The 505,293-nt window shown below is 46.0% G+C and overlaps 8 protein-coding genes and 2 long non-coding RNA genes across 21 annotated transcripts; 5 read left to right on the top strand and 5 right to left on the bottom strand.

The window, feature by feature from the left end:
* The first annotated feature begins 116,590 nt into the window (after positions 1 to 116,590).
* NMUR2 (neuromedin U receptor 2) lies at positions 116,591 to 132,713 on the top strand. The gene is made up of 4 exons (XM_021552222.3): positions 116,591 to 124,940; positions 129,770 to 129,854; positions 130,550 to 130,675; positions 131,622 to 132,713. Exons 1-4 carry the CDS (start codon positions 124,221 to 124,223, stop codon positions 131,879 to 131,881), a joined length of 1,191 nt encoding a protein of 396 aa, XP_021407897.1. The 5' UTR covers positions 116,591 to 124,220; the 3' UTR covers positions 131,882 to 132,713.
* A 4,433-nt stretch (positions 132,714 to 137,146) lies between these two features.
* On the bottom strand, positions 137,147 to 286,508 carry LOC116184124 (uncharacterized). Of its 9 annotated transcripts, XR_014958324.1 has the most exons (9): positions 285,328 to 286,508; positions 255,005 to 255,156; positions 215,448 to 215,543; positions 156,097 to 156,250; positions 149,330 to 155,936; positions 141,540 to 143,934; positions 140,056 to 140,161; positions 139,522 to 139,959; positions 137,147 to 137,343 (listed from the first exon to the last, which is right to left on the bottom strand). It is a non-coding gene; the product is annotated as an uncharacterized LOC116184124 (long non-coding RNA). The 9 variants fall into 9 exon arrangements; XR_014958320.1 differs by having other exon boundaries at positions 140,056 to 143,934; XR_014958323.1 differs by having other exon boundaries at positions 139,522 to 140,161.
* A 192-nt stretch (positions 286,509 to 286,700) lies between these two features.
* On the top strand, positions 286,701 to 334,020 carry GLRA1 (glycine receptor alpha 1). Of its 2 annotated transcripts, none has more exons than XM_021552111.4 (9): positions 286,701 to 287,026; positions 301,897 to 302,027; positions 306,110 to 306,177; positions 314,730 to 314,953; positions 316,761 to 316,843; positions 317,793 to 317,930; positions 318,672 to 318,886; positions 319,475 to 319,621; positions 322,770 to 334,020. In XM_021552111.4, exons 1-9 carry the CDS (start codon positions 286,971 to 286,973, stop codon positions 323,058 to 323,060), a joined length of 1,353 nt encoding a protein of 450 aa, XP_021407786.1. In that variant the 5' UTR covers positions 286,701 to 286,970; the 3' UTR covers positions 323,061 to 334,020. The 2 variants fall into 2 exon arrangements, with proteins under 2 accessions (XP_021407786.1, XP_021407785.1); XM_021552110.4 differs by having other exon boundaries at positions 322,746 to 334,020.
* Positions 334,021 to 335,910: 1,890 nt separating this feature from the next.
* On the bottom strand, positions 335,911 to 355,728 carry G3BP1 (G3BP stress granule assembly factor 1). 2 transcript variants are annotated; one of them, XM_021552133.3, is made up of 12 exons: positions 355,654 to 355,728; positions 344,716 to 344,829; positions 343,462 to 343,543; positions 342,914 to 343,087; positions 342,025 to 342,115; positions 341,437 to 341,530; positions 340,865 to 341,069; positions 340,326 to 340,427; positions 339,823 to 339,934; positions 339,367 to 339,492; positions 339,148 to 339,278; positions 335,911 to 338,393 (listed from the first exon to the last, which is right to left on the bottom strand). In XM_021552133.3, the coding sequence occupies exons 2-12, from the start codon at positions 344,808 to 344,810 to the stop codon at positions 338,187 to 338,189; spliced, it is 1,419 nt and encodes a 472-aa protein (XP_021407808.2). In that variant the 5' UTR covers positions 344,811 to 344,829; positions 355,654 to 355,728; the 3' UTR covers positions 335,911 to 338,186. The 2 variants fall into 2 exon arrangements, with proteins under 2 accessions (XP_021407808.2, XP_021407809.2); XM_021552134.3 differs by having other exon boundaries at positions 339,148 to 339,257.
* A 2,026-nt stretch (positions 355,729 to 357,754) lies between these two features.
* Positions 357,755 to 362,815, top strand: ATOX1 (antioxidant 1 copper chaperone). Its single transcript, XM_021552164.4, has 4 exons — positions 357,755 to 357,834; positions 359,402 to 359,477; positions 360,737 to 360,893; positions 362,606 to 362,815. The coding sequence occupies exons 1-3, from the start codon at positions 357,829 to 357,831 to the stop codon at positions 360,868 to 360,870; spliced, it is 216 nt and encodes a 71-aa protein (XP_021407839.1). The 5' UTR covers positions 357,755 to 357,828; the 3' UTR covers positions 360,871 to 360,893; positions 362,606 to 362,815.
* Positions 362,816 to 369,354: 6,539 nt separating this feature from the next.
* On the bottom strand, positions 369,355 to 382,244 carry LOC110482740 (uncharacterized). Its single transcript, XR_002467450.3, has 2 exons — positions 377,721 to 382,244; positions 369,355 to 369,539 (listed from the first exon to the last, which is right to left on the bottom strand). It is a non-coding gene; the product is annotated as an uncharacterized LOC110482740 (long non-coding RNA).
* SPARC (secreted protein acidic and cysteine rich) lies at positions 377,213 to 386,556 on the top strand. The gene is made up of 10 exons (XM_021552201.3): positions 377,213 to 377,273; positions 382,942 to 383,010; positions 383,174 to 383,224; positions 383,380 to 383,464; positions 383,879 to 384,000; positions 384,207 to 384,327; positions 384,513 to 384,646; positions 384,815 to 384,963; positions 385,507 to 385,655; positions 385,839 to 386,556. The coding sequence occupies exons 2-10, from the start codon at positions 382,954 to 382,956 to the stop codon at positions 385,865 to 385,867; spliced, it is 897 nt and encodes a 298-aa protein (XP_021407876.1). The 5' UTR covers positions 377,213 to 377,273; positions 382,942 to 382,953; the 3' UTR covers positions 385,868 to 386,556.
* Positions 386,557 to 416,412: 29,856 nt separating this feature from the next.
* On the top strand, positions 416,413 to 475,983 carry FAT2 (FAT atypical cadherin 2). The gene is made up of 24 exons (XM_085591419.1): positions 416,413 to 416,729; positions 428,177 to 431,462; positions 431,865 to 432,179; positions 438,548 to 438,609; positions 439,435 to 439,746; positions 440,404 to 440,614; positions 442,815 to 442,954; positions 444,642 to 444,917; positions 445,345 to 445,555; positions 446,459 to 450,511; positions 452,718 to 452,914; positions 453,546 to 453,699; positions 454,378 to 454,611; positions 455,419 to 455,808; positions 456,596 to 456,810; positions 457,417 to 457,554; positions 458,458 to 458,601; positions 458,841 to 459,038; positions 460,114 to 460,921; positions 461,663 to 461,808; positions 464,889 to 465,330; positions 467,750 to 467,903; positions 469,521 to 470,113; positions 470,881 to 475,983. The coding sequence occupies exons 2-24, from the start codon at positions 428,198 to 428,200 to the stop codon at positions 471,411 to 471,413; spliced, it is 13,191 nt and encodes a 4,396-aa protein (XP_085447545.1). The 5' UTR covers positions 416,413 to 416,729; positions 428,177 to 428,197; the 3' UTR covers positions 471,414 to 475,983.
* Positions 473,873 to 495,315, bottom strand: LOC110482738 (proton-coupled amino acid transporter 1). 2 transcript variants are annotated; one of them, XM_085591420.1, is made up of 11 exons: positions 495,206 to 495,315; positions 491,252 to 491,399; positions 490,466 to 490,556; positions 489,796 to 489,884; positions 489,476 to 489,571; positions 488,665 to 488,749; positions 486,369 to 486,587; positions 486,034 to 486,132; positions 484,459 to 484,625; positions 479,371 to 479,540; positions 473,873 to 476,637 (listed from the first exon to the last, which is right to left on the bottom strand). In XM_085591420.1, exons 2-11 carry the CDS (start codon positions 491,392 to 491,394, stop codon positions 476,369 to 476,371), a joined length of 1,428 nt encoding a protein of 475 aa, XP_085447546.1. In that variant the 5' UTR covers positions 491,395 to 491,399; positions 495,206 to 495,315; the 3' UTR covers positions 473,873 to 476,368. The 2 variants fall into 2 exon arrangements, with proteins under 2 accessions (XP_085447546.1, XP_085447547.1); XM_085591421.1 differs by having other exon boundaries at positions 488,630 to 488,749; positions 495,206 to 495,289.
* Positions 495,316 to 497,531: 2,216 nt separating this feature from the next.
* On the bottom strand, positions 497,532 to 502,686 carry GM2A (ganglioside GM2 activator). The gene is made up of 4 exons (XM_021552223.4): positions 502,391 to 502,686; positions 500,122 to 500,274; positions 499,111 to 499,293; positions 497,532 to 499,011 (listed from the first exon to the last, which is right to left on the bottom strand). The coding sequence occupies exons 1-4, from the start codon at positions 502,505 to 502,507 to the stop codon at positions 498,856 to 498,858; spliced, it is 609 nt and encodes a 202-aa protein (XP_021407898.1). The 5' UTR covers positions 502,508 to 502,686; the 3' UTR covers positions 497,532 to 498,855.
* Positions 502,687 to 505,293: the final 2,607 nt, after the last annotated feature.

The raw sequence follows: 505,293 nt of genomic DNA, 5'->3' as shown, positions 1-505,293 counted from the left end.
ATATTAAAAGTATTTCCAGTCCCTTAAAGTCTTCTAATATTCTAATGACGTAGTTTATGAGACTCAAACAACACTCTGTTGTACCTTTTGGCTGGAAGCCTGACTTCCAAATTGACATGGACACGAAGCAAGAGACATTTAAATATGATATGCTGCAAAATCAGAACTTTTCTATTCATGTGGCATTATTCAAAGCTTTTTGTTTTATGTCTGTGCAACTGGAAAGAGTGGAAAATAAGACTTGGTCATAAATAAGGATGAAGTAAGGGTAGACTAGAGGGATTTGATACTATACCTAAAGAAATATTTCATTACAGGGACTGGCAAGCTGAAATACTCATGACAATGTTTTTGCCCTCCATAATTTTTTTTATGTGGCTTCTTACTGCAGGAGTTTTGTGATGAGTTGTGTGAGTGCCAAATTCCTGATGACATGAAACCAGCAGTAAGTCAAACATCAGCACACCCTTCTCTCCCTGGCTTGGCTCGTGGTCACACAGAAGGGCACCTCGCCTTGGCCATTTGGTGCTTTTGCTGCATTCATCAGATTTTGGCATCAATCTCATATTCAGTTTTTCTCTCTCCCTCCATCATCCCACAGTATATTTCCTTTGTGCAACTCTGAATTTTGGATACAGGCCTGCCTCCCCTACTTCTCCCAGCTTAAAGCATTACTGAGGAGGAGATACCAATGGCTATTACTTGGTTGCTGGAAGATGTATCAGTACCCCTTCTGAGAAGCTCTCTATTTCAGGGGAAAATTTAATTTGTTTTAAAAAACATGAGAAGTACCTGAAACAACCTTTAAATACTTTCAGACAACTTTGGACATTTGTCAGTGCTGTTAAAGTCTGGAGATAAGTAACAGACAGAGCAGAATATAAGTAGGAGCTGAGGTAATGATAAATCTTGGGTGAAGATTACTTAAGTTATGAAAACACTGAAGACCAGACAAAATCAAAAGCCACTCCTAGCTGCCGCTTTCAGTTTTCCTTTAGGAGCCAATGCCTAGTTTGGCCATATTGTCAGCTCACAACACATCATCACAGATCTCCTACCATCTTCTCCCTCCTGATACCCATTTTCTGTTTAATCAGGGTTTTCCTTCCAGCTGCCCACACCTGTTACTGAAGGGGTGGAGCAAATTTTTAGGGCCAGGATGAGTGAGAGTGGCATTGAAATAAAGGCTAAACAAAGATAGCTGTGAACATGAGGCCCTCCAGTAGTAATTCCTAAATAATACATCAGGGAAGAGAAAGATATGGAATGAGCTGTGAAGTAAAACAAAGGTATCACTAAGCTGAGTTGGGAAATATCCCTAGAGGGCAGGTAAGTGAGAGGGAAGCAGGTGGGATAATCTGCTTGAAGAGAAAATCAGGGAGGGCTGAATTCAACATTTGAGTGAGTTAGTTTAAGTTAGCCTGGCACAGCAAGAAGTTGTGTAATCATGCAATGTGATTATTGATCTCTTCCCTTCATGCTGCTCAGTGCTGAAATGCCCTGAATACAAATGGGAGCTTCTAGTGGATTCCAGCTATTTGAAAGAAAAGTCTTGAATATACAGTCATTTCTGAAACACCCACATGACCACTTTGTGAGGCCAATACCTGCAGCCATGAGGAAAGTAAGGGAAAGGAAAGGGAGAAGGAAAGGGAGAAGGAAAGGAAAGGAAAGGAAAGGAAAGGAAAGGAAAGGAAAGGAAAGGAAAGGAAAGGAAAGGAAAGGAAAGGAAAGGAAAGGAAAGGAAAGGAAAGGAAAGGAAAGGAAAGGAAAGGAAAGGAAAGGAAAGGAAAGGAAAGGGGAAAGGAAAACACATATTTCTGTGTTTGGCATTTGCTTTTATTCTGACAGTACCATGTGCTCAAGTCCCCAGATCCTGTTCATGAGTGATGGAAAATAAAATGCTTGATGGATTCTGACACAGAGGGACCATCTGGGCAAGGTCTGAACTCAGAGTTGCAAAAGCCACATGAGGAAGTGAAATTCAAATACTATGCACCCCTGCCACTGCCACATGCAGAGAATGACTTGAAAAGGCAGTGACAGCTCCAACAAAACTGTTTGCACAGCAGAACACTGAGATAGTCATCTGGGGAAAATTGGGGTGGAAAGGATTGAGCTTCAAGGTGCACTACAGATCAACTGGATGATTTTTGAACATGTAATTTGTTGCTATCATTCATATGGATACTGCACTAGCCCTGAGACACTCTGTGCACACAGATTCATAAAGAAGAAATGCTCTTTGCTGCTCCACATTTAAGGATGCTGAAAGGCAAGATGGATATAAACATATCAAAATGAGACAGAAGCCTGTGAAAGGTAAAATTCCTCAGCCCCAGTGACTGACTAAATCATTACAAATAAAACCAGATTCTTCTGAGCCAGTCCAAAGGTTCCTCTTTATTCCAAAGTAGCTTTGGTTCCACTCTTGCAGAATCCAATATCCTCATCTTTCCCTCACTGTCTCTGGTAATAGAGACTCTGTTACTTTGACACAAAGTTGGCATCAGCATTTTTCTCTGGAAAGACTTCACAAAACCACTCATCCTTTGCTCTCCATTTCCTGTCTATAAAGCAGAGCTAGCACTGCTTGCCCTTCTAAGTTCCTTTCTCATATCCATTTTTTTATTCAATGCTTTAGGAAAAGATTTCCTCATTTTATGTCCTCTGCAGCATTAAAACATAAACTAACAGCTACTCATGGTAAAAAATGTGGCTTAAAGGAAGAAAACAGCCTCTCTTTTGGAAAGTGGCACAGTAAAGGCTTTGCTATTTTGCAGCATTTCAGTAAAAAGTTTTGAGTAATAAATATACAGTTTTGAGGTCTTGAAGTACCAGATACTACCATTACATTTACCAGACCAGGCTGAGAACACAAAGTATTTTTACAATCCAAGTCACAACCTTCTATTCTTCCCTCCTTTCAAAAGGATTTCGTGTCTGCCATTCTCATGGGGAAACAGTTTGTGACCTTGTTTCTTAGATGACACTTCCCACAGAAGTGGTTAAAAGAGTTCAGAGAGTAAATTTTGTTAGTTTGGGCTTTTTTGTTTGATTGTTTTTATTTCTACTCCTTTTAGAATGTAAATGCCTGGACATCACTTCAGTGAAGACATTTGATGACAGCTGAATGGGTATCAGCTCATACAGAAATTGTAACATAATGAAAAGTTGGCTACCACCAGATGATTTTGGGGGAATTCTATACTTTAGGGCTTTAAAAAATATCAACTCTTAAAAATTACAGCTTCCAAACTGCCCCATTTCCTGTGTGTTTCTTGAATACAGAATGAGGGAAAAACACAAAACCCTGGAAATATGAGCCAAAGCTTTGTTTGCCATAAGATCAGCCACATCATAAAATAAGCTCATAAAAAGGAGTGACATGCACCATAAATCTCAACTGCTTTATAGAAAATAAAGCAAAGCTGTCATAGGGGTGACATCACTAAGCACACAGAAAATGCAAAAATCTTTGCAGAAATGCTGATTTCAGTAAGTATTAGGATTCTGTGTAGATTAAAGTGCTGGGGAAATTTTAGCCTAGCTCAAAATCAGTGGCAGGGAAGGAGGGGGTAAATTAATAGGAAGTAGATAATTTTTTTCCTTTTCAGAGGCAGTTAAGAACCAGAGAACAAGCTTAAAACTAACTCTGAGGATTCATGTCCCATCTGAACTGGTAAAACATCTGGCCATGAAGAGTTCAGTACAATGAAAATACTAACCCCATGAGCAGTTTTTGAATTTTCTTTATCCATGAATCTACCTGGTTCAACTATAGACCACTAATGCACCTCTTGATCCACTATTTTTCCATCTGGTTCTAACATACCAGAATTATGGATATGTTCCTTATGGACATCACCAAAAAGAGCTATTCCATCCCTATTTGTTTCTTCATTCCCAACACTCAGGTGACTTGGGATGGTGAATGTGTTTTTGCAGTTTGCTGAGACTCCCACACCAAGTGGTAAAATCAAAGATTGAATATCTGGACACACTGAATCCTGGAAAACACTGCTTTAGTGATACTCTTTAGTGAAACTCACCCACAGGTTGTACTGATAGCTGGGGTGTTTTGCACTCAAATAATTGTTCATTATTCTTTTTGTCACAGACAAAATATATATGGGTAGGATGGGGATTTTTTTAGTGTGTAAGAAGTTATCTATCTCTCTTGCTAACTGCTTTGCTGTTCACCCTTGATGAACATCCTCTGATGTTTATCTTTTTGATTTGCCAGCTGTTTATTTACAGATATAGATTTGCTTCTCTCCCCTTCTGAGTAACCTTTGGAGCAAAGCTTTCAGGAAGGGATAGCCCGAGGTGGCTGAGCATACACTCTTTTCTTCTCTGCTTGTTTAGTTGGGAGGCAGCAAAGAATGAACAGACCAAAGGTCAGCTCAGTTTACACAGCCTAAATACAGTATTATTTATCAACATCTCCTCTGAAGTCACCCAGGAAGCTTCTGAAGTCATTCCTACCTTAGGCATGGGACTGCCAGAAGAATTGTAATGTTGAGATTACAGGAAAAAGAAGAACAAGGAAAGGAAGAAGGTAATGGCAGCAGAGGAAATACAGAGTGCAAAAGTATTCATCAAAGGTTTAATAATTGATTCACAAGGCAAAATACTTTTCTATCTGGAGGGCCACTGGGATAAGCAGACACGAAGAGAAATAAAACCAATAAAGGTAAGTTATTGGTCCTTGACATTTGTTACATATTCTCTGGTAAATCATGGGTTCTTTTTCAAATATCTGAAAGAGTCAGGACAGCATGAAGCTAAATATTACATTTTTTGGAAGATCTGGGAGAGGCTAGAAGGGAAATTCAGACTAGTGACATGTTAAAGTGGATAAATAAAAAATCCAACTCTGGCTTTTAGCAAGAGTAGGAGACATTTGTAAAGCTAAAGAATGAGAAAGGGAGGAATTGACCAAAGCCACAGATTAATTCACACACACACACATTTGACCAACTCCTAGAAGAAACATCCAGAGATTTTCAAACATAAACTCATTACAGCCCCAAGCTATAAATTTCTGGAACTGGAGGAAACACAGTTCTGTGCTTGCCTCCCTCTTCCATTCTTTCCTGACCAGGCTTCCTCGCTACTGGACACTTGGACTTGATCAGTTGGAGCTTCAGTGTCATCCACTTCTTACACTATCTTGTTTTTAGCCAGGGGAGTGAGAAGAGAATTCATAACACAGCTATATGTGTCACTTACACCAAAATATTATAACCAAAAAATGTAATTTTTAGTAGCCACTGAGCTGTAAAATACATTCTCACTGGAATGTGCACCCCTGTAAATGCCCATGAGAGATTTGTTGGCACAGCTCCCTGTGCTGGAATCTAACACCAATCTATGTATATTTTTGCATTGCATCCATTTCTAAAGAACATGCAGATAAGCAAAAAACCCAATATTACTGTGATTGTTCTGGACATCCCCCACTAATATTGACAGAAGACTTCTCATTACATGGCAGGAAGGAAAAGTAAACCCTTTTGTTGCTGGGTACTGGAGCTGAACAAATTATTTCCAATGAATAATTTATCTGACTAAATGAGATGTTTTCTGTTTGTTGAAGACCAACAATCCCCCTAACATGTACGTATTTTAGTATTTGAACATCAGACAACTCCTCTTGGTGTGGGGTGCCCATGAGCAGGTGGGGAGCAGCTCTCTGACAGAAGCAGCTTTCTCTGGCTGGGTTCTGTATGAGGCCAACACAGCTTGGCTGAAGGACAAAACTCTTCCCACCACATCCACAGGGACTCCTTTGGACCAGCAGGTAGGATGGGGTTGGGGAGTGATTTTTGTGAACACTGTTCTGGATGGCTGAGCCCTCACAGCACTTCCAGCTTGCACATGTATAATTCAAGCCCTGTGAATAGCAGCTGTGACAGGCTGGGTAACTATTTGCAAAGAATCATATTTTATTGGGAAATTATGATCTATTTTGATCCATCTGTACGTTTTGATATGCTGCCAAATCAAGAATCGGGGCTGATCAAAAACATAAACAAAAGGTCTGGGCCAAGGCCCAATATTGGCATATATTTGAGACAGTTTAATTAACCACATAATAGTGATAATGTCGAGAAGTGCCTGAAGAACCAAACTCTGAAATGGGACTTGGTCTTTGACTTGCAGCAGCAGAGCAAGGCTGGAGATGAGGTGGAGGGCAGCAGGGCTGTCCCTGAGCTCAGTGGGGAGCAGGGGAGGTGACAGCAGCACCCACAGGTCACAGCAGTGCCCTGGGACTGTCTGCCAGCTCTGCCAGCTCATGCACACATCGGCTGGGAATTTCTGACTGGGGCAGGGAAGCAGGATGGGAGGGATGTGGTGGAGGACAGTGACTCAGGCTGCCAGGTTTGGGGTGCAGGCAGCAGCACAGACATGAGTCACCCGTCACACCAGGCAGGAAGGGCCAGTTGCTATCCAGGAGATTAATTTGAGGCTGGCTGATTTCCAAGAGGAAATCAGATGGAGGGATGCAGGAGGCAGTGTTTGTAGAAGACCCATGTGAGATGAGAGGGAAGATTAACCAGAAAGAGCCAATATCAATGAAGAGAGAGTTATTTTGGAGAGGGAAGGGAAATGAGGAGGATGTACAGCCCAGTGAAACTGCTTAAGGTTTGGGAATATAAAATTCAGTTTGCCGTGTTTGTAATTTCTTCTTCCCTGATGAAACTATTGAAATCCTTCACATGATGGAGCTGAGGGACGTCTTTTGCAAACATCCAAGATACAAGAAATGCTGGAAGATGATTTTCTGGGATATTGACTTCAGGTAGGGGTATGAAACATACAGCTACCATGAGACCAAAGAAGAGAGGCAGGCAAGGAAATGCAAAGACAAAGTTGAGAAGTAACCATGCTTAATCCTCTTTTTGTCTCTGTTAAAATGGTTTGTTTGTCTCTGTTAACTGGACCCTCCTCTCGTGAATGCTACACTGAGCTGATTTACTCTAGGGCCATTCCAACAACCTTCTCCCTCTTGCAGGAGGCACAAAATGTGAGGCTGAAGCTCAGCCTAACTCTGGTCCTCTCTGAAGACAGCACTCCCACTATCACCAAGCTGCAGCAGGGAAAAAGTGGTGTAGTCTGATTATGTGACTGTACCTACAACCACAGAGGGGAGCAAACAGGAGGAAATCTGCCACAACCTTCAGAACATCATTAATGCTCTCTGCAGCCACTTTGCCTCATCTACAAAACAGCATTTATGAATTTTCTCTACTTCCTAAAGATATTCTGAAGGTGTAGTTCAGCTGAAGACAGTGACTTGAAGAGGAGTGTGTTTTCACTCTGTCAAACCTTATAATTTGCTATAAACTGTAGTTTTGGGAGTTTTAAAATCTTGCTCACAATGCATTGACTGAAGAGCTGATTAAGTATGCAGTGAAGAGTGCAGTGACTTCTCTTCAGAGCATGTTTTCATTGGAACATCAGAACTATTATAGCTGTCTCAGTAATATACAGGCTTGACATATATGAGATCATTAGGATTTACATCTTAGTAATGGATTGAGAGCACGCTCTTTCTGGACTCTCTTGTCACTAGTATTACACTGAAAAAAATCCCCTGGTGATTTCTTTATATTTGTTAATACAAATTTTAAAGGATACTGAAGCACTAAACAAATTTCATTGCTTAACATGAAGAGATTGCCTCCACTTCTTTAATGTTCCAACTATAATGATTTGTAAGGACTGAGGATTACAAAAACCCTCCCTACAGACTAATTAATATTTTCTTTAACCAGGTATTTTTAGGCTTTTATTTATTATCTGAAACAGACTGTGGTGGGAGTTACAGGCACTGCAAAGTGAGTATTCCAGTCACTAATGACTCGCAGCCTCCAGCAGCTGTGAGTTTGTGACGAGGTCTGTGGTGTTTCCCCCAGGCCCCTGCAGCTGCATCAAAGCCATAGAACACAGAGAAAGGGTTAAGATATTCCAGGGTGTTAAAAACCACTTCTGGATCCCATCCCTGAGTGAAACGCAGCCCAGCTGGTGAAAATTCAGCAGGAGTTGCTTGATGACCTCTGCCCAACCAAGCATGTGTTATCCATCTCTGACACAGGCAAATCACTTTGCAGGACATTTCCATCTGTGTCGGTGCAGCTCCTGTCCCTGCAGCTCTCCCTGCATTCCAGCCCTCCCTGCATTCCAGCTCTCCCTGCATTCCAGCCCTCCCTGCATTCCAGCTCTCCATGCATTCCAGCCCTCCCTGCATTCCAGCCCTCCCTGCATTCCAGCTCTCCAGGCTGAGGATGAGGATGTGCCACCACCCCCTTTGCCAGGATGATGCTGCTGCATCCTTCTCTCAGCTCCCTGTCCCACAGCACAGGGGTGTCTGAGCCCTCTGACTGACCACACCACCCCACACAAGTTGTCTCTCATTTCCTGCTTCTTTTGGTGAATTTTTGGTAGTGGCAAAGCCCTCTCAGAGCAGCCCCTGTTTCTGCTCCTCTCCCAGCAGCCTCCTACGAGCAGGTTGTTGTAACACCTTGTTCACACACTCACACAGGGCCTGAGACATTTTCCTACTCAAGAGAGAATAATTCTGGAGATTAATCTGTTGTGACACAGATTTTGTTCAATAATAGCTATGAAAACATGGCAGGAAGTGGGAGAAAGAGAAAGAATAGCCTGACTTGTGATCATTTTTCTTTTGTGGAACTTCTTAATTCCACAAAGGATACATTTTACATTGAGGGATGATTTAGTTTCCACTTCAAACTTCGGGTCTCTAAACACATAGCTAACACTGGGAGTCAGTGTTTCTTCTCTCTCACTCACCTCTCCCCACTCCCTCTCACAGTGTCTGAAGGACATAATATGTTTATAATAGGGGGAAAAAAATCACAGCATATGACATGAAGCTGAAGAACTTTTCCATGAAACATTTTATCTCTGGTTTTTTTTTTTACACCACAGCAATTTGAAAGCTAAATGTAACTGCAATGGATAGCTACAAAGCTATTTCTCTTTTTAAAGATCCTTATCATGCTCTACATTTGTGAGCACCCTGGCTGGGTACAGATCCTGGAGCACCTGAGGAACCAAACCTGCTGGCAGAGATCCAGGTGGGAGATCAAGCACTGGGAAATAAATGTGCCCAGCTCTCCTGGATCTCCAGAAACCAAGGTTGAGTTTAATGTTCGCTGTCACAGGTGTGTAAAGATGAAGACTGATAACAAGAACAGCTCAGTCAGGGCTGCTGTGCCCATTTGCATGGTTACACCTGCAGGGGAAGCAGCTTTTCTGGATCTGAGAGTGACACCACAAAGCACAGCCTTGCTATATTCTCTGCTATTGTAGCTGCCCCAGACACAAAATAAAAGCAGAAAAGCCATAAGGGGACCTTTCCAGCAGATATTCTAGGCTGTAGGATAAAAAGAAAAAATCCACATCCCAGTCTCCATACTGCTCAAATATTTCCACACAGCTGGGCTGCAGCTGCCTTGCCTCTTGTCTTTAAAATTAGACATCAGCTCATCTGCAAAATGCTACAGCTCCCAAGAGAATTGAAGATGGGTCTGTTTGCCTCCAAAAAGGCACCAGGCTGACATCAGGCAACCAGCAATACCAAACTTTCTGTGTCTCCTCCGTGACCAGAGAGGTTGTTCGTGCTCAGGGGGTCCCCACCCCGGTGCAGAGCTCTCGGCCACCCCGGGCACACGGGGCTCTCAGCTGTGGGCAGGGTGCCAGGGTGCCTCCAGTGCCCCCGGGCTGCAGTTTCCCTGTGGGCTGGCTGCCAGCAGCACAGGCTGAGCTCTGCTGAGCACGACCTGCCAAACCACGCTGCCAAGGGGTGCTGCACTGAAACCTTCTGTGGGATGGGATTGGGATGGGATGGGATGGGATGGGATGGGATGGGATGGGATGGGATGGGATGGGATGGGATGGGATGGGATGGGTGCAATCCTCTAGAGCAAACAGGGACATCTTAGAGCTTAAACCCAAGAGCACCTAAAGGGGGCTAAAACAAGGCTGGAGAGGGATTTTTTTACAAGGGCATGCAGTGATAAGTCAAAAGGGAATGGGGTTCAAGATGAAGGAGGGAAGATTTAGTTTAGATATTAGGAATAAATTCTTTCCTGTGAGGGTGGTGAGGCCTTGGCACAGGGTGCCCAGAGAAGCTGTGGCTGCTCCATCCCTGGAAATGTTCAAGACTGGGCTGGATGGAGCTTGGAGCAGCCTGGGTAGCAGAAGGTGCCCCATGGCAGGGGTTGGAAAGAGGTGATCTTTGAAGTCCTTTCCAAGATAAACCTTTCTAGAATTCTGTGGAACCTGGCAGAATGTGAACTTCCTGCAGAAGCAATTGTCATCTCCCACTTCATTTCAGATGGACTCAATGACCTTAGAGGTCTTCTACAGCCAAAATGATTCTGTGGGTTTCTTTCTGGTCATGCAAAAAGGAATAGAAATTCATGTGACAAGGAATACTATATTTAAGTGAATGCACTACAACAAGACCTTCAGTTCTGTCTGTTGACAGTACTCAAACCAGAAGAAGATCTAAAGCTGCTTGTTACAGAGCAGGATTATGTCAGCAGGCCTAACAGAATAAAAATTCATTTCTGCCAGTACACTGAGAATGGCTCAGAATAAACATGGCAAGATCTTAAAATAAAAAGTACTCTAGCTTCTTGCTTCAAGATAGGGAGGAGAAGAAGATTAAATACTTTCATTAAATTAACTCTCATGTGAATGAGGCTTTTGTTTAATTTCTAAAAGAAACTCATTTCTTTGTTGTCATTTTCTTCTTGAGTTGTAAATATAATGTAGAATTCCAGAAGTCTCATTGCTATACAAGCAAATGTAATCAATTTCACAGAGCACTGAGACAAATCAATATGGAAGGAGTCAGAAAACCAAACAAAAGCAACGAGAGAAAAATATTACCCTATTTATATGTTCATAATACATGGGAGAAAAAGATATTTAAAATTACAGAGCTAATTTCTAAAGCAGCAGACAGCACTAGTCAGTGATAAAAAGAAGTAAACTATTTCAGCTGAAAAATACCATGAGCCTGTGATGATTATAACAACCCATGTGATGGTCATTATTGTATGCAGTATAGAAACATGAGCAATTTTGCCTTCTTTTTGTTCTTTTTTAATTTGTCATTAGCAGAGAGTAAGAGACCCAAAAAGTAATTATTGCCCAATTAACCCTTGTAATAGTATATGACATTTCAGCTTCATTTGCAGCTTCAAAGTTGGATTTTATAGCCTGGTGACTCTTCAGAAGGATATCAAGACTTTGCTGAAACATGCAATATCTGCTTTGACTGGCAGCTGCAAGATGCATAAAATCCCCATTAAACTGGCTTCAGCCTGCAGAGCCATGGCTCAGTCTGGCTATGTCATCAGGGAGAAAAGATACTACATCATAAGTGGAAAAAAACATAAAATCTCATAATTTTTTTCCTTTTTTTTCTCTCAAGATTCCTCCTGTCTCCACTCCAGGAAGTCTCATCTTTGCCCAGGAAGCTGAGAACCCACAGACATTTCAGGGCATTTTAGCAGGGTGGGAGCAGGCTCAGATATCTGTGAAAGAGGTGCCCTTCCTGTTCTCTGTCATTAAACCCTAAATCCCTTCACTTTTTTCATAAAATTCATAGTGAATTCATTTTATCAGCTGTAAAACAGCAAACAATACGGATGGAAAATAGAAAATAAAAAGTCCCAAACCAGAACCGGAAGAGAGCTCTGTTCTTTTGACATCATGTTCAATGAACCTGAATGTAAAGAAAGCAGTACATGTTATCGCAAAAAAATAAAAATTATAGTAGCTAACTACAATTTGTGACTTCTTTTGGGGTAGGAATATCCCTTCTGAGTCACTGGGAAATAGAAAAATCAAATCACCCTTTAAAAAAAAAGCCATAAAGTTCTATTTCAGCATGGAATACCAAGTCTGAAATTAAACCAAATATTAATCAGCTCACCCATTATTCTTATTTCAGCACTAGAGAATCAGAAGGAAACATCCAGCAAAAAAAGTTAATATCCATCTGGAGACGTATTAAATGAAAATAACCACAAAGTCAACAAACTTCAGCTCATAAAAAGTTGCATGCACATTTTTATTCTGCCATCAACTCTGCTTTACCTTTGGGCCATTTCATATCTGCTTGAGTTATAACTGGTGTAATAAATGAGGTTTTAGGCAGCATATTTCCATGCAAATTTACACTGCCAAATTACTATTCTTATTCTAACTCCATCATAGATGAAAAAATAAATTGAAGGACGTGTTTTAAAAAATCCTTATGATAAAAAAAATGACTGCTTCAATAGACTTATCTTTTGAAATATTACTTTTCACTCTCATGGAACAGAAGGGTATAAAATTTAATAGGAGTAGATCCAAAAACCTTCTGGAGAAATTCCACTAAAGACCCTGTAAAAGTAACCTTGTTTACAGAAGTTTTGTTCCACTATTAAAAAAAAAAAAAAAAAAAAAAAAAAAAAAAAAGACAAGTAAAATCACCAGAGCCCAAGTGATTGATTTTTATTGACTGCTTTTCAAAGGTGATCATCACCATCCAGCTTTCCCTCTATGCTAAATCACACAAATAGAATTAATTGTAAAACACAGTCATTTCCTTTGGAAAATTCCAACATTCAAATCCAGCTAAAGTTCAAGTGAGACATGTGTTTAACTGCACCTTTTAAAAGAAACCCAGGGCGACTTCCCAGGCCCTGTGTAGGTGCCTGAGGCTGTCCCAGCACTGAGAGGCTCCACTGAGCCCCAGCCCTGGGAGGCAGTGGAGGAGAGGCACAGGAGATGAATATGGAAATTTTTCCTGTGTTTGCACCATTCTCTCACATTTTTAAAAAGGAGAAAAAATTCAATGCATACTTTTTGCAGCCCATGATAGCATGAAAAAGCCTTTGCAGCATGTGCAGCCAGTTGGCTGGAGGAGCTGGCTGAGAAAAACCAGCCTGGTAATTTTGCCTATAGTAAATGCTGACAGAAATTTCTCTGATAGTGTTCCACTGCAGCTGCCTCATTGTTCTGTTTGAACGTAATCAGCACAGTAAGGAGGAAGAAAGGAGTGTTAATTTTATATCAAACAAACTTTAATTGAGTCTTTCATACTTCAGTACTGTATGATAAATGCATATAATGGGTCTGTGAGTTAGTTCTGGTTGTGATAATGTGGTGTGTCAAAACTTGTCTCGAGCACATTCTGGTACTTTCAGCTTTGTGTCACTGTCCTGCAGCCCAAGAATGGCTCCTGAGATACCCTCAAACTCCTCTGAGGAATCACAAGTAACAAAAGAGGCTCCTGGGTAAGGGTGAGGCTTCTCAAAATAAATGCAAGGGTCAAGGAGGTTCAAGGTCCCTCTCACTGTCAGAAGAGGATGACCCATTGGGGAATTAACTTCCAGCCAGGGGTACATCAGAAGCACTCAGTGCCCAGAGGTGAGCCAGGACACCCCTGCAGTGACCTTCCAATGATGGAGCAGCCTGAAATCCACCCTGATCATCTCATCCCAAACCCTCACACTTCTGTTTTCCCATTCTGACAAGAGTGCAGCTCCTGGAAAAGGAATGACCCTTCTTAATCTCTGTCTGCATGTATCACAGATGGGATGCATTAATGCAGGGGGATTTTGAGATGCTAAACCTGGCTTACAGATTGAAAATGTGTAACACCCTAAAACAGGAAAAACTTTATTCAAAATATGTACAAAGCAGTGCAGTCACTTCTTCCTCCTTCCCAGATCCCCCTCATTTTGTTCATATTAATTTTAAGTAGGGGATGGTCAGATGACATTTAATCTTTAGATTTTATGAGTGAAAACAAATATTCTCCCTGGTTAAATTCTCATTTTCTCACACAACCTGTACCAGACATGGCAGTAATGTGGATGAAGGTCACAGTGCCTATTCCCCATGTCTCAAGGTGAAGCATATTAGATTTAAAATCATGCCTTGACTCTTCTCAAAATATTCCAAGGCTGGGGACTACAGATGATCCCCTATAGGTTTAGTTAACTTTCCAGTTATAATATTTGTTTTAGAACCTCTCAATGTCCTCTATTCCATGGCAACTTGTCCCAGCTAAATCAAATATACAAAATAGTTTATCTTCTTCCACATTTTTTTTGTGTCATCTTTGTGCATTCTTTTTCTCTAGAAGCTGAGCAGCCTTAGTTCTTCTCATCTTTCTGGCTGCTAGATCTCCAATAATTTGACACTTGTTAATTCTCATTCTTTATAAAACATAGAAGTTCAAGACAGGAGATTGTTCTCAAATTTTCAAATCAAACCAGAATAAAAATCCTGTGATAATGCTACATTTTATGCTTTTTTTGCTTACTTGAAGAGTTGAAACTTATCAATGAAGCAGCAGGGCAACAGCCAAAAGAAACCTGTCACTGACATTTATTATTAGACCTGGACAAAAGGAAAAAATTATCTCAATACTTTAATCTTTGTCTGTTTAATTAACTGAACTAATTTGTTGCAAATAGTTCTTGGTTGTTAGCATATTCCCACACACATTGTGGCAAGTATTCATTACTTCAAATTCAATTTGCTTTGCTTGATTGACCAACAAGGTCACAGACCACTGTAACTTTGTGTTTGAAAGAGGGCAAAGCTGTCTCAAAAAAACTTCTCAAAGAAATGTGAGTTTGCTTTGTCCAAATATTCTGCACCATTAAAACTTTGCTCTTTCCAGAATTATGCCTACAAACAATCTTTGCTAGAATAATTACAGAAAATGGGCAGTGGAAAATGAAACAAAGCAAAAAAGAAATTCTCTTCCTTTCCTTCTCTATGAAAGATTGATGCCCTTCCTGTCGCCATCTCCCAAAGCAATTCAGGATCTCACAGCACACAAACAGGTACATTCTGATGGGAAAATTATGAAGCCAAGGAGTAAAGCTGAACAAAGGGAACAGCTGCTGCCAGTCAGGGCTGGAGGAGAGAATCAGAAGTAACATGGAATTTGTAAATTTAGCAAATCTATTCTGAGAATTTGGAATGATGAATCATCCCCCGCCTCCCCAACTTCCGATCCGCCTCGAGAGAAAGTTCATCTGGCTTAACTCTGGCCCTCCATTGTCTTTTCACCAAAAGAATCCCACAAGTGCTCTGTTTCCAAAGATGAGACCCTGGCCTAAAGGTCTAAACACATATATTAAGCTGTTGTTTTTATCTTTCAGTCCTTTTTATTAAGTAGTCAATTGTCCCTATGCTGTAACAAGTTTGTTTCTTTAATTGCCTTTACAGTTTTAACTTTCCAGGCCCTGGAAAAGACTTATTAGGAATACTCAGCAGGAAAACTGGCAGGAACTGGTCCAGCTGAGCAGCCCAGTGCACCCAGGTGGTGCCAAGCAAGTGCAGCCTCCAGCAGTGGTGCTGGAGAGCCCCAGCCCTGTATGGAGAACAGCCCAGGCAAGCAGAGAAGGATTAGATTTCACCACTGAGAAGTGGTTCAGCTCCTGTTATCCACCTCTATTTTTTTACCCCATCCCTTGTTTGCCTTGTCTACCCTCTACTTTGATGATTCCCTTTTGTTATCCTACCCACACAATTTCCCAAATATCCTTGGAGGTGCCCTTTTCCTGCAAGCCCCATTGTCTGTAGTGTCTGTTCCTTTTCTATATCTGCTCTTTTCAACCTCCTTTCTCCTCCTTTCTCCCTAACCCTTTTTCATCCTTCTTCCTTCTCTCTTAGCACTTCTCTGTCCTGTAACCCACCACTTTCTGCTCAAAAGGGAAACTATAAATCAATAGCCTGCACTGTGGAATTGCTGCCTTTTTCACTTTATTTAAATTCTGCCCTCATAAGAATCAATTCGAAACTCCACTGTCTCAGCCAGAAAGGAGGAAGAGTGCAGAAAGCACTTTCCTCACACACAGGGGCCCACACAGAGCTCCAGTGCCTGTACACACCCAGACACAGCCCAGTGGCACCTGAAAGTACTGGTGGTGTGTCAAAACTCACACTGTCATCTCTTTTGGGCTTTTGGTCTCCTTTCATTGTCAAAGGAGCAAACAGAAAGGAAAACTAGGATTTTGCTGTTCACAAGTCACATTTTATGCTCCTCAGAGCAGGGAATTTTCCCAACAGAATGTTGTGTCAGATGACAGAAATTATTATTTGTCACAAAGCAATGTTGATTTAAATTACCCCACAAAACAACTAGAAAGTCAGGCTCTGAACCTATTACTCAAATCCTCATTGACAGACACATTTGACCACAGCAATGCCAGGTAGAAGTTTAATTTTGGTAAGGGAATGGACATTCCTGTCCTGGCCCACAGTTCTGCTCTAGCTGGAGGCTGCAGCAGCAGCTCAGCCCAGGCAGGGCAGGAGCCAGCACTGATCAGCAGCTGGGCAGGAGCTGGGCAGGGGCCCCATCCTGGTCCTTGCAGCACATCCTCAGTACCCAAAACACAGTCCAGGTAGTGCTGATTCAACCACCAGTCATAAAAGCAGCAAGAAGTTTGGCTAAAAAAGTCAGTGCCTGTGACGGCAGCCAGGAATGAACAGATTGATGTTCACAATGCATTAGGCAGCCTGTGAAGGCATCTCACCTATTTTCACTAAAAGGAGCCCAGAACACCTGGGGTCCAGCTGAGATTCTTCAGAAAAGTGCTAATTTGAGGTGGAACTAATCTGACTCCTCCTTGCAACAGGGCAAAAATGAGTCAGTGTGTTAGCAGAGGACAAGCCATGCTCCACTGGAGAAAAAAATTTCCTTTTCAGGAGAAATTGGTACACTTAGGTTAGAATTTCTCATGGCAGAAGTCTCTGTAATCCTGAAGCCCAGGTGCATGTGGCAAAACAATTTGGTACACTCTGTAAGAAAGGCATTCAGTTGCTCGTTGGTGCTCAGGCTAAATTCTACTTGGTCCTTTGATGGCAAATGAGTGGCATAAATCAATGGCAGCTGATCAGTAATTACACAAAATTACAGTATGCTTTTGTGGTGTTTTTGAAAGAAAGTGTCATTTTGCTACTCAGCCTGACTAATTTCTGGCTCACATTGAATCATTGTGCCTTGTTTGCAATTCATTAAAGCCACACTCACATCTTTCACCACTTTGCCTTAGTTTCTGTGATGACAAGGGGGAGAAATTCTGCTTTCTCCAGGCTTCTGCAGCACCCTGTGACTTGCCTCGGGGTGGCAGGGCTTTGTCAGGAAAGGCCAGCCCTGCAGGCTGGGCTGACAGCCCCCAGCTCGCCCTGCAAGTGAAGCCAGGTCCCTTCTCAGCCTCCCAAAGTGTCACACCAGGGTCAGGTCAGGAAGGACTCAGAGGGTTTAAAGCCTCCTCAGGCTGTTCAGTCCCTGTCCTGTTTCTTGTAGTCCAACCACACCCAAGGAGTCTGGAGCTGGAGCACACACACACAAAAATCTGCACTCAATTCCTACATTAGAAACCCATTTCAATACTTTTTGGTTGATTGGTTGGTTGGTTTTTTTGGTCAGTCTGTGTTGAGCTAAGGATTACTTACAACACACCTATACTTATTTCCACTTTAGGAAAAAACTGACTTTGACCTGAATTTTTTTTTCCATTTGTTTCTATTCTGTTTCAACATCCTGGGAAATTTTATGAGAGACATAGAAAAAATAATTGAAAATAATCAAGCTCACAAAACAGTGTTATCTCTTCTGGAATATCAGATCAAACCAATGAGAGGATCCCTTCCTGTGTAAACCTGATGTTCCCTGTGGCCTCTTTTATGCCAGTTCTGTGCATAGCTCTAAAATATTTTCAGCAAAAGTGGCTATTACAGCCACCTTTAGCATTTTGTGACCACAGCTTAGCTCCATTAAGGCCAGTGTCACCCAGCAGGACAGAAATGCATCTGAACACTGTCAGCACCCCCAGCTGACTTCATGGAGTGATTCTGCTGTGCTAAAGGCAGCCAAAAAGCCTTCTGGAATTACTTTGCTTTCTGGACACTTCCAATATCCTGATTCATCTCACCCAATATCAGCCCAACACCTTCCAAGTGTCCAGAACTATTCAACAGCTGTGACCACTCAGTCAAAAATTGATTCAGGACAGCATTAGCAGAGGAAAAAAAAAAGATAAATACACTTCTCTAGGAAGCTCAGAGAGGGAAGGCAGAGGGAGTTACTTGGCATTCCTGAAAAAAGTCTTTGTCACAGAAAGCCAAGTGAAATATTTCAGTGGGGGTGATTGTTTTGTCTCCTTTGTTTCAGGAGAGTCAAACATCCCTTTCTCAGAACAAAGCTTTAAATTTGAGTTCACAGTTGGAGGTAAAAGCCCCTTTCATTTTCTCAAGTACCAAAAACCTAACTTTGGGTGAGATCATTGTCATCTAATGTGTCACCCTGTGCTAAGCAGGATCCTCAGGCCCCCAAATGGATTTGGGATCTTAACTTCGGTTAATCTGCCTGGCAAGTTGGAAATCAATCTGCCACCTGGTACCCAAATATATCTAGAGAATAAAAAACCAATGGCTAGGAGCAAAGAGAGAAACCATAGGCCTGTAACCTTTCCCTTCCCTCCTCCTGCCATGGATATAATATGCTTTTTTTTTTGGGGGGGGGGGTTTATACTTTCATAATGTTTTGTGGACTAGAAAGAGGAGGAGTCATACGCCACTTTAAGAGACAGAACAAAATGAAATAATTTTCAAGAGTTCAAGAAGAACAAAATGAAATAAACTTTTTTATTACTTCTCTGACAATGTTCAACAATCATGATTGTTTTTTCTCTGTTTTTTCATGGGTTTTACCAACTTACTTAAGAAAAGGCATTTTAGGCTGTCTTACATCCAGTTTATACTTCTAGTTGGACAGTTCTGAGCATGTTGGTGATTATTAACAGCCTCTAGATTTAGGCTATTAAATATCTAGCTTGAATGACCAATCCACCTAGGATCCCTGCAGGGCTAAATGGGAAAAGAGTCATATTCCTTCAGATGCCACCTCAGTGAAAGGACCGAACCTTTGTAGGTTCAATTATCTTAGACAACTTTTTTTCTCTGCTAACCCTTTTCAAAGGCCAGGCTCCCACACCTTCCCAAAATTCCAACCTCTGACACCAGAAGGATTAGGTAGGTTGTTGCACGTTCATTGGGAAATAACCATGCACCACCAGAGGTATGCAGCAAAAATACTCCTGCTGCACACATTACTCTGATTTCCAGAGCACATATTTAAATATAAACCAGCATTTCTGAAGTTACATTGTGGGTGCTGTCCCCAAGATATTCTTCCCATCAGTAAGGACATGTGATCATAAATGAAATGAAGTGTGCTCCATGGCAACCACAATGAACAGCACTTCAAATGCTGCCAAAATGGCAACATCACAAATTTCATATTGCAATAGCTTGTCTGTTAATTAAAGAGCAAGGGCCAGTTTCAAAGAGGAATTACCAAGGTTTTAAAAATATGCCAGGGATAATGTACTTCATATATTGCTAATTATGTAGGCATTTTCTAAAACAAGCCAGAATTAATTATGCATCAGATCCACCCCCAGCATAAGGGAATAATTGAGTTTCTTACAAAGTTATGGCTCAATAAGAGGCACTGTATGGGCTGCACTCTCTGTGCTGTGTCACACACCGTGGTGGAAATGGGCTGCCATGCTGCACTTGCTTCAATGCAAAGGCTGCTGCCAATTAACACTGCTAATACACGTTAATTTAAGATTTCCCTTTTCCAACTAATTGATATCTGATTAAACACAGAATAAGTTTTTTTAAGTGTTCATTAAGTAGCTAAAATTTCCTCACAAGTTTCATGTTTTATATGAAGCCACAATCATGGAATACGTAGCTCATGTAATTTCCAAATCATTAGAGAGTAATTGGACTTATCAGTTACATGCTAATTAAACTTCCACTGAATGCTCTTTCTGCAATCAGTTGACATCAGATAGATGCACAATACCCATCTCATTATGGCAAAATGGAATTGCTGAGGCACTTAAAGTGGAGCGTGGCACAGAGAGCAGAAAATCTGTTCTGCTCTGTGATGGGAGCAGCACCTGCAGCTCCCAGAGCTACAGCAGACCCAAAACTCCAGCAGAGCAAACACACACTGGACAGGCTTCAGAAAGGTTCCCAAAGCCTGGGTTAACACAGGTGTTTCACCTCTCCTGAGCTCTGTTCTGCCATCATCACATTGCCACCAAAACTGAGCCTGCCTGGGTTTGTATCTGCTTCAGTGCATCCCCAACCCACCAAAGCTCAGTGTCCCAAGAGCATCAGCTGCACTCACTGGCAGATTGTGCCCTTGTCAAACGTGCAGCAACTTGTGATTTCCATGGGAAATAAATGATCCATGAAGAAAAGAAATAAGGGAAGAAGCTTTCATACACCCAAAATTCAGATGTGCTTTCCTCACCTGGTGAAATGAGCTCATCTCCAATATGATAATGATAGAAAGATTTGGTGACATTACATGATGAGGAGGAAATCAGAGTTACATCCACTATGAGATTCAGTGGCTTTTGATGGAATATCATCATTGGGTGAGGGAATCTGGGGAGCACAATGTGATGACAATTGTAACTCTTCCTAGTAATTAATAAAAAGGAGATTAAAAAAATATGATAAAGCATCAGGTGCTTTAATATTTTTTCACTCTTTCTATCCTCCAGAACTTCTTTTCTCTAGGACTGTGCTTAGTATCTCTTCTCTCTACTGAATTTGGTTTTGGTGGCTGGAGTCAAGAAAAATTCAAATTAATTGTCTTTCAGAGAAGTGGATAGGAAAAGAAAAAGAAATGTAAGCAAGTTTCCCTTTTGGTGCTCCCAGGGAGCTGGGCCTTTACTCCTCTCTCTTGAATAAGAGAAAACCTGCTGAGCTGCATGGGAGCTTTCCCTGAATGAAAATTGTGGGTTTATTTCTCCAGCAGATCAGATGGGCTGCAGTCCTAGGCACACAGCTGTGAGGAATGCTGCTGCTCCTCAGCCCACGGATCCACCAGAACCCAGTGCACATCTCCTGCTCCTCCCTGCAGGAGCCTGCACCAAAACAAGCAGCTAGAACCCAGGGAAACACACATATTTCAAACCCACAGGGACCAAGCCAGCTCCCAGAGAGGTTCTCTTTTGTTGGTTTTTTGTTTGTTTTTGTTTAGTTTTAAAAGAGCACAGATTTCTACAAATGAGTATTGTGTAATGAGAGCTGATTTCTCCAGCTGATATTCCTGTAGTGCTCATTACAAGCATTTTCCAAGTTGTAAGCTAAGCATGAGTGTTTTATTTTTTTAATGAAAGCCTGAGAATTAGTAGGAAGACTCAGAAGAGATGTCATAGTCAAATACTAATGTGAGGTACTAAAAGTGCAATTAAGCATGGATGAGTATTTGCACTAATTGCAAACAAGTCACCTTAGACCAGTTAACCTGTCTGCTCAAGAGAAAGGGCATGTCTGTGACCTATGTGAAAAAATCCTTTGAAGAACAGTCTCTTCCATTAAAAAAAAAAAAAAGAGAGAAAAATCACTCTAAACCATGCCTGCAATTATCATCAACTTCCAGCACAAGGAAGATAATAATTTGCCTGTAAGCTAAAAATCCAAGAGCTTTATGTTTCTTAGTAATGCTGTAAGGCTAACTGTTGAGCCTTTCAATCCTGTAAGAGTGACTACCCTGCTTTACTCTGGCTTTAAAGCAACTCTCCAGCCTCCCTGCCTCCAGGACAGCATATCTAAATTTTCTGAAGTCACCAATTGCCCAGGGTAGTGGCATCTCTCAGAAAAAAAAACAAGTAGGGACCCGCTTGGGTTTTGGTGCTGCTTTGCCTTTGGATGCTGTTGACTCAGAAGTCCCTGCTCCCAGCCTGGGAGTTGAACACAACTCCTCATCCCCAAATGTTTTAGCAAATCAGGTGTAATCTGCTGCCACCTTTCCCCCAGCACCGGCTGCAGAACCAGGGCTGTGGAAATTAAGGGAGGCCCTCAATTGTAATTGCATGAGGCATTGAAAATGAACATTCATCTCCCTGACACGCACATCCCCACACCTGGAACAATTCTCCATTTATTTACATGTTCAAGTGGAAGGCAGGATCAGAGCTGACATGCACCTTGTTGCATGATTACCACTGATTTGGGTGGCAAATCCACAAACAGCTACAAAACCTGATGGAATCATGGCTCACTGTTACTACACGTGTTGGATTTTTTTTCATTTCAAAATTATTTCCTTTATGGCAGGCTGATTTTATTTCTGTATTGAATTCCATTTAATTGTCCCTTGTTTTAATCTTGCAGGAGCTTTTAAATCACCGTGGAGCTCTAAGAATGTCATCTGCTTACAGGTAGTGTTATGCATTAAGATATATTGCTGCTATTATTGCCATTATTAGGGGTGTATGTTATGGTGGGAGAGTCATTTGATGTGTCTCATGGGAACAAAAAAGCAAAATGAAACCAAGCCTTTTTCCTCTCTGGCACTTTGCCATTTCACTGTTTCTTTTTGTATAACTTTTCATTCTTTTCAATAATTGATTGCTTTTATTTGGAGGAGGGGAAAATGACATCCTGAGTAACACCGTTAGCTTGGAGGGTTTGATCAGAACGAATGTGACTCACTTCAAGCCAGCTGAGAACTGGCTAAGTGGGAAGTGGCAAATATTTTAATTTTGAGCTGTCTAAATCAGTATTTCCGTGGCCTTCTCTTTATGTGCAGCAGCCCTACATCCTCAGGCAACCTTTTGCACTTTTGTATTTTGCAATTAAACACAACTGCAATGGCTTTTATCATATGAGCACAGGGGAATTTAGCAGCATCCTGTAAAGAGATTGTTGACTGGCAGTTTTCCTAACAAAATTTCATTTTCAATTGTCAGACAACAGTTGGGACGTGAATTCTCTTCTGCAGTTCAGCTTTATGATGAAGTTTCAGCTCAAGTTGTTTACCATTTCCAGAAGTTAAAAACAGGTAAAATACACTGTTACAATAAAGGTAAAAAAAACCCCATAGAACTGTTTAATTGAATTTTTTTTTCTCTTCTTTCCTCCTGAGCGCCATTTTGTTGCTCTCTGTGAATAACAGGATACAACACAAATATACATCTTAAATCCACCACTGCTATATACAATTGCACGCTGTTTCCACTGTTACTTAATAAATTGTCCTGTCTAATATAAACTGCCCTGCATTCACCTCACTCCATTTTCATTTGCTACCGTGAGACTCAGAAATCTGGTTCTGCTAGAAGTTTCTACCATGAATGAGTTTATAGGTCTCTAGCATGAATTTGGGATGAATGTATGTAATTTTCAGCTTTTTAAGGCAGCTGATATGGGCACAAGAAACAACACTGGATACCCATTCCAGTCCATAAGGGCCACTTCTCTCTGCTCCTACTGATGTGCCTCCCATGACAATTACAAGTTATTGCCTTTATCCTTCACTACACAGTGCTTAAAACTGGCAACATCATCACAGGATTTAAATTAGAGCTTGTTGCCAATGTTTCACCTCCAAACGAATGCAGCTTTTAATAAATTATCTTGAGCCTAGGAGAAGTTCCATCATGATTCACTCTGCAACATCTTGAGTGCTGGGCTATGCCAGCAGAAATAATTTCAACAAGGCTCTCTGTTAAGATGCAGCATACGTGATTAAAGGAGCTGCAGTTTTGAACAAATGGCTCAACATGTTGGTGTCAAAAAGAAGCATTTTCCCCCCTCGAATGGCTTGGCAGCTGTTGGGCTTCATTATGAGGAGCAAAACACAGAAGTGTGCAGACAGGTGCAGAGCAGATTAAGGGCTCCAAAACAAGGCAGAGCAACAGCTTCGCTTTGCTGCTAACAGAACAGAGACAGAAAAAGAACATCCATGGAGAGCTGTGATTCAGGGAGAGCATTATTTAAAAAAAAAAACAAAAACAAAAAAAAAAAACAACAAGAAAACCCAAAAAAAGTTAAAAAAAAAATAAAACCCCCAATATTAGTACTAAGAAATACTAATACTAAATACTAATAATAAATTAAAATACTAGCAATTCACACAGTATGAGAACTGCCTCCAAAAATAAGGGACTTGCCTAAATACATAAAGTGATTTGTGCCTGTTTTCTCCCACAAGCCTGTGAGGATGCTTTAAAAGAAATTGTGTCTTGAGCTGGCAAAGCAACAGCTCCATTTAACAGCTTAGAATGAAAATTAATAATTCGGCTATTGTTATTTAATGCTTAAGAACTGATTTCCTGATGCTAAATATGTATTCAGAAGCTTAATTCCTGCTAAAATCAAACTGCCAAAGTTCATCTCAGAGTGTTTTCTTAACTTATATTTTTGGAAATTCAAAAACCCCCACTTTTGGAAATGTAGGGGTAGACATATACAACACCCATGGATTGCCTAGAAAAAAAACAGGCTTGTTCTTATAAGTGAAGCTCATCTGAGGGCTTAAAGAGTTAAGCAAGAGAGGGTCTGGAATAATTTAGGATGTGTAATAATGATGATTAAGGCAAGCATTGCCTTGGTGCCTGCTCCCCAGCATCTGGAGAAGGTGCCAAGGGGGTCTGGAGGACCCTGGCAATTCTCCATGGGAGGGAGACACATGTGGTTGGTTGCACATGGAGCAATTATGACAGGATGGGAGAGCCTTCCTCCAAATAATCCATCCCAGAACAAGCCAAAAATGCCCACTGAGACCTCCACAGCCTGGAAATTGCCATTAGAAATAAAATCTGCTCTCCCCTTACAGACATGGATGCTGAGGTCACACCTGGGTGTTTCAGGAATCAGGGTGCTGTGGTCTTGGGCAGCTGCCAAACACATTTGGAAGCATCTCCTTCACCAAGCCCCTCATTAATGTGTACCACTAACTGGACTGGACACATAATTTGACTAAAAAGGTCTTCCTTGAGCTTCCAACTCACAGCACTTCTCTAAGGTTAGTGGGACGCTGTAAAACCAACAATCAGAAGTTTCTCAGCTGAAATCTTCTCCCCACATGAAAAGAAAAGTGAAATCCTTGACCATGCAGGGCACAAGGGCAAAGAGGAAAACAGGGAGGCTGCCCAAGGCAAGATGAATAATAAGATACTGATGATGTTAAGTGCTGTGTTTATTTTTTATGTTCCCACTGCAAAGTGAAGCGATGATTCCCTGTGAAGAATTGTCTTTCTTTAAATGAAGCACCTTTCAAGCAAGCTCATTACAAAACCATCTGAGCACTCCTGATAGTCAAGCTGGTGCGTGAGACAATGGCAAATTATTCATCATGAATAAATTACCAGATGAACACACTCACCCTTTTTTCTGAGATGCATTACTGGAGCCTTTGAGACTGGGGGTGGAACAAGGGCCTCAGCAGAGGACTGTGTAAAAATTATGGGCAGAGAAAGGTAACAAATCCCCAACCCCACTAAACCTATTGATTAAATTTTACAGGACAAAGGAACATATTGAGAAGAAAACTACATGATGTGGAATATTTTTGTTAAATCAGTGACTAAATCAAACTAAATTCAGGTCTCCTGGAAACTCCTAGACTAATAGTTTAGGTTAGCAATTTAGGGATGGTAAAAAGGGGAAGTGAGTGAAGAATATATAGATGATTTTGCTAGTGTTTGAGGACAATTGGACTTTCTTTTTACTGAAATGGTCTAAATAAAAGAATGGAGAAATATGAAAAGAATGCAATCAGTGGATAACAAAGGAATAGCTGCTGACAGCATAAAGAAAATTCTGGCTGATACACCTTATGGCCTTCAGTAGTGACAAAAATGCAGCAGCAGGAGAGATGTGAACAGCAGCAAATAAACCAGGGCTGCACACAGGCCCCGAAGCTGGATTTCAAGCAATTCCCCCATATCCTATTCACAGCATTTGGCTTGCTGGCTCTGAGTTCTTCTGTTTCTATTTGTTTTCCTTAAACGAGCAATTAGTCAAATCTGAGTTAATGAAGCTTGCTTAGTCATTCAAGGTCTGTAAAACTTTGCCAGAAGTCAGCATCTTTGCAACCCTTGAAAATGAGGGAGGCTGGCATGACAGGCTTTGCTGACTGGCCTCTTCCATCATCTAAAATCCCATTTATCAGCTCATTTCAGGCATCTTTTGAAAGCAGGAGAGATGAAGAGGGAAGACTTTGTCCTGTCAGGGTAGTTCATATCAGTTCCTTTAGACTAAAGATTGAGAGACTTAATCATCTCAAGTAGAGATGACAGTGAAATATCAGACTCTTGAATCAGCAATGATCAAGGGGGATAGATTTAGAGTGTGTCTGAGAAGTGCTCTTTGCTCTCTGTATGGCAATTTGGAATCAGGGTTAAGTCCACAGGGATTTATCACACATCTGGGACAAAAACTGAAAGTGCTGCTCTTATCAAGAGGAGTTTGATGGCCTTCAACTCTTTCAGGGTTAAAAAAAAAAAACCCTTTTCCTCCTCAAAGCTCCAATTGCAGACTGAGTGAGAGGTGCTGGGGATGGCACACTTTGAAGGGAAAAGGCAAATGTGGTGTCCTGCATACAGCAGCTCCTGGCTGTTTTCAGTATGGAAAGGGTTCTCCCAGGGAGGGAAGGAAACCCACACCTATTAGACTTCACAGACATGCAGCAATTAGTGTGCCAGCAAAGCTTAATTTCCTTGACAGAGTTATAAAAGCAGCACAGAAGAATCTTTTGACACACACACTCTCAGCTAGAGCAGAGCCCTCAGTATGCCTTGATATCCAAGCAAAAGTTAGCATTAAACATTTTAACTCAGATTTTCACCCATATTATTTAAAAAAATAATAATAAAAAACCAAACCAATTTTCTTGGAGGAAAATTGAGTATTAATTCTTCCAACCTCAATGAGTCTGTCTTCTCTCAGAAGCTGGTGACACGAGCTCTTGGTATTTCATGTGGCACATGTGGCTGAACAATCAGTTCCCAGAATGAAAGGCATGGACTTCTACATGGGAATTAGCAACTAATGTCTCACAGAGAAGGCTATGGCAGATTCCTATTTTTAGTACATTATTCACAGAGATGCACAACCACGACATGTATTACAGGATTCCATGCTTGCATCCTCTCTCCTGGGGAGTCAGAGTCTGACCTAAAGCTGGTGCAAAGTGCCACCTCCTCCTTTCCGTTCCACTCTCCAGCCTCTGCACATCTCCATCTGTTTTGAGACCATATAATTAACCACCTTTTGTAGTTTTTCCTCTTGCATAAATCCTTTTAAAACTGAAATGCATCTTAGGAAGTCAATTAGCTGAAGTAAATTAATGTTGTGGCCTTACATCCACCTTCTGCATTTACTCCTACCTTCCCCACCTTTCTCCTACTCCTCATGGGGCCAGTCTCTCACTCCTGAGTGCAATCACTCATCTCCTGAAACTGTTTTTGAAATTCTGTATCCAGGCCAGGACGATGTAGGATGTAGTCAAGGATTCAAATCCTTTTCACTTCTGTGAGTAGGAAAACCTTCCTACTTTGGGGACCTAAACAGGTTTGAGGTCCATCCTCAGTGTCCAGTAGTTCAAATACTCCCAGGTGAGAAGTTAACACAGTTTGGGGGCAGATTCCAAACGAGTATCAAGTACTAAATGAACAAGAAAACCATTTTGTTTTCTAGTTCTGGGATTCTTTTCTTCCACCTCAAGGAATATTTAAGTACTTTGTATTCTATGTCCTAAGGGCCAGTAAATTCAAACAAAAATAAAGTTCTTTTTTCCTTCTGGATTGTTCTTTATGACACAGAGTGCTAAAGCAGCTCTCTTCCAGGATTGTCTCTCCCTGACTGGGATCATCTGTGTATCATCTAAGAAAGCAAGGTTTTGGTGTAAAAACATGCCTCTTACTTCTTTTGTTAGCCAGAGGCACAGTGATTACAGCTTAATCATAGATGGTTAAATATATTAACTAATACCCGTAATGAACAGAAAATCAATGTATAATCTGCATTTTCAAGAAAAACAAGAGTCAGTGTCAGCCCTGTGTGATTCACATTAGAGGTTTTTTCTTTACCTTCTTTTTTCTTCTTACTTTCTTATTTTTCTCCTTCTTCTTTGTTTCAGGGAAAAAAAAAAAAAAACAAAAACAAAAGCACAAGCACAAGCTCCCAGCTTTATACAAATATTACGAACTACTCTTCCCATAGTAGGAAATTTCCTGGTTATATGTCATCTGTATGGGCTATGGCACACAGGGATGGGTCAGGGCAGGCTGAATTTAAGCTGATTTCACACACAAGGGGATATTTGCTGAAGAGGACTACAGCTCCTCATCCACGGGCTTTACACAGCAAATGCCTCTTTCCAGCACATTTCTGACAAGTCTTTACTGCACGAGCCATTTCTAGAGGACCAGGGCATTTCTTACAGAAGCTGTTCTCTAAAACCTGCAAGGGCCAAGGGATGATGAGGCATTACAGCCATTGTAAGGGACCTTGGGAAAACACAAATCAAGCCTTTCTCCACTCCCCAGACACATATAACCATAAAACTGAGAAAACATTGTTAAATGTTATCCTGCCAGCCATGAGCACAAAGTTTAAAAAGTTGGGTTTTTTTCTCAAGTCAGCTCCTTTAGATTAACAAGATCTGACTTTTATTTATTTGATTGTTATCCTGCAGCAATTGGAAACATCATTATTAATGCATTTTCTGGGGCAGCAGTACCAGGAATAATTAACTGGGCAAGGCTGAGATGCAGTGGAGAGGAGGAGGAGAGTGGCTCATCCTGCTCAGCCCCCTCAGAGGCTGCAATCACAGCAGCAGGACAAACTGGTTCTCCAGCTGCAGGCTTTTACAGACCTTCTGAGAGGTCTGCAATGAAATGTGTTTCCTGAGAAATCACAATGAAATCATGCAAGGGAGGGATCTTGTTACCCTGTCACCCGGTATCATCCCAGGTTTGAAGACAGAGCACTTCTGCCTCCAGAACAACAGAATTTTTCTGATACATCTTATATTTAAAATGCCCACCCTAATCACAGCTTCTCATAAGGAGTAAACCTCCAAAATGCACACAGAGAGCAATTGAAAACTGTCAACAGCAGTGCTCAAAATTCTGATACAAGCAGAGTGTGGAGCTGGCTAATAATAGATAACTCCTTCCATTGAGCCACAGCAAACAGCTGAGATTCAGGTGAACACCTTCCTGGCTTTTTCCCACCTCACACGACACTCCAGCCCACCCCACCCTCTGCCAGCCCCAAAAAAGAACAGATGGGAAGGAGCCCAGAGCAGTCTCCCAGACTCCAGCCTGAGAAGAGCATGAGGAGTTGGCAGCAGAACTGGTGACGTTGCCCTGGTAGATTCAATCTGGTCCCAGGATTGGGACTGCTGGTAAAAAAAAAATCTCAAAAACAGAGTTTGCAGCAAAGGTGCTTTGAAAATGAAAATGTTTTTCTTTTCTAAGACCTGGTCCCAGAACAGTTTTACTTGTTCTATGCAATTAAAAATCATTGCTGAACATACAGATGTTCATGAACACACAGAATGCAGATGAATGATAGAAGTTTGTTCACAAGGATGAGATACTTTCTGGTATTAAGTGACATTATACTAAAAATAAAATCTTTAAGCCCTATTTTCTCAGTACATTACCTTTGATTATTTTTATTTTAACTTCTAAATTACAAGTCTAAATGAATTACCATCCCAGCACAGTGCTAGGCTCTAATCCAGATGCAATAACTCAGGCACAAGCTCTTCTGGGCTTTTCCTTCAAAGTTCTCCACTGATCCCTCAGAGCTCTGGAGGGGTCTGTCTGAAGCCAAATAATTCACAATCCTGCCTGCACACAGGTTTTGTTATGATTATAGCTCCAATATTTTTATTTGCATCTATTCACTGTTCACGTCTAAAGTCCTTGAGTTTTGTCTTGGTTTTAAGATTTGTGATGACGACTTTCAAATATCAAAAAGGCTCAGAAATGTAAAGATAGATGCTTCTGGAAATTTTGGCAGACCTGGTAAATCTGAGAAAGCAAATTAGAATTTTAAACTCCCTTTTTCCTTTTCTCCTCTTCACTGGAGAAGGAAGAAAGGATGAAGGAAAAAGATTTTTTTTTTTTTTTTTTTTTTTTTTTTGAGCTTCCTTTGAGGCAGCCAATGCAAGCATATGCAGGGAAATTGAAAAGTTCACTTTAAACAGTTTGCTACAGCAATGCTTTGCCTCTCTCCTTTTCCATCAAGTCAGGACCCTGAAAATGCAAACACATAAAATGCTTTAGTGAAGCTTTCAAAAGTGAGAAGGGGGTCTTGTGGTGAGAAACAGTTTATGAAGCTGTTTGAAGTGTCACTGGAAAGCAGTGCTGCCTTTGCAGGGCAGAGAAGGCTTTTGGAGTTCCTGCATCAGCAAGAGCCCTGCGTGGAAAACAGCAGAGTTTTCCATGGGCAGAGAGCAAATAAAACACAGGGACACTGAGCCACTGGAGAGTGCAGGACAGGAAATGAAGGATGTTTTCAGGAGAGAGAGTGCACAATGCTGGAATGATGGAATATCAGCCACCTTTCAGCTTCCACACAGCTAAACATGCAAGAATCCACACTGTGCATTTCCTCACCACACCTGGAGATTGTTATTGATGCCTGGCAAATGAGAAACCCAAACCTGCAAACGCTGAGGGTTAGATTTTGTTCAAAAGGGCAAAACCACAGCAGGGAACTGGAGACATTCCCCCAAACCCTCAATTCTTGTTCCTGCACCAGTCAGTCATTCTGTGAGCTCCGATTTATTCTTATTAGGAAAACAAAACACAGCAAAAGAAGACACAAACCAAGCATTCATCTCATATTGATCCAAATTCTTTCATTAACTCATAATTTCAGTCCTTCAGAGAAAATGCATTTCTGTCCAGGCTTCGCCTAAATTGCTCCAAGAGACATATTCTAAACATATATTCTAAAAGTTGTCATGTGCCTCCGCCTCTTCTATTTGGAGAAAATGGAAAAAGCAAAAAAGCTAATGGAAGAGGAGCTGAGTATTTCAGAAATTTGTGTTCTGCTTCTGCAAACCCAAGGGAATTCAACAATTCAGCTAAAAATGGGTAGCATTTGTTTTTGCTGTTCTTCATTTGCAAGTCTCTGGAATATTTTGAGCTTTAATCATAACACTAAAAGGAGACGCATTCTGCATTGTGATTCACTGGATCACAAAGGCATCATTTACTCCTGGACAACAGCTTTTTATGCTGGAACTTTCTAATCAGGATCAACACCTAAAATATGTGTATGTGCTCTTAGGTGAGTGGGGAACAACACTGTAATTCCAGGCTGGAGTATCCCTTAACAGCCACACATTTTATTTCCTATATTATGTCAGGAAAGTCAAATAGAAAGGTGTTAAGAACATCTGGGACTGTATAAATAGAATTGCAGGCTTGGGGGAGGCAAAGGCGCAGCACCATTAATGGAATTTTTAAAAGCATCCCATGTAGTAAATGTCTCCAGGATGCTGAAGATTAACAACTTTCTATGTTGGAACTTTCCTCCTATTTTTTTTTTAATTACTCTCACGCATGAGTAGTTTCTTCAGTGGATTTTTAATTTCATGGATAACTCAAGTGTATACAAATAGATAGTAAATATCGATAGGTTAGTATGTAAAAACAAAGAGTGAGGAAAATAAGAATTTGGTTATTAAATCCTAAAAGCAATTAAGGCAAAAAAAAAATCCTACGGGAAGATCCAAGCCCCAGTAGAGTTCTTGAAAAAAATAAAAATAAAAGTATGGACTAAGAATAGTCTCATTCTTTGGGTAATGTTAACTGAAACATGATTCCCTGTTTGACTCTGAACATTCACTTGAAATAGCACATTAATTTTTCTAATGAAATAATGGAAAGAAACGGAAACAATATTACAGTTAATGACATTTTCTCCTGACTGTACTGGTACATTTCCTTATTTTTTGTGGTTTTTTTCATTCCTATAAAGAACACCAGCTTTCTGCAAAGTAAATCAAAACTGCCAGCTCCTTTGAGTGATCGGGAAGGGGGGATGCAATAGGGAGAAGAAGAATATCCTGATGGTACTTTATAGTCGGTACTCAATACTCAAATCAAAGTTTACTGGAAGAGGATTTCCAGTGCTCCTCACTTACAGGAACTCCCCCAAGAGAGAATTTATGGTGAGCAAGCTGATTTTATTGGAGTCTTTTCCAGTGCATTACACTGTAATGGAACCCTTATTCATTTACAGACAAACTCGTGTCCTGGGCTCTGTTTCAAAAAGGGCTGTGCTTCCAATAATTAAATTGTGTACAGAAGGCAGTCACCTAAATTCCACACTGTTAATTCTATGCAAAACAGAATCCTATTGATTTCTTGCACATTCTCAGCCTTCTACTGGAGTAACACACATCCCATCAGGAGTATAAACCAGATTTTTCCATTAGCTGGAAGTCTAAGGAAAGGTACATGATGTTTGAAGCTACAGTAAGTCCATGTGTCAGAAGGACCAAGGAGAAAACAAGACAGGAGCAGTTTGCTGCAGATCTTACACTTCCAGCCATAGCATTTACTCAGTAATCCACTGGGGAATTCACCCTGGAATATTTCTTTTTACTCAGTCTATGCAATTCCCACAAAATATCGAGCGATTCTAACATTGCCATACACACATCTCCATGCTTTTTTGTGGCATGGAAATTTTAATGAGCACTAGAGCTGCTTCTTCTCCCTCCTTTCTCTCTCCATCCAAGTTGTGCTGTCACTGCTACTGGAATGAGGTGCCACCACATGAGTGGCCAGGTGAGGAAAGTTTGGGATGCTCTGGGACTGGGAGCAGTGAGACACTGCCTGCAGCTGGTCTCCAAGCCTGCAGCCCCTGTTGTCAGCTGTCCCTCGGGTCTGGAGCCCACTCTGTCACCTGCCAAGGAAAAAGCAGTGCAGGAAAGCCCAGCTGCTCTGCCTGCCCTGCAGAGGGGGAATGGGCTGGAGCTGGTTTGCACAGCAAAGTCCACTCCAGTCAGGGGAAATATTTCAATTATTTGAAGTGGGTTGTAGATTGGAGTTATAATTGAGGCTTGGTTTCTCAGTGTTATTGCAATGTGAGTGCTGATCCATGGCAGCAATCAGCACAGTGCCCTCACTCACTGCAATTATTTAAAACTATTGAAAAGCAGCACCCCATGGAAGCAATTTCTTTTCTCTTTTAGGGCATCATTTATTTGTAAATCACCCAGGGTGGGTCTTTGTGTTGCAAACATCACAAATGAATTCTGCTTCGAATCTGATCAACAGTCATCTGATACCTCTTCAAATTGGAAAATAAAGCTCTAATGTTATAAGAACTGCTCTAATTGACCCCTTCCTTTCACAAAACTCACAAACAAATGTGAACAGCAAAGAATAATGAAGTAAATTTTCTAAAACACATGTTTTTCTTCTAAGAAAAGCACAAGGTACTTGTTTTGTTGCACACAAATTCCAGGAGAGGTTACACAAGCTTCACAAGAGATTACCTTTCTAGCCAGAGCTGCAATGCTACAAATTTACCAAATCAGATTTCAGGCATTTCAAATGGAAAAAGCCTTGAGAGCCTGCCCAGGCCTGTGCAGCAATTCAGATATGATGCCATGAACAGGTCAACTTTCTAATGAAGGAGAGGGGGCATTTGCTATATACAGACACCCAAATCTGTGTGAGGCAGAGGATTAAGGCACGTGATTCTGTACAGGAATGTTTAAGAATGAAGACAGTTCATCTGCCATGAAATAACCTGTCAGCTGAGTCGGGTGAAACATGTCATCAGGGTCAAGAAAAGCAATTTTTTCCCCAATCTCAGGTTAAAACACAGGAAGCGGGGTTTTCTTTTTTGTTTTGGGTTGTTGTTTTTTTTTTCCCCTGCTTTTTTTAAGGGCAGCTATAAAAAGTCTAGACACACGTAGCCTCCCTGGAATACCTGATGATAGAGCAAGGACTGGATGTGCAATCCTGTGTTTGACTCTGTCTTTGAAAAAAAAAAGTTGTTTTTTCTTCCTCATGGGCTGATTAGAGTGATACCATCATACTTCAAATCCAATCTGTGCCATCAGCGTCAGCAGAAAGATTTGTTTACCTTATCAAATTCTATTTAGGCCACCCAGAAGTGACTCAACGACAATGCACAAATATATTCAGAAGGAGAAGATATCAAGTGGTAAATGACTATTCAGTATATTATAAAAGCACAATAACAACCACTGGGTGAAAGATAAAGCCTGACTCATCCAAATTAAAGTATGGTACTAATTATTTAATGACTGCAAGGGAAACTGCTGGCATAGGCTGGCTTGGGACTTTGTCACCTTTGTGGAGATAAACAAGGACTGATGGACCCACATCCTGCATCAATTTTTTCAGGAGGAGCTGTTGCTGCCTTGGGGCAAGAACATGGGCTTGTGCCACCTCCCTCATTTCCCTCCCAGCCTTCTTCTCTGTCTCAGAGCAGCACAGAAAGCTGTAGGACTCCTAGAAATGGTAATGGCCAGCAGAATGCAGAAGCTCAACACAGCATGTGTGCTCTCCTCAGAATCTGCCAAATCTGGAACACTGGAATAAGATCAGTGCTAGCCCCTTTGAACTCTGTAGCCAGCAGTATTTGATAACCATCAGGAAAAAGATTAGAATCAGGGAAGAATGCTTCCCAGATGTTGCATGATGCTTTTAGATGGGGCAGCTGCAAGTCAAGGCTGGAGAATTGGTGCCCTTTGATTTCCTCTGCCTCTGGGTCCGGGGTAGCAACAATAGAAAAAGGAATTTCAGGATTTGGGCTTGATCTTACATCTCCTGTTCATCTCTGTAAGCAAAGATCAGAGGGGTGAATGCAAAGAGTATCCTCCCACTTTGCCCAGCCCTGCCAAAGCATGCTCTGCTTGGTGGAAGTGCTGAACTGTTTGCATGCAGAACTTGCATCCTCTGGCCAAGGAGAGCAGAGCGTGAGGATTCTGCTGCTCATGGCCTCTCTGAGGGTACCTGGCTTCAATGTGCAGTGAAGTTCAGACATACAGATGAGTTTCAGCAGCTCCAACACTGCCTCTTCCACTGTTCATGACCAGATAATCCCACAGGTGCCTGCACTCCTCCACTCTCCCCGTTGACCTTCATTTGACATGCCCAGACACAGATCCTTTCATAGCAATCACTATAAATCCATCCCAATGGGAAAAAGGAGAAATAAATCATGTAGTTTCATCTCTTCTTATTCAAATATTCATTTGCGTTATGTATAGATAATGAGATATCAGAGACTTCTTTCCTCTTCTCACTGTGCACACTGTCCTGTCAGAATTAATGCTGCTCCAGCTCTTCATTGATTGCATTGAATCTAAAGATCAACATTTCTCCTTTTAGTCTCCACTCTCCAGGGTGAGGACATGAATATAGAAAATGAAAGATTCACTAGACATAACCTTAGAATGGGATTAATTTCACCTGTACTTAAAATACTGAGAAACCTTTTGCAATGCTGGGAGTGAAATTTCTGGTCCTGATGAGACACTGGGCAAAAGCAGAGCTTGAAATGTTCTGTCTTCTTCAGTGCCTTGAGACTGGACACTCTGCTGTGCGAAGCAAGTGCTGGGCTAAACCAAAGTTTAAAAATAAAAAGAAAAATTAGGAAAAAGGAAACAACCCTGTGCTTTGACACCCAAGGAAAAGCATTGCAAGCAGTCTTGACATTTCTAGGCAGTGTCAAGAGGTGAGCCAGTGTACAGCTGAGCTCCCCCTAATCACTAATCCCATCTTAGCACCACTGAGGAGTAACAGATTATGAAATATTCAAAATATTTGAACCTCTGTGGAATAAATGGAATTGAAAGTCAATCCCTGAACAGAAAACCAAAAATAAAAAAACCCACACACCTCTTAAAGTGATGTGTGAGTTTATTGAGCCAGTCTCTTACTTCAGGGAAAAAAGACAGAGAGAAAATAGGTCTGGTCAAATATTGTACACCTAGAAATCCCTCTTGATATCATGACTGTGTGCAGTCCATTTTTCAGTGGGCAGTTTGTCTGTTTAACATCCTCTAATCTCAGTTTTAACTCTGCCTTCACCCTCTTTACCCCGCAGGTTCTTAAGAGAAGTGGTTTTACCTGTTTCAAAACGCAGCCCTCTCCCACTTCATGCTCCCTGTTTCAAAGCCTTACCTGGCTTCCAGCAACAATATTCCACTACTAACAGTGAGAGGTGGGTGAAAGTCCTGCCTGGTATCCTTTCTCATGCGTGAGGTGTTAAATTGTGCTTTCAAGAACTGTGTGTATTGGTAAAGAGTTACACAAGCACCAGCCCAGAGGAAGCTGAAATGGGATGCTCAGGTGCAGAACTAAATTAATTTTAAAGAGGCTGAGCAAATATTTCAGGGAAGAGTTTTATGAATTTACGCAGGTTCTACAAAGGCTGTGAAGATTTACAGTGGTATTCAGTTTGAAAATAATGAACAGAAATACCATCCCTACCTAAAGTGTTCTCCAAAAGCCCCTTACCCAACACTTCCTCCAGGCTTCTAACTAATTTCCTGATTGCTGCAGAAAACATCCTTTATAAAAAACACACAAATGAACAAAATCCATAGCTTGCAGAGATTAGGGATTACGTTTTTAAAACCTTGCAAGCCTCCACTTTCAGTGCAAATTATATGAAAAAAATAACATTGCTAGCAATGACTCTGCTACTGCTCATGGAAAACATCTTTCCTGATCACTGACATGGCAGATCTGCAGCTGACATCTGCTCAGCAGTTCGAGATTGCTTTGCTGACACATAAAATTGAGTTTCACTGTGAAATCAAGATGATATCATTGGCTATTATAATAAGTTGTTAAAGCCCATGGTAATGTTTTTCTGTCTTTTTCAATCAAATTGTTATCTTTTTGCTCTCCTCTCTCCCTCTCAGTCACTAGCTCTGGTTTTATCTTCTCCACAAAACACACATAGAAAAAGTATTTCCGTTGTGTTTTTAAACTGCCATTGCTTCCAATAAAACTAATTAACATCTTGAAGCAAATCAGTACCCTGGGTCTCCTTAGATTTCAAATGAAGATGACCCATGCACAACAGGGTCTTCATTTTAGATTGAATGTGCTCATTAGTACCTCTTAATAAATGAGACTACTGGGTGATGCTGCTCATCCCACCTCCCAGAAAGTGCTGCAGGAGGGGAGGTGGAATTGGGACAACTATTTGATTTAAGCATGCCCCATACCTATGCTCTTTTTCATGATACAGGAACAATTAAAAAGCTGAGAAAAGACTGAGGAAAAATAATTGAGTGGCTCAGAGCTCCAGGAGGTTCCTGATAACTGATAGCTGCACTAGAGGGGCCTCATGAGCAGCAAGGAGCCCCCCTTGCTCCAGGGACACACAGGCCTTGAGGATGCTGGGTTTTACCCTCAAAGCTGAGGTGTCACAGGCCAACACCTCTGATGGAGCAGAGAAGCAGCTGAGAGCAGAGTTGTTCTTACATCACACCAGCTCCAGGGTCTGGGTAGCCACCCCATCATCATCACTTTGAAACTCCAAGGAAACAGGTCCAGATGCCTGTCAGTCAACAAAGCCAGAGCCCAAACCTTTCAGACATCCCCAAAAAGAGAGGAGAAGTTGATGAGGCAAGATTCCTCATGCTTAATTGTTCTTCAGCACAGTCACTCCAGTCAGATTTCAGTAAAGAAAACGCCCCTGCACAGCTTTTCCATCTTTTGCTTCTGCTGAAAACCCTGAGGTTGCTTGGCAAATTATTGCAACATTATTAACATCAGAAACACTCAAAGCATTCCCAGGTGAGGCTGGGGTGTGGGGACCCCTCAAGCTTCAGAGAGGTTTGGCACTGGAAAGGTGAAGGTCAGAGCTGGGTCAGCAGCACAGTGAAGGAAACCCAACCACAGCTTTAACACTAACCTGTCCTGTAAGAGATTTGTGTCGGTCCAGAGAAAGCATTAGCAGGGCTAACACCTAGTGTCAGTTCAGAAAAGGGACAGGGAACATTTTTGAATACCTTTAAAAAGTAAAGAATAAAACAAACAAACAAACAAACAAAAGCCCTAAACCAAACAACTAAGAAAAATAAATCAAAAACATAACCCAACAAAACCCCACTAGCTTCTTTCATTCCTTGTTGGCCTTTATACTACTCCCTCTGTTAGGGCCTAAAAGCTGTTCACAACTGGATTTCTTGTTTCTACAGGCTGGCCAAATAAAAGAATACCCCTTACAAAAGATCTCATCTATCAACACTCATTTGATGAAAAAAAATATCTGTCTTTCCTGTCTAAATGCCAGGAACAGCATTTCTTTCTCCTGAGAGCTCCACATACAATCCCAATTAAATTAAACCAGACAAATGCTCCCTCATTCCTTTCCAAAGTTGCAATTACCCATAATCCCCTCCCAAGGAATTCAAATTTTCTTTCCCTTGGAAAAAGGCTCAGTCAAGTCACATCTGAAAAGAGACCACTTATAGATCAGGATTAGAAAATAAATAAAAGTAAAGTCCTGGTAAAAGTGTTTCCTTTCATTCCCCAGTGATGAAAACAAAGCCTGCAACCAGATGGGTACCCAGTGCAAAACTACATTTCCCAAGTTGCCACAGGCCCCCAGATCAAATTTTCACACTAAATTTCCTTCTGTGAAAGGCTTTGTGGCCAACTAAAGCTTTCTACAGATGCTTTGATGAGTAAAAAAAATCACACTTCTAACGAGTTGCTGCCTTTTTCTCGGGTTGATAACTTAGTACCTATTTCTTGAGTTGATTACTGAGCCTTTTATTCTCATAGTTTCTAATTCTCCTTTGCAAGAAGGTAATATTAAGTTAAAGCTTTAGGTTAGCATGACCAAAATTTTCAGCTGTTCGGTAGAAGAGAGTTTGAAATGTAGCAAAATTCACACAGTTAGGCCTTGGTAAAAAGGAGTCAAGCAGCAAAACTTGCATTCCAAGGAGAAAAATCTCCGAGCTGTTTACAAACAAGTGTGTGTGCCTCTCCTGCCTCAGGCTGCTGATCAAATTATGGTCTGGATTAGCTGTGTATTTGTCAGTGTCCACTTGTAAATATAGTTAGCATTTGAAAAAACCCTGCAGATTCATTAAGTTTGCAAATAAAAGGAGGAAGAAAGCAGAACTAAATAGAAAAGCTCTTAATTAACATCACAGTATTGTCTTTTCCATATGGTATGCAAAGGACTTTGTTTATTTTCCAGTGCCAGTAATGTTTAGATTATGCCTCTATATCTTGAGTGTTTTTTTCAGGAGAGTGAAAGTGGAGATTTCTTTCTGAATAATGCCTGAATCCTATGTGTTTGAATTTGGGGCATAAAAGAGGGGGAAAAAAGACATTTAAAGACTTTGGGACTAGGCGTATGCTTTCAAAGATACTTTGGTGCTCACAGAATCAAATATTAATACACTGAGATTTAGGTCCTAAATATTAAGGCAGATGATATCTTGAAATCATACTGCTTAGCTTGCTGGCTTAAAGTGCAAAAGTCTCCTTTTGTACCAGATAGAGAGATTTATTCTTACAATTGATTAGAAAAAATGTAAGCACACAATTAGAGTTCATTTTCACCAAAGGCTTCAGAACAGCAATCTACCTCCTATGTTCCTTATTGTTTAACAAGGCACCTGCTGGGAGTTTTTATGTGTGGAGGTTAGGTATATTTAGAAGTATATTCTGATTTAAATACATGTTATTTTGATGTGACCTACTCAATTATAAATGCAGAACTCTGATATAAAAACACAGCTCCTCCTAGAGAACTAATATCTAGGCTTTAATTTAACTATTAAGCACTTCCAAATATACACACTAAATTAAAGCATTAGGAAAACCTCTTGTAGAGTGCAAACAAGGATCCTCCACATTTCTCACCCCAAATGCCCCTTTCTGCCTTTGAAACTTAGTTCTCTAGGTAAAAAACCAAGTTTTTTAGTGCTGCTGGGTTTATGGATCCAAAGGGGGCTAATTGCCAGGATGTTTTAATATTCCTCTGCAGCTCTGGAGGATGCTGTTGCCTCTAACCCTGTGTCTCCTCTGCTTCTGAAGAGGTGGGGGCTCAAGAGGGTCTCCAAGAAGTGGCAGCCCCTGAGCAGAGCAGCAGGGATTTCTGTTCATATAGAGCCAGAGTAGTGCAGGGCATATGGTGTCAGAAATGAGTGCTAATTGCCCTGGCATCAACAGGCCAATAAAGCTGATTGGTTTTTAATTCCTTGGTGCTGGGATTCCAGCTGCAGGCAGTACAACCAGAGCCACATCTTACAGGTATGCTGGGGCTGCTCGGTCCCACAGAGATTTCTGCTGGATGTGCCCAGGTCACTCCATTCTCCATCGTTACCCTGATGCCTTTTTGGGCTACCTAAAGGCAGAGGCTAGACAAAATTAAGGGAGTAAAAAGCAGATATATTTATTGAAGGGCCTTCAGGTACATTTAGGGCACACGTAGCCCTCCCCAGAGGCTATGGATGGATGACAGGTCACGGGTTTTCATACTTTTATAAGTTTGGTCCATTTGCATATTGGGGGTTAATATTTCAATTACAACTTCAGGTAATTAAGCCATTTGCCCCAAGTTTGCCCCTCCCCAACTCACTTTTTGTTTACAGTTCTCAGGGCCTGAGACAGTGAGGTGTCCTTGATTCCCAGGTCTGGAGAGGAATTGTTGTGTCTGAGCAAAATGGGAAAGCAGCAGCTAACAGTGTATATGGAGTTTAGAGTTATACACTAAAGAATTGCAGGGTTACAAATATATCAAAAATGTAAAAACCAAGATCCTAATGCATCAAACTCCCCACCAGGTCCCGGCCACCCTGGCACGCTGCTGATTTCTCAGGGATTTGGGCTCTTGTGAAGAGCAGCACAGCAAATTTCATTTCTTCTTCTCTGCCTCTCTCAGGCTTTGCTTATCCCTTCAACTTACACTGTCTCCAGACAAGTTTTTGCTGCAGCAGTTGGTAGGTAAAGGTAGTATTATAATGAGACAGAAAGTTCAGGGAAGCACTAGCCATTGTTCACTGCTCCAGTTAGTTCAAGACCAGGGAAATAGTCTGGAGGTGAAGCTTGCAGCACACAGCCAGTAAAAAGAGAGGATGAGGAACTGCAGTGTTGCCTTTCAGTGAGATAAATGATAATACAGGCAAGTTGTCCTTCCCATCTCCCTTCCTCTGTGCTTGCTGTAACATTGCAGGAGGGAGAGCCTAAATCCTGCCTGCCCTGGGTTAGCACTGTACAGATCAGTTTATGTGAGGGTGATGGTGAAATACATCTGTGAATCTACAATTAACACCTGCTTGGAAGGGTTTGCTTGACTATGAGTTATAAAATAGACTTACTCTGAGCTGGATTAACTGTGGAAAAAGAGTTGTAGAGTCCTTTTAAAGCATTTGGAAATCTTTCCAGGAAACTAAAAGTGACCTCTTCAGCTGCACATTGAAACCTGGATAGGTGTTGTTAAAAATTAAACACCATTTATTAACTGGGGTTCTTTTTCTTTTTCTTTTTCTTTTTCTTTTCTTTTTCTTTTTCTTTTTCTTTTTCTTTTTCTTTTTCTTTTTCTTTTTCTTTTTCTTTTTCTTTTTCTTTTTCTTTTTCTTTTTCTTTTTCTTTTTCTTTTTCTTTTTCTTTTTTTCTTTCTTTCTTTTTCTTTCTTTCTCTCTCTCTTTCTTTCTTTCTCTCTTTCTTTCTCTCTTTCTTTCTTTCTCTCTTTCTTTCTTTCTCTCTTTCTTTCTTTTTTTTCCCCTTTCCTTTCTCAAATCTGCTGATTGAGCAGCTGACGTCATTTGCATTTCTCAGTTGGAGAAATACAAATTATGGTTATTTGTATTTTTTTAACAGAGTTTAAAACCCAGGAGTGGGCAGCTGGATATACAATGGGCCAGGAGCTGGGATGACCAGGTAGATCCATCAGCTGAGCAGGTCTGGCCCTGCCAGTTCTGAGTGTTTTACTCCCTTGTCTAAATCAGGAACGTGGATTTTGCTTTTTCTTGAGATGCATTTCTACTCAGTGAACTTGTAGCTCATAAATCTCTCAGGTGTTTTAAACTGGTGACCTTCAGCTTTTGCTGGATTAAGTGGAAGTCTGCTGAAAGCTTCCTGAGGGCTTACATGGACTTCTGTAGTGTGGCTTGAGGCCCAAGGGACAATGGATGTGATCCTCCAGGTTCCTGTGCCTTCAGAATCACAGGAAGGACCCCAAAGAGTCCCAGGGTAGGTACAAACACAGTCCCTCATACTGCAGGAGAGTTATTGAGGATGCTTGGCATTTGCAAGGCATTGGCAGCTATAAAAGCAAATCACATAAGGAATGTGGGATCTTGTGAGCCTCTTCTGGTCATTTCCAGGTGACCACTCAAATTTTCCAATCTCTCTCCCCATCTTCTCTCACTGGCCAAAGATGGTGTCCCACATTGTAGGTTTAGACAAACAGGATATTTTTCTTAGAAACATATTGCTTTTCATTGGAAGTGGAAGATTCACTGCATTAATGAGAAAGCAAGTTCTGTTGAGGCAAAGCACAAAGAAATTTTAGGCTGTGGCAGCTGCATGTGTGATTTTGTGCAACTGAAATAAAAGTCAAATGAGCAGGTGTTCTGACATGCTGCAATCTGCATACACTGCAAACTGAATTGTCTGAGCATCACAGGATTATCAGAAACCTGGGTAGGATGGCACTGAGGTGAGGCCAGAGCAGCTGTAAAAGCTCTGTTTTGGCATTTGACCATCTTCTAAACATAAACAGCAAAATAACTCATCCATCTCCAGGCTCAGGAATGGCTGTGTGAGTTAGCCTCGACTTAAACCTTGTAGGTTTCAATTGGCTTTATTGCCAAATGTACTCACACTGAGGTCAGACAAGGTACCGGCAGGTTATGCAGGCAGGCTGAATCTTTTATTTTTATAAAACTCACTGAAATCCATTTGCAACAACAGATGCCATGGAGTGCATCTGCCTGATCATTCACCACTGATAATAGAGCTGGAGAGAGCTCAGTGAGCCCCTTCATCATGGATTTCTATTTTCTTTTATAGTCTTAAATATTCTCACTGCCTTTATCTTAGAAAACATATTGCACTTTAGTTTCTATTTCACTGGTTTTTGAACACTGCTGTTTTTAAGGGGCTATTACTTTTCCCCTTTGCTAAGTTCAGCATCTTATTCCTAAACAAGAAAAAGTATAACTGAATAAACTAAAGCCTTTTTTTTTTTCTTTGTCATTCATATGACTTTGGAAAGCAGTAAAATGCAGATAGTTTTGGGTTTTGAGTTTTGTGTGTGTGAGCCTGCAGTGAAAAATCAACCACTTCCCTGTATTTGATTCTGTGACTTTGGTTTTTTTGCATTGCTTACCCAGAGGAAGACACTTAAACATTTGCAGTCAGTAAATGTTGGCAAGCAGATAGCTGTGCTGTGACTTTCCCTACTTTTCACATTTTTTATGTTTGGCATTACTTGAAAAGGGCATTCTTCTCTTACAGAGTGTATTAAATTGGGATATAACTTTTGTTTCCCTCTGGAGAAATCCTATTCTAACCGTATTAATTTCGGGTACACCCTTATGCACACCAGATAGTCTTCCTGTATCTTTATTTCATCTCTAAGATTGGTCCATTTGATTAATTTATCTTCAGAGAAGCTGAGAAATAAGGTTACATGGGCTCACTTCAGTTTGACAGGCAGCAGCAGATTTGCACTTGCTTTGCACTGATGTGCTGCTTTTCCCCACTCAGTAGTAGAACCAATCCTGTGCAAACCTCCCCCTGCTTTCTTTCACAGACTGAGACAAACAGATGTTTGGCGAGATGTTTAGCATCTGAAATGATCAGTCTGCTCAGATTCTTGCATGTATTTACTTTATATTACTTGTGGGTTTGGGGGTTGGTTTGTTTTTGGGTTTTTTTTCCCAGTTGTGTTATGAAGAGAAGAACTTCAGAGTCCCATTGTGAGTTTCTCATCTTCAAGCTGCAGCTCCTGCCCAACAATAGGGCAGTGAACAATGGCCCATCAGAGCTGCAGGAAGCAATTCAGGATTTGAATTGGGTAATGAAGAGCAAATGTACTCCCCTCACCACAACTACATGGAAGATGATCTTATGACAAATCTTTTGCAACAGTCCAGCTGCAAGAGAAATGTCTGGTGGAAGAGCAGAAATAGAAAGCCTTCATTCATCAGCAGTGTCTCTTATGGCTTCTTTATTTCTCTTCTTTTTTCTTTCAGATGTAGTCAGATAAATAGACAGACTGTAGTCCAGTAATGCTCCACATGCCAAGGTCAATGGTACACATTTTCCTTGCAGTAGCTACACCAGAATCATCCTGTTTGTGTAGGTGAGCACTGGACCCTGTCATACCAAATGCCAAGAACATGGGCTGCTTTGTTTTTTTGGTTTAAGACCTCTGTATAAGATATATATACATCATATTTTGGTATTTGCAGAATGAACAGTGTTTCTGGTTCAAAGGCACTTGAGTTGCAGAGGCAGATTTCTCATCTTCCTTTGGCTTGGCATGCTGCAGTAGGTGTGTAATTTATTAAAGTTAGCATTATTAGTGTGTAGTGCTGGGGAACATCCACCTTGGTTAGGCCTGTGGGTGAAATCAATGCCATGTACAACACTAAGCCTCATTATTCTAATTCTGCAGCTAAACTGATGGGATGTTTAAAAGTGTGATGGATAAGTTGGAAAGTAAACGAAGGAGCAAGATCTCTTTGGTCTGTGAAATAACTGAATAAAGGAAATGAGAGCATGCTGGCTGGAATACAGCAGCTAAAACAGTGTAGTAGTGATTGGTGTTTATGTGTATAGATAATTAACTCATTCAGAAACATTTGATAGATAAAGCACAAAATAATCAACAGGAAAATGCATGACCTGACACCTGAGAAACTGATTATGTGTTTGTGAAATGACTGATGGCTTGTTTGGACCTGCTGGCTGGATTCTGGGGATGTCTTGGACTAATTCACTGATGAACATCTGAACTCATTACTCACTGAACTAATTCACCTGGCTGCTAAATCTGGACTTGAGCTGTGGCTGTTGGCGGGAACAGACCCAGGGAAACGAGGAATGATGGATGAATGCTGGGGAGTGCTTTGCATTAATATTGGCTAATGGGTAAAGAACTAATTATGGGAACAGGAGGAACAGTGAAAGGCTCTTGGGAAAGTTTGGGGAGGTGACCCCTCCTGTAAAAGGAGCAGCAGCAAAGAAAATGTCATCAAATCTTGGGTTGTTCTGCCCTGTAGTTGTGTGGTGGAGGAAGAGAGTCATGCTTGAAGCACATCTGGGAAATTTATGTTTACTTGTCAGTCTCAGAGTTATAAAAGTTGAGGAATGCAGATGCAGTTAAGTTACTTAAGGAATTAATGAGGCTGCTACAATATCAGCCATTGTTTTTTTTTTCTGGGTGTTGGAGAGAGAAAAAGAATCTATATGGTCTTCCATTATAGTTTCTGGTAGAAAGGTGTTTCTTTCAGCATAGGTGGAGACAAAAAACACTCTTTGTTTTTTGATAACAGAACAATTACCTCCCTTTCTGCTGCAAATCCTTCTGGTTTGAGAGAACAATATTTCCTAGAATGAAAGTAACAATGTTGGCTTGAAAAGTACATTCTAAGCCACAATAGCTTTCCCACTGCATTCTGGTTTATGTCTGCTATTGTATTTTAGTGTTTCTCTGAAATGAGCAAGCTGGGTCGTTTCCTTGTTGCAGTTTTCCGATGAGTGTATTATGTCAGGTCACTAAATACAGCTTATTTACAACTATTACTAACAAATCAAATTGAATGGGCCATGATTCTTTGGTTCTTGGTTTAATCAAGCCCGTCACATATTTTTTCAAAAAGCAGGAATAGATCTCAATTATGTAACTATTCTTCCCTAGAATTCTATGAAAAAGCTCCTTTTTTTGAAACCTTTGTAGGAAAGAAATAGCAATACTGTTCTGAGCTTCTGTATAAGCTCCTTCTTGTTCCCTGCTGTCACTACGTACGGTTCATACATTTTTAGTACTACAATAAGAATATAAATCTCTAAGTATGTGCTTTATTAGTATAGACAAATAAATAAATGAATTGCCCTAAAAATTGAAAGTGCCCCTTGGGATTCACTGAGCCATTCACAACCTCAGCTTGGCAGGCAATGATTTACCAGACCATCTATAACTTTTATTTGAAAAACAAGGACAATTAAAAATAGTATGAGGCGTTTTGGTCGTGAATTATTCTGACCAGGATGTAACTAGAATTTTATTCCAATGCCTAAATGAAATATCTCCCTGTATATCCAGTGAGTTTTATTATAGCTTCAGTTTTATTACCTCACTTTGAGAGATTTAATCCTTTTCTTGGAAATGCATAACTCTTCAGAAAGTACAAATAAAAATGAAATATAGCAATTTTTTTGGTGGGGGGTAAGGGGAGAAGAATAAGAGGAGTGAAGGAATCAACTTTTATATTTAAGATGACTACACTTTTATGGTATTATTTTATTGAGGTGCTCTTAGCATTGTAACACCTTTTTGGAAATTCAGGAAGGGCAAAGTTTAGAGGATTTTGTAGAGGCCACAAACCTGGTGCCATGGTACCCTGTTGCAGTAAGGTAGAAAAATCATAAAGAAAGGCTTTATAAAATCAAGCCTGCTCTCCTGGAATCAGTGGCTGGCCTTGTCAAAGCCAGCATTCTGCAAGTTCTGATGTGAAACCAATCCTGGTGTAAGCAGTTCATTAACATAACAATCTATTCCTGGGTAAAAACACCTTGCAACTGTATAAACTGTTTTTACACCATTAGACAGAAAAATGAAATCTATCTCTCACAAACAGCTTTCCCTGCAGTACACACTGAGAGTCTGAGTGACCAATCAATACAGGATAATAACTTATTACTAACCAATAAAAGTGATTGGCAAGAAAACTACTGACCAATTGGAGTCCCACACGAGGTCTGTAAAACTGTATAAAAAGGAGTTATGTGAATAAAGAATAGGCTTTTTCCACCATGAAGAAGATGGATTCTCATATGATTTATTCCCATTACCCTTTTCACAAGTCAGCAGCATTAGCAGTGGCTGTGCTGGGATCCTTGGAGGTGACCTGGATGCACAGTAGAGGAATTTTCTGTTGTCAAAAGAAAAGGCACAAACTGAATTCCTTCTTTCCAACCCAAGTCCCAGCGCTTCATCTCACTCCCCTCTGTGCCTTGGAGCCTCTTTGGATAAAGACCAAGAGCTGCTGGGATGAGGGAAAAGACAGAGAATTGCAGAAGTTCTTCCTGCACAGCCCAGGGGTTCCTCATTTATCCCCAGGTGCTGTGGAGGGGCTGAGCCCCTGGAGCAGGGGGCAGAGCACTCACACTGAGACCCCAGGGCAGGGGGCTGGTGCAGCTCCAGGGGCTTTGAGATGGAAAAGGCTGCCCAGGAAAAGAAATCTTGCTGCAGGAAGTGTTAACAGGGCCAGCATTTTCTTTTGCATAAAAGTCACCCTTCAAATAATTTAATTTAATTTTTGAGTTTTGGTTAACGTGACAAGTGTTTCTCTTCATTTCCTTTCCTTTCTTGCTCTAGTTTTCATCAGTCTTGGCACTTATAAATCTGACCTATTTTGTGTGTGAAGGGTAAAGATTAATGCTGCTGAATAGGTTTATCTTTTTAACAGTACTGTCACAGGCTGAAGCACGTTACCCACAGTCTAAAACAAAATTGCATCATAGATATTTTCTGTCTGAAAATGAATTTGCTCCTTTGAAATATAGATGGAAATAAAACTACTGTGTTGGTAGATAAAGATATATATTTTTTAACCTGTTTTATTGCATTTGTGCAAACAAATGATGCAAATGCTGCATGAGTCTTAAAATGTTACTCAAGAAGAGGAAAAGAGAAAGAGAAAAGAAAAAAGAAAAATTAAAAACAAAGGTAAGGATTGAGATGGAAACAAAAAACAGGAGAGTGAAAACTTCCTGCAATTAAACCCAGTGGAAGAGTTTAGATGCAAAAGGCACAAGGTCAGATTTTAAAAATTATTGGTGCTCAGCTGCTGTGTTTTGTTTTTCTGAAGTCAAACAATTTACATGGAAAATGATGGGCAAAGTAAATTGATCTGTCTGCACACTAATGATGGAGCTCATATGACAGATCCCTCTGAGAATTAAAAAAAATAAGAGGATTCTGAATATGAAGTATTAGAACAACTTTTCTTCTTGTAGTACCTACGGAAAGTTATAGGAATGGAATAGATTATAACTTCTTATTTTTGATTGAGATTGAGGCTGGAGTATCAAGGAAGAATGATTTTCACCTATTAATTGTTTTTATTTAAAAATTAAAGCATCTAGAGGGGAATATAAAGTCTCAATCTGCAGAGGAATTTCCAAGAAAGGTACTCTGTAGTTAAACTTACAGGAAATGAAAAGTCAATGGAAATTGCACATGAAGAACATGAATGAAAAAGATGGTGCAAGTCCAAGTGAAGGAAATTAGATATTGCTAAAGGAAGCAGAAGCACCTTACATCATCCCTGTGTGTTCTGTAAATGTAGTGCCTGCAGAAATATCTTCAACTACCACAGAAAGAATTTCTCTTGAAAAGGCTGCCCTGAGCACTGGCTGTTGACTTCCCCCTGCACGTGCTATGGGTTCTGTGCATAAAACAGGAAAGATTTATCCCAGAAACCTTCACCTACCAGCTTGGGTCTTACTGCCTGCAGTCAATCCCACTCCTCTTCTCCTTCCTTTTTTTAATTGTTTGTTGGTTGTTTCTGCACTATGCAAAGCTGACCTTCAGCACGCCCTGACCTTCCCTGTGGTGCTTGTAGCTCATGTAAATACTTCAGAAATGTTTTCTCTCAGCCTCTTCTGGAAGAAGCAGGGCACAGGGAGACAGTCCAGGGAGAAGATGCTGCTCCCCAAAGCTCAGGCTGACACAAACTGAAAGCACCAAGAGGTGTGAAGAAGCTGGAGAGCAGCACAGAGATGGTGATAGCCAACTGGGTGTGTGGAAGAGACTCTCCAGGAGCCAGATAACTGCAGAAAACATTGACAGTGAATAAGAAATTCAAAGTTTTGTGGTGACAAGGGAAAACCTTTCACCCTAATTGAGGGACGAACAGCTTTGTGTGTCTGTTGCTTCCTGCTCTTATGGAGATACTGCTCTATGCCTGGTCTTACTAATACTGACAGCAGAAACCTTAACCATGTGTTTCCAACCTTGGACTCCCTTGTCCTTACAGGATGGGAGGTCAGCGAGGCAATGAAACTGCTGCTTAAAACATTGTTTAGCACATTGTCATAAGTAAAAAACCAGCATTTTTACGTTTGGTATTGAGTGCTAAGCTGCTGACTGATGTTAGAGATGAGTCACAGATCTCATATTACAAGGTGAGGCAAATGTCCTGTGAAGTCAACCCTATTCCCCAGTGAAAATATCAGGAGTTTAGGTGGTTTCCACAGAGCAATCCAACTCCAGGCTACTGCAAAGGAGGTACTTTGGGAAGACCCTTCCTGAGGCTTTTAGTGTGAACTAACAGGGATAGCAACTGATGCTCAAAATCCCTTTTTGACTCAATGGATATAGAAACTGAAACCTGTTTTCTTGAGCTTGACCTTGGAAGATTACCCAAAGAAACAGGCCTTAAAAGTTTTCCTTAGTCCAAGGTATATTATGGACCTCTTATTTCAGAAGAACTGTCTGCGCATTTCTAAAAGGTGTCACCCAGCCCAGGGATTGTTTAGCAGTAATATCTCCTCACTACACACAAAGATGTTTTCCTGCTCGCTCTTCCACCCAACTGCCTGGTCTCAGTTACAGCTGCCTGGGCACAGATGGCTCCCTCACATCCTGATCTAAGGTTTCTTTGATTATCTAACCCACTGTGACTCCCTTTGTCCCCCAGCTATTTCTCAGATGGACGAGGAGCCCTGGCAGCAGTGGGTCACACATTGCAGCCAAACACGGCGTCCCTGCACGTCCCAGCTGCAGCTGGGGCACCACAGGTAGGGCCAGCAGCTGCTACAAATAAAACCTCACAAAAAGAAAACCTCACAAAAAGAAAACCTCACATATGGCCTGGCTGCAGGTACAAGCTTCATTTCTCGTCCAGTTTTGCTCCCTGGCAGGATCTCCTGGCCGATGCCAAACCTCCAGGCCAGTTCAAGATCGCCATGTCCCGTCGTGAAGAGATAAATACAATTTGTCAGAAATACAAGCACAGGAGATTTCAGAGAGCTCCAGGAGCTCAGGTTTGTGCAGACAAAGCTTGGGAGATCAGCCAGTGATGCCATCTGCTCTGGGATGGTGCAGTGCCAGCTGCTGTGCCTGTGCTCTGCTGAGAACCCACCCCTGCCCTCTGCCCACAGCCTGGCACCCAAAAACCAGCTCTGGCAAAGCCCTGCCTGCCAGCTCTGCTGCTCTGAACACACTCAGCATGGGAAGCTCTCCTCTGCTGTTGTGCTTAAGGTCTCCAGAACGCTTTGACTGGTCAAAAGCAGCAGAAATGCAAAATATTTCTGTTGTGGTGCATAGGAGGCCAAATTCTGATAGAGAACAATCTCCTATTTAAGAAATTTTATTCAACTTTATAAAGCACACTTGGATACAAGTGTAATAAAACCCCAGAGTCCTAGTACAATATCTAACAGTGCCACTAAATTAATTAATTAATTAATTAATTTATTTATTTATTTATTTATTTATTTACGTGTTTTGTTTGTTTATAAAAAGCAGGAAGAATAACTTAATCTGCTTAAAGGGCAGAGCAGACTCAGCTGTCAATTATGTAAATAATATATGCATTTAATCTCTTTCTGTCTCCCTTTTCTTTTTATTTTTAAAAAATAATATCTTTTTCTGTCTTTTTGCAATTCAGTCCGCCAGCTTGCTGAGGCAAAGGTCTCTATTCACAAGGCAGGTCCAGCTAGCAAAAATCCTGCTTCCAGATCCATAACTCTTTACCCAGAAGTGCTTAGATATTGGTTTAGGAAGCAGACAATTGAATAAAAATAATGGCAGAAAAGTAACTGGAGTGATTTAGGAAAAAAAAGCCCACTGAATGTTCAATAATAATAATAATAATAAACAGAACAAAAATAAAGGTATTGATAATTTATTCTCCTGTCTCTCTCTGTTCCAAACCTAGGAATGTATTTTTCAGCTCCATCATGCAAGCATTTCCTCTATGGAGAAATCCAAAAGATTTCAAGTGGAGAATTAAATAGTTTTCCATAAGGTGCTAGAATCTACTACAAACTTTTGTAGGAATGTTGGTGGGTTTTTTTTCTTAAATGTCTTAACCAGCTGAGGCGGCTTTTCAGGGTGGGATTTGAGATTTGCTCTGTCCCGTTTTTTCAGCAGGGCTGGGAGGAAGCTGAAGGTGCTGGGAGCGCTCCAGCCCCGATCCCGGGATGGATCTGCGGATTCCTCAGCGCCACCTGCTGCAACTGGGAAAGCTGCAACCGGGAATGGTTTTAATTCATTTATTGGGCTTGTTTGGTTTGGGTTTTGTTGGCGTTTTTTTTGTTTGTTTGGTTGGTTTTTTGAGTTGTAGTTTTGGGTGTTTTTGGGTTTTTTTTTGGGGGGGGTTGAAGTTTTTTTGTTTTGTTTTTGTGTGTGTGTGTGTGTTTTAATTATTATTTTTATTTTCAATTACTGCGAAGGAAGTGATTCCTGGGGAACACAGAAGCAAAGGTGCCAGGCATCAAAGTGGCAGGGTCTGAGTTCACAGCCCTGGGACTTGGGTTTGTCAGCACTGCGGTGGCCCCTGGACACTGATGGGACTCCCAAGCACACAGCACAGGGGGTTTCAGGCAGAGCCCAAGCAGCCAAGGGCCATCACGGGTGTTAAATACCCACTGCCCCACACCACAGTCTGTGCCGGGAGCCCTTTGTAGGAAGTAAGCAGAAATCACAGAATCACAGAATAATGAGGTTGGAAGAGACCTCTAAGATCACCAAGTCCAACCCATGCCCTAACACCACAACTAGACTATAGCACCAAGTGCCAAGTCCAGTCTTTTTTTAAACATATCCAGAGATGGTGATTCCACCACCTCCCTAGGAAGACAATTCCAGTATTTTATTATTCTTTCAGTGAAAATTTTTTTCCTAATATACAGTCTAAACCTTCCCTGATGTAGCTTGAGACTGTGTCCTCTTGTTCTGCTAGTTGCTGCCTGGTGGAAGAGACCGACCCCACCTGTTACAACCTCCCTTCAGGAAGTTGTAGAGATCAATAAGGTCACCTCTGAACCTCCTCTTCTCCAGGCTAAACAACCCCAACTCCCTCAAACGTTCCTCACAGGGTTTGTGCTCCAAGCTCCTCACCAGCCTCGCTGCCTCCTCTGGACGCACTCGAGCATCTCAACGTTCCTCCTGAACTGAGGGACCAGAACTGACACAGCACTCAAGATGTGCCCTCACCAGCACCGAGTACAGGGGCAGAATGACCTCCCTACTCCTGCTGGTCACACAATTCCTAATGCAGGCCAGGATGCCCTTGTCCTTCCTGGCCACCGAGGCACACTGCTGGCTCATATCCAAGCAGCTGTCGACCAGCACCCCCAGGTCCCTTTCTGGAAAGGTTTACTTCTTTATCCACTGAGATTAGAAAGTGGGAGAATTTGGGAAGCTACAAAGCAAATAGTAGGGTAACACAGGCATTATTTATATCTGAGATTCCCAGCTGGATTGGTATCCCAAACATCTCTGCCTATCACCACTGTATCCTGGGAATGTACAGCAAACAACAGAACAATTTATCATGTCGTTTCCCTTGTAATAATCTCAGTAATTTACTGGGGCTGGATATTAAAATGTCTTTCCCTACTGCCAGGCATTTGCATACATCCATCAGCCAGCTTGTATACGTGGGATGGGAGATGATTTAATGCTGCCAAGGAGGCTTAAGATGTGGATAAATGTTTTTGTAAGGGTTGTTAATATTGTCATGCCAAGGTTTAGGAGGCCAAAGACTTGTCCTAGGCATAATGACTGGATGAAGCAATGCTGGAAACATCCCTGTCCAGGGAAGTTATATTTAAGAAAGATTTTAGAAAACAATATCTAATCACAATATCTAGCATAATAGAGTTTCACTCTAATAATTTTAATCCAAATACAAAATCAAGTTTCTCGAGTGAATTTTCTCAATACATCTGCAGTTTGAGCCTACAAGTATTACAAAGCTGAATATTTGCACATCTGATCTGCCTGGACACTGGCCCAGATTAGCTTTGTGCATGCCCTGGAGCAGCTGCTCTGCATACAGGATGGCAAGAGGGAATACCAGGAGTAGGAGGGTACATACCTGGGGCTAAGACAGACATAAATTCAATAAGCATGGACAGTCTGTGGAAGTGGAAAACAAGTAGATTAATATTAATTATTGACAATGATTTACATTTCGTGAAGAAATTGCTTTTGGTGATATGGAGTTTCTGAGCTACCATTTGAATACTCCTGGCTTCTTTTTGAGAAAAAGTGCAAAATCTTGGTAGAATAAAAAATGTCATTAACTTACCAAAGTATGTCCTCATCAAGAATATTTTTACTGATATAAGCCCTGGAGTGTCAGGAAATCAACTGAAAGACAAAATCACAGACTCAGAGTTGTGTTCTTTGCAGTCCCTGTGTGTACATCTCTTCCTGACATCCCACATCTGCTTGATCCTCCTTTGCAGCCAGGCATGAGCACCCAAAGCCAGCTGAACCCAAACCCCTGGATTTAGCTGAGACCTCAGATGTTTTCCAGGCTGAGGGAGAGGCAGCATCTCACTCCTGCTGCAGATGCACTTGTTACAGGGATGTTTAATGCTCTGGAAATGCAAACAAGCTCTGGTGAGCTGAGAGATGCATGGCTGCTGTTAATGTGCTTTACCCAAGTCAGAGTTCTAGTTGTTTGTCTGGGGGATCCACAGCAGGTCCATGTTAATTAATTCAGTATTACAAGACAGAACAAGAACAAGAGGAATATCTACAATTCTCTACTGCACCCCACAAGAATTTCCCAGAAGAAATAACGACTGCCTTTACTAAACTGATTCTTATGCTAGTAACTAACAGAAAGAATGTAAAGGAATCTGAGCCTCCTTATCAATGAATTTAACATTATAAGCAGGCACACTTTCAATCAAATATTTACTTTTGCTGCCTCTGCATGGAGAGGTATTTTGAATTCGAATAAGAGCTTGGTGCTTAGGGCACCTGTGCAGGTTGACTTGCAGCAGGAGAAGGGCAGGGACTCTCCTGCAGACACTCTGTGCTAGAGCCCAGCTGGGGCCACAGGGAGCCACGTTCTTTGCTTTTCCCTGTTAGTCACTTGCCTTCTCTTCTCCAGGGCATTGCCCAGACATGTCAGGATTTAATTTCTTAACAAAGAAGAAGAGATTGTTTCTTTCATAGAAGTATGGAAGCCAAACTCCTGCTGTGGAGGCTGGAGTTTCTGTTGGGATTAAAGGGTCTTGGCCAATTCACCCCTAAAAACCTACTCTGTTGCTCTTGCTACTGTATGATTTCTGTCAGGAAGAATTCATATTTCCAGTTGGCTTTGGCTTTATGGATGTCTGTTGAACTGAAATTATTTTTAAAATGTCACTTTATCCACAGTCCAGTGTGACTCAATTCCATTTCAAATACAGTTCAGATCTGACTAACCTTTTGCTTCTTCAACATTTTCAAGAAACTGTAAATTCCACTATTTAATTAATGGGTCAAAGAGGCTAAGCTGCCTTCATGCAAAATAGAACCTTACAGTGATTAATTAAAATTGCTCTCTCTGTTCCAGCTTGGTAGATAGATTTGAGTGTGGCATATTCTGCTTCAGAGTGCAAAACAAATTGTGCTAAACTTAGAGAAGCAAAGGGAAATGTAATTATTACAAATGGGAGAACAATTTTTGCAGTATGCACAAACTGATTTTTAAAGGACACTTTCAAGAGTTATGATGAACTTAAATTTGATCAGCCTTAATGTTCATCCCCTTATGCTGTGCTGGCAGATGTCTCTGGGTACAGAGAGCTTTTACACACTATTATACTCTTTTAAAAAGAGGAGGAACAAAAATACTATTTACATGAATTCTGCAGAGCAACAGTGCATCATGCAGTCTCCTCTGGTTCTTATAAAAGCAGCCAAGTAATGAGAAGTAATTTCCAGAATAGCATGTTTTGAGTATGCAGAAGGCAGCAAATAAATAAAGCAATATTAACCTGAGATGCTATCAGACATATTAGGGAGAATTCTTTTGTTTCATTGGGGAGACAAAATTCTTTCATTGGTTGCTTACTTCAGACCTCCTTTATGAAACTCCCAGCTGTGGCATGACTGGGAAGAATATTGAAAACCTGAATTTGAGGAAGAACATGCTGATCTCTACTTGCTTGTCTGCTTGGTCAGGTAATTTTTTTGATACAAATTTCAGCTTTTGTGAGGTGATGGCTTTGCAATTACAATCACAGTGTGTAAAGAACTTCAGGTTCTGCCTTGTCTCTCTCTCTCTGTGTCACAGCCATCCTATACCTGTGCCTGAAGAAGCATAAATCTAAATGCATTATCTGTTTTCCTATCAAGATAAATTATCTGCTTTCTATCAAGATGTTCAGCTCACAACTGGGGGACCCGAGGCCAAAACCTCAACAGATGCTTGGATGGAGAAATGAAGCTGGAATATTGTCCTGGTGATGTGGGTCTGGAAGTGACCTGGAATATCACATCCCTGTGCTCCCAGTGCTCCTGCCAGGCAGTGCACAAGAGGCACAAGATGCTAAAGTGGTGATGCCCTCTGATGCTGTCCTTCATTTCTGGGTGCCTTGTGCAGCTTCTCATTTGGGACTGCAGCCAGCAAGGTGTATTACATGTTTCCTCCTGGTCAGTAGGTGGGAAGTTCAGACGTTTCCACAGGTCTGGGACTGCAGTTCTGATGGTTCAGTGTTGGTGTGGCAAGGAAATGTCAACACAACAGGTAGGAATGAGGGCAGCCAGCAAAATGGAATATTTTGAGTTATTCTCAGTTGAACAGACCTCTTATTTATTGTGTGGTTTGTCTCTTGTGCCTTTCTTTCAGTAAAATACATTCATTTCATTCTTCAAAACCCTTCTCTAGCTCCCAGTGAGAGGATTCCTCAGGAGAAACAGCAGGGGAAGTTCTGACAGTGGATAATAGAAGTAATTTCCTTTGTGCATTTCAGAAACCTCAACTTAACCTGTTTTCCTTCCTTCATGCACACTCACACATCCCATGGCTGTGGATCCACCCCTCGGTTAAAAGTTTAAATGCTGATCAGCAGGAGTTGACTTTAATCACCACATAAAGGCCACTGACAAACAGCTTTCCCAGTATGGATCCTGTACATGCTTTTACCTTTCCACACTGCATTTAAATTTGGAATTAACCCCACAAACCCCCCACTAATGTAAAATCCAGACTGCAGTGGCACTGCCATCTGCTAAAAGATCAACAGTGCAACCCAAGGTATCAGTGACAGCAAAAGGAGGGGCTGGGTTTGTGAATCGAGTCCTCCTGCTGTGCCCAAGTTGCATTCATTCCCCTTGGTGCTGAGGGCAGTGGTGGGTGCTGTCCTGGGTGGGTGCTGTCCTTGGTGGGTGCTGTCCTGGGTGGGTGCTGCCCTCAGCACCACAAACACAAAGCCTGGGGGCTGGTTCCCTGCAGCAGCCAGCAGCGATTTCCATGACAACCAGCAAGCTGATTACTCAATTACAGCCTTCCTTTTAACAAGTGACATCAAGCCAAGGGGACAACACATCCTCAGCTTCCCATGGTGCTTGATTTTCAAAGCGCTGAGCTATGTTTAACTTTTTAATATGCCTTGTGATTATGTTTGCCAACCTAGTTCTGGATCTCTCTTTTTTAAAATTGTTATTACCTTCATCATTATTTTGTTCCAATTGTTCTTTGAAATGACAAGGAAGTGAAAAGCTACTTAAACCACTCAGTTTTTCTTGTTGCAGGAAGCATGCAGATCCAACCAACACCCAGTGAAAAGCTTTACTGGCATGGGGGGACTGTGACAGATGCACTTTTAGGGGAGTGCTGGAGCCATGATCTATTTTGCAAAATGTGCCAAACCTGTTACAGGAAACCTCAGCAGAGCTACCCATGCTGCACTCTCTGAAACTGAGTTTTCTCTTCATGCTGTGCAGGCTTTTCATAGCTAATGTGCTCCTGTAGGTACCAGCATGCTGTTCTCAGAGCTGATGCATTTTTCATCCTTCTGCACGAGCAGAGATTACAGGATATTTTTCTGCAACTGAAGAAAGGGGAAAAGCTGAGCATACACTTGTGATACTGGCTTTCATTGCTTTGTTTATATCAGTTCAGATTTATAACGCCAGCTGTGCACAGACTGAGAAATTCCTTTCTTTTTTATGGGGATACAATTGCTGTTATAACTATTTGAGGGGCTGGTCAAGGTCTTCCTCATGGTGGACAAGAGAGAGCTGTCCAGTGACAAACCTCCTTTACCAAGCTAAATGCAAGAACCAAGGGAGAAAATAGAAGCATGGAAATAGAAAGTTGTTTTGCTGATGGCCTTGCCTAGATTCACTGGATCATAAATTAGTTTATATTGAAAAGTACACCCACAGGTTATCTCATCAAGCCCTCACTCAAAGCAGGGCCAAGTTCAAGGTTAGATCTACTTTCAAAGTTAATATATTTTTTTTCCAGCCAGGAAAAAGGACAGCTCAGGACCTTTCATAGCCAAGTCTGGAGTATTTCTATGGGCAGAAACAGCCCAGGCTCTCTGGGCTGCAGTTCCAAGGGGTAACACCCTCTCTGCTCTGTCTGCTCTGTCTCACATGCTCCCTGCACAGGGATACCCTGCAGGACTGCAGGAACACATCATGGGAACATCTCTGTGTGACTTCTCACAGAAGTTCCAGAATGAAATTGTTTTCACATCTTCTGCCTTCCAAACTGCATGTCCAGCTTGAAGCAGCTCTTGGATCCTGGAGGAAGCTGTCCCAAAACAGCAGTGTTATCTGAAGTGCTCACTCGTGGTTCAGGCCAAGAGAAAGAAATAAGATTTTAAACTCATAACTTGTAAAGGACTGGGTGCTGCTTGTTCTGTCCTGAGGTAATCCCTGGGTTTGTTAGAAAAGTTTTTGCAAGTGGTTTTCACTTCTCTTTGAAGGTGCCAAGGGGTTCTGGTTGTAAAGAGACTGGCTATGAAGAGACAGATTGGTAGGATGACTGAGACCTTTCCAAAAATTTCTTTACAGTATTTCTCCTCTCTGAGTTTGGATCATCTCCCCAGAAAAGAAAACAGCCACTTCAACCCTCATGACCTAAGACTGAGGATTCACTTATTATGTCCGAAAGAGGAACCTCCTCACAGCTGTTTTCAATATTAGTGCTCTAGGAAAAGGAAGAGCTGAAGATGTATTTGCTTAACAGTGGTATTGCAAAGCATCCCAAAGTGGTGATTTCTTACAATATTCAGTTTCTCAGTATAGCTGATTAATCTTACAAGGATTTCAGTTTTCTAAACGGCACCTAAATTACTTTCCTTAATAAAGGAAGACAAAAATCTTCTTTCAAGCACTTTATTGGTACCTCTAGGAGCACACTCCCAAGCACTGGAAGTTCCTAAATCACAGATTATGAAGAGCTAGCAGTTTACCAAGACAAAGATCTTTGTTGTCCCCTTTCCCCTAAGCACTCACCACTGACCATTATCAGGCATAGTTCAAATTAGCCTGTTTAGCCCATTTCTCTGGTTTTGGGACAGGGCTGAGCAGCAGGTTTTCTGCAGGGGAGAACTCTTGCCTATCAGAGTGGAAGAAGCTTCCCCATCCCTCCCAAAGAGCAGAGCTTTATCCAAAGTCCAACCCATTCAATGAATCCCACAGAAGAGAGATGGGTACATGAGCCTTTCTGATTTCCCCAGATACTCTTAAATTGATTTGTGTGGAGTATAAACAGCAACAACATGGTGAGTGGGACAGAAAACCACAGCAAATTATCTCTTTCTATGCATTTGCTCATGCTTTGTCCCTCTTCAATATTTTTAAGCTAAACCATAGCCCTTCTCAGTGAAATTATTGACTAAAAAGCTCCTGATTATTTCGGCATTATTTGCTTTGCAAACTGCCTGTGTTATTTTATTTCAAAGCTATGAAAACATAATCTGATTTTCCAACCCAAAGGAAAGAGTAGCTGAAGGCTTTCCTGAAGGTAGCTGAGGTTTTCCAGTCATGTCAGTTCAGTGTGATGGAGCTGTCAGACTGTGCCCTGCCAGGCATCTGTGGGAGAAGGTGCAGGGTGTGACTGGCACAGATGTTTGTCAGGAAGGCAGGGACAGGCTCAGAACACCAAATTGTTGTTTGCTGCTCCTCACTTAATGACTCAGCTTCCCAGCCAGGCACACTCCAGAAAGGAGAAGTGGAAGGGATCAGCTGGAATATCACCTGAGCCATGCTACAGAGTGACAGTAGGGACAAATGGGAATTTCAGAAAGGTGACAGATCTACATGGGGTGGAGGACCTTCACTGACTTTGGGGCTTTATAAGATGGGCAGGTGCATGAGCTGGGTGTCTAAATGTTGGGATAAATGCAGGAAAATATAATCTTGGTATTTAAGACAGCTGTGATGATCTGTACCTTGTCCCTTGGCCTTCATTTACTTTAAAAGTCACTGAGAACCAGAGCTGGGAAACCAAATCTCACTGATGAAGGACAAGTACATGTATGTTTTAAAGGGCAGGTATGTAACTAAGGTATAGGATCTACAGTGTCTTAGATGGTCTGTGCATTGCAAAGTGCCATTCTGTCTCCTCTCAGAGCCTCAGACACAAAAAGTCATTTTTTCATAGCACTGGCAGAAAGCTAAAGAGAATTTAGGCTGGGGTAGCTAAACTTCCACATGATATATGTTTGCATCATTATATCTTGGGAGAACACTTCCTTTCAGTTACTCAGGGGCACGAAGTGGTCTCCTCTCTGTCACTCCTGTCTTTATCCCTTCTCCACCCTCACTGGTAGCTTCTTGCTGTGTAAAGGCATCAAATTAAACAGAGACATCCTTTCCCTTTCTCCCACCACTATTCATTTTGCAAATGGCAATGATGAATCACATAGGGGGATCCATTTTCTGTGCAACAGGGTTGTGCATTTGCAATTTTTCCCAGCACATTATTATTTTCTTTCACAGTCATAAAAGCCATGCTTCTGAAGATGTCTCCTGGGGATGATCAACCAGGATGCTGGGTGAGATGAGCAGAGGCCTCCATTTTCATTTATTTTCTCTAGGTTTTATTTTATTTATGTATTTTTACATTTTTGAGAACCTGGAGTTTAGACGGTTTAATAGACTGGAAAAATAATTGAGAGAAAGATCCAAATATCTTTTTCCCCTCTAGGGACACACAAGCCATTTCATTGGAAATACAGAAAGTGGAGAAGTTTGCACTCTTTTCACTAGGGCTTTGGTTTTGTGGTAACCACTGTAAAGGCAGAACTCAAAGAGAAGAAGTGACAGCTGCCCTCACCTGGGACAGCCCTGGTGCAGTGGGGCTTGGGTCAGGTACACAAACATGAATGCAGCAGCTTTGCAGAGCTTTGCACAGCCCAAGCAGTGCAGCTTGAGGAGAGTGCTTGAACCTCCCAAACATGAGCTCTGGCTGCATGGAGGGGTCAGAAAAGAGAAACAGCAGCACTGGAGACAAACGTGGGTCAGCAGCTGTCACACAGTGCAGCACTGAGCTTCACAAGGCCCCAAAATAACTGAGAGAGACATCAGTCTTTCACTTGGTTTTAACTTGCCATCCTTCTTCACACATGTCTTGATCCATGAGCTCAAACACATCCACAAGTCCTTAAAATCATCTCCTTGGTGTACTACAGATGCTCTGCATTTCAGTCAGTCTCTATGCCTCAGGATGTCCATTAGAGGTTGGATTGGGATCTGGAGTCAGGCTGGGCTCTCCTGATTTATTAAATGAAGCAGTCCTTCTGTCAGCCACACTCAGGTGCTGAACTTCATTCCAGTCTGTTGGGTAGTGAAAGAAAAAATTCTTTGTCATTTTTATTGAAATATGTTCAGTGCACTTTCAGACACTCACTGAAATTAAGATTTTTCTTTACTGTGTAATTTATGATCAAGGGAATGGAGCCAATGACTAATTTATTTTACCAAATAAGTCTTTAGTCTTTCCCTTTATGTGCATGTAATATATGTTATCATTTCTATTTTAGAAGGGTGTGATTATTCTGTAGTGCTTTCCAGCATTGATGTCATCTTTGTTCTTCTCCAAGTGAAGAAAACACAGAACATCCACTTGCAGAATTCCTGTACCTCTAATTTCCCATTATTTTCCCTAATTCAGGTGATATCAAAACAAAGTTTAATCAGATCTCTGAAAATGGGAAGATAGAAAATGCAGCCCTGTTTGAGGGTGTTGAGTTTCATGTTACAGCCTCATTACAGCTATAGCCCTAACTATTAATTGTTCTGTTTTGGGGACTACTTGCTCTTATTGGAAGTTAAAACATTATTAGCAGCAAATGCCTTCTACAAACCTGGCACAATCCTGTCAGAGAGAACAGATCCTGGCAGATCCCAGTTCTGACCTGTGTGATGCACTGTGGGTCAGGTCCCTAAACTGTGCAAATCAGCTGTCACTCAAAACCTCTTCCTTAGGGCCTCGGTAATTTCTGAAGCAAATGAAGAATTAACATCAGCCACTCCTAATTAGCAGACTTTTCTCCTGGGATATCACAGAAAGGGTAAAGGAGAGAAAAGAGGGATCATCCTCCCCTGCTAAGCAGGAGCCTCAAAGAGGAATCCATTCATGTAGGAGACCTACATGTGAGAGAGCCCCCACTGTGCTGGGGGATGCACAGACACACGTTCTGATGCAAGGGGAGCAAGTAAAACATCAAGAAGACATCATCAGGCAGCTACTTAAAGACATTGAGACCCCTAGAACTGGATGGATCTTCAGCCAACAAAACAAGGTTGTGCCTCCAGCAAGCATGAGGGTGATGTTGCAATCAGTCTTGTCTTTCCAGAGGTTTTATTTCATTTTTTGTTACGTTTTGAGAATACAAATAAAGATGGAGCAAAGGTGAGAGTTCTGCTTCTCTATCCAATACAGTGTTTTATATAGAAAGCTGAAGAACACTTAATCAAGCTGCTCCATCTGTGCCAACACTTCTGATGGTTTGAGATGGCACCACTAATGCCTGGACATCCATCATGCCTCTGCAAAAGCAAGGAACCCCAAGGAATAATTCAGGATCCTTTTCCCAGGATATTTCTCAGTGTAAAGTCAGTATTTTAACTGTTTTTCCAGTGGGAATATTGCTTATGACAGTTTCATACAGCTGTAGTATTACTGCTATTTATCTTCAAGGCCCTCTGATGGTGCTGTGTCCTCGTGCTGCCCTTTTATGCATTGCAATTCTTGGTCTCTACTTCCACACTGCAGAATAGAGAGGGATGAGAAGGTCAAATCCACCACCCTAGGGAGAATATCCCCAGAAGAAACATTTGGAAACTGAGATGAGATTTTCTGGATGATGTCTTTGCTACCCTGTAGATATTTTCCACAGTGCAAGACAGGTTTTGAGCTACCTAGATCCCAGGCAAACTAATATCCTGCTCAGAGTGTCAGCAGAATGCCTTTGGCAGGACATTTGGGTTTAGCTCACCAGTTATTCAAGTACCTGGGAATGTAGTGGGGTTTTTTTAGCTGTAGAAGCAGAATGAGTTTGTGAAGGTGTAAGTGCAGAGGTTGCTAAATCTCTGTAACTGATGTCAGTGTCTGGGAAGAGTGCTCAGCATCTGCTGTAAAACATGTTTTTCAACAGTCTACCAATGTTTGGGGAGCAAGGGGCTTATTTTAGTTCCTTTTGCCATGTTTATGTAGCCTTTGCAGCAACTTACACAAGCATAGGAGTCCTTCCAGTGCTGAAATGCGTTCTCAGCACTTGACAGTGTTCAGTGTTTTCTCCCTGTTTCTAGATGGTTCATCTCAAATGAAGGCTGATTTTCCAGTGATTCACTTCTAGCTTTTGAGAGTATATTTTCTGCCTAGAGAGGTACTTCAGAGAGAAGTGAGGAAAAAAGGATTTTTAATGAAATAAATATACAATAAATATACCAGAACAATGCATTTTACAGCTATGTCCCTGCTTTTCACTGGGTGTATAATTATATGATAACACAACAATAAGATACAGAATTTGAGATCTGCTTTTACAATACGATGAGGAATTGGGTTGTTCCAGAAAACCTCATGATGAACTGACATGAGATTCCTTCCTTGTGGTTCTTTCTGCTACTGAATTTCCCACAGATTCTTCTTGGTGGGTTCTATTAGAAATGCCAGTTCTTTCCAGTTTGAAGAGAAGGAGGAAAAAAGATGATTATAAATAAAGGGGGAGGGGAAAATAAGAAAATATTTAATCTTCCTTAATGATAACTCCATTATATCTTCTCATTACAGTAATTGCAGGTTTAAGTAACGATTTTCCCATTGTGCTAGCTCTGGAGAGGCTGGGAATTTAATAAACAGTTAGAATAATACCACACAATGAAGGCAAAAGGTTAAATTGCTACTTGGATGCATCTCTTTCAGCTAAACAGTGTGGGATCAAGGGGTCACTCAGCAGAGATAATTGTTAATGTGGCTCCAAGGGGCAGCCAGGCACACAAACATCCTCGTGTTCTATTGGGCTGCCATTTGATTACAACTCCAGTCCCTGATTACACTTCAGAAGTGATTAACTGATTCACACTTAGACACTCTCCAAAATGGACAACAGGAGGGGACACCAAAATGAGGCCACTGCATTCACCTGCAGGTGACCTCTGAACCAGGAGGATTTTGTGGTTCTGTTGTGGTCCCATTTAGGGTTATTGCATTAATTTCAGTGCAGCAGGACGAGCTCAGGGCTCAGGTGTTGCACAGGGAATCAAATAACAGGAGTTCACTGCTGGCTCTGCAAAAGATTTGCTCTCACTGGAAAGCACTTAATCTCTCCCTCCTTTCATTCATCATCTGTAAAGTGATGGCAAAAGGTTGTTTTCTACAAATATACCTGGCAGAGCTTCTTGCAGCATGGAATCCATACACAAGACAGACTTTAGGCTGAGAGGAACCTTCTGAAACTTTAAAATTCAGCAACCAGTAATAATGCAGCTGTTGTTAAGATGTGAGGACCTGGAGATCTATTGTAACAGTATTGATTTACAGTTTTGAGACCAGGGAGTGAGATCAAGTCTGAAACTGCCTCAAAACATAGACACCAATTTAATTTCAGCAGCAACTGGCTGGCAAGAAAAATGTCATTACCAAACAATTTTTTTAAACCAAACAACTTTCATACTTTTTTTTTTTTTTTTTTGGTGATTTTGTAGATTCCTGAATGCATGAAAGCAAGCGAAGATGGATCATGAGATCATCATCAAGAACAAGTATTCCATTACATTTCCCTTGCTTCTCCATATAAATATTATTGCATAGCATTTATTTACTTATTTTTGCACTAACTTTCAGTAACCCACATTTGAAGTTTCAAACACCTCTTAGCTCATTTTAATGTATCAAAAATGAACTTCCATCACAGTATCTCTCATAGGTGTGGTTGGAGAATTTTCTGTCCCAAACACATCTAGCCCCAAATTGTTCTGTCTGATCACAATCAAAACCTTGTAACAAACAGCACAAATAGCTTACCTTATCCCTCTTTCTGAACTTGCTCAAAGAATCATTGCTATTTTACATAAATTACAGTTTAATATTAAAAAGCAATGCAATGCACTGAGGTTTAAATATTGCTCCCCCACCTGGAAAAGTACATTTAATTTGCAGTGGGTAAAGGTCTGTTTACAATTAAGTACTGAAACATTCATTAGGATGCTCTGGCTAGCATATAATTCTGCCCAGTCATGTTGAAAGAGCATCACAGTTATCAAGAGACAGATGCAGTCATCCCTTCTGTGTGGAGAGTGTTAAAAAGAGACCCTTGATTGAAGGGTGACTCACAGAAACACTGGGGAGGAATCTTGAGGGTGATGCAGTCACCACAGAGAGTTTGGGTGCATAACAATAGGGTCGGCACAAAGCATCCTCCTCCCAGGGAGAGCTGTGCTCAAGGTGGAGCTTTTGCTTGTGGCCTGGATCCCAGCTGCAAGGCAGCATCTTGGCAGCTTCCAGGGATGAAAATGTTTTAAATTCATTTTATGCTTTTACCTCTTGTTTTGTCTCTGAGCCCCGGAACTTGCATTGGTTACAGTAAGGTGACTTCAGGACAAGTGACAGGTAATTAGGTGCTTGGGTACTAAAACTTGATTTATTACTGGCCTTTCTGTGTACTGCAGGGCAGTGTGTGGGTATGCCAGAACATCCCAGGGAGTTGGGAGCTGAATCTAAGCAATGCAGAGGGGGAACACATCTGTGAGTGATAACACACGCCTCTACCATCACCAACACCTCCCTGTCCAAGGCTGGGGAAAGGCATTTTCCAGGGAATAAATCCTTCAGAGGTTGGACATGAGGAGAGCCTGGAGGGGGAGATCTCACAGTGAAACCTCTCCTGGTTAAATCAAAGGCTTTTTGCTCCAGGACTGATGGCCAGGGCAGTCTCTTCCCTTCCAACGCATCACACTCAGTCTAGGAGTTAATGCTGCTGCATCCCTTGCCTGCATCCCTTGCCTGCAGGTTTTCCAGCTTCTACTGCTCTAACTCAAATTCCCTTTTCAGCTGTGACTCATAAGCACTTTGCAGTGATTTTGTTGCACAAACCCTTAAAAAGATTAAAATCTCTGGAAAATCACCACCTAAAGTTGAATAAAGCTTACAGCCACAACCCTAGGGAGGGGATTACCCTGTAGTGTCTTCAGCTAGAAAGGATCTTTGACTATGGGTATTTTTGATACAGTTTATGTTAAAGAATTCTGAAAATCTTTTGAGCAGAAATTCAGGTATACACTCGCTAAAAACTGGCACTGTGAACTCTTCTTTGAGGGATACTGATGTTCTAAGAAAACTGTGTAGAAAATTAAAGCAAAAGTAATTTTCAGCAGAGGATAAGAAACAATGAGGAATAAATCCAATTTGGTGACAATTGGTTGTTCAGTAGCTGAATGAGATCACAGCAGGTTTGTGCTTTAAAGTCACTCAGCCCAGTACCAGCCACTCTGAACCAGGAGGAGACCTCATCTCAGTATAAGAAGGTTCTGTGAGCTGGATCCTTCTCCCTTTGAACACTGGATCTGTGCCATGCTGGCTGCAGAAGACATTTATGGCATTGTTCATGTGGTTTTGGGAGGATGCAAGGAGCAAAGCCCATAGCAATGGAAAAGCAAAGGGCATTGAGTGCAGAAGACAAGAAATTGTATTGTATTATTGAGAGGGCATGGTGCAGAGAAGCCAGTTTTCAGTGTTCAGTCTTGCTTTGGAAGCAACATGGATTATGCATTCTTCTTTTCCAGGACCCCAGATGGGTTTGCTTTTGTGGTGTTGCTCTGGTCAGTACATCCTCACCAGCATTCCCACACCTGGCTCAGGGGAATTTATAATGGGGGGAAAAAGGCTTGAAATTGCAATATAAACTTCTAACTTTGAGCAGTGAGATCCTTTGAATGGGTTTGGGAAAACTCATCTCAGTGCCAACCCCAGGAGGGTCCATTCAGCCCCATTTGTTTCTTTCCCTCCTAGTGAACCCTGCAGACAAGCACTCAGCAATTAATATGATTTTGTGCCCTAATTACACCATATTATTGTTATCTTTATGAAAAATTGACCTGCTGCAAGTCTAGAATCAGTATTCCTCCTACACTTCTCCTTAAGCTGCTTTCCCTGTGGGCACACTCTCACTTTCCCTGTCTCTCTGCTTTGCTGGTAGCTTTGTTTTAGACAGGAATATTTTTCTCACAGACACTACTGAATGAAACCCTCTGCTTTTTGTGTCCTGCACTGAAAAGGAGAAATCTTCAGCAAAAATAGAGAGAAGCTGAGAGTGAGAGGACAGCTGCAAACATTCCTGACAAAGCTACGGAATAAAAGGCAGGGAGGGGACGAGGAAAAGATTCCCTCCTTTGCCAAGGATGCTTTTTGGAGAAGGTTGTGCCTGTGAGCCAGGTTGGCATGAGTGTGGATGTAAAAGATATCAGCATGAGAAAGACAGAGGTAAAGGGATCTGTGTGCACTGGAATTTCTGGGGAAAAGGGGGAATTTCCTAATTCTGGAATAAGGAGTTAACTGGGTCTTAAATTTCCAAGAAGGTAAAGGTTTAGTAGGAACAGAAATGCATTCCCTGATCCATGTCCCTGTGTATGGGGCTGCGCCTGTTCACAGATCCCATGGAAAGCTCTCACCTACACCAGGCAGGTAGAGAGCTGATGTCTCCACATGACACAAACCCAACACCTCCAGGAGGTTTCAGGCTTCGTGCCCATTTCTCACAGAACATGCCTTGGATCCAGCCAGGAATCTCTGATGTGCCTCTGCTGTGTCCAAGCTATGGCACAAATGTAAAAAAATCTTCTCATTCTGGCTGGAGGGAGTTTCTGGGTGGAAAGGAAGATGTCCAAGGAACCCAGACACTCTGGCATGGCTGTGCAGGATGGGCTAAGTCAGAGCATGTCTGGGTTCTGTGCCTGGCACAGCAGCTGTAGCTGACCTTTTGGGCCAGCAGCAGAACTGCTGAGCTACTGTGTTCATTGGCTCACCTCTGAGCTTGGCAGCTGTCTGGATGTTAATAATTCTGGATTCTTTCCAGAATTCACTTATTAATTCTTAATAATTCTGAACAGTTGGATACAACTGTTCCTTGCATAAGATAATTTTCTTCCACTCTCCAGATGCTGTTGTCACCTTTCAATATCTGAGGGGTGCTGCCTCTCTGTCTGACCCCTGTGCTGCTCACGTGTGAGTGACCCCTCCTGCCCAGTCCCTGCAAACCCCAAACACAACTGAACCACTCAGAACAAGTGCTCCTGCCTTTATCTTGAAGTGTGCTTTGGTCTTGCAGAACATTCTGTAAATTCAGTGTCTTGTCCACTATTTTCAATCTGTTTTAAAAATCGCAGAAGTGGCTGGGGAAAGGAACCATCCTTTTCTGGGTTGTGGTGTAATGCTAAATGCTTTGATTGTCCAAAGACCTGCTGGAGTAGCAAGGACATGCAAATAACCACTTCTGGCAACAAGAGAAGTTGATCCATGACACAATGATATGTTCTTAAAAATTTACTTCTGCAGGGATTTGCTTCTGCAGCCTGGCTGTCAGCAGTAGCTGGGCTGTAAAGTTAATGTGTAAAGCTAATTTAGCTGCATCTGGATGGGCTGGTCATCAGTCCTTGCATCTGCAAAATACTGCAGAACTGCTGCTGGTTTTGGAGGAATTCAGCCAAGAGGTTGGGAAGCTTTTGCCATTTTATCAGCCAAAATTCTGATGTAACAATAGCTCTGTGCCTTTGCAAAACATATGTTAGGGAAGTTACTAACAGCACTTTCATATTTTCCCCCTTGCAATTAGTTTCTTCAATGGAAGTAAAAACCTGAGAAAAAACAGCCTTTCCCAAAGGGATATCTGGGTACTTTTCAATACTATTCCAGAGGGAAGCTGAGCAGCAAATGTTGTATTTTCTTTTCCAGGTTTCAAATGCCCATCAAGCCTTTGCAAAGTGTATTATTTAGCTCATTATTAATAATCTGACTGTTAGCTTGGCTTGCTAAATGAATCTGCAGAAAAATAATGTGTGTACTCCAGTTCCTCAATGTTTAGACTCATCCAAGCGTTTAAGAACTGTCAAACAAAATACTCTGTATTCAAGGGAATATACATTCATTGAAAGATTAAATTAGGTGCTGCAGCAAAGCCCCCCTGTTGCAGTGGAGAGGCATTTCATGCTAACAAATAACTACAGCACTATTATTACGAGACCTAGAGGCATGTGATTTCAACTCACTGCACATCTTTGCTCTCTGGGTGCCTGTAATTCCTTTTTTCCCAGGCTGATGAAAGAGCAAATAGTGGTTGACATGGACAGAGTTGTTCCCTTAAACAGTTTTAAAAGATTTTGTAATATTTCAGAGACTGTCTTCAGAGTGGTTTCCTGACCCGTAGCTGTGGTTTCCTTTCCATCTACTTCTTCTGAAGCACTGAGAAGTTGATATATGTCAGGGCCTGCAAACTTTTGTGCCCAAGAAGTGCTCTCTCCCTGTGCTTCCTGACATGCTCCTCAGTTTTCACATGGCTTTTTCATGTCTTTGTGTTTCCCAAGCAGGCAGCAAAGCCTAGATAACCTGTGCCATCTGACTTTTTAAACTAAAACCCATGTCTCTCCTCCTTTGAGACTTGGACACAATCCCTGCTTTTTTTTCTCCTTATAAAATGGGAAATTATTTCTCTTTACCCTTTAAAATATGGTGCCTTTAAAGGCATATTACCTCCTTTCTTGCCTGTATTTCAGATCATAAACCAAAGTTCCCAAGCAAGCTAAAAGGAAGAAAAAAATTCCAATTTATGGCCAGCTACTACTGTGCTTTCCAAGATGTGAATCTAACATGGCACTGTTCACACTTGCCTAATATCCACAGCTTCATTTTCCAGCTCTGGCTGAGCCCAGCATAGTTACCCCTCTTAAAATGTGGGGCCTAGAAAAAGAAATAAATGGTGCTGGAAAGGATGAGACAGCTTGTAAAAAATGTGGTATATTCAGCAATTCAGCCACTGAGCACCAGCTAAACAAATATTCATGTGGAAGCAAAACTGTCCTGATGTGGGGTTGTGTACTTTTGCCATCCTAAATACTCTACAAATGTCTCTGTGGGAAGTATCAAAGATGCTTTATAGTACCAGACAGGTTATGAAGATGCTTCTTTACCCAGTTGGATATAGTGACTTATGTGTAAATGGAGGGGGTTGAATAACAAATGCTAAATAATTTACTTGAGGAAACTCCTAAGTTTTTTCCTGCAGCCCTTATTAGATGGATGTCTGTGCACACAAGGATCGTTGTGCCTGGATGTTGTCGTGCAGTGAGAATCCAGTGATGACATTTCAGAGCTTGATTGCTATTGATTCCAGGTCATTTAGGTCATTGGAGAACTTCCAGTTCCCCCCAGTGAAACTGAGACCAAAGAGATGCATTTCCAGATAAAATATGCACCCCATATGCAGAGCACAGAGACCTGTGAGCATCCCAGGGCTGAAACTGCATTTACCAAGTATCATTTTAAAGAGCCAGAAGTGATGGTGGGGATTAAGCTTTTCTCCTGGGCTATATCCCAGCTGTAAAAATACCAGGTTTCCTTCAGGTATGCTGTATGTGCATCTGTTTTATGGGCAAAACCTTTGTCCTGTAGCACTGTACAGGTGAGAGAAGCTCTCAGCAGGCAGGGGTTGTATTTCATACACTGAATCCAAAATATATTCAGGCAGCACAGTCCTACCCTGGCAGGAGGCTGGGTGCTGGCAGCAGCTATATGTGGTTTAGTGCTTGTCTGCATCAAGCTCTGACACAGGAGCAGCCAGTGTAAATCAGAGATGAACAAAATTAGGCTCTGTCAAGAATTCCCATCCCATCTATGTCAACAGCCAACCATATTATTTTAGGGACTCCCCTTTCTCTCTGGGATGAACGGAGTAATATTTCATAAATCAGGGCTTGGTTATCAAGTGAAATGCTTGTTTCTAACCACACCATGCTGAGGCTGCCAGGCTGTGACTGAAATGGCACACAAATAATGCCAGAGCAGCAAGCTGCTGCAATCCCTGAAGATGGAGCCGTCAGAAATCCCTGATGGAAGTTTCTGCCAGCCTGAAATACAGGGAGAGAGCCTGGTCCCTGAGGAGGATCAACCCCCAAAGCAAGTTTAGTCTGTGCTCTGCGTGGATTTGGGCACGGTGACCTTATTTACCTTTCCACTGCAGCAGACTGAGCTCCTCTGACAGAAGCCAGCCCAATCTGCAGCAGCGCCAAAGCTCTCCTGTAACATTAGAACGAACGAGATGAGCCAGCCACCGCCTGTAGCCACCTAATTGAAAGTTTCTGAGCCTGTCAGGGCTGTGCTACCCTGGCTCTCTGGTGAAAACAGTGTATTCCAAGTTTTTTCCCAATTATAGCTCCCCGCAGCCGGGCCGGGCCTCCCACGCTCCTCGCGGGCCCGTGCCTCACCACAGAGTTGCCTGGCAACAAGACTCTGCATCTTTGGGAGACAAAAGCCATTATTTCTGTCACACAGATGTGCTAACGTGATGGTTGACTGGAGCGGGGCACAAACACGCGACAGGTCTGATTCCTGGTATTTGAAAATATCCAGGCAAGAGGGTTTTGAGGGAGAAAGGCAGAAAACCTGAGAGAAAGTCATCAAGGTGGAGGGAGGAGGCAGGGAATTGTCAGGTACAGCGTGAGATAAGGTAAACCTGCTCATAGTTTTTCTGGTTCAACAGTTTAATTTTTTAAAAATCAACACAAAGAGTGGTTTGGTGTGTTTTAACTGATGAACTTTTACTGAGCCCCTCCTGGGTTCCTGCAGATGGTCTGGTGGCTGCACAGAGCTGACCCCTGTGCTTGGGGGTACTGATTCTGCTGCTCTGGAAAAGGTGGTGGTACAGCAACTGGGTGAAGAGAAGCTTCCAGGACCTTGCAGATGCTCAACGAGTTCCAACCTCCCTGGCTAAACACTGCTGACAGAGAAATGTTCATTTCACCATCTTCATGCCAATTTGGATCAAAACCAAATGGTAAAAAGAAAGAAAACTTTTTTTCCCCTGCCACCTTTCTTTCAATGTTTATGTCACTTTTTAGGTAGAACCAAGAATCTCTGCTGTGAAAAGCCGGCTGTCTTTCCTCTGGGATTCTATTGAGCTGCCTTGTGTAATGATTTTCTCTGTGCAGGTCTGTGGGAAGAGCTGTGGCTTCTCCCTGCAGGGCTGTGGGATGCTGGGTGCAGTCCCTGTCCCTGGGCTGCAGCCCCGTGAAACTCCAGCCCCCTCTGGCACCCAGCAAAGCTGCTCCATGGCACAGGAGGGTTTGGCCACTCTCAGGTGTAAAAGTGCTGTTCCTACCTGCCCTGCTCATGCTGCCTCTGCTCCTGTGGGTGGGGAGGTGTTTTGGTCTGTGCAAAGTCTGAGAACAAGTTATTGTCCATGGCTTTGCACATACTTGCACTCAAAATAGCTTACGTGAGGTTTGGGATTGCTTATGCTAAAAATGAGTGGCCCAGGGCTGAGGCCAGTGCATGAAATGTAGGGTTTTATTTAAACAACTATGTGGATCAGCTTTGTTTTTCTAAATTAAAGAGTTTCCACAAAAATCCATGAGGCAAAAATGGATTAATTTTATTGATGCAGAAGTCTGGACCCTGTAGCTGCACATTCCCAGTGAGTTGTGCTGTTGGGCGTCTAACAAAGTCTGTTGTAGGCTACACACAGCTGAGGCTGACCTTGCTCATAGCCTGGATTTCTCTCATCATTAACACTTTTTAAATGGGCGGGTAATTGACTATGCAACTGCAAGTATCAATGCAGCATCAATGCAACAAGCAGGGCTGGTTAAAACTGGAAGAAAGTCATTATTCACATCATGTTTGTGTTGTTTTGGTGGGTCAGGAGCCTTGCAGTGGCACTGCTGGTTTTGTTGCAGTTTCTCCTGCTTGCTGTTTTTCCAGCATAAGTTGTGCTGCTCAGAATAATGAGGCATGACAGGCACCAAAGGAATTGGCCTCTCGGGGAAAAGGAGGGCCCAGCAAAATGGAATTCTAATGACCACAGCGTGAAATGCACTTTTCTGCTCTCTTGAAATGTGAATTAACAGGAGGGAGGTCAAGGCAGGAGTAACAAATGTCCCCCAGCCCCTACCTGAAACTTAAGTCATGCCTAGAGCAAAATGCTGATTGAGCGTGTGAAGTGTCTGTGTTAGGGCAATTATTTCTTTTCCTCTTTTCCAGAGAAATCATCTCAAATGTGTGAGAAATAGAGAAAGGTGAAAAAATCTTTCTGGGGGAAAATAATAGATTCCAGTATTTGTTTCATTTCCAGAGCGAAATTAAGATTAGACCTTTAAAAGAGCCTGTGAAAAACAAAATAAGGAGACCACAATGTAGTGGATTTTTAGGGTACTTTCTTTGGCTCCTGTTTTGTTTTGGCTTCCATTTCAATGTGGAATGGCTTTAAAGGTGAAAATCCTTTCACTTTATTGAAAAAAAAAAAAAAAAACTACAAAAAGCTTTGTCTGGTCTTGAACTGAGATATTTATCTCCTAAATTTTCAGATGGCCATCCAACCAAGTGAAGTTGGGAGAGTAAACATACAGTTTATCCAGCCTGAAAGGTAAGTTTAAAAAGACCTCTTGAGCTCTGCATATGTATGAGATACATAAATATATATGTATAAATATATATATATACATATATATTTATATATATATGAGTGCAGTAGTTGAATAGAAATGAGGTGTTTCTTAGTGTTACATCCTGAAAAGTACCCTGTATGGATGTCTCCAAATCTTAGGGAAAGGCAAAATAGGGATCACTGCTGTAGCTAAATTTCTACCCAGGAGAGGGATTTGGTTTTAAATTTTGCTTTTCCCACATAGGTGTAACTGTGGCTTGAGTGCTAGGATGTGAAATAATCTTCAGAGCAGATATTGGGATTTTCAGGGGTGTATGTCTCAGGGAGTGGTAGGTGAAGTGAAAAATAATAGAGGAGCTCAGTTAAAAATAAAAGAAAGTGGATTTTTTGATAAGTTAGAAATTGAAGGTTGGAGCCCTACGAGGGAAGTTGAAAATATACCTGCCCTTAATGAAATATTTAAATAGAAGGATTGAACTCAAGACATGCTTCTATCCAGCAGTGAAAGAAGCTGAGAATCCCTGCTGAAGGGCTGCATCTGTTATGAAAATTATCTTCCAGCCATGGCTTTAGTCTCTTTTGCAGGAAATCAATTCCTTGGTGAAGCTACTTCTCACTTACAGTGTAAGATACAATAATAGACTAGGAGAAAAATGCATTTTTGGCACCTTTTGGCTTAACCTACTTGAAAATGAACTTCTCCAGCTTCCAAAATGAGCAAACTTCTCTGCAAGAAGGGTTGCAAGGGGAAGCCAATCTGTTTGTAGAGCAATGGTGAAATGTGGTAAATTCAGATCTCAAAATTTTTGGTTCATTATAAGGTTGTCACTCAGGCAAACTTCTCATTCTCCCTAATTCTCCTTCTCATTCTCCTTCTTATCCTCCTAATAACCATGGTGCTTTGATGGGAATTGAGTCCAGGCCTCAGGATTTGTCCATGTAGCTTAACAAATCCTTGCAAATATTGATTAAAACTGGAGTGAAGGTAGCAGGAACAGCCAAAGCTGACTGCCTAATGCAGTGATTTATTACACAACATGATGTTTTTCCTTTGGCTGGTGTGCACACAGGCTCCCAACCACAGCCCTGAATTAGAGGAATTATTCTGTTCAGACACTCAACAAATTCTGACTGATGCAAATACTTCTCACTGAAGGAACTGAGTCACAATTTCACAAATAAACCTTTTTCCCAGCTTCAATTGCTTAAAATTAAAAAAAAAAAAAAAAAAAGGAACATTTTAACATTATTTCTACTGGCGCCATCTGGTGATTTCCCGGCAAGGGCTCAGGCTCCTCAGCCAAATGCCACAGCCAGCAGCTCCTCCTCAGTGTGTTCTGTACGTGCTCCCCCAGAAGTTTCTGCCAGTCTGAAATCCAGGGAGATAATTCCGGCTTCATAACGATCCACTTACCGTGGAGAAATACAAGTGGAACTCGGTTCCGTGTCATTAGTCCTCTCTCTCCTCTACTTACCTCATCATATCAGCGCCTCTTCCTAAATCTGATGTATGAAGATCAGCACATCCCTTCCTGAGGGGCTGGTAACATTCTTGGCAATGTGAGCAGGATTAATCCATTCCAGTCCATACAGAAAAGCAGAGCCCAGCTCCCAGGTTTCCAGACCCGTGCTCCTACCACCAGAGCATATTTGCTGTAATAATCTAATTTGCTATAATAATCTAATCTCTCCCACCATTAATTCTGTACCAGTTTCTCTGGTTTGTTAATAAAATCAAATGTCAGCCTTGCAGTAAGGAGAATACACTGAGAGACATCCTGCTTTTAAAGGAGCCAGAATTGTGGCTTTTATTTCATGGAGGTACTGGGACAGCTGTACCTTTTCAGGTTCCCTCTGCTCTGCTCCAGGCAGAAAGTCCCTTTGCTCCCTCACTACCCAGGGAAGTTTGCAAAGAGCTAAACAGAAAAGTTTATAACCTCTCTCCTTTTTACCTCAACACCCAGAAAAGTGGATGTTCAGGTAAGGAAGAGAGGCACAAACAGCAGTGATAATGCAGAGGAGGCTCCTTTACATCCCCTGTAGGCTCACAGAAATCAGCAATGCCATGGAAAAGGCAAGGATACATGGAACTCACAGCTCGATGTTCTGTCCTTGCAGTATGGGAAGACTTTGGGCTCCTCCATGAATAACAGTGTAAAAAGTATTTATCCAAAAGGAAGAAAAGATGCCCCAATGAATGGTGACTTAATTGTCTCTTGAAATAAATAAAATGTTTCTTACTTGGACCAATAGAACATCCTGCATTGGAAGAGATGTGTAGATACATTGATGTAGGTTCTCCTTTAGGTTCCCTGTTGGGGGAAATTCCCACTGGAGCTGGGATGTCCTGTGCACACCAGGTGCTCCAGGATGTCCCATGGATCTTCTTCTCTAATTTCATCACAGAGAAGCAAGTTAGAGGGAGGTGATTTTCAACAAGCTCATCAGCATAAAGCGATGCAATGTCTAGACACCTGCCTAGGATCACTACAAAATTCAGGATGAGGAATTCAAGGACAACTTGGCTCATAATAGCAATGTGGAGTAGCAGAAGTTCTGAGTGGATTTCAAGTGTAATTGAGCACATTTTGCCCTGCTGTGGCAGACAACTTTCCTTGCAAGTGTGTAACTTGCATCTTCTCTTTTCTTTCACCATGAGCTTCACGCCTACGATTTTTCTTTTTTATTCCACCAAAGAAGAGACATAAAGCACAGCCAGAATCATTTCAAAATCCCAAGGCTGATGTTATAAGATAAGATCAGCTGGTTTAGCAGTCCAAGTACTTATTTATTTTTTAAAAGAATACAATGTGCTTGTATTGAATGCTGAAGCTAAGATTCTTCTATCATTTGTAGAAGGCTCTGTCACCAATAAATCTTTATATCATTACTTGGGTGACGGTGGATCTTCGGTAACCTTTCACAGCACAGTATCAACCACCAAAATAACTTCATCCCAGGCAGCTTCCTATATACTCTTAAGAAGCAGAGCTAGTAAATGACAATATAGTTTCTGGTTTTGTGCTTTTTCTCCCAAAACCAGATTTCTTTTGTAATTGAATTTGAAATATTAGATTTTAAAAATTGGTATCATTTAAGATAACTGGCAGTGCTTTTCAAAAGTGCATGGTAAGCTCCTTTTGGATACAGCATGTAGAAAAATGATGGAAAAGATTCATGTTGGTTCTTTTTTATTTTAATGACATGCAAATCATGGTTCCATTTTAGATACTTGGAAATAAGTTCTACAAGTGCTTGATTATGTTTAATAGGGGCTATGCACGTCCTATCCGGAGGCTGGAATGCAAGCCATAATATGCAGAAGGAATGGAAAGACTGATATAGAAGCAGAAATTAAGATCTTCTTTAGTGTTTCTGCTTTCTTTGATTTATTTAACCCTACTTATACAAAATGCAGTGCACTTGGGAAGCTTGTTTCTAGACAAGAAACTTTTTTTCTCTTCAGCAGGACAATTCATCTAAACTGGTTTCAACACATTTTGATAAATGCAGCCATTTTCACATACACATAAAAAAAGGAAATGGAAAAGTACAATGGTATTAAAAGGGAAATGGAAAAGGGAAATTTAACTGTTTTTAAAAAGTAATTCAATGTGCAGCTACTGCTTCTCTTCTAAAAACATCTTGTCACAGATGTGTGTGTGTGTATAAGAACAGTCATGTGCAGCTAAGCTCCATGAAACTCTGACAAACATTGTCCAGGACATTTGCAATGATGATCATCATCATTATCTTCATCATCACAGGGAAATCATTGTTCCAAACTCACAAAGATGTGCTCTTACACATTGGTTTGGAGAACAAGTGGGATTTTCAAGGGCAATCCAATCAGGCCTTACCAAGCAGAAGCCCATGGCAAGGGTCATTTACATAAGCATTTAGTTACAGTTATATTAACAGCCATCTATCTCTCTGGTCTCTTTTGTCTCTGTTCCAAAAACCAGCTCTACCACTGAGTCTTGTGCTGCTGCAGCTGAACCCTTGCTCACGTGTCAGCAGTTCTGCCAGCACCATGCTCCAGAGCAGCAATGATGGAATTGTCTTTAGCTCCACATCAAAACAAACCCGAGTGGCAGAACCCTGACATCCATGTCATAACAGAATTCTTGGATTTTAACCAGCCCTCTCTGTTGAACAGGATGACCCTCCACAGCACAACTTCCCTGTTAAGTGGTTCCTCCCAAGCCTTCTTTTATGGACTGCCAGAACTTTAAAAAGTGACAGCGCACGGCTTTAACGTGTCCCTGATGCATTATCACCCCAAGGCAAAAGCATCCCTTCAGTTGTTATTCCCAGTGTGCTGTTTGGGCAGGGATCTCACTGGTGAATGCACATCCATGGAAGCCCAGTCATTGAGTATTAAAAAATCTTCCTCAGTCCAATTGTTTTTCATTGTTTATGCTCACTTTTAGCCAGTAGCCTCCAAATATTAATTCAAGAGCATGGTTCTTGCCAAAAGGGGTTGGAAGGCCATGAATAAATGCCCATTTGCTCTTTGCAGGGCTAAGTGGTATTTCCCAAGGAGATCGTTGGGAAGCAGCACAGGGACTCAGTTAATTGCCCATGTCTTCTGTAATAAAGCCACTCTCCTAATCTGGAGAGCAGCTCTGGGGGCCACTGCAGTGTCCATTCTCAGTGGTCACAATGGGTTTGGGGCAGAGTGTTCAGCTGTGCCATGTCAAGACCCAGTCCAATTTCACATAACAGCAGCAGAATGCCTGCCTGAGAAGCTCATTTACATTTTAAATGAACCTGCTGATGCCTTTGGGCAATCTTGATGGTTAATAGCTTAGCAGTAAAACATACCATTCTTTTCTCCCCTCTAAAATAAACAAACAAATACATCTAGGCATCGGAGCATCTCTTTTCTGGGAAGGTGCTTTATCTCTAGTATGAGGTCTGCATTTTAAAGGCATTCCTAGTGCTTTTAAGCACTTCTAAATCCCTAATATAGGCAGTGGCACTGGATCTTTTTCTTTCCTCATAAAAAACTGAAGAAAACAGCATCATACACACACACAAAAAAAAAAAGGAAAAAAGCTCTCACAAACATCTTGGACTCCTTATCGTGATCTTCACAGAGGACAACATCACATTGCTATCCTCTTGCACAGGCAATACAGTTCACTGTCACAGCACTTTCCTTAATACCTCAGTAATCCCTAGAGCTACTTAAAGTAAATTCCACTGGTAATGGGGAGATGAACTGACTGTTAGCTGGTCTCCCCTCCGTGCACCATGGCTCTAAACAGGATCATTGTGATGGGGATTTGACTGCAAACACCCATCAGCCCCATTAGGTGAGATGAGCAAGCACAGCTTTTTGTGATTAAGCCTTCTCTGGGAGATGCCTTCGTTGATTTACAGTGATTGCCCAGACACTGAGCTGAAGGTATTTCTGTTTGCTGCTCATCCTTGCTGCAGTTTCGTTTTTAGATAGCACTCATCCATCTTCCCCTGGCCAAGTTTTCACCCTGTAGCTTCTCTTCACATCCTGTTTCTGATTTGCTGCCGTTCCTTTCAAGGACATCTGTGTTGCAGATGAGTCCTAGGACAAATAAGCATCAAACTACCTTTACTTCTCAATCTTGTGGCCATGACCAGGAGGGATTGCAGAACTGCTGAGTGAAGATAATAGAAAATTTCACATTTTGCTGTTAGTCCAACACTCACAGCAAGCTGGAAAGGAATTATTTTGTGAATAAACTATTATAGATACGCATAAAGCTATGGCTGGTCAGATGATGGCAGCTATACATCTTAAAAAGTGCCTCCAACTCCCTCAGGTTTAGGAGGATAACACAGATCACCGATGGGGAGATTGAACCATACCAGATGATGGAGAGGGAATTAAAAGGAAATTGTGATGTTTCCTCTGGGAAAAGGAAAGTTGCACAGCTCTCCAGAGAATTAGATTACAGAATCCAGGAAAAGGGGACCCCAGCTTGCCAGATGGGTTACGTGTTTCCTTTGCAGGAACCCCTGGAGGCTGATCCCATCCCTTGAGCCAGCTCTTTGGAAAGCTGCTGCTATAAATGCCTCCCTCCAAGCATCTGAGGGCAAAGGAAGCACTCTGAAAGATGCTGCTCTGAATCCCTGGCACTGCGCTCGTGGGATTTCCCTGGCGTTTAGCACTCTGAAAGGCAAATGTCAGCAGAGTGCCTTCACCAACTGATCTGACACCCTTTCAGGCTTGTCCAAAGAGCACATGCAAGCAGGTGGTGTACCTTATGGCAGAGACAGCACTGCTGTGTGCTGCTGGAACGGGGCTGTGGTCAGGCTACCCGGCAGGAAACCCAGAGGGAAAATGCTGGTTTAGGTTTCACTGGAGCCTCCCACAGCAGATGGGTGGAACATTTGAATAAGTCTTCTTAGCAGATGAGCTAAATGTTTTAGACCACATAAGTGCTGGTTAGAGAGGCCCTGTGTGTGTCCCCATGCTAACATGTCAACTTTGCAAAAGCAAGAAACACAAGGTTGCTGTAGTAACAGAAGTAAAGTGGCATGGGAGAAGTCAGTGGAGAGTAAGGAAAGGCTTAGAAAGGGTAAAGCTCAAACCCACCTTTTGGCTTCTGTCTTTCTGTGGAGATGGCCTGGAACAGAATGGGAGAGCAGATGCAGATTTCAGAGGGTAAAATTGGTTATACAGCCAAATAGAGCTTGATAAGAGGCAAGGACTAGTGGAAAATAGATGTCTGACCTGTAAGGAGAGGGGTTTATGAGATCTGTCTCCAGACAGTCTTGCAACTTATTTTCCCCCAAAATATATTTTAGTGGAGATGCCAGATTGAGAACAGCACTAGGAGCCCAGAATGTGCTAGCCTTGAAAACCAGCTTTAACAAGAGAAGGAGAAAATAGTCTGTTTGTTTACTGGAAAGCTCACCCAGGGCAGCAACAATGTGCAATATTGATTAGGAATAAAGGGAACACATAAAATGGGCATTAATTTGTAAGAAGAAGCTTAAATGTTTTGCAAGAATATAACGTGGCACAGTTACCTGTGCTGTTTCTTGGTGATATAGGAGTGCCTTCCATGTCCCCCTGCATTGCCTGTTCTGTGCTCTCCCCAAACTCCTCAGATTAACCAGCAGGGACTGCCCAGGCAAGACCACAATTCTGGATTTTTTTCCAGTTACTACAGATCTGTAGAAGCTGCAGCATTTCCACCCACAGCATGAGGATGGTGTGGCACTGGGATCCAGGCAGGAGTGTTTGTGTGGGCAGATGATGAGAGGACACAGAACAACCTATTACTCACCCACAAACGAGACTCTCTGATGGGATGTGATCTGAGAAAACAAAATTCTTGAGGAAGTGACGGAATATCAAAATGCAACATTGGAATGAAAGGTTCTAAGCCATTTTTCTTTGATGCTATCTTTTTCCTCCATGGGTCAGAAACGTGGTTCAAAGTGGTTCAAAGTTGCTTATGAAGTCATCATTTAAATACAGAAGAAACACATCAGAATAGAATTAGACCTCATGGGGCAAAACTCAGTGTTCACCTGAAAATTGTAAACTAACATCAACATTCAGTCCTGGAATCTGAGTCCTTGCTGAGGCAAGAAAAAAAAATATAGAATCACAGAGAGGTTGGGTCAGCACATCCACTGGCAAGAAACTCTTGGGGCAAAATAAAGAGCACTTTAGTGGATCATTGCACTTGGAAGTCAGTTGCAAGGAGACACCTGGCAACTTCTCCCCTGGAGCCTGAAGAGCTGATGTCCCTTTTCTGCAGGGGAAAGTTTTCTTGCTCGATTCTCCCTTTCTCTCTCAATTCATTTTTTGATCAGGAAAGTGGAAATTGGAGGAGATGTTCATCTCAGCTGCGGAAATGTTCCTGACAGTGTAGTATCACATGCATTTGTCAGTCCTGCTCTCAGCAGCTAAAGCAAAGAGGCTCCATCACTTTTGCTATGGCAACCACTCCATGCACTTTAGTTAAACTTCACTTAACTTCTTTTCCCTTGGTGATATTCAGCTTGAATTGTCCTTCCCATGGTCAAAAAGGCTGCAACAGCCACTCTGAATTCTTCCTGTATGGACAGAAATCAAAGGCTCAGCAGCCCAGCCATTTTGGCAGTGCAAACTGCCTAAATTAAAACATCTGCACTGCCTCTACCTAGACAAATAAATCCAAATTAATTCAATCTTACAGAGGAAAGTTTGTTTATTCATTAAACAGAGTAAAATGGTGAGTCAATTTGTAGACACCTGGGCTGGTATCAGCTTTCTGACACTGCAGTGTGAAACCAGCAGCACACGTTCAGAGCAAGCTAAAAAATCTCCCTCTTCCATCTTCTGGACAAACAAAGAGGAAGGACTCAATCTTAAGGTGTCTCTTTCTTTTTTTAGGGGGGTGATGAGTCATCAAGGAACTTCTTCACCTTCTCCATTCCACTTCTGGGGGAGTCTCTTTCCAAATTTCTGAAGACAAGTAACTCTTCCCGTACTCCTGTGTCAACCCTCTTCTCCCTGCCTGTGCTGGCCCTGTGATCTGTCTCATTTGCAAGATATTCCTTATTAGGGAATTAATAAAGGCACAGTGATGTCAACTGGAAAATATCCCCAAATCTCTTTATCATTGTCTTAGATATCTAGATATCTGTCATCCCTGATCTTTAGGAGCCATTTTATGGATAGGAGCATGTAAACTTAGCCTGCTACTGGTGAAACAGGAAAGAAATTTAGGAACTGTTAGCCTTTGAGGCACAATCTAAAAGTAGTGGCATTTCTGTTAATTCCTTTAGAGTCATTGCATTGACTTCCTGCTTTGTTGTTATTTAATCTGTTTGTGCTATTTATACATTTGAATGTCACAGGTTTGAATCTCATCCAATCGCTTCGCAATAGATCATGAGTAACATTGGGGAAATCAGAGGTGTGCTGGGGAGTTCAGATGAAATCATAATTTCCAAAAGCTTTCTCCTCAGTGAAATTTCTCTCCCCTAGAGGATCTGGGGAATGCATGGAGGGAGTTAAAAACCGAGGGATTAGATTCTTTGCAATGTCCCAATCCAGTTTGTTTTACTCATCCATCTTGTCATATTACCAGTCCATTCCCGCATGGAATTTTACCTGGTGGTAAATAAATTTGCCTGGAATTGCAGATTGCTTTGCAGCCTGGATATTTGTAAACCTCAGGATATTTGTAAACAGAGAGACAAAGCAAGAGGTAACTGTATGCCTATATAGACATATGCATATGCAAATCTTTTCTGCAACTTTGCTCACACCTTGAATTGCACCGTTTAATATTGTCTGCTGTTGAGATATTGAGATTCAGTGGCTTCGAGTCCTTAAGCAACAACCCTGAATTGTGCAGAAACCATTGGGGACAGCACTGCTGTGTGCGGGGCTGGGGCAGTTTTCTTCCACATGACTTTGCCAGTGCTGAAGGGCTCCCGGTATTCCAGCTCCAGATTCCAAACAGACACAGTGTCACCTAGAGGAGAAGGCATGGCCATGCACACCGAGATATAAAGGGGAATATATTTTTTAGGGGAATAAATGTCCCGAATGAAATCAGTGTCCGTACTGATGCAGTTTTTCCTTCCTCATTATCTTTCTGGGATGTGTGTGTGCGTGGGCACAGGGCATGACATGAAGGTCTCTTGGGAAACTCCTTTGTGATAAGCCATAAAGAATATCTCACTGATTTGGGTCATTTATGTCTTTCTATTATCTCCTCCTTATTTCCCTTCTCAAGAGCACTGCGGGCTAACAATAACTTTTGATACTTCAGTGCCCAGTTTGAAATGTAGAAATAGCTCAGATAGTGAATTATTCCTTTGTAATTGGAGACAAGAGCCAGCAGGAGCCAGAAGGAGGATGATTGGCTTGCATTCACGTTCTCCTTCTAAAGGCCCTGCTGTTTCTTTGCTTCTACTGTACAGGAAGCAGACAAGCTGTTATTTCTCGTTGTTGAGTACAATAGGGCTTGGAAGAAATGTGTTGGGTTAATATTAACCACCTTTATTGAAAATCTTGGCAGACTTAACTCAGTCCTGTACCTTTGCAAGATGTGATAGATAAATGAATTATTGAGCAGTTCACTGCATGGGAGGTATTCAGTCCTGCTGTAGAATAAAAGATATTTCCTCCACGGGCATTTCAGAGCATCGTGCTGGTGTTGGCCAAAGTTTCCTTGTGTATGTCCCTGCTGTGCAGCCTCTCCTCTTGAAGAGCTGGAATAATTTGTCCCCACAGATGGATATATTTATTTTATAAAGCACCCAGACAACTCACTGGCATTTATACTTCTTAATGATAGGCATTAGGAGAACACGAAACATAGTGGTCCTGGGGATCGTTGCTTGATTGCGTGTTAGGATTTCATGGCATGTAGGAGGGGGAAATGAGCAGTAACAGTAACACAGCTTCAAAGTATGCTCCTCAGTGAAAGCAAGAGCAGTTCCAAAAAGGCTCTCGTGTGGGAGAGGCATTGACACAAGCCTGTCAGGAAAGGTGATCACAGTCCAAAGTGAATTGTGCCCAGGTCTTGGAAGATAAACATCCATGAGCAGGGACAACTTTGCATGAGTGAGTTCTTCCCCAAGAAATGCAGAGGACAAACTCATTTGGAGAGCGTTTCTTGAGATGCAATCAGCTGCCTCCAGGCTTTGGAAACAGCATGTTATTTTGATATTACCTCATGGGAAAAGGGGTTTAAGAGACCTTTTGTTTAAAAGTATTTGCTTTAACCAAGCCCAGTAATTATAGTCAGAGGATTTACTAGGATCACATACAAAGGTCAGAGGAGCCCCACTTAGTTAAGGAAAATAAAGGTACTACTGGTACAAATAAAACTGAAAATTAATAGATGATAACCCTGATAAAAACATTCCATTCAAGTGCCAGAGTTTCAGACATTCTGAGTTACAGATTTTCAGGATCACCATTAGGGAACATGGAAGGTCTTGAATTGGCATTAGAGGAGAAATTCTAATTTTCCTGCTTCCCATTAACAGAGAGTAAGTCCCAATTCTTCACACCACTCGATCTCATCTCTGCCAGCTACCTGCTCTTGGCAGGCATTGAAGTCAAGGCATAAGTGTTCTGCTCTATAGCAGGACATATGAGTAACTCAACAAAAAAATCTCAACTCTTACAAGATGACAGGGCATTTTTAAATTTATTTTTCCTATTAGAAGCCACAGAGAGCTCTTAAAGGTTAGGTTTGGCTCAGCAAGCATGTGTTCTTGCAAAGAAGCACCTCACTTGCTAGCTGACATAAGAACACCAATTTACATTTAGAGAACATGAGTAAGTGGTCATATAGGCATTTTTTTAGCAAACAGAACTATTAATCATTGCATTTATTGTAAGATTAGACACAAGGCTGGGATGTGCTGTGCATGAACCGATCACTCGCAACTTCAGTTGTTGTGAGGGGCAGTTTGCAGGATTTTGTGCTGCTCTGGATTGGATCTTCCAAAACCAAGACTGTTTTAGAAGGCTGCAGTGAGTCATTTTGAAGATGATTTGATGATTGGCTCCTGAACTGGGAGTTTGTTTGCCCAGACATTACCTGTGCTCACTCTGTAGCTGGTGGGATAAGTCACCTCCAGAGTAATATTTAGTCTCCATAAGAACAGCAGACCTGACTCACAGATGTCTTTAACATCTGGTACATCAGTTCATTTTCATTCAAGATCCTCTACCCATCCAGCTGTCCTTATCCTGCTGACTTGGAAGAGTCACTCTGTGTAGGCCATAAAGTCATAATTATGCAAGTGATTTCTGAGCACTTGTGTGCAGTGGGCTACATGCAGGAACTCCCGCAAGCGTGGTATTTTACTATCCAGCACTTTTGTGCTGTAATTGTTCAGACAAAAGTCAATACCTGCAGAAGAAATGGGGTGAATTGGTTCAGATCTTCATACTCAGAAGCATCTGCCTGGGATAGATAGGAGGTTGTTAATAACAGCTCACAAAGGTTCTTCAGTTGTTATCATGGCAGGGGGAGTACTCATGTATTTTATAAACATTTGTGATCATACTCCTAGATTGGTGTGTTCCTGTAGGTTAATAGGTACAGGAGCCCCATAATTCCTTACTTATAGCAAGCTAATTGATAGTGGGTTGGGAACTGTGCTTAACATATGACAAACCTCACATTTTGGGAAAGGGAGAAAAGTAAAGAAGATAAATCCTATTAAGTCTTGTCCTCCACTAACACCGGACATACTGCACATCAAATCCTCTACTTGTGTGTTAATCACCCCACTCATTAAGCAGTGGAAGCTGATTAAACAAAAGTCACTCAGAGGGTCTGATGATGGAGGCTCTGTTAAGTTCCAAAAGAGATCAAATTAGATGGTTGGATAAGTATTTGCATACATTAACATTAACTAGCCCTTTCTTTTGTAAAGATTCAGGCAATATCTTTCAGGGTGAAGCATCAGGATTTTAATCATATTTTTTCATGATTAGTTCACTTATATTTCTAATATTGCAGGTCTATAACTACATACCTAAGAGATGATGCCTCATGAAAAAATCATGAATAAATACATGTTAGGTAGGTGTTGGTGGGTAGGTGTAAAGATTTATATGAAGGTTGTCCCTTTTAAATCAACATGCATGGACCAGTTACAGCTACATTTTGTGCTGCTTTAGATTCAGGAGTCATTGAGATCTAAATCCCCAATGACCTAGAGATTAGATGTGCTCAGTGTCCCGAGTCATCCAGACCCTCTGTCATCCGTGTGATGTATTAATGGCATTGCTGTTGCATTTCAGGGGTTATCCAATCTTGCAGTGTCATTTCAAGTTCCAGCATTATGAAAACCCATACCTGTTCAGGTGCAGCTAGGTGACCAAAACCAGAAGAACTGTTTGTACTATTTCCCAGTGCTTCCAGTGCTGCTTCTGACATGGTGGACGTTCAGGGATCCTGCTGAAATCTGTGGAAGCTGCATGTCTTGTACAGGACAGGAGGTGCTGCTGGCACTTCCATTGCAGAGCACTCACCTGTGAGTGATTGTGGGAGGAACTCTTCCCACCTTCATGGCCTTTGGGAATGAGAATTTGTGCAGATCAATAGGAAGCACTAAGCAGGAAAACTTCTTTCATTACTTCCAGTATGAGAATATCTGTATGTAATTATGGTCAGAACGTGTCACCTTTGTCAGTATATCCATAGTAACAGGTCTGTATTGTCCTGTGCAGCAGTGAGCTCCCACGTGTTGCAAGATTTTAAAAAAATAACAGCAAAAGAAGTGATAAAACGCAGCTGTTGGCAGGTACAGGCAGCAAAGTAGGGGAAAAAAAAGAGAGCAGCCATAAAGCTTTATCATTCCTTTCCTGCAGAATAAATTCAAATGCACTCTCCCCTATCAGTTTTAAGCAGACAGATGACAGATGCCAGCAGACTAGAAAGGCTCAATAATATTGCATTATTATTATGGCTCCTTTAGAGAGGATAACATTTCAACTATTACAATGACTTGCTTTGTGCTGGCTCATTGTTAACGACCTACTTTATCACCATCAGTATCCTGAATAGCAAAGCTCTCTCTGGATATGGTAATCGAGAATCGATTTGCAGCCGGAGCTAAGCCTGGCTGCGGAGTCTCAGCTGGCTGGAGATGAGGAGTGGCTTCCAACCTATCCTTTTTCTTTCTCCTTTAAAAGCTGGTTAGGAATAGACCAGTATCACCTCACTGGTACATAGCTGAGCCTCTCTTACTGCAAAATAAGCCTATGTCATGCTTCTGGGATGAAACCTCGTGAAAAGTCCTGGTCTGTCAGGATTTGCTCTCAGACTGCAAGTAGTTGACTCAGCCAATAACTCCTGACTGGTATAAAGAGCTGAGAAAACATCTTCCTGAGAGAAAAAATCCTTTTGCATCATTACCCAAAGACTAAATATCACTGTGGGTGGGCTAATTGCTGGGCCCATCACAGTTCAGGTTCTTTGGCCATGGTGCACAAGAAGGATCACAAACTACTTCTTGATGCTGATGACATTATCCTTTAACACACAAATATATTTTTTTGAATCTCACTGGAATAGGTCTCAACACTAAGCCTCTGTCACTGTATTTTAAGCATGGCAATCAATAATCAGAAAACCTTATGGGCTTATCACATAACTGAATTGAAAACCTAATGGGGTTCTGAAATCAGAGTTGAGCTGTCTCCAATCCATTGTATCACTTATGTTAAGAAAGTGAGGCTGGTTACCTTCTGCCTTCAAAGAGAAACAGAAGTTCCAGATGTCTGTTTTTCTACAATGTGAGGTGTGCTTTGAAGTCTGTATGACCAGTCTTAAACCTGACAGATAATCTCCAAAGCAGGGAGACCTGTATTCTTGTCCCCAGGCAGACATGTTTTCTTGTCCCCAAATTCACACCCTCTGAATACTCAGGATGTCAAGAGATTCTTTAATTCACCTCCCTGCCCTCGGGCACAGATCCATTCCCTCTTCTGATCAGAGGTTGCAAAATTCCCCAGTTTGAGGTTGCTGAACACCTCAAGGGTTCTGCTCAAAGAATCAGTGAGAAGAGGTTCTCTCTAGGCTATTTTTCTGTGAAAGGTTGGGTTCTTCTGAAATGGACAGAAAGTACCATCTCAGGAGCCTCCTGTCCTTATAAAGATCAGAGAGTGTGACAGTAGTTTCTACAGCAATAGAGGGAAAGAGCTAGGGTTACCTCTTAGGGCACTGAGAATATGATCTGAACCTTAACACAACACAGCTGAAATTCCTCCCATTCTGCAAAAGAAGGAAAGATGTTGCTACCTAGTGGTGACTCACTGTCCTATGAAATATTGTCCCACCACTGTCAACAGGACCAGTACATGAAAAGCCACAAAAAGCACAATTAATTCTGAATACAACAGAAATCCTTCCACCTCTGGAGGGGCTGGTGGAGAGGAGGGACAGTTTGAGCTGCTCCAGTTGGTCTCTCAAGTCTTTTTTTTCTTTGTCACTGGATAGATCCCTTCCAAAGCACCAAGGAAAGAGAAAGTCATCACTCTTAATTGCTCATTATGAATTGTTACAGCTTCTTGAGTCCAGTCAGAGTTTGTGAGCCAGTCTTTCAGCATTGGCATTATGAGATGTATTTATTCCATTTTAATTAGTGCACACATTTGGGATTACTGAGCATCTTTGTCTTGGGATATTAGACTTCCAGAGAAGCTGCTCACCACAGGCAAAGATATCCCCCAGTAAGCAGATTCCCACTGGGCAAAGCTCATTAATTAATCAAAAGCTCTGGATTAGCATTTTGAAGCCAGGCATAGAAGTGACCAGCTAGGAGTAGCTGAATAAAAATTAAACCCGACTGCCTCATGACAGCAGCACACAGCTACATTTTCTCTATTTCCCTTCTGACTTCTCCATTTCCCTGTGAGGATATTCAGCTTCAGCAGAACCTGTCAGATATTCTTTCATTTCCTTCAGAAAATTCTGGTAGTGCCTGTAAGAAAAAAGGGTAGAGGGGGAATTTGGAGACACAAGGAAATGACAGTGCCAGAGGTGGCTGGAAAACACTGTCAGTCTTAAGACTCTCATCCTGGAGACTTCAAGATTTTAAGCTCCTTAATGGGAGCAGTCTTACAGAGGGTGATATTATAGAAGTGTTTACAAGGAGAAAAACCTTCTGTTGCAGAGAACTTACATAATGCTGACTCAGCTTGTCTGATGGATGAGACAAAGGGAGGATTGGCAGTAAAATGGACCTGCTGCAAACCACAGTGCCCTGGTGGGGAACTGCCAAATGCTGGTGAGCAGGAGGTGGTGTGGGATTTACAGGTGCTGATCACGAAGGAAGTTTTAGATCCTGGCAGTTCTAGGCACAAAAATTCTGTAGGCACAAAAATATTTACTATGCTGTTCTGTATGCAGTAGAGTGGTGAGAGCCTCAGCCTTAGTTTAGGAAGATGAGTCCCACTGCAGACAATGGAGAGAAGTTCAGCCCCTGTTGAGCCTCCTTGCTCTGGCCAAAGTGAAGTTTTATGACTGCTGAGAGAAGCCAGCAGTTGCCTTCTTCTTGTCTGTACACTAGTTTTTATGGAAAGAAAATTGGAAGTTTCTGGGGTTTCAGACAAACTCATTCCTTTTGTCTCTTGTCTTAGAATCTCAGCTTCCATGACCACAGGTGGATGGTATAAATTTGCCTGTGAGGCCCTGGTAATCGTGTCTGTATCAGCAAAATGAACACAGTTCCTGTTCAGCTCATGAGCATGACCTGGCTTCTCCATGAACTGTGAGCAAACATCCCCAATGCTGATTTAAGGGTTCTGTGTTAAGAGTCTTGCTTCTGTTTAAGGCAGTGCCTGACACGCCCTCCTTCAGCACCTCAACCAAGAGAAAATCTCGTACCACACAGATGGGTAACATAGTCAAACCTCAAAACTGGCTGAGCCACTGCCTAATGAGTTTTCAGTTTGAGCAGACATGACAGATTAAGGGTAGGGAAAAGACTGCTTTTCCTCCTATATCCCTCTATTCATTCTGTCAGACAGAAAAAAGAAAACCTCCACTCCTAAAACCCCATCAAGTTTAATATTGGGCTGAGGGAGATGAGGACCTTGGTGTCAGCCCTGGCTTCTGTGACCAGGGCCAGCAGCTGGCCAGGGTTGGGATGGCCTCTAGTGGAGCTGCAGGAAAGAAACTCAGCTTTCTGGAAAGAATCTGATAATAGCTTCCCTAAGCATTGCTTTGGCTTCCTGCAGAGAGAAGTCTGGAGAGTTCCAGATATTTTTGTCTGTTGTTAAATTCAGCACACAGTTGCCATTACGGGCCTCTCCGAGAGCCTGATCGCTCCCAGCGTGAATCCCACATTGCGGCACTGAATAAAGAGAAGCACTTGCCTTGCCTGCAAGGAGGAGAGAGATAATGCTCCCGCATTTCCATAGGGGCTGTAAAGCAGATCTGAAGGCACTGTGGTGCCAGGCTTCTCTGGGTGCTGTGAGCTCAGCTGGTGTGCAGGCACAGAGCTCTGGCTCTGTGAACACCTTCCCACCTTAGGATCAACCAGTGGATGGGTCAGGGAGCTTGGAATGAGGCCCCACCTCTGAACAGGAAGGATTTTGGGCACATACATGAAGCAGAAAGTTTAAGGGAAGTTCAACCTAAAGCTTGGGTCACAGCAGCAAATTTCACCTGTCTGAGGTGCGAGGATAGATTTAGCCTCTGCCAGTTTTTAAGGAGCCATCCTCAATTGAAGTTGCCAAGTGTTGGGAAACACTGTAAAATTCAGCTGCTGCCTCTGTCTGGGAGGGAAGTGATGAACAACTCTGGTGTTATATTTCTCCATAGGAGAAGAAATAGGTGCAGCCTGAAGAAGCCAAGACTTATTTTTCACCCAAAGTACTTAAAAATTAGTTCAACTTGAAGTAAATGTTCCACTACCCAGCCTGCTTTGTTAGTAATGCAAGAGTAATAGAAAAAATACATTGACAGAACTGTATCTGCAGAGAGCAAAGCCTGCCCATGCTCACAGGGAAGACTATTACCAATTGCTGCAAGAGTGTTTCTCAAAATGGTTTATAAGGCATCAGCAAGTCTTTAATTTAACTGTGTGCCATTATTACATGCTGAGTGTGGTTTATTATTGTGCTAATAAACCATAAAGAAGACTCTATAACTTCATTACCACAGTCAATTGCCATGTGCAGTGTTAATTTGCCAACAGATCATTAATTGCCGGCACTTGCTGCAATGTAGACATAAAGCAAAACTATCGGGCAGAGTTTCTTTTCCAGATTCTGTTCTGCTGACAGCAGTAAGACTGAGCACACACAGAAATAGCTGGGATTTGCCAGCAGAAAGGCTTAGAAGAAAGAAGCCATGGAGGTTTCCAATACCAGCAATCAAATCAAGGAATCAGAGAATAATTTGAGGTGTAAGAGACCTTTAAAGGCCACCTAGTCCCACACCCCTGCCACGGGCAGGGATATTTCAATTACATCAGGCTGCTCAGAGCCCTGTCCAACCTGACCTTCAATGTTCCCAGCAGTGGGGTGTCCTGTGCCAAGGTGTTACCACCTTCATCACAATTAAACTTCTTTATAGCTAATCTAAATCAACACTCTTCTAGTCTAAAATCATCACCCCTTGTCCTATTGCTACAGGCCCTACTAGAAAGTCTCTCCCCATGCTTCTTATAGACCCCCTTTAGGCAGTTGAAGGCTGCAATAAGGAATCCCCAGTGACTTCTGTTCCCCAGGCTGAAGAACCCCCAGCTCTCCCAGTTCTGTTCTCTCAGTATTCCTCTAACTGACCTCTTGGCCCAATTCAGGCAGCTTTCAAATAAAGCCAGATGTATTCTGATTTGAACCTTTAAAAATCCATGTTTTACAATATTTAAGGATTTCACAAATGTAACTGGGAAGTATCATTTTTCTGTAGGGGGAAAACCAAATCAAAATATCTCAATTGGCTGAAATAATCTCTTCAGCAAAGTGCTAAACTGCATTGTTACATTTGTCTATTTTGGGGGATCCATTTTGCCCATGAAGTTGGTTTGATCCCTCTTTATCTACCTAATGGGGAGTACCACAGGCACATATACGGTTGCATGTTATTGAGCCCTCCATGGTCAGCAACAGCTTAAAGTGCCTTGGGAAAGCTGCTGGAGTAAGAAAAATGCAGTTTAATCCTGACAGCAATAAAGATGTTTACTTAAGTTCAGCAATGCAACACAAAACATTTTGTTTTTGAAATAGTGGAAATGCCAAAACACCCTTTAAAATCTCTGATCTCATCTTTTGCCTGATTCAAAATAAACTTGAACACTAGAATTTTATCTGGGGATAAAATTCCAAATTGTACTCTGCTGCATCAGTGCATTTTTTCCAGTTTCAGAACAAAAATGTAATGGTCCTGATGCTGCATGTGGTCTAGCTCTCTCACTTAATGATGCCATTACAACAGGGAATTTTTTAATGCTCACTTTCCCTGGAGATATACAGCCTCACTCAGTTCAGGTGCAGTATGGGGTTTATTAAGCTTCACAGGAGGTGCTCTTTAAATTCCAGTTCAGATTTGCTGGCATACTAATGCCCTGCTGCAAAGGCTGTCTTACACTTTATTACCTGGAAATCTGAAAGGCTGTAAGGTGATAAAAAATTCCTGCCAGAGCCAACGTGGGATATTCCTTTACTTATGCACCCCAGAGGATTTATAGGGTGGGACTTGACCCTGTGAGACAGAGATGGAAAAGCGCTCTGAGCTCTCACCACCCCGGGGTGGCCCTGACCCCTGTGCTGGGGACAGAGCTGGTGTCCAAGTGGGAATTTTCTGTGGCTCTGCTCACAAGGTGGTAATGTAGCACCATGGTCAGCTTTACCCTGAAGCTTGTTTCTAATTAGCAGGAATAAGGTAAGGGGAAAAATACAAGTGAGAGAGTGCCTGAAAGTTTAAGGGCATTAATTGCCTCCCAGCTGTCAGGGTTGTAATTAAATTCATCTTCTTGACTTCAGCTTTGTTGTGATTATGTGAAATTAATCTCAAGCACACTGAAAGCTTCCATTGCTGTCTGCTTTTGTGCTGAAACCAGCAAATCCCAAATAATATGCAGGGAAGCATTGGCATGTATCTGGCAGTCACCCAAGTAAAAATGTCAAGTTAGAGAAATGCAATTAAACTTTTTTCCCAGTTTGCTTTTGTGCATTGTTTTTCCCCTTGTTTTTTTTTTTCTCCCAACCAGGCTAAAACTATGTCTGTCTCTTTGGAAGGGCAGAAACTCAACTAACAAATCATTTGAGGAGGTCACAAAAGTCCAGTTGCAATTCTTCTCCTGATCCTTAGCTCAAACTGGATTAGATGTAAAGGATTACTTGGAAATTTCAGCTCTCAAATAACAAATCCCTCCTGCTTTTTAACTTTCGATTAGTGCTGTCAGCCTCCCGGTGCTGTGCATCACACACAATTAAAAGCAGTTTCTGCCCCAGAAAGCTGGAACTCAAACCCCCTGCTTAGTATGCAAATGCATTACCTGACTTGTGCACATGTGTTAAAAATTTATGCATCAATGTAGTCAGTGAAAGCTTGCTATTAACATCAACTAGTACTCTAAGCCCTTTTTATGTAAGTGAGGTGTTCATAAATATGTTCATGCATTTTACATCCCTACTTTCAGAAAAAAAATGTCATTTTCCCATGAATATATAAATACCCTTGTAGCTGCAGTTTCTGTATTAATTAAATAATGTTCACTTTAAAGCAGCGATGTACCAAGGAGTAATTGATGGGGTGGGTGCTCACATCTAGGCAGAAACAATGTTTATTATCTCTGCTTGCTGCTTTTAGCTCCTAGGTTCTGCCTACGAGAATTTGAAAAAACTACCAGCATGATTTAATTTTTTCTGTTGTGTTTTGATGCCATCTTTGAGAAGACAGCAACCTCAGTAACCAAAACCTGCAGCAAGAATCACCCTCTTCTCAAGGTATGAGGTAATCAGGTACCCCTTGATGTGTGAGATCTATGTGGAGGAAAAAAGCAATGAAACCTATATTGTGTGGACAAGAAAGCAGCAGAAGAGCAGCAGAAATCAGCATTGTTTTCTCTCCTGAATGTGATCACTGAGTTAATATTGCTGAGTTGCATTGACTGAACAAGTCACTGCAGGTGAACTGAATGCCTGAACTTCCCTGCAATCAGTGCTCCCTTGTGCCTGCTTTAACAGCAGAGAAACCCCATGGAGGATGCTCTTTCTCGTACCCTTGGAGTGAGCAGTTGGCACAATAAGGAACTGGGATTAAGGAGATTGTAGAGCTGAATTTCCTATGTCTTGGTCTCCTGTAGCAATATTCACCAGCCACTACCAAAGGAGGACACCCAGGGGTCCCAGAGGGGTTGCACCTGTGGAAGGTACCTGGAAGCAGTGTGCCCATGATGGAGAACACTAGGCAGTGCTGGGATCCAGCTGGGTTCTCTCTGACTCCCCAGAAAATTGCTCAGGTGAATTGTTCCATGTTCTGATTGACTAAGAGCTCCAGAACCCTCTTATCTGGATATTTATCCCCACTTCTTTGGGGCACCTACCTCATTCTCCAGCTGCTCAGAGAAGGTTGTAATCAATACCTGCCCCTGCAGGCTGTGCACAAAGGCCCCACAGGATTCCTTTGGGGTAACTATTTGCCACCAGTGTGGATGATGGAGAGCCCTACTGACCCTTTTTTCCTTTGAGGGCCACATTCAGTCTTGCGGTGCTGTTACAACACATAACCCCGTTCCTTGCCTCTAATACAGGTTATATTGTACAAAAAATGCCAACTGAGAGAGGGCAGAGGTCAATTTTCCAGAGCTTGTATTACAAGGAGAGGGTTTGCACATGAAAGCAGCTGCTGGATGCACAGCCCAGCTGCTGACATGGCCAGCCTGTTTCTGAAACTATTGTTCCCCTGAATCTTACTATTGCCTTACAGTCTAAATTTGCAGAAGTCCCAGTACAAACTAAAATCACTGGGGTATTTTTACACTTCTGGAAAACAAGAATTCTTAATAATCTGAGTATTAGCCATGATTAATTCCACTGCCATTGGCTGCACACCGGGCAAGCATCCCAAACCAGGCTTGTGCTCTAGCTTAGGGCAACTCTTGGCCTTGCTGTTTGTCAGCTGCCTCTGGAGGGAAGAGCCACAAGGAATTACTGCCAACACTTGTAAGACTGCAGGACTCCATCAGCAAAAAGAGATGAGACTGGTGTCTCAAATAAATCTTCTTTCCTTCATTGACTGCATCGTCCAAAGTCTTCATGTTGTTTTCAGAGGGAAATACTTATCCATGAGGGCTGGAGCATTAGATCTATAGGTAAACCTCTAAGAGAGGGTAGTAAACTACTAGAATTTTGGGAAATTTAGTTAAAGTCCCTGTACCAAGGAAGGTCAAGTGTGTTCTGTTAGATCAATCTGACCTGGTTCCTTTCCCAGATAACCTGGCCTGTTTGACCGGGGTGTCAAAGGAACCTAATTGCTGGAAGTTGTCTCTGCAGCCTGTAGTATGGTAAAAAGAGAATTGAAATGAAGATTGCAAGGCACAGTGTGGAGGGTGAGGGTAGTGAGGGAAGACAAACCACTGCAAAGTGTGTAAAATGTGTTATGTTCTGAAGGAAGTGCTGAGGTTCCTGGAGTTCACTGTTCCAAGACCTGCTGACACCTCATTTAGCAGAACTTGCCCCAGGCATTTGGAAGGGTTTGGCTCATTTCCTAAAATCTCTGAGAAAATAAATTGCAAGCTTGGGGTACAACCTAACTGTTCATTTTATGACCAAAACTAATTTCCTCATGCACTTTGACTATGCTCAGCTGAAAGTCCTCTGGTAGGTGCAGTCACTACAGAAGTTTCCTTAGGTTGTAATTCTGAAATTTCATACCTGCTCTGCAAAAAAGCTTTTCATCCACCCTGGCAGCCCAGTCCTCCATCCCAGCAGAGGAGGGCACCACAGTTTGGGTTGGCAGTAACCCCATCAGGGTGGTGCTGCTGTTACCAAAGCCCAGCTGGAGCATCTGAGGCTGGGGGTTTGCAGAGCTCTGCCACCTTCCCAGCAGTTCTGGCTTTCTGTGCTGCCAGGAGTCCTGGAGCCCAGCCAGGGCTGCAGCCCCAGGGGCAGCACAGCACAGGCAGGAGCAGATGCTGCCCAGGGGCTCCAGGCTTCTCCCTCCTGGAGCTGGCAAGATCTGCACTGCAGATGGATCCTGGGATCTTCTGGTTTATAAGGATCTTAAGTACAGATTCGCCTTTACAAGGCTTTTTCTACCTTCCTTGTTAAAAAACAGGAAAATTGCTGACCCTAAATTTAACCCCAAGGTTAACTTTTTAACCCCAATTTCTTTCAGAACTCTTTATTTTAGACTGCTCTATTATATTTTGAGCAGTGCTGACAGGCGTTAGTTCTGGAACAGCGAAATGTCTTGCAGCCATGGTAACACAATGTACTCATTGGAAAGTTTTCTGATATTAAAAAAATCATTTTGCCACAATCTTGCCCATTAGATTTCCTATGATATTCCTATGTGCTTTTTATTTGAATGCACAGAAGCCTTTGGATGATCAGGATACATTGCAGAGAATCACTCTGACATGATACACAGCATTTGCCCCTGGAGCACATGACAGGAAATAGCCCAAGAGAATCTGCTTTTGAAAGCTATCAAGCTGGAAAAATTGGAGCTATCATCATTAAAGGGTGCTTTTGTTCTCATCCATTGTAGAATTCCCTTGCTTCAGATACAAATACAGATAATAAAAAGTGTTTCTATAAATACATTAACAACAAAAGGAGGGCCAAGGAAAATCTTCATCCTTTTTTGGACAAAGTGGAGAACATTTTCTCCAGGGATGCGGAAAAGCCTGAAGGACTGGGCAATTCTTCTCCACTTTTTCACTTTGTTACCCTTTCTCTCAATGGGATAGAATTCCTGCTTGCTTAAATCACCACTTTCTGCTCTGTAAATATTATACACATTTACCTCTCTCCATTATTGCTGTCTCTCTCCTGAATTTATATCTACTCTTACTCTTTTGCTCCTGTATTATGCCAAATTAAAATCTACTAAGTGCATGAAAAGTGGTGACTGTAATGCCTGAGCAAAAATTAATAAAGCCAGGAGAGAACATGAAATCAATAATCTGATTCTGACAGCTTGCTTTGTCTCTGTGGCCAGGCTCTAAGGATGTACTAGTGTTTCCCTCTGTTTAAAATTAATTGAACTATTTTATCATATCAGATAAGAGTGCACTCTTTCTGCTATTGAAGTGATAATTATGACATGATAATTACAGGCTGTGGCCAGCATGGTTCTGTGAATGAGTCAGCACAGGCAATTAGTTTGAGACAGCAACTTTGTGGGAATGTGTCCCTACAGACAGAGCTAAAGGATGGTCTGGCTGCTTATTAGCTCTGTTCCTCAAGCTTCCTTATTCACAGGAGGCAAAGGCTTTTTTTTAATGGTGGTTGTGGTTTTGAGTTGGAATTGGGAGTGGGGGGTTGTTACTGATTTTGTTTCCAGTTTGGCCAATCCGTCCGTATAAATCTACTGGAGGAAATTGATATAAATATAAGGAATCAGACAGAAAGGACAGCAATGGGGCCAGTCCCTAAGGCTGGGTGTTCTGAGCTCTGTGGTGGTGTCCTTTGAGGAATTCTGTTCGATGCCAGGACGATCTGGGGTCCTCATGCCTGCTGCATCTTAGCGTGACTCCATTAGAGCTGATCCACCTCCGAGTTTCCTAAATCATCCTTCACTGTGATTTCCTGCTGACAAGCCTGTGCCCCCTGAGCTCACTGAAAAGCCTAAAGAAAATCCTGCAAGAAAGAAGACAAAATACTTGTCAGCAGAAAAGGCTAGAAGCATCAAATGTTGCTGAAAAACTGCTTGGTTTTGGCCAGCTCAAAGCACAAGGGTATTTCATCCCAAGCCATTTACAGTCTGAACCAGGAGACAAGGTAAACAGAAATGTGTGCAGATAATGAAAGAATGAAACCATTTTGGGAGACAAGAGAGAGTGCAGGGAAGTGAACTTGCTGGGTTATTTGTTCCTAGAGGGAAGGTAGGAAAGGAGGGGGTTGTTTGATTTGAGTTCTTGGCCTCTATGGTCTCAGGTGAAAAGAGGAATAATCCTGATCTCAGAACACATCACAAATTCATTGCAATAAATAACACACAGGGCAACAAACTGAGGAATGAAGAGAAAACACAACAAGGAACAGCTGCTGACTAAGGGAACATCATCCATCCTGTGAGCTGATGAGACAGTGGAAGAATCATTATGGGATAGTGCAATTAATGATGATGCCTATCAGTGTGATCCAACAGAGCTGGTTTAGGGACACCTTCCATTGCCTTGCAGGGCTCAGGTTTGCAACCCTGATTTTCTTTGGCTCCCTGTGGAATTATATCTTAGCTGTATTATTCATTTATCACAGTGTTTATTTCAAAGCTGCTTCCACCTTAGGTATACAAATATGAATGTCATCAGATCAGGCCAGATCCCAGGCAGCAAAAATGGAGGGGGCATATTTTTATTCCTTGAACACTGTGGTGTGTCACCATCTGTGAAATTTCATGAAAGGTGCCACTGCCTCATCCCAGATCCCTGGTGGATGTGATGAGCTACAAGGAGCTGTCAGCAGGAAGGGTTTGTGTAGAACATATTGCCTCCTGATAAAAGGAACCAGCACGTCAACACATGAACAGAAAGTCACTCTTAGGTCTGGGTTTGGAGCTCAAGGGACAGATGCTCTCTCATATCCCAGTTCTCCATAGAACTCTGCAAGCACCAAGTGAGAATGTGGTTCACAGAAAACCAGGGGCCTGTCCCATGGTTTGTAGGAGAGAAAAATTGTGTCCTGTAACATAAAAAAGAAAGGCATTTTTATTTATTGGGAAAGGCCCTGTTGGCTTGAGGATAAACATCTGCTGTGCTTGTGTTTTGCAGGTCAAAAGGAAATTGGAAATACTGTCCCATGCGCAGACTAAGTGACAACTGTTTGAGTGGCACCCAACAGAAGTCTTGGACATGTAGTGTCTGGCCTAAACTCAATTGCAAGAATAATAAGAAAAAGTAAGAAAAAGTAAGAAAAGTAAGAAAAAAATCAATGTCAATACATATTTTTTCATAAGGAATTACATTCCTTTATAAACACCCTCTCCCCTCTTCTTCCCCCACTGACTATCAGAGAAAACAGTTGGGCATGAAGGCCAAACACATCTTCAGGAGCATTTTCCCTTCGCTTACCTAACTGGATATGAATATTGATGATTGCTATCTCTGACACACTTCTTGTGAACAGGTTTCAACCTGCGAAAGAATCCAAAATACCATGTATAAAATCCTAAATATTACTAGTCTCTGCCAAAAATAATGTTTTTAGCTTTCCAGTTTCTTCCCCTGACCAAAGAGGGGAACAAATATTAAAAAACAGTAGAATGAGAGAAATGTTGGCTGGAGAGGACCTCTGGTGGTCAGTAACTCAAATTCCCATTTGGAGCAGGAATATTGCCAGCAGAGCCAATAAAGAAAGCTGTTACAAAGCAGAGATGCTCCCTGCTTCTGTTTTTAATTATGTATGCTCGTTCACTGCCCACAATAAAGCAGGTTTCTGTGTCACTGGGGAAACCACAGCCCAGGCACAGAGTGCAGGGCTTGGCAGGGAAGGAGCTCTGAGCTGAGAACAATGGGGAACCATGGCTAGAAGGGTGGTTTGCACCTGAAAGGTGCTTTGTAGCTCAGCCCTGCTGTCCTGGTGGCTGCAATCAGCAGAAAGAGCTGCTCCATGTTGGTGTCCCACAGCAGGGATGTCAGGGTGGAGATTTAGGATGTTCCCATTATCTCTAATCCTGCGGGATATGGCTGGGAGGTCAAAATTAACAGCTGAAGTTATTTTGGCCAAGATTTTAAGGAAACAGTAACTGATGTTAAGTGTTATTTGTTGATTTACACCAAAATATGTTTTTCTGAGAGTGACAGTGTGCTGAAAACTCAGCAGGGATCAGAAAGTGAATCAAAATGTCTGTATACAGGGACAACATTTCTTAGAGCCACTGATACAAGTGGAAGAAAGTAAATTTAAAAACATCACACTGAAAAAGAAGCTGTACAGCTGAGGGACGTGCAGTGTGAGGCTATTTTCTCTGACTTTAAATTACTGTGAAATCCAACCTACAAATGTGATCCAAGTTCTCAGATCCTCTCATTACGAGGGAAGGAAAGCAGGACATATGGTCCCAATGATGCCCTGCGTGGGATTGCTGGAGAACCAGTGAAATAATCTAAGCTTTGTTTGTGCAGTTTGAACAACATTTCTCCAACAATTTATCCTACAATGACATCTGCTGGTTGTTTTCTTTGACAGGAGATTTCTTGCAGAAGTATCCTGCCAGGAGTTGGTTGGGTGTGAATATTCCTGGTGGCAATAATCCCCTGGGGTTCCACTTCTGGGGAGAAACTGGAGAACACTGAGACCTGTTCCCTGCTCCTGGCAGCAGCCTGGTGCCCACTCAGGAGCTGATGATGCCCAGAATTTGTCTAATCCAGGAGAATCCCCAGGGCAGCCAGGGGCTCTCCTCACCCCTCGTTGCTGCTCCCACCCTCGTGGCAGCAGCTCCCCTCTGCTCCTGGGATGCTTCTCTTGACCCGTGGCCATTGAGGTGGACACTTGGGCACCTGTGGCTATCACAGGAGGTCTTCTGGCCACCAGATGGAACCCAAGCCATGTCTGGCTTCTCAAACTCTTGCTGCCAAAAGCTCTTTTCAGAATTTGGAGGCAAGTCAGTGCTTCTCTTCTGTGGGTTTTCTCCTTCTGGGCTGCTGCCCTGCTCAAGGAGAACCCAGGTCCTCAGGGGGAAATGCCCAAGGGAGAATTCTGCAGGTAAGACACAGAGTTTTAAAACTGACTGGCGGAAGGAGCAACATGGATGAATTTCATGGATTTTGGTCCATATTAAAGTATGGCAGCTCCTGGTGTCAAATATTGGGCTTATTTCTTGGGGAAAACAGCAGAGAACTGCTGAGCTTGGTCTGTAAAGGTCTCAGTCACACAGTCAGGATCCAGCTATCCTGGCCTGGATTGCTCTCTGATATTCAAACCCAGCATTATTAATTAAAATTGTTTCAGTTAGACTTCAAACTAAATTCTTCATTTTGATATCCTCTCACTAGATCCTCAAAGGTTTTTGCCTTGGAAAGTCACTGGTCAATGCTGGAAACCACTAGTGCTGGCTAGTACTGACTTTTGTTTGCTACAAAATTATTTTTATCACTCCAAGATATTACAAAAGACTTGGGGGATTTTTGTAAAGTATGTGTTTTTATAAAAGATTAACAGAATTTTGGTTGTGTTTTATTTGTTTATTTTTTTTATCTGTGGCTTTTTAAAGACTTGGAAACTGCTAGGAAAAACTGGTGGGTGTATATGTATATGTGTATGTATGTATGTATGTATGTATATATGTATGTGTGTGTGTGTATCCCATTTAAAAAAATATTTTGGGAAGCATATATATGTATATATATATATATATATATATATATATATATATATATATATATATATATATATAATTTCAATCTTTCCCCTAGGGTTAAGAAGGACCTGCCACTTGCCAGAGCAGGGTGAGAGGGTGAGGATGCAGCAGCTGTTGCTGTTTATGCCCTAGGATTGTGCAGGCTCCCCCCAGAGAAGGTATAGCCACAGTAGCTCACACATTTGGACCCCTACAGCTCTGCTGCCACTGCTGCAGCTCTTTTCCCTTTGTTTCCCTGCCAGGACCAGCAATTATGAGCTTTTTATTCCTCCCCTCAGAGAGGGAGCCCAGAGTCAGCCCATGGAGATCATACATGGTTAACACTCTGTGGCTTGTTGACTCACACATCAAAGATAATTTCTAAATATCTTTGTACTCTTTAACCTACTGTTTCTTCTCATTACTGGCACTGAGAGAGTATCTGTGATTCCTGCTGAAATCCCTGGCTGCTTAGGATGCACCACGGGTGCCCTGCTCAGCATCTCAAAATCTTTATCATCTTTATCTACTTTGCTCTAATATTTGCTCTTGTTTATTTGCAGTGGTGTCATGTCACTGAGGTATCAGGATCCGAACTCATTTCTGTCATGGTTTAACACTCATGTTAAATGTGTGAACATCAATGATGCATAAGATGCCATAACCCAGCTCTACCATCTGTCTGCTGGCTGGGGAGGGGAGCATTAGGATGTTTCACCAGCAAATGCCACAGTGCTTTGCTTCAACATCAAAACCAGTGTGAGTTTTCTTCTCTTGTTCTTTTTTAAAAATTTTGTTCTTCTATTAAAATTTGACCTAAATAGGGCAAGCAACTTTAAATCAAGTATTTCCTTTACAGACCAGTGAAAAGTTTCTAATTGAGATAAAATTTGATCAGAGTGTATTTTAATTTTTCTTGAAGGGGAGTTGCCCTTATTGAACTTGCCTGTTCTTCTCTCCCCTTAAAGGAAATATATTACTTTAAGCCACAGTGGTTATAAAGCCGTGTTGATTGGAAGGTGTGGTGTTCCCCTGTTGTGCCTGTCTCACAGGTGATTTATTTGTGAAATGGAGTTTTATTTATTGTGAAATGGAGATGCTTTTTGAGTGGCATCTCATTTCCTGAGGTGTCCTGAGACCCAGAGCAGGGTTAGGGCTCTGACACCTCACAGCAGCTTTCTCACCTCTTCTGAGGTTGTCTTGGTAGGGAGGTGGCAGAGCTGGATGTGTCACCTCTGCACATCTGGCTCTGCAGGACCAGCTCCAGCCTCCTCTGGAGAGGGTTTGTGCCAGCTCAGGGAGCAGCACACGTTCATTTCTGCAGCAGCTTCAGGCAGTGACAGGCCAGATGTGACTTCACTGTCCCCCCCTAGAGCAGCACCCCTGGCACCTCTGCACCTTCATGTCAGTGCTACTGAAAGAACTTGAGCTGTACTTTCAGCTTGCTCCCTTCCACCAGCCAGATAAGTGCAGAAGTGAGCGACAGGCATGAGATATAAATGTAATTTTTATAATGGTAAAAAGATTCAGGAAGGTACAGCAAAGAAGTGGTTGAATATTGTATAGAATGAAATGAATATGCAAAAGGGTAGCAGATTGTATAGAGAGATTTTTCTGTGTGGAAAATCACTCATCTGCACAGACATCACTTAGCAGGAGCCTCATCCCTCTCAGTGACTGGCATCAGTGTCACCATCTGCTCCCTGGTGCTGCCACTGCACAATGGCCTCGCTGTTCTCAGGCTTCCAGAAAAGTCAATTGCTTGAAATACAATTTTAAAAAGCCATTCTGCTCCTTTTCAAACTATGTCCAAAAAGAAGTGGATAGGAATGAAAGGTTTTAGCAGGAATGGTGAGAAATAATCGAGAACCACCAATAACACACTGGAGTGCTGCTGGAGAGAAAAAAAAGGCAGCAGTAGCCCCAAGCAGTCCAGGCAATCATTTTCCTCCTGTGGATTAAATTTATTTACACTTTTCTGTGCCTGTGTTAAGCCAAGCTAGAGCAGATGAGTTACCTGGTGTGGTCATTCCCCCTCTCCACTCAGTTAAATCAGGTTTTGGGGGAAATGGAGATTTATTTCAGCTGCTTTGTGAGTACCATACCTAAACTCAGCTGTTAGCTGCACAAAGCCTGGGCACAGCCCCCAGCCCTTTCTGCCTCCCCCTTCCAGCTGCATTCAGCAGCAATCTGAAATTAATTCACAGTCTCAAGGTGTGGGTGGGGGGTTTGCTGGGAAGCTGTGGATGGCCCCACTGCAGTCCTGGGTTTATAGCTTAAGAAGACAGTGATTGAGTTCCATTTTCATAGGACAAAACACTTAAAATATTTCATTTCCAGCAAATGTTGAGCCTTTGGGGAAAAATTTAAAACTATATTTCTTCTGAGAAATACAGATTTTACTTTGTTGCTGCAGTTGTCACTCTGGATTAATATTGCTCAGCTAAGAAATACCTGAGATAGGAAAGTTTCGTTTTAAGGACCAAATGTTTATTTGTTATCAAATAAATAAGGAGAAAATAAAAGTAACTTTCCTGAAGAGGGAAAGGATCTGATTGTCCATAACAAAAAATCTCTGATTGTGTTCAGCTTGGAAATGGCCATGAACCAGCACCTCCAAACCTGAATTTTCAGCTTTGGAAGAGCAAAATTACAACCAGAATGAAGGCTCTGAAAAAGCAGTAAAGAAACTTTCTGTCAGGGTGTGAGAATCAAGTAGGGAAAATGAAGGGGATGTGTTGCCTTAGACACTCAGAAATGTGATTTATTAACAGATCTCTGACAGTGAACTGGATCTGCCAGAAAGTTCCCTTACCTCAGAAAAACAGTATGTTTTTCTCCATTCTGGTAAATCAATGATGTGAATATTTTTGATTTGTTGTATGTTAAAATGGGATTCTTATGTCCATTTTGATTATGTAAAAACATGGGTTGCTCTATGAATTATTACTTTAAATAACAACTAATTGGGTCTTTTAGTGTCAAGAGTGCTTTTGTCCGCAGAGTCAAACGAAAAAGGAAATGCTGAGAACAACCAGTCCTGCTAAAAATAATGTTTCAATAATCAATGGGAAAATGGGAAGTATTCAGCAGGTTAGACTGGAAAAGCCTCATTAAGGAATATTTCAGAGGCTGTGGAAGCAGGAGTTATTGGAGTTATTGGGGCACTGTCTCGGGATGATGTGGGAATTGAACTGAGCTAAGAAAAGCCCCTCTGTACTGAGCTGTTAACTTGAAGAAAAGAAGAGCTGCTCCCACTGGATTTGGTTATGCAGTTGTTGCTTTTTTTTTTAGCATCCACTGTTGATTTTCTAAACCTCTAAAATTAGAAGATATGAAAGACCTCTTTTAGTTGCTGTTTCTAGAGAGACAGAAGTATTTATTTCGGTTTGAATCAAACAAAATCATACTTGTACCATCTTGTAAAGCCATGATCCCTGGGCAATTGTGGGTCTGCCAATCTGCATGTCCAGTAACAGTGAGAGGAGTAGCCAGATTAATGCAATTATACTGTAAATGACACTGAATGGCTGAGCTCTAATGGTAAATGTTCATCTTCCTCATGGGGCATTTTTTGTGAGTAAAACAGGCAAAAACCTGTAAGTCTGGGGGTGTTGCACTTGAATAGGAACTTGTGTTCACTCTGTACCAACTCTGAATCACCGCAACTTTCTGTTATCCTGATTGATCAAGAAATTACTGAGCCTGGAAGCCTTCAATTTCCAATCCATACATGTAGTGCCACGAGAATTTTCTCTGGATTCAGCACTGCAATTTAGCACAGCAGCACACGACTGGAAGAAAATGATTTGCTGATTAAAAAGTCTGAACTTCACAGCAGCAGCCCAGCTAATATTTCCTGAAAGTGGTGTTGCACCACAGACAGACACATTGTGTTGGCTGTAGGGCACTGTCTCATCTGGAAACACCCATTTCATAGTAATTGCACAATTAATAGATATATTCCCAAATAATTCTTTGTCTGAATATTTTAACCTTTTATAAAACATTTTTTGAAATACTATTTCATTCCTTAAAATTTGTCCAATACATTCTAAATCACACAGTGCCTTCCAGGATGGAAAGATCCCCCAAAACCTGTCCCAGTCGTGTTCCTCTCTGCACAAGCATCTGTCCTCCTCCCCCCATGGTGAGCAATCTCTGTGTCCATTCTCAGCTGGCCACATTTCCAGTCTGTTTGACCCAGGGGGATTCAGAGCAATGTGCCCATTAGCAATTAATTTCTGCCTGCCTTGCCCCGGGCTGGCTGTGCTGGAATTGCAGCAGCAGGGATGCAGTGGATCCCAATGGGACTGGCCATGGGGATGTGCTCAGTGCCCCCTCAGCCCCCTGCCTGCTCACCCCAGCCCTGCTCACCAGGGCTGAGTCACTGCCTCCACTTTCTTCATGTAGTTTTTTTGCCAGTATCAGGCTTTAATTTTGGTGGTTTTTTGGGTTTTTTTTTGGTTTTTGGGGTTTTTTTTGTTTTGTTTTTTCTTTAAGAATTCATTTGGCTGCATGTTAAGGCACAGTCTATTTCCATCTGAAGAGTTGGGGACACTCACATTTCTATTTCTGTCATTCATGCTGGAGGTGCTCAGTTCTCAGGGGAGCTGGATACTTTGGAGGATCAGGAAAGTGTGACCAAAGACTCAGGCAGGACTGCTCCAGGAAAGATGTCTTGCCCAAAGGTATTGATAGCAGACCTGGGCAGGAATTAGCAAATATTTTCAGGCTCTAAAAATGACTGAAGTTGTTCCCCAGCTTTTCTGAGTTTTGAGATTTTTTTTGTTTGTTTGTTTGGTTTTTTTCACAGTTCTTTGATGTTACATTTATTCTGAAGTTGGACAGAATCTTAGGAGTCAATTAAGCTTTGTAAAAGAATAGAAACATTTGCCAGTGCCTTTACTAGGTCCAAGGGTATCCTGAGATTTTGTGTTTCTGAGGGTATTATCTGGGTACAGAGGTTGATTTTTTTTCCTTTGGGTCACAGAGGAAAATGAGGATGTCCCAAATCTCACAGGTCTCTGCACTCCCCACTCAGGAAAAGGACAGCCAGGAGGGTTGGCGTCCTCTGTGCCAGCTCCACCTCCTGATCTCTGAGGGGGCTGGGGAAGGGACAGAGTTTTCAGAGTTTTCAGTTTTCCAACCAACACCTTCCTACTGAATCCTCCCTTGGCATCACAAAATCTGTTATTATTTAGTCAGGCAAGGAGATTCATAAACAATTCAAAACCATATTTATAATGAAATTACAATCTTTTCTATTCTGACACTGCTGTCCACAGATGGTCTTCTGAAATATTTCTTAAATTTTAATCAATGCTGCATATAACTGCCCTCTATTAATACACTGGGGGTGATTGCCATGGACCATAAATTGCAAAAATTACAGAATAATAAATACAATGAAAACGGTAGAGTTTGGGGAAAGACAAGCTGCAGTGTAAAGTAGAAAGAAATTAATTTGTTTCTTCTACAAAAGGGAAGTTATAAGGAAAGTCTGATAAGCCTCCAGCATTATAATTTTGTTTTGTTTTGTTTTGTTTTTACATGGGCAGTAATCTGTGTTTCACCATGTTAACGAATCTGGGGTGTAATACAAAACCAAAGACTTGTAATTGAGATATTAAGAAAAAAAAATATGGCTAAAGAAAATCCAGCTTTTGGCAATGTCAAGTCACATTTGGAATTCTTTTTGAAGGCATTATTTGAAGAACAAATAAATTTTAGAACAATTCATATTATACCTGATGGCTCTTCCTGTTCAGGCTGGTGGGACTAAGCTATATTTGGAGGTTAATGTGGCTGTTAGAGGACACAGATAAATTTGGGCTGAAGGAGGGGTGAACCCCAGAGCCAGCCCAATGTTTAGTGGTAAAATATGAAAACATCCCCCAAACCTTCCAGATAATGGACTTTGCAGTTTTTATAGAGGCAGAGGGTGAAAGGGAGGGGGACACAGGGGACAGGGCAGCCCTAAAGGCACCCTGTGACTGCCACAGCCCTGCTGGCTGCAGGGAAACCAGCCATGAAAAATTCAGTGTATTTTACCTTGCTGCTATGGAATAGTCACCTGCTGTGTCTCGCTGGCTGAGAAGTGACTTGGAGCCACTAAGCTGTCATGCAGTTTGCAGCAGCAGAAGGGATTTGGGGGATTAGCACTGGCTGGATCAATCCTGTCGTATTTAAACAGCTGAAGTTGGCACAGGGAGCCAATTTGGGAGAATTATCTGCCTCTTAGAGTTCAGGCCCTGTCTTCATCTCATTTTCTGATATTTCCCCCTGGTCTGGTCCTCTGTGGGAACAAATAATTTTTCCAGGTGCTTGTTTATGTTGCTTTTCTCACAGTAGGAGTCCATTGCCAAATTTTATGAATGTTGTGAAAGTTGATTACTTGGACTCACCTTGACAGGAAATTTGAACTAGGCCAAAGTGTTTAATTAATGTCCTTATTTCCTTTACTCTCTGATGCCACTTCTAAACATTGCTGAAGTACTCTTCTTACTGACTATAATTTTATTTTTCCTGATACAGTCCTGACACTGTAGGTGGTCCCTAGAGCTCCCTGGGCATGATTCCCCTCTCAGATTATCATCAGTCCATGCACTGCTTCCTTCTTGCAGCTTAACAGGTCACAAGGCAGCCAAAGTGAAGCTGTGTCCCAAAACTGAACAAAAACATCACTTTGTTCAGAATTTTGTTCAGAAAAAATTAGGGAACTTGTGGTGTTGTTCCTTTTTGTTGGTGGTGGGTTTTGGTTGGGTTTTGTTCTGAGAAAAAGATATTCTCTTTTCTGGCTTCAGTTAGAGTGCCCTACATCCCTGGAGGTGTTTAGGAAAGAGCTGCTTGCAGGGTTTGTTCACACAGACACCGAGAGCTCTCTGCCCCTGAGTCCTGGAGCATTCAGCCTCACACTGGGGAGCTCATTCACACAAACCCATCCCTGAGCAATGGGATTTTCCAGGCCTTACTTTGCTGGCTAATAGAAAGATTATCTTCTGATTGAAATATTAGCTTTTGTTTATCATGTTGTGCCCACCAGAGGGAGAAATTCACTGAGCAGTAATGGTCCTTGTTTATAGGATTATATGAAATTGAGGCACTCTTCCTAAGAGTATTTGCTGCAATAAGAACCTAATAGATTTTTCAGATAAAGTGTTTGCAAAGATTGGGTTTCCAAAAAGCTCTCTCATTTCCTTATCTCTGTGCTGCATGGTTATTTTTTTCCTTTTTTTCCCCACAGAAATCTGATCCTTTCTATAAACACAGCTGAGGAACCACTAAAATAGCCAATGTGGGCTCAGGATGAGTTGGCATTTTGCTGCTACACACATTTGGTTTGCATCTTCAGAACATTACCACAGCAATTCCACTACATTTCCTGCAACCTTGTCCCAGGATCTGCCATTCCCATGCTCAGGTATTGCCTGGTGCTGTTAAACAGTGGCAGGAATGGAAAGAAAGGGATGCTGTTACTAACTGGAGTTTAAAAGCATTAATTACCTCTATTTCTCTTTCATGGCAGAAGGTTATTACTGTCTTACAGACAGTGCAGAATTCTGAGTAGGCTGTTTCTCTTTGCTGCCTGATTTCCACTCATGTTTAAATAATAACAGTGCCCTTTTTAGAATTCAACCACTTTGCCATTAAGTAGTAAACAAAGCACTCATGCTCTTCATGCTGGTCTGCATTTCCAAGACACATCAATAATAAACACTACATGCATTCTTCTCAAATCATGGGAGACATCTGCACAAAAATATGGAAATGAGAGTTGAATACTCAGAAGGTGAGGAGAGGGCCAGCTCTGAGGGAACAAGGGTTGGGATGATATTTTTTAGCAATGATGGATCATCTTTACTCCTTTAGCTTCACTTTCTTGGTGTCATAATAGATCATAACATATAAATTCCCAGTTTTAATCCCCTTGGGTTTACAGCATGTTCACACACTCTCAGGTGTGTCAGATGAGGCACATGGGAGGTGGATATCAGTGTTAATGAACTTAATAACACATTTATATGGCTGATGCTGCTTGATCCTTAGCAGCACCTGAGAAAGGCTGAGCAAATGTCAGCCATACATCCAGGAGAAAGTCACATAGGGATGGGTAACCTGGGAGTGGTGAGACCCCAGGTAAATTCCCTGCTGCAGAGTGCAGCAGCTGGAACACTGCAAAGGATGCAGCAGTGCAGGCAGAGCCCAGGCAGCCTCATCTCCCTGCAGGGCAGGAAAAGCTTCCTGAGCATCTCCCGTGCTGACATTTCAAATGCAGTCAAGCACTTTGTGATTTTTCATAGCTGCAGTCCTGTTTGGGTTTGGGTTTTGTCACTTTAGCTAATAAGGAGGTGAATAGATTCATTAAAACAAGGCACTTGACATTGAGTTCAGAGGAAAAGCAGGAGTTACCAGCTCCTGAATACAGTCAGAGGGCAAAACAAAATCAGTCTCATCTGCAGAAATTTTGTTCCTTATCACTCTCATATCGCTGGGCTTCTCTTATACTTCTCTTTCTCATTCTAGAAATCTGCATCCTGAACTATACGCAGAAAATAGCTAGTCCAAAGAGAGTCTTAAATATGAGCCTGACTTTGATGTAAGCATCTTGAAGAAAGTACAGTTCCATTTTCATGAATTGGACTTTTATGTTCCTGTTACATTCAAGCCATTAAGATGATGATTGTTTTAAAAATTGAAGCAGTTGTGCTGAAAATTATATGGATAACAAATATTAGTATAGTAGTCATTTCTTGAAGTAAATTTCAAAGTAAAATTACTAGAACATCTTCCTAGAGATGCAAAAAGAATTTTAATATATGCAATACTTTGGTTTGTTTGTGTGTAAGTAAGATGAAAATTAGATGCCACTGCTTTTTTATTTGCTTTAAACTGCCTACCTGTTTACATTTTCCCTTTCCAAGCCACAGGGGTTTCATTGCTGAAGGTAGATTTCTGAACTACTTCTGAACACTTTAACATTTAGAAGATAATCTTTATCTAGCAGTTAATAATTTCAAAACTACTCTAAACAATCCCATTTTTGTTATTACGTAAGCACATGTTTTTAAAAGTTCCTTTTTATTCTTTAGGGCATTTTCAGTATGCAAGGGAAACAAATAACACAATGTGGGGAGGCAAAGAGGTGTTTGGGAATCATGGACATTGTATTCTTATAGAAGTTGAATTTCGGACCCATTTTCCAGTCTGGGGAAAGTCACAGAAGATTTTACATTTTGCTGGTCATTATTAATGGCCTTTGTCATATAAGGGAGAAGAAATGAAGCACAGCATTTTTACTTATTCTTTGGAAGAATGTCAAAGCCCTCTCTGTTTATCTGCTCATCCTTGGTGGGAACACATCCTCACCAGAACCTCCCTGAATCTCAGCTACCTTTGAAATAAAGTTCAGACCTCGAGAAGGAATGCCTGCTCTGCCACATCAATATTTTAGGGTCAGTTTTCAGGTAAAACAAAACTGCATGGGAATGTCACCCCGAGCAAACCCAGAGCTCTTGTGAGCTCCAGCCTCAGGGGAAGGGCTCACCCCTGGTGAATCCACATCAATGCCCAAATCTGCTCACCACAGGAGGAGTTTAAGTGCCAGACCTGTGGTTAATTTGGGTTTCGTTGAAGGAGCGTGTGGGAATGGAGAGCTGACCCTGCTGTCACACACTGTGTCCATTCCCAGGGCCCTGAGCTCCTGGCTTTGCTTGGAAAGGGGCAAAGTCTTTCACTGTCCTTCTTAGAAACCACATGAACAAATCTGTCTCCAAGTGTTCCGAGCAAGTGCCTTTCCAGAAAAGGTTGTGAGTGCAACAATGTGCTATTTTGTGAGGACAGCTTGCTTCCTACCGAAAAAAAAGTTGAATTAATTGCATAATTAAGTCTAATACATCCTGTGTCCTTTCCCCTCACTCCTCTGGAATACTACCTACACAAAACTGCAAAATGATTTCAAAAACTTCATCCCACTGAGCTAAAAATTTTCATTAGAAGGAAAAGTTTTTTCAGTCTGCACTGAAGCAGACTAAGGGAGAATTGCTTTTTTTTATCTGCACTGAAGAGGTTTAAGACCTCAATCTTAAGGAGTAGATATTGTGCAGAAACTGTGCTTAAAATGCTATTCCCAAGATCATTAGAAACTATTAGTTGTATTCGGCCAAATCTGCGCAGATAAATCCCCACAAAATCTCGGGTCACGTCACACACTTAAAAATGCAATGGAAATGCAGACAGAGATAAGAAGCACTGATTTTCTTCCGAACAACAAAGGTCAATACTTTGACCTTTTTGGGGTAATACAAAAGTTTTAAAACACTGCCAGAAGCATGACTCATATTTTTGTCTTTCAAAATATAGACTAATACAGTTTGCCAGTTTGCCATAGTGGGCAGGTTATCTCTATATTTTCATTTATTTAAAGACTTCTTTTATTATGTTTAGAACTAAGGATAGACTACAGGAAAAGTAAAACTCTCCTTATAAGTACTTTCATATCTACACTTTATAAAAGACTTACACACATACAAAAACTGCACAGAGAAGACCAGAATGTCTGAATTTATCTTGTTAGCTTTTAACAGGCCCTCTCTGAATTGAGCCCTGCCTTTGCTGTCCTCTCCTCTGTGTGTAACCCAGGTCCTGCCACGGAGTTTGTCTGTTTGGCATGAAAAGAGAAATCTGATGATGCACCCCTTAAAAGCTCAAAGTCTGCTCTGGATGTAAATACAGTCCTGCCTGCCTGAGGTCTGCAGATCCTATTTGTAAAGGTGGCTGTAGAACATTTCACACATAACCAATCTAAGACAAAGAAAATGGATGGTTATTAGAGTTTGTTGGGGTTTTGAGTTCATTTGAAACACTTGTAGAATTATTTTCTAAAGCTTGAAGAGTTACTTTCTTTCTGAATCAGGAGGAATAACTGAAATACTAAAATTGCTGCTGTGGATAAAAAAAAAAAACCAAACCAAAACAAGACTAAAATTCCAATGCTTTTTATAAAATAATATCACTTTTTACATGTTAAAAAAATGTCCCGGGTAAACACCAGATTATCAAAACCAGCTATTCCTTGTGTAGTGCTTCCAGTACTGCTCTTTTCTTCTCGATTAAATGAGAAACACACTGAAAGGCTTCATGGTGCTTTTCCAGTTCAATCTCTATTCAGTAGGAACTGTGCTTAAAATTTATTGAAAAGGTCAGAAAACATGTAAGGGTTGTTATTTTTGGCTCTATTTCACACTGTAACTTGACATATTCCTAACAAAACATATTAAGTAATATTTATGACATACCTTAAGTAATAAAGAAATATTCAAACTAATATAAATGAAAAGGCATAACAATATTTTTATATTAAAATCTTTATTTTGACATATCCAAAGCAGATCAGTTTTTACTTTCAGAAGTTTTCTGGAGGGGAGTGATCTCATTAAAATCAGTAACTCCTCATGAGGCAAGAAAATTTCTGGTTTTCATCAAAACATCATTTCCCAAAAGAAAGTTGGTTTAACCACAAGATGGCAATGAGAATTTGTTGCTACCAAGAATTTAATTTTTTTGGCTTCTAGACATCCATTTGTAAACTTAAGATGGATTTACAAGGGTCAGGACCAACAAGTGAAATGTGCAGGAAGAGTTGACACACTGCCAGGAAGGTTTGGAAAGAGAACAATGAAAGACAGGGCACTTTGAAACAAATGTCTTCATTGCACTAGAAGAGGATGAAGCATTCCCAGTGTCTAATCCTGTGCTGCTCCAGATCCACACAGACTCACAACAACCTTTGGCAACACCCTGAGCAGCAGCTGGACACGTGGAGTGTCAGATTGATGCTGCCAACCAGAAATGGGGCAGTGCCCACCCAGCTCATCCCACTCCTGCTCCAGCTGCCAATGGAAGCAGCCCTGATGGGCTGCAGCACATCCTCCAAACCTTGGCACCTCTCTCCATCAGGAATGGGGAAGAGAAATGGCTCTTTACAGCACTTGTGTGACACTGAAATTTCATTTGAGGACATTTGTTCCTTTCTTTGCCTTGAGTGTGCCAACAGAGATTAGAACATGGTAGCAAAACTTTGCCATTAGAGCAGAAAAGTAGAAAACTTTTTGGTTTTTTTGGTCAGGTAACTGAGTAAAGAGCCAGCATTAATGTAGGTGCTGTCAGAAAATATCATGGTTTGAAAAGCATCTTTGGCTGTTCAGCTCTTTGGATTTGGGTGTGGGATTTTTTCATTCTGCCCTTCAGCTTTCACATGCTTCCATGCCACTTGTTTGTGCTTCAAATTTGGGCATTTTCTATCTGAATTATGTAGAGTATGTATTTTAAAATACTCAAGGTAATCTCTCTTTGCAGTTAAATACAAAACTATTCAAAAGAGGGGATTTTTTTATTTAAGAGCATATTTGATTTTGAGTCTCATCTTTTAGGCCCAGTTTTCATCTTGCAGTTGTCTTCAGATCTCATAAGTCTAGCTGGAACAGAACAGAAGCCTGGCTGCTACATGGAAACTACATATTTTCCTATTTTTACCCTTTCCTTTAATATTAAACCCTTTCATGGCCTGTACTTTTAAAATGCCAGGAGCAGACGGGAAAAGTATCCACATCATGGTCAAATGCATAAAGTCTGAAGAAAAAGCCTTCAAGCTAATATGCACCAAATGCATTAGCAGTTTAAAAATATTCAAATAATCATTGCAGCAGACTCAAATGGACTTTTAAGATCTCCTGGGCTCTTGACATTATGGTAATTGTTGTCAAAAAGGACATAATATCTCTCAGAGAAGAATCTACATAATGCTCCAGAAAAGGTGGAAGGAAAATCAGCATGTAATTTGGAAAGAGGCAAAAATGCCTCATGAATTTCCTACAATGTGTTGCTAGTACAGCACAGGACAAAATGTCACAAAGTTTAAATCACTACAATTTTTTTAGAACTTTATCTTCCCTTTATCTCTCTGGGAGAGAGGGAGCATCTTTCTTTGAAGGGCTGGGTTATCCATAAAGCACTTGATAATCACATGGGAATTTTATAGCCAAGCAAGGGTGGATATCTCAGGAAAAGTAGCTTTTTCCCCACTAAGCACAGTCTTTTTAACCTGTGAAGCACCATCTGCATTGCTCTTAGATTGCTTTTGATAGAATCACTGGCAAAATGCACAGACCTTGATTCTCACATCTTTGGAGACAAAATCATAGTCTGAACAGTTCATCTGAAAAGTACCTGTTCAGCTCAGGGCTGGGGGGAGCTGCATACTCACTATCAGAAGTGTTGTAAATGTTCCTTAAAATGGACCAGAGATGTGCAGGTTGAACATTTTTCCACCTGTCCACCAAGAGTGGCTCTTTTTTTCTGTCTGAATAAGAGACGTTCTTTAAATCTTGTGCGTTCCCAAATATCAGGAAATTCACTGGTTTTCCATAAGCTTGGGGGCATATATTATCTATATATTCTCAAGGCTTTATAAAACTCTTAGCAAACACTAAATTCACACAAATAACTACCTGCACCTCTTCCCTTTCAGTTCTGCTTGCTGTTAAATCAGTTTGTATGGGTGTTGTGTGAGACCCTGGTGATTGTCAAACAAAAGAAACAAAGCACAGCATCTTCCTTCCTGAAAGGGGAACCACAGAGATGCTGGAGGGTTTGGCACCATGGGACACCCAGAAGTTGGGAGACACTTACAGATGACACTGCAAAGGCAGTGCAAGGACAATCAACAAGGCCTGGGGGGAGGAGCTTTGTTCTAACTCTGGAACACTTTTATGACTTGAGGAAAAAAAACCCTAGATGTCTTTTATTAGTTCTAGAAGACTATCCAGTACTTGCTCGTCATCCATTAAATCTTCCAGGAAAATGGTAACGGGGATATTTAAGCAAGACAGTCTCAATTCTGGAAAAAATTATGACATAATATTTCTCTTCTGTTAGTGGTAACATAAGCCTGGGCACCAAAGCTCTGAACAGTCTTTAAAATTCAAAATCTCATTTGTACCAGAGAGACTTAGGCTCCCAGACACCTCATAAATCGAGTCTGTGGATACTGTTCCCTTTCACTTCTGGGATGATTGAGTGATAGGGAAGCAGAAGAGAGAACAATGAATAACACTGTGGGGTTAATCAGGTTTATTCACAGCATTGTCTTGGAAATAGCAATGCTGAAGGGCCATTCCTTACATTTTAGAGGTAGGAGTTTCCACTCAGAGGAGTGCTAGGAAAGGCAAGTGCACACCAGAGTAAAGCTGGATGGGGAATAGCTCTGCTGGGAAGGACCTGGGGGTGTTGGTAGAGCTCAGTCTGGACAGGATCCAGCTGTGAGCCTGCAGGCTGAGGGAGATGTTCCTCCCACCCACATCAGCATTCACGGGCTCGTTTCTGGAATCCTGCACCCAATTCTGGCTCCCCAGAACTGGGAATGACAAACTGGAGCAAGTTAAAGCAAAGGCTTCAAGGGACCTCAGAGCAGCCTCTACAGCACCTGGGAGGTGACACCATGGTCTGACTACAGCAGACCCTGATCTAAGCAGGAGTGAAGACCTCTAGAGGTCCCTCCCAGGCTTTGTGATCCTATTTCTGTCCAGCTTCCTTCCTTCCTTCCTCCCTACTATTAATTTTCATATCTAAAATCCATTTTGTCCTTTTTCACTCCTAACTTTGTGTTTCATTGTTTGTCTTCCTACCAGGTTATTGTTTTAAGGTTGTTAGCTCTCTTCCTCCATTTTATTTCCTTTCTTTGTCCCACCAGCCATCATTAAGCTTTTCTTGTTTCAAGCAGCATTAATCTTTAGCCATTGATCTCTACATAGAATTGGAAAATAAAACATCAAACCATCTAGTTCTGCTTTCCTTAACCTAATATGTTTCTGATATTATTTGAGTTTATGTTAGTACTTATTTAAACACAACTTCCTGTATTGAGAGGACAACAGCTTGGCTCAGATTTGAGTCATTTCTGTCTGGTACAGAAATTTCTTTCATTAGAGGTTGGTCAATACAAGATGTGTTTAGCATTTAGGACAAACACAGCAGATCAATAAGAGTTCTGGGTCAGCTCAGATTCGATTCCTGATCAGAGTTTACAAATGTGCAGATAATGAAGGTGTCTTGGCTGGATGAAATCTCTGACAGTCTGATGTTGAGCTGGTGTCCCAGTAAAGGGAGGAGGCCCAAGCCAAATTTGTACATCTGCAGTTAAACCAGTGCTGGGGAAGAATAGAGATGCACTGCAGCAGCTGTGGCCTTAGAGCCCCTAAGAAATCATAGATCATGGAAAGTTTTGGGTTCACCATTTCCTTCCAACCCCAGGGACACCTTCCACTATTCCAGGTTCCTCCAAGCCCCATCCAACCTGGCCTTGGACACTCCCAGGGATGGGGCAGCCACAGATCCTCAACCTGTGCCAGTGACTCACCACCCTCACAGTAAGGAATTTCTTCCTAAAATCTAATCTAAACCTTCTCTCTTTCAGTTTGAAGCCATTTCCCCTTGTCCTCTCATTTGTCCCATCACAAAAGTCCAAACTGCATTGTTTTGCATCCGAAATGAAGAGGGAGCAGCCTTCATCCCCTTGCCTGTTTGCAGGGGTTTTGTGGGAGGCTCCTGAGACTCACACTCACCCCCAGTTTCACTGAGGGGAATAAGGCTCCAAACTCCAACTGGCAGATTGATCTCAATCCTGGAGGAGAAGAACTGTCCTAATAAAGTCACTGAATCCCAAATCACAGCTCAAAGGGATACTGAGGCCACCACACCCCAGTCCTGTAGAGGAGAGCTGCTCTCCCTGCATGAGGACTGCTGCTGGTTCTTTCCTCAGCTCTGGAAGTCAGAGATGGAATATTTTACCTTGTTTTGCAGTTCTGCCTGGGGTCATCTCACTACTGAGTGGGTGGTAAAGCAAAAAAATGGTTTTGTGGTGTCCAGCACAATTTGAAGAAAGCTTTTTAATAATTTGATCCAGTTTGCTTTCCATGTGTAAGGTCCATTAGGTTATTTGAAAACTATGGTAAATTCTGCCTCTGGCTCATATTTTTGCATCACTCTTGTGTCTAGAGTTTTCTTTCTCTCTCTAACCTTGTATCAGGAGACATTCAAAAGAACATTACCATCCCTCGCTGCATTTAACTTAACCAAGATATGACTCCTGGGGATAGTCTAATGTGGAAAAGAGCAGGAAGAAATCATATTCTGTCAGCATATTAATGTTCTAAATTAATGCACATCCTTCTTCATAAAAATGGTTTCTTCAATTCCAAGTCAAATAATATTGATTCTCAATGTGACACAAAGACAAGTGATCACTGTAATACAACTTAAAAGCAACCTGAAGAGTAGCTGAGGCAGGAGGAAATGGAAACTTGACAAGTGTTTTTGCCTAAGTGTCAGTAGAATTATTCTTTTAGGGAAGACAAGAAGTTTAAACATGCACAGGTAATTTAAACAAGCCTTTTCTGAAATTCCAAGAGGAAAAAAAATGCTCTCTAATTTCCACTCCATTAAATTGTGATATTGTTAATATTAGTATTAGTATGTAAGTAGCTCTGAACAAAATGTTTAATTCTTCATAGAATATAAATTAACACATCACTGCATTTCTGTGGGAAAATGTATTCCAATAGGAACAAAAGTTTTCCAATTATCTTTGGCTTTCTTATAGCCAGGCTATCTCCACCAACCCTTAAAGAAGGAAAAATTCAGAAAATAAATTCTCTTAATATTTCTCTTGGGTTTATATACCATATGTGCTTGTAAATTCCATGTGCCCCATTTATCATTTTCATTGATGGATTCAGTTGTACTATCACAAATTCCTGTCCACCACCTCCAGCAGCACAATACATCCCTACCTTTGAATATGTTAAGATTGTCCCTGTGGTTCCTTCTGTCCCCTCAGTGTGTATGTTGAACACATATCCAGGCACCATGCAGGCTCTAGGATATGGATGGCTTTTTTTCCATTGGAAAAAAATCCTTGCCCAAACCCCAAGTGTGGAACAGAAGCCAAATGGATGTGAGCTGAAAAATATCTCTGCTATGTCAGGGAAGTTAAGTCTGTTTTGGGTCAGACAACAAAGTGAGTTGAGCTCTCCTGAGAAACATCCAGCACAAGGAGAGGAAGAGAAGCAGGGGAGTTGAAACTGGAATGGGTGCAGGGAGCCAGAGAGGTGCTGAATCATCTGATTCCTCCCACGTAAATCTGAGCCCTGTAGCACCAGACCCCTCCTACTCAAGCAACCTGACTCATCCTGTACCCTGCTTGTGACTTCCTACATTTTCTCTCAGGAAAATCCTTTCCTCTTCCTGCACATAAACCAAGACATGATGGACACATTCAGTCTTACAAGATTTTATGTATCAGGGTTCTTTTTCAGCTCTTTTTGCTGTTCTGCATATCAAATCTGACCCACTGCCTCTTCAAAGCATGAGCACATACACAGACACAAACACACAAAATGCTTTCTAAAAACAAAATACATAATACTCAGTAATTTCTGGAGTCAACACTAACAAAGCAATCCATTATTGAAAATGTGTCAATAGGGACCACTCCACTGGGTAAGAGAGGAGTAGGGAGTGATTTTAGCACTGGTCTGTCCTCACCCTGGACCTGCTGGCTGCCTCACTGGCTCTGTTTTCAGCTGTCCTAAACATCTTCTCAAAAATGGAATCTCCCTCTAAAGCCTGATAGGAAGGGGAGGGACAAGACTGTACAAAACTGAGGTCTAAATTCATCTCTGTTTAATAAGCCTGCTGTTAAAGTTATTAACCCACTTCCCCTCTGCAGACAATGAGAAAAATTAAGCTACTCCATGTCATGTGTCTCACCTTGTGCTGTGGCTTAGGAGAAATCCCTGCTGGAGGTTCCTCTTTCCATTATTGACTAAAGTAGGAACCTGAAAAATCTGTGAAGACTCATTTGCTGGTTTTAATGACTCAAGTTAGTCAAAATGTGTTCCACTCCTGAAGTGGTCTGTGTCTGCACTGCCTGTGTAGGATGCCAGCTGCTCCAGGCAAAGAGGTGCCCTTATTGGTATTTTATACTTTAGTTATGAAATCCACTTCTTCTGTGTTGATTGATATCCTGGGGACTTCAGATGTCATGCACAGCCATGGAGAAGCTCTCTGTGAAGAGCCAAGGTAATTGCAAAATGACTTAAAACGAGTCATGGAAAGGCTCCTGCAGATCCAGCTTTTGTTCTGGTGCAGGTCCATCCTCCAGCCTTGAGCAAGAGAAAATGCACAGAATGTACCCATGTGTTTGGTGGCATGTTGAATTTTATAATGAAGGTACTTAGGAAAACAAGGATTCACATTCCAGCTACTGTAGGGAACATTTCAAACAGGCCTTTCAAAGAAGAAAAAAAGTCAAATCCACGAGCTATAATTATAGCTCATGAATTTATAAGGGGAATGGGGCTATATTTTTCTAGGAAATTGTGTTAATGTCTTCAGTGTAGTAAAAATTAACATTTCTGCTTTCTAGCTTTTCACCCTCTTATTTGCATCCTCTTCTTTGCATTCCTCTGGGACAGAAAGACTTGGTACTGCCAGCTCCTCCAAGGATTAAAACGGGGAGTTTGAATCTGCAATTCAGAACTTTGTGTGGCCCCAAGGGCAGCTCAGAAAAGCTCCATGAAAGCAGCAGGGAACTCAGGCCCTGCAGAGCAGCTCCCTCACACAGAGCCTCTAAAGGCTTTTGCCCCTGCCTTCAGTACCCTCAAACTGCAGGGGAGAAAGCACTGAAACAATAGAGTCTGCAAAAGGAAATTAGAAATGAGAAAAAAAGCCAAGCTTCACCTGCTGAAGATAAAAAATATTGGACCTTCTTGTCAAGAATTCTGGCAAACCCAGCGCCTCTCCAAGCCCTTCCAGCGAAGCAGGATGACTTCTTGAGGGTGTGTGCACAGTAAGAAGTGCAGCATTTTCCTGCAAAGTCTGAGCAAAATCCCCTGCAGCTCTGCTGAGAGATGCCAGCTCCAGTCCTGGGTGCCAAGTGGACATGTCAGTGCAGGATTACACGGGCAGAGTGCAACAGAATTCATCTGTGTGGCACACCAGGGCATTTACACAGTTCTTTTACTTCCAGATCCACAACCAAGCATTTGATGCTGGGTGAGAAACCTCCTTGTTTCACCACATAGCTAAAAATAACCAAAAATAGCTTGTTTTGCATGAATGCAAGTCTCCATTCTGAAATAAAAAAATGTTCAGAAGAGTCCATCATGATGGTTCATATCTCAAAGTACCTCTCACCCCTCTGTCAGTGGTGCCAGTGGAGCATTTATCCATTTTCTATATTCTTCCACTGTCCTCTGCCTCTTGATTAATGTGCCCAATTTTCCCATTTCCCAATTACTCACCTGTCAATTTCTCTTGAGGTTCTGAAGGTCAGGATGACCCCAAGAGATCAAAAAGAGTCTTTGCTTCCCTTAGCCTGAGCAGCCAAAGAAGGAGCCTGGAGTGCTTCTGATTGCATTTTCAAGGTTGTTTATTTCTTCTTACCTAAATTCTCTTTCTCTCTGATCTGCCAAACTCTGCCTAGCAAGGAGGCCATAACATTTCTGCCTTAAGCCCTGGGCAGCTCCCACACTATATACTCAAAACTACATGTCTATATTTACAATTTCTTCACCATTTTCTATCATCTATGTTGGACAGTGTGTCACTATCCTTAACCAATAGAAAAGTGTCACCATCACACCAAGACACGGAGGGCAAGAGGAAGGAGAAGAAGGTTAGGACACGCCCAAATTCCTCCATCTTGTAGCCCATTGAACACCATATTTAAAGTCCCAAAATTCTACTTTTCCACACTGTGTTAATTCAAGCATCACACTACTAAAACCCTTGTGACTTGCCATTCCTCATCCAGAGTTGACAGTTTTTCATGGGCTGAAATCAAAGCCACAGATGTTTTTGATTTCATGGCAGGGTCCCTGAGACCCTTGCCAGGGTCTTGAGACAGCCAGGGCAGCCAGAGGGATGTCCTGGACTCCAGCACTCACCAGGTACTAATATAAAGTAGTTAATGGTGTCCTTACAAGGGCTTTGACATGAAGGTGTTTGAATTCAGCCCTTCTTAAGTTTTCACTTTGCTTTTCATAGCAGCACGTTCCACTGGCAAACATTCCACAATGTAAACCTGGGACAAGAGACATCACCAGCGTAAGGACACTGTCAGTGCCTCACTGTGACTCCTGCACAGTGCCAAAAATCTTGTCTGGGTTAATGTTGCCAGCATTACACTGCATTAATGGAGATGTTACATTACATTCATTGCATTGCTGTTGTATAAAGCTGCACAATTCCAAGGCCAGCATGCAGCACACCCTCTTCCTTGCAGTGTATAAAAGCAAGCACTATTGAAGTTTGCTTTATAAAGAAAAATATCAAATGCTTTAATATTACTTTCATAAGGAAAATCTGTTTTTATTTTCTGTCTTGGTTGTAAAAATAAAATATTTCCATTCATATAGAGCCAGAGCAAGTCTTTGGTTGAATACATTCTTCTATCCTTATTGAGACAGATATGATATAGAACACAAATAAAGATTTGAGAAATAAACTGAAATATATTTTCCACTCTCTTTGTCCTCTCCATCTACAACACAGTCGTGGTCATAGCAACATTGGTCCATGGGTTATCTGGTTTTCTTCTGCTTCTATTCTTACAGGTTTTCAGCATCTGAGCTCAGCAGGATCAGAAAGGATTGAGAACAAGTGGAAGTAGGCACCGTGGGTCTGGCACATTCACACTTTGAGGTGACCTGGTGTGTTTGCACAGCCCATTGCTTTCCTCTCACAGAGATCACAGTGGGTGTCACTGCCCTTTTGGCTTTTTAGTAAATAACTCAAACCTCTCTGGTTTCCTTTTCTGTAAGACTGAGTTCAAGCTGAACAGACTCAATCTTCCACTTCAGTTTCTTTAGAGAGGTTAATGTGCAAGAAGAAAAATGAAGCCAATTCGGTAGCTACTTCAGAAGGGTTTACTCACCTCAGGTATGCTGCAGGGTGGAGTGGAATTATGGAATTTACCGGGGAAGAAAAAGGAGAAATGGAAAGAAATAAAGTACTAAGAAAGTATGTGGGAAAAAAAAAAAAAAAAAAGACATAAATAAAACAAAAAACAAATTGAAAGTGAAGCAGAAGTACAGAAAATGTTTAGTGCTGTACAAATTTTCAAATACTTGTCTTCTGCTGTGCTCTGAAAGAGTTAATCCTGGTGTCAGCCAGGAACTCAACTAATGATTCCTCTCCTACTTCTTACATCATCAGCAGATCAAGATCAAATTTAACATTGTTAAAATGCAGGGAATAGCTATAAACTGAATCCTTAATGAAAGGAGCAATGGGTCAAAAGGGCACATTTGTTATTCAATAATCCAGTAAAACTTTTCAATCTGCTGAACAAAATACCTCCGTGCAATGCTGAAAATAAATGAGCTGGGTCTTTCTGATGCAGTTTTTATGTGAGATAATTTCAGCATGTCTGAAAGTCATCACAAGAGACTTGCTTCTGCCTTTTAGTATGTTTGTTGTAGTACCTTCCACGCCTTTCACATTTCAAATGATTTCTCAGTGATTCCCAGGCTCCACACTTTGAATGTGCCTCAAAGGAACCAGCCCCTGGTCCTTCACACGCTGCTGCTATTTTGGAGGCAGTCTGTGCTTATTGGAACAATCTTTTTCTTTTCATTGAGAGATCAAGCTAAAGGGTCAAACAGAGAAAAGAGATACACACACAAATAGCAGATTCAAGGAGTTCCTTGCCAAAGGATGTCGGGGATGTAAAAGGTTTACATGGCTTCAAGGAGGGGACAGGGCAGGTACTCAAATGAGAGCTAATGAGAGGCTCTGGGCAGACAAATCACACACCAAGCTGACAAAAATCCCATAAATGAGCCCTCAGACCTTACACCTCTTCAATTTCAAACAGCTGAATCTCAGAAAATTTTATCTACAGACTTGGGACCTTTTTTGTTTTAGAGAAATTCAGGAGGTAATCAAGCATTCATTCAGAGCTAAATGATCTATTTTGGCACAGCCAGGGTTCTTGCAGGAGACCCTTTTTTTTTGGCTCAGAAAGTGTGTTTGCAGAATGCTTGTCATTCATGAATAAATAAGAGTTTATAGAAGTTTATGCCACATAGGCAATAAATATGGAATAATATGCTGTACAGAAATATTCCCAAAACAAGGCTCTCTAAGAATATAGGATCAAATTCCAGCATACTTGGGAAGTGAGAAAATATTTTGATGTGAATAAGAATTGCAATTAAAATCTTTAGTCAGACCTCAGGAGAAAAACAATTGCAGTGTTTAAAAAAAGGCTGAAGCATTATAATTCCACAGAAATGGCTACAGAAATTATTTGGCTTTCTACTGATCAAACTCTGTCTCCAAGTACTTGCTGCCATAGACAACAGAAAATAAAAATTAGCAGAGATTTGAACAACAAAATCATGCCAGAATCTTTTGTTTAGTTGTGTTTTGCTTGTGGCTCATAACTAGGATGTAGCACTATAATAATTTTGCAAAAGCTTTTTGGACTGAGTTTTGGGGGTGTTTCTGGTCTGCTTTCCCACCCTCTGACATAAACAAATAACCTGCATCTGGTTTTGTGTTCCGTTTTTCAGATTGGCAGCTCCCTAAATCCCACTTTAGTGACTCTGTAAATGCATCAGCTGCGGGAGCTGATGCAAGTGCCTGGAACCTCTTTCCCTACACTATAATCTAACGCACGTAGCGAGCCAATGAATATGTGGGAAAGGAGGGGCTTTCTGGCTGAGGGGCTCTGCCAGGGAAACAGCTGTGGAGCAGCACAACCTTACCCAGAGCCAGGCAAACACACTCATTCACATCCTCAGTGGCTCTGCGCTTCCAGGGCTGGCAAGGCAGCTGCCCCCTCCTCCTCTCTCTGCAAGAAGTGAGCAAACTTGCACGGAGAAACAGAAAGGACAGCAAACCTCAGCTGTGAGACGTTTCAACAGATCCAGCAATGGCCTGGGTCAGTAATTTCTCCTGGTTAAACCACCTTGCTCTACATGAAGAACGTCTCAGGAGGTACTTAAACAGCACTGAGGATTATTTAACCTTCCTGTGCGGGCCCAGACGGAGCCACCTGTTCCTGCCCATGGCTTTGGTGTACTCGGTGATCTTCGTTGTCGGGGTGGTGGGGAACTTCTTGGTTTGCCTCGTCATCCTCAAGCACCGCAGCATGAAGACCCCGACCAACTATTACCTGTTCAGCCTGGCGGTCTCAGACCTGCTGGTGCTGCTTTTCGGGATGCCCCTGGAGGTCTACGAGATGTGGAGCAACTACCCCTTCCTGCTGGGGCCCGTGGGCTGCTACCTGAAGACGGCTCTCTTGGAGACCGTGTGCTTCGCCTCCATCCTGAGCGTGACCACGCTGAGCGTGGAGCGCTACGTGGCCGTCCTGCACCCGCTGCGTGCCAAGCTGGCCAGCACGCGCCGCCGCGCCCTCAGGACCATCCTGGCGCTCTGGCTGCTCTCCGTGCTCTTCGCCCTGCCCAACACGGGCACCCACGGCATCGTGCTGCAGCGCTTCCCCAACGGCACGCTGGTGCCCGGCTCCGCCACCTGCACCGTGGTCATGCCCCTGTGGATCTACAATTGTATTGTGCAGATCACTTCTTTGCTCTTCTATGTGCTGCCCATGGGGGTGATAAGTGTGCTGTACTATCTGATGGGGCTAAGAGTAAGTCCTGCTCCAACTGTGCTCAGTGTTTCCTTGGCTCATTCTTGTGTGTTTGTGTCTATATGTGGCTTTTGAGTGACTTTCGCACCTTTTTTGTTGCCCAGGTTTTCCCCTCAAAACAGCAAAAGTGTTTCTCAAACCTCTGAAAATAGTAGATCCAACTTCTTCTCTGGTGCAATCCTGTTCTGAGATTAGTATAGCTATGTTGAGGAATAATTTACCCCAATCTTCTTATAAAAACTTACCATCACTGCTGCTCACATCTGAATGTTAATGAAACACTCAAGTCTGTAGATTGTTTCCAGCCTCCCAGAGATTTACACCTTTGCAGTAGGGACTAGAAAGAAATGGACCAAAAGGAAAATGTGAAAGGAATAAAAAGAAGATGGCTAGTGATTGAATCTTGTGTACTATTTGTTTTCTCTTTCCTCGTAGAATTTCCATTGCATTACTTTCTTCTTTTCCTTCCCTGGAGCTGGTGGTTATATTCACTTGTTAAAACTCACAAAGCTTGTAAACTGAAATGTTAGCTTATTGCTGCAGCTAGAAAATTCATCAATTTATATAACTACAGCCTTGTTTTACCAGGCTACCTTAGAGCTTATATTCATTCTCTCTTCAGAAATTGAAACTACTTTTAACAAGTATCCATCACGTCAATATGTGGAAAAACAATCAGGATCACAGTGTTATAAAACTACATAGCACAACACTGAAATGTACTGCTAATCACAGTGACTTGATGACCACTTTCTTCTCATAAGTTTAGACAATATAAATCCCATTTTATCACACTGAATGTAACTTAAAGTTTACAAAGATGTGTCTGATCCCTTAGCAAGAAAGGAAGACAAATGAACTTATTAAATAATATGCAAGAAACTCAACTAAATCTCTGCTGGTGTACATATAATTTTTACTTACCCAGGAAAAAAAACATGGATTATCTGCCAGAAATCCACATAACAGAGCAGATCCTCAAGGCAGTGAATGGGTTAAACTATCCCCAATCTCTGGAGGCTCTTGAGGGGTCTTTTGCAGAGTTTCAATTAATATTTTGCAACATTAGACCTGAAGGGAATGAAAGGTGATGAAAATAGAGTTGTTACAGAAAGAAAAAGAGAAATCCCTGAGTTTATAAAAGGAAGACTTGAAGGTTGCAATAACTTCTATTTGCAGCAGCAGATATTCCTATACCCCATCCCAGAAGAGAAGCTCAGTACCAGATGAGGGCTGATCCCCCAGGACTTCTGCAAATTTCCACATTTATTCAAGCTGTCTTTCCTAAAGACAGGAATGTTCACTGTTTGTGCCTCTGTTTTTCTGTACATCCAGCTCAGACTTCCAAATTTTAACAGAATCCATCCTGGCTAGATCTGCATTATCTCCAAGCTGCACTGGCAAGATTTCATTTCTTCAACAGAAGTGATAGAAGAATGATGAATATATATAATTTTCCAAGAGGAGACACTTTTCATCTGCTCACAGAGGAGAGCAGAGGAGGAAATTCATGAGGCTTTAGCAGCACCCTGCAGTTACCTGAGTGCCATGTATCACTCACAGAACTCAGTGGAAAAGATCAGGGTTGATCCAAAGGTTGTGCAACAGCTTAAATTCAGCAAACAGAGGCATGACCTTTTCATATCCAGGCTTTGTAGAAAGGGCATTTGTTCACCATTTTCTCTCTCAAGCTCTGCCAGCACTGGACACTCTCAGGATGCAATGCAGATGGGGACAGGGACCTGCCAAGCTGCTGTGAGAAGGCAGCACACATGGGTCATAGGGTACCTGAGTTAATTTATAGTTCAATCCCTTGAAAAAATGTAAAAACACATTTGTCTTTTTCACTGGGAAATGGTTGATTACCTCATTATCTACTTGGGTATAATTTTAAGGCTTGGTGGTTTAATATTGCAATGTTGTGGTCAATTGATCAGTTGATCACCAGTGTAAAGAAGAGGACACTGCTCATTGCACTGTAAACTCATTAGGCTCAATTGTGGAAGCTTCCTGCTGCCTCTTTCATGGGGTTCCCATCACAGATACCTTTAGGATAAATCCCTAAATCATCCAGGCTCTTCAAACCCAGTTCAGCTGTTGAGGTGTGGGTTACAACCCACAGCCAAAGAGCTGAGGAGGGAGGGGAGAGGGATGAGATGAGAACATGGGGCAGTAGCTGCTCATGGAAGTTCATCCGTGGGGCACTGATTGAGGTGGGATGGGATTGCTTGGGGACAAGTCTGCATTGCAGCAGGATTCAGTGCAAGGTCCCTGCCCATTTCTTTCAAACTGATTCCTAAAAGGAATGCAGGTGCTGATCACAGCTTGTCTAAAAATCATACTCTATTTAACAAGGGTTTCTGACAGCGTAGGCTGGATGATTCTTCTCCCAAGGTTCCAGCTTTTCTCTTAGTCTCACATCCCCTCAGTAATTGGCAATAATAATAATAGTAATAACAATAATAATAATAATAATAGAAATAAATTGTTATAAATTTTGATATAGTGGCAATTTTATTTTAGCTGTCTTTGAAGTAAGACAACTTGTTCTTACCAATGCACATCTGGTCCAACTTTTATCATTAAAATCTGTTTCTCCCCTCAGATGCCCAGCTGTTAAGCACCCAGAATCATCTGTGGATGGTGACTGCCTTTGGCTAATTTCTGCAGAGCCCAGCACAGCTCTTCCAGAGCTGTCCCCTTTCCATGGAGGCTGTTCAGCAGTTCTTTTCCCAGTGGCTGGCTCTGCTTTGCCATGGGGGTGAGCTAAGGGCACACCAAGGCTGCAGCTCAGCAGCAAACTCCAAAACAGGCAGGACTGTAATCTTTAGCAGGAGCCTTGTGGGGCTTAAATATAAATTTTTCCATCAGCTGAAGAGAAACTTTGATCACCACTAGTGTCAAACAGGACAAGGAGTTTACAGAAACCATTCCTCTTCTGCAGATTACAGAAAGCAGTCCCTCTTTTGTAGAGTGGCCTCACTATGCTTGTCTGGGCATAGGTGAGACCCTGCTTTCACTCAGCCTTTTGATTTCTGGGGTGAAATGCTGTAGCTAATAAAGATCTGGGGGGTGGGGGGGAAATCCAATTTTCAGCTTCTTGCTCCAGTCACTTTTAATTCTCTTGCAGTGAAAAGGTAGCATTCATCTCAAACCTACACAGCCTCATACATCACAGTGATGTAAAAGTATCTTGGCCGGGGTTCTATCCCTCTCAAAATACTGGCATTAACTCAAGTTACAACCTTTGCCATGGGCTCATTTTTTTTTCCCTCTCTGTTTGTAATCTTTCTCTGTTTCATTAAACTGCAGCTGCTGAGTTGTTCTTACCTGTTACACCTTCATCACTTGAGGCTAAAGAAGAGCCTTACAGCATCATCAAAGTGACAGGAGGAAGGGGAAATATAAAGATACATGTGTCTCTGGTTTATTACAGCATCAGCACACTGTACTCTCTGAGGCTTTGGAATATGCCTGGAATAGATTACTGTTGAGACTGAAAACCACTGAAGGGAATCCAGGAGTTTTAATAAATCTAATCATTTATCAGTAGATGTGTTACAAATCAGCTGAGTCTTTTCCTTAAGCAACTGTGGCTATGACTAAAAGTTACAAGGGAAATAATGTAAAATATGAGAGGCTGAATTACACTACACTCGACTATATAATTCCATTTATATGTTTTTTCCTTTTATAAATGGAATAAAGAGAACACTGAAAGAAGGGCTCATTTCATCATCCTTACAGAAAAGTATTATTAATCAAAGAGCAAAGTCACAGTGTAAAAGGCAAAAGCAAATAGCACAACTAGTATGTCTTCACAAGGCTTTTACAAATCCAGAGTGATTAGTATCTTTTCCCTCATTCCTGATATTGTCTCATGTATAATTAAGTTTTGGTTCCAGTTTCCCTACTTGAAAACAGACAAAGCTGTTGGCTAATCAGGACTTCCCACTGCAGGAAGCTGGGACCAAATATGGACTTTCCAGATATTATTTCTTTGGTACTCAAACCAATTGCCCTGTTTATGTAAACCTGACCTTTTCATTAAAGCACCAGTCTTCTCATCATAAACATACTGGGGATGGATTCCAGGGATGATCAGATTATTGCTCCTTATATATCATTTATATTATATTTTTTATATATTCATATATTATTTATATTATATTTATATATATTGCCCATTTTTTTTTAAGTCCAGGAAAAACTACTGGAGAAAACCCACTCCTCATTGTGCCTGAGCAGTGTGTGGCTAAATCTGTGTGTATCATGCACCCTGCCCATCTGCAAGGCAGAATTTCTGGGATCTGTTCATTTGATTGGTTGAATATCAACTACTCCCAACACTCAGGGCATGAAACAAACTCCCTTGAATTCCACTGGATTTTTTCCAATTATTACAGCTATGTTGTACTGAGGTATCTCTGGGTATTTTTTGGATCATTGGATTGTGCTTAATTGTGGGGAACACTTTTAGGAAAATAAACAAACAAATTATATTTTGCTAGAAGAGAAAATAATGCCTAGTAAAATACTGTTGAAATGGAACAGAAACTGTGAACCAAATATTGACTTGCTAAGAAAAGATAAGTGGGGAAATGAAATACAAATTTGCTGTAATCTGCAGATTGTTTTGAACCTAAAGCTTCCATGTTTTTCTAGACCAAAACTGAAATTTAAATGCAGATTTTTTTTTTTCAATGAGTCCCGAGTGGCCCCAAATTTTGCTTTCTCAAATTACAACCATCAAAATATCAAACAGCCTGTGTCTGGTGTGGGTGTGGTCTCTTGTCTAAGCTGTCCTTTGGTTTCCCTCCTTTTGCCAGTTGAAAGGAGATGAATCTTTGGAAGTGGAGGAAATGGCTGTGAATGTTCAGAGGCCATCCAGGAGATCAGTCACCAAGATGTTGTGTAAGTAGTGAGTCCTTCTGTGTTTTATTTACCATGAGCAGGAGTGGGACCAGATCCTGAAGGGTATTGAGCAAGTTCATTGGATACAAGAGTTATGAGTAGCTGTCATATTAAAAAAAAAAAAACCAAAACTTTTTCTGTTGTATCTCGACTTGCAGGAGTGAAGCATTAGGAGTAACAACCAAAACAAAGCAAATTTTCCTCCCCAGCAGAAGAGGAGGGGAGGAAACTTTCATGGCAGATGCTTGCATGACAATTCTCCAACACCCTTCATTCTAAACTAGCACCTGCAGCCCTCAGGGAGGATCCTCTTTTTTTTTCAGAGTGCAAATAGTCTATCTTGTACATTTTTGCACAATGTACATCTGTTTTGCATTACACCAAACTGTGCTTTGGAGCCAGCCTGGTTTTCTGATCCTGGAATGGGTTTGGCCTCCATTTATACCCCAACATTGCCTGGCTGTTCCCTGCTCTGTTTGAATGTCACCCTGTGTGCACAAACTGGATTATCCAATACAGAAATCAGTGGAAATATTGTTCTTTTAGTTGGTAATGGTAAGACAGAAAGGATAGCAAAAGTTTTGAAACCATGAATATAATTTATATATTAAGTCTCCCATCCAACTTTATGAACTCTCTGTGCTGTGCAGGCTCCCATTCTGACCAGCTTTCCTTCTCCCCTTTCTCCACACCAGTTGTCCTCGTGATAGTTTTTGCCATCTGCTGGGCTCCATTCCACATAGACCGACTTTTCTTCAGCTTTGTTGTGGAATGGACTGAGCCCTTGGCCAATACCTTCAACTTAATTCACGTGGTGTCAGGTAAAGCTTTCTTCTTCCACTTGCACAGGGAGTGGGGGGAAAAAAGTATTTGTGAGTGGTTTTACTTGGAATGTGTAGTCATTTATTTTGCAGAGGACATGAGACTTATGTGGAAAACCTTGAGGTTTGGTGGGCAGTGATGAGAACTGCACCTGAATAAAAATTGCAGGCAGGTTTCTGCAGCTTTCAAGATCTGGACATGTGTCAAATTCACAAAAAATAAAATGAAAAAAAAAGTATATCATGCATCATTACTAGCTGCTTTTAATTCCTGGGAATGTTCAGAAGTAAAGATTGCTGTCATTCAGGTGCTTTCAAGAAGTACACAGTAGCAAGCAGCATCCTCCACAGGCTCTCTGGGGCAAATAGGAAACCTTACCAAATGTAAAAGCCTTACCTACTGTTCAGCACTGGGTGATGAAACCAAATGTTTATGGCCCTGCCAACCATAAAATGAAAGGCTTTTCAAAGACAAATTTTATTTTCAGTCTGCCATGGGAAAACTGACTGTGGCCATTACGCTGCTCAAACAAATCCAATCTTATGCCATTGTCCTGGTGAGTTGTAGGAAATTAGCTTCCCCTGGCTGGAAGTTATCCTCTGACAGCTTTGCTGGGGCACCAGCTGTGCAAACCCTGCTGTGGGGATGAGGGCAGTGCTGGAGGCAGCTCAGGGCAGCTCAAGAGAGAGCTGGCTCCCGAACAGCTGGAGAGCCTGGGCTCCAATTCCCAATCTCTCCCACTTTCACTGCAGTGAAAGCTGAGCTAACCTTGGTGAGACATCCCTCTGCCTGTGCCAGGAAGGCAGCAGAGCTCCACTGCTGCTGGCTCCACCCTTGCATCCAAGTTTAGTGGAGCTGTACAGGCAATAAAGAGATTTTCCTCTTCTGAGATAGTTTCACACACAAATAAATGACTCTCTCTTCCCCCCAACCTTGTTCTCCCAGGTGTTTTCTTCTACCTGAGCTCTGCCACGAACCCCATCATTTACAACCTGCTGTCCCAGCGCTTCAGGATGGCTTTCCTCAGTGTGATTTCTCCTTGCTGCAAGCACTGTGCCCCTAAACATCCCACTTGCAAGATTTCATCCCAGAAGAGCATATTTGTGATTGAGGATCACAATCTCATGGACTCTGCTGAAAACACAAGTGTCCCTGGCACTCACAGGACATCTGTCAGCAGCTCTCAGCTCTCCACTGGCCTGTGACTTTCTGTGTTGTCATCCAGGTGAGAGAGAAGGTTAAGAAAACTAAGAAACTAAAGCACAAGAAAACTTCCTAAAAGACTGATTTCAGCAAGAATTGCTCAGGAGATGTCCCACTGAGTGAATGAATGAAGGAGGAGGCTGTATTTAGGATATCTTAGGGAAGCACTGTACTGCCCCCAAGCTAATGGGAGGGCAGGAAATGGGAGTTTGCTCACTGCAAGCTGTGCCAACAAAGAGCTGCTTTAAAAGGTGAGAGACACTCCCGATGTTGCCAGCACAGGAGACAAAATCAGCTTAGTCAAGTCTTACCAAATAGCTTCTCGTGCAGCAACCAAAACATCAGGTTTTACTTATTTTGAAACAGGACGATTTTCTGCATAAACCTTCTCTCCCCACTTCTAGCTTTAGGTAAGCCAGTCCCACTTCCCTCTGTTACAACCTGTTGCAGACCTCTCCTGTCAACACCAGCAGACAGGCAAGAATGAGAGTAGCTCAGAGCTGGGCTGATAAACACCAGCCCCCAGCAGCAGCTATTTCTGGGCCAGAAGAACCAGGGAGCCAACAACTGTAAGACAAATGTAAAGCAAACTTTTGCTTTCTGAGCTTCTTATCATCACTTCAACTTCAGATATTTATGTGTTGTCTCCACCAGCGAAGACCTGTGGTTGTGCACCAGCAGACTTCAGTGCTCCTACACCAGGTGGACTGCAGAAGTCAGAGATCTACGAGGATTAGCAATCACCAGGAAGGAGCCTGGACAGCACTCCCAACAGAGGGAACTGGGACAAACCTGATATATAAGGGCAATAAAATTGGGAGTTTTGCAGTGATACTGCATCTACTAAATTCAGTTTTTGCCACAAGGTCTGAAAAACTTCCCTGCATCCCTGTGGTGCAAACAGATCCTGAGGGCAGTACACCCATATCAGAGTGAAAATTCCTGGGCTCTGCTGACTGCAGGGACAGGCCCCTGTAGAATTTTGCCAAGGGAGGGTCCATTATGCGATAAAGAATTTTGTAAATCTCTGTCTCACACTTTTCAAAGCCTGTTCGTTGTGTTTCAGGGAAATGCCTCCTGTGTGCACCCTGGGTTTGCTCCCCAGGCTGGGCTCAGGCTTGGAACGCACTGCCACAGAGAATCGTCCCCTGAGTGTCACCAGGGGACTGGCAGTCACTAACACAGCCAGAGAACACAGAGTTATCACAGCAAATAACAACATTAGCTCCTCAGAGATGACACACTGTGTGCATAAAATCATTTTCCATTCTGGTCACAGGGGATCCAGATGACATTTCCTACCAAGGAGGAAGGGATTGTACTCCTGATTACTGGTCTCTTTCTTTCTTTGCCCCAAAGTTCTCTGTTTTTTTCTCATTGTGGGACTCCAAGGTGGGAGACTCATGGCAACTGGAGAGTCCTCTTTTCCTGGAGCTTAAGGGGAATATTTTCAAACTCTTTTTACCACCTGCAGTCTTGAGAAACAAGCCTTGGAGAGGGGAAGAGCCACACACAAGGCCTGCAGAGAAAAGGCCATTCCTGCTCCCTCAAGACACAGCTGAAATGCTTTACCACCCCCAAGTGGACACTTGCATTTTACTAGTGACATTTTCATTTCTAAGCAGAAAATCTGCATTCTTTTTCCCTCTGCCAGAGATTTCAGTGTGTTTTCCCTCTGGACAGGCCATGGCAGTGGTGCCTTGCTGCCTGTGGCTGCCCAGGTCCCTGTTCTCCTGCCTGTGCATCTCTCTGTGATCCCATCAACCACTTGGGGACCAGCTGGGGACCAGCTGGGCAGTGGCTGTGCTGGATTTCCTCCTTCACCCTGTGCCTGCCTTGGGCAGATCCCTCACGGAACCCTGGGGGTTTTCCTTCCTGTCCCATCTGTGTGAAATCTGCCCTAGACACCAGCCAAAGGGCTGAGGAGACATAGTCACACATCCAGCATGGGCTGGAGACAGTCCTCTGCCAGCTTTTGTGGCTCTTTCAATGCCTTTTATGGATTTTGGGTGAGACAGCATCTTGTGTAGGTGCAGAGAGAGCCATCCATGAGTGAGAGACATCCTTGAGTGATGCTCTCCTCTCCTCTCCTCTCCTCTCCTCTCCTCTCCTCTCCTCTCCTCTCCTCTCCTCTCCTCTCCTCTCCTCTCCTCTCCTCTCCTCTCCTCTCCTCTCCTCTCCTCTCCTCTCCTCTCCTCTCCTCTCCTCTCCTCTCCTCTCCATCTGCATGGATGGAAAAATTTTAGAAGAGAAGTAGCGAGTTATTGGGAGAGACATGTCAAAACTCCTCTGAATTCTGCTGAAAATAAAATAAATGCAGTGAAAAAAAAAAATGCAGACTAACTGGAGACTCCAAGTTAAGTTCCTGGTGGCTGCACAGCTTGGTACCCCTCACTCCTGAGGGAGGATCTCTGGAAAAGAGTTGATTCACTTTGACCCTAAATGTAGTTGATGTCCACTGGAGGCTTTTCTTCCCCAAAGGTCAGTGCTTGAGTTATTTATCACTCTGCTCTGATATTTACCTCCTGCATTTTGAAAGCTGGATCCAGAGATGAAAAAAAACAAGAAGATGGATAGAGATGTCATGAAAGCTGATGCCGTTCCTTTATTTATACATTAAGGAGCTTTCATAGCCAGCTGCTGAAAAATGTTGGCAACTGGCTGAGAAAAACTCCTGTTGCACAAAAATGGAGAATAACTCTCCTTCCCCCAAAGTGGTCTGGTGTGATAAAACTGTATTTATTTGAAATCAAGCGTGACTTTTGAGACAGAATTGTCTATTGATTTATTTCTCTGCTTCTGTTTCTCTCTGGGAAATGTGCAAATGTGTGAGCAGAAAGTGTGAAGAGCAGGGGCAGTGCTCCAGCACTGTGAACAAAACGTGGAGAGTCTGAAATGTGCTACAAGGAAGACTCAAAGGAGAGAAGAATTGTGTTTGCTGCCAATGAGTGATGCTCAGATCTAACACCAGGTTCAGTTGGGGAAAACACCATGAACAGCAGGTGGGCAGTTCTGTTCAGGTTATATGAAGAGTTTTTGAACACTGCTGTGTTTTGAAGTGTTTAAACCACAGCTTATCAGTAAAACTAAATGTACATTTCAGCTGCAGAGATGGTTATCTGTATCTGTATGTAACATGAAAATAAATATACTAAACTCTGTCTACCTAAGCCTGGTCCATGCTCCAGAAAACCTCGTGCTTCTTGTTTCTCCCTCTGCTTCCATGTGAGCAGCAGAAGATGGACATTCCCCAAATGTCCAGCCAGCACCAAGTGCAGGACACCAAGAGCTCATTCCAAGTCACTGTCCTTAAAAAAACAAACAAACAAACAAACAAAAAAAACTAACAAAAAAACCCTACCAACATATTTCAGCATTTCAGCTGGTATATTTGCACAAAACCAGCACAAATCCCCATGGGCCTTGAAGAATGGCATCCAAGAATTCTGCACAACTGCTCCTACAGAGGAGGAGGTTATAAATTGGGCAGCACAGTTGTCATAGCCAGGAGAGGGTCCCAAAGCAGGAACTCTCCTTCCCAACCTCTGGAACAGCCAGATCTGCTCTCCCTCTCTGTTTTCACACAGCTCTCTCATTTTCTCTGCTTTCATTATGACACTTGCTAGTGTCTTCACCACTGAGATTTCTTTTCCTACAAACTAGCAAATTGCTGAGCTGTGGCATTTCCATATCAAACGGATATTAATGTAAGGAGAAATATGATAGTGAAAGCAGAATGAACAAGAAAACAAAACAAAACAAAATCTTTCAAGGATTAAATGGAGTTTAGAATTTGGTCCAAGTCAATGCAATGATGGCAAATGTCCTTCAGAGTGAGCTGGGGGTTAAAAGAGCTCACAAAGAAACTGCCGAAAATTGCCCAATCTGGCCCCTACAGGTTTCCTCTCCTGGGAAAAAAACACTTTTGAGGTTGTTAGGGCAGGTCACCATGCACCAAAAGACAGTGAACATCTTGTGCATGATTCCCTGACTCTGAAAAAAGGAATTTGCTATGTACAGAATGGACCATAATGAAAGAACCTCTCCAGGAGAGTCAAAAATTTTTCTCAACATTTATTTCCATTTAAATTCTGGGTAGTCAACAGCCTGCCTTGGTCATACCCAGACAGAGCTAAGCTCATTTGCTACTAGCAGAAGAAGACTTTCTTTTACCACCTAGACTTTGTGAAACCCTGAAAAGCTGTAGCTGACGTTTTAAAGGCAAATTATCTTAAATCCACTTAATTTTTAAAGAATAATTAATTTTAGGTGTATGGGAGCTGTTGAAATAATTTGTTTCCCACTAGGATAGCTAATTCATTAATAAAATACTGAGGTTCTTATTGTAAAATCCCAAATAACTTTTTTCTTGCATCCTCAGCTTACACTATTTAATGAAATGCAACAAGTTCCTTCTCAGAAGAACAGGATTTTGTTTGTTTTTTTGGCTAGATGTGGGTCTTCCAGAAGACCCTCTGACTCAGATGTCTATAACATGATCCCCATCACAAGAAAACTGTATTCCTTTTGCTAATCAAATGAGGGGGAAAAAAGCTGTGCTAAAACCAATTCAGCTGACCTGCTTCAGTCATCTATTTTAGGTGTTTTACAGGTAGTTTTTATGTATAACTTCTGCAGCTGAAAAACACAACCAGGCACAAGTCACCTTGGAGTGCTGTGTGCTCTTTGTTGCAGAGCAGGTATGTTTATCAGACCCTTTCAGTTTGTTTCATTTTTTCAGAACCCAAGAGAGTCCCTTAGAAATGACTCAGTAGGAAAATCATGCTCCAAATGAGCAAAGCAAATGGCTCACAGTTAAATCACCACTATACAGAGGGAGAACAGCACCCTCAGGGGCTCACCTACCACTTTGTTCATTTTTCTGGGGCTGGTGCCTCTGGGACACCCTGGGCTACACTCAAAAGGCAGAGAAGTTCCAACAAAGCTCTAGCATGTGGAGAATTTGCAGCATTTGTTTTCAGCCTTGCAGTATTCTTTACTTCTTTGGAGATGACAAGGGCAGGGAAGAGTTCTGTTCTGCCAGTGAATGTGCTAAACAGCTGCCTGAACTGAATGGAAAGTCTCCAAAAAGAAGTTTTTTCATGCTGCTGTTGACTGCAGTGCAGGTGGGTTGGGCAGCACAGAGCAACTGCAGCAAAAAAGTACAAAAGTCACACTTTAAAGGAGTCACAGTTTTGGGAAACAGAAAAACTCACCAGACTGTCTGGGAGGAAGGAAACAAAGCACAAAACACAAACACAGGAACCTGGAGGTATCTTTAACCATGTTTATTTAACCATGTACGGACTGGGGTTTGTTAGCTGGCTTGGTAGTAGGGAAATCCATGAAGAGGGTTTTTTTGAGTGACATTTTTTTGAGTTTGAACAAACCTGGCTAGCACCAAAAAACTCAGCTTCTCCTAAGCCCTGCAGCACTGTCTCCTCCCAGCTCAGGTTACTTGCTCCTGCAGAAAAACAAACCACAGAAAGAGCAGCAGGTATAAATTTCCATTTCAGTAGCACTGGCAGGCCCTTCCATTGGAACTGAGACACAGCAAGCTTTTAGCTTAAAATGATGCAAACCAGTTTGTGTTCCTGCATGAAACAGAGATGAGCAGCAGTTGACACTGGCCCAGATACATCTGCTTTGGTTGTGTATCCCAGCCCCAAATGAGGGCTGAGTCATGTGGATGGAGCTGGCTCTCTGTGCTTGTAACACTAAATAGTCCCAAAGCTGGGGCTCACATGGCAGCCTAGCAAATCCCAGCAAACCCACTGCACTCCTCCAAGAGGCAGAAGGGACTGCCAGACATGATTCAGCCTCAGCACAGCCCAGTTTTCTTGTGTCTCTTGCATTAACAGCAAAGAACACTCATGTAAGTGCTAGTCTCAGCCTGCTTCCTTCCGGTCTCATTTCATTCCCTATCTTCCCTCCCAGGAGGAACAGGTATATTGAAAATCATCTCTTTCCCCCATCCATCCGGTCTTTTTTGCTGCTAAGAAATTCCACTGAGAGCTGAATCTTTTCTCTGCAACTTTATTTGCCAGCTGTAGGGTTTTCACACCGTTATTTGTATTCCAGTCCCGATTTCAATTACCTGGCTAACCTTTTCAATTTTCACAGAGAGTGAGAATCAGAAAACAGCAGGTCCTTTATTACAGCTCACACTGGCGGGGAATTCTTCACCCCCCTTGCCTCCCCCATGTTTGCAGGAAAGCTCTGTCAAATTCAAACAAATTCATTGATAATGACTTGTCTATTTGCTTACGCTTTGCTGGCTGTTAAATATTCTGGTCCTTTCTGTGGACCTCTCTTCCATCCTCCTTTTGGCTTGAACATATTATATTTTACACCATTTCTAAAAGCCAAAGAGAAGCAATCTTAAACCTTCAGCCTGATGCTTGACTTCAGTGGGAATTCTCAGCAGGGTCAAGCACGGGAGAAGTTCAAAGCCTTGTGCTCTGAGCAGAGCTGTTTGCTGATCTTTGATAAGCAAGATGTGGTGGTGGCCAGTCCTATCCATATCTCAGAGCAATTCCCAGAGGAGACTCAGGGCATTGGGGGCTCCCTCAAACAAAGGGTGAGTCAGGCACAGGACACCACTCTGCTGAGCCCAAAGCCACTGAATTGTACTGCCCACGCTGTCACCCTTTCTGCCTTTCTCAATTCTCCAAGTCACACCCCTCCTCTTAACTCCTTTATTACTCTGAACTCTTCATCTAGCAATCATTTCCATGCCTGTGCTCTGTCTGCCCCATCACTCAGCCATTCAGATCCTAAAAATGATTTTATTTGACTGGGGAAGGAAGAGGATTTAATGCAAAAGACCTGTTCCTTAGCAACACCTTCCCATCTTTCTTCTTTTGTTATTTCCACCTCATTATCTTTGCCCATGTTCAACTCCAAATTAACTTAATTACAGACAGATTTCATATCTCTCTGAACCAGAAGGGGCACTTGTAAAACATCCCTCCAGTCCATAGTAAATGAGGGCCTTGGCCTATGCTAAGCAGGCTTTGGGAAAGGCAGCTCAGCTGTGCCTGCCCTGCTCCCTCCAGAGATCTCTCCCAGTTGCTCCCAGCTCCTGCTGTTCCTTTTCAGTGAGATATTTCATCTCTCCATTTTAAAGCCTGTCCAAGTTTACCCCAACCCCTGAGCCCCACAACAGACATCAGCATAAATCACCAGGTGAATTATTCTCTCACTCAGGGCACTGCAAACTTCCCACCTCCCCTTTCCAGATTCTGACAGGGGGCAAGTGCCTCAGTTCAAAGTCTGTGACTGGAATGTGTCCTGAGTACAAATCTGAGCTAAAGCTGAGCCTTATTGAGTCTGAATATCAGATGTACTTGGTCCAGGATGACCTCTGATTACCTACAAAAGTCAAAGATCTCTCTTGGTTAATGCAGCCCTGGGTGCCCAAAAATTGTACACCAATGACAGCTCTTCCCTTGAACATCCCCTCAGAGATAAAAATGCAGCAACTGAACTAGATCCAGGGCAGCCCCTCACACCATATCTTGTCCTTACTCTGTGATGCCAGGTTTCCTTTGGAAATCAGCATCAGGACCTATCTCTAGCAGCTGACAAGTTCCTCACCTTCCCACAGATAAATAAGCATTGCTGATTTGCTGTGTCTCACCATTCACAGAAGCTCTCCACTGGCAGAGGAAATATCTTCTTCCTTCTCTTGGAGCTCTAGTAGCTATCAGCCAGCCAGGACACCTCTTCCTAAATCCACCAAGTGACTCCCCACTGGAAGAAGCTGGGTGCTGCAGTAAGGATGAGGAGAGATCTGTATTCACACAGTGAGGAAAGTGTCAGAGAGAGCCACCAGCAGAACCGTGTTGAGGACACATGAAACACAAGGAAACCCTCTACAAAGACATGGGGGAGCCAAACTCCCACCAGCAACAAAAAAGGGAAGGCCCTGTGTCAATTTTAGAGGGATCAGAGAGCTGTAATTCTGCCATTAGCAGAGGCTGTGTGGTTGATTTCTGGAAAGGAAGGAAAGCCTGAGTGATGATGCTGGTGCTTCCTCCTCATTCAGGTGAGCACTCCCTCCCAGCTGCTTGCCACCCTGGGAAGTAGAACCACAGGTTAAATTGGGATGAGTTTCCCCCCTCACCCTGCAGAGACAGAGCTGCAAATCATGCAGTACCCTGGGATTAAGTACCTCAAATGCAGGCAGCAGAATTTCATTCGCAGAGTGAAATTCACTCTGCCCCAAAAGTTTCAGGTTCTTCTTTCCCTTTTGCCCCTTTCTTTCTCACCACTTTGGCCTGCAGTGAGAGAAGCCATAGGTAGGATATTTCCTTCCTATTACATTAGAACATTTTCAGAATTTCCCTGAGACAAGGTCTGAAGAAGGCAAGGAGCAAATATCTGCCCTGAAAATGGAACGTGTGGCCTCTAAAGAGCATTTGCACACATCGTCCCCAGATTTACAGCCCAACCACACAAGCCAGTGCCACTGGAGGTCAGTCTTGTGCCAGGGAAACCTGTGGCACTGAGCATTGGGTGCCCTGATTGCCAGAAGCCTTGGGAGATGAGTTTGTGGACACCCCAAGAGAAAACCTGTTCCAGCTCCCCCAGTGCTGATTTTTTATGCAGAGATTCTTCATTTATTTTTTCCTCAAAACTGCTTAGTGGTCTGGATAAGTCCAGGACAAGATTCACATGTGTTCAGCCAGCCAGGCTCCCAGAAAGCCAGGCTGCTCCTCAGTGCAAGCAGTGCTAACACAGACGGTGAGCCAGGCTTGGCCTCCTCATCCAAACCAATGCAGAAAATACTTTTGTTTTGGGACAATTCTCAGTCTTTTGTTTCACAGAGCATGGCAGAATAATTATATACAAGTTGCAAGTTGTGAATGAGAAATCGGGATATTGATTCATGACCAAAACAAGCACAAGCTCAGCTATAGTTAATTCAGTACCACATTCCTCGACAATGCCTATAATAAAGAATTCCTACGCAGAATCTCATTCAAAAACTTCCTCCTTCCATAAGACCCTCCAAGAAGGGCTCAACAAATATTTAATTTGAAACAAAAACTTTCAGCTAAACATTTTGGTAAAACAGATTGTCTGTGCTTCTACCACAGGATCCCACAGGTGCCAATGCAAACCCAGCTCTGGCTGTGCCAAGTGAAGTCAGCTCTTGGTAACTGTAGAAAAAATATTAATCAGTATGGTCTGAGTAGAAAATGGAGGCTGAAATGCTCAGTTGAGATGTACTCAAGTTACTATCCTACATATATCCATATTTTACCTTCAGGATAAGTTAATTTTTCTCTCTGGATGAAAGATTGCAGAGCTGTTCTCTGCCCTGTCTCCAGCCAAACCACATCTGGAGTGCAGGGTACATCATCCACACCATTCACTGAATCTCAAGTCTGCAGTGAGAGCCAGCATTGCACAAACCCTCTGCTGGCCCCTGCTACAAACAGCCTTAAGCACAGACTTCTTCTGCTGTGCTGTAATCATTAAAGAGCCATTCCTTTTCTGCTATTTTTCCAGCAGAGCAATAGAAATATTGATCTCCACTACTGGCTTCTTTCCTGTGAATGATCAGTTATCCTTTGGTGTTAAACAAACTCCAATTATGCATTCTAAATAACCAGAGAACCACGGGGGTCCAGGTACCTTCTGCTCTCTTACCTCTTATTCCCATTAGCATTCCTGTCAGCACGGCCTTGGGCACGCCACATCTTTCCAGGGAGTGAAAAGCAGCATCCATCCCTCTGTGCCACACTCACCTCCTGCCTCAAGGAGCAGCAAAATTCTTCCTGAACCCAGGCAGTTCTGAAGAGAGACTGGAGCAGACAGAAGAAAGGAGACAGGGCTGGGTGACTGCAATAACTCAGGGATAAGTGGCTCCTCATAACTAGGAAAGAAATCCCACAGTGTGGCCGTGGCATTGGAATCACCACTGGGAAGATGTGTCCCTAAGCAGCCAGGACATCCCCTGGCATCCCCTCGGTGACACAGACAGCCAGGGACAGCCAGAGATGGTCAGAGACAGCCAGGGACAACCAGAGACAGCCAGAACCCAGGTAGGCAGTGGGTAAGAAGATTATTAACTTTGGCAGAGCCCATCAGGTGTCCTTGCAGAGCTGCCACCTTGCTGGGTGCAGGAGAGTGGGGTGCACTGCTGTCGGGGTGATCCACAGGGGCAAATTCCACACCAACAGCTCAGGCTGAGGGGACACTCACATCCTTTGCCTTACATATTCAGCCTGCAGTACTCACCACTAGGCTCTTCCTTCCTCTCAGAAGCCACATTTTCATTCCTGTTTGGGTTTTCTTTTCTCTCTCTCTCTCTCTCTCTCTCTTTTTTTTTTTTTTTTTTTTTTTTTTTTTTTTTTTTTTTGTGGTGTTGGATTTTCCTCCCTCTCACTTCCTTTGCTGCAATGTTTGTGCTGTAAGCTACAGCAGATAACATGACAGGCTTTCACCTGCATGGTTCCTTACCACTTTCTTATGGAGTATTTATTTTCTTGTGGGTATGTTATACCTTCACAAATGGGACTGAACCATTCACCACTGTCAATAAGCCATGGCAGCTAAGCCCTTTTTTACTGCCAGACTGGGCCAACTGTGGAATATAAGTGTGCTAAGGACAAAAGGTTTGAACCAGGGATATATTGAGCTGTTCATATTTAAAGAAGGATTGGGATGAAATTAAGACTTCAGAAAGTATCTGGGTAAGAAATAGCTGCATGGAAGCTGCAGGTGTCTGTGAGCAGGACCCAATTTCATACATGTTGCCACATTTACTCCATTGATCTGCCTAGCACAGTTTGGAGTGAAGATTATCTCAGCCTTCCTAAGACCACATCTCTCTCTCTTTCTCTCTCTCTTTCTCTGCCCTTGCTCTCCAGAGCTGCAGGCTGAGTCCTGCCCATGACCCAGTGAGGAACTTCTGCCCTGGGCATCACTGGATTAAAAAATCCCTCTCTTGAAACACTCAGGGGTACTAGTGCATGCTTTGCTTCAGTGATGCTTTGAGGGAAATAGTGCTTGTTTTAGAAATGCTAAAACAAAAAGGCTTATGAATACTGAGGTGTTTTGTTAGTTTGGCTCTGGCAGAAGCAGCTTTTCGATCCATTTATCAAGCTGCCTGCAGCTGCCATTTCAAGGCTGATGAAGATATAATAAACAGCAAGCCAAAAAAAGTCATTTGAAAGGTGCACCCAAAGTAGTTTAATAAATAAAAAATCAGGGGCAGGAGGGAAAGAGAATGAAAAATCAGTGCAAGTTTTGACTTTCCTCTGCTGCCCATTTTATAGCATAAATTTAAATAAACGAATGGTGAAGGTTGGTGGAATCACTCTTTCATTCTCAAATACCCTCTCTAAAAATTTCTGCTTGTGAGTTCATTGTTCTGGCCCATGTTTTGCCAGCTACCCTCCAAACTGTCACTCCAAAATGTTTAAGGATATCCATCAGACTCTGCAGGACCCAGAGCTCCTGCTGGATGAAAGCTCTTTGTGGAATCTCCAGGGCAATAAACCTCAACATGCTAAGCAGCTGGATGCCAGCGAGCTCAGGTGATCCCAAATTTTATACTGTTCCCTTCCCACTGCTTATACAGAGGTGACCTTGGAGTTTGCACCAAGCTTTAATCTCCCACAGAGGAGACTTTGCTCCTGCAGAGATCCCTGCAGGTGCCAGTCCTGTGTCAGGTGTCAGTTTTTCTCTGGGTACAAGGACAGCTTTACTCATGTTGGGATTAATGGCATTTGCCATGCTCTCTTTTCCATTTGGATTCATGGAGGTCAGGCAAGCTGGGAGCCTTCTCAGGCCCTTGCAGATGTTCTGCTCATTGATCTGTGGCATATAGCAATGCAGTTATTGCACATCTTCCTGGTGCATTTTGATTACCAAGGCCTGATGGACATTCAGGCTGGAAGTCTAGGTTTGAGTTTCACCATTCTTCTTCCAGAAGTTGCCACCTGGTTTCTTTGAATTGCAGGAACTTTTCTCCAGGTCTGATTCCTCCCTCAGAAGTTGGGGTCAAGGCTCATGGACTTCAGCAGATATCACAAAGATCCTGTGAGAAACAGAGAGAACCAAGAGGGTGTTGCAGGCAATAAAAAACATTAACAGGTGAATGAATCAGAGGAAAGTGAGGAGAAAAAGACAGTCCCAGAGGAACAAAGAAAAGAATGGAAAAGGAAAGAGAGAAAAATATTTTCTAAACAAGAAATTATTAAAGAACTGAAATGAGAATAAGGATGAAAGAAGAGAGGAGAAGGGGAAGTAGAAGGAAATGTGAAGACAGAAAAAAGGCCCAATACTATGCATAAAGAAAAATATCTGCTGGTTTCCATTTTCATTAATGCTTCACCAGATGGAGACGGTATCAACAATAATAGAACCTCTGTGCTGTAGAACAATAGGTGAAATAATTCAAGCACCACTTTCAGATTAAAAAACAATGAAGACAGTTTGATTTATTTCCCAGTTTTTCTTTTCTTTCTCTATATATAGAAAATAACCTCATCCACTTACTCAAGTTCTGTGGCTCATCACACACAAAAATATAAATAAAAGAATTAAAACACCCTTTATCACAGACAGAAAATAAATCAGAGGTCTCGATGCATTTTCTTTGTTGCAGCTGGGTCCTGTCTTCACATTTATTTATCTTTAAATTTCTCCTTGCACTCCAGAGACCATATCCCATAAAATGCCGGGTTAACAAGTTAACCATGAATAATTCATGAGATAATTATAAAACATTTACACCAGAACATTATTATCCTGCAACTAAAAAAACCCCAAATACTTAATGTCCTCCAACATTAATGGTAAACCTCTTGTGACTGCAATGCTCTTCATCACTAAAATTAAATGGAAATAATCTTCGATTTGCTTTGTTGTCTACTAACAGAAAATCACAGGGGAAAAAACACCCCCGGGTGATATGGAAACAAAACTACATTAATACATAAACTTATTTTGGTGTGTGTGTTTGCACACACATATATATGGGATTCTGAAACATGCCCACAGAGGAGACCCAGTTTTAATGGAGATCCAGTTTTAATCTTCCTCCCCCAAACACATTCTGAGGCAGGAGGGACATGGGTTTTTACTGAAGGGATTGCCTCAGAGCACACGTGGAAAGGACAAACACAGATCTGCAGCACTCTGTGCCCAGAGGGACTGTGGCTTGCCAGGTTTTCCTCATCCCTTCCCACTGCACAGGTGGTCTTTGGTCAGACCCTGTTCCCAAAGTAAGCCTAGAGCTTACCCTGAAATTAAAATAATAATAAACCTCAGTTTTGCACTGGTATCACCAAGATGAGGATTTGGCCTCGTTCACACACCCAAAATTAAGGCTGTCACATGTGTGGCTGTAAAGCTCCTGCAAGAGCACCACCAGCAATGCAGCTCTCCAGTGCAGCCATCAGGACTCCTGCAGTTCTGGGCTGCATGAAAGCTCCTCTGTTGCCTTCCCCCTGGACACGAGGCCAGAGAAGTGTTGGGAAAATTCTCCAGCCATCCTTCACCGTGTGCTGATGATCCCCTGAGGGCTTTAATGGGCACACACAGAGAAACCTCCAGAAGCTCTTGCTTAGCTCACAGAGACTGTCAGCCTGCAGCAGAGACACCCCGGCTACCCAGCAATGACTTCTCCTCTCCCTCGGGACCTCAGGATAACAGAGCAGCACTAAAGCAAATCTCCACCAGAGAGCTCCTTCTGTGAGCGTGGGCTGCCATCAACAGCAGCCAGGAGACCTTGGGCTGGCACTGCCAACTCCAGCTACAGCCCCTGGGGCAGCCCAGGGCAGAGGGAGAAACTCGCCCAGGGAAAATGCAGGAAACACTCTCTTGTTCCTCTTTCTCCTTCCTCCCTCTTTGAATGCAGTCACAGAAAACTACCTGTGCTTTCTCACGGACACATTTACACCCAGGCTGAGACACTGGAAGCTTTTCTGAATGGAACAGAAGGTTAAGGGTTCCTCTTCCTCACAGGATTATTAAGAGGTCACATATGGGAATTCAATTGCTACATCTGCCAAGAGCAAGGGCTGGAAGCACCCTCTGCATGTTCTGAATCCATGAAAATATCCCAGGAGATTTGGCACTAAGCTGATGGTCCACAAAACTACCCAGAGCCTGAGGCATTGCAGTTTGATTTAACCATGCACACTTTTCTCAAAGGATTAGGAGGACTCTACAATTGTGACATTTGAATTGCAATTGAAAAGCAGTCTCTCCCACAGGCTTTGCTGGTCTGGGACCTGGGAGGAGAGGTGTGTGTGTCCATGAGGGGTGTGTGTGTCTGTGAGGCTGTGTGCATCTAGCAGCTGCTTTGGGGCAACAAAAGAGTTCACAGCTCCAAAGAACCGTGTTTACCTCCCATCCCACAGCAGCCCAGCAAACAACGTGGGATTTTACAAAGCAAATGGACACAGTGAGGAACTCAAGTTGGAATTTCAATCATCTCTGCAGAGCCCATTTAGAAATCCGTCTGCTGTACGTGAGTGTCAACAGTCGTGAAATTTCATCTCTGCATCAATTTGCAAAATAGAAAAAATGTTTCATGAACAGCAATATAGTCCTGTGTACACAGCTGCCAGCAGCTGCCCTCTGGGGTGATTCTTGTAATTTTCTATATTTTGCTCAGCAAGATGTCATTTATCATGAAGACTATCATCAATATATGAACAGGTAGGGAGGTCTGTTATCCTCAGCCCTGAAGCACAGAGGAGTTTTGTTTTGGAAATTCTTGTCTGGGTACCTAACTCAGCTACCTGGCACACAGATCTGCAGTCAGGAGTGGGGAGGCTTGGATTACCAGACTCTGCCAGGGATGGAGGAATGTAATCCCAGTACCTCACCCTGAGCCCATCACTGACTCTCTAAATGCTCAAGGGTTCCATTTCTGAGCATTCCATCTCAGTGTTCGTGTTCCAGTGCAGTGCAGGCATTATGAAAGCAACAAGGCTGTCTGTGAATGGCTGTTTGCTGTCTGTGTGATCCTGCAGCTCAAACCACCAACCATGGTGCCAGAGCTTGTCCAAGTCCCTCTCACATGCAGCTATAGACTCTTCCTTAAAGAAGTCACTCTCTCAGACAAGAGCTGATGTCAGCAGGCAGGGGAAGGAGGGGACAGACATGAGACAATCTTGACTGATCTTACAGATTCTGAATGTACCAACAGCTTAACTGAGTGTCAGCAGCTGGTTAGAGATGCTACAGAGGGGACAACCTTCAGCTGATTCTGCACAAGCACAGAGCCCCAGCCTGATGCCCGAGGACCATGGCAGTACAAGGAGATGTGTTTGAGCTCAGGCATTTGCTCGTGTTCTCCCTGAATGCCTCTGCCCAACATCTGAGACCATCTGAGTGTGAAAGCTTCCCAGGGAAAAGAGCTGAAGACTGCAACATTCATTTCTCTCTGTAAGGACAAAGGGAGGATTGAGTCCAAGCTGTTTCTCCTCAAATCACGAATCAATCAAGCAGCTCTGGTGATGTCACTATCCCTGGCACTGGGACCTAATTTTAAATTACCTCAAATCTGAAAGATTGATTTTCACCATCAGCATTTAATGTCTGCTGTATCTTTCTTTTCCCAGCAGAGAAGAAAAAAAGAAAGGAGGAGACAGAGAGGGAGAAGGAGATGGTTCAGATTCAACTGCAATTTAGCATTCATTTGCATTTTTAAATTAGTTAAGCTGTGGACCGTTGCAAAGCAATGGCAGAGAAATTTTGTAATAATTAGTCTGCTGGGAGTGTAGAAATGGCTATACAGGCAGGTTTCACTGAAAGAGGAGCAATATCCCAATGCTCAAACTGGGATTTGCACAGGCAAATTTACTCTCCCTCATATGGGGCCAGATCCAGCTCAGCAGACAGAGAGAGCTCCAGCTCAGACAACTTCATCTGCTCTAGACACTGACTGCAGCCAGGGGAGAGAGAGGGTTGTGCTCAGACTATGATTCATCTTAACCTAATGTAGAAATCTGAATCAGGCCAGATGATTAGATACCTGGAGTGAGGTGAGAGCAATCTCACCACTGTTGTTTACAATATGATCTTAAATTCTTCAGCCTCTGCGTGTGTGTCAGCCTCTCCTCAGAGGGCTCCACACATCTGACCCCTTCTCCCTCCCTCCTGCAGCTCCAACCACAATTTTCTTGCTGCCTGTAAGGAGATATACCCCTCTCCTAAATGCAGTGGGAAGTCATCATTACCTCACATCTGACAGTAAGTGCTCAGGGAAGGGGGAAGGGAAGGATCAGGATGAGAATGAGAAGAAGGACCCCCAGTTTTGGCACAGAGACCTACCCTCCCTCAGCTCACAGGGGGGATATGACAGCACTTCACTGTACAGTGGAAGGTGCTGCATATTCAGCAACCTGAGCCACTGATTTTGCCATGCATCTCACAGCTGCTGTTTGAGATGAGTGAATATTGTAATGCCTCCTTCTTTGGGTGGCAGAACATGGCAGCACTAATGCTCACTTTGCTCAGCAAGGAGAAGAGCCCACTGGTGACTAAAGATGCCTTCAGAAGCACTGCACACCCGACCATCCTGAAAGCAACTCTTCATCACCCATCAGATGTTCTCTGTCTTGCATAATTTTGCTGTCCTTTGCTTGCCCTGCTCCAAAAGCTGGCTTCTGCTTCTCTTCTTTCTGTTTCTCTGTGTCTGCTCCTTTTTGTTAAAGTTGTCCCTCTGGGTGAACAGAAGCACAAGGAACAGTCAGTGAATTTCCTGAAATCCTCCCCCTGACCTGAAACATCAACCCTTAGTACAATTGTGTTTATTCAGCCTCACCACTGCTTTGTTCAAAAATGTGAACCCATCCTCTTCCAAAGCAGCACCAGCCTAGTCTCCACAGTTCACCACGAGCCATGGAATGGTTTGTTTTCTCTCAGGCATAATTTGGGGTTACAGAGCATCCACATTTTACATCCATTTAGTCTATAGTGGTGTGACATGTGCATATATATAAGAAACAGAATGAAATTACTTGAAAACCAATATACCTGCATCAAATGCATCAACTCTGTGGCCACAAAATAGACACCCCATTATTCTGAGAGCAAAGTGAGTGCAACTGGATTTCCCTGAAGGAACCCAAACCTTTCCAGTTTTATTACCTTGTCACTCTGAGTGTTTGTAGATATCCATCACAAAGGTACTTTTTGTTTCAGTGTGGACTTAAGTGACTTGATCCAAACGGTCTCTTGAGAACAGAAGAGCAAGAAGATGAAAGCTAAAATAAATAAATGGCTCTACTTATATTAGAGACCAAGAGCAAAAAGTGCTCTGTTTCACATTTGTTAGTCACTTGTTTAACTTTTGGGGCTGGCATTTCTGGAGTGTGTTTGTCCCATCAAAGTTCCAGTTTGTCCCATCACATCAGTGGCTCTCATCTACAACAACTGGCATTGCCTTATAAAATTCAAGTGTCTTGCTTGCTCACCTGTCATTTTGTTACTAGACACATATCCAAATTGAGGTAAAAGTAATTCCTAGGATCTTCTGTGCATTTTCCCTTAGGATCTTCTTACTTTCTTGCTCTGGCAGAGAACAGTTGTGGGGTTTGTGCTTTGCAGCTGTGGTGAAGGCTCTAGAAAGGTTTTTTCATCAGTTATACAGGGATGCGTGGAGGAAACCTGGTGGTTCTGCTGAACTCTCTGTTGATTTCTTCTCAACTGAGCATGGGCAGCTGACCTGCAGGATTTCTTGGTTTCTATTGCAGTCACTGGGGAGAGAGACACCTCCCAAGGACCATTTGTCTCACCCTAAGGTGGCTGTCAAGAGAAATGGGAAATTTCAATTTCTGAAAGTCACATTTTAGTCCTACCAACCACAGAGCAAATCTATGCACTTGTTTAGACCAGAAGCCAGGGGAATCCACCCAAAATATCTGTATATGTTTCCCTACATACACAGGACTGGACCCATTCCAGCTGTTTATTCCTGAGCCTTTTCACAAAAATATCACCTTGGAAAGGGCACTATTTTCAGACAGAACCGAGCCAGTCCCTATTTAAATTTACAAACTATAAGCAAACATCCACATCCCTTACACTGGCTGTGATTATGATGGCGCCTTCCCCAAGAGACAGGGAAGAGAAAAGTGTGAAAAGAGACAGAAAGGAGATGAGAGAAGGAGCTTCACTGTGTGCCAGGGGTAAGGACAGATGTGCATTATAACCTGCCTTCCTGAGAGACTAAATAATAAGGAAGCTTTTCTGAAACATCTCCAACCATCCCAAGACGGTCAGAGTAGCTCCCTGCCGTATTTCTTTGCCGGTATTTCTTTGCCTTTTGTTCGCAGCGTGGAGCTGGAGTCGGGCAGAGAGGTTGGAGGGGCACAAGGGCCCATTCCCAGTGCCCTCTGACACCGCCTTAGACCCCACCCGCTGAGGCACAGTAGTCTATAATGATGTTTTTCTGGATATTTCCATATGTGTTACAAGCAGTTCAGCTAAACCACAGTCCCAGAAAGTACCTTTCCATAAAAATAGGATCCCGTAAAACCTGTACCTTTAGACAATCCCCACTCTGACATAGCCCCAGTCTCTCTATTTTACAAAATAAAGGTTTCAGTGTTCAGTCTCCTGAGTTTTGCTGTGTTATCTGTGTTATCTGTGATTGTCTTGGAAACCCAGCTCACCCTGAGGCCAGCTATTAACATCTTTCAGCATAACAAAAGCCTTTATTGTCCCACTATTTCTCATGCATCCTGTCAAGACACTCAGATGAATGAGTTACCAGGGGGTAAGTTTGAGTATAAATTTACAAGGCCTCTACTCCATCATAATTGTCTGTATTCATATTCTCATTCTTCATGCTCATCCAGATGTACTTGGAAGTGATTTGTCCTCAGGAAAAAAAAAAAAGGGATTGGTTGCTTTGCATCTGCTCTGTAGATACAAAGGAAAGGATGTCCTGGGGCTTCTTGAGGAGAAGGTGACATCCTGGGAGGTCACCCATGAATCTTCCCTGGGAACATGTCCTTCCTCCTGTGGCATCCATAATGTCTATTCCACGTTGTTAGAAAAGGGTTAGTGCAAATATGAAAACAGCTATTTAGTTTGAAAGACAATAATCTTCATCCAAGCAGCTGAAGGGTTTCAGTTGGAAGAAGATGTTTTAGCAGGGAGAAAATATCGAGTGGGGTTTTCTACACCAAAATTCTCAACACTCTGCACATATGAGCAACCATCCATAAAGGACATGCATTTTACATCACCACAAGACTCTTCTTCAAGCACAGCTATAACATTTCTCCAGAGATACAACCCAAGAATACTTCACAATCTGTATTTTTGCATGTGCCCTAAAGCTTTTGTTAGCATGACTCGTGGGCATGATTTGCTCACATTCCCAGCTGACAGCCAGGCCAGGAAAATCTCACAGCTTATACATGCTCCCTGATTCCTTTTATTATTTAGAGGATTAACTGAGTCTCACAATGGCTCCAGTGACTGTTGGGCTCTCAATGAAGTAGCAAATAATTGAAAACACTAAATACCCATTATAACTGGTAAATGACAATACAATCCCAGGCAGGAAGATATTAGAGAACTTGCCAACCTGAGAGAAGCCAAGTATAATAAAGATCATCTTCAGAGAGATGTGCCATGAAGGGCTCTTATCTCTCTGCAGCAGTTCAGTGCACCCTTCTAACCCAGGGTGCCTTTTCATTGTGGATGAGAACAAAACCAAAAAATTCCCCAAGTCCAGCTTGTACATACACGTAACTTACTCAGTGCTTCTCTGCCATGTGAGTACACTGATTTAGTCATCTTCTGCTCACACCAGCAGCCTTGCCTTGCTTACTTTATTATTTCTGACTACTCACCCAATCCACCGATGCTGGAATTGCTCTGTAATTGTGAGTGCCATATGGTGCCCTAATTATTGCAGTGCTTGTTGTACCAATGTGTTAGAAAATCAAGTTGTGGGGAGAGGAGCAACAAGGAGAGTCAGGCATTTGGAGGGACGGGTTTGTCAGTGAACACCATTTACTACAAACACTCCAGGATGCCAAGAGCCACGTCCAGGAAACTAAAAAGCATGGGTATGAGAATACCAAAAGCATCATCTGCTTGGGGTCTCACTGCAGCAATGGGACTGGGGTTGGATTTTATTTCTCTTTCAGATTCTATATCCCTGTGGCTAGAGAACATGGCTGTAGTTTATAGGAATAGAAAAGTATAATGTTATTCAAGATTATGATGTTGTCACTCTAATTTGTAAAAAGAAAGGAGGAGGAGCAAATAGAGGATGATACAAAACCCTTAGGCTGGATTTCCTTTCTGGTTTACATGGACATAGATAACATGCAGGACTGGAAAAGTCCTTATTAACAAGGCAATTAAAATGTACCAATGAATTTGCATTGCTAAATAATACAAGATTTAACAGGCATAATAACAAAACAGTTTCTCCCTGAACTTCCTCTTTTACATTCACTCAGTTGGTCAAACCCTCTCCCTTGTTCAGATTGCACTGACAAAAGATTACTCAACTAAAGGCTTTAGAGTAAGTGTGGGTTTGTGCCATTGGAGGAGATAATAGGTTTTGTTCTAAAAGCAATGTGCCTTTTCCACAGTGGTTCTACAATTGTGGATGTTCAAGGGCAGAATGGACAAGCAGCTGCAAGAGGAACCCAGGGCAGCTCACTGAGAATCACATTAATCTTAGGAAATCCTGAGCTGATGGTACTCAGAGAGTAAAAATCTTATGGAGGAAGATTAAACAAGTTTTTTCTATTCTTATTCCTCACCAGGTGTCTGCCTATGGCCCCTGCTGAAGATCCATTACTGATGCTGTCAGCCTCCTCTGAAGGCTCAAAAATATCCATTCCCCCGTGACCTTACAGACTCAGCTGCACCATGACCATCTTCCATACCCTGCAAGAGTCTGATGAGAAGACATAAGATGGTGAAGATTATTCACAAGAAAGGAACTCTCTGCATTCCTGCCAATGCACTGAGCAATAAACAGAAACAAAAAACTACAAAAATTACAGACCTGGCCCTTGGCACAATGATTCTCAAAGTTTCTCCACAAACTGGATGTAGTTCACAAGATGGACAGAGCAAATCCCAGTGTGTCAAATTCACAGTGTTGGAATGAGGAGGTGTTCCTCCAGGAGTAAAACACCTAATTGACCCATAACCTATCAGTGAAACAATAGAGAATAAAATTCCCAGTATAATTGGGTTATAAATCATTCCTTTGATACCAGGACCTAGCAATTTATTTTGAGTATCTAAGTGTTTATTCTGAGGAAGTACAGAGTGCTTTAGCTATATTTAAATGCTTTAGCTGGTGCTTAGAGGGGAAAACTGACAACTGTGCACAGTGATTTATTTATCCACTTTACCTGGACTGTAAAGGTGTGAAGACAGAGCTTTTAAAAGCAATTCTTGCAGGGGCCCACAGGCATTGTGCAAGTGCTGTCCCTGCTGGCTCAGCTTCCTGGGTCCCACTCAGAACAGCTGGTGATGGGCAATCACCTCCATCCTCTCCACTGCCTGCAATAACTTGCTGGCTTTTCACTGCTCTTTGAAGACCATTTTGCCCACAGGAATTTACCAGAGTGAGTGCCTCACACAGATAGCCTACACAATAAAAAATTCACGTATTTACACACCATCTCTCAGTCATGAGTATTCCCTTACAGTCACGATTTCTCTACATTATTATGAACATTTTCAGAAGTGTTTAGGTGCACAATGGACACAGGGTATGGTCAGGACCAGGGGGATGATCATTCCCCAGTGTCCTGGTTTGTGAGGCACTGTCTTTACTTCCTCACCAGAGGAGCAGAAATGGTTTCTCAATGCAATCTCTGGAGAAAGCCCTCAAATGCAGCAGAAGGACTGGTGTGACATAAAGACCAGACATGAACTGGGGCTAAGGTCAATAATCATGTATGAAAATATTTTGTGACAGTTTTGTTTAGGCAGACATTTAGCAGATAAAAAAGCTACTCCCGACTTCCATGGAAGGAATAGGAGCCACCTGCCAACCCTTTCCCACAAGCACGTGGCCAGGACAGAGAACATGACTGGCAATTTCCTTTTCCTGACACTGCCACATCCATCCATCCCTCCAGGAAGCAATAGTGGGGCCATCCCTGGATCTCTGCAGCTGTTCATGGCTCACTCTGTGCCAGAACACTGACCTCAGTGCCAGCAGACAGGAAGCAATACAGGAACATCCTCCCTGTGCCATGGATTTACAAGGACAAAATATCTTCTGTGGCTGGCTTTTCATTAGCAGGATTGCACAAAGGGAATTCTGAGGTTCAGGAAGCACCATGTACATATCCAAAGCAGACAGAGATGCTCCGAACAGACAATGAAGCACTGAAGTCTGTTAAAAGGCAGAGGGAGAGATAAAATTTTGCACCATGCTGTTCTCTTAAGTTATCAAAGGAAGGCTGGAAGCATTGGGCTCTAATTGCAAATTTGGTCATGGAAATGCAGCTCTAGGGAAAAAAGGAACTAAGAATTAGAGCTCCTTCTAACTGAGATCATGGAGAATGGGTGAGCAGCGAGGATCTATATGATCACAGTAATCAGAATAGATTAATCATTACTTCCCAGTTTGGGCAGTGCTGTCCAGAAATGTATTTTTAAAGCAGATAATCCTGATGGTATATATCTTCTGATTAGTCCTTCAAAAGAATATCCATGTAAGATGAAGCTGAAGCATTTCTGCTGCAGAATTCTGATGACATAATAAGTCATTATAAATAAATGATTTATCCAAGTGAAATAAGTCCAGCTATTTAGGGCAGGTCACAGTGACAAGCTACTATGGCATCTCTAATGTAATTTTTACTATCTCTTAGGTCAGAGAGAGCCTGTTTAAATGCAAAAGCTCTTTGTAACATCAATTTGCAAAACAATGAGAGAAATATGCACAACATGGTTTGCTGATGAAGCAGAATTTTGTCAGAGTAGGACATTGTTTAAAGGTTTACCCTGGGGGCACCAGCTGTTTTCTAAAGCACTGCTAAATGACTGAAGAAGATACATTTACACACAATGCAGGAAGGACCAAGAATAAAACCTGGAAACCTTTTATTTGTGAATAACAGCACAAATACAAGAAATCTGTGAGCCCACAGATAGGATACTGATGCTAGAGAGACATTAACCATTATATATCTGCCCCTTTGTCAAGAAGAGAAAGCCTCAGGAGGAGGGTAGGAGACAGCAGCTATTTTATCCTTTAGCAGCACACAACCACCAAAGGTGCTGATGTTCAGTGCTTACCTTTTCATCATCTACTTGTGATTTTTCTTCCTCCTAATACTGCAAACTGCTACTGATTTTTGCAACATGGTGAGTGATGTTTAATACTTAGCTGAAATGAGAGCTGGGGGCAGAGAAGTACTAAATGCAGAGATGGCACTGCTTTAACAGGCTGTCAGCCTTAGCTATAAGTATGCTATCAAAAATTAGACCAACAAAATTCATCAGGAGAGCAGCAGCTTTGCCAGCAGCTGTTACAAAGGAAATAAGGAATAAGTCAAGGCCAATAACAGCTTTTAGGATTAGACTAATTTGTAGATGGTGGAACCAACAGTGTCTATGAAAAACGAGAGTCCACATGAAGCCACTCACAATATCTTTAACCAGAAAAGGAGGGGGAGCAGAGAGGAAGCCTTGGAATGTTTCTTTGCTTTGCCTCCAAGTTGTGAAAAGGAAGTAGGAGACAAGGGAAGCAAGGCATCACAGCATATTAACTACAAGCAGTAGTTGGACACTTTCCTCCCACATCCCTCAAATCTGTGGTGCTGATGCTCCACAAGCCAGGCCACCCTAGATCTGACAGCAAGGAGCCAGCAGCCCCAAAGTCAGAGGAGAAAAGGATGTGCACAGCACACAGGGAGGAGAAGACACAGGGAGAGGGGAGCAACACTGACCTGAGCCAAAATAAACAGAACCACTTGCCTGAAGGGCCCTTTGTTCTGGTACCATATGTGAGCTCTGATCACACCAGCCAGGTCTCCAGGAGAGACAATTCCTTGTACAGCATCAGCAAATTACTTCAGCCTGCAGTTGTGATTAGTGCAAGAGAGAGGAAAAGTAAATGTAAGTTGGCCAATTATACACAGAGGAGAGCAGGGAAAACAAACAAAAACTCTCTGAAACTGCAGGTGTCAACACAAATGCAAAAGATTGATAAGCTTGTTTTCTCAATATGGGATTTTACCTGTGAGCTCAGGCCATGAGAGTGATTCTTCCAGCAGCTGCTTGCAGGAGGTCAGTACACAGCACAGGGGTCACCCCAAACAGTCGTAGGAAGGCAGAGCCACAGGGTTCCAGCACTTAGATTTGTTTTCCCATTCTTTTATCTGCAGTGAAGCCTGTGTTGGCAGTCACATGGGAAGAGACAATTATATTTCTGTCAATGGCTGCAGCATATTCTCTGAAATCCTGTATCCCAGAGCCTCAAGAGACAGGTCAGAGAATTTGAGGCTGAACACACTGAGGAAAATCTGGAGATTAACACCTTATGGACCTATCACAAGGATTGGAAAGCCCCCAACTTATTTTATTCTCTGTTTTTTCCCTTGAGCACTATTCAGCCTGTTCCACTGTGCAGGAGAGCACACACACACCCCTCAGGACTGCAGCTGCAGTGGAGCTGAGCACCAGTGCAGGCAGGACCAGGGCTGATCCAAAACAGCAGCTCTGCTGCTACCAGGCACAGCCCTGGGAGTGGAACAAGAGACACAGCAGAGAAGCCTCTTTTTGCTGTTGCTGATGAAATTAAGTGTTACTGCCCACTGAGACTCTCACTGTGTTCTGCTGTTCAAATACAATTATTACTCCATCCTCAGCAGTGCTTTGTGCCTGTCTCAGCCCAGGGGCTGCTTTCTCTGCTGTATCTGATCCTGCATTGCCACACAATCCACAGGAATTGTTCCAGCCAGACCTCAGCAGTTCATACAGAACAGGCCAGAATTACAAAAAAATCACTGCATTCCCCACCTTGAAACAAAGGGAAAGTCTGGAAGGAAGAGATGCTCCAGCTTGTTTTCTAAATAGATTCTTTTCACACTTTCCAATCACTCATTCCAAGCTTCATAAATACATGCAGGGTCAAAATCCTGTCCTCGGGAGCTGGAGCAGTGACCTGGATACATGACAGTCAATACAAAATCCTCTCTTTGGAAGGAATTGCCTCCAGTACAATCTTTTGCTCATCCAGTCTTTTGTCTCCTTCAAGCAAAATCTGCCAGAACTGACTATTTCCAATTTATTTTTCCTTCTTCTTTCTTTATTTTATTTCCTGTGTTGTCCCAGCCTCCCCTCTGAGAGGTGTTTCCCTGGGGAAATTCATGTCCCTTGTACTTTTTACTCTGTGCACATAATAGAACATTATCTGCATAATTTACCTTACACCACATGTCGTCTTCCTTCTGGCTAAGTGTTTACCTAAAATAAATATATTTCCTCATCATGTACACTGTGAAAAAGAGCCAAAAAGCCTGTCCTGTGTGAGAACTTTATAATAGCCAAAACCTGAACCACCAAGAATGTGTTAGCTGAGTCCTTCAGGTCAAATCTAACTGCAAAGCTGATCCTCCTCCTCCTGCCTCTCTCTGCATTTTTCAGTGTCCTATTCCTTGTGTAGATCTAAAGAAATCTCCACAAGGTGAATCCAACTAAAATCTGGAATTTAAACACAGCCCACAGTTCATGGGATTTCAATAAGTCAAGAAAACTCCTTTTCCTTTAACCTATTTTATCACACCTCTGCATGGCAGGGTATGAAACAGCAGCAGATCTGTGGAACTGGGCAGGGCAGAAACGTTTTCCATGGACAAATCTTCATGAGTAAAACATCCAGATCACAGGGCAGAGATGCTGCTTCCATGCTTCCTTCCCAGGAGCACAGCTGCCAGCCAGGGCAGCTCTCAGTGTGCAGGGCAGCTGACACAGCACTTGACCATGTTTGTGAAGTTAAATGTGCTGGGGCTCTTGTGGTCCAGTCAACACAATCTGCAGCCAGCTTCTCTCACACTCTCTTGAGCATGAGGACAGCATTGTGCTTTGCTGATGCTGCTGCTGAGGCTTCTAGGTATTTGTAGCTATCAGCAAGAAAAGTTGACAGGAAAAAATAACAAAATACTGAAGCCTGAGGTCTTGTGGCAAGTTTGAATCTCAGTAGATCAGGGTGAAAACATGCCCCGAATACTGGAATATTTATTTTTACATTAGCACAATTATAAGTGAATGTGATGTTTCTTTGTTTCTTCCCATTTTCCCTTATGATGATTTCAAATGTGCTCCAGTTTTGTTCTTTACACAACACTGTTATGGTCCCTGTTTTGTGTCATCTGCACTAGATCACCAGCAGGATCAAAGCCTAAGGCTGGAAGGTTCTGGGCCAACCCTATGTGAGGACTGAGTCATAAATTTGCAATAATAGGCAAATTCAAGTACAAGGTGTGGAATTTCCTCCAAACCCCTCACATTTATACTTTCTACAGATATTTCTGAATGGGCTGAATTGTCCTTGGAGATTTTATATGTCTCCAAGTGCCATTTCTAGGATCAATTCAGGTCCCTAAGCTCAGATGTTTGGTAGCACTTCAGATAATCAAGCAACTCCCACTGAATTTCTGGAAGTATTTGGTCTCCAAAAGCCCTGTGTGTTCATCCCAGATAATTTGGGAATCCATAGCAGCATTAAAAGTGTAGGCAGCTGGATCTCTCCCTAAATGAATCTCTCTCTAGGTTCAGACCTGTCTTTGTGATGGGCACTGAGTGAATCTCAGGCCATGGGGCTTTATTTCTCACACCCACCAGCAGATCTGTGCCAAAGGAAAAGACACTGACTACATGCAGGGCTGAAAGCCCTCCAGATGCTTTGCTGTCCCACAGTGTCCCTGTTTATTCATTCCATGGTGCCTCCTTTCTGATTTCCTTAATCCAATTTCCGTTTCACAGTAGAAGAGCCTGAGCAAGGCAATGTGAGGTTTGTCTCACTAACAAACTCACTCAATTCCCTGATGCACTGTCACAAGACTAATGGCCTATTTTAAAGAGCATCCTTGTCAGGAGGTGCTTTTTGAAAAGGATTCCCACAGTGCAATTAGGCAGCCCTTACATCCAAAAATTACAGTATGGAAGGAGAGACCTCTATCTCAACACACCAAATTTGGATTTCATTAAAGACCTTCAGAGCTGGAAAATGTCACCTGTTGGAGTCAGCTGCAAAGTCCACACATTGAAAAAAAAGAATCTGTTTCCCTTCTTTGAGAGTAATAGCCCTCTGTGAATTTTTATGTTTTAGTAGAAGAACTCAAACCAAATTCAAAAGCTTTAGAAAATCAACTTGTTTTCACTACAGGCTCTTTGATCCTCTCCAAGCCTTTGAGATTCCAGCCCAGGGAATGACACACAGAGACGAACTTGGGGAAGGGCCTTGACATGGCCTCACTGGGAAGAAGCAAGGAAGGTTTAACCCAAAACTTTTCAAAGCTCTCCATCGCATGTAAACATCAGCTGCTCCTTACAAACTTTCCTTTGAAGTCAAAAGCCACAGTTAGGAACTCCCTCAGAGGGAAGATGTTTTTTCTCTGTCCTTGTTTTTCCATATCCACCATTCTCCCTTCACAACAAAAGCTCCCATCTCATGTGCTCACCAGAGCCAAGCAGACAGGGTGAGATACAATCCTGTGCCATCAGGAATACTCTCAATCCCAGATTTGGATTGCTCTTTTTCATACTTTCTGTGGGTGTCTCATTGTCATTTTTATGTCAGCCTTAGAGTGGGGTCCAACACAGGTGTCCTTCAGGGAGTGGAATCACACTGATCTTTCTTATTTCATTTTCTCTGTGTTTGGGCAACAGGGAGAAGATGTCCCTATTGTATCAGCACAGGCTTTCCTTCAAAGCACATGAAAGGATCTCAAAAACAAAGTTACAATAGAAAAAGGTAAAAAAAAGCAACCAGCTGGCTCCCAATTGCTCATCTGGAAGTCAAATATCAGCCACCTTGTTGCTTTGTTGGGACAAAAATACCACAATTCCACCCCAAATACTCTAATGTCAAAGTCAGGGTCTGTGAGACTGGGTAATTCCAGTGACACCCTGATTCCTTGGGGACAGCTGCCAGCACCCACTCAAATGTCAGCACTTAAAGCAGGACTGATGTGGTGTGGTCATCTCAGCAGTACCAGCTGTCCTAGAGATTTAATGATTTAGAGAAAGAACCAGAGTTGTAATAAAACTTAATAGTTTTAGTAGCATCTTCTGAAAGACAACAGATAAATTACCATAAGAAGAAAATAATTTCCCACCAATTTCTGTCTTAATTTAAATTATCTTTCTACAAGTGTAAGGTGATGATGGGAATTTGTCATGAGCTGTAAGCAAAGGTAACCGATTTATTTCCCTCAGCTTGTATCAATAAAACCTCAGTTTTATCCCACTGGAGGCAATGGACCTCAACAAGGAAAAAGAAAAAAAAAAGTTAAACAATTGCAGAAATTCCAGAGGAGAGAAATGAGAACTATCAAAGACCATGATCTATGTGTCGCAATGAAGGAGCTGCTGGTTCAGGCAGAGGAGAGAAAAACACTGGAGAACATGAGAAAAGCACTGGGGAGAGCATGAGAGCCATCAATTGTTTACAGGTTGTTGGAAAGAGGAAGGAAATAATCTGTTTGCCACAACCAGGTGGCAAGCACAAGAAGTAATGGGCTTAAGTGACAGCAAGAGATATGAGGGTTAGACTTCAGGAAAAGCTTCCTAATGGTGAGGGAAGTAGGGGATGGAATAGATTGCCTGAGGCGGGGTAGAGTCTCACTGTTGGAGGCTTTTAAAGAACAAACATCCATCAGAAATTATAAAGATAGATAGCTGATCTTGCTAGAGGGGGAGAAAAAATGGATAAAGAAAACTCTTTAAAATCCCTTCTCACCTGTTTTCTTTTTTTCTCTGATTCTATAAAGCCACTAAAGAGACCCCAGCCCATGCAAAAGCCGAAGGATGTGGTCAAAAAGATCTATATCAAAATCTCCTGCAGTGAAACTGCACAGCCCTCATAAACTCTCAGCAAGCCAGGGGGCTGCCCAGGATAACCCACAGTGCATTACACCAAGGTGACGAGTGAACTCTGCCACTTCATTTTGAACCCTGGACTAACTTTCAGTAATACAATTCATTTCACTGATACCCCCAAAACTACCTGCATTGTGGAGCCACTGAAATGTGCTCCCCTGCCAGCTCTAACTTTGCAGTATAGAAGTTTTTATATCCTGGAGTAGCTTCATAACTGAGCACATGATGGAATGGTCCTGCCAGTATCAGATAAGGCCCCTAAAAGAGAAAGGCAACATTCCCAGGGTGCAGTGCCTGTGTCTCTGTGATTACTGCAATATGAATATATTTTTGTTTGTCAGGCTGATCTTTTTCAGTCTGTTTCTCCACATCAGTGCCAGAGACAGGAGCTCTCTGGGGCCTCTGAATGTGATTACCTTTCTTTCTGCATGGAGGAAGAGATTCACTTTCAGCCCAGGTGCTGTTGTCAGTAGTCCCAATTTAGTCACTTTTATCTGTATGATGAGGTATGTGGACTCTACCACGGTTGTTTCAAGCACATTTTGAGAATAAACTTCTTGCAACTTCATGCAAGGGGAAGCGAGGTTTGCTTTATCTCTTTGTCAGAAAACAGGAGGTCCCTAGGGAGAACTGCCCAAGGTTTCTCTGCCCAGTCACTCTGTGCCACCCTTGGTTTGCCCACTCACACTGGCACAAGCGTTTTCCTACTTTTCACTTGCAACCTCAAATCTAACCTGTGATCCTGTCATGCTTCCAGAAACATCCACTCATTTTGCAAGTGAGATTTTCTTCCCATGCCTGCTAGGGAATTCTCCTCTGTCTTGCTGCGTCCAGTGCCATTCTTTTTCTGCAAGCTTTTCCTTGAAACGTGCCCTGTAAAAGCCAGGACCTGCCATGCACCCTGGAGTGCTCATGAGCCCTGTGCCAGGGAGCAGGACAGCTGGTGATGCAGGCTCCACCATCCAGCAGATAAAAGGGAATATTGCACAGAGGAGCTCCAGGGTGTCAGTGGCTCTAAATCTGGTGTGAGTACTGCAGGTGTCCTGTGCAGCAGCTGAACTCCAATGATCCTTGTGGGTCCCATCCCATTTAGGATAGTTTATGATTCTATGACTTATATAACTGTGCACTTTTCCCCCACAGAAATTCAGCAGGACTCTATTTAAGGTCATAGATTTGTCACACTAATATTGGAATGAAATCTTCCCTTTTTTTACTTCATTAAAAGCTTCAGGCAAGAGAGATCAAGTTTAACCTTAACATCATTCTGTTTCAAACATCATCCAGTCATGATGAAAAAATTCGAAGGAGAGGCATTTATTTAACGTATTTATTTGTCTGGTATTATGAAATTTGAGGTCCAGAGACTGAAATCCTGCTCTCCACAGTCCTGTGCACACATTGGTTAATACAGATTTTGCACCACGAGAGGAAACACACTGAGCTATGCTAGATGGTGAAAACAAATATTATCATTGCAAAGCAGCGAGGTGGGGAACGAGACAGAATGAGAGAGACAAATTAAATTATATATCCAGGGACGGACAGAAGGAAACCCATGCCACAGCAGGGAACTGAACTCACATCTGTTCTGTTCCAGCCCAGCATCTTTTCTATAAGGAGCCTCCCTCAACGTGCTTCATTTGTAGTCAAAATTCCAACCAGGGAAAAGAAGAAACTAGGAAATACTGCAGGGACTTTAACCCCACTATTGAGCACTTTTCATAGTATCCAGACAGTTAAGTTTAGTCTTTAATAATGTATGACAGAAAGCAATTTAAACCAGGAGAGGCAGGAGCAGGGCAGGGGAGGTAGAGGTGAGTGCTGAAGAGCACAAGCCAAAAGGAAACAATCTTGTAGGGGAGAAAAAAGGCTGTGAGCCATAACAGCTTTTCTTAACAGAACTTAACTAGGTTAGAGTGACCTCTGAGAGGTGCCAGAATTTTAACAACCACATTTTAATGTGAAGGATTATGGATATTTCTGCATAAATTGCCCTTGTTTTACACAGACCGTTTTGCTGAGCACAATGTTAATTTTGCAGCTCCGCTGGAGCAGCAGCTTAGGAGAAGATAAACAGAAAATGATTCCTTTAGCAGCTGACAGATACCTTGGGATGCCTTGGCTGAGAGTGACAATGAATCTGTTTACATGAAGATGCTGGAGACATGAAGGGGGCACCAGCTTTGGGGTGGGGAAGGTGGCAAGAGATGGGAAAGTATGTATTTTTTCATTCTGGAAGCCAAGGTCAAGATTTCCCCAAGCCTGATCCCAAGGCTGTGCCAGGACATGCATTGTGTCCGGCTGTGCCCCAGCCAGTTCTTTGCTGAGGGATGTACCCACTTCTTGAGGGACAGCAGATGTGGTAGGAATGGAAAATTGCTGAGTTGAAAGCAATCTGTGACTCCTCCAAGCACCACCCTCAACAACTCTGCAGCCACATCTGCAGGGAGGTCGGATTCAGGCTGAACCAGATGTGGCACAGCGGTGAGTGAGCAAGCAGGGCTCTTCCCAAGCACTGGCAAGTGAGGATGGAGGAAGGAAGGGGTGCCTGCTGAGGTCCATGTTCTCCTGCCTCTCCTGTCCAAGAGGTGATGTACTCCAAAATTTTCCAGTCACAAACTCGCTCCTTGACTTGTCAGCTACACTTGGCCTAATTCCTGGTAATTATTACTTTAAAATTGGGATATTTAATAATTATTTATAACAAAATATCCTTAGTTTTCACCTATTTTCCTCTCTTTATACTTCCCCCTCATTAACTCTTTTTCAGTGTGAGACAAATGACTGGCATTGATTCCAATTAAAAGTAAACATTCCTTTTTTCAAAGAAAAATTATATTATAGCCACACTTGAATAGCACCAATAGATTTTCCTGCCCCAATGATATAACTGAACTCAGTGGTTAGAGCAAGGTATTATTAGCTCAGGTACAATCCCTCAGAACTCCACCTGGCCACAGACATAAATTTTTGCCTCCATTACAGCTTTGCCAATACCATTTCCATGCTGGCTGCACAGCAGCTTTATTGTCGGATAACGCACGCTCACAGAGTGCACAGCAGTGACAGAATGGGGTTAGGGCACCAGAAAAGCCACATTATTTTTTTATCTATAGGAGCTGAAAAAGAAGGTAGAAAAGAGAAGGGCAAAGACACTGAAGGCTCAGCTCCAGGCTGCTGCTGAGTGAAGAGAGAGGCAGACAGAAAAGGGCTGTGCTCACTCATCTGCTCTTAGCGCAGGAAACTTTTCAGAGATATTTCCCACTAGTCTTTCAGTTATTATGCATCAAGGGCAGAACTGTCTCTGTTTTATTGCACTCTGTCATTCAGAGCTGGGCTAATCATTGCTGCTGAGGAGGAAGGCAGCCAGTTGGGAATTCTCTCTTCAAATGTCCCTCATGTTGCTTATTCACTGCCCTGACTGGAGCTGTCTGGTGACTTTGGAAAAAGGACATGGATAGCTAAAGGACACAGTGAAAATAGACAGGTATGTATGACAAAAGAACTTAAGGACAATTCTGCAATGTCCTGAACTTGAGTTGAGCTCTCTTGAAGCAACTTTGGCTCCGATCTGCTCAACACAGTTTTAGTAACAACGTGTAGTGAGCTCTGAGCAGAACTGCCAAGCCTAGGAGATGACCCAGTGTCACTATTGGACACAAAATGACTACACAGAAGCTTGGTAAGTTCAAAAGAGAAAAAGAGATAATTTTATTTCTGACCTCGCAATATCTAGAATTCCAAAAGTGACAGTGGATTGGAGGATGAAATTGCCACCTCTCCAACCACACTGGTCAAACCAACAGTCCATCAATTCTCTCCTCCCATGAAGAAGAATGCAAAACAATCATTATTTACATGAACAGTGCATGAGAACTCCAGTAGAAATAAGTAAGCATTATCAGAAGGCTAAAGACATTTTACAACAACTTTAAAACTTTCAAAAGAACTATAAAAGAAAACTTAACACTTTTAAAAATCAGGTGGGTTGGAAGCAGCCCAGCACCTTCGCTTCCCCCAGGCCCAGTTCAGCAAGGTCTGCTCTCACCAGCTTGGCTGTTGAGACAGACCTGGGTGCAAAGTTCAAATGTGCAATTTTTCAGACTGCTAGAAAGTCAGATGGGCTAGCAATGATGTCTTGGAAAAGGTTGTGTCTGGAGCAGCTATCTCAAGCAGCAACGTCAGAAGCCATCATTCTCTCATCCAGATGTGCCCAGGCAAAGAAAAACAACTCTATCCAAAAATCTTCATATCTATGTTTCTAAAGAAACAAGAGGAAAAAATAGAGAGAAGCTTCTTCAAGGTGAAGAGCACACCTGGGAGTCACAGGAAGTGTTGTAGCTGCACAGAGGTCGGTGTTTGTGCCAGTCACTCGAGGGAGGCAAAGAGCCACACTGGGGCTTGCCTGGATCTCCTGTGGCCAGCCCTCATAGGAGAAGAAAAGAGGCACAAGGTTTGGCGATACCTCTTAGCTTCTGGATGGAAAACAATAATTAATGAGATGAAAAAATGAACAGGGAAATATAAAATTTAACAGGATTTGTGAGGACACCATCTCAATAAGACTGCCAGATATGAGTAATGGGGTCAGCACAGCCTCAAATGACGTTTGCTGTAGACAATGGCAAGGGTTGGGGTAGTTGACCTGAAAGGATCTAAACTCACCGTAACTTTTGGTGAGAGAAAGAAAGGCTGAGAAAACAGAGGTCATTTTGATCCACTCAGCATGATCAAACACTCTAAACACCACAGATATTTTGAGCAGATGTGTCAAACTTCTGCTTCAGAGTCAAAATATTGGGAAACAACAAGCCAATGTTGTGTGCACTAGGGAAACCACAAGTCATTTCCTTGGTGAGTGCTGTGCCACAAACCCAAGAAGGAATGGTAAAAAATGAACAAAATTTCAAAAAGGATTGTAAGGATAATTGAGATTTTTTTTCCTCCATGGAAAGGGGCTACAATGATAATGGCCACTGAAGAGAAATCAGAAAAATGAATGAGATGATACAACACAGACATGGTCAAGAGCACAAAAACCATATTTGGCACTTTTGTTTCTAACCTGACATTTGAGCAAGCACTTTGAGACAATCCGCATCATTAAAACAGAAGTTGTTAGAAGACTTAGAAAGAAAACACTTCAAAGTGTTTAATCAAAAATAACCACTGGAATTCCATTCTGTGTGACAAAACTGAAGCCACCGGCTAGAGTCTTCTGTGAACTAAAAACGATATTTAAGTGCCACACAATGTGATTTCTAACATGAGGACTTCCAGAACATTTTTTATTTTATTGGTTCACATTGCATTTTCTTGGCGAGTTTCCACCCTCTCCCTTCCATCCAACCAAGATGGATCTTGGTTTGTTAATTCACAACAACACAACAGATCTTTGTGGGAAGCATTACCTGAAAAAAGTGAATCACCTCTCAACTCAGTTTTGCTCTGGAAACACCACAGAGGGACCCTCTCCCTTGCCATTGAATGGTGTCACCATCTAAATTAGCTGACAAACACCCTGAGATCAGCTGAGAACACCCTGAGCTGTGAGTATTCTGAGACAGAATCACAGAATCACAGAGCAGTTTGGGTTGGAAGGGTCCTTAAAGGCCATCTCATTTTCCCCCCTGCCACGGGAATCTTCCACTAGACCAGGTTGTTCAAAGCCCCTGAACACCTCCAGGGATGGGGCACCCACAGCCTCTCACAATGTGAAAAGCATTAAAGGACATGTGTGTGAACACTTTAAAGGAACTTCATTCAGCCATTAAATTTGGATGTATCTACCTCTTTCTTAGGGGTCACAAATGAGAGCAATTTACCATAAACCTCTAGGGATTCTGCAGTATGAAGGCAGTGGTAGGTAAATATTTCAGCTCTCTGCAGGAATTTCTGGTCTGTTTATCATGCAGTTTCAGAGCCACTTACGTGAACCAAAATATAGTTTAGCAGTTCAGTAGAGCAAGACAGCCACTGTATCCATGCTGGGCTGGACTCGTGTGTGTTAGCTGCATCACTGACCATCAAAATGCCCCCAAAATGCCCACAGGATTCCTGTGTTCTTCCAGCTGACATTTTGGTGTAATTCTACACTGATAGAAGTACAGCTGGAATACCAGTGCAGAACTCAGCTCAGTGTAATCCACTGGAGCTGAAGAAACACTGTGAAAGTCCTTTTGAAGCTGTGGGTTGGGGCTGGGTCAAACTGATCTGTCCATCCAAGGAGTAGCACCCAATCACTGCTCTCCCTGTTCCTACAGGCAGTCAGCCCCTGCAATGATGACAAATTGGTTTGGAAACGCTCTGATGCACCTGGATGATTTTAGAAAAGTAGAGGCCTGGGGGATTCCATTTTCAACCAAAATGGGAAATACATTTTTATAAAAACCAGTCATGTTACTTTTCTTTTGCTTTCATCACTGAGATGTCTCTGGTGACAATGAAAGCAAAACATGCACAGTCCAGGGGACAGCCAGTATCCCACAGGCAAGCAGCAATCCAGCTTGTCTCCAAGAGCTCAGCCAGTGGCTTCACTGCAGAACTGTAGCCAGTTTCTCTCCTTTCTTTACTTAAGTCGATCTCCTCATTACCTGTGGATGGACTTGACCTTAGTTTAGGCCATTTTACAATCTCTTGGACAATCAAATAAACAGAGATATGCCATAACCTTAAGAGTTTTCCCCATGGCTAGTTAGGGCTAGCAACTAGAGGAGGGGAAAAGCAAGCAAGTACTGAACCAGATGATAAACTCTCTCTCACTCCTAGACACCCTAGGAAAACATTTATTTCTTAGCTCTCACAGATCACCTTGTCCCTCAAGCAAACATATCATTTTCTTTCCTAACAGAGGTATGAGTTACTTCAGATCAGTGATGAGATTAATACCTGCAGCACTGGGGCTTCTAATACAACACTGGCTGTGCAGCAGAGTTATTATCCTAACACTCTGTCTAAACCAAGGAGCAGCTCCCAAACTCAACAGTTAAAATCCTTTTGCCCAGGTGATTCACAACCAAAGTCCCTGTTCTGGACATTTCAGCAAATCAAATCTTGGGCTTGCCCTCACCCACATTATAGAGTCCTTTCCACTTCTACTGCAAAAGTGCAAAACTTTCTCCTTTAGGAGTGTCACAGCAGAGGAGGAGAGATTTCTCCTGCTTTTCAGGAGTGACTCCTGGACATTTAACAGGATGTGTAATAATCCACTGATCCATTTACCAGGAGATGGCTCAAGGAAGGCAATGGCAACTCAGACCCCAATGAAGTCTCAAGGCAGAGCTCAGTGGTTTTAGCCACAAGTCCTTTACATTCATGTTTTCTGCCTTATTCACACTAGCAACAACTTCCACCCTTTCCTCTTTCCCCAACCTTTAGTGATAATTCCTGAAGGGGCTTTGCACGGTGTTTAGTAAAGCATTGCAGAAGAAGCAGTTCAGCTGTGACAGGTGGTCCTTGGGGACAGCTGGTCAGGAGCTGCCTAGAGAGACTCTTACAAATTCACTCAGCCTCTGAGAGTAATGAGATTCAGAGGAGAAGAACAGCAGTGCAAGGCCATGGGGGTCCCTATAATCTTGGGAGGGGAAGGGAATGTTCCTTCACTGCCTTTATGGACATTTCCTCCAGTGGAACAAAGCCTATGTCTGGAGCCCCTCAGGAAGGTACTGTTGTCCTTCCTTGTGTCACTTCCAGTCTCAGTCCTGGAGTTTGATCAGTCTTGAAACACAATTTATCAGGAAGAGGCAGCTTGGGTTGATCATCCTTCTATATCTCACCTTGCTTTGCTTACTTGGACAAATTATTCCACACAGATGCCTTCACACAACCAACAAAGCTAAGCCTCTCCTCTGCTCCTGTAGCATCGAGTTAGTTATGAGCTGCACTCCCTTGCCAGGAAAAGTAACCACCTTGGACACTCTAGTCAGACACACGAGGGCTCAAGAGGATAAAACCAGAAATATATGTACAGAAATATATGCAGGATGCATAATTCCAGCCCTTGATAAAGCAAGAGTTGCACAGCTGCCTCTCTGCCTGCCTGCAGGTTCTCCATCTCCCCTGTTTGCCAGAGACAACAGGAGGAAACCTGTGTTCAGCTGTTCCCTCTGTGCAGAGATTAATTCATTGACAAGGCTCCTAGGAATGTGCCAGCTCATTAATTACCATAAGAACTATGTCAGCAAGAAGTAGGCAAGGTGACTGCTGAAAATGGTCAGAGAGACCATCTATTAGTGCTTGCTATCCTGGTCATTACACGCCAGAATCCAAACCAATAATACCTGGCAAGCGTTTCTCAGCTATGAAATATCACAAATGGCACACTTTAATATAAAGCACTTGTGTAGATCAGCACTGGGGGAGCAGACTACAAGGAAATTATCCCCACAGGCAAGTCAGCCCTGTTCCAGGGATAAGATTATTAAGTTACTTCCAATGGAGTCCTGGGAGAATGATGGGTCTCCTGGCAGTGAAAGGTGACATGGAAAACTCCCAAAGCCTTGACATACCACCTCAGCTGTGTTTCTACGTCTGTTATTAAAGACAGGGTTGCAAGAAGGTGTCCCAATCAAACCCACCAGGTAAAGGCAGGGAGAGATCAGGCTCACCAGGCTGAGATCTCAGACTCAAGTCAGCTCTTGACTCCACCCTGTCTGCAAAGGCAGAGAAGTGGCCACAGCCCATTTCAGATCTCACCTCTTGTAGCTCTGTCTGGTGTCTCCCTTAAAGGGGGAACATGAACACCCGAAAGTCTCTGATTTGCTATTAAAATTCATCATTCTTCTTGTAAGGCCAACACTGGGATAATGTGCCAGGGATTAGACCCAGGAAATCCATCAAGGCCAACACTTAGTCACACTCAAGTGCTTTTATGCCACAGTTGCTATGAGGAGCTCTTCAAAAACAGACCCTTAAGAAGATCAGGAGGGCAGGGGGTCTCCCAACTGCTGTGCAATTGAAGGCAGGGCCCTTCCCCAGACAGAGCCCCTGCATTTGCTATGAAGGTGCATTTGAATGTCAGGCAGTGGGAAGCAAAGTCTTATCAATGCATCAAAGGTTTTGCTTCCCTTAGCTCAAAGGGAATTAAAGGAATAGAGAGAATAAGCTGGAGAAATTTAATGTTGTTTCGACTTGCACAGAGCTCAGAAGAGCTCTGGAGTATTCGTAAGAACAAAAAGGAAGATCCATGTTACAAGCTCTCTGCTTTCATGCCAGTCACATTGCAGGTGAATTCACACCCTGAGAGCAAAGGGCTACACTGGGAGCTGTGGTGTATCTTGTCACATTCCAAACCATCTGCCCATAACCCTTTCCAATCACCACACTGAATCTGAGGGGGTCACCTTCCCTTGGGCCCCATAAACAGCCCACTTCCTTCTGGTGTTTCTGATAGATTTCCATTTTAGTTCCCCCTCCTCCATTTCTTTGGCCAGTCTCACTGCAGGTCATAGCTCTAGGAAACAGCAATTTTGTCATCTGATATAAAGAGGATATGACAGAGCTGTGCTGTAAAATGCCACACATCAAACGATAAGGAATTCCACAAATAATGTTCAGATGTCCATAAAGGGGAAGACAGGGTGTGAATGGCCCCCAAGTGCTCAGCTAAATGCACCAGCACTGCCGAGAAACGTGGCTCTGCCCAAGTTTGCAGGGTTTCAGGAGGTCCTTGCACAGACTAAGAGCAAAATGTGCCAGCAGGCAGAGAGGCCATGTCCCCTGAGAGCTTTGTCAGAGGTCCTGCAGAGAGCCACTGCCCTGGGTGGCAGCATCAGCTGTGTCACACACCTGGAGCAATCGATTGCCTCGGAGAAATCGGCACTTGGGAAAGCATGAAAGGAGTGACCTGGTGTCCCCTCTGGGATGTTTAGTGAGGTGTGGGAAGAAATCAGTAAAGGAAATGTGTGAGAGATTCCCCTGGCAGTGAACAGGCTGATGTGAGGAGGAGGAGGAGAAGGAGGAGGAGGAGGAGTTGCTTTCTGGGAAAAGGGGAGAGGATCGGATGGGAGCTTCAAGAGACATTTGGTGGGGTAAGGAAGGTGGAGGGGAAGGCAGAAAGCAGGCTGGCAATTCAGATAAAATGGATTAGATGCTGATAAAGGCGGCTGGGAGCAACTCAAAGAACATGAGATTAAGAAGTGCACAGAGGAGATGATGAGTTTTGGAGGGAAAAGAGAAAGCACGGTTGTCTGGATCCTGCTGATGGATTTTAGAGAAGAGTCTCAGCAGTCTAGAGAGGGGCTGGCCACAAAGCAGAACAGATGTGCAGAAACCCCCAAGGGGCCCAGAGAAAGGCAGGGGACTGCTAGACCTCCTGAATGCTCTCTGGGATCATCAGCCAGCCAGGTTAGAAACAGCCCCACCTGAGGAGCACAGTGACACTGTGAGACCCAGCTGCTCCCAGGGCTGCACACACTCGGAGTGATGCTCAGTGGGGTACAAACACTCTGCAACAGCTCCTTACTTTTCAGTCTCTGTTTAGCAACATGGTCCTCAGCCAGCTGGGCTTAGATCCCAGCCAGCACAGCAGACAGAGCTAAATGAGACAGCTCCAATCCCTGGGGACACGCCACCACCCTGAGGGGGACTCTGAGTGGCCCTGGTACAAGATTCCCTCCCCAGGGACAGACGAACACTTTGCCAGCCTGGGTGGACCAGGCTAGGCTGTGACCCCTGGGCTGGACATCACATGGGCTTGGCATTGCTGCTCTCACTGGGAGAAAAGGAAATTGAGAGGTCTGAGCAGGGCAGTGAGCAGGAGACAGAGAGGCAGAAAAAGCCTTGGCTCCATTCCTTGATCTCTTTTCTGGGCTGGGAATCAACTCATGTGCCAGTTTGGTCAGGCAAGAGCAACCACAGTGCTGCACCCTGGCTCCTTCCAGACTACATCTTTGTTTGCTTTCCCCTGACATTCTTCAGCATTTGTTGACAGATTCCTGCACTGCAGGTCGTTCGAAATGGGCTGGAGCAGACCCTCAATTAGTGAGACCATCCTCAGCAATGAGTGGGGCTGCCAATTCACCCCTTTATTAGGGATCCAGACTGAGTTGTAATGCTTCAATGGGGCAGTAGATGCTTTAACTTGCTTACAAACCCTTGCCCAGAAAACAGTGCAGTGGCAGAAACAATCAACCAAAAGCAGGAGCTCACATGGTGCTTCATTCCTCCTAAAGTGCTGAAGAAACACACGTGTAACTACAGCCTAAAGCAGATTAACTCCTCTTGGGTGCTATGAAGACCGTGGGTTATCCACTTTGAGGTACTTCCTCTGCTATCTGCCCGGTCAGGTGTGTAAATAGTTAAATCACTTTATAAAATAGAGTTCATTATTCTCATGCTGCTGAGGAAATCTAAGGAAGAGAATAGCAAAGGCAAGCAGAAGCCAAATTTGCAGACCAATTGATAACTCTCCTTATTCTTGTCACAGCTTCCCCCCTCCGCCCCTGTTTTCCAAACAGAAACTGTTACATCTGATGGGGTCAGGCCACTACCCTGCCCAGATGGTGCCTCCAGTGTCCCACAGCTCAAACACAAGCACAGAAGATTATTTTTTCCCTTATTCATTACAATAAAAAATAAAAAAAAAAAAGGGGGGAGAAGAGCTGAGAAGAAAGAAGACAAAAGGAAGAAAAGATGAACAAGTGGAACCTACTTTGAGCAATGGGGGTTAATCTGACTCAAAGCCTAAATCCATGTTAGCAGTTAATCCAGTTAGTAAGGCTTTCATTGGGAGCTTTGAGAAATCCTTTAACCTCTTGCTGTAAACCAGGAGCAGCTTAACAGCTCAATGTTCATGAGAAAAGCCTGTCAATAATGCTGCTAAGCAGGTATTTAGCAGGATTTAAGAAACAAGCATGTGACAACTCTTCTTTAATGAAGCAATTGGGTTTCTCTCCAGGAACCAAATGGTCACCATTTCCTTTCGTGCCCGTGATCTGCTTTTCAAGATTCAAAAGAAGATGCTGTTCTGGTCCTGGCAACTTGACAAGTATTCCTTCCTGGGGAAAGCTCAGTAAAATGCCGATTTTTCTACTGGTTTTTATAAATCTCATGGATTCTTTGTCCTAAGAAATCTTCTATGACTGCAGTAGAAAGAAAAAAAAAAAAGAAAACTCTACTTTTGTTTTCCTTTCAGAGGTGTCTATACTGTTCCAAGGAAAGCGAGCTGACAAAGAGGTTTAACATTTAAGTCTTCTTACCCCAGCCTGAGTATGAGGATCAACAGAACACCAAGGTTTTTTACCATTGCCCTGCAAAATCTGAGTTAGCTGTAGCCCAGAAATCACGCTGTCACATGTAGCCTGGTGCTGCATCCCTGTTCCTGGCAAAGACAGCATGTGAGCAGGGCTGGGAGACACCAACAGTCTGCAAAGGAAACTTCATCCCTGTCCTGGGAGAGCTGGCTGAGCAGAGAGAGGTGATGGTCCCTCCTTGGCCTCTCTGGGTGTGCAGCTGCTGGAGGGTTTGTGAGGATGTACACTCATCCTCTGGTCATGGAAATCCCACCACAGAACGTTTCTAATTATCTGTTTGAATTGCTACAAATTCTCTCAAATGCATGAGACCCAAGGTGTTAGGACCCACTTTTTAATGTGTGATGTTCTCAAACTGCAAAGGCTTCTGGAAACCAGACCTGCCGGGCAGTGGGGCAGAAATCCCTGCACTGCCACAGTAGGAACCCCCATCAGTACAAACCAAGAGGTTTTGCTATGTTATCCCATTTCTTCCAGGGAACAGGGCAGTTGTGAGCTGCAGGGAAGAAAAGAGAGAAGGGAAGCGAGGGGATGTGCATGTCAAAGGTGAGTGACACACATAGAACGAGGGACAAAAATCATAGATTTCCTCAACCTTCCCATCTGACAAGGGGAGTATTTCACCCAGCCCTCTCTGCCTCTTCCATTTCAGACCAGACACTCCCATTTCCATTCACTTTCACAGCTGAAAGGTCGTTTTGCCTATTTTCCCTTCTCAATTCCAAGGAGGCTGCATTACCTCAGGTATTTGCTGTGTTCCCTCAGCAGACCGAGGCCCATCAACATTAATCCTGTGTCAGCGCTGGTGATGCTCAAAGGAGCCGATCTTGGCTCTGGCTGCTGCACAAGAGCAAGCAGGGTCCTTCACAGGAAACACTTCACAGCTCCCAGCACCTGAATTCAGTCCCGGGTTAACTAAGCCAAGGAATAGGAAAATCCAAGAGAAAATACTTCCTCTCTAAGCCCTCAGTCAGACTCTCAACAGTGTGCAGGTATTTTACTTTCTCGTTCCCTTAATATCCTTTTCTGCTGATAACAGCAAAACATTTCCACGCATGCACACAGATATTAAACCACTTACAGAAGGATTGTCTTTATGGGAGTCCTACCTAATGAGACCATGATCCTTTGTGAATAACTCTGGTAGGCACAAGGACAGCACAGATACTAATTAACCTATAACATTGCTATTAAAAAGTCATGGCATGAGTTAATGCACTAACTAGGAGAGTTATTTTTTCTTTCATAAATTATATTTTCCTATAGCTCAATTAGCCATTTTCAAACACTATTTTTTTCCCCAGTCCTTACACTGTCTTTTCTGAAAGGATGGTAACAATTCATTTTAAGAAAGAAAAGTTAACCTTCAAAACAACAAAAGAGTGGTAAAAGAGTGAACTCCTACTCAGTTCAAATTCCAGCTCAGTCCTTGTTGGCCAGGTATATTGATGGAGATGAGAGCTTTTATGCATTATGCAGAGCCATCTTTTCAGTGAAAAACATACTTCAAACAGATGCAATGTTTGCAGACACTGGGATACCAAGCAATTGATTATTCTGTTTACTGCAGAATAACCTGCTGTATCTAGGTTTGATGGTGCTGTGTTTTCACACTCTGGTTTCTTATGAAGCCAATACAAAAGACAAAGTGAACAAGGGTAACATTTGTTAGACCACAGTCACGGCTCAATTGCAGCATCTGGATGCAGGAGGTAAGGTTCAACTGAGGAATTCAAATTTATAAAAAACAGATGTATAAATCACATATCAGCTACAGAGAATAAAAACACCAAACCCTCCATTCCAGGTGATTTTCACCTTGATGCAGCCACCTCCAGTCCCCAGCTTCCAGTGGGAGCCATCTCCTGAATTGCATGCTTGCTATGATTCTCTCCCTTCTCAGCAGGGAGACACATCCATGGCTTTTCCAGCTCTGTTTTCCTACTGAGCCAGCCAGGACAGTGCAAAGCCATTCATGGTCTACCAGCAGCCCCAGCCACCACTCCCAGAGCTCCTCGTGCCAAGGAGAGCAGCAGCACTGGCCAGATGGTCCCTGCATCCCCTCCCAGCACCACTGGGGACCACACTGGCAGGAATCTGCTGGGGAGCACCTCACGGATGGGCTGGGTGCTGCTGTCTGCTTACCCATGTATCCCTTCCTCCTGGCCATCCCTCCTCCCTCCTGGCCATCCCTCCCTCCTCCTGGCCATCCCTCCCTCCTCCTGGCCATCCCTCCTCCCTCCTGACTATCCCTCCCTCCTCCTGGCCATCCCTCCCTCCTGCTGGCCGCGGCCCAGCACAGTTTGTGCTCTTTAGTCAGCATTGCCCTGGGGGTTTCCCGCAGCCATCTGCCCGCTGCACCATCTGAGCAGACCTTCTGCTAACTCTGCCTCCCGAGGAGGGAGCCGGATCCTGCCGCTCGCCTCGAAATAAATAAATAACAAGGGAGTGAGAAGGGGCGCTGCTCTTTCGTCCTGCTGTAGTCTGGCAGGCTCAGCCGTGATGTGCTGCTTGGAAAGAGACAGAAGAATGACAGGGTCCATCCAGCCTTGGAAAATGTCCCCTGCCCAGGCTTTGCAGCCAGTGCTACAGAGAAAGAGCGAGGATGCTACAGGGTATGATCCCCATGGCAGCACCAGGAAGGATAAACCATGGCCACTTGGAAGCTGCATGGGATTTGGGAGAATCTTTTCTTAAAGTGGGTTGTGAATCCCAGGATTGTCTTCCCTCAGGCTGGGAGATGCTACAGTTTGGGACTTTCCAATTGCTGTCAGCCAAGAATAAAAAGCAGTTCCACAGATCAGGGAGGGATGGGACACAACAGCCAGCTCTTAATCCCTCCCAATTGGCAAGGAGATGCAAACCAGGACGTGCTGTGGAGAAAGGGACAGCAGAGCTAGGAAAGATAGGCAAGGGAGGAGCAGATGCAGAAAAGCACTGAGTTTAGACATGGCCAAAGAGACCAAAATATGAGAGGAAACGCAGAGCAGAGTCTAAGGCTAATTTGGCAGCTGCTCCTGTGGGTATCACAGACACATGATGTGCTCATGTTTGGGGTCACCCCATTGCATAAAACCTCTGTAAACCCAGGTTCACAAGCCACCACACAGTTCTAGGGTCTCCAGTTGCCTTCAGGCACTGGGAGTACTTCCCTGAAGGTGTTTTTAAAAAAATCTGTGCAGACACCCCTGAGAAAGAGGGTTCAGGAACCAACCCTCTGCTCACAGCACCCCTCACCCCAGTTCCTTCCACCTAAACAGAACGAGCCTGCAGTGCCTCCGACTGTGACTAACAGCTGAAGTGACACTCACTGAAAGGGGGGATCATTTAACAAATTAGTCTGGGAAGATCTGCAGGACCCAGGCTCTATCTAGGATGGAAAAGTTTTGCAGCAAAGGCAGACTGAGTCAGAGCCTGCTACAATAGCATGGTCACGCTACTCCGATCAAGCTCCTTGGGCACTGTTAGCAAAAGCTGACCTTCTGTCCTGCTGTCATCTGAGGGCTGACAAGCTCATCAGCCAGGCTGCAGGCAGGGAAATGACAGAGGTGGAATTAATGGGGATCACCTCATTTGCCTCCCTGCCCATCCTGATGGCTGCAGCACCGGGACAGGAGCAGCCCCTGCTGAGCCTCAGCTTGAAGCAATTAGGGCAGATGCAGGTTGAATGCACCAAGCAGAGGAGGCTGGGGGCAGCGAGGGAGGGACTGGGAGAACATCAGGTAATGCCAGGCTCCAGGCACACACGGAGGGCACAGAGATTCCCTGTGCCAGGCTCTTGGTCCCAGCAGGTTAAGGTACAGCTGCCCTGGCAGATGCAACCATCCAGCTCGGAGGGATTCAAATTAAGGTCAAAAGGGATAAAGCAATGGTGAGGAAATGAATGCGTTGTTCCTGCCTCACAGTCATGCCCAGATGCACGTTCCTCATTCTTTATGAGGATAATTAAAATGCATCATTTTTGTGTGAATGTGTGTGCAGATACATGCAGGCACACACCATTTATTTCTCTGGGCAGGAATACAATTATAAGAAATATTTCTTTTTTTCACTGCCTCTGTGGCAGCTATCTGAATTTTAAGCTTGGGAAGACAGGAAGGGAAATGGGAAGGGAAAGAGTACCCCTTTTCTCTGTTTATCCTCACCAGGAGAGGAGGAGAAAGCTGCTCACAGCTTTTCAGTCCTGAGCAGGGATTCGGTGGAACAGTTCACACAATCTTCCATTTGCACAGAGCAAGGTATGCAATGCCTGTGCTTGGAACTGGGCCCAGGAGGGGCAGGTTTGCTCCCCCAGCTCTGTCACTCAGCAGATTAATTAGCCATTTCTCTCAGCTCTGTAACACAATCACAGCCCAAATCTGCAAACTCTGAACCCATCCCAGCGCCCAGTGCCAGCTGTGCCCATCACTTCTCCAACAACCATGAAGGTCCTACATGCCAGGACTTCCTTCCCTCCTCCTGCTATGACAACATGGCTTGAGGCTGTGACAGATTCTCTTTGCATCCTGCTGTGCTCTCCATCATAGCTGGTCAAATGTCCACATCTAAAACCAGAGTCCCAGGAAACAACTCGTTCCAACACTGGAGCCCAGAAGCACAGCCCAGAGCTGGCAGGGAGATGTGCTCAGCGCTGTTTGAGGGAGAGGATGGAACTGCCCACAGCTGGCAGGGCTGGTTTGGCTCTCTGTGCCCACTGCACACCAACTGAACTCTGTTTTTCAGTCTTCCAGCTGAGGCACACAACCTGTTTGTCTCCCACAGCAGGATGTACCTTGTCCCAAGGTAGGCACACGTTTCAGCTGAGACCCAAAAGCAGAGAAGTGTTGAGCACTGCTCTGTGCTCAAGGTTTGCAGAAGCTATTTTTGCTGGCCTCTAATACCCTGTTAGTGCCTTTCAGAGGAGACATGAGTGCACTGAGGAGAGGTCTGAACACTTTTTACTCATGGTAAATTTGTCACACTTGGGAATTTGTTTATTCCTGGCTAGAAAATGCTAAGCCCATCAGTTCTGTCCTCACAATCCTCGTCATGCTGTGTTAATTTACACTGACCTCCCGGCCGGAGCACAGCCCTAAATTGTCACAAAGAGTCAGCTCTCCATGCCACGGCTCAGTGGAGTGTGGGGGAGAGACATCTGTGTGCAGGGGCTCAGAGCTGCCTGTGCTCACACAGGATCCCCGGGTAACACTGCACTGGATCCTGGCTGCCTCTCCTGCAGCCCCATCCCAGCTCACAAACCTTTCCAGAGTGCCGAGTGCTGCCATTCCTGCTCTCCTCTGGCAATTCCTGCCCCTGCTGCCCCTGTGCTGCTCAAAGGCACACACCCGAGCCTGGGGCTGCCCGCTGGGCTGGCCGTGACCCTGGGGGTGCTGCAAAGCCCATGCTCATTGCTTTACCTGGGCTGGAGCTGCTCCCATCCCTCACCCTAACAGCTCCTCTGCTCCACCTGCCTCTGCATCCTCTCCTCTGGGAGCCTGGGTGAAGGACAAGCAAAACTCATACAATAATTCATTGTCTCACCACTGAACTTTTGATTTATGGATTCTTCACCGCAGACTTGGTCAAGGTTGCCTGTGAGCTGAGACACAGGCATCTTCTAAGGAGCCTGGGAACCATCACCATATTGGTCTTCTCTGGGATTTGGTCCTCAAGGAAAGTCATCAGCAATTAGCAGAGATGTATTTTAGGTCTGTTTATAAATGTCTTGCAGCTGCAGTGATCAGGAGCTGAGCACAAATAGCAAGTGAGAGAAGTCTGTTTGGGCTCTTTTTGATGTAACTGGCTCTGGATAGAGTCAGACTTGGTTTTTCTTCTTCCAAAGGCTGATGGTGTCTTCAAATCTGTGAAAGCTGGGATGTGGGTGGTAGAGGAAAAGGAAGATCCTATCTTAGGATATCCAAATTGCTCAGAACCACAGAACCACTGAGCATCAGGACTAAGACTCTTTGGGGTGAGATCAGCAGAAGCTGGCCAGAAGCTCTCTCAAAGTTCAAGTGCTCATTAATTCATCAGTATTCACAGAGGGTATTTAATCAGAATTTAGACTGCCATGGGGTTCAGATCTTCTTCAGAGACACCACAAAATAAAGAGCATGGTGATGCTTGTCTTTTGTCTTTCTGCTGGCGACCTCCTGCTAAACATCAGAACCCAGAACTGCCTGCCAAGGCCTCAGATATTATCAATACCATCCTTGTTATCTTGCTACCATTACATATTTATCTCCAAGGATAAAGCTTCTGATTTGCTGTACTGCCTCTGGTTCCCCAAGCTCAGAGCCCTTCCCTGAACACCACCCTGTGCCTCAGGCACTGCTGCCCAGGCTGAGCTCCCTCTCCCATGCAATGACACCAAAAAGGCTTTGACATGGTCTTTGCAAAAGGACAGTAGCCCAGGATGCAAGTCTCAAAAATAGAAAATACAATTCAGACTGCCATTAAAGCATTCACGTGAAAAAAGAGGAAAAGCAAATATCCCTGCTGATGCTCTGCACAGCTTCAACTTCCTTGGCTGGTTTTATTCTTTCTGCTCCAGCATCTCTGACTATTTGGGAGCGGGACCTGACCCAGCAGCCCCCAGCTCCTCCTGCCCCTCCATGCACTGCTGGTGCCATGGCCTGAGCTGAGCCGTGCACAGCCCCTTCAGCAGGTGGACATGCTGCCTTCAGCAATAAAGAGAGTTAGAAGCCATTAAAAAACAGCAAAATGACCCCTCCTGCAGAGCTCCTGCCATCAGGAAAGCAACACCACCGGCAAACAAACAGAAAAAGGCACTGGAATTTTTGCTGTGGCTGGGAAAGGAGGGGTGGGAGAGGGCAGCAGGAGATGTAAATTCCAGCTGGGAGTGTGCATTAGCTGCTCCCGGGATGCTCCAGCCCAGCCTCACACCCAGGAGTGCAGAACAGAGGGGAGATCAGCACGGGCTGGGCAGGCAGCTCGGCTAAACACACAGATAGCTGCTGCACTGAAGTAATAATCCTGAATAAATCCAGAATTTAAATGCCTCAAGGGCTTAAGGGCTGTCAAGAGCTGCAATTCATTTCCAGAGGTTTTATTTAGTTGCAGCAGCAATTTTACCTGAGGGTGACAGTAAATTTGAGAATTACAGGGCTAATAATTTAACAGAATGGGCTGCGGCATTTTCTTAAAGAAACACAAACACACACACACACACACACACACACACACACACACACACACACGGACCTGATGAAATGAGTTCTGCACTTTACATGCTTGCAGGTTCCATTTGAATGAAAATGATTAATGGGAACATAAAGATAAAACACACCACAGCAATAAAACAAATCAGCTCTGCCTCCTAAAGGTCGGAGCAAACCTGCCTCCTGGTTTGGAAATCATCTCCCAGGACAACATCAAGCATTTGCTTCTGCATCCCCCTCTCGCCTCTCCCTGCTGATAACTGCTGGTTCCTGACATCCCCAGCAAATGGATGGAGCAGAAACTCAACACGTTCTTAGTCAGACACACAAGATATGGAAAGAAACTGTGGTTCACACCACTGGCTCTTTAACTTTAGGGAATAACTTTTTCCTGTGGATCACTATGATTTGCAATTTAAAAAAGAAGAGTTCTTTTACTCAGTTCATCTTGGAAATTCAGCTTCCCTCAGGAATAGAAGGGAACTCAGCATAGCATCAATGTTCAATTTCCATTACCAGGAAGGCAAAACAACATAACAATTCATAGGGAGCTCTTTCCTTATTGCCTTTGTCCTAGGAATGAGCAGAGCAAACAGATCCCCCTCATCCCCTTCCCAAATTGCGTGAGGGACAACACTGCAGAAGTTCCCACGCAGCCAAACTGGAATTTCAGGGAGGGAATTTAAAGATTTGGGAGCCTGGCCCAAGAAAAATCCTAAACCTCCTAGCTGTGAGTCTGTCTGGCAGAAAAAATTTTACAAGATTTGAAACCACTGATATCTTTTTCCCCTCCCTGCCATTGTCATTGAAAATATGTTCTTTTCTGCATTTCTAATTGGGATGGAACAGATGGTGAAGGCTTTGCTTAATGAAATATGTCCATTCAATGAACCCACGCCGTCAGGGATCCCGCAGTGCAGGAGGAATCAGCATCCCTGTGCTGTAAGGGGATCCTCCTGCCCAGACCTGCACACCTGAGCCAGGAGCAGGGTGCCACGGGCAGGGCCTGGGGACACAGGCTGGACCTGCTGCCACTCCTGTTCCCAGAAGCCTTCTTCCTCTAATTTTTCCTTTTTCTTTTTTTTTTTTTTTTTCTGTTTTATTTCCCCTCTGATTTCCAGTTTCAGAACTGCATCCAGAGATGTTGAACCCTGTGCTCAGCCTTGCCTTAACAAGCCAAGGGAAAGGCAGCATCTGTTTTCCCCAGGAATTGCTATGGGGTCTAGTTAGACAGGGAGCTCTACCAAAGGGAATTGAGTCCCACTGCCAGCCCTGGCACCAAACCCTGGGGAGGGGAAGCCCACCTGTGCCTCAGTTTCCCCATTTGTGGTGAATGACTATCAATCAGTTCTCTGTGAACAACCCAATATGTGGTTCACTGACAGTTTGAAAATCAACCAAAACCCAACATAGCTTCCCAAAGCAAAACATGGTATTTTATTTCCTGTCTTGGTCTGAAACAAAGTTTGGCCCTTTGAAAGGAGGGGGATGATATTTTGAAGCACAAAAAATTGAAACACATATTCATACGGTAAAAAAAAAACTCTTTTTTTTCCTGTCCAATCCCACTAATAGCATGATTACCTGCAGAAACAGAGCCAAAAGATACAAAGGCCTAGGATTAGATCAGACTGCTCTGGAGTAAGTACTTTTGTGCAGATAAATACTTTATTTCTAACCTTTCTCCCAGCTTCCACTAGTGCAGGAGCAGGGGCTGTTCAGGAGTGTGATAGGAATAGTTTCTGCTAAAGAAAATACATTAAATGCCAACTGGTCTAATTTTAGCACTTTAAAACCAAGCCATTTCAGAAGTTCATTTCCAAAAGGTGAATTGGTACATTTACCAGAATAAATTGCTTTGGTGTTTTGGAGGTTTAGTTGATTGAAGTTTTTTAAGTGAGGAAAGCAGTAAACCCTAAACTTTTGGGGGTTTTCCTTTACTTTTCCCTTTCTCCTTCCTCTCCCCTTTCCTTTCTTTTCTCTTCCTCTTTCTTTCCCCATCCCTTCCTTTCAGGAAAGAAAGAGCATTCAGTTGTTTCCCTTGCTCAGACACAGGGAATAAATCAAAATACTTCTATGGGAAATACCTCTTCTCTTCAATTATTTCTTTTCCTTATTTTACAGAAAATCCAAGGAGTTTATTGGTCCCTTTGGTTGTGGGGAAGCACCTTTGGATAGCGAATCATTCAGAAATGGGATTGATGCAGCCAGAGGAGAAGCACAACCCATGACAGCTCCCAGCCGGCGCCCAGAGCCCGGGCTGAGGTGTGACAGTCAGGGTGACCCAGGACACACCCCTGGGGTGCCAGGCAGTCCCTGCACTCAGGAGGGAGCCCCCAAGGTGCCCCCTGACCTCCCACAGCCCTGCAGAGCCCAGTCCTGGACTTTCAGCCCTGCCCACCAGCCCTGCCATGGTGGCACAGCTGCTCCCAGAGCCCCCAGCAGCTCCCCACACCCCTAAGGGTCCCCAAAACACATCCTTCAAACATTCCCAATTCTCCTGTGTTATGACCAAGCTGGATGCTCTTCCTTCTCTCTCCACCCATTACAAGGCAGAGGGATGCCACTTTTGACTCCCTTTGAGCTGTTTGTGGGCTTATCTGGCTCTCAGCTCTTGTTGCTAGCCCTCAAATCCCTCTCCTCTCTCTGGTGGCATCACAGATCTATTTCCTGGCATTTGTGGCTGTTCCCACACTGTCTCGAGCTGAGCTAAACTGTTTCCAAGTGCAAAGCAGCATGACTGAAACCCCTGCTAGACTTTCATAATGAATATGAAGTTGCCAGACAGCAGAAATTCCTAACTTGACTTCATTCTCCAAATCCATTTATCAATGCTAATCAGCCAAGACCAGACAAGTCTTCTCATTTTCAGTAGAATTACTTTTTTTCCTAATGACAACAAAACAACTTTTGCAAAAATAACAGTACATCATCAAGTGAAACTCAGTCTTTCACTAACACAATATTTTAACTCATGACTCACACAAGATATTGGCTGCAAGGATGACCCACTTGATTCATCTTTGTTAATGGCAGAAGTTTCAGAGATGTATCTGAGATCCTGCTGTGCAACAATCTGGATCTGAATTCTCTCTGGGATTTGAAGATGCTCTGATCTAGCTCCAAGCTCCTGGTTTGGAGGATACAGGTATACAGGAGGATACTCAGATGTTTCAGCAGCCAAACCAAATTATTTTATGGTTTTGTAATGTGCTCGACTGGGTGACTGTGCTAACATTGCTGCTGCTGGCTGGTAACAGAACTCAAGATAAAATTATAATTTTGCAGCTCTGAAGGGGAAGTATGCTACATAAATGCACTAAGAAGTTGAAACCTTCCCAAAACACCAGATTTTACAATCAAAGCCTTGCATCCACTTGCCCATATCAAATCACCAAGGCTGATGGGCAGGTAGAGGTACATTTTGCCCAGAGGAACTGCATTTGTGCCTCCTCCGTGGCAGCTCTAAGTAAGAGATGGTTTCTGACAGCTCGACCACCTCTCACTCTCACAGCTTGGCTGCCCTGCCACTGGCAGAGTCCTCAAGCAGATCCAGCTGCCCAGGCAGAGCTGGCTCATGCTTGTAAATGTGGCAGGAAGCCAGAGCAGCAGAGAGACCTGCTGGCTTTTCCCTACACAATCCCCTAACAAGGAATCCTGATGTTCCTGGGCACAGCTTTCTTTCCCTGGGTACCTCACACCTCCCAGCAGCCGCTTGGATATCTCTGAGACTCCCCTCAGCACAGAAACAAACAACCTTTTTTCTTTCTTTCTCTGAAGGGATGAGCATATAAAAAACCCACCCTTGTTAAATAGGAATTTCCTTGCACCAGAGAGGCAACTCCAGGCCACTCCAACCAGGTGAATTCTGCCCTTGCTATTTTAACATGTAGCCTCACTGGGATTTGTGTTTTTGGTTAAGCCAGACACATGCACCAGCTCCCATGGGAGTGAGCCTTGCTGAGGGTGCCTATGCATGTGGCTGTAAGGGATGGACAGAAGGTAATATTTCTTTTTTTTCTTTTTTTTTTTTAATTTCCCTAGCCATTCTGTTTGCCTTGACACAGATGGTGACTCCAGGCCATCTTCAGATGGTACTTTCTGCCCCAATATATAGCACTTCCCTTTCTCTTAATATGCCTTGATGTGACTGCTCCCCAATCCCCTTGAGACACAACAAATGGATTAGCACAAGCAGTTTAACCTAGAGCTGCTTGCTAACCATCCTCACCTTGAATGGGGTGGGCAGAGGACAAGCACAGTTCAACACCATGAGCTGCTAAAGGTTTAACAAGCCACGGGGCACTGACCTGTCCAGCCAGCTGAGAAAAACCCAACTTGTAGCCAGGAAAACCCCTACCACTCTCCCAACCCTGAGTATTTGTCCAGAATAGAGTTCAGGAAAAAACAAGCAGCAAAGACCAATAATTTCAGCATCAGAATGGTGCATTCAGCTTGCCACAGAAAGTCCGCAGTATGAAAACACAATTAAGTAGTTGCACATTGACAGAGTCTCCTAATTGCTGCAAGGAGCAATTCAATTATGTTTTCAACACTGAAATGAGTCATTACCAGTCTATAGGGGAAAATTGTGTTTGTGGGGTCATGGTTTTTTATAGCATATGCTGTCTTCTTCCCAAAAGTTAGCTCTTATACTGCTGACAATATTAATTTTGGATGGCTTCTTCCCTTTAGGAGCTAAATTGAGACAATTCTAGTTATGGGAACAATTGTCCACTGTAGCTCAGAAAAGCCCAAAGCCATAACATCTGGAGTTATGAAAACAGAGATTTAAAGTCCCTTCTGCTTTGCAAAATTCAACTGCTTCATAATCAAGTCATAAATAGTCACACTTCTGCTCTGACTTCATTGTAACTCTAGTGAATCCAGAGCCCTAAAGACTGCTGGGCTACCATCCCAGTTCAAACCAGTGATAACTGGTTTTCAGTAAAGGAATAAATAATTCCTGCTATGAAAGCAGCTGGAATGAGAAGTGGCAAAGATATTTTGAAGGTATTCTGAATTATAGATGCTGGGAGATTTAAAATATACAGAGTACTCTAAGAATTGAAGCAAAGACTATTGTAAGAATTGAAGAAAGTCAAGTCAGGTTAGATCTACTACTTGGGTGACTGGAGATGGTTAAGAGCTACACTTGAACCTTACCAACAGAGATTTTGTTTTCTATTGTTCCTACAGCAATTTGAAAGCAAGATGATTGCAGAGCAGTGAGACTCAGCAGCACTGAGAAAGCCCTGTTTTGAGAGCTCTGGGTTAAAGAGCTCTGATTTAGATGTTCATGTCTGCACAGTAGTTCAGCAAAGATAACAGGTTGCAGTAGCCACTTGGTAATTGACCTCTGGTGATTTAAAACCTTAATTTGCTTTCATGCTTTTTGATTTAAAGTAGCATGTGCACTTGGGCATAACTGCTTTAAGATATCTAAGCAATATTTTAGCCTGGATTCCTCAGGAAACAAGGTTTAACAGAGCATATAGACTATTCTTCCTAATAACTCCTAAAATCCTTGGCCATTTTCAGACAGATCTGTTGCAAGGCTCAGAGTTGTGATACTTGTAAAATTCTCAGAGGTTTTGTGAAGAGCCAGGGCAAATAAAGCTCTTTCATATTCTGAGTGCCAGCTCTTGGATGAATAAATTCTGTCCCTTCTGTGGTGGGCACATCCCATGGGACACGAGGCCAGAAGAGGACAGTGGGGCTGGGTCCTACACTCACAAAGGAAACCATTGAGGTCCAGGCTGTACTGGACATGATTCTTGTTGAATGTGTTGTTTATAAATATACATACATGCATTATATATAAAAATATCAATATATAAATAAAAATATATTTTTATATAAACATATATATAGATATACAGCCATGACTCCGTGGAATTCCCTTCACACAGCAGACAGAGAATGCCATTTTCTGCCAGGGACAAGCAAAGGGTGAAGAAGATCTTCCTTGTGCCCACAGGTAGTGCAAGAAGCACCAGACAGAACAGAGCCCTGAGAGGCACCTTCAGGCAGGAAACAAAGCTCCCTGGGTGATTTGTGGGCTCTGAACAGCAAAGCTGCCACTGAGCCACAGTGAATCTTTCTCAGTCTGCACCTTTGCTGAGCTGATTTATTGAAGGTGTCAATAACAGAGGTAGGCTGGGGATCAGCTGTAGAGCTCAAAACCTGAATTTCCTGTGGTTTTGCACTTCCCTCTGCCTTCAGAGCTTTGTTTCATCATCAGGTGAGTTGAAGTTTTTGCTGGCTTTTGGGGCAAAGGGCTGCTGGAAAGGAGTCCCACTGCTTCATCTGCACAGGGTAGCTCAAAGGATGCTCATTTTCACAGACTGAACACTTAATTGTTGAGTTAAGTTAACAGGAGTTAAAAGGCAGCTTGGTCAAGCAGGTGGGGAAGAGCTGGAGTTAGAACATCCAGCTTTCACTGCCCATTAAATAATAAATAATACACCCCTTTGGGCCATAGCTTCCTCCCTTTGGGATAAGAGTCAATCCCAGTATGCTCTGGCCACAGCACAGTAGGCACTGCAGGAAAGGGGTGCTGCATTGCCATTAGTTATATTCCTAAAATAAAATCCAAGTGCTGACCAAAAGCTCATTAAACTAAAAATAAAATTCTTTGGACTTCAGCAAAATACAACGTACTCCTCCTTACATTGGCTGCAAAGATTCCTGGGTCAACAGCATGGAGAGGGATTACAAAAAACACCAAGAATGTTGCACTTAAATTTTCAAAGCCAGGCTGTGTTACCTGCAATCGTGAGAGGCTGCAAAGCCTGTGCCTGTCCCACCAGGGCTGCAGTGCATGGTGACACGATCCCACCAAGACCTGCAGGACTCATCTTCTGGGAAGGGAGCCCAGGGCCATGAAGGGACGTGCTAATAGTTAAAAAAATGTCTGGAGCTTGCAGAAATAGATATATTCCCAGGAATAAAACATGACTTGGAATAAATGTTTTATTTCCCTGCACATAATGAATGGCAGTGAATGTGATTTGGGGACCTGTCAAGAGAGGGGAGCACAGACATAGTACATGCACTACAGGCAGTATTAAAAATGTTGTTTAACTGAAACACAGGGAATTGAGATCACTGATAATTTTATTCTCTTTTCCTCTGGGATTTTTTTTTCCTTTTTATGATCACCTTCCTATGTGGCTGAAAGAACAGGGCCATCAACATGTTTATTGGAAGCTCTTGCAGGAGCCAATCCATATGCAATTGCACAGAAGGTAAAGAGGCATCCACTGCTCAGCATTTCCAGCAGATTTAGCATCAAGCTCAGCTTGCAGCCAGGCAAACAACACTATCTGCTTCCAGAAAAAGTGGTGGAAAAGAGTCACCAGGAAATAAATAAAGGACAGTGCTCTAACCCAACAGCTGCTTGAACTGCTCTGATCTGTGGCAACACTGCTTTGCAGAGGAGCTTTTCATCAATCTCTGTGTATGGCTTAATGGAGGCTGTCAGGAATATGGAAAACTGTCACTCTTGTGTGGCTGTGAGCAGCTCTGAGCCCTACCCTCACCAGACAACACAGTGCACAGCTTGTACCAGCATGGGGGATGAGGCCAGCATCTGCCACAGCAGCTCCTTCCCAGCTGCTACAGACTCTGGGAAGAGGAGATGTGCTCCAGCTTTTATTAATTGTTTTCACAGGCAGAGAGTATCCTTGTTGGGAGAGAGTTTGCTCCTCCAGGAGGATCATGTTGCCCTTGGCCAGCTAAATCTTCCCTCTACAAGGCCTGAAGGGTCCAATGTGAGGAATGTCGTGTGTGGTTTCATGTGGTTTATTAAACCTGCAAAGAGGTTTGTCCTGGCAAAGGAGCATCGTGGTGCTATGAAAAGAGCAGAACGGCACCAGAGCATCATCCCCAGCTAATTGATTCATCAACTTGGAGAGCAACAACTGCTTGCTAAATAAGGCTCTTCTTTTCTGCTTTGCAATTGTGCTCTTGTGGCTGCCAAGAAAAGCTCCGACACTAAAGGCTTCTCAGGGCCTCTACAAGTGTTGCCTTTGGTTTTACTCCAGAAAGGCAAAAAGCAAAACCAAGGGCTGCAAATCAGAGGAAGAGGTGAAAGCTCAAATTTGCCTTCCTCCCACCCACCTAATCAGTAAGAATTGGGTAAAAGGAAAAGAATTAATGAAACTTGTTTGGTGCATTTGCCTTGGAAAATGTTAATGCTCAGCTGAATAAAAGCCACTTGAGAGTTTCCTCAAATAAGTTGATGTTTTCAGTTGCTTCTGGAAAAACAATCAAGTTTGCATATTTTTTCCAAAATATTGAAAGTGCTTGAATCTTTCCTATTACAAACCAGGAAACTGAAGCTATTCATCCAGTCCTATAATAAGATTGGAGAAGAAATAAGGGGCTATTTAGAACTAGTTAGTGCTCTTCATAATTAACCAAACTGGCAAAGATTCTTCTATTTTTTCCTGTTCCTGAGTTATCCAGGCATTGAAACACGTTGCAGTCAACTATTAGTTAAAGTACAAACTCATGCATGTTGATTTCCCTTGTTTCAAGCTCAGCTTATTTGCAATTGAAAGCATCAACAGTAAAATATTTCTGCACTTAGAGCTTTATCTCTTCACCAGTAACGCTCCTTCCTGAACACATCTTCCTTTGTGGGCTGTCTTTAAACTTTGTGTCTTAATTTCTCCTTCCTCCTCCCAGGCAGGTGACAAGAAAGTGAGCCAGGCCAAATGTCTCTGGGTGCCAAACTTGGCGTCAGCATTATTGGTCTGTTATCAACAGCAGAGGTTCACTGGGTTATGCAGAAGGCTCCAAATCTGTGATTTTAAATTTCTGGAGCAATTCAGTCAATAAAGTTCACTTGAGGATCAAGGTCTCCTTGCAGACATGGGAGGGAATGAGTAGGCATTTCTCACTTTTGCAAAAAAGACAGTGGGGAGAGGGGCCAGGGCTACCTCTGAACTGAAAATTCTGCTTTAGCAGAACCCCAGGGGACAGTGGGGGAGCAGATGTCCTCAGGTGGTAATGACACCCTACAGAGTGTGTTTAGTGCCTGCATGCCAAGCCAAACCTACCTGCCAGATCAACGTGGGCATGGGACAAGCCAGCCATGGCAGGGAATTCCTCTGCTTCCTCTTGTGATTGACAAGAAAAGCAATAAGAAGATAGGAGCTGAAGAGTTGTGTGCAGTAACCTTTCCCTTTGTCAGAAATGTCAAAGCAATTCCTAACAGCTCACTTCAAAATGCATTTTCCATCCTCTTCTTGACATCTTTCCGACCTCCCCAACATTGCCAGTAGATATAAACTCACCCTGACAGTCAGGAGAGGAAGGGAAAACAAGAATGAAAATGGAATAAAAACCAATCACTGAACTCTTTCTAACCATCATAGAGGACAAGAGTTAGTATAATGCACTTAGTGACAAATCAAGCTTGAACCACCTTCTCCCCACAAAAAGTCAGCATAGTAAGGCAGGAGTGAGGTTACTTATCCTATCAGGACCCAATGATTATTGTCTTATTTCCCTGATAAACACTGGTAGTATTTGTAAAACAGATCTAAAAGGTCCTTTTTTTTTTTTAATTTCTTTCTCCTTAACAAGCTCTTCTGTTTTTAATTTCTTTCTACCTCTCACAAGTTCTCTCCATTCCTTTTCTCTGTTATGCTGACTTACAGAACCTGACATCTTTGCATGACAAAAGGTTATTAATTGCTGCTGAATGAAGATGCATATAACAAACATAAAACAAAACAAAAAACCAAGAACAAAACAAAAACCCAAAACCAAACAAAATCAACAAACCATAATAAAAAGGAAAAGAAGAGGTTTTACTGACAAAACTCTCACATTTGGATTTTGTGACTTTGTGGTAGATTCCCTCTTACAAAATTTACATCTCTAAAAAATTAGATATCTGGTTTTATTAGCCATCCAGGCTCCTACTATCCTCAGTGAGCAAAGGGGAAGTCAGGAGAATGATTCACCATACCTCCTTTAGAAAGCTATTTTGGGATTGACTAAATCATTCTTTGGAGATTGGACAATTAGTACAGACTGGATGTCCAACTCCTACACAGCTGCAGGGTAAGATGTGTGACTGTCAGGACACGAGGGAAGATGGCTTCAAAGACTAAAAGCTGGTAATAGACATCAGTGACAATTAGTTAGTTTTAAAACCCCTGGGAAGGAGCAGATCCAGAGAGAGAAAACATTTGTTCAAGGTCACAGAGAAGGTCACTGGAATCACTTGTGTCTCCTGAGTGCACTTCAATGTCCTGAATAAAACATTAATTTATCCTGCAAGGAATGAGGTTGAGAAAATGAAAGTTCAAATGCCAAATGCGGAAAAAAAAATTAAAATCAGAAGAAAAAGCATGACCTTCCATTGCATATGTTAAACTAGAGTTTTATTTTCATGAGTAGTAGCATACCAGTTCTCTCAAGCTTCTGAGGAAATTAGCAGCAGGAAAACACAATTCTGTGCATTTTCAGGAACTGCTTTCATTAACAAAAAGCCAAGTCACAGGAATATATCAACAACTGCAGCACCTCACCAAACTGAACCAAAAGTGCAGTCTAAATACAACTGGGGCAAAAGCTGAAGGCAGCAGAAAGACTTTGCACTGCACAAAGTTAATGTTGGCTCTGGACTAAATGATGTGAAATACCTTAAAAAAGCACTGCAGACAGCACCTGGACACCCATCTGGAGGTGTCCAGTGATGTGGGACTTCCATGTCTGAACCCAATTGTGACCAGAAGGTGAGAAAGAGGCTTCACCTCTCCCACGTTCAACCCTGCCACAGCCAATAGGAGACCACAGGAAGCTGAGACATGTGAGGATCTCAGGGTAAATGAAAGCTATAAAATACTTGGAGTGATTACAGCATGAAAAACAAATAGCCCTGACCATGGACTTGCACATAAAATGCCCACTGCAGCATGCTCAAGAGAGCAGTCAATGTTAAAAATGCCTCTTGCAACATCAGTGCAGAAAAGCCTGCATAGGACTGAAGGATGATTTTTATCCTGATACCACTACATCCCTTTGGACTGTTTTTTCAGCCATAGCCACTGTCTTAGAACAAGAACTGCCTGCTGAACCAGTGTTTCCCCTCCTCCATCTCCTCCTCCTCCAAACACTTCATAACCACAAACCCCAGCTGCTCGTACTTGTTTCCTGTGTTTACCCAACAGATCATGGCAAAAAGGGAGAAGAGGAAGGAGTTTATAATAGGAAAATAATCAATAGTGACATGCCATGGCTGTCTGCAAGGCAATCATTAGCAGCTCAGGGGAGACCTCAGTGGCTTCTGTGCGTGATTGCCTCCTGTGGAGAGCTAAGCTGCTGTGAAAGACTTCAGCAGGTGCCTTTTCCTCCTCCAGCACAGGGAATTCAGTCTAAGTCAGGCAGCTAAATTACACCTCTGGGTTATTATCAGCAGTATTAATTACTGTGTTCTCCCTAATTATCCTCTCTTAACACACTCAGTTGGTTTGTGGGAACAATGCAAGGTTGGCAAACAGTGGCGTTTCAAATTGATTGGGCCAGAGGCTCATCCGATGTGACACAGCACAGCAGGTTTATAGAAAGGTCAGATTAGTGGTGGAGTTTATCCACTGCTTTGTGAGGGTGTGAGCTGAGTTGCAGCAGGCTGACATGCCCTGGCCAGCTGGCATGAAAGGACACACAGTCTGGGGTCAGTTGTTCCCTGGTTTTACATCATGACCCCATGCAAAGAGCTATTCCCCACCACAGCTCCAATGCGACTTTCTGACCTACATTAAATAAACAACACAATCATCAGCCAGAGCCAGGACATTCCTTCTGTCCCATTTCACCCTGCATGAACTGCAGGTAGGCTTGGGAAACCAGGCAGGCTCTGCTGTTCATGCTGTTCTTCAAATAACCAGACCTGAGTGACTTGCACTCTTGATCACTGACGTGGAAAGTCACTTTTGCAACATGAGACAACCCAGTTTTGCACTTTCCTGCCTTTGTTTTTCAAATTCCTCATTTTCCCCAGGCTGGCTCCCTGCTTCTGGAGGAGTATTTGTGTTTTGGGTACACAACTTGCCTCACCAGCTTCAACATATCTCAAAAGTGGTTGAAAAGAAGAAGGTTCAGTGGCCTGGCAGCCTGACATTGGAGCTTTGACAGATTTGCTGTTTTGGGGGATGACAAACCTGCCCCCTCAAAATGTACACATGCCCCTATCAAATAGATCTGTTCCTGAAAACCCACTACCATCCAGAGAAAGTGTAGGGAAAGGAAAATTTTGTGATTTAAAGCTCATCTTCTTAGACTGTGATCTTTCATCATAATCCTTTCATCCACATCTGCCCATAAGTTCAAACCAGCACCTCAAGCTATGGATCATTTTCCTCTATGTCCCTCAAAATATGTTTTTGTTTTGTTCTCACTTGATAGCTATGAAAATCACATCTAATTGGTCTTCTGTCCTGCAGAAGACACAGCATAAAATACAACAGTATTTGTAGGGATGGACTTTGTAAATGTCACCCCACTTTCTACTGAAAGCCAGCCAAAGTTCTGTTGTTGAAATCTTTTCAGCTATGGGGTCTGAAACACTTTCTGCAACTATCATCAGACTCCTGTGCTCATCTCCCTCCAGAGTTCAGAGTTTAAATGAAGCACTCAGAAAATATAGATCCAAACACACAAGACATATTTGCCAGTGGATAGAGAAGCAATAGAAATCCCATTTCAACAAACTGTTCTCAGCTCAGAGAGTGAAATCCAGTCTGGTGAAGGTCAATTCGAACCCTGTGTGTATCATTTAAGTCCTTCTTAGGACTGTAGCTGTCACAGAGGCCACGCACTTTTAGAAATATTTATCCTGACAGAAGATCCTGTGTTTTTCAAGAACAAATAGCAGCTGCTGCATTTTTAACACATTCCCTACAGTACAACCATAACACCCTGCTCTAGGCACTCTATGAGTGGGCACCAGGTAAGATAAATCTGCCCATTTCTTGGCTCATTCCTGCTCCTGCAGGAATCCAAGGATGCCTGCAGATCCACAGCACTGGAGAAGAAGGAGCAGAGATGTGTAGGCCCAGAGACAACCCCACAGAAGGATGAGACAGTGCCTCAATTCCAACATCAAATTCCCTCAGCCTTCCCCTGCAGATCTGATAATTTACTTCCATTACCATCTTCAGCATGAGCTGGTGATAGCAGAGACAGAACTGTGCTCCTTTCTGAAGGACATCAAAGCCTTTTTCCTTCATTTGATTACAAGGATATACAAGGATAAGCTCAAGGATACAAAATTCCAGCCATGACACATATGGAGGCACCCAGGGGAACACAGAGCACGAGAAGGAGTCAAGGTGCAATCAGGGGAGGTGCATTACAATAGCAAAGAAGCCATCTCAACATTAATTCATTAATGTCAAGAAGAAATCTGCCCAACCATGCTTCCAAAAAAGAAACTGGGACACATATAAACCCCTTCTCTCTTAGCCAGCAAACCTTCATCCTGTAAACCCCTTCCATGGCTGCACTGTCCTTTTCCACCAGCAGATTTGCATCCCAAAGGTGACCTTCTCCATGGTGCTGCAAAATGTTCAGGGTGTAAAATGGGATGCACAGACTGGGGACTGATGGCCACCTGCACTGGGCCATTTTAGGTGGCCCCACAGCTCTTTTCACTCAAAGGCAGTCTTTCCAGCAAGCTTTGGACCAAGCCTGGTGTAGATTAGAGCTCCCAAGGCCTCCTTAGTTTGGCTTTTTTTCTGGAGGAGAGTGTGCAGGACAGTGTTTGTGCTGATGAATAGCTTGGCACTGTGGTAGCAAGGTCCAGGAGATCCAAAACCCTGCTGCTGTTAATACTGGTGAGTCACCAGTGCTGCCTGTGCCAAACATGCTTCCAAACAGAGCTGCAGTTTGCCCTTGGTTGTTTCACCGGGCAAAGGCAAATCTGAAAAACTTTTTCTTTTTTAAAATCCTTCAGGATATCAACATAGCAGAGATGTTGGTCTCAATCTGCTTAATGGCAAACATCAAACAAAGAAGACTGTTGAATGTTTGCATTTTATTAATGGTTTACAACTCACATTTTTCTTCTCCTTTGTTCCTGCTGATCTCACAGAAAGCTATAAAAATATATAGAGATGTCTGCCAAATAGATTTCTTGGAGGAAAGCAGGAAAGTGTGAATAATGGGTTCTGAAGTATGGATAATTAGCAGATCAAATAACTCCAAGGATTGGGGAATTTTTTCATTCTCTGCAGATATTTAACATTCTTATATTGCTAAATAAATTATACATACTCTCCAGGTACACTTTTTCTTCTAGCTCCTACAGAAAAAATATAGAGATGTCTACTGTGAGGTTATTTATTTATTTAAATGCTTTTGACAGTGAGAAATGACATCTCTGGCTGCAGTTAGGAGTCATATGGGCAGCTGCTGTATTTCCTGACCATAGCACCTCTACCCTGAACTTTCCACTCCCTCAAAAGGCTCTTCTTTGATTTAGTTCAGCAATGCCAAGCTGCAGAAGTTTGCCAGTGTCAGCAGGATGGGCAGTGGGCAGCAGGTACACTGCAAAAACTGGGGACCCAATTGTGTCTGTCTACAACTCTCCCTTAGGTTTCCCAGTCATATTCCAGTGGGTTTTTTTTTCCCTAAATACTGCCTTACTTCTCATCTACTCACACTTCTGATTATATCCCTAAATAAGGTACATATGAATCTCCAGACTCAGAAAATCAAAGAAATTTATTTCTTATTTGAAACAAGGTACAGAACACAGGGAGGGTCATCAGCTGATGCATGTTCTGAAAGGTGTGCGCAGCTTTGCCCATACATTTTTGGAAATAAATGAATAGATAAAGGAATGGCTGGCCCCACTGAGCTGTTCAGCTGCCAATTTGTGTAGAATGTCAAGGACTGATCTTTAAAAAATGGGTAAGAATCTTTTGTAACTAAGGGGTTCACAGGAACAGGTTTTTCTCAACAATTTTCTATTCAAAAAATAGAGGGCTAAACTATGTATTCTCTGTATCATCCTAAGAAAAAGGATGCAACTCTTACTTGTAAATAAACCTGATAAAGTGTTTGAAAGCCTGAGCTCTGAAACCTCATGTTTTTTTTTTCTTAATGAAACACTGTCATCTGAGAGGCAAAATAAAAGTCTTCCCTTAGAGACAGCAATTTAATAGTGGGGACATTAATTAATTCCATCTTCACATCAATGCTCTGTTTTATTTAAACTCCCATCCTGCAGCCACTGGGGTGCTGGAGCATCTGCAAAGCCTGCAAGAGCCCTGGATGGGGGCCAAGGGGAGGTTTGGTGAAGGTGGCAGATGGCAGACTAATGGAGACATGACAGAACCAGCTCCAAGCCAGTCTGCCCCAGTGGCAGGAGTGCTTTACCAAGAGGAAACTGGTGCTTGGCCCAGGAAAAGCAGGATGAGCTTCAACTGCTCACACCTAGCCCAGGCCATAGGGTGATCAGAGGGTTTTGGTAGCAATAGTGAGATAATGCCAATTAAACAGACCATTAGGTATTCACATGCCCTAAACCAACCTGTTCTTCATCTTGGTTGATCAAAGTTTGTCACAGTCACTCACCATGGACCCAGAATGGTGCTGAGGAGCTGGCACAGGGTGCCCAGAGAAGCTGTGGCTGCCCCATCCCTGGAGGTAATCAAGGCCAGGTTGGATGGGGCTTGGAGCAACCTGGGATAGTGTAAACTGTCCCTTCCATGGGCAGGGGGCTTGGAGTGAGATGAGTTTTAAGGTCCCTTGAAAACCCAAGCATTCTAAGATTCTAAAGTTCATTATATATGAGTGTGATGGCAGTTTCTCTCCTTAGAAATCTCCTCACTGGACTACCAGGGTAAATTCAATAAATGCATCCAGCAGGCATGGCACATCAAAACCAAATACCCAGAACTACAAAGGCAAGGTCTGACATGACCTAGAAGCTTGTTAAATCCTTAGCTACAACCTGCTGGGACCTGAAAAATATAATTCAATGCCAAAGAAAGGGGTCATGAAGCACTGTCAGGAAGGTGTCTCCATCAGTAGCCCCATTGAAAATCAAACTGATCTTTCCTTGCCCCATGCAATTAACCTATGCAAATATGTGCTAATGACCACTTCACTCCTAATTCCTTTCATTCACTCATCAAGTCACATGAAGACACAAGCAAGCACTGTTGATGGCAAAGTCTATGTCTCATCTGAATTTCATAACCAGGGAGATCTGCCCAAGTTTCCAATTCTTGGACTCGTATTCCTTCCAGGACACATAAATGATAAAGAAACAAGAATAAAGTTAAGTTTTGCATTCTTTTTTCTGAAGAAGAGGAATGGTACTCAATTCAGCAGAGCCCCACTGAAGCTTAGTTTTCTAAAGAAGTAGGATTTATGTTGCCTGATGTCTTCAAGATCTCAAAACCCTATTGAACTTACTCCAGTGTCAGGTGTGGAAGAGTCCCCTGCCTTGGCCTGTTACTAGTCAGTAAAATATCAACAGCATCAGCCTCATAACTAGAATTACAATTATTGTGATAGGTGTTCACTCTCCTGATAACGGCTGGGTGCAGTCTCAGCAACAAAAACCCCAGTCTCAGAGTCCTTTTCCATTAGAAGCAAACTTCATCACTTCACTGCATCCGTACAGATGGCAAACAACTTCTGGAGGATGGAAACACCCCACAGGATCTCTGCAGACCCCTGCAGCCCTACAAACACCCCACAGCACAGCCCTGTGCCCAGCACCATGAGCTGTAGCAGGTTTATGTGCTGGCAGTAATTCTCTCCAGCACACAGCAAGCCTGGCAAAGCCCAAGGCTGCAGCCACTGTTTTTATGGGAGTAATAAGCCGAGTTTATTTCCACACCACAGCCATAAACATTTCCAGAATCCCAGCCACGTACGCAGGGCACCTGAGATGCCAGCAGCTGTCTCCAGCTCCACTTGACCCCCTGCAAAAGGAGGCATGGAAAATGCTATCCCAGCAGGCATTAATGCAGGTTAATTAAACCTAAACTGCTCAGCAGGGCACGGTGAATTGAGAAGTGGTGCTTCTGCAGGCTGCCCAGTGCACCAGTCCCACCGTGGCATCATCATTAATGGTTTTCACACAAGCCTCAGGGCTCATTTGCTTGACAAGAGCAAAGCAGTAATTTTACTGTTGAACACTTGCAAAAATGATGCCCTGACTGTTATCAAAAGTGACAGGCAAGTTATGTGAGCAGTTAAGTGAAGGTTACTTTTTAGGGCCGAACCTCTGAATAGATCAGACGTCAATTAGTTCATGCATGGAGGGAGAAGGGGAAAGAAAACAAAGAGAGAAAGGAGGAAGGGAGAATATAGAAGAAGGGAGTAGAAATAGCAGGAAAGAGATGGACTTAAAGTGTTTCCCTGAACCAGTGCTCGGAGGGATGGAATGGGAGAGCTTTCAGCATGGCAGCTGGCTGTGTGACCATCCCTGGCAGCTGCTGCAGTGTGAGCAGAGCAGCTGGGCAGAGGGAGGGGCTGAGCCCTCAGCACACCCAGGAGAAGCAGCCTTCGACCTGCACCTCCCACCAGCTTTGGGGGCTTTGACCTTCCTCAAGCAAAAGCCTCTCTAGAAAACTTTCAAGGTCCAACAGTTTGCTTCATTTATGCTATGGACACTTGAAGAGGAACAAAATCATCCACAAAGTGAACTGGGCACCATTCCAGTACCATATTTTTAGAAAAAAAAAAATGAGCCTTTGACACCCAAGAAAGTGCTTAAAGGAAAAAACTTTCAGTTTTGACAAGTCCCTAATGAAAAGAAATAATTAGTGAAGTTATATGTCCCATTTGATTTGCTTTAAATTGAAAAGGGTTTTCACCTTTAAATGACTTTTCCTTTTCAAAATGTTAGTCATACCAGCCTACAAAAGCAAAAGCTGGAAAAAATATGGAGTAAAAAGCTGCAATCAAAATGAAGCCCTTGTTTAAAAAATAATTCTGCTTTTATTTTCTCATACTCAAAACCAATTTGAAACACAAAAAAGTAGGTGGAGTCACTCCCCCACATCCTATCCATCCTGCTGCACCTGACAGCAAACGTGAGGAAAAGGAAGAAAATGGAGCTCACAGCCTGCAAGCTGACTGATGAGCAAGGGCTTGGAGGAGCCCCCTGGCTCAGAGGCAGTCACCTCCCATCACCTGCAGGCTCAGCAGAGAGGTCTTGTCCCTGCCCTGGTGTGTGACATGCAGGGGTTCAGCTGCTAAAACCTGTTTCTGCTCCAGCTGTTTGCTGCGGAGACTTGCTCTCTTTGGTTCCTTTAGGGTGGTGCAGCACAAGCCCAGCTGTTCTCTGATTTTTGTGGAGACTCAGAATGATGGGAAGGAGGGTAAAGAATAGGATTTCCTAGGATTCAGACCTGCAGGAATCCAGCCCGTAGACAACAGTTTGAATCCAAAGGTATAACTGGAGGTTCTCTTGCAGTTAATGGTTTTAGAAGCCAAGAGTCTGGGTTACAGCTTTAGAAACACTTTTTTTAATGATTAAGAATAGAAGAAAGCCAGGCTGTCCACTCCCCTGCGTGCCTCCCAGAGCAGCTGCCAGCTGTGCAGGACATTTGGTCTCAGCTGAGATCCCCCATGTGGGGTGGCAGCTGGCAGGGCCACCCAGGGACACCAACACCAAGCCCAGGTCCTGCAGCCCCATGCCAGGCTGCATGGTCTGGGATGCACTGACAGAGCTCACTGCAAGAGAGATTAAAGAACTCCCCTGTTTATTCCAGATAAATGCAGTTCTGGATCTGTCAGCCTTCACAGGGCCATAAATACTTCTAGGGCTGGGCTAAGGCTGGGTGAGTCTCATGGGTTTGGGGTGGAAATATGGTAAATGGGAGCTTATTTTTCTGAATTCCCACTCTTCCCAGTCTTCCTCTTGACACCACCTCCCACCTTTCTGATCTTTATCTCCCAAAGATAGCTTTTGCCCGCTGGTTTGCACTGGCTTGGTTGGTATAAGCAGACTTGAGGCAGGCAAGGAATAAACCCTACAGACAGTGCCTGTTGGTTTTCTGGTCACATCCTGGGCTGGCTGTCAGGCTCCAAAGGCAACAGGATTTATTGCACTGAAACGCAGCAGCAGCAGCCGCCCGTGAGGAGCCTACTGAGCTTCATGCACAGGAATAAAAATTTCAGGGCCGCTTGGAGATATGAAATATTTCTTAATTACTTTCTCTTCCAGCACAGCTTGAGGATTTTGCTGCTGCTGCTGTTGTTCTCAGAGCTTGTTTGGTAGTTTTGCCCTTTTTTTCCCCTTTTTTTTCTTTTTTTTAAGTGTAACTGGTAGCAAAGCAATATTAATCTATGCTGCATTCCATGAAGGACTAGCCATGGCTTTGTTTGGGGACTGGCTGCTCGTGGTGAAGGCTGGCACAGAGAGGGTGCCAGCCTCTCTCAGCATGGCATCATTTACCTCATGCTGAAATACATTAAAATCTCCTCCCCTGAGACATTTCTCCATAATGGCTCTGCAGAGAGGTGCATCACTGAAATGCTTAAAAGGAGGCTGGACAGGTTCTTTCACTGCTTCCCCTCCAGCCCTGCCAGATCATGTATTGCACCAATGCCCCTGCTGCTCAGTGAGGTTTGTCCCTCGGACTCTGATTCCTGAGGCACAATTTTCCTAATCACCCTTGAAACAAACCTTGCTTGGCTCCTGTTCTTCCTGCCTAATGTCTGCCCCTCAAACAAAAACGTGATGCTTTTCACTGGCAAGGCCAACACCTGAGACACAAAAGGTTTGATAGGTCCTAAATTACATTTGCTTCTGAGCTGTTGCTCACAGTGTTCTGGGAGAGAAAATGGGGAAATCCTCAGGGGAAATGAGAAAACTGAGAGACTGAAGGCTGTTCCTCCTTCCATTCCCACATCCTCAGACTTTAGTTAAATACATGAAGCTCTTGCAGCCAGGCTTGTGACAGCACAGGGAAACTGCCAGGTCACAGCTTTCCTCTCCCAAAAACATTGTGGAAATCTCCTCTTTTGCAGTCAGTAAATACCCCTCAGCTGAACTGCCCAGGTGAATGGATGGCTCTATTTTAGGGGATTTGGGTAGGTGCCAGGGCTGTAATACTTCTTGGAGCCTCCCCTGCATGCCCAGAGGCCAAGGGAAGGAGAGGCTACAGCAATGTGCTCCTATGCCCAGTTCAACCCTTCCCAGAAATTCTCTGGGTTGTGCCTTACACCAGGCAGGTGCAAGACCCAGAAAGAGAGCTAAAAGGCCAAATCCCCTCATTCTGTGCCAGTGAAAAATAAAGGGAGAATGACTTTTCATCACATCTACACATCCCTTTAATTTCTACTTTACAGTACACTGAGAACAAGGCAGCATTAGCAGCTCAAAAGTCTTTCCTCCACCCCCCTCCCACTCCCACACCACGGTGAGTGCATCAGTTCTCAACCAGGAGGTGCTGGTTCTGCATCTTTATAAAAGGTGAAACCCTGGACACGACCTTAGAGCACTCAGCCTCAAACCAGAGAAGTGACACAAGCAGGACTTGCTTCTCTGTTACCAGACTTGCTCAGATCTTTATTCCTAAAAATGGCACTTTTCTTCCAGCACAGCAGGTTGGGGAGGACAGCAGGAGTGGCAGCTGGACAGAAAAGAGAATGACAATTTTGCCAGGACAGCCCAATGACCATGGTAGGACATGTTTTTTAATCTTTTCTAGGTTGAACACAGGCAATTGTGTCTTGTTATATTACATTATATAATATGATTTGCTGATATAGTTTGATAGGTTGAATCCAAGAACATCATGACTCATGTAGGAAATTGGAAGCCTCTTTGTCTCCAAAACAGTGTTTCCAGAAGCTAGAGTGAATCAAACTGATTGTATTTTTTTTAGTTATTTTTGCTGTTTAATAAATAACAATTGAGTTAGTTATTTTTTAAAGTCTGCAACGAAAACCACAGATTTGAGAGGGGGAGGGAAGCTAAAGCCTTGGACACAACAGATTTTCAAAAATTAAATATTTTTAGAAAATGCTGCAAAAGAATGGAACAAGTAGAGCAGGGAGCAGCACCATAGGTGGCTGTCAGGACTCCAGGGTTGCAGTCCCTGTCTCCAGTACTGGCTTTAGAGAAAGGCAGATTTCCCTGCAAAGCAGCCTGGCTGCCAAGGAGTTCCTTGCTTTGGGAGCTGAATGCTTTTGACAAAAAGCCTGAGCTTTTCTGAAACACTCCTCTCTAGCCATGCTGCTCTGCCCAGACATGAAGATCCACTTCACAACAGTGTTGTAAATCTTAATTAAGATCTGTAAACTATAGATAAAAAGGATTATATGAGTACACAAGTATCACTATCAGGTAGAGCCCCTGAGAACCAGCACTTTGATGCTGCACCATGCTCAGTGGCATTGAGAAATGTATGAATGTCACAGCATTATTGATTCTGTAGCTACTAAAAAGCTCCAGGATCCCTGGCAATAAAAACACGATAATGAGAAGTAGCCAGGATAGCACTATTTCTGCAAACAGTATTTGCATTCCCTGGGACTAGAGCATGAGCTGTATTTATCAATAGAGAGATGAGGGCTGGTTTGAATGCAAAGGATTAGCCCAGTTCATTTTGCAGAAAATGCGGTGGCTGTGGTTCACATTTTCAGCATTGGCTGCAAGGTATCATCAACAAAAGAGCAACTCGCCCAAAAGCAAATGCTGCAAAACAGCACCAAGAGATGCCAGAAGAGAACATAACTGCTTTTTTTTTTTTTTCCTAAAGTAAATCCAAAATCTCAATATCTAAAATACTAAAATCTTCATTTATTTATACTCAAGATTTGCAGGAGCACAACCTCATTTGAAGGTGAAGGAAAAGCAGCATGTTGTATTGCCCTAATGAGTAGCTAATATTTAATGAAAAAGATAAAGCATTACTTCATGGAAGCCCAAAGCATGGGAGATTTCTATTGAGAGGTCAATATAATGTAATTAAAGCCAAGTGCAGTGATGAAAAGAGCTACCTCAGTGATGTATGCTGTCTGATCCTGCCCCCCCAGCCCTGTGTAAATGAGGACACAACTTTAACAGGCTGTTTTCTGTGATTTACCAGAGCAGGGTCTTTCCAACAGCAGAATGAAAAAGACAGTTTGTAAACACCAATCACTCTCCCACCGAGAGAAAAGGGAAGATGCTGCTGTGTTTAACAGGGGCTACGTGAAACAAACGGCAGCTTTGCCTCTGCAGCTCATTAGCATAGGTACAGCCATAAATCCTGCTGTTCCCTGCTGCAGGAATCCTGCTGGAGCTGTCCTTGCAGCTCAGGCACTCTGGACAAAAGGCACCCTCACTTCCCACCTCTGCACTTGGTGACACACAGCTGGAGCTGCATCCTCCCCTTCTCCTGCCTGAGGTCTCACATTTTCAGCCCCAGTGAGATGTTCAGTGCTCAGGCTTTGATGGAGATGGGGCAGTTTGCTCTGACATCTCAAAACCTGCTGTTTGGGTTGTTTTATCGTTCCTCTCATTAAAGGAGCTTTTCTCTTTATTTATCTCTTTTCCCAGTGAATCTCCTGGCTGACGCACATGTTCCACATGGCAGGAAATAAAGGAAAACTTTCCTTTGGTGGCATTGTGCAGGCAGAGAACTTTTGTATTGGAAAGAAAAGGAAAAGCAGACAGCAAATTCTTCCAATTTTGCTTGCTTGGAAAGGCTTACAGATCCTGCTGGCAGAAAGTTTATAGTCCTCTGCAGAGATCCCAGCTGGGTGATTTTTTTACTGTCTCTCAGACAAGAAATATCATGCAAATTCTCTTAAATTACTTGGTAACTACAGAAGATATGCTTGGCAAATACCCTGTCACTACACAACACAGTAATTACATATTCTGCATCCAGGTACCAATTATATTGCCTCTCAATTACTCAGTGATTACACTCCAAAGTAATTACACCTGGGTACTCTGGGTGATAAAGTAGCAACAGTCCTGTGTCCATTCTAGGGGAAATTGGCTTCCCTTATAAACATATTTCCCAAACACTTTATAAAAGTGAGATCCAGTGATGTCCCACCGAAGGGGAATATGAGAAAAGGAACATTTGTGCCCTCCCTCCCAGAGTAGTGGTAGGCTGCTGATCTTCCTCAACCAACCAACACTTGAAGGAAAACACTCATTTAATGGCAAAAGGAGACAAAAGTCACCAGGGCAAAGTGCATGGTGAGGAGCCAGGAGGCTTTGAAGACCTAAACGAGGTGATGTGGTGGCTCCAGAGGAGCAGGTGCTCAGTGTGTGGCAGCACTGACAGCCCAGCACAGCCCCACACTGCAGCCCCCCTACAGAAGCACTAACAGCAGAGCCAGCAGGGCTTGTGCCACGCGGCTGAGCCCACGCGCTCCCCAGGGGGGCTGATGGCAGCAGCACACAGATGTGCACAGATGTGTCCCCAGACACCAAACCCACCCTGTGCAGTCCCTGGGCACAGGAGCACCAGGCTCGAAGTGCTCACACTTGCAAAGCCACAGCTCATTGTCCTCCTGGGATCCAGGAATCAAACCACAAGGCTTGCACTTGCTCTGCAATCAATTCCTTCAAACATGCTAAATAAGTCAGAGGGGAGAAGGGAGGAGAGAATTTTCTAAAACAAAGACTACTGCCAACTGCAGCTGCTGCCTGCCTTTCCCATCATCTCCTGAAGCTCATTCCTGACCATGAACATCATTCCCATTCTCCCTGCATCCCAGAACAACACCTTTTAATGGCAGCAAGTGTTGGAGATTCACTTCTGCCAACATTTTCAGATCAGTCCTGAAAGCTCAGAAGCAACCTGGGCAGAATTTGAAGAGCTCAGAGTTCTGGCACTGTCCCTTAACAATGCTTAAGAGGATGTTAATAGGTTAACATGTTAAATATTGTCTCTTTCCTGCTGAACCAGATGAGAAATATTTCAATTACAGTATTCCCCTGGAAGATCCCTACTCGAGTTATTGTAAGCAAGGCCACAATCATCACATATCTGCCTGCTCCAGGCCAAGGTCACAGCTCTTTGGGATGTTTGGACACAGGACAGGAGACCCTCTGGGAGATCATGATGCTATTAATAAATAGTCTCCAAGCTTCTCCCCACCCCATCCTAGAACAATCCTTGTCTCCCAGCCTGTGGTACCATCTGAGTTCTTGTTTTTCCCTAATTACTCACAGGTCTTACCTACAATTTTTTGAAGTAGATGCAAATTTTCCACTGATTTCAGCATGTACAGGGTCTGGTCCCTTGAGTAATTTCTGGCTAAATCAGGTACTGAAGGAAATCACCATGACATTTCATTAATAAATCTTAGGATGAGCTTATTGCATACTGTTGAGGAGGAAGGACAGAAGGGAGAAACTGCATACTGTCTATAAAAAAAAGCATTTTCCCATTAAAAGAACACTTCTCTCAAGTGCATCATAATTATCAATGAAAAATGGTCCATCATGTGCTTCTGAGGAGCAAAATTATTTGCTACTCTGCAGAAAAATGCAGTTCCTGGGCTTGCATTTCTGCACCTGATCACAGCTTTGTCACCTGGCATTACCATGCCTGTAGGACGTGCTCCAGGTGGACAAGCCATAGCAAAACTCTGTCCAGGAATAACCAGTCCCACACCTCAGGGGTTTCATCCTTGCCCCCTTTACACCAGTGGAAGGCAATAATCCCCTTGGGTGATTACAAAGACAAATTATCAGGATTTTACCAGAAGCTGTGAAGGTGGAAAATCAGGTCAGTTCAGACCCCCCAACCTTCCTTGCTCCAGTGGCAGTACCTTGTTTTCCTGCCCTCTCCTCAGATTTCTATCTGCTTCTGTGGTTGGAATGAGACCACTCCTGACAAGAACCTTAACTGGTCCTCCTTAACAAGGGAAGTTGCCAAGGACAAAATACAAACCACTTCTAGAATTTACAGAGGAAGTTCTCAGTTAGGAGCTTTAAAAGGAAATAATTCCCAGCCAGATGTGTTTCTGGGCTGGAATTCCCCTTAAGAGAAACAATAAAAGAATGCAATCCTGTCAGTCAAGATGCAGAGACACTCTCACTAGGGCTTAATTAAGAACATTTTCCTTCTGCTTTGCTGACCACATCAAATGTAGGAAAACTTCTGACCTTCTTCTTTGGCAAGACCTGGAGAGACTTGGCTGGCTGAACCTGAGCAGCAGCTTCCTCCTGCCCCAAACTGTGCTGCGAGGATGGAGGATCCTGACCCCTGCACTTGGGCTGACCTCAGCCAACACTCAGCCTGCTGGGGAGCCTCAACACTTGCAGAAATGAGCAGAGATGAACAGAGACCACATTTTAACCTTCTTCAGATCTTCCCACATCCATGTCAGCCATTCCAGCAAGAATTCCAGACCTGTCCATACAAAATAATTCTCTTTGTGTACCCATCAGCAAGCAGGTGACATTGCTTAAGTTTCTTGCCACAAGGAAGGTGTAATCCCTGGCTTCTGTCAAACCTGAAAGTCCCTGGTCAGGTCCTCTTTAGAAAGCAAAACTGAACTGGAAGGATCCAGCCTGTGCAGCTGCTAAATGGATGGCAAGAGGCTCCGTGCCTGGAACACACAGTTTCACCCTCAGTGTCAAACACATTCGGCCCTATTAACATTTAATCTGCGTGCCAGAGCAAGAGCAGGAGACTTGGCAACCAGTCAAAAATAATCTTTCCTGGCACACAGAACCCTGCTGTAACAACTCCCATGGACTTAGGGACAGCTGGCTGGCAGGAGGGAAGAGACTGAAGATGGAGATGTGGAAGAAAGACGGGGAGGAAGGAGCAGGCAGGCCCAGGATGGGGAGTGCTGTGTGAACCCCGGGTTTGCTTTGGGGTCTTGTGTGGTGGCAAAGTCTCTCTTCTAACCTGTGCTTCTAAAGAAAAACTCTGCAGTCTTTTGTTGTTTGGTCTCAAGACAATTTATTGCTAGTTATCTAACAGATTATGTTCTCGGGCTGCGGCTGTTTGATCAGCAGCCCAGGCAGGGATGCACACACTCCTGACACCCTGACTGTCTGCTGTCTTCTTTCTCTCTGCCCAGGGCTGCTGCTATCTTTTATAAGATATATTATATATAACATGTTTACAATTATTCCCTAATACCTACTACTTATATTACTAAGTGCTTTTCTACTCTAAACCAATTTGTGAGTGCCAACATCACCAAGAACACGGAGGTAAGGAAGAAGAAGGTGGAAGAACAGGATCAGCCCACTTTCCTCCATCTTAGAACTTCTGACCCCCATGTATAAAGTAAAAACCCCCCTGTACATGTGCTAAAACTCCCCTGTACAATACTAAAAAAATTTCCCCTCTACTTTGTAACTTCTTTTACTATACTATCTAACCCTTTGTGACTGCTCGTTCCACCTTCAAAGTTGGTAATTCATTCCATAGCTCAAACTCAAAATCACAGCTGTTTCCAGCTGCCTGCCGGGGTCTAGAATGCCTCTGATCAAGGCCTGGAACCTCTAAAAATGTCTGAGAGACATTTTGAGTTCCCACAGAGTGCGAGGGGTGTGAGATTAAAAGATTTACATGTGCATGACACAAGCCTGAATTATTCATTGCCAGAGGAGGGGGAGGTTGTTTCCTTCAGACACTGGCTTAGCAAAGTCTATCTGCTGCTCCCTTTGTGTCTCTGAAAACAGAAGGAATTATCTGCACTGGATGCCTGATCATTGGCCAGTGTTCACACAGCACTGTGAGAGAAAAAACCTCCTCCCAGCTAAACATCCCCCATCCACAGGGGCAGCTGAGACAGTGCAAATGCCATGGATCAGAGCTGATGACATGGTCTGTCTTGGACAAACCCAGCAGTGAAAGGGAGGGATTGGTTACACTTCATAGTGAGATTTGGCATGACTTGGTCAATGGAGTCTGAAGGAATAAACTCCCCCTCATCTTATTTACTTTCCACTGAATGTCCACAGAACTTACTATTGGGAATATTCACCTCAGTCAGAGCAACAGAAGCCACAAGGGATCAAATTTGGGAAGCATCAGGAGTGAAAACAGTTTCCTCACATCAGCCGAGGAGAAGAGATTCAATTCCTCCATGGCCAGAAGAACAGGTTAAACATAACAAGCATCCAGATATGCAGGCTTCTCTAGGACCCATCTTCAGAGACTCGCTCCAGGGCCTCTTGCATATCCAAATGTGAAATTAAAATAGAAAATATACAATGAATGGTCTCCTGATACAGTCAAATGCCCTAGCACCAGGGTGAGATTAGTTAGTATAATTTATATTCACATTAATTAATTGGAACACCTAGAGTTTCAAAAAATAGCTCTGCAATTCCACTGCTTAAATAGCTTACAGTGTTAGCAGCTAAGGCAAAAGGGAGGGATGAAGAACCTACTGATTAAAAGCTATACTTTAATGAGATAGCAGTCCAGATTTTACAGAATTCATCAGGAATGGGGGCAAAAAACACCCAAATTAGAGTAGGAAAAGCACAGTACAAAGCCAAACTGAGGCAAGCCATCAGTGTCAGGCTCACAGAGCGCCAGCAGAGCAGCTGGGTTTGTCAGGCTGGGGGACAGCAGCAGTGTGATGACAGGAGGGTCAATACCTGCCACCAGCCACGTGACCCTGCATTCATTACTGCTATAAACATCACACCAGGAAGTTGAAATAGAAGCCAAAATGTAGAAGGAGAAGAGGAAAAACAAAAGGGAGCTTGGGAAAGGATCCTGATGAGGGGAAAGAGGTCCATAAAACAAGGACAGCTGGAAGTCAAAGCAGAAGTTTCATACTGGAAGTGAAACCCTCATTTTGCCTGATTTCCTAACAAAACAACAGTCCTGCAGTCATGTTTCAGGTGTGTGTCTGCTCTGCCCATTCCTCCCAGTGCTACACTGGGGCTCAGTCTCAAGGGCATGGGCATCCCACATGTTTCACAAAAGCAGGAAGGCAGGGAGCAGCCTGGACTGAGCATGGAGGTCCCAGAAATTCCTTGTTAGCATTCAGAGAAGCCACAGAAAATGCTTGATTCCCATGTTTGGTTGCTTGTGGAAAAATAAAATTTCTTTGCCCTGATTTCTGTGAAGTTGTGCTGTGTCCCTGTGGCCTCATGCAGAGTTTTAATCTGCACCTTGAGGATCCTCAAGGACATGAGGAGTCAGAGCACACTGCTGCCAGAGGACTTGCTAAGCCAAGGAAATGTCACCATGTGAAGTTGAGGAAATTACCAGGTTATCCCAAATGAATTTTTCTTGGTGAATTAATAATGTCTCAGCATAAGGGAAGCAGAAAATATCTGTCTTTAGTTTCTTTTTCTCTGTGATTTATTAACAGCATGGAAACATAAGCATGGCACAACACTATGGTCAATTCCCAAATCCCCCTTCCTCTTATAAATCAGGGAAATTACCATTTTTTTCTAACCAAATGAGGCATCACAATCAGTTCCAGCATGTGAATGCATGCCCTAAATATTCCTTCAGAGCAATCCAAGTACATGCAACACCTTCAGAGCAATTCAAGTACATGCAACACCTAAATTACCTCTAATAGCATGCAAGGGAGCAGAGGGACAGATCCCACAAAGCTGAATCCTCCTTTCAACACAGCTAATTCAATCTGAACCCTGTAAAATAAGTTAGCAAGAAAAAAAAGGCATAGTTCCTTACTCCATCCCTAAAAATCTTGCTTGCAAAATTAGTATCTTTATCCACTTTCCTGTTGTGCTTATCTCCTGTCTTGCAGCCCCACCAGCTTCTGAGCTGTGTGCTTTGGCAGGTAGGTCCCAGATCAGCAAGGCTCAGGTGGGAGCATCTTTGGAAACACACTTAGGCCTGTCTTGGGGTGCTTTCCCCTCAGCAACCCTCTGGCTGCCTCTCCAGCCAGCTTTCTGTGCTCATTTGTCCTTGTCAGTTCCTCAAGATGCAACTTTGTCCCATTCAGTAATTTCCCTGTCTAGGCTGACTTGGGGAGGTCTGGAATACCAGCAAAAGACAAGAATCTCCAAAAAGGAGGAAGATAGCAAGGAGCCAAATGCAGTTGGCCTGAAGCTTTTTTTCATACCTTACTCATGTGTAATGAATCTGCATCATCCCACAGCAACTCCTGGCTCGTAAAGATCCAGTTCAGTGTTTCCCTTTTATTCACACTGATGATAATATGACTAATTGTAGTCTTCTTGCCCACTGAAAATTGAATGAAGGAGGAAATCTGCATACTGACTGAACATGCTGCCAGGGAGAATAATAAATGAAAATCAAAGGCCCAGCTCCCAGATGACTGTATGCAAAGGAATCCGTTTACATGAGAATTCACGGTTTCAATCACCACTGGAAATCTGCCGTGGATAGCATTTTTCTGGTAAAAACTATACAAGCATTTGATCTTCCTCAGAAGAAAATCTGTGATGTTCAAGAGTGCACAAAACCTCATCCTTCTCAAAGCACCCAGGCAGCAAGGCTGAAGAGAGCCCAGCTTTGGATACGTGAATTCCACATGCAGCATCCTTTGGTATCAGCTTGATTTATGTGATGGCTCCCTGAGAAAGAGATCATTATGTAGATTTGTATTATTTATTTACACAGCCCTGTCACATTTGGCATGGAACTGGAGCCCCCGATCTGCTCAGATTCCCTGATGTCGAGGTTCCCTGTCGGAAGGGATCGAGCGCACGCCTGTCATGCCACCTCTCTCTGGAAGTGAAAGGATATTATTAAGGCATGAACCACCCGAATCAGGGCACTGGCTGTCCCAGAAGCCTGCTCAGCTGCCAGCCAGGGTGCAGTGCTGCTGTCGGTCACGGCGGCAGCAGCCACAGCAGTTTCATGGGAGCGCGGCTCCCTGCAGCAGCAGCAGCATCAATGTGCTGGAGGTGGATCATGCCAGCCCATGGAGCCTGACAGCAGCCTGGTGGTTGCCTGGGATCCCAAGAGAAATGCAGAATAAAGCAATAGCGCAGCTCAGATGAATTTTCACAATGTAACAGCAGGAAGCATGCCAGTACCCCACTGCCACCTCCTAAAAGCAATGCGACTGAACGCTAGTGCTGTATTTTTCCATCTAAACTTGTTTCTCAAGTGCTTCTCTGCTTTTGTCAAGAGGGCACATCAATAGCCTTCCCAAAAGCCCTCTGGAACCACCTTCCTGACAGAATGATCTATGTCTTTCCATGGGATGGTTCAGAGGTGAACAGGACACTTCACTTTGTGAGTCTATAGGATTTCCCATTAACACCACTGCACCAGACCAACTTCCCAACTTTCGAAGAGTCAGGGAGGCGGCTGGAGGTGAAAGTCCTCATACAACAAAATTCAATTATTTTTTAAGGCATCTTGAATAGGAAAGGTGTTCAATAGTGAGACTCGGGTCATCATCTTTACACCCTCCCCATACCTCTGCCCATCATGCTGGGCAGAGCAGCCACCAGGCCGTTGTGGTTTGTGCTGCTCACAGTCAGCTTTTTTCACAGTGATTGTGACATTCAGGTTTATTGGATGGCAGACTGGCCTGGATGCTCCCTTCCACTTTTCTGTTCATTATGCAAGACCCCTCTTTAACTCTTTAGATCATCTCTCTCCTTGCATGGCTGGAGCAGAGCCAAGGGGACAGAGTTGAGGCGACAGTCTGAACTCACATATTGAACACAAGTCACATGAGTCAGTAAATCATTTGTTTCTACAGGGGGCCCTGCACATGCCAGACAGGAATAATTAAATTATCAAGTGTCCAGGGAACTGCAGAGGCAGAGGACACTGGATATATTTGAGGTGGTGGAGCTGCCTTCTTCACAAAGTGTCTGACTGTTACATTCCTCATTAGCTTTGCTTCCCTCCCACCAGCCTACAACCCAGTGAAACAAAAGGGTCAAAAGCAGAGCAAGAGTAAGGCTGAAGCACAAGACTCCCAACAGGGAAGAGATGTTGACCTCACATATAACCTGCCTGCACTCAGAAGGACAACATCACCTTGGGAGCTGGGCTCTGCATCCATGCCTGGCACTGCCTCCCCATCCCCTCGGGTGCTCACTGCCCCTGGGCACGCTTACAGCCTGTTACTAATTTGGACTTGTCTCTCCAATTCATTCAATTGCTGTGAGGTGAGATAAAAGATGAAAAAAAAAAAAAAAACAAAACCAAAAACAGAAGAAAAATAAATCTAGAAGGCAATGACTTTTTTATTTGGTGCCAGCCAGTGCTTAGTCAGGAATGGGACATCATTTGAACATACATTTTCCTGGAACAGCAAGAATTCCCAGTTCTCTTCCCAGGTAGAAACATGGGTGGGAAGAGGAGAATCATGCTTTCTAATAGCTGACAGTGTTCCTTTGGACTTAAGACCAGCTTCAGGGCTATAATTAGTGTTAGAAGAATGGCCAGTGTTGGTAGCCACATGTGGAGGACAAGCTTCCATCCACCAGAGAAAGCAGCACCTCCCTGGCACTCCTCCAGTCATACTCCTTTCCCCCCCAGAGGCATTCCTGTCACTTCAATGAAATTCTCACCACGAGAGATTTTGAGCAGCCTGTTGTGACAAGATCACTTTGAGTGCTGTGTGCCCAGCAATGCTCCAGGTCAGAGCTGGCTCTGCCTCCTGCCTCACTCCGTCCTCCCTGGCTGCACAAACATTTCAGCCACCCATGGAAATAACAATACAAACTCTCCTGGGAGCAGATGTGGCAAAACCCCTCAGCTGCTGCAAAAACTATGCCTAAACCTAGGGAAGTGCACAATTTATGATGGTTCCTGGCAGATCCAGGGAATGATTTTCAGTGAATGGGGGGAAAGGTCATTTATTTCTTCACTGTTGTAATATTTTAGTTCTGTATTTATCATCCCAAAAAGTATTGTTTAGAAATTTGTGGTGCATTTCAATTCAAGATTATATAAATATATTTGGGGTTATTTTGGAACCAGAGGATAGAAGCATTAATAAAAATTATAATTGTTTTCAAAGACCTAAAGTGAAATGCAGCCTTTCATTTTGGGTGAAATCAAATATTTCAGATAGACCAAACTGGGTATTTCTGAAGGGATTCTACCATCACCTCCAAAAACATTTTGTTAATTTATCAGCATAAGATTCTCCTTCATACTCAAAACAAAACATCTGTCCCTTCCTACCATTCCTTGTTAGTTAGTGTCTTTTCTTCCCCTTTCCATAAATGCCTAATTGAAAGAGGCATCAACTTGTTGGTAGCACAGCAGTTTGCAGAACAAGAAAAGCTATGAAATGCTGATGCAGAAACAACCCTGCAGGAAGACTTTCTGAACTGATACCACCACAGGATGGTGGAAAATGGTAAACATGCAATAAAAAAAATAAAAATTAAAAAAAAAAACCACACCAAAAAAACCCACAAAAACAAAAACAAAAACAAAAAAAAAGAGAAAAAAAAAAAAAGAAAAAAACAACCAATATTTTAAAATCACAGAAAAAAACCCAAACTCTGCAAGAGCCTTAAAAATTCAAAACATTTCAACTATATGCTTGGACCCAAGGGGATGTTCTAAGAAGAAATGCATCTGAATGGGACATTCAGAATGCCCCCATGAGAACAATTCCACATCGCAGAACATTTGTATTCTTTTGCCAGAATGCTGGTATGTGACCTGTACACTGAGCAGCAAAACTTTCACACCTCCCTTCATTTTATCCCAAGACAGGACTGGATAGCAAGCTTGAATTGTTAGCTATATTGTCAACATATTTTAAATAAAATATTCCTGTCCTCATGATGCATTATCACAGTCCCATTAGCCTAAGCCACTTGTAATAAACTAATATGCAGAATAATTTCTAGGTGCTAGCAGCTTAAGAAATAATAAGCAGTTTCTCTTTCTTTATTTCTCCCTCTCTTTCTTTCCTTCTTTCTTTCTTTCCCTCTTTAAAGGACAGACAGGCAGACAGACAGACATCCACCCTGGAATTTCCTCAGCAGATCAAAGTAGGTCTCACAACAACTGGTAGATGGCTACAGGATTCAGGATATAATTGTGCTTATGCCTTGTGCAAATAGAAAGCCTTGACTGATCTGGTCATCTGGAAATGAGTTTTATTGAGGGTCTCTTTCCTCCACACTGAGAACCTTGTCCTAAACTCAGAGGACAGACATAAAGGAGAGTCTCCATGCAGGGTGGTCATGGTGTTGATGCAGCTCCCAGAGGGTGTTATTTCCTTCTTCTCCAGGGCTGGATGAGCAACTGGATTATTTTGTTTGTGGGCCAGCCCTGAAGTTACCATCACGAGCCTTCATAACTGGACAGTTCTCTAGCCATGAGGGAAGGAATGATTTTCACTCTAACAACTCTGGGCTGCAGCTGCACTGACAGCAAAGGCACTGGGCATTCCCAACCTAACAGGCAACCAGTCACTCCTTCTGCCTCCCTCCCTGGAGATGGCACAAAGTCATCCTGGCAGGCTGGAGGCTGCTGCAAGCAAATAACTATTTGTGTGAGCACTGCAGAGATTAGATGTCATGTCCAAAATGCCAGGGGGAACAGCAGACTGCAACCAAAGTGCCCAACCCAGCCAGGAGTAGATGGACCAGCTCTGGGATAACAAGGGGACGCTGCACGCTTCTTCTGAGTGGAGAGGCAGAGCAGCACAGCAAAACCCCTGATCAGCATCGCCCTGATGTGCAGGTGCCTCTAGGCAGCCCTGTCAGTCTCCGAGTGCCCTGAGCCAGCAGCACTGTTGCAGCACTAGTCCTGCTCCTTCAGCTGCTCTGCCATGTCCCACCCCGATGATGCAGAATGCGCCAGTCAAGAGTGGAGAAGCATCATGGTTACCTAGGCAATGCCTTTGCCATGAACAATAAATAAAATAAAAGACAATGCCTTGGGTCAGCAGCACCCAGGGGTCTGTGTAACTCCCTCCAGTGCAATACATCCCTATGGAAAACCAGCTCCTTGCTCCGCACGTGGACACGTACACACACCCGCTGGTGCATTCCTTCTGCCTTCCACTGCGGGAAACTGCTCCTCCAGCTCTCTCCATGTCAGACAGCACAGAGGGAGAAGAAAACACATCCAAAAACACATCCAAAAACACATCCAACAGAGTTGCTTCCTACCTCTTCACAAATGACTACCAAACCGTGGGAGGAATCCAAGACCCTACGAGACAAGGAGTTCAAGCCTCCAGCACTGTGAACCGCTGCAGTGAAACCTCTTATTTAAATGCAATGGGAAATAGTGTTGTACACACAGACGGGAACAAAAAGCCGGACACCAGCCCAGCAGCCCGTTCGGAGCGGGTTTCTGTCACAGGAAGGCACTGCAGGCTGGCACTCGCTGCGGGCAGGCAGCCACCGCCTGGCCAAGCGTGATGGCGTGGCTCGTTTTTCACTCTGACACCACTGCAGGCTCCACAAGGCTCCTTGGCTCGCAAGGTGATCAGAATATTGAGTACGGTACTGCAGCAGCCAGCCTGGCACCCAGCGCGGCAGCGGAGCCGCTCCCGCCCTCCCTCTCCGCCCCTCTCCCTCTCGCCTGCGAGCAAAGAAGGAAAAGGAAGGAAGAACAAAACGCCCCATGACAGCGAGATTCCAACGCCCCCTCATACATCTTCGGGAATGGACCTTGGCTCCATTGTCTGCAGTCCTTCATCTCATTTCCTAAATGCCACAGTGTCCCTGGGTCTCGTCCCCATGCACAGCCCCCTTTTTAGCATGCATACTTCTGCCGTGGAAGTGTAACCCGGAGAAATTGTGATGGTGGCCCTGCTGCAGGGACACTGCGGTCCTCCTCTGCCTGTTACTACGCAAATAAAATTCCTGGAAGGAGCAATAAGTCCACCTCCCATGGTGCAGCCCATGGCTTGGAACTGCTGCCAGGGTCAGCTCCCGTGGTGGGACCCAGCCTTGTCCTCCTCACAACATCCACCCTCAAACTCTCAGCACACGTCTAGGAGATGGGAACAGCCTGATGTCCCACCTAAAACCTGAAGCCATTCCTCACTGATACCAACAGGAACCCACAGAGGCTGAGTTTTAGTCGGGGAAAAGTTGCAGACTTGAATCTCCAAGGGCATGGCTTAATCAGTTGCCACCAAACACACCTGAGAGGAACATCTATGAACTTGTGGCTTGCCATACTCCTTCTACTGACCTTTGCTCTGCTGCATCTCCCCCGGCTCTGTCCTTGGGTCTCTTGGGTTATTTCTCCTGTTCCATCTTCCCAGCTTCATTCCTGCCTGTATCTTTCCTGCAATGAGTCATCAAAAACACCTTCAAAAAACTTCACTTTCACTCGTGAGCTTCTTTACCTCATCCAGCTGGGCAGGTTGCACACAGAACAAATTATTGTTGGTATTTCTGAGAGTACTTAAGAACTCATGTCATAAACTGAGGGTGGGAGAGTCAGTCCTATAAGAGTTAAAGGGCCAATGGCATATTTTCATTGTATTTCTGAGATGCAGAAGCATCCCCTGTGATCAAAGATCTACAGGATGCTTAAGCACAGTCCCCATTTATCTTAGTTCTTTTTATTTATTTATTTAAATGAAATAAGATATCTCTGAAAAGCATTTAAATTCACATAAATATTGTGGAGAAGGAAATTTCATGCTGCTATCTGACTGATCAGTTACATGCATAGCAAAACCAGCAGTAACAGCACAGCAGAGGTGGGGTTCTCTCTCCCTCCCACTTGTATTGCTTCTGGATAACTCCTTATTGATCAGCTGAATGACACAGCAGAAATTTCCATTTCAAATTAAAAAAAAAAATTCATTTGCTGATTCAGTTTTAGAAAATGTTTGCAAGAGGTTTCAATGTCAAAAGGTACCATTTCATTGACCAGAACTCACTCAAGAATACAAAACTAATGTACCCTGTTGTTATTCCTTCCAGTGGCAAATGGGTTTTGCTATAATTAAGCCTGGGAAAATAGTTTATTGTTATAAGTATCTGATAGCAGATATTCTGAACTCATAAAAGTCTTTCTGATGTGAGATGGGGATTGACAACATAATCATCTCTCTTGACACTCTTCCTTTCTGCAGCAAAAAGTGTATTTGTGTGTACTCCTGCTCTCCTTCTCCCCCCAGTCCTCCCCACCTTTGGAGATGCTCAGGAGAGCTCATTGCTGCCTGTGGTGAATCAAAATGTGTTATCATTAGGCTGAACGTGTTACTGAGTTAATTAAATGTCACACTGTTGATAACATTAATTAGAAGCATTTCAGACTCATCTGAACACACACCCATCACAAAACCTGAGGAATAAGTGCTGATGTTTTCATCTCAGTAGATTTTATTGATGGAAGCCCTTCATCCATTCATTCATTACTAATATTCAATGCATTTTTTACACTGTCAGGCAACAAGTTCTTCTCTTTTTCATTCTGTACCAGACTGTAAAAAACACTTGTAGCACTCAGCTGTGGCCCATGTTTGGAAGCTCAGGTTCCCAGGATGAGGTTAGACCCTTTTTACTAGGACAGGGTTTTAGCAAGTTGAAGTCTGCAAGTCAATGGCAGCAACCTTAGGCTGTGCTTGTCCATGGCCTGAGAGCATCACAAAGTCATTGTGGAGGCTGATGTTGCCCAGGTTTGCACAGCTCGATCTTTTCCCTATGTAGCATGAATTCTGCACACCTTGGATTTGAAATAAGGGAAAGTCCTAAACCAAAGCAAATCCCAGCTCAAAAAATGCACCCCTTATTAAGTATGGACAAGGCAATTTTCCAAGCCAGGTACTACGCTGCCCCTAAATTCCTGTATGCGCTGCAGACCTTTTCTCACACAAAATTGCATTTCCCTTTGGCCCATCAATCATCTCTTATTTCACCTCACCTGCTGCAGGTTAATGCTCACCAGCACAGCCACCATCCCATCTCAGAAGCAATCTCAATCATTTCCTCCCAAGGAACACAAGCCCAAAACTTATTTGCCAGGCATCACTTCAGGATCTTTCATGCTCCTTTGAGCCATTGACAAGGCTGTTTTCCTATTACAGATTGAAACAACACTTTGCACCTTATCAGAAATGCATTTTACCATTTATTACTGTATAAGGGACATGAGATACCAGCTAAAGGACATCCTTCACAACACAGGATGTGTGGGCACTCTAAAATGTTAACTCTTGGTAATTTGTTTACTGATAACTGCTGGGCTGCCTCTCTATGCACTCCTCTTAAATGAGGTTTTCCTTGGTTTTTGAAACCTGCCTGGGTAAAGAACAGACAAAAGTCACAGCTCATTAAGTTTCTCAGTCTATGAAACAGAAATAAGGGTAGTAAAATTAAACAGAAACAACCTTCATTCTCTTCTCCATTCCAGCTGGCTGGAGCCTGAACTGCAATGCACACTGGCAGTGGATTTTTTCACCAGAGCCCATCATCTTTTGTTTCTTCATCACTGTGACATTGTTAGCTCGTTGTGGACCCTTTGTACTCTGCTTTATTGCTTTGTCTCAAAGCTCTGTCATATGTCTGACACCTGAGGTGTCCCACAGCATCTTTCACTAGGCTTGACCTTGGACTCAAAAAGATGTGGGGGAAATTGGTGTCCCTGCAAGTTCTGGCTGAAGAGAGAGGAAGAAACAATAAAACCCTAAAGAGATGATTATGGGAACTTTTATCAGGCAACTGTATAAAACACTCCATTTGCTATTAAAATGATAAACTGGAGTAGCTTCCAGAGATAAAGACTATGACAAAATTCTGTTATTAAGTGCTACAGCTTTGTTCTTGGCAGTGGCACACACCAAAAGCAGTGTAGCTGCGATGAGGAACAGAAATAAATTTTCACTGAACTTGCTGCAAACAGGAACAAGAAAGCAATGCAGATAATAATACCACAAGTTCAGCATATTCCTGCAACGTTTATATGAGACTTTAGATCACATTATGAATTTGCAATAAACAGTAGCATAAAAGATGTTTCATTGTAAAAATGCAAATTTAGAACTTTTGCATTCTATTTGACAAAAATATAATGGGGGGGAGACCATCAGAAAGATTTATTCAGCCTGAGAATACATCCAAACACATTGAGGGTGAGGATTGCATTGTTCCTACATGTCTTCAGAGCACCTCTGGCTCTAGAGAAAGATAAAAATATTTTTTTCTTAAACAAGAGAAAATTACCAGGGAAGGGACCTATAAATTTATATTCTTATCAGAGAAAGAATGGCCATAGGGCCAAGTCAAACCAGCTTAGTGAAATGTTTTGTGGCCAGCAGTTTTCATTAGGAAATTCTGAGAAAGAGTACAACAGCCCTAGCTCTGTGCATGTGGGCTTATTTAAATTAAGAGAAGGAAGAACTTGTTAGGAAAAAATAGTTACGGCAAGTATTTTTTACCTAGAAAACACTAACTTTGTTCTAAAATCTTTTCATTAATGTATGCTATATCAGGACTAATTCACATATTTGAAATGAAGAAAAAAAATAACCAGAAAGTCAAACAACAACTTGAAAGGAGGTCAGTGCCCAAGGCTATAAATATATTCAAAGACAGAATAAAAAGATAAAGTAGTGCATACAACAAATGTCACATTTGCTTTTTACAAGAGCAATTACCCACTAAAATAGCTTGTCTACAGCTTTGTGCAGGTTTCTCTCACTCAGTCTTTAAAGCAAGGTAGGATGATCACACAAAGGTTATGGGTCTTGTGCAGATGTAATGGACTGCAAGTCTGCACTCTGTAAGCTGACAAGATGAAGGAGTTGAGAGGAAATGATTCATGATCACCTTCTAGCCTTAAAACATGTGATTCCCAGACCCTCTGCATTATAGGTTTTGTTGCCTTCCTGTTTTCTGGATGGAGTGGATTCATCTGAGCCACAAAAACATCACCAGGAAGGCAGGGACATCTTAAAGTCACTGCACTGCAGCTTTCTCCTGGTTATTGGTTTTTTCTTTGGTGTTTCTGCAGGGACCAGCTGCTGCTTTGCTACTTTTCTCCACATTAGAGGAAAAATAATGAGAAATATTTGGTGACTGCGAACTTTCTTCTGTTTTCACAAGAAGGTGTTTTCCCATAACTATTCTGCATGTAGAAATATCCCAACATATCTTATGTTCTTTAGACAAATTAAAAACTGAGAACCAGGTCTAGCAAGGGACAACTTGGTGGCAAAGGTGTAAAAGGAGCAGTCAGGAATGATGGGCACTTCTGGTGGAGGAGGGTGAGCAGTAAATCCACAAGTAGCAGGATTAGGACCAGTTTTAGTCAACATCACCTTGTTCAATGCATTTGGTGATGGGTTTAGGAGTTCCTCCTGCTCTTCCCTCCGTCTCCACAAAAAAGTTGTAGTGTTTGGGGTGGGAATATGAACAGCAAGCTGTGTCCTTCTTCTGAAGGGTCTTGACACCTTTGCAAAAAGCCACAACTGGACTTCTCTGCTTCTCTGCAAGGCAGCATTCCATTCTCAAAATGCTTGCACCAGTGGCTAGAGAAAGAGCAACTCTTCAAACATCAAGGAGTAAATAATGTTGTCAACATCAGTGTCATTTAGCTGCTGGCAGATTTATAGAAGCAAAAAAAATTGCTGGCATTAAGTAATGTGACTGCAGGCTGGTCGTGTTTGTATTGTTTATGATCACAGAGCAGCCTTTGTCTGTGGGGTTTAGAGCAGAAGAGATGATCACAGTCCTCCAAAAAATATTGGCTTCTTACTTTGGTAATACTCTGTCTCAGGAAAGGCAAATTCACAGGCCTCCAGCAGCTTTGTACTGAACAGGATTTACAATAAAGGGGATTTTTAAAAGGGACTGAAAAGACAGTAGTGGCATATGTTTGAGTGTGCTTGCAGGGAGTGCTTTTGAATAAAAGCAGGTAAGGAAGGTATCAATTAAAATGCAGTGGGGAGGTGTGGAGAGGACAAAGAAGGTGTTTCTCATAGCCTGGCACAGGAGCGGGCACCACTGGGCGACAATTTTTGACAAATCCTGCCCCACTGCCTGTCTTGTGTTCCTCAGAGTCATTCATACCACAGCAGGGCAAAAATCTGTGTTCAAATGAAGATCGTGCCAAACTGGATCAATTTTTCCACCTCACACCAACTCTGGAGGCTCACAGCACCAGTAACCTTTGAAATCCCTGTGAAAATTGTAAGGGTTTATTTGGTTCAGAGCACACTGTGGAGGAGCTGAGGAAGGAATTGCAGCATGTGAAGCTAATGTTTTACCTGGCCAACACAGCCCAGATTTGTTTAGAACTAGGTTTACTGGCAAGTTTACAAACCTTTCAACAAGCCTGGCCTAAGGTCAGACTCCCAGAGCAGAAACTGCCACTGCCCTCTCTGCTGTGCCTTATTTGAGGATCAGCCAGCCTTGGACTGGCACTGCTTGACTTAAAGCAGCATTTAATTGGCAGTTAAACACTTTTATAAAAGAGGAGACAATTACAACAATCAAGACAAGAAAAAGGTTGCCCTCTGAGGTGGCACAGCTTGTCCCCTCAGCACCAGTCAAGGAAGACTCTGGGCCAAAACCCAGCCACTGTCACAGTGCTGGGGGTGCCTGGCAGCTCACAAAGGTAAGGGATGTGTTGAAATAAGAGACTGATGTGCTTGAGAAACATCATTTTGACATTGCCCTCCCATGCCTGTCCTGCTAAAGCTTTTTTTTTTTTTTCTATTATTACAGTTCTTCACTGCCTCTCTCAAACAAATGGCAGGAAAGACAAATGTCCAAGCTAGTATCTGGAACCAGAAAAGATTCAGAATGGCAGTAATAGAAATGAATGTTCTCACATCTTTCAGCACAGATAGCAAGGAAACCTAAGCAGGCTGCTCCCATTACTGTCACCCTGTCAAGGCCAGGCTCCACTGGTCAAGCTGGAAACACATTATTTGCACTGACAAATAGTGAGCTTGTGCAATATGTTTCTCTGAAATCACCAGCATGATTCACAACAACTTCACAGTCTGGCCTCAGAAGATCAGTTGAAATGGCCTGTCCTATCTTTAATGTCTTCTGCAGCTTCTGTGAAAAAAATAACTACTGGGAAATGGCCTTTCAAGAACGCTTCCCAGCTGTACAAATACCTCCAATCTACTCTGACCTTCACTGAAATCTTCCTCTCAGGGAAGGAAAATTATATCTTTTAATTTTTTTCTAATGTTCTGGTTTATTGTTTTTGCTCCTTCTCATGCAATATAATTAAAATCATGTCCTCAGAGTTGGAGAATACTTAAAATAAACAGCTTCTGTGGAACCTGAACAACTCAGCTATGGTGCTTAATCAACTGGAGATGATGTTTATTGCTGCATATGCTCTGCTGCTGTGAAAACTAACCCTTAAAAACTCAGTTTCTAAACAAGAGAAAATAAAAATCCATTAAGAACAAGTTAAGGTCCTTGACACACTGTAGGGAAGTGAAGGCAAGAAAGAAGGATTGCCTGTTGCACAATAGGAATAGGCTTAGGTAAGTTAATGCATTGTAAAATGAATTACTAGTGATAGATGAACCAGAGGACACATAAAATGCTGATATTCTTCCAATAAGTGCCCATGTATAGAGTTCCTTAAAGCTGCAAATTTCACTCTCATTCAGCTCTCCCAGCTTGGCTGCTCCAGAGCTCAGACAAAAACCTGTGGGCTGCAACATAGCTCATGAGCCTCCCCATAGGCAGTCCCAAGAGAACTATTCCAGAGGCTGAAGAACACATTTTAAATAAACATCAAGGGCAAAAGAGCAGCTGTTAGCAGCAGTGATAAATAATTGGGAAATATGCTGAGGGCCAAATGTTCAAGAGCCCTCAAGTACAAAATGAACCTGTCACTGTAATGAGCCTCACACTTTGCAATGAGAAAAGGAGACAGGGAAAGAGTTGATGCCCAGTTTTGCCTCAAGTGTAAAGAAACATTTGACTCTAAATATTCTGGGGTCCTTCCTATTGTGTACAAATAATCCAGAGTAATTTCCTGAGCTCCTTGGATTAGTCAGGATTATGGAAACCCATCAGTGCTGCTGTGACGTCCTGCCTGCAGCTCATGTGGGGCAGAACCACCTGGTGCAGGGAGGAGGGCAAGGAAGGGTCCCTGTCAGAATCTGTGCTATTGATGATCCCGAGATTGTAGGAAGTCTCTGTCTTCCAGCCCCGCTGGCAAAGAAGAAGCCATAATTGGTCTGTGCTGGTTTCAAGGTTGTTTATTCTGTTTATCTCTAACATGTTCTGTCTGTCCTGTCCTGCAGGGCAGCGTGTGGGGCTCTGCCCTCAGTGGGATGTTACAAACATTAAATACCAGAAACTCCCTGGGCTGGATTTACAATAACGTGCCAATATCTGTCACCTACGTTGGACAGTGTGTCCCCAGCCTGAACCAATAGAAAAATGCCAATATGAAGAAGGAGAAAAAGGACAAGACACACCCAATTTCCTCCGTCTTGTCCCCTTTGAACCCCTAATCTAGAATCCTAACATTTTACTTTTGTACCCGTGCCATGCTAATTATGACTTATATCAAACACTCAGAGCTTGTAATTCATGCTGTAAGATGGAAAACTCTTTTCCATGGCCAGAGATCACAGACAGTGTCTGTGGGGGCTCTGTCCAGGGGGGTTCCTGACCCCTGCCAGGGTCCCAGACCTGCCAGGGCATCCAGAGGGAAGCCCTGGACTCCCACAGGTCCCTGGAGCACAGACCTGGAGAGCTGTCACCCACCAGCACCAGGGCTGTGTCCCTCTCACAGGGCACCTTCTGAGCCACTCAGTTAAAGCGTCTCTGAATCAGTAGCTCAGTCCTGAGCATGCCAAGGCTGCCCGGAAAAATCCTGCAAGGCTCACCTGATCCACCAGTCCAGCAAGGCTCCTCTGTAATCAGCCAAGTTTTACTGCTTGTATCATTCCAGTTTTTATTTCTCCCCTTTTATATATTTCTGTAGGAGCTCTTTAGCTGAATAAATTACATTATTAACAGCACTAATAGGAACAAAGTGAGTGATTGGTAGGAATTTCATTTGGCATGCTAGAAATTACAGTTAGAGGTGTGTTTTAAATGTTGATAAATACAAGCAGAAGACTTCTGCTTCACTGGAGAAATAGATTCTTCCATTGCTTACCCCTGTGACTGAGAGTGAAATATTGCAAAATTATTTCTCTCTGCAATTTGCAGCCCAGTCCATGTACCTTGTCTCTTCCTTCAGCTTTGAAATACAAGCATAAGGCTTTTCTACTTTGACTTATCACACCTCTACCAAGCTCCTGCACACCTAGATATAGTGGCCCACTATAAATTCTCTGGAGCAAATTGTTCTGCATTAGAAAAATATAATACAAAGCAAAGAAGAACATTTTATACATTTGGATACCAGGGAGGAATTAAATCATATATATATCACAAAATAAGCACCTGGTTAAGGATTGCCTGTTGTAAGGCAGCAATATAAACCTGCCAGAAGAATCAAAGCACCAATCCTTAGATTTGATTTTCCCTAGCTGTGTAAAGGAACAAGTGCAGTCCTTCAAAAATCATACCAAAAATACAGTGGAACATTCCAAAGGACTCCGTAAGGCATGAAGGACAAGTACCAGGTCTGTATTAGGAACACACATGGAGACACCCATTATCTTCTTTCTTCTTCCTTTTTTTTTCAATAAGATTAATTAAGAGAGATGAAAAAACCTGCTTGAGAACAAAAGTCAGCACTTACATAGATGGAAAGTATCTGTATAACATGAAAAGAAACAGCAGCATCAAACTGTATGCAATTTTTTATACTAAACCACCTAAAACATGGCAGAAAATGTGGGGGTTTTTTGTTGGTTTTTTTGTTTGTTTGTTTGGTTGGTTGGTTGGTTTTTTTTAGAATTCATTAAAATCCTGTTTGTGTCCTGCCATTTTTAAGGGTTCTCTAAGTCAGGAAATGTATAGGCAGGCATGATTTTGGGACAGACACCTCTCAGACAGAGCAAAGCTTGCTCCCAGACAGCACTTTCTGAACTTGTCAGCAGAAGCATTTGCAGCGGAAATTTTATTTCAAGAGCTGTCTGCATTCAATTAGGGAACAGAGGCAGAGCTGTGTGAGCTGAGGCCAGGAATGCAGCCCAATATTTTCGGCACTGAGCAGACAATGAGGCAGACTGGAGCACCAAAACAGTAAACAGTTTGTGAACCACAAACAAGCACGAGGGCAACGTGACTGTTTGTGGATAAATCTTGCAATGTGACTGTTTGTGGACTGAAAGCTTGCACCAACAGCAAGGCAGAGATCTCTGCTCCTGCAAAATAACAGCTAGAAAGTCTCTAACAAAATAACAGCTAGAAACTGGAACCACAGAAACAATTTCTTCCTCTCCCAAGCGTCCTTGTCCTGCCAACCCAAACAAGTTCCCTGCTGCATATTATTTAAACTGGGAGTGCCAAAGGCTGTAAGGAATAGAGTTCTCTGACTCCCATCCATCAGACCATGTCAGAACAGGAGTGCATTTAACCCATCTGAGTGACCCCAGGGGACTGGTGCATCAGACCCTCACGACTGAGACTCCTCTGAGTTTTTATTTTGAGTCACATCCTGCTCCTGGCAGAAGGAGCTGGAAACACCCCAGCAGTTGTGATACTGGGTTTTCACTGGCTTATTCAGACATCAAAACTCCCTGACCAATCTGAAGTGCTGCCTTCCCAAACAAAATCACTGCCACCACATTATTGTGCTGTAATCCCCTGGGATGCCCACCACAAATAAAAATCCATTCCAAGGATTTTCACTGGAGGAAAGGGTTTCCTCAAACTCACCCCATGCTCCTTCACCTCCAGGCAGGCACTGAAGAACTCTGAACAGGATTTTGTGTGGAATGAAAGGAGAAAAAGATGTAAACGCCTGATGGTTCTCTCTGAGGAAGGGTCACATAGGGAAACAAAGGACATGAAATAATAGAGAAGAGAGGGTAATATAAGAGAAAAAGGCTTTATGATCCTAAAACTAAAGTTCATAATCCACCCAGCCTTTTGTTCTGCCTCAGAAGGACATTTCCCCTGCGGGACATCCATCAGGAAAAAAAAGAGATGCAGAAACAGAAAGCAAGGGGGGAAATCACTGAAGAATAAGGAAAGCAAAACCTCTTTTTTGTCTGCAGCTTTCAGCACAACACACTTCACAAGCTTGTTACTAATTGTCATAGTATCAGGAAGCATTTTGAAAATATTTTTCAGTGAACAGCAGCCTCTCTTGTGACAAATCTTCTGCAAATCCCGTGGGTTCTGCAGGACTCCCATGGCCACCAAGCTACTGTAAATCTTGGCATTCCCTCACTAAGCCTCTGTGGGGTGTTTAGTGTCCACTTGCATTTCTCCAGCAAATGATTATCAAAGTTTTCCAGCAAGGATGGGAGCAAACGTACTCAACTTTTCAATTTTGATGTCATATTTTCTTCAGGCAAGTGAAGGAGGTTTTGGCCAGAGGCTTGGAAATTACACCTGTGGTAACCAAAAAAGGTCCTGCACATCTGGAAGGTTTATCAGAAATTCACAGACTTTGTACACAACTGCTCTACTCAGCCTTTTCTCTCCCTCTTGTCTCTTTTAAACTGCTTTACCTCAGTTCCTCAAAGCTGCACTAAATTGGTGCCTCCTGAGGCTTTTTGCATGAGAGCTGATTTCCCTAAAGATTTCTCCATGTGAAAGCCAGACACTCAGCACTGAGCATCCTGCCCAGTTCCACTGACAGAAAAGACAACCCACCCACCCTGCCCTGCTGCTGGCAGGAGCCCAGAGAATCACCAGAGTGTGTCATTAGATGGACTCCAAGTGAATGGACTGCTGTGCAAGCCAAACCACTGGCCAGTAGCCACAGCCAGCTGAAGCAAACCAATGCTGCCTCTATTGCTGAGTGATCCTGTGTTTATCCTCAGGGCCACAGGAAGCTGAAGAGGCCAAAAGTGAAATGACCGAAGACTTGCTTGGATCTTTTTGTCAATATTGGCATTTCCATATTGGCTTTTGTTCAGGTGCAATGGATGGAAAGGTTTGAAGAGACACACACAAAATTAAATTAATTTTCTCAATGAAAGCCTGGCTCTGTTGAAGTTGCTGGGAATTTCGAAATTAAATTAATTTGGAGCAGGATTTTACTTTTCAATTTCAAACATGGGCCAGGTATGTCAGCATGTCTTCTGCATTCGCTTCAGTGTTCTTAAAGATGAATGAGGCAAGATTTAATGCTTGGTTCAAATAGACAGACACACCTCTGAGTGCTCCTGAATCCCCCAACCCTCCTGGGCAAAAGCTGCCTGACACAAATGTGTAGAATTTGACTCAAAACTGTATAAATTGAATGTAAATTGCATTAAAAGATAAAATTATACAATAGGGATATTAATTTGTTGTTTTAAAATGCCAGTGTAAAGATGTGCACAAGTTCTGATTGCTTATTAAATTTTAATAAAATTATGCTATTTAAAATGCTGCCTCAAGGGCACTGCTGGGGCCTCAAGCCCTCTGAAATTCCTGCCTTCAGCCCCACCTGCTCTGATCAGTGTCCGACCAGAAATCAGCCCCTGATGAGGTTCTAGTAAGGACCACAATGCATGATGAGCACATTCTGATCTGTGACTGCAGCTAAAATGAGAGTATTATGGGCTGTCAAGTCTTGTTAATTTTCTGAGGATGCTGAAGAAAGGAGAGAAGTGAGGTCAGATTTCTCAAAGGACTCCGTCTCCCAGGAAATGAGAGCACAGCATCCTCTGTGGTCCCTGCAAGTGCAGTGTGCAGGCCAGGACTGCATTCCTGGATCGTGAGCTCCAACAGTCCAGCTGTCCTGAATGGCACCAGCTGACATCTTCTCCCACTGATGAGCCACTTCAGCACTTTACTTCATATTCAGTGTGTGGATTCACATAATGGTGATGGCCAGAATCATCTGGGACTTAGCTGAGCCCTACAAGATGCAATCATCTCACTTAATATAATCATCCAATTTCAGATCAAGCCTTTCTTCTCAACCTGCCAGTCAGAAAGAGTTCCTGTACCTCCATCCAGAAGGATCACATCCAGAAGAATCATGTTGGAGTGGGAACATGCCCATGGCATTGACTTTCTCCCTCCCACAATGCATTTGCTCAGATCCTCTGATCCAACTAAATTTAACAAATGCTTCAGGGCACAGCTAGTGCCAGCAAAAGAGGCCCATCAGCTATAAATGTTTTTGGGAATTCACACTCCTGCTTATTCACTAATTGCACAGCTGGATCCAGCCCAGAGATGTTTCCACCACAACTCAGAGAGCCAGTAAAGCACACGCCTGATGTTTCCCCCAGTGGATTTTGGATGCATGGTCCATGACTTCCAAAGACATGGTGGTGAAAGAAACTTCTGCCTGGTTTTGGTACCAGCAGTCACTGGTTTCATGGGGGAATGAGCATGCTGAGGAACAGGAGGGAGGCAGGACTGCCTGGTTGGAGCCAGGGTCAGGAGCACCCACAGCTGGACCTGCTCCTCTCCCAGCTTCACTCTCTGGCAGCAGCACAGCCTGCCTCGTGCATTTGACATAACTCTGTTCCAAGCTGAGTCTCCTTCACATGCATTCATCCTCAGCCCTCAGTTTTCAGTCCCTTGCCTGTATCCACAGGTGTTTATATCACCAGAGACAGGACAAACTCCCTGCTTATAGGACTGCAAATGTGAGTATCAGGTAAATTAGTAAACTTGCTCTACATGAGCTAATTAATCAAACATATACTGAGGTCTAAGAAAGGCAACATCATGCTGAGGATTCCAAGATGTGACCTGAATTATTTTCTGTTGGCCAAATCTCTTAAACTGAAGATTTTTTTTTCCACAGAATGAGAATGTCAGTAATGTTAGAAAAAGGAAAATCTAAGCCATTCAATGGACTGTAATGAAGAGGAGCCAAGTGCAATCACTGTGATTGCACAAACTCCATCTTTGCCTCCTCAGAAAAAGCACTTAGATATGAAAATATACACGAGGATACATATTTTTATCTATGGAGCAAAGCACAGCTCTACACAGAGAGCCACAAAACAAACAGAGCATTGAATCCCTACCTGAGAACGCAACACCACACCCAACTGCAAGCTCATGAGTTTGCTGCCAAAATTGCTCCACGTGTTCTGTCCTCTTTGCAGAGAGGAAGGAGGGAATGAAAGGAAAACCCATAAAATATTGTGCTCACTGGGGTCTTAGGTTTGCCCCCAAAAGTGTAAATGCTGGGCCCACAATGTGTGTACTGTGTATGAGGGAGGACTTCTCACAGCAGTCACCTTCCAGCAGCTTTCCTTCAGCAAAGGGACACAAACCTCTGCTGAAAGATATTTTTTAAAACCAGAAAGACCATAAAAACTGCATCAGGGAAATGCTGCAAGAGGCGTGCAAGGAAAGGAATTTGTACAGTCTCAGGGTACATTTTGTCTGCTTTAGACCTTTCAAAAAAGGAGAACAAGACATTAATCTAATTTATTCAGCCAGTTATATGAGGTTTATGCCTTCTTCATATCACCAGCCTGGCATAAAGCAACTAGAAGTGCACAGGTAAATCAATCCCATAATTTCCATTTTCGCTTTAACAAGTGATTTTACTGTTTCTAGGTGCTAAACATGTGTATCTGATGACTGCAATACACATTATGCAGCGATGCATCCTGAATAGATACATGAATATTAAAGGTTGCTCTGTTCCGACAGCTCGCTCTGGAGTTTGCCTTATACTGGCTGAGATTTTCAGCTCTTCTTACATGTAACTTGCATATCACTGTAAGCTCTCTCCCTCCTTTTGACAGGGTGCCCTTGCAGATGGTAATTTCCTTAGTAGGGAAGAGGAGACTCACAATTCAACTCAGATTGGGTATCCTGTGGCAAGACATTTTTGCAGAACATAAATATGTATTACCAGATCTAAAGCTGAGGCCCCGTTCTTGTGGTATGTTGTGAAAAATATGGGTGAATATTAGTGATGTCTTCTTGGCCACAGGAGTGTGAGACTGGTACCAAGGAAGCTGAACTCATGGGTCCAGCACAGAGAGATACCATTGGCAGAGAAAATAAAATACAGTGACAGAAAAGAATCAGCCATGGTGTTCTCTAGGCAATATCATAATACTCAGAGTAGGTGGAATAGCCAAAGCAAGTAACTCAATGAAATGAACTATAAAATAACATTAATTTTATCTGCACACAGTTACATCAACACTCCTCAACCAGTGGACTCATCTGACTCCAGACTGCAAGAAAATTCCACTTGGATCTCATGTCTGGCATTTACTGTCTTCCACATTCTTTCAGAGAGCTTTTCTTTCTTATTATTCTGCCAATTCTCCTGGGGAATCACCACACCCCAGAGTCCACCAGAGTGCTTCATGGACAGCAGAGCCTGCAAACCACAGCTGTCTTCTCTCCACAGACCTCCAAACAACACATTGTTCTTTGGTTCAAATTACAAATGCTCCCAGTTTACCTCACATTAAGATGTATACAGGGAAATAAATCAACATCACACAAGGCACAGCTGCACATGGTGAGATAAAGCTCTGCTCTTATTTTACCACCAAGTCTAAGCATAGATGGACGTATTTAATAAATTAATGAACTAGAAGAGATGAAAGGGGGAACAGAGGAGAGCCCAACCTCTGCCAGCTCCTTTCATTTCCATCACCTGCAGCTCTTGCCATGGCACAGACAAATTGTCCCGAGTGGAGATCCCATCCAGAGCCACCCTCTCCAGCATTTCCTCCAGCCATCTTGGCAGAAATCCACTCTCCACACTACAGTTAAATCCTGGATCATTTCAGAGGAGAGCAGAGAGATGGAAAGAGATACAGATGAGCATGGGCTGCTGTTTGCCCTGTGATGTAGCTACAGAGCTCTGCCTTGTAACAGGATGGGAAAAGACTTGTGACAAAATAACCCTGACATGCTATTAAGGCAATATCCAGGCTATTTGTTTTTACTGGAAGCCAGTAAAAAAAAAAGCCCTGCTCAAGCATTACTCTATTCTCTGGGCCACTGAGTGAAGAATTCTTGCCTGGGAGTTAAACATGCAATGCTTTTCCACAGGTGATAGAGAAGAAGTCCTCTGTTCTGGGGAAATCCTCTGTTGACCCACAGATGCAGTTGTCTCATGGCTAGGGATGCTTTTGAAAACGCTGGTCTACACCTAGAGAGACTTTCTTAATTGTTTTTTAGAAAAACAGACATGGAAGAACAAAGGAAACAGAAGCTGGAAGGTCTCCAAAGGGGAGGATTTTGTGGGTTTATGACCAGGCAGAATAAAGAATCCCTCCAAGAGGTAGAAGTAGTGAACTGGAGAGAGGGGCAGGGAGCTTGGTGGAGCCAGGAGAGGATCAAATGAAGCTGTAAAAAGAGCAGAAGTTTGGAAAACAGCTCAGAGACCAGAGATCTGCATTTGTAACATTTTTTGTAGCTTCGTTTAAATAGAGTGTCTTGAGTCACCAAGACCTATATAGCAGAAGCTGAGTGCACGACAGCAGCAGACAGGCTGAAGAGCAGAAAGGCTTTGCTTGGACTGAAGGTAAAGCAGTTTTAAGTGTTTTGAAAAATCAGATGAGTTGGGACTGGAGGTTAAGCTACAACCCCTGGAGAACACATCAAACAGATGCCACAGCAGAATATTCCCAAGGGATGAGGCTCCTTGCAGACTGAGAGGAGGATCACTGCGCAGCACAAATTTGGGGGAAACTAGGTTAATAAGGGAAACAATCTGTTCTTTGTCTGGGTTGATAATACTTCAGCACCTGACTGCACTGCTGCTTGGGGAGGATGCAGCTCCCCAGAGAGCTGAAGCTCCAGCTTTAGGAGGAAAGGGATGCTTGCATTGTTTGCAGAAGAGAACGGCAGTGGCACAGCTGCCCAAGGATGCTGTTGCACTGCAGATGTTTGGTCCTACAATGTGTCCTACAATGCTCAGCAAAGTGCTGTGGCCAATCCCCCAGCTCCTCCTTGTCCCCTGCTGCCCTGTGACAGGGCACAGACAGCCATGCAACTGCTGAGCATCACTCCTGAGGCACGACCTGGGCACATCCCACCCCAGGCACCTTCCTGTGTCCAGGAAGCATCAGCCCACAGGCAGTTGTGCCACAGAGAGCTCTGCAAACCTGCCTGAAGGGCACTGGCCTTTTCCCCAGTCCTTTGGCTTTCTGCTCATCTAGGATTTACATCACCTAGTGTAGCTCTTCAGAGAACAATTTATTATTTCCAGTTAATTCCTAGGTTGAAAATGGATCTGGAAGCATTGTCAGACTTTCCAACTGAGTCACAGCAGAGCCGCACTTCCATAGTTTCTATGAACCCCTAAATCCAGCCTCAGATATTGTCCTGGAACCATTTTCTGAACCCCTTCTGTGTCCAGATTAGCCACTAGCACAAACACACAAATATTACATATTGTAAATGCAGGCGAACCCAATGAGAAGAAATGATGATGTCCAGCTCTAGTTCAGAAGGCTGAATGAGCTCTGAATGAAATGTAGTATAACCATACTACAGTACATTAAATATACTATTTAAAGGAGATACAAAAACTACATCCTACTTTCTCTAACTACCATATCTAACTCACAACTCATGAGAGTCACAGGTGGCTTGGATTGGCCATCAGGCTCAAACAATCTCACCAGAATCCAATCAAGCACTCACTCCAGGTAAACAATTCTCCAAGCACATTCCACTGGGAAAAACAAGGAGCAGAAATAGAAATTGTTTTCTCTTTCTTTCTCTCTGTGCACCTCTATGAAAAATCCTGAGAGAATGAGAAATGTGCTTACCACAATTACAGGGCTCTATTGAGAATGCTGATCCAGTCCTTGACTTGGGAACGTGAGGCTGAATTTCATCCTTGCTCAGGAGGAGCTGCATCAGCCTTTCATCTCTTCCCCTAATTTGACACAAGGTCAAGCAAAGGGCCATAAAATACTTCATTTTGCTCCATAGCACACAGCAGAAAATGCAAGAGCCAAGCTTTTACTAACTCCCTAATGAGGAGGAATGTTAATGCAAAGCATTAAGCTCCAAGCAACAAAGTATAGGTGATCCTAGAGATTCCTATAGGGTCCAGAAAGCCATGATACAAAAAATATGAAATATTAAAAGGTTTTGACAGAAGTAATGAAACCCTTCCACCTCATCCATCACCCACAGATGTTTGATATGTAAGGGATTATCAATGGCTGGCTGAGAAACCAACAGTCTCCAGACTTTGTGGTTAATCTACTCAACAACAAGAAAAGGGAAAACTGCCAGGATATAGATTCAGTGTCTCAGAAGAGTTTGCTGTCAGTGAGGCTGAAAGCAATGTAAAACAAAAACTTCCCCTTAAAAGTGATGGAAGCATCTGTCTTTCCCCATTTTAAGAGGCAAACGTGCTTGCCTCCTCCCTCTGGATGTGTATCTGTGGAGCACTTGGCTTCTCTGCCCCAGCGAAGCAGATGATCAGTAAAACTTTGCTGTCTGCAGCCTTCTCCACACTTTCCTGAGAGAAGGAGCAATTTTCATGGAGGGTGAGAAGACACAAAGGGAGACTAAAGAACAACCCGAGGCATTACAGAAAGTCTGTGGTGCTGCAGAAACCTCCAGCCTGCTCAGCCCTGCAGTGTGAGACCACTCTGCCTCCTCACTGCAGAGGGGCTGGCCACATTTCCCCAAATCTGCAAACAGCCAGTGCCCTGCAAGCAAAGAGGGTGGGGAAGGATCCAAGATGCTCCTTTGCGTGAGGAAGGCTGACCAACCACACTGTGCTTTCTGTGCTGGAGGCAGTGGTTAGCTGAAGGAAGCAAAGGTCCTCTCCATCCTAAGCGCTGGATTTGTCCCTAGGGCAGCATGGCAGGGACACACCTTCTTTACCCTGGGGGAATTTTCAGTCTTTTCGGGTAAAGCCACCAGTACAAAATTCCCAGAATGAGTTCCACAGTGTATTTAAAAGTTTGGTTCTTAGTAATGTGTAAGAAATGCAGCCTTATCTTAGCTGAGCTCGTGGCACTGTCTCTCTAGAGATGAGCATGAATTTCCTGAGATATTATGAGCAAATCCATTAATTGTTTCAGAAGCTGGAATTAATTAAAATACAGCCCTTAAAAGAAACTTAGCATCTGCAAGTGCTCCTTTTGTTCTGGATAATCTTAGGAGTGAAATAACAGACTCCACAGATTTTCCATGTAATGAGCCTTAATTGGAATCTTTTACATTAGAAGAAAACCTGTAATTAAGGCAGGTTATTAATGATTATATACCTAATTATAATAACTAGATAAGCTATCATTAGACTCAAGCTAACTTTTCGGGGAGGGTCTGAGATATGAGAGGTGATAGGAGTGATCACAGCATCCCTGTGAGCTCTGCAGTCACAGCTCTGCTGTGAGGACAGCAGGCTACAGAGACCTCTCCTTGGTTTTGTGCACCACAGCTGTGGCTGGGAGAGCACCTTGCAGTGCTGCAGGGAACTTCTGGATTCCCTCTTTGCCTGGACATGTGGTGCTCCTCCCCGTGATTTTGGTAGCTGCAGTTCAAACCCTCCCCCAGCTCTCTTCAGGAGAGTATTGTAGTTTGGTGTTGAAACCCCTGTAATTCCCAGGGACACACAAGTGGTCCATGGAGTGTCACTTGGTGTTTTCCTCTTCATTTGTTTCTGTTGAGTCACTCATTTAACAAAGCTTTGGGATCTCTTTGTTAAGGTTGGCATCCCTCATTTGTGCTCTGCTGAGAGGAGAGGTTAGACAGGTCACGGGGTTCTTCCCCAGGGGAAGCCACAGGAAGCTCGAAGATGGGAGTGAATTTATGAAAACTTCTCTGGAAATAGAGTCACAATGAGGCAGCTCTGCAGCAGCACTTGGAGGGGACAGTGGAACCAGTGCTTTGTGATGGGCCAGGGAAACAGAAAATCTGTGTATGGCTTCCCTGCAACTAAAGCAAACAACCAAACCTTGAACTTAAAATTCAGAGCACGTAAATTCTTCAGTAGTGGTAGAATTTAAAACTCTTATTCCCTTCAGGAGATTTTTTTCATTTTAAACACGAGCAAACAAGTTTAGCAAACACTTTTCAATTAAATCTTAGGACAGATCCACAAACATCAGAATACCTGTCTGATTTCCCATTTAACAGTGGCAGTGAACAAAGCACCCACAAGAAGAATGGCCAAATAGCAGATGAAAGGACACATTTTTGGGTAGCTGTCCTGGGCTGTGGCAGAGGTGCAGAGGAGATGCTGCAGCTGCATCCTAATCCAAGAGTCCACAGTGTACTGGAACCTCATAGCCATAATTCAGCCTAGAGTGATAAGTATGGACAACTATTAATGCCTCTGGGAGCTACTTTTTTGGACAGTACTTCATGAAAACAGTAGCCAATTTTTTAAACTGAATTTGAAGAAGTTTGCATCCCTAACTCAGGTTACAGAGTCCCTATATGGAGCAGTCCAGTTCCAGGGTTTACTGTGTTGCATTTACACCCAACCAGATGGAGAGAGCCTTCCTTCACTGGGATAAAGCTCTGTCCTTTTCCCAGATGGACATTGCTTCCCCTCTGCCTCATACTCCACTACCCAATGCAAAAAAGGCATGAATAGGGGATGATCAAAAAAGTCTCTTAAAAATGGTCCCCTAAAACTTTAATGATGGCATACCCTGAAAGGGCTTCTGCAGGGTAAATTGGCCTCAGGTCCTTGGTCTCCAGTACTAAAGAGCTGTGAAACTTAAAGAAAAATCATTTTTCCCTCAGGAGAAATGGGGAAGGCTGCTCTGAGTTGAAACAACAGTACTGTGGCTTAAACAAACATCCAGCCAGCAGCAGCAGCACACACACCAAACAGTGTATTACCATGTCTCTCTGGATCCTGTAGATCTGCCATACATTTCCAACAGGCCTCAGCAAACACCTCTGTTAAATGGATGGGAAAAGCCACACAACACTTGATGTGCTTTGCTCCTGGCTTGCAGGACCTCTTTTCTGCCAAAACAGAGCATCATTTTCTGCAGCAGCTCTAGTGCACAAGACAGCCTGCAGGTTTCTGTGACAGCTGCAGACACTGTTACAGGCTCAGCCATAAAGCACACAGCCCTAGGCTGTATAGTCAGGGTTAGCCAGGGTACAAAAATGCTTTTTTCCTTGCTTAGCAAACAGCAGAAAAGCTCTCACTGTAACAGCCTGTCTGCCTGGCCAGGTGTGGCCACAGGGGCTAAGCCCCAGAATCCAAAGCAGGTGAAGTCAGTAGTTGTTTTCACAGCTACATTACATCCAGGGGGATTCTATCAAAGCCCAAGTCTGTCTCCCCAGTGCAGAACACTCAGTCATGGTTTTTCTCACCCTTCTTGGACTCTTTAGTTCACCTGGGCTCCTGCAAGTTGGAGGTGGAGAGGGAAACAGCATGTGACAAAAACATGAGCTGACTCTACAGACACCAGCATTCAGATCCCAGTCAGGACCTGGATGAAATAAAATTGAAGCACTTCACTGGCACTTGACCTCAGCCCACGGTGGATTTGCTGAGGGGAGGGTTTCAGCAGGAGCCTGGAGGTGAGGGATGCTCTCCATGTTTGCCTGTCTGTAACAGCTTCCCTCACATCCCATTTTCATAGGCATGTCTCTGTTGCATAACACCACCCATAAAGCAGCCTCAGAGATAAAGCTCCCCTCCTCAGGTGCTTTTTCCATTCCCAATCCCTTTAGGAAAAAGCATGAAGGATTCATTTTACCCATCAATTTGGATTACAGTCTGCTTTTATCAGCATCTTTTTCCGTAACGACTTTGGCCATTCTCTTTGCAGGTCTGCTCAGGTACTGAGCTTGCCTCACTGAAAACTTCAAAACATTGTTGAGAGGAAGGAAAAATCACCAGTTGTGTGTGCTGGCCTATTGCAAGGGAGTCATCAATTATGCAGGTTTTGGAATGTGTTACGCTACCCACGGCTGTTTGATAGCTGGCGATATGATTTATGGGAACAGCCAAGATTCAATTACTGATTTCCCATAAATTATCTATGCAGCCCTTTCATCCTATGCCAGGTTATGAAGGGCTCTGATGAACAGAGGGGACCAAAGACGGGGTTCTCTGACCATGAAACAAGCTGGGATTTTCAAAGAGAAATCAAAAGGAAAGAAACAAGTGAAGTAGCACCTGTGGGAGGTGTGAGACTTCAGATTCATGAAATTGGACTGTCATTTCCAGGCAGGAGCAGGAACATTTAGTACAGATGCACTGATCAAGCCAGTCTTCAGACTATCTGTCTATTTGTCCTTGACTCCTTATCATGTGCTGTGGGAGAGGCAGATATGGCTGGAAGGAAATAGCACTATTTACTGCATCTTACAAACCTGTAAATATTATTGACAGGAATCATTTCATAAATGCCTGGGAAATTTTAGGTACAAGAACTGATTTTAGCAAGGGTTTTTTTTTTTCAGAATAGAGAAAGCTGGCCCTTAGGAATAACAACATCAATTTAAGAGAGGCTAGCATTGCAGAGGAGTGAAATGACTGTCAATCTTGTATGAGGCAATACTGACCATAAAATCCCAGCATATCCTGGGTTTAGGAAGCATTTGGGAATCTCACTCGGAGGCTGAAAATGAAATGTAAATGGAGGGGGAAGGAGCTGCAGGAGCAAATCTTCTTGTCACCCCATCAAGACAATGGTCCTGGCCAAGGCTCTTTCCTCTCAGCTACTCAAGGACATCACAGTGTTGCTGTTTACATTTATTTTCTCTTTGACTTTCCCAGTCAGCCTGAAAGGCAGCAAGCCCAGTCTCTGACACTCCCCACCTCCCTTATCACCACTCTCATTTCAAATCTGAAGTTTGTAACCTGGTCCATGGCAGCTGAAAGGAAAAAACTGCCTAATTAGAGACGAAACACACCATCCAGAGGAGAATAAAACAATCCTTCCACCACACTTTGAAGGACTGAAAGAGGAAATAAAGGCATACAAAAGAAAAGCTAAACAGGAAACTCCACTAGGAGGACTTCTCTGTGCCCTTGGGGGTTATAGGTAATAATTTTTGCCTCCCTCTATAGCTCCAGCAGAAACACACATCTCTCAAGATCAGTACAACTACACATGAGACCTGGGCTCCTGGGTGGGGCAGGAATCCCAAAATTTAGATGCTTGAATTCTCCCTGCTCCCACCATTGACTTTTCTCCCACCAAAGAAAAGTCACACTTAATGTCTCCAGGTGTACACTGTACCTAACAAGTTATGGACAGGGAAGGAAGCAGAGCATTGAAAAATATCTTTCATAGGGATTTCAAGTTTTCTAGTTCTCCTCGTTATTTCCTCTGGATTTGTCTTTTTTTTTTTTTTCCCATTTTTTTCATTTTGTACCACTCTGTGCCACCCCCTCGCATTCTCACAAATGAGTGGGAGGAGAAGGCTGAAACAAGCAGTTGTTTGTCTGCTTGTTTTGTAATAACAGAGTGAAAAATAATGTGGTTCCTTCTTTGAGAAGCAAAAGCTCAGTGTGGGGCACTGCTATAATGGACCAGCTGAGGGAAATGGATTCTATTAGCCTGGTTACAATCCCTTTACTTAGGGCTGGCTATTACAGATCTCTCCCCTTAATTGTGCAACCTGCTATACACACAAATAACAGGTGAGACGTAATGATGGGCTGTTCCACACCAGAGCACTCAACTGGCAAAGTCATTCTCACAGAAAATTGTCTCTGCTCACCTGAGCAAACCCTGCAAGGTGCTCAGGGAGCCAGGCTGGTGCTCTACACCAGGCATGCAGCAGCCACTCCAGGGATTGCTCTTGGCACTGCAACAGGAACAGCCCAAACATCACCATCAGCACCAGTGAGGGACAAACCTGCCCCAAAAAGGCTCTGCTCTCTGGGAAAGGTCACAGAATGTTTCAAACTCTCATTTGCCACAAATGTGGCAGACTGTCACCTGTACTGCAGCAGCTTCACCACCACAGGGCCCATGAGGTATCAGCTCGAGAGAGATTTGAGCAGTGGTTGGAGTCACAGCTCTGGGGTATAGCAAAGAGAGGCTGGTTCCTCAGCCCTTGAGGTTTTTGGATGCACTTTCTCTACAGGCATTGTCCTGAGGAGTTTTTACTGACTGAGCAGACTCTGGCCAGCACACCACAAATGATTAAGAAGGGTCCATGGTTTCCTGATCCATCACCAGCTCCCCAGGTCTCTCAGGAGTGTAGCATACAGCAGTGCAGCCCTTCCTTGGGGTGACCAATCCATGGATTGCTTGAATCTCCCTTATTTGCCAGCCCCTTGTTTTCTTCCTGTAAATGTCTGAAATGATTAATTTAAGATTTAAAGACCAAAGTTACTGTAGTGTGCCCAAAATAATAAACGTTTCAGATTTTCAATTACCCTAAATGTAGAGTGCTGGATCCCGTTTCTGTAATGCGTCACACAGAACCATTACCCCACAATCCATTAATTATCACAAGGTCAGCACATTCCCTGGTGTCTCTTCATGACTGCACAATGAACAAGCTCTGCCTCTGCTGTGGGCAGGCTCCAGTTGTGGAGGTACAGACAGACTCTGGAATACCCAAAATGATCAGGAGCACAGTGCTGGGCTTTGGGGGTAAACAGGAGAGGAAGACAAGGGACACTAAGCTGCCTGTGTAACTGAGCCTAAACAACAAAGAACCACACTGCTCTGGGGAGATGTGCAAAAGAGTCTGAGCTACACCAAAGAGTAGCTCTATAAACAGAAAATGAAAGATTGATTTCATCCACAAAAGATTTCAAGAAATAGGAGGAAGGGAACAGTAGGAAACAAAATAGCAGGGAGAATGAAAAAGAGAGTTCAGGCCAGGTCTAGTTCCTGTCTGTTCATCCCTCCCACCATCACAGCCCACATCTGGTGCCACTTATACCGTGGTGGGCTCTTGAGATGAAAAGCATTTGAGCTCCTTCCTCAAATTCCCCACAGCCCCTCCTACAAGGAAGAATTTGCTGGACAAAGGTGGGAAGGAGACTGGGGAGAGGTACAGTGTCACCCCGAGCACCAGACATTCCTCCAGGCTCTTCCCAGGTTGGGGGTGCATCAATCCAGTGAACCAACCCATGCCATCCTCTCCATTTCTGCCCAAGCTTTGTCTGCTTCTGTCTAACCCCATTTCTGCAAAGACTCTCAAGACGTTTATGTGATTCCCCAGGCTCCACCTGCAATATGGCCTTTCTGGCACCTCAAATATGTAAAATGCCCACTCTCTACTCCTGCCCTTGCTTCTCCCACTTTCTCTGAGCTTCCTCTGCCTGCCTTTCATTTTCAAAGATTCCAGAGGTAATATTTTATTGTAATGGGTTTTATTATGATGATGTACAACACCCTTAAGTGCTTTAGTGAAGGAAGAAAGAAAGGTTGTGCTATAAATAAAATTCTCATCTGCAATCAGAGGCACACAGAAGATGGATGTGTGGGGGTGACTCCACACATGTCCCCACGGGCCAGCCCTCCTCTGGGTGGTAGCTGCTCTGGAAGGAACCAGGGTCACAGTGAAGAGGAGGCCATCTGGCAGTGGCTTCCTTCAACAAGGAGTGAGCCAGCTAGTCTGGGAGCCAACAAGTGAGCAGGGAGAACCAGCCACAAACTGGTTGCTGGTGTTGCCTTTTCTGCAGTGGATCAACACAAATCTTTCTGTTTCCATGGCATCTTTGAGTCTGGTTAATTAACTCCTGTCCCCCATCCTGCCAATTCAAACTGGTCAATACACAGGCTACTCCTGCTGGAATCATTCCCCAATGTAACAATTCTCAATGTGTCACAGATGGGTTGTTGGTTTTGGTTTTTTTGGTGTGTTTTTTGTTTTGTTTTGTTTTTTTAATAGGGTTAACTGTTTTAAGAGACGGAATAAATTCATACAACAAGAGAAAGAGAGAGCAAAGAAAGTTTCCACCTCCTGAAATCATTCTCCTTTGAACTACACTATGAATGGAGTCAGGGGAAGATGATGACATGGAGAGGAAACAAAACAAAGCAAAGCAAAAATAGATATCTAATAAAGAAAAAAGGCACAGAGAAGAACAGAAGAGGGGGGTTATCTATCCTGCAGCTTTACAGGCAGCATTAGCATCTCGTTGCCTAATGAGCCATAGAGGTAATAGACACACCATGAAAATAAAAGTGGGAGGGAAAAACAAGCATCAATAACACAGAAAAATAACCACAGAGGCTGCTGCTAAGCAAATGTCACTCCTCTCACCTTCTCTGAGCCTTCCCAGTCTGCTGCCCTGCTCCCTTCCCAGATGTTTGTTCTCTCTCTTCTGGCACTTTATCTCTGCAACCACTTGGTTTTCATTATGTCCTGGGGTTTTGAGTTGGCAGCAGCCAAGGGGCAGGATTCAAGAACAGCTCTCAGGGGTCCTTTGCAAGTGTCCACATCTCCTTCTCATGATGCAGAGAGATGGTCTGGCCTCACTGAAGTTAAGGAGGAACCAGAGTTCAAGGACACAGTGATGTCACCTCTCAGTGTGCCACAGGTAGGATTTCATGCTCAGGAAAAGCAAAAAGCCTGCCAGCTTGGCTCAGCACAGCTGGGTTTGGTGAGACAGCCCTGTGGTCTGAAAACCCTTTGCTTGTTCACAGCAGCACAACCAAAGCTCACAGAACAGCATCCACCATCCTTAGCAGTGCTTTTACTGGCACAGCTTTCAGGCAGGAAGCTGGGGCAATGACAGGAGTGACAGCCAGGCAGAGGGCTGGCACTGCCCCATCTTCTCACCTAGAAACCTCTGCCAGAAACTTGGACATTAAATGCAGTTTATTCTCACTTAGAATACCTTTGTTTTCTTTTTGGACACAGAAGAATATGCCCTAGCCTGTTTCTTCCCCTTCCCTACTTCCTTTGCCTTTCTTAAGTCATCAGTCCCTTCTGTCTTCTTTTTCATCTACAGTTCCTGCAGCTGCCTTCAAGGTTTATTCCTTCCCTGCAGGATTATTTGGAAGTTTGCTTGTGCAGGGCGAATAGCATTTCTGTAATAAAGCCTCAGCCACATTCCATTAGTGTCATTTCCATCTGCAGAAGTGAAGTGTCAGCTAATAAAAGGTAGCACAGACCCCTTGGGCAAGATAAAATGAGAGAGCAAGAGAGGGGGGGAAATCTACCGTCAGAGATGGAGAAATGATAAATGTCTTTCCAGAAGCAGGAGCACCTGGAATGGGAAGAAGGGAGCACTGGGGGATGGGAGGGGAAACAAAGAAGGGGGGAATATTATCTTTGCTAAGAAAGACTTGTTTTTGGATGGTCTCATTAACTCAAAAATGTCCTTCTATCCACCTTCTCCATACACTAAGGGCAATGTCCAGCCTGGCTGGACCTCTGCAGGGAGAGGATAATGTGCAATTATTGTTTGCAAGCAACAGTGGCCTGGGGGAGCCGTGGGGAGCTGCACAGCAGGGTCCAGCAAGGCAGAGCTCAGCAAGGGAGGGTCCAGCACAGCACACAAAAACACACTCACACCATGTCCAGGAGGCTCTGCTGAGCCTTGTCCCTCCAGAGGGATGGGAGCAGACAGGGGTGTCACTGGCTGTGTCGGAGCTGTGAGACCCAAAGGCATTTCTGAGACAGCTTTGTCTGTCTCAGCCTTTCCCTGAGCCCACGTCAGCCATCCAGCAGGCTCTCCCACCCAGATGGTGTCAGGACAAGCCCCGCAGGGTCCATCACAGTGTGCACCTCCCCTGCAGCTCAGGGGCACATTTATGACCCATTTGGTCCCTGTCTGCTCCCATTAATCGGGAGGGAGGTGACAGCAATGCTGCTGTGGCCTCAGTGCTGTCCACCAGCCCTCACCAGCCCCACATGCTGGGCAGCAAAGCAGGCACATCACCTCTCTCCAGAGCACCCTTCCCTCTGGACAAGGACAGAAAGGCACAAATACCACAAGAGAAAAAAAAAAAAATTAAAAAAAGTTTAGTTAAAAGTGTCCATTTTTTTTCCTGCAGCTAGAATTTATCTCCCTGAGCTCAGATGATCTTTGTCTGGACAGAAGCTCCAACTCTGGAGAAGTCTCAGTTCTCTGCTGACTCTATCCATGACATTCAAGATTTCCAGGACCAGATCATCTACTTCTCAGTGCTATCAGCTCCCAGCTCCATTAGAGAAGCACAACCACAAAAGATTTATGCCAATGTGGCAGCTCTTAATGCCATAATCATGTTAGCACAGGCAAACATGATCCCATGAAAGGTGTCAGGTGTGCCACAGCCCAGAGTTTTCAGGTCTCCAGCTGGGCCACTGGAGCTGTTGGCAGCTGGCAGAGGATGACAACCTTCAGGCTATCTCATTTCCCTGAGGAATATAAGGGCTGTTTTCATGAGGTCTGTCTGAGCAGGGATGAACACCTCAGCCACAGGTGTTTCTTCTAAAATATGCAATACATATGTTTTTCTCCCAGTAATGGCCAAACCCTTCTTCATTTCTGCCCTCAGAAACAAAGCTGTTGCTCAATTCCTTCCTAAACCTTCCTACCAGCAGCACATTACTATCAATATTTTGGAAAGCAATCATGTCAAACAAAACCATCATATGGGTAAATACAGAAAGCTGCAGTGTTTATAGGCCTTACATTCTCTTAGTTGACCACCCAAAAGTACCTCATGATAAATTAAGGACTTTCCTTTGCATTTTAAATGGAAATATTATCATTTGTTAGCCATGCTCCCCTCTTCATTGCTCAGAGTACATATGGATTTTTCCCTGTATCTGTATGGAAGCATCACCCCGGGGGCACTGGCAGGGTTTTTAAGCCCATGACAGATAACCATGTCCCTCCAATTTCCTGGCTAAAAGCTTCCTAAATTTACGTAGCTGAGCACTCCAGGGAGCCAACTGGATAGCAGTTTGCTTAATAAAAGTTGCCTTTATACAGAGATCTAAATCCTATTTTCCAAGAACTGGCAGGGGATTTGCAGAGTGTAATCCACCTGCTGCTGACCCTCCACAGCACAGAAACTTCTCACTTGCTGGGTGAGATTTTTAGTTTTTTCATTGGAGAACAACACAGAGTTTTTCTGGTGGTGCTGGAAAAGGGAAATGTAGGAGCACCTGAGGATTGCCAGAGGCAGAGGAAAAAGGTTGGGCAGTTTTTTCCATGTCTGCTAACAGCCTGTTATCAAAGACAACTGGATAGAGAAGGGATTGCTGAAGAGGCTGCAATTCTCTGAAATTTTGCTCAGGGAAATGATTACCATGTTCAATGTGGAAGTCTGAATCAACAGATGGGTCTCTGAAGGACCTTGGAAAGCCCTTTCAGTAGTTTCAGAAGCAAATCCTCCTATGATCCTATCGCTGCTCAGAGGACCTGAATTGCTCCCAGGTAAGCCCTGGGGATTCCAGCCATGCTGAGACATCTCCACTCTTATGTGAAAGTGCCACTGTACCACCCTCCTGCCACAAGGAACAGTCACCTGGGTGAAAATGAGGCTGGCATGACAGGAGTGATTAAAGCTTGGAACAAATACCCATCAATGATTCAAAATATTTGAGGAAGATTTGCTCATCTCTAGGGCCTAAAAAAACCATCTTGTGCAAGGCTCCTTTTCCCAGGAAAGAATTCACAGTGGTCCTTTAAACCTCTGAAACATATGCAATGGATTATTAACAAATGTGAGTGGAAGGGTAGCTGAGTTTAATGTCACCTTTGTATACACACAGGCTTCCATCCTTCCTTCACAGAAAGATTATCCTCCCCACAGATAGATGCTGGAAGTCATCCAAGAATTTAAGAACATTCTTTCATTCACAGGTGTTTTGGAGCTTACAACAGCAGTGCTTATTCTAGAAGATGATGAGGGAGAGAATTGCCTTGGCCCTTCAATCAGCTTTTGCCCATTTCACATCAAATTGCTATCTGATAATACTCAGTGAAAACTGGAACACTCTAATGCAAACAGAAATGGCTCTAGCAGCCAGAAGAAGCACTAATGACACAAATTAAATGGAAAGACACTGAAGCATGCAGTGCACCTTGCTGTCCTGGTGGACAAGCCAAATGTGAGCCATCAAATGTGCCCCCGTGGCACAGCAGTCAGCAGGACCACGGGCTGTGCCAGCAGGGCAGTGCCAGCAGGTCGAGGCAGATGAGAGCACTGCCTTCCAGTCAGCACTGGTGGCACACATCTGGAGTCCTGTGTCAGTGCTGGCCTCCCCAGGACAAAAAAGATGTGGAAATACTGGAGGGTGTCCAGCAAAGGACCAGGAAGGTGCCCAGGGGATTTCATGTACAAGGCTGAGGCAGCTGGGGTGGTTTAGCCTGGAGAAAAGAACACTCAGGAGATCTTATCAATGTGTATTGATACCTGACCTGAGAGAGGAAATAAAGATGGCAGGGCCAAACTCCTCAGTGGTGCCCAGAGTCAGGAGAAGGGGCACAAACCAAAATACAGTAAAGGGGCACCTGCCATGGCTCTTGGCTCCTCCCAAAGCAAAATCCCATGTGGCAGCGTGATCGTGGCATTGATACTGCAGAAAACATCTCCATTTCTCACCAGACCATTTCCCTGGGCTTAGAAACAGGGATGAGAAAGTTCCCATTCACCTTGCTCAGACATCCAGGGTGCCAGGCTGAATTCACCAACAAAGCTCCAGCAACAGCAGGGAGAAAGGGAGAATATCAGAAATGCATTCAGCTGCTGACAGCAGCCCAACAAAGAATCACCACAAAGGCATGCAGAGCTTGTGACAGGGATGTAGGGAGTTAGTCTGGGGCTGAAGGACCTTAGTTACAACAGCAGGGTGGAAAAGTGGAGCTGGAATCTACAGAAGGAGAAGAAATTGTGACCTGACTGAGTGATATCTATTCCAGAGGGACTCAGGAAGGAAAAGAAACTACAAAACTGCTTAAGACTGTATCAAACACACAGAATGAAGGCCACGAACTTAAAGATGTGGAAAGTTCAGGCCACAAAGGAGTAGAGGTGGAAATCAAGAGAAGCAAAACTAAAACAACTGCAGTGGAGAGTGCAATAAGAGAGAGCAGGATAAAAAATGCTGGACAAGAATACTGACAAGTCAAAAATATCAATTCTGTGCTTCCTTAGTCAATAAGGCTGCCACCATAGGATCTGGGGAGGATGGAGGAAGTTCAGAGATGCAATCCACTGCTCCCTCTCATAACCAGACAAAGGCCAGGGATAGCTCACACCTGTACAAATATTGCAATGACTCTGCAAACTTACACGGTTTTTGCTGTCGTGAGGTTTTTTTAATCACAAAGGTGGTCTGTGCTACCAAGATTTTCTTTTTTTTCCCTCTCTTATTCAGCCCCAGCAGAGCCCCACTCAGCCCAGATATGTCTGAATACCTCCCAGTCCAAATGAGTGCCTACATCAAAGAGAGAAAAGGAAGAAGAAACCCATGACATTTTCTTCTTTGGGACAGCTAGATTGTCTTAAACCCAGTGTTGAGCAAATGACATATGCTGCCTTTTCCAGCCTGAGAGACAACCTCCTCCTTCCTCTCCATATATTTCATTAGCTCTAAATTATTCCTGTTGCCAAGATATTTGAAAGAAAATTGCCAAAAAGCTTCAATGGCTACCCCCAGTAGCCAGTATCTGATTCCTTAATAGGACTCAGTGCCCAGTCTAAATCTCATCAAGACATGACTTTGAAGGCACAAAATCCTAACCAAGAAACACTGAGAGGAAGAGGTAGAACATAAGGCAGGAGATACTTCACATAAAAACCCCAGGAAGACTTAGCAGAGTCTATTCTTCTTTCATTCAGGGGCTATTTCCATAGTCATCTGGACCCAGAAAATAGACCAAGGATCAGGAAGAATCAAAGAGGGGGTGGAAGCAGGGGGTGAGAACATGGGTGTCTGCTATCATCCTGTGTCAGTGTCTTTGACAGAACAAAACTTTGGAGAGGGTTTTAGTTGCAGAAAATGCTGCCCCAGTGAATCCCAACACTCGGAAAATTAATTAGCTACTGTTAAGTCAGCTGTAAGCATGCACAGCTCTGTGAACACCAAACCTTTCATCATTATTACTGAATCACAACACAGTCTGCCACCAGAGTCTTCCCAGAGCCAGACCAGGACTGGAATAGTAGGGCCCCTGGCTGTGGTGCTGAGCTGCCACTGTGGATGTGCACGGGGAGGCTGCAGCTGCTGGAGGAACTGCTCCAGAGCCTGCCCAGGGGCATCCTGCCTCCAGAGGAGCTTCTGACTGGAGCAGCTGCAATGCAGGACTGGGAGGGTGAGAGGAGTCCAGGTGGAAGAGGGAGAAAGAGCTGAGCTCAGGGTTGGACAGACTGTATTTTCAGGAGAACCAAAGTCAGGAGTGCTGCTGTAGCTGCAGGTCAAACCCAGGGGACAGTAACAGAGCTGCAGGCTGGCTTTGACTTGCAGGTGCCCCACGTTGGAGCTGATGTAAACTTGCAGATTTGATCAGGAGATCAAAGAGAACTTGGCTCAAGCTCTTTTCAGCTAAGGGAAGAAACATCTCTCTTTCCTGTGACAGTGCCCTACATGCTACAGATTGGAGCCTGACTGCACCACTGCCTCCTCTTCAGAACGGACAGACAGACAGACAGTCCTGACTGGGACTGCTCTGGGTGAGGGTCAGCTGGCTGTCCCCTGCCCTGGACTGCACAGTGCCAGGATGTGTGTCCAGTCTCTGCTGGGTAGCACACAGATATAGATATTCTCAGGTCAGTCAAAGAGAAAGGAGAGGTTTGTGCCAGGCTAGGGCCTGGGAAAGAGTTTCAAAGGAAAGTAAATAATTCTCTATCTCTCTTGTTCTTCACATTGTTTATAGATACGTTCTGTCACCATGCATCATTCACTGTACGCCAATGGGTGAGATGTTTTTACATTAAGGCCAATAAAATTAGTCTGCATGATCTTCTCTATAAAAATAGCAATGTGTTTGAAATAAATCAGTTGAGTTCTGTTCTTCTAACCTTCTGACTTGGAGTTTCTCTGTTCCCTGTCCTGCCTCAACAGCGACACACGAATGTTGCTCTACATGGAATCATTAAAGATGAAAAGACCTCCAAGTTCATTGAGTCTAACCTTTGACCAAACCCTACCATGCTACTAAACACTCAGTGCCACATCCAGTCATTTCCTGAACACTTCCAGGGATGGTGACTCCACCACCTCCCTGGACACCCCATTTCAATGCTCAACCCCCCTTGCAGTGATGAAATTCTTCCTGATGTTCAGCCTGAACCTCCCCTGGCATAGCTTGACACACATCAGAAATACACACTGGATGTTATCACTGGGTCTGGAGTGGGGTGCCCAAACTTCCAACTTCTTCCATACTACTGAGGGCAGCTAGCTGAAAGGGTTTCTTAACACTTGCTTGGCAGGCAAGATGGGCTTCAGTTGCCTGTTTCCCTCGGCCTGCCCTGCCCCTCTCCTCCCCTTGCTTCCTCACTCGGGGTCCTACAGCAGCGTGCAAATGTGCTGGCATGCAAAGAGCCCATTTGCCCACTGGCAGGAATCGTGCTGGGCCATGGAATTCTCCCAGCAGGAGGACAAGAACCTGCCAATTACCTTGGCACACACCACAGGCTCACACGGGGCAGGAGAGGAGCAGTGGTACAGCAGAGCTGAGCTGCCCTGCCAGCCCCTGCTCTCCCCTCAGCCTGCCTGGTAATGAAGTCATTTTGGCCAGCAGGACATGCAGCAGATGGGCTGTCACTCAGGGTGCACCAGCCACTCCTCAGGGTGAGAACTTATTAAGGTTTTACAAACGCAATCAAGGGAGAGAGCTTGAGCGCTGTTATGACAGCAATAAAAGTGTGTCCTGCTTCGTCAGCACTTTGGAAAAATTAGTTTAAACGTCCTCAGTGGCAAACAGCATTTAGTGCTGCTCAGCATGGGAGAGGGAAGCAGGAAAAAGAGACTACACAGGCTTTTTAAAAATAAAACTCAAAGCGAGTTTGGCACGAGTAAATCACAAGCAACCGTCCCCCTACAGTGCCCTGCTGCATGAAACTCCTTCCTGAGATAAATCAGTGCCACATCGAGCCAAACACAAAAGTAGTGCCAGCCCTTGCTGCATAGTGCACCTTCCTCCAAGACATTAGAATTAGCACCTCCACCTCTTCAGAGAATTGCAGTATCTCACCTTACACTGCATCACCAGGTTCTACAGTGCTCACTGTCTCATCATGCCTATTGTGCATCTTTTTTCCTTGCTCTCAAGTCTATACTGCAGTGCAAAATCCATGGTGAAACTTAAAAATCAATTGCAATTATAGAACTTGATTTTCCCTCTGCCAAAATGTTTTTTTTTTTTTAATATAGATAGACCCTCAAATTCTGATCCAAAGTGTTTTCTCTTCCTTTCCTCTTTAAAAAAAAACTGAATTACACAATTTACAAATTTGTGTAAGGGTCTAGGGAAACAGAAGAAAGGAACGATATATATATCCTCACCACTTTTCTTTAAAATAACCACAGAGACAAAAAAACCCCAATAAACTAAATAGCATCACTCAGAAAGAAAAATGCCTTGAGGCTTGAAACTAAGCAGTGTAGCCCCAAAATACCAGTTTGATTTAGCTGGGAAAAAAAGGGCAGCTGAAACAAAACACAAACAATTCTGCATCAGCTCTCCAGAGCATCCTTCCACAGCCACTGATCCAGCTCCCTTTCTGCAGGGAGGAGAAATCACACCCCCATATTGACCTCCTGTACACTCTCCTGCCAGCCCTTGTAAGTTCATGGTCTGCTATGCCTGGGCTGCTGCTGGGCCAATTTGCATGAGGGAAACTGTAAATGTCACACCAAAACACTCACAGTGGATTTCTTCCAAAGAAAAATAAAGCTTAGGACCAGCAAGCAGAGAAAATTACACCCACAAAGAAGCCATAAGTCAGCCACATTCCAGACAATTTGCAAGTTTTGTTGTCTCACAAGTATTTGGCAGATTCAAAGGTTTTTCTTTAGACAAAATGTAGTGTTTTCTTATTTCCCCACTGTGAAGTTAAAAACCTTATGGAGCAAAGGGTGATGTCACCCTGATAACACACGGCAAGGGACCTCTTGAGGTGGGAAATATCAGGTTCCCCTTCCCCCTCATGGCAGTAAAAGACTCCACAAAGAATTATAGGCTCATTCAGAATCAGAGAATCATTTGGGCAGGAAAAAAATCTTCAAGTTCATAGATTCCAACCATTGATCCAGCACTGCTAAGCCCATCACTGAACCATGTTCCCAAGTGTCACATACACATCTTTTATATCTGAGGCCTCAGCCCTGTGCAGGTACCTGCCACACTCTCCAGACTGAAATAGGAGGTTGTCTGGAGGGTACCATAAATGCTTTGGAATCAAAATTTGGTGGGCTGAACTTGGGGTGGGAGATAATCAGCTTTGGATGTGAAGTTTCCAAGGAGTGCGGAACCCCTCTTGTCCCTGGGGAACACCTCCTAGTGCACCCCCACCATCTAGAAACAATCATATTTTTAATGGGAATTAACCAAAACTTGCCTACATGCAGCTCCATTGCAGGTGAGAGACCAGAGCAAATTCTCCACATCAGACTGAGAAATTAATAATTCCCACTAAAATTGCCACAAACCACTTGGCCCCACTACAACAGCAGAGGACACTATCTTTCTGTGTATTTCCTTTCCTCTCGGCTTAACCCATTAACCCCCTCTCAGCTTAACATATTTTCAAAGACTGAAACTCTCTCACTGTGGCTCAGATAATGGAGAATAAGATGGGAAAAACATTTATCAACATCCCCAGTGTCTCCAGCCAGCCAGAAAGAAAGAAGGTCTTTAATACAACCCTGGCAAGGGTCAAAATTACCTTTGATAAATCATTCATTCTCCTGGTTCCTGTGAGTTGTTCTTCCAGATCAGTGATGTGAGGCTTACAGTGGATATTTTTCCCCTCTCAGAGCAGGATCACCCAGCTCTGGCAGACACAACCTTGGCTGGCTCCAGCAGCAGAGACAGAGCTAAAAAGGTGCATGCAGTGCAAGCCCCAGCCTGCAGGTCTCAGGAACAGGCAGGGACAGTGCAGGGACAAGCTGCAGTGGGGCAGGATGGGTCCACCCCACCCCTCACCAGAGGGAAGACTGATTTCTCTCTGTGTATCTGAGCAAGCCCAGAATGTTAAACAGCTTCTCTCCCTCCCAGTTCTTCATCAATTTTTTCCTCAAAAAGCCAATTCTCTCTCATGTCAGCCTTCCTTACACTGTTGTCCCAAGGCTCTGTGTGTACCTCAGCTAAAAGCTCCTGAGAGCACATGAAGGCACAGGATTAGATTTCAGCAAGCAATGAACTGAGATTGTGATCAAGATGCTCACATTGTGCAATACACAGTGCTGGGTAGTGATTTACACAAAACCAGTTCCAACTACAGCACAAATCACAACTGTGCCATTTAGGTAATGCCATGCTCTGCTTTAATGGCACTTCTCTCCACAGTACTCTGGTGCCCAAGCTAAAAAAACAACCCAGATCATGGGAAAGTGAATTTCAGGGTAACTAGATAGGAAAAGAAATAAAGAGGGAAATATGTATATGTGGCCTGGAAGCTGATCAGCAAACTTCCAACCTTTTTTCCAGTGTTCCTAAGGGTCCCAAATGTTTATTTCGGGAGAGGAAAAAAAAACAAAATAAACAACAACAACAAAACAAAACAAAAAAAAATAAATAAAACCAACCAGGCAAAGCCAGAGAGCAATGAGCTATTCCATTTTGCCCAAAAGCTCCCACCATCTGGGCACAAACCCCCTTCATGGAGCTCCTGTACTGCCTTCAGCAACCTCCTCACAGCTCTAGAGACATTCAGCTGCACCAGGGCTCTTCCAGCACAAGAGCTTCTGCCAAGGAAAAACAATTTCCTCGTGTCCTTTCTCTCCCTGTCTGTCACATTCCCAGCAAGGCAGAGCTTGGCCCAGGAGATGCTGCTGTGAGGAAGGAGCTCAGGCAATACCAGAATCAGCAGCTCGGCACCTCACACAGAAGCACTGGGCAAACATGCCCTGCATTGACTGGGAGAGAGGAGACTCAGAGGTGACCAAGGGAAAACATAACTCTGAAGAGAATTCATGAGATGATCTGAAACTGTTTAGGGCTATGTCAAATGTGGGAAGCAGGTGGCATAAATGAAAAAGCTCAGGAAAGGTCAAGCCTTGGAGCAATTGAGTGAGGATCTCTCCATGCAGGGAAGAACCAATCTGAAACACTCTTGGCAGAGGCAGCAGGGAAGAAAAATCAAATAAATAGTTTTGAAGGAATTGGAGAATGGAATTCATCTCATTTTAAGCATCTAGAAATGAAGTGTGTAACCTGGGCCTGTCATCCAGGCTCACTCAACAGCAGAGAGAGAGAAACACATTTTAGAGGGCAAGTAATCCTGGCTACCTGTGAAAATGCCTGTTAGCATGGATAGGGGAACTGGCTCAGGGATGAGGTGAGGAAAATCCCAACCTTAATCACTGCAGAGCTCCTGAGAAGGTGACAAAGATGAATTTAATGAGGTGTCTCCTTGGAGTGGCACCCCACCATGTTTTAACAGAGGCTATGTGGATGTGAGTCTGGCCATGTGCCAGCTTCAGCTAACCAGAAAAACTCAGCAAAAACAAAACAAAATGGTCTTTATTAGCCTTTAAATACCTGGGGGGGTTATTTAAGGGAAAAAAAAAAAAAGAAAAAATATGGAAAAATACAAGGAAATATGATGAATGCTAATGCAAAAAAATGAAGAAAATACATCATCTTTGATTCCTTGTGCCTGGATCTATAGTTATTTTAGAAGGAGATTGGGTTATGAGGTAAATTTCACTTATTCCTAATAAAAGAAGAATGCTACATTTTTTTGACAAGTGTTCTTCAATAAGCCACCTGGACAGTTCTAGTAACAGGTAATAAAAATGAAATATGATAGGATTTCCAAGAAGATCCCAGCAGTTAACAAGGGAAACGATTTCATAGTTCTTCCCTAGGAGGCACCCAGATTTCCCAGGGATAACAAGAAAGCTTTTATCAGTCCCTTTGCAAGGTGTGGAGGGGAGGTTTGCAAGATGTGGCTTTATACCTGCCCTAGCTGTAGCTTTACTTAAGAAGCAGCAAAGTAAAATCAGAGTACTTGGCTGGATGAAAGCCAGGCCCGTACAGCTCAGCAGCAGTGGGGTGTGCTGGGGATCACAGAAGGAAAGACAGGCTGAGTTTTATTAGGAGCACCACAGGCTCAGCAGCTGCAGCTGTCCTGGGTCTAATTCTTATTTTACCTATATAGACAAACATGATTTTAGCTCTTCTTCACCCATGGACTGAGCCTGGTTGCAGACCCACACTGTTCCAAAGGCAGCCTGGTCTTGCACAGCCCTAACTCCCAGTTTGTTCTCCCCAGATTTACAGTTACAGGGCCTTTACTAGATGCCATGGAAGCTGGCTGTGAAGAAGAAACATACTTGAGATGCTTAAATAAATCATCCTTCTATGTTTTGACTCTACATTAGGGCACCAAGTGAATAAAATGCATCAAATCTGCTATTTCTTCTCCTGGGCCAGGTTCTGTTGGTCTTAGCATTTTGTGTGAGTTTCTCCTTGCTTTCCAGACATGTTTCCCCATCCTAACAGAGCTGCCCCACCACTAAACCCCCAGCACAACAAGACCGCACAGGAGCCAGGGGGACCCCCTCTTTGCTGCTGTCTGCAGCCAACAGAGCAGGAATGCTGGAGAAAGTGGAGTGACTGCAATGCATAAATCATAGGGACAATATTGTCTCTCTTCCCTTTGCACAGATCCCATATATCACAATGACTCAGTGTAGATCTCCCAGTGGGGACTAATTCCAACTTTTAATGCACTTTCCATCTGATTCCTCCGTGACAACAGATGGGTCTCTGTCCTGAGATATTGCATTTTGCAAACAATATATTAAGCACCTCTGTGTTTCAGTACAATTTGGTTTGGGGACCCACTACTAATCCCATTTCAGTGGTTTGAATTGTGCATTTTACCACTGACAAGACAAAACCCCTCCAGTCCAATGGCCATCATCTCTTCTCCTTCCCCTCTACTTTTTCTGGTTATTTCACCAATCTTCCTGGACGTGATAAATCATGTAAATTTAATTTAGAGATTATACCCCTGGCTTTAGAGACAGACAAGGTTAGCTCTCTGCTTGCAGCCTGTAGCTCACTAATCTTATAAAATTCCTCCATTCCCACTTGGCTGGAACTGCTGTTGGGGAGTGGAGGGAAAGCAATATCTATTCTATAAAGTGTTTTGGATTTTTGTTGGACACTTGCAGATGGCATCTTGGCCACTGTCCAAACTCATATTGCTGCATAAGGATAAATCCTGAAGGTTTTCACAAGCCCACTGTATTACAAGCTTTATCTCAGCAGTATGAAGTTGGTGCTACCATTTCCAAACTCTTCCAGTCTCTCCAATCAGTTATAAATTCCATTCAGCTACATTTTTCCAAAGACTGAGCAGCTCCTAAGTCCAGAGAACCTCCTCCCTGTGCATGTTTGCTGCCTCCTTTCTGTATGACTGGAGGCCAACACTCCTTCCCTAAAAACTATCAGATCTGCAGAGGACATGCACGAAATAGGGGAATTCCTGATATCTAAAAAAAAAAAGGCATAATTCTTTGCCTTTCAGGATTTTTTGGCCCCAGGCTGAGGGTTACAAGCACTGACCAAGCACGTTATCCATGCAATCTTTCCTTCATCTATAAATTCCCTTTCTAAGGAAACGTGTAGCACCAGCAGGGGATTAAAATCAGTTGTTTCATGGGCATCCCAGGCGGTTGTCTTTCATCTCCGTTCCTAATATTTCTGTTAGGCTTGGATAGCTTTTATTGGCTTTTTTTCTCTTTGCTCTTTCTCACGCCTGAGCAGCTCTTGGCTTTGGCAGGCACAGAAACAGCAGTTTTATGACATGCATTTTTTAATGTATCAAAACATGTTCTTTTGATCCATTTTTCAAAAGGCAAGTTCTGCTCGGCAAAGGTTAATAAGCTTCCCACACCAGCTGGATGTAAGAGAGGTCCAGATGTTGCTGAGAATCAAAACTCTCATCTTTAGAAGTCAGCAGGGCAAAGCGAGAACCTTCTCTGGTACTGCCTAAGCCACAAGAAATTGCTGGACCCTCAAAGAGCTGGCCCAGAGTGTTCTTTAGTGTTGAATGTTTGGCACATCTGAGAGAAGTTAAAATGAGGTTATGACAGTTCTATGAGCTCCACAGCAGCTGCCCAGATAATTCACACTGGCAGGTTTCTGCAGTTCTGAGTATCACAGACAGGGAACGTGCTGGAAGCAAATACCTCAGGCAACCAGCACATCACACCCTCCTCGTGTAGCAACTCAGTATTTGCACATCCAGCACTAAAAAAAAATTGTTTCCAGCCCAAAGCCTGTGTTCTCTTTGATGGGTGGCCCTTATGAAAAACAAAAGGTAAGGAAGGAACCAGAGTTTCAGCCAGCACTGACCCCCAGGATCCTCCAGGTGCTGTGGCAGGGCAGTGCCCACTGCAGCTTTGCCAGGACAGCTGAGGTGATCTGCAAGCATGTGGCAAGTTATCCTTGGCCTTTCACACAAACCAAGTCATGTTATAAATTATTTTTCTCAAATTCTTTAGAGCTTTAGTCCATGTTGAAGTCAGCTTGTTCCAAACTTTACAGACAAGAAGGTAAAAATTCTTTTACTTCTTTGCCTTTAATTCAATGAAGAAAATGCTGAATGCATAAAATACATTTTGTTTTACTACTCCCAAAGTGGATTTTTCTGGGATGTATTATGACTTTTTAAAGAACTATTTGAATGTAAAAGGCAGGAGACTTACCAGACAGGACTGGAGGGAGCATCCCATGGATGGAAGAAGGCTAGGGTTGGAGGCAGTAGATAATTTTGCAAATTTTGCACCTTGGTAGATGGCAGAGGAGCACCCAAGGAACTCAGGTCAAGAGCATCAGTAAGAAAGGAAGGATAGAGGGCCTGGAAAGCAAGAGGAGGACATTTCCATTTAAATAACCACATAGCAGATAGGAACTGAACACATATAATAAGCTTAGTCAGGGTTTTAAACCAAGCCCAGAACACCAGTTTAGAAACAGAGAATTGTCCATACAGGAAAACATCTTAAATATTCTTAAGTCCAACTCTTAACCCAGTTCTGCTAAGCCGGCCACTGAAACATCTCCCTAAGCATCACATCTTTTAAACACTCCAAGGATGGTGACTCCACCACTTCCTTCAACAGCCAGTGCATGACAAAGTCAGCTCCTGGCATCTTCTCAGTGCACAGGGCACAGCACCACTGATCCAGATGCTCCCTGAACTAGGCTAATCCCAGATTTGTTTCAGAAAAGTTTTATGGATGTTACAGTTCATTTATTAACATGGGAAGGATGATGCAAAAATCCCAAAGCCAGGAGAGACTGGACAGACAAAGGTGCATGATTTGCCAAGCTTGCCCAGAAATCAACACGACCATTTTTATCACAGCACATCACAATTTTTCATGGTAGAGATCAGAAATAAGTCAGTTTTACAGCAGGATTGCTCTCAGCTTCTGCTTTTTCAGAGCAGCTGATGTCTCACAGAATCCTTTAGAAAACCACTCAGCCTTGCAGCCATCCCTGCTTCTCCTGCCTCCCACACTCCTCCCTTTTCCAGGAGGGAAAGTCAAGGAGTCGAGTTGTGTTCTCTTGCCTGGACTTCACACTCAGCTCCCAGCAGCTGCAGTGGTGGCACCACGAGGGAAGCTGAGCAGCACCTGGAAGGTGGCAGCAAACTGGAAGGACAGGAATGGGAGAGCCCTGGGCTCAAGAGGGGACAGCAGAATTCTCACATGATGACTCTGTTGTTGTACAAGGAAAATAATATCTCTTCTCCTAACATTGAGTCTTTCTATTGGCTTCAGTGTTAATAAAAATGTTTAGAATCAAACCAAACCAGCCCTGCTGCAAAACCCTATGTTTTTTAATACAGAGGACAAATCAAAGGAAAGGTTTCTACAAAGAAAATAACAGAAAACCGTGAAGCCATCCTTTACAAAAATATTGAAAAGAAGAAAATTAATCATATTAAACATCAAAAATTACTTTTAGATCCCACACAGAGAGGCTACCATGACATCAGCTCTGAAGATATCCACAAAGCAAAGCTAATGTTATCCTGCCACATTGTATTCCAAGGAATACTTGCACAGACTGATACAGAAGAAGGGGGAATAACATAAGCAAAAAATAAATTCCTTACCTAAAAGCCACTTCACATAAAAATATAATCTTAAAACTAACCTGTATTAATTTTTAAGTGGAATTTTAAATAGATAACTTAAAAAATCTGGCATAAGTCTGCCTCCTTCCAGATTAGCATTTAGAGACTTTCACCTATGAAAAAGGTTCCATTTTGAGGAGCAGCCCTGACACCAATGAAGCTGAATAAGGATAAATTTAAATTAGTCAGAAAAGCATCATGCTTAGATGAGAACAAGGTCCTCCCAGGAGGTGGTGTTTAACAGCCTCTGTGATTGCTGCAGGAAGGACACTGCTCTGCCTTGTTCTCTATAGGAAAGTCAATAGCCTGGAGAAAGATAGATTATTGTTCATCACATCTAGAAGAGCTTTTATTAAAAAAAATCATATTCACAGGGTATTTGAGGGCAAGCTGATAGTTTTAATTTCTCCTCTAGCTCATTTCCAGTTTTTGGGAAAGCTGGTAAGAGAACAGAATTGTCTGTGTGGATGCATGAAAGTCACAGAGCAAAGGAAAGGGACAGCAGCTCTCCCACACCATGTCTTGAAACCACTCAGCCTTCCCAAAAACAGCCTCAGGCAGAACCCTCACACAGCCACAGCTCCTCCATGGATGGGAACAGAGCTTGTTTTAGGGCAAAACCCTCACAAGCCATGCTCACTTTAGAATTGGGTGCCCAGTGATTCACAGAAAGCAGCAGGTGAAGGTGCCAATCCTTCATGCTACTCATCCCTTCCCAAGAGCTCCTTTAATTCCCCTCCAAAGAGGCACCAGAGGATTTTTTTTGGCAGACCTCTCCCAGCACAGCAGTTTCTGTTGAGCCTGAAGCCCTCCTGGGAACCAAGAGTGATGCTCTGGACCAGGGGCAGGAGAGCACAAAGAGCCAGGCAGGGGCTCAGTACAACAGCAACAAGCAGGTGTTGGGCAAGGAAAGGCAAAAAAGCTACATAAAGAAGAAATCACCTGCATTTTGATTATATTTTTCACCAAACTTGCTGGATTTAATTATTTGTTCCATTACAGGGTGCACTGTCCAGGTACAAGCTCCCTGGAGAAGAACTTGTACTGTTAAGATGCTCAAGTCTGTATGAGGTTACTTAGAAGACAGCAATTATCACCCCAATCTCTTTTGTATCCTAAACAAAAAGAGTGATGTAAAAAAACAGTGCTTAAGGTGTCTGCAAATGTTTTATTCACAGGAAAAACAAATTGCTGTAGGAAATGAAGGACAAACATGCATATGTAGCAAAGCCTAGCTCAGAGCTGTGATAATTCTAAAAGCTAATAATTACCTGAATACTCAAAAAAATCCATTTCTATAGTGGCTTCTGCCCTTATGAACAGTCATAAATTGAACCTCAAAGTTTAATAGAGGAGAAAATTTTACATATTTTTATTGCTAGAGGTGCTGAGGCACAGAGAAGTGAAATGATCACCATCTTTTCTTGGTGTTCTCTCCCTTCCTTCCTCTCCACAACATGGTGAGGGGACAGGAAAGCCCTTCCAGGGAGGCTGTGCCTCTGGATCAGTGCAGAATCAGTGAGGCAGAGATGTGATGCACTGAGCACAACCAGGAGTCCCACAGGGCAGCACTGAAAGGGACACAGATGCCAGGGACAAAGCTCTACATATGGGAACACACAGAAATTCTGCACAGGGCAATAAATATGAGGCATTCTCTACCCTGGAACACCCTGGAGACTCAGTGTCTCAGGAAGAACATGTCCTGTTTCTGCTTTGCATGCTGGATAACTTGTGAGCAGTTCTGAGAACATGATTGATTCCCTGGATCCTGATTTTCTGTGTGAGACTCCACGAGTGGTATTTGCCTCCCAGCCAGGGCACTGCTTCGGAGTTCTTCTGCTTAAGCAGAGTAAGGAATAAATATTTTCATTAAAATTATTATATATTCTCTGTGTGTGTGTGTGAGTCCTCACCTCCAGGTTCCCTGACAGCCTCCCAGAAGGAATGCTGCATCTGTGGCAGCAGCACCACATCTCTGTGCAGGCAAGAACCAATTCCTACACTGTTAACTCCTGAGGCAGGATAATCCTCACAAACTCCATTTTTCTCCACTCTGAGAGAAATTCATTTGGCTGGCCTTTTCCTAGCAAATATTTAGCAACCCCTGTGCACATATTTAGAAAGAATTCCTCCCAAATCACTCAACCAAAAGTGATTTCCCCCGAGGAGGGTGAGAGAACAAACACGTGCCAGCTGTGAGCCACGCTGTTCACTGCACTCGGGCACCACAGAGCTGCAAGCAGCACAGGAATCGAGGTGGGACACAATTACCCATCCACATTAAATTAATTTTCACTCTGTTTTCCTATCAGGCTCACCACTGCAAAAACAGGAGGGATGAGGTTCCATGGAGGTGGTTTACAAGGTGAGAGAGGATGGCAGAACAAGGTAAAGAGAAGTACTAAAAAGCAGTTTTGTTGTTGAATGTTCATCTTTGCTCTCTTTCAAAACTTTTGTATGGCGTTGGCTTTGTAGGAGAATTTCTGATTATGGCTGTGAAAATATTCCTGCTACTTTTTTGTATCTACTTTGTGAGAGTTCAGCTAGTCTCAGACAACATTGACTGCAACCTTTTCATCTCAACAGATTGACTGTGGGAAAGCTATTGACACAAAACTGATTTCTATGTTTCAGTAATATTACACCAATTTAAATGAAAAAACCCCACTGGATCTTTTGGTTATTTGTACTTCTGGATTTTTTATTTTTATTTTATCTTGGAATGCTGACAGTTCACTACCATTTTTCTATTTGCACAGGGACATATTGTGAAATCAATCACAAATAAAATTTTTGTTGAAGATGATGATTTGGGAAAAATCAGGAGGTTGGATTAAAATATTGGCTTATTGTAAACCAAAATTACAATGAAACAAATTCAGAATTGGAAACAACATGGATTAATATAGAAATAGTAAGAAAACCTTGTTAAAATATTATAACTTCAAAATGCCTAATTTACTACAAGAAAGAATTTCAGAAGTTATTTCATAGGAGTAAAGGAGAAAACAATGAAATGTCAACACTCCCTATGAAAATGACATACTGAAATCATCCATCTCTCCCTTAACGCGTGATAACAAGGCAGGGAAGATGCACGTTAGGGCACTGGCCTGGAATATAGAACATTTCTGTTCAAATTCCTAAATGGACAGATTTCTGGCTAGACTGTTGGCTTTTCTGTGTCTCAGTCACCAAAGTGGTGAAATGCAGTAAGAAAACACCCCATCTATTCACTGACACAGTTACTATGATAATAAGGTGGCATATAAATTCCTTGGATTTAAGGCAGCTCCTTCTAGCCACTCTCACCTGCTCCGAACAGCACAATGTTCACTGATAATAATCACAGGCTGAGGTTGCCTGAGCTGCCTGGGGGATTTGGGTGCCCAGGGGAACTGGCAGCTCTGAAGATCTCCACCCATGGGTTTTCCTGCTCCTCTGATTGATTTCTGCCACCACCCCAACAGCACTGCAGGTGCAGGCCTGCAGAACAGCAGGGATATTTACAGTGATAACATCTTCATGCCAGCGAGGCAGGGAATCCCGTTGGGCCAGAGGCTTTACAAGCAGCACTAAATAAAGAACATCCTGTACAAAACAAGCCCTCTGCAGTTCTGGGACACACCTTTGAGTAGGGACAATTCCCCAGCACCATTGTGCAGAAAATCTGACATTTGAAACATTTCAAGAGTCACACAAATCCAAGAGCCTGCTCACAGAACATTCCTCTGCAGCTACAAAAGTAACTTCTTCCTGCTCCTTTCCAAAAATCAAATCTCAATCAAAATTCTCTATGCAGAAATATCCCTTCCTAGGTTATCACCTTCCTAGGGCAGCATCTTCTCCTCCTCAACAACAGAATTGTTGATGTTGCTTTTGTGGCTGGTAAATAAATCAGCTGCTGTCAGGTCAGATAAGATTTTCTATCAGGTGGAGGTGCAGAGTTTTCTAGTGAAGAGCAGCAGTGTGGCAGAGGAAAGGAGTCACAGCACTCTTATTTGTTGTGTTTCTGTTGTATTTGCTATATTTCTATTGAATTTCCTACAATAAAGGAATGAGGGAAAGACACCCAGAGGTCAAGTGGAGAAAGTATTGCTGTGCCTTGGGTTTTATTCTGACCCCTTGGTCCTCCTTCCCTAAACTCAGAGGCTGCAGACAGAGCAGAATTCCTCCCAGCAGCTCAGCAGGGAGCTGCTGAGGGGGACCAGCAGCACATCCCCAGCTGAGACAGAGATTTTTCACTTTTCAGGTGCCTGGAACCTGGCTCAAATATTTAGCAGGCTTCAGTGGGTTTTATTCTGTATTTCCTTTCACACAGGAGCACTGAATAAACCTGATTTTCAATATACAGCAGAAATGGCCTCAGTCCTGCTACAAGGAGATGAAATGCCTTTGTTGTTGTATCCAGGATTCCTTTGTTCCAGTAAGGAAGGAACAGCAAGCTTAATTAAATGCATTAATAATCACAAGGTAGTTAAATATCTATTGGCCACTAAAATACAGAATGCAACAGAAGCCTAAATAATTACTGTATTATAAACATAAAGGTATGCATCAGAATAGGTAAAGTATTTACTGTTAAAAGGTGGCAATTTTTTTCTGGAAAATTGCCCCTGCTTCATATTTTTCTGTTTTTTTTCTTTTCATTGGGATTTCTATAGACTTTGGCCAAAACAATTTTCAAAGTTCTAGTTTTGAATTATTATTGCTGTTATGCTGTATTTCATACATCTTATTTCTGAAAACAATCCCTGTTAAAATAGCATTTGTTTTGCTGAAAATTTTGAGAATATTCCACCAAATTTCTCAGAATATATCACCAAAATCTAATTCTAACAATTCATATAATTTTTAAATCCCAAAAAAACCCCAAACAAAAACCAACCCCAAAACCTCAAACAACCAACCAGCACATTGGCATTTTGAGTGATTTTTCGAACAGAGAATAAAAAAATACTGGCCTGGTATTGACCTCTTCTAGCTATCTGCAAGCAAGCACACTGTGGAAATGCCAGTACACACTTCGTCCCAAAATGCTCCTTTACCACATGTCCAGGTTGGTTGAGGACACTTTTCCTCCTAAGAGGAGGAATTTGCTTGGTCTGGGTGTCCCCAGGTCACCCCAGAGAGAGCTCTCCATCCCTGGGGGGGTTTGAACAAGACAGAGTTGGAGCAGTGGTTTAACAGCCCCAGTCCAGGCAGAAATCCCATTCACCCCCTTTCATTTTTGTGCTTTAAATTACTTATTATCCTTTACTGATTATTGGTGAATTTGTTATTTGTAAGGATGTATTCCCATTTTAAAGTAGAGTATAAATAACACCCTATCAGAAGGGGTTAATAAGGCAAAAGAATATTTAAAAGACTTGATAAAAGCTACACAACATGTCGTGATTTCTGATCCACTATCAGCTGATCTAACCACTCATGTTCAGTGCCTCTGAAATACCAAACAAACCTTGAAATTAAAAATCCCCTGTGCCCTACCTTTTGTACACTGAAGAAATCAAAGGATCCCAACCGGGGCTTAATTCCTTACTGATAAAGGAAAATTGCTTTTATTAAAAAAATATTTTTGAAGGGAAAAAAGTCCTGTATTTGGTATGAGAAATTAAAAAAAAAAAAAGTTAGTATAGATGTTGTGATTTAGCTAAAAATATACTGGCTCATAAAAGGTACAAGCTTGGCATTGTTCCTTCAAAAGTTTTAAATATTTTTGTCCCAGGGAGGAAAAATAAAATTACAATCTAAGAACATTTTGATCCCAAGGTTAGTTCTAAAGTAGCTTGAAATTTAAGCCATATAACAGCAATAAATTTCCAAGGCTGTAAAGCATCTAAAATGGAAACTTGAAATATGACTAAACTTCCCATCACCTGGGTAGTCCAGCCTCTTTTTGACATTGTGGTTTTCCACTTCCATCAGACTGGCCAGCTCTGTGTCCAGCCTGGTCCAGGCATGAGGAACTCACATCCAGCCTCACACGGGGATGTTGTTTCCCTGCACCTCACTTCATGCAGGAGCCCCATGTGGTGATTGTTGTAGCCAAACCTGGCTGATTTGAGGGCTGACTTTTACTGAGGTGCACTGAAGTTGGACAGGATGCTCAGGTAAACAAAAATACCCTTTTTTACATGGAAATCCCCTCACTGGTATCTTCTTGAATCAAATGAAATGGAAAATTTATTAAAAATAAAATTAACAAGGTAAATAATCTGAAGGTGGCAACAAATACAGATCTCCATCATCCATCTCCTGATGTCCAAACAAAATCAGCTACCAGCTGAATCTGCTCTGTGAGCTCCACCTTCCATGCCCCCACTGATGGCTGGCAGAGTTTTATTTGCCCACATTTCCCCTAATTTCACCTCACTCACAACTTTGAGTGAGGCAGGACTCCTCAAATTCCTGAGCTGTTTTTCACTTTGAGCCTTCAGTTCCATCAGTCTGAGTCACTGGGGCTGGGCTTGGTGCACCTGAGTGACAGAGAGCTGGCAAGGACAAGGCTGCAGAAACAGCAGATCAAGCTGAATTTATTGGGAGGGAAAGGGAATACCACCAAGCTGAGAAAATTCAGGCAAGGAGCTCAGAGGCTGGCAGTACAATAAGCAAGGAAAAAGCAAGCAGAATGGTGAAAATGTTTCACAGGTGCCAGGGAAAGAGAATTATCTGGTCCTGAGACAGCCCTTCCACAGCCCTGCTTGATGTGTGATGGGATTTAGCATGAACTTTCAGCCATTCCAAGAGCAGCTTTGGGATATCCTAAGAAAGTTTCATGATACCAAAGGTTATTGAAAGAACTACTTAGCACTTCCACACACCTCAAGATTGCACAGCAAAATGCCCAATTGAACTGTAGACAAGGGAAGGAAACTTACTACAAAATTCAGTGTATTTTTTGATCAGCATGGATGTATAAATATCATGAAAATTTGTATGAAGACATTGGCAACATCTTTCCCAGTTATGATTCCTCCATCCAAGTTCAGGAGATCTGTCATCCTGTCCATTTGACAAGTCTGCAGCTTGCTTGTAAACCAGGGTGTGTTTGTGATGTGTTACAACTGGAAATCAAAACCATAAATCCCCTGTGCTGACCATCTCAGCTGAACCCCCAAGCAAGTCAAAATGCAGGCTTACCACAGAGCCCACAAAGCTAAGGGCACTATTAACTTGCATAAAAAGAATTAATACTGAAACAAACAAAGAAATCTGGTTGAGCTATGTAGTGTTGAAATATTAATATTGTTGGCAAAGAGAGTACATGAACCTATTATTTTGCAAAGTGTGGCTGGATATAGTGAAGGCAAACACTGAATAAGAAAGGAGAAAATCCAGTTCTTTAACTGGATTTTCTGATGCCTGTAGCCAGACACACAGATAGTTTATTCTATTTTGCTTCTATAGCTGGAACGGATTTGGTATTAAAACTTCCTAAGAGGTTTTTTCAAGTATAGGGAAAATGTATTTTAAACCTAGGTGATTTCATTTCCAGTGATGAAGCCACATCTACTGAGCTGAGAAGTAGGTGACATCAGCGGGAAGAAATTTGACTGTGGGATCTACAGAGAGTAAATTCTGGGATAATTATTCTGAATTAACTTACAACAGTAATGCCAAGAAAGTTTGAACAGAGACCCTCAAACTAAACTGGTATTAAACAGAGTAGTTCCACATCACTGCCATCACAGACACTCTTTTCCATGCACATCCTCCTGCCTGTACTCCTTGCACATAAAACCTTACATAAAGGGATTTCTGCAGAGTGTCCAAGATATAAGGCATATTCATCCTTCCATTCCCTGTTTTTTGATAACTAAATTCCTGTAGAGGAGAGAAAACATCACCTGCAGAAGAAGGAAAAGCAGAAATCTCATTATGCAATCAGTGAAAAAAGTCTGGTTCCATGCAGCAGAGCCCTAACAACTGCATAGAGTTAAATACTGCTCAGCATCTCAGCGAGTGCAAGCACTAAATTCATTGGATGAGTCCTTTAATTTAAAAAGAATTAATGAAAGACAACAACTAACATTACAGTTAGGCATGGCTTAGCAGGTTATCAGTGATGTGAGTCGCATCCTTTAGGTAGGCACTGAAACCCTCAAACATCAGACAGTAACAGCACTGTTTTCTTCCATGCCTGGTGCTGCACTGGGATTCAATTCCCCCTTCTGCCTAAGGGTGCTTGTATTTACATTTCTAGAGAGCTCTCAAGCCATCAAATAAGCCACAATTCCCCAGGGTTGTTGCCCACCAGATGTGGTATTTTGGCTGCTCAGAACCTGCAGGACTGGGGTGAGGAGATGCTCTTTCCCTTGCTGAATATCGATTACACACAAAGTAGAACTACTGAAGCAGGAATTCTGCCTTCATGCACACACACAAACCCCTGCCTGCAACTTCATTGCCAGGGAAATGTTCTGTGAAACAATTAAAGCAGGTTTGAACCCAGTCAGGCAGAGGAAAGATTAAACTTAAGTCACTCAAAACACTGAGAGCGGGGAATTAACAAAAACTGCTTTTTAAAGTCATCTCCTACAACCATGAAGATAAATCCTCAAGTAATTACATAATGATCAAAGGTGCATTTCATTTTTTGCCTTTTTCTTACAATGACAGTGAACAAAAGACGATTTTTGTCACAAATAGAATTTTGTAAATTTGCATAAGTCTGAGGAGTATTCAGCTCTCTGACCACAAGGATTTGGTATTTGCTCCTACAGAACAGATGAAAGCTAGCTATGTCTATATTCACTTCCATACACTGTATTTTCATTGTTTGCTGCTGGTCAAAGACAATCCTGGCATGGCTGGACCTGCAGACTGTCTCTCTGGGACCATCTGGGTGTTGGTACCCCAGCAGCAAAGAAGACAGGCTGGGAAATCCCAGGGACCTGAGATCCACTCCAGCTGGGAGATGGAGATCCCAGCCCATGATCCTGCCACACGGTGGCTGGGTCCTTTCTGCTGCTCACCCTTACTCAGGCTAGAAGCCCACAAAGGAATCTGAGCCAGTTTTAAGTCTCAGATAAAAACAAAATGGACATATTGGATTTTGGGAGGTACAAAGAGCATCTGTGGCCTCTGCTGTTTGAATGCAGGGTACCTATATCCCTCATTTTCACCGTGACAGAGAGGTAAATGGAGTTCCTCCTTCCCTTACACGGGGAAATATAAAGCAGAAAATTACAGTTATTACAACTGCCTCTTGTTTGAAACAAAGTTCAAAGACTTGTCTTCTTTAATCAATCTTCCAGCAGAATAATAGGGCTGCAAATTTCACTTTTCATGGAACTAAAGCACTTGGGCTGAATCAGTTCTTCCCCTTTGTTCCCCCTTCCCCAAGCAGACCAGGAGCTCAGATGAGGAAGTTAACTGGGCTGCCATAGCAGCCATTCCACATTCTCTGAGGAAAGCAAAAGGCAAGAAGGTAATAAAACATCCTGGCTCCAATGCCATGTGCTGGCGAAGCACTTTGGGCAGTCAGATATAATGAATATTCAGCAATCTCTGGCTATTGTGGAATAGCAAAGTGCCTCTGTCAGGGGAGCCATTTCTGTGGCTGAGGTGAGAAAATAATAGATGTCCACTTGGCAGAGGTAGCCACAGACACATCAGCTCAGAGCCCACAGATCTCCCTGGGTAAGTCTGGCTGGAGATTATTAATAAGTCCATTAATGAACCTGGTTCCACTGCAACAGAATTGGGAGGGAGCTTTTAGCAAGTGTGTTGCAAGTAACACTTGAAATTAAATTCTCAAGCAAAAAAAAAAAATATTTTTTTTATAAAAGGAAGATAAAAAGGAAATGAACAGTCACAGAAATCAGAGTAAGAGGAGAGACTCACTCAATTATATTGTGCTATTGAACAGCATCCACAAGCATGCACAGAAATGTCTTTTTTCTGCCAAAGACACAGTCACAGACACCAAAGAGCTTCACAAATGCACAAACAAAAAGATAGATTCAGAAGCATTGCTGGAATGAAGGCATCAAAAATGTGTAATTTCTTTCACTCTCTTCACAATAGTCCAGACATAATTTAGTCTGGATTTCTTCCAGTTCAGATTCACTAATGATACCATGGACTTTAAATGGCCCCTCAAACACCAAGAATAATGGATAGCATGAGACCAAGTCAAAAGGAACATTTTGAAAACTGTGTCAAATATAAGGGCAGGTTTTAGACAATCTTGGGAATTTTCTGAAGTTTAAAACAATCACACAAGTGTAACAAAATGCCGTCAAAAGCAAACACCTCTAAAAATGTCAAGAATCAAATTTATTCTTTTGGTTGTCATGATTTAATCCTCTACACTCATTTTATCCCTATTTTTATTAGGTGCACAAGTGCCACCCCCCCCCCCACCCAAAAAAAAGTACTTATGTAGCTGTGGATGGCCCAAAACACACGGTGATGGCTCATACATGAGGGGAGACTGAAGACAATCTGTTTATCTGTCTCTTATGGGCTGCAGTAGGAGCTTGATTAGAAAATTACAACTGACACAGCATTTGGCAAAAGTTTCTAGCTCAGGGTCCTGTCTCTGGCAGCCAAAGCAGACAAGATATATCTAATTCTACAGAAAATTAAAATGTTTAGAACTCAGCCACCTTTTCCTCCTCTACACAATCACATCATCAGTGCAGATCTCCTGTCTTCCCCCTCTGTCCCTGATTTCTTTGCATGGTGACCCCATGGCAGCTTTGCTTGTGCCACTGCAAGGCTCCTGGTGTTGGATCACCCTCTCTCATTTCTGGATTCCTGTCCTGAGCTACAAAACCTGTGTTTTCCAGAGGGTGACAAGCCCATTTGCTATGTGACATAGCCTGTCTGGATGCTTGGCCCAGTAGGTGCAAGAGCAAAAATGAAAGTCTGATAACATTCATTTCTACTGAAGTTCAGCACCCAATTTCTCTTCTAGTTTGTGAAACCATCTCATAACATGAGAGTTTCAGCCTTGCTTGTTTTGCACTGAGTTTTTTTTCCTGCTCTTCCTTTCTTTCTGTATAAATCAGCTCTTAACCCCGTTTTCCCTGAAGGAAATATAAGAAAGCACCGAGTCATGCTGTGCTTTGCTAGAGAAAGGCATTTTCTGCATTATTCTCCTGTCAGTTTTCAAGCTTTGCACAGGAACTGGACCAACATAAACGATTCTTTCATCAGCTCAGGTACATCCCCAGAGGCTGGGCTATTTGTAGAGTTAAAGAGAGCCATTATCAATAAGAAACTTGTCTCCCTTCCCCCTCACTGTACTCTCAGACCATATCTGGAAACAACTCGGTGCTGCAGAGAGACATGACTTCGGAGAGTAAACTGATTAGAAGTGAAAGGAGTTTTGTGTTAAATCAGAGTTGGAAAGGAGGGAAAGGGAGAGGGTGGAAGCAGCTGTGGGATTCTCCTGGGACTGCACACAGGGACATCTGAGCTAGTGCTGTGCCCAGCCCTGCAGCTGTGCCTCTGCAGAGTGCCAGGTGAGCTCCACCATGCAGCAATCCACCCTGCCAAGCCCAGCAGCTCCCCGAGGCACAGATGTCCCCAAACACAGAGATGTGTCCACCTCATGCAAAGTGGATCCCATCAATGTTACGTGGCTAAGAAGCAGAGACAGAAAGCTTTGGTTTGCTTTTACATTTGCTGGGCTGTGAGATATGCTGAGAAAGGAGGACTGAACTGCCAGCCCAAGGTGCTAGACTAACACCAGAGTTCAGCAATGCACTGTGGAAGGGTGCCCATCTCTCCAACCTGGAAGTACCAGGGATGTGCAAAGAATGGCATTTTCTCTGCCCCAGCACCACCTGGGTAGCAAAGAGACAGTTCCACTGAAGTATCCTTGGGCAGGACAAACTTCATCACTGCCACGTGCCACGCTGCAGGTACAACCTTTCCTGTCCTACACAGCAGAGGATTAAAAACTGAACACAATGAGGAGAGTTCCAAGCATGTGCAAGGGAACTCTGTGAGGACATGGGACACCTCTTTGTGCTGCCTGAGAAGCTTTTTGTTACCAGAACCTGTGCTTGTAGAGCCATGAGAACTCAGATAATGCCTGCATGGCTTTGTCACACAGTCCCACCTGCCACAAGGCTCGTGGGCCCTTAGGATGGCACCATAACCACAGGCTGGCACAGAGCAGCCCTGGGAATGCAGCAGCCAAACTGCTGCAGAGTGTCTGACAGCTCCAAAGATCCAAGCAAGTTAATTTAAGGCTGACTGTGCTGCAGCAGGGATACACCCAGAGAAACAGCACCACCTGGGAGGACAGGGAAAGGTGAAGGAGCTGTCTCTCTCAGAATTCACACACAAATACTTGAAAAGAGGGCAAAAAAAAAAGTATGGGACTGCATGTTGTTGATTTTTCTGCAGGCTACACATGAACTTCATCTTCTGTCAAATCTTGGAGGCTCAAATGTAACCTCTCCTTTCTCCAGATGGAGGAGGAAGAAGGAGCAAGGAGGAGTGATAGTGGCAAAGTCAGGTTTGAACATGTGCAACTAGGACAGAGCAAGAAAATCAGTCAGAGAAACCAGGGTGGCAGAGTGCCACAGGCAGCACCAAATCTTTGGGGGACTCTTTTATAGTGGTTTTTATGCCAGCAAGAAGCTGTCAGGTCAACAGCCCACACCTGGCTTAGAGCTTTGAGGGATGTTATACACTGCCAAGCCATAGCAAGAGGAGATGTGCAACAGGGTAACAGAGCCAGACAAGAGCTCTCACTGAGACTCTGTTCCTTGTGAAATCAAACACTTGGATGATGAAGGACAAAGCTGGGAATGGGCTATCAGGCATGGTGGAACAAGCAGTTCAACAGTTCCATGGGGAATTCCACCAAACCTCTCTTCCATATCCAACCCCTGTTCCTCTCTAAAACCCTCAGAGCCATAAGACTGGGGGAGACTGCAATGAGGCAAATTTCTGTAAATTAATCCCTTCTTACCAGTCCTGCTGAGAGGCCATATCTAGGGAAGTGCCAATTCACTATGAAGGTTCAACTGACAGAGAACTTCTTCCAAATTCACTTCCATGGGATAGTGGAAGAGAGACCAGGAAGGCACCCAGGAGGAACAATAGGCCCCTAGGCACACTAGGAGGAGCAATAATGTTTATGAGCTGTTTATTTCCCTGTTACACACACTGCCCAGTTAAAGCAGTGGTTTGGTCAATCACTTGAAGCTGTGGCACTCTCTTCAGCAGAAATTTGCTCCAGGCCCATAAGGCTCCTCTGAGGGATGTGAGTGATGGAGGAGACTGTGAGGGTGCTGCTGTGGGGTCCTGTGGAAGGAATTCAGCTGTGACAGCAACAGGAGATGTACAGATGGAATACACAGAGCTAATTGAGTCATCTTATGGATATTTCTGTGGTACATAAAGGAGCACAAAGCTCTAGTGATGGTGTCAAATGAGGTCACAGTGCCAGAGACAGCAGCACAACAATTCTGGCTTCTTCCAGTCATCAGTGATCGAATGAGTGTCTGGCACTTCTCAGGAAGCTGAGCTTTAATAGGTCAGGAGAGAACTCTCCATCCTGCTGAACAGAGACATTCCCTTCCCGCTGTGCAGATCAGTGTGACAGCTGGTGACAAGTTATCCCTCTCCTCTCCAAACACTCCAGCAGGGCAACCTCATCTTGTGGGTGGCATTCCTGCCTGTGGCAGGGGGGTTGGAATTGGCTGATCCTTAAGGTCCCTTCCAACCCAAACCATTCTGTGAAATACCTGAGCAGCCAAGCACTGAGCAGAGCAGAAAGGAGAGAGCTCAGCAGGAGTGTGACATTTACCATTTTAGCAATAAAAAAGGGAAATTGTTCACCATCTCTCACAGCATTCAAAGTGACATCAAATGGACTAACAAGTGGCAGGTTCAGAGCAGACCAGAAGAGAAGCTCCACACAGCACTTTGTTACGCCGTGGAACTGCTTGCCACAGGAGGTTCAGGATGCCAAATACTTACCAGGATTCAGAACGCAGCTGGAGAAGTTCAGGGGAGAAAACATCCATCAAGACAAGGATATTAAGTGTAATTTAAGCAGCGGCTGAGCTGCAAACTGCTGGAAACTCTTGCCTTGTTCTTCCAACTCTCCCATGAGTACCCACTTCTGATATTGTTAGAGACAAGCATTTCACAGCCGGACCCTTTTCTGGCTCAGAGCAACCTCTCTAGGATCAGCCAAGGAACAGAAAGCACCAGAGCTCTGCAGGGGTTTTCAAAATAATCTCAAACCAGCTGGGAGAGAGCTGGCAGAGCTTTCAAACTGCCCTCCCCATGACTCCTGAGGGATCAAGGAGATCTAAACTTGCAGGAAGTAAACCTGGATGGGGTGGATGGAAACCTCCACAGAAGGACAGGGTGAGTCAGATTTGGAAAATGAAGAGTACAACAGTACAACTGCAAACTGAGTGAGGCATAGGAGTAGGGGAACAACATCAGATTAAGTTTTATTATATTTGCTTTAGATACATTTTAGGCATACACTGCTAAACTCAAGAAGAATTAAACAAAAGATTATTATACTCTGATCAATAACTTATATTAAAAAAAATAAAGGTCACTTTTAAAGCCAGCTGTGGATCTCCACAGAGATGAAAGCATTTTGAGTTTGTGCTGTTTCCATAGTCAGGGCCACATCCTGGCATGGAGAAGCCTCAAATCTCTCTGATGTTTCCTCTCTGCTCAGGGAGTTTGGAATTGCGAGCCCTGCAAACACACTGCTCGACTGGCTGACCACCTGCAGCTCAAGCACACATCTCCTGCCACTTGAAAGAAGCACACCAAAAAGCCTCTTTCAAAGAAAACCCTCAGGCTGCTGTGTTTGAAGCCGCAGAGACAAAAGCTTTTGCAACTAGTGCCTGCAGAGCTTCTCCTGGGCAGGCACTAAGCGCAGATTTCCCTGGGGAACCCGTGTTTTCTCCCTTCTGCACCAGTTTCTGCAAAGGACAATTTTGCTGGGAGCTCAGCCAGGACTCCTCAGCTGGAGCAGGTGGAGCTGGAATTCCTGGTCCCTGCTATGGGAGGCTCTGCCCCTCTCTTTGCTGCTCAGCACCAGGGCAGTTACTGCAGGGAACTAAGAACTCAAATCCAATCCAATCCTCCCTGGAAAGCCTTGTGGCATCCAACTGCAGCTGTGGCTGAGGTTTGGGGTCACTTCCACACAAGACTCTTTTTCACTGAGGATGCCCAGCTCTGACCCCTGTGAGTGGTGCTCAGAGCTGCTGGCTCCATACAATCCAAGGAAGACAAATATCCACCTCCCCAGGTGCGACCTAAATGCGTCCAGGCATCCCACCTCTCATCTGTCACACACAAATCCCTTTAAACCATCTCCCTCACAGTGTTTCTGGTCTACAGACAGCCTGCAAGCACAGCACAGCCTCTTTATGTGAGGAAACACCATTGTGATCTTACTCTCTCCTTGGTGCAAATGTCACATCTCGACTTGAGTAATTACAAATAATTGGCTTTGAACAGGCCACGTTTCCTCTCTCAGCCCCTGCTTGTACCACACTCCATCCTGTTTTGGCCCTAATTACAGAGAATAATAAATCCAGATAGACAGTGCTTTTCTGAAGAGTAATTTGGTCTGCCTTGTCCCAGCACTAATGAGTTTGTTAATAGAGGGATTTCCCCTCTCCCTCCCCTCTTCTAATCTGTCTCCTTCAATAGCACCACTCACACCGGTAGCCATCCCCTGCCACAGCAGGTGATGCCTCTCCCTGACCCATATTCTCCTCTCCTCCAAGGCAAAGAGAAGCTGAGTATTGCACCTCCCAACCTCCTTCTTCATTCAAAGCAGGCACAAAGCAAACACGATTAATAATTCTTTGTTAATGAGCATCAGGAGAATCAACCATTTCACAATGCTGGCCTATTCCAGCCTGCCTGGTCAGAACCAGCACAGGAAAGCATCTGAGTGCTGGAGAATCAGTTTAGCTGCTGGCCCAAATGGGGAAAAAATACACAAAAATCTGATCAAAATGTCACTTTTTTTTTTTAATGTTTTAAATGTTTTAAAACAACATTTTAAAGCATCTCATTTATCTGCCCAAATGGAACCTTTCAGATGCCTACAGGAAATATGTTCTACCTCAGTCTCCCCTGAGAGAAGCAAAGTACAGGAAGGGGTAGATGTTCTCAAAAGATCAACAGCTTCTGCCTGTCCCTTGTTCAATAAAAACCCTGCTACGAAAGAGAAATGCAGATTTGCTTTCCCCTCTATCTGGAGGAAAAGAGAGTTGTATCTTTACTCCTAAGCAAACATTTCCTAACAAAAAGGACTTTGTCAATGATTTTTTGAAAAATCTCATCCCCAGATTTTGTTGCCCAGCAAATTTAAACAGCATTTGCAGGGGCAGATGTCAAACCTCAGTTGCTATTAACCCAAACCTCAGAAGAATCCCATTTCATGGCACTGAACAGAGATGACTACACAGGTGGCTTTGCCTGCACCATCTCTGCAAAGTGAATACCAGACCCTGGAATTCCAAACCCCATTTTCTATTAAAGAAAAAGTATTTTTTATTTTTAATCTTACAGTTGGAAGACTTGTCAGAAACAATTCCCTGAGGTCAGCCCAAATTCACAGACAGTTCCAGTTCCCCTCAACACAGAACTTTCCTAGAGTATTTTCATGCCTCTTCTGGATCTGGAGACGTGTCATAGGTCTGTAGGTATTTCTGTTCTTGGATCATTTACAGTCTGAATTTAAACTAAAGCAGCAAGTCTGACATAAGGAGAGAAGGTTCTTGATTTGATGTGAGGGGTACAGAGAGGTACCAGGGATTCTGAAAATTCCAGTTCTGACTTCAAGCTCTGCATTTTTCCCCCCTAAGTCCCTTATTTGACAAAACTATTTTCTCATACCTCTCTTCAGCCCATTTGTTATCCTCTCTATTAATGAACCCTCCTTCCCTGATGAATCACTGCAATTTATCATTAAATTGGAAGATGAAATGGGTCTTTTTTCTTTAAACAAGGAGATTAACTACTATCAACAGGCTATTTCTCCATTATAGAACTCCATCTTCCTCACCAAATGCAGGAGTACCTTTGTTTGAAGCAGCCCTAAAGGTGATGCAAGGGGGGAGGTTCAATCAGAGAGATGACATCCTGCAATATAAATGTATGGATCAACCTAAAAATGGCTGTGGAAAACAATACATGGCATTATGACCATGATTCACTCTGGAGTTTTCTAATAGTACTGGGAAAAAAAAAAAAAAAAAAAATCTATGAAAAAAAACCCAAAAACGTTTAACTTGTACTTAGATGAGACTGCCAGGAACTGATATGACCAAGCACAGTCTAGACAACAAAACTTATCTGTGCATGCACAGCCCAGGGATTAATCACACCCCAAAAGATCACTCAGGAGAAGAATTCAGCTAAATATGAAGCAACCTTCTGCTGGAAACCCACACCTGCCTCTCACATCCTTTTGGTATCACGCAGGTCCTGGGAGCTGTCCCTCACCAAACTGCTGAAGTTCAGCACCACCACAAACACAGAAGGTACCCCCAGCTCCCCTATGGCCAGAAAAGCAAGTTTGAGCCTTGTGAGCTTCCCTGCATCATTTCACCCCCTGGACACATCTGTCTGTGAGATTCAAACCCCATTCACTGTGGTATGAACAGCTGTGTGTGGGGAGTGGCAAAGCCCAGGTATTTTCTGAGGTCTCTTTCTGTCCCATAAGTGGTGCCAGCAAGGGGCAGACCAAGATGTGAGGGGGATGGAGGTCCAGCATAGCCTGTGCTCCTCTCCAGGAAACCACTTCACTGCAAGAGCTGCCCTTGGCTGGTGGCTTTTGCTGCTAAAGTCAGCCTTGGGAAGGTGTAACAGAAGTCAGTCAGCACTAGGCACCACAGAAAACAAAAAAACCCAGTCTCATTCCCTAACAATCCCCAGATCCAACACCTTCACACACACAGTAATTTGATTTCTATCTCCAGAACTACAGAAATTCTTTTCTTTTATTCTTGGATGCTAAGGAGATAACCTGTCTTCTGCCCCCACAGGTCTGGCAGATGAGAGAAGATGGAATTAGGATTTTATGCCACTGTCACCATTCGTGATGAACTTTCTCCTATAAGGAACACGGCCTTATCAGGGCAGAGACAGCCCTGCCAAGCACCCTTCCTATGTGTCAGTGTGCTCCTCTCTCCAGATGTGATCTCTCCTGGAGCAGCACTCTCTGGCTGGGCTATTCACAGGCCCTTGTCAGCTTTCTGCATTGAAGGAATCTATTAATTCCAAGTAGGAGCTCATTCTCAAAAGAGCTGCTGATGAAATGGAACTGATAAAATGGAGGTAATTTAAAGGTCAGATGAAATCCAGCTCATGTTCATCCTGCTTGTAATGGAACATCAACAAGATGCTTCATCAGCAAAGGGGCATTTCTATGTATTTTTATTTTTTTAAGAGACATTGCTTATCCGTAACAGAGAATCCAAACATCTGATAAGAAAACTTCCCACATTAATCTAACCAACAGCTGCCATCCTGCTCCCTGCCTGGGTGTCCCTTTCTGGAAATTAAATCTCCTATCATCTTTTTATCACACTTTGGAGGGAAGAAATGGGTGCCAAACACAGCGCTCAGATGAGCAGCAGAAGCGGGAGCTGAAACTGATAGGGCTGCATTAATTCAGGCAAGTCTGCCCTCAGAACATTCCTCCCCCTTAGCTCTGTGCCTACAACACCCAGTTACAAATTTTGGAGGTGGACTCCTCCTGGTCCCTTGCCTTGGCCAGGTTTAGGTGTTGAGGTACTCCAGAGCCCAAGTGAGCAGGGATTTCTGTGCAATGCAATCCACTCCACACACTTTTCCTCAGGTTTCACACACCCTGCCTGAGCTCAGAGTGTCCAGTGAGTGCACTGGGGCACACAGAGGAGTAGGGTCTGTCTGCAACACCTGAAACTTCTTTACTGGGAGCAGAATCCAACTGGTACTTGCTACAGATAAACCTTCCTTCACAGATGGAAAAAACAGAGTTCATCTGGCTGCTCTGTTTCCTAGTGAAGCAAAAAGCTCTTGCAATGGGATCTCTTCTTCCCTCCAGTCTATTCTCTGCCTCCATCCTTCATGTGCTCCTCCCCCAATCCCTATAATTAATATTAAATGTTACAGTTTTGTCCTATTAACACAAATTGGCCTTTCCAGAGGCAGATTAAAGAGTTTCCACTGGGGATTTCTTCTCTCCTTTACAATTTGCCTTCTCTGATCAGTGCTGTCTATGTCTCTCACTAGCCTCCTAAGGGGAAAGGAGTGGGAGGGAAAGAGAAGACAAACACTTATTAGCAACTCCTTTGAAGAGCTGGAGATTGTGAATTAAACTGATTATTAACTCCCATCATGCCAAGTTCCCCTTTTCTCCCTCCTTCTGCTCATCCTCTGGGAATGGTAATTGGTAACCACACAAGTCATGTGCATAAAGTTTCACCTAAATCATTTACAGGGCAGCATAAACCAACAGACTTTCTCTTCATTTCTTTGGAGAAAGTTGGTTTCTGTTTCTCAGTGGTGAACACAGGCACATAAAATAGACATAGACATGTAAACTTACATAGAAATGCAAGTGTGAGGTGTTGGCACATTCCCAGTTGCATGACCCTTCCAGTTTGGTGCTTGGAACAGGAAAGAAACACACATGTTAGCCCTGAGGCCGCTCTAGTTACCTTCCCAAATGGGTCCTCAGGGATATTTTAGTCCTAAATCCTTGAGGAGCACGGAGGGACAGACCTGACCCATCAGACATGTGTCACTTGTGCTCACCATCACCAGGGCTGGCAGAAGTACCACACTCACAGCCCCACACACAAACCAGCCACCACCACAGCCAAACTCCTCCAAGCCCTTGCTCTGACTCCTCAATAACACAAGCCCAAGAGAGGAAGAGGTGTTCAAAATCCTTGGGCACCTACAAATTTGGTAATCTGTCAAATACACTCCACACCCACACCTCCTGTGCCTGTCCCAGAGGTTCTTCTTCCTCAGAGCCCCAGTTCCATGGGACAGTCTGGCCAGCTGGTGCCACTGGGGGCTTTGGACAGGAAGTAAAACATCTCTGAGCCTGTCAAGCCGAGTGAAAAGGAGCACAAATGTTATCTGGCTTATTAAAAGTTTTCATAAGTAAATGGCTGTTTCTGGGGCTGTGATGGTAAATGGATAACTTTAGTCACAACAGCAGCAAGAAAGCCTGGCCAATGACAATTCATTGTGACAGCTCACCGTACTAATTAAGAAACAGCAGCATAATGAGATGTACAATCTATTAAATAGGATGTGTGTTTACAGTGAATAAGCTATTTATAATCAAGTATTTATTTAGTGTACAGCAAGCCTCTTATAAAATCTGAATTAAATGCAGAACTACCTGTAGACGTGTGGAATTTATTTAAAATGTTTCAGGATGCAGTAGCTTTTTCAGCAAAGAGAACTTAATCAGTCCCTGGAGCTTTCCCTTCCTGCGCTAGGACAAGGAAAGAGCAGCTGTATTGATTTCTAGCATCCAGCACTGCCACGTGAGCCAGTTTATTGGGCCAACAAACTGTTTAACAGACAAGGTCCCAGAGGTCCCAGGTTTCATCTGGGAGTATAGGCACACCCTCTGTGGATAGCTGGTGCAATGCTAACTGGAATTTATTAGACAATAAATACATCACATCACCAAGTGCCAGGAGCAGAGCCTACCTGTCAGACTGCCCAAAGTCCACTGTAACATCCTGTTTAATTTAGAACTTTGTTCACCTTCAGTTATGGCAATTTCATACTGGATTCCTCCCCAGCCTTCCACCAAAATAGTGTAGACTTTTTGAGGAAAAGATGGTGTTTTTGCCAATGTTAAAAAAGCACCTTGTGTATAATTTATACAGGCACTAACCTTCTCCCAGAGATTCTGAGTGAAGAGGTAGATCCAGAGGGCTGGGAGATGTCTCTTACACTTCCCAGTGAGACCTGCCCACTTTCAGCCAAGCTGTGGGTCCTGGAAAGCCTCAGATCCCACAAGTTCATAGAAGTTCTCAGAACTTTCTTCTCCCTTGAAGCTGGACAACTGCTTGAGCACATCAAGATTACCCCAGATGTAATCAACAGTCTACAAGTTCTCATATCCAAGATTTTGGAGCTTTTTGGAATGCTGAGACTTATAAGAGACTTTTCCAGGATTCCCTGGGTTTTTGAGGAATATCAGTTAAATAAGAAGTGGCCCAGGTCCAGGATCTGGAGAGTATCTGAACGTGGATAAAGTAATTACCCTGGCAGTTCACCTCTGGAAGCCCTGAAGTGCTTCACATCTCAGTGTCAGTTCCTTATCCAAGGAATTGCCCAGAGGAATTCAGTAAGTTGGACAGAGCTTCAATTCACAGACTTTAGAAAGAAAGTATTTTCCTGTTAAAAAGTCCAGGAACAGTGAAGATTTTCTAAAGAGATGGTTGTCACTTTTATGTGGGAGAAAGAGGCTTTGGAAGTTCTCTGATATTCCTGGCAATTAACATGAATATCCTCAAGAAAGGACATGTGGCACAGCTTAGATTTGGAGGCACTTTCCCTGTGAGTATCCAGAGAATAGCTTGGAGGTACAAAAATATATGTGTGTCTGTGTATATATAAAAATATATATGTTATAATATTTTGGTGATTCCTCTACAGACAATTCAGCCACCTCTCAAAAACCAATACATCAGAATAGTTCATGCCTATGCAATAAAACTCCCTAAAATTTATTTCAGTAACCAAGCTCTGGCTCTTTGGTAGAGTTTTTTCCACTTAAAATACTATGAGTACAAAATATCTCCAGTGTTTTTGTCCACACAGGAGTCAGGTGATTGTCTCCAAAGTTCTGCCAAATATGGAATTAAACTGCTTCAAACCAAGGCTACTCCCTCCTTTTCTCTCCCTATCACAGCCCACAATGTCAAACAAAATTCTCTGCCAGTTGAAGGGACTGCTTTTCCCATGGATAAGTCATCTGAGAGGAGATTGGAAGGTTTACTTCAATGGGGAGAAGCCTTTCCTAGACCATGACGACATGACATAAAGACTTAAAAAGTTAAGGCAAAGTTTTAAAAAGTTAAAAAGTTAAGGCACCTCCACGTGCAAGCGGAAATGTGCAGGGACAGGTCTTGGTGCCTGCTGCATTCAGACAACCAGCCAAAGGAGAACATGGCATCACAAGCTCCTCCAGTCTCCTTTGAAAGCTGCCCATTAATTTGATTTACTGCTTTTTTTGTTTCCAGACAGCAGCTTCATAGACTCCATAATCAGGCAGCAAATGCAAAGTGAGGCCAGCCTGGCCATAGGCGTGGAGATTTAATGAGAGCATTGTGATTCCCATGTCTCAGCCAAGCTGTTTCTCACCCCAGGTGTTTCCATGTGTTCCCTGAAATCTAACAAAGCCTTTTCTCTTTGCACAGACTACATAAATCACTTCTGTTCAGTTCAATTGCCTTAACAGAGAACTATTTTCATGGCGAGGGAAAGCTATAGAAGACAAAAAGGCCAATGTGGTGCAACATTACGAACAGGCTGGAGTTTCTTTTTTCTGATTTGTCCAAAGGAAAAAAAAAATCATGGTAACACTGATTTTTTTACTACAAAAAATTGCATTGATGCTTGGGGGGAAAAAATTCAGAGCTAGTGTAATTTTACCAAAAAAACCAAAAAATATTCTGTTTACACCCTGAGTTTTTTGCATTCCTTCCTTTCAATAAATACAGGCTACCGATGCTTGCAGGGATTTGCAAAAGATTTGCAACGTTGGGCTTTCCAACACACAGCATGTAAAAACAGCAACAGAGCAATACTGCAAAACTTGCAAGCAGGGTAGCACTTTGGTTTTGTGTCAGCTGAGCTGTAGACACAGAAGATATCTGCCTGGAGAGTCAATAGAACCCATCATGATTTTCATATTTTGAAGAGGGAAGAGAATTTTAATTCCGGCAGAAAAAGCAATCTTGCAGTTAGAGCAAAAAGAATTGTCATCTAAGATTCTCCAACATGCACCTGTAAGAATACTCACTGTGCAAGAGCAAGTTAATCATTAGTATCTTAGGAAAATCAGGGAATTCCATTCATTAATGGTGGCAGTCATTTAGAAGAGGAGTTGTGTCAAGTGCTATGATCAAGCAGAGCTTGACCACAGAGGAACATTCCCTCCATTCATATTTGGCAGAGGATAAGTCAGTGCTGAGAGCTCCCAGATTCCCTTTGCTGAACCCAATGAGTGGCCCATGCTAATCCCCTCTCCAGCTGGTGAATAATCAGTTTTATCAGACCAAAGGCTGGATTCAGAGCTCACTGAACAAACTTTGCAGCCCCCCTGGGGGTGGTAGGAGGGGAATTTTGTCCAAACCCTGGGCAAACACTGAGCTGAGGGAGGGCATGAAAAAGACCTGGTACCTGTCACAGGGTTTAGCTCAACAAGCTGCAAAGAAACATGTAGCCCAAGGCAATAACAAGCAACTTAGCAAATATGTTCAATTCTCTGTTCTCTTTCACCTGAGGCTTGAGATAGCACACCTAAGGCAAGGATTTTAGGTGAGGTAAGCATCTCAACTCACACAGCCCGGCTGAGGTTTTCAAATGGCCCCTTTCACCTCCCTCTAGGACTTCCAGAAAGTTATTAGTAAATCCTTACTGACCCAGCCCTGCACCAGCACTCTCTGCCTGGAATACAGGAGCAGAAACAAGATGCTTTTGTGAAGACCAAACAAGGCACCCAAGTCCATGATGCTCAGGGAAATTTTTGTGAGTCCATAGGGCCACGGTTTTAAACAATAAAATAAAGCTGGATAATAAATCCTTTGCCTAATGACCTCTCAAAATCCCTGTTTACCCCACTAGGGATAGCAGAATTGCTTTGGATGGCGATGAAACACTTTCTCCCTCAAAGCCAAAATGGATGGAGGATCAACCCCTTTGCAATGTCTAAAAGAGGAGGGATCCTACAAGAATTCTTTTTATTCTTTAGATGTCTGACATGCAAATATATCTATTGCCAAAAGCTTAAAAATAATAATAGTAATAAAAATGCATATTAATTCTTTCACTCCAGAAGATAAATTTTGCTGCTTGGTCCTGTGAGTGAATTGGGGCATGTTAGAGGATGTTCCTGTATCTAAGCATTGGAACATGGAGGGGCCACTTCAGCATCACTGGTTGTTTCTTGATTTATCATCCTATTCGTCCTATATCTTTTTGGTTTGGGGCTTTTTTTTTTTTTTTTTTTTGAGAAGTGTGGGGGTTTTTAATTGAGTGATTATTGTTTTGCTTGTTTTTTTTGCAAGACAACAGGAATTAAGAGAATCATGTGAATAACTCCAGGTCTGCCCTGAATCCTTCTATACCTCTGCAAAACCTGGTGCCTGCTCACAACAAAATAAAGCGTTTTTTTCATTTAAAAACAATATAAAGGGTAGCAAAGTTCAATTTCCTGCAGCATTTGTGGGCAGCTAAGGCAGGAGCAATGGGCTTCACAACACTGAGAGCTAAGAGAATATTTTCAACAATTGCAGAATATTTCCAACATCTTCCAACAAGTTCTCACAAGACTGGCTGTAAAAGTAGCTTTGGCTTCTTTTCATTCACACAGTAATGTAACCAAAAAAAGTTTCATTGGTCAAGATTTTTGAAGAAATAGTACTTCTGGATTTTTGGAAATCACCTGGTAATTGTTCTGTACAGGTCAGAAACAATTAACCTAAATCCTGCAAGCTTCTAGTGGGAGTGTAATTTTCTTTTAGGCTTGCACTGTAATTCTAGCAGTGTGATTTTGGTAGGGCTACAAGGTCCTTGCTGCTCTCTTACTGCAAGACAGGTAATGTACATAAATTGCAACCATGACAAGCCTGTGATACTCAGTGAGACTACTCACAGCTCAAGTGTCATTATGTGACATATGAGACATGAAAATTTATTAATAACTCAGCACTCCTAGGGGGAAACAACCATTCATTCTTATTTTCTCTTCCTTAGGGATTACTGCCTTAGCCTGGACATGGGAGGACAAACACACATTCAAATCATGTTTCACAAAGCGAGATCTTTGCTTGGGCTCCTGCAAATGTTTAGGGTGTCATGAAGTCATCCTAGCCCAGGGCTGCACTGCCCTTCCAGAGAGTCTGTGATCACAGGCTGGATGTCACCAGGCTTGTGGGACCACGTTTCCAATGATGGGAAATCAGTTCCTACTCTACTTGCCAAGAAATAACATGCCCAGGAGTGGGAAGGTCAAGGACAATCCATGGAATGGCTCTGTTTGCAGAGGAAGTTGTAGGGCTGAACCTCAAATATAGTTAGACCTGTAATTTTAAAAACATGTGGGGTAATAGGCTGTCAAACAGTGATATTTGTTCTGAATTTCAGTCAAAAATATCAATCATCTACAGCACAAATCCATCACCTCCATTCCTTGGAGCCTTCCATTCTTGGGCTGCTGAATTTCCCAGACAAGACACCAGTGGTTTTTTTCCAGAGCCAATGCATATCAAAAGAGACTTTATCAAACTTTTCATCAGTGTTCAATGTTAAAAATATTTTTAGACTATGGATACTTCCAAAAGTAGTGGTAGATGGACCTTGGCATTAGGTTCAGTGAATTCTTTCATCTGTACATGTTTTAAGTAAAGAATCTTTTTCTGCACTTTATTGCAGAAACACTTTATGATGTTATTGTACTAGCAATTACTTTCTTAAAAAAAGAAAAAAAAATTAGATGTTCTCAAGGTTCTAAGAAAATTGTCTTTACTTGAACCATCTTGCATGGAAATAGCTTACTCGGCATGGAAATTAGCTGAATAGGAAATTACTTTATGGAACATTGTAAAATTCTGTGAACTTAACTCTAATTTAAAATTTGGTTTTCATTTGTTCAGTGTCAAAAAGGCAAGTAGTGCTGCTGTAGCAATTTGAATCTCTGCCTTGGGAAGCAGAATCTAAGTTCTTGGGACACTGTTCCCTCATTAGCCATTCTCCAAAGAACAAACTGACAATAATGGATTTAGTATTCCCAAGATAATGCTGAGTGTACTTTACTGCTGTGCTGGCCACCTCTTAACCAAAAATCCTGTCATTTATCTGGGGAGGGAAGGCAATGCATGGTCAACTTGAAGGAGTTTATCACCAGGATGAATTTATATCAGATTTTGAATTCCAAAAAGCAAGAGGAGACTAAAATGACTCTACGTGCTATAAAATCCAGAGATGGAAAACAGATCAGGAATGAAATCAACTTGCAGTTGTGAATGAGTCTTTAGGTTAATTCTCAGTGTAGAGTGCATGGTCACTTTATCACAGAGTGATTCTCAAGGCCTTCTGTGTTCTCCTTGTCTTTAAGCAATTCTATTCTATCAAAACCAAAATGAAGCCACAGCCTATCAGGAAGAATAGTTTTCTTCACAGAGAAGAATTCCACATGTATTGTTCAAAGGGAAAGGATCAGGGAGGAGCCTCAGAAAGGAAAAACAGATATTCCTTGACTTTTATCAATCCTCATGCACACCCTACCCAGCTGATGTCCCCAAGTTTTAGTTCAGTGCTGAAAAACAAATTAAAGCCATTATCTTTGTGGTATCCTATATTGAAGAGAATCCATCACTCACAACCCAGAGAGAAGATAACAGAGAATCTTCCCAGACAATTTCACCTACAAGAGAGTTTTACAAGACTCATCTACTTTGAAACTAAAAACAAGATGAACATGCAGAAGGTAATTCTAATTTTAAGAGCCTCATTTGACATAATGATAAATTATCTTCAACTCTGTAATTTGTACAAGTACCACCAGAGAAAGACGAATCCTTTTCAAAACCATTTGGACTCTGCTTGAAAAGCAGCAGACCTGGTAAGTGAACCTTTCCTCTAAAAAAAAAAAATCACAAACCATTGCAACAAAACCAAGCAGAAATCTAAAACCTGATCTAAGAGGAAGCCAGGACAGACCCAGGGAGAGAAGTACCTGGTGACAAGGGTAACTTAAAGTAACAGTGATAAAACTGCAGATTATTCAATTATTCAATCTCCAGGCCTATTTCCAGTTTATCTGCTGTAAACTTCTTGGAGAACTGAAGAAAATCTAAATATCTGGCATGGTACAGAACAAATTTGGGAAACTTCATCACAGACACCTACAGATGAAAGAACATCAGGAACTTCAGAACACAGAAAGTATAGATGGGGGTCAGTGGGGGTTAAATCAGAGGATTTGAATTCCAAGGACCTGAAATCATCCTGGCCAAGGCCTGACATGTTCACATAGCACAGTACAGTGCACTGTACCAAGGTAAGCAGTTAAGAGTGAGATAGTACAGCACAGACAAAAATATAAAGCAGAATGTGTTTTGGTGTCATCCTGATAACACATGCAAAACTTATATCCTGAAATTCACATTTATTTTTTAACCCCGGTCTAAATCACTCCAATGCCTAGACCTGCTTCAAATCTCTGTTGCAACCTGTTTTTTCCTCTATTTCTCCAAATGTCAAAGCAAATAATGCTGTAGTTTCTCTCCAGTAGGAAGAAATATTTGAATATCAGCTGGAGAGTCCTTGGGCCCCCTGGTCAGCATCACCACCAGGAGAGATGGCAGAAAGCAGAGAAGTTCTTTCCCTGGGAAAAGCAGCTTTGAGACCCTTCAACGGTAACAGCCAAGAAGATTATTTATCCTGTATACACACAGATTTAATTGCTTTTTTGATCTTAAGCACAGCGCCCCTGCTCCACTGGCCCAAGAGAGTGCAGGGACAGCAAGTGGGGACAAGAGGAAACAAGCCCAGATTCCTTTGGTATAAAGATCAAACTTGCAAGCAAGGAAAATACCACATGAGACATTGCTATCTTCTACAGAGCCCATTTCCATTTCTAAGGGAACAAGAAGGCTGACAGCCTCTACAATTAACCCCCAGATGCCAAGAGATGATTCTGCTTCCTGCTCTTTGTACTGCTTCCCACTAAAAAAAAATAAAACAGGGAAAGACCATTTCTTTCCTGCTGTGTGGGTCCTGTTAACACTCTCGGTCTGGAGCTCCTCCTCTGGTCTGTCAGTGCACAGGGGGCTGGAAAAGCACAGCGACAGGGGCTCATCTATGTGGGGATACATGTCAGGAGAGAAGGGACAGTGAGGAGCCAGCAAGCAGCAGGCAGGGAATGCTGCATGGAATCACGTCCCCAGGAATCTCCATGAGGTGAAATCAGAGCCTGTTATTAATCTATCCAGACACCGAGACCCAGGAGCTGGAGTAAATCCGATTAAATTCCCACTGTACCAGTGGCTAGAAGCCAAGCAGGTCTTTCTTTTCTTTTGAATGGTGACCCAAAGGATATTTCTGTCTGCTTCACTACATAAACACACTGCTTTAAAACAAAACCAAATTAAAAAAATAAAGAAAAAAGAAACCAGGAAAATCAGAAAATCAAAAATATCATGTGAATTCTAGTACGGCAGTAAAGTCCTTTGAGATGCAACTCAAAAGGAGAAGAAAAACAAAGTTATTTCCCAGCCTGGAGGGGGGCTACAATAGTGGTGGAGGAAGCAGTCATCCTCTACCCTTCAACGTGGGATAGGAAAAGTCCTTGAACAGATTAAAGACGCTCAACAGGGGTTAAAAGCAAATCTTTGCCGTGGGGAGTTTTGCAAAGCACAGGAGAAGTAAACAAAACAGAACTTAAAGAAGAATAATCCCAATACAGCGGGACAGTAGAGAAGAAAAAAAAAAAATCCTGGATTATTTAGGAGAGCTAAGTTTTTTTCAATTCTCAGAAGTTGCTGAGAAGCCGAGCAGAGTGACAGTGACAAAGTGACCAAGGAGCCCCATCCTCCCCACCCGACCACCAGCTCAGCACCCTGCGAGCACAGCTGGAGCTGTGATCAGAAACTACTGAATGCTCCTTACCTGCCCTGGCTTTGATGGCTCTGGTGTTTGCCAAAGCTCTTTGAAAAACCAAATGCAAAAGACCAAAAAAAAAAAAAAAAAAAAAAAAAAAAAAGCCTATCAAACAAAACAAAGAGAAAAAGGAAAAAAATAATAAAACAAAGCTAAACAACAAAATAATCACAACACAGAAATGCTCCTTGGAAGCCAACAGCAACACATATCAGCTGCCAGCCAAGCAGATCTTCCACAAGACGGAGATTTAAGGCACGTTTCTCTTGCCCTGTCAAGGGAGACGGATTTCAGAGACTTCTTAAAAAGACAGCAATTCGGGGTAAAAAAATTGAAATAAACCAAAACGTATCAGCGCTTTAAAGGTTAACGGCCTCTGCTGAACAACATGCGTTTATCCAACCACGTCCTAGAGTAGTTTTTTCAGCCCCGAGACCAATGAGCACAGCTAAGAGGAGGGCCTTGGGATGGTGTTGAGGCTGGGTTACCCCCTCCCCTCTGCCTTCCCTCTCTCCACCTCCCCCTCCTTTTTTTTCCTTCTTTTCTGTCTTTTTCTTTTTTTTTTTTTTTTTTTTTTAGTTTAGTAAATTAATGCAGCAAGAAACTCCCAAGATCTGGCGAGTCCTAGCAGGGGAGAGAGGGCAGAGGGGAGATGAGATGCATTAGGAGGACACTGAGCCACTTTCTTTCCGAGCACAATGGAAGTGCTTCCCAAGAAACTTCCCCTTCGCTCCCCTCCGCTCTAGCCCTGAGCAATGGGACACCTTCCCTACAGCGGCAATAACTTATCCGGGAGGAAAACAGCCCAGGAAGCAGGAATCAACAGCAGCCAAACGGCGGGCAGGAAAGCGGCACAACCGGGACTGCAGCACGGCTCCAGACTGACAAATTCCTGTGGATGTAATTAGGAAGACACCCCGGCCAGCAGCGGAGATTAAACCCTGGGTTGTTGAGGGCCGTCGTCCCCCCCAGCTCCCACCTCACCGCCAGCACCCCGATGGCAAACCTACACCCGCTGTCGCCAGCCTGATGTCCGGAGCGACATCGCGCTGAAGGGAGGGCTCCGTGAGGGCAGCCCCGGCCCCGAGCGGCGCTGCAGTGGCGGGGCCCGGCGGAGGAGGGCCGAGCGCAGCGGCGCCGCTGCCCGCGGTGCTGAGCAGGCACGATCCGGGCCGAGCCCGCCGCTCCCCGCGGTGCTGAGCGGGCACGATCCGGGCCGAGCCCGCCGCTCCCCGCGGTGCTGAGCGGGCACGATCCGGGCTCAGCCCGCCGCTGCCCGCGGTGCTGAGCGGGCACGATCCGGGCCGAGCCCGCCGCTCCCCGCGGTGCTGAGCGGGCACGATCCGGGCCGAGCCCGCCGCTCCCCGCGGTGCTGAGCGGGCACGATCCGGGCCGAGCCCGCCGCTCCCCGCGGTGCTGAGCGGGCGCTGTCCGGGCTCAGCCCGCCGCTCCCCGCGGTGCTGAGCGGGCGCTGTCCGGGCTCAGCCCGCCGCTCTCCGCGGTGCTGAGCGCTGCCGCCCGCCCGCGCCGGGGCTGCTCCGCTCTGCCCAAGTGCCCGGTTACTTTATTGGCCAACCCCACCGGCCCACCCCTCACGGAGTACAAAAAAAAACCAACAAACAACCAAAAACACAACAGCGAGAGCTGGAAAAATGTGCAACGTCAACGCGCTCGGAGTCTACGTGTGGGAGACGATCGTTTTCTTCAGGTAAGGCTCGGCTTTACGCGAGGAGCACCGTGCCCAGCCCAGCTCGGCACCGCCTGCCTGCCCCGAGCTGCCCCGTGCCTCCCCTCGGTGCCCGGGCTCGGGACGCTCCGCGGCTCGGGAGTTACTCTGCTCAATTAGCACCGCAATCTCGCTAACCGCAGTGCTGAAAACACCGAGCCCGGCTGCTTGCAAAGTGACAGCTAGTGGCGGCTGGCAATGCTGCACTTGAATTTGCCCGGGTAAATATTCCCACCTCGCCCCCTCCCCACCCTCAGATTGCAGGTGAGTTCCGTGGGATGCTTCCACTGCCTGCCTCTGAGGGCTCGCCCTCTATCCTTAGCTGGCTGTGTTTAAAGTCACCGAGAGCAAAGAATAATCTCCTTCCTTCCCAACTTGTTTTTTTCTCTTTCATGCTGTTTTGAATATTCTTTCTTTGCAGAATCTAAATGAAAGCCAAAGGGGGAGGGGGGAGCTTTTTCCAATCATGCCCGTTATCACCCAGCTGTATTTTGACTCTGATTTAGATGTGTTCAGTTTCTCATTTAGGCTAAGATAGAAGGAACGTCTTTAGTCTTAAAGAATTGCTTCTTGTCCCTCTATCCTTGCATTGCTTTTAGTAAATGGACAAAAAAATTGGATGGTAGAAGCTTCTATATTTCAATGAAAATGCAGCCTGCTGTAGCAAGTGAGAGACACCAGATATAGGCAACTGGAGAAAAAAACCCTGTTTCATGACCTGAACTTGCTCATCAGTCTCAGCCTTCAATTCAGTAGCATGGCTCTTACTTCTGTGTTTTGCCAAAGTCTCATCTCATAGTTTAATGTGAAAACACAGGTGTTATTTGCATAAAATCACTAGTGTAATACTTACTATTTTATAAATCATGGTAGTAAACATGCCAATACTGGCCAGACTTTAAGGTAGCATTCTGTTCCTTTTGAACACAAAAGTCTTTCTAGGTATAAAAAAATTGAACATCCCTACTTGTTCCTGTAATTCTGCTGAAATTCAGAGACAGCAAGATTGTCTCATGAACTCAAAGCAATAGATGTTTATGTTAGCTAAAACAAGAGTTCTAGAAATAACTAAAATCACCAGTGTCTGAGAAGCAGTGCCCAACAACCAACACTTCAGAGCCATCCTTTCTTGTCTTAGCCACAAGTGTATTGCAGCCCTGCACGACACAGTGGGATGAGCTGACAGGGAGCAAATAGATGTGAATAAACTCTTAGGTCAACAGTGGGGAAGCATTGGGTTAAAAAGTAAACAAAACAAACAAGACTGAACAACACAAACACCAGAAAGCAAAAGGAAAATCACATAACTGAAAATAAAGAGTATTTCCAGGCTTTCATTTGCTATGTCCCTGGTACTGAAGCCTCTGAAGTGCCAGAACAGGAAAATTGATGCACACTCGTCCTGCGGATCCTGCTCACACTTGTGCTCCATCACACCACACGTGTGAGCACTGACAGGTTCCCAGCACATCCATCACAGTCGTGAGCAATTCAAACCCCTGGCAAACCATTCACTTCAGATTCTAATGCAAAGGTTCATAATGTTATAGATTATACACAGATATATGTGGTATTACATCATATTGCATCCAAAAGGTATTTCTGGAACTTTAATTTCCCCAAAATCAACATTTAAGAATATTTGAAAGTGCTTTAATTCAATTATAGGGAAAGAATGAAATCAAATTGGTTTATATACTGCAATAATGTTTAAAATACATTTTTAAAAATCCAAACAAAAAAGCAATCAGTAATTTCTGCTCAGAACCGACTCTACGCAATGTTTTTCTTCTTTTCTCTCCCACTTTTGTTATGTATTCAATTTACTACAGGCCAAAAATCTATCAGCCTTTCTAGTCCAGGAATAGCTTTGCTATTTCAGTTTCAGTAAGAGAAGTTAATTAATAAACAGTCATTCATAAATTTAGTGTGCTAATTACTCCTGCACTCAGTCATACATGATGTTCAACAAAGCCAAATCTGATAATCCAATAATCCATAAGAGAAGTATGCATTGCTTTAAATTACAGAGTGCACCATGCTTTATTGTCAGCCTTTCAAAGAGAATCCATGGTATGTTAGCATATATGCCACACAAATATATATTAAAAAAAAAAAGAAGAAAAGAGAAAAAAATCTAACACTCCAAGGAAAACTATATACAGCAAATATAGGAAAATAAACCAATATAGAAAATAAGGCTAGATTTGTTGCTTAACAGAAATGTCCTCCACCAGCCATTTAAAAAACAAGACCCCATGGGAAAGAGTAACAGCTGGTGTGTGAATGCAAACATTATGGTACTGCCAATATAATATTTGTTTCTGTTCCAGCTGGGGTGTTTTAGAAGGAATTTTTATTCTGACAGGCCTTTCTTTATGGAAGAGCACTTCCCATCCTGCTACCTGCCTCCTCAGACTGCAGTCACTTAGCTGTGACTCAGGCTTTTACTGGGAACCTGAGCAGGGATGGGAACTGGGCTGGGATGGGAGATGAGGACAGCTTGTTTGACCAAGCTTTCCTTACAGGGATCTAGATACAGCAAAGTGCTAGTTCATTAAAACAGTTTGGGGCAATATTGGACACAGGGATTTCCAGATGTCCTGCTTATATTTGTGGAGACATTTACAATCAATCATTCTCCCAAAGTCTAACTACACACCTGAGTGTTCAGCTGTGAATTCCTTCATGCAAAACAAAATGCTCCCTTATCCTGTGATGATCTTGCCTGGACTTTATGTGGTACCATTGAATTTTCATAGCTGTAATGGTCCAGAAACACCACCACATAAGCTGGAGGTAGGAATGCACCTTGCCAAATTAGCAGAGAAAAGATGCCCTAGAACTGACCCCTTACCCAAATGGACACTGTCCTGTGAGGTTTTGAAAATCTCTGGGCCTGATTTTGGTCCTAATATCAGGAATCAGCAGCATGACCTTCATGACTCAAGATCAGGGTTGGCCCCTTCTGAACAAGAATCTGTCAGCTAGCAGGAGTGATTCCAGACAACTGCTCCAAGTGAGTCACAGGCTAAAAGTTGTTCCCAGCCTCAGTCCCTATTGGATTGCTCCAACTGGCATATTTTTATTCCCTCTTGTCAGTAACAGAGCTCTTCATTGCCAGTTTTTAAAATAATAAGAGGGTGCCATTGCAAACATGAAGCCTAAACTTTGTGGAGAGGGAGAAAAAATAACCAACAAACCTTCTTCTAAAACAGCCTTGGCAAGTAAAGGGGATGATTGGAGAGCTGCTAGTTTCATCTCATTGAAAATACCAAGAGTGAGAATAACCTGCACTATCTCTAAGCTCTGCAGGGAGAGGTAGCATTACAGAGTGAAGCCCTAACCCAAGACTTTCAGAGCCACAAGGTAAATGATGTAACAGATATTGTCAGTAGTCAACAGAATATTTGCCATGAGTACTAAAATACACTAGAATTTGTGCCTTATGACCTGTTTGCAGAGTCCCTCATCTCCATGAAATAGAAGTGATTTAGGAAGTCTTGGACCAGACAGTTCTAAGGATACTCTTTAGCTGCTTTGGTCTGCAATCTTTAACAGCCCCATTAGAGACCCCACTAAAAGGATTACAGAGCCAAGGTTTGAAAATGTGACCATGTAGACAATTCTAGAAACCCTTATAAATCATTCTGTAAAGACAGATTAATTTGGTGTCATTGCAGTAAAAGCACAAAATGTCTGGGGCCCTGCCTTCTGCAGGAACTTTGATCCATCCATCCTGACTCCTGCATTTAAAACAAATCAACGAAAACTACTTAAAACATTTTATGATAGTCTAATCTTAACCTTCTGCTTAGCCAAACAGCTGCCTTAAACAACTCCAGACCTGCTCTGTAGATGGTTCAGAGCAGAAGACAGGCTCTACAAATGTCTGTGAAAAAAAACACAACACATTCTTCTCCCCTCACCTTCAGTTGGCTACAAAGAGCAGGAAAACCCTAAGTAATCAACTTGCTCATCAAAACCATTACAACCAATATTGCAGTTTCTCACATGGGCTAATAAAATACCTTTGGTGTCTGAGGCACTGGTGCTGTGCAGATTTTAGGTAATGCAGACTGGCCATCCACCTTGGCTCGCTCTGAACATTGCCCCACACTGCAGCAAGTCCCACTGGCAGAACATGGATTTACTCTTCAAATACCTGAGAGCTGCTGCTTCTGAAAAGAGCTCAGGATTGGAGGGAATGGTCAAACCCTGCCCTTACATGCAAAGGCACTACGGAGACTTCCCTCAAAAACAACAATTTAGGCATAGGAATTCTTATTCTCCTTCTCCCATAAGAGGTGTTGGAGAGCCTTAGGTAGGAAGCAGGTCAGCAGCCCTGACTCTGAGTGTCCCAAATTTAACAGCACAGAAAAGGCTCAGGAAGTTCACTCTGCTGCTGACCAAGTGATTCCAGCCAGAAAGGAAATCTCTTGTAAGCAACAGCACAGGGCAGCTCCCCTGGTCCTGGGCAAACATCCCTTGTGAGCTTAAGAAATTCATCTCACCAAACCCTCATAAGCTGACCTGGATAGAAAAGGATCTCGAAGTCTGAATTAAGAAGTTAATCAATGTCCAAAATTAAATTACTTTATTATCCCAGCAGCAAGCAGCAATCATTCATCTGCAATAGGAAACCAGCAGATAGGCCTGTTCTCATTTCACCCCAGCATGCAGCTTAAAAGGACTCTCCAAAATCCAGTGTCTAAACAAGGTGTCATACCACTTGATGAATAGAATTGCTACTGAGGTACTGATGAAAGACAAGGGTCTTATAAAAATAAATCATGCTTTAAAAAACACACTAACTCACAACATTTAATTATGTCAAATCACATCACCTATTCTCACTTGCTTATTTTCCATAACCTGGAGCTTTTCTGAGATCCCAAAGTGATCAGTGTTAAGAAAACAGATAGGCTGCTTACAAATTATGACTTCCATCTGGTTTATTTGCCTGTATCAGCTCTCACTGTTGTGGCACATTAAATTAGGGTTTCACTGTTTCCAGTAAATTACCCTTTTGCTCTCATTACATGACATGTTTCTACTGACCTTGATCTATCAGCAAGAGCAAAAAGCTCATTGGGTTTTTTATGAACTATGGTTACACCTGTGCACCTCACACCTTCCAGGAGAAAGGATCCATCATAAGCTTTCAAAAGCTAAAAATTGCAGCACACCCTTCCCACCACAGTTTGATTCTATTTTTTGAGGGACAAAAAAAGTAACTCCAAGAACATTTGATAACTTTAGTTCGGAAAAAAAAATCCAACAAAATGACAAAAACCCAAACCAACAGCACACCAAAACCCAACATCAGCTTGGCAAAAACTAAGGAGTGAGAGAAGTTGGAATTCTTCCTGCGAGACACTGGAAGGATCAGCAGCAGCCATGACCATAAAACTCAACACCAGATTGTCTGGCTGCTGACTCCCAGACCTACTTGCACAGCCCAGGGAAGAGCAACTTTTACATTGTACCAGCATAAAAAAACTATTGCCAATTCAACAGGTCAGTACCTTCTAAAGAGACAGAAAATTCACCAATTTCTTTTTTCTCACCATTTCCCCAAAGTAGCCAAACAATTTACATTTGTTTGCAAAGACAGGACAGAAACCATTTCCCTCCAAGGAGGTGGTTTGCATTGGGATTTCTTAGCCAAGATTGGTGCAAAATGTTAGAGCTCCCTTCCCCTCTTGGGAAAGTGCTGATACAGCCCAGCTGATCTGGTGCTATTGATCCCATACACACCTCGGAGCTGCTCTTAAATCTCTCTGATGCTTCAAGAGACTAATGCACAAAACCTGAAAAAATCCAGAAATACAATATTTGTCCTCCCCTCAGCAAGGCCCAGAGAGGGCCTGCAGAAAACAGAAATATGGAGCCAGATGCACCCATTGTTCACAGGAGCTGGGCTTTGCCCTTTTTGCAGACACTTAGTTCACCCACACAGTGCACCATGCTAAGCTGCTGATTTGGGGACTGCACCACATCTGGCTGGTACATGGGCACCTGTAAATACATCTCTGCTGAGCATAAGTGCCAGCAAAAAGAGCAGGACAAATCTTAATTTACCAAGCCTCACAAAATTTAGATTTTGAGAGGGAGGGCAAAACATAAGAAAACACTTTAGCACCTCTGCTTTCCTTTTGATTTCTCCCTCTTCACTCTTCCATTGAGGCTCACAGCCAGGCTAGAAATAAAACAAAATAAATGTAAAAAAGGACAAAACATCCTCAGCAGCCAGCCAGGGAACCCTCTTGTGTTTACCAGTGGCTCACTGTGGGTGGGTGAAGAGGGAACCGAGCACCTGGGGGCTGCCAAGCCCAGCAGTGTCGCATGGCTGGAGCGGCAGGGCTTGCAGTGCCATCAATCATCGCCGGCTGCTTCGGAGCAGAGCTGCCACAGCAGCTCCCCTCGCCCTGCCAGCAGCGCCTGCGACCGCTCGCCCAGAATGCAAATCCCGAGCCCAGCCCCGGCAAACGCACAAATCAATTAAACAGCAGCGCAAGGGGGATCAGGGGTGGATCAGTCTGGCTCAGCAGCAAAACGCAGCTGAGCCAGGAATCCTGCAGGAAATCCAAACAAAGTCATGGTTTTCTTGCCTTTATTTGATTTCTTCCGATTTTGTTTTTATTCTTTTGTTTCAGCTGATGCCCGTAAAAAGATGCATTGTATAAAGCCTCGAGCAGAGACTCCTGTCTTTTCACAGGGGAGTTACAAAACCTGAACGCTTGCAAGGGCCAGCTGTTATCAGCACCCTTTAAAAAAGCCTCAGCTCCAAATGTCCCTGCTGGTGCCAAAGGTGCCTGTGCGATGTTGGTTCAGTCCCCTGCTACAGCAGGATTTTGTTCACCACAGGTATTATTACCTCAGTGAGGAGTGGAGAACCTCTGGCTTGCTGGTTGAGGGAATCTTTCCTTAAAATAATTTTGTCCACAGCCTGTCTTCACAAAGTGACTTTCTGAGGGGCATGTTTACAATCCTGTCCCTGTTTGCTCCCAGTGCTTTCACCCTCTGGAAGCACTGCTGACCAGGGGAACAGCTGCTGGCACACCCACGCACAACACAGAATTCTTTCATGCACCAGCTCTCTCAAGATCTCATTTACAATCCAAAATGTGTGTATCCCACCTCTCCTGCCATCCCATGGACCTGGGAATTGCAAACATTGCCCAGCTTCCATCCCCATCCATCACACCCTGACACAGAGCTGTGGACTCCAAAATCATCTCCCAGCAGTGTGGCTGACAAAGCAGCAGCCTCATCAAACACAACTTGCTCACAACTTGTACCAGAGCTGAAAAGATGAGTTTGGTTTCTTCAGTTCCCTGACAAAACAAAGTCAGAGGGCACCTGGAGTGAGGAGGAGAAAAGCCCTCCTGGGCAGGGGACCCATGGTTTAGCCATTCATTCCAGAAGTTACACTTCATTATTGCTCATGAATAAACTGACTAATTACACCAGAAATCACAGAGGACACACAGGGAACATTCAACTCCAGCAGGGTAATTGTGTTGCAATGACAATGATCAATTCCATCAGAAAATATCAACATGAGTGCTCTCATCACACAACTCACTTTACACAGCACAAATTTCATCAGAGAGACACAGTTTTACCACGGTTTTTTTTTACCACAGTTTTGTAGGTAGGTTACACAGGTTAGCTCAGGAGACATCTTCAAAGTATCTGCAGCAAAAAGTTCCCTCTCAGAAGATAAAATCCACCACCACTCTGCACTACATGTCATACCTCTTAAAAGAATTCTATTAATACTTTTGATTTAGCAAAAAAAAATATTACAATTTTCTTACCCAATCTTAATGAGTGGCATAAATCCTTAAACTAAAACTAATTTTACAAAAGCTGCCGTAGTGAGCTATTTGAACTGATGGAAACGCGCCCGAGAGCACGACTGCAGAGCTATAGATAGAAGAGCATCCACGATTTCTCGTAATTCTCTGACACTTGTCTGGTCTGTGATCTAAAACCCTCTGACGTCAATTGAGGTTCCCATTGCAGCTGTCCATCCAAACACCAAATCAGGAGCACATCAGAAAGAGAATATTCTTACCTAGATTATGAAGTTTCATCTTGTTAAGACGTTTTCCCTCTTTATTTACTGCCTTCATGAAGGCTGTTTATGCACAACTTTGAATATCTGACTAGCCCTCCTGACTTTAAAAGGAATATGCAGTGTGTGTGTGTGAAGCTACAGACACATGCTTTTGTCTTTGCAAGGATGTTTTCCCCTTTGTTTTTCAACAAAAATCAAAAAGCAGTTATAATTTTGGGGTTTTTTTGTAGGCCTCTCAGTATAGGCACAGGTGAGAGTCAGTGTTTGCTGGATTTATCTCACAAGTGGTTAAAACTTGAGTTTTGACTTGTGCTTCTCTGTTGAGTTGTTTTCAGACCTGTCTCAGAGGCTTAGGATCATACCTCTCCAGAAAGTCACTGCATGGGCTCTAAGAGCTGCAAATGCTTCTGGAAAAGGGAATAGTTGAGAAAGTCACTAGAGGTAATGCCTGTGGCTCAAAAATTGATTTAACAAACACTTTTTAGTATGTGATAAGCTCTAACACTTCTTGCAATAAGAGCAATAGCACAACAACAATCCTTGTGAGGAGCAGAGACCCAGCAGAAAACTGAGCATTATTCCCCTACAACTTATTGATCTTCCTGTGCTATTCCCAACTATATACAAAGTGCAGATTTCTCCTCCCCCCAGCCAATTTTCTGGTCATTTATTATTTTCTTACTGCTCTGTCCAGGCAGCGTCAGCAAATGTTCCAAGTGTTGGTGTCTTTCCATAGAGTTAATCAGTGTAATTGGGATGGTTTATAGTTCTGGACAGAGTGTTTTGCCATATGGCATAGGAGCCATGGGCTGCAGGAACGTGTCAGTGGAGCAGAGACACCAGAATGCTGCAGTCTGAAGAGATTTTTCTCACTCCAGTGAAGTTGTTACAGATCTCCCTGGATGGGAATGATCACAGAGGGTTAATGCCCTGAGGCTCGTGAAGAAGTGCCTCCCAACTCCTCTCCTCAGGTACAGCCACAGGGACCAGTGACAACAGGGGTGGTGAAGGACCTTTGAGAATGTTCTGGGATCCTTTGGGTTAAAACTTTAACTGATTACATCCTGCGAATACTGCAATGCAGTTACTTCTGGTGCAAGAGCTAGAACTGGTTTAAAGAGCTCACAGCAACAGAGCACAGCCATCCAGGACAGAAACATTTAACAAGCCTGCTTTTTCTGTCCTGTCCCCATCCTCCTGTCACTAATGGAGACACACAATAGCTCATTGCCCATTTCTTTCTCAGAGTGAAATCTCTCCACAGGGTCTCATTTTCCATGTTTCTCCAGTCTCACTATACACATCCACTTTCCTATCCTGTTCCTGTATCCAGGCCTGCTCCCTGCCTATTCTACATAAGCACTCAACTGAATTAAGAAAACAACCATGTCCAAATTCCCTTCCCACCTGTGAGAATTAACTTTAAGATTCCCCCCTGAGTACACCCCACACCCACATGCCAAGGGCTGTACCACACCAGCAGCTGAGCACAACCAAGGGACTGAGATCACCACTGTGCAACCAGCACATCTGTAACACTCACTGCTCCTTCTACTCAGCACCAGGATAGGCCAAAAATTCAGTATTGGGGCTCTCTTCTCCCACACACCTCCACTATTCCATCTCCTTTCCACCTCTAATGCTGCAGGCCAGAAGTTCAGACAAGGTGCTGGAGAAAAACAGGCAGGCAATGAGTTTCATCCTATTTAATTGAATTGCATATCAATATTGATTGTGCTATTAATTTTGATAGTAAATCTAATCATTAAAATAAAAAGTCTTCTTGCAGTCTCTGCCAAGCCTTCCCAGCAAGGGTCTGGCAGCATTCCCCTCCAGATAACATGTTGGTGTGCAATCAGAAATAAATGTCTGGGTGCAGAGTTTAGGGCTGCCCCTTTTTCTTTTCAGGACAATCTGTCCTTCCTGCTGCAGAGGAGAAGAGAGAGACAGGCAGTCCCAGCATCTTCTGAATCCAAGCTGGGCTCTGCTGAGCTCCAGGATCTGCTCAGGGGTCCAGGGAAGATGGTTCAGGAGGAGGAAGCAGAGTTCCCCCAGGCTGCATCGTTAACCATGAACAGCACAATGCCTTTTTGTGCTCTGATCTTCTCTGTGCAGCTGCACCTCTCAGAGCCCACTGGAGTCAATAAAACAAAACTGATGAATTCTCCCACGTCCCCCAGCACTGCCCCAGCCTGGCTTTGAAGGAAATGGGGGAAGCAGTTATTCTGCACACCTCAGCCTGCCTCTTAGCTGATGGACGTTTCCCTACCTTGGGATATCTTCTTAAAGAACACATCACATCTGAAGGACAACTGTGTGAGGCAGCTCACCTGAATGCTATTCCCAACACATCCCTGCCAAGGTTTCTGCCTTGCTGTGTTTCAAAAATAAAATTCAAAAACCCCAAACAAAGCACTTCAGAAACCTTTGCTGAGGAGCACAGAACCAGGGTAGGGGTGAGGTATCTTCCATCTCCCCAGCCTGCAGGGATCCCACTTCTCTGGAGCCACTGATGTGGCATCACTACCTTCCCAGGGACCTAAGCCTTCCACACTTTGCAGAGAGATATTTCATTTGCAAACACTTGTTTGGCAACAGTTTGTTTCTGCTGCCAGACATTATTTTTTTACACTCTGAATTAATGATTAACAATTAAATTATTTGACAAGGGAATAGAGAAGCCTTGTGCTAATTAAATTCCTTCATCACTCGTCTTTGAAAAGAAAAAAAAAAAAAGAAAAATTTATTTCTCAATATCAGCATTCAGCCAGAACAGGGCATTTTGTGATGTTGGACTTAATTAGATGGACAACCATGGCCACAGCCAAATAAAAAAACAAAATACAAAAATATTGCTCAAGGATCACACAAATGGGATGAGGAAGGGAAGGAAACAGCAGACTGGGAAGCCAGGAATCAAGTGAACAGACACATCCAGACTGCAGAAGAGCCACTTTCTAAACCAAATAATTGTTTATAAGAATATATCATCTGTTTAGCTGAAAAAAAATTATGCAGACAGAGTAAACAGTGCCTGTATAGGCTGGGGAAAACCAGCAATAGGTGTCCTGCAAGGCTTGACTGCTGTTTTAAGGGATGCAGTCCTGAGCTTTTGGGCTGCTCATCTCCACCACGCTCACATCCTGCTCGTGGCTGGACCTCCCGGGGGCTTGCTGGTGGCTGCTTACACGCCAGCACTAATATCACAAAAGATTATGCTAGTTCATCGACCCTTTGAAGAGATCCTTCCCATTGTAGCTGCTGTGATGATTGCCTGATGGCACTTTCTCAGCCAGATCCACTAGGGATTACAGGAGCATAAATAAGATAAGCCTCTGTCTGGCTGCTATTAAAATGCACCGAGAGCTCAGCTCAGACAACTCTTACACCAGTGCAAACTCCATCCTCGGTGGGTTTGTTACAGCCTTTGCCTCCCTTTGTTTATTCACAGAATAAATCTTCTCTCTGAGCATCAGAACAACCCACACTAAATTTCCAATTCTCTTCCACTGCCAATAATTTTAGAATCACTTGGCAATTCCCCTCTCCTTGTCTCTGTGAGCCAGGAGACGAACAGTCCTGTGGGACTTGGGAGGGTGTTCTGGAAGGACTGAGATGGAGAAAATCCCAGAAAGCTCTCAGGGAAACACAGCACTAGTCCAGACAGACCTGGAAGACAGAGGAAGCTGGCAGATTGTTTGGGTGCTGTCTGAGCTAAGCTGCCATTGCAAAGCTCAGCTGTCACAATCAGAGTGAAAATTTTGGGGCTCTGCTAGACAAAATCCATCCACCTAAAGCAGTGGGGTGGATCAGCCTCTCTGCAACGCCCAGTGGTGTTTTCTGCCATTATTTCTAAGATAGAGAATAGACCCAGCTGCCTGCTTCTAGAAAGGCTGCTCCCCTTGCACTGCTTTCTTGCCTTTTCTTGATAAATCCAGGGGGAGTCTAGTTTTAGGAAAGCATCTAGTAACCAAACAAACTGGAGGGAACTCAGAACTCATCATTCCCAGGTAAAGCCACACAGCAGCCAGACAGATTTTAAAACATGCATCAAGCCACTGAAGCCTTGTGTGACAGTTTCAGCACACCCCCAGAGGTGCTTCCAGGGACTGGTCACAGGGATGGGCATGAAACTGCAGAAAGCTGTGGGGCTGTGAGAGTGGTCCTCTCCCAGAGCTTTCTGAGCTCCAGTTATCCAAATATTTATTTCCATGTGGGACGTGAGCCCATGAAATTAATTTATTTGCAGTTTTGATGCAGAAAGGATCAGAAAATGGCACCCAAGAAATACAGATTCACTCATTGGAAGTGGGGTGAATATATCAAGTAGAGGCTTTCACACTGAATTTAGGGGAACGATGAGCACCGATTTCTGTGCCTTTCCACCTCATTTTTTAAAACAAATGCCAGGGGAATTGCAGTTTCTAATTATCTTTTTTCACTTAAAGACTATTAGATGTTTATTAGGTTTGTATTGCCTCTCCCCTCCCACACACATTTTCCATTTCCATATACTTCATCCAGTCTACAGTTAATGAGAAGAAATCAGTGTATTGCACTGTCTGGCATCTTGCTGAAGTGGCAGAAGTCTTTGGTTACCAAGTCATTTGCTGCTTAATTGAAATCTTTTCTCTGGACTCATTGCCATGCAGACACTCCATTGGAATGCAGTAGTCAAGCCCAGTATTGATTGTCCTCCCACTCCCAGCTTTCTTCTGCGTTTGCAAATCAATTGCACCCTGTTGCTTTCCTTCTAAAAACAAATTAAATTAAAAGCCATCACCCATCCCACAACCCCATTTACCCCTGAAACACATTGGTTCTGCTTTGCAGTATTTTCTTGGGGAAGAGCTGGGGACAAGACAAGAAAGGGGACATGGTTGTAGCAAGAGCAAGATACACACATTTTCAGATCACCACCAAGAAAAAAGTGCAGCAGCCTGTGCAGATATGCTCCAGTGGGAGAGTGGATTGGGAGTTCTCAAAGGAGTGAATAAAATCCTGGTTTTAGGCTCTCACTGGAAGCGATCTGGAATTAATCTACCCTCTTCAATGCAAATTAAACTATTTTTAACAGTTAAAAATCCAGCAATCAGAGAACTCTCTTGCAACTTGCAAAAGGAGCCAGACTGCAGTTGTGAGTTTGCAGGACTGAAAACCAAGGCTTGGCAAGCCACTGCTGCTGACACCAGAAAAGAAAGTCAATGCAATGCAGGTTATCAGATTCCTAATTTTGAAATTAGGCAACCAAGCGTTGTAGAATTCCATCTGATTTTTTAAAGTTTTGAGGAATCAAATGGTTCAAAATGCTCTTATCAAAATGAGACATTTCTTTGGGGTTTCAGCTCAAACTTGCATTGGAAGAGCTCATCCTTGGGGGCAGGATCACATTAATACCATGCATAATTACAGTCCCAAATTCTTCCCAAAAAGATCTTGTGTCTGTACTTAGCACTACTCCTGCAGGTCTGACTGCTGCAGAACTTCCCAAGGTGAGGTCCTGATGCTGTCAGAGGACTCTGGTGTCATTTGTGAGGACATGTGTTGCCAAATAGCTTGTGCCTGCTGTAAACTCCTGTAGACCTCCCAGCTGCTCTGTCAGGAGCTCCTCACCATTCCCACAGCCTTTGTACTTTAAAAAATTCAGGAGTTTTGCAGTGTGAAGCAATGGCCTCACTTCCTCCTGAGCAGCTTCCTTTGGCTCACTGTACATTTGCATTGCAATGCTGCCTGCAGGCTTTACTCAGCACCAGGCACCTGAACCCACAGGCTCACCCTAACCACGTTGCATAGGCGATTTGTGGGATTTTTTGGGGATCATCTAGGCAGTTTTACTCAACAGCTTCAGCCTGGGAACAGACTTGTGTTCAAATAGAAACCATTCAACCAGAGAGAGGGTACTGAATGGTGTCTGCTCCTATCTAGGAAGTCAAACCTTCCTGCAAAGCTGCGAATGAGCACCTAATACCAAGGGTTACTTGCTCCTCTGTAGATGGCAACAGCAGATTTCCTAAGCCCAAATCATCACCCTGCAGATCTTGCAGACTCCCATCGAGTCAGAAGGCACATTGCCAGCCACAAGTTTTTTGTCTTCTACAGATAAATTCATGATTTCACTCTTTCTGCCCCAGAATCCACAAAGATCCCAGAAAGATTCCATTTCCTTTCATCTTCAACCCAACATGAGTAAAATTTCAGGATCACAGTTCTGTGCTGAACTCAGACCCTGCATTGCAGGTAGCAGTAGCAAAGGCTGGACTGATCAGCAGAACCACCCCTCTCCCCTCCAGCCCCACAGGCTCTGCACAAACAGTGATGCTCATTTAAAACTCAAACTCCAGATTCCTCTGATCCTACCTGCCTTTTGGAAAATCATACTGTCAGAGTACTGAATATGCTATTTGCCCTGTAATTAAGCAGTAATTGCTGCCCAAGGCTAATCTCAGAGTGTATTTTACCTGTGGAGCTCAGCGCCAGAGTTCACATTTGTAATTTAGTGGCACACAAGGAGCTATACCTAAACTCACAAAAGGATTTTCACTGCTCATCATCTCTCTTCTACTTTGGTGGCAGCTGGGATTCTGTATTTGGAGATGTTTGGGCTGGGCAAACAAATTAGCTGAGACCAGCCTCATTAGGAATTCACATGGGTACCCATCCTGCCTCAGCAGGAATAAGATGCTGACTGCTCTGTTTCTGGACCCCAAGCCCTCCCCAGCATGGGATCCACACTGAAACCTCCTCTTTATTTCTACTTGCACAGCCTGGCAGCCTCCAAGGAAGCTGAAGCAGCAGCTCGATCTGCCCCCAAACCCATGTCTCCTTCTGACTTCTTGGATAAGCTGATGGGGAGAACTTCAGGATACGATGCCAGGATCAGACCAAATTTTAAAGGTATGCAAAAAAACCCAGCTTTTTTCACATTTAGGACTGAAAACTGCATCCAATCCTCATTAATATCTTCCTAACGCTGTAAGAAGTATGAATAGTTATGTTTTTACCAAGTATGTATTATAAAGATATTTGGCACATGGATCCCTGTAGATTTCTGCAATGACATCAACAAATGTCTGCTCAGAGTGGAAACAACCTTGTAAGAACTTCACATACTGTAAGCATAGAACCCCCCAATCCCTGCTTGGATCAGGGAATCTCAGTCTATCAATCTCAATATATAAACTGAGGATCCTGTCAAACCAAGCAGTCACTGGCAGGTAACTGAACTTCTTTAGAGATAAAGATAAAATCCCCAACTTTCCTTTCCCCTAGAGTCACTCACTGCCCACAGCTCCTGCTAATGGCAAGCAATGCTCCCTCTTTGCAGCCACTGCAGCCTCTCCCATCAGCTCCACAAAAATCCCACAAGATGCCAGGGGCAGCCCAAACCCATCCCTGTCCCCCGTATCAGCCCAACACTGCTCTATTTTCCAGTCTATCCCATATTCCATGGCAGCCAAGCAGCCCTGAGGCAAGCACTGGCAGAGGCAACAGAACTTCTTTTCTCTTCAAAACACCTCTTCTAGCAAGTGTGGGGTTTTTGGATGGCTTTCTCAACCTGGTCTAATGGAAGATGTCCCTGCACATAGCAGAGAGGATGGATCTAGAGGGTCTATAAGGACTCTTCAATTCAAACCATTCTATGATTTTTTGTTTTTCTTTCTTTTTAACTACTCGCTTTCCCAGGGGCTCTTTGACCCCAAATCACACCCAGAGATAAAGCAGGACTTGCTCCTCTCAGACACTGTCCAGCCATCTCCAAAGCTCATTTTGTTCACTGCTTTTGCTTCCTGCAACCAGTTCCCTCTCCCCTGGAGCCACTGGCAGGGCTGACAGGATTTCCAGGACCCATTAATCACTGGTGACAGCACCTGGCACCCAGCTTTGAACAATAAATTCTGTGCTGGGCTTTTAAATCCAAAGAAAGGTGGGAACCCTGTGCCCCAGTAACCAACCAGGCAACAGAGGACACTGCTGTTCTTATCCAAATGACAAGGAGTTAAATAAAATACCACCCTGTAAACCTGCCTACCTCTAAATTATGCACACACACAAATTAAACTTTAATATTTAATGAAATGTATACATTCACTTCCTGCTGAAGGCAGCTGTATTGCATTTTTATTTGAGATAATTTAATTTCGGTTTTATTTCAATGAACTACACCTTCCCCTCAGGGCAGTTTTGCTGGCTTAGCCTCCCACACATAAATCAGGCTCCAATTTATATGGGAGGAATAGGAGGTGTTTTACAGAGCTTGGGGTTGTAGTTCTCAAAGCACATCATTTAAATTAACTGCAATAACTCATAAGGACATTTTAATTGCTTAGATCTAAATGAAAATAATACCAAAGATCCATATCAGATTGATTTTTGGGGAGGGGAAGATTAACAAAAAGAAGATTGCAGCTTCTCCGTAAATGCTGTAAAGTCTGGACTTAGCTGTGGATTCACCTTCTGAGAACACATAAGTAGTATCTGGGTTTTAAGTTGGAGGATAAAGTCAGGAGCTCGAGCAGGAACAGACAGGAACCTGGCAGGGGACATCTCACCCAGGCTGTGCCCCCATCCCTGCTGCTGGAAAATTCCATTTCTCCACAGCTGCATCCCAGCATAGAGGAGGAATATTTCAGTGGCAGGCAGGGAACTTTCTAGAGCCTCTCACATGCTAAATAATACCAAAAATCACCAAATCCTGCAGGGAGCTTGTGGCTCACCTTAGACACACTGAGAAGAACTCAGTGACTCAGCAAGAGCTGGGCTGCCCCAAGGAGCCTTCACAGGGCCAAACCCACCCCACACTCAGCTTTATGTCAGCACTGGATCAGGAACAGGGGGACCAAAATATTCCACACCTTCAGTCACAAACATGTGCAGTCATCCAGGAGATCAGCTCAGTGCTTTCCTTATGCTGTGCCCTTTGGGAAGGGAATTACCTGTTCAAGGACCTTTTATGTGGCTCATGAATGGATCCAAAACAGAGAAACAATGCCCCTGAGCCCAACAGAAGGGATGAAACAAGTACTAAAACCTGATAACCATGTGCTTTCAGCTTATGGATAAACTTCTGGATGCAAGGGGCTGGTGAAGGCAAGGAGGGAAAAAAAGATATAATTTTTGTGTCTGATAGCTCAAGCTATGCCAGTGTTTAACAGTCTGGATAAAGCTGCACAGACTGAACAGTGTGAGATGCTGCTGAGCTGGCAGTGCTTCTCTGGGGGCTGGCTGACACAGCCTGCTCAGATTGCCTGGGACTCACACCAAGAAAACCCCAGCAGAGAGCATCACTGCAGGGGACAGGCACAAACTTCCAGAGGAGGCCAAAGCAGGAGAGGAGGAAAGAGAAATGAAGAGGAGAAAACCAAGCTCCAAATGTTCCTCAGTAATCAGGAAAATTCATTAATTTCCACACAGGAGGAAGTTTGCACTGATTAGAGGCACAAGGCTCTCGTTAAAGCCATTCCTCCCCCCAGTATTTCATGCTGCAGCAACTGCCAGACTGCAGATGTGACCTTAACAGGAACATCACTCCCCCAGCAGGCTGAGCCACCAGACAGTGTTTGAAATGCAGACACCAATCCTGATTCCATAAAAAAATGGGGGAATAATCTGAAAATCCACACTCTCTACTGTCAGAGATCTTATCTTCCCAGAAGCATCTATCACAGGGATGATATGGGATTAGCTCTGGTGTAAAAGGGGACCTTGGTCCCTGGGGCAGTGTCTCTGCTCTCTGCCTGGGCTGCCTTTCCCCACCACATCCTGGACAGTGCCCACAGCAGCCTTTGGCAGCCCCCAGAGCAGAGGCCCCTTTTGCTTCAACCCACTACAAAAATCATCTCATCATGTGTGAGCAAGCCACAGGCTTGCCAGGCACCAGGTGTGCCCTGGCTCCAAAATATTCCCCAGCATTTTGCTTTGTGCTGAGCTGCAGTTCTTGGCATCTTACTGTGCCTAAATGCAGCATTTCCACCTCAGATTTTTCCAGGCAATGTTATGAAACACTTCCATCACACCTTGGGGCATCAGTACCACATGAACAGACTGACCCCCATGCCCTCAAACCAGAATCTTTCATCCCTTGCCCTCACTCCTTTCCTTTGGTGACCCCTTAACTTCTCCAGTTATGAGCAAGGTAAGCAAAGCTCTGGGCTGAAAGCAAATCAAGTCAGGAGAGGCATGGCCCAGAGACCAGGATTACCTTCTGCCCAAACAGGACAGCCAGAAAATTCCTGCTGGCAGAGCCCTGAATTCTCCTACCCAGCTGTGGGCCCTGACAGCCTGGATCAGGATCATCAGCTGGGGTTTGGGGTTTACAGGCAGCTCTCCTTGGAAACACCAACAGCAACACAAGAAACACAGGTACTGAAGCATCTAAAAAGGAGGTCTCAGGACACTGGAAAGGTCTTTGGGATTTGTAACCTGGGATTTACCCTGCTGAGCAGCCGGTCTCTCCCTGCTGTTTGAGGATGCAGAGGGTCAAGCAGGCAGTGTTAGCCCAACACCACCATCATCATGTGGGGTATTTGCTGCTATAGCCAGCCTGATCCCTCCAGCTCACTCTGCTGCACTGGCTTGGAAGGGAGCACCTCATCCTAGTTCAGGAACAGTGAATATTTCATAAGTATAGCTCTAAATAAAAGGCAATTGTCTCTCAGCTCCTTTCTGGGATATTTTGCTAGCACGTTCAAGGTGAAATTACCACCTAGAAACTGTCCTGGCTGGCTCTGATCTATTCCTGTTCATCTGAGCAGTTCCCATCAGATATCTATAAAACTGCCAAACAGGGGAACAGAGGCAGAGCACAAGCCCTGCCTGGTGTCAAACTGGCATCAGAACCAAGACTGGACCTGGCAGGGCACCCAGGCCTTTCTCCCCTGCTCACCCCATTCCCACAGCAGGTTTATACTCCAGAGTTGAAATCCTCTGTTCCACGAGCACACAGTGAACTGCTGTTCCAATCTGTGTTTGTCATGCAGGCCCACCAGTGAACGTCAGCTGCAACATTTTCATCAACAGCTTTGGTTCGATTGCAGAAACAACTATGGTAAGTAAAAATCACAGCACAGCTGCTCAGCTACTGCCTCAGCCTCACTGCACTCCCAGAAAATGAAGCATCACCCTTCTCCTCAGAGGGACCAGGGAAAACCCTCAGTGCTCCTGAGCTTACTCAGAGTTTGAGTAAATTAATGGTCAACACACATGACTCATTTTATGTGGCTGAAGACCACAGAGTCTCCATCTACATCTTATAAAAACACCCCATGAGCAAAGGACAAGGGTCAGAAAGGAAAACAAATAATCTTTTTCTGAAGATTTGCCTAAGGCTCCAAGCTCAGTGATTGTTACAGATACTTTGTGTTTAAGTGGGCATCAATCCAAAATTATTCTGGATTCAAAGAGAAGGGAAATCATCTGAACTCAAATTCAGCTTGCACCAGGATTTCAGATTCCCAAAGATTAAGAGAATTATTAAAGACTAAAATGATTGTTTTCTTGCAGACACATTTCTAGTAGACAATGATTTTTAGTAGAAAATCAAAACCAATATTTCTGAGTTAAGGCTCACTTCATACAAAATTAGTGAGCATGGCTAAAGGCTGTATCTAATTGGCAAGAGGATCCCTAGAACAGGAGATAATTGCTCCATCTGAAAACTATTAAAGATTGGTTGTGACATAACCAGTGAACAGCAAAGGAAAAAACTCTGGAGGTACTGTGCCTTGCTGCTGTGCTAATTAAAGATAATCCAGAAATATGGTGTTTAATTACCCTCTGGTAATTCTTTTTCTAGAATAATGCTGAATGAAGAATGCAAGGCTCCAGCTTCAGGCGTTCTGTGCATTCAGGCAGGAAGTTTTAGGCTTTGCATAGAGATCACACCCCTTGACTTGAACAAATTACTTGGCATGCACAGCACTGTCAGAGGAGAGCCACAGCCACACAGCTCAGGTTATGAGTCTCTTCTGACACTACATCATTCTGCTGGAAATATTTGGGTTGGGACAGTTCAGCTCTGGTAGTGGAGGAGAAAAACAAAGCTGTAATTCTGTCCAAGCACAGGGAAATAGATTTCCTATCTGGCCTGCAGAATTTGTCAGAGCTCACAGATGGGAGTGTAGCATGGATTCATTTGTATATAAAGCAAAAGAGAAAGAACTGCCACTGAAATACACATCTGTTCCTAATTTACTGTTTATTGGTTACCTCCTTTGGCCTTGCAGGCAATAAATGCTGTTCCTACACCAACCCAGAGTGCAAGGGAGCAGGAGAAGCCCTCAAAGGATGTGTGCAATGTACAGAGCACACTCCACTGAAGCGTTTTTCAGTGCATCTGCCCCACTCTGCGAGATGCACTGGAGCAGCCAAAGATGCCACACGATCCCTACGAGCAGGATGCTCCATAAAATTAGCACAGGCTAGCACAAGAGAGATGCAGTTCACCTCCAAGACACGCTGCAGGGACTTGCTATCATTTCCAGATGCCACTCATTTCATAGGCACTCTTCCATGGGAAAAAAATCCCCATGGGAGCCCGAGAACACCCTGTGGGCACATTGCTCTGTCTGGAAATATCCGAGGCAGCTCTGACAAGCCAGCCCAGATGTCAGGCTGACACAGCAGCACACAGCCCAATCTAATGTGGGAGCAGCAGTTCTGCTTGTAAACACCAACAGCAACACAAGAAACAGGTACTGAAACAGCTGAAGCACAGGTCCTGAAACAGCTGAAATGGAGATCTCAGCATGCTGGAGAGGTCCTGGGAATTTGTAACCTGGGATTTGCTCTGCAGAGCAGCCAGTCCCTCCCTGCTGTTTGAGGATGTAGCAGGACAAACAGGCAGTGTCAGCTCCCCAGCAGTTTCTGGGAAGAGCAGATTGTCCTGTCTTGAAGGGTTTCCGAGACAGATCTGACCATTTTGAATTCAAAGTGGTCAAACATCAGAGGAAGGGGTGGCAGCTTGCATAATGGAGAGGGGCAAATCAGTGTTTTACCAGAAAGAAAGCCATCCCCTGGGACTGATGATGGCAAAACTCCCCCAGCTGCTTCACTGGCCAAAAAGAGAAAGAAAATTATGTTTGAACCCCCATCATTAGGCACTCTAAGCCTAGTCTGGTTCAGGTCTGGGTACTATACCACCTTCTATTTCATTACTATTACACTATTACTTGCAGGAACAGTCACAGGGTTTTATGAGCACCCCACATGCAGTTGAATAAGGCTTTAAAGTATCTCCATAGTGAGCTGATACTTCCTACAGAAAATACCACTGCTCCCTTCTAAGTTTACACTGCCTGAATATAACAAATCAGTGTAAACCATGAGCTCACTGTGCAGAGGATTAGAGAAATTAGAGAGAGAGCGCTCACTTATGGCTTAAGGCCTCATGGAAGGTAGAAGGAGAGGAAAAAATACAGAAAAAAAAATAGGAAACACCCAGGCATTTGATGAAGACAGCTGGATCTACAAACCTCAGAAGGAAAGACAATGAGGTGCAGCCAAGAGAAGGCACAAACTCCCCAGAGTGGGCAGAAAACTGCTACCTGCCCCACAAAGGTTCAAAATGAACAGGGCAATAAGCGGAGATCTGAAAATCGCTGCAAGGTTAGAGGAAATTAAAAAAAAGTTAAAAGGCAAAGTCATCCACCAAATTGAATTCCTAAGGCAGAGCTGATTTAGAGCAAGGGGAGCAACTCCTTTAAGCATCCTGCAGAGCTGCAGACCCAACATAAAATCCTCTAGTGTTGCACATAATTGATGGGACATTTATGTTGGATTGCAGCTCAGAGCTCATATCCAGCCCCACTTGCCTGGAGCTCTAAGGACAAGGGAGGCTGGCACTGGGAACACATTCCTTGTTGTGCTCCAAAGGGAAAGAGAGGACCAACACAACAGCCAGATCCTCCTGCCCCAAAGCATCACTGCAAAATCAATCCAACAGCCAGGGATTCCCAGGGACAAGTGCAAGAGGCAGCCACTCTCTCCAATTATTATTATGACAAACACCAAACAATCCCCAAACACAAGCTCTTAATCCCTTTTCATTGTTCAAAAGCATAAACAACTCCCCAGCCACACCAGATTATGAAACCTGTAGCAAATGTAGAAATTTCTCATTCCAAATAAACAGAAGTGGAGCACCTTCAGAACAGGTCTTGGATTGTAAGGGAATAAACTGCACCTGCTTTGGCATTTCTTTGAGGCATGAGGCAACTGATAGGATTATCTGAGAATTTCATTAACAAATTCCCTGCTATAACAGGAAACTTGAAATTAATTGATGCCCTTGCTCACTCTTCCAGTGGAAGGTGCAGTTTTGTAGCCTTCCAGTGGCTTAGGCAACTGGGAGCATTTTGTACACAGTGCAGGCATGGGCAGAAGAAGGAATACATTTTTATATCATCCCCCAGCAATGCTAGCAGCTGGACTCAGGATGAGCTTTTCTAGACTCTTCTTTTAAAAAGAACCAACACACAGCAGAGACTGGAAAAGAACTTAGACACAGTGTAAATATGCAAATTCATTTTTGCTGCTTTCATGCCATAGTTATCTCATCTGAAAAGAGCAAAGCAAATGTGACCTTCCAGCCAGCTGCAGCACAGCCACGACTGAGCTCCCAGCATCTCCTGAGGACAGGAGAAGCTGGAGGCTGCAACTGTCCAAATGTTAAGTGCTTGTTCAGAGACATCTGCACATGAGATTTCCAACGAGAAAACAAAGCATCCTATGAAGCAGACCAAGAAATTCAATCAAAACTCACAAACCCCAGTACAGCAGAGATTCTGATGAAGAACTTGGGTCCCACATTTATACTGGTCCCCCTCACTCCAAAATCAGTAAAAGATACGAGTTTCAATGCACAAAGCTCATAGCAAAAGTTAGGTTTTAAGCAAAATTTCCTGCAGTCAGTCATTCTTAAACCCAACAATCAGTCCCACAGAGATGATAAGCACCTAACAAGTCACACAACACAAAATGAAAAGGTTTTCACACCTACTCACTTTCTGCTGCCATCTCAGTGTCAGACCTCCAGTGTTCCAGCTGTCTGTGATTAGAGTTTGTCTTTGCACTAATGCTTTAGGTTCCAGGACAAAAATCCCCACACTTATTAAGCACCAGGGTACTGCTCCCACCCCTCACCAGGTGCCTGCCCTTCTCTGATACAGATTACTCCTGCCCTCACCCAGGGGTGGTTTAACAGGCTTCAAATTGGCTACTTGGCTATTAACCCCTCCTAGGGCTGCTCCTGGTGTGCTTGGTGTTTTTGCAGTCTGTTGTAGTGCTCCTTGACAAGGCAGGTTGCCTTCAAAATGTTCATTCCCATCCTAAAGACTTAATGCTAACAAAGCCCCTCATGCTCTGGTGGGGTCCCAGAATCCTCTCCTGAAGGAGATCGGTCTCCACCTTGCTTTTTCCACCAGCAAAATGTAGATTTATCAAAGGGAAAATCTCTCCCCAAAACTGTTTAGTGCAGAGGCTGCTCTGACAGAGCCCTGCATCAGGAGGGAAAACCTATGGAGTTTCCTGAGGGGCTCCATCCCTTCAGCTCAGCACTGCCTCCAGCCTCCTCTGCTTTCAGCAGCAGATGTCAAGGCTATGGGATCCTGGGAAGGTCTCAAATGATCTTCTGTTTCCTTGTCTCCTTGTGAGGTCACTAAGCAGAATTTCATTTCAGCATTATCAAATTGAACTATTTTGATCACTCCAGTTATTCTCTTCCTGCCTTGTGTCATTTCCCTCTTGGGAGTAAAATGCCTTTGTGCCAAATTGCAAAGCTCCTGAATGCCTTCCCTGACAGAGCTGCTGCTCCTCTCTCCCAAGCCAACCAGAGGAGCAGGCTGCACAAGATAATCAATGCCTGGATGTGATGGGCACACAAATGAGGAATGTGAGGGATAAGAAGGATATGGAGAAAGAGATTTTTATTTTTGTTTGCCAAGTTTGCAGCCCCAGTCAAACTTCTTATTTCTTTGCTTGAAAGTTCACATCAGAAACTGGCCAGTGCTGTCCATCATTTAGGAATAACTGTGAACTTCTTGGGGATGCTAATTAAGATCTCCTGTACAGCATCCAGGAGAAATGTTGCATATCTCCAGTAGCCAAGGAATGAGTGTTGCTTGGCTCATCACCACTCAGCCTGGCTGCAATGCTGAGGACAAAGCTTCCAGCACAGAGGATCCTCATCTGGTACAGAACACTGTAACCCTTCTCTTAGCCTGTGTCACAGCACAGACATACCCTGACTGCTCTCCATGCCTTCTGCTGGCTCCTCAGGCAGTGTCATGTCCAGTTTGCAGTCACAGTGCTTGGTTTTACATTTATGTTCAAATAAGGCTTGACACAAGAAACCTAAAAGGCTGCTCAGAACCTTCAGGATTGCAGTGCAATGACATAAGGGCAAAGGCATCTGGGAGAAAACCACGTTCTCAGAGAGCAGGCCAGAACTGTGGATCTTCCCTGAGTAGGAAGATCTGCATAAATGCACACATAGAGGTAAAATATTAATGCCCTGAAATGGCAAAGCAAGAGAATTGCATTCAGTGCATATATCAGATTTCTTCATCCTTGCCTTTTTTATATCACAATGTAATGCCCTGTTTTCTGTATTCCAAAACAAAAAAATACCCACAGCAAACACTTGTCTCCAAAGGAGGAGCACAGAGTAACACAAACCAGAGTTACTCCCCACACTGCTGCACATCCCAGGGTGGAGGTGGTGCAGTTTCTCCCCCACATTCCCAAGGTGCCCCTGGACTGCTCTCAGCAGGACATGAGGACAGTGTCACTCTAGAGGTGAATTAGGAGGGACCTTCTCACAGCCATCCACTGTGAGAAGTTAATTTTATTTTCATTTGGCCCACGAGTGTTTAATTAAGATGCCCCCTCATGGTTGCAAAGACTGCAGATAAAATTCTGCCTGTGGTCTATTGCTGTGGAGGCAACGTAAACCATTCAACACCTTCTCTCTTAACCTTTCCTGTCCTTTTGTCAAGTTTTGGAGCTGAAGCGGTGAATTTACTCCACCAACAAAGCTTACCTGCAGTAACTCAGGCTGTTGGAAGGAATTTGGCTCCATTCCCTCCCCCCTTCTACTACTCCATCAGGCTGAGCACACTTCTGGACAGCTACCACTGAAGTTTCTTCCAAACATGAGTTTAATTTGTGTTGTACATGACAGAAGTCCCAAACTGGAGCTGACCTGCTAGCATCCAGCTTATTTGTAGCTGAATAAGCAAAACAACCTTTTGCTTTCTACCTATTAGGTCAGTGACATTGATTTCCCCTGGCTGCAATGGCTGCAGATCTTGATGCACAGAAAAGAGAGAATTGAAAATATACAGGTAGCTCTGGGAGCTGCTGCCTGCTGTGGAAAGTGAGAATTCATGCTTCCTTTCCTTCTCCAGGCTTGCATGATGGGCTGGCCCTGTGCTGAGACCCTGCTCCCCAGCTGTCCCCAGCTATTCACATTTCCTCTAGACACATTTTCCAGGGTCGACATAGATGAATAATTAAGTGAGAGGGATGCACTAGGACTTGTGAAGGTGACACTTGGAATATCAGCAGAAGGAAAGAGTGTTGCAAGTCTTTTTTGTGTTCAGAGGTCTGCTCCTTTTAGTATCAAGTCCGTGTTTCATTTGCTGTTGTCACAATCATTAATGTCATTAGCAGCTTCTGCGCTCTGAGGGTGCAGATGGCACCAAGTGGCCTGAAACAGACTCTAGATTATGTGCTTGGCTAAGAAGTGCCTCATCCAAAACACAGAGCACCCAACAGAATCCTCTTATGGGAATAAATCACATGGGACTCCATTTTCTTCATGATGGAAAAAGCCCATTCTTTATTCACATAACTCCTTTTTATACAGTTTTACAGACCTCGTGTGGGACTCCAATTGGTCAGTAGTTTTCTTGCCAATCACTTTTATTGGTTAGTAACAAGTTGTTATCCTGTATTGACTGGTCACTCAGACTCTGTGTGTACTGCAGGGAAAGCTGTTTGTGAGAGATAGATTTCATTTTTCTGTCTAATGGTGTAAAAACAGTTTATACAGGTGCAAGGTGTTTTTACCCTGGAATAGATTATTATGTTAATGGACTGCTCACACCAGGATTACTTTCATATGAGAACTTGCAAAATGCTGGCTTTGACAAGGCCAGCCACTGATTCCAGGAGAGCAGGCTTGATTTTATAAAGCCTTTCTTTATGATTTTTCTACCTTACTGCAACATCCTCTCCCAACCCTCCAGTGCCACTGGACACCACGAGAGCCTCCTGGGCAAGAGGATGTAGGTTCACAGTCAAGTGAGCTCTTGAGGCAGCATCCTCAGCAAGTCCCCTGTACAGGCACCCTTCAACTCCAGAACTTTGTGTTCTCCAGAGGGAAAGAACAGACCTGGTGGCAGAGTGAGGCACTCTCACCGAGTGCCTGCAGCAGGTATAAGACACCAGCAAGCACATCAGACACCCTCCATTAACTGTGTCCTAATAAAAGTCTTCAAAGTACATTTATATTAGAACGGCAGCAAAGAAACCCTTAATCATGAGAAGGACTATTCATTGGGCCTGGGCAGTGGAATTGGTTTATTATATGCTGCTCTTCAGATGCAGTCTGCCTCTATACTTAGAAAATGTCAATTAATTTATGGTTGTGGAGCTTTCATGCCTCTCCTGATAGCTGGCACATCCTCTTCCCATTTCAATTTGTTGTATCACTTTCTCATGTGAAAGTCAGAAGAAAAGAAGCACACAGATCACCCTGGGAAGCTGTCAGTCAGACAGGGAGAAGAGAAACTGCCCCAGATTTTCCAGTAGTGTCTGAACTCAGCCTCAGCAGCCAGCCTGGACCTGGGAACTGAGGGGAACTCTTAAGACTTGTGGTTATGAAGCAAGGATAATTGTGCATAGTGCTGAGGGACTACCTTCAGTTAAGGAAGATGGTCATTCTATAAAATCTGTTGCCTTTACGGCATTTTGACATTAGAGAGGGGAACCCAGAATGCTCAGGATTAGGAGAGCAGATTTCATAAATATCCTTCTCCTGCTCACAAAGTCTAACCAAGGGCAGCTGCTCCCACTGGCTCATCTCAGTTATCCTTGTATTAGCAGACACAGGGAGTTTCTGTTTCATGGACAATCTTTCTCACTGTGCCTTTTCCTTTCCCAGTGCCAGGTGAACTACAGATAGTCATGATACGGGACAGTTCAGCACTGAAAAGAATCTGGTTTCAGTTTCTATCCCCACTTACTCCTCTGGAACATCCTCCTGCTGACAGCGGCCATTCTGCCCTCCACAACTGCTCATATTCTCTGCAGCCCCAGGGTCCAGACAGAGAGGTCCTGGCCCTTCCCACACAGCTGACAATTGCTGTAACAGAGGGATGCAAGGACAGGCAGCTGCTCATGCTATGCCATGGCTGGAAGCTACAAAGCTAAAAATTAATAACAGTTCCTTGAGGAATAATACCAAAAACACTTGGCATAGCTTGGGAACTGCAGGCCTGGACATGGTCTGGCTCATTTTTGTTTGGTTTTAGTGTGTGCTGCCCAGCTGCCAGCACCTTGAGGCTGCTCTGAGCTCTGCTGTGTGTCTGTGTGCAGGATTACAGGGTGAACATCTTCCTGCGGCAGCAGTGGAACGACCCCCGGCTGGCCTACAACGAGTACCCCGACGACTCCCTGGACCTGGACCCCTCCATGCTGGACTCCATCTGGAAGCCTGACTTGTTCTTTGCTAATGAGAAAGGGGCCCATTTCCATGAGATTACCACGGACAACAAGCTGCTGAGGATCTCCCGGAACGGCAACGTCCTCTACAGCATCAGGTGAAGTGACTGCACCAAGGTCATCCCAGCCTAGACTTTGGGCATGCTGCTGGAAAAGAGAAATTTAGGGGGTTTTAAGGTGGGAGATCATTCAATTAGCAGTGATGAAGCATATTGAGACAGAGGCTTGGTCTGGGAAGGAATTTAACTCATCTTTACCTCTTTCAGTTCAAGGACTTCTGCTTGTAGTAGATTCCTTAACATCCCTAATGTAAAATTACTTCAGATATCTTATGTTAGTACAAGCCTAAAACCAGCTGTGCTGTGTGAAAACCAGTAGAAGCTCATGAACACTCTGTTTTCAAAGCTGCAGCATTTCCTGTACAAAAAAAAAAAATTAAAAATCAGGGAAAATGCTAAGTAGGGCCCCGTGGCTTTGTCTCAGCCTAGTTGTTCTCAGTTATCCCTTTATTGCTAGATCCAAGAATCCATCAGCAAAATTGAACTAATTACACTGCATTTCCCACAGGAAATCAAACTTAGCCCCCACCTTCACTTCCAACCCCATTCACACTGGATTTTAAAAGAATGAAATTAAGATCAGACTTCACAGGCCTAGACTGGGAAAGTTTAACTGTATATTGAAGACCTTTTCACCTCATGTATAATGTAAATTTGCCTCTGGAACACACACCCCATTTCACACTGCAGCTCCCAGGGGCAGCAATAGGAAGGAAAAGCAGTGTGGAGCTGTAAAATGGAAAATAAATGGCTTAATGCTGCAAAGTAGATGGCCTCCATCAAACACCAAGGAGGTTCCATCCCGAAGACCTGATGGCCAAAACAATGAATTACCATGTGTTGGCTGAATGGGGGAACTTCACAGTTCTTAATTTTAAAAACCAGACATGAGAAATAGTCTTTCCCTTTAAAAAGAAAAATCTCTGCCATTTTCTAACTGGTTCTTTGCTACTACTACTTGTAATAATCAAACTCTAGGCAAGGCATTTACAAGAAGGTGGATTTTGTCACATCTTCTGTCCCAACATGCTCTAAACTCAAGCTGAGAATTTCTAACAACATAAGATTTTAAATTAAAGTATCTTTCCCTCCTGATAAGTTTCTTGTAGGTCTGATGATAGAAAAATTCAGTTTCTGTCTCCTGGGTAATTCTGCTATTTCTACGTCAAGGCCAAAAGTTGAAAATCCTAAACACTTCGGGGAACAGCATTTTCAACATTATCAAACCAAATAATTCAAGTCTAACTATCTGGAGCAAATCATTTAGTATCAGGTTGTTGAACCAACCTAACATTTTAAGCATAGATCATGGTACAGAGCAGCACAGCAATATAACACAGAAAATGTAGCCTACACCTAGTGGAAAATTGAGACAGAAATAGAGGTCTCAAGGGCTCTGCAGGAATTCAGGAAGGTACAGGAGTTGATATCGGCTTAGCATGAGGCATTTTCCCTGCAGAAAATCCCACTGAAGTCTTTCTTTCCCCACACACAAATACATGACCTTGATCAAACTTCTTTTTGGTGGTTCTTTATCACACACAAATGTTCTGTTCAGAGATTCACGAACAGAAATGTTTCTGGGGATTCCAGAGAGTGGGCTTGGGCTTTCTGCTAACCCAGCCTGTGGTGAACCTGAGGCAGGCCAGGAAAAGCAGCAGAACTGTTTGTGAGGGAATGTTGCACACAGTCTCAAACAGCAGGCTCTGCTGGGGATGGTATCACAGACCTAAATGTTCAGCACTTCTGGTGCTTTCCAGGCAGGAAGAGATGGATGATCTGCCATTCCCCCAGCCCTCAGCAGTGCCCACTGTTTGGCATTCCCTGTGCTCTCCTCTCTCCTCAGGATCACGCTGACTCTGGCCTGCCCTATGGACCTGAAGAACTTCCCCATGGACGTACAGACGTGCATCATGCAGTTGGAAAGCTGTGAGTCCTGTGCACACTTTTCTGTCACACTGTGACAAAATAACTCACAGAAGCAGGCTAGATGTAAAAGGAAAGAAAAAGAGCCCAAAAAAGCAAACTTTATTTTCTGACTCCACTATATACAATAGCAAATATGACAGTGGATTGGAGGGTGAAACTGCCACCTCTCCAACCACACTGTTTAAACCAACAGTTCATCAATTCTCTCCATCCACAAAGAAGAACACAAAACAATCATTATTTACATGAATATGCATGGAAAAACTCAGTAGAAATATGTAAGTATCAAAAGGCATAGGAACTTTTAAAATAACTTTAAAACTCTCAAAAGAGCAGGGCAACACTTTTCCATGCTGCTGTCCCCTGCTATCTCTTTTCCCATCTGCAGCCCATCCCCAGCCCAGCCTTCACTGGAGGCTTGCTCGAGAGCCTCTTGCTTAGGATTTTCCATTTATTCAGCCCATGTGACATTTTCTAGGAAAGCCAAACCTCAAAAGATCCCATGTGGGGAACCCTGGTTTGCCCGTGTTTGCATTGGCCTTTCACTTTGCAGGAGAGAGGTGAGAGTGCTTTCAGCTGCAAGTGGGATTTTTTTCTCTTTGGATGAACATCTGCCACTTGTACATTCTGCTTATCCCAGAGGAGGGAAAGATGATGAGCTGCTTCCAGAGAAAGCAGTCAAGAACAGTAGAAAACAGTTCAGCAAGCCAAATTAAAGAAAAAAATGTTATTTATTGCAGAAAATCCATTGCAACTCCAGTGGAGGTCTTTGCCCTGGCTCTTACCACATAAACAAGCAGTTTTGCCTCAACCCAAATCCCATTCATGACAGCACTGTCAAGGAAGGCCAGGATGCTCCCCTGCCTCCAAGCTCTCTTCTGCTATACTGTCCCTTTCCAGATCAGTATTTATTGTGATTCACATGACATTTGTCCCTTCCTCTCAACAGTTGGCTACACAATGAATGATCTCATATTTGAGTGGCAAGAAAAAGGAGCAGTGCAAGTTGCTGACGGGCTGACATTGCCTCAGTTTATCCTCAAAGAAGAAAAAGACTTGAGATACTGCACGAAGCACTACAACACAGGTCAGTGCTGTTAACCCTTAACTGAGGGGTTCAGTAGAGAGGAATTCAGGACTGTGCATTTGCCAGAGTCTGTTGCTCTGTCTGATGTCACTCTGGCCTTGTCCTACTCTTCCAGAGATAACAGACATGTGGAAACATATAGCTAATTAGAAGCTAATGGGCATAAATGTGCAAAACCCTCTTGTCCCCAGTAACATCTGCATCAATTCAAGGGTGTTTGGTTGGGATCTTCTCTCCTAGAACCTTCTTTTGTCTTTGTAATTTAAGTGACAAAGGACATACTGCCAAAGAGCTTTCTTTGCTATGTTAATGTTCATAGAATCTTAGAATGGTTTGGGTTAGAAGGGACCTTAAAGACTATATTGCTCCAACCCCCTGCCGTGGGTAGGGACACTTTTCACTATCCCAGGTCACTCCAAGCCCTGTCCAACCTGGCCTTGGACACTTCTAGGGATCCAGGGGCAGGCACAGCTTTTCTGGGCAACCTGTGCCAGGGCTTCCCCACCCTCACAGGGAAGAATTTCTTCCTAATATCTAATCTAAACCTTCTCTCTTTTAATTTGAAGCCATTCCCTTTGTCCTATCACTGGGCATGCCCTGGGCAATAGCTGTTCATTTCCTCCCCTGACAAGACTCTGGTTTAGGCAACTCAAAGAAAAGGAAAATCTCCAGACACTGGCTGAAAACAGGAGGCTCACTGTGCCTTACCAAAACCTTCCATGTATCTCCCATCCTCCTCAGGCAAGTTCACCTGTATAGAAGCTCGTTTCCACCTGGAGAGGCAGATGGGCTATTACTTGATCCAGATGTATATCCCCAGCCTTCTCATTGTCATTCTGTCCTGGATCTCCTTCTGGATCAACATGGATGCTGCACCTGCTCGTGTGGGCCTGGGCATCACCACCGTGCTCACCATGACCACGCAGAGCTCTGGCTCCCGAGCATCACTGCCCAAGGTAGGGAACACCCTTGGAACACCAGGGAAATCGTGCCCCTTTTGGGGACAGCACCTAAGGAAAACCCTACACAGATCCTCCTGCTGCCTTTGCACAATTCCTGTGTAAGGACAAACAGAGCAAATTCCAGCCCCATCCTGAAAAATTTTTATATTCCCAATGACTAGCAGCAAAACTACCCCTAAGATTCAGCACTCACCACAACTCTAATTAGCCAGGAGCTCTGTACTTAATAAACCCCTGCAACAACCACACATGGATGTGCAGTCTACATTTTAGCTTTTTAGTCACTTGACCATCCTACTCTTATAATAGTACTGAATTTCCCCTTATGAAAGGCTTCTGGTATGGTGGATTACTGTTTTCTTTGCATATAGACAATCACAATCAAGGCCTGAATAAATTAAAAGCTGTGGAATTATTACTACTTAAGAGCCCATGAGGAGTTTCAGTGACCTGATAACACATTCACATTAAATGAATGTGATTCTGCTATCCAAGAACAGATGTCAGCCATGTAAAACACCAAGTAAAAATGCATGTGGGTAAGGAAGCCACCCCATTTCTGTCTCTTTCTCTGACTCCTAGGTGTCCTATGTGAAGGCCATAGACATCTGGATGGCTGTGTGCTTGCTGTTTGTGTTCTCTGCCCTTCTGGAATACGCCGCCGTCAACTTCGTGTCTCGGCAGCACAAAGAGCTGCTCAGGTTCAGAAGGAAGAGGAGACATCATAAGGTAATACATAAAGCCTGAAGGACACAGTGAAATCTGTCCCAGCAGAGCACCATGGTCAACTGAACCAAGCCACTAACCCCCAGGGAAGTGCCCAGATCTGGTCAGATGTCAGGAGGCTCACACACCAAAAAGCAGAGCTGCCCCAATGAATTGTGCCTGTTCTAACAGCCTGCTGACCCCAGGAGTCCAGCAAGCTGGGTATTGCTAGCTCAGCCAGAAGGGTTCTTCTCAACAGGACAATTGTCACACAGCAATGTCCTGGTGTGAGTTCTCACCCCAGAACTGCAGCCAGGGCTGGGGGAAGGCAGGCAGGGAGGTGTGAGGGGTGTCTGTCAGAGAGCAGCAACCCCAACACAACAGCCTGCAGCAGCCCAGAGGTAAGTGACACCTCTTTTGTCTCTGCCATCTCCATGTTCAAAAGCATCTGCTTCTCAGATGGACTGCAAATTCCTCCTGGAAGGAAAGAGCTTTATTCTGAGCCTTAGCCTGCTCCATGCTTACCTGCCGTGGCTGATCCCAATGCCAATCTGAGCATGCACGCAGCTCCGACAGCTCCCCAGCCTGGGCTCCAACAGCAAAGATTTCACCTCACAGATCACATTAGAAAGAAACATAAAGGTGGCTGTGATCATACAGCCAAAGGCTCTTAAGAATTGTCCCTATATAACTGGTAGAATCAGGAAAGGGGTTAGCAAAATTTCAGTAGCAGGCCTGAGAGGCTGCCCTTGGGAGAGCATTAAAAACCAGTACATTTTCTAGGAGAGAAAATCAAAGACAATTTTGCTGATGAAAATCTCAAGCAAACCTGTAGGTGACCGCCAAGGTCTGCCTTAAATATTCCTCATAGGTATTTGTCTACTTTCCATGATGCATCCCATCCAGAAACCTTCTCCCATTCCATTGTTTCACTGTCCCAGCCATTAAAAGTCTTTCCCAGGTCTAACCTGTCCTGCAGCAGATCAGTGTATGCTTGCGGAACTGCTACCATTCCCGGAGGAAGTGGGGCTGAGGAGAAGGAATTCCTGTATTTTTTCCAGATTTGTCTCTCTCTGCTTCAGTCGTCCTATCTGCAAAACAGGAGATAATTGTTCATTTGTGCTCAAGACAGTCAGGACCAGGGATGAAAATAGTTGGACAAAGGCAAGGGAAAAGAAGTAACAGATGAGACCCTCAGCACTCACTGAATTTGTTTGACCAGAATAGGGCTCTTCCATCCCAAAATCAACAAAGCTTTGATTGGGAAGATGCAGCTGAACAGAGGCAGAGCTAAACCCACCCACGTGCATGCCTCCATAGTGCATTTATCTCTTCATCTGGATTCAGGCATCTCTGGATCTGTGCTGTTGTATGCAGATCAGTCTGTTGATAAAACAGTAAGAAGGAAAAGAAAGCCACTAACACACAGACAAGTTTAAGAGATATTTGCCAGAGCTGCTCCACTGAATGCAAGGCTGTCAGCACAGTCCCTGCTCAATCTCACAGCTATTTAATTGGAGCAAAGCATAAACAAAAACACTTGTAAAAGCTAAATAAACAAGGTTTACAGGCTCATCAGAAAACTAAGCTGACTGCTAATATGTAAATGGACTAACGCAGCTGCCAAAGACACTAATTGCTCTGTCCTGACATCCTGACTTGTCTGGGTAGCTCTGACTAGTTTAGGCATGACACACCAGGCTAAAAAAAGGTGAGATGTTGCAGTGGTATGGACCAGTCTGGTTTACATGACACCATCATCAGACCCACATGGAGTGTATTTTGAAACACTTCCTGGTGTGGCTGGTTTCTTTGCCTTTCTCCTTTGACATGGCACCTTGAAAAAGGCAATATTGTCTTCTCTAACCCTGGTACACCACTCACCAAAACAAAGCCACAGTGGCCAAAACAAAGTCACAGATAAAAAAATTCAGTAGATTAGGGATCAAGTGGTTTAGGTTAAGCCAGACATGGGCTAGGGTTTGTTTGTGCAATGGAAAAAGAGCAGAGGCCCTAATTACAGACATGATGAGAAGATCCATAAGCTCTGAGTATCACAGAAAGCCACCAGATCTTGATTTTATCTGGGTAGTTTTGTTTTGCTCAGACATGGCAGTATCCTCTGTGTCCTGCTCCTCATCCCATGCAGCTGTCCATGGGATGCAGGGGCCATCCAGAACAGACACCCCTCAAAGGACAGGGGATGGGGCAGCAGGGCATAGTGGACAGGCAGCTACAAGGAAGGGGGCTGCTGGGTCAGTGTTGGGGGACATGGATCAGCCTATGTTAATGATTAATTAGTGCCACTGCTCTACAATTAGCCTTGGTGACCTGAAGTCAAGAGACTTTGGATTCTGACTCTGCCTCTGTAAATCACTGCTTGAATTACTCAGGCCAAACTTAGTTTTCCCTGTCATTACATCCCTGTGTTCAATAAAATAGGGCTAAATCATTCTGGGATTCCAGCAAAGCTTTCAACAAAAAAAAACAAACAGCAACACCATTAGGCTTTAGAACACAAATTATATTTTTTCTCAATAATTGGCATTACCACAAGCAGCCATGTCTTACCTTTGACCCACAGAAGGACACTTCAGTTCCTCACCCAAAAGTTGGCTCCTGGGGATGGCTGTGGGGTGCCGTGGCAGGCGAGTGAGGGCTGGTTGCACGCTGCCTGCAGAGCTCTTGTCCTGGACAGCTCCTGGCTCCTGCACATCCATGTAACTCTGTAGGAAGCAGCTGCAGCTCTGGCTACGTGAGTTACATGGAGCCCACTCCTTCTGGGCAAGCTGAAACTGCACAGGCAAAGCAAAGAAGGTGCTGTTAGGAGGTGGGGGGGCTAGGGAGAGGCAGAAGCAAAACAGGGGATGCAATTGGAAAAATGAAAGCAGTGCCACAAACCCTTCAATATATCAAAGACCTCAACGGGGTGGAAGTCAGTCCTGTTCTCCATGGGGTGCCTGGATCCCCTGATTTGCATCTGTGCATCACACAGCTGGCACCCCTCTATAAGGCTGGTCTCCCAAGAGCAGGGGGTTTGCCCAAGGGTGCCGGGGCATGGCGGGAGCATCTCTCCCGTGCAGAGCAGGACGCTGTCAGCGGAGAGCCTTATAGCGAGGGTGCACTGTCTATATCTCATTTTAAGTAGAGTCCCATGCTCAATCTGTTCCAGGAGGACGAAGCTGGTGAAGGCAGGTTCAACTTCACTGCCTACGGGATGGGGCCAGCGTGCCTACAAGCCAAGGATGGCATCTCTGTCAAGGGAGCCAACAACAACAACACGGCCAACCCGGTGCCGCCGCCGTCGCGCTCCCCCGAGGAGATGAGGAAGCTCTTCATCCAGAGAGCCAAGAAGATCGACAAGATCTCCCGCATCGGCTTCCCCATGGCCTTCCTCATCTTCAACATTTTCTACTGGATCATCTACAAGATAGTCCGCAGAGAGGATGTGCACAACCAGTGAGGGGACGGGAGCAGCCGGGAGGGAGCGAGCAATCCTTTATATATGTGCAATAGCAATGCAGCAATGCATGAATTTAAGAATGCGGCAATATCTACTAAAAAAAAAAAAAAATGGGGAAGGGGATGGGAGGGACTTTTAATCATGTGGACTGAGGGTGTCTGGCACAGGGAGGAGAAAAGAAGCTCTTGATCTGGGGAGCACAGGGTGGGAGTTAGTTTTACAGCATAAGAAGATGTGGATTGCTCCAGCAATCCCAGCAGTGTAATATAGTAATATATATTCATGCTTAATTATAATGCAAAAAGAAAACAAAAGAAAAAAAAAGACCAACAAAAAAAAAAAAACACACCTTTTTTTAGCCTATTAACAGCTTAGATTCTCGAGTCACTGGAATGATTCATAATTCCATGTGCAGAAACTACTGCAATTACGCTTTATCTGACTTTTGCTATAGAAAGGCCATTCCAGTCAAGCACGTGCGGGGAAAAAGCCCTAACAAAAGGGGAAAAACACCTCAAGAAAATTATTCTGTGCTTCTATAGGTTTTGCACTTTGAAAACAGGATAGATGGGGAAACTTAAGAAAGAGACTGTGGATTGCTGTTTATTTTATATATTTACTTTTTTTAGTCACAGGTTTGCCGATCAAACACTTTGTGACTTTTGCATAAGGAAAGCAAATACATTATCTCTCTCATCCCCACCAGAGAGCATCCAAAGGAAACCCAAGAAGGACATCAGGGCCTTCATCAGAAATCACAGGTACCTTCTGTCCTTTTAAATAACCTGGCAGACTCAAGTCCCAGGAGGCAGAAATATTATTCAGAACATAGAAATTATGAAGAATTTTTAAAATAGCTTTTTTTTTGTTTATTTGGGTTTTTTTCCAAACCCCTTTCTGCCATGTTTGTTTACAATGGGGGGATGGAAGCAATTGTATTTAAAATATAGAGAAAACAGGCATCTTGATGCCTTGTTTTGACAGGACCGGGCGTGTGGCAATACTGTCAGTGAGGGGGGTGGGGGGCAGGTGTGTATAGAGAGAGCAGCTTTTATTTTCTGACATTTCATAGCACTTATATTAATAGTGAAGCTGGGTCAATGGACCCAAAATTATATTTTTGTATCTATTTTGGTGCTGCATTTACCTTGAACACGGATGGGAAGATGGAGCAGGCTGCTTTACCCCTCCCTGCTGCCCAGCAGAGAGATGGGAGAGGCTGGCACAGCTTGGTGGGGATGGGGACAGGGGGAGGGAGGTGGGCAGGGGTGAGCAAAGGGGTTTCTCTTTGCCCAAGAGGTAGCACAGGTTGGCATCGGTGTTTGGGGTGGGGAGAAATGTGCCAAGCACCTCTAGGGTGTTACTTGAAAGCCTGGCTTGGGGCATGTGGGCAAGCCAAGGGCTTGGTATCCCACTTGTCCCTCTGGGCCCCTGGGTGTGAGCTGGCTGCAGCACCCAGGGTGACTCGTTGTGTTCGTTTGCACTTTAGGGAGAGAGGTGAAAGAGAGCACCAAGGAAGAGACAATCAGTCTGCACTGAAGCACTTGGGGTCAGGTCTGGGTCAGGCACCGAAAGAAGGCAGAGAGAAAAGTGGCACCCACGGGGTGCATCCACTCTCCTCCCTCTCCTGCTCAGGATGGGAGCAGAGCTGGGCTGGGCTGTGGGGCAGACAGCTCCCTCCTGCAGTGCTCCCTCCCTGGGGCACTGCCAGCTCCAGCCTGGCCCAGGCCAGCAGCACCCAAGCCTGGGATGGGAGGTTGAAGTCATGCTTAGCCATGGGTGTCCCAACCAGCACAGAAAGAAGCAGGTGAGAGGACAAAGGAGCCTGGGACCTGCACAGGGATGATGCCAGGAGGAGAAACACCAGAGAAAACACCAGGGCTTGCTGGGGCTGGGTAGAGGGACATCCATCTCCAAGGCTGCCATCCAGTACCTTTCACCAGCACTAAAAACACTTTAGTTTAAGAGGGAAAAAAAAGGAAAAATAAAAAAAAAAAATAAAAAAAAAAAAGGAAAGAAATAAACAAAGGACAAAGAGGAAAAAAGGGAGAAAAAAATATTAAAACCACAGTGGTCTAGGGCAAACGTTTTGGCAAAGGCCACCCAGTTTTCTGAGTCCCTTAGTACTGCTGAGACAGGGACAGGTCACAAGGTCACGCAGTGGGAGCATGAACCAGCACATCAGCCCTTCCCTCCACTGGAGCAGCAGAAAACCTGTGGGCTGAGGGTTTCTCCTTCCCCTGGCAGACGGTGCTTTCCCAGGCAGGGAGATCTCAAGCAGAGGTGTTATTTGATGCTGGGGCAACATCCCGAGCCTTGGCTGGAGCCCAAGCCTGCTGCTGGCTCTGGGCTTTTTTGCTGAATTATTGAACTCTCCCTGCGTGTGCCAGGGCCGGCTGTGCCAGCTGCGGTTTGCGATTGCTTCAAACGGTGTGTCCTTGTCTGAGATGAAAGGCAAATCCAGGGAATTTCCTTCCCTGCCTGGCAGCACAGCAGAGACTTGGCAACCCACACACCCCAGCTCCTTCCTCATGCAGGTGAACGACCTCAGATTGCTGTCATTTGGGTAAAAATGTCCTGTCTGGCTGCCTGGACCTTGCACTTTGGAGTGGGGCGATCTGGCCGTGGCTCACACCCCTTCTACCTGGGCTGGCTCTCCAGGCCACAGCAGGGCTGCAGGGCTCCTTCCTAAAGGAGCTGCCTCTAGGTCAACAAATCCCATGCCCCATCTTCCCACCTAGCTGAGGTTTGGTCCTACATGAAACCCAAACCCTGAGGGCAGGAGCAGAGCGAGGAGGAGGAAGACATTTCCACCTCACTTCATTCTGCTCCAGCTGAACATCAAAGAATCCCATGCTCATCCTGGACCTCCTGGGTGCAGATGCAGTTATGTCACAGCTGCTGCTTCACCACAGCTCCAGTGCCACTTCTTGGCACAGAATAAGGCTGGAGGAAGGCATGTAGGGAATAAAAATCATCAGAAATATGCTGTTTCTTGCCATACAGAAGCACTTCAGCTGCCAGTGGAGCCCATGGAAGTTCAGGGACTGAAATAAGAATCACACTCTTACCAGCCTGTCTTGGCTTCCAGTTCAGCTTTGCCAAGCTCTGGGCACATCTGGTGCTCACCATAAGCAGTGTTATTTTCTCTTCCTTAAGCTGCCAGTTTCCATTTGGGCCATTTTGCAGCCCCAGGGCTGCCTGCAGGGTGACGGTGAGCAGCACTCACATCCCAACAGGAAACACAGGAATCTTGGTGAAGGTGTGACAGGGCTGAGATAACCGTCCCAGGGATGTCCTGCCAGAGACTTTCACCACCTAGACAAGACTTCAGACTGTCCTATGATCCCCTGGCAGGTCTGGGTAGTTTTCAAAATGAAAGATTTCCCTCCATCTGTACCAGGCTGTGTTTAGTCTCTCTATTGCAAAAGAACTCGTTTTGATAACTTATCTCATCCTTAATGTAGGCTGCTTTAATGGGGCCAGCAATTATGTTCATTAGTAAGAATGCACAGGGTTTGATATTGCAGGGTAACTTCCAGGCATATTGATGGAATTTAACTCCATAATTGTTGTCTTTCCTTAAGAATGAGGCTCAGAAGCAAAATCTCTGGATAAAAACAGCTGTTGTCTGGCAGTAAAGACAGAAAATTGGGTCATAATTCACTTGGCTTCTTTGGAAAAAGAGAGCTTTATCCCAAATATTATTTCCAGATGTGGCTGGAGATGTAATGCTTTATGAGCAGGAATTCTTTTTCCTTGCACATAAATAGAATTGTCCACAGTAAAAAACCACCAGCTTATTCTGTTTTGATCAAGTAGAAGAGTTTCTCCCACTTTAATACTTGATCCATCTGGGATCCCAGTGCCATGGAAGTCAGAGAGGTGCTGAAGAGGGTCCAGGACAGAGCAGTGAGCACGTGGGCTGCTGCAAACTGCAGAGCTCAGCCTTGGCCTTGGCCAAGCACCAGCTGCCTGGGAACACTCAGGTCGTTCCCTCCATGGCTCTGGTGGTGCCCTAATTCTCCTGTCCTAGAAGCCTTTGCTTGTCAGGCCTGGGAGACTTTGCCTCTAAAACCATCAAACTATTTCAAAGGCTGAATAACCTCATATCCTCCAAACAGGAACTTTTTTTTGCTTTGTTTTTCTCAGACTTTTCTGGAAGATTTTCTTATTCTTCTGAAGATCTTTCATTTTGCAAAGAAAAGATAATTCAAATTACACTGTTGGCTGCCCTTTATCTTGACTGTGATTTGAAGACTTCATTTCCCAGTGCTGGTAGAAAAAAAGGTTAGAAGCATTTACAATGTATATTTATGAAAAGTAAGGAACATATGAAAGGAGAAAAGGCTGTTTTTAGTGGCGCCATATTTTTCAAAAGTTGTATACAATCATATTTTTGTACTGTACTACCATTACTTAATAAAACATAGTTCATATCCCTCTGCCAAAGACAGACAATCTCTTTCAACATCCTATTCCTTACTCCAAAACCTTGATACTGGCAGCAGTGGACAGCACAATGTGGACCCCAGTACCTCAAACCCCAACCCTGCTGCAGCATGCCACAGAGTTCAGTTCAGCAAAGGAATTATGTGGTCCATCCCCAGCTTGGAAACACCCACACATTCCTGTCTTCTTCTCAAAAGGAGGTGCATGGAAGGGGCATCCTGTTGCTCCTGCATCAACAGTTTTCTGTTATTTGCATAGAGAGAGTGTACTAGTAGTTAAGTAGAAAATTGAGATACTTGATTGTTCTTCAGGGTGCTACGATGAGCACCAAAGCAGAAGCTAGTAGTTATTAATTTTAGCATCTTAAATTACTTCAGGTTCTTTAAGCCTTGCCATTCCTTTCTCTCTTCCTCCTTAACAATTATTTCTTAAGGGCAGTTCCACGTCTCTTGCTCAAATGAAGCTGCACGAGTCTCTCATTTCATTTGAGTCTAATTCACTTCTCTGTGTTTATCTCCTTTTTTTTTCATTCCCGTGGGGCTCAGTTCCTCAGCACTGCAAACTTTGAAGGGTCTGGGGTCAGTGTCTTGGCAAAATATGGCACTAAAACCATTCCCTGAGGCAGGCAGGGACAGCTCCCAGGGAAGTGCTGGAGAAGACTCCTGAGGAATGCCAAGGTGGCCATAAGAGCTTTCTTGACTGTGTTCTGTGAAAGAAAGCAGGGTCAGTGAGAGGGAACTCAGTCTGTGGCTGTTATTCCTGTAGGGCTCCCTGTTTTCCATGGATCCAGCTGTAGAGCAGCTGTTTACAGGAAATCAGACCCTTGCACTCTCAGTCTCCTGCAGTGGTGTGGAGCAGCAGGCCCCACAAGAAACCAGCTGCTGGAACCAGGCAGGGTGGAAGGAGTTGTTGCACTTTGAGCAGAGCATCCACTCTGTCTGCAGGTGTTTGCAGGGGCTGAGACCTTCTCTGAGAGCTGCTGGCATGAGCAGCCCAGGGGTGATGCCCTCAGGTGATGCCAGGCTGCAGGAGCACTGAAGGGCACAGCCCAGGGTAGAGGCACCAGAGCCTGGCAGTGGAAGCAGAGCCTGTGCCAGGTGAGGAATCCTGGCCTGAGAGCCCCCAAGGCCAGGAACAATGACCTCTCTCTTTGCAGCTTTCCTGGTTCAGCTCCTCCCTCACCTGATCATCTTGTCCAAGCATCACGTGCCTGCTGCTGTAACATTGGAAAGGACACAAACCACGGGGCAGGAAACAAGAAGAGGGATGATTTCAGCCCCCAGCAGAGGAAATTACTGGCTAAATAGTCAAATGAGGATTCTGGGAAGGAGAAGGGGAAGGAAAAGCATCAGGAGAGGTTTAGTTTGCAAGCCACATCACACTCCTGCCATCCAAGGCCAACAGTGCCAACAAGGATGGTGCAAGGCAGCAGGAATTACATGATGTACTGAAATAAGACCATCAGGTCTGGCAAACCTAAGCTGCAGTCCTTGTGCACTTCACTGCCAGGTTTCTGAGCAGGAATGATAAGGGAGTCTTATGTTTGTGATATTCCTGCTCCTGGGTTTGTTACAGACAGTGCTGAAGCCCATCCTGGGATAGGACTGGGTCCCAGCAGTGCTGGAGCTGGGTCAGCCATGGTTTGACCCAGACCATGCACACAGAGAGGGAACAGATGGAACAGATTCAGCACAAGCTGATGTTGCTGCTCTGGGAAAAGGCAGGGGGATTGCTGTGTTGGCTTAACAATCTTACAGCACTCAGAGCCTCAAAAAGCACAAGGCAGAGGGAGCAGCAGCTCCCAGCCAGGAGAGGGGACACAAATCCTGTCCCCAGACTGAGGGTCAAGTATGTCAGCACTTCCAGTATAAAATCATCCATGTTTTCCTGGGCAGAGGATGATAGCAGCATAAATAAGCCATCAGCACAGCTTGAATTTAGCTTTTATTTACAGATTTTACACTTGAATTGCATAAATAGCTTAAGTCATACAAGGACATCCTCCTCACCTATCCAGAAAACTGGAGCATGAGGTATCATCAGTAACCACGTGGCCAGGCTGTGATCATGCCACTGCTGTGGCACATGAGTCAAGTTGGCACAGGCAGGGGCAGGTAGAGCTGCCTGGAGCTGCCAGGTCTGAGGGACACAGAGTTCACAGGTAGTTTTTGCTGCTAAGGCTTTTGAGAAGCTGGATCCAGGACTGTTAACAAGCCAAAATCCCCTTCCCCAGAGGGTCTGTGGGAGAACATGTTCCTTATCCAGGCACTTGGTGACACTGCAGCACTGCTGGGTTACCTGTCTAACAAAAACATGGATCAGGCTTTAGGCTGCAGCCAGCTGAACCAGATGGCCCAGGTGAAACACACCACAGCATTTGGGCACTAAATTACTGCTCCAGGTTCAAGCCTGAACCTTTGCAGTGGTGACACCATTGCAGCCACAATTACAGTGGAGGCCTGGTAACTGCTTAAAGCAGCATGGCCCTGTCAGAGCCCTGCACACAGCAGCAGGGCATGACCTGCAGTGGAAACAGAACTGGGCCTGGGCTGCAGTGGTTTTGCCTGGCACCTAATCCCAAAACACTGACCTTTACTGAACAAAGACTGTGCAATATGGAAGGTTGTGCCATGGGTGGTGCCTTGGCCACCTCTCCTGGGTGTGCGCTCACACATTCCCAGAGGTATCCTCAGCACTTACTTGGGCTGGGGTGAAGAACCAAGGAGTTCCTGAGGAGCAGGGCCAGCTCTGGAGCTTGTGATGTGCCACAACCATGCTGTGACCACAGCCAGGTCTGCTCTGCTGACACTGCACTGTTAGAAAGTAGAAGAGTCCTAAGAGTTCAGCTCCCCAGCCAAGAGTAGAGTGAAGGGATCCAAAAAGACAAAGGAAGAGCAGGTCAAGGATCATGCAAGGCAGGGGAACCTGTAGTACTCACTCCTAGCTGAAGTGCAGTCACTGCAACCAGTGTGGTCTTCCTGGAAGTCAAGGCTTTAAATACTGCTGCTTACTCCTTGAGGGGCTGGAAAGAGAATTCAGGAGGCTGGACTTGTCCCTGGAGGAAGAAACATTGGGCAGCATGGGCAGTATCACCTCTAAAAGCAGGGCTCAAGAAACCAGCAAGAAAAGGAAGTGGAGGGGGGTAGCCCCTGTTAGATAAGAATGGTGCTGGGAACACACCTTGCTGCATGCCAAGGTGTGGGACACAGGTACATCCTTCACAGGCAGGAGTGTAACTATCCTGGCAAGTCCTTGGGCAGATGCCTGCCTCCATTTGCCATCAATCCCACTTTTGATCAGGATAACTAGAATAATTAAAGAAAAAAATAAATCCCTAATGACTTAGCCTATTGTTACATCCTGTCCTTACCATTTTACATGGCTATGGCCAGTCCCTTGGTCACAGCAGTAGAGCTTAGCTGTACAAGAAATGCTCAGCTAGAGGCTGACCCAACAAAATCTTAGCACAAGGGAGCAGAAGTTCCTTTGCTTTGTGCATATCTAGGCCAAGGAAACAACTGAACCAGGGCTTGGAAACACTCTGCTCTGCCTACACTGAATCTGTCCTTTCCTTTCTCTTCTAATCTTCCCACATTTGCTATGCTTTTGTCCAAAACATTGTCATTCTTCCAATTCCAGGGTTAGATCAGAAGAGAAAATAAGCTCAGAAACTGCATGGGCCAAGCTGACAAATCCCCAAGTTAACCTACTCAGAGTGGAGAACTGTAAAAACAGCAGCTCCACATCCAGAGTGATGTCCCACCACACCCCATTCACAGCCCTCCAGCCCTGACCAGTGCCACTTGACAGGGCATTTAAAAGACACACATCTTTCAGAACCATAATTGATCCATCCATCCTTAAATCAGGCCACAACAGCAGGTTAATCTGGGGATCTGTCAGCTTTGGGAGCGTTCAAATTGTAACTTTTGGGAAACCAACGTTATGATCCAAACAGTGATGTTCTGTGAGAATTTGAGAGGCAGGTAAGCAGTTAACCTTCTCCTCGCTGGGAAGAGTGACCTGCTGTGCTTGAGCTCTGCCTCTGAGCTCCTTCTCACTCTACAACCAGCCTGGTGCTCCCTGTGACTGGGGCAGGGGCTCAGGGGACACTGGCAGCTCCAGAGGTACCTGAGGCACAAAGGCCAAGGGACTTACCTCACCACATGCATGTGGAATGAATGATCCTGAAAAATGCACCGCCTGGAGCATCTCAAGCCCACTGTGAAATGGAATTCCTACACAAAAAGAGAAGTTTGTGTAGTTCCCAAGCCTGGTCCTGACATACTGACAGCACTAATCATGGCCAGAGCTCACCTCTTCTTTCATGGACTTACCAAGCTGCAGCAAAGGTTTGTTTCAGAAGAACTGAAATAGGAGGTAACTGTGCTAAAAGCCATGCATGCTTGTGTGTGAGAGATACAGCAAAACTTCAGTGGATTAAGAGACAGAGATGTAAAGACAAAGCAACACACAGAGGACTTCACCCAGAAATGGCCTGACACGCAAAGCTCACTGCGTTCCATCGCAGTCTGCCATCCTGCAGCATTGGTGACACCACGCTGGAAGCAGCCTTGGAGCCCTGAAGATGCACAAGCCTGTCCCAAACAGTTCGTCACCATCCACCTGAGATCAAACCGCAGCCATGAGCAGGCTGAACATCGTGGACAGTGACATTTTATGGACTGTGTTGCCTCTCACCTTCTACCACAGTGTACAGCATATCATGCTTGTTAAATTACAACTAAGGAGTAATGAAAAACCTACACCTAAGTGACATGAAAAAAAGTGGGGAGGACCCAAGAATTTCTCCCATCCAACTATAAACGCACACCCATTTACATGGTTTTGTAAATAAATTTAGAAGAAAAATAAATATATTAAGATATTTCTCTTCAGGACAACCATTGCACATTTGGTTTTGCTTTGGAGGGGAGATACAAACACACACGGCAGGAATCTTTTCCAATTAATAATATGCAAAATAAATAGAGGTGGGAACAGTTCAGCACCTAGACAGCATTTTCCTTCTGTCTTTGAGAAATATTATCTCAGTTTCCCACAGCATTTACTTCTCTAGTCAAACCTTCAACATCTGGTATGTAGGAATACCTCACACCACCTTCTGAAAAAAGCCTATTAAACAGTGGCATTGTACTGCCCCATTTTCTGTATCTCTCCCATCTGCAAGCCATTGGTATGAAGAAAATCTTTGTTTCCAAAACTTGGCTAACTAAAGCTCGTTTGTTCCCAAACACAACAGCGCCTTGATGCTGTTTACAGCAGGGGCAGCCCAAGGCTGGGCTGCTTCAGCAGCAGCAGTGGGAGATGTTACAGGGTGCCCCATCCCTCTGGCCCCGGGAGAGCAATGCCAGCCACCCTGCCCTCAGGGTCAGAATGTGGGGTTTAACACAGAAACAAACCTTGGACACACACAGCCCCCCTATCAGCGTTCTTTTGAAAGTACTAAATCCAGATTAGAGCTATTGATGTGGGGTTTCATGTGCTTGCTTTAAAAAAAAAAAAAAATGAAACAAAAAAGACGTTTTCCCAAGGTTGTTCATCAACAGGAAAGGATGGCAACAAGGTCAGAGTGTTTTCCTTCTTCAATCTTACCAAGATCTCAGAAGAAGTGACATTAAACTGGCCCAATCTGATCAACTTTTCAGCACGGGGGAAAAAGGAGTAGCTGCTCTTAACAGGACAAAACTCATCTCCCTTTAAATTCACGAGCCTCTTTAAAACAGTGAAAGAGCTGCATATGCAGCTGTTTGTGTATTCTTTTTTGCAAGGTGGGTGCTGAAATATCCACATCTTACAGGAGATAATCAGAAAAATATGCGGCGTAAGAATCCCTGGAGTTAATGCAAGAAGGAGAAAAGAAGTGGGGAATGCAAGTGCTCTCTGAGTACCTCTACTGGTTCATTTACACAATTTGAAAAAAGAACGGAGAAGTCGGTGCTTTTTAATTTTCATGCTACTCTGCATTCAAGAACAAAGGAGGCAGGTGAGAAATACAAAATATAAAGTGCAGTTGTGTTTAAAACATAAGATGTAAAATTTCTGAAAATGAATAAACCAGCTTAGTCATCAAATACTTACATATCTTCTCCCCACCCAGCTTAAAAAGGGATGTCCCTGTATTTTCTGTATTAATTTATTATATATACATATGTATAAATATATACATACACAAAATTGGTATGGCCTTACACTCCATTCAAGGATATTTTGCTACATTGGTCAGAGTGCAAAGCAATTGCTTCCTTCAAATCAGTATTTTTACATCATGAAGACATAAACCTGTAACTTAACAATTTGCATGACCACACAGCCACAGTGGCAAATTATTTTTCTGGCTTGTAAAAAAAATTTTAAAACAGAAGTTCTATTTCAGCAGTTTGAAGATGGAATGTAAAGTTTCTGCTGTTAAATGTATATAAAATATATTTATTGAATCATACATTCATGCTGATTCCAATAAAAAAAATAAAAGATTTTTCTGAAATTTCTCTCCATGGATTTTTACTGCTGGTTGTTCCACGCAGCAGCTAGAAACACCAAGAAAAAAACCTGTATTTATTGTACTATTTTGCAAGCTAGGACATTATTCATACATAGCTTTAAAATTCTTTGGTAGATGGAGAGACCTTGGTGCAAACACCCAAAACAACATTTCAGAATGCAGGACTCACACTGAATCACAAAGACAGTCACAATAAAGTGATTTTCCCTCCACTGTCAGGTGCTTTGTCAAGTTTGAAATATCACCAGTGGAACAGCAGGTCCCTCTCTTGGCTTGGCAAATGGCATTTTGTGACAGAAAATACAAGGGCAGCATCCTGCCCTTCAAATTTATTCTGAGAACATGCCATTACTCTAAAACCTGTATTTAAGTGACGATGGATTTTGAAAGAATTTTACCCAGTTTCATGTCATAACCAACAAAATTATTAATGGACTGCCTTTCTCCATTCTTCCATACAACATGCAAATAACTTTCCCAACTTACTGCTGGGAACTTAAATCAATGAGGCAATTCCTTCTTCCCACAGCACACACAGCTTAAAACTTCACATAGTGTGTGCTCCTATCCCCAAGAAAAACCTTTTAATGGAGCAAAAACAGGTAAGAAACAAGAGTTTGTTAAAAAATATGCCCTTCCATGATGTACAGAATAAGCAGCTGCAGAGATCAGCTCCAGATCTTCCTACCTGGCCCCAAAACCATATTTTTCACTCTGGACAGTGAACTTCCCAGTCTCAAGGACATCCCTGCCACGGGGCACCAGAGGGAAGCTTCTCAGATGGAGGTCAGAGCTCAGTTACCACACAGGCTGTTTTCTACCTCGGGAGTAAATCCTCTCTGGCAAGCTCTCAGCAAGCTCACCACTTCCACACTCACCTGTATGTGGATAGTGGATACCCAGCAACACCAAACCTTCAGTATGAGTACATATAAAGAAAAAAGGGCCCTGCAGAACAAGGAAGCAATCCCAGTCTGAATCCTTGAATGCAGAACCAACATCTGCATTCCCACACAAAGATTTCAGTTCAGCTTTACAAAACAGCCCAATTCAAGTACTGCAGATGTTTCTCTGTGCTCAAGGGGTAACTTAAACCTTTAATTGTGCAATGCTCTTGAAGGAAGAAAAGGCAGCAGAGGCAGATTATGGCTTCCAGTCCTGGTTTGGGTGCCACAAAAAACACCCCTGCACGTGAAATGCCCTCAAGTTCTGCTTGTCTTACTCTATTAGTATCAGGCAGAAGAGGCCAGATCACACCAGTCATACATTAAACACTCTCTGTACTCACAGAAAGGCAGATCAAGGTATCACGACCATGAAGGTTATTCCAGATCTGTCCATCTGGCTATGATGGGTGCAGAAGTCTTATAGCTCTAGACAGCTTTTCTCCACTTCCAACTCCCTGCAGAACACTGGGACACCAAGTCCCACCACCTCCTTGTCTTGACTGGAGGCACCAGAAAGGAGACACATACAGTCTGATTCATTTCCGACTGTAGTATTTTGTTCCTATAAAGAGCTGGACTACCTTGGTTATTGGCCTCCTTGGAGCTCATGTAGCCCACTGCAGCCAGATGAGGCAAATCATATCATGGTTTCTTCACAGTCATCTTCAAGAATGCATGCAAAGCACTGGAGGCCTTAGACAAGGGATACCAAGGTTTTAACAGTACAGCAAGACAGAAAACAGAAGGGCTGGAGGCTACAGAAAGCCTAAAACATCAAAACCAATGTGCAACGTCTTACAGCAGGCATCTTCAGAGGACTTTGTTATGAGCAAGTCACAGAGCACCAAAATGCAAATATCAAGAGTCACTCTACAACATAACTTTCTTTTTGAAAGTATTTCTTTACAAGACATTCCCACAGAACTTTATGTAAATATTTTATTTGCCTGTCATCTTGGGACAAGAACATGACTTTCTGGGTCAACATATTGAGTATGATCCATATGAGAACAAGCACACACTTCACCCTTTTAAAATTCTTTACTGACACTCTTCTTTCAAATCAGACAGCAATGAGCCAGAACTGTCCAGCTCCCACTACAGAAATGGGGGTTCAAGCTTACAGATGCTTTTGCAGATTTGGTTAAGAGGTATAAAAGCTTCTATTAAAAGCACTTTTGATAAGTTTGAAGTGCAACCTGTTACTGCAGTCTTCGGATTCAACGTCATGAACAGCAGAAATCCAACAAAGGGGAAAAAACGTATCACAAACAACAAGGACAGGGTTCAGTAAAATATCTCCGTTGCATACTTTCACCCCACAGGTATTCCTGGTAGGAAAAATGCAGACAGCTTTTGTTTTAAAAAAATACCAGTTACCACAAGAGGAAGCAGCAGAATTTCCTCAAATGCTGGCTGTGAGAGCACACCACAGCTCGCACTCTTCCCCAGTTCACTAAGGTATCCAATCTCCAGGTACAGAGGCCAATCTGAGACACAGTTGTAAGCAGGGAAGGGACAAACAGTGTAACAAATGCAAAGAGAAAAATAAAACAGAAACCAACACTCCAGCAACATTTAGTACAACCAGCTTCAACCATTAAGTCTGGCAAGGAAAAGGCAAAACATGACTGTTGGGGACAGGTAATACCAAGGGTAGCTCTGCTCCAGAGCTTACAACAAGCACAGGTCAAGAGATGATACACTGCATATGCACAGTCATAAACCAAGAAACATGGAAACAGTGACACCTGACACAGAATAGCAAACTCCCTGCACAGATCTATTGTGCTACCAAGAGACCTGGAGGTCTGGTGGAGACACAAATCCACCATTTTTATGCAGATGTTTAACACCAGGCATTACAGAAATGCTGCTTTGTGCAGCACCATCTTACAGGATCTCTTGGGATTGAAATTACCCAGTTTTGTATCTTATTTTCAGTTTCATCTTCTTTCAGAGGCAGTGGAGAGTGTTCAACATCTTAACACCAGGACAGACAAGCAACTTCCATACTTCTGACAAAAATTCCTTCTTATCCACTTCAGGTCTGAAGGAATGAAGTACTGCAAAAATAATTATTACAGCAGTTGGAACTGTAAAGGATGTGACAGAGGTATTTTTGTTTTGCTTGTACTTTTGCAATAGTTACAACAGATCTGCCCAGCTTCAAGTTCAAGTTATTAACTTCTGCATCCAAAAAGTATTTTTTTTCAATAATTTAAATGCAAAGTGATGCACAGAAGGTATTAAAAGCTTTAGCTACAACCACCTCTACCTTGTAAACCTAGTGACTGAAGAGCCTCTTCCCCTTGGACAAACTCCAACATACTCTTGACTTGATAAAGCAAATCTAGACCTTTTTTATTTTATTTTTTTAAACAATTTGCCAAAACTGGAATGAGAGATAAATAGAAGGCACAACAATTTTGCTTTTTTTTATACAAATACAAACTAAACATGAAAAAAACTCCCTATTTCAATAAAAAATTTCACAAGTTCAGGAAAAGTGTTTGAAGAGTCAAGTTCTAGACATTTAAAACCTATCCCACAATCCAAAATTTCAAAGTGGTAAAACAGTAGTTCGAATTCCTTGCTGTGATCATGTATCAAAAGGAAAAGAGATTCTACCCATTATTCCACTTTAACAGCGCCACAGAGAGAAAGATGAAAGTCAATTTTTTCAAGTGGCAATGTCTCCAGACTGGAGGATGTTCGTATGACCCTCAAAGAAACACCAAGAGTTTTGCTTTTCTGCCCTTGGAATACTTGCCAAGAACTATGTTTTCCTACAGGCTCTTGAACGCATGCACGTGAAATATTATTCCGCTGACTGCACCCAAATTCTTAGAAAGAGGGGAGGAAAAAAAAAAGAAAAAAGAAAGCCATTCCTTTAGGAAAAACCACTGGTACCAAAAAACCAAAAATCAGTCCGTAAGTTGAGGTGAAGAGGAAAATTCAGTTCTTTTCTTTTTAAAATCCACTTTTCCTAAAACGTTGTTCCACAAAGCTGGAATCTGGGACAAGGACTAGAAAAAAAAATAAATCACAGAACCATAACACAAACAAAAAGGGGCCGAAATAGTATCAAACGTAGCAGTCTATAACAGGCTAGGGCCACATTCCAAGACACCCAAGGCTGAAATTCACAAATCTGCAGGAAAAAGGGTTTGCGCCACCACGTCAACATCGGCGATGAATTCACTGGCGTTGCCCGATCCCCCTTCCAGCTCCGAATCCTGGCTTCTGGGACATTCCTCCACGTGGAGGCCCTCGAATCCCACCTCCCAGCCCCCCACGAGTGCCTCCAGGTCCACGGGGTCTGTTATCTCTGCGGTCACCCTCCCTGGCAGCTCGTGTTTTCTTCTCCTCCACGTTCAGGCGCACCTCTCCCCTGAACATGACAGGCTACAACAGAAGCACAGAAGGTACTGTCATTAATGGGTCACCTGGAGCTCTTCAAGGTCAAGCAGATTCCTGCAACCTCGTTTCATATCCTCCTCTCCATGAAAGACTGAAGGGTCTTAGGATGACTTACTAAACAACGGCAATAGCCAAGCCATGCATCCAGTCTTGGGGCTTTACTGGAAAAAATACAGATGTGAAGGAGTGACCTTTGAAAAGCCATCTCAGGTTTAACACTGACCATTCTGGTGTGTTTTAGAAAAGAGCAGAGCTGTAAAGCAAGCTCCCCACATGGCTATGAGGGTGCAGCCAGAGTCCCTTCCTACCACAGTAGGCAGGCATGGACACACATTCTGCATTAGCAATCACTGCTGACAGGCTAAGCAGGTACCTCCTGCCTTTTTTAGCAAAGTTCTTTTCAGCGTGCACACCAATACAGCTTCTTCCTTTCAGCCTCTGACAAACAAGATTCTACTTGTCCATAGAATCAGACTCTCTCTACCTTGTCTTCCTGAAAGCTATTTATACACTTCCTGTGTTCAGCAATCTCCCACTAGAAAAGGCTCTGTAATGAGCTCCTACAAGCTACTTCAATGACAAAGACTGCACAAATCTTGGTAATAGGATGGAAAAACATCACATCTACTTTAATATGCTCAAAAAAATCTAAATAGATCAAGTACAATCTCTTCCTGTTAAGCTGAAAAATACTGCTGTTGTCAACAGACCAAAAACCACTGACTAGAAATTTATTTACCCTGTTGCTAAGTATCTTCTGAACAGGCTCAGGATCATCGAACACCACAAACCCAAAATTAGGGAGCTTTCCGCCACTGTTGATGCGGAGTTCAACAACATTGCCATAGCCTGCAAGAGAAAAGCCAAGTTCTTGGGTCATACATTAGAATGCTCTGTTGACCACGCCCATGGCTGCAACCCCCCAACCCCTCAGAGGACAGCAAAGCAATCAACTTACTTTGGAAAAAGTCTTTAAGTTCAGATTTATCCACATCGTGGGGAAGGTTCCCAACAAACAGCTGATGACTGTCCGGGTATCTCACAATCCGCCTGGTTTCCACATCGCCTTGTTCACCCTCGCGAACTTGAACAGAAAAGCAAAACCTGATTTTAGAAAACTCAGTCCCCACAACAAACAGAAAACCAAGCCATGGTCAGAATTACCAGCATTAGAAAGAATCAATTCACACTGTCTATCCATTCATATATAAAAAAAAGGAAAGCAATCTACTCTAGCAAGTGTGTAATGATTTGCTTTTTTAATCACCTGGCTGAGGCCGAGCTTGAACTTTTATTTGAGTAAAAATTGTTTGCTTACTGACAAAATTAATGATATTTTAAAAACTTGAATTATCACATTGCTTCCCCAAAACCTTTAAGCAGCAGAAAACAGCTTCTTTGCAGCTTCTCTTACTTGGCCTAGGACCCCGCTGTGGTGGGATGCTCGTTCGCTGCTCCCTCACTCGCTGATCCCTCTGAGGTCTCTGAGGGGGAGTCTGAGATTCAGGCTTTACCTCAGGACGGGGCTGCATCAATTCAAAAAGGAGTGAACAGTTGAGAGACAGACAGACATACCAGCAGGTTCAGCTTTTAAGAGCACACTGTCAAGTTGGTAATTAAAAAAATAAAGGGAAAGGTAATAGTTTTTCCCACCTGTGACTAAAATACCTGTTAGCTCATGTTGGCTTATATGATAAAAGCAAGCAGTATTCACATGAACATTCCCTGTTTTCCTCCATGAGAAACAATTCTCAACCCAAAAACCAAGGAATAACATCTTTATAAAGTCTACAAGGAATCACAGAATGCTAAAGTCTTTGGGGCCTGGGAAGTCAAATTGGAAGCAAGCAGATTTCACTCTCATTTTCCCCTGCCAACAGTCTAGCACTTGAACTTCCCCAGGTGCTGGATTCCTACCTGTGAAACCGGTACTTTCACAACATGAGGTGGTATTCCTGATACTGGGACAGCCCCACTAGGAGGAAGGTTCTTGCTGGTTACCGATGCCCAGGAAAATGTCTTAAAAAAAAAAAAAAAAAAAAAAACATAACTGCATCTCCTTCTGAAATAATTACTTCTAGGACAGCTAACAGACACAGGATGACTGGAACAAATTTTAACTTATCCTTGAAAATCAGAAGCCAGCCAATAGCAGTTTCCCCACAATTTTCTCCAAATTATTTAAATTCAAAAGACTCAGTGTAATGACAATGGAGTCACACTTCTACTCTATCCCTGAATTCCAGAGTTGAAAAAGGACACAGTAGTGGCCCAACACCAAATATCACAACAAGGTAACCAAAGTATTGGAGTCCTGAGTCCCAGTCAGTCCACTTTATCTTCCTTAATACTGAGAAGTGACAAAAATCCCCAGGTAAAAATAAAGCTCTGTAAATAGACAGGAGAGCCATACTTATGAAACCACATCAGAGTAAAGAGAGATCCGCTGTCATTACCCTGGAGTCCTCTTGCACTGCAGGGGCTGGATCAGCAGGAGCTGGAGAAGGACTCTTTTCCACAGTCTCTTCTGGAGCAGATTCCTCTAATACTGGCTCAGGCTTTTCTTCTTGCACCTCTGGTTCAGCTTCCTGTTCAGGTTCTGCCTCAGGCTCAGGCTCTGCCTCTGCAGCTGTCTCTTCCAGGTGCTCCTCAATGTCATTACTATTATACAGCAGCACAAAAAGCAGGAAAAAGAGGTGGTATTATATATATTCTATTACTGTTGATAAGCAGTGCTGCTTGTGCAATACAGAAGTCAGGCACATGACATCTGAGAGGAAGAACAAGGCCAAGTAAGGCCACGTTGCAAAAGAATGCAAATTTTGCATTGGTACAGTATAAAGCAGGAAAAAAAAAAAGTCCAGAGTCTCCATGTTCAGTCTAACGCCATTTTAATTTCAGCTGATCAATAAACAGAAGTTTTCTGACTATCAAAAGAAAACTATTAATAGCAATAAATTCATGTGACCTGTTCTACAAGCAGCCTGTCTCACACAACACCTGACTTAATTTATAAATATATTATTACCTGACAGCCTGCTCATAATAAGCACCACTATCATCAGGAACAGCCTCAGGTGTTTGCTGTCTTTCCTCAGGTTCCTCCCCTTCCTCCTCAGATTCTAAATAATGTTAGAAAAGAAAAAAAATACACATCTTTAGTGAGAAATTCAAATACAAGGCACCTATCACAAAATACAGGTGAAGTTTCTGCCAAAGACACACAGGAAGCACTTTTGAGATGTGACATGAAACAGACTTTTTTTGCATTTCCACTATCATTTTGGTTACTCAGTTTTGACCAAGGTTAAAAAACATGCTCCAAATACTTCAGAGAACAAGATTTACAACCTAGAAATATGACTGCAGCTGCCAAAATAAGTCTTACGATTCCTGTAATAGAAACAGATTATGCCAGAAAAATAATCATCTGCATGTCACAATCCCTTGCTGACTGTGAAGAACTACAGGCAAGGAAAAAACCTACAAGAACATGAAACTTAATACTGATCTGACTTCTCCAGCAAAAAGATTTCCTTTGATCTGGGAACAGAATGTTGATAATAGATCCAGAACCAAACACCAACAGAACCATCCAAAAATTTCTGCTACTTACCCTCTGGAGGCTCAGTATCAGAGTCCCCAAAAACCTCGTCCTGGTAGCGGAAGATATCGTTGTGGACATAGAACTTGTTTGCAACAGAGCCCTAAAAGCAAATCAAAGGGAAGAACTGAATCAATAACAACAATCTGGTAATGTAAAAATTGAAATAATGTGAAATCAAAGGTTTGAGCAAATGGTGCTTCTCACAAGATTAATTCAAATTTGCCTGTTCAGAAAATAATGTTATTTGGGACAGGAGAATGAGAAAGGAAAAAAGACATCAGTCCTAACAAGTCAAGTGTGGATGGAACAAAGGATAAAATTGTTGAAGTGCTTTTAATTCCAATAGCTCAAAACACTGAAGAAGTGTGCGTGACAACTTCCTGGTGTCTAAAGTATCAATTTTTATCTCCAAGTCATATTGTAAAACAAAGTGATCTTGCAACACTCCTCCTTCACTATCACTTTCAATTCTGTGAACTGCTTTGCTCCAAAAAGTCTATTTAAAAATGCCACTTCAAAGGCCAAGTCAGCACATTATGGAAAAAAAAAAATCAGGAACCCATATTTTCAAAGTGACAGGAAGCATTCTCCTCCTTCTACTAATTCTTTTTCAGTAAAAAGACCAGTTGCTAGGATAACAAATCAAAGATAACAATTTTAATATGCTTCAGAAAAAAAAAGCATTGTACTAACCTAGGAGTCAGGATATTTATAACTGATTTCAATATCCAAGGTCAATGTACAGTCATACAGAAGTAGTGTAATTCCCAAAGGAATTTTCAGAACATAGCTGCTGAATTTTGTGGCAAGTTACTTTCCCAGTCTAACCCCTCAGACTGCAAGCCTGAGGCAGAGCTCAGCAATGGTGGCAGAGCCCCTGGCAGCCCAGCACACCCACCTCGGGAGCGAGCACGAAGGTCTGCATGAACCGGCGCACGGGCTGCATGTTGTTGGAGAGCTCCCCCATCACCTGCACCACCACGCCATCGTTGAGGGTGGCGTGGGCGTCCACGTGACGGATCTTTGTGTGGCAATCCTTGAAGTTTAGTGACAGCACCTTCTTGTGAATATCCTAGGAAAGAAAGGTACACGTGGGTTATGCTGCAGAAGCCGTTTCTGCCAAGTTGGCAGATTTCAGAGAAAGCAAAATCATAAAACCTGGCTTAAGATACATTCCCTAACTCTGGAGAGAAAGCTTGGCAGGATGCTTGTTTAGTTTGCTGTGCAAGCAATTTTACATTATAAGCTTTCTATAAAGGAAGCACATTTTGCTTAACTATTGCTGTCTACAGTCAAGAGGGTTTTTCCCCTCCCCATTTTTTTTTTCCTTTTACAGGAAGCTCTTGAACAGTGTGGGAGTGAATCACAGCTGGATAAATTTCTCTTCTCAACCATAAAGGTGACAAAATAGAAGGAAAGAACAGCTTTCTTTTTAAAAGTTCTTACAGATTGCCCATAGACTGCATCAGCTGGTTTTCCATTGGAATCCAAGCCACCGTGGACATAGGAAGAGTTCTTTCCATAAAACCTGTTGGAAAGAAATATTTTAATGCCAAGCTTTGCTGTATAAGAACATTAAGCCTCTACATTAGAATACAGCATGAATAATACACTTTCAAGTAAGTTTCCTGTCTGAATCACTAGAATAAAGCTACAAAATCTCATAATCCTGTTGTCAATCTGGAGGGAAAACAAAATTCTTATGTAAGCTGTAGCACTCAGGTGTGTCAGAGACCCAAGCACCAACAACCAAAACCAAAGTCTCATGAGAGCTCAAGAGGTAATCCCATTATCCTTTTCTGCATGAGGTCCCCAAAGCAACAGCCTGAAGTTGCTGAAGACTCCTCCTCAAGTTCTGACTTCAAGCTTGAGCAGGGAGCAATGGGTCTGTTCTGCTCTTCTACAGTAAAAAAAGTATTGCAGGTAAATCTTCCTTTCTGGAACTGAGGGGTTACCAGATGAAATGCCCCAAGCACCATGGCACTGCACTCTGCCAGCAGATAAAAGACTGGAATGGATTCCATGGCACAGAGTCAACTGTCCTCTGACCCAAGGGGATGAGGTCAGCTGTCTACCTAAGTGGAGGAACACTCTGAGTAAGTGTTGCTGAGACTGGAAGGGGGAAGGTGTCAGAAACTTTATCTGGCTACTCAGAACACAACAAAATGAAGTGTATCTTCATAAATAGGATTAGTTTCAGGAAGGATACCTGTCAAACCAAACAGGACTTATTTGTTTAGATAATTGATTATAGTTTGCTGCATATCCACAATTTCCTGACTTTCCTTTAAGAAAGAGCTGGTGTGACTCCCAGGAGAGCCCACTAGACAAGCACACAACTCATTAAATGTTTCCCCCTAGTCAGAGGGCATTTTATCAAGCCAAAAACTACAAAAATACTTAACTAAGTAGTATTTCTCCAATTTCAATTTATATTGATTACAAGCAGACATGGCAAGCAGCATTTCAGTCAGAACCAGAACTCAGATATTTAAAGAATTCCTGTAATCTTTATTATCCATCTTTTAAACCAGCTGATCGAAACCAAAGGTAAATTATGCTCAGCATCTTGAATAAATCAGTTTTTTACGAGACCAAATTCAACAAGCTAAGACACAGTAATAAGATCACTCACCAATTTTAGCACACAAGTTAAGAAATTCAGACAGAAAACCAGCTCAAAGGGAAGCAGAGCTTTACCTGTGCAAATAGTCAGGTGCTTGGTTGAGCAGGGTATAGTACTGCCTCACGAATTCCCGCCCGACCAGCAGGGGACTTGGCTTCTCCATCACCATTTCTTTGGTCAACTGAAAACTATGGAAAAAAACAAAAGCTCCATAAAGCATGAGCATTTCAAATGACTGTTCTCATCCTGATTGCATAAGCCACCTAATCACAGCAGAAAGCACACACCAGGACTGTTTCACCCCTGTAAGCAGTTTAAGCAATGTGTTTTCAGAGTCATCAGAGTTTTGGTGCCAGGGAAAGGATTCCTGGGTACCAAACCAGAGGTGGGAGAGGCTGCACGGCCGAGGGAGGTCACCTCATAACCTGCCAGTAGTTAAGCATCCCATGTATCCTCAGTAAAAAGCAAGTGGCAAGCAAGTAAGGTTCTTCAAGAGGATTTGCTAAGTGGCTAAGACATTTACAGTCAATCCAAATTCTACTTACCTCACTTGACTTCACAATCAGAATTAAAAGTCAGATGTTCTCAGGCAAAGCCTGTGCTACTGTATTAAGGGCATTTTTAGAAGGTCAGAATAAGTCCAATCTATTTTTATCAGCAGCACAGCACTACTTGCTGTGAGTGTCAAGCACTCTGGAGGAATATTAGATTATATTAAAATTATTATGCTACAAACTAACATACTGCTCTTCCCCTGCTTCCACCAATCTCAGCAAGTCATTTCTCACTTAAATTCACTCCACCAGTCAAGTGAACAGCACCACCCATGCCCATCTGGGTGGGCATGCCAGCACCACTCATGCCCAGCTGAGACAAATCCACCTAGGTACTTTCTACAGAGCTGCAAGTTACAAAAATAAAGTATTTGCAGGTAGGTTACACAATACATGTATCTTCAGCCCAAACCAAAGCAGATTCCCACATTTCCTTGTCATTAAATACTCAAACACTGTTCAAACTCATTCAAAATAGTTTAAAACTCACAGACATAAACACCAACAGCAGGGCATGTTCTTAGTACCAAATACAGAACCAACAGCAGATTTTCTGCTTCACACTCAGTTGTACCAATCAATAGAGAATGGGGGCTTACCAAACAGTTCTGCTGCTGAAAGAACTTTGCCCCCACTACTGACCCCCAATCTCCTTCACTACACAGCCCTTTGCCCAAACACATGGAACTCAAATTCCATATGCACATTCCCCAGGTGTGCCATGGAACTCAAACTGACACTATTCAGCTGAGCCCTCTAAAAGGCAATTCAGGTTACTTACCTGCTTTTATTTAATACTGATTATCATAAACAGTGACAAGAAATGGTGGCATCAATGACTGGGGGAAAACCAAGACTAATCACAGCCAGAACACAGAATAGAGGGGAAAAGGGAAGCCAAATTCATTAGTCTTTTAGCATAGAATAATCCAGATGGAGCCTGCAAAAGCTCAAGCCAAGCCAGGCATGTCTTAGGACAAGCTTTTTCTTGTCACTATACCCAAGAGCATCCCATATCCTGGGAAAACCGAGTTGTCCACTTACCCTTCAAACATAGCAAAAGGGAAAGAAAAAGACTGGCTTTCCCACCTGCTTGTATTAAGCCCTGTCCCAGTTCATCCACAGATCTTAAACATTTGATACTCACAGTATTTAGTGACTTTCAGAGAACTTGTCCTTTAAACACCAAAAACTGACAACACAGCAGAGCTTCAGAAGAGAGGTGACCAGGTTGGTGTTAATTTTGAACACACAACATACACAGGGCTGCAAAGGAAGTCACAACACACTGCTGGATGGACCAGGAATGCAAAACAGAAGCTTTAAGCCTCAAAGAGATGAATGTACTTAAAAAGCCATGGAAGCTTATACTTTGGGTGAAGCTAAGTCCAAATGAACTTGGCAAACTTCATACATCTCAATCAATGGTCAAATATCCAACACATGGTTATCAAGGGACAAGGCAGTGTTTACCCACACTGTCAGAACATCCAGGTAATAGATCCAAGGATGTGATCACACCTAAACTCCCAGCAGTGGCCAGAATGCACTGCAATCAGCTTTGCTGGAGAAATGCAGCTAAAGCTCAAGCCAGAAGACATAACAGTAGAGCTATAATTTTGTATACATTAATGTGTTTTGCTCTGCTTTTAATACAAACACACATTACTATCTTTTAAAATCTAGAATAAATGAGAAATCTTCCCACCCTATTTTAAAACACACTTTTCTCTAGGTTTAAACACAGCAAGAAAGATCTGGTGGGCTCCAGAGGATGTGTCCATGAACTCCCTCTCTTTCAGCAGGATATGTGCCTATCACCACCACACACAGAAATGTTACCTACATGATAATGTGCAGAAAAAAATAAGACTAAATATGATCTAGAACTCAAAGAGGCTTTTCAAAACATTCAGAAGCTTTCAGCTGTTAGAGGATATTTTTAAGAGCTAACCATGAAGAAAAAAAGAAATAGTCCATGGCTGGGTCTGGCCTGCAGGAAATGCTCAGATTCTGCAAACCACTTTCATTTCAGGAAGGTTCTACAATCTGTGGTTTTGCAGAAGCCCTTGAACTCAAAGTGTAATGTATTACAGATACAGATGTCCAACACCCAGCACAGCCTGAGGTGACAAACACCTCCAAGAGATGAACTCTTGCCTTCTACTGCATGTTAAATGAGATCCCCATAAAATATTATCAGACAATAAGAGAACACAGCAAAGGTAAAGTACAGCTAAGTGGTGGCTACCATTGCTAACTTCCTCATCCCACTTTGTTTCCTCTTGAGTGCCTGTGAAGCTCTAGAAGGAGCAGGCCAACCCTAAAGCAGAGGGAGCAGAAATGGCAGGCAGATATGACCTACACTTTTAGCTCCAGTCAGCTTAACCGACAACACAGGATTTCCTCACTCCACAACAGTTAAAAAATTTGCTTCTGTGCTGACAGTTTACAGCCAGGAAGCCAGTCCTACCACACACCAAGATCACCATTTGGAGAATGACAGGAGGTACACTTAATTTCTTTGTGAAGATATAGCTTCCCTGGAATTCAAGTTTATTCCTACAGGTGTAAATAGACAGGTTTTCTATTCAGTTCTGATAAATTGGGCTCTTGTGAGAATTATTTTCAAGTGCTTCCTAGAACACCAATGCACAAAGCTTGACATTCTCACATTATGGCAAAACCTTCCTGTAGCACTCAAACTTCAACAGTTGATTCACCAACAGCTCTTTCAGATTTCTCATCTTCAGTGAAAGCCCTCACCTACATTAACCCACAGACACATCATCTTCCTTGCTGGTCTCATGAAATATTGGAAGTGAAGTGTCTTGATTATGTCTGTCATACTCACACATTTAAAGATATACATAAAAGAACTTCCCTCCTCTAAGGGTGAAAAATCTATCATAACTAACTCCTAACATGAAAAGAGGAATTGCTGAGCGCCCAGTTGTTCTCAAGCAGATCTGAAAAGAAATGGGAAAGACCTTTACACGACCTAATCAGAGGACAACAATCTGTTTTCACTACTGCTGCACCTGCTGCTACGTTGCCAGTTGCCATCTGTTCTTATTCTCCAGCCAGCACAACCTGAATGGTGGAAGCCAAGCATCTCCTTAGAGAGCATTTGCTCCCCACCACTCATGAGCAATTTACTACTCCACTATTCCCTGATCCAAGAAAAACTGCTAATACTTTATATACTACATTTTCATTGCACAGCACATAATAGCACCAAATGTTTGAACTGTCACTATGCTACTCCTGATAAAAGCTTATCCACACATTTTCCTGTCAATTGACATAATGATGAAAGGGTGAAAATTGACAGGAAAAGCTGAAAATCTGATTATTTAAGATCCATTCATAATCATGCATTCATATTATCCCATATGTAAAACAAATTGGATAAGTCAAATTTTAACAGTTACACCATAACAATTCTGCAGCATAACTGAGCCCCTTCGTTAAGCCAAGGACTTAGAGGAAGACAAATACCTCCTTTACAGTGGTTATCACCTGGCTGATGGAAAATTCCACCATCTGTTACAATGCTCCCACTTGGCAGAAAATCAGTGTCAGGCACCGAATTTCTGAAATACTGTTATGTAAATTAGAGCCATTTATGTAAATTCTGCATTAGCAAATTCAGATTTAGGTCCACAAAACCTATCAGTATATTAGTGTTCAGAAAAATGGACTCAGCACTCACATCTAGCATGGGATATTATTTTCTTGCCAAACGGCAATATGGTGAAAGCAAACTAATCACTGCTGTCCCAACTCAATTTGTTTGGGGTTTTTGTGGATTTGGGTCTTTAATTTTTGAATTAGACAAGTCTAGTCTGAATGTTGCTTCTGCTGCCTCCCTACACAACAGAAGTATTTCTTATGCTCATCACAGGATGTTTGAGCTCTCAGGACAACCAGTCCCAAGACTCGGGCAAAAGCCCCTGGGCCTGATGTAACAAGCCAAAGGACCAAAACCCAAATTTCACTTCCCAAGTAGTGTGGCAATTTTAAACCTCTGTCAAGGAAAAAAGCTAGAACTAACAAGACAAAATTAATTTACTTGCATTTTAATACAAGGAACCTTCTCAAGAAAGCCAAAGTTCCTACAATGCATTCCAGTCCTGACTGGAGTATTGCACAGCAATTCACCCCTTCTCCTTTGGCTACTCAAGGGCTATAAAGTCACCATCTGAACTCCACTCCTTCCATCTCTACAAACTGGTGGAGCTTCCACAGTGCCAAAACAGCCACTCAGAATGTCAAACTTTTCACACAACTCCACTCCCTCACTTTGGTATCAGTGAATTCCTTAACTTAAAAAGGCTTTCTGGAAATTGAAGAAACAGCAGAAGTTTACACAGAAAAGAGGTGCCTGTATCCAAGCACAACACACCACAAATGTGGCAAACAACAATTCTGCTGGAAATTAAAGGTCTGGTCAATAGTTAACAGGATTGCATAATTAAGTGTCATTTGGGATTTCTCCAAGTTGCTTAGCAACAGGTGAGCATGCTCAAAGCCACAAACCAACCAGCTCTAGAAGCAGTTACTGCTGCTGTTATGGACAAAAAAAAAATTTAAAGTAATGGAAGAAAACGCCAGTAGGCCTCTAAGAGGCATGATATAAACAAAGTTTAACTACAAAACAACTAATACAGTTAATTCCAACTCTCCATACATTTTACATGACTAGCAACTGCTCTGCTGCTGACTAAGCAATAAAAGTAAGAAACTATGAGGCTGGTACCTTGACACAAGACATTAAAGTGAACAATGAAACACAATCTAAACTTGCATCCCATGGCAAAGTCCAGGGCCCATTTCAGCTGGAATTTATATCATCACACCAGCTTGCTCTCAAGTAGGAAGAGTGATGTCAAGTAAATGTGTATTTAAAATACAAAGACTGCAGATACACTGAGATACCCTTATTTTAAAACAACCTTAACTATCAAAGGAAACAAAGAAACCCAAAGCAATACAGTTATTGACCTGAGCCTAAATTATAGAGAGCTGAAAATGCACCTCAAATAAGCAGGCAAATGAAGTCCCAAAACACTAATCTGCTTTAAAAAATAGGTCTCATTACTTGACTCCCACTGCATGCAGAGGCAGACAATGTCACTGGGACAGTGTTCCAGCAGCACTGCCTGTATTTCAGAAACAAACCCTTACAGCTGCCTACCTGTAACCAGTTAATCTTTTCTGTCTTTTGACAGATTCAGAGGCAAAGTATTCAGCCTGGAACAAGTTATCATCTTAAGTCAGCACTATTCCACAGAAGGCAAGATGCTTGGTAGCCACATTCAATGGAAGCTCAATGATGAAGTAAGTTATACAATAAATAAATATTTGAGGATAAAATTAGGACAAGCTGCAAATTTACCAGCATTCAATTCTTACTAGCATCTCCAGGAAACATTTGAGATGGTCTGTAAGATGAATGTATTAACCAGGAACTTCCAGAAGCAGGCACTTCAGAGCAGTGTGAATGAAGTATCAGACATATCATGCAGACAGAGTCTTTAATAATCTTCCGAACACCTAATAAAAGGGGGATCTAAACTGTCAAACTTAGCACGGATATTTCTCCTTTCACTTGTGACTCCTCTCCTCTGAATGACCCACACAAGACAGGCAGTGCCTGTATTTGTAAGATACTTGAGGTGTTACAGGGAACTAGATTAAAAAAAAAAATAATCACACAGCAGTCACCAGGCAATCAGATTTCTCTATGCTTAATTATCTAGATGCAGCAGAAAGGCAGAGCAATACCTGAGCCCCTTCTGAAGTTTGAGACACACTGACAAGGGACTCTCTAGAAAAGCCATATATCACACCAACACATGGATAAGAAAAACTAAGTTAGAAGCTTAACTATTTTCTAATCAAATAATCTACAAACAAAATTTAAAAGAAGTTTTCATCACAAGATTAAAAAATAATTCAGAATTGCATTCAGCACTGCCCATGCTAGTACCAAAAAACCCCTCTGCTTGCCAGTGGCAGATGGGAAGCCTTACTCAGCAGCAATGCACAGCCCTTCAAACACTAGAAGAATACAAATAAACAAACCAGCAATTGCTGAAGAGCTGTCAATGTAGAAGTCTGCCTGTGTTTTTGCTAACAAACCTAAGTGTGATCCACAAGTTGATGGATATGATGGAGTTTGCCATTTTTTAGACAAAATTCAGCACTTCTTGTGTTTTTCAGCTCTACCAAGAAAGAAAGAGACAAACTGAAGAGTTCTAATGCTTTCAGTCAGAACCTAAAAGAAAAAGAGATAATTATGGAGAAATGTTATTTCCAGGTCATTCAGGTCAAAAGCAGATTAAAAACACAAAGGTCACCTGAAGGGTAAGTCAGGGTATTTGAGATCAGCACACCCCTACAGTAAGGGATGAACATTCATCTGAGTAAGGAAAATGATACCAAACATTATTCCTGTGGCTAGGAGCATAAAGCTCCAAAGACAAATAGCAAATTAGGTCCTGGAGAGAAAAAAAAAAAAAAACAGAAGAATCTTGAAAACTTGCTATTAAAACATACATATAGCAAGAAAATTCTCAACAAGGTGTTTGTGTTTCCTATTCATCCCACAAAACACTTTGCCTTCCCTGAGTGCTGAGCATAATATGGTGTGGGTTTGGGGGTTTTTTCCCTTCCTTTTTAAAGCTGTTTCACCTGGCTTCCAAGTTTCTACTTGATACCACTCAATTATCACTTCTATACAGCAGTTACCTGCTGTAACATTAAACTAAGGTGATTTGTCCTGAGCCTAACAAGCAACACTCCATATCCTCACAAAAACAAGAGCTCTGTTACATTTAGCACTACAGAAAAACACACGGCCCTTGTATTTTGACAGAAGTCAAAAAAGGAACTCCTCTTTAAAATCTGAGTTCTCTGAAAAGTCAAAGCCTTGAGAATTCCCAGAAATATTCCTACATTTTCAATAATCCTAAAATCAATTATCCTAAATGGGCTCACAAACGTGGGAGGACTTGCCTTTCTAACTGAACCTATTTCAACATCATTTACCCCTCAGTTAGAAGCAATGTTTTTCTGCAAAATTACATTTTAAACATGCAAATTTCATCCTGAACAGCAGTAGGATAGTGCTGAATGGTTTGTTTACTTTTTCTTTAATAAGAAATAAGTCAGATTTCTGCCTATACTGCTCTTCAGACTGCTTTCAGATAAAGCAGCTACTCAGACCCTGTGATTTTGCCATTAGAACAGGTTTTGTTTTGACATCCAAGAGCTGCTCCAACATCTCGATGAAGTTGGCAGCAGGTCCAGTCATCTTCTCTTAGGTCTGCAAATTTTCCATTTGGCTCCAGTGCAGCTTCTTAAAGTAAAAAAGCAAAAGTTACTAATCAGCAGTCAGAAGAGGTAGATCAGAACCCTGAGCTACACCAACACTACAGTGAAATTCAAGCTTAATGCCACTCAGATTAGAATCACCAAGATTATTCAAAATATTTTCTGCATGCCAAGCAACAGAGAACTGTAAAGAGAATCAACTCTTTCACCTCTACCCACTTAGGTCACAGAAGATGCTTAAACTTGATGTTTCAGCTGTATCCTGGCACTCAGGACTGACCCATCCCTGCACTGTTACATTAAAAACAAAACACAACCAGCCCAGCAGCAGCCAGGAGACAGCACAGGGCAGAGCAGATGGAAATGGAAGATGGGCACCAGCATTTTCCAGTGCAGTGCTGCACATTTGCCTCAGCACAGATCACTCCTCCATGACTGGCAGCAGCCAGGCTCCTGCTCCCAGAGCTGCACTGCACCAGCCGTGTCTTCCTGGAAGAGCTCCAGACTTTATATAGCAGAACTGGGACCTCGAGCCAGCACAACTCTCACTGCCTGCAAAGTTTAAGGATTCTTTTACAGTACCTGAGGATCAGACTTCAGTTTTCCTTTTTAATTACTCAATGAGGTAGCTTAAGGTTATCAATCAAGTCTACTATTAGTAGGTGTACCCCAGGAAATCAAATAATTACTTCAAGTCTGCAGATTTTATATAGGAACCTGTAAAAAAAAAAATCATCCAGTCTTCTACAGCAAACTAGCACTTTTAGTTTGTTCCAAGCAGAGCAGACCACAGCCAGCACAGCAACTAGCACCACCCTGCTGAAGCGCTGCTCTGCTCAGATTTCCTCTTTGAGTCTTCAGTCATCACCTCAGTCAGACAAAAAGGCCCAGGTGCTAATATTAAAAACTAAAATAGTGTTTTCTAACAGGCCATTTATGCCAACCTTATGAGTGCTCTCTCATCAGGTCCTACTGTATTGAACAGAATTACCAAGATGTACTCAAAGCAACATCACCTTTGCTTTATTTTCCTTTCAGTAAAAAGTATTGCTCTGTATGTTTCCCTTACAATTTGCAGGGTGAAAAACAAAGCTCTGAAACAAATAATTTGCATAAAGATTCTGTCTAAAATTCAGATGTTCAAACTCCATCAGTTGTGTTGAACTCTACTGATGATGCTGTTGTGCCAGCACCAGAGTGAGCAGCAGAGCAGTGGTCCTGCCATCACAGCACGAACAAATCCTCTGGTCTGCTTTTGTTTTTTCTCAGACTCCAAATGCAAAGATTCCCAACAGAATCTCCTGATGGGCTCGGCACACATAGACTAAGTCCTGTCCACCAGGTTTCCTACTTTAATTTTAATCATGCTTCCCTGCCTTCAACTTAAGGAGTTCACACTTAACACAACCTAGCAAGAAAAAAAGCTAAATTCACACCAGTCAGGAACTGGGGCCATTCTTTACCTCCTGATGTATACAAGCCTAAGGTTTTTAAAAATATTTAAGATTTATAAAATTATGATATACTTTTGCAAAGGTACCAGGACTGATTTTTTTTTTTTTCCTAACAGACTTTGCACAATTACACTTTCTATCAGGTTTTAGTAGCGCTTTTCAGGCAAACCAGTCCCTGCAACATGTGATGCTGTCAAAAAAGGTCGTGAGATCTCCATCATGAAGATAAGGATGTAAGACTTCAAGCACGTGAATACTTCCAGCCAACCTTCAAATTAGCTACATATACTATGCAAAAAAAAAAAAAAAAGATAGATTCACAACTTTTTACATCATTATATATGGTGACTGAAACATCCCAGGAAAGGTGAGTTCAGTTCACAGGATGAGAAGATGCTAGCATCAGCACCATGGAAGTATCACAGAGCTATCTAGAAAAATGGTTTGGCTTATTCCTTACCAGACAGAGAAGAAAAAAAGTGAAAATATGGTCAAAGGGAAAAATATCAGGAAAGGTCTGAAATGCAGTTTTTGTCTGTCAACTTCTGCATTTCCCTTTATGACATCAATATAATAAGCTTTGTTACCTAAAAAAAAAAAAAAAATCCAACACACCCCTCCCCACGTTTGATTTATGGCATCTGGAAGCATCAGCTTCCGAAGCTTGATAGCAGTGCCCAGATTTCCTAAATCTGTCACTCCTGGCTGTGAGAGCAGGGGCTTGCCAAAAATAGCACACACTGGAAACATGGCGGCTTGCTGCAAAAGCTGCTTTCCCTCCGACGGTGGAACAAAAAAATCCTTTTTTTGGTAAAGACTACTTATTACGTTCATGCAAGCCTTAACACAGAAGGTCACCAGGTAAGCCCGCTGAGAATTAGGAACGCGGTAGAACATCCAGATCAACACCAGGAGCTACTGGAAGATGTAGCGAAACCTTTCCTCTGGGGTTTCTCCAGCACGTACATCTGGGGCCTTACAGGATGCTGGAAAGTCTCATCACAAGCAGTACTTCGCATTTAAAGCTTGGCTTAATCTCGGATTCAGCCAAGGTCATGCGGTAAACCAGGTTAAGATCCATGCTCTCCTGCTCGAATTATAACTTCCTTCACCTATAAAGTTATACCCAGGAAGGCACCTGGAGGTGTTACCCAGGTCCGGGCCGTGCGAGCAGCCAGCGCTGCCCCTCAATCCGCAGCCAGCGTTCCCCGCTAACCGGGCACACCTCGGGCTTCGGGTGGGCTCCTCCCCGGCCCCACCTGCCCAAAACTAAACCCAAAACCTGCGAGCGAAGGAGCATCCGAGCCTGGAAACCCGAGAACAAAGCTGGCCCCGCACACCTCGCCGCGCACAATGCGGGCCCGCCGGCGGCCGATCCCCCGCCGCCCCCCTGCCCCGCCGCCGCATCGGGAGCTGGGGCGGAGGCTGCGGAGCGCACGGGGGCCGCGGCACGGCGCCGGCGGCCGCCACAAAGCGCGGCGAGAGCGGGCGGGATGGAGGGGGAGGAGGCGCCAGCAGCGCCGTCCCGCACGGCCCGCGGCCTGCGGAGCGCCGGGGGCGCCTCGGAGCGGGGCGCTGCGTGCGGCCCGCGGGCCCCGCGCCAAGGCGCTGCCGCGCCGGCGCCTCCCCGCGCCGGCGCCTCCCCGCGCCGCCACCCCCTCACCTGCGGCAGAGCGGGACGGGAGCGGAGGCGCCGCTTCACCAAAGAGCCCGGCGGACGAGAAGCGCCTCACGCAGCGGCGTGCTCGGCCCCCCGCTACATATATCCGGCGCGCAGCCTACCCCAGCAGGCGCGGCCCAGCCAATCAGACAGCGCCGCTCGCCCTCATTCGGATGCCGGTTGGCTCGCGGCCGTGAGGAGGCGGGCGGAGCGCTGAGGGGCAGCATAGCCAGCCAACCATGCCGCAGCGCTCCGCGGGGCCGTGAGAGTGATTGACAGGCGGGCGAACCAATGAGCGGTGGGCAACTGCTGATAGACTTGCGCTTTGGCCAATGGGACGACGCGCGGCGGGCGCCGCAGTGTGGTTGAGCCGCACTGCAGCGCCCTTGAGAAGGTGCTGGTAAACCCCGTTATAGATGGGGCGGGACCCGCGGGGGCGGTGGCCAATGGGAGAGCGCGGCGGGCGCTGACGGACAGGTCCCAGCCGCGGTTCTTAAAGGGGCAGGCGGGCGCCAGGCGGGGCGGCGTCCCGCGCTCCGCAGCGCGCCCTGCTGGAGTGAGGCGGGCGCCGGCATGGCGGTGGGCGCTGTGCGGGGTGAGGGCGCAGGCAGCGCTCCCAGCAGTGAGCAGGCAGCGGCCGCCCGCTTCGCTGTGTCTGCACAGGCTGCGTGGGGCTCGCCTGTCCCACGCACTGAGAGAAACCCCCAGTTTCTCGGGAGCCGAGGCACCACCACACCCAGAGCCGGGGTGGTCAGTGGTGGTCACTGACCCTGCCCATCACGGCAGGCTCGTCCAGCTGCTGCTTCTCCCTCACAGCTTCTGAGCAAAGCACGCTCAGCATGATCTGCCCCAGAGGAAAGATAATGCATGCGGGAGCGTTTTCTAACACGCCTACAAAGGAGGAAGGCCTGGAAGTTCTCAGATCGTTCTGCTCACCAGCAGCTGCTGGTCCAGGCACCCCGGCGAGCAGGAGGGAATGGGAGCAGGCAGCGAGCCAGAGCAAAGCAGCTTCCAGGCAGCCACAGCTCTCCATTTGACTGTGCCACATCCCACCCCACACGTATCTACGACATGAAGCACTCAGAGACAGATTTCACCCTATAAAAATGACTTCCTGCCCACCGCCGCATCCCTGAGCGCTGCCTGAACCCCTCCCTGCCGTGCCTCGCAGCAAGGGACAGGGCACGGGCGTGGGGCCACGCTCCGCAGTAATGTCCTCCCCCAGTACCTCCTCGCTATCTTTAGACTAAGCCACGCTGCAATCCGCCAGTTCATAAATCAGCACTGCAGACTTTTACAAAGTTTAACGTGAGCCCAGCACAACAACCCGCCCCGAATAAACTCTGCCAAGGGGATCTTGGACATCCCTCTGCAGAGCAATAGCGGGGCAGGGAATTCCTCTTTTATAAAACCATCGGTACAGCAGCAGTATCCTGTGCACCTCAAAAGAAATGCCCTGACCCCCAGCTGGTGAAGCAGAAAACAAGAAACAGCAGGTTACATTCCCTGCTACAGGCTGGGCTTCTCAACGGGAAGATGCTGAAACCCGGCACGTGTTCGGGAAGTGTCACACGCACCACAGCTCTGCCAGCTCTTCTCAGCCCTGATGTGATGCTCTGTCCCCTCTCCAGCTTCCTTGTGAAAGCTCCTCAGCTGCTCCCGGGTACTCCACCTTGCCTCGAGTTTTTTTTAGAAAGGGGCTTAATTTTCCTTTAAAGGACCATAGAGCCAGGGAAGAAAAAAAAAATTAATAAATAAATAAAAAAAAAGCAGACACATCTTCAGGGACCAGAATCCTTTTCCGCCGTCAATATCCATTCTACCCGAGCTCTCCCAAGCCAATGAATCTCAAAATCTCAAAAGACGAACAAGCTTTCTTCAGCAGCCCGGCCCCATCCTCACGGCTCTCCCCACCTCCCTCCCGCAGCCATTTCTCCGTGCCGATCCCTAGCCTGGAAGCGAGCAGAGCTCCCGTTTCGGAGCTCCACACGGACCAGCTCCTCCCCACTCCTTCCCTCGCCCTCGGCGGCATCCCCGCCTCCCGAGGCACGGCCCGCCCCTTCCTCCGCGCCGCGCCCGCCGCCGCGCCCGCGGATCCGGGATCGCGGATCCGGGATCGGGGATCCGGGATCGCGGAGCCGGGATCGGGGATCGGGGATCGGGGAGCGCGGCTCCGCCATGCCGGTGGGTGCGGGGCCCGAGCGCTCTGCGGGGCCGGGGACGCGGCGGGGCGGCGGGGCAGGAGGGCTCTGCCCGCTACCGGGGGCGGCGCGGGGCTCCCGCGACCCTCGGAGCTCCCGCAGTCCCCGAGGTTCCCCAAACCCCGGGGCTCTTTCAGCGCCCCGCGCTCCCCAATCCCCCGAGGCTCTCCCAGCCCCTCGGGGCTCCCCCAAACCCCTCGACTGTCCCTGTCCTCGAGGCTCCCCCAAACCCCCAGAGTTCCTCCTGTGCTCGCTGCTCCCCTGGTTCCCCAGGGCTCCCCCAGCCCTCCAAAGCTCCCCCAGTCCCCCAAGGTCCGCCAGATCCTGCAGGTCCCCCAAACTCTAAAGCTCCCCCAGATCCTGCAGCTCCCCCAGACTCTTAAGGCTCCCCCAGATCCTGCAGGTCCCCCAAGCTCTAAGAATGCCCCAACCCCCCAAGGTCCCCCAAATCCTGCAGCTCCTCTGAACACCAAGGCTCCCCCACATGCTGCAGGTTCCCCAAATTCTTAAGAATCCCCCAGCCCCCCAAATACTGCAGCTCCTCCAAACCCCAAGGCTTCCCCAGATCCTGCAGGTCCCCCAAATTCCGAGGCTCCCCCAGTCCTGAACTCGCCCAAACCCCAGGCTGCCACCAACTCCCAGGGCTCAGACACAGAAGGGAAGCATTGATGGGACCCTCCTTCCCCGCTGCTCACACATTTCCCCAAAGCACTCAGGGCCTTTGGGAAATAAAACCAAAGAAAATGGTAATTACACTGAAAAAAACCTAATGGCAATCTCTATCCCAAGCTCCTTCCTGGGTGAATGATCCCAAGAGGGTTTTGGCTTTGTAGTGGCAGGGGGCACAGGATGGTTCTGAATAGAAGGAAGTATGGGTTGCAAATAACAAATGCACAATAGTTTTACTTTTCTTTTTAAAGGAAAGTAAAAAGCATGTGCGAGAGAAGGAAATTAGGACCTATCTGGTGCCAAAGGTTGAAGGTGGTGGTTAGTTACAGACAAACAACGTTTTGTTGACCCAGTGTTGCTCTCACAAGTAGTAAAGATATTGCTGGGGCCCGAGTGGAGGGATGAAAAAACAGCACTAATGGCCCTTAAATTTCTGGTTTGCTTTTATTTTTGTTATGTTGGGGACCAGAAGCCCTGTAGATGGAAGAAGAATAAGATGGGGAAGCACTGAAAACCTCACAGACTTAAGTCAGAACAGCGAGTAGCTGGAAGCAGGAGATTTGCTTCTCCTTGGGTCCCCTGGACAGGATGAGTAAGTCCAGCACAGGCCATGGAGATGGCCGTTTGTACTGACTGTGGAAGTGGCCACACAATCTCCAAAGGCCCATCAGGATTATGCTGTGGGGGACAGCACAAGGACACCACAGGGGGCAGTACCAAGAGTTCTCAGTTTTGCTGAGGACCTCTTAGTGGTGTGCATATGGACCTTTAGACTTGAGAGACTTTGAACCTCTCCAAGGGAAAAAGGAAAGTGTGGAGTGTTCATGGTGCATTTCCAGCTGTGCTCCCCTGGACCCCTCACCTGCCTCTTTTCTTTCCAGAAACACGAGTTCTTCGTGGACATGACCTGTGAGGGCTGTTCCAATGCGGTCACCCGTGTCCTGCACAGGCTGGGAGGTGAGTCAGTACTGGGTGTGCCACAGCCGGCTCCGGGGCAGTGCCCTGGGGTCCTCCATCCTGAAGGATAATGCTGTGGGTTAAAGTTGAAAGTTGGAGACTTGTCCTTGCTCTGCTCTGAGGCTGCTCCTTAGCTGGTAACAAGTGGCTGGTGGTTTGCAGGTCTGTGACTCTTGGAGAAGTGTCAAGGGAGGGAGGAGCTGCCGCAGGTGCAGGTGGTTCTGAGTCACCAGGGCCTCACCCTGAACCCTCTGGGAAGGACACTGGCATCCCCTGCCCAGGCTGCCAGAGGGAAGGGAGGTGAATGTCCTGCCTGGCCTTGTTTCCAGGGAGGCCTGGGGTGTCTGTGGTGCTTCCCCAGATGTGTCATCAGCAGTCACAGGGAAGAGCTGCTGAGCAGAGCGTTTGGTGGTTGTCTGTGTAGCCTATTTTTAATACCACCTGGAAAATTATAAAAATTACAACCCATTTCTTCTGTTTGCTGGCATTCCCAAGAAAGAAGGATCTGGCCTGCACTTGTTAGTTGTGAGAACCTGCTCCCTCTTAGGGAGAACAACTTCCAGCCACCAAGGCAGAGGCCTTGCAACTTCTTCCAGACCTCATTACCAGGCTGTGACAATTCCATTTTCTCTGTGTGTGGTTGTCAGTATCTCCATCACTCTTCAACAGGCTGGCCAGTATCAGCCTCCTGTGATGATGAGGCATAGCTCCCAAAGTTGATGTATACCTACGGGTTTTGTGAAAATACATAACTGGATAGAGACTGCATGTCCAGTTCTCACTGGGATGAGTGTCTCACCTTCGTTAGGCACTGGGAAATCCACATGGTAAAATGCCTTTTCCCTCCTTTTACTTCCAGCTGTTAGGTGGTACTACCAGTTTAGGCATCTTGTCCTGAGCCTTTCCTAACCCTACTGACACTAAACCAGAGCACAGACTGAAGTGGATGGAAATTGTAGCAGTTGGTTTAAACTCAGTTTACCTAGGTTCCTACATGAATGATCGTGTTGATCCATGGTGGGGTGAGCAGATTAAAGCAGTTGAGAGACTGTGGTACCTGATGTGGAGCTAAAGCAGATTTTACTTCCTTCATACCACTGCTGGCAGGACAGCAGGTTGATTTTGCTGGCTGCTGGTGGTGTCAGAGTGTGCTGGCAGAAGATAAATGTCCATTTGACTGATGCCCTGGGAAGCACAGATGTGTGAAGGTGAGCTTCCCCTGTGCTGCTTCTAACTATGCAAAATGTTTTTCCTCATAGGTGTCAATTTTGATATTGATCTACCCAACAAGAAGGTGTATATTGACTCGGAGCACAACGTTGACACCCTGTTGGAAACCCTCAAGAAGACTGGAAAGAATGCTTCCTACCTCGGGGAGAAGTCTGCACAGTAGCCTTGCCTGGTGTGAGGAGCTAGGTATATACCAGCTGTACCCAGTGTGGAAGAGAGACAGCTGAGCTTTTTCCAGCTCTCCCAGTAAAACAGGCATCTTCCTGGAAAGCACAAATTTAGAAAGACCTGCAGGTCCAGCTCCAGCAAACCCCTCATGTCAGAGAAGCAGCTGGAGCACACGCAGGGACCCCTTAGCTGTTCTGCACAGCCTGTGTGACCCCAGCCTTGGCTGTAGTGGAGATGTAGAACACAGCCTCTATGCTATTCCCAGATGAACCTAGAGTTTTCCAGAGCATATTGTGCATGAAAACAAATCCCAAACACACTTAACAGCTGGCCAGAGAGAGTGGTGGGCCCCAGCAATAGCAGGGAGGGTGATGGGACACAAAGAGCCCTTTGGGTGTGAGATGCTGTGGGCTGGCTCTTAGCACAAGGACCTCCAACAGCTGATTCTCCTGATAAGGCTGTTAATCCTTCATTGCACTTAAGGATGGAAAAACAGCAGCTCCCTGGCACTCTTCTGGATGTAAAATGTTGGGTTTCAGAATAGCTCCCAGTACACACATTCCCTGGCCAACTGTCTGCTCCAGTGACAACCTGATTGTTGCAGCCTGTCAATTTTCCCAGAATTCCAGCATAATGAAGACATGTACAAAACTCTGCTGACTGTAAAATATACTGGCAGACAAGGTTCAATTTCAGTGAAAAGAATAAAGTGGGAGAGGGCTGCCCAATTGCTGCATGTATCATTATTTGGTGTGCAAAATTGTTACATGGCATCTTCTAAGAATTTGTTTCTGTCAGTGGAGCTTTCTGATCCAGTGACATTTTTTAATGGTCTAGTTGAACCATCACAAATACCCAGCACAGATGCGCTGAAACCAGTTCATGCTGATTTAATTCCCAGTCAATAAATTAAATCAGGGATTTACACCAGCAGGAATTAAACTGATAAAAGAAAGAGCTGGGCTGATAGTGATGTGTGTGCAATAGATCTGCATTGTTTAATAGGCTGACAATAGATTTTAAATCTGCAGTTTATATCATCTGAGCAAGCTCTCTGTGCTTCTTAGAAATTTTTTAAAATCATAGCTGTAATCAAATAACCCCACTTAACAGAGGGAGGCTGATCTCAATTGATCAGTGCCTCAAATAGTTTTCAGTGCATTTCAGTTTCCTAGTATTGACTGCAAGGGCTGTTACAGTTGCAAAGACTTGTGGACTATATGTCTGCAGAATTGAACTATTACAGCAAAGTCAGTCTCAAATAAGGGGGATGTGTCACTTTTCCTGGCCCAGTTTTCTCATTTCTTTCCTTATATGACAGGAAGGTAGCCGGTGAGTCAGATCAGCTGGCCAGCGTGGCAGAACATTTCTCTGGATGCCTTTGTTTTCCTGTTGCATTTGAACTGAAGCTCTTTGGCTTATCCGAGGATCTTAAGACTCAGAACAAAGGAGAGTGGTGGGCTGGACTGGCCTTGCAAGATCACTTCAGCAGACAGGCTGAAAATCCACTAAGTTTAAATTTTGCACACCACATAAGGAATGTTTTTAGGGGCCCATCTGTAAAAGGAGGGAGGGAAGTTGCAAATCCTTGGCTCTGATGGATGGATTTCCTTTGGCCCTCTTCCTGCTTGACCGGCAGAGGGCATCTCTGTATAACGATATCTCCTCTGGGCCTGGCTGTTCTTTCCCCTTCATTTATTCACGTATTTATTTATGTATTTATTTTGCAGGAACTCAGTCATGACTTCAGCAAAGAGATGGATTAACTGTCTGCATGTCTCCCAGCTTGCTCTGTCACTCGACCTTTGCCAGGTGTCGGAAAGCAAAGGGCTGGAGGGAGACAGCTGGGCCTTGGGCTGCAGGAGTGGAGAGGGCTGGAGGAGGAGGTTGTGTGGTGTTTCTAGTCCCACAGTAAATCAAGGCACTGCTTTTAACTTTCAGTCCGTGTCTGTGTGTCCTGTGTGTCTTTGTACTGCTTTGAGTGGTTTTCTGTGAAAGAGGCAGCTTTTAGGGATGGAAAACTCCTCTCCATGCAAGACAGGTCTCCCAGGAAATTGCAGCTATCCTTAGAAGCTGACTGCAACCTCTGCCTGAGGAACACATCTCAGGAGAACTGTGCTTGAATGTCACTTAGATTCAGGGAATCTGCATCTTGGAAGTTGTTTTTCCATCACAGAACAAACAAACTTTCCATTTGGGATGGAAGTGCTGGGAAGAAGGGACTTTTGCAGCCCCTTCAAATCAAGGATAAGCAAGTGTCCTTTCGAGCTCAGTGTGGCCTAGAGGCACAAATATGCCAAAGAGATTGTCTGAGCTGATGAGAAATAGAGGTTGGAGGAGGGAGAAGGGCGTGGGCATATCCAAGGTCTCTTATTTCCTGGCCCAGTGACCAGTCTTCTGGGCTGTACTGTTGCTTTCATTTAATTCAGGGTTTCAGCCCAGTGGAGGGATTGCATGTGTGTGTCCCAGTCTGCTGTCTGGTTTCGCATGGGGGATGTCTCCCACAGCTACCAGTCACACCAGGCTTGTTCTACAAAAAGGAAAAGTAGCTAAAGCTTGGAAGAAAATCTCTTTACATTTCAGAGATTTTTTTTTGCAACTAATTTGGATTAGTTTTGACATAATTGCAATTTATTCTTTCTTAGTGAAGTTTACTGTTTCAAAGTCCTTCTTCACCTTTGATCCAAGCATGATTAATTGCTATAGCCGGACTTGCAGGGGGCTGGAGAAGCACTTCAAGGAATGTGTTGCAGACACTTTTTATTACTGTTTAAATTAAGAGAAGCTAAAGGCTACAAGTGTAACATCATTGCTTTATTTTCTTGCCTTAAAGTCTCCCAGTTTGGCAGGAAGCTTCCAGAGCCAAGACCCAGAACCAGAACCTATTTCTGTTCATGTCCATGCACTCAGATGCCCAGTGTGACCCTCCAGGGTCCTGGGGAGTGAGTGACTCCCTTTCCCTAGGCCACCCTTGCTGCCCTGAGCTGGTGTTTGCCAATCTCAGTTATTATTTATGCTTTCATCTTCCTCCCAGGCTTGGCCAGTGCCCCTCTGGTGCCAGTGGCTCATCTCTGGTGGCGGTGGCTGGGGGAGGACGTGTGCTGGCAGCCTGGCAAGGAGCTGATGGCACAGGGGCCTTGGAGCCAGCAGTCCTGGTGGCACTTGCTGTCTGCCAGGCTGGCAGGGGGCAGTGGCAGTGTGGTGCCCACACAGGACAGCTCCCACTCCACCTTGCTGAAACCAGGCTGCTCGTCCTTGGTGTCTGGGGTGCAGCTTGTGCTGCCCACGCTGCCCTGGCTGCTCTGCTCCCTCTTCCTTGCTCTGCTTTGTGTAAAGCCTGCTTATCTTCAGAGATAAACAGACAAGGAAAGGTTTCCTCCACAGCCAGCCAGGAGGTTCATGCAGATATCTGAAGCTGCAGCACCCATCTGCAGGGCTGCAATCTCCCAGCTCTCCCCTCCATTGTTCAGTGTGGGGAGAGGGCAGACTCTGCTTTAAGCTCTGGTCTGTTGAGTAATGACAGCCTGTGTCAGTCCTCACTTTGGAGTGTGGGCTGCATTTGGGCTGAATACAGCTGGAATAGGGAAGTTAGGGCAGGATGGTTGAGTCTGAACAGAGCTGCAGGCCTGCAGGGTGGCTGCCTGAGAGGTTTATGGCAAAGCTTTGGGAGAAAAAACAGCTTCATAGACTAAAAGAATGAGAGAATCACTACCTGAGCACACTTTCTTTGTTCTACCACTGCCCAGCTGCAACATCTTCATTTATCATGCTAGCCTGAACTTGACTGCATCTCATGGAGAGGGACCCCAACAAGCCCACACAGATAACATCATCACAATATTTTCCACAGGAAACAATATGCCAGACACTGAGGCTGTGAGGCTGTTTTCAGACAAGGAAATGCTCAGTTTGCAATGCAAACAGGAAAGGGTGGCACTTGGAAAAGGAGCTCTCCTATACCACAGACACCCAGACTGTGCAGGACATCCCAGTGACCTGCTGAAGAGTGCTGTCAGCAGGATGAGCAGCTGATCAGGTCCATGGCTCATTGCCATCCATGAATGTGTTGTCCCAGCTGCAGGGAGACTTCGCTGCTGGTCTCTTTTTTCTTTTTTAATTTCTTCACTTCTGGTTTCTTCAGAAAGGGTTTCAACCCAGCTCCAGCTGAACTGTGGGAATCCACAAACTGCCTCTAGCTGCAGCACCAGTAGGAACTGGGCAAACCCTGAGGGACTGGCTCTAAAAGTTCCTTTGTTTCTCCTGCCTCAAAATGATCTTTCCCCCTGACCCCCGTCCACAGTGTTTCCAGCAGACAGCATTTGCTTTTCTCACCCATCTCTGTGTGTTTGCAGCGTTGCTGCTGTGCTTCTGGGTGTCATTTTTCACGCGGTGTTACCTTCCCCCGCATTTTAAACAAAAATCTAATTTAGGTGGAAAAGTCTACAGCCTCCAAAGCCCAGTCCTTTATCCACAAAAGAAAAGCCATGGTTATCCCAGGGCTGCCTTAAGCACCACTGGCTTTTGGGCACTTTCTAATTACCTGATGACAGGCAGGGGATGATTTTAGCCAAAGGAGCAGTTGTACTCAGTCGAACCACCCAGTAAATGAGAGAATTTCCAAAATAGCACCACGGGCTGCAGAAAGCAGGCAAAGGAAGGGAGAACCCCCTCAGTGCCTGCAAATGGTGATTCCTGGTGGCTTGGAGAGGTAAATTGCTGTGAAATTTCAGGGTAGGAAAGAAAGGCTCAGTTTGCAACAATCTCAGGAATTTCACAGGCGTGGCGTGTCTGGGTGTTAAGACACGCATGTTACATGGTTCCATGGGGATTTTCTAGTCTTACTGTGCTTTTAAATGTTTGCTGAAAGAAACAACCCAAACCAGGCTTTCACCTTCACTCGCCTGCCTGTTCCAGCCCAGGCACGGCAGTGGCAGAGCTGGGAGGTGAAGAGCACCATGACTGATGGGCCGATGGCAGGATCATACCCCCACACTGTTGGGGTCAACATCAGCAACATTGCCCTGATCAGCTGCTCTTTGAGCTAAAGGTGTGCAGCTGGACCTGGAGGTTGCTCTGGGCTGGGAGTTCAAAGTCAAAAGCATCACCTGAAGTGGTCAAACATCTCTGCAAATGACGTGGTCCCTCAGAAGGACTCCAAACTGGCTGGAAAAAGCTTGGTGGTCTCTCTGAGCTAAATGTGCTGGTCTTGCATCTTTTAAATAAGGTCTGCAAAGACCCAATCTGCCTCAGCTGGGCTGAGGCCCCTCTGTGCTGGGTGATTTGCAGAACTGTCCCAATGCATCACTGACATGCAGAGCAACATCAAAGGCCTGGCTGGTTCCCAACTCCCCTGTTGATACATGCAGATTCCCTGAGTAATTATCACAGGCAGCTTTCCACATTGCAGCTTCCAAAGCAGCAAAACACACTGGGACCTGACAGACTCCCCCTCCAAAACAGGAAAACACAGAGGGTTCTGACAGACTCCCCCTCCTGGGGGAGGGGGACTGTGGCAGCATAAATAGAAAAAAAAAACACCCAACAAATCAAACAAACAAAAAACAGGCTTAATTAAGGACTTCAAGAGCAGGAAATGTGCACACGTGTGCTTGCCAGAGCACAAATATTTTCTTTTGGAGCTGCTTTCTCCAAGGGTTCAGTAAGGTGATCGAGGCTGGGTTACAGAGCAAGGGTAGCAAACAGTTCCCAGCCCCTCCGGAAGGCAGTGGCCACAGGGCACTGCTGTTTGCATCCTTCCCCATGCTCCAGCCCTTGGCTTTAGGCTCCCACAGTATATACTGAGGCTATTCAACCATTTGGCTAAAAGCAGATGGGGAGGGAGAGAAAACAAAGTCAAACGAGAGGGAGAAAGGCAGCTTTTGTGCAGCCTCTGTTTGCAAAAGACAGCCCAAGCCCCTTTTGGACTAAGGTTTAATTTATTGGGCTCTGGAGAGCCGAGGTTCACAGCCCCACAGCTGCTGCAGGCAGTGGCACATTGGGGCAGAGGCAGGGGACGGGTGGGAGCCAGCTCTGATGAGTGAGCAGCTCCCTCAGAGGGGCTGTGGGAGGCACAGGACACGATGTGAGGACCCTGGCTGCTCTGGGGGGAGCAGAGCTGCCCTCTGACTCTTCTGCTACAAGGGCCTGTCCCAGGTCCCCTAAAGGGATGAGGGAAACTGGCCTGCATCGACAGGAGCCTCCAGCCTGGCCCTTCCTGCTATTGTCCCCCTGCTCATCATATCTGTTCCTGAGCACCTCCCAAAGCACTGCTGGGTGCTGCAGAGCTGCCTTCACATTGCCTCTTCACCACTCCACACTAGTGGGTTGCTGTCACTGGGGCAATACACAGCCAGAAAAGAGATCTTGCAGCGTTTCAGACTTTTCCACAATTCCCAGCTGTCATGAAATTCCCAGGGCAGGATCATCTCTCTCAACCCATCTGCAACCTGCTCACCTATTTTCCACAGATGGGTGAGAACTGTTAAAATAAACACAACCCATCCCCTTGTAAATGAAAGGAGATGCCTGAATGGAGCAGGAATCCACTGTGTGCAAATACCCTCCTGCTCCATCTCAGATGGAGCAATTTCCCCCCCTCCAAAGCTCCTGCTGGGCTGTGGGCAGAGCTTGGCCCACGGAAGCCAATGTCAGCAGGGTGCACAATGCCTGGCAATGACAACAGGGGCCTCAAGCTTAATCTGTTGTGCACAGCTTCAAAAAAACCCATCCCACACTGCTATTGTCAGGGTGATCCCATTGATTGCATCATCAGTCTGCTTGGAACATGGGGCTGTCTCCAGGGCTCAGGGCAGGGGTGCCTGGGGACCAGCCCTGGGGTCCCTGGGCAGTGTACAGAGCAGCCCTGGGGTCCCTGGGGCTGTCCTGGGATCTGTGGACAAGCCACAGTGCAGGCTTGTGCTGTGCTGCTCTACAAATAGAGTCTAAGGTCCTTTGGCTTTTCCCTTGCCTTTGTCAGCTGGTGGGAGCTGGTTATTATTATTATTGTATTCTTATTTTATTCTCCTCACAAAGGCATGGGATAAAGGGTCTCCCTTTGGTGGAGAAAACTCTGACACCATCATTTGCATCTCTATTTCCCTGTGGTTTTGCCTTCCCCTGCATCTGTGCAGTGTTCCATGCTTGTGGCCTCCCAGGAGCAGCCAGCAAAGCAGGCAGCTCGGTGGGAACGATCCAATTTCCAGGGCAACTGGGACGGGACTGAGTCCAGAGTGTCCTCGACTCACAGAGCCTCTCTTATTTCTCCACAATTTCCTCTCCATTTGCTTTCTTAGTTCAGCCTGTCCTTTGCCAGGGAAGAGGCCAAAAAAGCAGAGATGTGGCACATCCAGAGTCCTCCCAGCTGGCTTTACAACTGCTAGGGGATTTTTAGCTTCCCAGTTTCAGGAGCAGCCCTCCAAACTTGCCTTGCCCTGAGGTCAAAATGTGTCAAAGTATGGTCAAAGCAAGAGCATAGGAAGGCAGGAGGCCAGCTCTGACTCTAACAGCTCTGAGCTGAGCTTCTCACCAAGGGTCCATGTGCAGAAAGCACAGATGTGTATCCCCAGGTGTCACTAGTGCTGGTTACCTGTGCTATGAACAGCTGAAGATACAAGTCCTGGTGTGTCCAGAAGAAGTCCAGAAATCAACTCAGCAAAGTGTCCCCAACCCCCTCCTGCTCACAATTCAGAGAACTGCTCAAAATTCCTCCAAACAGGGTCTCAGCATGCCAGTGGGATGGCACAGGCTCAGCTGCACCCCAGGCCTTGCAAGGGGCCAAGAAACCTTCCCTGTGGGCCACCCAGAGATCCAATGAACAGCAGGAGCTGTGCTCGGGATCAATGCTGAAGAGCCACTTCGAGGCAAAGGGAGCTGGGCACGAACTGCTCTTTGCCATGGAAAACAATAGACCCAACCCAATGCCAGAGGGTTTTAAAATTCATCCCTAGAGCAGGATAATGCTGAAAACCCCCAGCTGTTATTTGCAGATTTGCAACCCCAACAGAGGAGCAGCCAGTTCCTGCCAGAGCAGCAAACTTGTTTGTGTGTCTGTGTAAAACTGACAGCCAGGTGTTCCTCCCCACGCCAGCATTGTCCTTCTGTCCCCAGCTGTCCCTCTGTCCCCTCTGTCTCAGCTTTACGACATGTGGGGAGCAGGAGGGCAAGTGTCCCTGTCCCAGCTGCAGTGGGCCCTCCCTGGTTTGCAGGGCAGACCTGGCTCCTGGGCTGGGCACAGCAGCTGGAGCCCCTCCCAGACACACCAGGCTGGGACCACGCAAAAAGAGGGGCAGGAGATGAGATATTTCTCCTCCCTTCATTTCTTCCAGAGCCCCCAGAAATTCAGGGAGTGGGATGAACTTTCTGATTCCACTAGAAATGGTTGAACACTGAGAGGTTTGGGAGAGGTCAGAGAAAGATGTGTCACTTTTCATCCAGCCTTTTCACCCACACTTTCATCCAGAAGCAGCCCAGATTCCCTTGATAGCACTCATTATTTTTATTGCCTTGGAGAAAAAACAGCATGAATGGCCCAGCCTTGTCAGATCAATGTCAGATCAGGCACACCTCAGGCAGTGAGGACCTCTGTTCTTGAGGGTTGCAGTGGATAATTTTGAAAGGTCCCTTGCGATCCAAACTCTTGTATGGTTCGGGATTCTCCAGAGTTACCTGCAGAAGAGGAGCAGGAAAGGAGCCCTTGGGCACAGGCAGGAGCCAAGCTCCCTCAGCAGCTGCCCGGATGCCCTTGCTGTCCACAGCTTCATCAGCCTCTGTGTGTGTTAGTGAAGGAGCAGAGGAACATCACCAGGGCAGGTTTGGTGCCTGCAACCTGCTGGGTGGCCTTCAATAATCCAAAAGCACAGTGTGGTCTCCCTCCTGTTTTGCAGCTGAGTACCTCCAGAGGGGCCCAGACAATTCCCTGCACCACCCCACTCATTGAGAAAGCTGCTGTTTCCATAATTTCCCAGTTCCCACCTTTTTCCCCTAAGTGAACAACACAATTTTGAATGTTCATGCCATTAAAAATCCACTCCATTAATCCTGGTAGTAAATCCTGGGCAATCTTGCTCCCTGGGGTGATGTGGGCAGGCACAGGAGAGAGAGTGCAGTGGGTACCTTTGGGCATATCTGAAGTTAACTGCAGGGTGACATCAGCAGCGCTTGTGTCTCATCTCTGGAATTCTCTGGTTAGCCTTTGCAGATGCCTGATACAATTAATGTTCATTAGCAGTCTCACAGCAGCATCACACAGGAGAGAGCCCAGTGTTCTCTCTCTCCCACATTTCAGAAAGGATGTTGTCTCTCTGCTTGTCCCATAAAATAGAAGCTTAAAGGGGACTTCTCTGAATCTGATAGGTTTTTTAAAACTGTGATTTTGGTCCCTCCATCTCCTTAAACAGCTGCTGATAACATATGCAGGGCATACAGCTGGGGAAGCACTGCTAATTTTAGCAGCTCCTGAGGGAGGGACCCTGCTCTGGGCCAGGCACAGGATGGAAAGTCACAGCGTTTGCTCAGGGCCCCACATGACCTCGCTATTTTGGGGCTGCCCACGTCCCACCTTGCCCCAAGCCCACAGACAGAGTGTGGCACAGCCCCGAGCCTTCCCACAGCCCAGCTGTTCCTGCCACAGCACCGCTCCTGCCCAGCCCCGGCCAAACGGGATGGTGGCTTTTGAAGGGGAGTAAACAAGCTTCAGGCTAAATTGAGATCCCCACAACTCACACACTGAAGCAGTGATGGACGAGGTATTTTCTGCCCACATATGTCCGCTGTATTTTCATCCAACTAAGGGGGTTGTGTCCTCTTGGGTTTCCTTTACTCCCTGATCAGTGAAATTCCATCAAGCTCCATACAGATGATGCAAATGATTCCTCCACTGACTGGCCCTTGCAAAGGCCTATAGATGGCCTTAAACATCTGAATTGCTCAAGGCAAGACGATTTTAAGGAACTTGAACTCCCCAAGGTAAAATCCACACTGGACAGGGGAGCTTGGAGAGGTTCAAAAGTGCACATGAGATGATTTGAAAGGAGCCAGCAAGCAGAGATGGTGTGGAGGTCAGTGCTTGCACTTGGTGTTAGCCTGGAGCAGCCGTGTTTGTAAATCACAGTCAGATGCTAAAATTCCAGAGTGCCCTCCAGCACTGCCCCTACCAGCCCTGCCTGACCCTACAGCCCTTCACACGGCTCCTGCACGGCAGGGGTGGCTCAGGGTCACAAGATATCCTGCCCCAAAATGTTCTCCAAAAATATTTCCTACAGTCTCCCCTAATATCTTCTTTGCCAGCTTTAGATTTGCTTGCTGCCTGTGACTGGCTGTGGTGGTGTAACCCCAGTGGGCAGCCAACACTTGCTTTTGCCTCTGTACCCAATCCTCCCAAATGCATCTTGCCAAGACCAGTCCCATTTTGCCTCCTCTAAGGGACACCCTGTTTATGGAGCCTCCTGCATCCAGCAGCCTGGCTCACTTGTCTGGTACATCTCAAGCCAGGGCTTGTTCTGAAGTGAGCTCAGCTGGAGCAGAAAGTGTCAGAGCAATGGACAGAAAAATGCAGATTCTCAGGGTGGATCGGTGCAGGCTCAGCCGGGGGTGGCCCAAGAACCTCAGGCAGCTCAAGCAGCGTGTCCTGCCTGGATGGGCCCACAGCTGCAGCACAGCTCGGTTCCCACCCAGGGATGTGCAGTTCAGCCAGCAGCAGTGCTGGGGGGATGTTGTGGCCTCTCGGGTGGCTCTGCCCGGAGCTTTTCCCGGTTTGTGTGCCCGCAGGAGCGGGGCTGTGCCGAGGGCAGCGCTGGGGAGGAGCGGGAGCACGGGGGGCACACACCGAGTCACTGTGAGTGGACAGGACTGCCCGGCCGGGGATGTTTTCATAGGGTTTTGCCAGCAGGGAGGGTTAACAGGAGGACACTAAAGTCCTGTTCTTCAGCCTCCACGGGGAGCTGCTAAACTTTCCAGGCTTCAACTCATATTCCAGCCTGCCTGTCACCAGCGTGCCTTGCCCTCTCCAGCACCGGCTTTTCCTCCTCTTTGCCTCCAGCAATGCATAAGCCTGCAGCGAAAGCAGCCCTCGCTTACAGCCCTTGTTCTCAGCTGCTGGATCCTGGGAACAGCGAGTTATCCTGAGGACACCAAACCCTGCTGCCTGCTTTGCCTCTGCTGCCATCCCAATCCATGGCAGCTCTGCCCCATCACTGCCTGGCCCCACTGGACACTCACCAGCCTGACCACTGCATCACGTTTCCAAAGGGGAGCCTTGTAAATGCTCAGGAAAACCATTGTTTTCATCCCTTAGATGTAAGTTGGTGTGGCTGATTAAATTAAAAAGGGTTGTGGGGTAAGTGGCCAACTCATCTGAGAATAAAGCTTCTCTTAGAGGACCTCACACTCTTGACCCAAAAATACAAGGCTGGCCCCACAGAGTTTTGTGAACTCTGGAATTTGTATTTCTGGTCTTTTCCTCACCCATGGTTATTGCCACTGGTTTCCAGATGGCATTTGGTGTTCTGGGGCTGCCACAGCTTCACCTGGGTACTCCCATCAAAGCTGCCTTTTAGACTGTGTTTCTCCATGGAAAAGAGCTGCCACTGCAGCCCAGGAGCTTCCCTCCCCACATGTCCCAGGGGCCTGAGAGTGGATTCCTGTTTATTTCCTCAAGCAGTTCTATTCATATCCTTCAAAAGCTGCCAAACTGTCAGGCTCAAGAGGACTCAAAAGTGCATTGCAGGTAAACATCAGGAATAAGGTGGGATTACCTGGAGTTAGCAGCACTTCTCTCTTGGAAGTTTTATTTCACCTCCTGCAAGTCACAGGCACAACTCCAGCACAAGGTCTCAAGCAAGAGCAGAGCTGGGCTGAGACACCCAACTGTAATTCAGGCACTCAACATCCCTGTGCCCACAATGAGCAGGGAACAGCCCCTGGCAACAAGGGAGAGGCCTTTTGGGATGGACATTCAGGTTCTTTGGATACTGTAGGTGCTGGGCTGGGACCAAACTCAGCCAGCTGGATGTGCCTGAGAGTTTCAAATCAGCTGAGGAGGTGTCCTGTCTGTAAGTGCCTGCTGTGATGTCTCCAGGCAGGGCTGTGGGGACTCTGCCACAGGGACAGGGTGGGGGCTACAGGCAGAGGGGTTCTCTCTATCACCTTTCTGGGTGTTCCGATGGGATGCCCAGGAGCAGCATCCTGGGCAGGGCAGGGGCAGATGCAGCACACAAAGCTCCTCTCTTGCTCCACAGATGAGGAAGGTGATGGATGCTTTGGCCTCAGTTTAGTTTCAGGAAGGACAGACAGATTTCTCCCAAGCCTGCAGCCCCACACATTTGCAAGTGAGTGAGATGACAATGCAGGGAGAGTTTGAAAGAGGCAGAGACCTTCCCCATGGGGCATGGAAGAGCCTTCCACCAGAGAACCCTGGGACAGCTGTGAGAGTCCACCCACATCATGGAAAGAACAAGACATCCCACAGTAAGCCTGTCCTGCCTCCTAGCTTTGCAGCCTGCTCCCAGGCCATGAGTCACTGCAGAGCCGTGCACAGCTGCCTTTCCATCCCCTGCCCTGCTGGCCTCTGCATTACAGCTGAGAATCGGCAATCCACTCCTCCTTCTCCATCTGCTTCTGACCAGCAGCCCAGTGCAGGCATTGGAAGAGGCTGTGAGTGTCCATCTGCTCCATCTGAACGGCATCAGTCCCACAGCTCAGCTCAGGGACAGAGTCCCATCCCACTGGGAAGAATTCCTTGCCCCACACAGGACAAAGACAGCCCCTCTCAGGCTGTTCCAAGGGCATTTTGGGTTCATCCTGCCCTGTACAGATGGTGCTTGCAGTGGCCCTGCATCTGCTTAGTGCAAGCCCAGAGAGCACAGCCCTTCTGCCTCTGATCTACTTCTGAAATGGAAAAAGCCAGAAACCCTCCAGCTGACACACTCCCAGAGAGCAGGAGAGATGGGAAATTCCTGGGGTAAGCAGATTCCTCTCTCCTCTGCATTTACTCTCAGCTTTCCTGAGCTGGTGCTGAGCTCCCACCCCTGCAGCCATTGACTGCCCTGCACCTGTGAGGAGCTCAGCCTTCAGTCACACACTCAGGGATGAAGATTTAGCAAATTACATTCCCATGGTTGTTCCAGGGCATTCTGTATATTTATATGCACTTTGGGTTCGTTGTTTTGCAGCAGCATCCACCAGAATTCATGCAGACACATCCTCTAGAGAAAAACTCATTAGAGAATCCATCCCAGAGCAGAGAGAAGGAAAGGCTCCTCACACTGACAGACTTGTGAGCAGGGGACAGCAAGATTATTAAGCCACACTTGTATCACTCCTACAGAGCTGCTCACTTGCCTTTTTCTTCATCTATTACAGCAGAATTGTTCCCCTCTTGGAAAGCACCAGGGTTTTTCAACTGCACCAGTCCTGATCTGCCCAGCCTGGCTCAAAGCAGGATGAAGAAATTTGGATTTTAAACTGGGGTTAGCTGGAGTTCAAACCTCACCCCTCCAGACCTCTTGGCTTTGCTGTAAAATGAGCTCAAGCCCCACAGGGTCTTGCCCTGTGTGCTGTTTCCATCGGAGTTTGTGCAGTGACTTGAGCTGGGAGTGAGCGCCGGGAGCCCTGGGGTTCATCTGCTGTGCCCAAAGCCCCACAGGCACAGGGTCAGGGGCCTGAGCTGGACCTGCTGCAGCCCTGCCAGGGTTCCCAGGACTGAGGAGGCCCCTTGGGCAATCCCCTGGTCCAGATGGCATAAGACAGCTTTCTAAATATGTGTGAGGTCTAGTTTTCCTCGTGGCAGCCTGACAGAAAAATCTCCTTTTTGATGACCCCACTAAGCCTTGCAAGAGTGGAAAGGACTTTTCAGGACTTCCTTTGTAAGCTCTCAGTCATTTCTGGAGCTCTTTAAAGCTGCTGAGTTTAAAGAGCCAGCCAGTTGCTCCAGGCTCTTTGTGATCCCCCTCCATCCCACTGCTGATGCCAGGCAATGTGCCCTTCCCAAGGCACAGACCTGGCTGTCCCCACCCTGTGCACAGAGCACCCCTCACTCCCACCCCCCGGGCTCACTGGATGAGCTTGGGGGCCATTTCCAGATGTGACTGCACCACTGCTTTTTGCTCTCTCTCACACCCAGGGTCTAAGCCGCCACATCCATAAAGAAATCCCTGCTATAATTATCTCCATGGCACTATCATTTGTTTAGGCCCTTAGTAGAGGGCTTAACTTCAGGCTACAGTGCAGAGCAATTGCCACGTTGTCAGTTAGAAAAGTAGTGGTTTCTTTTCTCTTCTTTTTTTTTTTTTTCTCTCTAAAATTTTTTCCAGATGTCTTTTTTTTTTTTTTTCCTTAGGAGAAGAACCAGCAGCGGTACAATTTCAATGTGAGTCGTGACTAATCCACTGCAGAGAGCATTCAACAGCTGTGTCTGGCTCCTTGGGTTATGACTCAAGCAGATGAAACTTTGTTTTAGGGAATGTCTGACCTCTGGAGCCAAACTGGACCTACAAGTGGCACTGGTGGCACCTGGGAGCCATGGACACTTCTGATGGGAGGACAAGGTGCATTAGAAGGACCCATGGAGTCTTAGAAACCATCACAAATCCAGCCTCCACAGGGACCTGGGAGGGCCACGTGGAATATTTATTAATGTCTCTGTGAGCGGTATCAACATCCACATATCAGCACCCAGGGATGGCTTTTGGGAAGTGTGCAGTCAAGTAAAGAAATGGGTGAAAAAAATTTTCCTCTCTTGTTCTTTGCCACCAGCCTCCTGAGCTGCCTGATCACAGAGATTGTCTGTTCACTGGAAAGTGATGATGGGTTCTCATTAACCCCTCCTCCATTCTTTCCCCTTTGCCTTCCTTTTCTGTCCTGTTTATATTTTTTCCTTGCTGGCCATGGGATGTTTAGTCTTACATCTGATCTCTCACATGCAGCAGAAGTGCTGTGAGGCTGGGTGGGGAGTGAGCAGATAGATCCTGCAGAGCAAGGAGCCAGCACAGCCTGGCAGGTTGTCACGGGCCAGTCCCTGTGCTGACATCTAAATCCTCAGCAACACCAGTGGGAAGAGTTAATCACCACCCAGGTCCATGTCTCAGCCCTCTCAAAGATAGCACATAATCAAGAATGAACCCAAACCCCAGGCAGCCAAGACAAAACACAATGTTGAATTTTGCTGTGATCTCATGTGTCCTTCACCCAGCATCCACAATCACACTGCTGGTGCCCAGATGTCCCCAGTCCTTCTGCCTACATGGGACATCATCTTTCCATTGCCCTAGAAAGCAGCCCCAGGGTGAGTTTTGATGCCACAGGAGGATCACAAGCTGCAAAGAGCTGGATTATCCACGGGGCTCAGGACAGCTCTGTATGTGACAGAGACATTCTTTGGGTGTGCCCAAACTGTAGCAATTTTTGGCTACTGGTTCTCCTTTGCAGTGTGGTGCCAAGGCCATGCTGGTGCTGGGGGAGCAGATGCACCTCAGATCCTCTCAGCCATGGACAGATCAAGGGGAGAGGAGCTGGGTTTTCACCCTGGGCATAGAGAGGAACAGATGGGAAAACTCAACTCCAAACAGCTTTGCTGCTTGGCTGACTCTGGCTGGGCAGCTGCTCCAGCTGAGTTATGATCTGTAAAATCAAAATAGTGTTTGAAGAGACCACTGAATTCAGCTGAGTGGCAATTCTGGCTGGGTTTTGTTCAATCAGTCCAGATCTGCTGGATGATAACCACAACAGAGAGACCACTGTGCTGAGAGTCACATCTACCAGCCCAGCATTTCTCTGCCTACTTACAGCATTTCAGATATGTCTTTATCCTCTACATTCTCTGGGTCATTCTTTCCTCTCCCTCTCCACAAGGCAGTCACGGATATCAGCAATGTTAGGAGACAGGATGGAGAAGCAAAAACTCTCCTGCTTTCCTCTGCATGCCGCTGAGGATGGGAAACACCAGCTCAGGGACTGAGCTACACCGCTGAGAAATGACAGCATCTAACATTATAATTGCAGCAGGTCGGGGTGTTAGGAGGTGCAGAACCAGGCAGAGAGATGGCATTCCCCTACCCCGTGTGCTGTCATCCAGAGAGCTGGAAACTCAGCGCAGGCAGTGCTGTGACAGTGACTCTGCTGGGAGGGCTGCGCTGGGGACTGCTCTGCCCCTGACAGGGACCCTTTGATTTTCAGCTTGATTTCTCTGGTCTATCCTTTGGAGCCAGGCTCAGGAACTGCCCACTGGGAAGCGGAGGAGAGGAAGAGACCGATTTGGAAAGCTAGAGAGGAGGAGGAGGAGGGGGAGAGGCAGAGGGAAACCCAGCCCACCCTTTGGCTTCCTCCTGCCTCCTTCTAAAACTTGCAGATTCCTCCAGCCTGTCCAAGCGCCTGAAGTTCCCTCAGCCGTGCTGCCGGGACTGCGAGGTATGGCCCGAGCTTCGCGATTGCCTTGCTGTGCTTTTCCTCCCGCTCGTGGGGTCCCTGGCCCGGCCCGGGGAGAGTCCAGCGCTGGCAGCGCGGCACTCGGGATGGGGAGCTGGACGCTCTCCACCCCAAGTGCTGCATTCAGAGACCCCTCCTGACTTCAGCCCTTCCTCCTCTTTGCAGCATTTCCCCTTCTAAGCTGTCTCTTATTCCATTTCGCTGCCAAAGCTTCAATGCTTTGGTGGCATCTGACTGTAAAGGTTTAGTTTGCCCTCATTCTTCTCTCTGCTCCCTTTTCCCCCTCTGTGTTTTCAGCTGGTGCTTATTTCTTTAGTGAGATCCATGACACCAAGGTCTGGGCACATCAAACCAGCCTGCAGAGAAAATCAGATGTAGTTACGATGAATTCTCAGCCTGAGGTGTGTTGGCAGGTGATGTTTTACTCACCAGAATATCCAGAGGAAGAACAAAAGAGCTGCCGACTTCATGTCAGCGGTTTTATTTTTTTTTCAGTGCGGCCGATCTTATTTCTCCTTTGAAAAAAAAAAAAAAAAAAAAAAAAAAAAAAAAAAAAAAAAGACACTCGGCTTTTTGTTCCAAGCAAACTCTGAAAGCTTTTCAAGTCTGCTGCCCTGGCTTGCCAAACTCTGGCTGATCGACTGCTAGGGGGACGGAGATTGCAGGATAGGAGGAGCAAAGCTCTTTCGGGGTGTTTTTTTAAGTTTTAAGACCTTGGGTTCCGTCAGGCACAATTTTAGGTCCCCACAGAAGAGACGAGGGCTCGTTTCCTTTAAAGGCAGCTGCTGTCCTTCCCGGCCCGCTGACGTGACAGTCTCACTCTGCTCTTTGTGTCCCTTCTCTAAGAAAGCTCCACTCTGTTGCATCCAGCCAAAAAAAAAAGGGAAATTTAACCAGCTGGGGGCCGAATTCCCACCCAAAACAAAGGCAAAAGTTTCAAGTTGGAGTGAAACCGGGGGTACTGGGAATGTCACCAGTACTCCCGAGTCCTTAGAGACGACCAACTTGAAACAGCCCAGAAGCTCAGCATCCCTCCAAAAGGACAAAAGTTAATTGCAGCCGTTTGTTAGGATCGACCAGGCGAGTTTTAAGTGGCACAGAAAAGCTGCTGCGTCCGGCAGAGCAGCTAAAGCCAAGCCATTGTCTGCCACATAGGCAGGAGCAGGGGTGCGGGCGGTGTTGGGAGGGGGAAGAGCAGAAATAAACTTTTCGAACTTTTTTTCAAGCCCTTCCTTCCACAACACTCTGCTCTTCCATGACTCAGCCCCAGAGGAATGTCGGCTCCCATGGAAACCTTTTCTGGGTCCTCTGGTCCGAGGGATGTCGGGGCTGTTATCGCTGGAGCGGCTGTGGCGGGGCAGGTCCAGGGAATGCTTTGGAGATGGTTTGCATTTTTGCAGAATATTTATCGGACAGTTTATCCTCTGCCTCCTCTGTGGGATCAGCTGGTTGCACCCCCGGAGCCGGAGGGACCTCCCGCACCTGGCACAAAGCATCCGGGCTGCTTTTGGCACTGCCTTAGGTCCAGCCCACACAACAGAAAAAGCAGGACAGCAGGACAGCAAAATTCTGTCTCGCCTGTCTGCACAGGGCTCATCCATGAGCGGCTGCCTGCAGCTCACTGCACATCCAGGCTCTATTCTTGGTATTAGTTTAAGTGTTTTCTATCATGGACTCAATCTACAACCTGGAGAAACTATGACAGCTTCAGCACACAGCTGTGGTGGGGCTGGGCTCTTGCTGTCCTATCAACAAGCCCTGCAAGATGTGAGCGTTTCTGAGCTCACACGGAGCTGCTCAGCTCCCAGCACAGGGAATGGGCTCACACAGAGCTGTGGTGTAGCCGTGTCTTCAGTGACTCTGCACAGGCACATGGGGTAGGGAGACTTTTTCCCCTGCTGTGTTTTATTCAGAGTGTGAGCTAAAGGGAATTTCACTTCCATCTAAACCTTGCATGGCTTTCTGAGCCTGCACAGTGCATGAGAGGGGTCTGTGCAGGTGGCAGGAGCCGGGCTGCACCCAGGGCAGCTGCAGCACATCTGGGTGAGCCAGCACTGAACGAGCAGGGACCTGTTCAGCAGGGAGCTTCGTGGGAACTCACACAAACAACTCCGGCTTCAAATGGAATTTCAGCTTGGGAGTGGCTGCTGAGTAAAGCTCAGAGGGTCTTGCCTGCGTAGGGAGGGCAGGGCCAGGCACTGAGGACCTGGCCCTGCTGTTCTGTCTCTGTTGTGTCAGTCACACTTGGTCACCCATTTGCCCCTTGAACACTGCGGCCCCAGTTGGGTTTGGCAGAATCTTTTTCTGGACCAGCCTTGCGTTACCCTCAGTGTGAGGTGGGGTATGTCAGATGCTCCAGAGATGCAGATGAGCAGTGAGCAGAGGGAGGGGAGGTGCAGGAGAGCCTGGGGCTGTGCCCCCCATTGCCCATTCCTGCCTCCGTGGCTGCTGTGGGAGAGGCAGCAGAGCCCCTCGCCCCTCGCCCGGGCTCGCAGGGGTGGCAGCCGGGGTGAGCCCGCTGGCTTCAGGGAGGAGCTGTCAAAGTGGCCAGGGAGAGACTCCTCCCCACGCTAACGTGGCATCCCAAAGGCTTACGCAACCCTGGACAGGGCCAGCGCCACATGGACCATGGACCATCCATGGAGCCTCTCCTGGAGGCTGCACCCGCTCATCTGTGTCCTCCCCAAGCCACCGAGGCCCCAGGCTGGGGTCCCCAGACAGACCCAGTGGCACAGACTCTCCTCTGTGCACCACTGCAGGGCATGTTCCCGTCGGGAGGAACTGATGGTGGTGCCAAAATCTTGTGGGGAGCGTGGTAAAGAGTTCCCCAGAGCAGCTGGTTTGGAGTCTGTGGAGGTGCTGAGGGTCAGCCTCAGCCCTCTCTACACCCCATGGTTTTCTTCTTTGGGGTATGGCTGCAAAATGCAATGAGCAGCTGGTGCTGAGGGCCATGCTGGAGAGGTGAACCACTGAGAGGGGTTTGGGGGAGCCCCCAGACTCTGTTTAAAGAGTGACTGGGAGCTGAAGTCCCCATGTAGGATGCAAGTGGGACCAAGGATTAAAAAACCTGAACAGCCCATGGTGCCCTATTGACTGCTCAATCCACAACATTCAGGAGGGCAGGCCTGAGGGAAGTGTGGTGACCATGGAGCTTCTCTTATTCTATATTCAGCAGCCTTTTCTGTGCTGGTTTCCATCATCTTGCAAAGTGCTGGTGTCTGTTGATTCCTTTAGGATGTAGAAGAGCCTAAGTTCCCGCTTGCTAAAATATTTTTCCCTGTCCAAAATGACCTCCTGGCTGCACCCCCTTTGCTGCCCTCTGCTCTCCATGGGGTCACAAAGCAGTGCCAGGCACTCCCAGTGCAGAGCCCCTCAGGGATCCTCCCAGGTCCCTCCAGCTGGGCGATGGATGCTGAGCTCATGCTGTGGCCCAGCTGCCAGCTCCAAAAGCATCCTCTTGGATAGCAGGACCATGGTTGCTCCACAAGGAGGGAGACTTGCACCATGTACCACATTATCCTTATAGCGCAACCCTGTGTGCAGGGCTCCTGAGCTGTTATTTCAGGACTTTTGGCCACCAGGCATTCAGGAATGATCATTTGGAACCCAGCCAGGGGCTCACAGACACTGCAATGTCCTCACTGCACAGGCTTTGCCTCCAAAAAGTTGCTATTTTATAATAAATTTGTTTTACCATCTAAGGCACAAGACAGTTCTGCAGAGCTTGTTTGCTCAGAGTTTTTCATGCTCCTTCTTCCTCCAAACACAACACTGGCAGCTCCAGCTGTCTGCTGGCTCCTAGCAAACATGACCCCACTTACTGCATGCCCAGACTTTGAAATTTAAGGCTTTTTTAATGCTTGGGGAAATGATCTAAGATGGCCTTGGCATGAGGTTGGGTTCTTCTTAGTGCCACATTCTACAAGTGCATGCACTGCCCTCTCCTCCAGGCTGGGCACTGTCCAGTGGACATCACTGAACCTCAGAGCACCTTCCAAAGCAAACAAACCCCTGGGAGAAGCCCAGGAGGAGCCTTTACTAGCCAGGGGATATCAGCAAGGGAGGAGATGTCCAGAATCACCTGTACTTTTCCACCTCCCTCCCCAGACAACCCTTCCAGGAAGAAAGAACCAGTGATCTCTGCTGGCAAATGCTGGCAGAGCTCACAGAAACCTCCAGAACAAATGAAGATGAGGGGAAGGGACAGCTCACAGCAAGCAGGAGAGGAGGGAGCTGCTCAGCTGCAGCCTCGACAGAGCCTAAGAGCTCATCACCCCTCTGCCACACTCCTCTGCCACAGGCCCTTCACACCACCACAGCAGCCATCCCCACCACCCCTCCAGCCCTCTGACATCCCAAGAAAGCTGTCCTCCATTCCCTGACCCCTGCTTGGCACAGACACCCCACCAGAGGCTGGGGGAGGTGCTGAGGTTGGAAAGGATTTTCTCTGAGTGGCCAAACCTCCCTAAATCAGGAAGCAGAGCCCAGCCTGGTCGGTGCCCTGGCAGCAGGGCAGGTTTGGTGTGGTTCTACACCCAGAGAGCCGCTGTGCACGAGGAGGGAATGGCTGCAGCGACATTAGATACCCTGGGAGAGAAGAAGAAACCTGGTCCAACACTTTCTGTCCCAGCAAATGCCTCTGTGTGCCTGCCCAGGGCGGGCTGGGAGCAGGTGGAGCGCAGGAGGGCAGGCGGAAGGGGAGGCCTGGCAGGGGCACAGGTGCCCTGGCTGGCAGGAGAGAGGACAGAGGACAGAGGACAGAGGACAGAGGACAGAGGACGGGGTGTTGGTGTTTCAGAGCCCCATGGGCGGAAGGCAGCGGGCAGTGCCACCTGCATATTAAGCGGCCAGCTGAGCTCCTCTCTGCCCGCACACAGAGCTCAGCCCTGCCAACAGGAACCGGGGGGGACAAGGACACGGGGATGTCACCAGCTGTGCTCTCCTCCTCGCTGGGCTGCCTCTCCTGCGGGGGCTCTGTGGCAGCCCAGGCGCAAAGGGCTCATCCTTCTGGAGCTGTCACAGCCACAAAGTGTCTTGGATGCCCCAAACTCGGTCTGGGGACCCTCAGGTCTGAGCAGGAAAGGGAAAAACAATAGACACGCCAACATTTTGGGGTGCTGGGATGAGGGACTGGTGTCTGATACCCCTAGGGATGCCTGTGTCCCTGGGGGAAGGGGTTTTCTAAAGGATTTGATTCTCAAGTGCTCTGTCTCATTGTCTCTCTGTTATTTCTTTCCTTCATCCACTTCCATATGTCTTCTGATTTACAGCTAATATTATAGACTTTCATTCTTTATACCTGGCACTCCCATCAGGGGATTTTTAACATGAAAAATGTGGGGGGATTGGTGAAAAAAAAAACCCAGAGAAGGAAAGAGCCATTTTGACTGTGATTTTCCTAAAGGCATCCAGGAGAGCAACAGACATCTAAACTCCACTGTCTCATTTTCCAAAATCAAACCAATTTATCTTGGAAACACGATTTGGCCCAAGGTTTTGGCTAGAAAAGCCAGCATGTGGGTCTGTAATACTGAACAGACGAGGCAGGAAATGGAGAGAACACCCTTCTCGAAGTGTCTGCTCAGCCTGGAGCCCAGCAGCACACAGTGGTCTCCTTCCTCATCCCTCCTTTTCCTCTGCTTTATTCAAGGTCTGCTGAAAGATGAGGGCCTGGATTTTTTTCCTTCTCTGCCTGGCAGGCAAAGCCCTGGCAGCGCCGGTAAGTCGGGGTTGTTCATCTGGAATAGCCGATAGCTTTTATAACAAATAAAGCAGTGAGGAATGAGGAACAACTTGAGGGTGGCCCTCCTGCCTGTTCCAGTGGGTCACCCCCCTTGGGACTGTCCTGTGGACCCCCCACTCATGTGCATTTTCCTCTGCAGCAGGAGGCTCTGCCCGATGAGACAGAGGTCATCGAAGACCCCACCACAGAGGTAGGTGGTTCTGTCCCTCCTCCTCACCCATCCCCTCAGCACCCACTGCTCTGGAAAAAAACATCTCCAAAGCTCTGGGGAGCCATGGGGGGCTGCTCTGCCTCCCAGGAGCTGTGGCTGTGCACCCACAGCAGAAACACCAACCTGTTTTGCAGGAGCCCGTGGGGGCTAATCCTGTCCAGGTGGAGGTGGGAGAGTTTGAGGAACCCACGGAGGACGTAGAGGAGATTGTTGCAGAGAGTGAGTCACTCTTCCCCTGCCCTCCAGCTGGCAGGGACACTGTCCCCTTGCTGTGTGGGGGAGCTTTAGCCACCCCAACCAGTGAGGGGCTCCTTTGGGAAGGGCTGTAGCACAAGGACAATGCCATCTGGATGCACATTCAAAGCTAGAGGCACATGGCTTCTTCCAGCCCTGGGCCCTCTGTAAGCCCATCTTTGAACAGAAAAGCCATTGGCGTGCCTACAGAAAGGAGTCCAGGATTAGCCCCAGGGCTAACATGGATTTCTGGAGACCTTCACACCTTCCCAGTGTGAGAATAGATGTGGGGGCTGTCCCTGGCAAAGTGTCAGTCTTCCCTCTGTGCTGAGGTGCCCTGAGCGTCTTGTAGGAGGTGAGGATGTGGTTGCCTCTGACTTTGCTCCCCTCCTGCTCCAGACCCCTGCCAGAACCACCACTGCAAGCACGGCAAGGTGTGCGAGGTGGACGACAACAACTCGCCCATGTGTGTGTGCCAGGACCCCTCCAGCTGCCCCGCCACCGCCGGCGTCTTCGAGAAGGTGAGGGCAGGATCTGCTCGGTGGCCCAGGACAGGGAGGGACCCACAGGGGCTTTGCCAGAGGTGGTGACACACGGAGACAGAGTCAGGGTGGCTGGTCTCCATCTGGTGGTGCAGAAGGAGCCATTGCCACCCCAGGAAACAAGCTAAACATCTCATTTGGAGGCTCTCCCTGCCTCTCATGCAGCATCTCCCCTTCTCGTGCAGGTCTGTGGCACTGACAACAAGACCTACGACTCCTCCTGCCATTTCTTTGCCACCAAGTGCACCTTGGAGGGAACCAAGAAGGGACACAAGCTGCACCTGGACTACATTGGGCCTTGCAAATGTAAGTGGAGCCACTCCCTGAGACAAAGGCACCCCTAACTGGGCACAGCCCCCATGTTCACAGCCTGGTGGAGAGCAAAGGCCCTGGCAAGCTCAGGGCTGAGGTGGGAGGGCAGCGGTGCTGAGTGTCCAGGGTGTGCAGCTGCATGTGCAGATGCTGCACTGACCCCTGTGTGTGACCTGCAGTCATCCCTGCCTGCCTGGACACAGAGCTGACCGAGTTCCCCCTGCGCATGCGGGACTGGCTCAAGAACGTGCTGATCACTCTGTACGAGCGCGACGAGGACAACAACCTGCTGACCGAGAAGCAGAAGCTCAAGGTGGGGGACAGGGGAAGGGGTCTGGGAGCTCACCCCTACAGTGGAGGCCAGCACAGACAGGGAGCCTGTCCAGAATGACCTGTGGGATCCCTGTAAAGACCCTCCCAAGGCGGCCCCTTGCACCCCATTTCCCTGCTGACAAGGCCTCCCCGGCCTCTCCCATGGCAGGTGAAGAAGATCCATGAGAACGAGAAGCGCCTGGAGGCCGGTGACCACACCGTGGAGCTCCTGGCCAGGGACTTTGAGAAGAACTACAACATGTACATCTTCCCTGTGCACTGGCAGTTCGGGCAGCTGGACCAGCACCCCATTGATGGGTGAGTGCCGGCAGAGCAGGACAGGGACCTGGCCAGAACCATTTCCTGCCTGAGGACCAGGGTGATTTGGCAGTAGAAGGTTCAAGGCAGGCTGGAGATGTGACACCAGTGGGTGGCTGGTGACAGAGGTTGTGGCTAACCAAGCTGGAGTAGAGGCACCTTTGCCTCCTGCAAACTGCTCTGCTGCAGGAAGAGGGGCCTCCCCCAGCCCCAGCTGCTTCCACCTCCCTTGGGTGTGGAGTTTCTCTCTTCTCAGATTTACCGTTCTATGACAGTGCCCTAAAATATCTTACTCCAAAGTCCCTGGGATAGTGTCAGCAGCTGAGATGGCAGCTGCTGGCTCAGCTGTGGGTTGCAGATGGGCATGGGAGTGATCACACACTCAGCTGGTGGCTGTTCTGGCTGGCTGGCTGCGAAGGCAGATACCAGTCCTCGACCCCCGTGACACTCAGCGGCTGACACTGGGAGGGCACAGGGACGGTAGCCAAACCAGAGAGCTGGGCCAGCATCTTCCCTCCTGTGAGCGTGCGGCCGCCCTGGCAGGTACCTGTCCCACACGGAGCTGGCCCCGCTGCGAGCCCCCCTGATCCCCATGGAGCACTGCACCACGCGCTTCTTCGAGGCCTGCGACCTGGACAACGACAAGTACATCGCCCTGGAGGAGTGGGCCAGCTGCTTCGGCATCAAGGAGCGTAAGTACCGACGAGGGCAGGAATTGGGGTGGAGGGGAGGCCGAAGAGCACCCCCAGAACCCCCTCCATGCATGAAGCAATGCATCACAGCCAGCCCTGGGTGAGGGAAGCAGAAGGGTACAGGAACAGTGGGACCCTGGCAGTATCCACCTCCTAACTTTTGTCTCCCTTTTCCTTCCACAGAGGATATAGACAAGGATCTGGTGATCTAAACGCTCACCTTCCTGCTCTGCTGCCAACTTTGTCATGTTTTAACCTTCCCACTTCCTTTGGATGTTAAACTGCTTTTGTTTTGTTTTGTTTTTCCCTGGGAACAAGGTGCTAATATAGGTCTAAACATATGTAGTAACGGTGCTAAGAGAAATAACAGTCCTCGTTCATAGCCTTATCTATCACCACTAGATTACTCACCCAGCTGTTTCCACATGCCTTTTCTCTCTCCCACGTCTTTACTGCTGGTTGTTCCTGTGCTAAATATCCGCTCTGCCTCACCATCCGCTCTGGGATGGACTTCTCTGAACTTCTCACTAACAGCACGTTCCTGGACACTCAGACACAAAACCCTCTCAGCTGATTCACCACCAGTCACAGATGGCAGCGAGGGAAGGCAGAGCCAGAGGATGTAGGAGGATTGGTTCTCAAGCAGAGCAGCTGCAGGTGACATTGTGGCCACCCAGCTCGTGGTAGGAAGGATGGAGAGGGGTAAGAAAGAGTGGTAGGATTTTGTTTTCCTTTTTTTTCCTCCCATTCCCAGGGTTTGAATTTAGCAGTTATTGGGCACAAAAAAAAATAAATTATAAATTGAACAAGCAAATAGGGAAGCGCACAGAATTTAAAACAAATAAGATGAAATTATTCCCATCCTGTAAAATCCTCTTGAATAATAAAGGTTTGAAAGTGCTACATGCTTCACCATCGCTCAATGACCACGCTGCTGTAGTGTTTTCTGTGTGAGATGGGGTGTGGCTGCCTGTTCCCCGAGGTGTGTGTGGCTCACCTTGATGTTGTGATTCAGCTGTAGGTGAGACAAAGCTCTTGGCTCTCCCCAAATCACAGCGTCCTTAAGCACTTCCCACCCCTCTGCCTTGGCTGTGCCTAAATTCCAGCCCTGCTCTTCCAGGGAAGCTGTGTCAGACTTGGAAGGGATATTTCTGCCCAGAAAGTGGCGTGGTTGCCACATGCTCGAGGAAAAGGCTGTAATATTTTTTTTTCCTGTTGTGGATTTAAGGGATGCAAAGGATGGAAGGGAGAAGGTACTTGGATTTTGCTTTATACGAGAGGGTTCTGACAGGAGCAAAGTGATGGCTAAATCTCACAGGCTGAGAACTCTTTTTTTTTTACCTCTGAATGTTCCCTGTGCCTTACATTATTAAATTCCTGCCACAGTGTGAGCAACCTAATGAGTTTCTGTAATAAAAAATACTGACTTGAAACACTGACAATAAACCAGCCTGCAATGTTCCTCTGTTTAATCCCATCCTGGTGAGAGGGACTGCCCCCTCACCACCAACCTCAAGCATGGGTTCAAGTTGTTACCACAGGTGTCCCAGCCCCAAAAAAGGTTCTGGTCCAAGGTAAGGTGAGGTGTTTTTGCCTATTCCAGCCTATCACTGTAAAGGGCTTGGGGAATATTGGGTGGGTAACATGTGGGCAGAGATGGGATCACTGCAGCAGCCAGCACAGACACTCACATGGCTTTCAGGCCTTTGCTTTCATCAGCAATAAAATCCCAATAAAGGCAAAGGAGTAGGAAAATAAACACCCCCATTTGCATGGGCTAAAAATAGCCAAGTTGCAGCTTGGCTGAGCTGTGAGGTCCCTGTTGACAGCCCCTGTGGAATGTGCTGTGCTCCCAGCAGGGCTGTCAGGGCGGATCCTGCACGGGGTCACTCCTGGCTGCAGGGCTGGGGCAGATCCCACGGAACACAGACACTTCGTGTGGCCAAGGTGTTTGACCCCCATGGGAAAGCAAAGCCCAGGGGGACAGGTCACAGCACCCATTCCCCCTGGGCTCTCAGCCAAAGGGGGGTTCTCAGAGGAGACACGGTGAATGCCTCCCCACTGTGGGAGCAACAAACTGGCAGAACTGACACAGAGAAGGGCACCACTGCCCATGACCCCTGCAAGAGCCCACTGGATGTGACCCACCTCCAGGCCTGGAGAGCTGTTGAGAGAAGGTTTGGGCAGGGAGAGGATAGGAAGACAGGCAGGGGCTGCAGGAGATCAGCCATCCTGTGCAAACCTGCTTTCCAGTCACTCCCTCCCAAGCCAGAAACCCTCGCTCCACTCCCCTGTGAGGCAGCTCCCCTTCCTCCAGCTCAGCCCTCCTGCCAGTGCCGCCAGACAGGCACAGGAGCTTGGGTCCTGTGCAAGGGAAGCTTTTCCAGCCCTCCTGTCCCCTGCCTTCCCCTCTGGTGCAGGAGTCAGCCCCGAGTCCCGGGGAGCTGAGGAAAGCCAGCAGGCTGCACCAGGAGAGCTGGTTATCATGGCTCTGGGAGGTGCAGTGATCCATCTCCAAGGCCATGTCCCATCCCAGGGGACAGCACTCCTGTCCCAGCAGCCTGGCAGAGCCCAAAGGAGCCAAGCCAGTGCTGTAACAAAGTGCAGCTGCCCTGGCTTTAACTGATCCAGAATGAGCTCAGGAGGTTGAAGCTGGGGCTCTCTTAACCCTTCAAAGGTCACAGCCTGAAGTATCAAGTGGCTGGAATTTCACTGCCTTGGGGCAAATGCCATACAAGGGGTTATGTCAGGACTTGAGGAATAAGCTGGCCTCTTTGAGCTTTCAGACCCAGACAGTCAGCAAGGGTGGAACAGAACAGCCCTTTCCCTGTTGGAGCAGAAATCCAGCCTTCCCGTGCCTGCACAGCAGGAAAGAAACTCGCCTGTACTTTCCAAGTGGAAATTCTCCCTGTGGTTTGCGCTGACTGAGGACACAGTTTGCAAACCTGAAAAAAAAAAAAAAAAAAAAAAGATAAATAGAAAACTAACAGACAGATCTGGATCCAAAACCAGCACCAGCCTGACCCAAGTGCTACAGATATCTGCAGAGATGGTTCCTTTTGGTGCAGTTACTCACTGAGCCATGTCCTACATTCAAGAGAGGAAAGATGGGGCACACAAAGACTTCTGTAGAGATTTGTGCTGTCCTGTATGTTTCCCTGACCCTTACTTTTGTAAGAGAAACAAACTGTGGCACAAATACTGCATTAAGTATTTGTGGCTGAAATGTACAAAATGCAAGTAGAGATAAAAAAGGTGACAAGCCAGGGATCACCATGACTACTCCAGTCACACACCTGGAAACAGCCTGGACTTGGAACACTTTGTGAGGTGTAGCTGCACCTGGAGCTGCTTCTACTATAGCTAATAGTGACACTGGAAACCCGTGGAATTAAACTCATCCTACAGCACAGAATCATGAAATCACAGAAAATTCTGAGTTGGAAGGGACCCACAAGGATCTCTGAGTCCAACTCCTGTGACAGGAGAACCCCAAGAATTACAACATGTGCCTGAGAGTGTTGTCCAAATGCTTCTTGCAATCAGGCAGGCACTGTGGCCACTTCCCTTGGGAGCCTCTTCCAGTGCCAAACACCCTCTGGATATTTGAAAACATCCAACCTGAGCCTCCCCTGACACAGCTTCACATCATTCCCTCAGGCTCCATGTGTGAAGGCTGGTATTTCACAAAAGTCATCAGCTAAAATCAGCCCTGCAAAGGAAAATTTAACCATGTAACTGAGGGCTTTGAGCCGTGTTCAGGTACCCAGGGTGGTGGGGCTGATGAAGTCACCATTCCCAGTGGGAATCTCACACACAGGTCTCTGCCACAGCAGTTCAAGCACCCCCAGAATTACTGCTGGGGGGGGATCTTATCATGGGTCTGGCACCAAGAGTGTTCCAAAGTGTCAGGCTCCACCCGTCCGCCCTGCTCCAACTTGAGGAGCAGCTCCCAGACTGCCCGTACTCCCTGCGGAGCATCCTTTTGTCACAAAATCCCATCTATTTCAAAGATGAATTCAGTAAAATCTTGCCCAACCTCCAGCGAAGAGACAATGCCGAGGGAAACCCCTCGAGGTGCGCATCTCCCCGCGGCCGGAGGGAGGGCAGAGGGCAAGGGAGCCGACACATTTGTCTGCCCCTGAAACCGTGAGAGGCGCGTCCTCCCCTCCCTCCCCGTCCTCCCCTCCCTCCCCGTCCTGCCCACTCCCGGCCGATCCCATCCCCGTCCTGCCCATCCCTGCCGCGGCAGCGGCGCGGAGCGGCCGGCGGGGGGAGCGATGCGGCCGGCGATGGAGGAGGCTGCGGGAGGCTCTGCCGGAGCTTGGGCAGGCTGTCCCGGGGCACAGGGAGACGGGAGGGACCCGCTCCCGCACCCCTCAGCTGAGGGCTCTGCCCTTCCCAGCGGAGCGGCTCAGAGCCCTGGTCCCTTTAGGGCTACGTCCCCAGAACGCTTGGCTGCCCCATCCCATTGCATCCCATCCTATTGCATCCCATTGCATCCCATCCCATCGCATCCCATCGCATCCCATCGCATCCCATCGCATCCCATCCCATCCCATCCCATCCCATCCCATCCCATCCCATCCCATCCCATCCCATCCCATCCCATCCCATCCCATCCCATCCCATCATTTGCTAAACCCTTTAGACACAAAGCAGTTGACCAGATTTAAGGCTAAGTTTGGCCAGAGGGTCTACTCTAAACCTCATGACTCAATGGGAGGCTCTTTCTTACCCTTTGTACTTTTATCTTTTTGTGTCCCTTGTCTCCAAGCAAATCCTTTTAAGATGATTTTGGTCAATTTTCCTCTGTATGCTTCATCCATGTAGGAAGTGATAGAGTGGATGTTGCCCATCAAACTCTGTTAAGTTGCAGTTTGACAAACTTACATTCAAACTTGCTTTTGCTGATATCTTTGTCTTTAAGTGACCTAAGCCACTCATTCAAGACCCCATCCCATCTCACCCTGAGGTGCCCGAGCCCCCCAGCCCTTCTGGAGCACAGAGCATTTTGCAGTCTAAAGCACTCATGGCTTATATGATTCCAGGCTTTGTGTTTTGCAGCTCAGTCTGTCTTCCTCAGCACCATTCCCTCTACGTTTTGAACCTACTAGCTGGTCTTAACTGGATTGGATGGGGCAGAAAACCACAACCATGGCGTTCCTCTGGGTAGCCTGAGGACAGAGAGAGGATGCAGACAGACAGACAGACAGACAAGTACTTCACTGCACAGTGATGCTGAATTCTAACAGGAGCTGGGCTTGGCCTGGTGCTCTGGTGCCAGGTAATTGCACAGTAAGTAATTATTTGTGTCAGGGTTTATCCAGGTTCTGCACTGCCCGTGGAGAACTTCCTTTACTTTCTATGTTATGTCCTACCACATAAACAAGGGCCATTTCCCAACTGAGCCCATTTCTTGTCAGGCTCACTATTATGCTCCGAATCAAAGAAACTCTGATTCTGTGATTCTTGGGAAACAACACGCCCCAGGACACATTTTTATGTGCATTCCCTACATTTTTCTTAATTTCATATTCCTTTTGATTGCTACTCCATCTGGATTCAAGAGACTGCACAAATCTCTTGTTATTTCTTGTCCAAACACCTCACTGATCACCTTTACTGCCTGGGTTTTGGGGACTCAGCTGCCATCAGCTCTGGGGCCAAAATTCTCTGTGCACAAAGCCAAGCCTGACTGCAGCCTGATGGTGACTGTCTGCAGCTGCCCAGGGCAGTCGTGGCACCACAACCATGCCTGGCAGGACAATTCCTGGTGGCTGGGGCTGTACCTGACACTCACAGGGCTTTTCACAGCCAGGAGCAGTGTAAAACCACCACAGGACTCCTACACTGAGTATCTAGTGCTGACCAGCCATGTAATGCATTTCCTTCCCATGAAATGAGGAGTCTCTTGGAAACTGGAGGTTCTTTCTCCCCCAGCACAGATGTCCCCAGAACAGCTGCTTCAGCTCACAAGTGCCTGAACTGGATGCAGTCTGGAAGCTGGGTTAATATCTGGGTCAAGTAACACCACTTGTTTGCTCTGCTCCTTCTCCCTGAAGCATTTGCTATTGAGAGCAGAGATGAGTCAGGGCAGACCTTTGGTCTGACCCAGTCCTGCTGTTCTTCTGCACTAACCACACCTGCAATCACGTCCTGTCTGCTTGGGCTTGAGCAGCACCATTCACCCTGCAGGATTCCTGTTGTTTCCTCCTGGTCATGGTGTCCTTAATGAAAACCTTGCCTTATCTTCCATCAGATGATTCCCCCTTCACTTGAGAGCCAGCTCCAGGTTTTAGCTCTGGTGCGGATTTTCATGCCCTTCAAAGAGCCGTTCCCTATTCTGAGCACTGCCCACATGCTGTCTGTTTGGTGAGCCTTTATCCTGCTCCACAGGAATAATTTCCTTTTCCTTTACAGCTTGCTCATCCAGGATTATTTTACTTAACATGTCTTGTTTGCATCCTTCTCCTTTGCCTGGCAGCTGGCATCGGATGAACTACCTGTGGCAGGAAGAAACATGCTGTAATAATCAGAGGGGAAATCTGGAGGGCTCCAGAGGTTTGCTCCCCTTCAGAGGCAGATGCCCATATCCCTTGCACATTAACCATAACACAGGGCCTGTGCATACAGATATTCTCAAGCCAGTGCTGGCAAACTTCAACCCCTGGCCATGGAAACTCATTTCCCCTGGAGATTTTGGCATGGCAGAGAGACAGGAAGGAGAATGAATTTCCGTCTCCACATGCAAAGGGCAAAAGAGGAAGGGAGGAGAAGACCATCCTCCTCTCCTTGGCTGCCTCTGCCTAAAACCTGGCAGGGATGAAAGTGCTGCACCTAGAGCTCACACCTACAAAGCCCTGCCCGTGCTGCCCACAGGGACAGCCCTCCAGGGAGGAGAGCACGCGTGGGAGCCAAGCAGCCTCCACAGCCCTCGGCACTGCGGGGCTCAGCCCAGCACTGTGCCCATCCCTTCTCCTGCCACCTCCAGACCCCACCACCACCACACAGCTGCAGCGCCATGGCAGTGACCCCTGGCAGACCCAGTCCTCCTACTCTGGATGGTTTCTCTCCCCAGGGATGCTCAATTCTGGTCTGAAAAGCCAAATGTTAGCTGAGGAGGAGCTCCTTTGGAAAGGAGCTGGGCTGGGATGTCAGGGCACACCTTGCTGCTCCAGAAGCCAGCCCCCCTTCCACAGCCCCAAGCTCGGGGCTCTGCTGAGGGCTCCCCTTTTCCTCCACGCTGGAACTGTGGCTGGCTTCCCTGCTTCTGGCCTCCAGCCGTACCTTTAACATGTGTGGGCAAACCCAGGCTCCTGGATGCAACTTGGTTCAAGGCAAAGGTGTCGGGGCACGTTCCGTTTGGGAGAGAAGGAATGATTGAATTTCTGGGGAAAGGCCAGCCTTGGACTGCCAAAGCTGGGAGAGGCCTGGCTTCCTGATCCAGCCCTGTATGGAAAGCTTTGAATGGACCCAGGAGGAGGCAGCGAGGGATGGAATCAGCTCTGCTTGGCAGCCACAGGTACAGAGGAAACAAGATAGGGTTGAGACATGCCCCTGCTGCAAAAGGCTCCTTCTGTGAGGATGCCAAAGGATCTGTGAAGAGAGTGAATGAACCTGCTTTGGCATCCCTGTTTCTTTGTAAGTTTTCCTCTTTCCATCCAGGTGGGAGAGCAAAAATCTTCCCCTTCCATGCAGCCCAAACCGAGACCACATGGCAGAGCTGTGCTTCACACACACGTGTGCACACCCACGCACAAACAGGGGTTCTTGTCTTATTTGACAAGTTTCTGCTTCTCCTTCCATGCTCTGTTCCCTCTCTTGTTTCTCCCTGGGCTCAGCTCATCTTTGCACAGCTCCTCGTTAAGCTGAGAGTAAAGCTGACTCCAGGTGGCTCTGACCCTTCCCAGCCCCACGGGCACCACACCAGCCCCACAGAGAACAGGAGTGGGGCTTGTTAACCCAAGAGATAACTCTTGGTGAGTGGGTGCCTCTCTATGGGAATCATCCATTCAAACCCTGCTGTCAGCCAAACCCCATGTCCATCTCTGCACTCCCTCTCCCTGATTCTGTCCCATCCCACCAAGCCAGCTCCTTGGGGCCACAGCTGCCCAAAACTGGTCCCTACACAGGTCTGGAGAGCTCCTCAGAGCTACTCTAAGCACCCCAGGACCCCTTTGTCCTGCCCGTTTTCCATCCTGCCTTCTCCAGAACCCAGCAGACTTCCCAGGAAATGCTGGAGGGGATTTTCTGCCTCTCTGTGCTGGGGTTTCCAGGAGCCAGAGAAACCTCCTACATATCTCCAGATCTAAATCACCAGAGACGTGCCACAGCCAGCAGCCACCCCAGCACTACCTCCATCCCTCTGGAGTGAAGTCAACCTTCCCCCAGAGCTAAACAGGAGGCTCTGCTCCCCACCTTCTTGGCAAGTCCACTGCTCACCCACAGGGGAATATCAGCCTTCATTCTCCTGGCCCCATCAGTCTCTCCTTCCCCCCTCAGCCTCAGGTGTTGGGAAAGAGCAGGCACTGATCTCTCAGCACGTTTTCCTACCAGGACCCTGCCGTGACCTCTGCCTAGAGACCTGCAGAGGAGCAAAGTTGAAAATCATGAGCACAAATGGAAAAGTCTCAGCTTTCCAGCTGAGTTGATTCATATGCAGGAATGGGATTAGCTGTGGTGTTCAGCTCTTATCTGAGTACTTTAATTTGAGCCTGCCTTGCTGAAGAAGAGATGGTTGGATTTCTTGTAGATTATTTAGTATCAGAAGTAGCCTGGCAATGACATTTTTCTTGCTTGCAGAACTCAGAATTAAGCCATGTGCTGCTTTGGGAGAGGTGGAACAATGATCACACAGGTGATCATTGAAAAAAACACCCAAAATCTCCACTGACTTCTACTCATTTCCAGTTTTGCTCATTTCCAGTGCGTCCCATTTCGCCTGACTCCAATGATGACAAGCAGGATTCCAGCACTGGGATGCATCAACTGACCAAGTTCTTCATCCTTTTATTTACTTTCCCATCCACCCACACGTGGCCAGGCTTCCATTCCCTGAAGAATCAGCCCCTCGGCGTTCTTGGAGACTCATCTACAGCAATAATCAGCACAGATGCCCTCAGCAGGGTTGAACTGTTTGCAGGAGGGAGTGCTGATTTTTTGGTGGGAATCCAGTGAATGATCTCATCCTAGGAAGGAAGCCAGAAATCACCATCTCCACTGGGCAAGTCAAGGTATTCACTGTCACTGTCAGCTGCACAGACCACCCCATGCTCTCTGCAGATGGTCTGACATGCCTCTCCACCCCTCTGTTCCACCATCACCTCCACCTCCACATTCTTCAGCTTTGATTTCTTGGCAGGAATAGTCAGGACTGCTGTCATGGCCGTGACTGCTATCCCACCAAATGCCAACTGGACATCAGGCAAGCTGGCCAAAAGGAGAAGAAAACCAGTTCAGAGTGGCAAAACAAACCCTGAAGAAGGGTGGCACAAGCAAGCAGTCTGTCTGATAAAGGCTGGGGTGGCACATGGTGTGGTGGGTGCTGCTGGGCCAGAGGCAGATTATGTATGTCCCTTCCTCATTTCCCTGCTTTCATGGTGGGAGGGCAGCCTGGCTATCCTCCACAGAGCTGGGGGCTGTTCTGCACTCCAGGTGTTATCCCAGTCACCCCTTCTTTCCCCCTTAGCAGGCCCAGGCAGCAGCACACCAATGGCACCATGGCTCTGGTGAAGCCCTCAGGATGTTCCTTCTCAGCCAGCAATGCAACAACTGCCCAGCACCATTCACTGCTTGCACCTCTCAGCTGAGCCCCTCCTGCCTCCCAGCCCTTTCCTGTCTGCCTCCCAGCTGTGCTTTCCAAAAAGGGGCTGCAGGTTCTGTGTTTGAAACCCAGGAGCCACCCAGCTCCTCTGACGGTCACACTCAGCCTCCATCCACCACGCTGCAGCCACAGCTCCACTTCACACCGAGCCCTCAGGCTTTGGCCTCCTGACACAGCTGCTCTCCTCCTGGAGGCAAGGGAGCACCTGCCAAGGTCACAGAGAGGGCAGGGAGGAGATGTGGTTTGTGCATGTCCACAGACAATGCTCCCACTGCCAGCGGTCAGAGGCTCAGACTGCATGGAGGAGATCCCTCCTCAAGGTCACTCCTGACCTCCATCAGGGATGCTCTGGGGTAGAGTGGAGCCCTGCTGGCCCACCTTCCTCTCACACATCAATCCTCTTAGAGAGATCGCATCTTTGTTCTCTATCCCACTGTGACATCTTTCCACTCCCCTGTGTGTCTCCATACAGCGCTCCAGACCTCTGCCCCTTCTTTCCAGACTCTACCACATTCACCACCTTAATTCTGCATTCCAGTGCCTCTTGCCACAGCCCCCCATTTCACACATCTCATCTAAGTATTTTTTCTCTCTTTCTATCCCTCACCAGCACATCCCTCACTAGCTCTGTTTCCATTTCCCTCCCCGGTTCCCCAAAACCACCTCCACCCCCATTCTGTCTGCTCCCAAGTGTTCTGTCTCCCTGCCTCCACCCTCAGATCCGACAGCACTGCCGACCTCACACGTGGCTTTCCCTGCCCACCTTCAACCCTCCCCTCTTCAAACTCTTTAGGAGGGCATGGAGCCATCAGAAAAAGTTCTGCCCTTTTGGAGAGAAATCAGCATGACCCAGATCCCCTTCACGAGTGTAAGAGCCAGCCAGAGGGAGAGGTACTTTGGATGGGTGCCTCCCTTTGGTGGGAGGAATTGGGGTCCACAGGCAACAGGTTTTGGTTTCCTGGGCTGGAAAGTCTTGTGGGACCTCCTATTCTCCATGCCTATCAGCCACTCTTTCCAGATAGCCCAGGGTACCCTCTGCTGAATGTGGTGCAGCTCCTTCTCTTTGTTTCTTTTCCAAACTTTGCAGTACCTTTGTTCCCTGCAGATCTCAAATTGCTGAAAGATTTATAAGACCGCAGTAAATCACAAGATGCAACACCCAAACAGGGGCTTTAATTATCATCATAAAGGTATTCAACATACATCCAAAAAGAGAGGGGGACTGCTCATCTCTCTGTGGGTATAATTCCCTGTTGATGTGTTTGGGTACATCTCTTCCCCCCACCCTGCATATTTGTATACCCGTGCATGAATTCATCTTTGAAGGCTTTACAAGAATGTAAAATCTCTGCCTTTTATGTGCTTCCATATCTTTTCTCATCTCGATTACCAGGCCTCCCCTTCAGTCATGTTCACGTTATGCCATGAAAGGCATGTGTGCACATCCATGGAGAGGAGCATAAACTGGTGTTTACTACCTCCAGACATATTTCCACATAAATACACTCTGCATCAACAGCTGCTTTTGCGCCTTACAGAGATGTTTTGACACATGCTAAGTGTTTATTCTATGTCCCTAAAACCATTCATTTCTGTACATGCACAACTTTGGCATGGTTTTTTCCACTGCTGCTGCCATATCCTTGGACCAGCACCGTTCCTCACCAGCCTGCCCCAGCCTCTGCACCCCGGCTGCCCAGCAGAAGAGAAAGCAGAGATGCAAAGACCTGGTGTATTTTACAGGTCACTTGTTTTATTTACAACACCTACCTTAGGTTAGCCTAAGATGCCCAAGCAGCTTTGAAGGCAATGCCTTGATCCTAAAAACACCCAAATGTCTGTTTTCTTTCCCTTGGAATTACCTCTGCCTTCAGAGCTGGCTCTCATCAAAGGCCTTGGCAGAGAACAGTTTCCCCCACCTTCAGTTTACTGTCTCCTGAGCCCTACACAGGTCCACATGTCTCTTTAAGAATAAAAGCACATTCAGGAAGGTTGGTGGAATGCCACACCTATATATTTGCCTTTACCCTCTGTTTACACAGTCCATACATGCAAAAATCCACCACAGAGGAAGACATTGGCCAGGTAAATCCGTGTGAGGAGTTCCCAGGGATTTGTCCACTTGTCCATCTGGCATTCACTTGCTCCCACTGCCTTGCTGGTCCATTCCTGTATAAACAAGAGCAAGCTGTGGCCATCCTGTTGCTGTTTCCATGTTCCCTACAGCCGTTCTTCCCTCAGGTAATTTTGGACAGAAATACTTGGGAAATTATAAACCACAGGGTAATACAGAGTGTCCTTTCAGTGCTGCTGGCAGCCAGGCTTTCTTTTCCCCATCCTCAGTGATTTCAGGTATGAAGAGAAAGGAGATAAATCAGAGATATCAGAACTCATGAGAGTCCACATATTCTCTTGTTCTGCCAGAAAACAAAGAGCAGAAGAATGTCAAATCCTGCAGCCAGGAAGCAAACGTCCCTGCTGTGCCCTGTGGGTTTCATGTCCATGCACACACTCTGCTGGACACACTGGGCCACATTTGGAGCCAGCCTGGCCAGCAGGCACACCAGCTGGCCTGACCTGCCCCACTCTCCAGGAGCTCTGCAAGCTTTGGCTCAAGGCACCAAACCTTGTTTTGTGAAGCAGGACCTGCCCTCACGTTACACCAGCCTTGGCACCGATGCTGATGGATGTCCTGCTTCCCAGGACTCACAGCCAGAGTCAGTGCGTGCCCAGCACAGTCACCCAGCACCTGCTTCATCCCTGAAACTCCAGAAGAGAGCACAGCCCAGCAGTGAGGTCCTGTTCACCTTAAATCCCTTGGATTCCGTGGTTTGAAGCCACCCTGAATAAGGCTCCTCAGGGGCTCAGTCAGAACAAGTGTCAGCTGTGTCACCCTCACCTGAGGATTCAGTCAAAACCACTGATGCCTCATGGGCCCTTGGTGCAGGAGCTGCAGAGGCTGATCTGATCTGATCTGATCTGATCTGATCTGCCCTGGCATGGACTCCAGAGGGCACTGAGAGAACTGTGCACAGCCAGAGGCTTTGGCTCTCCCCTTTCCAGCTCTGCATGCCCCAGGCATCCCTGTGCCCAGCCCAGGGAGCTCCCACCAGTGCCCACAGAGTCCCACTCCACTGCACTTTCCTGCCCCTTCCCATCTGCTGCAGAAGCATGCTCCCTTCTAATCCCTTTATAATTTCTCCCATTAACACAACATGCTGCTGTTGCAGATGGAAATCCTTTCCAAGTACCTAACAAAGCTATGCCCCATAATTTTCTATTCATTTGGGAATCCTGCACGTTGCAGAAATACACTGAGGTGTGCTAAGGACTGGCAGGGAGCACACAGTAGTGTCTAAAGTAGAATTTCCTCTATAACCAGCTTAGGGAGCATTAAGAGCATATTAATAGCAACCTGGGCCTGGCTAAGGATCAGCCAGAGCAGATCCACATGGGAACACCTCATGCTGCCACACTCCCCAGCAGCAGCAGCAGCAGGAGAGACACTGACACGCAGGGGTGTGTTCCCAGCTGCAGCCAGCCTGGGCTCCTCACACCCTGGGGCTGCAAGCAAGAACTTCTCCAGACTTAAAACTGGATGAAACACCTGGCCTCAAGCTTATCTGAGAGCAGACCTGTGTCTGGAGAGGCTCTGTGCAAGAGCCACAGCTCCTGTGCCTTTGTCCAGCTTTGAACAGTGTTAAATGAAGGGACAGGTGGTGGCAGATGGACACAGAGACAAGTATCTCAACCAGCTGGGTGTATTTTGTGACAACAGGGCAAAAGAGAGGGAGCAGGATCTGTCCTCTGAGCCCAGAAAAAGACATTAAACTGCATATTGTGCCCCTCATCATGCTCCTACAGTGCTGCTCAAGATGATCTCAGCCAAGCAGAGCCCCAGCTGAAGCACTGGGACACCTGAAGAATTACCCCTCCCTGGTTGTGCAACACTGGTGTGATTTGCATAACAGCAAACTATTGCCCAACAATCATATTTAGGCTGCTCACAATCACCCTTTGTACACACACACCAAGCCATGTCAGTATTGGCCAATATTTATTAGAACTCACCCATCTATCTGCCTGCCTGCATCTCTGCAACACTTGTGCAGCAGCAGACCAGAAGGCTGGGTTTCCCATGATCAGTCAAGGAACTGGTTATTTCTCAATTCCTGCTCTCCTGGTGCTTCAAATTCCTTATTTCAGGGACTTTACCCCTCTGATTTGACACCAAGGATGTTCAAGCTGTTCACCTGCAGATTACTCATTTGGCATTAAATAAAACTCTAATAAGAAAATGCAACTGAAGTGAGACAGGAAGAGCCCCTCAGAAGGCAGGATGACCCCAGCACAGCCCCTGAAGCAGACATCCCCTCCAGAGCCTGGTGTGTGAACCCTTAGGCCAATTCCCTGTGAATTGCCTATGAGAAGCCGCCTAATACCTGATGACTTCTAAAACTCAGTGTCAAATCGCCACCCTCAGCCCCAAGGGGCAGTAATGGCACACAGCATTCACTTTTTAGAGAAGCCCTGGGCACCATGGAGCTAAACCCTCCCTACAGAGCCACGGAGAGAAGGGGTGCACCAGAGTCTGGAGAGGTGGGGATGCTGAATGGGAAGATGATTTATTACAATATTCCAGCCTAGGCTTTAAACCTCAGCCTGGGGTGCTCTGGTGCCCTGGCAGAAGTTTCCTTTGCTTCCCATTTGCTGAGTACAAGCCAGCCAGGCCCAGCCCTCATTGTGAGAGGAGGGACACGGGTTTTACAGCAGAGATGGCCAGGAAATAAAACCCAGGAGAGGTTCGCTCTGGGTGGCACCCACCGGAGATAATTGCTGCTGGATACTTGCCTGGGGCTAGGGAGAAGTTCCTACATCAGCACGGAGGAGCTGCTCCCCAGGTACCCCTGCTCCTTCACCTCCACATCTCCCCCTTCCAGCCTGCACCGGGGGAAATTCAGCCACCAGGTGAGGTGGCTGCGAGAGGGTCCAGCAGCACGGGTGGGTGAGCAGGGTTAAACCACAGTGCCAGCAACAGGAGCCCACCTCCCACCCCCCTCTCTGTGGCTCCTGCCTTTTCCTGCTCCCCCCAGACGAGTTCTGGTTTGTCCTGAGGTTTGCTCCTAGCTCGCCTTGTTTATAAGAGCGATAATTTTGGATGTGGTAACGGCAGAACTGTAGCAACACGCCTCCCTCCCACCCCCCTTCTCCATCGGCGCTGTGGGGCACCAAGCTGCACGGTGCTGTAGCCCAGACATTTTGGGGCCTGGGAAGGACCAAGCTCCTCACCACTCACCTCCCAGCATCCTGCTTACTTCCTCTTCTAACCCCAGGTCCTGTTAGCAGACCTCAGACCCATCCTAGCCAGTGCTGTGGGGTGTCCTTGGAAAGCCTCCCCACAGGCTGCCACGCTCCCACCACCCTCACTGCAGTTGCAGGGGTGGAACCAGCTCTGGGTTTCACCTGATTTATTCCATATGCCTTCTATGGGCCTGTCCCACAAAGGTCTAATAAATCATGAACCAGATTCTCTCAGAATAGTATTAATAACCATGTTTATAGTCAGCAGATCGCAGGAAATTCCCTCCCCACACCTATCACCGTCAGGCTTATCACTGAACTTTCAGGGGCTGCAATTTCATCCTTGATTCCCGTGCCAGGAATACATGAGCTGCAGGTCCCTTGCCCTGCCCAGAGATGTGTATCTGAGATCATCCCCTGCAGTTATTGATGGTGTGAATTACCACAGCACCTCGCAGCCCTTGTCCCGGGGTGCCTCAGCACCAGGCACGTGCTCATGTCTGCCAGCAGCAATGGCACCAAGAAGGTGCCTGAAGGATGCTGACACCACCAGGGTGAGGTCCCCTTCTGCCCAAGACCAGGAGGGAACAGCCCCATTGCTTGGAATCAAAGAAGGGATGCATGGATGCGTGGGATAAGCCATAATACATCCTGAGAATGAAGGCAACAAGCAGTCTGATGTGATGCAGGATGAGGAGATACAAGTGAGTCCCTTAGGGACCTGTGTCCAGATCTTACACAGCTTTGCTGCTGTTCAGATCACTCCTTGGGTAGACTGAATGGAGCCAGCAGCAAGGCCCAACCATCCTGGCCAATATTCCCACCAGAAAACTCAGGTCAGAGTCACAGCCAAGCACAGAGCAGCTCCACACAGGAGAACCCCAGGCAGGATGTCTGTGGTCCCCACCACCTCCTCCTGCCCTTTCTGAGTGTAGCAGGCCTTTCAGTGACTGGCCACAGGGTTGTTCAACCTGTTAGGGACATATTTTTGCAAATCCCATCTAAACAGATGTTCACCAGGCTTACCCACCACATTAGCTTTTTGGGGAGCCCCAAAGCAGCCTTACCCTCAGCTCCTAACTCCGTTCTCCCAGGACCTGGCAGTGGAAAGAGGATTTTGCTCCAAGTGAGTAATGCTCATCCTGCTACAGAGTGCACTAAAAGCAGACAGGTCAAAGAGGAAGACTCACCAACTGGCTTTCTTTTAAAACTGGTGCCTTTGCTACAAGTTGTTTTTATTGCAGCAGTTCTTAAATTAGATGCTCTTAACTGCTCTGAGCCGGTGTACACCAAATGAAATAGCACAACAGACAGCAAATGAAATAGCACAACACAAAGTGGGCAACAAAAGAAGAGCACAAGGTGAGTTTGCTCCATCCTCACAAAATGCCACCCACTGCCTGTGGGAGACGACAGCTGGGCAGGATGGCCCTGTACCAGCTTCCCACCTGGAAAATCCCCAGCCTCCAGCTCCAGCAAGAGGCTGTGGGAACTGGCAGAGAGATCAGCCCAGCATCCGCTCAGTGCATGACACAGGCTCGTCCCCTCCGTGTCCCAGCTTGCCTGAAGCACCAGCAGGGCTGGTGACACAGGGCTTAGGACAAGCTGCAGCCATGCAGCCAGCTCAGGGCAGGCTTGGCTGCTCTGCTCCGGGGCGACAGCCACCAGTGCCACCAGGGTGCCTTGCAAGGCTGTGCAGGAGCAGCCAAGTGTCCCATCCCCATTGATTCTTCTAAAACCTGTGTGCTGCACCGCAAAGCAGCCCCGGTCCCAGGTGCAGGAGGAAGGCTGCCCACACTCCTCCTCTCCTCCCATTCCCCTTCCTGCTCGCAGCAGGCAGGGCTGGGTAAGCCACTCCTGGGTGATTCACTCGCCAGCAGGCAGAAAGACTTTCCTGGATACACACAGCTGGGCACAGGGAAGAGGTGCAAGGGCTCTGATCCCAGCTGAATCACTGCGCCCTGCATGCAGGGACACGGCTCCCGCTGAGGTCGCGGCCAGGTGAGAATTGCAACAGCGCAGCCTGACTCACCGGCACAGAAAAATGCCATTTGGGGTAGGAGTGGGGATCGGGGGAGGAGAGGGGCACAAACCGGGGGTGGAAGGCTCAGAAACACCCAGGTCTGCCAGGGAGAGGAGAACAAACCCCTGCAGAGCAGCGAGAGGGCTCCAGAATGGTGTGGGGTGAGCGAGCCCACCCCGAGAGCCACGGGCCCCTCACCTATGGCTCTGCACCCAGGTGGAAAAGCTCCCCTCTCAGCCACGCTGCTGGGAGCTTTCCTCTTTGTCTCAGGGCTGGAGGCAGCCACGCAAGCCCCCGCACCAACAGGATGGTCACAGGAGGTTTGGGCTGGATGGTGCCAGGAGCACCTTGCTGAATTCTGCCATGGGTCAGACTCTCATGCCAGCCAGTGGCACTGCCAGGTTCTGGGAAAACCAGCCCATGGGACAATGTTCCTCTCCTCCCCTGCCCAGTCCCTGGGACAGCAAGACCTGCACCTGTGCCCCAGCAGTGAGCCAGTGTCCCCAGCACCCAGAGGCTTCCATGGGCAATGCTTTGGGGTAATTCCAGTGGCATGCCCTGCACCTGCCCTACAGGGTAACAGGCTTTTTCCCACACCTATGTTTTCTTGCCTGTCCCTGAAGGCAAGGCAGCCTTGATCAGCATTTCCATGTTGTGTTGAAACAAGACACAAACTCCCTCGAGTCAACTGTCCTAACAGCCTTGCCAAGGGCAGCAGGAAAATACGCAGAGATTCCCAGTCAGGTAACAAGACTTTCCAAATTCCTGCTAGGAAATGCGCGTCCACGGCACAGCCCCATCCCTACTTCCAAGAGAAGGGTGCTGGCCAAGAGCAGCAAGGCTCAGTTGACAAGTCATGATGGAAAGCTGCATCCTCCTGCATCCCCCCAAGCCAGCTGGATTTCCTCCTTTGGACTGCAGAGGAAGGGAAACGGCACCAAGAACCACCCACACCCAGACCAGCAGAGGGGATCCCCCATCTCCCTCTAATGACTCCAGTCCTTGGAGGATTTCAGGTTAATTAGGCTGGATCATTAGCTCAAGCTGCAGCCCCATTGGTTCATGGAGCCCTGGGATCCACTGTTGCAGAGGGCAGAGCTCACAGCATCCCCAGAGCAATGTCCCCAGAGTAGTGGCAGTGTTTATGTATGTGACAACAGCATGTCAGAGCAGGGGTACAGAGCCAGAGCCCTGCTGTGCAATATGCTGTTCAAATGGAGAACTACAAAAAAAGGTAATACCTATCTATATAAATAAACCAGGCACATCTCCATTGGGATTTTCTGAAAAAAAAAAAAAAAATCATTACCCTTTGGGATGCAAAGCAGCTAGGCCTGGAGAGCAGCTAAGAATTGTTATTAAATAAATTAATTAGCTCAGCAGAGCCCGCCAGGTACTGAACACTTTCCACTTCCAAGCAGGTAAATGAGTCCGTGGGAACAGAGGCTGCTCCACGCCTGGCAGGCAGTGCAAGCTGCATTTTAATGTGCGTGCAATTTCTGCAGCTCAGCCCCTGGAAGGGGCACACCAGGTGCTGTGTGACCCCCAGGAGGGACCAAAGAGCCCCCAAATGTCAGGGCCCACAGACACCCTCCCGTGAGCCCGATGCAGAAGGGGTTTGTGCACAGGGATGCCCGTGCCCAGCACAGCTGGAGCCTTCCCTGCTGGGAAGAAGCAGGTCTGGAGGCAGGGCTGTGGGGGGTGGCACTGAGCAGGGCCAGGGATGAGGAGTGCTGAGCATCACCTGGAGAGCACAGCCCCACGCTTCGCATCGCCGGGAGCTGCTGCAGGCAGCGTGCCTTGGATCCCTCCCAGCCCGATCTCTGCCTTTAAACACCAACTTTGATCACCCTGGGGTCTGGCAGGAGCAGGCTGAGAAAACTCCTCTCCCATCCCAAAGGCAGCCGACACTGGCAGGCACAGGCCGGGCTGGCAGCAGGGGACAGGGCAGCACTGCCAGGGCCAGAGATGCCAGCTTGGCTTTGACCCGGTCAGCAGGAGGGGACCCAGGGCCAGGCCTGGTCAGAACATGCTGAGAGGAGGCAAAGATAGAGGAAAACAGGAGCTGGGAAGGAAAGGTGGAGTTGGTAAGCAGGAACTCCTTCTTTCCTTCTTTCCTTCTTTCCTTCTTTCCTTCTTTCCTTCTTTCCTTCCTTCCTTCCTTCCTTCCTTCCTTCCTTCCTTCCTTCCTTCCTTCCTTCCTTCCTTCCTTCCTTCCTTCCTTCCTTCCACCCCTGTCCTGCACCAGCTTTGCTAAAACTGAGAACTTCAAGGAGAATCCAGAAAACATCAGCAATGCTCAAGCCTCCCTTCCAGGGAAGTGGGGAGTTAAATCTCTGTTATAAGAGGAAGTTCACAATTACAGCACAAGTCGTTACTGGAAAACAAAATTCCCTGGCATGTTGCAAATAAAATCTGAATTCCCCAGTCTGGGGTTCAAGACAGCCCAGAGCCTTCATTCCAGGGCCCACTTGAAAGATAAAATGAGATTATATTTATGATGGCGGAGACAGATAAAAGTTGGTAGGGGAACAGCTCTGGGAGGGCATTTCAAACAATGATTATTACATCCAAAATAGCACAAGATTCACTTGCAGAAAGAAGCCCACAGTGCTGAAAACTCCTGAAATTAAATCTCTGTGCACACCCTCCCCAGTAATCTGAGCAGCACTACTGCAAACAGGTCCAGGGAGCAGGATTGTGCCGCCTCTTCCTCTCCTTGGGGAAAGAGGGTTTTTAAATTGCTGAGAATCTTTGAACAGCCCTTATTTTTCACCGTGGGTGACAACAACTGTGTCCAGGGCATTCCAGGGCATCCAGCTGCTGCAGCACACCAGGATTGGGGTTTCTGCTTTGAGTCCAGCTCTGAGGCACCAAGAGTGACCCACAGAGCAGCAGCCAGTGCTCTCCCCACCCAGCAATGGGTGCCCATTCAGTCTGATTCCTTCATGGATCCCGATCCCCACCCTGGATCAACCCTCAGCATTCCCCATGGGGGCTGTCCTAAGAACAGAGCACAAACCCAACTTCCAAGCACTCCTGCCTGCCCATACAGATGTGCCTGCCTGCACAGATGTGTACAAGCATATCACCTGTCCTTTCCTCCCAGCTTCCTCCAGAGCCACAACAGAAGCTCCCCAAGGGGCTGCAGAAGCATCTCGTGTCACCCCACAGTTCAGCAATCCACAGATTTGCCACGGCTTGGGCAGGATTAGCCAGAACTGCTGCCAGGCTGAGCTGCCCAGGGAGGATAGATTATTCCTGCCAGGAGCCAAGAGTCTGAAAAGGGACATTGTTTCAAGGATGATTTGCTGTTTACCCCTCACACACACACAAATCTGTAGCTCCAATCTGGCTTTTTTGCGAGGCACCTGCAACCACTGAGGTCAGCGATGAGACCCGAGAGGGATGAGCAGAGGAAGGAGGGAGTGAAAGCCAGGCTGGGCAGACAAACCCAGGGTGCCCTGCTGAGGGGCTGAGCTCTGTCTGGGCGCTCACCTTGCCCAAGCCCAGCTGCCCCAGGTGCTGCACAGTGACCTGAGGGCAGCCCAGAGCAGAAGATGCTCTGCTCCCCTCTCAGGCCAGACCCTGGCTCCCCTCCCAGCAGCCCTGCTGTGCCCAGGAGCCGTGTTCAGTCCTTGCTGCAGGGAACAGGTTTCAATCCCTCCCAGCCCATCCTGGCTCAGATGTGCAGGCACTGGGAAGGGCAGTGCTGGAACGCTGACCTCATGCCCTGCAGGAGCTCGGCTGCAAGGGAGATGGACACTGTCCTGGCCTCCTCCTGCCACCAGAGCTGTGCCGAGCACCAGGACCACAGGGCAACCTCCACCTCAGCTGCCCAGGGAGTGCCATCTGATTTCAGGGGCTGTACAGCAGCAAACCCACATCCCCAAACACAGTCAAGCCACCAGCCTTCCCCAGGAGAAGGCAGAAGCACAGAGCTGGTCTCACACACTCTGTTCCTATTTCTCTTTGCCCTGTGACATCCCCTGCACGCCCTGCCCATGGCAGCACTTCCCTCCACTCCTCAGCACAACTTGTCCCCCTGAGGTGAGCTTACCCCTGTCCTTCTCCTGCTCCAAAACCAGCACCCCAGCCTGGCTTTGGTCACACCACTCTCAGAAGTGATGGGCAGGCTCTTCTCCTGACCTTAACCTTCATCTAACTTCCAGCCAGCTGCTCCCTCTCCTTTATCAGGCAGCAAACTCCCCACCTGCACATTTTCCCCATATCCTTTTTCTGCCAGCACAGATGTGATGCAGGCAGACCCACACCAACCTGACCTCTAAACTTCAGGAACTCAAATTAAAATGGGCCTGAGAGATAAACCAGCCTCCCAGGTTTACTTTTAAGCTCAAGGCAAACAAATATGGAGGACATTTTGCAAAAGTCAACATTGCCTCCTGCTGCAGCACTTCAAAACAAAGAAAGAAACCCCTGGATTATGGGGTGGCTCAGTATCAGGTTTAGTCCATGGGTCAGAAGCATCTGTCAAACATGCAGCCAAAGAGGATGGAGAATGCCTTGAGGTCTTTGCAAAGTTCCTGCAAAGGACTCAGTGGGAGGATTTGCATCTGATGAGCAAAGAGCAGTGCCTGGGGCTGTGCCCCCAAGACCCACTGGTCCCAGTGGTCGGGGTTGCTCAAGCCCCAGGGTTCACCACTGTGCTGGGAACGGGGCAGGAACGCTGGCCAGAGGAGTCCCGCTCACACCCTGGCTCCTTCCAAAACACTCACGGATGGTTTGGAGCAGGATGCCAGAACCGCCCATCATCACACTTCACTTTTTTCCTTTAGTCTTTACCTTAATCCTTTAATGAATTAAGTGAAGCAATTAAGCAGGATTTTTATTTCTTTTTAAAAGTGAACACGCATGAAAATGGGGACGGGTATTTTTGCAGTTTTGAACGCTTAATATAATAATTAATGCAAAGCCCATCAGCTTTAGGGATTCTCCACACCTCTCACCCAGGCCTTTTTCTTGTTTATCTTTCTGGCAGAATGCCTCTCATCCCAACAAAGGTTGCCCCTTCCTCTTGCTCACGCTGTACCTGAACTGCACAGATCAGGGGGGAAGGAAGGCTGGATTCACAGCAAAAACTCCAGCCAAGAAGCATCAGAGGTGGGGAATGCTGCCACAGCAGAAGGTGGAGAACCTCCTTTCTGGGGAAACTCAGAGGGGACCAGCCTTGCTTTCCAGCAGTGTATCCAGCCTTCACCTCAAGCAGCTGAGTTGAGCCATCATGCCCAGCTCACTGGGGAGGGGTTTGCTGGGCACGGTGATGAGGGAAGTGCCTTCCCCAGCCCTGACAAAATAGAAGGTTTGGCCCTGCAAAGGAGGCTGGACAGGCTCACCTTCCCAGGCAGCATTTCCATACCCTGTATCTTCTTGCCCCACCAAACCTTCCAGTCCTCAGGTCCCTGCTCCCTTCATCCATCTACTCCCTGTCTGGCTTAACATATTTGCCAGTATGGCTGAACATCTCCGTGCCTCAGTTTCCCCACCAGTGAAAAGGAGGTTAACAGATGCCTCTGCTTCCCTGGAAGGATGCAGGCACTGGGAGATGACAGATATTTGGGGGATGCTATGGGTCCAGGTCAACACTGCTGAGGCTCTGCCACCCCTGTTCTCAGCACACATTTTTTACCAAGAAGACTGTCAGCCCTACAGACATCATTATCCCCCATCCCAGGAATGAAGGGAAGGAGCCTGGGACTGGTACACATCAGAGCAGCACAACTCCAAATTTCTCAGATATTTCTCCAAATGGTTGTACAAAGTGCTTCAAGACAGGCAAAGTCATACTGTAGCCCCATGAGGTGTTACCAAACATGGCTCATTTGAAAGCAGGCAGTGGGCTACCAGTGAACCCCACAAAGGCCATCCTGCCTGGGCTGGATGGTATTCCTCAGCAATAGGATTTGCTGTTTGGGAAATGCCTCTGAAACCTGCATTTCTTTCATTTTTCACTCCTTTTTTCTTTCAATTTTATTTCAATTTCAAAAGCTTCTTGCTTTTTTCACCAAAACACATTTCCTGACAGAAAAAAGGTCTTGGTAAGTGTTCTCTGACTCACTGAAGTGCCAAAGAGATCTGCCTCCACAGGAACTGGACCATCCTGTTTGTGGGTACAACAGCCACCCCCAGCTGTGTGCCAAGGGCTGAGGAAAGCTGTTCCCATTGGGAAACACTCCCTGCCAGATGTGGGCAAGGCCTCCCTCACATCTGGAGAGCAGTCAGACATTTTAATTTTCTCTCTCAATTGTTTGTTTCCATGTCCTGAGCAGGACAAGCCTTGGAGATGAGGCTCTCTGCCTCTTTCTGCAGAGCAGTTCACCAGCTTTTTTTCCAGTAGGACTGTGATTTTGCAAATCCAGAATGAAGACAATAATACCCCCTGAAAAGTAGCTTCGGCACTGGGAGAGAAGTCTGTCTCCTCTCTTTAGCTAGCCTGTGAGAAATCGGTGGGTTTTTTACAGATTTGTTCAGTAGTACAAATTCATGGGGTTTTGGGCTGCTGGTACTCTGTCCCTTGGTGGCCACTGCTCTTTACAACACCCTGAGACACAACCTTTTTCCATCCCAGAGGCTGCAAACCTGTGGTGATCATGACCAAACACAGCAGTCAATAAAGCTGATGGCCTTTGCTTGGTTGTCCAGTCAGCCAAAGGAAACACTTTTCCCCTCGGGCTCCTGTCCTAGATGCTTCAAAAATTAGGGAGATTGCTCCCATAACGTCCCTGGGAAATCTCAGGGACGCACCATCCATCAATATTTTGCAGTCTGAGACAGTAGCAACATCTCCTGCTACACTGGTACAAGCCCAGACACTGTGCTTGGCTTCCTGTAAACAAAAGCTGTTTAGCTCTAAATTCCTCTTTTGGCTCAGGCTCCCCTGGTTCAGCGGGGATGGTGTGGAGATAACCATCGCACGGATTGTGTTCCTGGAACACGGCTGCCTTGCACAATGGCGCCTCTTTATAATGCCCTTGGAGCAAGGAACTTCCAGCTTGGTTTCTCTGCCAGGCAAGACTGGGTGTCAGGTCTAAGCACCAAGGCAAAGCAGAAGGAGAGAGCAAGGTTCTGAGAGGGGAGCATGAAGTCTGGGACTGAGGGTTAACAGATTAATAAACATTTACGGACTGCCATGCAAAGGAGAGAGTACAAAGGATTTGGGCTGGAGAAGAACAGAACTTTTTTTCCCAAAGCATGATGAAAAAGGAGAGGAGTGGTCTTTCCTAGAGAAAAGAGTGAGTGGTCCAGGATTTTTCAGGCCAGACCAGAACAAACACAAATTATTTCCCTGTTTCAAAATTAACCTTTGCTTTGAAAGAGTTTCTGCTCAAGCCAGGCAAACCAGAGACATTTGAGTGAAGCAAGACTGTGGGCAGACCCTGCTCTGCCTGTGCCTGATCTCCCAGTGCCTGTGCAATCCCCAGCATACAATCCAGTGCACTGGACTAAAAGTTAAACATCCAGTCCAAGCTGGTTGTGTGGCATCAGTGAGGGGAGAGACTCATCTTCTGGGAATGGCTCATTCTCCCTGGACAGACACCTGAACTTTGGAGCTGTAATTTAACTTTGCATCCTTGCTCTACCCTTCAGATTAGTTAACTCACCATCCTCTATCCCCACCTCCTAGTAAGACCAAAGCAATTCACATGTTGTCCCCTCCTCTATTATCCCTGCGACCCCATCAATCTCTTCCACAAACACCAAGCTGAAGTTTGGTTTTTCAGCCAGGGTGGTGGAAAAGCACATCTGTGTTCATCCACCCATCATAGCTCCAGCTCCTTCCTGCAAAACTGGGCCAGCAGGAGGCAGTTACTGGGTCCTTGCCTTGGCCAGAAGCCACCACGCCCTGCAGTGCATGGTGGGGAGAAGGGGGTCCAGTGCAGCAACTTCAGAAAGTCTTATGGTGGCCTGAGACATTCCTGGGACACAAAAGCATGACCAAGCAGAGTCCTGTGAAGGGAACCAGCTCCTGAGCGAGTCACACCAAGAGGGTTTAGGAGTCTGTGATACACGAGGGAATGGCCAGCAATACAGAGAGAGAAACCTCCTGCCAGACCTGGAAATGAGAGGCTGTTCCCTGGGCATGCCAGCAAGGAATTCACCTCATCCCCCACCAGCCACTCAAGTCTGGTGGGCAGTTTTGCTTGTGATCATTTCCCCAAGCCTCGCTGGGACGTGGTGGCTCCTCTTCCCACGTGTCCTGTTGGGGACTGCGGTGACACACCACTCCGGAGTCAGTGCTGGTGGCACAGCCAGCGATGAGCTCAGCCATCCATGAGCTCAGCCATCCATGAGCTCAGCATCCATGAGCTCAGCATCCATGAGCTCAGCCATCCGGCACGTGGTGCGGGACGAGTGGCTCGGGATGAGCTCATGCCTGCTCCGCACGGGCGGACGCAGGGGAAGGAGGAGACACGCTGACTCGCCAGCTCATCCCATGACGAGGGCCTGGTACAGCCCCCTGTCCTCCTAGCAAAACCTGCAGCTCCAGCCTCCAGCGGGGCTCCACTCGCATGGATGATGGCAGTGGGGCCATGGCACACCTTGGTGCTCTGCCAGCAGGTCTTCATTGCCTTCCCCAGGACAACAAACCTTCTCCTGGGGTCTTGAGCAGCATCTCACCCCATTCCATCAGGGTCCCATCTGTCTGTAGAGTGATGACATCCCCTCTGTGGGCTGGCATCCCAGCCTTCTGTTGCACTGAGCTTCTGACTCTGTCCTGGTGCCAGATGGCTTCGGAGGCGGATGACTTCATCTCTTTTAAAGGGGCAATGGATCTGTCAGCAGTGCCCTGTAGGAATCAATGTGCATCATGCTTGGTGGGAAGCCAACACGGGGAGCATGCCACAGCATCCTTATGATCCCACACTGGATCCAACTCAAAGAGGCTTGGATTCCAGTCCAACACTGCCAACAGCCTCGTGTCCTTCACTCAGCCATGTGTCACGCTTGATCTGTCCCAGCAATAAACTTGTGGCGTGGGGGACCCAACTCCAACAGGAGCTCGTGGTGATGCCCTCCTGAGTGTCTAAGGGCAGGGTCTGTCCAGCATTCAGCCTCACAAGCCAAAGATGTCTTAATAGATCCCACACTGAATGGAGGGGAGTGCTCTGCAGTGCATCAGCCTCTTATTTCAAAAACTATGGGTGGCCTGAGTCAAACTCATTCATCACTCCTCTTGGACTTCAGGCCAGGATAACCTGGAGCTCAAAGGAAATCCCAGCTCAAATTTGTACTGGGTACAAAGGGTGCATCTCAGAGTGAGAATTAGGTGTGCTCACAGAGATATGAGTCAAGGGTTGTGATTACCACTCTGCTGCAAGGGGAGAGATGGATCCAGCCCGTGCCCCTTGGGAGATTCCAAACAACCTAAACGTCCCTCTCCAGACAGCACCCCCTCATTCCCATCGGATTCTGCCTGTCTGGGAGCTGCAGGGTGTTTTGCAGGTCTGTAGGAAGGATCCTGAGTCACTGGAGCCACTTCATCAGTGCTGGTCAAGGAGGCTGCAGTCAGACAGAGCTCAGGAAGCCGATCCCAGCTCAGCACTGGATCCTCCCTGCCCCCAGCACACGCTCCCGCTCGCTGGGGAAGCGCTGCCGCCGCTCCAGGCAGATAATCGCCCCTTCCCTGGCAAGTCCCTGCACGCTGCCGTGCAAACAGACCCACAGAGCACGGCAGCAGATGCGGGGCTGAAGGGCCAGACACACAGACGGGCTCTATTCTCTGCAAAGGGGAAACAGAAGTTGTTTGTCCCTGAGGGAGGGAGCTCACAGATCCCAGCACACCCCTGAGCGGACGTTTGCTGTAGGTTTGGAGGTGGATGGATGAGCCGTGGGAGCCGGGATTGCTGAGGAAATGCCCACCAGGAGTCTGGCTGCCCACCCTCACCAACACAGCTGGAGCATTCCAGTCCCCAGCTCACCCAGCTCACCCACACCCTCAGGAGGGATGATCAAGGAGGCCACACTATCATGGCTGTTTCTGAGGGCAGAAGGGTTTGGAGAAAAAAAAACCCAGTGCCACATTTCAACAGCACTGCCCTGACCTCTGGGACCATGGAGGCAACACTCCAGTGGGGCCAGCTTCAAGTGTTGGCCAGAAAAGGCACATGTTTGGGAGGATGAGCTGGAGATGGGCCTGCAGGCAGGTCTTCAGGAGACAGGCAGGGCAGTGAGTCCAGCGTTTGGCAGGAGACCCCTGTGAATGCTTCTTGCTGGTCCAGGGAGGCCCGTGGTGATTTCCCTACCCCAGCCTGAACACGCTGCTTCGCTGCAAAACTCTGCATGCAGCTAACCCACAGCAGAACATCTTGGCTTTAGTACATGGAGATCTTGGGTGGAACCAGGAAATGAAATCTCTCCCCATGATTAGGGAGAAAGGAGCACCCTTGCCAGCCAAGTGGTAGAGCTCTGACATCCCCCACACCCTGGGAAAGGTCCCATTGCTCCTGACAGGGTGAGATCCCAACAGCGGGACATGGTGTCATGAAATGTTGGCAGCAGCTTAGGGAGTGTTGTTGGCTTGTTTGACTGACTGAGGGTGTGAAGAAGGACAAAGCCAGGCATCAAGCACAGCTCCATCTTCTTTCTTTCCTCCTGGCACAGCTCCCCCAGCCAGGCCAATCCTCTCTGCTTGCAACCACAAGTAATTCTGCAACCCACCCTTTTCTGCAGGAGCAGGAGTTGCTCCTTGGGATAAACACAACACTTTTCTTCCCAACCCAGCCTGACTTCAGGTTGAACAGGAGAGCTGAGGAGTCAGAGCCAGAAAGTTTTCACCAGTTCCAGGCTCTCACTCACCACTGATATGGAATGAACAGCTGGACCTCAGGAAAAGTTCTCCTCTGCTTCTTGGACTTCCTGGATCACTGGGATAGTAACCAATCCAAAAGTGCTCTAAGAGACTGTGTGTGTCTTTGTATGGAAGGCAGAAGCATCTTAGTATCCTAACTAGCTATAATATGAGGATTTTGAGGGCCCCATAGCTAGATTGCTGCTCAACCCAAAGCCATGATTTAATTAGGAAAAGTAATGTTTGTTATTAAACCATCTGGTACCTTTGGAAAAGCAGGTGGGCTTTTGGATAATCAAGCCCTCCTTCAGTCATGTCCCTCATTTTCTGCTGCTCCATAGCCAAAGTTTTTTGAGAGCTAAGTCCCCTGCAGCCAACAAGAACAGCACCATGCTCTGCCACCTCTGTGGGAAGGAACACCCATTGCCACCAACCTGCTGGCAGCAAGGTGGAGTTGTCAGTGGCTTTGGCATTCACTGGATATTGTATATTTTCTGTAAGAAGATCAGGTAATAACCAGCTTACACCCAACGTTTCTGCAGGGCCTGACTGATACACAGCTCTTCTGTGAGCACCAGCCTCCCCAGAGAGCATTTCATCAGCAGAGCAAAGAAAAGGGATGAAAGAGGGCCCCTGTCACCGCCTGGGAAAGCAAGAAGACCGTGCAGACAGGGAGAGCTGGCTCGTGGGTGGCATTGCTGAGATCAGCACTGCTGGCCTTGCTAGCTGAGGGTTCACACCTTGCTACACAAGATGAGACCAAGTCCCCACTGCTCCCGATCCAAGCAGAAGGAACAAGGCACCTGTGCAGTGGTGAAAGGCTCCAAACACAGGGAAATGCTGGTTCTTGCAGCAATCAGCTGATGCCCTGAAGCCAGAGGTTTGCTCACTTGCACCTTGGTGTGTCTAAATATAATACAAGTATTGTTCTGGGCCCTGCGTCAGCCCTGCTGAAATCCAGCCACCAATACCTGATTTTCTCGCCTTCCTCAGCTGCAAGACATGAGACATGCAAGCTTGTGTGAAGGAACTTTTCCTTTCCTTCCTCCCAAATGCACCTCCCAGTGCCATCATTGGCTGATCTGGCCTCCTCTCATGAAATATCATTGAAAAGGAGCTAATTTGCAATTTTAAGGTACTATTACTTCTCCTGTCACTTTCATAATCCTCAAAACTTCACTACAAGTTCCCCTATAAATCATCTGAACAAACCAGCTGGAAAATGGACAAGCTGCACATGTAAATCCAACTACATTTTTGCCTTCTTCCCATTCAGCTCAAACTGTTTCAGAAAGGCCATGATAAGCTTGAAACCAATGTCACTTTTCAAGTGGAGTTAAGATGCCGTGAGCAGAGCACCCAACAAGAACATTTGAAGCACCAAAGCCACAGAGATTTCCCAACCCAGCAGTGTCCCACAATGACCTATGGGAGATTGTTCAGTCTCACCATGCCATGCACATTTACTCTCTCATTAATGGTACAAAATCCACAGATTTAATGTAAATTCCTGACCAATTTTCATTCCATCAAAACCACATTTTCTGGTCAATTTACCATATTGCTCTCACTCATCTCCACCAACACCTCCAAATAGTCCCAATATATCATGGGTCAACGTCTTCACATCTTTTTGGACCTGCACCATGAAATCACATGGATTTTCCATGGGATTGGTGTCATGTGATTTAAATTGACAGCATCTAGTATGAGACAAGTTCAAGCTGAGGCTGTATTTGTGGCCAGAGCATTCAAAAACCTCCTGTCTTGGGAGGCTTGCTGGTGACCAGTAAGCTGCAAGTTTGCACCAACCACTCCTCCTCAAATGGGATGTTAATAGACCCTGTCTCTCTCCTCCACTCATTCCTGTGCCATCATTGTATGCAGCCTCATGAGGAGCAGCCAGGCACTTATGTGGACAGTTTGAAGTTAAAATTGTCCAATTTCTATACTCTTCTTTTTTTTTTCCCTTAAAACCAGACGGAAGGCTTTCTGGTAATTTCAGTTGCAAAAATGCACCAGATGGGGAGGAAACTTCACTTAAAACTGAACATTCATTTCCCATGTTGAGAACTACCCTGTTGAAACCTCACTTCAATCTAAGGAGGGAACATTAATATTTACTGTGGTTTGGGGTGCAAAGGAAGAGGGAAGGCAGAAGGGGACAAAGAGGACTGAAGGACCCTCACAGAAGCACCCACAGAAGGGTCTGTGTCCTTTCACCTTGGTCCAGCCCTGAACAACTCCCCCAGAGCCAGGATGCTCTACTTGTACAAAGAAAAATCCCCCAAAGCTTCTGCACGTTTCTGGTCTCCCCACGCTGCCATCTCTCCTCGCTGCCTCCCTCTCTTCCCTCCTGCCTTTTCAGGACAGGACCACCTTCTCATCCTCTCCCTGCCTGTGCAGCACGGAGCACCCCGGGGCTTACTGGCGGCTGCCGAGGTTTCTGGGGGCTCCCCAACACAAACAACAACAACAACAACCTTCAAAGTGCCTCTCGCATGCAGCTGCTCCGAGGGCAGATGCAGGTTTCCCCCACCCCCTTCTACCCATCCCTCCTTAAAACACCCACCTGGCAAATAGTTAAAAACAATCTTTGAGTTTTTCAGGTGTGTTGGAGGGATTTACCTGAGATATTCCACCAGCCCACCACCCCCCCCCCCCCACCCCCCCGCAGTTGAAGCCCTGGATTTCATGGCAATGCTAGTTAATCTAACAGTAAAAAGCGCTGCAATTATTTGGCTCTAAGGCTTGGGTCCTTGCCCAGTTCTGACACAGGCACACATCCACACACACAACTCCGCTTCGGCAGCGAGGGAGCGGGCGATGCCTCTCCTCCTCCTCCTCCTCCCGCAGCCCGTCACGGAAGGGCTGGCGCTCCTGCGAGCGAGTTCCACCCCTCGCAACTTTCTCCCTCGCTGCTCCCGAGCGGTGCCGCCGGAGTTTCAGCCGGCAAAACCCCTTCTTGCAGGAGTTTCTCGGAGCCCTCTGCTCTGATTTGCAAGCACCATGGAGCCCCGGCGGGCAGCGAGGTGCTGCTGCTGCGGGAGAGGATTTCCAGCGCAAGGAGCAGAGAGACACTGAACTTCAGGAGAGGTCTCTCTCCTGTTGCAACAGGTAAGGCACGCTGCTCGCCGGTGTGGGGAGTTGCAATGACTCAGGGAGTAGTCTGTACAGCATGGATGGAGGAAGGCATGGAGGATGCAGAGATTTACTCGTGAAACTGCTTTTGCGTGTGAATAACTTTTGCTGGAAGTAGGCTTCACCTACAGAGAGGTTTGGGATGTAGAGCTCTTCATCTCTTCCTCCCTTCTGGCTTATGGAAGGAGGCAGAAAAAGCTTCATTCATATTTGGATCTGGCTTAGCTGGAAAGCTTCAGCAGGCTGCAGCCAGTGCAAGCAGGTGGGCTCCAGGTATCAAAGGCAAAAGCCACCCTGCAGAGCAAGGCAGGTGTGGAGGGAGTGAGCAGAGAAGCAATCCAGGTGTCTGAACAGGGCAGGATTTCTGCAGGGAGCAAGCTTGTGCTGGAGTAAATGGATGAGCTGTGGCAGGAGCAGTGATGGCGTCTGGCTGTAGGCTCAGCTGTTGGCCATGTACAACCCTACAAACCGGGGTGAGGTGGTACCGCTCCGAACTTTGTCCCCACGTGCCCCACTAAGCCACTTCCACTGTCACCTCCAACTGGGCTGTGCTTTGGGGATTCCCCAGTGCAGTCACAGCGCTGGTGTTCCCCTGCCCAGCTTCCCTGTACAGCCAGGTAAGAGCTCTCACCTGCCCTTGTGCCCCTCCACGACGGGCAGCAGAGCCCGGGAGCTGAAGCCCGAGGCACCGTTTGTGTGTCTGCACCTTCATTCGCTGTCAGATGCCTTGTGACGGGATGAAATCCCAGAGCGAGCCCAGTCCCACTTCAGGGCGTGCAGGAATTATTTCCTATCTACATGTGCAGCCCTGATAAAAGAGGTGAAAATACAGGCAGAGAGGCCTGGGCACCTGGAGCCGACAGCGCCCTTCCAAACTGCAGTTATCAGCTAATCAGCCTCCCGGGAAATTAAGGCGGACTCGGTGGAGCACAGCACTCCAGAGGGACAAAGATCAGCGGTCACGGGACTGGGGTTGCTTCAGAGAAAACCCTTAAAGAAAGCTCCTGCTCCTTTGCGCTGGTGGCTGCGGAGGGCTGAGAGTTTCCAGGTGGTGTGGAAATTCAGGCTCTGTGGTGGCAGGAGCTGGGCTGGCTCTGCTGGGCAGGCAGGGCTGTGGCCAACGGGCTCCTGCTCGCCCACGGTGCCCTGGATCCCGGCAGGGGGACATGGAAAGCTCAGTTCCCCTATTCCGGCACTCAGAGGGGCAAAGAGCAGGCAGGGGATGCATAGGGAGCTGCCGTGGCTCTCCGGGCTGTCAGCTAGAGAGACCCGGGAGGTTATCGGGGCTTTGGGAAAGCAAACAGTCTGTACTGGGCTCCTGGGCAGGGCTGGGCTCTCTCCGGATTCGGGACAGCAAAGTTTCCGGGCTTGGCATTGTGTACTTTTATCATCTCCTAATACACAGCACACCCCACTTTATCGGGAACGGTTCAGGGACATCCGCCTGTCTGCTGAGGGGTTGGGGTTCCTGAGGGTCTGGGCAGGGGAGAGGTCTCTAACCCAGCCAGGGGGGTCGGTCTCGGCTTCTCCCAGCGTGCTCTGTCCCATTCCCAAAATGAGCCCAGCTGCCCTGTCCGTGGAGGGGATCCGCGCGTCTCCCGAGCCTTTCCCTCGCACCACGAATGCATTTCAAATCCTAATGTTCCCAAACCAGTGCATCTCCCAGCCCTGCAAACAAACAAGCATCATTCATGTACGGAGGGAGAGTTCAAAGGAGGCACGATACCTGGAATCAAACATCTGTTAGGAACGAACGCATTTTGCATCCCGCTCTCCTGCCAAGTGCTCCAAGGCAAGTGCTGCAGGATCGTTCCAGCTACCTGCATGCTGCAGCAATGGCATTCCCTGCTCCCTGCACCTCGCTTTGTTTTTTGCCACATGTGGAGCATGCAAGTGCAGCTGCACCTCGAGCAGTTAGCAGTAGGCTTCCTCCTGTATCACGGAAAAACATAAGAGGATTAAATACCCCTCAGCCTTTTTAATTTTTTCAAACAGGGTTGGCAACATGGATGCTGCATTGTCTATTAACAAGCTGATCTGCTGAGCAAGCAATTTTTCCTTTAACCACACTTTTTCCTTGGCAATGAGGCTGTACTGCTTTATTAGCAAAGAAACTTTCTTCTCTAATTGTTGGAAGTAGGAGCTCCAGGGAGGGACAGGCTGCGAGGGCTGCTAGAAAGGTTTGTAGCTCAGGAACGGACAAGGAGCAGGGTTGAAACAAACCGAAGGACACACTTTCCTTTTCTCTAGAGACGGCATAATTAACCGTGGAACAAATTGCTACAGGATATTGCAGACACCAAAAGTTGTTTTTGGTTTCAGACAAGGTTTTGATCCATTTGGGATGGATGGTTCCAGTGAAGATTTTTAAATGCAATAGGCCAAGATCAGACAGGCACTTGCACTGATGCTGAAAAGTGGGAGAAGGAGCAGGTTACCCGTGCCTTCTTTTTTATGCTCCTCCACTAAGTATCAAAACTGGCCATTTTGGGCAAGAGAATAGAGAGGTAGCCAAGCAGGGCTATTTTGATGCTCTTCCATTGTGTGACTGTTTTTGAGTGGCTGGGTTGCACGTTGGATAGAAGCTGTGACTCAGGCAGCCCAGGAGACGTGGGTTATGCCATGAATAGATGCTCCATATGGCCCCGCTTGACAGGGACATTATGTGCCCAGCCTGCTTGTCACAGGTGCTCCAAGCAGTGTCCATGCACACCGTTGCTGGCTCCACAGAGGTGCTGCGATGGCAGGAGCTCTCAGAAGTATGGTTCCAGCAGAGTCTGGAGCAGGAGGGAGTGACCTGTGCTGGGAGCACAAGGAGAGCTGACAAGGACACACTGTGGCAATGAGACCAGCCTGGGCAAACTCGTCTGTCCCGGGGGTTAATCTTTCCACCGAGCTCTCCCCAGGGCACGGGCTGGCCTTGAGCAGCTTGTGCAGCACTTTGGACACGGCACAGGAGGTGGGCGGCTGCGGGCAGGTCTGGGAGCTGAAGGTTTTCTATCAGCTCGCAGGTAACCCTCTGCATTCGATAAATACCTGCTGCAGGGAATTTTTTGTGGCACGGCTGCTGGCGTGCTGGCCAGCCATCCTTTTGCGAGGGAGGATCGTGCCCTGATTGTCTCATTCATGTTTTGTCCTCTGTGTCCTTAGGCTGCCTCCAAAGGCAGGAGAGGGACGGGAAGGAGCAGTGCGAGGCGCAGATGGCAGCGGAGAGAGAGGGGCTGCAGGAGGAGCAGAGAGCTGCTCTCCGCGAACACCTTCGGGCAGCAGAAGGGAAAGACCAGCAGGGTGCTGGGCAGGGGAAGGAGAACATGGGATCGGTGCGGGGACAGGTCTGCAGGGTGAATGGGGATTGCCGGGGAGGAGCGCGGCGGGCAGGGCTGCGCTGCGGGGCGCACGGAGCCTGAGCAGCGCCTGTCCTGCCGGGGCTCCTCACCTGCAGCCAGCAGGGCAGGGGGTCCCTCACACAGCTCCCCATGCCAAGATGCTCCTGGGCTCCTTCCCGAAGAGTTTGAGCAATTTTAGTGCATGCTCCCCGCGGGGATTCGCAGGGCACTGGAGTGATGAGGGCAGTGGCCTCGTTAGCAACACCCAGGATGAGTTAAGGTGGCAGTGAGGACTCGCAGGGTCTGAGCCCATTCACACTGGGCAGAGCTGCTGCTCTCTCCAGGCTGGGGTGAGCTGAGCCCTGTTGGTGTCCAGGGCTCTGGTGGGAGTTGTGTGTGGGGACCTTGGCTCTCCCGGCTTTGCAGCACCTCAGTAAACAGCTGTTCTGCGAGCAGCACAATTCATGAAGCTTGATTGCCTGCGGCAGTCCCTCTTGTGTGGATTCTCTGATGTCTAATAATCGGGTTGGGCTCACATTAGAGCTTTTTCTTCCAGCTGGGAGTCCTAATTTGGATTTTTCTCCTCGGTCCTGCTGCTTTTCGCAAGCTTGTGCAAAGTTAACTCCTTTCAAGTCTTTGCCTATCTGGTTAAATTAGGCTGAAGCTGGCCAGTGGATCTGAAGGGTAGGAGGATTGGCAATGTGGTCTACACACCCGGTTCCCTCAGCAGTCTTCAGACAGGGGAGTGATTATCAGTGTAAGAAAACTTGCATCTCAAGCATGAGGAAAATGTGAAAGGCTGAGTACAAGTTTTGGCAGGAGAAAGCAATGAGAGAAGAGCCCAGGATCCCTTGTGGGCTCTCACAGATAATTTGCAGTGACCAAGGTATGGTGTCCTTGGTGCTAAAAGCTTCCATGGCAGCTGAATCACAGGGTGAGTGGTGCACAGTCCCAGCAGCAGCAGAGCTGGGGCACACTCGTGAGATACTGGCATGCTCCACGTGGCTCTTGTGCCAGCGTGCTTGGGCTGCTGCACTGTGGTGCCCAACCCCAGGGGCCCTCACACCGTGCCTGGTGAGCAGCTCCCACCAAAACTCCTTCCTACCCACACTGACTGCCCCTCCTGCAGCCCCCAGGGCTGTTTCTTGTCCCAGGCAGCAGGTACCCCATTCCCATGACAGACACCAGTGGGATGTGCTGTCTCCTGGCTGTCATAGCTGCTGTCTTTGTCCACTCCTCAACACCTCCACTGGTTATCTGTGCAGTGGCAGCTTTTGGGTCATAAGCAGGATTTACCCCCTTGCTCCCATAACTGGGGAGAGCAGAGGAAAGGGATTAGGAATCATGCATAAGGATGCTTCCCTCTTGGCACAAGGAAGTTCACTTCCCTCATGTCACACTTGCCCTGGGACAGGAGCCAGCAGCAAGGCAGTGGCACTGCCAGGTCCCCTCACCCCCCCCAGACCTCACTGAGGGCTCCATAGCACTGGAGCTGCTCAGGTAACTCTTGCTCTAGAATGATGCTGCAATGCCAAGACAGATCATTGACTTTCACAACTCTACAGAGTGTTCAAGCATGTTCAAGTTGTCCTGTGCCTAACAGATGAGCTTACAGCAATGGCACCTCATCTGGGTGACATGTTATCTGGGCCAGGCCTAGGTGTTGGCAGCAGGACAAAATCCAGCTGTCCCTGGGCTCCTCAGAGAGCAGATAGAAATGCACATTGCAGGTGGAAAGGCCTTTGGCTTCACGTACCAGGTGATGCTCTTGGACAGAGGATGGCTTGGAGGCAAAGACACACAGCACCTGCTGGCTGCAGGGAAGGGTCACACCTGGGCAGCAGAAGTAGCATTAGGGCACAGCCAAAGCCCCAAGGATGGGGGAGTGGGTGGGATGTCCCGGGGGAAGTGGGTGAGTGGCTGGCTGGAGGAAGCCACAATAAGATGTCATGGAGCAAGGTGCCTTTAGAGCCAGTCTGGCTCTGAGTATCCAGCCTGTGGAACCTGGCATGGTAGCAAAGGCATCCAGCTGTAAGGGGGAAGGAGGAGTTGGATATCAGAGTAACTAAATGCTTCCCAGCTGCCCTTCCCATGTGGAAAGCCATCCTGTCATCATCCATGTCTTGCACCTCTCAAGGAACAGCATCCCACCACTGTCAGCCCTGGATGGTGGTCCTGGCAGGACCCCTGCAGGTCTCCTGGCCATGGCAGACTAGGCCTGGGGAAGGCAGGGCTGCCTCAGAATGAAGCATTTTCACCAAGCCCTGCAGCAGTACAGAGAAATAGATTATCTCTGCTAGATCTCCCCCCAGCCTGGGGCCCAGACATCCCCACACAACTCCGTGTCCCACAGGCTTCCCCCAAACTCCTTCAAGGGAGTCCCTGTTCCACCACCACCCCATAGAGTGCCAGCCCAAGTTCCTTGGGGTACCACAACACCCCAGGTTAAAGCACCTGCCTGGTTCAGCTGGCAGGGGCTGGAAGGAACATCTGTAGTGCTTTAGCACTGTACCTGTTCTGCTCAGGGATGTGTGTGACCTGCCAAGCTGAGCAGGCCAAGGAAAGTCACTGCTCAGCATGAAACTCATTAACCCATGGCTTTCCATGGCTCTGCAGCTGAGAAGCCCTCAGCACAGCCCACCCCATCAGAACACAGCCCCTCTACCCCAGGAACAGAGCTCAGCCATGAAATGGTTGTGGCACAGGTCTGGCACTGCCACTCACTGCCCTGACAGCATTTCATGGGACACTCGGAGCAAGGACAGCCCTTGGTGGTAAAAGGCACAGGCACCAGGTTCTACATGATCAGCCACCTTGCTCCAGGCTGTCCAGCAACCTGGAGACAATTTCCAAAACTCCGTCCAAGCCATTCAGAGATTGGAAAGTCGAGATGGGGAAGGAACAGCCCAACTGTGCCTGGATGGAATCTGCAAGTCCAGCAAAAAGCTGCACCCACACTGACACAGCCCCCAAGCAGGCTGGTGCAAGCAGTTCTGCAAACATCAGCCCTACAGAACCATCCACAGGCGCTGGAAAACCCCGAGATACATTGAAGAAGGAAAGACTGTAACTTCAGGGGCTCCTTTCATTAGTTTTCTGGCTTTGTGTAGTACCTCCAGGACGTGTTTCTCCTGCTGCACTGCAAAACCAAGCAGAGACTGCACAACCAAAGGCAGGAGTAGGATCTCAGAGGATGGGATGGTTTTGTCTGGGGTTTTTTGTTGTTTTTTTTTTTTTTCAAAGTCCAGGAAGACAGATACCCATCTCCACAGAGAAGTCAAACCCCACTGGGTGACTGTGAGCAGCCATCAGGGAGCTCCCCAAATGGAAAAGGATCCAATTCCCACCAAAATCACTGTGGCAGAAGAGAGAGCAAGCATGAGCCAGGCAGCACAACCTCCCTGCAGGGTGAACACAGGCTATTTCAGCATTGGGAAGCAAAACATTTCACAGTGTCCACTTAACTCTGTGACTTTGCCACACTGAAAGCCCAGGGACTGCTTTCTGGTTGGTCCTATTTGGAAAGCAGCTGTAAGGATTTTGCCCCTCTGTAGCTGGACCCCTTCTGCTCCACTAAGCCAGGAGAGCAGTGTCCCATCTCCTGTTACCTTCCCAAAACCTTGTACTCACCATCTTACAGGATTGCTCCCTTTGCTGCTGTCTCTGTTTCACAATGGCCATTGAAATGCATCGTTAAACTAATTACTTGAACAGCCAGTCTCTTCTCCTTTCTCTGTTCTTGCAGCCTCTGACAAAGAAGTTGATGTGTTTGGGGGTGATTTTGCTTGGTCCTTATCCTGGGGAATAGGCTGTTCCTTGTATTGAGGGAAAAATGGAGAGAAAATGGAGAGAGGTCAGGGAAGAAAACAAGAGGAAGAAAGAGAACTTGGGATACATGCTGGCAAAAGAATAGTAAGGGAACAGTTGTCCTTATTTCCCAATGAAATTGATGATTTTTTCTTTAAGCTTCTGATCTCAAAACCTTGGGCCAAGCCCCCACCACAGCTCATGAGGGGAATGCTGCTCTGGGTGCACTCAGCACGCGCTTTGTTTTGTGTTTTGGGTTTTTATTGCTTTTAAATGCTCCTCTTGAAGGGAATCAAAAGGTGGGGCTGGGGCCACACCTGCTTCCTGGCAGGCTACAGCACTTTTCTGCGATATGGCCAACAAACACAGCAGCCCACACCTTGCAGGAGACCCCTGGGAGGGCCCCCAGAGAAGCCCCTGGCCAGCCTCTCACCCCAGCTGGCCAGAATAGCCTTTTCCTGCACCAATCCCCCCAGTCACCCATCTCCACGGTCTCCCCACGCACACCCTTTGAATCTCAGCGCTGTGTTTGTTCCCTCATTTCAAGCCGACAGATTTGGGCATGTCTTTGACAGAGGTTCACAATTTGGATGTTAAATTTAGACGCGCGCTCAGGCTCTGATTAGAGATACACCGACTGTGTACTGGCTTTGCTGGAGTTTGCATCTACAGGGCTGAGGGCGAAGCCCCCCGAGGCTCTCTGATCCTCGCCTGGTGATTAGGAAAGGAGGCTGAATCACCACATAATGATGCCCTGGTATTTCCCTCAGTCGGGAGCGTGCCCTGCCTTCCACACTCCATCCATCCCACCCTGGCTTCCTCCAGCACTGCCGTCTCCCCACGTGCAGCCAGCACCAGCAGGCCACGAAAGAGAGAAGTGGAGCACTCTCAGGAGCAGAAATAAATGGTTCCATGAGGTGAAGAGACCAGAGGCAAGTCAGGGTGTTCAAGTGCTTAAATGCTTGCAGCTGATCTGGCAGCCCTGAAATGTGTTTGGTCCTTGCCACAGGTCCCATGGATTGTGCACTAATTACTGTCAGCACAAGGACATGGGGTAGCGAAGCTTAGAAAAGTCAGAGGAATGCTTCTCTTAGTCTGGATGAAAATTCTGTTTGGTTTTGCCCAGTTTGCAGCTGGAGATCCTTGAAATTTGTGGCAAGGACCCCTGAGCTTGGCAGTGCTGCTCCTCCTTGGTAGCCACCTGCATTTGGGAATAAGGGCCAGTAAATTGACTTTTTTTGCTGGTTTCATGCTATGCACAGCTTTCAACCCATGGAACAAAAGTCGTAGAACACCCTCTCTTTTCTGCTGGTTCATTGCTGTCATCTTCCAGGGTCAGTCCCAGCAGAATTTTCTCTGGAGCTGAGCCAGTTCACCAGATTTCCCCTCTCTTCAGAGCACTGAAGAGAGTCCCCCATTTTTCTGTGAAGCTTCACCGTGGCCCTTGGAAATGTCCCAGTCCTACTTCTGGGTAGTTTTTCATTGTGACTGTGGCATAAATGATTCCAGAAGCAGAAAACAGATCAGGGACAGCACAATCATCTCTTTGGGGATCTATCACACTTCAAATTGCACAAAAACCATGCTGGAAAAAGAGAAACAAGACCCTCAGAGCATCATTGCTTCCCACTGCAGCTTACTAAAGGAGAAACTGCAGGCTGCAGGTCATAGGGGATGGGAAGTTGCTGTCAGGGGACACAGACTCTGTGTGACACTGTTCAACTGAGCATGGTTCTGACAGAAAGCGAAACTCTTGAAAGGTTGATGGTGATGTTGATGGTGGTGCCTCCTAGACAATTCTCCCCAAGTTTTGACTGTGTCTTTCAAAGTTTCAGATCATTTCCAGAGGAAACGAGGCTTCTGCCTCATGGCCCTGATGTGTAGTCACTCTCCATCCCTTATAATAACTGCTGAAGCCATTGATTGCTTTCAATCCAGCTTGTAATTGAGAGCAAAGCTCTAAGAAATATTGAGGTCACAACAGGTTTTGAAAAATAATTATCTGGACAGAGGAGTAAAACCCTGCTAATACAGAGGGGAAAAGCAGCAATGTTAAGTGAAGCCATTCTTAGATGTCAGGAAATATACAGGGAAGAGAGAGGTTAAGTACATTCCAGGAGAGATTCAGATGAAAACTTGCATCTTGTTAAATGCCAGAAAACCCACTCCTTGCTCAAGGTTATCCTCCCATATAGAATTGCTGGTGCCCAGGAAGGCATGTGCTCTGGATCCAGCTTTTCTTGTGGTTGTGGAGTTCATAACGTCTCTGCTTTGTGGCTTCTCTGATGTCTTATGAGAGATGAGTTCACATTGCCGTTTGAGTACAATTCAATTAAAAAGTCAATTAGCCCAGATACAAAGCGATCGGATTCATTAAGTCTGCTGTTGGTGGAACAGCTCTGGTTTGGTTGCTGGTTTATTCTGCTGTCTTGCTGCACTCTGGGCTGTGTGGATTCCCCTGCTCCCAGCGCTCGCAGCCACGCGTGCGCAGCCTGCCAACGTCTCCTCGCCAGGTTCAGCAGTTGAAAGTGCTGGGAGGGAGTAGCTCTAGGCAAGTCCCTACATGCTGCACAGCTCTGAAGAGCTGTTAAGTAACAAGCAACAAGCAGAGCTTTTAAGAACATGGTTTCCTACATCTCAGAAGGAGCTACATGCCTTTCTGGGTCACCCATGCCTGCCCTCCAAGTTTTTCTTCAATTTGAGGTACATTTGGGACTATGCTGTGTTTCCTAGAAGTGAAATGATGGTATGAAAAAATGAGGCTGAATTTTGTCAAAACTGAATTGTGTTGATTTCTCTCTGACTTCTGGTAGCTTGACTTCAGCTTCAGACCATTTGTTTCAAAAAGGAATGACCACATAGAAGTTTTTGGATGGTTGGCTTCTCTTTACCAAGGAGAAAAGGATTTGAAGCAAATATGAAATTTACAGCGTTGTATTCATCAGTAATTAGATAACTCAGTGAGAGAATATGACACATACTGTTAGTTGGGATCTAACAATTGGTTCCTAACATTCAACTTGAGTTACAAATTGAACTAGTTCTGGTTCTTAAAGAGATGAGTCTTGAAAAAGTGTCTGGAAAAACAAGTCTTCCCTGTTTAAATTAGGAATGTGCCAAATGACTGGCAGGTACTTGATACATAATTTAAATTTAAAACAGGAAGAAACAGTTCTAGATAAAGATCTCCTGGGATATCTAGGGGAAATATATGCACCTATATTTAGCTTATCCCTGGTTTCAACCCCGAACTGCACACACAGCAGCATGCACTTAGCTTTTGAAAAGAACAGGCCTTGATCCTTTAACAAGCTCTGCAAAGCTCCCTAATAAAGTTGCATCCCTGTTAATCACATGTGTGCTCCCCAGTTCCTCCTTTGGTGCACCTTGTTCACAGAGATAAACCGTGGGGCCGCAGCTGCTGGGGAGCTGTTGGAGAAGGAGGCTGATGGCGGGTGGTCATGGACAGCAGATCCTCTGCAGGAATCCTGACCCTGGGGCTTTGCCATGGGAAGGCAGCAACCAGAGAGATTACTCAAGGGCTGAGGGTGACATGGGCAAAGTGTCTTGCTGGAAACCTGCTCCTTCAGTCAGCACGGAGGCGGCAGCAGGGTCAGCCCTGTGAATTAGAACTTGGAGGTAATTGGGGCAGAGCTTGACTAGAAAGTGAGAGAAGGCTGTTGGAAAGGCCACATAGTGAAGCTGCATGTTCAGAATGAGTTTTTACAACGTGGAACGTGTTCCCCATCATTGCTGGGGAAGGACAGCACATCCTGTTGCACAGGGAGAGAAAAGGGAAGACAGCCACAGAGAGGCACATAAATCAGTTTGCATTTTGACTTTTGAAGATACTTTTTGGAAACTTCAATGGAGAGAGAAGTTAAGATGGAGAAGGGAGGCTGGAGAAACAAAACAAGAGGGAGTTTGCATTGGGGATGGAGAGTGTAAATATGCTGTTTGAGAAGAAAGCAGAATGAAGGGAGGGCAAGATTGTTCACAGAGTAGCAAGTCAGCCTGATCAGAGCATCTTGCATGACTTAGCACATTTTGCCCTCTACAAAGGTAGAAACTGAAGCAGAGAAATAGAAGAAATCTGAGCCAGTGTAGGGATGTGGGAGGACAGATCCCTCACTGGAACAGAGGGAAGAAGAGTTGAGCTAATAATTGTATCAGTAAAGATCAGGGCAGACAGAGCAGGGAGGTGAGGTGAGGCTGAGCCCTTGCAGACTTTTCTCAGTAACACACTGACCTTAGTGAAAATTATCAATATTCTTTTTTTGATACCTGCAGGGCTCAAGGAGACACCGCACCATGGAAGTCTCCATCAGGAGTCACTTCCTGAGTGTTGCTGTTTTCCTGATGCATTGTGTGGTCCACAAGGCCAGCTGTGAGAAGGGCAACACTTCCCCTCTGCACTTCACCCACTTCTTCTACAATGCCACCATCTATGAGAATTCAGCCCCCAAGACCTACGTGGAGAGCTACGTCAAAATGGGTATTTACAAGAAAGTCCCTGAGTGGGACATCAGGTACAGAATAGCTTCTGGGGACAACAGTGGTCTGTTTAAAACAGAGGAGCACGTGATCGGGGATTTCTGCTTCTTGAGAATAAGAACCAGGAGCAGCAACACAGCACTTTTAAACCGTGAGGTCAAGGACAGTTACATGTTAATAATCAAGGCCACAGAGAGCACCCTTGCCTACGAAGCCTGGGCCAAAGTCTTGATCCATATTCTGGACAGAAATGATTTGAAACCTCTCTTTTCACCGCCCTCCTACAAAGTGTCCATCAGAGAAGACACTCCTCTGAAAACAGTGGTCAACACGCTCAGTGCCACTGATGCTGATGCGGGCCAGAACGCTGAGTTCTACTATGCCCTCAGCACCAAGTCCAACCTGTTCACTGTGCACCCCACCACGGGGGCAGTTATGGTCACAGGCAGGCTGAACAGCACCCATCGGGGCAGGCATAACCTGCAGGTTTTGGCTGTGGACAGAATGAGAAAGATCACAGAGGGGAATGGCTTTGGGAACTTGGCTAGTCTCACCATCCAAGTGGAGCCATCTGCCAGGAAACCCCCCTCTATCTCCTCAGTGAAGGTGACATCACCTGACTCAGACGAAGACTTTATCTATGCAACTCTCTCTGTAGAAAGTGGTGACTCAGAAGCAGGGGTTGATTCAGTTGAGTTTGTGGATGGAGATCCGGGAAGACATTTCAAAGCCATCAAATCATACTTTGGGAGCACTGAGTTCATGATTGTGTCAAACAAAGAGATAAACTGGTTACTTTACCCATTTGGTTTCAACCTCAGTGTGCAAGCCAAGGACAAGAGCAAGCCACCACTGTTCTCTCCTGTCAGAGTTGTCCACATACCTCCCTCCAAGTATGTTTCTGCCAGGTTTGAGAAAGAAGTGTACCGGGTCCAGCTCAGTGAATTTTCCCCAGCTGGAAGCCAAGTTGTTATGGTGAAGATCACACCAGTCGTCCCAAATCTTAAATACATTTTGAGACCTACTCCTGACAGCACAAGCTTTAAGATCAATCCTTACACTGGACTGATAACTACAGTCAGAGCAATGGACTTCCATGAGCAGTCTAGTTTTGAGCTTGAAGTTACAAGCAGTAACAGTCACACATCCACGACTGTTATCGTTGACATCATTGACTGCAACAATCACCCTCCAAGTTTTACTCAGTCTTCGTACCATGGGGCCTTTGATGAAAATGTTCCTCCTGGTACCAGTGTCTTAACAGTAAGGGCTACAGATGAAGATGAAGGAGACAACGGCTTTGTCACCTACAGCATAGCCAACCAGAAATCAGTTCCATTTGTCATTGACCCCTATTCTGGTGTCATTTCCACCTCCAAGTCGATGGACTACGAGCTGATGCAAAGATGGTACCACCTGCGAGTGTGGGCGTCAGACTGGGGCTCACCCTTCCGCCACGAGACTGAGGTGTATGTCTCCCTCACACTGAGCAATGTCAATGACAACGCTCCTGTGTTTGAGAAGGCGAGCTGCAGCGGCACCATCCCACGGGACTTTCCAGTTGGGAGCCCTGTGGCCACGGTCTCTGCAATCGACAGTGATGAGCTGCAGCATATCAAATACGAAATCAAGTCTGGCAACGAGTTACAGCATTTTGAACTGAATCCCATCTCTGGAGTAATATCCCTTAGAATATCTCTGCGAGATCGTCCTTCTGAACAGCCACTTTTCTACTCTTTGAAAATAACTGCAACAGATGGAGAGAACTATGCTTTGCCAACATCTGTAAACATCACTGTGGTCAGCCAAGGTCTCCCGGTCAAAATGCAGTGTGAGGAAACAGGAGTCTTGAAACAACTGACAGAAACCATCATACACTCCATCGAGTCTCAGTCTCAAGGCCATGGGCAGGATGATGAAACATCTCTGAACTTGCACCTTATAAACCATAACGCTCCTAAGTTTGATGACAGCTTTCCACGATCCATTGATATCATAGAGACTGTTCCCATCAACTCAACTATTGCTGACCTTTCAGCCACTGATCCTGACACTGGTTTTAATGGAAAATTGGTTTATGTGATCTCAGATGGAAATGATGACAGCTGCTTTACAATTGACCTGGAACTGGGTCTCCTTCAAATCCTTTCTCCTTTAGATCATGAACAAACCAGCTTCTACATTCTCAACATTACTGTGTACGACCTTGGCACACCACAAAAATCATCTTGGAAACTACTGGCTGTGAACGTGTTGGATACCAATGATAATACTCCTAAATTCACTCAAGCTGCCTATTGGGTGGCAATACCAGAACATGTAGCAGCAGGGACAACAATAGCTCAACTGAAAGCAGAAGATGCTGATACAGATGACAATGGGAGAGTAAAATACTCCCTCCTAACCCCCACGGACAAGTTTGCTGTTAACAGTGTCACTGGAGAAGTGACAGTTACAGGTGCTCTAGACAGAGAATTGTGGCCTTGCTATGTGTTGAAAATAGAAGCTAGGGACCAGCCCAAAACAGGCTTCCAGCTGTTCTCCGTTACAGACCTTGTTGTGACTTTGGAGGATGTAAACGACAACACCCCTCAGTGCCTCCCAGCCCTCAACAGTGTGAAGGTCCCCGAAGACTTGCCCGTGGGGACCATTCTCCTGTTTCTGGAAGCTTTTGACCCTGATGCTGGCTCTGGTGGGGAGGTGAGGTACAGCCTCATTAACAATGAGGAGATGATGTTTCATGTGGATAAGCTGACCGGGGCGCTCCGCTTGGAGAAGGAGCTGGACTATGAGAAGAGGGACTCTTACAATCTAACCGTGCAGGTCAGTGACGGTGGGAAGCCCTCCTCTCGCTCTTCCCTCTGCCACCTGGAAGTGAACGTCATTGATGTCAACGAGAACTTGAACCCACCACGCTTTGCCTCCTTTGTCTTCAAAGGCTGGGTGCAGGAGAACAGCCCTAAGGGCACCTCGGTGATGATGGTCACAGCCAAGGACATCGACAGGGGCAAAGATGGAGAGGTTCAGTATTTCCTCCGAGAAGGCACTGGCCTGTCTGTCTTCCACATCGAAAAGGACACAGGTAAGGACATCTTCATTTAGTAGTGCACCTTGAAGGCTTAAACTGCCTGCTGTGCTTGGCCTGGCTGTTTGCAATGTTCTATGCATTCAAGCCTTTCTTGATTGTGCAGGGATTTACTAATTTACCCCTGGATCTGGGTCGGAGCAAGCAGGGGGTTTTCTCCTTAAAATAACAGCAAATCAGTCCTCCCCCAAAATACCAAGGTCTTCTCTATCACTTGTGTACCAAAAATTAACCTCAGCAGAAACAAGCCCCTCACACAATCTCACAGCCACACAAGGTGGGTGTGAGAGTTGTGTGTGCAGCAAAGAGCAGAAGCAAACTTGAAACTGCTCTGTCATCAAGGACTAAGTGGTCTGAGTTCCTTAAATCCCTCACAAACATTCCCTGTCCTTTTCCTAGGCACCATACGGACCATAGGATCACTCGACCGAGAGGGAACATCTCACTACTGGCTGACTGTGCTGGCCCTTGACCTGGGAACAATTCCTCTGTCTTCTGTGACTGAAATTTATATTGAAGTCACTGATACCAACGACAACCCACCTCAGATGTCCAGACCTGTCTTCTACGCCTCTGTGATGGAGAATTCCCCACCAAACACATCAGTCCTTCAGCTTGATGCCTTCGATCCAGACTCCAGCTCAGAGGGAAAACTGACTTTTCACATCCTAACTGGGAATCCTCAAGGACTCTTCACCATTAACCTCAGTACAGGTAAGATTGACCCAGCTCAGCATCTGTTTTTGAAGCTTTCCAAGAGCCCAGAGGATGTAACATATTCAATATAAACAGTCCACACAGCTGCCTTTGTCACACTTTTATGCTGCAGCAAAGGTCCCAGTCTCCAAATACACTCTGCAGGGAGTCTAAGGATTGAAACCCTCAACCTGAGGGCTGTGATTTGCATCCACATGGCTCATAGAATGACACAAATGTGCTGCTTTCAAAGCCCTAAACAGTTGCTTTTAATCTTCCCCCTTATAAAAAACTGTTGCACAGCCTGAGCCCGGGAACCCCCTTCTGGAGGTGACTCTTCCTGACACAGACCCAGGCAGGATTAACAAAAACGAATTCCTCTGCACTTAAAGGCTCCACCCATTCTCCAGCACTATTAATGTAGTAAGTGTAGTAAGCCTCTTCTGCCATCTTCCTAGACTATATCTTTCATCTGAGGATTATTTACCAGATCTTGCAGAGCCATCAAAAACCCGCCAGTGTTTTGTGTAAACAGCTTCCTCAAACTATCCCAGCAGAGCTGACATTGGGCCAGTCTGGCAGGGAAAGCTGTGCCGAGCCCTTCATGCCATCAGCTCCTGGGAGAAGAGGGAAGGGAGGGCACAGAGCCTGAGTATGGGAGAGGATTAATTGCACAGCTTTGATCTCCTGGAGATGATAAAAGCAGTTCAGCTACTGCAGTGGGATGGAAGCTTGCTCTCAGATGAGGAGCTGGATGTATTGGAAAAGGCTGGAGCTGTTCTCAGCTGGGTGTTACCAGTGGTGTAGTGGCTCTCTGGCAGTGCTCTACAGCTGGCTAGGAGGTGAATGGAAGAAAGAAATTCTTATTATGAAATATTAAAATCTTTTTGTCACAAGAACCTCACAGGATGTATTTACATGGCACTGTATAAATGCACCTGGAGATGTCAGCTAACTGTGACCACTGCTGCCCACAGCTGTAGCTGTCTGTGCTGCCAGAAGCTTTTTAGCCTGGTCAGGACATTGCTCTGCATTCAACTTTCCCAAATAATCCAAACAGCCACACAACCCAGCTGCAGGACAGCTTGCACCATGCAGGGTTCTCCAGAAATGTTCCTCCAGAAGCCCTTTTGCATAAAACCACTGCCTTTTTGATGGGATGTGGAGCAGGATGGCTGTCAGGACATCAAGCTGGCTCCCCTCTTCAGCTGAGCAGCCATGCACCCTGCAGGAAATTCAGCCTTTATGCTGCAGGCAAAGCTTTCAGCCCCATTTGAGTGCAAAGTCACAATCCAAGGCTGTCATGTTCCGTAGCAAAATGAGTGACTCTGGCAAAATCCAAATATTTGCTAATGAGACACCTGACCTCTGAGCCAACCCATTAATTGCCATCTTTGACAAAAAAAGGCTCTTAGTTATGAGTCATCTCCATCTCTCCCTATTCTCAGATGATTTGCATGAGAAGAGTGATAAGTTTGTCAGGTCTGGAAGAAACCCATGGGCTGATCTTATCTCTTGGACAGTTGCTGGAGGTCTCTTCTTTAAATCCTCAGCTTGGAGGTTGTTTAAGGCTCTGCTGCCAAGCCTGATGAGGATTCAGTTATCCATTATTTTACTTGCATGTCACCCAAAATAATCTATAATTACCTGTGAACATTGGTATAAACTGAGCAGTTATGCCCTCATGTTTACAGTATCTGAAGAGAAGTGATTTGCTGCTGCTGCCAGAAGGAATATCACAGCTTGTTCAGAGCCCTAGGCAGCCTTTTGGAAAACCAGTAGTATTTTCATTTTGCAGGCTAGTTGCTCCATTAAGTAGAATAAAACAATAATCTTTGGTCTCAGCTTGGTAGTGCAGCACTGGAAGATGAGCTGCTATCATCCCCTTTAGTGCAGAATTGTATTAAAAAAAAAAAGGGTTATCCAACTGCAGGGCAGAAGACTGTGGTCAAGACATCTCCTTTTCACCTATTCCACATGCTCACTGTCATCAAAGGACAGACAAATAAGTCACACTGGCACTGAAATAAGCCAGGACACAAGAGGACCAGAGATCAGTCTGGGTCTCTCCTAGGTAGGACGTTTCTGGTAGTGGCAAAGGGGGAGGAGGGGGAGGAGGAGGAAGCTCATTCTCATCTCGTGTCTTAACAGGAATTAAGGTCCTGATGTGCTGCTATAACAGGTGTATCTACACACAGAAAAACCCTGCAAAATAGCCCTGGATAATCATTTAGGGCAGAGTGACACACTATTGCAAGTAACCTAATTTGGTTCCCAGTTGTGTGTTTGATTCAGTACTTTGACATGGGGTGGATTGGCCAGTGGAGACATAACCAGCAAGGCCCCTTGACTTCTCCTGAGGCCTTGCAGGGGAACCAGGAACAGCCATGGTAACTGTCCTGGGTCTCTCCAGCATTCCCAAACCCCACAGAAATGCTCTAAGATCTTCAAGCTCTCAGTTCTCTAAAGAGGGTGGAGAAAAAGGGGGAAAATACATGAAAGGCTAATGAGAAGAGGGAACAAAACTGTGCACCAAGATGAAAGCTCTGTGCCATCGGCCATGGAATCTCTCCAGCCCAGCCTGGCAGCTGGTGTGGAGCAGGGTTTGTGGGAGACGGGGATAGATGGCTACACAGAGAGATGGGCAGATAGCAGGATTTGGGGTATTCTTCTGCTGGAAAAGTTTTCAGCTTGTTTTGCTCAGGACCAGGACGGGGAGGAACTGGGAGGCTGTAGCAGGAAGAGTCAGGGTGAAGCCATTCATCCTGCTGAAAGGCTGTTTGGAGAATCCTTTTGCTTTGGATTATTTGTCTCCAGCTTTTATCTAGTGCTTGTTCTTCTGGTATTTCTTCTGCTGTGACAGTGTCCATTGGCTTCCTCAGGATGCCTGTGGTTCCCTGCAAGGAAGGATTTCCCTACAAGGAAGGACATCCTGCTCTTTAGGCCCGAGGGATGGTTGCATGGCTGATCCCCAAAATCAACATAACACACAGCTGAGCATGGATTAGTGCACAGTGGGGTCAGAACAAGAGATGGGGTGGTAGGAGGAGAAGGAAAAAAAGGTTAAATGGAAGCAGGAGTGAGACAGGAGAAAGACGGTTTTAGGAGGACAACCTCTTCCCTTCTCAAGCTCTTGTGAAAGCCTCACTGCCTGCAAACCTGATTCTGGCTATTTTAACTATCTTAGATTTCCCCCCCTGCAGCAAAGGCAGGGGGCCAGCAACCTCCACCCCAGCCCTGTTCTTGCCAGCAGGAGTTATTATTATTTTTTGTTCCCTGACAACAATGCCCTGGTAATTTTGCTGCTCTTGTTCCAACATGACCAGCCTTCCTCTCTGCCCTTTGCAGCAGCAGGCAGGAGAGAGGCAGACAATCCTTTCTCATTGCTGTGTGTGGACAGGCTGCTGGAGCACAGTCTATGCCTGCCTGCATGCAGGCAACAGAAAGCATTGTTCCTGGACCTTCACCTGGATGCAGAGCCTGGCTAATTGGCCAGGTGCAATTAAGACCTTTGACAGTGTTGTTCAGTCTCTGTAGGATTCAGCAAAAACCATCAGGGCTTCATGCAAGAACACAAATAAAGGACACCCACTCAACTCCATCTCACGTCCCATGGGACAGGCTGGATGGGGTTTTCCAGCAGGGCAGGGTACGGATAACTCACACACTTGCACATTGCACACACAAAACACTCATTAAAGCTAAGCCTGCACTTCCCAGGCCTTGTAGGGGACAGCAGAAAGAACCGAGGAACTGTGTCCCCAGGCCAAAAAAGCTGATGGCAGTTCCCCTTTAATAACAGCTTCCACTTCCATTTTAGCCCTCTGGCCTCACAGGGTGTATAACCAAGCAGCAAGAAATGAAAATGTGCATTAATTCCAGCCAGCTTCTCTCAGGAGCCGTGTGCAGTGTCCATCTCCCCAGCTCCGCGTGCTCCGTGGCTGTGTGAACGCTGCTGTCAGTGTGTGCATCTCAGCACCGCCCAGCACCACGGCTCCAAACGGGAATTAGGGTGATTAACCCTAATTAATTAACCACAAGGCCTTTCAGATCCCAGGGCAGAGTGGTAACTGGCTCCACAGGGGGGAACCAGGAGCCGAGGTTGGGCACAGAGTAAGGGACAGAGTTTGCCTGGGGTCAGGAGGAGAAGCCAACCCTTTGCCTTGTGCTCGGCAGATGTGAAGATAAACCAAAAAAATTCCATCTGGTGAGAGTCCCAGCTGGGATACAGCACAGGTTATGTGACAGAGAGCAGTCAGCTCTTACTCCCCAGGAGATACAGGAGAATCCTTGGTGGTACAGACATTCAAGAGTGTCATTAAATTCCAGTTCATCTGCCTTCACTACAGTGCTCCTGCACTAGAAAGCTGAGCTATGATCCTGCTTTCTTTCCTTTTTTTCATTGAGTCATGGAAGAATTTCAGGGTGTGGTCAAGCAAATCCAGATAGCTACTTCAGAGTGGTTACGTTCCCTTCCCTCAGTTGGCATACAGTAATTCAGTACAAACAAGGTATTAGTCTGCTACAGATGGATTTTGTAATCTGATAAACCAGAAACATCCCCAGAGTGCACATGGGCATCTGTTTTCAATATCTGTGTGCCCTGTGGGCTTTTTAAGCCAAAATTATGAAGGATTCTCTGAAGTAGCTGGAATTCTGGGCTCAGTAGCCAACTTATTGGTACTGAGGACAGGAACATCAGAGAGCTCAGTGAGCTGCTGCTACAGTTCCTTCTCCAGGCCCCCATTAGGAGAGCATTTCCATGAGTTCTGCTGCTAATGGAGACATACAGCCTCTCACTAACCTGGGAAAGATTTAAAAATTCCTCAGCCACTGGGCTCACTGCTGAGTCCTCTTCACCTGCTTGGATGTTAAGAGGATGACTAGGGAGAGAAAAAACCTCACTATGACAGACATGCAAAAAGACTATTTCAAGCCATCCTGTCATAACACATTAAGGAGTGTTGATTTATGATTGTAAAGGCATCAAATAAATGTTTAGTACCATGGCTGCCAAATGTGAATAACCTCAGAGAACAAGTGGAAACAGTGAGCAAGAGTCTGTCACGTTCCAAGCAGCTGGTCCTTGCTCCCTCCTTCAGCTGCCTCGTGTTTCCTGCAGTCATCTGAAATTTTTTCCTGCATGTCATGCTCAGACAGACACACACAAAAAGTATGGTACAACAGAAGACAATACTATTAATTACAGCTGTCTGGTTTTGCACCAGAAATGAGAGTTGAGATGGGTTCATGCAGCTGGGATGTACAAGTCTTTTAGGGTGCACAAATGCACCTGCTCACACCACTGCACGTGCACGTGGCATCACAGGGTAGCATGAACCTGTGTCACTGCTTGCTGTGCTCAGGAAAATTCACCCTGCCTTTCTTTGGTGTGAAGACAGAACTTCTCTTCACAGGGAAGAGAGAGACCTTAGCAACTGGGGGTGGACAAAAACACCCACGTGTGTCAGCCTTGATGACTTTCAGGAGGTCAAATATTACATATATGATTTCCATTGTTTGTAAAGCAGTTGTAAAATAATCTGCAGCTGCTTTTCCCCAGAAGTGAAGAGTCAAGGCACTCAGCAAGGACTATTATGAAACCAGACATGGAAACAGAAGCCTCAACTCCATCCTTTCCACACTTGCATCTACTCAGCTTTGTCATTGATAGGCCAGAAAGGGGAATTATGATGATTTTGTTTCAACTCTAGTTTACTATAGCCACAATTCTTCACTCCTGCATTCAACCCTGTTCCCTGTGGTTAAACTACTGTGTATTTTTCAGAAATTCCTCAAATCTTGCAATTGTTGGAGGACTCACCCTTAAATAATATACCAACATTATTTTTGACTGTGTACCTTATTTTTAGCCTGAATGCATTTGTTCAGGCAGTTGAGTACAGGGTATTTCCCAAGACAGAAGACAAACTTTTGTCAAAACACTGTAAATTACAAAGAGCACAGTTCAGCAGAGGGAAAACAGGAGTAGAGACTTGTTGGGAGACTTGTTAAGAGGCCAGACTTCTGCCAGCACATGCAGAATGTTTCTTACTTAGAGGCATAAGAAAAGTTTTGTTTTCATGGTCCTGCAGCTTTTCTCACCTAATGCCTTGCCAGCCCTCAACTGATGCAGGCATCTGGTAGGTGTTCCCCCTCCTCCGTGGTGTCTGTGATCAGAGAGCAGCAGCAACACCTCCACAGAGGGGTTCACGCTGGGAGAGGGTGGGTTACCCTCTGGGGGTATCTGTCTTTCTCCTCTGATCACAAAGGGAACCTGAAACAGGACAGGTGGGCAGGCTGCTCTTGGGTATTCAGGGATCTGATCAGCCCTGGCTTTTCTTGCATGCTGAGTCTTGGAGCTCAAAGGGTTTTTTTCTTGGCAGGTCTGATTTCCACGACTTCACGGCAGCTGGATCGAGAATACAAGGCTGAACATATCCTAGAGGTGGGTAATGATGATTGTAATTAGCTTTATTTACCTACAAGTGTATTAAGTCCTCAAAGGGCTTTCCTTGCAAGTTGGAGCACAGAGAAAGAATCTCATCCCATCAGCTCCCAACTGCTGGGAAACTTAATTAAATGGTGTGTGTTAACCCAAGAGACAGCTGCAGCAGTACTGCAGGGTTTATTATTTTCTTGCTGAGGACTGGAGTAAAAGTTCTGTTCTGGAAGCTGTGGGAATGCAGGAAGAGGACTGGAACTGTCCTCTAGCAGGATAGTTTATACATTATGGGGAAAAGGACAAGCCAGAGAAGTCCACTCTTGTTTATCTCATGGTATCAGATATTGCTGTGTAGCTTCACTCACCATCCTCAGCTGCTCACAGCTATGAGTATTCCCATCAGAGGGATCTGGAGGTTTTTGAGTCTATCAAAGTCTGTCATTTCTCTCTGCAGTGCAACATGCTGGGAGCGTGCACAGGCAGGGCAGGGTGAGGATGGCTGGTACCTCGCCAAGCCATTGCAGTGCAGATGTTTTCAGATGTGTGGTCTCTAATGACCAGCCTGACCCACTGCCCAGAGCAGCTGCAGGCAGGAGCCCTGCAAACTCATCTCCCTGTGCATGGACAGGCCCTGCACACTGCCAGCAACAGCCACCAGGCTTTGCCCTGCAGAGAGGAGCAGTGCCTTTGAAAATGTTGGGGTACAAATGCAGACCCACACAAACACCCCCTAGCTGAGTCCTTGCCCACCAGGGTGGAAGCTGGCTGGCCACACTCTAGGTCACACACCTCAGAGCATTGTCACCTACTCCCTGTGCTTGCTGACAGGTGGCTGTCTCTGACAACGGAGAGCCAGCCCTGAAGTCCAGCAGCAGAGTCGTGATCCAAGTCCTGGATGCCAACGACAGCCCTCCCAGCTTCCCCCACAAGCTGTTCATGGTGCAGCTCCCCGAGAGAGAGGCCTCGGAGACGCCGCTGCCGGTCTACAGGCTGATCGCTTCCGACCGAGACCAGGGCCAGAACAGCCAGATCACCTACACCATCGAGGAGGAGGAGGAGGGCATCTTCACCATCAACCCCACAACTGGCACAGTCTTCTCCAGGAAAGCTTTTCCTGCCTCTGAGTACAACATACTCACGGTGAGAGGAGAGGGAAGCACAAAGAGCTGATGGGAAGAGACAGGCGGAAAGGGAAAGAGAGAAAAGGGTTCAGAAACAGAAGAGATAAAATGAAAGAGATGGAGAAAATGCAGCAGTGGAGAGGAGAAGAGCCTTATTCAAATAAGGCAAATGTGTTAAGAGGGAGAGAAAGTGGGAGAGAATGGTAGGAAATGCAGAAGGTAGGAAAATACTAAAAATGGACAATAAATTTAAAATTAGCTGTCCAACCTACCTTCAGAGAGGAATACAGTGATCCATGATCCCATATGGATGTGGACCCAAACCTGAACAGTCTTTGGGTCCTATCACACTTCTGTGTGGCATTCTGATCAGGCCATGGAGCTTGGACTTGGGTTCAAAGCCTTCCCACAAGCTGTGGATCCTTGCAGCAAGGCTTGTGATACAGGTCTCTGCTACAGATAGAGCTTGGCAGATTTACTTGACAGTAAAGAGGAATTTTGGGTTGCATGGCTCTGCCTTGGAAGCAGCCAGAGCATGGGCCACTGGCTCAGGATCTGTTTCGTGGGATTTTGGGCACAGAGGGAGCTGAAACTCTTGGAGAGTGGGGAAGATTTCCATGGAGCTCCCATGAGCTAGCTCAGCTTTTTCCCTGAGTGCACGTGCCTTCCTCTGCAGGTCAAGGCCACGGACGGTGGCAGCCCCCCGCTCTCCTCCCACGTGAGGCTTCACATCAGCTGGGTCGCCCAGCCCGGCCCTTCCTCAGAGCCGCTGGCCTTTGATGAACCCCACTTCAACTTCGCCGTGATGGAAACGGATCCTGTGAACCACATGGTTGGGGTGATCAGCATCGAGATGGGCCCCAGCCAAGTGTGGTTTAACATCACAGGTGAGACACAGAAATCAGAGCTGGGCAGCAGTGTCCATGAATGTTTGCTCTGGCTCCCTTGGCTTTCAGCACTCACATGCCTGAGCTAATGAATTGTTTGCTTTAGCTATAGGTGAGCTACAGGGAGAGCTTTCTCACAGGCACGAGGAGCTTTAAACAGCCATTAGACAAAGCTGCCCATCCAAGGCCTCTGGTGCCAAGTGCAATTACCCAACACACTTTTTTAATGACAGTCTGGAACTTGCCTGTGTTTGAGGTGTTCTCGATGTCACATGAAAGGCAGGGCATGCCAGTGCCAGCTCCTTCTGGGAGTCAAGTGACACTGTTGGTTTTGTTAAAACTGCCTGCAAGGATCCAGGTGTGTGGCTGAGTGTTACAGATACCCCCCGTGTCTCCCTCCATGCTGAGTCTTGAGCAGGGAGCTGAGAAGGAAGCATTCCTCAAAGACCTGGTCTGCCCTGACTTGTGGGGCTCTCCCTTCCTCCTCACCACATCCCAGGGGTGATTTAGACATGGAATGTGGAACTCTAGAGCCTCCTTTAAGATACAGGACTCAGAGGGGATGTGGGCTGTCACCCCAGGGGACTCTCCAGGCAGCATGTACAGAACTTGTCCTACCAACAAGGGCCAATTGTGCTCATGTAATTTGATGTTTTGAAGTGGTGACCCAATCTACGTTGCACAGCCTTTCCCTGGTACTGCCTGCAGGGCCTGCCCTTGTCAGGCAAAGCCTTAATTGGACAAGTGAATAGTTTTTCCCCTTACTGTTTTAGGGCAAGGATAATGGTGTATAAATACAATTAACCAACAAGAGATACAACACTACAAGGAGCAAGACAATATCAGTGCAAAGTTTATCAGCATTAGTAGTGTCTGCTTGGGTCTGCACAATTAATGGTATATTCCTCTGAATGTTATCCCATCATTTCCTTGCTGAGTGCTGGAGCACTGCTTGACCTCATCTTTCCCAGTTCCTAGAGTTCCAAGTGATGCTGAAGGCTGTCTTGGTTTCTATCCTGGTGGAAAAGGACAGAATTTAATTTTCCCTGCAAGGGAAGGAAAACATAATGGTAGCTGGCAAGCAGCGGGTGATGCAGAGATCCAGGAGCCTTCAGCACCTCACTCGAAGTTTCACCTTTCCCAGACCACAATCACTCTGCCACTGGGTCTGATGGAGTCTGCAAAAACTCTGGCAAAACAACATTGTTCTTCATCTCTTTCCTTTTCTGGGCTTCTTCTTTCCATTTGGCATTGTGCATATGGAGCTCTTCTCTCTTTCCTCAGGAAGGGTATCCATGGGTGTCTCTCCCTCTGTCTCTGCTTCTTTCTGTCTCCTTCCCAGCAGGAGAGCAGTGGTCCAGATGGCTGGTGAGCACTGCATTCCTCCAGCAAGGGAAGATTTGTCATTTTACAACCAGCAAAGATTTTACCAGCTGGTAATAGAATAAAGTGGAATCCAGAGCATCCAGTAGCCAGGAAGGAAGAAATTGAGAGCTGAAATAAATTACAGGGAACTGTTTCAGCTTCTCCATATCTCAGAGCAGCTTTGCAGGGTTTAATATGCAAGAGAGGCCCAACTGGCCCCAGCAAGCGAGGCATGAGAAAGGAGCTGCCATGCCAGGGCTGAGCAACAGTAGGGTGAGGGACAGCCTTCTGCTGCTGAGCTGCTCAGGCCTGCTGTTCCTGGCAATTCTCAGCCATCTGGGTTGGAGGCAACAGGCTCTGCTCACCCTGGAAGCACCGTCTGCCTCCCCAACTGTTGGAGTGTTGGGAATTCAGGTAGCTCACAGGCTTCCAGCCATGGTGGCGAGGACCAGTGCTGATATGCCCACAGTGTGACCTTGAATCAGAAGCCAGCAAGAGCCATGTTCTACCCAGCAGGTCCCTGGTCCATGCTAAGCAGGTGATGGTGCATGGCTGGAAACCTTGTGCAAATAATCAATGCTCAAATGGGTTTGTTCCCAATCTATCCAGGACACCACATGCATAAGTGCATCTTTTCCCCTTCTCTCCTCCTCCTCCTGTCGCCATCTGTGCCTATCCCTTTGTCCAGCTTTGCTTTGTCCTCCCAATCTCCTGTGCGCATCACATGTTGTTTTGAGTTTTCAGATTTGGGAGAAACCTTACCTGTGGCACTATCCCTAGTGCAGCTGACTGTAACTGCCCTCCTGTTTCCCTTTTCTGTCTTCCCATGTCCCAGGTGGTGATGATGACATGGATTTTGACATTGAAAAGAGTACAGGCAGTATGGTCATTGCAAGACCCCTGGATGCAAGGAAGAAGTCAAGCTATAACCTCACAGTAGAAGTCACTGATGGGTCCAGTACAATCAAAACCCAGGTAATGGTTTATTTCTTTAGTGGAGACCCTGTTGAAAGGGAGCATATGCCAGAGAGAACCTTTCCTCTGAGTCTGCTGAGCTCTGGATCAGGTGCCAGGCACAGGAATCTCCTTACACTGTGATTCTCCACTACACAGTGACAGTGTAATGGAGGATCCTCCAGTACACAGATTATACCAAGGTAAGATTGTTTTTATGTTGTTGGAAACACAGCTGGTCTAGAAAAGCTTGGGTGTTTCCTGTTGATGCCAGGCAGCACACAAGGACACACCTATACCACCAGCCAAGCTGGGGTGGCATTCACACACTCAGACCTCAACTTGGTCTCAGCTACTCAGGCTGAGTTACAGCACATCTGGGACAACATCTTAAGGAAAATGTGTACATGGTTAAGTCAGGCTGGGGTCCGTGTTCTCATGTCAAGGGGTGTTCCTGAGATATGCTAGCCCAGGTACAGCCAGCACAAATCCATCTGCAAGAGGTGAGGTCAGGCCCAGGGAGTGAGTGGGGCAACTGCAGAGATGCTGTGTGCTCTGAGTTGCCACATACAAAGTAAGTGCTGGTGAAAGGAGGCACTTCACTCTCAGGCATGTCCCTGAGCCCCAGCTAAAGTGGTGAGATTTTGCCCATCTTTACCTACGCCAAGGAGCGGTGTTCAAGGCATGATCTTTCACTAGTCATTCTCTCCACACATAAGAAGCAGCCAAAAATCCAGCTCTCAATGCACAGGAAGACCTAGGATGTGAGTCACCTGTCAGTAATGCTTATCATGGGAAATTCACTGTGGGGGATGATGAGTGAGGAACTCCACCATTCCTGTGAAACGTGATGCTAATGGATGGCCACATGTCTCAACTATCTTCAAGTTACAAACAAACAAACAAAGCCCCACCTTGCCTAGTGTGCATTCCCTGCCACCTTGCATCTCATCCCTACATTTATTTTGGCACTCAAGGCCGCTAGCAGATGTCAAGAAACCTGCTCATGTAAAATCCCCATTACATGCTCAGGTTTGCTAAAGGAAGCAAATTATTACACTTGGTCGAGGCTTCCTAAGATGCAGGAGAAACATCAGTAGGAGGGTCAGGACAGACAGGGTAGGAGACCACACGGGACAAAGCAGTGATTTCCCCAGCAGGATTCAGGATTCCCGGCATGTGCTGTTAAATGCAGAGAGTAAAACATGGCTAAAAAGGGTAGAACAGAAATTTTGCTTCTCCACACACTTGCTGCTCTTGAGATAGGCCAGCCCCTCCCTTCTTTTATCAAACATGTCCTTCTGTCAGCTTTCTGTTGAGTAAATAATGGGGGTTGCTGTGTAGGCACCAGCCAGCAGCAAAGCTGGCATGACAGCGGGGCTGCTGCTGCTTTCCATGGCAGGCTGTGACTGTTCCCCCATGTGCCAAGTGCAGGCACGTTCACTCTGAATGCCTTGCCAGACTGGAGAGATTTTGAAAAAGGAGAGGAAACAAACTGAAAAACACAAAAGAGGAAGGCACAGCAGGTGTTCCTTGGGATGAAGGGCAAAAGGGCTCCCGATCATCACAGATGGCAAAGCTCCAGGAGTTGGAAAACTGTGATAGTTATGGCACTCAGAGTGTGTCAACGCCCAAGAAGGATTGATAGCTGAGATTTTACGTGGCTGCATGTCCAGTTTCTGCCCTCACTGTGCCATCTCCCCCGCAGGCATTTATCCATGTGATTGACATCAACCAGCACCGTCCCCAGTTTCTTCAGAGCCATTATGAAGTGAGGGTTCCTGAAGATACCCCCTCAGGGAGAGAAATCCTTCAAGTCAGCGCAACAGACAAGGACAAAGGAAAGGGGCTCATCTACACCATCCATGGCAGTGTGGACCCCAAAAGCACAAGACTTTTCCAGTTGGATCCAGGCAACGGAGTCCTCACAACAGCAGAAGGCTTCAGTTCCCAGCCCATGCCTCAGCACACCCTCACAGTGATGGTGAGTCCTAACCAAGCCCTGCTGAGTACACCGGTTTGGCCAGGATATATGGGTCACTGGAGAAATTAGAAGTGGTTCTAGTCTTTGAGGGAGGATTTGTCTGGAACAATAGTGAAGAGGAAAGCCGGGTGTTTACCTTTACTATGTGGCTAAATGTAGTTAACACCCTGCATTCCTCTAACCACCTTCTTTGGAGGACCACTGGATTCTAAAGAAAGAAAACACAGTGTGTAATAGTTAATGTTTGGTTTCAAATTCAAGGCTGAGCTTTGGTGCTGAAACTTCCAGGCTCATTCCCAGCCAGGGGATTGGTACCATTGCAGAACACCCATTGCTGTAAGAGTGCTGATGAGTTACTTGGAAGATGGTGCAGGCAGGACTGGCTTGTCCCTGGGTGTGACTGTTCTGCTCTCTCTCTGCCATTCAGGTACGAGACCAGGAGGTCCCCATCAAGCGGAACTTTGTCCGAGTCATCATCCACGTGGACAGCTGCAACCTTCACCCTCCCCAGTTCAGCAGCATCCATTACGAAGCAGAAGTGCTGGACTCAGCAGTGGTGGGCACAGAGGTCATACAAGTCAGAGCCCTTGATCAGGACCAGGGAGCTAATGCTGAAATCCACTACTCCCTTCAGGCAGGTGAGAGCTGTGCAACAAGGCATTTTAGGTTGTGATCATACCTGCATTACCATGCTCTGACTGGTAACCACTTGACCACCTTTCCCTAGCTGTTTCAAAGAACATCAGATGCTGCACAGTTCTAAAATGTGATTTTCTTCCTGCCCATAAAAAATCCAGAGTGAGCAGATAATGTCTATATTATGGAATACTAGCATCTTTTCTTAAGAAGACAGCTTAAAGTTGAGTCACTGATTAAAGAAAAATAGTGAGTGGATGAGTTAGAACAGCCTAAAATCTGCTCCTCTTTGTCCGTGAGAACTGTTCAGTTGTTAGGCAAAAGTACTCCCAATTCCCATCATCCTACTATTTCTACCAAAGAAACACATCCTCGTGGTGGTTTTGAGTCATTCCTGCTCAATGGGCAAATATTTTATCATTCCCTATAAAGGTTAAAACTTAAGTATTTATGTCTGTGCCACATGGCCTGTTTAGCCTGTAAACTCTTTGCAGGAGACAAGGATCCTTTGCTCCATCTTTCTCACTGCAATTTAGATCAAGGACTGAGGAATTTAATTGCTCCTGAAGTATTGGTAATTACAAGCATGACAGGGCTTGAAGGAACTAGTACTGTCTGTGCTACCATGTTCTGCACACGAGGCAAAAGCTTCAAGCACATGCTCTGCCACCACTAAATATACTTAAATTAGAAGGGTGTTTATCTCCAATTTACATTTTGATTGATTCAAATGTTAGCTCACAGATCTCAATGGGTTCATTGTTCTTTCAATTAAAATTATTTAGAAATGAATTAACTTCTCTCTGTAGAAAAAACAGATCTTAATCAGGTCTGCAATCAAGAGAATCTGTGAAAAAGAGAATAAGGTGTCTGCATTCTTCACTTTGTAATTTCTCTTCTTGCAGGTAATGGGGAAGGCTTCTTTAGTATCAACCCATATTCTGGAATTGTTACAGTTGCCCAGAAGCTGGACCCGTCCAGGCAGGAGCGATTTACTCTTATTGTAAAGGCAGAAGATCGGGGGTTTCCTCAGCTTAAAGATTCTGCTACAGTACATGTCCACATTAGACCCTCGGATCGAACCCCTCCAAAATTTCTGGAGGCTGAATACATGACAGAGATCAGTGAATCCACTGCTATTGGCTCTCCTCTGATCCAGGTTTCAGCCACAAGCTTGTCACCAGTCAGCTATGAAATAAAAGATGGAAATGGCGATGGAGTGTTCTCCATGAACTATCAGTCAGGCCTTATTTCCACTCAGAAGAACTTAGATTTTGAGCAGGTGTCTTTTTACCAGTTGAAAGTCCGTGGTACCAATATGGCTGGAGCATTTATGGATGCAGTGGTGCTCATCTATGTCATAGATGAGAATGATAATGTGCCTGTCTTCGTTAAGCCTTCCTTCGTGGGCTGGATCATAGAGAATGCCCCAGCACAAAGCATGGTTCTGGATGAAAGCAATGCTCCCCTCGTCACCTATGCAACAGATGCTGATCAAGATTCCAATGCTTTGCTGATCTATGAGATTTTGGAACCAGAGGCACTGAAATATTTCACAGTGGATCCCAGCACAGGGACACTGACCAGTCGTGCTGATATAGACTATGAGCTCACCCCGGTTTTCCACTTCAGTGTACATGTGCATGACAGTGGAAGTCCCAGTTTGTTCGCATCCAAGCCTGCCAAGGTCACAATCCACGTTAAAGATGTCAATGATTCACCTCCAGTCTTTCTCAAAGACACTTATGACATTTCTGTCTTGCTGCCTGCCCACCCAGGGATGGAGCTTTTGTCAGTGCAGGCAAAAGATGCAGACTCGGAGGTGACCTACAGCATCATGGAAGGGAACCTTGACAATGCTTTCCATATCCATCCACTCACAGGTCTCATCTCCATTCTTAACACAAGTGGTCTGAGAAGCTACCAAGAGCTCACAGTCAGAGCTGGTGATGGCTTGTATAAGAGCACTGCTCTGGTTAAGCTAAATTTAACTCGGGCACAAGGTAGCAGCTTGAAATTTGATCAAGATGTTTATACAGCAACTATAATGGAGAACTCTTCAGATGAGAAGACTCTAACCATTCTTGGGGTGAAAGGGTATCAGCTAAATGAACCCCTTTCCTACTCACTTTTGAATGAAAAGGAAAGGTTCAAAATAATCCAAGCCTCTGGAGTTCTTCAGACCAAGGGTGTGAAATTTGACCGCGAAATGCAAGACATGCATGAGGTAGCTGTGGAAGTGAAGGACAGCAGGAAGCCCCCAAGAGTGTCCCAAGCCACAGTCAGAGTTTATGTAGAGGATGTCAATGACAACGCCCCACAGTTTGAGAATGTGCCATACTACGCCTCGGTGCAGGACGGCACAGAGCCAGGGGATGTCCTTTTTCAGGTGTCAGCAACAGACAAAGACATAGGGGATAATGGAGCTGTTACCTACTCATTTGCAGAGGAATACAAATACTTTAGGATTGATCCTTACCTGGGAGACATTTCCCTGAAGAGGCCTCTTGATTATCAAGCTTTAAATAAATACAACCTCCGGGTCATTGCTAAGGACAAGGGAGAGCCTCCCCTACATGCTGAAGAGGAGGTTGTGATCAGTGTGAGGAACAGATCCAACCCTCTGTTCCAGAGTTTGTACTACCGAGTGAAGGTGCCAGAAAATGTCCCCCCATACACATCTATCCTCCACATCCAGGCCCGCAGCCCCGAAGGCTTGCGCCTCATCTACAACATTGTGGAAGAAGATTCCCTGAAATTCTTCAACACCGACTTCAAAACTGGTGTCCTCACTGTCACAGGGCAGCTGGACTATGAGCTAGAGACAAAACACACATTCACCGTTAGAGCCACAGACACAGCACTTGGATCTTTCTCGGAAGCCAGAGTGGAGGTGGAGGTAGAGGACATTAATGACAACCCTCCCATATTTTCTCAGATCATTTACACAGCGTCCGTCTCTGAGAGTTTGCCACCACAGACCCCTGTTGTCCAGCTCTTTGCCTCTGATAAGGATTCAGGCAGAAACAAAGTGGTCTCCTATCAGATCATGGATGATGGTTCAGATGCTGCCAAGTTCTTTAATATTGATGCCAGCACAGGACAAATAACAACAGCTCAAGCCCTTGATTATGAAACAAATCAACAGTTCCGCATGAAAGTCAGAGCTGCAGATCACGGGGTGCCTCCACTCAGTAGCGATGCCCTGGTAATTGTCGATGTGACAGACATCAATGACAATCCCCCTGAGTTCAGCCAGCTTCAGTATGAAGCCAAGGTCAGTGAAATGGCTACGTGTGGGCACATCGTGATCAAAGTCCAGGCCCTGGACCCCGACAGTGGAGACACCACCCGGCTGGAGTATGTGATCCTGTCGGGTAATGACAACAGGCATTTTGCCATCAACAGCACTTCTGGGATAATATCCATGTTCAACCGCTGCAAAAAGGACTTGGAGCCATCTTACAATCTCAGAGTTTCTGCTTCAGATGGAGTTTTTAAGAGCACTGTGCCTGTGTATATCAACACCACAAATGCCAACAAATACAGCCCCACTTTTCAGCAGAATGTGTACGAGGCAGAGCTGGCAGAAAATGCTGAGATAGGAACCAAAGTGATTGAGCTGCTGGCTATTGACCCAGATGGTGGCCCATATGGCACCATAGACTACACCATCATAAATAAACTCGCCCATGAGAAGTTCTCCATAGACAATAAAGGCTGTATTGCCACACTGCAGAAACTGGACAGGGAAAATTCCACGGAGAGGGTCATTGCCATTAAAGTCATGGCCAAGGATGGGGGTGGGAAGGTGGCCTTCTGCACTGTCAAAATAATCCTTACAGATGAGAATGACAACCCACCTCTGTTCAAAGCCTCTGAATACACACTGTCCATCCAGTCCAATGTCAGCAAAGGTTCCCCTGTCATCCAGGTACTGGCTTATGATGCTGATGAGGGTGCAAATGCAGATGTCATTTACTCTGTTGACTCTGTGGAAGATGTGACAGAAGACCTTGTGGAGATCAATGCTGCCACTGGGGTTGTTAAGGTCAAGGAGAGTCTTATTGGTTTAGAAAACAGAGCCTTTAACTTCAAGGTGAAAGCTGAAGATGGCAGACCCCCTCACTGGAATTCCCTTGTTCCAGTGAATCTCCAGATTGTCCCCAGGGAGGTGACACTGCCAAGGTTTTCTGAGCCCCTTTATACGTTCTCTGCATCTGAGGATCTTCCAGAGGGGTCAGAAATAGGATCAGTCAAAGCTTTTGCAGAGGATCCCATTATATACAGCCTGGTGAAGGGAACCACTACAGAAAGTAACAAGGATGAGGTGTTTACACTTGATGAACAGACAGGGGCTTTGAAAATCAAAAAGCCTATGGATCATGAGACCACCAAGTGGTACCAGGTTGATGTCATGGCTCACTGCTCACATCTGGAGACTGAGCTGGTCTCTCTGGTCTCTGTGAATATCCAAGTGCAGGATGTGAATGACAACAGACCTGTTTTTGAGGCGGATCCCTACAGAGCTTTTGTCATGGAGAACATGCCTTCAGGAACCGCAGTCATTCAAGTGACAGCTAATGACCAGGACACAGGAAGTGCTGGGCAGGTGACCTACAGTCTGGAAGCAGAATCTGGCAACCTCCGCGGGCTCTTCACCATCGACGGTGAGAGCGGGTGGATCACCACACTGAAAGAGCTGGACTGTGAAGACCAGGAGATCTATCGCTTTTATGTGGTGGCCACTGACCACGGCAGGAAGGTGCAGCTCTCTTCCCAAACCCTGGTGGAGGTCACTGTCTCTGATGAAAACGACAACGCCCCGCAGTTCACCTCAGATTTCTACAAGGGGTCGGTCATTGAGAACGCGGAGCCGGGGCAGGTCGTTGTCACCCTGAGCACCATCGACGCCGACATCTCCGAGCAGAACCGGCGCGTCACGTGCTACATCACCGGTGAGTTGTTCCTGACTCTGCATCTCCAGTGGGCAAGAAGAGGTATCATCTCAAAGTGAGGAGTTGATACCTTGTTTATTAGGTTATTAGAATAGAAATAATATTACACTGACAGTCCTGTCAGAAGCAGGAGATGAAGGCTGAACTCTGGCATGAGCTGGACTCTTCAGTTAAATGAATCTGGGGAATACAAAACCCTTTAGCAACTGCAGTGCATGGAATAATCATTAAAATAACTATCTCACCACTGAATTGCCCTATTTCTCTGGGAATAAATAAATAAGATGCATACAAGTAATTACACTTTACTGTAGAAATACTTATTTACACTTTCTAAACAGAGGAATATTTAAGAGAGTGTAATTGTAATACCTATTGGAAGGACAGAAGAGGCAGAACAGCAGGAAGTAAGATTTTTCTCACACAGATACTGTGATCTGCATTTAAGTTCTTTGACCTAGCTTTTTCTCCTGCCAGCACTGTAGTCAGTTTACACATCGCACTTATACCTGTAGCCTCTTTGTGTTTTTTAATAATTATATGTAACTTTTTGGTATTGTGTGTTTCCTACAAAACCACTTGGAGGCTGGCTTAATAACAAGGCTGCAGATAGTCACTCTGCACTGGGGATTATTTAAGACTATCATGTCAATCTTAGTAAAGGTTTTGGCTAACAGGAAATACTAAAAATTATTCTTGCATCCCTGAAACATCACATGTGCCAACTAAAATTAATCACTGCTGTAAAATAACAAAAAAGTTACACTGGAATGTTAGTTCTGCATCTGCACAGGTAGAAGCTTGCTTTTATGGTATTTTTTGACCCTAAAGGGTCTTTCTAAGACCCGGGGCAGATACTTTGAATTAAAATGTTTGTTCAGACTCAAACGAGGACCCTTCAGGGTCAAAACACTAGGCTAGATCATGCTGCAGCCTGTTATCTATTATTGTTAACCATGTGAAATGGGGAGGAATGCTGGTACTTTCATTTGGTTTATGGTATGCCTAGGTCTTTGCAAGCTTTTTGGAGGAAATATTTAATCCATTATGTATTCACATTTCTGCCATCTTAAAGGTAGTAGTGGCTTCCAAGTACTTTAAAGCTGAGAGGATGCACATTATGGGGTGAACACCTTGTGCTCTCTGTTCTGCTCGTACAAATACAGGTCAAACTTTACAAATAAACGTGGAAATGCAGCAAAAGAGAAGATTAGGTAAACACAGAGCCTAACTTCCCCCTGTTCACATTGATTTCAAACAGTCAGAAACTAAATCTGGGCATGGGCAGGTGTTTCCCAGGATCAGAAGAAGAGCTAGTACAGGTGTCATTGTGCCTCCACAACCTCATCACTGCCGCACAAATAAAAGCAGAAAGGGAGTGAATTTAATTTAGCCCACTGTGCAAGACCCTTCAGAGTCAAACACAGATTCCACAGCCAGCTCTCTTCACTGACCCCCATTGCCTGATGTGCTTCCTCCTGGGTCAGCAGAGAATACCAGCTACATCCAGGAGAGAGGGATTCTCCCGTGGCAGCATTCAGCCCATTTAAAATCCAACATATGTAACGACAGTAGGAGCAGCATCAATCCGGTGGACCAGAGAGTCTGCCTAGTCTGGATTTACCTGTCTCTCATACTTTGTCTCTTACAGAAACAAAAAGTAGCCCCAGAAAACAAAGCTATATGTTAAATACCTCTACAGGTTAGAGGAAGTACAACTGTACATGGTACCATAGGAGTAAGATCCAAACCATGTCTGCAGGGTATTTACAGCTCTTGGATTCCTTTAGGAACATGCACAAAAAAGACTGAGAGGCTTTGGGAAGGTGAGACAATGTGGTTTTGAGGCAATGAATATGCACATTTGCAGAAGATTACTGACATTTCTGCAATCAGTTGTTTCTTTCTCCAACTGTAACATGCAGACAGGGAGTAACTAAAACATGCAGGATATTTCCCAGCTGTGCAGTGAGGTTGACCAAAAGCTCCTTACCTGCTGGATGTACCACCAGTGCCCTCTGTATCATCACTGTGAGTCAGAGAGTCATGGAATCATTTGGGTTGGAAAAGACTTCTAGGAGCATCCAGATCATTCAGGTCTCCCAAGGATCCATCAGTGGACACACCCATATTCCCTTTCCTTATCCCTTCTGATTTTCAGCACTTAGTAAATTCCATTTTTTGCTTGCTTCCTGCCCCCTTCTAGAAGGAGACATACTGGGACAGTTCACAGTTGAGCAAATTGAGGGCGAATGGACAATTTCTTCCAAGAAGCCTCTGGACAGAGAAGATACAGAGAAATACCTCCTCAAGGTTGTGGCCTCTGATGGGAAATTTCAGGCTACCACCGAAGTGGAAATTTTTGTACTGGATATCAATGACAACAGCCCTGAGTGTGGCCAGGTAAGATGTCAGTTCTGGGACATCAGGGGCATAAAGGGAGATCCTAGGAGGGAAAGAACACAATAGAAAAGAAGAAAGAACAGGCAGAGCATGTTAAAGGATTTGGCTTGTCATAATTCTTCTCACACGATCCTGTTGCTTTGATTATGCTTAACAATTTTAATTAAGCAGCATGTCAAGCAAGAATATTAAATCTAGCCTCCAAGCATGTTTGCCAGCAGCAAGTGAGAGCCTAAGCATTATGAAGAGTAATTTTTGGAGATAAACAATGCCAGGAAGCCTCCTGGGAAGGGACATGTAAATTACTGAGTTTTATATCCTGCTAAGCTGGGAGATTCCCATCAGGAGGTTTGTTGCTCCAGAGAGCTGATCACCGGTGTGGACGTCAGCAGTGGTGAGAACGAACAGAGGTGGTTACTTCCCAAAGGAGATTCAAAGGCTTGTGTGAAATGAGCTCACTTGTCCCAGTCCACACCCCAGCAGCCAGGAATGGGAGGCACATTGTGTTCCCCTATAAAACACAGGGTTTATCCTTCTCTGTGAAGCTTCTGTGGGTCTGTTCTCCCTCCATATGCAGTGGAGGTATTTTGGGGATAGCTCAGATGCCAATGATTTCTTTTGTCCTGGCCAGATACTCTACACTGGGAGAGTCTCTGAAGATGCTGGGCCGGGTCTTTTAATTTTGAAAATATCAGCGACCGACCCCGATGTCGGCAGCAATGCCCAGATAACCTACAGCCTGCACGGCCCCGGCGCGGAGGAGTTCCGGCTGGGCCCACACACAGGTGAGAGCAAGGCTGCCTTTATCCTCTTCCTCACCCACCCCTGAGAAAAGCAAGCTGCCAGCATGGCTCAACACTTAGCTCCTCTTAACCAACACAAGGAGCTGTTTATTGCAGCTGTCCCAGGCTAGGAAGGAATGGCCACAGCATAGAGGAGAGGGAGTCCTACATCGTCCCGTTTGCTCTGTCTGTTCTGTTAAAATGAAGAGCAGACACTATTGCTAGCAGCCAGGTCTCAAGGAGGAAAGAGCAACAAGTATTTGGCTTGAGCCAAAGACACAAGTTCTATCTCCCAAAACACCTCTTGTCAGGTCTTGGGCAGTGTATTTACCCAGACTTGATGGTCATTCTAGAGATCACTTGGGTTCGTTACATTGCAGAAATCTCAGTGCAGTGGAGTTTAGAAGTACAATTTATTTATGAACAGTTTCATCCCGTGATGGCATCCCTTGGATGAAGTTCAGCTGAACTTGCAGGACTGCCCATGCGAAGCCTTGCCAGGGCCCTGGCTGGCAATGATCCGAGGATAGCCCTGAGCAATGTGGCGTGGACACATCACCACTATTAGCTCAATTATTGTCTCCCACGGTTCATCCAGGAAAACAGCTGAACCTCTCTGAGCTCTTGCAGGCTGCAGCTGTGATTGCTGGAGACACGACCACCTCCTGTTCTTTCCCACAGGGGAGCTGAGCACATCTGCACCCCTGGACCGTGAGCAGAAGCCCACGTACCACCTCGTAGCCAAAGCCACTGACGGCGGGGGCCGTTCGTGCCAGGCTGATGTTACGCTGATCATTGAGGACACCAATGACAACGCACCCAGGTTCTTCCCCAGCCACTGCACCGTGGCCGTCTTTGATAACACCACAACCAAGACACCCATCGCTGTGGTTGCTGCCAGGGACCTTGATGAGGGTGAGTCAGAATGGGATTTGTGTGTTGGTAGAGTTCATCTTTCATTCTGAACAGAAGCCTTTGAAACCTAGGGAAGTGCTACAGCAATGGGCTTAGATGATTGAATCCTGGCAAAGATGTGCCTGGATCTCATCACTGACAAGTTCTTGACTACTGGGCTGGCATCAGCATTTTTGTGACCCTGTTGGGAGCGCAGTATCTGCAGAAACATGCAGACCTTCTTTGAGAATGTGCTCAGTAACTGTAGCTGTGATACACAGCACAGACTGTGACACAGGGATCCAGACTGGACAGAAGCGTGTTCAAAGGTGGGGACTGAGAATGAGTCTAATAAAGGAAAAAAGGAGTTTTAGATATGGCTGAGGTAGGTAATATGGATGGAGAGGTCCTCCTGACAATACAGATTCTCAGAAGTATAGGTAAGGCTCCTAAGAAAGGAACTTTAAATAAACCTCTCCAGCAGAGGCTGAATTTAGAGAAGAAAGATCATAATTATCTTCTTTGGAAGCATATATGAAGAGAAGTTACATTTGAAAACAAGGTCAAATTAAAAAGGAGGAATTAAAAATGAGGAACACTGGAAAATACAGACAGCTGACACTGGTGGATAATGGTGAGGGCTGGCTAGATGACTGAACCTGCAGATGGGCAGGGGCACACTCGATGTTGGTATGATGTTCATACAGCCTCTATTTCCCCTGGGAATTGAAGGCCATTCTGTTCATATAGTCCTAATGCATGATAAATAAATAAACCCAGCAGCATCCCTACCCATGAATTACTGCAGCCTGTCCGTTTCCCTTCCAGGTCTCAACGCTGAGGTGGTCTATTCTCTGTCTGACTCTGCCAATGGACACTTTTCAATTGAGGAGACCACAGGGGTGATCCGGCTGGAAAAGCCTCTGAAGGATTCCCAGCACTCAGCCTTTGAGCTGACCGTCTGTGCCACCGACCGGGGCACCCCGCAGCCCCTCTCTTCCCTCGGCACTGTCACTGTCTCTGTTGTGGATCTCAATGAATACCTGCCTGTTTTCCTGGCCCCTGAATATGTGGCCATGGTGAAGGAAGATGTGGCTGTTGGTACTGAGGTCCTCAACTTGTCAGTCCTGACGAGGGACAATGCAGAAAACAACGAGATCAAGTATGAAATCGTGAATGGCAATGACCATGGGAAATTTCAGCTCAACTCAAACACAGGTAAAATGATCTTGTGCCCGAGCAGATCCAGGATGATCCACCATCAAAGGTTTCTTTGTGTGCATCTTCTCTGGTTCCTCCCCATTTGGCTCCCATTTCTGCTTACCTCTGTTTTTACCCAGAACAAGGGTAGGGAATACAGTCTTCTTTTCTACTTCAAATTTTGCTATCCAAGTCACTTAAGGAGTGATCCAAATCTTACTGAAATTAATGGAAAGATTCCTTCTCTACATTTGAGACCTGAGACAGGCCCATGTGAATGAGGGATATGTGGAGAACAGGATGAGGAAATTTTCCCACTTCAAAATTCAGGAGAAAGTGTTTTCATTTAAAAAGTCTTTCCACTGAGATCCCACGAGGAACCTACAGCCCAGGATAACAGGCAGCTTTATTGAGTAGCATTCAATGAACGTGGATAATAGTACCCTAACCTTGGGCAGGTGTTGAGCCATGATTACCAGCCAAATAAAGCCCTATTCTGTTTGCACAGTGGTGTGATAAGAGTTGTTATCAGAAGGCTAGTGTTAACTCTGTGAAATGAGCCCTTGGCTAAGTCAGCAATGACTTCTGCCCTCAGCTATAGCATCCTCATCAGTGGCTCCTCATCCTCTCTTGCCACAAGGCTCTTGCTAATTCTTCCACATCAAGGAGGTCAAAGTTAGGTCAACTACACTGTTTCAGTTGGCAGTTTGGCAGTTGCCTTGGCATATCTGCAGTATTCCAAGAAATCTCATGTGCCATTCATTTGAAGTATTTTCTGTCTTTTCCTCCCCATCTGCCAACATAGGTGCCTTATACATCAATGGGAGCCTGGACTTTGAAGTGAGTCACGAGTATTACCTGTCCATTGAGGGCACAAGGAAGGGCTCAGCCTCCCTCAGTGATGTGACCATGGTGGTGATCAACATTACTGACATTAATGACCATGCACCGGAGTTCATCCAAGATCCCTACTTCACTGACATTCGGGAGGATGCTGCCATTGGAGAGATCATCCTCACGGTATGACTCAACTAGGCCAGCTGTCTTTACCTCTTCTTTATTGTGCTGTGCAATATTCACTCCTCGTGTACTTTTCTTTTCCTTGGACACAGCGACATCAGTGGGCTTGTTAGGTTCAGCATCTAAGATTAAAGCATGACTTTAAAAAAGAATGATTGGCAGAATTCCTGAAACTCCACAGACATGGAGCACACTTTGCCTTATAAGACGCCTTTAAGTGAAAATTAAGGGTGGGCTCAGGTGCTTTGAGAATATCCCAAGAAGAAAAAATGCCTGAAAAAGGACAATGTCCTTGTGACCTGGGGAAGGCAGAGGCTCCTCTAGATAGAATAGCAGAGCCCAAGGTGATGTGGAGTTCCCTGTTCAGCCTATTACCATCACAGGGGTGGTAAAGTCAGGCAAGGGACTAGGAGAAGGCTGAGGAAATTATGTTGTCTTGAAAAAACTATGGGATGACACTTATTTGAACTACCTCCTTTCCCTCTCCTCATTGAAGGCAAGCTCAAACCAGTACCCTTAAATGACAAAGTGGTGCCATTTCTCCATGGCATGTCCTTTCTGATCCAAGAGTCCCAGTGTTTGTTTAGGTTTTTTTTCTCCAAACAGGTGTCAGCTGATGACTTGGATGGGTCCATGAACAATCAGATCACATATTCCATTGTGGAAGGGAACCCGCTGGGACACTTTGCCATTCAACCCAAAAACGGGCAGATCAGCATTGCCAAGCATCTGGACAGGGAGGAGGTGAGTTCAGAAAAATGAGAATGGGAAGGCTGAAACAGATGTGTCCCAAAAGACTGAGGGAGAGCAGCTTACTCAGGTACCTCCTTTTTTCTGAATTACTTACTCATAATATTGCAGGTAGAAGGCAAGGCATTAATTTGTTTTCTAGACTGACATATACTGCAGTAGGAGGGCTGGACTTTAGGAAAGGCAGTGTACAATCATAGAATGGTTTGGATTGGAAGGGACTTTGAGGATCATCTAGTTCCAACCTCTTCCATGGGCAGGGACACCTTGCTCAGCTCTGAGTTTTGGTCTGCCCTAGTGGTACTTCAGGCTGGCTGGGTGAGAGTCAGCCCCAACCAATATTGGGAATGTTGGTTATGGAAAGCAACATGGTTGGGTTCTGCTTCTCTGCATTAGAGCATTAGAGAAAACAGGTGTGGGGAGGAGAAAGATTACCTGGACAATCTTTCATTCAGAAAACAGCAGAAGCTTGTCTCAGCCTTCTGGAGCTCAGAAGCCTTTGGACAACACGCTGAGGCACATGGTAAAATTCTTGGGATGTCCTGCACAGGGACAGGAGCTGATCCTGACTGGACCCTTCCAGCTCAGTTTATTCTGTGATTCTATGATTCTTAAGCCAGTATTATTGACAGGTGTTTGCCCAGCTTAGTTTCATCCATCTTTGCCAAGTTGATTCTCTTCTCTGCAACTGTTCTGAGGCTGATTTAGTTTAGCAATGAGCTTTGAGTGAGATTTATGGATGGAGAGCCTTAGCCAAAAGCAAAGCTGTTATGGCCATGGTGCATGACCACATATGGCCTCAGGCATTTCATCAAGCTGCAGCAGAATACAATTTCAATGTGAAAAAGCCACCATTCTGCCATTTCTCCAAGTAATCCTGCACCACAAATCCTCCAGATCCCCAGTTATGCGCTGACAGTTCGAGCCACGGACAACGGCCACCCTGCTCAGTTCAGTGATGTCCCTGTGCACATCCATGTGTCTGATGTCAATGACAATCCTCCCCGCTTCTTCCAGCTCAACTACAGTGTGGTGGTGCAGGTAAGCCAGGAGACAGTTTGTTCTCCCTCTCTTTGCACTAAGGAACTCATTCCTAGGCTGCTGTTGGAGCAAAGTGGAGACAGTGATGAATCACATTGCTGCTTTGTGCTCTGTGTGTTCTAGGGCAGGGGTGGGATTTGTTTTCCTGTTCCTGATCCAGCAGCTCCTGGGGCATTGTAGGTTCCCCTGGGGCATTTCTTTTTGCTTACCTTCCTCCAATAGGATCTTTCCCATTTCAGGAGAATGCTCCCGTGGGGACAAGTGTCCTGGAGCTGATTATGAGCGACAGAGACTCTCCAGACAATGGGCCACCATACTCGTTCCAGATCACCCAGGGCAATGATGGGAAAGCCTTTGAAGTCACCCAAAATGGTCTGCTGGTGACATCATCTGTCCTGAACAGAAGAATGAAAGAACAGTACCTATTGCAAGTCCAGGTAGAACCTGTGTTACTGTCCTGCTGTCTGAATTTCCCAGCTAGCTTAAGCAGCAATAAAATGTGATTACCATGGCCCAGCTGAATGAAAACATCTCTGGCTTTGAAGAAATCCAATCCAGGCACAAATTTTGCAGCTTGGAGCCAGCTCCAGAGCTCAATTCTCCACACAGTCTGCCCACAAGAAGCAGGGGGCCAGCTTCTGTGTTGATAAAATCAGATAATATGGTCATGAACAATACTCTGTCAGCAGTTTCCTTAGACAGATGCTTTCCCCATAATCATTCTAGTGAATTCCAATTTAAAGTGAGACCTGGATCTGGTCCTACAAGCTTTCTCTAATTATCCTTGTCATTTAAGAAGTGGTTTCAGTTCCTCTTCAAAAAAGATTTCTATTGTTGCAGAATGAATTCATTATTTTTCAACATTATCAGTAGGGATAGTCCATTACAAACAAAAGGATAATAACATTTAAAGTGCATACTTCTTCAGTAATAGCAGTTGTTGTAAAAGCTGGGTACTATTATATTACAAACCTCAACCTCTAACTGCTTAGCATTAGGGAGAAATTTATCCCATAATCTGATTATTCGCATTTTTCTGATTGAGGTTCCTTGACTCAATGCTAGACAGACATTGTCAGAGGTGGGACAGGAGCTTTAACAGCCTGGAAGGTGAGCGAATGTGTTGATGTGCATAACTGCTTTACATCTCTCTACACTCAGTTATGCATGGAACCACAAAGATTGGCAACATCACAAAAAATTATTAACCCTCAGGAATTCAGAGCCACTCAGAGGTGCCTCAGCTGCTGCTGAATGCACAGGGAAGTGAGCGTGACCCCACCCCTAGCAGAAAGCCTCAATCAATGGATGCTGGAAGGGATGCTGCCCTTTCCCTAGGGCTTTCTCCAGGCAGAGCTCCAACACCACTGCCAATTTTTCCCATTTCTTCTTCACTCCCAACCTGCTGCCTGAGAGCTTCACTCAGTGCTCCCTGAAAGTCACTCTTCAGTCAGGTGAGGTGGCAGTAAGTCAGCATGTGGCTGTAACAGATCCTTTTATTTTCCACGCCAGGTCTCCGACAGCGGCATCCCTCCCCTCTCCTCATCTGCATTTATAAATATCCAAGTGACTGAGCAGAGCCAATACGCCCCCTCGGCCCTTCCCCTGGAAATATTCATCACCACCAACGAGGAGGCCTTCCGAGGCGGCGTCCTGGGCAAGATCCACGCCACGGACCGGGACCCCCACGACACACTGGTGTACACTTTGGTGGCGCAGGTGCCCAAGGAGGGGCTCTTCTCTGTCGGGGCTGCAGATGGGAAGATTATCGCTGGGGACAAGCTCCCCCACGGCCACTACCTTCTGAACGTGACAGTCAGTGATGGAACGTTCACAGCCACCACGAGCGTCAGCGTCCACGTGTGGTGCTTCACGCAGGAGGCCTTGGACAAGGCAGTGGTGCTGCACTTCCGACACCTCTCCCCCGAGGAGTTTGTGGGGGACCACTGGCGCAACCTGCAGAGATTCCTGGGGAACATCCTCGTCACCCGGCGCCAGAACATCCACATGGCCAGCCTGCAGCCTGCAGCAGCCTCTGATGGGGTGGATCTGCTCCTGGCTGTTGGAGAGCCACACGGCTCCTTGTACGAGCCACGGGTGCTGGCCAGCAAGCTCACTGGGTCAGCTGGGGAGATGGACCAGCTGGTCGGGCTCCGGATGAAGAAAGCGATCCACGTGCCCTGTCACGGGTCAGACTGTGCCCACCGTGTCTGCAGGGAGACCATCCAGCTGGATCCAGGCATGATGTCCACGTACAGCACTGCCCGGCTCAGCGTCCTCACCCCACGGCACAGCTTGGAGCAGATCTGCTCGTGCAATGGTGAGCACTCCTTCCTGGTCTGACCCTATAAACCTGGGCACGTTGTGTTCTCCTTCAGTACATTATAGAGAACCTGGATCTTCTGTGGAATTAGGTTGCCCAGTGACCAACAGTTCTCCGCACAACTTCGGAGTCTGAAAGTTTCATATAGTCTGTTTTTTAAAGTTAATCTCCTGTTGCATTTAATAACAGCAGCATCTGTCTCTCTGATTGGGAAAAGTCACTCATACTTAGCAGTAAATGAAAGTCAGTGATCAAAATTTTTTATTTGTGATCTCATATGTTGATCCTGGAGCTGGCAAAGCACAGAATAACTGATAAATGTAAGGAAAGTCAAATAAAGTGTATTTGTTACACTGGCTGTAGGATACTTCAAGAAATAATTGGAGGGAGCAGGGATAAGTTAAACTAGGGCAGAATGTAAGGGGATACCACAGAAAAATATAAAAATTTAGTAAGGATGGAGAAATTCAAGGGTGTTGTAGACCCTGAGGGCACCTTGAAGGACAGAAATAGCCAGGATGGGATTTCAGGGTTGCCTCACAGCTGAGTACATAGAAGAAATACTGGGAGCTCCTGGTGGGACTGTGGGAGATGCAGTGGCAGCATCCACGGCTTGCTGTGGGTGGAACTGCTCCTGGACAAGTTGTGGCATCAGGCTAGGAAAAGAGGCAAGGCTTTTTACAGTCCATAGCCTCAAAGTGCCACAAAGATGAGACCTTTCTCTCATTCTCCTTTCAGGAACAGCTGTGAGGTTTGGGGGCCACAGCTACATTTGGTACCAGCACTCCCAGGCTGGCTCCTGGCACATGCACTTTCGCCTCAAGACCCACCAGCATCATTCAGTCGTGTTCCACGCCAACGGGAGTGACCACACCACTCTGGAGGTGGGTATGGCAGTGCAGGGGGATTTCTCTCCACAGCTGCAAATACTTAACTCTCTCAGGGAAAGGAATCACAGAAATAATATGCAAAAATACATACCCTTAGTAATTTGTGAAATACAAGACTTGGGAATACCAAATGAGAGCCAAGCACAGTTTGGCAATTGCTGCAGCCACAACGGGAAATCATCCTCAGTACATGTAAATGCATGTGTTGGTGTCTGGTGTGACTTCTGGTGAAGTCACCATAGCAGGTCTCCATCACCTTCATTCTTGTTTCTTCATTCTTGTTTCTTCGTTCCTCTCTTGCATCTCACCTCTCAGGACAAAGAATTTGTCAGGTGGAGTTGTCCACAAACCAATTTGTTTCTACTTTAGCAAGGGGCAAACTTTCTCCCATACCTCAAATTAAAGGTCCTTTACAATAATGGACAGAAAAGACAGAACAGGAATCCTAAATTACATTTTTCGCCCACCACTTTTCAACCACTTTCTTCAGATGGTTTCATTATTTTAGACACCTGCAGAGACAGGAATATTTCATTCTGATCACTCTCCTCTCTTCAACTGAACACTGAACTTACCAAAGCATTCAAAGATCATCTCCCTCTTCCACTTTGGCAACAGAAGGAAAGCAGCAGTTGACTAAAGAACAGCGTTTTTATATATTCCTCATCAACTGAATTCAGACTAACTGGAGACTAAGATCACACACTTACCAGCTTACAGAGATTTGTCCCTGAGACTGATTGCATTGGGAGCTACACACTATAACCTACCTGGAAGTGTTCATCCTGTCCTTGGATTTCCCCATCCCTTCTCATGGTTTCACAACCCCATTTTCCTGTTGTTCCATCTTTCCACAGTTGCAAAAGACCCACACAGACAGGGAGCTGCACAGCAGCCAACCCCCACACACATGCCTTTTGCATATATTTCAAGCTCCTGCTGCCACAGCCATCCCTCCTGAAGAGCAGGATCAGAGAAATACCATCCATGTGTCTTGTACCCATCTCTGAGAGTGACTTCAGGCTGAACTGCAAAGGGCCAGTGAGAAAAACTTCTCATGAAGGGTCTCAAGCTTTCTACCTCACCTCTGGGAAGGCAAGTCACCAAAGAGCTCATCAGAAGGAATCCAGCACTTCAGGTGGTGCTTAGGAAAGACAAGATGGCAAGAAACTCCACTGATCCAGGCCAGCACAGGGAGTCAAGGGAGAAAAGGCTCATTATTGGTGGAGTTCAGTGAGCCCACAATCTCCTGTACCCAAGCTTGTCTTCACAATCTTTTCAATAGGAAACATTTGTAAAGCCTCCTCCATAAAAGTGCCTGTGAATCATTTATTTCCTGACTCACTTTATTAGCAATATCTTAGGGATAAAAAAATTTCTAAACCACCGGTCCTGATAAAAATGAAGGGATCCCTCAAGATTTTAAACTTTGTAGACTGAGGTACTCCAGATATGAGCCAAAGACTGTAAAGGACCATAAGTGATGGTTTGTAGATTTGTTGAAGAGGATTACTCTCCCGAGAGTGTGCATATCATCACTATACCACTCTCTAAGCTCTCCCGATGTTCAGAAATAGGTTGCAGGAAGAGAATGGCACACCAGGCAAGCTGGGAAGGGCTTGGCAGTGTGTCAGTTCTTGCTCCAGGGAATTGAGTTCTCAGCTGTCTCCCAGCCCCAGAAATTGATAAGCCAAATCTACAGACCCATCTGAAGAGAAATCATGTTCCTGCAGATGAAGTGACAGAGTTCTCTGGTGTGCTTGCCAATTGTGCAAAGGGATTTACACACGTGTTGCCCTGAGGCCCTTCCATGCCATGTGCCAGCTGCTTCTTGTTCTTTCTTCCTTCAGCAGTTGCTCTCTCTTTCCACTGGTGTTTATTTATACAATGGGCTTCTCTAAGAGTTAATGTTGTCCTGCTCTGCTCCAGAATAGCCCCTTCATATTGTGTGTGGGTTTCTCTAGAGTCAGTGTAGCCCGTAAACATTCCTGCTTTTCCAACCCCTTCCAAGAATCAAACCCTCCTCACTGTCTCTGATATCCCTCATGGACATCTCTCCTGCCTGGGATGAACTGCTTGATGTTACATAGCAAGCTCTGCAAGTTTCCCACCAGCCCTTCATTCCATCTCTCTTCTCCTTTTCCATAGGCTCTTGGCTTCTGTGAGAGAGGTGTTTTATCAACAAAGCACTGGGGAGATAAAGGTGAAAAGGGGTTTAACCGTGATTTCTCTGTGAAACAACACAGCTAACTTTTCCTTTCTCCATCCTTTATGACTCTTAAAGATGAATCTTGGGCCAGAAATAGGAATTTCTGATGTCCCAGTTTAATGCAGGGGACGTTGGTGTGGTTCACTTTTAGCAGCTCAGTACCTTGTCTCTCTCCAATCTGAGGAGATCCAGGATTAGATTGCAGCACATATCAGTAACTTTGGCCTGGTTTTCCAGCATGGGTACAACAGTAATTCCTTTCTCTGCTTCCCAAGTCCTCCTTTTTCCTCCAGAGAAAGCTGCCAGTGCTTCTCCTCAATAAGATTCTTTCACCACCCTCACCCCTGCCAAAGGGGCAACTGCTCCAGCACCTTCCCCCCAACTAATGAGACAGTGAGAACAGAAGAAAAGCCACGTGGCCCAGAACAAGAGTCCATCTGTGACTGGTGATGCACTTTTGGATAGTCTGAATGCCAAGGCTCTCCTCAGGCTCAGGAAGGTGGGAGAAAGGGCAAGCAGCTGCAGTAGTAGCTGTACGATCCCATGGCTCTGTTACATGGAAAGATGGGCTTCCCTCCTTGCATGATGGTCAAAGGCTGCTGGGAAGGACCACGGGTGAAATTGTGCCAGAGAGATGAAGGTGTTGCAAAATAAAGGAGTTGTAGTCACTAATTGATTCAAGTGTAGGATAAAAAAGGTGAAAGGGGCTGCATTTGATACTTCTTGGAATTAGAAAATTTGGAGTAATCTCAGCTGTCAATGTGAAAGCCAGGAGAGAGGGGAACAAGTAGCAGGAGAAAAGTTGAAACCCTTCATAAACAGAAGCCACTGGTGTCACAGCTACCTGTGATTTTGTGTTTTACAGGTGGTTAATGGAGTGCCTCAGCTTGGCTACAGCTGCCAGGGGAGCTCCTCTGGTAACCTCTCCTCCTCACGGTTTGTGAGTGACGGCGAGTGGCACTCGGTGTTCCTGGAGGTGAAGAACAATTCCGTCCGCCTGCTCATCGACGGCCTGGACAACGCCTCTCTCCAGCTGCCAGGGACCTGTAGCATCTCCCAGGGCAGGCGAGACCTGATTTTTGGGGGCCTCCGGCAGCCGCTGCAGTCCCAGAGAGTCACACGGGGGTTCAGGGGCTGCCTGGACGTGGTTGCAATCAACGGCAGAGAAGTGGTTCTCCTTCCAGGGAAAGGGCAGTCGAAGGAAGTCTTGGAGGAGGTTGGAATCAGGCAGTGCTGCTCCCCCACGGGTGCCTGCAGCAGCAACCCTTGCCTCAACAATGGGATGTGCTCCGAAACTCATGGAGGAGGTATGTGAACATCCCACACAGAGCTGGAGGAGAGCAGTAAGCAGTGAGGGGGGAAAGATGCAACAACTTTATTTATCCCTGTGGAGGGGCTATTCCAGAGGGGAAGTAGAGATCCTCTATCCCAGGGGACCTCAGGAGACTCAGTGCAGCAGCAGCTGTGGGGTGTGAGATCATCATCCTGGCTCTCACCTGTGGACCATGGGCCCAGAGGGCAGGAAGGTGTTTCTAAGCAGTGTGCATGACACAGGAGAGCAGAGTGTTGCCAAAAACTCAAATGCATGTAGAGATTCCACCCACCCCTCTGCATCCTTTTTGCTTAAGGAGCTGTTAACAAGGCTGGAATCAGGCAAGATGGGATCATGTGGTGATGGTATCTGGGCAGAAACAAGCCAAGATCTTGGTCTCTTCCCACTGCAGTGAGCGACTCCCCAGGGCTATGCAAAGGGATATGGGAAAACCGTAAACTCAAATCCAGGAGTCCCAGGCTAACGTGGGGTGCACACACCCCAAAGAGGCTCTGCCCTAGGCAATGTCCCTGCTGCCCCATCCCTGCTATCAGAGGGGCCCCTTGCAGTGACCTATATCACAGGGACAGGGGCTGAGGATGTCCCCCGTGTGTCACTGCCCTACAAGTCACTGTAGCTGCCAGCATAGCAGGGCTGCACCCCATAACTCCCTGTCTATGAGATGGGTACTGCCTGTGCCTCGGCCTCTCCGAGGGGCAGTGGGGTGCTTCCCACGCTGCTGTGTGGGGCAGAAGCTGCTCCTGCAGCTCTTTGGGGCCCTTGCCAAAGCACACCCTGCCCAGCGAGCAAGTGAGGACAGAGGAGGCACCACCTTCTCCTGCCCTGCCTGCTGCCTCTGGGAACAAGATTCCCAGCCCTGTCGACTCAGCAGCTGCCTGGTTCAGGTGAACTTGTTTGACACCAGGTGTAAATGTACAGAACAGTTAGTCTGGCTGGCACTGACTCCTCAGCCTTCAGACCCTCTGCACAGAAAACCGCTCTGGCTGGACTGGAAGGGGCTCAAAGCCCACGAGGGGAAACCACATCTCTTCTGCTCTAAGTCAAGGCATCCCCTGCTTTCATTTGCAGAGAGAATACAGTGGGAGGGGAAGGTGAAAAATCACTCCCTCAGCAATAACCTAATGATCCTCCAGAGCCCTTCCCAAAATTTCCTTCCGGGATGAACAATTTCTCCTGCAAATGGCCCAAGTGGCCAGGAAAGAGCCTGTGGGACATGGCCCCAGGCAGGGCACTGCTGCAGGGAAGGCATTGCCCAAGGGGTGTTTATTTGTGAGGTTACCCTGGTTCCCTGAGTGCCATGGGCTCCATGCTGGGGGCCCTGGGCAGGCAGCAGGAGTTCATGCAGAGCTGTGCCCGGGGATCTCAGGCGTGGGATCACTGCACAGGCAGGGACTCGCCTGTGGGAGCGAGCCCGGGGAACCACGTGGCCGTGTGAGAACACAGCTGTGGGGAGAGCACCCGGGCCAGCCCAGCACCACCCCAACCACAGCGCTCAGGACCACAAACACAAGTGAGCCCCACATCCAGGACATGTGTTTGGGCACACACAGCCCTGTGGGCAATGTCCAGCACCTGCTGCACCAGTGTCAGCACGTCCTTCTGGTACAGCCGCTGACACATGTGGGAACAGGCCCAGGTTGTTTGCCCCGTGCTCTAAAGCAGGGTTGTTCAACTTGTGGATGAGTAGAAAGACTTTACAAGTTTGCTGCAAGGTGGAAACTCTGAATTTCCCGCACAGCAGCACCAGGCAGGTGACGAGCAGGAGCTCAGCACAGCCAGGGACATTCCCATGCTTAGGGCTGTGCTAAACAGCAGCCAAAAGCACAAACAGCAGGAGCCCCCTCCGAGTCCGTGGCTGTGCTGGGTTTCTCTCTGTCTGTGAGCAGACATCTCCTGTAAGCAGGAGAAACTTGGCATGTTGAGACAGGCACTTCATACCACGAGAACTTGCAGGACCAAAGACTCCTGAGAACAACAAATTACAGGGACAGGGGATTGCACTGAACAGAGTCAGAAACTGTGAATCAGCCAGCCAAGTTCCCCTTCCTTTAACCCAGATTTGTCCCTCAGCTTCTCCATGCAATAAAGCCATGCCCTGACTGCATCTCTGATCTGTGTCAGGACAGGACAGGCTTGACTTGTTGCTCAGACAGCTCCCTAGTGCCACTGTGTTGCCCCAAAGTGGCCACCCAGCCTCCTAAAACCACGCTGGGATCTTTAATCAACCCACCAGGCCTCCGGGGGTGGCCTGGGTGTCCCAAATGCCTGCAGCAGCAAACTCCTGGGCCTGGGTGGCCATGCGAGCCCCCTGTGGGGCCCCCAGCGCCAGGCACTGCTCCCCCCTGTTCCTGCCCATTTTTCCACACAGATATGTTCACTCTCATCCCCTCCAGGTTACACCTGCATCTGCCCTGGGCTGTTCTCTGGCGAGCACTGTGAGCTTGGGGACAGTCCCTGTGAATCCAAGCCCTGCCTGCATGGGGGAACCTGCTCCCTCTCGGCCACCGGCTACTCCTGCCACTGTCCTGACTGGTACCTGGGCGAAAGGTAAGGCCTGGGGGGCTCTGGGACAGCTGGCACCCCACGGTGGGCTGAAAACACGAGCCTTGCACGCTTCTGAGCCCACAGATCCACTCGCTCTGGGCTTAATTGCAAACTGCAGGCACCTGAGCATTGCAGCCGGGAGGTGTTGGCAGGCAGAGCTGGGCAGAACAGGACACAAATAACTCTGCCATCGTGTGGCCATTGCTCCTCTGAGCAGCAGGGAAAACAGAAACATCTCTGCTCACAGAGGCTTTGGTGGCTGCAGGTGCTGTGGGGCACTGCAGAGTCTCTCCTTGCTGGGAGAGTCTCTCCCCACACACTGCTGCTCCCTGTGAGGGAACTCGGGAGCTGAGTTCAGCAGGAATGGGAACACCTTGGCTGTGGTGGGGGGCCTGGCAGCAGGGTACAGGCAGACACTGCCCTGCGTGGCAGGAGGGTGCTCTGAGGCTGGGGGAACCTGCCTGGCAGAGCTGTGGGGTGCCCCCTGCTTCAGTAGCCTGAGCCCACCCTGCAAGGTGCTAAAGGGATTGCTTCTATCTGGGACCAGCTCTGCGGGGTTCATGAAGAAGAAATTTCTGTCCCAGCTCACAGCTGTGATTCACCCACTTCAAATGCCAGCTCAAGACAGTGGGCATTACCACCCCAGTCCAGCAGCCCCTCCAAGGCCCCCACTTTGTCTCCTTCTGGTCAGAGATTCCCAGCGCAGGCTCAAACAGCATCACACCCAGTTCATCCTTCTGCCTTGCCCATTTAGCCAGGATGGACACTGGTCCCGTGGATCAAGGCAAAGGCAGAAATTATCCATTCAGCTCTTGGAATAAGAGCTTGTAGCTGAGCATTAGGTGGCAGTGTAATACCTGACATCAGCCAGAGCCTGTGGCTGCATGTCACACACACCAGCTCACACATCCTAAACCACTGACTACAAGAGCTGTGCCAACCTCACAGGAGAACAGAAAAAGGGAAGGAAATCCACTAAAGCACTTTATATTCCCCCAAGCATGGGGAGGCCATTGCTCTTGGAAGGAAAGGTCCCCTGTACTCCTGGCAAACATTTAGGTTGTGTGTGGGGTGGAGCAGGACAGAGAATCAGAAATTCTATCTCAGTTCTGCAGATGTTCCGTAAAATATGAAAAAGCCTCTCCAGCAAGGCTATCCACTCACCACCTCACGTGGTAGTCTTTTCCCAAATGTTTGCTGCAACCTGCAGACATCCACAGACCATCCAGAGGCTCCACAGAGCTTGGAGGACATGGGAGGTTTCATAGGAGATTAACACACTGACTCCGGGCTTCCTAATTTAACAGGATGGGAGCATCTCTCTATGCAGTGCTAGCCCTAGAATTTCAAACACCCCTCTGAGGCAGAAAGCCCCCCATTTTGATTTGGGCATACAACTGAAAAATAGGGCCACCCTGTAAAACGTGCTCTTTTGAAAAGCATCATTTTATACTCACGGATCTGCTGCCAAGATAAGCAGGTAACAAAATCCAGTGAGGGAGGGAGAGCAGACCAGAACAGAGCATCCTTGGGTGGTGTAAGCCAGAGCCTGACCAGGATGAGGCAGTTCTGGTGCATTCCAGACTGACAGGGGTTGTCCCCGTGCCTGTCTCCCCACAGGTGTGAGAAGCTGGCAGAGGAGTGCCAAGACAACCCATGCCGCAACGCCGGGCGCTGCGTCAGCAGCCGGGGCTCCGTGCACTGCATCTGCCCGCCGGATTACCAGGGGGACTACTGCACCCAGCCCATCATCACGCCCGCCATCGTGCCCACGCAGTGGGCGCTGGGCCCCGAGGAGATCGCGGAGATCGCGGCGGGCGTACTGGGGGCGGCCATCCTGGCCGCGGCCTTCGTGCTCGTCCGCAAACGCTGCCACCAGCGCGCCAAGGCACACAAGCCGGTGGCCCGCGAGGACCCCGACCTGCTCTCCAAGAGCGAGTTCTCCAAGAGCGTGGGCGTGGGCACCCAGCCCGTGCCCCCCATCGAGCTCAACATCCTCAGCGACGCGCCACACAACAACCTGGACCGGGCCACGCCGGAGCAGCGCAAAGCCACCGGCACCCCCGAATTCGTCACCTTCAACTCGGCCAACGCCCCGAAGCACCGGGGCACCATCGTGTGCAGCGTGGCCCCCAACCTGCCCCCCGTTGCACCCCCGTCCAACTCTGACAACGAGTCCTTCATCAAGTGCACCTGGGCCAGGGAGGAGATGGGTCAGTAGCCACAGCTTTTTCTTGCTCTTACACATCCCTCTTTCCCTTGAAAAGTGGATCTGAGGTTTGCAAATATGAGGGACAAATGGTGTTGGATAAAGCAAAGCAAAGTCAGGGCAAATGCTTCCCCAGCCCTGCTATAGGGCCTTCATTGGCTCTTTCCTCCTGTTTCCCAGTTTTCTGCTTTAACCTGCTTGGTTTTGTACGCAATCAGCAGGGAAACCATTAGTGCACAGCAGGATGTGATCCTGGGTCAAAAAGCCTGTAAAGGAGAAAAATTGGGAAAAAAAATTCAGATCCTATAAGTCAGTAGGAGTTTTAGTGAAGACATTTGCATCAGTGCTCCTGGGCAGAGGGATCACATTTACAGGGAAACACCTTGAATGGCTCTGGACAACAAGGTACCCCATGTAGGAGTTCCTCACAAGAGTAACTGCAGGAAAGTGAGAGATCCAGGGCATCACTGCCCCAGTCCCTTCATAACATGAGTTTCTTGCATCCAAACATAATGATGAAGCGTGTCTTTTGGGTGCTGGAATAGTGGCTATCTGTAGGCTGGAGGGGACACTGCATCAGCACAGCCAGGGGTGATCTCAGGTCCCCACAATTCCCAAATTAGCAGCTACACTTCCCCTATCCCTACATCTCCTATCCTTCCCAGTCTGCCACATCTCCTGCAGGCTCAGTGCTTGCAGAGGGAATTAGCAGGAGGGCAAGAGAGAGGCAACAACTAGAGCTGCCTCTAACATGACTTTCTTTTGTTCCAGTCTACCCAGCAGAAACCACCTACTGGCCCCCGCGGTACCTGTCATCGGATGTCCAGGAATATTCCCACTACGAGATCATCCAAGGCCCCCCTGCCTCCTCCTCTCACCCTCCCCTGCCGCCGCCGCCGCCTCCCCCAGCAGACACGGAGCCGGTGGCTCTCTACGGGGGCTTCCCCTTCCCGCTGGACCAGAGCAACAAGCGAGCCCCCATCCCACCCCGCTACAGCAACCAGAACCTGGAGGACTTCCTGCCGCTGGGCCCCGTGGACATGGGAGCGTCCCAGTGCCAGAACGAGTACACGGCCATCAGCTACTACCCAGCGCAGCTGGTGCAGGGCGAGGGGGTCCCGTACCAGCCCGAGCCGGGCTACAAGCGGGTCAGCATGCGCCTGAGCGTGGCCCAGCCCTCCTACGCCGACTGCGAGCTGGGCCACCAGCCCAGCATCCGAGCCCAGCCCCTGCCACCGCCCAACTACGAGGGCTCCGACATGGTGGAGAGTGACTATGGGAGTTGCGAGGAGGTGATGTTCTAGCGGGGCTTGCTCGTGGGGTGAGGAGAGAAGCACATTTCCACGCAGAACAGAGTGCAGGGGGCTGGCACACGCTGCTGAAGGGAGGCTCGTGTGCATCTCCCTCAGCTTGCGGCGTCCCCCCCTGCGTGGCTGGGTTGTAATTTTGGCTGGATCTTTCCCCTCGCTGCCCTCCACGGTGCTCCTGCTGCAAATGGAGGGGAAATGCTCCAGCCACTGCTGGGAGATGGAGGATGCTCCTGGGATGCCAGTGACTTAACCTGCCTCCTCACCAAGGGGACTGCCTCCAACACCTTGTAGGACCACAGCATGCTACCTCCTCCTACCCCAGGCTTCCTGGCCACAGGGAGGATGAGGAGGAGGAGAGCAAGCACTGCAGGTATGGCAGCAGTCAGGTGGAGAAAGGTGTGAAAGGATTCCAATGCACAGCCTGGCAGTGCCCCATGTGGGGTGCAGAGGCTCCCTGATCCCAGCTCTGCCTCCAAGGGCTTGCATCAAGCCAACAGTTTGTTCATGGAATGGATCAGGGTGCAAAACCTCTTCATGCCTGCTCCCCGACACTGGGAGAGAGAAGAGGGAATGCAGCTGGTCCCACCAGCACATCCCTGACTGGCTAACAGAAGTCCAAGTGGGGGAAAAAAAAAAAAATAAAGTCAATTTCTGTAGAAAAACCAAGCAACAAGGTTTGTTACAGCAGGAACTGCCCACAGACTCAAACCAGGCTGCTCGGCTGGGCTGTGTGCACACGAGTAAGGGGCACCCTGCCCGAGGATTGTGTGCACAGCCTTGTCCCCGTGACTGTCCCAGTCCCACACTGAGTGCAGCTTTATGCCTGTGCTGTATCCCAGAAGGACTGGCCAGCACTGCCTGGAATCTCTGACCAGAGAGGGGCACTGAGTATGGGTTTGGCTGCTTGTCCTTGTGCTTGGACATGTATCATTTCTTCGTGAGAGGTTTGCTTTGGTTGGTTGTTCGATGTAACTTTTTTTGTTGTTGAATTTTTTGAAAGTATTAAAAGAGTCTGGATTTTTTTACTATTATGATTTTATTCAGTATCTTAGAGATTCTCTTATAAATAAATAGGACATCCTTGCCTAGCTTCAGCCAAGGGAATAACAGCTTAGTTTGAGCACCAAAAGCTTTCCGAGAAGTACGAAGACAGCAAGTTAAACACTTTTTTTGAGGATCCTGTAAGTGCCAGAGGGATGAGGCAGATAGACCCACAGTACCCTGTCTTACTTTGGGAAACCATAAGCCTCCTGTATCTCTTAGCTCAGGAGTAAAGAGGTTGAAAGGACCCAAACTGAAGCCTTTGATTTGCATCCCCAACAAACACCACTTGTTTTACCTCTCAAAGCTGTCATGCACTTCCACAAAACGTTTTCACCAGCTCTGCTCATCAGAAAGCAGTCCCTGCCTAGGTTAGACCTATTTTATCTAGTTGGTTTTATTCTGCTTGGTAAATCCTTCTGAACATCATCCTAAAATAGTGCATTTCTGTACTTTGAGGACATTTAATTTTGAGGTGTCTCAGCAACAGGCACCACTTTTGCCCATAAGGAAAGCACAAATTGTTCTTCCTTGAAGCAACACAAATAATAGTGATATTTTCCTTCAGACTTTTTAAATCCCCAGGGTTGCTTTGGCCAGTGGTCACAACACAGGGACGGGCAAAGACAACTCAAGATGGAGCTCCTCTAACACCTGGGAAGGAGCAGCCTCAGTAAAGCCATTTCATGGGATGGGACAGCCCTAAGAAAGGATGGCTGGGGATCCCACCATGGTGACCCTCCAGAGTCAGGAATACCCTGAAGCACCAGGAGTGCCTGTGCTCAGCTGTCCCTCCTACCCTGTCGTTCAGGTGACCTCAGATCCACAGTCCCCATCAGCCTGCAAAAGCCTCCCAGTTTAAGAAAAAAAATCTGCCAGAGTTTCTAAAGATGAACTTTTTATAGCACTGATTTCCCAACAGCCCTGTAATGACACACTGCAATGGCATGAATTATTCAGCAATGAGGATAAGCTGAGCTGCAGCAGTGCTGGCAGCCTCCCAGTGTGGGCTGACTTTTGCTCCTTTGATCTCTAGGGTGGATCTGCAGCCGCTCAGCATCCCCCATCTTTTTTCACATGCCAGGCTCTTTTTTTTTCAGCTGCAGCCCCACTTTTGACATAAACAGGGAGATGAGAAACCAAGGCCTTAGCTTTGGTGAGACAGGGAAACACCCAGCCCCACAAGCCCATAAGCTCTGCCTACAACCAACTTGCACAAATGAGGTCAAAAGAAAAATTAAATTTTCCAAGCAGCAAAGCTGGAACACTTTTATTTGAAACACTCACTAGGAGGGGAAATCCTGTATGCTGTGTGGGAACTGGAGCAGCACAGGATGGGATCCTGGCTGCCTGCTGGGCTCCACATCACCTGCTCTCACTTCTTTTGGAAGAAAAATTCACACTTCACACTCTTTACACATAAAAAATAGATTATATTTATTGATTAAAGTAAGATACATGATTGAGGTGCAGCACCAGCTCTCCAGCTGGGCAGGCACCTGTGCTGTACACTGACAATATCCATAGGCACGAGACGTGGACGTGACCATTGCTATATTTACACAGACAAGATTCTTGGTTACTGAGCAGCCTACAATACACAAATGTCAAGTTTTCGTGTCCATCGGGTCCTGCACCAGCTCCCCCTGGCTCAGCAGAGCCCCTCACACCACACGTGTCACTAGCACAAGTTGATTCAAACACCCCTGCTCACCTCAGTGAAAGGGAAGAGCTGCAAAACCCATTTAATGCTTCTGTGATATCCCAGCCCCCTTGAAATGAGGTCTTCACTGCTGCTTGCAAAGTGAGTTTGGATGCCAGGAGCCTCATCAGCAAACCCACTGATGCCCAGTGCCAGGCTGGGGACATGCCCTGGCACACAGCTGCCCCTAAAATGTGGCCAGCCTTCTTCGAGTGCACTACTAGCAGGGCAAGGGGAAGCATCACATCCCCTGCTCCTCACAGCACTCCTTCCTCTGCTTGACAATTCTGACTCAAATCCAACCCCAGGGGCCATGCTGGGGTCAGTACACAGAGATCAACATGAATATTGCACTTGAACCGCCTGTGTCATGTCCTGGAGCCCCTTCCCAGCCCTGGGTGCTTCCCCTCTATCCCCGTGGTGCCCTCCAGAGGGAGGATTCGAGTTAAAGCTTTGCTCTGCTCCTGACCAAGCGATGCTGGTCATGCCAAAACCTTGCCCAGCACAGCCTTGGATGAGATGAGGTGAGCCCCAAGAGAGGCACAGAGCAGAAGAGGGGCTGGAAAGGGGCAGGGACATGGCACAAAACCACCCCACACCTGGCCATGGGTCCGTGTACCAGCACGTGGCACCCAGGACTGCCAGCAAAGGGGCACAGTGTAGACACCAGCAGCACCCAGGGAGAGGCAGGCTGCAGGGACACTGCTCCACACAGCCTTCTCCTCACAGAACCTGGTCAAACACCGAAACTAACACACACCTCACCCTCCACCAAAGCCCACTGCTGCTGTACTCAGCCTCCTTTCCCATCACCAGCAGCCTTTATCCACCTCCAGGGAGACATGGCTGCAGTGGGATGAGGGATGAAGGCTCTCCAGAGAGAGCTGGCATTTGGGCAATGCTGTGTTAGCAGGCAGGAGTTCAACCTGTCCTGTGGAGGATGCATTTGCTCCCTTGTATTAAAAAAGTAGAAATCCAGCAGAAAGGCAAGGAAAGTCTCTAGGGAGGAAGCTGGGCTCTCAGAGAAAGGAAAGCAGCAGCACCACAGGACCATCCCCACCAGGCATGACATGCACCAGCCACAACAAAAGAAGCAACAGGAGCACAGGGAGAAGTGCCAGGGAGCTGCATCCTACAGGAGGAGAGGAGCTGGGCGAAAGCAGAGGATGCAGAGGGAGTAAAACCAGGAGAGGAAGGGTTAAAACCAGAAATATTACGGAGCTTTTGTGTGTGATTTGACATTCAGTATCAGCCTGCAGATGCAGGCAGAGCGTGCCAGGGCCAGCTCAGGCACTGTAAACAAGATGATGTATTCTTGTGGCGTGTGGGCACATGTGGTGACCCCTGGGGACACCCCACGCCACCCAAAGGGGACCAGCTTAGCTCCTTGTTATGGCAGAGCTTGTTTGTTCCCCACACACCTCGGTTCTGTGAAGCTTCTGAAAGCCAAGCATTGGGTTGTGCGCTGGATGGGGATAAAGAAGTGTCACGACTGAAAGTGTGGGCCAGGGTCACAAACCCTCCCAGGCCAGGGAGGTGCCATGCCCAGTGCCCAGCTCCAGGGCCTGCTCACACTTCCTGCTCAAGGCAGCTGGAAACAGAGCTGAAGCACTGCAGGAGCCAGTGCCCACAGATGGGGACCCCACTGACAGAGCTATGGGCCCCAGCATGCTCCACACCTCAGGCTCTGCCCACCCTCCCCACAAGGCCAAGGTGAGGAGGGAGCTCCACAGTCTCTAACCTGAGCTGAGGTTTGTCTGTTGCTGTAAAAATAAAGTGCTCGGGGGAAAAAAAAAAAAATAAAACTGGCACAAAAAAGAATAGTAGTCCCTGTTCCTCGCCCTGACTGAAAGGACAGGGGAAATATGGAAAGGTTGGGATTTTAAAAAATAAAAAAATAAAATAAAATAAAATAAAATCTACATCCCTGGGATTCCTCACCTCCCAAAGTACCTATTTACAGAGGAACTGATTTGCTCTACCACCTGCCCTAAGAGCCCCCAGGGAAGGCACTGCCCCAGCCTGGAGCCCAGGGCAGGATCCTGCAGCAGCTGGGTGGATGCAGCGCTGGGCGGCCCCGTCCCCTCACAGACCAAACCCTCCACGCTTCCCAAGAGGAGAGGGGAGGCCGTTCCCAGGAGAGCAGTGCCCGGTGTCCATGCACCCCCAGCTCAGCACCCAGAGGGGCCAGCGGGGCGAGGGGTGGTCACTGCACCAGGACAGTGGTGGCATTCACCACGGCGGCCGCGGGTGCCACCAGCTCCACCAGCGCCTCGTAGGTGCCCACCACGAAGCCCACGAAGCCGAGGAGGCTGATGGTGATGTCCTTGGCAATGGCAAGGGGGTGCATGCCCTCGGAGTAGTAGGTGGCAATCTCCAGCAGCGGGGGGAAGATGAGAGCCAGGGCGCTGCTGCTGATGGAGCCCACCAGGGAGATGACGAGGTCCAGGCGCGGGATGAGGATGGCCAGCACACCTGGAGGAAGAACGGTCACCACATCAGCGCTGCCACCTCCCAGGTGGCAGAGAGGCTCCTCCCCGTGTCCAAAACCCCACCCAGGGATGCCAATGCTGACTCACACCTCTGCCCTTCTCCCTGACAGAAGACAAGGCTGCACGTTTTTATGGCAACTCCTCCCCAAGAAGCAATTAAGCTGTTAAATTAACAAGCCTTTTTGTCGCCCTGGGCGCCACCAGAGCGAGCTGCAGGGTTGAGCAGGATGGGTGCCGCTGGCTGCCAGCATTCCCGACCCCCCTGTGCGAGCCAGCACTCCTGCTCCCCACACCTGGGGAGCCAAAAAGCCTCAGAAACCCCATAAAAGCAGGAGAAGGGAAGAAAAAGGCATCTCCCCCCACCCTAAATCAATCCGTGTGGTTTGCGTGTGTTTAGAGCTGCTCCAGCAGCAGCACGCCCACGGCACAGCCCGGGGGAGAACATTTGCTAGGACTCATTTATTAGGTGAAAACTGCAGCCAAGGAAAATCCCCCGGGGAGACTCCTGACAGCTTGAGCTTAGCAGTGTGAGCTTCGGGATATTCCTGCATGGCATCAGGAGGGGACGGAGGGATGTCACCAGAGCTCTGCACAACACAAGAGAACCCTCTGCAAGCACAGCAGACTTCAGTGCTTAACCAGTGACCTAGAGAAATAAATTGGTTTATTGCTTTGAAAGCTTTTCTGCTTAGAAACGGGAGACACCCAGAGCTATGGCAGGTGCAGCCCCTGGGCTCAGGGCTCCTTACTGGGGGGATTTTTTTCTTTCCCTGGTGATCAGCCACAGGCAAGAGAGGCTGTTGGAGCCTCCCTAAGCCAAAGATCACCCGTGGAACTGCAGAAGGAGGAAATTTTGGAGACTGACTGTGCTGACACTGCATCACTGCTGTCATCTGGATAAGCCTAGAGATAAACCATCCCTTCACCAAGGGAAACAGCAACAAAGGTCCTGAGCCAGTTTATCCTGGTGCTCAGCCTTGAACAGAGCCAAAGGAGTGCCCTGCCAGGTGCCTGCTGCAAGCAGCATCCCTGCTCCAGCAGCCTCTGAGGAGAGCAGAGCAGCTCCCCTCCAACAGCATCCTCAGCCCACCCCACACTACTTTTGGACTCAAAAGTAAACAAAATTATTAACTCCCCTCTAAAACAAGCAGATTTGAAGCACCAGCTGCAGTCTCCAGCCTCCGGGGAAACGGTCTGATTTCTGCAGGTATTAATTCAAAAGGGTTTTAAGCATGCTGGTTTTGAAGTTTGAGCTTGAAAGACACCCATACACCAGACTGCATCCTCTCTTTGGGAGCCAAAGCCCGGGTGGGGGCTTGTTGTGCGGCCACACAATGATCCAATGAATATTCATACAACCCCCCAATCACTTTTATCCTCAGCAGGAGACACAGAGATCCCTTACATGGAAGGGTGAGGGGAGGAGGTACAAAGGAATCTGCATCCTTCCACCAACACCTCTGCTGCCTATCCCCAAACAGGAGGGTACAGCTGATGCCTAAAGCCATCCCATCTCTCCAAGCCTTCACTTCCACAGCTTGGCACAGCCCAGCACCCTCCAGGAGAGGTTCCAACCCCACAAGCAAGTTCCAAGTTCACCCACAGCACAAGGGTGGCCAGTGCATTCCACCCAACATGGCAGGATTTCATCCCTGCACCCTCTGAGGACATCAAGGCTTCAGGAACTCAGCATGGAGATGGGCCTTGCCCACCTCTGTTGATGCAGTACTTCTGGCCTTTCACTAGTGAGAGGCACAAACAGCAGCACCTGCTCTCAGCCAGCTCCACCACCCCTGAGTTAGCTCCACGCTCCTCTGAAACCCAAACTAAAGCCAGCTGGGAGGCAGGGCCAGGTCCCTGATGCTCAGCTCTGGTGCATCAGCAGCATCAAGCCATGGAGGAAAGCTCCATTTCAGCAGGGAACGCCAGGGAGCTCAGTCAAGCATCTCAGCTGTGCTGACAAGAGCAAGCTTGTAGTCTTCAGGAATCAAAGCCAGCCAAAATCAGATACTGCCTGATTCGCTCCACACCTTTCCCAAAGGTCCACCAGGCTTGAGCCAGGAGCCTGTTCCAGCAAAACCTCACCACAGGCACTACACACCATGAAGGGAAGGGACCTTGTGGGGCTGCTCCAGGCACACCTGCCCAGCAGCAGACTCTACACTGCAGCACACCAGAGCTCTGGTTATGGGTCACCTACCCCTGTCAGCTGTCTCCTGCTGTGCTCCGTGCTGCAATGAGTGTGTGGCACAAGAACAGCCCATCCCTCACACTCAGTGACTCCTCTGCAGTTGTGTCCCCATCACACAGGCACGAGGAGCCTGGCTGCACACTGCCTACAGAAAACAGCCTCCAGGCAGGCTGCCCTGGCACTGTACCCTGTGCTGAGTGCTTCATGCAAACCCTGGTGGGACTCAATGTCCCACAGACTGCCATCCCCAGGCCTGAGGCTCCATGGGGGTCTGCCACTTCTAAACAATGCAGTTTACTACTCCTCCACTGAGAAGACTGATCCCATACAGAGTGGGCAAAGGACGACTGCTGCTGCTCCTTGGAGGCCACTTGACACACTGGTTTGTATTAGCCAGGCCCAGGACTACCAGCTGTGAGGGCTTGACCAGCAGGGCCAAAGGTACTGGGGCGAGGGGTGAAGGCTCAGCAGGAAGGAGGTGCCACAGCACTGTAGGGAAAGTCAGACAAGGAGGTTTGTACTCACAGGTCACACAGACCAGGGCCACCCTGAGGAGCAGGTTGACCAGCCAGCCCCAGCGCTCCGACACCCGGGCCACGAGGGGAGGGATGATGATCTCGGCAGGCACGTAGAACTGCACGGCGTAGGTGAAGAAAATCCCGAAGGAGAAGAGCAGCTTGACAGCTTGGTACAGCCTGTGAAGGACAAGGACACAGTGAGACAGGCTCTTGCTCCAGCCCCTGCAACATCAACAGTAGAAAGCAGAAGGGGAATGCTCTGCAAGGACTTTTGTGAGCTAGAGGTCTCAAGGCCTGAACACTTTTAGAAAATTAGGGGTGATGCATTTAATTCACAAGGACCTTCGCTGAGCAAGAGACAGCAAAGATATGTATCAGCTGCAGCCATGATGCCAGCTACTGCTTGGCTTCTGAGGAGAGGGAAGAGGACAGCACTGCTAGGATAAGTCTGGGCTTCCAAACAGAGTGAACATTACAATGTTCAAAAAACAAAGAGAACAGGCAACTCGGCCTCCTCCATCAAATAGAAAAGAGCAGCTATTTTTGGAGTGCTGCATGATACATGTTTGGGGGGAAGAGAGTTAAAAGAGCAGTTTGAGCTGAGCAGAAGGAAGGCAGAGTGCAGACAGGCTGTAAACAGCATCTTGGGCTCACCCCAAGTCAAAGCCCACAGCGTCCCAGATCCTGCAGTGATATAGTGTGGCTGCAGGAGAGAGCCCATCACATTGACCAAAAGGCACCTCCCACCCCATCTCTGCCCTCAGCTTCCCAGCAGCAGCAAAAGCCTCTCCAAAAGAGAAGTAACATCTGGTTACCTCTCATATGGTCCTAACCCTTCCCCAGCTCAAGACACACTAACCAAGCAGGAAACGGGTCCTGGCCATACCACTGGGGAACTATGGGGTGGATCCAAGCTGAGGAATGTATCTGGCTCCTGCCTTCCCTCTACCTTCTTTGGGCCTGTGCCCTTCTCTATGCTGGGTCTCAGCATCCACCTTCTACAACAGCCTTAAATCAGAGAAATCCAAGAATTCCCATGCAAAACAGCTTTGAACACTAGTGGTATAGTCTGATAGAGTCAAACATTTCCCACAGATGGAGTTAGGGATCACCAAAGTGAATGGAATGCTACACAAGTCTATGGGACCACTCCAGCTGTATTCAAGGTTGTGGCCAACAGGAGCCTGAAGCCACCTTATCATCTTCAAAAGAGCAGGGTGCTCAGGGAAAGGTCCTGCTGCCTTGGGAGAAGAATAATATCCACCTTCAAGAAAGATGAGGGAAGGTACAGGCTAATCAGCCTCACCTCAATCCCCAGAAGAATATGGGTTAAGTCCTCCTGGTATCTATGTCCAGGCACATACTGGACAGTAAAGAGCCAGCAGGGATTTGCCAACAGGTAATCATGGAAATATCCTCATCAGTGACCTGGATGAGCTTTCAGTGACCCAGAGCACATTCTCATCAAATTCCAAGCAAGATCAAATTGGAGGAAATGGCTGACACAGCTTGGAGCAACAATATGATGTCACAAGGAAAGCACAAGTGCAAACACAAATTCCCACACATGTGAAGGGCTGGGGCCAGGAGAACAGGACCTGGGGGTCTTGATGGGCAGCAGACTGAACATGAGCCAGTAGCAGGACCCTGCAGTGACAAAGGACAATCACAAAGCAGGCTGTGTTAGCAAAAGCACAGCCAGAAGGTTAAGGACAGGGATCAATGGATTATTTTCTTGTTTGGGGCTTGTGCATCTTGAGTATTTTGTCCAGCCCTAATACTCCCAGGACAGGACACTGACTTACTCTGCAGAGCAAGTTGAGTGCAGGCTACTAAGATGGTTGGGGCTGGAGCATGATGTACAAAAAAGAGGCTGCATTCAGCATGAAGAGAAAGTTAAAAAGGGATGTTATTAATGTCTTCAGCTGCCTAATAGGAGGGCATGGAGGAGAGAGTAACAGCTCTTCCTGGAGTTGCACAGCAGAAGAACCAGGTGCAATGGGACAGAGCTGCATCTCCAAAGGATGGTGAAGGGCCAGAAGAAGGGCCTGGATTGGTAGGGAATCACTGTGCATACTGATACTCAACTTAAGCTGGCCCTTCTTTGAGCACATGAGAGGACCCAGTGATCCCATGGTGTCCTCTCCAGCCTGAATTACCCTGAGGTTCCAGAGGCAAACTGAACACAAAGTGATCTCCAGAGTCCAGAGTGCACCCGTGCAGCCACACGTGTGCACAGGAGCCTTGAGCCACCGACCCATGGCTTGCATATCTTATCACTGCATTCCCAAGAAAGGGATTCCATAAAAGCCATAAAGTGCTACAGGGCAATCCAAGATTAATAGTTGTTATTAAAAAAAGTGCAGCAGAAGGCTGTGTACCTGTCCTTCTCAGGTCAGGAACCATGACAACAAGATCAAAGGGCATTTTAAATACCAAGAGGAAGAATTCAAGCATTAGCCTAGATCCAAAGAAAACACAGGCCCATGCAGGGCCTTGGAGAGGCACTCTGCTAACCACAGCAATGCCTGCTTCAGCCAGATTGCCCTGCCAGGCCATCCCAAAAGGCTGCAAGAAGTGAAATACTCTCCTGGGACCATAAGCGCTGTCATTACCATCAACTGGCCACATGCAACCCAACAGCTTCCCCCCATCACAGCATTTCTTCACCCTTCACACAGTGCAGTGAGGCAACCCCTCCTAGGAGGCAGGGACGGATTTCTGCACAGCAGCACCATATTTTGGACACTGTGGTTAGACCTGGGCACTGGGAAGTAACACACTCCTCGTTTGAGGAAGCTGTGGTTTCAGAGAAACGAGACTGGAGAAGTCCTTAGTCACCCTGTAACTCAGTGATTCCTGAACTGCTCACCAAATCTGCTCCAGAGACCTCCAGGCAATGGCTACAGCTAAGGAAGGCTGCAGCACCTCCACCACAACCTTTGCCTTGCCTCCCAGGCTGCAGGCAAACCCCGTGACTTCTCACCCACAGCCCTTGTGACCAGCTCCTACAGCCCAGCCTTTTACTGCTAGGAAGAAAACCCACGGGTGAGGCAGGATGGGCAAGACTTCAAGAGTAAGTCTTCACCCAACACCTGTGGTTTAATTCACAGGAGTGGCAGTGAAGCCTTTATCTCAACTATCACAGCCCTTACTTGAGATAACCCATTTCCAAGTCCAACAACCATTGCCAAGAGGCAACATGCATGAACATCGAGGTGTCCTGCATGTCAAGTGACAAGGACCACAACACACCTTCCCCGCAGCTGGCCTGCCACGTGCCCAGGCTTCCCCAGACACTGCTTCCAAAGGGCTACTCTCTTCTCACTATCCAAAAACCCTATGGCTACTTGCAGAAAAGTAACTTTAGAATACTTCACTTTCAGGAAAGTAGTTTACTTTAAAAAAAGACAGGAGGTGTGGATACTTCAGAAACATGGATTTGTACTCTTCTCTCTGTAGCCTAGCAGGTCATAGTAATCCCATTCTAAGGACCTGTTCTAAGGGAATGTCATTCTTCAGGGCAAACAGAGCTGAGATTCCCTGCAGAAGACGCTTTAAAGCATTTCAGGTCAGCAGATGTCATTGCAGGCTGTGGCATGCAAAGCCCAAACCTGGAAATTACCTGCTTTCCACCCTAAGGAGAAATAGCATCTCACCCCCTCTACATTGTACTTCAGTTTACTGAGCAGAGGGATTCAACCTTCTGTGCTTGGCATGGTGGGATTCAGACCTCCTACCACACAGGCACATCCTTCCCCCAGCCCCATCCCTCCTCACTGAGAGCAGGGACATGGCAGAGCTCCCAGCCCCTGCAGGGGACAAGAAAAGGCTCTTGGCAGGAGCAGGATCTTCTACCACACCAACACCAACATCCAGCAGTGCAGTCACTACACAGACCCAGCATGAACGAGCATCCATGCACTCAAACTGAAAAGAAACCCACACAGCAATAGTTAAAGCAAAACCAGGCTCTATTTTTGTCTTTGCTGTCTCCAGAGCCCCAGCTGTGCAGCTCTACAAGGACAGCATGTGGAAGCACCAGTGACTCAAAACTTGAGTCCTGACCAAATTTACTCAAACAGTGTGACACTGAGTCCCACTGCAAGGTGCTGGGTGCTGCTAGAAGCAGAGAGGATGGGTTGATGGGGAGGACAGGCACCCGCAGTTCCAGGTCTCACTCTGGTCTCTTGCAGGATTTCAAGCCAGCAGAGACCATCAAAGAGAACTGCTGGCATTTCTCCTGTGAAGAATATGGAGCCATGACACTAAGCAGCCACCCATCCTCAGGGACAGAGCAGCACACAGCTTGGGCAGCTGCTGCAGCAGCCACCAGCCCTGGCAAGAGGAGAGACAAGCCCTACAGGCATGGGGTCAGGCCAGAGGGCTCCAGACAGAAACATGGAGCATCTCAAGAGGCTTCACCAGATCCCAGAGGACAGACAGGTTTGGGAGCTGCAGCAGAGCTCAGCCCCCACAGAAGGAAGGGGTATCCTCATGGCACCAGTGTTCATAGGCAAAGCATTGGCTCAAGATGAGCCACATTCAGGCACAATGTGGAGCCCAGAAGTGGGAGTTTCAGCTCCAGGGCTGCAAACAAAGAACACAACCCACACATGAAGATGTCACATCTCACTCCCTCTGGGAGATCCCAGCTTTGGTTTGGTTTTTCATATGCTACATTTGAGGAAGAGAAGTTTTGCACAATTCAGTGATGTTCTAGTACAGCTACATGGGGGTTGTGTTCAATATCTGCTAGCCAGTGCACTGCTGAGCCCCAAAATATGGCACAAGGCTCCAAGAAAAAAAGAGCTGCATCTACCCAGGCAGGGACCACCAGGGACCCTGATGAAGCAGCCTGAGCTCCATGACACTACAGCAACAGCTCAGACACCACAGCAACAAGCCTCTTCCAGCACACGCATCTCACAATCCTTGCCAAACTCCTTGAAGTTTGCCTATGGCACAGTCCCTCAAGCTTCCTCAAGCTCACCCAGGTTAGTTCCTGTAAGGAGTGAGGTCCCCCTCTCCCACCTGTCTATCTGGGCCTCTCATTGCACACCCCCTAGTCCCTCCACTGCCCACAGGGACTCACCAGCAGTTGGGCAGGTTGAGTGTGATGCTGGCCTGGATGTCTGTCCCAAAGCGCAGGTAGCCCAGGACACTCAGGCTGATGTACAGGATGGTGACAATGGTCATCCCCACGTAGAGGATGACTGGGAACTGGCGGGGGTTCTTCATCTTGTTTTCCAGAGGCAGCACCTGGGAGAAGAGGAGGAGGAAGATGACAGAGCAGCAGGCTGCCCGTTCCTCTAGACCTCCCAGCAACAAAAAGAAGGAGGGGCAGCCCCATGGTCAAGCACAGCCCACCATGCCAGGGGATGGGATAGTCCCACATGGAGCTTGGAGAATGCAGCTGAAAAAATAACTATACTGGAGATCTGATTTCTGTGCTCCCATTGGAGCACAGCAAGTCTCCAACAGATCACCCACACCCTTGTCTTAAAGACAGGACCTGCTCCCTGCCCTTGGCAGGAGCTGTGCCCAGCTGTGCTGGGTCTTGGGGCAATGCCAACCACCCCATACCTTGGATGCATTATGCTCTGCACCCCAAAACAGCACAGCCATGCCCATTATTTTACACCATCCTATCTTCCCCAGCAAGTTCTGGAAAGACCAAGACACACTCTCTTCTGCTACAAGATTGTCTTGACAGATTTCAACTAGGCAGGACAATAAAAAGTGCAAGGAGAGGCAATTCTCCCACCTCTATACTACTGACACTAAATGTAGGCCTTCAGCAAACAATTTTATAGCTGTCCTTGGGTGGTGTTGATTTCGACAGACAATGGCAGATCTGATGAGGAGGCAGGACAAGAAAAACTTTTATTTGCTTCTTCACCTCCAAGTCATGCGAGGAAGAGAGCATTTGTGCCTCAGTGCTGGCAAGAACCCTATGCCCAGGGCACAGCATTCAGCAAGCACTCCTCCTGTAATGGATCTGGCCCTCTCCAGCCCTATGTTTACACAGCCAGCTTATATTAAGAGATGAAAACATTTTTCCCTCCTTTGAAGGGAGCTCCCGGAAACAACCCACAACATCTTAGGGAGCAATTAAGCTCTCCACCCACCCACCCAGCTTTTTTCACAGACACAGTTGGTCTATTTACAGCATCTTGCATGAGAGGCCCATTTGCATGGGCAGGCTGGGGCCACACAGCTGCCAAAGGGAGACTTCGGTGCCCCCGCAGCAGGGTGGGAAGGGAAGGATCACATCTTTTAATGCCACACTTTTTGGCCTCCCATTTAGGCAACTTCAGGATCCAACCTGGTAACAAGACTCAGGACCAATTCCTCATCTGCAGGTCAGCCAGCAGAGCCCAAGGCAGAGGTTGGTGTGATTCCCAATCTACTGCCAGATAAAGCCACCTCTAAAGCAGCAACCACCCTCCTGAGGTTTGGAGCATGTGCTCCTCCAGCCTCAGATAGAAGCACCAGAGTTTGATCCAGGAGATAGCCTGGAGCTAAAGCTAACAGCATCATCCAGAATTTAGGCTATTGTCAGAGAAGTTCAGCTGCAACTGCAGCTGCAAAGCAGAGCAGATGCTGCAAGTCCAAGCAGGGCTGAGCCTCCTGTGCAGCAGCCCCACTGCCACATGCCCAGACTTACCACGCCAATGCCTTCAAAAGCAAAGATTGCAGTGCCAAAGAACAGAGGGTAGGTCTTCCAGGCTGCTGCTAGAGGCAGGTTTCTGGGATCAGGAATATCCTGGAAAAAAGCCCATGCAGAGTTCAGACACAGGGAGGACAGGGAAGACCTGGCCTGTTCCCATCACTCCTGTCACAGCCTCATGCTGCAGGGAAAGCCCTGCAGAGCAGAGGGAACCATCATGCCTACAGGAACAAGCGGAACCCCACAGCATCCAAATACCCCATTGCCAAGCTCCCTCCACCTGCCAAAACACGGGACAGCACAGAAATGAGAGTGGAGCCATACACACGTACCCTGACGATGTACTGGTAGATCACTACAAGACTGACAAGCATGGCCACATTGGCCAGCATGGAGAAGATGGACAGGACCTTGAGGTTCTGTATAAACGTGAGCAGCACCACAAAAGGCAGGATGGAAAGCATGTACAGGCGGGAGTCCATGGTGGGGGTCATCACCACCGTCCTGTTTGAGCTGCAGTCATTGGTGGTCCCGTTTGCAGCAGACACAACCTGGGGAAGCACAGGAAGCCCTGGTGAACCACATCACAAAGGTCTAAAAGCCACAGATCTCAGCAGCCCATCCCAGGTGAGTCAGAGTAGCCCAAGAGCTCACTTCAAGCACAGCTAGCTGATTAAAAGCAAACCAACACATGTTTTCAGACAGCTCTGAAGCAAATCCCTGTTATCTTGCAGGGGGCAGAGGTGGGAATGGCTGTGGCACCTGAGCCAGGACAGCAAATCCTGCCCGAGCCCAGGTACACTGAGCAGGGGGACTCAGCAGCCAGGCACACAGAGGGCAGAAAACACAGGCTGCATGTTTACACTGCCCATGAGGTCAGTTGAGAAGAGAGGAAAGAGGCACTAAGTGCTATTTCCAAAGGTATCCTTTTCCTCTTGTTGCACCAAGTTCTTACCCAAATCACACAGTCCTTCAGTTACCCAGCACCCCGTTCACATGCAAGGACATCTGGAAACTCCTGCTGGCCCCCAAGTTCACTTTCTTCATGACAAACCATTCTTTCCTTGGCGTCTTTCATTCCAATGGCACTCCAGGCCTTTTGCTCACTTCTAGAGGTAGCTCAGGCCCAGCAACCAGGTGGCTGAGCCATTCCTCACAAGAGCATGGGCTCACTGAATCACCAATACAACCATGACCAAGCTGGCTCAGGTACCAGGTCCTGTCCAGTCACTGAAGCAAAGAGCAGTCTCCAAACTGATTCAACCTACTCCAGAGCAAGTCTTGCCCCAGAGGAGAGACTGAAGAACTCTGTGTAAACCAGCATCCTCTGTGGGAGAGGGCAGTACAGGGCCACACATCCATGGGACAGTGCTGCTCAAGCCCCAGCCTGCCTTGCCTCTTCATGGCTTGCTCCAAAGCTGTTTTCCAAACCAAAGCCCTGCCCAACACAGCGGCACCTCGCCCAAGGTACCACCTGCACCATGACTCTCCACCGAACATGCTATTCCTCACCACAAAAAGAAACAAGCAACACTCCCCTCTCCCCACCCAAAAAAATTCCAAAACCAAAGTCAAGGGGTTTCCCACCTGTGACCAAAAAAACTGGTGTGGATTTGCAGGTTTTTGCAAATTTCCCCTGAGGCTTGAGACAGCCTTCAGTCTTTACTGTGAGGGGCTGAGGAGAAAGAAGCCCACCTTGAAGTGGGGCAGGGCACTGCTCTCAGGGGTGGGGGCCAGCAGCAGCCTGGCCCCTGTACACACCCTGGTCCCTCCTGCTCTCAGGGCTGGTGGATCACCAGTGTTGACCCATTTACTCCTCCTGCAAGCTCACACTGGGAATCCCCTCAGCTGCTGCTCCAGGAGCAGAGGAAGAGTCACCCCTCCTTGCTCCTCAGGAGCCCCCTCTGAAGCTGATGGCCACCACTGAAGAGCTGATGAAGGGCACAGCCATGGTGGCAGTGACCAGACCACTGCTGCAAGAGCACAGCAGGAGCACATGGGGAAAAAAAGGATGAGCAGAGCCTGCAAGGCACTGAGCTGCTGGAGGCTGGGAATGGGGACTCTTTATTCCCAGTTTCTTACAGAACAGGAGCCAGCCAAGCAGTTCAGGGTTTCTGTTTGTTTCCTCCTGAGGCCTGGCAGGAAGAAACTCTTTCTCTAAAGATGTAATTAAGCTTCAGAGCCACAGGATGAGGAAAGAAACTGGAATACAAACAGATGCACGGAAGGGAGAAGAGAGGTTCACAGCAGGTCCTAGGACCCACACATTACCACTGACACAAATAAACCAATTAACTGAGTGGGACAGGATAGAAAATGTACAGTCCCTCTGTTTTCATCCCTTTCTTGTTGTTCCCTCACTAAGGATGGCCCCACTTTTCCTGGGCAATACAGATACCTCCAGCACCTCTGCAAAATCACAAAGATTGTCAGGAAAACCTGCTCTGTTTGCAGAGGAAAATTAGCCCTCCAAAGTATCTGGGTAGAGGAGTGGACTTTTCAGAGCAGCATATCCTACAGAAACCAGACCTTTAGGGGAAAATAGGGCACAGGACACAGGAACTAAAACCCAAGCACCTTCATACCCTCTCACCTCCCCCCGGCTCATGAAGGAGGTGTAAGTCCAACCTGTTTCAGATTGTCTGCCAGAAATACAAAGTACACACAGCAGAAACCCAGCTGAGTGATGATCAGGAAAAGTCCCACTACACGCCTGGAAAGCAAAAGAAGAGCATTTGTCAGCCAGATCAGATTAGAAGTAAGAGCCCACTTGGGTTGCCTTGGGTGGCACTTGCAGAGCGCAGCAATGCTGCTGTCCCCAAGGTTGGGGTGTACAGATCAGAGCACACCCAGCTCACTTCTCTGTGATCAGCAGAGAGGACCTTCTCTCCACCCAACCTCACAGATCTCAGGCTCTCCAGTCTCCCCATCCCACCCCTTCCACAGGGTCAGGACCAACCTCAGGAGAAAAGTCTCCTTTTTGGGTTGAGCATCTCCAGTCTGCTGCTGAACTGTCAGAGTTGGAGACAACACTCCTTGGACACAGGAATAGGTGAATGCTCCCATCCCCTGATGGGCAATGATCTGTGTGATGCAATGTGGGTCACCCACAGGGCAGGGAGCAGCCACTGGACATGTTCCATGCCTAGCAAGATGGGCCAGCACTGGAAGATCCTATTAATCTCTTTGTTATGCTGTAGAGACTTAGTTATCCCACACATTTAGTATAAGTCACATCTGGCTGGGACAATACTGGATCAAAGACCTCAGCGTTACCCTCTGGAGGACACTGAGCACTCAGGGCAGGTGAGCCAAACAGCATTTTATGTCACTTGTGCTTATTTGCTGACACAGCTCAGTGACCAGAGGCTCTTCTGTCCCAACTGCAGCACATGCTTGGCTCAAAGACAAGTCTCTGCCTAGGGCAGGGGAGCAGTACCTTCCCCAGATGGCATGTGTCCTCAGGCAGGCACTGGGAGTTGCCTCCAGCCCGTACATCACAGCACCTCCATAGTCCAGGAACTGCTTCTGGAACCTGTCCAAAGAAGGGAGAAGGATCATCACATCATCCCTGTCTGCTAGTTCCCAAGGCAAATAGTAACAAGGAAAACAGTTCCTGTGAAAAAGAAGAGAAGTTCCCAACTGAGGCTTTGGCATGGGCAACTTGCTGCTGAGGGGCTTCAGAAAAACCCCAGGGCTTTTTGGGCAGGAGGGAAGAACTGTAGGAATTGCAGGGCTGAGAAGGGGAGTTGCTCTTACCTGTTGCAGAAGTGATGAGCACATTTGACCAGGATGCCCATGCAGTGCACAGCCACAACTCCCATCACCAGTAGGCTCAGAGGACCCAGCTGCAGGGAAGAGAGGGAGAAGGCTGCACTCTGATGGCCAAAGGCAGAGCTGCACCGTGCCTTCTACCTCCAGACAAAACTCCACGGGCTGGGTGAGTGCAAACACTGCTGGAGGCTGAACCAGAGCTCTGGTGCAGCTCCCAGGAACCAGCCCCCCAGGACTGAGTAACCTGACAGAGACACGAGCTTGGCAGGAATGATGCAAAATAAGCAAGTTGGGGCAGTTTGGGTGTAGCAAAGCACTTCCAGGATTGTTTTCCAAACTATCTTGCACATCTCTATTATGCAGGTGATGAAGAGGTCATGACCTGAACACAGCGTCCTGCCTGACCCCAGCAGAGGAAACCACAGGCCCAGCTCACACCAGGCAGCAACAATGCAGGAGCAGCAGGAACAGTCTGGGGCAGTGAAACAAAGCCACGGAGCTTGGGGTGTAAACATGTGCAAGTCACCAAACACTGAGAGGTGTCTGGGCAGGGACTCAAGCCCCACCACCCCCACCACTGGCTATGTGAGCTGCCCAGTGCCCCGGGGTCACTCTGCCCCACAAGCTCCAGCACAGCAGGGCTGAGCTGCCTTACCAGGATGCCAGCATTCTTCACAGCCAGAGGCAGCCCCAGCAGCCCCGTCCCAATATTCCCCTTCAGCAGATGGATCAGGGTCTGGTACCACCTAAGGGAGAGCACATATAGAGGTCACCGTCAGCAAGTGCCCACACCCAGACTATACACTGCTTATCCTGTTAAGGGTGCACAGCAGCTCTGAACTGCTGCAGGGAATGCACATGGAGGTCACAATCCTGTCCCCTGAACCCATCTCAACCAGATGAGACCGAGCTAGGTGGGAAAGCAAAGACTGAACAAACAGATTTTGGATGGGCATTTGCAAAACCAACTTCATGGCAACACCCAGCATAAGCACAGCCCATCACCAAGGAGCTGCACAAGGAAGTGTCTGAGTTGATAGGATCAGTCTCTGTCAGGCAAAGACAGCATCCTCAGCACACCTGGGCACAAGGGAGCCCCCAGAACATGGCTGGCTCTGAATCTGGGCATGCTGTCTGCTTGCTAGAGTTCCTCATTGGATGAAGGTGGAATGTGAAAATACTGGGAGAAGCATCAATCACTGCCCACTGCCAGCAAGCCCAGCTTCACCAGAGAGCAAAGAGCTACACTGGGGCAGCTGCTCACTTGTTGCCAGCACCCCACAGATGCAGGACCACAGCTCTGCCCTCATCATCCTCGTGAGAACTCCCCATAAAACCACAGTTCCACCATCCTCTAGCAAAGTCAGCAGGCAGCAGGGAGCCACTTCCTCTGCCCTCCCCAGAGTCAGGCCAGCCCAGGAAAGAGGGAAGCATCACTCACGTTGTCCCATTGGTCTCCCCAAAGCGCTGGTAGGACTCGGGGTGGGCAAAGCCATTCATGCCATCAGGAGGGCTCCCCTCCGGTGTGACATCTGTGGAACTGTAGTCATTGTAGTCCTCGCTGCGGAGGCGCCGGGTGGACATGGTCCCTGTGGGGGCAGCAGCATTAGGGGTGCCCAGCTCAACAGCCCCATTCTCAGGCTTCTTGGGGTCAGCCATTGTGCACAGAGACCAGCTGGTGCTGCCAGAGCAGCAAGGTCTGCTCCAGGGCTTTTATACAGCACATGCTCCCGCCCAAGCAATCACAGAGTTGGCATGTCCTAAGGTCAAAGGTGCATGGCACATTCCCGCTGGCTCTTCCTCCAGGCTCGTGCCCATGTTTTGGGCACACCCAGACAGAACGGGGTCAGGATCCTGCAGGCAGAGCCTGGATGTGACCCAATTCATGCCAGGCATGGGAGCTGCGTACCCCTGCTCTGAGGGTGGTGAGTGTGACACCACAGGCAGTGGGGTAGGAGGGGACATGCTGTCCCCTGCTCTGGCACTCAGGACTAGGGCTGTCAAATGGACGGGCCAGGAAAGTGTAACTGCTTTTAACTCGCACACAGTGTGCTGTAAGGGAACAGCTTGCTCCTGCCAGGGAAGGAAAAGTTTCCTAACTTCTCGTTTTTAGTTTTCCCTTTTTTTTTTTCCGTATTGAAGACTTTTTATTAAAGAGAATTTTTACAAAAATTTATTATACTCCCATCAGAGAGGGGCACAGACCACGTGCTGACAGCGAAACACCTGCCCCAAAGGTTTCACAGCAAAGGAAGTGCCTATGGGAAAAAGAGGCTTCCCAGGATGAGGCACCTGCACAGCCTGGAGTTCTTGCTCCAACAGAAACTCCAACAGTGTTCAGCAAGCCAGGAGCACCAGACAAGCCTCATCTAGGACACACACCTCATGCTTTTGTCTGGAAAACAGTCAGCTGGTTCAATTCCCACACATGCCACACCCAGCATCCCGAACACCCACTGGGAAGGAGCACCAGAGGCAGGGAAATTATGTGTAAGGCTCTTGCGCCACAGACTGGTGACCCAGTCCCTGCCCCATGGCTCCTCTGGGCTGTCATGCCCCAGGCTTCACACCTGCCTCAGCAGTCCTGTGCTCCCCCATCCCACTCCCCAACATTGGTAAAGAACTGGGAGCAAGAGGAAGCAGCAGAGAAATGTTACTACTAAAAAAAACGGTCTTGTTTCCTGGTTTTCATGAACCCACCGAGTCATGCAAGTGCCTGCCAAATGCAACCTCAGCACAGACCAACACATGTGACTGTTTTGGGAATGCTCAGCCCGGGCGCAGCACCCGGGTGCTGCTTCAGCCCCAGAGCACCCAGGCATTCCCCAGAGCACCACTCTGCAAACCTGGAGAGCTGCAACCACTGGGAGGGTCCAGCCTGGCAATCAGAAGGGTAGCAGGGAGCAAGGGTTTTTCCTCAGGTCTGGATGCTCCAGATCCCAGCTGCTCTGGAGCAGTCATCCAGCCCACAACAGCAGCGCTGTATTTCCTGCGGCACCAGGCAGCAGCAGTGTGTCCCATGGAGTACCTGGCTCTGGAGCAGCAGTGGGGCTGGCTGGCTGGCTGGCAGGCACTCCAGAGCCAAAGGCAGCACATGCATCACTCCTGCCCGGCCTCCTCCCTCACAGCTGGGACACGTAACCGAGTCCTGAACCGGCTCTGCCGCAGGCAGGGCGATCCTGTCCCTGGGAAGAGCGGCAGCAGGAGTTTACACAAGGAAAGCGTTAGAAGCTGTTTGTCATCGGTGACAGTCCCAAGGGGCAGGAGAGAAACCTGGGAGGCTCTGCCAAACACCATGGGCTGGCAGAGGGCAAGGAGAGTGGGCAGAGGGGGTGCAGGACTGGGTCGGGCATGGGTGCCCTTCCCAAAAATGGCCCGCAGAGCATCCAAAATACCCAAGAGCAGTGACTTGAAGATAAACACAACGTGCTGACATCACCCTGCCTGATCGCTCTCTGTGGATTTTTCTCCCTTTCAAGCAGGCCCATCTGCTTTCTGCTTTGAAGAGCCAGGGAAATGCATTCATCATGACTTGCCTGCCTTGTGTCTGGATTAAAGGTTGCGTAGCAGCAGGGAGCGAGCACTCTGTTCTCCCGCAACCAAAAAGGAAAAGCTGCAAAACTTGTCTCATCCACACGACAAACATTTTAAACCAAAGCAAAATCCCACTACACCATTTCCTTGTCATTGGAAACAGCAAAGGCAGGAACATCTACATTCAGTTCCCACTTCAAACCCAACTCCTCAGCCACTTTCATGTGCTTTTTTTTTTGCCACCCACACACACCAGCAATTTCATCCTACTAGGAAAGCTGAGGGGGGTAGTGACAGCAATTTGTCCCTTACAGTGACAGCCCCAAGCCAGAAGCCAAAAGCAAGATGTGACTTGCTGCTGACCCCAAGAGCTCTCCCCAGCTGAGCTGGGGCTGTGTGTAGATCAGGAAATCTTCCGGAAAAGTGAGCTTCACAGCAAAACTCACTGCCACTTCTCACCATGCATGTCAAATCCTCCATTACCAAAGCACTACTTGTAATAACCCACCTCAGCGTGACACAAGGGAGAGCCAGCGCTGCCAGATCACCCTGCCCTGCCTGCAGGGAGTCCACAGACAAGCCCCTTCCCCAGGCTACCATGTCCACGCCAGCCTGACACCTCCAGTCACAGCATCAGTCCTCTTGCCCTGTGCTACCCAGTGCTCCCACAATCCAAAGAATCCCCAAGTTCACCTTTCCAACGTTTCACAGCATGGCCCACTGCCCACAGCCCAGCTTCTCCCAACACAGAGGCTGCTGGGCACAAACCCCACCAGACCCCCCAGCTCCCACCCCAGCCAGGCTGTGCTGCCCAGCTCCCCTTGCCCCTTCACAGAGCAGCACAGCTGAAACCTGCAGGGTCCTCTGCACCCTCCCAGTACCACAGAGCATCCCACACCCTTCCCAGCACCTCACATCAGGGGCTGTGCCCCTGCATTGTGCAGCATGCTTGGACACTCCCAGAGGAGCCCCGCAGCATTCCTGCAGGGCATCGCCAGCATGCCCCGGCACACCCCTGTCAGCCTCCAGCACCGCTGTCAGCCTCCAGCACCCATGTCAGCCCACAGCACCACTGCCAGCCTCCAGCACCCCCAGCACGCCTGTCAGCCTCCAGCACCCATGTCAGCCTCCAGCATCTCCAGCACCCCTGTCAGCCTCCAGCACCCATGTCAGCCTCCAGCACCCCCAGCACCCCTGTCAGCCTCCAGCACCCATGTCAGCCTCCAGCATCTCCAGCACCCCTGTCAGCCTCCAGCACCCCCAGCACCCCTGTCAGCCTCCAGCACCCCTGTCAGCCTCCAGCACCCCCAGCACCCCTGTCAGCCTCCAGCACCCCTGTCAGCCTCCAGCACCCCTGTCAGCCTCCAGCACCCCCAGCACCCCTGTCAGCCTCCAGCACCTATGTCAGCCTCCAGCATCTCCAGCACCCATGCCAGCCCCCAGCACCCCTGTCAGCCCCCAGCACCCCTGTCAGGCTCCAGCACCCCTGTCAGGCTCCAGCACCCATGCCAGCCCCCAGCACCCCTGTCAGCCCCCAGCACCCCTGTCAGGCTCCAGCACCCCTGTCAGGCTCCAGCACCCATGCCAGCCCCCAGCACCCCTGTCAGCCCCCAGCACCCCAGGCCCGGAGCAGCCGCCCATGCACGGGGGCTGCCGGCGAGGCCCGGGAGCCCCGAGTCCCGTCAGCGCGCCCAGGCTGCCCGAGCACCCACGCGGGACAGCGGCAGTGCCGGGACCCCGCGCATCCACGGCGCCCCCCGGCTCCCTGGGCAGGCCGCGGGCTGTCAGGCTCTGGCAGCCCCCCTGTCCTGTCCCGGTGCCGTTCCCGGTGCCGTTCCCGGTCCCGGTCCCGGTCCCGCACCTCTCCGCCGCCCCGCTCCGCCCGGCCCCGCCGGGCCCGCTCGCTCGGCCGCGCCGTCACGTGACCGCGGCTCAGCTGAGCGCCGCGCGTGCGCGCGGGGAGCGCGGAGGGCGAGGGGCGGGGCCGGGCGGGGCGGCGGCGCCCCCTGGCGGCGGGCGGGGAGCGGAGCGGGAACGGGAACGGGAACGGGAACGGGAGCGGGAACGGGAACGGGAACGGGAACGGGAACGGGAACCGGGAACGGGAACGGGAACGGGAGCGGGAACGGGAACGGGAACGGAAGCGGGACAGGAGCGGGAACGGGCACGGGAACGGGAGCGGGAACGGGAACGGGAGCGGGAACGGGAACGGAAGCGGGACAGGAGCGGGAACGGGCACGGGAACGGGAGCGGGCACGGGAACGGGAACGGGAACGGGAACGGGAACGGGAACGGGAGCGGGAACGGGAACGGAAGCGGGACAGGAGCGGGAACGGGCACGGGAACGGGAGCGGGCACGGGAACGGGAGCAGGAACGGGCACGGGAACGGGAGCGGGCACGGGAACGGGAGCGGGAACGGGAACGGGAGCGGGAACGGGAACGGGAGCGGGCACGGGAACGGGAACGGGAACGGAAACGGGAACGGGAGCGGGAGCGGGAGAAGGAACAGGAACGGGAACGGGAACGGGACAGGAACGGGAAAGGGAACGGGAACGGGAACAGGAGCGGGAACGGGCACAGGAACGGGAGCGGGCACGGGAACGGGAGCAGGCATGGGAACGGGAATGGGCACGGGAACGGGAACGGGAACGGGAGTGGGCATGGGAAAGGGAGCGGGCATGGGAACAGGCACGGGAAAGGGAACGGGAATGGGAGTGGGAACGGGAAAGGGAGCGGGAATGGGAACGGGACCAAGACAGGGACTGGGAACAGGAATGGGAGCAAGAACGGGAACGGGAATGGGAATGGGAGTGGGCACAGGAATAGTCACGGGAGCGGGAGCTGGACGGGAACGGGAGCAGGAGCGGAGCCGGGCAGCGGCCCGGAGCACGGGCTGTGCGGGAGCTGACGGTCTTCGGCCTGGAGCAGGCTCGGGAGCGGCTTTGTCAGCTCTGGAACTCCCTGGAAGGAGGGTGGATGCAGGTGGTGACGGGCTCTGCTCCCAGGCAACAGCGACATGATAGTTTGAAAGGGTTAAGGTTTTAGCTGAGAGTTAGAACCGATTCATATTGAACTAGATACACCAACAATAGGTCAATAATTATTAGATGCTTAGCTAAAGCTAATTGTTATATTATGAGCTTATTTGCAGAAGGAAGTGCAGCAAGTGAACCATTATAGGCACATATTGAACACAGTAAACAATGCCCAGCACCTGCACCCTGTGTCAATCCATCACGGAGCAGGGATCGTGCCAGAGGGTCACAGAGACCTGACAAAGACCTTCCTGACTTCATCCCCGGGACCACTGACCCAGTTCAAGACCACTGACCCAATTCAAGGGAAGAATTGCACACACATGAAAGACTAATAACCTCATTTTAATACAAAGCAGAAATGGGAGGTGCTGGGGATGTGCACATGTATAATTTTGGGAAATAAATAGAAGGCAAAAATCCTTGTGTGGTGCGGTCACACATTTCAGGGATGACCCCCCACCCCCCCATGCAACCCGCTGGCATAATAAACATACCATTTTTTAAGTTTGACTAGTTAGAGAGTCTTTGTCCATGATTTTTGGTTTTAACAATTCAACATGACGAGGACAAGGCGCTAAGCTGCACCAGGGAATGTTTAGGTTGGATGTTAGGAAGGCTTTCTTCACAGAGTGCCCAGGGAGATGTTGGAGTCGCCATCCCCAGAGGTGTTTAAGGAAAGACTGGACATGGCACTCAACACCATGGTGGTGTTCAGTCTCAGGATGGACTCAGAAAGATCATGATCATAGAGATCTTGTCCAAACTAACTGATTCTGTGCTGCTGTGATCCCCACAGCAGGGCTGCACCTTGGGGCAAGACCTGCAGAGCCATGCAGGTGTCAGGGTCATGGAAGGTCACCCCAGATGAGCAGCACCCTCAAAGCCCCCCAGCATGAGCTGTGGACCCTGAGCCATGGCTGTGTCCCTGTGTCCCCGCATCGCAAAGCAGCATTTGCAGATCCCTGCCCTGCCCCTCACACAGGAACTGGCCTTGGGGCTGCTCAGCTCCACTGGGCACAGCATCCTCCACTGCTGCCCCCACCACACCACCTCCACTTCCCCCAGCTCACACCCACATCCACACTATTCCCAGCGAAATAAATGTCACCTCCAAGTCACCCCCAGCAACAAGAGGCACCAGCTCCACGTCCTGGTAAAAAGATTTATTAAGAACCTGCAGAACCTGCCCAAAAGGAGGTTGCTGCCCTGGCACTGAAGGGGAGCAGGGACAGAGGGTTAGTGCTTCTCCAGGCAAAGCCACAGGGTGAAACAGCGAGTGGAGGGCACAGAAAGGCAGTGGGAGCACATCTGTGTGGTGCAGGAACACCCACAGCAGTTAAGGCGTATAAAGTGCTTGTAGAAGACCAGCCCTATTGAGGGGCTAAATAACACAAGCAGGCAGGGACAGCAAGGGATGTGGGTGGCTGGTGGCACCTGGCACAGGGGAGTGGTTACCCTGCCCAAATCTGAAGCAAGGACACTGCCTGCCCACATGACAGTCCCCAGCCACAGCCAGGACACCCCCAAATAGGATCTAGGCTGCTGGTCTTCATGGTCATCTCCCAGTTATCCCGTATTCAGGATGCTGCTGTGTTTGGGTGCCTCTGCCAGCACAAGGGAAGGATAGTCCCAGTGCAGCATCCTGCCTCAGCTCACTCCCAGAGGAAAAATGAGATGAATATGACTGGTCCTCAGCCAGGCTGTGCCCCAGCAGTGCATCACAGCCTTGTGTCCCCCTCTGGAGCAAGCACAGATATCAACTGGCAACCTCTCCTGCTGCTGGGAGCATCACCAGCCTCTTGGTCCTCTCTAGGTGGGAATGTCCATGTGAGGCTCGGGTGGTTTCCATTCTCTCGTGTTCCTGTTTGCCACAGGAGGGGTATGGGGAGGTGCCTTTACAGGTGCCTTATGCCAGCAAGCTGGTTCCCCATGCAGGACAGGGATGCAGCAACAGCAGATCCAAAGCTGCTGTGTGGGGACAGATCTCCTGCAGCCCCTTTGGGGACACTTCTGCAAAACAGCCCTGTGCTCTGGCCAGAGATGGTGGGAATCAGGGACACCCTCTGCAACTAGTGCTGCATCCCTCTAGCCTGCCCCAGCACTCCCAAACCTTCTCTCATCCCCACAAACTGCTCCAAGAAATACTGCTTTTCCCTGGAATGTTTTTGTCTAAAATTGCCCTTATAGGATTAAGAAAAAAAAAAAAAAAAAAAAGAAACTGGATAAAAAATAGCAACCCCAGGTCATGCTGGGGTTAGGCTCCAAGGCCACCCTGTCCAGGCAGGAGACACCCTGGTGATGGGTTTGGGGACAGCAGAAGAGCCAAAGGGGCCTCTCTGGGTGCATCAGGGGAGGAGGCGCTGGGGGGGACAGGGGCTGCCTCCTCCTGACAGCAGGAGGGATGGGTTGGGACAGGATGGGAGGGGGCAGGGGGCCAAGCTGGAGGGGATATGAGGGACAGGGTCCCACCCCTCAGTGGGAGTGCAGGGAGAAGGCCAGTTTGACACAGCTGAGCTCCTCCCCGCCGTTGCTGACCACCACCCGGACACGGTAGTTGCCGTTGGTCATCCAGGAAGGGAGTTCCACATCGGGCACGTCAAAATCGCTGGCTGGCAGGGAGTAGGAGCCCTGTGGAGAGAGGGGCAGGCAGGCAAGAGGTCAGCCCAAAGGCCAGCCCAGCACCAAGGGGCACAGCGGTGCCCACCGGCGCTGCCAGCGCGGCCGTACCGCTTTGAAGGGGCAGTGGCAGGGGATGCCATAGGTCAGCAGGGGCTCCGGGCAGGGCGTGCCGGGTGGGATCAGCTCATCGAGGATGCTGCAGACGTCGTTGTAGGTGCAGCTGCCCAGCTGGTCGATGCAGGGCAGCTGGATCCAGAGGTCACCCAGTGCCTTCTCTACCACCAGCGCTGCCTGGAGGGAAGGTGTTCAGCACCAGCACAACCAGCAGGGGCACCCACAGCTCCTCACCAGCCAGCTCCCTCAGCTTCTGTCAGCAATCTTTGGGATGTCCATGAGGCCACTAAACCCCCTCCAGCCTCCCCCTTCTGCTTTCAGTTCCTCTCCACCTGCAGCTTCTGTTCCTCCAACCTCAGCTTGACCGCTTAAGCTAACACCACCCAAAACCTCACATCCCCACCTCCTTCCCCTCTCCTCTGCCTGTCCCAAAACTCCCAGGGTGTTCCCATCCTGCAGCTCTGGCTCCTCCCTCCCCCAGCACTCGCCCCAGAGTCCCAGGCCCAAACAGACACCACAGCATTGCTCTAGATAGCCCATGCACACTGGACAAGAGACATGTTCTGTCTCATTACACAAAGCTTCTCAAAAAGTGTTATCAGGGCAGCTGGCATGGCCCAAGGCTCCCAGAGCAGGGCCGTGGCATGTCCATGGAGGGAGCAGCTGGGCTGGCTGCTGAAAAAACAAGTTCTGCAGTGACATCCAGAAGTACCCACAGCACTTGGGTTTCACTTCCCTCCTGGAGCCAATACATCCCCAAGACATGAAATGACTCAGGTGGTTTCTGTCCTAGGAACAAGGTTGGGAGGCTCCCACTGAACTGCTCCCACCACAGGTTTCCCCATGCCCACTGTCCTGTTCTGGCTTATAGAGCCCAGTGTGCTCAGCCCTGCACCTCCCCAAGGGCTGCTCATTCCTGTACCCAGTGACAGGCATTTTCCATCTACCAGTGGTTTGGGGAAGCTCTGCCCTCCCTCACCACACAGAGGGACATCTGGCACTTACCTTCAGAGGGGAACTCATGGTCTTGCCACTCTTGACAGCTGCGCTGACACGCAGGCTCCCCGGGATGCTGATGGGGTCAGGTGCCACAGAGAGGCTCTGCACCACCACGGGGTCCCTCTTGTCACCACAGTTCTCCCAGGCAAAGCCACCAACCTGAAGCACCGAGGGACAGGAGGAGTTAGAGGCAGGAGAAGCCCTGTCTTGTGTTTGCAACAGGTTTATCCAGAACTGCACCTCTGACCTCTGCCAAATGTCTGCTCACAAAGAGCCAGAAAACGACCTTCAGCCCCTTCAAATGCCAGTTCTTGAACTCCCAGCTCTCCAAGACTGAGGACATTGCAGAACCCTCTGTCTGTGTGCCTCTGCATGTACTTTACACCCACAGAGGATGACCAGGCTGCAATTTCCAAACTTGCCTCAACCCTGCCTCCAAACATTTCACATGTGGCCAATCCTCCATGCCAGTGGCACTGAGCAAGGTGTGTGAGGACAGGTCAGAGCAAGCTGGGACCAGGTGGTGTCTGCACTGTCCAGCAGGATGCTGGGCTGGGGTGCGGGGGGATCCCTTGGAAGGGCTGTGGGGCTGGCACAGCCTCCCACCTCATCCAGGACCAGCTCTGCTTTGTGAGCCCTCATCCACCAGCTCCAGCCACCCGGTTCCACATAGGAGCAGGAATCACACTCAGGGACCAGATGAGCTGGGCTCATCCTCTGCCTGGTACACCCAGGGGCCTGATCCTGAGCTACAAATGAGTACAAATCCTGATCCAGAGTACAAATGAGCCAGGGAAACAGCATTTCCCTGTGGGATAATGAAATTCCACATGTAAGGAGATGTCACCTGAATAAGGGACATCACTTATGTGTCCTGTTTGAGTTAAGAGTCATGCTGGGACATCTCCCCCGTTCCCTGCAAGTCACACCAACCTCTCCAGCAGCCACCAGTAAAGACACTTGGATTCAAAGCTGGAGGGATAGCAGCACTGTCTGCAACAGCCACCTCTGAGCCCGCCAGAGGCAAGTGGCAGAGACCAGAGCAGGTTTGGCCGGAGCACCCCGTGTCCCCACGGCGTGACGTGGGGCTCTGACGTGGGGCTCTCCCTGCCGGCTCGCAGCCGCAGAACCGGTGGAGGCTGTATTGCCTGGTGCCACACGGCAGCCCCGGCGGGCAGAGCGCAGCCCACGCAGCTGAGCAGCCCATCCCACCATCCTGCTCGCCCGCCGGGAGCAGCCCAGGGCAGGACACAGGGCCCAGGACAAGCCGGGACAAGGGTAGGCTGCACCCCGACGCTGAGCAAGAGCTGGGAGCCCCCAGCCCCAGAGTCTGCAGGCAAAGAGGCTCCAGCGAGCTGAGCATCCAGTGTGTGGCTGCAGGTTGCTGCCCGCCGAGCCCCCTCCAGCCTTCCCACCGGTTCCCCCTTCCCTCGGGAAAGCGCAGCTTCCCTGCAAAATAAATTGCGATATTTCCCCTCACACCGCGTGAGAGTTACACGTGGTAATCAGCTGTGTCTTAATCAGCGCCTGTTAATGAGCCCGACCCAGAACTCCTTGGGAATAGGGAAGAAGCTGGGCTGGAAAAGACTCATGGAGCAGCAAAATGAGAGCCGGGAGAGGATCAGCCAAGGACAAGGCCGCTGGGTTGCTGCGTCGGGAAGTGTTTGTAAACACCGGATCCCTCCTGCTCCGAGCTGCCCCAACCTCCAGCGCTGCTCCCCAGCGCGGGGGGCTGCGGGGCCCCTTTAGTCCATGGACCCCGCTCCCCTGCCCACCCACAGACACGCACCCACCCGCGATCTATCTGCCGGGATAGGAAATGCTTGTGGTCTCCCGCAATCCCAGCGGGACGACGGAGTCTTCCCCCTCTCCGCCCCGGCAGCCCCCTCCGTGCCCGAGAGCTGCGGGGTGCGGGAGCAGGGTGAGGGGTGCGGGGTGAGGGGTGCGGGGTGAGGGGTGCGGGTGCGGGGTGCGAGGTGAGGGGTGCGGGTGCGGGGTGAGGGGTGCGGGTGCGGGGTGAGGGTGCGGGGTGAGGGGTGCGGGTGCGGGATGAGGGGTGCGGGGTGAGGGATGCGGGTGCGGGGTGCGGGATGCGGGTGCGGCGTGAGGGGTGCGGGGTGAGGGATGCGGGTGCGGGGTGAGGGATGCGGGTGCGAGGTGCGGGGTGCGGGTGCGGGTGCGGGGTGAGGGGTGCGGGAGCAGGGTGCGGGTGCGGGGTGAGGGATGCGGGTGCGGGGTGAGGGATGCGAGGTGAGGGATGCGGGGTCCCTCTCACCTTGCTGAGCCGCCGGGCCCCGCTGCGCTCCACCAGCAGCTGCGGCTGCGGCCCGGCCAGCGCGGCCGGGACGAGCTGCAGCGCGCACAGCGCCAGCGCCAGCCCCGCGCACAGCATCCTCCGGGAATGCGCCGGGAACGCTCCGGGATGCGTCCGGGGAGCTGCTCCGAGCCGTGGGGAGGCGAGCGGAGGGCAGGAACCTCAGCGGGAGAGGGCTGGCAGCGGCCGGTCTATGAAGCCCCGAGCGGAGGGGATGAGCCCTGTCTGCGAGCCCGGCCCACCGCCCGATTCCCCTCCCTCCCCCGAGGACGCTCACATTTTCCCTTCCCCTCTTGCTTTCTTTTTTTTTCCCCTCCCTTCCCCGGTTTCGCTGCCAAGCGCAGGACTGGACTCGCAGGGATGCCGGGACGGGAAGCGCCGCTTTCCCAAGCTCCCAGAGCCGGCGCTGGTGCCGGGGGAGGGAGCTGCACCCAGCCCCCCGGGGCACACACATCCCCCGCTCGATGGGGAAGCACGACCGGCTCCCCACCAGCCAGGGCTGCGGCTCTCCTCACATCCCTCTCGGGGTGCCCCGGCTGTGCGGGGGTCGCTACTCTCTGCTCAGCACCCGGGACCCCCAGGCTCCCCCCGCGCTCGGCACAGCGCAGTGGCAGCTGAAGAGCAGAGATATTTCAGATATTTCGGATATTTGAGACCCTCACACCCGATGTGTATGAGCAGGGGGGAGGGGACACTGGCATCGGGTAGCCCTTGACTGGGCAGTTTGCCACAACACCCCTACCACCCGTCTATGAAAAATGCTGGTTTTATCATCCCCTCCTCCATTCCCCCCTCCCCTGTTTTGCGGATCATTTCCCAGACAGAGCTGCCCCGGGCACCCCCATCATGCTGGAATGGTCACACGGGTACCCCTCCATCAGGAGTGGCACAGTAGCATGGATTTTCCCATGTATTTTGGTGGACAGATGCTTCTATCCTGCAGAGGGCACTGAGCCAACTGAGCACACAGGACACAAGTGTGGCAGGTCTCACACCTTCCCCCCTGCCACAGCACGGTCAGGAGCCCTTGTGAGACCCTTCCCCACAATCAGCTCTGCTCTCCCTTTCACACAGACACCGCCTGGCCTCCCCATATTGCTCCCAGCCCTGGGAAGGGTTGCCTGGCTCGTCCAAACCCCCGTCTCAGCGCTATTTTTATCCTCTCGTCCTTATTTAGCAGCGAGGCCGGGCGCAGGGCGTGGGAGCAGGCAGGGGACGTGGTGGATGCTGCTGCCCACCCCGAGCCGGCAGCGACAACTGCGCCGCTGATCCACTGCCGGGGCTTAAGCGTGAGGAATAAATAGCCCGTCCCTCCCAGCCGGGAGAGCAGCGGAAAGTTATCCCTGGGATTAGCTTTCACTTTGAGGCCCTGGAGCAGCCGGAGCACAGGGATAAGGATAGGGATGCATGGGGAGAGGCACGGGCACAGAGGGAGCATTGTGTTTGGGGCTGGGAGGGGAGCAGAGCCCCTCACCTCGAGCCTTGGCATCGCATGCTTTTCTGCTTCTCACAGCCATTGTGAGCGAAGGTTTCGCTTCCCTGTTCCCATCCTTTTCCACTTCATTTTGCCATGGGGGAAAAAAGAGAATAAAGGACTGCGAGAACAGGTTAACCCACATCTTTTTGCTTGGAAAAGCACAGGTAGGGAGAGGAATGCCTTGAAATCGTTGCACTACCTCAAGGCAGAATCATGTGTGACCTAAATCCCCACTAAAGGAGCCTGAGACTTTTTTTGGGCTCCAACACATGTGAGAACTTCTCCAATTCAAACAGTTTTTCAGCTATCTCACCCATGCAAAATTGAATCACGAGGCCTCAGCAGACCTGGCTAAACACCTCGGATTTGCATTGAAGAAAAGCAGCCAGCACTTCATTACCTGTCATTTACAAAAGCAAACAGACTGCAATTGATGAGCAGGGCAGAAGGGTGTAACCACCACCACTGTCTGTCCACTGCTCCGGCTGCAGCTCTACCAGGAACCATCAGGAATCACCACAGGCCAGCTCATCACCCAAAAACCTTCCAGAAAAATATCCTCCACCTCTCTCTTTTTTTTTTTTCCAGACTAGGTTTCTGAAAATAAGATATACAAACAAGAAAAAAAAAATAATTACCCCATCTGCACTCAGAGAACCACTCTGCAAACAGACCATGCCGGGCTGGCACTGACACTGCCTTGTATCCATCCTGTTGTGCCCAGTCCTTACCAGCTGGAACCAGAGAGAGAGAGCCACAAGAGACACTTAAACGGTTTGCACAAATGCTTCTCTTATCCATAAGCTTTGGCAAACACTTTAAATGACCATTGGTACAAATTAACTCGACTTTCCAGCTGTTATCCCATTTACGGCAATTCAGCCGAGCATGTGATAAAGCCTCCTCGTCTCACTTTTCTAGACAAAACCCTGGAGATGTCTCCAGCTGCTGTCATTCCTGGGAGAGATCAAGATAGCACCAAAAAAAGACATTTGAGCAAACTTCAAAACAAGCTGAAGCTGCCTCAGGTGGTGGCACAACACCACCTCTGCTTTCCTGTCTTTGCCTGGGCAGAAATCCCCTCGTTCCCACAGTCTCCTTTTTCTCCAGGCTGCCTCCTGCAGCCTCCAGGCCCTTGTGCTCCCCAGATCCCCGGGGTGCTCTGGTTACCCCTGTGATGCCATGGAAAGCCCCTGCTTTGCTCAAAAGCAGCTGAACAGAGCAGTTCCTGGCTGTGTAATGCTGCCCTGAAAAGGGAGCAAGTTTTCAGTGTATTGGGGCAGAGCAGGATAAAGCAGGGCTGAGATGAAAGACCTGTCTGGCAGGCACATATCCCATGCAGTTTCCATAGGAAAGACTGGAGAAGCTGAGGAATTGCTAAAATCAA

The sequence above is a fragment of the Lonchura striata genome, chromosome 13, assembly GCF_050655825.1.
Source record: "Lonchura striata isolate lonStrDom1 chromosome 13, ASM5065582v1, whole genome shotgun sequence".
Lineage (NCBI taxonomy): Eukaryota > Metazoa > Chordata > Aves > Passeriformes > Estrildidae > Lonchura > Lonchura striata.
The sequence above is the reverse complement of the archived record's forward strand: the minus strand, read 5'-3'. Positions and strand labels throughout refer to the sequence as shown.

Bases quoted from the DNA above. Each gene is read 5' to 3' on its own strand.
- NMUR2 (XM_021552222.3), top strand. From the start codon at position 124,221: ATGGCCTGGGTCAGTAATTTCTCCTGGTTAAACCACCTTGCTCTACAT. The intron at 124,941-129,769 runs GTAAGTCCTGCT...TCCTTTTGCCAG, and splicing joins ACTATCTGATGGGGCTAAGA to TTGAAAGGAGATGAATCTTT. The intron at 130,676-131,621 runs GTAAAGCTTTCT...TTGTTCTCCCAG, and splicing joins CTTAATTCACGTGGTGTCAG to GTGTTTTCTTCTACCTGAGC.
- GLRA1 (XM_021552110.4), top strand. From the start codon at position 286,971: ATGTGCAACGTCAACGCGCTCGGAGTCTACGTGTGGGAGACGATCGTT. The intron at 302,028-306,109 runs GTATGCAAAAAA...TTTGTCATGCAG, and splicing joins GATCAGACCAAATTTTAAAG to GCCCACCAGTGAACGTCAGC. The intron at 317,931-318,671 runs GTCAGTGCTGTT...CATCCTCCTCAG, and splicing joins CACGAAGCACTACAACACAG to GCAAGTTCACCTGTATAGAA.
- G3BP1 (XM_021552133.3), bottom strand. From the start codon at position 344,810: ATGGTGATGGAGAAGCCAAGTCCCCTGCTGGTCGGGCGGGAATTCGTG. The intron at 339,935-340,325 runs GTAGGAATCCAG...GAATTGATGCAG, and splicing joins TGAAAGTACCGGTTTCACAG to CCCCGTCCTGAGGTAAAGCC. The intron at 339,493-339,822 runs GTAAGAGAAGCT...TTTCTGTTCAAG, and splicing joins ACAGCGGGGTCCTAGGCCAA to TTCGCGAGGGTGAACAAGGC.
- ATOX1 (XM_021552164.4), top strand. The intron at 359,478-360,736 runs GTGAGTCAGTAC...TTTTCCTCATAG, and splicing joins TGTCCTGCACAGGCTGGGAG to GTGTCAATTTTGATATTGAT.
- SPARC (XM_021552201.3), top strand. From the start codon at position 382,954: ATGAGGGCCTGGATTTTTTTCCTTCTCTGCCTGGCAGGCAAAGCCCTG. The intron at 384,001-384,206 runs GTGAGGGCAGGA...CTTCTCGTGCAG, and splicing joins CCGCCGGCGTCTTCGAGAAG to GTCTGTGGCACTGACAACAA. The intron at 384,964-385,506 runs GTGAGTGCCGGC...CCGCCCTGGCAG, and splicing joins GACCAGCACCCCATTGATGG to GTACCTGTCCCACACGGAGC.
- FAT2 (XM_085591419.1), top strand. From the start codon at position 428,198: ATGGAAGTCTCCATCAGGAGTCACTTCCTGAGTGTTGCTGTTTTCCTG. The intron at 459,039-460,113 runs GTAGAACCTGTG...TTTCCACGCCAG, and splicing joins AGTACCTATTGCAAGTCCAG to GTCTCCGACAGCGGCATCCC. The intron at 461,809-464,888 runs GTGGGTATGGCA...TGTGTTTTACAG, and splicing joins GTGACCACACCACTCTGGAG to GTGGTTAATGGAGTGCCTCA.
- LOC110482738 (XM_085591420.1), bottom strand. From the start codon at position 491,394: ATGTCCACCCGGCGCCTCCGCAGCGAGGACTACAATGACTACAGTTCC. The intron at 484,626-486,033 runs GTAAGTCTGGGC...CTCTTCTCCCAG, and splicing joins CTTTTGAAGGCATTGGCGTG to GTGCTGCCTCTGGAAAACAA. The intron at 476,638-479,370 runs GTGAGTACAAAC...TTCTTCCTCCAG, and splicing joins GGCCCTGGTCTGTGTGACCT to GTGTGCTGGCCATCCTCATC.
- GM2A (XM_021552223.4), bottom strand. From the start codon at position 502,507: ATGCTGTGCGCGGGGCTGGCGCTGGCGCTGTGCGCGCTGCAGCTCGTC. The intron at 499,294-500,121 runs GTAAGTGCCAGA...CCTTCCCTCCAG, and splicing joins CCATGAGTTCCCCTCTGAAG to GCAGCGCTGGTGGTAGAGAA. The intron at 499,012-499,110 runs GTACGGCCGCGC...CTCTCTCCACAG, and splicing joins GCCACTGCCCCTTCAAAGCG to GGCTCCTACTCCCTGCCAGC.